Here is a 551,962-nt window from a genome sequence, read left to right on the forward strand (position 1 = left end):
TAATTAAAGGTTCATTAAAACTTATGTTTTCTTTAGCCAACATATTAGGTTGCCAAATGAAATTACAAACTATGCAATATTTAGTATATTTAATACATTTAATACACAGTTAACTTCCACCATTGTTACATAATTGTCATTGATAGAATGTCAACAAGAGCACTGTTAGTACTCAAAAGCAGATTTAAGAGTTATATTGTATAAGATATGTATTAATAGTTCTTATTTGCAGGATTGTGATGCAGAGGCAGTAAACTATGCAGCACTGAATTTCTCGACTACAAAAGTGAAAAGAGTGAAGAAAAAGAGAGAGTCTCCAGAAGAGTGTGTGTACTCTGCTGTGAGATCAGACTACCACACACAGCACCACCCCTCTCTGTAGTCCAGGGGTGGAATTAAAAAATGGCCCGGAATTTGTCCCTGGTCAGCCCACTGTCTGGAAAAAGCATTTATCAGGGGCTTTGGGTCTTTACCGTTATTCCTGCATTCTTCAGAATTTTCTACAAGTAGGGGAGAGAGGGGTAATTTGAGCCTGTGGGGAAGTTGAGCCACCCCTCGTTTCTGAGTAACCATAAACAAAATTGGCCGGGTGACCACACATTTTTGAGGAGTCAATTATTTCACTCACCCTGTGATGAAGAGAGGCCAATAGAATTAGAGATAAGCACATCCATTTATGATTTGAGTCCATAAATGGACACATTTATGGACTCTCTTGTGTCCATAAATGGACACAAATCAGCAAATGTTGGTCCAATCATCATAACTGTCACAGAATATATCCACACAGTTGTCGCAGACATACCCTGAAAGTTCTATTCAAATCAACCATAAGGGGGCGCTACAAGCCCAAGAAATGGGCGTGGCATTACACAAATTAGACTATAAATCAGATATTCTCCAATCCTCACAAATCACAGGATATGTCCTCATAATGTAATCTGATTACTTTTAGTTGATTGCGGGGTACAGCCAGATTGGGAACCATAGCCAGGCGAGCAGGCAACGAAACCTCACTCAGCAGACTCCCAGTGAACACGGCGTGAACAGGACCGAACACAGCCTCAAAGACCAACAGCAAATCCAGTATTGAGATGAAGTATGCAGAGCTCCTTGATGGATTGCTTTACTTTTTGCTAAACCGCTAACTGTAGGTCAGTCAGCCATGCTGCTAGCAGTTCTATTAGGTTACTCAGCCCAGGGATGCAATGAGCCAAATCCTGCAAGAAAACCACCTCGGTACTGTATTCCCACTGGTCAAACTGGCCTCTGTCGGTCTCGGAGGCTGTGCTCGGTCCCCATCACTGAGAACTGGAACTAGTCTGCACAGAGTCTGCATGACGGGGTAGGGGCGTGAACACACTGTCGGCGCTATATGGAGGCAAATGGCACTGTGTCTTCTGTTTCATGGAAAGTTTCTGCTTAAAGTAATCCCTATGAGCAATCCCTGATTTTACAATATGTACCTGTAATCTGATAATGTCTATTTTTTCTGTACGGTAACGGGATACAGTTACCTTTTTTTTGTATCCCAATTACGTAACGCTGTTACATGTAATATGTCACTCCCCAACCCTGAAAAGGATAATGTCAAAAATCTTACACTGTCATTTGGGAAATCCATGTTGATTATTATTATCATTTTATTGTTGTTTATCATTATTTGATATCTGTGCATTCTAATTTGACAAAACTAGATGTTGCTACAAAAATATTTCGCTCTCTTTATATTACTACCATTTGAACACTGATCTTCTACCTTTCCAACAAAGCAAATGGAATATTAATTATTGTTAGCATTATTAATTTCCCAATAAAAGCTTACAGTGCAGGAGGAGTTTGGACACATTTTGTTTTATCATGTGATAATATAGTGATACTTTAGTTATGGACTGTTGGTCACAGTGTTAGAAGTTCAAAATCTTTACTGTACAATTTATACACTGTGTACACTGCATTATCCTGCAACAGAGGAAACCCAGAACCACTGTAGCAGCGTAAGTTCTGACAATGGCTGACAATGGTGCCGTGTACTCTGTGTGAATCAGCTCTCACATGTTAAGTGTATGCCACTGGGATGTGAGCACAGATTCCATTAGAGGACAGCACTCATGTTTGGTTTGGTCAGAAACTGACTGATCACTGGAGGTCTTTTTGTAGGGCTCTGGCAGTGCTCCTCCTGTTCCTCCTTGACAAAGGATCTAGATACCTGCTGCTGGGTTGATGCTCTTCTACAGCCCTGTCCAGTGTAATGGCCATCTTCTGGTATCTTCTCTATGTTCTTGAGACTGTGCTGGGAGACACAGCTAACCTTCTTGCAACAGCGCAAATGGATGTGCCATCCTAGAGGAGCTGGACTACCTGTACAACCTGAATGGTCTGGCAAATTTGGAAAGTAACTTACTGGCCCTAAAAGGGTTAACAGATGCGACAGCGAGAATATGAAAAAGAATTCAAAATAAGATACTTAATACATAATCAATAAAGGCGAAGAAAATTTTAAATGAAACTTAAAACTTAGAAAAAGAGAATTTATTCAATTCAATTCAATTCAGTTTTATTTATATAGCACCAAATTATAACAACAGTTATCTCTGAGCGCAGGTCTTGTCCGTACTCTGTGATGATATTTACAGAAACCCAACAGTTCCCAGAGCAAGAGCAAGCACTAGGCGACAGAGGCAAGGAAAAACTTCCTTTTAAGAAGCAGAAACCTCAAGCAGAACCATGGCTCAGGGTGGGCAGTCTTCTGCCTCGACCGGTTCGGAATGAGAGAAAGAGAGAGAGAAAGAGGGAGGGGGATGGAAGGAGACAGAGAGAGGGGAGGGAGGCAGCCTACACAATATATACACAGAGGTACAGTCAGTAAAGGTAATGTTAATGCATGAATAATGGTACAGATATTTATAGTAGTGTTAATGATAATAATCGTAATGTTAGTGATTATAATAACAGTAATAACAATAGGACTAGCAACAATAATTGTAGCAGAGGGTGTCGAGCAGGAACACAGGGGCAGCAGGAGATTGGCAACCACAGATCCAGACTGTGGAGTCTCCAGAGCCAGAAACACCTGCAGGAAGTGATAGGAGGAGAGAGGAGAGGGACGAGAAAGCACAAGACTACGGGAAAGGGGAGAAATCGAGTTAGTACCATGCATTAATAGGATGAGGTTGCTTACAGAGGGAGAGAAAGAAGAGTAGAGGGGAGCTCAGTGCATCATGGGAAATCCCCCGGCAGTCTAGCCCTGTAGCAGCATAACTAAGGGATGGTTCAGGACTCACCTGAGCCAGCCCTAACTATAAGCTTTATCAAAGAGGAAAGTCTTAAGCCTACTCTTAAATGTGGAGATGGTGTCTGCCTCCTGAACCCAAACTGGAACACAAGTAACCCTGCATTCTGGGAGCGCAGTGCTCGTGTGGGGTAGTAAGGTACTATGAGCTCTTTAAGATAAGATGGTGCCTGACCATTAAGAGCTTTGTAGGTGAGAAGAAGGATTTTAAATTCTATTCTTTTACTGGAAGCCAATGCAAAGGAGCTAAAACAGGAGAAATATGTTTCCCATCAGAACACATGCTGCAGCATTCTGGATCAGCTCAGGAGTCTTAATGGACTTTTTCGAGCAGCCTGATAATAAGCCTAGTCCAGCCTAGAAGTAACAAATGCATGGACTAGCTTTTCTGCATCATTTTTAGGCAGGATGTTCCTGATTTTCGCAATATTACATAGGTGAAAAAAGGCGGTCCTTGAAATAGGCGTAATGTGAGACTTAAACGGCATGTCCTGATCAAAGATAACTCTAAGATTCCTCACAGTGGTGCTGGAGGCCAGGGCGATGCCATCAAGAGAAACTATATCTTTAGATAATGCATCATGGAGGTGCTTGGGCCCTAGAACAATAAGTTCAGTTTTATCTGAGTTTAACATTAGAAAATTACAGGTCATCCAGGTTTTAACATCCTGAAGCCACATTTGAAGTTTAGCTAACTGATAACTTTCATCTGGCTTGATCGATAGATATAACTGAGTATCATCTGCATAACAATGAAAGTTTATGGAGTCTTTCCTCATACTATTGCATAAAGGAAGCATATATAGAGTGAAGTGTTGTTGTGTTATTTATCACCCATCCGACTCCCCTCTCCCTGAAATAGTTGTTTTCCTAGATGCCGAAAAGGCTATTGATAGGGTTGAGTGGAGGTATCTGTTCCATACCCTTGCAGCCTTTGGTTTTGGAGAGAGATTCATATCTTTAATTAGGCTATTATATACATCCCCACTCTCCTCAGTACGCACTAATAATACCTCATCACAGTATTTCCGGGTAAGCCACGGTACGAGACAGGGCTGCCCTCTTTCGCCTTTACTTTTTGCTATAGCTATTGACCCTCTGTCACTTGCGCTTTTCCATAACCCAGAGATAGCAGGTATCGTTAGAGAAGGAATGGAACAAAGGGTCTCTTTATATGTTGACGATCTGCTGCTGTACATCTATGATCCTGCGAAGTCTTTACCCCATGTCTTTCGTATATTAGAGCAATTTCGTTATATGTCTGGCTACAAACTGAATCTACAAAAAAGTGAGTTATTTCCAGTTAATGAGGCAGCCCATCGGTACTCATTCTCTTCCCTCTTATTTAAAGTGACTTCCGAATTTGTATATCTTGGTATCTCCGTGACGGAAAATTTCTCCAAGCTTTTTGCAGCTAATTTTCTCCCGCTTATTGGTCAGACAGAGCTTAGCCTTAAACGTTGGATGCCTTTACCACTCTCTATTGCAGGTCGTATCAACTCAATACGAATGAATATTCTTCCTAAATTCACTTGCATTTCACTTCCAATGCATCCCTGTATTCATACCAAAATAATTTTTTCGCAGATTAGACTCGATCTTCTCTTTTATTTGGAGTGGTAAAGCCCCCTGAATATCAAACAGCATCCTACATCGCCCAAAGTGTCATGGAGGCATGGCAGCTCCCAACTTTCTGTCTTATTACTGGGCATCTAACGTTCGTGCCATTGTGCATTGGTTGTATGAAGACCCAGGCGCTGATGCTCCATCATGGTGAACTCTTGAATCCCTATCATGTTTACCCTATTCTTTGCCAGCTTTAGTGTACGCCTCACTCTCCGCTCCTTCTGCCGGTTTTACTAAAAATAAAATTGTAAAGTCAACCATCACAATCTGGACGCAGATGCGACGCAATTTTGGCTGGTTTTCCCCCTCCTTACAATCCCCTGTTCATTCTAACCACTTGTTCAAACACTCTTAATGGATAGGACGTTCGCAGACTGGCGGAGAAGAGGTATTCAATCTTTTTACCGATTTGTACTCAGATGGTGTGTTTTCCTCTTTTGTTTATATCTGCGGGAAATTTAATCTCCCTAGGACCAATTTCTTCCGATATTTACAAGTTCGAGACTTTGCACGCAAATCCTGGCCCCAGTTCCCTGCCATTTAAAGGTGCTATCTCCATGCTATACAGCAAGATTACGCAAGCCCGTCATTCGCACCTCTCTCATCTTAAATCAGACTGGGAACTTGATCTGGGTGTAGATATTACAAAGGGTTTATGGCACTCTATCCTAAAAAGAGTTCACACATCCTCAATTTGCGCCAAGTAGGGTGTTATACAGTGCAAAGTTCTACACCGCACACATTGGACTAAACAGAAATTACCAAGGTTCTTCCCTGAAAATTAGTCCGTCATGTAATCGTTGCAACCTGTCTCCCGCTACTCATGCCCAGATGTTTTGGTCTTGTGCTAAGCTTCGTGAATTCTGGTCTCTTATTTTCAGTACTATCTCGGAATGCCTCAACAAAAACATTGCTCCTTGTCCTCTTAGCCATTTTCGGCACTCCTCCAGACTCCCTCGTATTGTCTGTGTGGCCTTTGCTACTCTACTTGCCAGGTGGCCTAATTTTATTTAAATGGAAAGACACACACCCACCTAACTTTGCACACTGGATCAAAGATTTACTATTCTTCCTTAAATTAGAGAAAATTAAATTACTACAGGGCTCCATAGATACCTTCTATAGAGTATGGACTCCCTTCACTGACCACATTAAGGAGAAAGTACGATTGCGGATGCCCGCTGTTCCAGAAATAGTAGGAAAGGAAATGCATTTCAGCCATGCTCACTTATTTCGTTACACTTATCTCTGCGCTGCTCTATCTGTTCTTTTCTTTGTTTATTGTTGTTGCTGCCTTTTTTGTTTGTTTGTTTGTTTTCTATTTATTCTATTGTTTATTTATTGCACTCCTGTATACATATATCACACAATACTTTGCCATAATTGGAAAATGCAATAAAGAGATTAATATGCCTGGGAGGGGTAGATTCATTTAGGAGGTTTCAGTAAAACAAAATAACTCAATATCATAATCTGATCTGATAAGTTCATTTGTACACCTTTAGAGGAGAGAGAGCTGATGTTTAAGTGTCCACATTTAATTTTCCTATTCGTTTGCACCATTGCTCTTGTGGTTTTAATTTTTATGAGGTTTCTATGCACAGCTCCTCCTCTGTTTACCTTTGATTTAAATAATTTTGATGGTCGGGGGGCAGACACCGTCACTATTGGTAACTTCTGGAATGGAGGAGCAGAGAAGTGTGTTAGACTGCGACTCTGCGCAGGGTTTTGGGTGGGTAACTGCTGAAATAGAAGGGCAGAGAAGTGTATTAGACTGCAACTCTGCCTCCTGGTCTCAATTTTGGGTTTTCATGGATTTGGTCCACTAATAAATATATTATATATATATACTCTATACATACTAGAAATGAGAGATGCTCCTTCCCAAGTGGGATGGACGTGTAAAATATTACTTGGCAATAAAGAACTGTTTGATTCTGATTCTGATTCTGATCATAAAGGAATTTCCAACTCTTAATATCCATAAAGATTCCTTGTGTAAGTTTTAGTGACATCTAGTTGTGAGGGTTGCGAATTGCAACAAACTGCTCACTCACCGGAATTATACAAGAAGAACGTAGTGATGAAATGTGCTCTGTAAAGTAGTTTGTCAGTTTTCGGCTAATGTAGAAACATGGCGGCGCAACATGGCGACTTCTGTGACCAAGTTAAAATAGAACATATTAGTAGCCTGAGCATAAGATAATTATAATAAATTCATGGTCTGATGTTGAAATGTGTACTGATGTTAAAAAAAACAGTAATACACAAATCTGCAGAAGCTCATGAGAATGGCCTAAAACTACAAAATTGGGTAATGTAGTCAGGTAATATGTCATCTGATTTAAAAAGGCTAAAAGGTGGTTTATCTTACATTGTTTATTTTGTTCTTGATTGTGTAATCTGCGATTAAAAAAGTGTTAATTTACGATCTATGAGGTGATCTTGACCTAACTTTACTGGATGTAAAAATGTCAACACAGAGTACAGTACTTGCTCTGTATGAAGGGAAGGCTGAAGCAGTTAGAGAGAGAGGAAAGACTCGCCTGTGTCCACCAAAACGTTTTTTGCCAGCAGAAAATGCCACCTGCTCTTCTAAAAACGCTTAGCTGGGAGCGCTAGGGTGCGTTTTGGAGGCGCAGTGTTTTTTTTCGAGACGCTGTGGTTGCTATGATACATAATTTCTGCAAGTAGGGTAGCCTACTTAATTTTACTGAATGTAAAAATGTCACCACAAGGTACGTGGGCCTACTTGCTCTGGGTGCACAGACTCTCCGTACGTGGATTCATGAGATTTTGAGGGCAAGGAAACACCTCGGCGAGTATGCACATCGTTTCGTTCAAGATCGGATGTGCTCAGTGTGGTGTTTTGTCCCGCCCCTCCTGCACTGTGATTGGACGGCTGGGTAAAAAGTGATGACAGTGATGAGCGCAGCGTTTTTCCCAAATGTTGAACATTTTTCAACTCTCGGCGCCCGGAAAAAAACGCTCAGCACCCGGTGCAGAAAAGACGGTCAGCGCCTCGTCACGCTGCTGCCGTTTTTACTACCTCGTAAAAACCTGGCGCTCCCATTGAACTGAAAAAAGACGCTGGCGTCAGAAAAAAAAAAGCTTTGGTGGACACAGGCCCTAACAACCTCTAATGGCAATAATATTTTTAACTAGGATTCTAATTATTTAGTTTTTGCTGGGTGAGGTTCAGATTTGTGTCCAGCTGCATCTCTGCCTTGCGCAATAAAATAATTTGTGATATCACCATTCCTCTGTCTCTACAACTACATGTCACATTTATCCATTCACACACTGATGGCAGTGGCTGCCATTCACACACACATCTAATTTAGGGTTCAGAATCTTGCCCAATGATTCAACAACATACAGAACAGCTGAACTTTGTACCATGTAAGTGCAGAAATCAAATGTGGCGTGTGCTGTTTGACTGCTTGACTTCCTTACTTTTTCGTAATATAAATAAGAGAATGTAGGCTCCTCATGTGACCCTTACTAGGACCAAGTGGGAAAGATGGGCAGTGAATAAATTATTTATTTGGCATTTAAGCAAAAAACATATGCATGTGATCAAACTAAGATTTTTTAAGATGGTCATTTAAACTACATATATATATATATATATATATATATATATATATATATAATATATATATATATATATATATATAACTACAACAAAAAGCTCTTCCTTCTTGCACCTCTAACATCACTGCATATCCTGTTGAAGCCTATAGTAAGGTCTCTTCTGAGTAATTTCTTCAAAGCCAGAGAAATGGCCTGCCACAGCATTTGTTTATCAGGGCAGGTTCTGCATGTGGCTTTGCATGTTGTTCACACAAATGCCTTTATGAAATGCTTTGAGACAAGAAAGGCTAAATACTCATTCCCAGTCAATGAAGTAATCTGAAACATTATGTTTCAAGCAATCCAGCAATAACAACTGTGTGTACTTACAGCATAAAGAGCTTCCTGATTCTTTGCTATCTTTCACCAGCAATTGGGGAAAGTTGTGTTGTACAAATATACAACAGCTTAAAACCACTGTCTGTCTCTTGTCATTTTTGACCATTCAATACTATAAAAAAAAATACTATAAAGGTTTTACAGATCAGTAGTCAAACAAAGAATACAGAAGATGATCTCTCTAGCATGAAAGTCAGGTTCTCTCCACACGCATTGTGATTGAGTGACCAAATGAATTTATTTGATGAAAATACAGAACACTTAACAATCGTTGAGGATTAGCACAAAATGAAGCCTAAAAGTATTATTTCAATTTTCAATACACCCAACCAAAAAAATGCCCTTCCAGTTGAGAAAAGGTTATGCATGGAACTAATGGGTGCCCTTAAAATGGAGAAAACTTGTTGTAGGTCTCTCTGTGGTTTTCTTCCAGTGGAGAAAATGTGATGCCGCACCATTTACAGTAGGCTGCTTTTTCATTACGCATTTTTTGCCCCTGCCCCTCAGATAGTCAGCCACCGTTTACACACACAGTTTCCAGCAGACTTGTAAATGTGCCCTCGCACGTGTAGCACATCGGGGTGTGAGCCGGCCGCGTTGCATATTCTGGAGCTCTGCCGGTGCGGCTGTGAATTTGCTACGCGCTTCGGATGCTGCATGAAGGTGTTATACGTCACTTCCTGTGGCGCTACATACAGTATGTGACAACTTCCCCAGTCTGCCTGCCTGTATGTTTTCTCTGTTTTGCAGATTCTGGATGTGGCTTGTAGGTAGAGCTGGGAGGGTCCAATGCATTTACCTGCCCATCTGGGGCATAAAAGGGCTGCCTTTCTAGAAATCACTCTCTCTGCTGGCCTGCTGCTTCAACCTCAGCTTTTGTTCCTTTGTTTGATTTGCTGCACCCACCAACATGCATTACACTTCATCCTCACTCATCCACACACTTCTGACATGACTGATGTTCCTCATATCTACCCACGCCATCAACTTAGTTAAGTTGTTTGTTAGTTTGAGTTAAATAAACCACTTTTGTTCTTATTATCTGTGTGAGGCATTTTTGTTGACAGCCTTGAGCCAGGCGGTAACACATAGCACTTGGCGCTATGAATATAAATTAATATTGGCATATACACTGAAGTTACAACAACTTCCTGTGTCATGGTGAAGAGTCGATCTTTGACGCCACGCCACGGACACGCCCATTGACGAAAACTCACAGATAGCACAACTTTTCATCATCAATGCCTTTAGAAGGCACAGCAGAAATTTTAAGTCAATTGGACTAAATCCCTAGGAGGAGTTTGTTAAAGTACGGAGTGTATATATCGCCAAAAATGAGAATTAAATCCGAAATGGCCGACTTCCTGTTGAGTTTAGGGTATGGGTTCTTGAGGCTTTTTTGTGCGCCTTGATATGATACAAGTCCCCAGAAAATTTCGTGCATATAGGTTGAACGTGGAAGAGGGACAAATTTTTTCTAATTTTGTAGGGGGCGCTAGCGAGCCATTTTACCACACCCATGCGCGAAACCCATAAAATACGAAATTTTTCACCACTTCTAACGTGTGCAAAATTGGGTGAGTTTTCGTGTATGTTTAGACACCCAAAATTGAGCTTACTTTGTAGAAGAAGAAAAAAAGAACTCTCTTCAGTTTCAACAGGGACCTCGCAAGGTTCGTACTCGGGCCGTAATTACAGTGCTAATAAAATTAAACCAGCTTGAAAACCCTTTACAAAGATGTTGATACAGACTCTTTTGAAGACTTAATTGCTTATTAGCTTGTAAATAAACATGTTCACAATGTTGATATTTTCACAGGTTGTGGTGGTGAGGCAGAGCAGGTTGGAGAACCCAAAATGCAGGACACGTAGACTGGCAGTTACAGTTCAGTGATAATTTAATATAAACACAAGGCGAGCACACTTACAAGAGCAGCTGTGTTCAGGTAATCGAAGATAACACAGTCCAAAACGAACAGGGTAATCCAACAGAAAAATCCAGAACAGGTGAAAATCCAACAACTGACGGGGGACAAGCAAGACGAGACTGGGCGGACAACACTACAACACACGGTAACACAAGGTAATGACCCGACAAGGGCAAGACAGAAACACAAGGTATATATTACGAGCAGGGCGGGAGCTACGCAGGTGACAGACATGAGACTAACGAGGCAGGCAGAGAGATAGCAGGGAAGACAGAGAGAGGCAGGCGGGCAGGCAGAGACAGCAAAGGGGAACAAAGAGGCAGGCAGACAGAGTGATAACTTGGGGAAACAGACGGAACACTTGACAGGCAGACATGGGGCCAAGTAACCCACACAGACAGAACACAGACCAGAATAAAACACTAAGACACAAAACTAGGAGCTAAGACACAGGGCTGTGATGCAGGAGCCAAGATGCAGGGCACAATCTATAACACATGACAGACCGGTACAAAGAGAGCTGAACAGAACCAGTAAATGAACAAGGGAATACACAAAGCTCCACAGAGAACAAAAGACCAGGAGTAAACACTAAAGACATGAACTAAAGTACAGGACTAAGAACAAAGACATTGAACCAAAATCAAAACACCGAGAAGGCATGGCCAAAATAATATAACACAGACAAGGACAGGATCGTGACAGATATCTCAAATGCAAGAACAGATAACATCAGAGGTAGCTAAAGCTGGGTTTATATCACATAAAAAACGGGGAACAACACACAGGAAATGTGAAAGACAGCATGTACAGTAGCTCAGTTTGAATCATAATTACCTTGTCATAATAGTTACAACAGTAACAGTAAAAAACCCAACAATAAACAATATATGCACGTATAGGAATCGTTGAAAATGCATCATGGATAGAAATGTTAGCTGCGCACATACAGCATGTGGTGCGGTCCACACATGACTTACGTGAATGACTAATCATTCATGCAGCACACCTGGACACACCACCGCTCACTGAACAGATCTCTGCCTCACTGCCACAAACAACTGTCTCCACCTGCTGGCATGTAAAGCCGTCTGCTCCCAGCGCTGTTCCACAGACTTCTATTCCTGTCATCATCACGCTTAGACCAGTAAACCGAAATGTGCACATTCCACACAGAAATATTAGTAATCTCTTAAGGATTAGGACAACTGCACCAACTCCAGCACCCAGAACAAACTCATTTAAAATGGCTCTCTTCGATGTGAGATCACTTTCAAGTAAGACTTTTATCTTAAATGATTTTATCTTGTCTGCAAATCTAGATTTTATGTTTTTAACTGAATCCTGGTTGCAAATGAATGACTATAGCCAGCTAGCTGAACTGTGTCCGCCTCACTATGATTGCTTTAGTCAACCGAGGGTCAGTGGTCGTGGTGGTGGGCTAGTGAGCGTGTATAGGAAAAATTTTAAATGTCATCAAGTACGCTGTGATGAATTTAGCTCCTTTGAAGTTCTCACTCTTAAAGTTGGAGGGCTGCAACCTATCATATTTGTTATAATTTATCGCCCCCCAAAACCGCCTGGAGGATTTTTATCAGAACTTCCTGAATTTTTATCTACTCTGGTTTTAAATTATGACAGAATTGTTCTTTGTGGCGATTTTAATATTCATGTTGATGACCCCACCAATGTTAATGCAACTGACTTTTTAAATATGGCCACTTCTTTTAACTTCAAACAACATGTCAAAGGGCAAACACATAACCGTGGTCATACACTGGACTTGGTTTTTACCCTGGGTGTCAGCATTTCCTCTCTGGAATTAGTGGACATGACCATATCTGACCACAGATGTATTGTTTTTAGCTGCGATTCGCCTGTTACTCATGCCGCCTCACCAAGCTCCGTGTGTTGTCGCATCTTTAATGAACAAAGTGTTTCAAAGTTTTGCGCAGTCTTTCAGAGCCAAAGCCAACACCTGTCTGATTCCAACACCAACAATCTGGTCGCTCACTTCAATCATATCTGCTTGTCGTCACTAAATATTACTGCTCCTCTAAAGGTTAGGCCTACGTCTAAAGCTAGTAAGCAACCCTGGATAAATGACAGCATTCGCAGCCTAAAAAGGGAATGCAGGAAAGCAGAGCGCAGATGGAAAAAATCCAATCACCAAGTCCATTACCTCAGTCTGAAGGATTTATTAATTAACTACAATAAATGGTTAAGGATGCGAGAACACACTATTTTTCTGAACTCATTACTACACATAAACACAATCCCAGGTTTCTGTTTAAGACTGTGGATCAGCTGGTAAACCCAACCCCTCCTTGTGCCTCAGCTGGAAGTAATGATGACTGTGAATTGTTTTTATCTTATTTTACCAATAAGGTGGTGTCAATCAGATCCTCTATTACCCCCGTGGCCTCTTACTCAGAGGTTCCTCACCAGCAACAACAGAGTTTTAACCAGTTTTATCCCATCGACTTGTCTGAGCTTTTAAAAACAATATCACAAATGAGAGTGTCCTCCAGCCCACTTGATATAATACCTACAAAATTTTTACTAAAAGTAATATATTCTGTTGGGCCCCATTTGATCTCTGTTTTCAACAGCTCCCTATCTACTGGTTGTGTCCCTGATTATTTTAAAACGGCTTGCGTGAACCCACTTTTAAAGAAACCTGGTTTAGATCCCTCCCTCCCACAAAATTTTAGACCAATTTCAAAACTGCCTTTTATTGCAAAGATTCTAGAAAGAATTGTGTCCAAACAGCTGCTCACTGTGCTGGAAAATAACAAAATATTTGAAAAGTTTCAGTCTGGTTTTAGGAAGTACCACAGCACTGAGACTGCCCTGCTTAAAGTCACCAATGACCTTTTAATGTCTGCTGATGAAGGTATGTGCTCAGTCCTGTACTCCTGGACCTTAGCGCTGCTTTTGACACCATTGATCACAACATCATGTTAGACAGACTGAGGCACTGGGTGGGGATCTCTGGTACTGCCCTAGAATGGTTTTCATCCTACCTGTCAAATAGGAAGTTTTGTGTGTCTGTAAACAACTATGTCTCTTCATTCTGTCCAGTTAAATATGGTGTGCCTCAGGGGTCGGTCTTAGGACCCATTTTGTTTTCCTTGTATCTGCTTCCCCTTGGACATATTATCCATAAACATGGCATTTCTTTTCATATTTATGCTGATGACACACAAATATACTTGCCCGTCAGATCCACAGACCCTGGAATGCTGAGTTCACTTAACAACTGCCTTTGTGAAGTTAAAAAATGGATGTCAAATAATTTCCTCCAGCTGAACTCAGACAAAACAGAAATCCTGGTCATCGGGTCCCAGCAGATGGCAAATCAAATACTGCCATCTGCTGGTTCCCTAGTAAATCACATTAAGCCTGTGGCAAAGAACCTTGGTGTTTGGTTTGATAGTAATTTAAATTTCGAGCAGCACACCACAAAAATTGTTCAATCATGTTTTTATCAACTTAGAAATATAGCTAAAATTCGATCTATGTTAACTTTTAAGGACACCGAGACCATTTTACACGCCTTCATCTCATCACGCCTGGATTATTGCAACAGCCTTTTCACCTGTTTAACCCAAAAATCTATTGATCGACTCCAGACTGTCCAGAACTCAGCTGCCAGGCTTTTAACCAGAACAAAGAAATATGACCACATTACTCCTATTTTAGCTTCATTACACTGGCTCCCAGTATGTTTTAGAATTGACTTTAAAATTCTATTGATCACTTTTAAAGCTCTTCATGGCCTCTCGCCTTGTTATATTTCTGACCTTTTAGTCCCATACACACCAGCACGTACCTTGAGATCCTCGGGCAGAGGTCTGTTGTCTGTTGCAGAGTCTCGACTGAAAACTAAAGGGGACAGAGCGTTTGCTGTCAGGGCCCCGAGGCTCTGGAACAGCCTGCCCGAGGAAATCAGGTCGGCTGAGTCAGTGAACTCTTTTAAGTCCCTTCTTAAAACATACTTTTATAGGAGAGCTTTTCCCGATCTTATTTGACTTTATTTTATCCCTTTTATTTTATTGTATTTTACTAATTTTATATTAAATTTTCATGCTCTTTTTTTGTATTATTCTTTACACTTGTTAAAGCACTTTGTAACTTGTTTTTGAAAAGTGCTCTACAAATAAGGATTATTATTATATTATATGCTAATTTTAGGAGGAAGTGCATTTCTTGCATTTCAGCCAATCAGGATGATTTCCACTTTCTAGACGTAAAAGTGATCTTGTGACTAGACCTTCATTTAGGTAGGAAGGGATCAGTTGTGCTTGAGAAGGCTGTTTTACCACAATGATTGGAAGACTTTCTGCTTTGATTCTTCTTGGTACAGTGTGTAAGTCCAACTTTAAACAATGATTATTTATATTGACCTGTGTTAAAGTGTTGTTAAAAGGCAATGTAATAATCTTTCTGAAGGAAGGTACTTTAAATTTTTTTTAAATGTTTTGTCTTTGTAAATTAGTTTTTGTTTGTCTCCTTTCTTCAGACCTGATTCAAACTGCAGATGATCCTTGCCCAATCTCTTTGACTGTGGTTGAAGTTGGTGGGAATGTTACTTTGCACTGTCCAGTTTCTAATAAGGAAGGCATATTCTTTCAATGGTATAAGCAGTCTCTTGGTTATATATTCCAGTCAGTTGCAACAGGAACTTATACCCGACAAACACTTAGTGGACAATTTAACAACCCACGTTTCAAAGTCACAGAGGGGACGGCTCAGTATTTGCTCACCATTAGAAATGTCATCAAAGAGGACGAAGCAACATATTTCTGTCAAAGCGGAGCAGCGTATTCACAGAGTATTGTTAATGGCACCTTCCTAGCTGTGAATGGTAAGTTACTTTCCATATAGCCCTGACAGTCACCCCTGAGTTTTGAAGTCATACAAATAACTGAGATTGTGAATTGCTTTTGATGCCTTTTTTAACTGAATCAACTAGATCGAAGTCAGCGGAAATCTGTCACCGTGAAACAAAGTCCAGAGACAGCATCAGTCCAGCCGGGAGGCTCAGTGACTCTTCAGTGTTCACTCCTCTCCAAGAGCAAAGGAAAAACATCTCAGTGTCCATGTGAATACAGTGTGTACTGGTTCAGAGCTGGATCAGGAGAATCCCATCCAAGCATAATTTACAGTAACAAGAACAGCAGTGATGAACAAGAAGAAGGAAGTTGTGTCTACAGTCTGTCGAAAACTATACAGAAGTCATCTGATGCTGGGACATACTACTGTGCTGTGGTCACATGTGGAGAGATCCTGTTTAGTGAAGGAACCAAAGTAGAGAAAAGTATGTATTTAAATTCTTCATGTTCAATTGTGAACTTTTTAATATATCTTAACCACTAACGCAGGTGAGATTTGATTACATTTGGTCAGATTAAAACATTGTGTTTTTTGATTAAAACATGCACCCAATTGTCCTTTCATGACAGACATTTAGATATAGCATAGTGGAATAAATTAGCTTACTGGTCTGCTGTCTGCTTTAAAAAGCTCTACACTTATCAAGTTTGAACATACTTTTAACAACTATTTCAATATTTGGTTTTACATTTAATACATTAAGCCAGGCAAAAAAGTATAACAAATATCAATAATTAATTGTTACTACTCTGCATTTATTTATGGATAAATATCTTTTTCTAAAAATCTCTGTGCAGAAGTTCCCCTTCAAATTGCATCTTTAAGTCAGAGAGGATCACAGATCTCAAATGTTAATCAGAGTAGAAGTATTTTTTCATGACAGTATCTTAAACAGCCAATAACAATTTAGTATTACAACAATTTGGGTTTGAGTTATTACTTAATATTGCTTAGTCATTGAATTGGTTTTATGTGTCTTCTTTTTCTAATTCCAGGACCAACTTGGGACCCTGTTGTCATTGTGCTTGGGATACTGTTGGCCTGCTGTGTGATTGTGATTGTCGCCCTTATTTTCTGTGTAAATCAAATGAGAGATTGTGAACAATACAACGGTAGGTTCCTCAAATGTACATGGATTTTTTTTCATGCATTTTGCTGTGCTCATGTTCCAGCATTTGGAACTCCCTTCAAGACTATATGGATTATTCTAAACGTCCATTCATGTGTCTTCTTTGGGACAACATACATTTGCATAATTGCAATATAACATCTGTCAAAGTGGAAATGCCACATAATTATTTAAACACTACAGACTAATATTTACTAAAAGTAATGTTCTGTATGCAGGGGAGAGTGTCTAATCTTTTTAACCCTTTAAACAAACTGTGTTGTAATCAAAGAAATACAATAAACTGTTTTTTAATTACTTTTAAAATTATTATCTTAAGACCTCACCATACGTTTTACATATAAAACTAAGTGCTGCAAACTAACAAATAACAATAAGCTGGAATAAATGGACTGCAGTTCTAATGGAAGCCAAATGGCTGTGCAGTGAGAAACCTCAGTCCCCGATGCCTTAAGAGACGTACTGGCAACCGCCGCTATTGCCCACGGTTTTTAGCCTCCTCACTAGCACGTCCGCCTCCCGCCCTGAGATTGCCGGTTTGAGTCCGGACTATGCATTATTACAACCTCTGGGGAGAACAGGACAATATAGTAAAGTCCCATTAAAGGGAAAAACTCAAATGGGTAAAGTTAAAAATTACTACCTTAAAATTCTACTGACATTTATCAAAACATTCTGTTTTAAATTTGACAAACTTTATGATAAGAAGTAACACAAATTTGTGTTGTCCCATTGAAATCACACAAAGCCGTTACACTAATAACATTACATTAAATGATACCTTATAACATTCAAGTAGCATTAAGTTATATCATGCTCAGCCTGCATGAAATACATACAAGTGAATGTGTAACTGTAAAGTGTGAGGTCTTGTGACACTGATAAAAGTTTTAGACACACTTTCTAAAACTTTTGCTTTTATCAGCTGAAGCAAAGAGTTCCTACCGTAACCATGGACATGACAAGTCGACCATGGATCAGTCAACTGAGCTGGTATCCTATGTGCTTTTATCTTTGACACCTATATTTAATACATACCAGTTAACTTCCACCATTGCTACATAGTAGTCATTGATAGAATGTCAACAAGAGCACTGTTGGTACTCAAGAGCAGATGATCAGACGATTCTTAATATCAGAGTTATATTGTATAAAATATGTATTAATAGATATAGTTATTAGTTATAGTTATTATTTGCAGGATTGTGATGCAGAGGCAGTAAACTATGCAGCACTGAATTTCTCGGCAAGAAAAGTGAAAAGAATGAAGAAAAAGAGAGAGTCACCAGAAGAGTGTGTGTACTCTGCTGTGAGATCAGACTACCACACACAGCACCACCCCTCTCTGTAAGCCAGGGGCGGACTGCAAAAATGGCCTGAGAATTTGTCCCTGGTCAGCCTACTCACTGGACAACGCATTTGTCGTGGGCTCTGGGTCTTTAGACACCTTTATTCTTGCATTCTTGAGAATTGCATGCAAGTAGGGAAGAGTGGGTTAATTTGAGCCTGCGGGAAGTTGGGCCATCCCTTGTTTCTCAGTAACCATAGACAAAATTGGTCATGTCACCACACATTTAGTCATCCATCCATTTTACTCATCCAGTGATGGAGAGGCCCATAGAGTAACTGATATGATCTTGAGTTTAGGTTTAGTAACTGCGAATATGGAGTACGTAACTTGTAATACAGACTTTCTTTGTCCATTCAAAAAACCCAGGACAAGAATTCAGGATATCACAGAAAGCCTTGCTGATAACAAATTTGATGTTAAATCATACAGATGACAATTTACAACGTGAGATAATGACTCCTTTGGTCATTTTGACACGATTAAGTAGTGGTCACAAAGCACATTTGTCTTTTACTTTTTGAGTGTTTTTTAGTGCACAAATCAAGTGATGAGTTATGAATTGTTTATTTACACACGGATTTTCTTTCTTTGAAGATATATAGAAATGTTTCACAAGGCGTGGAAGAGTATTATGGGTAACTTGGGCACCTATAGGCTAACAGAGGAGCTGACATGCACACCTCATACATCTCAACAGTGTGTTGTGTGGATATTTATGTTGATGCATGGTTGAGTGCATCTTGAATCATTACTCAAAGTTTGAATAAAAAGGATAATGTAAAAAATCTTACACTGTCATTTGAGAAATCCATGTTGATTATTAGGGCCCGGACATGAAATATGCAAGATTCCTATTGGAACTGAAGGAATTTTTAGATCCCGAGCACTAAACGTGTGAGGGGCCTATTATTGGAACTGAAAGAATAAATTTTTTTCTGCAAGCAATCTCAATTTTGGGGGCCTGAACATGCTCGAAAACTCGTGCAATAGCTCGCTAGCGCCCCCTACAGAGGAGCCCCCGGCCAAAGTTTCACCTACGTGTAAGAAATTTCTGTAGTACGTTTATCACAAAACAGCCTCTTAGAACGATGCCCGACACCAAACAGGAAGTCAGCCATTTTGGATTTAATGAAACCGAATAAAAGTTGTACAAACAGTTATTACTAGTTGACTAGCTTACCTGTGGCGTGGCGTCGAAAACTGATGATTTGCCATGAAAGAGGAAGTTGTTATAACTTCAGTGTACATGCTCACATATGGACCAAATTTTAAATGTATAATAAGAGTGCCACCCTGAAAACATCAACATGCCAATATTCACTCAAAGTCATAGCGCCACCTTCTGGCAACCGGAAATGACCGGAAGTATTGCTCCTAGCAGGTTGGACATACTGTATCAACTTCAAAACAGTCCCAGAAAACCCTCAACACATTGACAATGTGATGTTGTAAAGTTGTGAGAAGTGAGTTTTTGGTTGACGGCGTGTCGATGGCGAGGCAGTGAAGTGTCGCCATGACACAGGAAGTTGCTGTAACTTGCCTGTACATGATAAAATCTGTACCAAATTTTACACATTTGATAAGAGCCCTGAAAACATATACATGCCAATATTTACCAATAGCTGAAGTGACCTTCAACGAAGCAGGTATGTAGCACACATATCATGTCCAGATGTACAAAAAAGCCTCTTGATGACTAAACTAAATTTTTAGCGATTTACAGGCTCCGTACTTTAACAAACTCCTCCTAGAAAAGTGGTCTGATCGACTTCCAATTTTTGCTGCCTACTCTAAAGCCAAAAATGTAACCATGTTCCGTTACAATATAGAAAATAAAGATATAATCAGATTACAGGTACATTTTGAAAAATCAGGGACTACTCAAAGGGATTACTTTAAGCAGAAAGTTTCCATAAAACAGAAAACGCAGTGTTATTCACCTCCATATGTGTTTTTTATATACAGTCTATGGTATATGTACGTGTTTCTGTAAAAACACAAAGCAAGGGAAGGACGTGTCGCAGGTATTGATTGGCGTTTACAGTCGCCAGTAGCTCCAAATGCGTGTTTACGTTCCCACCCCATCATGCAGACTCTGTGCGGACTGGTTCCAGCTCCCAGTGAGTGAACACAGCAGCTGGACCAGGACCGAGCACAGCCTCCAAGACCAATAGAGGCCAGTTTGACCACTGAGAATACGGTAAGAAGGTGGTTTCTTGCCGGGTTTGGCTCTTGGCTGAGTAAGCTAATAGGACCGCTAGCAGCACGGCTAACCGACCATAGTAATCAGACATAGATACAGGCAGATAGGCTACAGTTAGCAGTTTAGCAAAAAGTAAAGCTATCACAAAAGCTCTGTGTAAATCATCTCAGTAAGTTACTGGATTCCCTGTTGATCGTTGAGGCTGTGTTTGGTCCTGTTCATGCTGTGTTCACTGGGAGGCTGCTGAGCGAGGTTTCGTTGCCCGTTTGTCCGGCTACGGTTCCCAATCAGGTGCCGCACCCCGTGTAACTTAAACACCTTTATAACGTTACAGTCTCTGGTAAACACTAACACTGCCCTGGTGCTCCGATCTCCCAGTCAAATGGTTTTCCAAATGACAAACTTAAATATCATCAGGAATACCTACAAAACAATGTTTTGTCATTTATGGGCGAGATACTGCCATAGTGGTTACATAGTGCAAAGCATATCATATAAAAACATTTAAACACGGATTTTGGGAATAGGAGATTTTGCTATTCTGTGTTTCTCTAAAAATACACCGAGCAGAAAACACATCATTGATATTTCTCTTGTCTTCATTTGCCTATTTGGCTTTGAAGTAATCCAAAAGCTAAATTACTTTTATTTTGTGAACTTGGATTACATTACTGATTACATTTAAATAAGTAATTAGTAATTGTACCGGATTAAATTTTCAAAGTAACCCTTCCAACCCTGGTTGAGAAGATTGTGAGTTTTCGGGCCACGGCGTGTCTGTGGTGTGCCAGCAAAGTTCGATGCTTCGCCATGAAACAGTAAGTTGATGTAACTTCACCGTACATAGTCGTAGCTGTCCTAAATTTCACATGGTTGACAAGGGTCATGCCCTGAACACATCTACAGGACCAATATTCACTCAACCTCATAGCACCACCAGCTGGCAGCTGGAAGTGAACCTCCAAAGATGCAGTGAGTTTTTGTCAAAGGGCGTGTCCACGGCGTGGCCTTGAATATCAATGATTAGCCATGAAACAGGATTATTTGATATCTGTGCATTCTGATTTGACAAAATTAGATGATGCTACAAAAACATTTCTCTCTCTTTCCATTACTACCATTTTGAACACTGATCTTCAACCTTTCCACCAAGGCAAAGGGAATATTAATTATTGTTATTATTAATTTTAAAAAGCTTACAGGAAAATTTTAGTTTCAGGTGCAGGATTTTGGACACACATTTAGTTTTATCATGTGATAATATAGTGAAACTCATGGAATGACGGTCACAATACTACTCAGTTACTGGTTCCACCTATATATACTGCTCAAAATAGTCAACACTTAAATCACACATGACATCTTGATAAATGAAATAGTTCAAAGTTCAAAATCTTTACTGTACAATGTATAATTTTAAATAAAAATGATGTAACAACAGACAATGGAAACCAAAATCACCAACTGATTCAGGGCTGGATTCAAAATAACACTGAAAATCAAAGTAAAAATTTTTTATCACAGGCCGCTTGCATGACTGTCAGCTCATACTGTGACTCAGTAGTGTGTTTGGCCTCCATGTGCATGTATGCACTCCCAACAACTGGGCATGCTACTGATGAGATGGCAAATGGTGTCCGAGGACATCAGTGAGCTCCTGGAAAGTCTGTGGTGCTTCTTGGCAGCCTTGGAAGCACAGATAGATAACGTCCCAGAGGTTCTCAATTAGATTCAGGTCTGAGGAATGTGAGGGGCAGTCAGTGGTCTCAATGCCTTTGTCATCCAGGAACTGCTTACACACTCTGGCCACATGAGGCAGGGCATTGTCCTGCACCAGGAGGAACCCATGACCACTGTACCAGCGTAAGATCTGACAATGGCTCCTCCTGGTACCTAACAGCAGTCAGGGTAACTTGGGCTATCAACTGTGTGTGACCCTCCAAGGACACGTCTCCCCAGACAATCACTGATGCTTCGCCAAACTGGTCATCCTGGTGATGTTGCAGGCACCATAATGTTCAGTGCGGCATCTCCAGACTCTTGAACCTGCACTTATCTGTGAAGGGAGAACGGGGCACCAATGGGGATCTGCCAGTTCTGGTGAATGTTGCAATTCTGTTGAAAGGGAAAGTGCTCTTCCCCAGTCAATGTAACAATCTGAAACATGACACTGTGTACTTACAACATAAAGAGCTTCCTGCTTCTTCGTTATCTTTCACCTGCAATTGGGAGAAGTTGTAGTGGCGATGCTTTTTAGTAATCAAATTAATCGATGAATCGTTTCAGCCCTAATTAATTTGTAACAAATGTATCTTTCATCCATAAAGTTTTATCTGAGCTCTGTCTCTACATCACAGTAACAGCTGACCTGTAAGTCATTTTGATGCTTACATAATAAATTGTATTGCTAACCCAGTATAAAAGCCCTTAAAAATACAGGCTCTTACACTCAGACTCTTTTAGAAGTCTTATTAGGTTGTACACAAACGTGTTCACAAGGTTAAAGTCTCAAATTCAAGAAAAGACAACATCAGAGGTGGGTACAGCTGAGTCTATATCACATTAAAACTGGGGACAACACACAGAAAAAGTGAAAGACAGCATGTACAGTAGCTGAATCTGAATCACAATTAACTTGTTATAATAGTAATAGTAGTAACTGTAAAAGCAACAATAAACAATGCGTGCACATCAAAGAGTTGGTAAAAATGCATCATGGATATGCTTAATTTAGGAAGGAAGTGCATTTTCTTTGTTTCAGCCAATCAGATTGATTTCCACTTTGTAGACTTTGATGATCTTGTGACTAAACCTTCATTTAGGTAGGAAGGCATCAATTGTGCTTGAGAAGGCTGTTTTACCACAATGACCAAAAGACTGTCTGCTTTGATTCTTCTTGGTACAGTGTGTAAGTGCAACTTTAAATAATAATTATTTATACTGACATGTTTTAAAGCGTTGTTAAAAGAAAAGGCAATGCAATAACCTTTCTGATGGTAGGTACTTTCCATTTTTTATGATTTTCGTTTGTTTTTGTCTCTTTAGACCTGATTCAAAGTGCAGATGATCCTCGCCCATTCTCTTTGACTGTGGTTGAAGTTGGTGGGAATGTTACTTTGCACTGTCCAGTTTCTGATAGGGAAGGCATATTCTTTCACTGGTATAAGCAGTCTCTTGGTTTTATGGTCCAATTAGTTGCAACAGGAACTCATATCCGACAAACACTTAGTGGACAATTTAACAACCCACGGTTCAAAGTCATACAGGGGCAGACTCAGTATTCACTTACCATTAGAAATGTCATCAAAGAGGATGAAGCAACATACTTCTGTCAAAGCGGAACAGCGTATTCACGGAGTTTTGTTAATGGAACCTTCTTGGCTGTGAATGGTAAGTTACTTTCCATAAAGCCCTGACATTCACCCCCAAGTTTTGCAGCCATACAAATAACTGAGATTGTTAAGTGATTTTGATGACTTTTTTAACGGAATCACACAGATCGTAATCAGCAGAAATCTGTCAATGTGAAACAAACTCCAGAGACAGCATCAGTCCAGCCGGGAGGCTCAGTGACACTTAAGTGTTCACTTCTCTCCAAGAACAAAGGAAACACAGATCAGTGCCCAGGGGAACACTGTGTTTACTGGTTCAGAGCTGGTTCAGGAGAATCCCATCCAAGCATAATTTACAGTAACAAGAACAGCAGTGATGAACAAGAAGAAGGAAGTTGTGTCTACAGTCTGTCGAAAACTATACAGAACTCTTCTGATGCTGGGACATACTACTGTGCTGTGGTCACATGTGGAGAGATCCTGTTTAGTGAAGGAACCAAAGTAGAGAAAAGTATGTATTTTAAATTCTTTATGTTCGTTTGTGAACTGGTGAGATTTGATCTGGGGCTGAAACGATTCATCGATTAAATCAATTACTAAAATGCATCGACGCAAATTCTTTGCATCGTAAAACAAAACCACCGTACAGCACAAACTTGCAACAGCATGACAGCGAGTAATCAGAAAGCACCCGGTGATCTGCTAGTGAACCACAGACAAGGTAACAGTAACAGCAACTTTAGCAATTAACTGAAATCCTGGTTGATTGTTGAGTTGAAGGCTAGCCAAAGTAAGCCGCAGTCCTCAGCCGAAAATGTACACACGTGCGTTTGTTGTTCTCCTTTTTAGTCCGTGAATTGTAACCTTACAGTCATTCTTTAACTGGGTGTTGGGGAGCTGCACCTCTTTACTCACCTCCAGCTCTCTCTGTAGCTCAGACAATCCCTGCTACCCGTGTGTACTAATCCATCTTTTCACACATATTATTTGTCTTTATAATTGGTATCTTTATAATAACAAACAAGTTATTTTTTTGTGTAGGATCGCTCATTTCCCGTTTCACATTTCAGTGTGTTTTCTTGATTAAACGTGGTTTGGAGATCAGCGTCGGGTGCTGCTGTCAGCTCGTGTAGTGTTTTACCCCCTGTCAACGATCAGTCACAATGACTTCCAGACTCCCGTCACAAGACGGCAAGCTCTGTATGCTCTGTGTGAAAAGCACGGCCATTGGCTGACGCTGAAAGTTGTGTAGTCTGCACGAGCCTTTAGTATAACTTGTATAGCACTCGGGTGATGTTTGTGTTGGTGAAGCAGCTGTCTTGTTGTTGGTCTGATGTTTGCTGTATGACACACTATGAATTTCCAAAAGGACCTGTAAATGTGCACAGCTGATCCTGTTACTTGGCGCGCGCTGCCGCCACCGTCAAGCAGAAGTACTTCTTAAACGATGCATCGATGAATTGTTGAAATAATCTATAGAAGCTTCGAGGACTAAAATCATCATTAGCTGCAGCCCTAATTTGATGAAAAATGTTATGTTATTTGATTAAAACCCAATTGTCCTTTCATGACAGACATTTAGATATATCATAGCATAGTGTACTACACTTATAAAGTTTGAACATACTTTTAACAACTATTTCAATACTTTGTTTTAAGTTTTACATTAAGCCAGGCAAAAAAGTATAACATATATCAATAATTCATTGTTACTACTCTGCATATATTTATGGATAAATATCTTTTTCTAAAAATCTTATCTGTGCATAAGTTCCCCTTCAAATTGCATCTTTAAGTCAGAGAGGATCACAGATCTCAGATTTTAAATGTTAATCAGAGTAGAAGTATTTTTTCATGACAGTATCTTAAACAGCCAATAACAATTTAGTATTACAACAATTTGGGTATAAGTTATTGCTAAATATTGCTCCAGGTATTCATTGAAATTAACAAACATGAATGAGGTATTGTGTGTCTCTTTTGCATTTTTGTAATTCCAAGACCAGAACCGGACCCTGTTGTCATTGTGCTTGGGGTACTGTTGGTCTGCTGTGTGATTGTGATTGTTGTCCTTATTTTCTGTGTAAATCAAAGAAGAGTTTGTGAACATTGCAATGGTAGGTTCCTGAAATGTACATGGATTTTTTTGTGAAGTGTTTATACACTTTGTCTAAACACTAACCTACAAAATGTCATTTGTGTCGCCTACACTTGCAATTATGAACCACTGAATAAGTTTTGTCCTTATTAAGCTAGTATAGGTAGTAATTTATTGGTTTAAGCCTAAAGATATATGGGTTTTTCTAAACGTCCATTCATGGGTCTTCTTTGGGACAACATTTACTTGCATTACTTTACATCAACATCTGTTAAAGTGGAAATGCCACATAATTATTTAAACACCACAGGCTAATGTTTACTTAAAGTAATGTTCTGTATGCAGGGGAGAGAATCTAATCTTTATCACCCTTTAAACAAACTGCATTGTAAACAACGAAATACTGTAATTTAATTATTATTTTAATAATTATAGATTTTATGAGCTCACCCTACGTTTTTGCATGTAAATGTAAGTTCTGCAAACTAACAACTAACTACGGTTTTATGGTAAAGATGGAATAAATAGACTGCATTTGTAATGGAAGCCAGATAGCTGTGCAGTCAGCAAATCTCACTCCCCGACGCCTAAAGACACGTACTGGCGACTGCTAGTGCCCATGGGTTTTAGCCTCTTCATTAACGCATCCGAAAGTGTGAGGTCTTTTAACATTGAAAAAAGTTTTAGACACACTTTCTAAAGCTTTTGCTTTTATCAGCAGAAGTAAATCCTGCCTACCGTAACCCTGTATATGACAAGTTGACAATGGATCAATCAACTGAGCTGGTAAATATGCTTTTATCTTTGACACCTGACACCAAATTGAGAGGCAAAAACCATCCTAGTTTTCAATGTTCAATGTTACAATCATTTATGTCTTTTGACTCCCCAGGCTTATCTAATGTCTTTAATTCACTCTTTAGTCCTGTGTGCATTTTAATTCTTTGCTCATAATGTAATTGCAAAATATTTTATTTATTCTGTTTCACATAGTTGACAGATTTATTAAAAATGATAAAACGTATTAGGCTGCCAAAAAAACGTACATAGTAAAATGACACTCTGCAGTATTTAGTATTTTTAATACCTGACAGATAACTTCTACAATTGCTACACATAGTCTTTGATAAGAGTACTATTTGTAGCAGATGATCAGATAATTCTTAATTTTAGAGTTCTAATCAATAAATTATGTATTAATAGACATTTATTATTTGCAGGATTGTGATGCAGAGGCAGTGAACTATGCAGCCCTGAATTTCTCAACAAGAAAAGTGAAAAGAGTGAAGAAAAAGAATGAGTCTCTACAGGAGTGTGTGCATTCTGCTGTAAGAGCAGACTACCACACACAGCACCCCCCCCCCCCCCCCACCCTCTCTGTAGGCCAGGGGGTAAAAAGAAAAAAAGTATAAAAAAAGATGGCCCAGGAATTTGTCTCTGGTCAGCCAGCTCTCTGGACAAAGCATCTGGGGACACCTTTCCTTTTTATGCAAATACAGTGCACCATGACATGAGCCATTAAAATACATTTGCAAAACCAGAAACACGTATCCAGTTCTCCTTATGTAATCACCTCAGCTGAGCCCCGGAGTACAATAAAATTTACTGTACATTCAAGCCTAGTGGCTGTCAGGACCATGCATCTGTGATTTAAATGTAAATAGATCATTGATGCAATAAAAACATGCTCACTTAGCTTTGCTAATACAAGATGTATGGAAAATTTCAACAGTCAAGAGTACTTTCTCTCCAAGTTGTTGATGTTTCCACTGGCAGCAAGGTTGTTTAATAACCTAATAATAGATGTGACTTGTGGTTAGTCTCCAAGCTAATCAAACAAAAAGCAGTAATGCAGCATAGTGTTTCATTGATATGCATTAATGTCTCATTGATATCTGTGTAACTTTTAGCTTCCTCACTCGCAACTGAAATAACCTTAGCTAAAAAGCAAGCTAGCCAAATCTTACCCCATCACCGGTGCTTTGCCTGAGTTCTGGGGCCTGTGATGGCATTGAAGCTATTTTGCTTTTTGAGGCACTTGCACTTTTTTTCCCCCATGCTCAACTTTTCGGCACCACCACGAGTTTTGAAGCACAAATAACTGGGCTAGGGGTTAGGTCTGCAGTTCAACTGTTATATTATGTTCTAATGTGGAGCTTGTGATTGATTGATATAGCCAATCATATTACAACAGCCCGGCCCCACCCCTGTCTGGGCCAGTAACCACATACTATGTGCACAGAGAGCGCCAGTGGATTAATGCACATACAAATAGACTAGTTTTTTTCCTTTATTTCAATACTGTGTGGTTCACTGGCCCACCAGGAAAACTCCCCAGTACTCCTGATGAACGGTCTTCCTTTGCTGTAGGCAGAGCACAGCCTGCATGTGAACCGGTGAGACCTCAAGTCTCTTCATAGAGCTATGGCTTATGTTGCGTGGTTGCCACAATAGAGGTGCGAATAATGTCGACACACTGGACCTCATGCTTTTTGTGACCTAGCAATCCTGTACATTTTTATCCTTTTTTTAACAATGGAGCACAAAATTTTTTTAAACTATGTTGATGCATTATTCAGCCTATCCAATTAAAAAAAAAAAAGTTTTACACACAGTAAGAGTTTTGTATAGGTCAAGCTCATCTTGTGACAGTCCACGAAAACATGACTGGCACATCAATGCGTTAGGACAGTGGGTTTGCCATATCCGCTGAAAAGGAAGGTGTAGTCCAGCTTGGATACACCAAGCATCTTATTACTGAGTTTGCTGCACATAAAGTGACTTTCATGCAATTCATTATATTACTGTGTATTGCACTTCAAACACCATTTAATAGATGTTGTCATACAACTTGAACTTGAACCAGAGTAGCCATGTGTGTTGTGTTGTGGCTTGTGTATGTCTATGATGAGGATATTTCATGCCACATTCACACAGGCCTATGCACATACCCTTGCAAGAATCTGGTGTGGTGTGCTCACAGATGTTACTAAATGCTTTCAGCTTCTGCCAGCTGCTGACCTCCAAAGGATGATAACTGCTGCCTGTCATCCTTTGGGGGTTTAGGTGTTTGTGTGTGTCACATGTATCATCCGCATATAAAATAAATGATGGAAATGTGATTATATGGGGCACTTTCCTTAAAGAATTTTAAGGAAATACTAAGAAAAACATATTTGCTATTGTACTAGTCAAGCTGCCATTTCTTGCTAATTCTTGTAGATACATGAAAACAGAAATTACTGAATGTAAACTACTCATTATTCTTCACCAAAATAACAGTGATGCAAAATAAATAAAACAACCTAGAATTTACTTGGTCCCTGAAGTCCTTCTAGTGCCCCCTACAGGCTGTTCTTCTTAAGATTAAGATTAAGAAGATTAATCCCACAAGGGGAAACTTTAAGTGGTCAAACTACATCAACAGGAAAAAACAGGTACATACCCAAATCTTTAACACCTTTATTGTACCTACAAACAAAGAAAATATAAAAGGCTTCCTGCCTTGTGGTCTAAAGTATGGTATAAATAGCTGATGATGCAAAAGGCCCATATCTTTTTTGTTCTTTCAGTATGACAGCATTAGTATTTCCTGTCATGCATTAACCAGCACCCTAACTTGTCCTTTAGCAATGAAATAATAGAACTTTCCAGTTAAATCACAAGGCCACATTTCACTTGAAAGCAAAATTATGAAGTAATTTTATCTTCAAACAACAGTTTCAAATAATATTAAAGCTGCAAGCAGCGTTGGGCGCGCCCTCGCACTTGTAGCGCGTCCGCGCGTGACCCGGCCGAGTTGCATATTCTGGAGCTCTGCCGGTGCGGCTGTGAATTTGCTACGCGGTTCCGACGCCGCATGAAGGTGTTATACGTCACTTCCTGTGTCCCCTATGTGGAGCTACATAGCACTTGCCGCTATGAATATAAATCGGTATTGGTGTGTAGTCTGCGGGGTGGGAGAGTTATCAAGCACGTAAAGTTTGTTTCAGATGTGAGCATGTACACTGAACAATAATGTACCCAAACAATAAAATAAATTCCTTTTATATTTCCCTGCCTTGTTGTTTATGTGTACATACAGAGGAAGAATGTGAGAACAGCACACATTTCATCGTTACTGTGTGTTAGAGCATGGGAGAACAGTGGATACTTTTAATACAGCCCACACCCCTAATACTGTGTAACTATAACAAGTAGAGAACAGAAGAAAAAGATGTTCTTTCTTTACAACTGTCTGCATAGCTTATTCATATTGTGTAATGAATGAAAATAAATAGGCCTACTAGGCTCCTCTCTACTTTGACATTTAAGATTAGCTTGTTTGATCCACCTTCATACACATGTGACATTACTGTACAACTTGAGAAAGGTGAGTTGTTTTCTGCTCCAGCCTTCCTAAAAGAAAAGCGTTTTTGGGATTAAATGGACTTTATTAGCTGCTGCAGTGCAGGATGAACTCAGAATAGACCCATTTCTCACCTTATTATTCTAAATCATGCAACGAAGAAGAAGAAATGCATAATAAATCCTGGGACAAAATCTGTCCACAAATACTGTACAGCATGTAGTCTAATGAACAAGACTATTGTTATAGCTGACTTGGGCAGTGAAATGTTTAATTTTTTTAATTCATGTGGTCATAGTTGTCCACAACTCAAATCAGAATATAAGAAGAAATGTTTTATACCACCTCAAGAAGGCTTCCTATCAGAAAGTTAGGAAGGTATTTCAAATGTACAACTGCAGTACTTAATTCTAAGTAAAGTAATTTCCCTGACATTTTTGTGTTACTTTACTTTTAATAGACGCATGTAACAGGTTTTATACTTCCTGTGAGTATAATCAAATCAATCTTATTTGAGGTGAATAAGTAAAGGCACTAATTAAAATATATACATTTATGTTTCCTTGTATAATTTAATTACTACCTACATTTATTTATTTACTTTATTTTTTTGTGTATTTAATTGGATGCTTATTTATTTGTTGAGCATTTATTTATTTCTGTATTTATTTCTGACTGTGTCAGGATCGGTCCTCCATAGCGGGGTGGGAGAGTTATCAAGCACGTAAACTTTGGTTCAGATGTGAGCATGTACACTGAAGTTACAACAACTTCCTGTGTCATGGCGAAGACTTGATCTTTGACGCCACGCCACGGACACACCCATTGACGAAAACTCGCAAATAGCACAACGTTTCATCTTCAATAACTTTAGAAGGCACACCACAAATTTGAAGTCGGTCGGACTAAATCCCTAGGAGGAGTTCGTTAAAGTACGAAGTGTGTAAATCATCCAAAATTTGACGTAAAATTCAAAATGGCTGGCTTCCTTTTGGTTGTAGGGCATCGCTCCAAGAGGCTTTTTTGTGCGTCTGGACAAGATACACGTACCACAGAAAATTTGTGCACGTAGGTGAAACGTGCGGCGGGGGCTGCTTCGTTAAAAGTCACTTTCTGTTGCCAGCAGGTGGCGCTATGACTGTGGGTGAATGTCAGCATGTACATGTGTTCAGGGCGGGACTCTCATCCTACATGTACAGTTTGGTGCAGACGTGAGCATGTACACTGAAGTTACGACAACTTCCTGTGTAATGGCGAAGAGTTGATCTTTGACGCCACGCCACGGACACGCCCATTGACGAAAACTTGCAAATAGCACAACTTTTCATCTTCAATGCCTTTAGAAGGCACAGCACAAATTTGAGGTCAGTCGGACTAAATCCCTAGGAGGAGTTCGTTAAAGTACGAAGTGTGTAAATCATCCAAAATTTGACGTAAAATTCAAAATGGCCGACTTCCTGTTGGTTTTAGGGCATCGCTCCAAGAGGCTTTTTTGTGCGTCTGGACAAGATACACGTACCACAGAAAATTCGTGCACGTAGGTGAAACGTGCAGCGGGGGCTGCTTTGTTAAATATCACTTCCTGTTGCCAGCAGGTGGCGCTATGACTGTGGGTGAATGTCGGCATGTAAATGTGTTCAGGGCTGGACTGTCATCCTACATGTACACTTTGGTCCAGATGTGAGCATGTACACTGAAGTTACGACAACTTCCTGTGTCATGGCGAAGACTTGATCTTTGAGGCCACGCCACGGACACGCCCATACAACAACTTCCTGTTTCATAGCGAATCATCGACGCCACCGACACGCCCATTGACGAAAACTCGCAAATAGCACAACTTTTCATCGTCAATGCCTTTACAAGGCACAGCAGAAATTTGACGTCGATCTGACTAAATCCCTAGGAGGAGTTCGTTAAAGTACGAAGTGTGTAAATCATCCAGAAATGGCCGTAAAATTCAAAATGGCCGACTTCCTGTTGACTTTAGGCTATGGGTTCTTGAGGCTTTTTTGTGCGTCTCGATACATGTCCCCAGAAAATTTCATACATGTAGGTTGAACGTGAACGAGGGGCTAATCTTTTCCAATTTTCTAGGTGGCGCTAGCGAGTCATTTTGCCACGCCCATGTGCGAAACTTGTAGAATACGAAATTTTTCACCGGTTCTGACATGTTTGCAAATTTTGGTGAGTTTTCGAGTATGTTTAGGCCATGTCAGTTGAGCCTACTTTGCATAAAAAAAAAATAAAAATAAAAAAATAAAATAAAAAATAATAATAATCCGAGCAAATTCAATAGGGACCTCGCACGGTCGTGCTCGGGCCCTAATTAATGGTACACTGACTTGTAATAGGGTAAATGTCATCACATTGTAATCCCAGGCAGGACAACGGTGTAAGGATTTATGGGATCACCCCAACTCTTCTGCAAGCAACCCATAAAATGCAGCAAAAAGTATATAATGTAAGTGCTTTGGAAGAAGCTAACTCAGTATTCTGAGTATGGATATCATGACAAAGGCTGTGAGAGAGACCAAAGACGACGTTGGAGAAAGCGAAGAAGAGACCTGACCAGAGTAAATATCAGACTGGCTTTTAGTCATTAGGGTGAGTTAAAAGAGCTGAAAGGATCCTGGACAGATGCCATGCTGGCCTATTTTCTGTTGAACTAGTCAATAATAACTTACTAGCCAGCTTGCTATGTCTTGACCTTTACTCATAGCTGTGCTTAACACTGTTTCACAAAACGTTAAGTCAACAACATTAGTGTAACAAAATGCTTTGTTTTAATTCAATCTAAAAACATCAAACAAAGACAGATATGTACAATCTTACCTAATAGTCACATATAATAACATCTTAGCTTTACACAGAATAGCATCAACTATCACATAGGCCTCTAGTATGGTAGTAACTCATCTAAAACAGTCCAGTTAACTTGCTAATTCAACCCAAAAGCCTTGACAGCAGCGTAGATCCTCTCCCTCTCCACTGCTTTTGCATCGCTTCTTCCACCAGTGCCAGTTTGCATCGTGGTAAAGAGAGCGGCGGAATAAATCCATGTTTCTTCATCTCTCTGAGGAAATTTAAAATTATGTGAAATGAAATAGAAATAGAAAGTGAAATAGAAATCAAAATGCATTAAAACTCATTATGAGAAGTTATTCTTACCTTTAAATTCCTTTTTGCAAAATATTCTTGCAGGGAAACATCAGCTACAATATAAAGTTAAAATGAAGGGGGAGGGGATCAATAGACAAATATAAATAAGGATGCAAAATTTAATATTAGTAACTCTATGTTACACTAATGAAATTACTGTTAGCTAAATAACATTTGATATAGTGAGATAACTTATTTACCTTCATTACTGCAATAGTCACACTTATTTTTCTTGTTGACGTAAATGAGGATTGCTATAACAATCAGACTTATAGCTGAGGTGGCACACAGCAGAAGCAAAATTATGTTGTCCATCTGTAAAACAGACCTCAAGCTGGTTCCTAAACATGAAATGTAACACACAATGACATTTAGTAAAATTCAATTAAAATGTAATTCCACCAAAGTTGTTCAAATTCTACTTACACTTACTTACTATACTTATAACTTTATTTCCTTTCCTTCCTATCATTAAGATAGAAAGGTAAGTATAACAGAATGAATTTGGGAGACATGTCTATGAAATGATGTCCCGGACATCTAGAATATTTCCATTAGACAGGATTGGACGGGGTTGGAACAAGCTAATACATAATATACAGCATATTATGCTGTCAAACTGTGTGGAATAAGATGGGGCTTTTTCAGTCTTAAAACTACTTCAGGGGGCAATGAAGGGGGAACTACATAATGGTAACAGAAAAATGATAGTTACCTGACTCAATGTCCAGTTTTGTCCCATTTCCAAATATAATCTCCCCACATGCAGCCACAGCACAGTAATAAATCCCAGCATCGGAGGAGCTGACATTCTTAGAAAGGTGATAAACACAGCTCTTTGGCGGAGATTGTGCATCAGGTCTCTTGTCACATTCATGATGTCTATTTCCACCAGTGTAGATGGTGTTTGCATGATATTTATCTGATCTAACTCCAAACCAGTGTACACTGTGTTCACCTGGACAGGACTTCTTCTTAGACGTGGAGAGAACTGAACACTGGAGAGTTACGGCGTCTCCTGGATGAACAGGATCAGATACTGTTGGCCACTGAACTACATTATAGTCTGTCATCTTCTGAGTGTTTCCTACAAAATGCAAACAAAGTGTGAAAAGTTGCAGGTTGTCTGTATTTAGAAGGAGAGTTGGAACATCAAAATGACATGTATTATACAACAGAGGCATGTATTACCTTTTAAAGACAATATGTGCCTATCCATTGATCCTTACTCCAGGTAGTGACTGCACAGTGATACACTGCCTCATCATCTTCGATTGTTTCCAAAATGGTCAGAGTGCTCATGATTGTGGTATGGTTTGCAACAAATCGTGAGGAAGGAAACCCTTGCTCAAATGCAGGATTTGTAGTAGCTTTCATCAGTGTAGTAATTAATGTAAGAGTATCACCAGTAATCTGTTTGTACCACTTAATTCTTGTATTGCTATACTCTGCATCAGGGTAAGCACATGTGAAGGTCACAGGTTCACCAAGATGAACAGTGGTCACTGAGATCAGTGCATCTGGAATAAAAGACAATAGGGAGTAATTGTTATTACATAATAATCGGAATGTATAATTTTATATGATTATGAAATTAAGGTAACATTTATTCACAAAACTACAAATAACTGTTGCCATAATTGCTTTAGTACACATATATTAAAGAAAAACATCGAAGAAAATAACTTTTCTTTCCACCATAAAACCCTCAAATAATAAATTGGCCAGAGATAGCACTTACATCCTTGATGGAGAAGAAGCAGTATAATCCCTGAACGGAGCATCCTGATGTTGTCTTTTGTTAAAATCTTTGTTGGTTTTTCAGAGTAAAAGTGATGATATAAGAGTGGTGATAGGTCACACTAGCTGATGCATCCTCTTGGTTATCATAGAAGACGGGCTTTATGTAAGTACATTTCCTGTCACGCTGTTCTTCAGCAGCTTCATGACTTTTGAGGTTTTGTGGTCAGTTTGAACAGAATAGAGATGCCAAACTGCAGCATAGTATTTTTTTGAAAGCTATTTCCGACAATTTTCTAGGACATATTTTCACTTCACTTTTGTTCAAGTCCATTGCAGGTCATCAGTGACTTACATTACAAATGAACGAGACGATGAATTGACGAGTAAAACATACAGTGGACAGTTTAGGTGACTTATCATCCTGCGTCATCGGCATTACACAAATTCACAAGTAAACAAAACTAACAGTTTACAGCCATGCTAGCACCTCTGTGAGGCTGCATGCTAATATCCTTACAGTGACAATGTTGATTAGGTTTAATGGTTACCATGGTCACCATCTTAGTTTAGTGCATTAGAATGCTAACGTATGCTAAGTAACATTAAAAACAAACTACAGCTTTGGCTGAATGTCATTAGTTTGGTCCTTAACCTAAAAGTATTGTGCTAATAAAATATTTGGCCTCTTGACAAAAAGTTTGGGGATAATCAAAGGTATTTTAGGATTCCTATTTTAGGAATCATGAATGTATGAATCAAATTTTGTACCAATCTATATACGTAGATGCAGTCATAACGTAGAAAACTCCAGGTGAATGCAAGGTGATCTTGATGTCAAGTTAGTCAAGCAAAGAAAACAACACGTCCTCATACTAAAATGACATACATGACTGCCAGCGACAGGCTTACCAGACCTTTGTCATCAAGTTAACATATAATGTTTTGAAACAGTCGCAGTTTGGTTCTCCATAAAATGTACTCAAATACTTATAATAACTAATAATCTACACAGATCTCTCCCAATTATGATTCCTGGAATAATATTAACATGATTATACATGTCCAAGTTTCTTATGTACAAATCCAAAATTTCTTTAATTATACTGTACATACAATCTATTACACAAACACTTGAGGCTGAAGGTCAGGTTTATAAGACTTGAATCTTTAATTCCATTTGTCATTTATTTGTCCAAGAATGTTATCATATAGAAAGCTTGAAAATAAACTTTCCACGTAAGAGCTTAATATTCCTATTACATACAAAAGAGACAGGCAGGATTGGAAACACATTTCAAAGTGACCTTGCAATGCAGCCCCTATCATACATATCAATGCTGGCTTAAACTATACAGTAAGAAAAAAATAAAAATAAATTTCAATAAATTTAAAGATCTGGTCCAAATGTGTACAGGAACTAATTTTTATTTCATTCCATACAGCAGAAAACATCCTGCTAAATATCTGCAGCATGGTGTACCATGCACACATTAAACAAAAATCAATTAGGAACTTTGTTGTACATGTTTCTGTTCCTACCCCAAAACCCTGACATCTGTGTAGATGCTCTCTCCCTCGAATGTATTTGCACTTCTATTTACATTCCTGCCACATTTCCGTCTGTTGAAGTTTGCCACAGAATAAACCAATGTGTCTTCATCTGTCTGTAGATATATATGGCAAAACATTGTTAGATGTGAGCGGTCGATATAAATGTACAAACAAACATCTTTTTTTAAGTACTTACCTGCTGACTTTGTTGATCACCAGTGGTTGTTGCAGCATTTGTTTGCAGGGCAGCAGCAACAGCTGGATTGTAACGTGACATAACATGAAAAACAACCAGCATCAGAAGATACACAGGATTTAATTTTATTTAGAAAATGAATGATAGACTGATTTAAGAAACACAGCACTAATCTTATCACTGTTTACAATTAGCTAAATAATGTGTGATAGATTGACGTTAGTTTTATTACCATTACAACCATTGCACTTTTTGTTCTGCACAGTGTACATCAGTATGGCTATAACAATCAGACTGATAGCCAAAGCAGCACACGACAGAAACAGAATTGTATTGGACCTCAGGGAATCTGAAATATATATAAAAGAAAGAACAACAAAAGAAGTAAAAAAACAATCATTACTCTTTATTGTTGCCTTCAGGTAGAAATACATATTTCAGTTATTTATGCTGAAGATATTTTTATGTAATATTAAACATGAAGCTGATCTTTAGGAATATGACAATTACAAGCTTACCTTCAGTGTCCAGCTTTGTTCCATTTCCAAATAATATCTCCCCACATGCAGCCACAGCACAGTAATAAATCCCAGCATCAGATGAGCTGATGTTCTTAGAGAAGCTGTAGACACATTTCTGTGGAGAGCGAGCCTCAGGACTCTTCTCACATTCATCCCCACTGTTTTTATGAGCATAAATGACACTGGGATGAGATCCTTCTGATCCGGCTCTGAACCAGTACACGCTGTGTTCTCCAGGACATGTTCTACTTTCAGGGTCAGAGAGGACTGAACACTGCAGACTCACTAAGTGTCCTGGGCGAACTGGATCAGATGGAAAGTCTTGAATGACGAAAATGATATGAGGTTCTGGCTCTTGAAAAGAGAAACAAAATCACAGTATTGCATCATCCGTTTTGTACCAAAACAAATATGCCTTTCATTCATTTAATATTTTATAGAATTCTATGCAAGAGAGAAGTGTACAAACATTCAAAGCTGAAGTTGGAAATTGAATTGAAAGTTGAGTATGGCTCCATTCACCTTTGACTCTCAGAAAGGTTTTACTCAGAAACGTTGTCTGCAGTTCAACCACTTGTTCACAGTAGTAAAATGCAGTATCGCTCAGCTCTGTTTGGGTCATATGTAGAACAAATGTTCCAGGCTCTTGTTTTGCTGTAATGCGAGGAGTCTTATTAACGTATGCATTATCAAAAGTATAAGTTGCTCCTAAGATTTCAGGGAAGCTTCCAGGAGCAAGTCTGATCCAAAATAAGATTCCTGCTAATCTAGACTGGCGGCTACATATTAGAGTCACATCTTCTCCAACACCAACAGTCTTTGTCACAAAACTTTGGTCATCTATGCATCCTGAAAAACAAATCAAATGCAGACCAGTGATTACAAAATCATTCACAAATTTACAATAACAAGGTGACAATAAGAGAAACATAAGTGAAACTGAATTCTATATGAATACTTACGGCCAATTGTGAACACCAGAGCGACACAAAATATGGCCAACATTTTCCACTTGAGACAGCAGTTCATTAAGATCGTACTGCAAGATGATTAATCTTAATGTTATTCTATCAAATGGGAGAGAACAATGAAATGGGAGGGAACACTATCAAAACAATCTGATTGGTCTGTGCGTGTTAACATGGTGGGCTTCTTCAGTGTACCACCAATGTGGAAATGATCTTGAGCAAGTCTTTACAATCTGCAAATGTGACTGTATGTGCAGTTTGTTTTTGACAGCAAGTTTCATCAAAACCCACAATTCATTGCTATAATTTCCACACTTAAAGCAGATTTGTTGTTCACAGAAGTGTGGTGTGAAAAGAACCAAAGCAATGTTTTAATCCTATGGCTTTAATGTCAATTGTTTGTAACGTCTTTAAATTATAATCTTATCAATTTACAATTATCATTTATTGGTAACACACTCAACGCACGTTACGCACAGTATGTTGCGGGCAGATTCATGTATGTGTGTGCACGTGAACAGCTCCACCCCACCCCCAAAAACAGGTTTCAGGAAAGCCTCCGTGTAATTCAACCCTGCCTCATACCTCTAAATGTGACAATATTCAGACAGTTTTGAGTTACATCAGGGCTTTTACAGAATACAACAAACCTATTGTTTTGAGAGTTTCAGATTAATTTAAAAGAAAACATGGACAACGATCCTCCTTAGTAGAGTATGTTGTACACATTCTGAAACACAGTAAATTAGCTTTTTATTCATGAGTCAGGTCACATCATGGACAGTGGTCATCTTATTGTTTGTGCATTGAAGATCAGCCACAAACAAGGTCAATGTTGAAACTTAAGAGCACAGCAACAGGGTAAAAAATCCAAATCATCCGCAACATCCCAGATAGGGCTACCGCAAGTTCAGCATCTTCAAGGTAATTGTGAATCTGAAAAGGTGTTGACAATATCCAAATGGGGTTGAAATATCGTTGATTTAAATAAATGTTTGGCTTGGAGTTTACATTTATTCATTTAGCTGACGCTTTTATCAAAAGCCACTTACAATTGCTATACATGTCAGAGGTCACACGCCTCTGGAGCAACTAGACACTTAAATGTCTTGCTCAAGGACACATAGGTGGATGGGTCACAGTGGGGAATTGAACCCAGGTCTTTCACACTTAAGGCTTATTATGTCTTATCCATTGCACCACTAGTTAGTTTTAGTGCATGGGTGTTACTCTCTTCATAAAGATGCTGACTGACCAAGGCCTAGAGCAGAATCATAAGGGGAAAAGAGGGTTCATTTATTAATAAGTGAATTATTCTCTTTATTTTGGACAAAAATGTAAACTACTAAACACTCATGGTGAACCTACAAGCTGTGCAGTTCAATTGCCACAGGGCAAGCTGTGATAAAATCCAATTTTTTACTTTGTTCATATTCATGTATGGTAATTTGTTATAGTTGCAGATGTAGCATTATATTTGCATGTGCTACTTTAGATATGCCATGTTGACTTTGGTTACTACCACAAAATTTATTCTTTTTCCTTAATATAATTTTAAACAGTCCCCTCTCACAGGCTCTCTCTTTACTCTGCTGCCATCTTCTGGCTGATGGTATGTTGATTTAATGATAATGATCAAATATGTTGAATGGTATAGTTTTGGATTTTGAGGAGACCCTAAAGCCAGTGGACTGTAAACCTACCTGTAGACTTGACATCTAAGCTAATTTCATTTTATTTACAGCTCCAGGTCTTCCACAACACATGTGATGGTGAATTGTTAAATGGCAATCCATGGAAATGTCGATCATGTCATATTTACCAGGTTGCCTACCTCAGATAATTGGATATTTCTATTGTATTTAAGTAACTATTGTTCTTACATTTAGTATGATGACATAATGAGAACAGTTTTTCTTTTCAGTGACTAAACTTGGCATATTGCATACTATTTCGTTGTGGTGGCTGACCCATTCATACTTATATCTTTTTCTTCAGTTGTAGTCGTGGGTTCAGATAAACCACCACAAGTAATCATTTTTCCATAACCTTGTTGACTCTGGCAGTTAATTTCTGGCCTTTCAACTTTGATTGGCTTCCATCAATTCAAAGTGCTGACACTGGTGAAACATTTTACAAACAGAGAATGAATACAGTAGGTTGATTTAAACGGATCCAAATGTTTGTTGATCAGAGTTCATTGTCAGCTTTGGGGATGCCTTGAACCCAGTGGACTGTAAACATTACTCTAGTTGCAATATGATTGGACAACAAAATAATGAGGAACTTGGACACAGTTCAATACGGGCTACAGGAAAAGGGGAGGGTATTGTAAGTTTTATTTTAGTAGTAGTGGTAGTCTGACTTTTTGGTGAGAGCAAAAGCCTTCACAGCCTTTTCTTGCAAGATATTTTAAGAAGAGATCAAGTAGTTACATCAAAAACAAGACTTTTATATGCACCACGTCATAAAGGATCATCATGTACAGGAACAGTACACATTTATGATCCCCATCACCATCAAACAGGTAGCTAATGTCCGTTTTGAAATACATAGCACATGCAGATCTTAATAGTTATTCATAAATTAATATGTCTCTAGTAAATCATTAAGATTGTTTTCCATTAGCCTGTACAGTACAAAAAAGTTAGTTGGTCAGCGACTAGTGGTGCTGTAAACATTATTAATGATCTTGTTTCCAGTATTATGCACAACTATACTGTCAATTATTGCACATGCCTGCAATAAAAAGTGGACAGAAGTGTAAATTGTCAAATGTATTTTATTTAACAAGAGACTGTAGTACACTTCTACTATTCATTCAGTTTTCAAGGTTTATTATGTCTCTTTCAAAGTGCACAGGTAAGCCTTGTTCACATCGGATTACAATGTACCTGGTGTAAGCTTGACCACGGTACTGACAATGAGGATGCCTGATCCCTCTTTTCAAGGTACAGACAACAATGCTGAATGGTTTGGTGCTTTTGGTCATCATGCCCTCATATGCCACTCCTGCACTCCCACAGATGTTTTTGATTTTGTCTGGGTAGGCCTGGATGAAGGTATTCGTCTCCTTGCACTCATTGCTGTTGGTTATGGAGATGCCTCTACTTTTTATCACAGCATCACATTGATTGACATTCATCCGCACATTGATATGTTGATCTATAAACTTTCTGTAACGAAACGAAACATTTGCATCCTGAGAGAACACAGTGGCAGAGAGCAGCAGCAAAGAAGCAAATGGGATCCTCATGATTCCCTGGCGACAAAAATGTGGGGAAAATTTTCTGTTAGAGAATTTAAGTCAGCATAGGTAAGTACTTTGCAATATTTAAGCTATCATTATAATTTTTCATATGCAAATTGAACAAACATGAGGCAATGACTTTAGTAAGTGAAAATTGTTCATATTGTGATTAGCTTGTTGGTTACAAACTTTTTTGGAAATGAAACTTTCTGAAAGTTAAAGCTTAATCAGAAATGTCATCACCAATCTTATCAAATTATATTTTGGTTAACACAGAAGGAGCTGAAAACAGTAAAATTTTAATTTAAATAGATTAAAATTTTAAAAAAATATTCAAAAGATGATGAGAAAACTTTTATGTACACAAGATAATGCTCTGTATTTGTATAGCGCCTTTCTAGTCTTTGCGACCACTCAGAGCTCAAACAGAAAACTAACATTCACACATACACTGGTGGAACAGCCACCAGGGGCAATTCGGGGTTCGGTATCTGCCCAAGGACACTTCGACATGCAGCCTAGAGGAGACAGGGATTGATGCGCCGATCAAACGATCTAATTAACGGGCAAACCGCTCTATCTCTTGAGCTACAGCTGATAATTGTGCACACATGTTTTTGTATTTGTGTTGCAGACCTGCAGATAAATCAGTGAAACTAAATATGCACACAGCAATGAGATAAAAGCCCTGTGTAAAGCTGCTGTATAATAAACAGTAGGTAGGGGAAAAAACAAACCTTTTAGCTGAACAGTTGGCACTTTTCCCCGTTTACTTTTGGCTGGTTCTTGCAGCTGAATAAGAAATAAATTTTTTTAGTCAACAAGTTTGTCTGAAAAACGTAATCTGCTGTGTCATAAAAAGCATTATTTACCTGTTTCACACAACACAGTGACCAGTGATGATGAAGTCTCTGTAAACTGCTGAATCATTTATAGAGTGTGTTTTGACCTTTGATTTCTTGGCCCAACAACACAGTGTGGGGAATACACAATGCCAGCCAGTTAAGTTGGCTAAAGGGAAATGTGTTTTTACTGTGTGGAGAAAAAATTGCACCAAGGCATGAGCAACAACATTTTCTGCTAAGTATGACTTCAGCCAAGTCTGTAAAACCCGCACACATGACAGCAGCATAAGCAAGTGTCATGCTTGCAAAATAACATAATGAAACATGTTCCTGCATAGGGGATTTCACCAAATTAAAGACCTAATCATCTACAAAATGGACTCACTCACTTCACTTTCATTATGATTGTAATGGATTGTAGAATTTTCTGAAAACTGTCATAATGGCATTTGTTTTGCTTTTTGAAAAAAAACAATACAGGTGAAAATTGGTGCAGTCTATACACTACTTTCACCTATTCATTCCCCTGGTAATATCTGTCTCCTCTACCACCAGATGGCACCCTAATACTCAGACAACAGTTTGTATCTTAAAACAAGCAACATACTGAATACAGGCAAACCAATATATAAAATAATCATGTAAACTGGTTAAACTATTTCTTTAGCTCTTATTTTTTTCCTCTCTAACCTCCTACATATTGTCAAGATATATGGTCATGCATTTATTATGACTAATAATTAGTCTTAGCGCCACACGATTAACAACAGCCTTCCTCTGCGAAGGGGTGGCTTTGCTGGTTGTTTCCAAAGCAATTGTGCAAAGCACTTTGCATAGTGCTGTGACAAGAAAGACAGAACTGTGTTGACAGAAGCAAATGTTTCCCAAGTGTTGAATATATTTCAATATTTTATTAACATTACTAAAACAATAAATAAATGAATATATCTACAAGCTAAAACGCCCTCTATATGCCTCCATTAGCTTTTTCCATTTACAAATACATTAAACTGACAATATTAAACATAAGGGAGCCATACAACTTTAGACATGCATCACTTTTTGTAAGCATGTAGCTCACAACATGTTGAGAACTTATCTCTAACCACTTCTAACCTCCAACATCCTGTGGACTGCAAGTCAGGTCTTAGGCATTTCTTTTCAGCAGGTGACAAATGGCCAGCTATAGCCTGCTATATGTGGCTTTGCTCGTTTCCCAGGCTGTCACATATCATTTTCACGCAGTGCGGTGAGATTAGAACGATAAAAAAATTTATGATCATATTGACATTTTGTTGAATATTGACAATATTCTGATTCACAAAATGAAGGGCGTCATCATCCTTAACCCATCATCCATTTTGTCCATTTCCTTTTCAAATGGATTAAGGTATACACTGGAGTGCCATGATCAAGCCCATCTGAGTTTTTTTTTTGTTCATATTAATTTGCATTTTTTGTAGATGTGTAAATAAATAAAATAAGTAGGCATAAATTTTCTTATACATACAAACTATATATATTGTACTTACATTTGATTATTATTGATTTGATTTATTGGGAAAAACAAAATATCTGACAGTTGTTGGTAGTTGTGGTGAGCAAATATACAGATAAAAAATGAAAAATCAGACAATTGATTCTGTATATACCACTGTGTTCCATGCAACACTATGTGACCTACGGTATATTGTATAACCTGTAAGGACCCATAGTAGTTTTCAGCGTTGTTAAACATAAATGTCAACATGAATAAAATGTAATGTTTTTACTTACTGACTCCTTTCTCCACTCCTGTTGTTTTTTTTTTGTTTTTTTTTAACATTAATGTCATGGTTGACATTCCACAACCAGGAAGGCTTAGGGTGTTTTTACACTTCAAACCCAGGGAGCATGCCAGTAATATAACGACACAAGAATGGTAGTTTTATGCTTACTGTAAAATAAAACTAATAGGATCAATAAAACTTTGCAAAACTTTAGTAAAGTCATTACAAAGTATTATTAAAAGTATTATTTGGCCAATCTTGACCTTAGAAACAGCAAAACATTCTCAACTAAAGGTCCATTTATTAGCAGTTCTGAAGCTTTCAATGAAATCACAGACTATTCTATAACTATAACCACAATTAATAATAGAGATACTATTTCTAATGGTATCCATAACTACCCTGCTGATTGATTATTGCATTAGACTGTATTATAAAACAGACACAAATGTAAGCGGTCAGATGCATTTTATTAAACAAGCAACTGAAGTACACATATTTAATCAGTTCTCACAATGATAAATATCTCGATCATAGTGCACAGGAAGGCCACCTTCACATTTGATTATTATTTTTTTGTTGAGTTTTTTACCACAGTACTGACACTTGGAAGCTATGGATTTCGCTGTGTTCAGGTTACAGACAACAATGTCAAAGCGTTGGAGGCTTTGACATTGTTGTCGCACGCCTCTGGAGCAGCTAGGGGTTAAGAATCTTGCTCAAGGACACAGTGGTGGATGAATTGAACCAAAGGCATGGTCTTATCCACTGTTCCATCACCACTACAACCATTAGTACACTATGTCTCCTCTGTTTGATCCATACATTTATCTTTAGTTATTGCCACTGGCATTTTGTCCACGTCAGGTTACAGCTGAATATTTAAAAATCAAATGTAACATACAGACAACTCCGGCACTTTATCATTCATTAAGGAATTTCAAATCTGGTTACTGATAAATGATAACTATGCTGAATAAAATGTAATGTTTTTACTTACTGACTCCTTTCTCCACTCCTGTTTTTTTAAAGATTAATGTCATGGTTGGTGTTGGCATGCATTTATATTTCTAGCACCACTGGATTAAAATGGAGGCTCTGCTCTTTACTTTTCTGTTGCCATGGTGAATCATAGTATTAGTGTGCCATTGATGATGGCTTTTTTCATTTCCCCCACAAGCGCTTACATCAGGTTCTACTGAGAGTTGATTGAACTAATTATGATCAGCTGTATTGGTACCGAAAGCTCAGATGCCCATTTCAGGCTTAAATTACTTCGAGCTCAGGGTTAGGCTCAGAGTTTGTTTGATTTCTGAAGCAGGGCCCTGCAGTGAAAGCTGCACAACCCACAACCACCAGATAAAAGCCTTGTGAATACTTACTGACACTGTGAAACTGAAGAGTTAATAAACAGACTTAAAAGTATAAACGCGATGACTTTTTTCTTCCTTACTTATAAGTTCTTCCTGCAAAAATATAGAAACATTATTTGTTATTTTGCTCTTTATCAAAAATCAACAAATTTGTCTAACCCATAAAACAGGTTATAAGAAGTTTTGATTTACTTGTATCACAGACACTGCTCAGTGACGACAAAGTATCTGAAAACTGTTGAATCTTTTCTAGAGCTTGGTTCCTTGACGTGTGAATTTCCATCTCTCACGTTAGATACATAGTCCAGTCATACATGATCACAACATAGGTCTACCACAACCTCATTCTGAGACACTAATGATGGGAAATCTTGCTGCTACAACACTACCTGCTTTAATCAAATGTAATTCCCTCAGTCTCCCCTGCTGCTTTATCTATTAGACTATTATCATTTAAATCCAAGTACATTTTGAATGCTTCTTTTAATATGTCTTTAATTAAATGTTTTTCTGCCCGGTGGCAAAATGCTTTTTCTTTTGGACAAAATATTGTACTGAAGACAAAAGGGGACACTAAAGAGTGTGCAATTTAATCCCTGGGAATCTATGCTAAAATATACTGTATGTTTAACAAAATTGCTGAAGTTGATTGAAGCGTCAATGAAATTAGTGCTACATTGTGCTCACATGGGATACACAATAACCTTATCTCTCTTGACACTGCTGCCATCTTTTGGTAGTTTGATAAATGAACAAGTATGAACTGACCAGATGAAAGCCAAAGCAGTTCAGATTTCATTCGTTGTGCTAACAGCATGGCACTATAGAAATTTAACTTTGATAGAGAGATTCATGGTGCCCAGAAGGTCATTTCTAGTGACTTTGGTGATCTGACTTTTTGTCTATGCTAACATGCTACGGTGACAATGGCATTACATTACGCCTTCCTAACATAAGCATGACATCCGTTAACACTGTCACTGAGCATGTTAGCAAGGCTGCTGTGGCTCAGGTAGGGCAGGTTGTCCACTAATGATGCCGAAGACACTTAATCCCAAATTGAATATGTGAATGAGCGACAAAAAAATCTTTCTAAGCATAAATGTAAGCATTTATACAATAACAAGGACGCACTGATGTAGAGTAATACAGCCTGGTTCTCAGTCAGTGTTCCAAAAGGCATTGGTTGGCTTATAGAGGATTTCATACTGGCTGCCAGATCAGTGAGGTCATTTTGGAAAACGGGATTGAAAAAGATTGGTGGCTGGGCAGGACAAGCAGAGACGGGTGTAGTGAAGGGGATGATGCTAGCCATGATATCTCTAATCTTGTCCACAAAGAACGACAGAAATTTGTTGCAAATCGTCTTTTGAAAAAAAAGGAACGTTGGAAGGTGTACTAGCTCTTTGAAACATTATGTTTCTATGAAATGGAGTTGGTCCTGAGAGGGGGCATGGCCCACATCCAAGTGAATATGACATTGTCAAGTTTTACAAGTATTACAGGGGCATAGAGTACAAGGTGACATTACAGATTTCTTTTAGCCAAGAGGAAAGAAATACCCCTTTTCAATATTTTTTTTTTACACTTGCCCCTCAGACAGCCTGAATCCCCCACTGTGTGATCTCTACATAAACGAAGGTTGGTGTACAGATGTCAAAGTGTTGAAGAAATCATGCAGCCCTCACATTATTCATAAACTGTAAACCTTTTTATTCACCGCGGGAGTTTTCCTCGTTCGTCCTGGTTGCCGTCTACATTCCACCTCAGGCCTGTGTTAGTGAGGCGTTACTACACCTGGCTGACCAGATAACTAACGTGGAGAAAAAACATCCAGACTCCCTGCTCATTGTTCTTGGGGACTTCAACAGAGCAAACCTACCACCAGGGACACTAACACACTAGACCACTGCTACACTGCATTAAAGAACGCCTATCGCTCTGTCCCCCGTGCAGTCTTTATCATGAGTTGTAGTTTTTCCTTGTGGGTATGAGATTTTGCAATTTGTTTCTGGTGTCCTTCCGTTTACCTGTTCTTCTCGTTTCCTTGTCCTTGGTGTTTATGTCTTGTCTGGTGTTCTGGCTCATAGTCCTGCGTTGATTTGATATGGCTTTGGTTTGAAGTTTGGTTGTCTAGTTGTTATATTGTTTCTTAGTCACTGCCTTAACTCTTGTTCCTGCGTTTTAGTTCTTTGTGCTTGTTCCCAGTCCTGTACCTTAGTTCATGTTAAGTGTTCACTCTGGTCTATTTTGTGTCTGTTACCCCAGTGATCCCTCTGCATGTCTCTTTGTTTTCCCCTTCTCTCTCTCTGCCTCTCTCTCTCTGAACCAACCAATTATGGACCCAGCAGATGCAAAAAAGGAGAGGGATAGGTTCTTGGACATTTTGGCAGAACTATAGACAAACTGGCAGTTCGCGTCAAGCCGCAAATCCTCGTTAAGGCCCACCAGGAGGTAGTCGCAAGGCCATGGCTGCGACGCCGGCTGCCTAGGTGGGCCAAGAATTTCGTGAACTCCAGTCCCCAGCCTGTTTCCTGGCTCGCTAGAGCTGCTAGCCGCCAGCCTGATCCAAGGTCTGCTAGCGCTGCTAGCTGCCAGCCTGATCCCCGGCCCGCTAGCGCTGCTAGCCGCCAGCCTGATCCCCGGCCCGCTAGCGCTGCTAGCCCCCTGCCTGGCCGGCCCATCTGCCCGCGTGACCCCCCCAACAAAGACTCTGGGACTATGACTCTCCTTGCCTTCTTTGCCATGAAGGCCAGGGAGTCGGAAGACGCACGGGCCGCCAGTCTGCGACCTTCTAGCCGGGACAACCTCCTGAACTGTTTTGTCCCCCTGGCCTGCTCAGACGACCTTCCGAACTCTGTTGCCTCCTTGCTCTGCCTTCAGGCCGCCCACCTGAGGATTCCCTGTCTAGCCCCCCGGCCCAGTTCTCAGGCCGCCCGCCTGAGGTTCCCCCGTCTGGTCCCCCTGTTCTGACGACCTCCTGAACTCTGTTCTCCCCCTGATTTGCCCGGCCTCATGGGTCACCCTGCCGGTTTGGCCTCCCCCCCTGTACTCTGGTCCCCTTCTGTCTGCTCCTTGGACTGTGGGTTTTTTGTTTTTTCTGGCCCTCCTCCTGTCCTCCCTCCACCCACCCGGGGTCTGCATGGACACTTTGTTTTGGGACCGTTTAGTTCTTGCTTTGAAGGAACGTCTGGGATCTGTTCCTTGAGAGGGGGGTACTGTCATGAGTTGTAGTTTTTCCCTGTGGGTTTGAGTTTTTGCCATTTGTTTCTGGTGTCCTTCTGTTTACCTGTTCTTCTCGTTTCCTTGTCCTTGGTGTTTATGTCTTGTCTGGTGTTCTGGCTCATAGTCCTGCGTTGATTTGATATGGCTTTGGTTTGAAGTTTGGTTGTCTAGTTGTTATATTGTTTCTTAGTCACTGCCTTAACTCTTGTTCCTGTGTTTTAGTTCTTTGTGCTTGTTCCCAGTCCTGTACCTTAGTTCATGTTAAGTGTTCACTCTGGTCTATTTTGTGTCGAGGCAAAGCTGGATTTACAAGCCTGCCATCATTCAGTCTGTCCTCTGCACGTCCATCAATGTCTGATTTGGATCTGCCACCAAAAAGGACAGGAACAGACTACAGAGGAGAGTCGGTACTGCAGAAAAAAATAAATAAAATCATCGGTGCCAACCTGCCCTCCATTCAGGACATTTCCAGAGTCAGGAAACATCACTGCAGATCCATCTCACCCCAGACACAACCTGCTCCAGGTTCTACTCTCTGGTAGGCGCTACAGAGCACAGTACGCCAAAACAAACAGACTCAGGAACAGTTTCTTCCCACAAGCCATCACTCTGATGAACAGCTGACTCTGACTCACAATGTCATCTTCATCTCATCATGCCTGGATTATTGCAACAGCCTTTTCACTTGTTTAACCCAAAAATCTATTGATCGACTCCAGACCGTCCAGAACTCAGCTGCCAGGCTTTTAACCAGAACAAAGAAATATGGCCACATTACCCCTTTTTAGCTTCATTACACTGGCTCCCAGTATGTTTTAGAATCGACTTTAAAATTTTATTGATCACTTTTAAAGCTCTTCAGGGCCTCTCACCTTGTTATATTTCTGAACTTTTAGTCCTATACACACCAGCACGTACCTTGAGATCCTCAGGCAGAGGTCTGTTGTCTGTTCCACAGTCTCGACTGAAAACTAAAGGGGACAGAGCGTTTGCTGTCAGGGCCCCGAGGCTCTGGAACAGCCTGCCCGAGGAAATCAGGTCAGCTGAGTCAGTGAATTCTTTTAAGTCCCTTCTTAAAACATGCTTTTATAGGAGAGCCTTTCCCGATTTTATGACTTTATTTTATCCCTTTTATTTTTTTCTATTTTACTTATTTTATATTTATCTTAAAAAATTTGTATTTTAGTCTTTTAAATGTTTTCTTGCTTTTATGTATTGTATTGGTTTTGTATCATTGTCTTTTGGGTATTATTGTCTTTACACTTGTTAAAACACTTTGTAACTTGTTTTTGAAAAGTGTTCTACAAATAAAGATTATTATTATTATAATTAATGTCAGGAACCATTCCTGTGCAATAACCCAGTAACTGCCATCCGTTTACTGGCTACCATTTAGTATATATTCATCATTCTCTATTTCAGAGCTGTTCATACTGTTCATATTATATATACACTGTATACCAAATCCACCTACCTCATGTACATAACACCTGTACATAATATTTATTCCAGCGTTCTTTGCACTCACACTGTGTACATGTATGCTTTTATGTGTATGTGCACCTGTATATCACATCCACCTCCGACATGTACATAATAATAACAACAATAATGGTATTAATAATTTTTCTCCTGCATCCTTCACACTCTGTTCATTGCGCTATTGCACTATTTTCTAAATCTGTCTGTTTTTGTTCGTAGTGTGTATATATGTGTTCTCTATACACAGAACACAAAACAAATAGGCTTTTCTAACAGTTCAGTCTGCATTTTCTTTCATTATTTTCTGTGCTTCACTAAGCAAAGACTTCTCGTATATAAAGTAAAGAGATTTTTGTTCAATATTCATAGTGATCATCAAAAGACAAATGAAGTTGCACTTCTAACAGATTACCTTAACATGCCTGGATACTAGTGTTGTAGTACTCAAGACTGGTCTTGAGACCAGTTTTTGATGGTCTTGGCCTCGTCTCGGACTTGACCGCATTGGTACTTGGCATTGTCTCGGTCATTGAGGATTCAGGATTTTATTTTAAGACCATAACTTTCGGAATAATTTGCTTTTGCATTGTCTGATTTATTTCTTAACATCATAACTTTGATTGAATGGAAAACATGTTGCTTTGAATGCAATCAATAACCTTAATTATACATGTTGTTCCCATTGCACGCGATGGTAAGCATGGAACAGGAGTGTTGAATAAAGATGCTTACGTTGATTTCAGCTCTTAGTTTTTGTATGTGGGTGTTTTAATGGGAATGTGGATCTTTACGATCAATTTTAGAAGTACCTATGATCACGTTCCACATTTTATTGTGTGTCATGTAATGTGGGGAACTGGTCTTGGTCTTGACTCTGTCTTGCCCTTCCCCGGTCTTGGTCTCAGCCCCTAGAAGTCTTGGTCTTGTCTCGGTCAACTCTGTACTTTGTCTTGACTTGGTCTTGACTACAACACTACTGGATACCATACCTGATTAAACTCTCTTAAATTGACTGATAAAACAAAAACATATTTTTCTTGTCTACACCGTATTAAATCTAAGCCTTATAGTGTAGACACGAGATTTATGTTTTTCTTTTATCAATGTATATTTATGAATTACCTTAATGCTCGACATGCTCACTTAGACACCTCCAATGTCCAACATTTTTTACGGTACCAAGGTCGTTTTCTGTATCTGGTAGGAGAGCATTTCAACATAAGGCCCCTCAAGACTGGAATAACATTCCTTTTTTCTTTATCCATTTCCACATTTCGCTTATTCAAATAGTTACTTTTTTCTTTTCTTAATACTACATGCTCTTGTTATTAAGAATACATACCACTGGTATTACATATAATTGGTTTATGTAGAAAATATATATTAGTATGTATACGAACATGACTTTTTGTCTTCATTCTCTTTATCTTGATTTTCTTTGGACATTCCTATGTGAGATGTGACGTTATCCTGCATGTTACATTTTGTCATGAGGCATATTGATTGTATTAGTTTAATGCACTCGGCTGATTATTTGTCAGTATACTTGTTAATACTTCTGTTAATACTATGTTAATTGTGGGGGTAAGGGCAGGTGAGAGAGATTTTGTTTTGTATATATGTCTGTGTCTGTATTGTGTGGTTAATTTTGTGTCTATGAAAATGAGATGATACATCTCAAGGGGTTATCCTGAAATAAATTCAATTAAATTATTAAATTTTATTTATATAGCGCCAAATCACAACAACAGTTATCTCACAGTGCTTTTCATAAAAGAGCAGGTCTAGACCGTACTCTATGATGTTATTTACAAAAGCCCAACAATTCCCACCAAAGCAAGCACTAGGCGACAGAGGCAAGGAAAAACTTCCTTTTAAGAGGCAGAAACCTCGAGCAGAACCATGGCTCAGGGTGGGCGGCCATCTGCCTCGACCGGTTGGGGGTGGTAGTTGGCTAAAACATCTGGATCAAGTTTGGGCTTTTTCAGAAGAGGTTTAATTACGGCTACTTTAAAGTACTGTGGTACATAGCCTGTTGATAGAGATAGATTGATCATGTCTAGTATAGAAGTGCTGACTAAGGCGTAAAACTTCTTTAAGCAGCCTAGTCGGGATGGGGTCTAAGAGGCAGGTTAAAGGTTTAGATGAAGAAATTATTGAAGTTAGTTGGTAAAGATTGAGGGAAGCAAAACAGTCTAAACATATATCTGGATTTACAGCTGTTTCTAAGGTTCCTGAGTTTAGAGATAAGTCGGTGCCAGTTGAGGGCAGGTCTTGGTGAATTTTGTTTCTAATAGCTAGAATTTTATCATTAAAGAAGCTCATGAAGTCGTAACTACTGAGAGCTATGGGAATACTTGGTTCAATAGAGCTGTGACTCTGTCAGCCTGGCTACAGTGCTGAAAAGAAACCTGGGGTTGTTCCTATTTTCCTCTATTAATGACGAGTAGTACGCTGCTCTGGCATTACGGAGGACCTTTTACGGAATTTGCAAGTTTCAGTATTATACAATGGAGCTAACCGTCTTTGTTTTATTATTTTCTTTTTCAGAGGGGCAACAGAGTCGAGTGTCATTCGCAGCGAGCATGCAGCACTATCAACATGATGATCAATTTGGGAGGGACTGAAATTAGCATAGGAGTCCTCCGTTACTTTGTGACTTGATAATGAATTTAGAGCTGATGGAATCACATTCTTAAATTTAGCTACAGCACTATCAGACAGACATGTGTATAGAAATTTTTGCCCAATGGCGTGTAGTTCAGCAATACAAACTCAAAAGCTATCAAACAGTGGTCAGATAAAAAGGGATTCTGTGGGAACACTATTAAATGTTCAATTTCAATACCATATACCAGAAGGTGGAGGGTGTGGTTAAAACAGTGAGTGGGTTCATGAAGACTCTGAGAGAAGCCAATGGAATCTAACAGAGAGATAAACGCAGTACTAAAGCTGTCATTCTCAACGTCCACATGAATATTAAAATCCCCTACAATAATAACTTTGTCCGTTTTAAGGACTAAAGTTGATAAAAACTCTGCAAAAACAGATAATTCAGAGTACAGACCAAGTGGTCGGTACACTATAACAAAAATAATTGGTTGCAGTGATTTCCAACTTGGGTGTGAAAGACTGAGAACAAGGCTTTCAAATGAGTTATAATTTAGTTTAGGTTTAGAGCTGATTAGTAGGCTAGAGTCGAAGATAGCTGCAACTCCACCTCCTCGGCCTGTGCCTCGAAAAATGTGAGTATTAATATGACTGGGAGGGGTGGATTCATTTAGGCTAACATATTCTCCATCACCCAGCCAGGTTTCAGTAAGACAAAATAAATCAATATCATAATCTGATATTAGTTAATTTACTAATACACCTTTAGAAGAGAGAGATCTGATGTTTAAGAGTCCACATTTAATTTTCCTATTGTTTTGCACTTTTGCTCTTTAATTTTTATGAGGTTTTTATGCACAGCTCCTCTTCTGTTTACCTTCTGTTTACTCCTGAAATGGAGGAGCAGAGAAGTGTGTTAGACTGCGACTCTGTCTCCTGGTCTCAACTCTGGGTTGTCATGGATTTGGTTCACTAATAAACTTGGCCAGATTTCTAGAAATGAGAGCTGCTCCTTCCCAAGTGGGATGGATGCCGTCTCTCCGTATCAGACCAGGTCTTCCCCAGAAAGTCTGCCAATGATCTACAAAGCCCACATCGTTTGCTGGACACCACCTCGACAACCAGCGGCGGAATGATGACATGCGGCTATATGTACATGTCATCACTGGTCAGATTTGGCAGGGGTCCAGAGAAAACATTACACATTAATCAATCTCACTCTGCTTAATCTAAGTCAAATCAATCTAAACTACAACTTTCATCAACACTCTACAATGCAGCTGTTAATGAGACTTATCATTTATCGTTCTTTAGTGAAAAAGTCTATTAATTTTTAAACATAAACAGTTTCCTCTATGGTTTTTCACCACAATTTGTCATTGCAGTGCTTATGAGTGAGATCTTGCTTTTTGCCCAAAAAGTCGAACTAGTTAGTCAGTAGTATTTTTTGTATCACAAGCTTTCCTTAAAGCTTGTGATATAGTATCAAGGTACACTGAATTACATATTATAAACTTTCTTTCCTATGTTTAGACTCTATTTAGAGTTTTTAAAATAATGCTTGTATTTAGTTTTAGGCTTTTAATTAAATTAATAATAAACAACTCTATCTAGCCATCTATCCATCAAGAATGTATTCCTTTTAATTTGCATTACATGGACAGTAAAATAGTAGCATGTTCAGTCTCATTTTGTAAACTCTGGAAATTCAATACTCCTCTCTGTCTATACACTGCTGCCATCTTCTGTTGGGAAGCAGATTGATTGATGTTTTTTGTACTTTCTTGGTCCACTGATGCTGCATTCTCAGCGGTGGCCCCATTTTATCGAGGCAATAGACATTTCATGGCAACGCTTATGGGCTCATCTTCATAAGATGACACTCAAGGATTCATAGTCTATAAGAATTTTGAAATTATCTATAGAATGAAATGTAGCCAATGAATGCACATAAAAAGCCTTCCAGTATGTTTATAAAATATTTCCTATTTTAAAAAAGTTACATGAATCAAGTGTCACAGAAGTTCCTAAGAAACAACAAACAAAGCCAACTACCGCAGCTAAGCTAGCAGATGTAGGGGGTGGCATTTCTTCACCACCAATGAGATTAATTATTCAGAATATACTTGACCCAATAGCAAACTAACAAGGTTAGAGACGTGAAAAGAGATGCAAGAGGTCATCAACTGTTTTAGTTTGTTTTCTTTATCTCTAGTATATGTTTAGTACAAATTAACTTAATCTTTATACGGGTCCTGTTTGTTCAATCTAAAGGCCAGTATGGATAGTATTTTGAAGTCCTTAGTTTGCACACTTTTCTCTTTACCTTTTCCATCCCCTTACTGCATTTGTTTCCCTCTGCCTTCTCTTTGTGTCACTTGTGATGTAGCTTAGTACTGTAGTGCCATGTTACATTACTACTGCACAAGCTATGGAAAGAGCATGTTCTCACTGCAAGCCAGGCTTGCTGGGTGAAGTATTACTCTTTAACAAATAAGGGTTGAAGGTAGCACACTGCTCTAGCCCATTTAAACCACATGGGCCAGACTGGGTTCAGCTTTTATTTTACAGGGGACGATAGCAATAGAGTGGTTTAGAAATCAATTCAGAAAGGGCATCTAGAGAAAAAAAAAAGTTAACAAACTAAGAGTTCTGGTATGGTTCCATAATGATGTAACAAAAACAAACCAGGTAACATTCAGTTTTTACACAACTGATTTGTGTTCACATCAAAAGGAAACAATGCATATCTTATATATGACTTACAAACATCTCTTACAAAAGTATGTACAGTACTATAAAGCTTATGCTCAGATACCGGTACTGAATACTAAAAAAAAAACTGAAAAAATCTCATTCAGAGATCAAAAAGTTTGTGGTCATTTGAAAAAGCATCAATGTGTCAGATACATGACTTACACATCCTTACATATTTGCATATAAAATCTAGAACACATTCTACTTACACTACTTGAAGTGCAGTTTAAAAAAATGAGAAGGAATGATCTTAAACAAGTAGCAGCAGAACTAATGCACAGGCTTATTCCCAAATCACACAGAGACAGCAGGTCACTGAACAACACTGGAGAAAGAGCCTGCACTGCTTTGAATAATTTACAGTGTAAATTATTCAAAGCAATCCAGGTTGTGTGTTCATACAGTGAGCACACAACAACACAACAGCTTTAAAGTAGCAAACAAGATACAATTTGCCTACCTCGTGTGTAGCAGCAATAATTCCAAAGCCAGAAGCATTTCAGAGAGTAACAGACAGAGTGGGTGACTCACCTTATTTGAAGCTTCCATTTAATAACATCCCGCTAAGGCTGTGGTGGTCATTTTATTTGTTTGTTTGTTGGATGAACATCACTGCTAGCTCTTGAAGCTACAAAAACATGGAGCTGTTATCATTAGCAACACTGGAAAACAAGCTAACTCTCATAGTTTTGTCTTAAATTAGTTAAACTTTGTATTGTTTGTTGTGAGGTCAGAGTATGACTGGCTCCACAATTTACTTCAGAGTTTCTTCCCCAGATTCCTGCCTATTCACATTTTCGCAGGGGTATAGACTGCCAACTTCACCTGGGTGCCCTTCCGTTGACTTCGGTAAGGCTGCAATATCGCGTTTGACCACATGGGATGCTGTTATCGCATACTTTAAAAAATGAGGAAGACATGTCTGCCACATGTGATTAATAGCTGTCTTTTATTTTACATGAAAATTATTATTATTATGCCTATTTTAAAGGACAGTGATTTGGGGTAGTGAGGAAGTCCTGGCTCGACTTGTTAAGGCTTCCAAAAGGAGGTTCGGCTTGTTGCAACCAGAGGACTGACCTAAATTGGACAGGATTTATTCAAAGTGTACCAAAGGCTTGTTTATTAGTTTGGTTTTTAATTACTAGTTTTTAAACAAAATGTCTTCATGCATTTGTGAAACTGTTCCAAAACCTGGTTAAAATTACAATAGCTGTATTATGTAAATTTAAACATTATAGTAGTACTATAAAATACTACATATTTTCTAGCATGTTGGGCAGCTTAAATGGCACTGCCTACCATTTAGTCCACTGGAAGGGCACCATAAAGGACACTTCATCCCAGGTGGGTTATTACCCCATAGTCTGCCAGTGCTTATTACTGTAATCATATAAAAGTTAACAAAAATATTACTATAAAGGAGATTTTGTCAATGTGCTTAACATCCATGTTACTGAGAGAAGATCAAAGGGAACTTAAGACGATCAATAAAAAACTAAGCAAATACAATTTTAGAACAAAAAGAATTATAGCGGGATTTGCTTTAACCTTTAATTCATTGGCTGTGATTTGTCCACTAAAAACAACACAATAAAAATAGTGGATTGTTATTGGAAGAAGGTTTGAATCATTTTGACCAAAATTCTTTTTTAAAATTTGGTTGGAAATTACTTAAAAAGGTAGGTATCAAAAGAAAATGGGCAGAATGTTTGAATGGTACACTACATTCCTCAATCAGTAACAAGACAAACCACCATAGTAAAATAAGAAAAAATATAAAATACGCCATATATTGCTCATAATTTTACCCAAATTTTTGGGTAAGACTCACTTTACTGTTGCACAATATAATTGATTTGCAATCAAAGATTAATTTCTCAAGAACTCAGACATGGCAGATTCACATAGTTTCAATGGTAGTTTAATTTTAACATTCAACATAAGTATCAATTATCATCACTCACATATTCATGTTTTTCTTAACCTAAGACCTGGGAAATGGCAATGGATGACTTTACGGTTATCTTTATTGTCAATTACTAATAACTAAGATGTTTGATTCTGTTCACAATGAAGAACGAGGATGAGGAAAACAGGAAACGAATAGAGCAAAGATAATGGGGCAAATATAAAAGTTGAAATTGTTGTGAAAACAGGAATGGAAGCAAAGACTGAGAAAAAAGCGGAAGAGATGGTGAAAATTAATGGCTGGAGCAAAAAGAGGAGACATCTTGGACAAAGAGACAGGGACAAAGGCAGAGAGAAGCAAGGAGGGGAAGGGAAAGCTATAAATACAAGACATGAGAATAAGGATCAGGTAGAAGGAACAGAAGGTGTGTAAAACTGACATTGACAAAGATTATTCTGATATGCCTCAAACCCAGAATAATAGAGATGTAAAGTAAGTAAAAGTGTGACAATAATTTGAACCTGTTGTAAACAAAGCAACAATGTGTAAAGTAAACAATACAGTAGTAGTTACATTATAGTCTTTTGTTATACTTTTAATCATGTTAGTCATCTATGGAAAGCTTTTTTTCAGCTGTGTGTCAAATCTGATTCTTTCATGTGACAAAGTTACAGAAGCTACTTTGACACAGCAGGCAACTGAGTCATTGATGTGGAGGATGCTGTGATTAGATTGGCACATTCTGTCTTTTGGTCACTAACTGCAAGTCATTTTTTTACCTTCACCCCCACACTGTCAATGTGGAAACTTTCAAACATTCACAAATTATAGCAAAAAAGCTTCACTTTTAAAATTTGTTTGTCGGTACACACTTTAAAGCACATCATTGTCCAGCAAACAATCAGACATGCATTATATAATGTTATCATATAACAAACTGAATCCATCACACATTAACACTGTAGGAGGGGGGAAAAAAGAAATGGGTTCTTGTTGATCTGGCAATTTCACATTCAACATGAGGCTATGAAAATATACTTTCTACCACAAATAATTCATAACAAATGGACTGGCTTGATTGAGACTTATCTTGTTTTTGACTCGATTAAATTGTTTCAGTTGCTTTGGAATTTCTACATATTTCACAGGGCCTGCACACACAACCTGATTAGGAGAGAGGGATATTAATTTAATGTTCCACATTATTCCCTTTGGCAAAAACGAGCACCATAGAATTTTGATTGGATTGTCATGAAGACGGATGTCAACTGCCACGTGACATAATAATGTCTTTATCCATCCAAAATGATCAAACATTCAGTAGCAGCTGTTGACAATACTGCAGCAACATTTCTGAATTAAAAACATATAAGTACACCAAGGCACTTGAACTTGTATAAAAAAACAACAATTTCAGTCAATCATTGTTGGCATACTCATCCATTAAGGCAACTACAGTTTACTTTTGCATAATGGCTTTATTCAAAACTCAGGAAATATTCTCATGCTGAGCAACTTAAACCAGCTGAAAAGTTTGTTTTTGCTGTTCTTAATCCAGTGGTTTAACATCTTACCTTGCTGCAGTGATGTTGATGATGATGATGAAGTTTACCCCAGGTCAGTACACAGTGACATCACTGTTGGGGTAGTTACAGGTGCAACAGAGTTATCCAACGAAGGTTAAAATCAAGGGCAACTGGACTTGGTTGAAGATACTGGAAGACGTTTCGTCCCTCATCCAAAGGACTTCTTCAGTTCTGACTGACTGGCAGGGAAACTCAGCTATTTAACCTCAGTGGGGTTGTTGGCCCGGGTCATCGATACCGCTGGTTCGTTAGTGTTCCTTGTTTCTGTGACGACAGTCGTTACAGTCGTTAAGACTACCTGTGGCCAAGACTGAACGACCATCACACCACCATCACACTAACGAACCAGCGGTATCGATGACCCGGGCCAACAACCCCACTGAGGTTAAATAGCTGAGTTTCCCTGCCAGTCAGTCAGAACTGAAGAAGTCCTTTGGATGAGGGACGAAACGTCTTCCAGTATCTTCAACCAAGTCCAGTTGCCCTTGATTTTAACCTTCGTTGGATAACTATGACCTGGATGACTGAGAATCTTCATAGACAGGTGCAACAGAGCATACTTCTGACCACAACCAACTACACCCAGCAGTGACGCACTCTTACAATGTTTAAACAGTGAAACACTGCTTTTCAGCCTGGGATTAAGTTACTCTTTTTAAAAAACGACTTTTTTATGTGAATAGGTGGTTTGATTAAAATTACTTCCTGTTTCCACCTGAACCTATGCTCATGACTCATCAGGTATTGGCTTGGTACCTATTTTAAAACACATTTTAAATAATAGGTAATAGGTATACCTCAGCATAATGCTTAATTTACACATCACATTGTAATTTCGCTATTGTTGATTTTAATTGTAATTCCTTATGTATACTGTTGAATTATTAATGAATAGCAAATGTATTTCAACCTCATGTGGTGTCCAAGTCTGGTGTGCAACAGCAAACTAAAGAATAACACAATATTAGAACGTGTTAAATCATCTCTGTGGAAAGAGTCTTTTATGTTTTCTCAAAGAACTCACATGTGAGGATGATGTCCATTATATAGTGAAGCAGGTTAGCTAGGCACATACAGTTTCCTTTTTTCTCCAAGAGAGAGGGCAACAAAAGACTGCCACCTTTTCCTTGTTGTGGAATGAAGGGAGCTCTTCTCTCTCAGCCCTCCGCTCTCAGTGTCCAAAGCCTCCCACACATCAGCACTCACATTAACATCATGCAAATACACTTTGAAAATATAAAATTCATTGGGTTAGCGTATATATTTATATAGATTTATACATACATATAAATTCATATACTTTTAAGGAATGTTAATCTATTTTGCTGTGTCTTTTTTTCTCCTTACAAGGTACAAAATAACTTTTCATACTATGTAACACAATATATAATCAACATATTAAAAAACAACTTATCAGTCCTTTTATCATCTTTTAGAAAAAAAAAATCCATAATAAAAATAAGTTCTATGTTTTTTCTCACTTATATCTTACAATATATTTTCTCTCTGTCAAAAAACACGCACACATGTCCCATTTTTGTTTTCGTTTGTGGTTTCTCTTGGCAGCAAATTGGCGGCAGTCAAACTGAATGTGTAAAAAAACAAACACATAATGGTGGTGCTCGTCAACATGGAAAAATCTCAGAGCGACAGCCTCATTGACGTGTAGAATTCACAAAATGGCAGCGGTGGGTGTTGCAAAACAAATGAACAAACTGCAGTGCTGTTACAACGGGCACTTGGAGCAGCCACATTCCAGAGCAGTTTCCATCTCCTCAGAGTACGAGGTGCCGTCGGTGCAGCGGAATACCGCCTTCCTCCTCCTGCTCTTGGTAACACCGCAGCAAACACCTGGTGGGGCTGCGGCCTGGCAGGATCGGGGACAGTCCATGCGGGGAATCTTGCTGGTGGACGTGCATGTTCTCATTGGGTGGTGGCGCTTCAGCTGCTCCCTCAGCATCTCTCCTTGGCATGTAAGCGCTGGATATTAATGGAGAAAGGACATAAAACACACACATTATACATACTGTATAGATATTCATATTTTTTTGTGATTTCCATCTCCTCTTGTAATAGTCTCCATTTTACCTGTGTCACAGGTAGATCCGGTGTACCCTGGCTGACAGTGGCAGATAGGCTCTCCTCCGTCTGACACACGACACTCCCCATGACTGCAGCGATGTCCCCTGCAGGCTGGAGGCTCCTGTCTTCTATCACAGTACTGACCCTGGTAGCCTTCACTGCACTTGCAACTGTAAGACAGACCTTTCGGCACACACAGTCCATGAACACATCTGGAGTAAGAAAAAAGAAAGAGGGGCGACAGGTTAAAGGAGAAGGGTATGTATGAGGCAAATGTGTGTGTTTTACATGACTGCGATTAATACTGGCATAACCACATGATTTGAAACACATAGGCACATTCATGGCACTGAAGCAGGTTAAATACACACAGTACATGCATATGACTTTCGGAATGTCTGCAACTAAATGTTTCTGCACAGTCTACCTGCTGTTCTGACAAGGGTTCGGTGTCGTCGTCTGGTCACACAGGGCTCCGCTGCGTCCTGGTGGACAATCACATGTTACCCCCGTCTCTCCGCCCTCCCTGCACGCACCCTGGGCACACACACTGCAGGAATGACATCCTGCAAGAATGGCATCAACCTGTGTTGACGGAACAAGAAAGGGAAAAAATACGATCAGGAGAACATTTTGATGTTGTATGAAAGCGACAGCTTTTTATACATTGGAAGCCCATTGTAAAGATAGCTCTAAATGGACAGATGACATCTGTTCTTTTCTCAACTGCTACAAGCATGGGTTTGTTGAAATGTAAACTAAAAACTTTAGTCAGATTAGTTTCTACTGTTCCCCCATGTAATTACCTTGCCCTCGACCCCTTGTGGTCGCGCTCCTGCTGCAGCTCGGTAACTCAGGTCTTGAGGCTCGCCATTGATTCTGACATTGTGGATGCAGCCATTAAAAGTCTGAGGGGAACGGTCAGGGCTGGGTCGGAGACCTGTGGCTACCACCTGAGATGGTACACCTGGGAAATGGAGGAGAATAAGACAGGACATGAACGAGAAGTGAAAGTTGACAAAAGGATGACATGCATGGGAAGTAAAAAGAAAGAAAAAAGAAAGGAATTAAAAGAGGATTGCTTGATTACTCTAATACATTCATCTTGTTTGATTGTTACAATACAAATACAATGTTCCAGCAAGAATACGGCATCACACCTCTTACTATTGCACAATACTTTTTGTTAATGTGCATTATAGCATTATGTTTTATTCAAGTACTTGATAAAAAAAAGTCTGACTGTTCTCTTAGCCTTTTTTGGAGGAAATGTTAAACAAAAACAGTTCTCAATCTCTACACCACATTTCCTGCTAGAATTTTGTGTACATGTGTGTATTTGCTTGTAGTGGGTAACCCGTTTAGTACTTACCCATGCATGGCAAACATGTGATCATAGCCACAAAAAGGCAGTAAAGGGCATGCAAAAGTAGCATTTGTGTGTTCAGAACATGTGTCCTGAAATATGTATAGATGTATGTGTATAAATGCATGTGTGTACCTCCTATATAGAGTTGGGTGTTGTGGTCGACGGAGGGCTGGCGTGCAAGCTTGCCCAAGCTCTTGGGGGCACCGTTATCCACCACCAGGCTCAGTGAACGGTTCTGAATCAACAGCTCAACTGTGTGGAAAAGCCCGTCATTCACCGACTCCACGCTGCAACAACCACACACACGCAGACAGAAAAAAAGGAAGGAGAGATTTTCAGTATGGTTCCTATTATGATAAATTACTCTACACCAGACAGGAGAAATAGGGGGGGAACATGATCGAGCAAATTAGAAATGCTAGACACAAAGCAGACTCTAAACATTTTAAAGTCAAACATTTTTTTCCTTTGTTTTGTTTGCAAATAGACCAAACTAAATGAAAAAGAAATTAGGGAAATCTGTGTTGAAATGTTATTCTCAGACATAAAACAGACTGATTACATCCTCAATGCAGTGGCCTTTGGGAAGAGATTAAAATGTGCCCTTGATCTAGGTCATGGTTTCCCAACATGTAGGTAGAGGCCCAGAATGGCTCCACTAGCAGCACACAGGCTTTTTTGATGGGCTGGAGCCTTAGGACAAGACTAAATTTATACACTGAACAAAAATGCAACACTTTTGTTTTGTCCCCCATTCATCATTAGCAGAACTCAAAGATCTAAGACTTTCTCTATGTACAAAAGGCCTATGTCTCTCAAGTATTGTTCACAAATCTGTCAAAATCTGTGTTAGTGAGCACTTCTCCATCTCACAGGTGTGGCATATCGAGATGCTGATCAGAGAACATGGGTATTGCACAGCTGTGCCTCAGGCTGGCCACAATAAAAGGCCACTCGAAAATGTGCAGTTTCACTGTATTGTGGGGTTGGGGGGAATCCGGAAACCAGTCAGTATCTGGTGTGACCACCATTTGCCTCACACATCTCCTTCGCATAGGTTGCTGATTGTTGATTGTGGCCTGTGGAGAGTTGGTCCACTCCCCTTCAATGGCTGTGCGAAGTTGCACGAGCATGCAGATGAGCTTCCCTGAGACAGTTCCTGACAGTTCCTGACAGTTTGTGCAGAAATTCTTTTGTTATGCAAACTGATTGTAGCAGCTGAACAATATTTGAGAGAAATGGGCCTTTTGTGTACAAAGAGAAAGTCTTAGATCTTTGAGTTCAGCTCATGATGAATGGGGGCAAAAAGTGTTGCGTTTATAATTTTGTTCAGTGTATAATTTAATGGCCACACTCAACCAGTTTAGACCTTTGTGTTAAATAAAGAGGCTTACCTACTAGAGCACTGATATTTCTTCTGAGGAAATAAATGTTTCCACTGAAGAGGGGCCTGCAATGAACCAAGACTGTGACCTTTTGCACTATGTCTGACCCTGGGAAGAAAGTGTGTGTGTTTGTGTGAGAATGTGTGAGTCTGAGATTCCCCACAAAATGTTTTTGCTGGAGGGGAGACAGACAGCTATAGAGACAGTGGTTTGGCACAGCCGAAAGAGGGAGAGCGAGAGTGAGAGTGAGAGTGAGAGACAGAGAGGGAAAGAGAGGTAGATGGTGGGGTGGTAAAGTTAACTGTGCCTCTGTTCACCCAAGTTCTTCCTTCCCTAAACCCTGGAGAAAATGAGCAGAACATCAAAAACACAAAAGAACAAGTGAAGCCACTCTTTCCGTTGGTGGTCTGCTTTAGACTCCCAGCACTAAACACCAAGACAATGCATCCCTTTGTCTGTAGCCGGTCATTGCCTAACTAGCTAAGGAGCCCCAAGTCAGCTCAGATTGACAGCTGTTTATAGTGTGTTCAGATTACGGTGATGTTACATTAACAGCCAATGGAGCAGGGTTGTGATTTCTGGAGGTGGGCCAGTGTGACTTTCACAAAAAAACGCTGACCATACAAAAGGAGAAAAAAAGGGAACAGAACAGATGCACTAACATTAGAAGAAGAGGAAGGAGAAGGGGATAACCATGAGTAAAGAGATGGAGAAAAAGATTATTATGATTGCCAAAAAGTAGAACAATAAGAGAATGGCAATAGAGCAGAAGAAATGAAAAGACAAGAATGAGGAACAGGGAAGAAGATGCACTAAATATGAAAGAAACTATTAAAAATCATTACTAGGCATGAAGTGCAACTGTGCATAGAAACCTACTGAGGCTTTGTACTGGTGGAAACTTACATTGAGTTCTTCATGTTACATGGCTTTACATGTATAGCAATATGTAGGGTTTACAACAGACACAAGAACATCTACTTTTTGGGAGGTTCTTTATGTAATAGGAATAGCTGGAAAGATAGAGGGGATGGCATGCTGCAATTGGCCGTGGGCTAGAATTGAACCTGGGCTTCTCTTCTCTCATTTGCACTTGGTCTACATACTGCCATATTTTACTTAAAAATGAATTGGATTAAAGTTTAAAATCAAATCTTTAGATTTACTTTATGCACTGAAAAATGCAAATTTGGATTCATGCGTTGGTAGGATGCAACTTAAGGATGAGTAACAAAGCCATTTATGCAATCAACAATTGCAACAAAAACAAATCCTGTTCTTCTGGTTTCTAAGAGCTACTTCACTGCAGACCCAACACAGACACATACATGGTTTCTATTAGAAGTCATGTAATTTAATAATGGTCTTAAACAGGCCTGCTGCAACCAAGCCAAATGATGGTCTGCTTGCCTGAAAGATTAGCTCTCTATCTCACTACACGCCTCTCCTATCTTCACTTTGTATTCCCTCTCTTGTTCAGCCTTTTCTCTTCTTTCCATAAATGTCCTCTCCTCCTCTTCCTTTTACTTTTGTCTTTTGCTCTTCTGTGCCCTCCTTTTCCTCCCTAAGATCAGTCATTTCTTTTGACTCTTATAAGGCGTCTTTCTTGTAGAAGGACTTAATCCCCTTTAAAATGTGTTCAAGTGTCTGGAAAGTTAAATCAAGCAAGCAGCTCACACAGCTGAAGACATTCTAAAACTAATTTTGCACACAGGGTTGAACTCCAGACACTCATTTTGGCACATTGCACACACAGACAGACAGACACGTGCACACACACTGAGCTGCGAACCAGCTGTAACACCAAAGCTCCACCTGATGGCAGTAGATGACTATTAGTCATGGCGCTTCGTGTCCAGCATATGCCAGACCTGCAGGGTGTGTGTGTGTATGAGAGTGTGTGCCAATTTAAGGCTTCATTAGTGTTTTGATAGGTAGATCTTTTCGAGAATCTCCCTGAGACATGTTTGTGTTTGATTCTACATCTGACAAATATATAAAATACATATTTTTATTAACCCAATGTTTAAGTAGTTTAAGTCTTTTAGTGAATGGTGTGCGAGAAGCATTTCTCCTTTTTTGATCAATATCTATTTTTGTGTGAGCGCATCCTTAAGTGTGCATTTTAGGGTCTTTGAAGTTGGCTGTGTTGGCTCTGTAGATTTGGAAAAAATACCCCAGCCCATTATGGGATTCAATAAAAACAAACACACAGCCGTAGAAGATTTCAACTCCCTCTCTCTTACTCTCGCTGTGCTTGCCCAAACCCACAAGGGAGGTCAATTTCCTGTCAGTCCGGAATCAAATACATTCTCAATGAGCACACACAAACACAAATAAACTTTACTAAAAAATATCTCCCGTAAAACCAAAAACTGTCTTTTTTAAATAAAACTGAATCAAATACAAACCCAGAAGGAATTATATCTCAAACTGAAAATAAAAAATATTTGGATTAGAAACAACTGCGCAGAAAATCTAATTAGGCACTGATATCATTTACTTATAATGTTTCTATACCACATTTGCTGTGTGTGTACATTTATGACAGTGAACCTTGTGTGTTTGTGAATGTAAATGTGCTGTCTCTAAACACTTTACATGCATGTGTGTATCCATTAGTGTCTGTATGTTTGAGTCAGCCTGTGTGTGTGTGTGTGTGTGTGTGTGTGTGTGTTGGGGGGGGGGGGGTTAGCAGCCCAATCTGATTAAAATGATGTTCAGCAGACAGGCATCCCAGTTCCATATTGCTGTGGTAACCTCAATTAGTCATTGCTGAGACAGCAGCTGCTGAACGGCAAGCTCCTTTCGCTGTTTTCTTTCACCCTTTTTCCACTTTCATTAAAACAGGCCGGCCAGTTCAGATGAAATTAGTACTTTTCAGGAGTGGATTTTTAGCATTTTGATGTAGAGTTTCAGGAACGAGCGCTTGTTTCAGGCCTATAAGGTTTCAGTATTAGAATGTCTGAATTGCCTCTGAGCGTTTTAAACCTATGATGATCTTGTTTTAACCACAGCCCTGTCATTCAGGTCAGACATTCAGTCACTAAGAACATGTAAGACATGTACATGTAAAATCTGTATGATTGTGACTGTCTATTAAGTATGAATAAGTGTACATGTCATAGCTTTATTGTTTTTACGCATCTCCCATAATTATTCATTTATTTTAGATGCTAAACATCAGGAGAGATTTGTTTCATTTGCTGGTGTGTATGGAGTGTGACTATACAGTGACACATGGGATAATCTGAGTATTTAGGGTGGACACAATAAAAGGAACACCTGTAAGATACATTGCCGTACAATCCACATTATAGCCGCTTTTCGACCAAAAGTACCCGGGACTTGTAAGTCCCCAGATCTCTTTTCAAGGAACTAAAAGGTTCCTTCAGCCCACTGTTTCCACCGTGGTCTAAAGACCTGCAAAGATTAGGCAAATTAACTAGCTGACGTAGGCTGTAGGCCTGCACAGGCATCATTATTTGTAACCACTATCCATGAGCAACATTTATAAATGAACATCAGATTTGACTGGAATATAATAAAAAACTGTAGTCTTAGCTTGACCATTAAAGCAGCTTTTTTGCGTGGGAGCTATAATGAGTTTGGAAGGTTATTAAAACATTTCCAGTGATAAGAGCTGCAGATCAGCTGCAGTACTCACGTTTATGTCGCCTGAGCGTCAGAAGAACGTGATTTAAGTTTTATTACCTGCTGTAATCAGCTGTTCAGATGGTTTTGAAGAGGAGGAGACCGACTTCAGCTCTGTGTAGAAACTTCCTGACTGATGAAAACTTAAAAACAACAACTCTGGACCCAGTAGTAACTCCATCAGGTGTTCGCTGTAAACATACCCAGGCAGGCTGCTATTTACATTTAATGCCGACGATTGATCTCAGGCGGACAGCGGCAAGACATTTGTGCTATTTAGCTGCGTTTTTTTTTTGTCGTTTTGACTGCTGATTGTGATTTATTGGTTTGCAAACAATGTTGGAAAAGAGAGGCGCAGTAGCAGACAAACACCCGACATTCTCCTGTTAAAGCCAGTAGCCTCGACTCGCCCATTCACAGATTCACTGCAAGGCAAGCCCCGCCCCCCCAAAGTACCCGGTACTTTCAGAAAGTACTACCCTCCCAAGCAGGGTCTTTTTAGGGGGTAAAATGAAGACCCCAGAACTACATTTAGACCCTGGTCCCTCTGGTGGGAACGCAGTGAGTTCCTCCAAAGGTTCCTAGTTCCGGGGTATAGTTCCTTTGGTCGAAACGCAGCTTATGTTGGACATGTGTTAATTCAACATGGTAGTGTTTCTGTCATGAATTACATTGCTTTCAAAGGTTTACCTAATGTCTCCTGAGTATCTTTGGACCTGTAACTCATTTTAGTTTATCTTTTGACTAGGTTCCTTTCTGAAATGCAACCTGTTTGCACTGTAAACTTAGGAGAATGTATTTGTCTCCTTTGAGGATATTTGGGGAATCGCAACATCTCACAGATCCCAAACCCATCAGCCCAGGTAATCAACCAGGATCAGGAGCTCTCTTTTAGCACACAGCCCCTCACTGGCTTCCCACCCCAACTGCCAAATGTGCTCAATAGAAACACTGCAGCCAGGGTATGGTGGGGGAGTGCTTAGTTCCAAACATTTAAACCCATACAATTAATAGTTGTTCTGTCTTTCATGGATGTGATAAATAATTGATAAGAAAATTTGTATAAAATTGTCTGGTGAAATACTTAAATTTACTAATTTCTTCTAATTTGCCGCAACTGGACACAATTAAAAAATGCAAAACAGTTGTTTAATATAATGCACTATTATTAAGCGAAGTATTTAACTATTCATTGTTTAGTACCTGTCCCTTCTGCTTAGAATCATCTCTACTTCTCTCTATTAACCAACAGCCAGTCATCCCTTTCCTTCTCTGCATCCCTTTCTATCTTCTTCTGTCCAACAATCCATCATCACCGCTCCTCACCCTACTTCTGACTTTTTTCCTGTCCTTTCTGTCTACGCTTGCACTGCCTCTTCCTTTCTTTATCAACCTTTTCTCCTTTCATGCACCCATCCATCCCTGCATTCCTTACTCTGCTGCTCGTTGATGAACAACAGTAGATGTGGTTTCTTTGACCCGATGGGAGATTAGTGTGGCATTAGTAAAGGGCAGCACATTAATACACAACAAACACTCTCTCTCCTACACACAAATGAACAAACACATTCATTTAACACTGGGCATGTATAACAACTTTTATCTGTTGCTAATAAGGGCATGGTGAAGGACTTGTATACCTTCTCCTATCTCTTTCTGTCACTCTCTCTGCCCCTCTTTTTTTATCTCGTTTAAGTTTACCCACTAGTATGCAATACTTTTATGTTTTTTATTTTCATTATCATTCCCTCTGTATCCATCCATGCATCTTTCTGTCCACCTTGCTGAAATTCTGCCTCTTTATTTGCATCTCTTCGCCCTTTCTTTTCCTTTCTCTCTATTTTCCAATCCAAATTCTCTGTTTCATTGCAGGATGTCCAGCTGTCATCTGGCCAGGTGTGCATGTGTCTATAGATGTATGCCTATGCATCATTTCTGCATGCTTGCGCGTTTCCTCGTACAGCCCACATATGTATATACCTGGGTCTACTTCTCTGCTCCCAGCCTCTCTTTTACAATGCAAATTTACCCTAATCTCTTAGACATACAGTCCCCTCCAAAAGTATTGGAATGGTAAGTCAAATTCCTTTGTTTTTGTTGAAGACATTTGGGTTTAAGATCAAAAGAGGAGTATGAGACAAGAGTTCAGAATTTCAGCTTTCATTTCGTGGTATTCACATCTAAATGTGTTAAACAACTCAGGACATGCCACCCTTTGTTTGAACACACCCAAGTGAGCAAAAGTATTGGAACACGTGACTGACAGATGTTTCTTGTTGCCCAGGTGTTGCCTTTTAGGTTGATTGTCCAAACATTAAATAGCTCTGCATGACTAGTCTAAGTTTTCATCCTTGGTTCAAACCTATAAAGACTGCATTTCCTGTTAAAGAGGATAAACAAACATGAAGACCAGAGAGAAAAGCAAGCCATTGTCAAGCTGAGAAAAAAAGGCAAATTGACCAGAGCTACTGGACAAACATTGTGCATAGCAAGCACAACAATTTGGAATGTCCTGAAAAGAAAGAAACTACTGGTGTTTTGAGCAACAGACGCCGAACAGGTCGGCCAAGGAAAACAACAGTAGTTGATGACAGAAATATCGTTAGAGCTGTGAAGAAAACCCCCAAAACATCAGTAAGTGACATCACCAACGACCTCCACAGTGGAGGGGTGAAGGTATCACAATCCACTGTTCAAAAAAGACGCAGAGAGCAGAAATATAGAGGCCACACGACAAGATGCAAACCACTCATCAGCAGGAAGAATCAGAAGGCCAGATTGAAATTTGTAAAGAAGTACAGAGATGACCCACAAGTTCTGCAACACAATCTTATGGACTGATGAGACCAAGATTAATCTCTACCAAAGTGATCGGAAGGCCAAAGTGTTCAGAAAGAAAGGAACTGCTTATGATCCGAAGCATACAAGCTCATCAGTGAAGCACTTTGGAGGTAATATTATGGCTTAGGCATGCATGGCTACTTCTGGAACAGGCTCATTAATATTTATTGATGATGTAACTGATGATGGTAGCAGCAGAATGAATTCAGAAGTGTACAGAAACATTTTGTCTGCCAATTTACAGAGAAATGCATTGAAACTAATAGGGAGGAAGTTTATCATGCAGCAGGACAATGACCGAAAGCACACTGCCAACAATACAAAGGACTTCATCAGAAACCCAATGGAGCTGCATTTCACTTCCTTAAGAGGAGACTGAAGGGAGAAACACCCCGAAACAAACAAGAACTGAAAGAAGCTGCGGTAAAAGCCTGGAATGGCATCAGAAATGAAGAATGCAACAGTTTGGTGATGTCGATGGGTCGCAGGCTTGAGGCGGTTATTGCAAGGAAGGGTTATGCCACCAAATATTAAATGTTATTTACTTTAAGATTACTTGTTCCTTTACTTTTTCTCACCTAAGAATGCTGTGGTCTAATACAAACGGTGATATGTCCTAAGTTGTTTAACACATCTAGATGTGAATACCAGGAAATAAAAGCTGAAATACTCATCTTTTGATATTAAACCCAAATGTCTTCAGTGAACAACAAAAACAAAGGAATTTGCCTTACAGTTCCAATTCTTTTGGAGGGGACTGTATGTGTTTATCTATCGAAACCTTACACAATCAAATCTGTATGGTCAAAGTCAAATTTTAACCTATAAAAAGATGTGACTTATTAATTATTAAAATAAACCCTCATTTATACAGCCCATACTGCCTTGGTCTGGCCACACAAAAATTGTATTGAAAATAATGCCCCTTTTTACACAAGATACACGAGGATCTCTCAGAAACATCCCAGGGACTGGCACCGGTCCCTGGCCCTCAGTTGCACAACCGCAGTAACTGTATGGACGGTGCCATTTTCAGGATCTGCCAGAATTGCTGTGCTCAGATTGTGGTGGATACATAGTTACGCCATTCTGGACAGTATCAGTTGAATGGTGGCAGGACGTTCTGCTTTGCCTGCCTAGCCATGTGGTGTGAGTCAGTTTACAATGTATTTCCAAATTAGGGCAGATAAGATAGGCCATTTGCAATGCTCAGACTCATGCAATCAAAAGATGGCACATAAAAGGGAATACATAGAAGCTTGTGGTAAAATGAGCCTCAGGCTTAGAGCTGGGGCTCCTCTCCTTCCAGATTGCTAATGCTAAACATAACATAGACAGTGATTACTTAGTGCCTAGTATTGTGCTTAGACATGATTTGATTTTATAGATCTATGTTTCTTTCTCTCACTTTCAATTTTTTTCCCCCCGTCTCTTCGTCATTATTGTAGACTCTCTCATGGTCCCCCTTTTCCTCCCTTGTCTCTTTTTGTGTTTTCCAGCTTAACACTTTCTATATCCCTCATTCAATCTTTCCTTTCTACTACTACACTACTGTATACTTTCTTTGTCTCCCTGTCCTCATCTGCCTCTCTTTTACACATTCTTTATCTGATTCTCAGTTTTTCTTGCACTCTGTCTATCTGTCTGTCTCCCAGGAGTGGCCCATGTCAAGTTAACAAAACCAGACAAGGATAATTCCCTGACTCACTTTGTGGTTTACTTTTTCCCTCTGCTCTTCCCCCTCTTTTGCTCCATCTCTCTGTCATCCCTCACTCCTCCCTCATCCATCCTGCCGTTCAACCATGTCTTTTGGTCTTTTCATTTTGACTGTTTCTATCCATCTGTTTTACGCCTCCCTTTTCTCCTCTGGTGGTAGTAGTGTGTTCAACCTATTCTACCCAGTTATCTCTTTATCACGTTGTCTGCTATTTCACACGCCCTCCATCCAGCATTAGTCCATCCACCTGTCTTTCTGGCTCTGCCTCCCAACTGATCAATCTGTCTTTCTAATCATCCATACGTCCCTCCGACTGTCCTCTTCTCTCTCCTACTCAATCTTTTCAACTCCACCCCTCCCCATCTGTGAAGGTGCCTAATTAGATTCACCCTATTGTTTTCCATTTTCTTTCTTTGCATCTTCTTACTTTTCTCAATGTGTCATGTATTGTGAACACTAGGACATATTTTGGTTAAGGTCATTTTTGGGATAAGTTGATAAAACACATCTACCCACCCAGATTACAAACCAGTCTGAACCATGCAAAGAAACAGAATATCACCACAGAAATAGAAAGTGCACAGTCTGCAAAAAAATAGCATACTACACAGAATGGCAAGTTGTTGTTATGGCCAACAAAACTGTCTACCCAGATGACCTCTTGTCATTTATTCTCCTTGCTGAAGTCTCCGTTAGCAGGTCATTGCTTACCAGCCCCAGGGCTATTGCTCTACAGCTGACCCTGTGCTCTGGCCTCTCTGGAGGGTTGTATGGTAAAAGAAATTCACCTACATGCTTCAACACAGCATTATTATTATTATTATTATTATTAATTAAGCTGTTTGTTTGATTCAGTTTAGCAAAGGTCAATGAAGACAGAATACAGAGTAAACATTCACCAACACAATGCTAAGATATACTAAATAACCTCTACTTCACAACTCTGCTGAATATGTCATGACTATACGACACTGGCAAAATCGTAGTTAGTGTACAATGATTGCAACCCTGTGAATGCCCAAATAATACTTTTCGCATCCACATGCACACACTGACTGCAGGGACGATGCAGACCATCTGCTTGCAGCCCAAATTTTATGACCGAGTGGACCATACGTGTCAACCAATATGTGAACATGTTCATGTATGCAGACACCAAATCAGAAACCACATAGTTTTAACAGTTTAACACCTTGCATTAAATTGTTACATCATACAAAGACCTGACAATTTCTCCCCTGAATGTTATATGTGAAGTAAACTTGATTGACATATGTCAGTTATGATGTATGAAAATGCTGATTATATTTTTACAGGAATTCAATTGTCTAATTAACACACAGCAGAATTATGGTTTTGTTTTGTTTTTTGTTTTTTTTCACTGTGGGAACATTACTTTTTAATCCACATTTTGAAACTAGAAATGTAGAAATGTAAAATAATTGAAATACCTGATGCAGAGACTGTCTTGCCCTTGACAAAGTAAATTGTAGCTTCAAGTTTCTTCTCCCACAGCTACTTGCAGGGTTTATAATATGATGTAAAGTCCTAATCCTAAAGTCAAATTTGTAATGAACCGGCTCTGGCTGCATATTATCGTCAAAAGCAGTGCGGATACCAGTACCATCTCTTTCTTCTGTGACCTTGTCTCTATCCACAGAGACAACAGAACAGAGCAGAGCCAAAACCACAAAGCCAGAAGTCACATGCTAAGAAAATCACTGTCTGAAATACATAGAAAGAAGAATGGTGAGTAAATGAGAAAGCAATAAACTCTCCCCCTCATCTCTCCTCCTTCCTTTCTATCCTTCCACATTCTCTCACTTATTGCTCTCTAACCTCTTTCCCTTAATTTATTCAATTACACTAACATCTGTCTCTCTGTCTCTCTCTCTCTCTTTCTCCCTTGTTGGCATTATCAAACTGGCTGGTGCAATTATTCAAAAGTGGTACACAAAAAGGAGACCTTGGTCAAAATGATTCGTAGCTTCCGTCTCACACCAGTGGTATTGTTAGTGCCTTTTCAAGTTGAAGGGTTTTTGTGTACCTTTCCATGCTGGACTAAGTGTTTTTTCCATCCGCCTGTAACACCTTCCATTATATACCATTACAAGAAACTCTGGAAACTTTAGCTCTATTTGGGCTGGCAAGGCACTGCCTACTCCCTGCCTTGTGCAATAAACCAATCTCTTTTGCCGATTATCTTGCCAGTAGTGTTTTTGGTTATTGGTATTTATTCAGATGGCTTGGTAACGAAATACAGTTGCTGATGTACAATGTGCTATATGCCATCAGGTGCTTTATATGGTTTGCACTTGTTGTCTGTGCTTGTATTACAAACGCAACATCCCTTGGGACAAAACATGGTATTTAAATTTGTATCATATATCCCTCTCACATCTCTCTCCCTCTTTCTTCCTGCTGCAGACAGTGTAGACAGAGACGCAGACAGAATCAATAGGAACCAATCAGCACCAGACGAAGATGGACATGGGTCCTTTCTCTCTCTCTCACTGTCTACTTTAACGTAAAGTCGGGCAATCCTTTTTATGTTTTGTCTTCTTTCTTTCTTTGGTCTTTCCTGTCTCTTTGTCATACACCTTCACTTCTCTTTTCAACCGCTTTCAGTCTGTTTTGCATACTCCTCTAAGATGGCGTGGACAGAGAGAGTCAATAAGCATTAAAGATTTTCCGTACAGCCAGAAGCACAGTGTACATCTATACTGCATACTGTGTGGTATGCTGTGAGTATTATTTTCGAACTGAATCTAACTGGTTCTAACACTTATATTATAGCCAAATTTCACCAGACTGGACCCTTAGTATTTTTATGGCAGTTTGTGAAGTGTGTGAAAAGAAACCATGATAGAGATAATTGTATTTTATGCTATGCCAAACCTTTGACTCATACAATGCATTTAAAACATTCAAATTTACTAACCTTAACAACAGAATGTGGATGAGTAACAAATCTAATGTCATGTCAAAGACATCTATGTATTGTGTTGCAGAGATATCTACTAATGTTAGCATGCTAACCAGCTAGCCCCAGCCCGTCCTGAATTGTAATTCTACCTTGAGAGGCGATAGTGTTCAGGTCTCCCCTCTAGATTCAACTAAGAGATGTGTGTGAGTGAGAACACAAAATGTCCCTGTCATCAAACTGCCCTCTATCGGTCTTGAAAACTGTGTTAACTACTGGTTTGTGTTCACTAGAAGGCTGCTGGGCCTGGTTTTGGTTGCCATTCAAGACTCAGTCAGCTATTAGGACCTCTAAGTTACCTGAACAGCTAACTGAGCTAACCAACTAGCAACATGATATGTGATATGCTGCCTCCTATTTTTTTTTAAACTATCGTTTGGACAGGTGGAGAGTTGTCTTCATTCTTATACATTGTACCTAAATCTTTCTTAACAAACTCAGATGACTCCTGATATCATTTATGTATAGGATGAATATTATAGTTCTCTTCTTTCCTTCTTGCCATAAGAAGATAAACTTACTGTAATATATGAGGACTGATAAAAGGACGCCAGGGAAAGTTTGGTGTCTTTTGAGTCTGATTATGTGAATGAGTTAATGAATTTTGAATTTGTGCTAAACATTCCTATGAAACCGTGAATGCAGTTTATCATAATGTCGAAGGGCTTTCAATAGAGGCTTTTGTTTCAACTCTTTTAAGTTTTACCTCAAGAGTGTTTTTGAGAACAGTAATTTTTCTGAGTTCATGTTTGTTTAAAGAGTAAAGTATGCAGACATGGATCTGTTACATGTTGTGAGTGTATGTGTGTGAAAGAATATGTCAGGGTATTAGTGTGCGCATGACCAAATAAGCACTTAATGAAAAGTCCTTAAAGAACTAAAACCTTGGACCCTTTAGTTGTATCTGTATGTATACATTACTTGAATATATGCAATACCTTGAAGCTCTATAACACTAGAATCTTGTTAAATATAAAGTTATGTAATAGTTGTAGCTTCATTCATTGGATACAAATAAGTAATTTGAAATATGTCTACGTGTGAGAAAGAATGTGTATTTTGTAATATTAAACCATGTTGAACCTGAGCAATAAAGGAATTCTTCAGGGTTCTTACATAATGTGTATGTGCTTTTTGATATTGTGCTTAAACTACCTTGAACCCCTGTTTCATCTAAATCCAGTATAACTTTAATCTAATTGAAAAAGTGCAAATAAATGTGCATGTATAAGTCAGAGCAAATTAATGTGTGTAAACATAAGTGAGTGAACAAGAGTGGATGTGTAGTTTATGTATCTACAGTATTAAACCATGTTTAAATTTGACCATCATCACAATATGTATAAATGTATGAATTTTGCCAATCATAATTTAATGTGGACGGTAAGAAAGTGAGAGAGTACTTTTCTGTGTATGTGTGTGGCCTACCTATATACAGTGGTGGGGGGGTAGTTGGCGATGTCGTAGATGAGTCGTATGTGTCCCTGGTATAGCTCCAGCGCCAGTGGGTCATGGTCTTCCTTATATAACAAAATACCATTGTCTTTATCTGTAGCCACCTGGAGAGACAGAAAAGTTGGATAAGAAATAAAGACAAATATATTTTACTGTATATCATTCAGTTCAAGAAATGTTATTATCATTGTACTGCTGTACAAGGCAACAACTCTGCTATACAACTGCAATACAGTGGACAAAAATCATATCATATTGGTTGCTGGACAACACAATAAGGACTGGCAATGGACAAAGTCTGTGAAAACCTGTTATTTTAATTGCATAATTTAGTAATTTCGAGGACAATTATGGTTTCACATACAGATACATACTTTTTATGATAAAATAATAGTTTCTGCCGCTACTGCAAACACCTTCTTCTATACTTTGGTCTGCTACAAGTAAACTGGTTGACTTTGACAACTCGGGATCTTTCACAGATTATTTTTTACCCTTCTAATATTTTCAGCTTGTTTTTAAAAGATTGAAAAAGAAATGTTTCGGGAACTACTGTGTTCCACTTTTTTTGCCATTGTCTACCTCAGCATTCAAAAATCTACTTTACCCTCAGGTTTCTCAAACCTGGCAAAGCACTGAGCTAGTTTTTGGTTTCAGTTAAGATTGCAAATGTTGATGTATGTCTAAATCAAAGAGAAATAAAAAACAGACTTTTTAAGATGGTATGTCACACCATTGGACCGATAAAGAAATATATGAAAATGAGGATAAAATGTAAATTCTGCCACACTCACATCTCTAAATGAGGTCAATGGCACCTCCTTCCCACATAGACGCACTTGACGTGTCACACTAGCTTGCGTGCTCTGCTAAGCGCTAACTAACTAGCGAGTGGAAATGGGGCCAAGGGGCCAAGCACTTAACACTCTGGCTTCAATGGAGCATAGCCAAGTCAACACCTGCTAAAAAGCTGCAAGAGAAAAGAAGAGATCGAAGCAGACCAAGAAGAGCTAAAGAGAGGGAGAGAGAGTAGGGGGATGGAAGAAGAGAGTGAGATATGGAAAAGAGGATAAAGAGAGAACTGGGATGCAGACCGAAAGAAAAGAGAAAAAAGTGTTAAAGAGAAAGAGAAAAAACATCCAGTGATTTATGAAGTGCTGTGGCCCTTTCATTCTTTGTTTTTTCATTTTCTCTCTTGCCTCTCAGTAGAGCTTAAATAGCCTTGGCACTGACATTGAAAGCTCTTGGCAGGAACGTAGAGGCACACACACACACACACACACACACACACACAGGTCCAAACAGGTGGTAAATATCAATTAGACTGCCCTCTGTTTCTTTTGTCTCTTTCTCCCACTCGCACTTTCATTTGCAGAAAGGAGGTAAATATGTCTCTATTAGGATATGACTCTCAGGTGTTCAAAATACATGTTCTCTGTGAATGAGCCCGTGCGTGTGTGTGCACAAGCACGAGTGCTCAGTGCGCAATGAAAACAGAGTGTATAGCAGATGTTTGCTTTGCTTTGTTGGCACTAAGTCGTGCAACTCTAAAGGCTTGATTTGAGCAGCTCACAGGTCTATTTCAAGCAGCCCGAAAATGTTCTCTATGTAGGGCAGCAGAATATGGCTTTTGTACTTGTTGACATATTTTGCAGGATAAGGTTTTTTATTCTTAAGTAAAGTATGGCACATTACAATGCATTTTAGTTCATTTCAAAACAGGAATTTTTCAATAAATATCTGCATGAAATGCTGAAAAACAAAACTTTGTTAGCAGAAGTCAAAGGTCGACAATACCTGTAATGAAATATGCGCTGTGGGACGGAGCTTTGCGCCTGGCAGCTCCAAGTACCCATCCCGACCCAGGAAGTGAACAGTGGCCATCTTGTCACATTTGTTGCCGTAGAAACTGGGCATGCAGCGGCAGATGGGCTCCCCAGCAACCACCAGGCACTGGGCGCTGTTCTGGCAATCTGATTGGTCGCAGGGGCTGGTCTGCAGCAAGATCATTGGTGGAGGGTTCTCACAGAACAGCCCACTGAGGGAAGGGTAGATTAAACAGGAGATAACTTATTCATAGAGCTTTAATTGGGGTGATTTGTTGTCTCCATTTCCTCTAATAAAACTTGTTCAGTACTTCTTCGGTATTTTGCCTAATTGCATAGCATTTAGTGATTGCAATGCTGAAGTTGGAAAGGTAGTATTCCTGAAGGAAATGGATTATCAGGATGACACCAGAAACTTTATATTCTGTATATCTACTTGTTCTTCACTGTATCTTCTTGAAACACTGAACCTTTCTTTGAATTTCCACTTTTTGCCCACACAGTATCAGTCTTTCTGCTTCTGTCTGTCTCCTTTTCAATTTGTTTCCTTTCCCTTGTTTTTTTCTCTGTCTTTCCCTTGTGATGAATTTGTTTCTCTCATGCCAACGGTCTCTGCTATAATTAACCACATGGAGCTGCATCTGCTGCACACACACATACAAACACACAAGCACACAGTGGGTCCAGGCAGTCAAGTGCCTGATTATGAAGTGCCATCTGTATCTCCTCCCAGTCTGGCCGTGCAGTGCATGACTGTCTTAGTGTCTGTTCAAAGGATTTGCAGATGATGTGTTTCCATGACTCTCACCTGAAACCCTCTTTACAGACGCAGGTATAGCCGTTGACAGCATCCACACACTCCGCTCCGTGTTGACACTTATTCTCCAGACAGTCATTATAGTCCTGCTCACAGTGTTGGCCGACATAACCCGGTAAACACTCGCACCTAGAATTGACATGGAAATATGGATGGGATTACTGTGTGTGTGGGCAACAAGCTTTACCTCATGATTACAGATGCTTTACTGTACACAGAGGTGAGAGTTTTCAGTTCTCTTCTCCTTGTTCTTCGTCTTCAACCCATGTTTTTGAAACAAGTTTCCTGTTATAAAATTAGAGCAGGACACCAAACTTTCTACTTACTGTTACACAAAATTCCTTTTAGATTGGAGAAGGTGATAATACTAGCCATTGAACTGCATGTATTTGTGTATGAGTCACAAACCCTGAGATTAACTACACATTACTTACATAGTTTTTACTAAAAACAAAAAGGTGTCAAATAAGTGTTGTTTCATGTGTTTCTGTCTGTATTTTTGTGTGTGTGTGTTTGTTTGTGTATTTCTGGTTATATATTTATCTAATCAAGAGTTCAAATTCAGGGCAGTGATGACCGTTCTGATCTTCCTTGTTTCACAAAAAAGTCAGCTTTTAACTTTTGACCTCTGCTCCTGTCACTTTGTTGTCTCAGCGATGTGACCTCTGACCCTCTTAAGTACTGACCTCCTGCGAAGCTGTGACTCACCTGTAACTGCGGCCAACATGGACACATTTTGAGTCGTGCTGACAGGGATCGAAACCATGAAGACAAGGGTCAACCACCTCCTCACACAAGTCACCTGGTGACAAAGAGTGAAAGAAAATATTTTTTCCTTTAGTAATTAAAATAAGTTTGCATGTAAAACTAAATCAATAATGTACGTGTGTGTTTTGGCTTGTGTTTAATACAGATTATTGCATCATTCCACCAACAAATCATAGAAGAATAATTTTTTTCAATAAAAGTGCACAAATAAATTGCAGTGGGAAACAAGGGAGAATAGTAACAGAAAGACAGAACAAGAAAAGAGAATGGAGGAGAGGGCCTGTCTAACCATTTAATGTTCACAAGCGTGGAAAATAAAGAAAACAAGGGGTGGAAAGAGATCATTTATATATGTGACTATCTTGTTCAGGACCTCAGATAATGTGCAGTGGAAGTCCTCATGTCCTCACACACACACACACACACACACACACACACACAGGGAATAGCATTATCAGCTTTTTCTCAGAGTTGATGGAGAAGAGGGTTAATAGGCTGTATAAGAGTGGCTACGCTCTACAGATCTACTTACACACACACACACACACACACACACACACACACACACAAAGGCTGAGAAGGGTTAATAGCATGTGAAATAGCAGTAGCTAAAGTTGGTCATAAGAAGGAAGAAGGGATTGAGAAAGGTCAAGCACACTTCCATCGTTCTCTGCCTGCTTTAATCTAATCATGCCGCCTCACTCCCACCCTGACTGTCTCCACCACTCTTTTCTCAAGTCACTTTTAGACCCATGTTGTTCTGAACTACAGTATACTCCTGCATCCGATGGAAAATAAATCTGAAATTCTTTAAGCGACAGCAAATGTGCAAAAGCATTGAAAGTACAATCAATTTATCTACGACACTAGAGTAAAGGTAAAGGCTTACCAGGAGGCCTCAAACTTTGGACACTTAGTTAAAGAAAAATTTATTGATGTGAAATTGCTTAGTATAATTACCATACAAAATTGTAATATCATTAAGGTGGTTACTGAAGAGGATAAACATGCTGGGAGTGATTTACCCATTGGCCTTTCATTTTTCCCCTCTGTGGGATCTGTAGCTCAGTTTGTGTTGGAAGATCAGAGCTTGTGCCATAAAGCAACAGAGCAAAGCAACGGATTACCAGCAAAATATTGCCAATGTTGAATATGGTTCAAAGCCTGACAGTCTGTTTTCTTTTCTTTGACACAAAATTGTCATGAGAGTGATTACAGTATGTTAAAGTGCTGGCCAGAACACATTTGAGAGCATATTCACACACACACATACATGTATATATATATATATATACACACACACATATTTGCTGGCATCAAGCACAGGAAAACTAAATCTTATTATATTATATTTGGAATGTAAGAGCTATCCAACTGGACAATTTGGTCTACATCAAGATTTCTAAACAAATCTAGATTGTCATGAAATTCCATCCATCCATCCATCGTCAACCGGGAATTGTAATGAAATTAATATAAATATTTATGGCCCCAAGAGGATAATTCTAATTGAGATTATTGACTCCCTGATGTTTTGTGTAGTACCATATTCAAGTCAGAATATCCCCTTCACAAACATTTTTCTCCGTGACAAAGCATTTCAAACAATAATGGTTGGATTTTTAATAAAATATGCATAGTCTCCAGAGAATCAACCCTAATGGTCTTAGTGACCTTCTTCTATGGCTTTTTTTCATTTTGGAATCAACCTCTTGGGTGTAGAAACCTTATATCAGCTGTTTAAAAGGTCTTGTGACCTTAAATCTTGATTTTTTCCCCCCCTCTGGTGCAAATATGACATGACAGTCCTGGTTGCTGAGTTTGAGAAAGGTGAGCAACTAGGAAGGAGTGTCCTCTTAATGTGACACCTGATGATTATGGCCAGGTTCCCTGAGCTGAGCGGAGGTGCAGAGCCAAAGGAACCAGCTGTGTGTGTGTGTGTGTGTGTGTGTGTGTGTGTGTGTGTGTGTGTGCAACAGCTGTATGTGTTAAGGTGGTTGGCAGTGTGAGAGGCTGCTCTATGCCAACAACGATAATGACATGGTGTGTGTGTGTGTGTGTGTATATATTGACTGAGATCCAGTGTCAAAGGGGAGCAGCTGTGTGTATGTGTGTGTGTGTGTGTGTGTGTGTGTGTATGTGTCTGTTTTAGAGGACACTGTCACAGCTAGAAAAACTTAACTCCCCAGTCAGCATTTTAGCTATAACTCGCTTGACTCAGTTGATGCAATTGAGGGCTCTCTCACTGCTTCTGCCCTTTAGCAGCCCTTTCTTTACCCTTTTTCCATGCTATGTTCATTTTTCCCTTACCCCCCAGTACACAGGCGTTCTTTGCCCTCTCCTCCCATAGGAGCAGTTTCAGGTCACTGCGGAGGGTCTGTCCATTACTAACATGCCATTCAGTAAAGTGGAAAATGTGATTTTCTATGTGTGTGAGCGCGCAGTAGTGGAAGCACTTGGGACCCTCCCAGTCTCTCAGGGGGCAAAGACTGAGGGTTTCAGGAATATATAAGTGCAGAAATAGACGGTGTGTGCAAGTGTGTGTGTATATACAGTATGTGTGTGTTTGTGTGTGTACCTGTGTAGTTGGGTGGACAGATGCAGGTGTAGTTGTTGACTCCGTCAATGCAGGTGGAGTTGTTCTCACAGTCATTGTCTTCACAGTCGTCGGGGTTTATCTCACAACGTTGGCCCTCAAAACCTGGCGGACACACACAACTACCAACACAAACATACACACACACACACACACACACACACACACACACAAGTACACAAAATTTGCATTATAAGATGGTGACTGGGCAAGATCTGAGCACACACTTCTGCTGCACAACTTGAAATAAAATCAATCAGCCAGCCAGATCAATCAACTGTTTAACTTCACTCTCCATTAAATTTTCCTATATGAGCTTTAATGAAAAACAACTTAATCTGTATTCTAGCGGGTTTTCTTCCATCCTGTGCTGGGTCTTACACACCACTGGACTCACAGCATATCTATATTTAGTGGTCCAACAAGAGACACCATTTCATGCCTCATTTTATAGCAGAAATGAAATTTTAACATGATTGTTCAGAGTTTAAAGTATCACTGCAGAACACAAACCCTCCCAGACAATCTTCTTCTGCCCTAGAATTTAGAGAGAAGAAGTCACCCCTTTAAAACTCTTTCTTATTAGGGGATGTTTCATTAATGAACAACAGAAGTCAAAGTTCCTCCAGTGTCTAATGTCAGATAAGGCAGGAAAAAAGTTTATAACAAAGCCAACCCACCCAGAGCTAAGAAAAAACATGCTGAGATAATCTTTTTTCTAGTTTTATGCCACTACTCTTGGACACCGCCCACCTGGGTGAATCTAAAGGATTTATCAAAGCCACCTCCTTCATCTTCAGATACATTTCACCCTCCTCCCTTCTCACCACCCCTTGATCTCTCTCCCATTTTCCCACAATTCGTATCTCGGGTTAACTCCTTATAATACATCACATGCGCTCAAAAACACACACTAGTTTTAGGTAAAGATCACCCTCCGACACACAAAGTTTGATAAAGCTGACCACAGCTGCACTCAGCAGCTCGAACTCTCTCAAGACTCTTTATTCTCTTAGTCTCTTGCACTTTAATGAGTCAAGTTGCTTTTTTGGATGAAAACTATTTTACAGCAGGTCATCCTAACACATTAAGGAGACAGTGACTAACAATTACCGGCCCACACACACAAACACACACTTATTTGTAGGACACTGTCTTTGTCCTTCCCACTCCATCAACATATTTCGGTTTTTATTTTTGATTCCTTTTGTTTACATTCACTCTGACTTTCTAATCTAACTTTGCTGCCTCACAGACTCACACTTATCTCACTCATTCTCTCTTCCCACACCATATATGATAGTCATTGGTTACCCCCACCCTGTGTGCCTGCTAGTTTCAGGAAACTAAATTTAAAGTTGTGTTAAGACTCCAAAACAAACTAAGTCCCTAGGATACAATGAGCTTATTAAGTTGTTACGGTTAACATTTTAGCTTCCAGTTGCCTACTTACACATCCAGCAGACACAGAAGAACATGAACATTCCTGCCAAAATAAAGTCAAAAAACACTCTCCTTTTGGTATAGCATGTGTTGGCCAGTAGAAGTGAAAACAATGATTTAAAAGCTGCTAAAACTACACAGAGCTGGAATTATTTTACCTAATAAACATTTAAAACAGTGGAAAACCTTTCTATGCAGTCCAGTAAGTGAGTGTCTGTCTCACACAATAACTCACGTTCAAAGTCTCGGGCACAAACCTGCAGAAGAATTGTATGTACAATTCCTCCTATTTGAGACATCATACATTTACCCTTATTGCACAAATACAATATTGGTTTTGGGTGTGGTAAAATCTTTAATTGGCTTAGTTTGGAAAGTTGTTACATTAATAAGTGGTAATTTGTCTGCATAGAAAGAAAAAGGAAGAATAATAAAAGAAAGTGCAAGAAAGAAAGAAAAGAAAAAAGACCCAAAGTGTTTCCTGAGAAACAAAATACAAAGAAATAAGAGGAACACTGCCAGCACTTACAGGGTCAGAGAGCACAGTCTGACTAATTAAATCCCAGTCTTGACATTTAAAGTATATAGTTTGACAAATGGGTCCCTGCTAAGAACCAAGGCTAATTGGACTTATTGAATATCCCTAACTGATTATAGAACATGTTAAAATGTCAAAAGGGGTCTGGTCTTGTACTCTTTCTGTCTTTCTACTTCTCTCTGTCTCTCAGAGGGCACAAGTATCTGTACCTGTATTGGTATTAACATTAAGAAAAGATCTGTAAAGGGTAAAGAGACCCCAAATAGCATTACCATGCAGGATGTTAAAGGCCAGAAGCACATCAAATCTTTGCAAAGGGCAAAGGCCTTATGGGGCTCGAGGACGAGAAAAAATCTGGTCAAGATATTTATGACAATTGTTTCAATCAAAGTGGTGGTTTGTCATGAGGGATGACAGAGAGAAACTGATGACCCTGGCAGGCCCAAGCATGCTCATGAATATACATACACACACTTGCAGAATGCAGAATTTACATTATTTGAATTTTATTCATTTTTCATAAATATAAGCAATCTCACTTTCAAGGTTGCCTCCTTGTAAAAACATTGTGTATTTTATGTAGTTTGGTTCAATTTAATGGCAAAAAGGGCTGTTTTGTCAAAAATACACCAAATGTCTGTTTTTAATTTCTCATATTTCTAAACAACTGGTGACCATTTTGATTATTTTTGGTCTGTGGTCTACAACCAGATTTATATTTTGTCTCTAGGTACTTATTTACAAATTAACTTGGATGCGCTTGCTGTAGTTTCTTGGTCCAAAAGGGATTAGTCATGAGGTGATAGGGGAATGGGCCGAAGAACATCTTTTACAACATTTACAGTATTTCAAGCTGTCATACTGTGCAAAGAATGCAACAGAAGCCCAGAGGTGTGAAAAGCAAGTTTAAGATCATGTATCATTCTCCATTCTCTCAGCAACTGCCACTGAGAGGCACTTGACCCCTACGTCTCCAGTGGAGCTGCTCTGCAGCCGGAAGTCAAACTGTGGTTGTGTTGGGCAGCTCCCAGGTGTGAATGTGTGAAACTGTATGAATGTGAAGCAAGGGGGTTCCTGAAAATGAGCGAAGATATGCAGTATGCTTTCCTTGGATGAATACAGATGAATAAAGGGGTCAAGCCCATTATGAACTGTGAGTTTCTTATTAAAACCCATAATAGCAAAATTGTTACAGCTGTTTTTAATTGTTAACAGCAAATTCAGAGGGAATAAATTTTTCTACAGTTGATATGTAGTCGTATTTTTGGTAATTTCTGAACACATTGATTGCAGCAAATCTTTTTCAGTGGACATTTATTTTGTCGGAATGGGACAGTCTGATACTGCTGTGATGCTGGATTTGATTTGCACCAAAGACAAGACAGATCCATGCACTGGATTTTTCAAAATTTTGCTTTAGGAACTTGTGCATTGTGTGTGTAGGCAAAACTGTGGCAATACTTTAAATTAACTGTTGCATGGTATTGGAGCAAAACACAAAACACACAGATCCAACATTTACACTTATGTGCCCATACTTTAAAAATAAAAGAATAAAAAAAACATACACTCTATCTCTTAGTTTATTCCAGTATATTAAAAATGAAATTATAGCTCACATTTAGAAATGCGTCATGAACTTAAATATAATCTTTATCAAATGAAGGTTATATTATATTTTATTATTTGCAGCTTTGTATTATTTGCGTGTTATCACAAAAACATTTAAAACACATGTACAATATGGAAACAGTGTGAGAGTTAAGAAAGACTGTGGACAATGACAGAACTTTAAAACATCCCTTTAAGTGAGTAAGGAGGTCAGAGGAGCCACACGGGTTTAATGAGCAGTTCAAATGGAGTTCCTCCTCTGAAGTCCCCACCCCCACCACACAACACACACACACAGGCAGGAAAACACATCATAAGGTCAAAGTAAGTTGTTATCTCGTGTAATGCATTGTCCAGTGAGGCAAGACTGTCTACTCTAATCATGTTGTCTATATTTCTGGGGGCAGAGTAAAGTTAATTTTCCCCTAAGATGAGAAAACAGAGTTTTTAAAAAACGTCTCCACTAATAGAGAGTGGTGGCATGGTAGAAAGGGCAATAAGATTTGACCCACAGCGTAAATGGATCCCCAAAAGACTTCTCTGAAATTACTCCCATTTCATTACTTCCCATTATTCAACATAAATACAAAAAACTAAATACATTGTTGTGTTGCTTTTTTCAAGAAACTGTACTGGAAAAACTGGCAGATAGTTGGTGGCATAAACACACTAACACGCAAATAAAATCCCTTTTCAGTGATTAAAACTACAAAATGTTATTAACATATTAGTTAATACCAGATTTTTTTTTGTACCTGAAGTGGTCTTGATGGCCAGTCTGAATGTGGCAGGTTCCTCCATTAGAGCAGGGGAAACTAATACAGGCATTGATGGGTATTTCACAGTTTTGACCCTGGAAGAGAGGAGAGGACAAGACAAGGCAATGAAGTTAATGCTTGAATTATTTATTCATTTTTTCTTGTAGAAATAATTTCACTATTCAAACAAAGACAATGCATTCCATGGATGCGCTCAAACCTCTTCACTGTTATACAGTCCCTGTGAGATAATCTCTCCCTCTGGCTCACTATTACATTATGCTTCTTCCTGCTCTGCCTTTCTGGTGTTCATAGCCATTTAAACTGACACAACAAGCAGCAGAAGTAATAAGCTACATGCTAATGATGGAAAATAAAAAGCTTAACTTATGGGTGCCTGGGTGCTGCAGGGGTAAAAGCACTCGCCCGCCACCGCAGATTCATGGGTTCAGTCCCTGGCACTAGCCTAAGAACTGAATACAGTTGGCTGTGTTTTTGGGAAGATGTTGAGTGATCATGTTTTTATCATTACAATAAGAAGACTCCTGCTAGATGGTTGTGACGTCTGTGAAGAGCAGTGAATATTCTACAAAAACATAAAACAAAGGGGTCTTTTTCCGATTGCTTAAAGTTCTGATAGTTACTATTTTTTGCACTTGTGCACTAGTCATTTTCTGCTTTGGCACTATAGATTTATTTTTATATTTTAGTTGCGGTGAAAGAAAATAGCCTGCGGAGAGGTAGAGGGTTGAATACATTCCTTTCATTTAGCTGCAGCCTTTATCCAAAGCAACTTACAATTGCTATATATGTCAGAAGTCACGTGCCTTGTGGAATAAGGTCAGAGACACACTGGTGGATGTGTAGCAACAGGAATCGAATCCAGGTCTCTCACACCAAAGACATGAGTCTTATCCACTGTTCTATCACCATTCCCTTCATCTTTTTTGATCAAAATTGATTTTGAATCTAAAAATACAGCAATTTCTTAACCAACAGCTCTACTCTCAAAATGTGCTTTGATTATTGTTCTTTTCCTTCTTCCTCCCCTATTACACACACTCGCATTTATCAGCTTACACATACTGTATGTATGTAGCTTGCACTATGCACAAGTGTACAACACTATGCACACATGTATGCATGACATAGTCTACTGCCTTCATTTATTGCTCTTCTCGCCACACACCTGTTTTCTAAATAAACAGCTTTCACTAGGAAATGTATCATGTATGAGTCCTACACATACACACACGCTCTCTCTCCAGATCGAGCCCTGCAGCTGTAGTTTAAATTTCAAACCACCAAACCTTGCCAACACACCCACTTCCTCTGATCAAAGTAGAGAAGGGGACGTTTATGTTTGTTTTCCCTCTCCATCCATCTTCATTATTCCTTCCACTCTTTTCTTTTTTACTGTAGTGATTTGGTTTGTTTTGGTCACTCTCTTACTTTCTACCATTCTATCTTTCTCACTTTTGCTTTCTTTCAGATGTTCTCTCTATTTCTCTTATACCATTTACTTCTTTCCCTGTATTTCTCTTTTTCTATACATCGACCTCCTCCCATCTCCTGTGGTTTAAGTTTCCCTCACTTCTTTCTCCCTCTCCCTCTCCCTCTCTCTCCTTTGTTCTTTGCTGCTCCTTCTTTGATTCCTTTGACACATTTTAATTAACATTGTCCCAGTGGACGCTGACACAGAAAGTAAAGCATACACACAGACATGTACACACACACACACACACACACACACACGCACACACACACACACACACATCCACTGTTTCCCAGTCTGTGACCTTCACAAGTGATGTTTTAATTAAAAGCAAGATTAAAACCCTTTAACACCCTCTCAACCATTTGGAAGACCACATTTTGAGTCACTATATCTTATTGAAAAATATTTTAAACTTAACTCAACCTATTTAAGCCATCTCTACCATTTGGTTTAGGTATGCTGTGGAAAAGAAATCCACTAGATGTCACTGTTTCTTTAAGCTCATGGCCTTTTTACACCTTTTAACCTCCTTACAGGAAGTTAAAATCGACAAAATCACTGCAGACATGAAGACTCTTTTTGGTGGAATTTTCAAAGGTAAGCATTTTTTATTTATTTATTTTTTTACATATTATCGTTCCAGAGGAATTACTTAACATAACTATGTAACTTTATACAACAAAAATAAGACTAATATGGGTCAAAGATTTTCTAAAAACATGCTCTACCAAACAGTAGAGTTGGCACTTCAAGGTTGGCTAAGCTAATGTAATACAAATTTACTAGCTAATGTAATACAAATAGTCTGAACATTCATTGTTGTTAACATGATACATTTCCATTTTATAAATGATGAATTAATTTCATAAATATATCTTTATCATGGTGAAAACAAGGTATACCAAAATAATAATGCTAAGATAATAAACAGGGTTGGGAGAGTTACTTTAGAAATGTGAAAAACAATTACTAATTACTTGTTAAAAAATTAAGGCCTAATCAGTAATGTAATCCAAGTACCAGAAAATAAAAGTAATATAACTTGATTACTTTTAGTTACTTTTGGATTACTTCAATACCAATATGCAAATAAAGACAAGATGCGTTGTCACTCAGTGTATTTTTAGAGAAACATACAATAATAAGATGTCCCATTCCCATGAAATCAGAATCGATGTTTAGGCCTAAATGTTTTTATATGATGCCTTGCACTAAGTCATTTGGCAGGATCTGGCCCATCAATAACAAAAAATGTTGTTTTGTAGGTATTAGTGTTAAATAGAGTGTGTTTTAAATAGAGTGTGTCATTTCCTGGAAAATTATTTTAAAATGTTGATGAATCATCCTGCACTGGGGGGCCTGCATTTATTCATTTCATTTTATGACTGGTGAAAACATAGTATTTCTGGGACCGGGCACCACTGATTACCACGTCTGGCTGTATTTTAGCTGTGAAGGTAATAATGACGGTGTGTGTGATGTGTATGCAAAGACAGTGAAATACTTTGGCAACACTGCAAACTTCGCTAAACATCTGAGATTAAGTCTGTCACAATAATATGATGATATTATGAAGCGGCAGTTCTGAGCAGGATATTTTTATTATAATTAAAGAATATGACCATAGTTTGATGTCTTGTCATTATGCAGTTATTATTTGGAATTGGTAAGGCTACAGCCTACTCCTTATTTCTCTCATAAATACAGAAACGGGAGGGGGGAGGTCACATTAAACTAGAAATAAAATATGTAAAAAGTATTGGTATTGGCATCGGTATCGGCAATACCAGCCTGGGTATTACTTGGTATTGGATCAGATAGGAATTAAGTGGTATCACACATCACTACCGGCTGCCTGTTTATTCACTGGGAGCTGGAATCAGTCCACATGGTCCACACAGAGTCTGCATGAATGGGAGGGGACGTAACCACATTCAACTACTGGCTATAGAGAGCCTAAGTCCCTCCCCTTCCGGCGGACCACCATGGGACCTTATTTCGGAAAAATATTGTACCGTAGTCAATGGCAGGAGACAACTAATATTTTGATCCTGTTTGAATTGTGCCCTGAATTACACATATGATCTTTGTCGATTTAAAAGATACATTTTAAATTAAAGACAGTCGTAGTTTGATGTAAAACTGTTGAGATATAACATTACATTTATTCCTTTAGCTGACGCTTTTATCCAAAGCGATTTACAATTGCTATACATGTCAGAGGTCACACGCCTCTGGAGCAACTAGGGGTTAAGTGTCTTGCTCAGGGACACAATGGTGGATGGGTCACAGTGGGGGATTGAACCCCGGTCTCTCACACCAAAGGCATGGCTGTGAAAATATGTAATTACAAAGACCACAAACCCAAAAGTCGTGTATGTGACGTCGTAACTTTCTCTGTCAATGACTAAAGCTAATGTTACTGAAGCTAACATCAAGACACTTACATGAGAGGATGGTGTAATAAAAGAGCCAGGAGTCGTTGGATTAAACACATCAGCTGAGATATATTTCTGTGTGGAACATAGCTACATTATCTAGCTAGTAGCAAAAGCAATGAACGTTAGCTAGCTTTACCGCGCTAACATGTTGGTGACGTATATTGTGCGAGACGAGAGATGCAGTTCATGAAGCGGTTTCACACAAAACGACATGTAACTTTACTGTTTTACAACAAAATGCGACTTTCTTGACTTGCAAAATTATATTTTAAATTGACCAACATCATATGTGTAATTCAGGGTTCTAACGGGATAAGATAAGTTGTCTCTCGCCATTGACTACCGTACATATTTTTTCCAATATAAGGTCCCATAAGCCGGAAGCGGAAGTGAGTAACTAAAGCTGATGATACACGGGGCAACTTTTTGAACGGATAGCGGCGGTGCGGGGCGGGTGGTGGGGGAAGGGCTCAATACACAGAGCAACTTTCAGAGCAATGGTGCAGGGCAATGTTGCCGTCAATGATAATGAGTAAAACTTACTACTGTAATCCCCTTCCCCCACCACTCCGCCACCCACCACCACCGTTATCCGTTCAAAACATAGTCGGACTTGCCACTAGCAACATTGCCCAGCAATATTGCTCAAAAAGTTGCCCGTGTATCATCAGCTTTGGCAATCAATATCTGCAACAAATCCCTCACTGTGTGTTTTTACAGGAAACACGTGAATAGCAAATAGCACTCCGCGTTCCGTTTAATGGAAAATTTATGCTTAAAGTAATCCCTATGTGTAATGGATCTTCATGGTAAAACTATGCATTTTAATACCAACAAACTCTAGAAAACATCATATAAAAATTGTTGCAGAAATAAATTATTAGTCAACAGCAGAGAAGGCAACTTCAGCACTTCATCCCTTCTTGTGTATCTAGGGTTTATAGGGAAGTCCATACAAAACATTATGCACTACACAGTAACTTCATTGATTATTGAACATTTAAATATTACCAACAAGCCAAGCACTAAATCAAGTAAATACTGTATTTCTGTTCTTCACACCAGAAATAAAGTGGATCTAATGCCAAAAACATTTTTTGCTGGTTCATCTAACACGACATTGATACGTTGTCTAAGTAGTTATGGCTGAGAGTACATAGAGATGTGTTCTTCTGAAATACTCAAAGAACAGAAATATTTACTTGATTTAGTGTTTGTCATGTTAGTAATATTCAAAATGTTCAATAATCAATGAAGTTACCGTGTAGGGCTGTTTTGTATGAACTCCCCTTTAAAACTTATCTTCAAACCTGATCTTCTTATCTTCAAGTGCTGAAGTTACCTTCTCTGCTGTTGACTGTGATTTTATATGATGTTTTCTAAAGTTTTTTGGTATTAAAATGCATTTTTAAGTATTACCATGAGGAGCCATTTAAACTGTTTGGTAGAGCAGTATATCAAAAAAACTGTTGTGGTCCATTAATAATTTTTTTTGATTACTGTTGTTATTGCCCTAATAAAATAAAAAAAATGCAAAGAAAAAAAATTTCTATCGCTTTTTTTTTGGTGAGGACTTTCAAGGGTTAAGGCTTTGTCCTCCTGTAAAAGCCCAAAGGTCATGAGGTGTGTGTGTACACATGAGACCATAAGTGTATCTTATGCACACACACACACACACACACACACACACACACACACACACACACACACACAAAACCCACAAGCACAAGTGCACACGCATACAGACAACTCCTACAGAGGCTTGTACCCACTGATCTCTACACAGTGCAAACAAAATGGTAGTTAATCCAACACATACGCCTACATACATGAGTCCACACACACATGCACACGCTCACTTATATTCCACATATACTTGGAAATCACCCAAACAACTATCACTATTACATTATGCTTCTTCCTGCTCTGCCTTTCTGGTGTTCATAGCCATTTAAACTGAGGAAATCACCCCTTCACTAGTAGATTTGCATGTCTTCCAGGGGTCTTGACAATTATTACACTCTTTGTCTTTTGATCAGTCAGTACATCCAGTGCAGCCAGCTGCAGTCATCATTTCTCTATTGATGAACAGGTAGATACATTTTGCATGCAAGGCCGAAGCTAAGCCTGATAATACTGCTAATACCACCGGCTTATTCAGCATATAGGTTTACTTTCACACATGCAGTCAATGCAATGAATCGGAAGTAAAAGATTTTCCGCTGCCACAGAGGAACCACCAAAAGATGGTTATTTATGTGCCAGTGTAGGTAGCTGGTACTAAGGGGATCAGGAGAATTGTCAAGGTTCAAGGACGGATTTGTACCACTTCCACACCTGCTAAAATTTATTTTTACTCTTGATGAGCCACTTAGATGATGAACTTAACAACCAACATTTACCAAAGCAACAAATAAATAAAAGAGCTGAACCATAACAGAGAACACATTTATAGCTAAATCAAACTGGCATAATAAAGAATTCACTTACAACAGTTGGTTCATTAAAACATTTTTTTAGTCTAAAGACAATTAGACAAAAAAAAAAGGGTTTGCAAAGGCCAGCATGTTACTGCTGCTGCTATCTAGCATCTCACCTTAAATCCATATGGACAGGTGCAGTGGTAGGATCCAGTAGCATCGGAGACACAGGTACCATTGTTTTGGCAGGGTGCTGCCAGGCAAGGGGCGCACTTTGACATCAAGTTGATATCGACTGGACCTGAGAAGGATAACGGGTACAGGGAAAGATGAGAGTAGAAAGAGAAGGGGGGGGTGGGGGGGGTTGGGGGGGGAATGAAGATGAGGAAACATAGCATGAGAAAAAGACAGTGTTAAAGACAAAGACATACACATTTAGTCATAGTGTGCTAAAAGGTTCTAGCACAGTATTCATTTAATGGATAGTGTGCTAAGAAAATGTCTTGCAGGATAAGAAAAGTAAGTGCTTAGACGTGCAATCAATGTGATTTGTTTCAGAAGCCAGGGCATGTAGAAGAAAGAGGAAGATAGTATTTAATTTTGTATGATGATGTGAGTCACCTCCAGTGCTTAATTTGTGCTGGAGCTAGCCGGAGCGCCGCTCCAGGACCTCTTACTTTAAGCCTTTTGCTTTCCGGCACCTATAAAGTCACCTCCACATACAATCGAATTCCCCCATCTCTCCCCCCATGTCCCTTCCTGGCCTCCGTAAATGCGCCAAAAAGAACAAAAAATTCCTCATTGGAAAAAAGTCAGTTATTGTAGCCTACACTATCAAAGAGAGAGGAAAAACACAAAATGTCTAAGAGACAGAGAATTATTTTGAATTTCTTTGGCACAGCCACAAAACCACCAGCGCCTAAACAGAGCAGAAATGATCAACCAGATAGCCAAGTTAGAGCTGTTGCAGTTGTGGATGCTAGTGCTAGCGGCATTGAGGATGAAAGACAAGGGGAGTTTGAGCTGCGTGATGAGGACATTAGCTCGTTTGACGATGATGGAGTAGTTATCCGAAACAGCCGGGCTACCCACTGTGTGGACTGCGGAGCAATGTAAGAATTACCAAGCCTCCCAATCACGGCTAATTCAGAAAGGAGCTAACTTTGGCTAACTTTGAAGTCCTGGGGCCATGCGAAAAAAGATTGTGGAACATGCTCTAGCTAAAGAGACAGTCTCAACAAATTTGTACCACAGCTAATGTACAAGGAGGCTAAAAGACACAGGCCAGCATATGGATTTGAGCTCGAGATCGATTGTCAGCAGTTAAATGGTGTTGACATGGGGCAAATTCTGCATTCGAATTTTGTATGTTCCAATATTCAGCAACACATTTATTCTGAAATGAAGAACAAAACATTTGCGATGATAAAGCACTGTGCACCAAAAATCTGCCTGATGTTAGACAAAGCTACCGGTCTAAACAAAAAGGCTGTTTTGATTATGTTATTCTTGACTTGGTTGAATTATATGATTTGAGTGCTGCTGGGATTATGCAAAGTTTTGGACAAAAGTGGGGTCGTGAGTGGGGTCGTGAGCAGACTTAAGGATTTATTTCCCAACAGTTTGGCACTGCTGTGCACACAGGCTGGAGTTCGCCATCAGTGATGTCCTTAAAGAAATAGGAGTGATAAACCATTTCAAAGCATTGCTTGACAAACTCTACACACTCTATAGCACATCAGGAAAAAATCGTATGGAGCTGAAAGAATGTGCCGACGCTCTTGATATCCAACTGTGCAAAGTTGGCTGGATTCTAGATCCGCGGTGGGTGGCCTCCAGCTTCAGAACTATAGATGCAGTGTGGAAATCTTATCCTGTGCCATATCAACACTTCACCTTTGCAGCTGAGAATGACAAAAGAGACAGTCTATCACGCCAGAGTTATGCAGGTCTGGCCAAGCGCTTGTCCTTTCATGCTTTTGTCAGTAACCTGGGCGTGATGTGCAATGCTTTGCAGGAACTTTCAGAGTTATCCATTGAACTGCAAAAGAGAGACACAATGAACGATTTACAGGGTGGTGAGAGCGTCAGAAGTAAGTGTTAAAGGCAGAACAGCCTGGCAGATAAACACAACTGAGCCAAAGGGCTGTTGAAGAAAATAGTTTCAAGGGGGTGGCATTGCATGCAGGAAAACCAGGGGTCAAGAAGCTTTCACAGAGGATTTTTTCCTCAGCTTAGCCAGAAATGGGGAAAGTTGCATATTGTCAATGGGAGGACGTGAATCGGGCAGCTCAGCAGACACAACAAACTGATTGAAGAACTGAAGGTGCTTCACAAGGAGTATTGGCCTGACGATCGAGAGGCATTGTGTGGAGAAACTGAAGCGGAATCTCTCTGCACACGCTTTTGCATTGAGTGTGAACGCCAGACGGTCAGGGCATTCAGACACTTCGCTGACAGTATTGGGAAAGAGGTGCAAAAAGAAATGAACTTTTGATATCAAGTGCAGAGTGCAAACGTGAGTTTTCACAGATGAAATTAGTTTGCACAGCAACCCAAGCCTCCCTTAATTTCCACCACAGCATTGCTGCTCTCCATAACCTTGTTGGGCCACCACTGACTTAATTCAACCCAGTGCCCTACGTTACGGCATCCAAGTGCCATCAACACACAGAGCAAAACCAGGAGTAGTCAGGAGGACACTGTACAAGAAGACATGTCTGTGCTTTGGGCCTTTCCAGGCCAATAAAATCCAAGATTTCATCCAGCCCACTATGGGTAAGTACGCCATGCGTTTTAGATAATTAATTCATAATCAATTATTACTAATAAATTATTTTCGGCCGGTGGAATATTTCACATGCTCCGGCACCTAATTATTTACAGTAACTCGTTATTAACGCGTTAACACATTAACGCCGACAATTATTTTATTTCACGTTATTGCAGTTATTTTTTAATATTATTATTATTTTGAAAGTCCGTTGCTCACTGGCTCTGAATACACATACAGTCTAACCATGGGTCACAGGAGGGATGGGATGTTGATCAGCCAGCCAATCACCCTCCCAAACAAGCAGTGGAGGGAGGCTTCAGCAGACTATGTCGGATGCAGCGTGTGGGAGAAGTAAGACAGCGCTCTGCGAGAAAACTGGAGGCACTCTATGGATAGTAACAATGGGAACGGCTTCTGTGCGTTACATAGCTGTAACCTCTTTAACATAATTTAAAATTATAGACTACATAACTTAAACCTTATAGGTCTTCATCTAGTTTTGCAGGGATGCTCTGCCATGCGAAATTCCCTCCTGTTGATGTCCTGATAACTATTTAGTAAACAGTAATAGATTCTGGAAATTCACAAACAGTGAGGATCAGTCTCTCTTCCAATGATTTGTGCTGTGCGTCGTGTACAAAAAGTTCAAGACAATTCAACTCCGGTAGCGGGCAGGCATGTGCGTGAGGTGAGCACAACCATGACAGTTTCATGGGAACAGGAATGCACCCTCTTGTCGCTATGCCTTGTACTCAACCACTTCACCTCACTCTAACAGGAACACTTGCTACTGAACATAGACTGTTTGCTGGTTCCTGAATGAAAAATGTTACCTGATACCTGTTCAGAAAAAAACAAGAAAACATATTAACCCGTTGCTCAGAACGTCTGTTATGATGTTATGATTGTGGCTCTGGACTCTGATGGTAATTTGTTTTAACAAGCTGAATAAAAGGTAATGCCCTGGCAGTAGCAAATAGCTTTGGTTACATATTTGATTTGATTACATTAATGTTTAAGTTGAGATTTACAAGAAATATTTTATTGCTACTGTGTAAAGGGAATACTGCTGGTAAAAAGCACATTATTTGTTTAAAGTGTTCGCAAACCACGTTATTGCACTTTTGTGTATATGCAGTACATTTAAATTAAAAGTGCACAATACACTACTTTGTATTCTGCATTATTTAATTTTGTGCTTAACAATGCAATTAATTGCAGAAAAACAAGCGATTAATCGCGATTAAAATTTTTAATCTTGCCCAGCACTATAATTTACAAATTAAACACTGGTCACCTCTATACCTCAACAACTGATCACACACTTCACTTTATTCTTTATTCTTCAACATACATGCACAGAAACTATGCCCTTGTGTTCCAGTTTCTTTGTACATGCAGGACCATTGTATTCAAGATGTATTTTTTTTCCAGTGTGTAAAAAGTCCACCTCTAAATTCTTTCCCCCTCTGGTCAGATGACAGGGGAGCCCTGCGGCAGGAAATGTTAGAGGCTGGCTGCTTCTGTATTCTGTTCTGTATGAGTGAAAAACAACTGTGGGGATGGGGATTTTTTGTTGCTCATTATTGAACATAGGTTATCCTCTTTAAAAAAACACAGCACAATGTTCTCTGAGCCTGTGCCTAAAAATGTGCTTGAAGTCCATTAGTCCATTTCAATATCTCAATAAACTTAATTTGTTAAAAAAGAGACAATCTCATCAATGTTCTCTGAAGAGGAGGAAAGGCTTCACAAAACATCACATCACATCTCACACACACACAGAAAACACATTCACACTCACTTTTAGGCCAATGGCCAATTTAAAGTTAGTGATTTTCATAATCTGCATGTTTTTGGACTATGGCTGGTTAAATCCAGAAAACACCCTCCACACAAATAAAACTCTAGTCCACTGGCTCGGCAGTCCACAGAGCCTTCATGGTGTTAGGCAAAAGCACTAGCTACACTGTAATGCACATAATCATGTAAATATAAACCATTGGCAGCCCTACTCACCTAAAGCACTACAACTTGACCTGAGACTGAATAAAAGTCCAACAATTGGCCAGCAAACTGCCTAAAGACCAAACCCAGATTAATGGAAGGGTTAGTAAACTGGACAACCTAAAAGCTACTAGGTCAAAACACACTACAAAAATTTTAAAACTGATAAAATGTGACTGCAATAGACATAAATTTCTGCTGCCACTTTAATGCCTGTTTTAAACACCTTTCTGTATCCTAATCCGACTGAATCCAGGGATTAATCCAGTGCTAAAACAGGTCAACACTAATATATAGACAAATAATAGAATATACTGTAGCAGGCACCAGTGAGCAGATTAAAGAGGAGACTATTTACCTTTGCACTGAAATCTGTTGAGTGGTGTGGTGAGCAGTAGCCTGTCAGCCATGTCAGGAGGTCCAGTACAACGAGCAATACCTACAAATACACACTCAGGTGACATCAACAGTATATTTTGCACCTTTCTTTACACACAATATGAAATGTATGTAACAGAAAACATACTATTTTAGTCACAGGTATTTTAATAGCATCTAGATTGTGTTTTTTCTTCTTACCAGGCTCTTTGAAGCCAGCCTTGACCCACTGAGAGAGCCAGCGCAGGTCACAGTTACAGTACAGAGGGTTGGCACCAAGAGCCCTAGACACACACAAACAAACAATTAAATGTGTAATCCACTTGCATCCAACACACATATACACACAAACAGATATTTGGGGCTGTACTTACAGGTGGGACAGAGAGGTGAGGTGGTTGAAAGCTCCTTCTGGTATGGTTGAAAGGTCGTTACCATGGAGCGTGCTGAAGGAGACAGAGAGAGCAAAACAACAGTGCATATGAATATTAAAAACAAACCTGACCTTGTTACAAATTCAAGTGGTCAGTTTTTGACCCAATGCTAATTTTAATGTGTAGTTAATTAATTTGATTAAGTTTTCGGCGTTTCTTTATAATCATACTTTTGCAGCACGGAGAAGAATGTGAAATCTTTGACTTTAGCCCAGCATGCTACTAGTTGTTACTGCTACGTTTCATCTACTTACACTCATACTATGACTAATGCTGCCACTGTTACTTATACTATTACTGTACTTACATTGACTGGTCTATGTTTAGATCAAAATCTTAAAGGTGCTTTTAAGGTTTGCCCATAGATTTCATTGACCGAATTTCACAATGAATATCTAAACAAACCTACTGCCTCATATCCATCACATCAGAAGTAAATGAAACTGACAGCCCAGCTGCCTAATACTCGATTTTCAACAAACTAATACACCAACCCTGACTAACTGCATGCTAAATTATTTAAATTATTTGTGGTTCCTCAGCTGCAGACACACCATCATTGCCTTCCATAATGGAAAATAAATAAAATATTTATGAAAGAATAAGACATAATAAACAGAAAGCTTATTTTCATTGTTGGGCAATAAAGCTTATCATGGTCTCTGAATGGAATATAAACTGTCTCATATGGTCATCTGGCAGACTATGGTGTGTGCATGTGTTTGAAAAAAACTTTGTGTCACAGGGACAAACTGCAGGCTGTGATGTGTATCGGTGTGAGAATACATTTCTGTTTTGTCCCTTTGGGTTTTTGTGCTTGTGCTTGTGCTTATGCGTGTAGATTTGTGAGTATCAGAAAGTTTTGTCTCCAAGGGCTCAGAGACTGCAGAGTGTGTATGTGTCCTTTGTGTCTCGCCATTTGAGTGTGTTGCCTGCTGGATATAAGTTCACATTCCATTAGAGCGAAAGGCTGTAGCAAGGGACAGCTATCAAACCACCACTATTGGAAAAGTGTGTGCGTGTACGTGTGTGTGTGTGATTTTTTTGTGCACTTAATGCAATGTGTGCATGTTCAGGTCAGTGTATACCAGAGTGTGTAGCTGGGCATACAAGTGCATACGTTTGTGTGTGTGTGTGTGTGTGTGTGGTCTTAATGTCTGTGCATCCTTGCAACTTTACGTGTTTGTGTGCACCACTGTGTGTGTGTTTGTGCGTACGGTGGTCTAACAGCCCCCGCGTAAGGCTGGCCCAGAGGGGGTTGTGGGTAATGAGGAAGTGACAGTGATGGCTGCCTGGCAACCAGTTGCTATGCGGGGGCAGAGAGGGATCAGTCCCCACGGCAACATCAACTAAAATGAAAGGAAGAAAGGAGGGAAAAAAGCGATGACTAAACTTCTGTAAGAAGAAAGCCTCGTAAGAGATACAGTCAATATATAGAGAAAAGGTCAGAAACAAAGATGACTTCTTAGAGGGTGAAACACTGGCTTTCTGAACAAAACATTGTGGACAATGAAATGTCTACAGAGAATAATATGAGGTAAAAGAAGCAGACCTCTAATCATTATTTAATGTTTACAGGGTTTAAGTTGAAAGTTATTTGTATTAAATGTGAAATTCCACAAATAAATCTATATCTTCTTAATTTTGAGCCAAGAGTACTAACATACAAAGTTAAGATTATCAGCCTCAACACTACCATTCACATTGTGTAACAGAATTTGCATCAAAAAACATCTTACTATTATAACCACAGCTTTTAAACTTTCCTACCACGGTGTATAGAGTAGACGTTCTTTTAAAAATCTCTTTCAACATACTATTCACTAAATCAAAAAAGGAAAGTAGCAGCATTGGCTTTGCGATACAAAACATTACGGATTGTGGACAATGTAGTCTTACTTTTGAGAGCCTCTACCTTTAGCAACAACAAAAGCTTAAAAGGTTAAATAAATAAATAAATAAAAAATGGAACATTTTTCAATTACCTCAAGTTATTTTTTGTGACGTTATTCTATTACAAATAATCCTTGAGTGTATTATCCAGAGTAAACAACTGAAAAAATTCTGTTCACCTACATCATATTGGGGTGGAGGTGCAAATCTCAGAGGTGGATATCTCAGAGATGCTAGAAATAATCTTTAAGAGCGACTTAATATCCCATAAAAATCTTGTTTTTGCTGACCTCCAGTGATATTCTTAACATAAAGGAATATCATCTTGTTGCAATGATGCACAGGTGTAGAGCAGGACCCTGTGACACTGTTGGATGTGGTTACCCATCAGTGATTCTGGGTGTGGGCAGAGGTGAAACAAGCTTGAAACTTTTAACCAAAGAGGGCACCACAAAAACTGGTTTTCAGTCTGGTGTTAAGTTACTCTTTAACCACAGACTTACATAATATACTGATGTAAGTAAAGTAAGTAAATACATGCTGCTGTCATTGAGCAATGAAGGCGCAAGTGCGTATGTGTGTGTGTGTGTGAGAGGATGGTCAGACAGCAATATTCACATGCCGTGTGCATGTGGGGGTTTGTGAGACAGAGGGTGGACAACCAGATGGATGACTGAGAGAAACAGAGGCTGAAGGTCGATTCATCAAACACAACATTGGGCCGAGAGAGAGAGAGAGAGAAAGAAGGAGGTGAGGATGGATGAAGGAGAGAGAGGGAGAGTCAGATTGAAGGGACACACGGGGAGAGAGGGGCCAGAGAATGCAGATAGAGAGGGAGTATTAAAGAGAGGATGAGAGATTGTCACTTTTATCTTTTTTAGTACCCTGAAACAACAAATTATTGGGTGGCTGTGACTCATTTTGTGACTGGGTCTTAGCATGGCTCTCGAGCTGGCACCAGGGGAGTGATTAGTGACTTTGATTTAGCTCAGTACAATAACTAGCAAAGGAGAGTGAATATTGAATATTGAATCCACTGCGGCACTTGACGATTAAGCTTGCTACTCACAGAAGGCGAAGTGACTTGAGACCGTCGAAGGCATGAACCGGGATGCAGCGAATCTGGTTATAACTGAGGATGCTGAAAGGGAAATGACATGACAACAAGGTCACAAGACTTAGTTTCTGACTCAGGATGCTGTTTCACAATATTATTTTCTTGCGTACACACATTTTAAATTATTTTCTCTTGTCTTTCACACTACATCCCTGAATAAATATGAATGAATTTGGTTTTACAATAATACTGTAGCCACTGTAGGTTAAACACGGTGAAATAAACAAGGGGGGCACATTTTAAATGAAATACAAAAATTAGGTAGAGGTAAAAAACTGCCAGAGGCAAAGCTGGGACTTTTGGGACGTCAAACTCCCACACCACAATTAAGTTTTTCTCTTTTAAAACTGCTTATGAAACAAAAATTAAGTTTAACATGTGAAGTGAAGGAGACAAACATTTAAGGACGGGATTCTGATCATGGTCAAAAGAGATAAAGTTGGTCGTTTCAGGGTGCTATCATTATTTTAACATAATTAAACATGTAGCCCAATAATGATCCTGGTGTAAAAAGCTGACTGTTGCTGTCTGATGTGTATCTTAAAGACACTAGTAGCCTAGAACATTGGTTTTCAGCAGTTTTTAGCTCATTACGCTGTACAATGAAGTACTGCTTAATCATAATTACTGATTATCATGCAGCCTAAAGGTGTCTCAGAGGAAAGTGGGGGAGGGGGGGCAATTCTCAATCTCCAACTTGTTAAGAACTTGAGGTTGAAGTTAGAAAAAATCTGATGTAGAAAATGAAAGGTTAAACACTCTACCTCTTCAACTAGTCCACCTAGGCATTTAACTCAGAAAGTGTTCCACTGATACTATGGGGGGGCTAACAGTAGAAGCCTGTGGTTGCACTGGGCAGCTCCCAGGCGTGAATGGGCGCAACTCTATGAAATATGAAACAGGGCATTGCTGGAAATGACAAAATGTGCACAGTTAACTATCCCAGGACATATAAAATCCTTTAAGTTGATGTAAAATCCATGCACTAGATAAGATAGATAAGCTAAAGGTATAAAAAGAGACAACCTTAAGATTACTCAAACAATAAAAGGAATTTGTATCTAAGATAGAATGGCAGTAAAGAGTTTATGAAAAGATAATTTAAGAAGAGATTTTAATTTAAAGTTCACTGAGTGAGTAGCAAAGAATTGGAAGGATAATTTTGAGAACTTTTAGAAAGGAATAGGAAGATCTTTATAAGCAAAGAGAAAGAAAGAACCAGAAACAGTTTTATTGCCAAATAGTTTATATATATACAAAGGAATTTGCTTTGGCGACCAGGTGCGTCACAATAGACATAAACCTAAATAAATATAAAGATATATAAAAATATGAAATTGAGCAAAAGAATAAAGTACAAGAAAATACAAGAAAAGCTTGAAATGAGACAGAGCAGAGGGTGGGGAGAGAACAGATGAAGAGGAAGAGAAATTAAGCGATATTTAGGGTAAAAGGAGGACAGAAGTAGAAAAGCTAGAAAGGGAGAAGTAAGAAAGACAAATTGAGAAGGGGAAAGAAAGATAAAGATACAGACAAGAAATGGGAGAGAAAAGAAGAAGCAGGGAAATATGAAGAAAGAGGGAGGAGAGCAGATTAATCAAAAAATGTATCTAGTGGTTTTTGACCTTACACACACACACACACACACACACACACACACACACACACACACACACACACAAATACCCATATATAAAATTAAAATATGGGTGGGGATGTGTGTATGCATGACTAGGTGTGTGCACTGCCATGGTAACTTACAGTGTGGCTAGTTGAGTCATGTTGCTGAAGGTGTATGAGGCCACTGTGCTGATGCTGTTGTTGCTGAGATCCCTGTGTAGATGCAAGAATACAGTAAATTCACACAGACAAATGCACACAGACAGACTGACTGCACAAGGATATGTGTATTCTGTCCAAGGTTATGCGAGTGGTACATACACCAGTGACAGCTGCTTCAGGGCTGCCAGCTCCTTGGGCACAGATGTCAGCATATTACCTTCCAGGTAACTGCAAGGAAAAGTGCATGGTTAATGTAGTAACTTATTATATATGAATATATATATATATATATATATATATATATATATATATATATACACACAAATGGCAATATAGCACACTAAATCTTTGGTTTTACAACTTCTGTCACATTGAAGATTGCGGGAGAAGGAGGATGTGGGGTATGAATTTGGGAAATGTTGGTGGGACAAAGGAATTAGGTGTAGTACTTCAAATCATTTACATTTATATAGCATATGTAGATTTAGCAGAGAAGTGCAGTGTCTTTTATGCATTATTGTTTGAGAGTTAGATGAGAAGAAGGTCAATCCCACTCAGCTAGGGCTGAGCTAGAGCCAGGAGGGGTATTAGTTAGATTAGGAGAGGGAAACATCTAGTGTGGCTCCCTCCAAAGTTTACCATCCTTTCACCCATCACATCTCTAATGGTTGTCTGGTATCCTCACAGTGATCATAAGACAGTGTGAAAGGTACGTCACTGCGCCTGGCTATTGTTCATCAAAAAATAACATTAGTACATAAGTACAATTTGATTTAATTTGTAAAAAAAAAAAAAAAAAGATGTATGGCACGGAACCAAGACCAACCAAGTAAATGTTGCTTTTTGACACGGCTGTCATCCCAAGTTAGCTTGTACACTGATGCACAGATTCTAGCAATGTTGTTACATTTTCTGCACAAGACAAGATTACAAGTGTTGGGGTGTGAATCTGTCCTGTAACAGTTTCATCATGTGGCTTTAAACCCATATTCCAGCCACTGCAAAGATACAATATTTACTTACCGATCCCTTCTGTGTTTGTGAGTATGTGAGAAACAAGTTAACAAACATAATACAGTATACACTCAAGTACACACACATATACACATTTTATGATCTGTTGGTCTCTGTTCCTCGCGCTCAGGTCATAAGTAGGTCATGAGGACAGTATGATGGAGTGTCTTCTTCAGTCTGATCAATACCTAATCACTGCTATTGACCCTGGAGTGCGGGCCTATTTCACAGCAAGAGGGGTTTCTGTGTGTGTGTGCGCGAGTACATGTGCATTTGTTCACCTTCCATATGAAAGATCTTGTTCTTACTTTTTTCTAAATTTTCTAATATCGATTAACATTGTTTTACCCTTGTTTTATCCTATCAATTCTAACAATTACTACCATTACAGACATTCCCTTTATTGGTCTCTTTCTTTATTACAGGGATTCCTACTTCCTGCAGGCGTGCGGGAAGACATTTTGGCTTAGGGGTGCTACAGAGTAGAAATGCGCACATGCAGTGTTGGGAGTAACGTGTTACAAAAGTAACGCAATTACAGCATTGTATTGCTTTTTGTTGTAACACAGTTATATAACGCATTACTAAAAATAAATCGGCAATATTATACCTTTTACAATCTCAGTAACGTGTGTTACAACGCATTTTAACCTGAAATTAAGTATTTTTTTTAAATATAATTCAACAACACCAAGAAACATTTTGGCACCAGAAAAACAAATCTGTGAGTAAAAGAGTAACATTATTTGCTGTTGCAGAAATCCGATAGATGGGTTTCTTGTATACAAACACTACTAGATGCGCGTGCAGCCAGCGGGCAAAACTGCTTTAGTAGCAGGTCAGAAGACTGTAATCAATGTAGGTCACGCATAGTTTGTAAATTCTAGTTGACTTAATAATAAACTTCCATTTCAGAGATGGATCTGTTTGTTTGTGTTTCATTTCGCATATTAATAGAACATGCACAACAATGCAGGTCAGCGAAACAAGACGTAATGTTGTTCAAGTCAGCTGCTAGCCAAAAAGCTAAAGGAATAAGGAGGGAGAAAGGCGTCCTTTCACAGCTATAAGTGCTGTCATTAGGCCTAACTTTTAGCTGTCACACTCAGAGATGCAAAGAACATGGTCTTCTGTAAATGTTGTGAGACCAGCAAAAAGCTTTCAACTGCGAAAAATTTTCTACTGAAGCATCTGCTAAGAAATGTGAAACTTAGCCTGTAGAAAGAAACTCCGGCAGCTAACGTTACTGCCAGTGATGCATCCACTTGGCAGGAGAGGTTGTTGATACGTTTATCAACGTAATGTGTTTTGTAAAAGCACTGAATACTTCTCTTATAAATGCATGTGCAAAACAGTAACATTTATGCAGTCTGCACATGTAATTTGCACACTGTGTTCCTCCCTGTCAATGGGGGGTGCTGCAGCACCCTCCACACCCCCCTTCCCGCGCCCTTGCCTACTAGCTTGAAATGAATGAAAAACAAGTTACAAGATGTAGCAGCTCTAATACAAAGGGAAATGGTAAGGCAAATAAATAATTAAAAATATTTGTAACTGTTTTAGATCGTTACACATACAACAATATTTCTCTCTTGTCAGTGTCTCTTTGAGTTCAATGTATCAAAAAATGACATAATTGTACTAGGCAAAAGTTTGTAAAAACCTTCACTGCCCCAGCAAATCTTTTAAATCTAATCTTTGACATTACAACTTTGGAAACTTCAATTTTAAATGAAATTTTTAAAATATTTTTAGGAAAATAACCCAAGGACACTTTCTGTGTGCAACTGTTGTGGCAGTCTTTCTGTCTCTCTTTGTTTGGCAATATAATGTATTAGACAGTATAGTATTTGACTGTGCCTTGCAGATAGATTAAAATAGCTGTGGTGATTTATAGATTTATGACAACAACATCTAAACAAACACATAAACACAAGTACCAGCGGCACTTATAAACCCATCAAGTCTCACAGGAAGAAAGAAAGAGAGAGACAGAGAGAGAGAGAGAGAGAGAGAGAGAGAGAGAGAGAGAGAGAGCATGTGTTTGTGCATGTGTTCACTAAATGGTTTGTTAGTTCCTGAAGCAGAAGAGGGCAAACTGCTGCATCAACATTGCACTGCAGCAATGTGTGACTGTGCGTTTATGTGTGTGGTTGTGACATGTTATTGGAGAGTAAGCATTGACAAGAAATTCTGTTTGTGTGCACGTATATGTCTGCTGATATGTTATTGGCTTTCATGTGTCTCTATATTTGAACAAAAGCGAGTACATGAATAGTGTAGCAGGTACGTGTACATCCTTGTGTTGGAGTTTGTGTGTGTGTATGTGTGTGTGTTCACATGTGACTCACAGCTCTGTGGTGTCCTTGGGAATGCCCTTGGGCAGAGAGTGCAGCCCTCTGTTGCTGCATCGCACCACGCCATCTGAGCACGTGCAGACGTCAGGACAACCAGACGCAGGAAGACAACCATTATCCTCAGCACCTGGAGAGAGAGAGAGAGAGACGGGAAAGAGAGAGTGGGATATTAGGGAGAGACAAAGAAGGAGAGGGAAGAGAAGGATAAAGAGAAGGACAGGCAAATTCAAAAATGGAGATGAGAGAGGAAAAGAGCAGCAGTGAGAGGGAAAAGGGAGAAGAAACGAGACACACAGAGGGAAGGAGGTTAAGGCAGGTATGGGCAAAAGGAGGGAGAGAGAGAAAAGAGAGGGATGCATTGAGATGAAACTGAACTGTAATGTGGTACTTGGTCAATTCCACACAACTCAGCACTTTTACCGAGTACTTTATAATAAATCAAATGACCAGGGGCTGCTAAAATCAGTTACATTGATGTGTTTCAACATCTGGCTCTGGACCTGCAGGCGGGTCACAAGTGATATTAAAAACCCTCAGATGATTCTGGAGATACACTGAGCAGATGTTGACCGCCTGCAACAACTTTGAAAAGTCATGTAAACACAAACACAAAATGAAAGTTATCACAACACCTGCAGTCATCTGTAGCTATAAAACCTGCATTGTTTTGTCATACTAAGATGTGGAAAAACTACTTATTGTTTCAAGAAATTGCTTTTTAACATTGCCTGATATTTATCATATTTATCTCAAAATGTAACACTGCAACTTGTACATGTTGCATTTTGATCTTTGACAATTGAATTGAAATTGAAATTGACAACTTTAGTCTTGCTGAAAAAAAAAACAACTACAAAAAAATGGTTGAGTGAAACTGAAGGGTTGTAGTGTTAGAAAGTTCAGGCTAAGCAGCTGCGTGTTTCCAAACCCACACATGCATACACAAACATATGGTCGGAACAAAAAACATCTGAGTGATTGTAATCACTTGGAGATAAGAATGATCACAGACTAAAGCATTGTTCTTGGCTATTTCCTTGATTGACAGACAGACAGACACACACACACACACACACACACACACACACACACACACAGAGCTTTAATCTAGTGCTGCATGATGTAAAATAAGCTAAGTTAAAACCATAATGATGGATAATAAAGACTGGACACTAAGCCAATCATAACACAAATGAATGTGTGAATGTGTGTATGCCAATATGTCAGCATGTGCTGCAATCATATACATGCATGCGTGTATGTGCATGCACGTACTGAGTTTGGTGCACATTTAGTTTGTTAAATAGCAGTCTCCCCCTGTCCTATGGCAATTTTCTCATTCACTTTGTAGTTTTCTAATTGTGCTAATGTCTAGATGTGGAGTAAATGGGCTCTTATGTGCCCGTGTGTAGAGTAGTGTGTGCGTATGCGTGTGTATATGTGTGTCTTATCTGATGTGTGTAGCTTGTGAGTCCACAGGGAGGTGTAGCCGTGGGCTGACTACAGTTGGCTGATTGAACTAACATCTAAATGTGCGCTAAATATCTTCTCACAAATTCAATTAACTTTACCTTTCCCCCGGCTGCCACTGGACAACTTAACAGTCATTTTACTCAACTATAAATAGACCAGACACGGGGACCTTGGTTTTTGTGTGTGTGCCTGTGTGTGTGTGTGTGTGTGTGTGTGTGTGTGTGAGTGTGTGAGTATTTCTTTGCTTCTATTCTTTTAAGAAGCACTTTGAGATTTACATCTTCTTGGAACTTGTGGGCCTCTTACTTTTGCCAAGAGGTTATGTCACCCCTATTTGGAAGTTTGTTTGTCTGACTGTCAGCAGGATATCTTAAAACCTTTGACAGTTGGGCCTTGAGTCAAATAACAATTGATTTTATGTTGCTGGTGATCTAGATATTTGATTTCCATCATCAAGCAATAGTGTTTGACATAAAATTGTAGGTTTACAAGGTCAAAAAATATACCAACATAAATTTTGCACAAATTATTTTCTGTAGTTGTGCTCCTCAGCTCTTAGATTAATTTACAATTATGACTTTTGTCATTTCTGATGTTGTATTATCCATCCATCTATCCATTCATCCATCCATCCATCCATCCACCCATCCATCGTCAACCACTAACAGGGTTGCGGGATGTTGTATTATGTTGGTTCATATTAGAAATTAGATTATCATAGAGTTAAGGGCTTGAGTGTGGTATCCGCCATTCAAATTTATGTTTTTGCAGCTGAGTGAGTTTGAAGGTAGATGTGTGTGTGTGTGTGTGTGTGTGTGTGTGTGTGTGTGTGTGTGTGTGTGTGTGTGTGTGTGTGTACAAAATGCAATGATTAATATTAAGATCTGATAGCATCTTAGAGTTTCCTTACTTGAGCCAACCTATGTAACTACTTTCCAAACTCATTTCCAGTAAATGGTTGCAGCACAGCTACAGGAAATTAGAAAAGTGTAATGAATTCAAAGAAACTCATGAGGGAGAGAGGTTGAACAAGCTGGAAAAAGGGAGATCGAAAAGAGCTTAAGTTTAAAGCTACAACAAAAGAAAAAAAGTGAAAAAAGAAAGAAAGATGTAATAGACAGGAGAACCAGACCACACTTTGTCTATAGCGTCAAACTTGGTGACTATGAAGTCGCTATAGGCAGGCATCGTCGTGGTAACAGCAACATCACTGTAGAAACCACAAGCTGATGTCATCTACGGCTGCTGTTTGCCAATAGTTACTGATCATTCTGTCCTCACAATACCCCACTGAGGATGTGTGTGTGTGTGTGTGTGTGTGTGTGTGTGTGTGTGTGTCTGTGTGAGTGTGTGCCCACGTGTGTATCTGCTTAGGGTCACACACGTAACATAAAAATATCTTATTTTCCTTAAAAAACGTTCTTAAATGTTATGTTTGGCATTATAACCAAACATAACACAACCTTCCTTGAGGAAATGTCCGCAAAAGGTCATTGTGATGAGTAAACATGATGCAAAGACACATAATGTTAATATATCTTTAAATCACTTGACTCATGTTCTTATCTACACAGAATACATAGGTGCTGAGTGACACATGTCATTTATTTCAGGATTCAGGCTGTGATGTTTCCTGATACTCCAGTGTAATTGTAAATGCTGGCTGCTTGCTAAACCAATCGCTCCAGAGGTTTAATCTTCTTTGAGTAATCTTTTATGTGTAAGTACTGTTATTTCCAGTTATGTTCTTAAAGCCAAAAAGAACAACAAAAGCAAAACATGAGTGCAGAGTGAGAGAGAGGCTCACCGTCGCATGTGAAGTCTGGGGTGGCCACATCCTGGATGGGAATCTCCTTCAGGAAGGCTGGCTTCTGACAGCGAGGGTTTCCACTGACCACCCTGGTCTTTTTCAGCCATTGACCCAACCAGGCCAAATGACAATCACACACGTACGGGTTGGACAGGAGGTTACTAAGAAAATAAAGAATGACGGAGATACAGAGAGACAAAGAAATCATTAAAACAGGGTCAATGCAAAACAAAATTATTTCAGTAGCAGAAAAATAATAGTAAACTTGCAGTGTACACTGCAAACCATATAGATATATATATATATAACTGTTGTTTTTTGGTCAGTCATACACTTGAATACATTTAAATGGATGACAAAGAGAGGCAGTGAGGGAAAGAGAACAAAAGAGGCAAAGAGAAAAGGTTAGCAGTTATTTTTATTCATTTCGTAAAAGAGATGGAGAATGAAAAAGAAGAAGGTGAAATGAGAAAAGGTTATCTTTGCATTCATTTTTGATCACCACTCACTGCATTTTGTTGCTTTTATAACATTGCTCATGTAATATTTATTCTGAACCATATTTAAACTGAATAGGGAGGGAGGAGGGACCAGCAGCACATACTACACATGGGGTATACTTAAGATAAAACATCCAGGCAAAAGATGGCCAAAAAATATCAAGGGTGTTGGGACAATGTCTTCTGTTGCAGCCCATTTTAGATGTCAAATATATATAAAAAATATTTTATATATATATATTTTTTTATTTTTTATTTTACTATTTTATGTTTTACAAAGTAGAATGTAATAAAAATGTAATATATGAATCTATCCTGGAAATGATCTAACTCTTGTAGGTAGCTTTGTAACCTGCAACATTTTGTAACATTCGAAGCAAACTAAACAATGTTATAGGAAAACTCCCTGATTTTGTTATGGAGCAGTGACATTCTCTTCTCAGCTCACTGCCATTTTAGATTCAACACAGTTCAGTGATGACTTACGAAATATCAACAGTAAGCTGTGGGGAAAAAGAGATTTAGGAGGTGCTCTTGCATTAGGTAGTAAAATAATATGAGGAGTTTACTGACAAGAGAGTATAAGTGGAAAAAGAATAAGTGGAATTACATTTTAGCAGTATCAGCAGCAAATGATTAGTAAATTAAAAAGTCACATGTATCTCTTTAATGTTGATGGTGTGCCTCCAAATTGTGTCACTAGATGTGCAAGTGGCATATTGCCTTTTACTGTGTCTGCTAATAAACTAATACATGTGAAGGTTGCTGTTTGTGCTACAATATTAATGGTGTGCTGCTATAGATAGGGACGAGTTATTTCCTCATTTCCGTGTAATGAACTGACCTCACTGCTTGGCAACCAGACCTAAGCTAAATCCCTTCCTTCCTTTTTAATGTGTTAATCTTTTAATTAAATGGACAAACTCCATTGGGAAATAATGCACTAAAAATGGAGCCCAATATTAGAAATAGTAGGGGTGAGAGAGAAGGAGAGAAGAAGAGAAAAACAGAGGAAAGATACACAAACGAACAGAGGAAGTGTTAAGAACAGCAGCTCTAGAAATAAAAACTATCCATCTTTTTTGACGCCAAACAGCAGGCAGGTGTTGCATACATAAGGCCAATGAAAAACTAATGCTGAAAAAAGAATGAATAGTGAAAAAATGAGATGAGGGTAATACAATATCATTCCTCCTTTTCTGAAATTTCTGTACTGATAATCACACTGAGCCCCACTGAGCAAACCTGATTCTCTCCAACAATCCCCCCATCCATCCACCCCCTCCACCGTCCCCATTTTCCCTCTTTTTTGTCCCCAAAGACTCAAGTAGAAACTTGAATCAAAGATGACAGGTACATAGCAGGGCAGAGAACAGGAACAAAATGCAGAACAAGGGAAGGAAGCATGGAAAAATAGAAAGAGAGAGTAGAGAGGTGAAACGTGAGAAGACCTTTTTGGCTTGGCATGTCTGTGTGTTCACTGTAAGAAAAAAAATAATTAAAAAATCAACCTTTTTTTACTGAGTTCAGAAAATCTATTATTTACAACCTTCACATCTGGGTGCTTAGAAGACTGACACACCCACATTCACTCACTTCTCTTTTGCCTCCTTGCGTCCCACTCTCTCCTGCCTAACAATAAAGGTATGTGGCTGATTATTACTTGTCATAACTTTACTTCATTGCAGTTGTTTCTGTACAAATGAAAGCATGACCCCCACATGCACACACACACACACACACACACACACACACACACACACACACACACACACACACACGCACCAAACACACACACACATAACTTAAAAGAATATGCCATCCAAAAATGCATGTCTTGGTCAGAGCAGGTGTGTATTTCTTTGGAAAGTTAAAAACAATCTTGTGTGTTGTGTTGGGGGTGGGGGTGGGTGCGTGCTGAGATATATTTAGCTTTGATAACAAATGTCCTGGGATCCGGACCAATCTAGTCGATAATGATGTAGAGCATCTGTGAGGAAAACAGTGTCCAGAGAGCAACATGTGTGCAAATGTGTGTGTGTGTGTGTGTGTGTGTGTGTGTGGGTGGGTGTGTGTATACGTGTTGCATGGCAGATAACTCCCACAGCAGGGCTAGACTCTGAAAAATTAGAGGATAGAGAGAGAGGGAGAGAGTTAAAGAGAGAGAGACAAAGCAGGGGGAAGATTCAGACAGACAGACGAAAAGAGATTGTGGCGCATATTGAGAGATAGCAAGAATAATGGGATGGAAATGGAAAAAAGAACATAAAACAAAACAGGAAAATAAGCACTAGAAAGAGGGAGAAAAGCCATCAGATAGGACTCACATGGTGGACAGGGAGTGCAGGGTGGAGAAGGCTCCTGGGGCAATGCTGGAGATCCCATTGTCGTACAGCGACAGCAGACGCACAGAGCTCAGACCTGTAAATGTGCTGTTGTCAATGCAGCTGATCTGATTGCTCCGCAGCATTCTGGAAACACACATACCATATATATTTAGTAAATGAAATTTAACATGTGTCTCATGCTTAGATCTTAGTGCCCAAATCTTAAATCAGCTTAAACATTTAACTGATGAATCAAGAATTTATTATACTCTTTTACTTGAGAGATGTTTTTGGCAGGCAGTCTTATTGATTTTCCTGAGGAAAAATGTTGCTAACGCAACAGTTTGTCTATGAATGAAAAACACCAAATTTACATACATTTGGGCGGATAAAAAGAGACAAAGAGGATAAAAGAACATAACCTATAATGACATGAACAAAAGATAAAACAGAGAGTAGGGGTAAATTCAAACCAGTTCCCATTGGACAACCCTGACAGAGTCTATAATATGACATTAGCTTTTGACATGCAGTCATGTGGGACCTGGCTAACTAAGTTAGTTAGCATTAGCAATCTATGGGACAGGCTAACCTAGTTAGCAAGGCTATTACTGGAGCAGGGAGCCTCTTAACATAATACAGAGACAGCCGTGATGCCATTAGACAGTCATTAGCCTGCATATATATACATGATAGCATTAACTAGTCATTACTGAGCATACACAGACAACATTAGCTCATGATTTTGTACGTTATCCTATAACCCCGATTGGACACTAGCCTATTTAGGTGGGAGGGTAGGTGCCCAAATTAGAGGAACAACAACATACTGTCATTAGCTTTGATTTAAGGGCAAGTGACTTAACAATCTTCTCTTTTCAGTCTTGGGAAGAAAAAGTCAATGAACTCCATCACAAGTCACAACCAGGACAATACTTGCTGGCTATTTTGTAGGAAAAATAGCACTCATACAGTAAACAGGCCAACTAAAGGATAAAAAGTTAAAAAGGCTTTTTTACACGGCGACATGAAAAACAATTGATTGATTTTGTAGCTTCTGTTTTTTAAAATGTATCCACTCCTGCATCAGAAGCACTTGCTTTGTTCTTTATATATTGCTTTTTGTTGTATTTCAAATTCATAAGCTGGTAAGAACATTCAAACTTCGGATTACTAGCATCCTACATAATAGAACAATATTAGCGGTCACTACCCACACACGTAAATATAGTGCTAAACACATTAACACACACACACAAACTACTGTAAACAAGACTTACAGAGTTTTCAGGCCAATTAGGCCTCTGAACATCCGTCCCTGCAGTCCAGTTAGTTTGTTCCCTGTCAGCAGCAGCTCCAAAACTCCACCTGCTCCATCAAACGCACCGTCACGGATGTCCCTCAACTTGTTGTTGCTCAGGTTGCTGCAGGAAAGATAAAGAAATGATCATGATCAGATTTTGCTGCTTAAATTTTCGTGCCAGTTTTTGTTATAATTACAATACATGCAGGATAGTCCACCAGAGGGACAATATAACTAAGCATGGAACACATATAAACAAAGTGTTACACAAACACATATGTCCGCACACACACATCCACCCACCCACACACACAATTCCCAATTTAATTGTAGTAATCAATCATGTCCCTTTAACTAATAAATGTTAACTCTTTTCTCTTTCATCTTAATGTCATCATCTTGTACAATAGATATTCTTACAACGGCTTAGAGCCATCACTATAACTCACAAAGCACACACACGCACACACACACACACACACACACACATATATATAAAAGTAAATGAGACAAGTGGTCGCAGACAACTGAAAATGATTGCTATGTCTCTTCTTTGCACACACAATGAGAACAATTTTAATGAAAAGAGAGCATTTGGCCACAGAGACAATAACTGGAGATGATAGCTATCGCAACCACTGTAGCTTTCATTCATAGCTAGTTTTGTGCTTCCTCTTATCAGCTTTATGGAAGATGAGAGAGGAGAGAAGAGGAGAGGAGAGGAGAGGAGAGGAGAGGAGAGGAGAGGAGAGAGAGAGGAAAGGAAAGGAAAGGAAAGGAAACTGCAGAAAGTAGATGGACGAAGAGTTAAAAAAGAAACAAAAAAATAATGACTGCAGACAAACTTAGAGTAAAATGAAAAGTAGCAGAGCAGATGGAAGGATAAGAGAAAATGTGAGGCATGGGGAGGAGAGGAGGAGATGAAGAGAGGGAAGGAATTGAGAGAAGGAAAATGGAAATGAGTGCTAGCCAATCTATATTGTCAGTGACACTGCTAGATGGTTAGCAATTTCCTCTCCAATAAATCAACTGTTGCTCTCTGCTCTGTCTTTCTCTATCTCACTCTGATACACACACACATGTGCACACACAACACAAACACACACACGCACACACACAAACCTAGAGTAGATAAGGGCTGACTGTAAATCTGGGCCCATCTTCTATTTCCATTTAATATTCGCTTCCTCCATACCTCTAACCCACACTTCCTTACTCTCCATCTTCCTCTGTCACTTCCTCTTGCTTGTCCTCAGCCACTTCTCTTCTTCTTTGCATGTATATTTTTTTTGTTTTTGTTATATTTTCTGTTGCCCCTCCTTTCTCCCATCCTCCTTCCTTCCTTTTCTCTCTCAGCTTCAAGTTCCTCTTGCATCCTTTATCTCTGTCCAAGTTTTTCAGTCATCTTGTAATCCCCCCCCCCCCCCCATAAAAACAACAACCCTAGCCCTAACCATCGAACACTGAATAAATGAGAAGTGCTTTTAAAAAAAGTATACATACATCTTCCTCAAGTTAGGCAGCTTCTTAAATGTCCCTGTTGCCTCCAGGACGGCAATCTCATTGTCGTTTAACCTCCTACGGAGAGAAAGATAGAGGAAGAGCGTTAGACATTTATTCTTTTATGTAAAAAACTGCTTTATAGTCAACAGGCACAAATTAACACACACACACACGCTCACAAAACAAGGAGAGAGAAAGGATTGCAGCCTTTCTCTCTCCTTGTTTTGTGTGTAAGGGAGGAATGACCGCATGAAGGTTAAGAGGCCTTTAGTGACTGCTGAAGTATGATGCGGCAAAACAGGGAAAAAATAATTTAACATACTGGAGAAGAGCAGAGCAGAGAAGAGAAGAGCGGAGAAAAGAAGAGAAGAAAGAAGAGCAATTAATCTTTTCTATGCAGTCATCAATATCCACACTGCCCTAAGCCAAAAGAAAACAGTTTGAGAGATTGGAAGTTGGACATCTGCTTTATTGAGGTAATTTGTACTAAAAGGGTGTTGCTAAAAGGATGCTCTTTGTGTATCTGTGTGTGTGTGTGTGTGTGTGTGTGTGTGTGTGTGTGTGTGTGTGTGTGTGTAAAGTAGAGGTAAGGTAGAGTGAGGGAAATAGAGGAAAGAAAGTTAAAGTTCAGCTGGAGGGGACACTATCTAATGAGATACATGGGGAGTTACAAGATGTATCAACCTGGATGAAGCCAAACTGAAAGAACATATTGCAAAGTCCGAAGTAGATCGGTGACACAGGTAAAACAATGTTGGGCTGATTTGCATTTGAATGTGTATATGAAACATGTCTAATCTCTTTACTTTTGGATCTAGAGCAGAATGTATAGTACATTTTATTGAGTGCAAATAATTCTCTTAAGACTACACATTCTTTCATACTTATTGAACACTCTCAAGGCCGATGTCAAGGATTTATATGGCTAGTGGGAAGAGCCACAAAGCAAGACAGAAAGATAGACAGGAGAAAGAAAAAGAACAAAATATATAAGCCTCCAGCTCAGCCACAACCTCCCCTGATTTCCCCTGATAAGGCAGGTTACACAGGGCACAACTTGCAGCTTGTGTGTGTGTTTCTGTGTGCGTGTTTGTGGCCTTCAAAAACCCACTGGTTGGTTGTGTTCTTAACGAAAATGTAGGAGAAAGAGAGAGACAGACAGAAAGAGAGTGTCAGAAAGAGGGTGTCAGAAATCGTACAAACTTTGATCTGCCCTCTAACCAACCATAAAGGACAAAGTTTATATTTTTGACATGAGGCACCCTGGGAAAAGATAGAGAGAAAATGAGGGAAGACTGGAGGATACAGTTCACAGAGAGAAACAGGACCAAGAGAGAGAGAGAGAGAGAGAGAGAGAGAGAGAGAGAGAGAGAGAGAAATTGGAGACTAATGGTCTGTGGGATGCTGACACTATTAGTTATCTAAAGTGGCAGCCATGGTTGAATTCACCATTATACAACTAACCTCTATAAGTAATACTGTGGCAACCATCCTGCATCTGCCTTAATGCTGCAGTGGTGCCTTATTCTGCAGCTATTCTCCATTAGTACCACAGTAATAGCCATGGCAGAAGCACTCCATTCTTCACCTACATTTTAAAGCTGCCAGTGATTCAGCATTATTAGGCAAAACTTTGTCTCTGGTAGGATTCCTATTTCCTGTCTGGAAATATTAGCTTATTGAATATTTCATCAAGTGCTGAAACTAAAATGGGGCTGGCTGAATTTAGCAGCAACACACTTTTCTTGTGGTACAGTTTTGAATCGCAAATCCCAAAAATTCAATTCAAAACCAAAAAATATTTTTGGTTTCAGTTTGGGTGTATTAGCAATCATGGCAATATCATATTTACATAATCAATTAGCATAATACTTCTCCGCCCTAATATATTCTAACCTGTTTATTTTGACAGTAGCTCTAGCAGATTCTGAACACATATAGACTTGTTAACCTTTTTTCACAATCAGATTACGGTATTCCTGTGTGTCATCTGTTACTCCCTCTCCATTTTTAGCAGCAAAATGAATGAATCAAGGGACTGTTCAGCATTCTAGTGTGAGACCCTTCGCCAGACATGATGATGGCTCCTGTGGGACTTTGAGGGAGATGGAAAAGACTGTTGACAGGCATTTTGGTCTGGGAGCTAAAAATGAAAAGTGACGTTCATGATACTGCTCTGAAAGAGGCAAAGAGACAGAAAGAGAAAGGCAGACGTGCGTGTGCATTGCATATGTGCATTTGTGTGCATGACTTTGCATGTATGCGTGTGCATGTTTCCGTGTGTATGTGTTGTGTTTCGGTGTGTGCATGTGCCTGAGAAAGTGAAAAACGTCTTGACAGATCTGTGGCATGTTAAAGGATGTATGATGGTTTCAGGTTAAAGTAGTCTAACCCATGGTCTTCAATCTGATATTTCATCATGTGTTGGATACAATAAATAAGTGTATGTATATAAAAAGGAAACACCAGCTGACTTACAGGTCTGTGGTGTGTTCGGGGATGTGTGGAGGTACACGTGTCAGTTTGAGATTGGAGCAGTCGACCACTGTGCCTTCACAGCGACATTTCTCTGGACACACCAGATCCTGGAAACACTCCCCACTCAGACGACTACGATAGTCCTCCTGACCTGAAGAGGGAAGGGGGGGGGGGGACCAAAAGAGAGAGAAAATGACATAGGAGAAAAGGAGTGGAAGAAGAAAAGCCAGGTAAATTAAGTCAAAAGAGAGTAGGAAAGAGGGAAACAAGATGGAGAGGAAGAGGGGAAGGCAGAGAAAGACAAAAGGATACACCAGAGAGACAGAAAGTTCTAAATGTTAGACTCTAGACTAGAATAAAAATGCTAATCCATTTACATATGACCATCTATTTATACCTTATAATAAAGGGCAACATATTATTTCAACTGATACAAAGACAACAGTAAAAAACAACTCATTCTGTTAAATCTGTCTAAATTGTTTGGGAAATTCTACTTTTGTTCTGATCTAAGCTGTCAAATGTTATAAAATCAAATTAACAACTAGTCATTTCCAAGACATGAATAAACTGTATCTACCTCATCTATTAAAAAGCACAGGTTGGGACAGGGCAGGGAGGGGTAATTCTGCATGGCTAACACTGTAAATCAAATTAACAGATATCCATGGGGTTTTATGGAATTATATGTAGATACAGTAGATGTGGTTTTAACCCTGGATGTTTTTGTTTTTACAAGGTGAGCCAGAGACCACTTCTGTTATTTAGATATAATGCGAGCACTAGCAGATATTATTTATGGCCGCTAGTGCCTGTGGAATAAACCTGGTTTACATCATGCAACACTTGAACTGTATTTGTGCACCACAAACACTCTTCATTGTTCTCATGGTTATCATTACCTCTTTCTCTTCCTCTTTTCCTAACCAACCTTGTTTGTCTATCTGTTTTCTGTCAGTTTAACCTTTTCTTATTGTATTTTTTCACCACTCTCCTATCAGATGGGTCATATATTGGCAGAAACTACTTGTCCTTTCATTCTCTGTCTCCACTAAATCCTGGCACACACCCTTTATGGCTTATATGTTTTCTGCTTGTCAATTTTAAAGATCTAAGACCACCCATTGAGGGGTAATTTGTAATGAACAACCTTGATTTCAACTCAGTAAATGATCACTGCTCTTCAAATGGTGTCTATCTGAGGAGAATTGGCTAGATAGCTCCTTTCAGTGGCAGAATACTTTGAAATGATATCTCTGGGCTGCCACAACCCTTGTTGGTTGGCAAGCTGACAGAAAGGAAAGAGCAAGGGAGCAAGTAAGAAAGAGAGCAAAGAATTGGGGGTTGGAAGCTTTTCTATACTAAAGGAAAGAATTAAGTTTTTTGTTCAAAGTTGTTCAGTTGGAGCAGAAAATAGTGAAGCGGTCTGTACGGAGGTTGTAGGTCTAGCCGTGCTAGCCACTGAAGCACTGCCATGCCATTGGATAATTTAACAGTGGAAGCAGGTGCCCAGGTACGACCAGACCAGATTTTGCCAGGCAAAATGTACTCGCGTGGTGTGGCGTGTGGGCAGGGTTGTGAGCATAAACAGCAGGCACTAGAATAGCCTGGGTTAACAGCAGTCCACAATATTGTGAATTATACAGCTTTTAAGCAAACACTGTTTTGTCAGTAACCTCTGTCATTGCCCTGAACTCACATGCAGTGTCCCTCTCTTCCATGCTTTAAGGTCTTTTCAGAAGTGGAGTGATTAACACGCCTAGTAATTCAGTTTCAATGAGGCAAGTGGGCAGGTAGTGAGGCGCAGGTGGATTGACAAGCAGGAGACATCCCATGAAACTGTTAATGTCATGCTCGTCTCACGCACATATCCGCCAGCAGAGTTGAATTGTCTTGAACTTTTTTCTATGCGATGTGCAAATCAATGGAGAAACTGATCTTAGCCATTTGTGAGATCCTTAAAGTATAACTGTTTACTACACAGTTATCGGGTCATGAAGAGGAGGGCTTTTGCATGGCAGAGCATCGTCACAAGACTGGATATATCTACGCAGGTAGATTGTGGCTTACCGTCTGAAAAGATTTTTAATATAAACAGCAATATAAAGAAAATGTAAACATTTCCTGAATGAGAATTCAGTCACACCCCTCTCTCTAACTGGCTAAAAATTGGATGGTCTTGTGATTTTACGTGCAAGTTAAATCAGATTAAACTGGAAGAGTACTTCTTGCCCTGTGAAGGGAAAGCAAATTCTGGTGTGACTGCACTTTAACAAGCATTTCTGATTATGTGGTTTGAGACCCTACAAAGACATATGAATACTCTCCATGAGAAACAACACTGAGGAAAAAGTAGGAGAGTCTCTTGTGAACATTGAGCTTGGATTTATACTGGCAAATTATGGTGGATATGTGTGCTTCTGAACGGGTTAAATTACTGATGTTTATCACTAATTGAAATATTGATGTTACATTACTTGTAATGGCTAAGTCCATTTATGTACTTAACATTTATAACCACAGTTATAGTCCCATGTATCAGAAGCCCTAACACATAAATACAAACAAACAGAGGTAAAGTATTAAGCCCTTAAATTTTGCTCCAAGGCGTGTGATTGGCTGAGAGAGGCAGGTGGGTGTGTGCTCGGCGGTCCCTGGCGCTTGACGGAACCATGTGATGTCACAGTAGGCGGGGCCACATGGTTAGATCAAGCACAAGAGACAGCTGCACGAACCAATCAGAATGCAGGTCCACACAGGAGGAAGGTGGGGCAACAGAGAGCTGCACCAATCAGTCAGGGGGCAGGGTCCATACAGGATAGGAGAGGCAACAGACAGCTGCAGATCCACACAGGAAGGGGACGGGACCAGAGAACTGCCCACCATTAGCAAAAATGTCCACACAGGTCCAGAGAGGAAGAGGAGATGCAAGGAGAGGCATGGGAGTGCAGACAGGAAGGGCTGAAGCAGAAGAGGCCAGCCAAAACCAGCTTTAAGAGCATTTTAAATCTAATTATCTTGATTATCTCCACGGGCAGAGCGCTAACATTAGGGGGTTTGGTTACTACTGAGCCTTCCATGCTAAAAATGTACCAAATGCTCATGATACTGTAAAGCACTTTGGATAAAAGCCTTCATCATTTAATAGTATTGGTTCTGCTATTATTATTGTGTGCCCAATTTAGCCTGGGACACACCATTTTAGAGAACAGGAATGGTGAAAATCTCATGTCACCAAATAGTAGTTAGCGGACTAACCCTAACCCTATCCCTAACCCGCACTAAGATGTCTGTGATGGAAATAACTCTTAGTGCTTGACAAATCTGTATCAAAATATTTTGCTTGCTTTCTGTTTCATTATTATAGGTTTGTGGTTAATTTTTTTTTTTTGAAGTTTCAGGCTCCTAATGAAACAAAACATCTGTGATAACATGTGTAACACAAGCATACCCTTACATCACATCATAAGAATGCTGCTGCTCATTAAAGAGAATTAAAAGTAATTCAACCTCTTCTGATAATTCCATTACATGATTATCTTTTATCAGTATAAGGTTAAAGTGACTCCTGGAACTTATACAGTTGACAGCACAATTTAAATAGTTTGGAAAATGTCTGAAAGGGGATTTTAAAAATTAATTTTCCAGCGATCTATTAAAAGGCATAATATTCAAGATGGAAGAAAACAATGTAAAGAACCGCTGCAATGAGGCACTGAGGAATTGAAGTGTATACAGTCATACACACGTACACACTGATTCACACGCTCACACAAGTGGGCGATCACAGTCTATGGCCAGTCGCTGCTGAGTTAGTTATTGGGCTGCTTCAATATACTGAATTGGTCTGTTCTGTAATTAGTGAGACCCATGGCTCATATCAAAGGAAACAACCACAAAACAATATTAACACAGAAAGAGATAGAGACTATATGTGAATGCTTTCGTGTGTGTTTTAGTAAAATGCATATCATTTCAGTTTCTCATTGCACACCAGCATAAACCAACGTGTGTTTTTATGTGTGTTGTTAATGTTTAACCTGTGCATCTTGACATTTTTTACATTGTATGTGTGTGTATATCTCCTACCTGTGCACCTGAACTTCTTGCCTTTAACCTGGCTGATGCGTTTGTTAGCCAGTCTTCTGGGGTGGCTGCAGCGGGCTCCGCTGGTCTCAATAGGGTTGTCAAACAGGTAGTCTGCCAGCCACTTCAGGTGACAGTCACACATAAAGGGATTCTGGGCCAAATGACTAAGAGAGAGAGAGAGAGAGAGAGAGAGAGAGAGAGAGATGAGAGAGACAGGATGATGGGTTTCTCATGGGAACGGGAAAAGAAGAGGGCAGTTGCCACAGTTGTTTTAATAACATTTTGCAACCTTTTGCGACTCTACTCATCGCTGACTTATTCAAACAAACCCATCAAAGCTTTTACATTCAGTGCTCTAAACTGCTGCTGTCTGGTATCTTTTCTGAGGGGGAAATACTCTAACATACAGGTAGTGGGGTATTTTATGTTTCAAGCAGCAGAAACAGTAATTACAACAGAAGAACTGTACAGTTATCATTAACACCAATAGCCATCATTGATTAACCAGAGAACAGATATGTTCAATCAATCAAAGGAAAGTATTATACACTACTTGATTAACAAGTGACCAAAACATCACAGCTGTAAGTGTGTAGTCTTAACTATATTGGCCTCTCTCCTCTGTCTATGTGGATAATCATGCTTAAACACCCATTAATTGTTTAGTCTATGGAATTTTTAAAAAATAGTAAAAAATAGTTGCAGATTCATTTTCTGTCAACTGAATGACACCTGGGTTTCTGAGAAAGTCCTCAAAACCACATTATACTTACAGAGTCTTGATGGCACGCAGAGGGGTGAACAGTCCTTTGCTGATTGTTTGCAGTTTGTTGTCGTACAGTGACAACAGGTTGAGGTTCTGTAGGTCTTGGAAGGTGTTGACTCTCAAACAGTTAATTTTGTTGGCATTCAGCAGCCTGAAACACAAGGAAGAGCCATTCAGCATTTGTTATTTATCTGTATTTGTTTTACTTATTTAGCTTTATTATCTCTGTGCACTACACAAACAAAAGACAAAACGCATATGCAGATAATGAGCTAATTTATTTTTCTCAGATGCATCTCTACTGCTAACCCACTACTTTTTCTGCCCAGTCGTCTTCACTCACTATTTCTTCCCCTATCCCTCCATATAGCCTCTCCAACCCTCTCCAAACAATCATGATTATATTTTTTCTGGCCGTGACACATAAATCTAAAAATTGTGGGTTTTATATATTTTAACTTTCTCTTCCGAAGCAGGAGGGGAATATCTGCTGTTGGGTGGGAGTGTAATATCATGTTTTGATGGGAGAGACAGATGGTAAGAGGAAAAGGGAGAAGGAATAAAAAAGATCGAAGAATGGAGGAAATAATGGAGTGAGACAGTGAAGGGACAGGCGAAAATTGTACTTGGAGTGACATATATACAATTAAGTGAAAGAGGTTTGCCAAAATGGAAGAGAGAGAGAGAGAGAGAAAGCGAAATGAGAAATGTGATGGGATTAGGTAAATGACAGGACAGGTCTGCACCTCCACCCTTTCCTCAGTCTGTCTGTCATACCTGCACTTCATTAGCTAATATATCCAAGTTGTCTCATTCTCATTTGTTTCCATAATTTAACTTCTGCATCATTTGCACTCTGCTCACTGCACTATTTGTCAATCTGTCTATGTTGTTTTTGTTTTTGTTTGTAGTGTGTATATTTGTGTTCTCTATCCTGTAGCCTGTGTCTGATTTTATTATTGTGTTATTGTATTATTGTATTAGTAAGCACAGAGTCAAATTCCTCATTTGTGTTCAGATACCCGGGAAAATAAAGCCAATTCAGATTTTTTGCTGTTTAATCACACAAGCACTGTTGCTCCATTTCTTTTGTTTCGTTCTTTGTAGCACCTTTGCTTAATCATCTCAAGTCACCCTAACGAGCGCCTATACAGGTACAAACTACTTATACATAGACACACATATTTGCACAAACACACTCATAGGCAGATACATGCACACACATGCTGCTCTGCGACATATCTACACCTCATTAGGCGGCACACAGGGGGAACTAATTACTTGAAACTGCACCAGTAAAACAATGCAGCATAGACGATATAAACAGGAGACTGGTAGCTATACAAAGCAATAAACACATCTTTGTCATGGAAGGGTGAAATGATGCTTGATTCACCAGTGAAAGCTAATATTTAATTTATAATTATTACACTATATGGGAGAATAACAGCACCTTGAAATTCCTGACAAACTGACCCATTTTTTTTAGAGATGGGAGGTTCAGCTTCTGTCAGCGGAAAAAATATTAAAAGATATATTCCTTCCCTACACCTGCTGAGCGAGCACCAACACCCGCAGGCAATGTCTTTGTGGGATTGACCAATGATGTGGCAAGACATGAATATTAACTAGCCATTCAGTAGCTTATTAATTAATTGATTGAAACAGTCACAAATGCACAGAAATAGTCTTGAATCATCCTTTTCAGGGATGGCATGTGCATGTATAAACAAAGATAAAGCATTCACTGTTTCAGTGTTTACACATTTTATGACAGCAGAATCATGACAAGGTCTGAGGGAAATGTTTTTCCAATCAGGGCATACTAAATGCTGATGTCATGTTATACACACAATAACACAAATTTAATCTCTCTCTGTTCTAATATTGTCTGCATTTAAATGTCTTCTTCCTTATGACTATGTCTGCCCCCCCCATCCATTCATTTATCTATCTATCCAGCCCCCACCCCCCTCCCCCCACCCAAACCCCCACCCCCACCCAAACCCCAACCCCACCCAACCCCCAACCCCTTTCTCTGTGTCTGACTATGCACCTTGCATCCCAATGATCCACCTAAGCCTGTAAAAGGTGTTTGTGGGTTAGATTCACTCATCCTCATTCTCTTTGCTTCGCTTCACTTTACGATGGAAAAGCCCAGTGCATTAGCTGTTTCTGCAGTGGACTGCGGCATTTGTGAGGACCATATGAAACACAGACTACCAGTGTAGTCGTCATAGGATTCATTTACTGCATGCTGAACCACAGCTGCAGTTTGAACCTGTGCCCATTAAGAAATATTCAGAATCAATAGTCAATCGTTTTACTCACAGCTGACACTAAATGCTAGAAGAGCTATGGGAGCTTACAGTTTTTATTACATTGCACCAATTTGGTTCACGTTGTTCATTAAGGAGGACTTTTCTGTATACACACACAATGCAGGACAGATGGAGAGTTAATGAATGCAGAGGGATTTCTACTATAGCTGCCACTGTGCTGTAGTGATGACTACCAAGATTTGCATATTGAAGCAATAGGGGTCAATAACGTTGGCCTTTATCTGTGATCATGGTACAAAGGTAATGTACTATAGATATGACTCTCTGACGCCATGTGCCAAAACATTTGTACAATACTTAACACAAATACAGCCAAGCCTTCTTACTATTACAGTGATTGGAGCCAAAATAATGGCAAGATTAAGAGACATTACAAGTAAAGTCTGGTACTTTGAAATGGATACTGGATGAAGATATACATACAGGTACTGATATGTAATATGTATCAGTATTGTATCTTGCTGATAAATCACAAGGGCCTTTTAGCATGTAGGTTGTTCTTTATTTTACACGTCACATGTTCACTGGTAAGCACTTGGTCTAGACCTAGTTCTAAAATGTTATTTTGGACCAGACTATTGCAATTCCACATTAATACAATGTTTTCTTGGAAGTTCATCCAGTGTTTAAGTGTGATATTTTTTTTATTTCCTGAATAATGTATTGCATTGTTTTCTGGGGGGACCACACACATACACACAGGTATGCACATAACAACAGACCACACAGACATTACTTACAGTAGCTGTAGGGAAACCAGTCCATCAAACAATCCCTTGGGCAGCTCTGTGATCTTGTTGCCATACAACACCCTGCACAGACAAAACAACATAATTTAGGTTATAGTGTTTACAAGTCAGCTCTTACAAGTTAAGACTTATGTGGTCTGAAGCTGGCTGCGAAGCACAGTAAAATGCTCTGCAGCCACAAGTTGTAGCATCTCCCATTAATTTCTCCCATTTCTATTTCTATTTTTAAGTTGCTGTAATGAAGAAGAGCACACAGTGATTATGAAGTTGATACTGACACTATAGCAGTTATGATGATACCGTTCTGAGGATTTAACCATTTAATTGCCACCCTGAAACATATTTAGTGTAATTTACAGTATTATGCTTTCACATTCTTATCCTACCCATATGACTGCTGAATAGTATAGTTCAACATGGAGTGGTGGGAATGGCTTTGCAAAATACATAGCTGAGGAAAAAGGTATTTTTTCAGCTGTGACAATATATTTTTCAGATAATACAGTGGGATTTATGTGCCTTGTTTTAGGTTAAGATAGGAGAGAATTGTTTTCAACCCTTAAAGGAAAACTTCAGTTTATATAAACAAATCTAAATCAACAAATGATTGATTGGTCATCAGCACTTTAATACACACCATTAGAAATTATATTGTAAACCAGAATGTCCTTTGTTATTATTGCATTTCCTTGACCAACCCATCTTCCATGAAATTCCACTAATATTCTTTCCTAGAGGCGGGGAAGACGGGAATGAAAAAGCCATCATGTTTACTGAGCCGGAAAAACTATTTTAGGGACAAGAACTGAAGGAGTGTTACACAAAGTTGTGTGTTTCCGGTGGAGTATAATTTAAAATTTTTTTGTCAGATTATAAAATACATTTGGCACTGCAGTTTTTCTCACTAAGCACACTGTTGGACCAGTTATCTCATTCCTTTGTCAAAAACTGAAGTTATGTTTGAGATGTGCTTCCAATTGCAGTTGCAACCATTTAATTCACTTGAACAATTTTATATTTTGCTACAACACGCCTCAGGTGGCCTCTACTTTGGAAGTCGTGTCTCTAAGTGACATTCCCAGTTCAACTGACTTGGCTCTGTGTGTGTGTGTGTGTGTGTGTGCATGTGTGTGTTCACTTTTAACACCCAGCAGAGTTCACCTTGTCTGCCCCTTCATGTCTGTCTGTCTGTCTCATTTTCATGCTCCAGACTGATTCAAATTAAACTGTCCTTCATGTTCTTATCATATTCACCCTCAGTGATTACAGACACGTACAATTACACACACACGTACATACAAAGACGCACATACAGCACATATGCACATATGCACACACATTGTGGTCCAGTTGTCAACATCGACAGCGACAACATTTTTATTTGCTAAACGTCTGGAAACTCAATTATTTTCCTGTCTGGGTGTGTGTGTGTGTGTGTGTGTTTGCATGTGCTTGTGTCATACTTACAGGGAAGTGAGTGAGCGAAGGCCGCTGAAAGCATCTGCGGCAATGTCAGAAATCTGGTTCTTACTCAAGTCACTGGGGGAGAGAGAAGAGAGGAGTTAAGTGCATTACAGTAATACACAGTAATGGGGTTCATTCTGTGTGAATGTCCTAGAACTGTCTGACAAATGATCATGAGGGAATATATCAGCAGAGGTCAAGGCAAGGGGACAGTAGTAAAAAAAAAAGTAAGAAGGGCTGAATATGTAAGTAAATGAGGGAGAGCGAGGGAGAGAGAGAGAGTGATGGACAGAGTGAGGGTGAAGTGACAAGAGGGAGAGACAAAGAGTGGAAGAGAGAGAGAGAAACTGGAAGCAGTGGCATGTTAAGTGCAGTTCATGTCATTCACTTTCACTATTGTAAGGTACATTATTTAACACGTCTGTGGAGCTTAGAACTATCTGTGAGTGTGTGTGTGTGTTTGTGTGTGGATGGGTAGGTGGGTGGATAACCTTACAACCTTGCACAAGTCTGCAAGTCTGGCATTTGCATGATAGGGACATTTTTCACCATTGAGCTTTATGTCTGTGTGTGTGTGAAAGAGACAAGAACAGTTGATGTGTGAGAATGTGTGTGTGTGTGTATATGTGCTGGTTTGGACAGACGAGATTAGATATAAGAGAAAATGTGAAGATTTAAATCGATATTTTGTTAAAGTTGATGCAGAGTTCATTGTTTCATTTCCTAGATTATTTCCTTCTTTTCCTCGTTTGCTAACCGCATTTCTAAGACACTGTGGCCAGCCAATATGCCAATTAAAAGAATAGCAGCCACATCTCAAAATATTTACATTACATTGTGTCTAAGTTGTCAGTGCTGGTAAGTGGCCTGTGAACTTTTTTTGTACTAAATGTAATTTTGTCAGACTGTTTGAATCTAGAAAGCTTAAAGCATGATTACTCCTGCTATGTACATTGTGAATGATCTTACTGAAGACCAGGGCGATCCGGGTCTATACTGGGTCTGCTTTTTTATCTTTTAACATTGATGAATTAGGAGTAAACGCAAATGGTACTTGTACTCATTGTTATGCAGATGATACAGTTGTTGACCTCAACAGGACTTACAGTAAATAAATGGATAAATAAATACATAAAATAATGCATCCACATGTGTGGTGCCAGAAAAAGAAGGTTGCTGCTAAGGTCTTCATGTGAGCTAAGTCATGCTAGCCAACTTGTGTGGATCCACACGAATTTGTGTGCATTAGTGTGTGTTTGAGAGTGTTTATGCAAGTTTTATCCAGACACACTTACATCCTCTTGAGCTTCTTGTAGGCAGAAAAGGCTCCAGCAGGGACACTTTTAATCAAGTTCTGCTCCAAACGACTGAGAGAGACAGAAATAGAGAGCAAATAAGAGAGAAAGAAAGAAGGGAGGGGTGAGAAAAAGAAGTTAGATGATCTTTAACAATCCCTTTAATTAGAGGAATACTTTACCTCTAAAATATACAATGAAAAAAATGCAAAACACTTTCAACAACAGCACATCATGCATAAGAGTCTTTTAATATTTCACCAAGGACAGAGAAATTATTTCCTGTTTACCCAAACAACCTCAGCCAAGCACAAGTGCACAAAAAGTTCAAAAGGTGGCTATTCCAATCAGCAGCTAGAAAATATTTCTGCAGGTTGGTCAATGCTTTGCAGCAGGGGCTGCTCAATGTCACTTATTGTGAAATGTTGAGTTGAGCTTACATGGGAATCAGAGTATGGTTGGGAAACCAAAACCTGGACTGCTGACCGCAATTCCTGTTTGTTTAGTAAGACCCTGGCCAAAGTGTTCAGGAGGTGTAGCGATAAATGTTTCCACTGGTCAAGAATGACAAGAAGCTAACTGGCTATATCAAACTTGCTGTCTCTCAGCCCTAGTGAAATACAGATTTTAACGCACAATTTGTACATGGTCAGTTGGTTTAACTGTAACTGGCAGCAGTACATTATTGTTTGAATCTTTCATAAATTCATTTGATGGAACCACAATGCTCACCTATTTTTTTAGATGCAGTCAGACTGTATTTATGAACACTTGAGATTTTTCTACTTTTTCAGGATAAGGGCCAAAGGGAATTTATTACATCTCTACTCCCAAAGACTGCAGCCTCATTACACCATACCATAGCCATCAGAACTAGGCACAAAGCCCACATTTGGGGAAATGAACTGTAGTATAGTTTCTGCTCTCCTGATGGTCTAGGCAACACATTAATCTATGTAGCTTGTGTATTATTCATGTATCCTTGTTGGTGTGATAAAAGGGAAGGAAGGAAGGAAGTAGGAAAAGAAAGTAAGGGAGACAGAGGAGGAGGAGATGAGAATAAAAAGTCAAAGCCGTGTAGCAGAGAATTAGAGAAAAAGAAAGGAAGAAAAGGAGAAGACAAAAGGTGAGAAGAGAAATCACAGAAGGGGAGTGGTAAATGAGAGAGAGCAACAGAGAAATCAGAGGAGTGGAAAAGTATGGACAACAGGGGAGGAGAGGAAAAATCAGAGAAGAGGAGGATGCGGTGAGGTCCCAAGGCCAGCCACAGGGTCAGCTGTCAGAATGATAAATGGGAACTAATCCACCCTTCTTCTTCCTCTCCTCCTTTCCAGCCCCCACCCTGTTGTGCTCTTGACCTCCATCCCTCTCCTTTCTTTTCTCCTCTCCCATGATATGTATCTATCTATCTATCTATCTATCTATCTATCTATCTATCTATCTATCTATCTATCTCTTATTTGCCTTTAAATTGTCCTGTCATGGACTCAAAGCCAAGTTTTGATCATATTCGCCAGGATTAAATGCAATTTAGCTGAATTTATTGCTAAACTTGTGACTGCTACCCTGTAACTTAAAATGAAACACTTATGTGGTCCTGGTTTTGAAAGCAACAAAACCCTTACAGGTGACTGTTTCTTGGCCCATGTCCCTTTCTAAATTGCCACACCTCCCGCCCATCGCAAGCAACACCATCTTATCTACTACAAAAGGGTCAAAATAAATCAAGGATGAACAGATATTGACAAAGACTATCTGCACACACAACAGGTAACAAATTATATCTGGGGGGGGGGGTTAAAACAAGGTTGAGACAAAGACACTTAGAGACTCAATATTAAGGATATATTAAAGGGAAGACATTTTAAGTGGCAATATAAAAAATCTATAAGGCGAAGCGGCAATTAAACAACAACTGAAACAGGAGGTGGGTTTGGCAGGTGAGCATTCTCACAATGGGCTCTAAGCACACACATACACACACACTCTCATCAAAGCAAACACAACACATCTCTATGGATGATCTAATAAAGTTAAACACCTTAAGACATACCTGTTTTGTTCAATTGTTTTATGAATACATTTGACTTGAAGAGACAGATCAACGCACACACTTGGAAATGTGCAGTTGCATGCTGCATGCATACATGATCCTTGCCACCAGTATGCAGAAAGATGACTTTGTCCCTATTGGAGGACTGACAATACATCATCCTATTATACTCTATTGTTTCTGGCTGCAACAACAACATTTATTATAATGGATCCAATATTAATTATGTTTTTCTATGTGTGTGTGTGTCCTAGAGATTTCATCAGATATGTTTGGGTGCCTGTGGCACAGTCACAATGCATATGTATGTGTGTGTGTGTTTGACCCTCCCACAATGTGTGTGGTTGCGCAAGCAAAACTGGTGTGTCTGCATGTATGCATGTGCATTGGTGTGTATGTGAGTGTAAATCTATTACTTATGCTGGGGAGGTATAGCGGTATTGGTGTAGCGTTGCAGGGGAGAATTGCTTCCTTACTCACAGAGCAATCAACCAGCTGTCCTCTGTACAAACAAACAGGGTACAACGATCAATACGGATATCAAACACATCCCACTGTGGGGGGTGTGTGTTTGAATATGAGAGTCAGAAAGGACAAGGAAGTGAGAAAGAGAGTGCCACACTTCAAGTTAGATGTGCGTGTTGTGTGTATTAATTTTCGATCAAACCGCAGCTTATGAAGAAAAGTGGTTATTGCTTTTTGCCTCAGTAGACTCGAATCACATCTTTACTATTTTACACACACATTTGCATATAACCAGCATAACAGTAAAACCTGTTATGTTTAATGAATAAAAAGGAGAAAAGGGTAAATCACCACATGCTTTTCTTTTCCAAAAGCAACTAATGTACTGCAACAAGGCAGAGAATACGGATGATTTCAACACGGGCACATATCAGAATGCAGTTCAAATAGGCAAACATATGGGAAAAATACTGACATAGTGTGGAAAAAGACAAGTGGAAAAAGATATATACGCATTTCAGTCGATATTACACATCACACATATACTGAAAATGAGTTTCATTTAAGTAAAATAAATTCTTACATCTCCACAATGCCCTCAGGGAGGTTCGCTGGTATTTCCGTAAGGCCTTTACGACGACAGTCCACTATGTTGTTGTTACAGCTACAGCTGGCTGGACACACGGCTACCTGAGAAACACAAGTCCTCGACTCTGTCTGTGTTGGACCTGTAGACAGCAATACATAGATGCAATATATCAGATTCTGAAAGCATCAAACAGAGATTGGCTTTAATTTGACTGAATATGAGATCCCTTTCGTTGGTCTGCTGCCAAATATGAGAATAGGAGAGTCCTCCATACCTGTAGCTACATCAAATTTTAGCTTCTGTTTTATTTCTATATTCTTTATGATGTTTTGTATATTTAATCCCAGTTTCTCTCAGTGGGATTACTGTGGGAAGTTTAAGTGTCTCATGATGATCTCCGTGTTGTTTTGGAAGCATTTGCATCCTGCCAGGAAAAAAATTATTTGGGGGAAACACATTTTTTGGTATGAGAACTAAGAAATTGTGATATAATCTGAATATTAACACAGAATATCACCTGGTCAAAACATTTACACAAAAATATTGCTAGATATGAGCAAAATGGAAAAACAGAGAAAGAAGGATGGAAGGGTATAAACAGTGGGGAGATAGACAGGAACATGAAAACAAAATGGAGGAAGGAAGGGAAGCGGGGTAAACTGTGAAAAAAAGGAAAATGTGGAAAAGGGGGTGAAGAAAGTTAAAATAAGAACAAGAGCAAGACAGATCTAAAGTAAAGGATAGGAATGAAGAAAGTGCATTATAAGGAGGTCTCTTATGGAGCATGTAAGCAGAAAAGACGAGCCTAAAGGCTAATAAAGAGAGCACAGCCTGACAGTCTATTAGCACAGAGAGCTGAATCAGAGGCTTATAAACAGTGTCTGTACTATCTGCAGCTGATAACATGACTGCTCTTATACTGGCCTTTTGGCTGATTACGCTCTCTACATGGTGTAAATCTTTCAGTGCTATAAACCCAATGCAAAGCTGTTTGGAGATGATAAAAATGTTGCCTGTAATAATGGCCTTTATGTTTATTAGATTTTCTGTATTGTGTACCCTCTACGTCAAACAGTCTCTATTGTCAAATAAACACTACACAACTTCTTCTTGAATTCACTCTATATCTCATATTTATATCTGTGTTGCTGAATAGTTATCCATCAGTTCTGTGTCACTTTTCACTTAAAGTATTAAAATACATGGGTCAATTGTTTGTGGTTGCTATGGAGCCAAAACTGGTGGTTTTCTCCAAAAATATTTTATTGGGTTACGTTCCAAAGCCAATTAAAGTAAACGTTGGGGAAACTAAAAAAATTGCTTTTTTATTCACCTTCATTTAAGAAAGAGTCACATCATTGAGGTGTTTGCCACATAGGGTTGGACGATGTCTCAAAATTTCCATAGGATGATGTCTTCATTGAAACAATTGGATAGACGATGACATGGGGGGGGGGTTCGGTTGCTTGATAGGCTGTGTCATTAACAAGCCCACAAGCGGCTCACCTGCTGCCCTGATAACAGATCGCGCGGGTGGAGAAATACAGAAAAAAGAGGAGTCTTTTAGGCGACTTTATAAAATGTACTGCTGATGGAGAAGGTGGAGTAGACAGAATTCAGGAATGCGCAAAGCATATTTAAAATCTATAATGATAATGTTCGTGGTGATTAAAACCTGCTATCACATGGCGGTATAATGTGGGGGGGCGGGGTTTTGTCAGCCATCGCCAATGGACAATGGCATCATCTATCAGCTCAACCCTAATGCTACATTAAGTACTGGAAACGTACTTCAGTGTGTCCTTCAGATATTTCAATTGAATACTGTGTGTATGAGTGTTCATGTAAGCTCACCATTGCAGACAAAATCCTTCTTCTGCACATCTGGGACATTGAGGCCCCTCATGTGGGCGGGGGCCATGCATTGGGTGAAGGGAGCCAAGCCCCGCCTGGCCCTGAGCCAGTCAGAGAGCCAGGACAGGTGACAGTCACAGTGTAGATTGTTGGAGTGCAGACGCCTGAGACAGATGGTGAAAGAGATTAATTAAGAAATTGTGTGGGAATTAAATACTGTCATTAGTTAAAAATAAGACCCAAAACAAGAAATATTAACACAATGAACTCTTGGTTATCCTATCCGAAATGTTCACTTTCTAGCCGCAAAAGTCTCTCAAACAGTCTGTGAAGTTAAACTGAGCACATCAGCTCAGTAAGAGCAAATGCATTTGAGTCTGCATTCAAATAGGTTCTATTTTTCACACAGCTTACATCCTTGGCCAAGAGCATAAGGCTGTTGCTTAGGTGAAACACACAAACAAACAGGCTATCACATACAAACGCAAAGAGTAATATCCTCAGCTCTCATTTCCCCAAGGTCTGTGACAATATGACTCCCTTTAGAGGGAGGACACATACGGCTAAATCACAATCTATTCAGAAAGACAGAGAGAAGCAGAGACAGAAAAGAAAGACATAGGCAAAGGTGGGAAGAAGAAGATTATAATTTTGGAAAAGGAGACTGATAAAAGTAAAGGAAATATTCAGACATGAAGGAAGTAGACACAAAGAATGAAAGTGAGAAAATTCTTATTAAGAGAGAAATAGAACTGGGAAAATCTTTTTATGCCTTTGGAGTATTTTTGATCATTTCGGCATCATTTTGGCTTGATTTCAAATGTTGATGACATCGCCTGCTTCTGAAATCTCTCGGCCTCCAGACCACAAATATTTTATTTATTTGAGAGGGTCAGTTCACCAAAATTACAAAAAATCATATCTTCTCACATGCCTCTGGTGGTATACATTTAGTTTGGAGATTAGGTGCCCAGGTTTCAGATCTCTGAGTTTTCCTCCTCCACTCCAGTACCACAGAGGTGAATATAATTTTGTTTGTGGTGGCCAACGCATTGAAAAGACATTTATACATCGATTTGAAAAACTCAACGGCAACTTATTTTCCAGAGTTATAGTCCCTTAAAATAATTCAGAGAACACACAAAAAACAAGAATTTTCATTAGGACTATTTTTTTGGCAGAAATGTTACACTCGCATTACATTTCATTACACATTGCACATGTACCATTGCAACAGTGCGTATAAATTAAATGATAAGTGTGTCATCAGGTGATATTACTGAATGTCATTTTTACACAAGTTGCTGATTAGAATTACAAATGCCAACTTACACTTTCAGTAAGGTCACAATAATCACCTTTTAAAATTTCTATTGTAATATTAATTAAAAGGTACTGCTCAATATAGAAAGCATCAGGTGATGTTTCACAGAGCTGAGACTCTCTACAGGCTACACTGGCTGCATTTGAAACCTCAAGAGAAAGAAAGAGAGAAAGAGTGTAATAGAGGGAGATGAGGCGAAAGAGGGTGGGTGAACAGCAGAATGTCTTGTCAGCGTATTATATGCCAGCCGGGATATCTAGCCTTTCAGAAGACAGGCCTCCCTTTGTAATAAAGCAGAGGACAAATCCTGTTATGGAACAGAGATGGGCTCATTGATGCTAGCAGCGGGGGCAGTGGGTTTTAATACCACTCTCCCATTATAAATCCAGTTTATAGTCAAACCCCCGCCTGGAGATAGCCACGTCCCAGGCCACCCCCAGCTCAGCCTTAATTACTGACAAGTAGGATTAAAACACAGGGGAGAATGGGAACAGGCAGGGGGTATGGAGAAGTTTGTGTGTATGTGTGTGTGTGCGTGCACACGTGCATGCATGCGTGTGTGTGTGTGTGTGTGTGTGTGTGTGTGTGTGTGTGTGTGTGTGTGTGTGTGTGTGTGTGTGTGCGCGTTTGTGTGTGCGTTTGTGTGCGGCTGTAAGCCAGTGATCACTGGTTGCAAGTGACTAAAGGCATGGTGCATGGTGTTTCTGTGAATGTGTGTGTGTATGATTGGTATGTGTGTCTGTCTCTGTGTGTGTTTATTAGTATTTGCTCCAGAGGGTTACCAGGCACATCTTTAGTATAGTGAATAACACAAACACACACGCATAAATAGAAGCAGTGGGAGTTATAATATCTTCATTGGTTCAAGTTTCTGAATGAGAGACACCATGAGGTGATACCATTACTGCTAAAAGAATAGATAGATACTGCAGAAAAAAGAGAAAAGGAAGACAAAGACAGAGAGATAGATGAATGGATAGAGAGAACATAAGAAAGATAATGACAAAACCTTTTTTATGTAATAGCCGTATGAACATGTCACATTTTTAAATGGCCGGGAAGTTAAGCCATTTCATTTTGAAAGAACAAACACACAGTTCTCTAACTTTCCTACTAATCAAATCAGGGACGTCTCTAAACATTTGATTGAATGAGTCATTTTTATAAATGTAGCAAAATCAATACTAGGATCTGAGGGCGGCAAAGAAGAAGAATGGACACAAAATTTAATACAGAGGAGGCAGCAAAAGGGAGGAGGAGGAGGATGAAGAGGTAGAGTGGGAGAAGGGACAAAGAGGAGGAGAATGGACTGAGAAGTGAAAAGTGGACATAAAAGAGAATACAAGAGACTGAAAAGAGAAGAAAGATTAGACATAGTGACCAAGATGCAAAAAAATAAGGAAGAAAAGAGAGAAAAACAAAAAGGGGAAGTGAGATACACACAGGAGAGAAAAAAGGAAGAGGACGAATGAGGAAATCAGAGGAGACAGTCACTCAGTGTTGACAGAAAACAGAAGAAAACGAGGGTTTCTGATTAAAAGATATTGGATATTGGTAACTCTGCACTCAGTCTGCTGGCAACTATGTAGCTGCGCTGCTGCCTGGAATCCAATTTTAAAAGACTGATTTTGTGTCGTATTGTCACTATTGTTACAACAGTATGCAGGAAATATTGAAACCTTGCCACGTGATTGGCTGTTGATGAATGCTGATGTTCAAAAGTTGAACAGAGAAAAGGGTCGTAAAAGATAAATGGACTTCTGCGATTGTTATCCTGCTTGTATTTAGATGGGTTGTGTACTTAGAAATCCCCATTTCTGAATCTCAAGTAGGGCTGCTTGACCACACAAGTGCCTCTTAAAAATGATGATTTGGGGAGGAAATCCCATTCTATGCATGCTGGTTTGGCGTAATTCAACCCCAATGTGGCCAGCAGGAATGCAACCAATGGTCTGCCTCTTAGACAGTCCCACGGGATTCTGGGAAGTCTCCCTTGAGATGTCGTGCCATCGCCTTGGCAACTATAAGAGCTCATTCACACAACTAAATGCAGAAAACACACATAAAAAGACAAATACACAGAAATCAAACCTCTTCTAATGAATCAGAAAGGATGATTTGGCCTGGGGTTCATGTTGGATCACAACTGAGTGTGTGTGTGTGTGTGTGTGTCTGTCTTAGTGCCTGTTCTCACTTCAGTAACATCAATATAGGAGGTTTCTCCTAATGAATCAAAGCAGATTGAACTTTAGAGCCTAAATAAGCCTTTTTTGTGGTGTTGATGAGGTTACCATTACTCGAGAGAGAGTGTGTGTGTGTGTGTGTGTGTGTGTGTGTGTGTGTGTGTGTGTGTGTATGTGTGTGTGGTACTTATCTGTCACTGTATCCATCTCTGTGTGTGTGTGTGTATGTAATGGCCACATGATTATTCACAGTCATGAAACAATAGAAGAGTTGGTCTCTCATTATGGCATGATTAGATGATCACACACAAACCCTGCTGCCATGCTGTGTGTGTGTGTGTGTGTGGCATGTGTGTATGAAAGTGAACATTAGTTATGTGTGTGCGGTGCAGTGTCTGTACTTACTCATTTTGCATTAAAGTAGGCACTGATACATCTCTGTGCATGTGTCCATGTGTTAATGTGCAACCACAGAGTGTGTGTGTGGGTGACTATCTGTGGTATATGTTTGTAGTTTTCTGTGTGTGTGTGTGTGTGTGTGTGTGTGTGTGTGTGTGTGTGTGATACTCACAGTGTCCGCAGCTTTGGCATATGGTTGAAGCTGACAGGGGGATGAGGGTGATGTTGTTGTTGTTGAGGGTGCTGGACAGAGAAACAGAGATGGGAAAAAGAGGAGAAAAGAAAAAAACATCATTAGTAAAATAAGACCTTAGTGCCACTTTGGTCTTCATTGGTCTGGTGGTTTAAATTCTGACGCAAGTCAAATTAAAGTCTATCCAGATAGCAGGCTCAAGTCCTTGTCACCCTATACCCGCCACAGATCTCCAAGTTTGGTGACTTTTGTTTTTAGAGACACACTTTTATAAGTAAGTGTAAAAGAACTTTGTCTATGGCAGTGGTTCCTAACCCCCAAGTGTGTTGGAAAATGAGCCCTGAGATGGCTTACAGAAAAAAAGCAGAGCAAATAATCCTACACATATTCTGCTACACCAAAACATGCTTTTTCAGGCTTTTCTATAATATTTTCTTGTGAAATACGGGATCGTTTTATGCCTTCAGGTTCTGGAAAATAATTCAAACAATGCAATCTGGGAAAGGAGACTCATAGGACAATACTTACCATATTAAACCGATGACAAATAGATATTGCTTTGTTTTAAGGGGATGAAAGTCAAAAGGTTGAGAACCACTGGTCTCCTAAGGTTTTAAAATACATTTAGATTGTTTTAATGGTAGAAATCACTGCACACTTGCGACAATTGTTAAACTAAATTAAATGGATAAAAAAGAATTTTAGTTTAGTAATTTACTATAGCTTAACTTGAGAGCTTTAAGAATTGCCCAGTCAGATAATCTTATGACCACAGGAAAGTTCTTTGATTTATTAAGGACATAAATAATTGTCCTGGAAGGGACACAGATAATTTTTTCAAGTTTTTACTGATAAAGTAAAGTTATTATTTATCTGAACTGAAGGACTCAAGATAGAGTGCTTTGTTTGATGTATAGATTGTAAATCCCACTAGGACAAATTTGTGATTCTAGGTTAATATGAATAATATTGACATGATTTGAATTTAAATTTAACAAACATTGGTGGTAGTATTTCAAACATCATCAGAACTGCAACACGATGCATTTGCAAATTCTGACCTTCTGTCCAGAATACAGCCATTATGCCAAGTCATCACATAGAGGTTTTACTCATTATTCATTGATACACACACATATGAACACAAATCCTAGATCGGTGCTTCTTCCATCTCTTCTTATAAACAGGCCACTGCTGTCTCTGACTATTAGCTCGCTCATAAACTACACTCTGTATCACATGTAATATTGACCTAAAGTGGAATGAAAAACAAGGTTGATTGTCATTACAACCAAACACACACATACACACACACAAGCAATCCCACTCAGTGTGTTGAAGAAACACAACGCCTATTGATTCTCTGAGGTTTTCATGTACAGAAATGGAGACAGAAATGAGAGCAGAGGGAAGAAAATGCAGAAAAGACGACTATTCCATCAAAGCCCAAGTCCACTGGGGGATCAGATTGCATTGACAGACTCGTACACGCTGGTAAAGCTGCATATACAAAACACTCGAGGGGTGGGGGAAATATATCAGAACACAAGCAGGTCCCTCATGACTGTAGTAGTGTACACATGCATATAAAAAATACAATACAGCAAAACACAAGACTGGACAAAGACATACAACTTACATTATGTGGTCATAATGCAATGAACATCAGAAAAACAGAACAAATACTTATATATAATTATACTTAGAGGTGCTTTAGGCTACACATAATTATTCAGTTTTTTTGAGATTTTGTCTGATTTTCACCTCAAAAAGTTGTTTGGTTTGAAATAAAGTGTGGTTTAAAACAATTTTCACCCTAAAATGTATTATGTTTACAGTAAACAAGGTCCTCTTGCAACATTTACACATCAGAAATTGCTTCCAGTGTTTGCTTCCAGTGAAGCAAAAGATTAGAAGATGAACTGAAAATGAACTACTAATCATGTACCAGATGTGCCAATACTAAAATTAAAACATAATATTGATAAACTCTGAGCTGCAAGTGATATCTTATAAAATCGGTATTCAGCCAGATCTTTGTATTGCTGAAGTTATTTTATAGTAAAAATAAACAGATACATTTTCAGATTGATTTGGGCACAAATACAACAATCTACTGCAAAAATAACGAGACCTCATTAAAACTTGTGAGACTGTTCAAATGGCTTGAAGTCAAATTCTTACATGGAAAACATTAAAGATATGTGAAAATGAGAGATCCATGTTACATTAGAAATCCAGGGATTTCTAAAATTTATACTACAGTATAATTTTTCTGGTGGCTTGTGGGAGCCAATATCAACACCAGCCAGTGCAACCCTTTGCTTTGTTTTTGCCCAAGTTTCATGGATCATTAATTTGACTGGATAGAAAATAGGGCTAGTTTACTTTACATATCACCCGAAACCTTGTGTATTCAAAGAGGGATTGTTTCGGGACGAATGAAGACTGAGCGCTCATTTTTAACTGAAACCCATTCATTTTTCATGTTTGACAATGTGTTTTTAATGCTTTTCGACAAGGACAAGGTCAGCGTTCTTTCTGAAAAATGGTCCAAATTCAATATGAGAGTTGTTGTTTTTTTTCTAGCATCTGCAATATGTTTGTGCCTAAACATACAGTGTGACCACGGTGAGGGTTCTGATTTCACCGACAAAAATTAAAGATGGTTTGTTTTACACACTGTCGTCACAACTGTTCAAAATAGGGTAATTACCATGGGTTAGCTGTGTTTTTACTAACACCCACTCAGCCTTAAAATAGACTGTTTTTGTTTAACTCTGTTGATGTTACTACTTTTCTTTCTGTTTAATTCTCTCTCCTTCCGATTCTCTTTCTACATTCCCCTCCCTGCCAGTATAGCCTCAGTGGCCTTGGTAGACGGATTAAGTTTCACACTCACTCACACACACACACACACACACACACACACACACACACACACACACACACACACACACACACATCAGGAGTGCTGCTATGGTCAGCCCTGTCAGGGGTGATTCCACCCAGTATATATAATTTAATTGTGAAATAACAATAATTTCCCTCTGCAATTTCCCTGTCAGTTTTTCTCCCACTCACTCCTCTACATCTTATTGCCTTAATAAAGTAGTGACTGGGCTTATTTAAGCCAAGATAAACACTAAAAACATCATTTAGAAGTCCACAACTATGTTTTATATTGTGGCCATTTTTCCCAGCTCATTTTACGTGCCTCTAGCTAAGGCTGTACTCAGATACTCTTGGATTTGAAATGATCATTTAAAAAGTGCATTTTGGGATAGATAGAAATTTTTGCAGGAAGTTCTCTGTTCAATATTGCAGTTAGTAAAAGTGAAATCACCTTGATTTCTCAGTTTTACAGTTTAAAGTAAGTGATTGGTCCAGATCGGGACTTTCCACTGGTTTTGCCCTCCACCGTATGTCAGTCTAAACTTTATAATCCTGCAGCCTTAACAGATCCGAACACACTATACTGTACTTCCACCACAAAATCACACAGTGCAAACCGGAACATTGGCTGTGTAGTCACAGTCCCATTTCCAAATGTTTCACAACTGATGTTATATGGTTAGGAAAATACTTTGTGTGCTGTGTATTATCTGCTTCCAAAGTGATGTTATGTTCTGATTTTTCTGTCTTTTGGCTGCTTTTGGAATTGATTTTACATTTAATGGTGTTTATCTTTATTTTTACATTTACATTTATTTATTTAGCTGACACTTTTATCCAATGCGACTTACAATTGCTATTTATGTCAGAGGTTGCACACCTCTGGAGCAACTAGGGGTTAAGTGTCTTTCTCAGGGACACATTGGTGGATGGGTAACAGTGGGGGAATTGAAACCTGGTCTCTCACACCAAAGACATGTGCCTTATCCATTGCGCCATCACCACCCATTACCCAAATACACCCATTTTGTGTATTTACATTACTGTACATCAGAAAAGCATCAGTCAATATCTCGAACATGGGACCCAGTGTGCAAAGTAATTACATTTTTTCCATTAAAGACTCAACATTCTTACAATCCTTTTCTGCAGACAGCTGTTTTACTGTTGATTTGATTTGTCCTTCTTATATTCTTACTACACTTGTTATATGTATACATTTTAATACAGATGTAGCTGATAAGTTTCCTTTTCTGCTGACTAATTATTAGAGAAAAGTCCATTTGAAAACAAAATCACTTTTTTTTTGCAGTCACAGTACAAGACAGCTCAAGGACTGGTCCCATACTGTTTGCGACACACAATGTTTCTATTACAAAATGCCTATTCAGCTCTATTTTTTTTTTTTAATTTGAGATAGGCTGCAGTGACCACTGCAGTGGTATTGCAGGATAGATCCATGTTACCTGAATGCGTGTGTATGTGTGTCTGTTTGCTGGTGTATACATGCCTGTATGTGTGTGTGTGCCACTATTAAGTGTGTATTCTTGACTCAGCATGTATGGTACATGCTTGCGTGTGTTTTCGATGCAGTGGTCTCTATTGCAGTAAAAGGGCTTCTGCAGTCAGTGATGGAGGAGACTCTTTAGAGGCAACCCACCAGGGAGATGCTATCGCTTGTGTTTGTGTCTGCTTGTGTGTGTATGAGGGTGTGTCTGAGTGTGTGTGTGTGTGTGTGTGTGTGTGTGTATTCGTGTGTACACGAGAGAAAGAGCGATGTTATCATATGTGTCTTTGCTGCAGCCTACACACTGAGGTCAAAGCCTTACTCGTCAATCCTTCCTCCCTCATACACTCACAGATACACACACAAACACCCAAACATACACCTAAACAAGATTAACTGGCTATTTTCAGAGATCCAAGGATCCAGCTCCACTTTTAAGATCCTGGATTTTAAGCCAGGCATGAAAAATACCTTAAATAATAAATAAATACTCTTGAGGAAAAGCTTGAGGAAGAAAATGAGGTAGCTTTTTACATTACTGTGCGGTACAAAGAGTATGCCACATAACAAGTAGTGAGAACACACTTCTGATCTTGTAATCTTTGTCAGCATTCAGATAATGTGGTTGAAAATAAAGTAACACATATTCCACCTAAGTGATATGTTTCTGTGTGTATTCCTTGTTGTATTTAAAAACATGGCAAATACATTGTGCTCCCTGCAAAAATGGAGCATTTTATTAAAATTAACTCTTCAGTTAATATAAAGGAAGAAAAAGACAGACAAATAGTTTTTCCCTCTCTGTTACTTGTGAAATGAATATTCGAAATGCTCATCAAATCCCTGTGACCTTTATGGTCAAGGTCACAACTTCCTTTGTATGTAGATTCTAACCATACAGTCAAAGTTTTGATCAACATGTCCCCTAACATCTCTTGAGTTATGTTCAGTTGAATATTGTATCTATTTGTGTCTGGCTCCACAAAGTCTGAGCTGCCATTGTGTGTGTCTGAATGTGTGTGTGTGTGTGTGTGAGTAATAAAGTAAATTTTCTGTTAGTCTCTATTATGCTCAATCAGCCTTAACAGTAACAGATCAATACACTGACCGAATGTCTGAATTACTACAGCCACTAAAACACAACACAACAACATAACTTTATGACTGTGATTACAGCCAATATTGACTTCACATTCAATGCGATTATTCTCTCTCGTAATCACTAACATTAGTTATGGTCTGTGAAAAGGAGCAAAGTGAAAGAAGAGTCTAATGACTGAATTACCTAACACAATGTAAAATGTAGTATACAATGTACCTTTATTGTAACAGTATCGAATAGTCATTTTAGTCATTCACACTTTTATTGTACATTAATTTCTTATACTATACAGTACTCACTTACAGTATATAAGACAGACATCCACAGTTGCTGGCCTTTGCCAGATAATTCTTAAAAAAATTTTTTCTCAGTTTATATATTGTTCTCCAAGTCCAATAACTAACTGAAGATAATTTCCCAAGCATTTTTAATATATGAGGAGCCAGTTGACAGGAGTGTTATCATTTTGTGAACCAGAAGCCAAACTTCATTGCAACCAGTGCAAAAACACCATAATTTGTTTCAATTTTCTGCAATCATCTTGGAATATCAGACTTTGCTTTTTCTATCGCAGATGTCTCATTTTAGAGAGAGTTCCTGAGTAAAAACCTTCTGGTGCACTTGGACCTACTCTGAAATCTCTAATCAATACTCCATTGTGGGAATGAAACCACAAACTGAAAGCACAACAATGCAATTTTATGACCCTACTTACAACTGCATTGTTGCAACGATTGATCAAATAGCCTCTAATAATTGCAAACATTATATAGAAATCTTTGATGGGACAAAGTAAAGATTCCATAAGCACACATTGTTTTTATCAAGGTATTACTAGCTGAATACCATTAGTGTTACAATGATTACTGTCTTGAACCCAGGAGCTGGTTTGCAAGCACCTGCTGTCCTCCTGCACCAGTTCCTCTAACATCAATGTATCATGCGTCTTAATTGATTTCCATGACTCATCATCACGAATACAGGCTAACTAGCAAAGTAACCTTTAAACATCACATAGGTAGGTACGTATTTTGTAGCTTGTAGAAAAGATTAATAAAATTAAATTTTGTTTGATCTGAACCAGATCAGTCGTTCAGAACTATGAACAAAGGGCTTCACTATAGAAATTTCCTTCCATCATAGCAAAGGCAGAGATGCTCTGTAACTGTTTCCACCACAACGCTGCCTCAATCGCCTAATACAGCGCAATGCATCCACAACTTTTATGTTTTAAATGATTTGAACAACAATCACATTCTTTGCCTTCATACTGTCAACTCATGGTTATTGTAACAGCAGCATGATAAGTTCTTGTCCCTTCTCTGGAGGTTGTAAAAAGGTTGTGGGAAATTGCTGTTATGTAGGATTAGATGAGGTAAAAAAGGGAAAATGGATAGAAAAACAACCTTAAATGAAATGTGTTCTACATCATAAAAAAATGACAATGTGGATCATAATTAATGTTCACAAGAAAAATCCAAAACTCCACCTAACCTTCTGCATTCAATAATCATGTATAAAACATCCAATATCAATACCTAAAATAAAATGCAAAGTAAAGGTTGTGCTGTAATTAATGTTATCAAGTTAAATCAAGCTAACATGCCTGTTTTCTAAATTGAATCCTTTCAGGACCCAAATTGGAATTCCAGTGCTGAGATTCAAAAAATATTGATTGGAAAGATTAAATGCAAAATGTTATTTGGCAGAAAGTAAAATGGGGTGCTCAGCAAACGGGGTGGACAGGTTAAAGCAGGTATAAACTGTATCAGAGAGAAATTTTATTTGTCATTCAATGCATGTGTTGAGATAAACCGTGAAGCCATTGTAAACATTGATTTTGCAGGGGTGTCGGTGTAAACAGGTTTAAATTCCAATGACTTGGAAGATCTCTGAGTTTAAAATCTATTATTAATTTATTTTACATAAGCACTTGTGTAGCTATGGCTGAAGCGTAAAACTGCAAGAACATATAAAATGCAGCACAATGTTGTTGTTTTTTTTACTCAACCAAATAACTAAATCTACCTGTAAAATAGCAAAAGAGTGACCAGACCACAGAACCATATGAACATGCTGTCTATGATGTCCTGAATGAATCCTAGTGTGGTAGCAGACAAACATACTCCTTTCAAGTCCTAAATATTATTTTAAATTATAGTATATTATATTATGTACTTTAAACAGTTAACCCTGAGATATACATTAGAAGAAGGGAAGTTAGGCTGATTTGATCGAAACCCCCTTGGCCAGGCACAGGAACTTTCTGAAGTTTTGTTATTACAATCAGCACATAACAACCTATAAAACCAAAACGAGTGATTTTTAGACTTTTTGTACGGATTATACAAACAAGATACAGGTTAATTGGTGAGCTTTGGTGATGGTAGGGGTATTTCACTACCTTTGAACAGAGCCCGGCTAGCTTTTTACAGTCTTTGTGCCAAGCTAACCAGCTCCGTTGGTTAGCTTAGATTAGTTTAATATAAAGTTACTACAAATTTCTCAAAAGTTCCGATTATATCTTTAAGAGCAAATCCTCTCTAATAACTTTTATTTTGAGAGTTTGTGGCAGTCTCTGAAGAATTTTCCTGGTGCAAATATCTAGCGGCACATCCTCTTTGGCATTAGCACTCAACTGTAGTAGTTGCTGCTTAAGTAAAATTTCTCATTTTTTGCACAAAGATAGTTTTTACTTGCCTAAATGCCTACAGTACCTGGGATAGAGAAGAGTCAATGTGCTGCAGCTTTTAGAGTCAACAGCATATAGTCCTACAGGTGAAATCATTGTTGTTATATTGCTGTTGATATATTGGCAAAGCAGTCATAAAAATACAACCAATTATTACCTTACTCTTTATCGTTCATCTAACACCAAAATATAATTTTAAAACAACAGTTTTTTTCTAAGTAGTAATGTGGAATGTGTTCTGCTGCAGGTGTTTCTGCTTTGACATGAGTTCTAACAGGAATTCATTTCTCTGAGAGCTTTCCCACACAGACACTAAAAAGTGGCCATCTGTCAAAAGGCCTAAAAGACTCTTCAAGTTGTGTGAAGAGTCCTCAGGATCTTCCCCAAGGCCTCATTACAGCTTTAGGAGAGGAGGGAAAAGGGACACTTCACTCCTTCAATTGCACATTTGTTTAACCCCTTCACACTCACCATTCACTCAGCAGCTACAGTAGAAGAGGGCCCAAAATGTTGGCACCCTTTCAATCAAAGAGGTCAAATGACAGACAGGATATGTATGTGCGTGTGTGTGTTTGTGTGAGCGCTTATTGGAAGCTGGACAGCCATATCGTGTCTCGCTGAGTCAGACAGTGAGACTCACCAGCCCTTGAAGTAATCATTCATCAGAGAGTTAGACAATGGCGTGATGCTGTGCATCTGTATACACAGGTGTGTCTGTCCGTTTTCAAGGATATAACTTTGTGAATGAAAGCCTGAGTGTCTTCATAAGCGTAAAAATAAATCTGTGTGCATGAGGTTGATGAGGCTATGGAACACAGAAAACAGAGAAAGAATGAGATATGTGATTCATGCCCCTGTCCTTCATTCAGTGTGTGTCTCTTTTGATCAGGAGATTTCAGCTTGTAAGCTGAAGTGATTTTTGACCCTGTTGACTTTAATACAGAACTCTAAAGGTCTATGAGGTCTACAAACAGGCTTTAAGGGCCTTTAGGTATAACAGTTAAGGGCTTTTAGTGGTTGAATTGTCTCATATTTGAACTTTCCCACGGGGTTTAATGCCTGCTTTACCCTGGCAGCCTGGTGTTAAATCATGTATGCGTGAGTGTGTTTTGTTTGTGTCAATGTGTCAAGTATCTATGTGTGCATTTGTGCTTATGCTCCTTTGTGTATTTGTGTTTTTGCATACATATATGTGTGAATGTGAGTGTGTGTGGGCTAGTTTAATAAACTCTTGAGTGTTTGAACAACCAAAGTTGCGCAATTTACTCCTTTCATCTCTACGAAAATTGACATTTCCAGAGTGTTGCCGTTGGAAACCACCCTGGGAAAGCTCCACTGTTTACAGCCCAAACCAAAAAGCACTGGGGTGTTGAGATAATTAGTAGTTACGGTATATTCTGACCGAATTTTGAGCATTACCGCATTTTAAGTCTGAAATTATATTTATTATTCAGGTGATGCACAAAACAGTGAAACTAAATTTTATAAGTGAAACCTTGACATTTCAAAAACCATTCTGCACAAATGGAAGCAAGAAAAGCTTTCTGTTTTGGCACAATTAACTGAACAAAGGATGTTTGCATTATTTCTCGCTGAGACCAGTAGGTGCTGAGTTCTCCAAGATTTTCAGATGGCCTGACAGACAAAGGAAGAATTGTCCAATAATGTGCTCTTGGCGAAGAGTTTTAACAGATTAAAGCTTCACATATGAAGGTATCTTTGTGAAAAAATCATGTCTCTTTGAAGTGGGGAGAAATGATAGCCTAAAAGTTACAAAAGCAGCCCCTAAAACCGCAATCTGATGATTCTTGATGAATCTTGATTTGAATCAAATTAACTGACACTAAATAAACAAGGACACAGGATGATTATCATTGGATACTTCCATGTGGTTTGGCAGAAGGATGTGTGTGCCTATGCGAGAGAGAGAGAGATAAATGTAGAGAAACGGATGTGTGTATGTATGTGTGTGTGAATGGGTTTAGGAACACAGTGCTATGTTTTTGCTTTCCGATATACCATAATATGGCACCCTTGTATTCCGATTGAATACAACTGCTTTGTGGGTTTCCAAGATGAAAGTCTGCAAGAAAGATTTACACACTAAGAATATGGGAGGGAGAAAGACAGAGAAATATGTACATAAAAATCTACTGATGAGACCATTACACCTTAAACGGGAACAAATTAGATGGCAGATTGCCTCTCTTCCTTGACTCTCCTCCTCCTTTCTTTTGCTCTCCTCTCAATTTCCTCAATTGTCTGTTAGCTCTGCTTGATTTCCACCTTAAATCGCTTTTCTCTCTTATCGTCTTTCTCTCCCTCATCACCATTTCTCCCCCTCTCTCCTGTCCTGCCACCCAGTGGGATGTGATTAATTGTGAGTGGGTTAGACTGCTGGCATCGAGCTCTTCCAATATCTGACGCTATACCCACCTCTGCATAAGCTCAGTGCCCGCCTCCTCTGTGCGAAATGTCTGCTACTGACTTAATGTGTTACCTGCATGGCTGTTTATGTTTGCTAACACTCACCTCTCCTGTAGCATGGTCTGATGTTGTTGAGGGCACAAACTCATGTTAGAGCATTCCAGCAATACAAATATAAAGAATGAGCATATGTTTGAAGATGTTTACTTAATACAGATTAAATTAGCAATTTCTGATCTTATCAAGACAGCATACAACTGTGTGTAGCTGCATAATGATACAGTAAGACAAGATATTACCTAGAGTAAATGGCCATATAGGTCTATCATTTATGTTTATTGTTAGCCCACCACCTCTAGTGCCCAAATAATTATGAACGGAGCAAAGGAGGAAGTCAGGTGATGTAGTATAAAGAGCGGAAAAGTCCGCGTTGATGCGGTAGGTGGATGAGTCACACAAAAACAGGACTTTCACACTGGACTTACCTCTTGTGAGTTAAGTCACATGACCTACGTAACGTAACATACTTGTTTTAACCCAAACCACGTGGTAGCCTGTCACACAGTAGTTTTTAGGAAATCAAAAACTGAACAAAATATTTTGGTTTCAGAACTGTAAAATCAGCCAGTTATTTTCAACTTCTAGAAAGAATCGACAGACAATGTGCATCTCTATCCTGCTGATGTAATAATGTAAGTGGTGGATGGAAATTGCTCACAAAGCTGTGCCAGTCTTTCTAACCCCTTCCTCTGTCTGTATTTCACTGTCTTCACCCTTACTGTCCTCTTTCTCTTTACTTTCTCCTCTTTCACTTCATTTTCTCCCGTCTCCCCCTTTTCTCCCTCTGGCTGTCTCTTCCTTCTTTATCACCTCCACATCATTTCCCTTCACCTCTTTCCTCTCTCTCCCTCTCTCATTTCCATCTTTTTGCATCCTCCAACCCCTCTGACCCCTTCTCTGTGTCTCTCTCCAGTTCAACAAATTCTAAAGTGCTTTATAAATCCACTATCATCATTTCAATGGAAACAGTCAACTGTCACAGTTTATTTCATTTTCTTTCTCTTCTTCTTATCCCCCCACCCTGTTCTCCCCTGACTACATTCTATAAATCCCAAATAAATACGTTTAAACCACTGTCATTTTTTTGAAGACTTTAGTTACCTTACACACTTATCTCAGTCACTCTCCCTTGGCTATATTTTCCCCTCTCTCTTATTTTCCCTTTCTTCCTCACCCACCATCCCAGCAAATTTTATACAGATATTTTAGACTTAAAATTTCTTATGCTTACTACTGACCCCTCTCTCTTTTGTTTTGGAGATTGCTGACCCTCCATCTTGTCTTCTGTCTGTCGGGCCTTTGTTCTCTCTTTCCCACACTGCGTTATCCCGCTCTTTCTCTCCCTCTCTCAGGTCAGACCCTCTGGCACTAGTTGTTGCCAGGGTGTGATGACTTTACTGAGCCCGCTGACTCAAACAGAAGCCAAAAGGCCAGCCAAACCAAAATCACTGAACAGCAGAAAGCTGCATGCACTGCTCTGTTTTCTTCTGACCCCTCCATGCACGCGCACACATGCACAGACAGATAGACACAAGCATTTACACACACAAGAAGATGTGGTTGAATATAAATGGCACAAACATGGACAACACTGACAAATACACTAAAAAACAGACATCCACTTAAAGTGAATTTGATTTCTCAGAAACCTCTACAGTCTGCATACATGCACACATACATACACACACACACACACACCAGCCCTTGTATTACTAAGCTTTAGGTTCAAGAAAGGTTTGTTTCAGGGGCTTCAATCCAGCGCCCACTCGTCGGGGATATAAGACAGATCTGGAAGCAGGATGTGACCACAGAAATGCAATCGTTACTTGGGGTGGCTGAGGCTGGACACACACCAACTGCACTGGAGATATTCTGACATGTAGGGCAAGAACACATGCACACACACACACACACACACACACACACACACACACACACACACACAGGATTTTTCCTACCCACTAACTCTTGTTTCATGTTGACAGTTGTACCAGTGGAGTTGCACAACTACTGCATTTGGCCATACTGTTATTTCAAATTATAGGCAAAAGGAGTGCATGAACACATCCACACACACACACACATACACAGAGTTTTTCACCATACGGAAATTACTATTGAGACAAACATGTAGAAATACAAATGCAGACAACAACAGATCAGAATATATATATCATACGTTTTGGGCCACAGCATCTTGTAGTTGAGTTTGTAATCCTGCCAAATAAGAGGAAAGGGGTGTGGGAAATGGGGAAAGCAAAAAATACAAGAACAATGGGAAGAAGAAAAGAGGGGAGGAAAAAGAAGGGGAGAATAAGGGTATACATAGATACAGAAAGAGAAAAACCTGAGGGGAAAACCATAGAGAAGACAAGGTGGAAGGAATGATGAGAAAAGATGGAAAGGAGGTAGATGGAAAGAGAAAAACTGTCTGGAGGACAATAGGGAAGACGTTAGATGAAGAAGAGAAGAATAAAAAGGGTGTTTGTGTGTGTGTGTGTGTTTGAGAGAGAGAGAGAGAGAGGGCAAGAGAGAGAGAGAGAGAGAGAGAGTTACAAGTGGAGTGAAAGTCACCTTGTGGAGCTACAGTGCACTGAGCAACTCTGTCTGTCTCCACTTATAAATTATGACAGTCGCTGGTTGGCCAAAACCCCACTGCTACACACGCACACACACACACACACACACACACACACACACACACGCACATTTCACTCCTCTCTGTCTTACTCTCTTTTTCTCACTCTCTCCTTCGCTCTCAGTGGCACACCCTCATCCAGAAAGCTGTGCTTCATGGAGAAAAGCAATCATAAAATATGCAGCTGTTCCACTGCTCTTGAGAGTGCTTCTCAGACCCCTTGACTCTGTGTGTGTGTGTGTATGTGTGTGTGTGTGTGCACGTGCGGGCAGGCATGTCATGTAACAGCAGTGTGAGCCCTCTTTTTTCTTTCTTCCTTCTCTAGCCTTCTTGCCTTTCTTCTCTCCATCTGTCTGTCTTTGTCACACCCTGAGCTTCTGTCTGTCCTGGTCACAGTTTCAGTTTCTTAAAAATTGAATTCATTTCAGTTCAGCGGACATTATTTCCATGACATCTGACCTGCTTCTCATTCACTCCCGCTATCTTTCATGCCCAATCCCTCCATGTCCCCCAAGTAATTTTTCTGTGGTGTCAGCAGATAGGTAGGCTGTCCTGCAAGAAAGAATCAAATCAGTCTTGCTTTTCGCTCAGTCTTTCATTTGCAGCACATTTGCTTTTATTTGCTTGTAAGTAGTCCCATCAATGTGAATGTGCAAAAGACGTCTGTCCGTTCTGTTCCTATAACTGAGATCTCAAAGATATTTTAATCTATTTAGATTGACAAAGGTGTAAACCATTGACATAGCATACTGTATATCTACTGTAGTTCGAACAATCTTCATACAGGTTATTAAGAAATTGTCTTCTAAGATGGTATTTGAAAACAGCGAAAACAGAATTGTTCCCTGACAAAACAATTACTTAAAAATTAGGTACTTTGTGCTAATACATTTTTAGTATTCAACTAAAGCTCTTGTCTAGACTAACACCCAATAAGTGGCCAGGTAAGAAGTTTTTGGCTCAAGGACATTTCAATAAGTGCTGAATGCTGATGGACACATATTGGATTTTTCAGGGACTAAACGCGTAAAGATTATCTGATTTCTGATAATATCGAGCCTGCACATAGATAGAGGCAACAAGTGGCTTCAGAAATCCATAATGGTAATGTACAAACACTGTCATAAAGTCACATACCATATTTGAACATGTCATTCAACAAAGATGTAAGATACTGTAGCTCTGATAAAGCAGAAACATCTGTGGATATTACGTCATTGTTAATATAATTAATTGTTATGCTATTAAGTTACTGCCCTAGGAAATTTCTTGTGGCAAAACACACTGAACACACAATCAAACACTGAAACAGAGTGCAGTGACTTTGCAGTTAAATGTGGGACATTCAATACATTCCCATTACTTTCAGATCTGAGGATGAACAATTCACTGAAAACTCACCCTCTTTACATTTTCCTGTCTGAGATAGAGATCCTTTTGAAAAATGAAACTGATTAATTCTATTTATATCTGAAAATGATCAAGTACTTATCATCTATTTTCATTAATCTTTGTTGCCAGCAGAGACAAAAACTCGAGTCGAAAGATCAGTGAACGAAAACCACATCTAATTCAACTAGTTGGAAACTGGCCTATGAATAATTATTAATTAATCAGCTTCATATTAGCCTGACATCGCTGCTCTGTGCTCACTACTCATGGAACCCTTAGAAACATACACACATGTGCACACACACACACACACACCATTGTGTGTGTGTGTGTGGTTGGGCTGTGTACGTGTGCGCTTCCCTGCCAGAACCATTTGTGAATTTATGGTGTGTATGCATGCATTTATTAAAACACTTCTGAATGTTTTTCCTCTGTGTGTGTGTGTGTGTGTGTGTGTGTGTGTGTGTGTGTGTGTGTGTGTGTCAATGGGTGCCCTTTCCCAAGCTCATTGAGATGCAAGGCGAGAGCCCGTCGAGTGAGAGCTGTCCAGGCTAGCTTTGGAGTCATTAGCACGCTCGTTAGTCCAGTTATGTTAAATCGAAATTACCATTCATCATCACACAGGGACCCATCATTTATTCTGATGTGGCCTGGCAGACACGCGCAAACTGGATTAACTCATTCAAAGACACGCAGACACACTTGCTAAAACACAGTGGAATTCCAAATCAGGCGTTAGCTTTGTGGTAAGTGGTTTAAAATAGATAATATATGATTGATTGAGACATTGCACTGCATTAGTAGTGATTGGTTTGCCCTTGTGAATGCAAACCATCTTCGAGCTATGCCCTACTGCCGACAAATGCAACCAAACAGAGAATAATAAATCGAGACGATACCCTCTACTGTACGTTTTTCAGTAGGTGTTCAATTGGAGGCACAATTGGAAGCTAAAAGGTTACAGAAATTAGCTTACTGGTGGCTCAAACCCCAGACCGCAAAGGAACATTGAATGTACTACTGTACTTAATTAAGCTACAAAAAGTTGTAAAAAAGTACAGGAAACAAAATTCTAACTTTATGTTTAATATTTATATAAAGTTTGCAATTGTGCATCACTCATTGATAAAAATAAACACAACAATACAAAGAAAGACTAGATTAGAGCAGAGGAGTGCTAGCCTGTATTCAGTGCTGGCTCTCAGCATTAAATTAGCTCTCACTGAGTAAAAACACACACATGCTGGCACAAACAGTCATTAGTCGCTACAGGAGGAATGCCTACCATCTGCGCTGACGTGATTGCAAAGAGGAATTCTTGGGAATAAAACAGACAAAGTGGATCGAGCGGCTCCTCTGCCAAATACATATAAAGACTGTGTTTATCACATAATTACATTTCCACTTCTGCTGTGTTTATTAGCCTTACAAGTTTGAGCACATACAGCTCTGACCATCAAAGGCTTTCAGAAATAAGGTGGAAAGGAGTATTAGGAGGAAAGCCTACTGTCAAGTTGTTGAATTTAATGGTCATGGTACTCGTTTCAGTCATGCATTGAAGTCTCCTCTTCCAAAAGTCTCCATCCAGTATCCGTTGATGTGTGGCAGCACTGCAGCTTTGACCATCAAAACATTTAATGGAAATTTAAGTAGGAAAATCTTTGTTTTTGTTTTCCTTTTTAATCAGAACACATTCCTCAGCCATGCATCAATAGGACGTCCTCTGACAAATCCCCTTAACATGTTTATTAGAAATAAGCTGGTCTGACCTTTGTAATGGATACAGAGACCAAAGAGTCTCTGTTTTGTTGTTTCCAATAACCAGCAAATGAACTCAAGTTCTAAATGACAAAATCTGTGTCTAAACTTCAGCAGTGCCAATCTGAACCCTTAAAAGCTTGTATGAGATGAACAGGGCTGCCACGTAATCAAGATTAATCTTTTTGTTTAATGTTAACAATGAACACTGAGAGATACTTTCATGCATCAATAACATTGGCCATTAGGAAAATCACTTGTTTAGAAATATTGCGCGGCTCTAATTGATTTTGATAGGTGTTTAATGACAAATATGATAAGGCCATCCTGGCTTGCAATCTGTTGATAATTTTAAGTGAGAGTAATGAGTCAAGTGCGGGTCTATCTCTGTATTTGCGGATGACAGAGAGCGAAGATTTCAGGGTTTTTTGATCTTAAAAAGGACACTGGTTTTGGCATTCAGTGTCACTGAACCAGTGCAGACACCTTTGAAACAACAGCTGTTTTCATATAACGTAATCAATACTACTAATTCCTGGCAGGGCCTCACAGAATACAGGAAGAGGAATGAATGAATTGACTCGTTTGGTAAACAAAGAGTAACACTGGCTTTAGCTTAATTTTTTCCCTTTTTTGAAAGGGTCTGTTGGAAATTTTTTCTTTGTTTTTACCATGACCAAGATCTTTTCTTAACCTTAACCAGGCATTTTAGCTTAAACATGACCATATATCAACCAAAGCATTTTTGCCATAATTGAGATTTTTTCTTAACTATGACCAAACTGTAGCTGCCATGTGCAGATGTGGAAAAGATATTTTAAGGCAATAGGATTGAAATGATAACCTTTAGTAGTGAAGAAGCTAAAAAGAACATGCCTCCACTTTTCTTGTGCTTAATTTCAGGTCTGCAAACTCTGGTCTCTTGCGTGAAATTCAAACATCCTACACGCCCGTCATGCACTTAGATCTCACCTCTCTTGTTAAAGGGCTGTGTTGGCACTAAACATATATTGTGTACTGCAGAATCATCCTATATGAACATAATTCTAAGAGACACTGAGCTGATTGTTCATACCTTTCAGCTGGATAGCACAGCAGAGTAGAGATCCGCTAAAGATCAGCATTGATGCATCATGTTGAAGAGATTGAAATGAGTGTTTCTTCATTTCCACACCCAGTGTGTGGCTTTCAATTACACAACATGGTTTGAAATTGACACCTACAACAGTAAATGTCTACTATATTTGTCCGCCAATGAATGAATATGGTGCATCCACTGCAGTGGCTTTTGTTTCAAATCAGTAACATTTGAACTGCACGTTGATATTAAGCATTTGGTTTTTGTCCTGCTCCAAAATTTTGTCCTTGCTGCGCATGTCTTTCCCTCTGACTATTAGGCAAACACTTCAAACCAACACAATGCTTTTTTGTTAGTACGCATGCCCTCGCGAACTAGCCAAAAAATTACTTTCAGAAATTGACTGGCAATTTCCCAGCCGTAGACTTTAATCTTCAGGTAAGCTTGCCTAAAATCACAGCATGCTAATTTCCTTCTTAAATTTTTCACCATGGCAGTAGTGAAGTTTATCTTCATTACAGGCCAGTGGAAAATGGCTGGACGGATATTAAGAAGGGAGAAGAGATGACCTGCCGCAGAGGTTGGACACAGGTAGTGTCCAGGCTTATATTCTGAGAAAGATTAAGTGACTTTATGACTTTTAAGGCTACTTTGAAGGTAATTATCAAATTTAGCCTTTCTGTTAAGATTATGTATGCACTACAGTCAATTACTGTTTCAGATTCAGCTTGTTTATTCATCCACTAGAATGAAAGAATGATTTTTCCTCTACTTAAAGTGTGAAACACACAAGCAAAAGGTCTTAACACTTCAGGTAAGTATAACAATACAATTCAAAACATAATATCTGTCTAACTCTCAACTAAATAAACTCTGCGTTTGAGCACATATTTGCATTTCAACCCAGGCTGATAAAACTTATACTGATAAAAAGGATCCAGAAAATCAACACACCGGCAACCCAGTCAGGGTCTCCATCCTTACTTTGAGAAATGCTGTTTTGAGTCTATCTGACAGCCCTGGTGGTCTGGAAACAACAAAGGGCCAAATTGAGTCAGTCAGTCAGACATTTGTTTCATCAATAATTAATGCCTCCCTGCTCTCCTCCCTCTGATCCTTTCAATCTATTTTCTATCACTGGTCTTTTTTTTAACCGCTAACGTCACATCAGAGTTTCTTCCCGCTTTTCTGTGTCCTGTTTCATCTCTTTTGCTCTCTGATGTCTTCTTCACCTTTGTGTCCTAGATCTCTTTCCTTCCATCCTACTGTTTTTTTTTAATCTGCATCTTTTTGTCAATCTGGTCTTATCCTTCATCTGATCTTGTGTCTGTTTTTTGTATCTGTTTGGTGTCTCTCTCCTTCCCTTTTTCCTTTCTCCTATCTTTTCCTATACCTACATTTTATCTTTCATTTTCTCCACCTATATCTCTCAATCTTCTTCCTCCATCTGCCAATCATCTCTGGATTTCCTTCCTTCCCTTCCTATCTCCTCCTCTGTATCGCCTGGATACTCCCCCCCTCCCTCTCCTCATGTCCAACAGCAGATTAATAAATGATGTCCAGGAAACTGGCTGCTTTTACAGCACCGATACCACACTCCTTCCTTTCTTTCCCTCCCTTCAAATCCCTCTTTCCTTTTCCATTTTGTGAACACCCTTCACCCCCCCCCCCCTCTCTCTTGGCAAAAACAAGTAGAGGAAAGGATAGTAACCGCAGTGCTTTTGGGTCTAAATAAATCATAGCCTACCACTGCCTTGCTTTTACAACACCAATCCTCCACTTTCATCCTGCCAGCCATGAAAAAGGAAGAAGAGAGAGGAAGAAGTGAGAGAGCAACTATCTATCGACATATTAGTAAAGGGGGTGGAGATCAAAGGAAATGGTGAATGTAAAAGTGCCTTTAGTCATATCAATCTTTCTTCTTAAACCTGATCGGGAAGCAAAACTCTTCTGTTAAAAGGAAACATAAAGAAACAACAAAACAACAGTTCATACAAGTCTATCCTGAACTTCATGGAAACTGTTAATCTCTTTTTTTTAGTGTTAAATAAAATAATTAAGTGACAAAATAAATGATAATGCACTAATTTAACAACGGATTCCAATGTTAATAAATGGCTATCCATTTGTCCAACAAAGATAAGTGATTATGTCACTTAGTCCCACTGGCATATATACACATTTTTTTGTCAAATATTTTATAAATTCTCTTTCATATGTTTCATAATTTTAACATGTTGTCTAATTTAATGAAGAAAAAAAAACATCCCATCACACTTTGTTTTATTTCCAGAGAACAATTAAAACAAGATTAATGAAAAACTGAACAAACTAAAATCCATTTAGCATTTTCAACACCCCAATATTCAGCTTTAGAATCATCAATGCCGCTCCTGTGAAACATATTAAGCAGCTGAGATAAAGCCTAGTCTACAGCGACTAATTAAAAATGACTAGATTAATTAATGTGGAGATGTGTTAGTGGCACACACACACACACACACACACACAAACACACAGTGCAGCGCTTCTTTCAATTGGCAGACACACACACGCACAAATTGCTGAAACACACGACATGTATCCATCAGCCAACATACAGTCTCTTGCAATTTCTAACTAATGTTTACAGTCACATTGAAACATAGAAAAGTACATTCACACACATATGCAGACAGACATCTTTCGGAGTCATTAATATCTTAAAGCTCCATCGTGCATTAACTTTTGACCAGTGATGGTGATGGAAATGTGTGTCAGTTGTGACCCACTCAGTTGTTGCAACCCCAAAGATATTCCATTCACAATGAATTGAAACCTAGCGGGAACCTCTGCTTTCTAATGACCAGCACGGGGCAACTCCACTGATTGCAAAAAGAAGTTTGATTCTACAGAAGTCTATGACAAAATGACCCTACTGACTTGATTTATTACCTCAGTAAACACTTTCCTAATGAGTATATGGCCTAATTTGCAGGTTTCAAGTCTTCTTCAATACATGATGTTCATTTAGTAAATTGTGGTCCCATTTGGAATAAAACAAGCAATAAATCAAGGTATGCTTTAGGGCATGGCTACCTTGTGATGGAGAACCATGGCCACTTCTACTCTGTGGTCACTTCTTTCATACAGTCTATGTATGAAACCAATGAGTGTTCAACATTCCTGCTTGATAAGAAGCCTAACTATTGATCAACTGATAGATTAATCAAGTAATCGTTTCAAGATTAACTCTACCTAAACCTAATAATTCTAATGTCAACCCTAAAACCAAGTCTAAACCAGCAAACAGCCCTTTTAAGAAGTGACGGCTGACACAATTTTCTCAATATAAAGGTCAATATAAAAGTAGAAGACCACACTCGCTCACATGTGTGCACACACGCACACACACACACACCAGGCACAGTCACATGACCTCCAATCACTGTTATCTCTATCCCCCTATTTTGTACTACGGTCACAAAATCAACCCCAGTAACTGAACAGATGGGGCTGTGCCAGAGTTTGTGTGTGTGTGTGTGTGTGTGTGTGTGTGCGGGTATGCATATGTGAGAATATGCATACATCTATGCATAATATGTGTGTGTGTGTGTGTGTGTGTGTGTGTGTGTGTGTGTGTGTTAAGATGCTTCAAATACAGATCAGTCCAGCAGCAGAATTGCTTACTGTCATTTATGCCCTTAACACATGTGCACAAAACTTGCGTGCAAAAACACTTGCGTGTACATGTGCGCACACACACACACACACACACACACACACACACACACACACACACACACACACACGCACACACCTGCCTTTATTAAAACGTCACATTCAGTGAATATACTGTGTGCTGTCATGCTGTCTGCTGTGAATGGGAAGGGCTGCGTATTTACAGTGAATTGTAAATCCTGCCAAGTACTCAGCTGTCAGAGTCTTATGAATTGCTAATATGTTGTATCTCGCACTGACAATCCCCCTCTATCTGCCCCCTATCACTTCAATTGTGTACTGAACAAAAAGTGAGGTTGGGGAATCAAAAAGCTAACTTTACTAAAAGGAATTAAAACATAGAAAGGGAATCACAACAGGGTGAATGAAAGGTAGTTTCAGTAGAAACCGCAACATTTCAGACAAACCTAAGCAAAGATATCAACACAAAACATTAACAAAATGCTTTCTTTTCTCAACAGCGTTTAAAATAGAAATGTATACATTTTTTTATGAGATGTGAGGACATTTTATTTTGGACTCTACGTGGTCCACAGTGAAAGCTGCCATGTACTGAACCATTTTCCACTGTATCCTCTGCTCTCTTTAATCATTCATGTGAACACATCACCAGACTGCACCAAAAACAATCACACGTACAACAGCAGGATTCTCATCAAGATGTGCCTGACACTGCTGGGACACAGAGTTTTTACATTATAATTGATTATTATAATAATAAAAAATGCTTTTCACCTCCACCCCATCATATTTTTTTAAATACGAGTGATTTCAAAATTGTGCATTTTGCACAAAATTGGAGTCAGTTGTTTCAACTTAAAATTAATGAGAAGTTGATTTTGCCATTACAGAAAACTGATAAAAGAACACATGTACCCAATAGATTTTGACAAATCTTTTTTAAACTCCTGATCTGGTTTGTATCATTCATTAGCATAGATTTTATGCATTTTACATGATGGTCTCTGGTTTTAATAGTCTGTTTCCCACAATGTTACTTGGTAGAGTAGATATTTATGTTATAATAATACAGATTTCCTCTTTACGTGGCCATTTAGAGTTCTATTCTTGACTTGGGCTGCCTCAATGAAAAAGCTCACTTAATGTCACAATGTGCTCACTCCTGTTATTGTTCAAATGTCAACTTCAGCGCTTCATTATTAATATTATGAGTCTGTTTTTGTGGGTGTCTCTCTATAAGGACCTCAACCATGTCCCTTTTTAATGAACAACTGGCATTTAGCTCTGCAGTATGTAACCAGGGACAGAGAGACTAGAGGTTGGGTCAGTGCTGTCAGCCTTCTCTTCTACTTCTCTTTGTTTTTGTCCCTGCCTTACTTGCTGTACAGTTTACCCTGTAATAAACATAATCAGCCACAATACCACTAACCTTTTCCCCTCTCAGCATCACACAGCAGAATATGAACATCCACAACCCTGCAAGCAAGTGAACCATTGCTGGTGCCAACCAAAGAAAAGATCCTTATTTGTTAACTTTTCCAAGCTCAGCTTTTCATAAAATTAAGACATGACACTACAACCTTTATGTATTTCAGCACAAAAATTAGGAAAGCTGGTTCAGGGGTACAACAAACAATGAAGCACAGCATCTGTTTCTGTGTGTGAGCAAGTGCACAGCATAGACACACACACACACACACACACACACACACACACACACACACACACACATCCGTGTAAAATGATGCACACCCGCACATAAGGTGAAGAAAGTAGGAACCTTACCCAACACAATCTAGCACAGTTGACAGTCACACCTCTGAGCATGGTGACAAATGAGCAGCACTAAAAATGTGGACGGATCAGACGTACAAACTTGTGCACGCTCTCACATACACACACACACACACACATACAGACTCAATCGCATATACATATAACATGCGAGAAGATCAACATATTTCCATATGCAGAGGGAATCACCCAGATGCACTAACACACATGGTGCAGAGAAAGCGCAGGTGGCAGGTACAGTTTTCCTTGCTCTTTGTGCTTGTGTGTATTGTAAGTCAAGGACAACACATTTGCAGATGAATGAACAGGTATGGTCCACTTCATCCTTGCAAGCAATGCACACAAGCACATAAATGTGCATCTCAGCTCCCACACATACACAGGGATATTGCAAAAGATATTTCACACAGGGAAACGTGTAAAGCAAGTAGGTTTTCTCAATGAAAGCATCCTTAAGTTAAAGCTTTTCCTATACTGAAGATGCACAGCAGCAAAAGATGACATAGAAAAGTAGATGAAGGGAAAAGAACAAGGGACGATATGCAAGTAAGAGGGGAGATGAGAGGAAGATATGAATTTTTACATGAAAGGAAAAACAAGCGTGAAATGATGAAGAAACTGAAGACAGAAAACAAAGCTCATACAGAGAAGGAGACCGCAGGACAGGACCCTGCTTCCCAGACAAAACATGAGAAAGGGGAGAGAGAAGAGGGGATGAAAGGAGGAGGAGGAGGAAGAGAGAGATGGAGGAGCCAGAGTGAGAGGATCGGGGTTTTTCTCTACTTACAGAATCTCCAGATCGCGCAGCGCTCGGAAAGCTCCATCTTCGATGCAGCTGATGTGGTTGCTGTCCAGTTGCCTGCACCGAGCACACAAACACATACACGCATACACAGACAAAAACACACACACACACACACACACACAGATGAGAGAGAGATAGAAGAGAGTCAGAGGCAAGTATGCAAGGTCCGCTCAGTTGGGGGAGGGACTAACAAAAGACAGGTTCTGTGAATGAGTGTGTGTGCATGGTGGGATGTGTGTGAGGTGATACCCCAGTAAGTGTAGCGGGTAGGAGACACCAGCGTTAACTCTCTCTTCCAGACACACTCACACACACACACACTCTAGGGATACCCAGTCCAGACGATAGCACACAAGCTAAGGTTAAGTCTCTCACCTCGGTGCTGATATGGCCAGCCCTGAGGAGAGGAGGAGAGGAAAAGGAGAGCGCAAGAGAGGAGACCGGTGCGCTGAAGTGGCCTGTCTGGCGTCAGCCTATCACCTCCCTCCCCTGCTGCATGCCCAGCGCACACTGGCCACCAGGAGAGAGAGGGACGAGAGAGACAGACACAGTAAAGAAGAGAGCGAGCGAGCTGTAGCTACTAAAGCCCACCCTGCTTGTCTGTTCTGTAAATATTAATTGCATTTTCTCCTCTTCCACCCCTCCTCATCCTCCTCCTCTCCCCTCCTCCCCATGTCCTCTTTTATTCTTTTTTCCCTCTCTCTGTAGTGAAAGAGGGAGTAATTTCATTACATTAGGCCAACCAATCCATTAAGGGCCTTTTACCGGCTCTGTCACTGAAACAATTTCATTAAAAGGAAAGTCTCCGTAAATCAACCTACAGTCACGACTCTGCCTCTCTTTCCAGTTCTCCTTCCTTCCTTTCTCTCCCTCTCTCGACGCCTTGCTCACCGGACTCCCAGATGCACCCTGTACCCCACCGTCATCTATCCTTTGCTTTTACTTTAATTTGCTTGGCTCTAGGTATTCAACCCCCCTCCCCGCCACCATTTATCCCTCCATCCACGAACCCAACAACCCCGGAACCTCCACTCCTCCCTCTGTCCTTCCTTACTTCTCTCCCTCCCATCCATCCATCCCTCTGTCTCTCCTCCCCCTCTCTTCTTCTTTTGTAGAGGAGCAGATGGATGGATTTCAGATACAAAGGGCAGACATTTAGATGTATTGTCTTGATTTTTTTTAACTGGGAAGGATGAATGGCATTTAGACTGTCACACACTCAGACAGGTGGACACACAGAAATACATGGGCCAAACACAAAAGCATTCAACACACACACAAATAGAAAACACATATAATTGTAAAGGTCCACAAACAGAAACACCCTAATGAACACACACACACACACACACACACACACACTGCAAGTTACTTTCTGGTCACCAGACACTAGAAGATAAAAACATATCGCTCCACCTTAATCTTCTCCTCTTTGTCCCTTCCCCATCTCATCTCTCACCCAGTAGATCCCTCCATCCCTAATCCTTTTTTTCTTTGACTCCTAACTTTTTTCTCCCCCTCGTTTCCGAGCATCCATCTTCTCCATTTTTCATGTTTTCTCCCCCTCTCCATTCATAATCCATTTTTTTCATCTCTCTAGTGCCCTCTTGTCTCCTCTCATCTCTGATTCCCCTTCACCTTTTCTCTTCTCACACGCATCTATCCATTTCTAATCCATTTCTTATCCATGTTTTCTTTTATCAACCTTTTAAATCTTGCTTTCCTCTTCTCTACATAGCCCCGGTGTCTGCCCGGCACACTGTAGCACCTGTTATATCAGTCATGTCAGCCTTTAACCCTGAGGAAGGTGGCTTCCAAAACAGGAGCTCGGTTTCCCCTGTAGGGCAAAAGAAATTACATCTGGGCTTCGGGAGCAACATGTTCTTTGTTTGTTTTTATATGTGCATGTTCATGCACATGAGTGTGTGAAAAGAATCAGAGGAATATGTAAGTCCTCAGACTATCTGAAAAATGTATTTACTATAGTATACCACAAGTGCACCTCAATATGAAGCTGCATTTCAAAAAGCAGCAGGTCAAGGCTCTATTGCATGACCGCAGACAAGATGCAAAAAACAGAAATTAAAGGGTTTACTGTAGCGTCATGATCTTATCACAGAAAAATGTATTGTGTTCTCTTGCACTACCGTAAGAATTTGCAAACCAACTGCAAAATGATATTTACATGCAAACAAAACTGGAAAAGTTTCCACAGAACACCAAAATACTGTAATTGTCTTTGTTTGATCAGTATACTCTTATTTTGAAATTTTCTGTGTGCTGGAGGCAGCGCTGATGTGCTAAACAGAATCATAGACAGCAGTTCACGGTGCAGTAAAACAAACACATTTTTCATGTATTTCTGCATGACACTGACCAACTGCTTGTTAAAGATTGGAATGAGTTTAGTTTGGACTCAAGACAATAAAAACCAAACAACTATGTGCCCCCAGCCCAGGTTTGATTTGAAACACAATTATTTTCAGCCCTCCAAAAGCTTCCAAAGACTGATGAGATGTTTTGATCTGCTTTGATGCAAGGCAATTATATTTTAAAGGTGATTTAGAGATAAGTTGTTTATGGCCTTGGCTTATCGCATTTGATTAATTGAGCACAAATGGCAAAGATTGCTAGGATCATCGGTGTGGCGTACTAAACAAATGTTCTGTTTTATAACAGTACAAAAGAATATTCTGATAAGGTTGTGTGCTCTTGTTAAAAGCTGTGTTTTCTTTTTTCTTTTTTGGCTACTTGTTGGAAAGGACCTGTGAGTGTGAACATCTGTTAAATGATTGGACTTTAAAATATAGTGAGTCTGGGGATCATACCAACATATGGCTGTGCCATATTTTTGTTTTATGTAATTACGAGACATGTTGTTTTAGGAAGACAAACTGGCACATAGCCTGATCAGCCATATGGAGACACATGGCACAGCCAATGTTGACTGTAGTTATTAAAACAATTATGTTTTCTGTACTGTTCTTTTAACACTGAATGTGAAGTATATGGATAAAGTTGAACTCTAGAGAACAAAGATGTCTAATTTGATTCATTTGTGTTATTTTATTCATCCAAGTAGTACAGCGCATTATCTAGTAATTTACGTAAATATTGGTCAAATTTAATTCTGACGTTCAGTACCAATGCAGCAAGCAGACTTTACTTTCTGTAATTACTGTTCACAATCTTTCCCCAAACTTAATCAAGTGTTTCAATTGCCTAAACATTAGTGTACCTTAACCACAGTGTATTTGGCATAAATATGGGCTTTCCTTAACCTAAACCATAACTTAGCTGTCATGAGGAAATATTGTAGAAAGCGAGAATTTCAAAAATGTTAGCACCACATGTAAAAAAACTGTGTCATTGAACATAACCCAGAGTGTTACAGACCACGCAATATCAATGTTTTTGTCTGGTGGTAGTGTTATAGGGTAAGATGCCAGACAGTTGTGTTCAAAGAAACAACAGCAATGGTGCTTTCCTGACAAATGACTTAGGGCCTGTGTCCACCAAAGCGTTTTTTGCCAGCTGAAAACGCCACCTGCTGTTCTGAAAACGCCAAGCTGGGAGCGTAAGGGTGCGTTTTGGAGGCGCAGTGGTTTTTTTCGAGACGTTGTGGTTGCTGTGATACATAATTTCCGTGGAGGCGATGTTGCAAGTAGGGTAGCCTACTTAATTTTACTGAATGTAAAAATGTCACCACAAAGTATGTAGGCCTACTTGCTCTGGCCTTTACTCTGCATGAAGAGAAGGCTGAAACATAAGAGCACAGACTATCCGTATGTGGGTTCATGAGATTTTGCGGGCGAGGAAACACCTCGTCGAGTAGACACATCGCTTCGTTAAAGATCGGATGTGCTCGGTGCGGTATTTGTCCCGCCCCTCCTGCACTGGGTAAAAAGTGACAGTGACGAGCGCAGCGTTTTTCCCAATGTTGAACATTTTTCAACTCTCGGCGACAGGAAAAAAACGCTCAGCGCTCAGCGCCCAGCGCAGAACAGACGCTCAGCGCCTCTTCACGCTCCTGGCGTTTTTACCAGCAAGTTTACCAGCAAGTAAAAACGCGGCGCTCCCATTGGAATGAATTGAAAAAAGACGCTGGCGTCAGAAAAAAACGCTTTGGTGGACACGGGCCCTTAGAGGAAATAATGGCTTTCCTCTGGAAGTAGCAAAGATGGAATGGATGGATGTTTGCCATTGTTACAGCTTCCCAAAACCTCTTAGGATAGACTGGTTGTGAGACTAGGGTTCGCATCCTACCAACAATCAGTGTTGGTTTCTTTTAACCCTGACCATGAGCTTCCCGTAACCAAGTAGGCTTAGTTGTCTAAAACTTTACAGAACCTTAACTGTACAGGCGGCAAATCAGAAATTGTTCATGTATATCATTTTTGTAATGGTTGTAGGGGTTGTTTTGGAAGGTACTACCTATTAAAGACACAAAAACTACCTCTTTTTTGTGTGGTGAGAACTTGTTGTAAGATTTCCACGAATAAAGACACTACTGGACCGAAATTTGAAAGTTGAAGACTTCCACGTCTTTATTCCATTTGACTTCACTGTCTCTCAATGTCCATTCACGACTTCTTGATGTGAGGCTGGGGGATTTGTATCACTGCTTCGGAAACCTCACATATGTAATTTCCCTAGAATTGAGAAAAACTGCTGGATTTATATTGGCGGCCATGTACTTCATCTTCCATCATCATCCACAGTAAACAATTCCATCATCTGTGATATGATTGGATTCCTCTGACAGCTTTGTTCACCAAGCACCCTGATTAGCAGTGACATGATTGGTATCAATCTGGGATGAGGATGTACTTTGTGTGTCTGTGTGAATGTGTGCACTATTTGTACCATTGTGTTGCATTCATAGTCCTTGTTCGTGTGTGCTTTTATGTGTTCAGATTTAGGATGTTTGTTACAGGGGATAGACCGGGGTTCCAGAATTTAATTTCCTTCAACATAATTAGTTAGTGTGTTTAATCATGTCTATCACAAGACCTATTGGCAGACTGATTCAATGCTTCCCTCTGCTACCATCTGGAGCAGAGGGGTGCACACACACAAGCAGTCCTACCACAACATGATTCCATCAGTGAGCAACCACTGCTGGCTGAGCAATTAATGAAAGGACAGAGGAAGGGAAGGAGGATACACTAGCTGTGTTTCCATCCAATGAATACCAATAAATAATGCTTTATCATTTTTTTTTTTTTTGAAAAGGAAGGTAAACTGCACAATTCTGACTGGAAATAAAAAAAAACAGCTACCCATTAGCCTGACTCACAACATTTTTGATGATAAAGAAATTAGAAAATGAACAGTGATGGAAATCCATTTAATACACAGTGAGAGCCTTTTATGATAACACTACTTCAATAGATAATTTTGGATGTTTTGATCAATTGCGACCATTGTGAGGTAAATGGTAACAGAAACCACTAACCAAAACCCTGTTTCAGATTTATTGAATAATAAATTCTAACTTTAAATCTGACACGAAAATGACAACATTTGTCTATGAATTTCAAAACCATTTGTAATCACTGTTGAAAAAAAAAATACATTTTATTATGTAACAATTGTATGGCTAAGGTATAGTTAGCAACAAAATCGCCAAAAGATCTTGGTTTTGGGTTAAAATGACATCTTCTTAAAGGTTTGGGGAGATTCGTTGTCATGAGTACAATAACAAATACGTGGTTACTGTTACAGACTGATAGTGGTCATGGTTAAAAGAAATCAATGTTGACTGCTGACTGAAACAAACAGCAGTCATGTTCTGTTGAACCATCGTCCACCACAACGTCACAGCTAGAGGGCTTCACAGTGGAACGTATACACATGTCATTTCGTGGAACTTGCTCAAATGAGTGATGCTGCTGTTTTTCTTGGGAGGACAGTCTCCAAAAACATTTGGTGATCGAAACTTCTTCAAATATTTGCTGCTGCACATTTGCATGAACTTTGAGTCTGCTTACATTTCTATCCCCATCCCCCACTTTCTTATTTTGGCTATTGAGCACACATTTAGATAAATACCAAACAAAAGTTGGACATTAAAACAGAAACAAGGAAGAAAAGAATGGTGTAACAATTGGAAAATGACATAACTGCTGAAATGATTCAAAGAAGATGTACAGAGGAGTGACTGAGGAGAAGCAATAGAAGGAAGGGCTAAGGGATAAGAGCAAATGTTGGGAAAACCTGCAGTACTGTTGATGTAGGATTAATGTGGGGTGGATGGACATCTGCAGTGGCTGCCACTGCATATAGCCTTCATGCAGTAATGGACTATTTATACAATACAGAGTTGGCTTTGAATTGCAAATGATGAGTCTGCTTTTACGGATATTCATGGGTACAGGAATCCATGTCATGTTTTATGCATAATTATAAGTCTAGCTCTGTTTGTTGTGTTCCAGACTGAGATGGGTTTATGCTTACAAGGACAAGTGGCTTTCCATCCAGGTTCAAGTCTTTTGCATATCAAATTAGACCAAGTGAATATAAACATACATTGGCTTGAAGTGGATTTATACCTTTTTAAACTCTATTAGTAAGGAAAATGAACAGTAAAAGGAGATGTAAGCGTTTGTCTAATGTTAAAGTTCCTGTTAAACCAGGCGACCCTGCAAAACTTTATAACATTTATTTGACACACTATGGGAAAACATACAGAAGTGTATGTGGTATCTCTGTCTCTAGCTGAAACTACATCAAAATTGAACTCACTGTAATGAAAAATGCAGCTGTTGGGGGAAGGCTGTCTAGCTAATCATGCTATAATTTAGAAAGAGCTATTGACATTTTCTCCCTCCTGTCTCAGTTGGTCAAGGCCTTTAATGAATTAGCCACATCCTGCCATTTAAGCAAGAGCGTAGGGGGTTAGTGCAAAGAATGATGGGAATCTGAGTACACAGTTTCAGGAAACGGTCTATTGTGCCTTCTCACCCCCATTATTGCTTACATATTGGTGCAAGGCACAATATGCTTGGACGGGGAAGAAATGACATGGTGAATGTGTGTGCATTATCATTTCTTGTGTCACCTTCATTTATAGATGTTCTGCTATCAAAAGAAAGTCCATTATAAATCTTTTTCATATATTTTCAAACACACTCTTACTAGATACATGCCTGGCTCTTGTTGTCCATTGTTGTGGTAAACATAAAAACCATTGAAGAAAAAACATCTGCAATGACAGAGACACACAACAGTGCAGGTAAGAAACTGTGTGTGTGTGTGTGTGTGTGCGCGCGCACAGCCGACACAATGTTCTTACCTCTCTCTAAAGAGCTGTAGTCATAATTCAAACAAACGGCCATCCTGCACTGCATTGTGGGTAGGGAAGCGTGAAGTGTGGAGGCGTTTTACGAGGGAGAAGAGAAAGGAGAGGATGACACGAAGGAGAAAGATAAAAAAGTAAAGCCATGGGGTGGGTTCTTTTTTGTTCTTACACTGATGTATTGTTTGAAAAAATTACATTTTACATTTTCTAAACATTTCCTTCCAAACTACACAAAGGTGCTTATGTATGAGTGTGTAGATGGTGAGCATGGTTGGACCCAGTGGGAAGAATGACTTAAATTTTTATCATAATAGAGAGCGAGAAGTCAGGCAGATGGAAAACAAGGCACATTATGAGGACGTGATGGGTATAGAAGATTAAAAATGTGTCTGTGTGGGCAGTGAGGTCTAATGTGAACGTATATGAAACAGTTATACCTGATCTAAGGCATCCATGCTTCTCTGTAATCCAACTAGATCTATATGCCTCCCAGCATGAGTGAATCACATATGCTGTGATTTAAGCTTGACTACTGTACACATACAGTATCTGTGGTTGATCACATTTATGCCTGATTCTCTGTCTCTCTTCACTGTAAGCAGAACATTTCAGTAGCTAACTACTGAGTATTGTATTATAACCTGTATATTGGTCTTAAATCACGGTTATTCAACTATATTGTTCAGGAGGGCCAGAAATTTCCCTGAGTTATATATGTACACTTGACACAATGCGCCACCACATTTTCAATAAGTTATTTTGCCATATTGGAAAAGCCTAATCATAAACTAAAAATGAAATTAGGCCAAGTAATTTAATTTAATTTTCTTTGCAACACAAGTTGTGATATAGCCCTGAAAGTAAACACATTTAGTGTAGGGCACTCCATGATGACAGTTTAAGGAAGGAGAGAAATGTGTAATTTTCAACATCACTACCTGCACACCTAACTTTCTTAATGACCACTTACTACATTTTAATCTCTACTTCTATTTGATTTTTATCTTTATGTGAATATATTAAGCATTTATACAATGCATTTAAGTGTGTGAATTAATTGTTTTTCTTAATTTTATGTTTTTTCAAACCAGCTTGCCTCTAATTGTATCCCTAAAGATGAATACATTTTGAATTGAATTGAATGAGTTGTGACACCACCCATTTAAAACAAGATCTTTGCAACATGTCAATGTTGTGGGGGATTTTTGTTTTGTACTTCAATGAACTCAGGGGTAAAATGTTAGTGTTGAACATTGTTAAAAATATCTTTATATCTTTCAATCAACTAGAAAAGTGACTGATACTGTTAAGAAGCTACTTATGTATTCCTCTCTTAATGTTTTGTTAATTTGTGTGTGAGCAAAGGAAACCTGCTACCAGTGATCACACTTGACACAGATAAGTTGAGAAAAAAACTGGCCGATTCTATGGTGTCTTGTTTTCCAGAAGGGACCAGACACTTTTCCCTGCTATGCCCTGACTTTGTTATAAGCTCAGGAGTAGCAAAGAAAGCAGAGCTGTTAGATGCCAAAAAAAGCCATGTTGTGGGAAATTCACTGGTGTGGTTAACATGATGACTTTCCTGGCAAGGCCAGACAAGACAAGACAAGACACGACCAGACAAGGCATGACCAGACAAAATCAGATTATAGAAAATCTGATTAGATCAGATTAGATACGGTAAGATAAGCATCCAGAATATGACGTACAGTAGATAAAACCATAGAACACCAAGCGTATTACAAGAATTCTGGCATAGTGCTTTCTATCCATTCTAACTCTACATTTACCTTCATCATCTTTTTGACTGACAGGTTGAGTTTAGGGGAATGACAGGACCAGCAGTCAGCACAATGTATAAGGGAGAACACACGTACACACACCTATGCACAGATGTATGGCATATACCTGTCTCCCTAGGTTAGCAGAAGTCTACAGTAATCGCATTTGCCAGGTTCTTGGCAGTTTCAGCAAAGCAGTCAATCTGATAGCAGGGTAAAAAGGGTCCATGAATATGTCTGTGTGTGTGTGTGTGTGTGTGTGTGTGTGTGTGTGTGTGTGTGTGAGAGAGAGAGAGAGAGAGAGAGAGAGAAGTGCAATAAATGGCATTTGAAACAATGCTAGCCGCTAGGCAGCATGAAAGGGAACAACCAAGAGAGACCCTGCCCTCTGACAAACAAAGTGAGTGAGACAGAAAGAGAGATATACATAGATTTAGAGTGAGTGAGAGAGGCAAAGAGTCACTGAGAGAGACAGAGGAGCAAGTGAGAGCGATGGAGAAAGATACAAAGTGAGAGTGGGAGAGAGAGAGAGAGAGAGAGAGAGAGAGAGAGAGACATGAGAAAATCAATGTTGTGTCCACCAGGGACAGAATGTCACAATGTTTTTTTTTTTTACTCTGTGGTAAAATGGAGGGTTGGAGCTTTTTACTGCAGGAGTCACCTTGTCTAATAGAGGGAGGGATGAGGGGGTGAAAAGGGAAAATGAAGGAAATAGTGAGGAAAGAGAGGGAAAGAGAATTTAAGGGAGGGGGCTAGTTGGGGAAGATGAAAAGGAGGGATGGTGAAAAGGGGGGGTATATATAAGGATAGATTGGGACGGAAGGAGAGCAGAAGAAAGGGAAAGAAAGAGAGAGTGAGAGTGAGGGAAACACAGACAAAATATTGACAGACACATGGTGAGAGAAACAAGAGGAAGAACAATTAATGAAGGGAAGTAAAATCGTTGGTGGGAAGAATGGAGGATGAAGGTATGATGACAGATAGAGAGAGAGAGGTGATGGAAGAGAGGGAAAGGAGAAAAGTGATGCAATCTGAGGGGGAGGAAAGGGGGAAGGAAAATATGGAGGGAGGAAAAAGGAGAAAGTGTAAGAATGTAGTGCTGACAAGAGGAGAAACTAGAGACAGACAGACAAGGAGAAAAGGGAGGAGGAAGAGGAGGAGGAGGAGGAGGAGGCGGTGCTATAAAACGTCAAAAAGGAGGAGGAAGAAATTAATGACCTGAGTCACTCCTAATTTTGGCAGAAAAAAAAAAGATTCATTTTGTAGGTCAAAGCAATTTAGCATGAAACATTTTAACGGGGGAAGAGACAATTTTACCGTCAATTTTGATTGATATGACTTTCTAGCTTTGGCAGAAAGTGAAGAGCTGTGTTAGAAGAGAGACACAGGTGTTAAAAAGGTAAGGGCAGGGTGTAGAATTTGAGAGTGGAATATGTCCATTGTGCAACGTCTGGAAACTCATATTGAATTTCACCTACTGTACATTGTGGTTGTTCAGTGGGACAACCATAGGAGACTGTGGTTATACTGGGCAGCTCCCAGGTGTAAATGTGTGTTAATGTATGGATGTGACACAGGTAATTACTCTGCAAACCTTCCCTGGATAAATACAGATTAAATACATTATATGAACATGGAAGGTGTAATAATGCAGCTAAGATTTTTGAAATTTTTGAGTCATCATGTACACTATGTGGATTTGTGATGCTATGAACTGTTTTTTTTTAAATGTGCTATGTCTACTGTAATGTTTCTTTTAACCTCCTATCCTAAAGCACCTAGACTTTGAAAGGTGCTATAAAAATACAGTTTTACTTACTTATTAACTAAGATGTGATTTGCTCTGCAGTTGGTTGTTTTCTGGCAAATGGTTTTGAAATACTTAAGTGAGTCCAAAGTAAAACAGGTATCGTGGTGAATACTGTTTAGTTTGGATTGTGTCTGATGTGAGAGGGGAGAGTGGATTAAATGATCAGAGGCCAACCTGAACTGAAAGGTCTGGAGTCCAGCCATGAGAACTGACACTCTCTCACTGACATACACACACACCAGTAAAGAGCACAGAGAACAGGCACTTTCAGGTTCATTTAACTTAAGAGTAATAATCTCCTGTGGACTTTGGCGGCCATATTGAACTTACATCACACTTGGGAGAGGAAAATAACCCAAAGAGCACATTTGCCTGTAGCCTAACTCTGAAATACTGATCTGTAACAAGATGCATATTAATCAATTCACAGATTGCCCAATAAAAAAAGCGCTATAAACACATAGATCTTAACAATTCAAGCACACATATTAGTTCATATTTTAAGGTGATACATGTATTTGGCTGATTATACAGATGTACTGGAAATAAATTTAAGTAACTGTTGTAATTGTCTCTGTGAGTGCTTGCTAAGCTTAGCTAAGCAATGTTTTTGCTAGAGGGGTGAAATATTGTGATGACTGTGCCAAGCCAAACCTGGGCCAGGAATTCTTAAGTTCTCTGTTGGTAAGAATCTATCTGAAGTCATTCTGTTGTGTGTGAAAGCACTAGTTTGATGTACATCGGGGGTACAAAATAACATAAAACTACTGAAAATGAAAAAGGACTATTAAACTAATCTCTAAAGTAACTTAATCACTGCTACAAACACTACTACCAAAGTTGGATGTCAATTAGCAGCACTTGTCAGAATATTTGTGGTTGGGGAAACAATCTCACCACAAGGTTCATTTAGTGGCCGTTCTGTAGCTTTTGATGATAGCACAAGATCATCAGCAGATATTCCATTTTTTTTAAGCACTTTAAGGACTTCTCATCCATGGTGACTTAAAGCTGAGTTTCACAGTTCATTGTTGAAATCGTTAAGAAAACAATTTCACCACAAGTTTTACTTTGAAACTGTTCTGGGGCTTTTAATCATACTGCATTGTCTTCATTGGCATAACAGAATAAAATAAATGATCATTTATTTTCATCTAGCACTCTTCTGGTGGATATATATATGACAGATAGAGTTGTCATTAAATCAAATATAACCCATCTTTGCATCAGTGTTAGCAATGATGATTTATTTAATTAGTTAAAATCCATTTCTATGAAAGTTTTATCGTATTTGTATAATGTACTTTCAGCCTTCCAGCCACACATATGTATATGTAAAAAAATGTGTTTATTATTATTATTTTGACATTGAAATAATATCCCAACAATTTGTGTATTATATCACAATCATCCACTTAACACTCTCCTTCTCTCTTTTATATGTTTTTATTTCCTGTCAGTCAACAGCTGTAGTAGTGAAATAAGGCTTGCGAGCATCCAGAAGGATGGGTTATTATGTTTTTGCATCTTGTAGTTATTATGCTCTGCTCTGTTATTCTATCCAGTTCTTCCTTATTTCCCTCTGTCATGTCAGTCATGGTTGTTAAACACAATGGCAAACTTTAATTTACACAAAAAAAGATTGTTGAGCAAATCTGCTTTTTCCACTATTATCTAGCTTTATTGTCCTATATTGTTACAAAACTCAACTGTCCTACACATCCACAATCTGTTCCTGGTCATTGTTCTTCAAAACAATTCAATTGTTTTCTATTCTATTCTATTCTATTCTTTCTAACCCTGTATCAAACTCTCTCGCATTGAGGACATTGTTTACACCCAAGAGTCTGTCTAGTTTCCTATGCAGCAAAAGACCTGATTGATCAGACATTATTGATGAGTAGCATTGACTGGCAGCGTATTGAACACACTATTGGTGATTAGAACATCATGAATAAATGACAGGGGGGTATTGAGCACTTGATGCGAGGACAAATCCTCTCTGGACAGGAAGAGAGAGATTAGAAAAGTGGGAACATTGGGGGAGGGGAACAAAGTGGAGTCAAAGGTGTGAGGAGAAAACGGGAGGAGGAGAGAGAGAAGTAATGTAAAGCAGAATGCTAAATAGAGTGAGGAGGCACAGTGAAGATGGAAAGAACAGCAACATCATGAGGAACTGGAAAATGTGTCAAGGTGTTTCATTTATAAGAGAAAATCTAGCACTCACTGTACAACATAATCTAAACCAAATTTGTGACACATAAATAAGTTTTGATGCCATATCTAGGAATAACATTGATTTCTTCCAATTCTTTGTGATTAAAATTTAAATATGAACACCGTAGGTACAGGTTGTGTATTACTATCAAATGTATTATCCATAACATGCAGTTTCTCCTTTTTCTCCCTAACATAACTTTAATGTTGGATAAATGATCTTATTCCACTCTGTCTAACAGTAAAACACATACCTATATACTGTGTTCACAGTGAGTGAAGTATTTAAAACACAAACCATATCATACACATTTCCACAAAATTCAGCCTGCCATATTTAAAATGTCTGAAAACATTGAAATCTCTACCAGAATCTGATTTAAAGATACTGGAGAAGGGTTTAAACAGCATGTTTCTGTACTAACCGAATTACCAGTTGGTCAGTGAGGTTCAAGGGCAACATTAAAATAAACTGCAGCAGTAAATGAGATAAACTTCTGTGTGAGATAATGGTAAAAATTGGGCACAAAAACATAGAAAACAGAAAGGAAAATATAGAGGTGCAGGAAAACAAGATGTGGGAGAAAGAAAGCTGGAGGATAGAAAGGGAGTAATTGTGCTTACAGGTTCTTGACACTTGTGATTCCTCTGAAAGCTTTCCTCGGAACCGCCTGAATCTGGTTCTCGCTGAGGTCACTGGAGAGAGAGAGACAGAGGGAGAAAGAGAGACATTAGCTGTGGTATTCCAGGCACTCAAAGATATATGGAGTCAAATGATAAACAAAACCACAAACATTTGATCTATGCCACACACACACACATGAACACATACACACAACCAATTCCAGTACAAAGGCACAGAAGGAGAAAGAGATGGAGAGAGGGAGCAAGAGAGGGGAAGGATGATATGACATTTATGATCAGTGGAACAATTTGGTCCAAAGAGCTTCAAAGACAAAAGGAACAATCAGTGGCACTGCTGGCACGAGTCCATCTACTGCCTTGAAGTGTGTGTGTGTGTGTGTGTGTGTGATTAATGGAGAGGCTGTGGCGGATAAAGAATGAGAAAAGAGGAAGAGAGAATCAGAATAAAATGGAGAGTGTGTCTGTTGAAAGTGTGTGCTTCGTATGTTTTTAATGTAAAACGGGTTTTTTTCTAACTTAAAGCGCAGCGTTGCTCTGGCAGACAAATGAAGCAATCACATCCTTTCTGAGAAACCCAAGAACACACCCACATTTTAATACTACCATCAAGCAACATGTTTATTTTTTTCTCCCTCTCCATAATGACTCTTTTCCTTTTTGTCTCAAACACACACACACACAGACACACTACAAATTGGCACGCTAAAGTTTTTTTTTTCCTTTTTCTTCCTCTGTAATGAATACCGATATGAGCCAAATGATTTTTGACATGACACAACGGTCTAGCCTTAACTCTGTTAGTGTTGTTTGTTTGGGGAGAAGGCCTGGCAGGCAAACCGGGTTCAGAAAGCACAATGTAATTAGAGAGAAAGACAAAGAGAGGTATGAAATATCAGACAAGCTAATCACCCTATATTCCTGCCAGTCAGGCCTGAGTTGGATCCACACGTACACACACATGCATACTGTACACACGTGCTAACAAAGCCAATCAGCGGCAGCACACAAATACATGACCACGCGGAGCAGACATTTACCTGGACTTTTCTGTTTGCCCTTGACACACACACACACACCCGCGCGCACACACACACACACACACACAGACACACACACACACACACACACACACATCCTGGAAATCAGCCAACTTCTACGCGGAGAAAGGTAATTATGTACCAACAATATTTATAACATTTTCCTGTTACACTGTTAAGAAACGCTGCCTGTGATTGGTCAATTTTCACAGACAGGCAATCACACACACACACACACACACACACACATATTCATGAACCCCCATGCGCACACGCACATATACCTTGGAAAAAAACCTACTCACACATGAAGTCACATACATACTGTTATGCTTACGCTGTCTAATTTACATTCACGCACACATTCACGTACACAGAAGGAAAATAGGTTGTGCATTATTCCAGAGCCAATCAACTTTTATTAGGGCTGTGAATGTTAATTGGCAAGCCGTGCTCGGAAAACAGAAAACTAATTTCCTCAAACTAACAAGGTTTCATCGTTTTGGACGTTTCCCTTTCAGCCCTGTGTTTTCTGGCTCATTCCTTTTGTTTGACAAGAGATGAGCGTTCCCTGTTTTCTCTCCCCAGGCCTTGATGGAAAAAGTATGTGCCTGGCATTGTATACTCTTTAGGCAAAGAAAATATGTGCTTTTATGTGCAATTTTGCTGAGCGCTTGCGGTAACACAGGAGCACAAAAAAGGCAAACATTTGACAGACAGGAATGGTATGATATTTTAATGTGCAGCACAGCCGGAAAATATTGCTCTTGTTTACACTTTTTGTTGTGAAGGTTTTGACACGTTTTCGGTAGGGATGGGATTTTTTAGAAAAGGAGGATTTCTTACTTTTTTTTTTTTATGTCTTTGTTGCTCCCATGGTGACGTCGACACCGCAAAAAGGAAACCGATAGAAAGCAAAGCTACAATTGTTCTCCATGACGCACTCCTTTTCTCTTTCATTCTTGATAATCTATCATTCTCTCCATCTATCTACCTAGCTATCTAGCTATAGCCATAAATCTATCTGGTTTATCTCTATGATTTGCATGTCTTTTATTATTGTCCTGCCCTCTGTGGACTGCTGACAAACAGAATGGAGAATGATAACAAAAAACGAGAAAGAAAGCAGGAGAATGAGAACAAGATAAAGGGAAAAAAACATTAAAAAGTCATATTTCAGAAGAGTTCAATGGCTAATAAATCTTCTATTGTTTTGTTTACCCACTATGATATTTATTTGTTATTTCTTCTAACAGAAGGAAAGCCATCCAAGTCAAATAAAAGCCATTATGAGACTGTGTGTCTCCCTGTCAGCCTTTATGACTCCAGTTGAGTGACTGACACGAGCTCTGGGAGTCCATAGTTTAGGCCGCGATAATAAAACTCATATGTCACAAAGCATTGAATGACGTTTTCATCATACGGGTGGTTGCTGGTTGTCCATTTGTGCAATTGTTTTAAGGGCTATAAAAATAATTTTTATCCAAGCTGCATCCAGTGGACTTAACGTTAGGGTGACATTTTGGGAGGTGTAAACAAAAGATGGACACCTTGTCAACTGTAACTCCAACTGTATTGGAAACTAGAGGAATACATGTTATTTCAATGTTGTGAGTACAACACGATTCAAAGCAGATGTTTGCTATCCTTAAAATGTATTTAAATTTTTATTTAGATACTTTATTTACATAAAGTATCTATGGTTCTGATAATCGTGTTTGTTTAAATACTAAGGCAAGAATTGATTGTACAAATGCAAAAACAAAAACATCCCATTGCCAGATGCAGTAGATTTGCTGTAATTGTCCAAAACTGAAATATGTTGTGGTCAATGGCTCGACACAGGAAGTCACAAAAATGTGAAAAATAAATAAAGAGATTTAAAAAAATGACCCCAAAAGGCTGAATTTAGTAGCCATTGTTGACTGGTTTTCACCACCTCTATTTTGACAGAATGAAAAAATTTAATGGCAAAAATGTATTCATTGAAAACATGGTTTTAAATTCTTGGAACAAATATCCATTACTAAATCCTCAACAAACATTGTTAAGCTTGGGAAAAATGTCTTTAAGTATTATTTTCAAAAAGTTTAATACACAAAATCACAGCTAACTTGCTTCGTCAGATTTGATGGAAAGTGGCCTGGCAATAAAAGCCGACAATCCAACAACTGTCTTTTATACATGTGCTGCTAAAACCTGATTGATGCACTACAAAAACAACAACTACAGCCTTAAGTCCCGTGGAATAACCAAAACTGTTCAAACTTTGGCAGAAACTGTTGTGTTCATGTAGGACCCCACTGCCCATAGCAACCATAGAAAATAGGCTATCAGGGGCTTTAATATTCAAGCATCCTTGATGCCATTTGATGCAATTTTGATAGGACAATATGTATTGGCAGATATTAAAAATAACTCTTTACTCTATCATAATGTATTATTATTGTCTGAACACATTTAACATCTAGAGCTATGTTATGGCTTCATGTAAACAGTTGTCCTCCTCTCATCTCTCTGTGAGTCATACCTGCTGACCTTTGAATAGAACGGAGGCTATCACCAATTGGAGATTGGCCTGTGATCTTTGAAAAGGACACTTACTGATAGACCACACAAACTCACACACACGCAGACATGGCTCATTTTGGATAGCGCGATGGTTTGTACACCAGTGTCAAGCAATCTGCTCCCACATTTCAATTATTGGATTTAGCCTTTTTGGTCCTCCTCTTTTGCTGCAGCGTTTGAGGGAGAGGGCAATTAATCTCCTAAAAATTCTATTAAAGAGAGGGATGGCTGTTTGAATTATACATCAGTTCTATTAGGATGGCGGATTCTGTAAATTATAGTGATAGTGATCATGAAAACAACTGCATATTGTCTGAGGATTTGGGGGATCTCAAGAACTGGATGGAGACAAGACAAACAACGCAAAAGTTTACAAAAGTCTAAGTAAGCTAAGATTAGTATAGAACATGAAGAAGAGAACCAATGAGAAAAGGAGGGGGAAGACGAGGAGGAACAACAAACAGCAGCAGCAGCAGGAGAAAAACAGTCTTCCATTCCATTATCCACTCCATGTTTGCCATGGCTTTCTAAGTACTGTATAATGGATTGAATTTTGACCAAATGTCTTCCAGACCTTCCCCTTTCACCACAGAGACCCCCCGCCCTCGGTTAAAGTTTCCCCAGCCAAGACCTCTCATCTCTGGGCATGGTGACTCTCTGTGGCCCCTAGAAGTCTGGAGGGATTGAGGATGACAGCAAGATCCTCTCCAGATTGGGATGGTGGTGTTGGTGGTCGGGTTGGTGAGAGAGGGTGTGTTTATGTGTGTGTGCTCCCAGCTATCACCTCCTCCATATTAAGTTCCATTATTCATGTGAGGAGAATAATAACACTCACCAGGTCACCCCTTGCCACTACGGATATTACTGTTAACCCTTTACCACACACACACACGCACACGCACACGCACACACACACACACACACACACACACACACACACACACACACACACAAAATGCTAAACAGACCATATTGTGCCTCATTGGACACTGGTGCCTTTTACAGGCATAAACACACACACACACAGTGTACATGCAAACACACATTTGTATCCATATACTTCTCAGCAACACACATGCAGATATAAAAACAGAAAACATATGCACACACATCTCACTTTTTCTCTCTTTCAATCATACACAAACACCAAATTAACTTTCTCCCAGGCTATCACACCCTACACTTTTTCTGTGTAACAGTAGACACCAGATATTAGATGGATCCGCCCTCAGGCTCATCCAGATATGAGCCAGCACCACTGTGAACCATTAACCTGCAAGCAGGGGAGCGAAACAGGCCTGTTTGATTTTATATGACTATGTGTCAGATGGCATCACAGGAGGTCTCAGTTAGACAGAGATGACAAGGAGGCCAGCAAAGGTGTGTCTCAGCGGGTCAGGTAGAATTTGTGTGTCCCTGCGTGAGAGAAACAGCAGGCAAGTAAGAGTGGATGGGCGACAATGTCCAGTATGCATCCCTGTGAGTGTTTCTGTGTGTGTCTTTTATAAAAAGAAGAGTGACTGTAAAGGAACAAAGAAATAGAGATGACCCTTGGCTGGGTTCCAGGGGAGAGATGAAAAAGAGAGAAGAGAGGAATGGGGGAACAGTGAGGGAGAGGAAGAAAAGGGATAGAGAATGAAGACAGAGGTGGCATAATTTCTTTTTTGAAACCTGAGAGACCGTCAATGGTAAGCTCAAGTCTCTCACTTCTCTTCTTCATGTCTCACTTCTTTTTCTCTCACTTTCTTTTTCCACCCCTCCCCCTATCTCACTTTCTCTCTCTGTCTGTCTCCTTTTCTCTCCCTTGGGGGCTATAACTGCATTTAATATTGTTCCATAAAGAGAGTAATAAATATCGACTGCTGGCTAGCTCATATTCACCATGTTTTTTTAAGGCACTCTACTGTAGGGTGAGACCAAAGTCATGCAGCAGGTATTACAGTGCTTACTGCCTGCACTGTAGAAGTGATTAAATATGCTGTGGTATCTGTAACCTTTGGAACTTCTAAAGTGTCCCTTGTACTACTTTAACTTACTGTTAAGTACTGCCTTTAAGTCACAATAAATATATGGGAAGGTTTGCAATAGTTTAAATGTATTCCTGTAGCTGTAAAATCAGAATAACTCCTTCACTTCATGTTTGTGTGAATTGTGTTTGTTCATGTGAAGATTCATAGTAAAAAAAACTCCACTGATACATGAATTAATTTCCTCAGACGACTAGCCAGTAAACTTATACTGAGTGTAGGCATGTTTTCATATGATCTAATGAATATATATGTTATCAAATTACAACAGCAGGGAGGTCTGCTGTCGCAATATGGCATCTGAGTGGAAATAACTCCTTTGCCTTTGTATATGATACCCTAACCATTATTTTTATTGGGCAGGTTGAAAAGGAACATATAGGAACTAACCTTCATGTATCCTAGGAAAACTTCCTGAGCATAAATGCTGCATTTTGGCAAAGTCACAGATATACACAGCTCAATGCATTAAAAAATGTAACCTTCCCATTGCAACCACAGTCTTCCAGTCTTGGCTACAGAGCCACTTTACTTGAGTGATTCTGACTTGTGCCAACAAACTTGGGGGATATATTATCCAACATGCTGGCAGTGCATTGCTGACAGTAGGACTGTAATAATGGGGACTTTTTTGATAATTTAAAGTTTTGCAGCTCAAAGTAATTTTTCAGTGCCAAATTTTGTCATTTGTTTGGGCTCAAAATTGATGATGGTCGATGGACTTTACGTTTTTTCTCTTTTGCCAAGTTTACAAGTTCTTGTTTGATTCTTCTCAACACTGTAATTTTTAGCATGTATTTCATCTAAACTGCATGTGTTCCCTGCGAGCTTAGTCTTCACATGATATGATAAATGTTATTTTAGGCAACTGGAAAATGTTCCTACAAAAAATACTTCCCATCAGACACATATTGTCTTTAAGTTTGCCCTCTGTATCTTGGTGTACTTTAGAACAATGGCGGTCACACAGAATGGCCACCCCTTTCTCTTTTCAGTCTTTATAATTCTTCATCAGTATTTTGACTCACTGCCCTTGCTTCGTCTTGTAACCCTCGCCTCATCCCTCCTCCTCCTCCTCCCTTATTCAACCCCCCCGCTCCACTCTGTGTGATTTAATTATGTGGGAGCTTTATGAATAAAAATATTGCGCCCCTCTATTGATCATGGTGGACGGAGGATGACAGCCCGGGCTAGCTGGGATGGGACAGGACAGGACAGCCACTCTTTCTCTAACTCTCTCTATTACACTGATTTAAGTAAGTGTGTGTGTGTGTGTGTGTGTGTGTGTGTGTGTGTGTGTGTGTATGTGTGTGTAGACTGTAACTTGCTGCATGTCTGTGTGTGTTTGGGTGAACATTTGTGTGTGTTTGCAAGTGAAACAACCATCAGGGCCAACAGGGAGCTGTAGCATCTAAATCAAGCTAAGCGTTCTCAAAAGCTCTCATGGGCCCTTGCAAATCCTTCGTTAGAGACACACACACACCTACATAGACACACACGCACACATGCACACATTCCACAAACGCCTCCTTTGATACATACACTGCATCAGCATTATAAATGGACATTGTCGGCACTTTTCGTTTCTCACCACCTCCCCCTCGTCCCTGCTCTTTCCCCTCCTCTAACCATCGCTCTCCGTAAGGCTGTAAGTATCTATTATGTTTTGTCGATACTGTAATTAAATTGGACAGCTTAATGCAATTCTCTGTGATCCATAGGCCTTTATGGATATAAAAGCTTTTCTGGCCCCGCGCCCAAAAGACGTCCAACAAATTTAGATGAGTTACTATTGGGGGACAAAAATTGTTGGAGAGGTTAAGGCAGCGGGGCGCACACATGGTCATTTGTAATTGGCTAATTCACTTTAATGTCCCTGACGCCATTTTGTTTTAAAACATTTTCTTATTTGAATTGTCATCTGCAGGACTAAGCAATATTACTACTCTGCTTCTCTTTCCTTTTTTTTTCTCTTGTTAGTTCTTCCTTTTCTTCTAGCGCTTTAGCTAAGCGGTATTGCAGGCTCTTAGGGACATTTATGGAGCTAATAAAACTTCAGCAGCAAAGGATCAAGAGACGACATTAGAATGGACACAGAGAGGAGAGATAGATAGAGGGAGGGAGGGTGGATTAACAGGCAGGCGAGAAAAGATGGAGGGGTGGGTGGATAGATAGATTGGAGACAGACATTAAAGATAGTAACATACAGTGAAAAAAGTAACATACAGTATAAAAGAAAACCTTCAATTCTGATCTTGAAGAAAATAGCTGCCAAAACTAAAATATTACCTATATTAATGCAAAATAAAATAGCTTTAAAATTTAAGTGTGATTTAGTGATTTAGTGAAGATTTTGTGGCATCTAGCGGTGAGGTTGCAAATTGTCAACTGTCCAGTCTACTGCCCCCCCCCCCCCCCAAAAAGACAGTAGCATACGGTGGTTCACACAGGCCAAAGATATGAGACACTCAGTCAAGAAAAAGATTTTATAATAAGATAGATATATTAAGAAATTATACTTTACTTAATTATTCAGGAAAACCAGCTATAATATCTGACCTGCAGCCAGATTATGGTGCTTTGAGAGCAGCAAAAAATAAAAATAAATAAATACTTGGATAGCGGTGCTGAAGTTGATCTCAGTCATGACAGCAACAGTTACTCACATAAATATTATGTATTATGTTCTCACCCACCCACCAACTGGATAAAAAAATTGCTCTGATGCAAAACTTATTTACCACCACCCGCTGTACATTATTACTTCTTCTTCTTCTTCAGACATATGTATTCAATGTAGTGATGAGCGTCTACACTACCAGAATTCTACAAGAAGAAGAAGAAAAACGTAGTGATGACATGTGTTGAGTAGTTTGTCCATTTTTGGCTACTGTAGAAACATGGCGGTGCAACATGGTGACAAACACGTAAGGGGGACCCGCGGTTAAGTAGATAAAAATTCTAAGAAAACAAACACACAACAGTTCATTATGTAAGGTCTTTATACACCAATGAAAACATAGTTATCGAGCTTATATTGCATTTCTGTCATTAGATTCTCAGAAATATTACACACAGGACCTTTAATAGTATTCTATTATATTCATTACTGACATGACAACAGCTTTTGGGTGAGAGATGTTATTACAATTTAAAGTGTTGTTTTTCTTGGCTTCTCCCCTGTATTCTGAAAGCCAAAGAAGCTGAAGAATTTTCCCAACTCACAGAGGACTTTATAATCCTTAAATTAAGATTAAAACACGAAAATCACAAAAGTGAGTCTAACCAAAGGAGCAGGGATATCTCACCTTCTCTGCCGCGTCAAGAGAATGCAACGTTAGCTATCCCAGGGAGGTAGGTGATTTCTTCATCTTTTGAAAACTTGACAAGTATAATAAATGATATCGGTAACAAGAAAAGGCTGTGCTCCTGCCAGCAACAGATATTTGCACTTCATTGATACACGCAGTGAACAACTGAACTTGTTACTTATGGTGAGTATGGAGCCTATGACTTATCTTCAACTTTTTGGTAAAACGTCTAATACATATAGTAAATGCTGCTTCTTGACCTGCAATGTTAAACCTGCCAAAATGACAATCTATGCTCTTTGAGTCAAATGGAGAGGAACTAAATTGATCATGTGTCCTCTGTAAATAATTATTCTTTCTAAATCATCATTGCAGCTTTGATCCTAAAATTAAATGTTGTCAATTGCCAGAAACAGAAGAAGTATACTGAGCTTATGCATGCTTTAAAACCTAAGTTGAATAATTTCAATGCATTGCAATGCAATACATCTGCATCAAGAAGATAAACTCGTAATGGATTCTCCCATGAGAAATAAATGATCCTCTGTTAGAAATGGATTTAAAGCATTACGGGTGATGGAGGATTTAGGCTGGAGATTCTCATTCTGAGAATGACCAAAGCTCCTTGACTAAATGGATTTGTTCTTTGGGAAATTGTTCAACCAGGCATAAGGCTATTTGAGAGTCCTTTAGTCCATAGACAGTTGTCTAAACTTCTGATTTGATATGCCAATCCTAGCATGCCATATCAAGTGTGTAAATAAAAAAATGGGTTAAGAAATTTTAAAACAAAGAAGCGAATAAAGTCAAAAAGAAGTAAAGACCATCATTTTAGCAGGAATAAATCCTGTGTAGGCAAAAATGATTAAACCCTTCATTGCATGTGGTAAATGGCTTGGGAACATTTAAAGAAAATGGTGAAGCGCATTAATAAATGCTTGATGTAAGAACAGAAGATGGGTGCTGTATAGTCTTGCCATTGGAATGAGGATGAACCCAACAACCCCTGTTTGACTCTTTACTGAATGGCTAAATCGCTATCATGAAAGGCAAGATGGGCATGTTTTGAAGAAGATGGGTTGTTAGAGAGACTAAATAGAGGAAGGAGGCACAAGGAGAGAAAAAGAGGAAAGAAAAGGGTCGACAGGAGGCGAGGTGAAGTAATGAGGAGGGGTTATGAAGCTGGCAAGTAATGTGTGACAGGGGAAAGACGTAAAACATTGAAGGGAGCAGAGAAGATGGGAGGAATGCACAGAAACGAAGATGGGAAGGAAGGACATCCAATGAAGGGTGGGAAAAGGAAAAAGAATAAAGAGAAAGATATGTTTAAGCAAAGAATATTGGGATGAAAGGGGGGTAATGGAGGTAGGGAAAAAAGGAGCGAGGAGGAAGTGTGAATAAAGAAGCTGACTGTGGCATTTTGCCTTTATAAGCATCTGGGGAGCACCTCAGCACCCATAAATAATACACCACAAATTAGCAGATTGGACAGAAGAAGGGGACTGCTAGAAATGTGTGTGTATGTGTGCTGCCGAGAGGGAGTTCTTCTATGAATACGCATGCATGGCAGTGAATATGCACTACTATATGTGTGATTTGGGTGCGTGTCCATTTTAACACTATGTACTGCATGTTCAGTACCCAGCCTCGTACGCTGTGTATGCCCTGTGTATGTTTGCATGTGTCTATACGTATGTTGTGTGTGTATGTAAGGCATCTCCCTGAGTTTTGATCTGTCTCTCAGCAGGTCAGCGTTGTCAAGGTTACTGCAGGCCTTTTTGCCGGTGGGCCAATTAACTTTTAGCAGAGAAACAGAACAGAACAGCGCAGGTGTCTCAACAGTGCCCAGGGGTTGGAGACAGTGTATATGTGGTGTTTTTTGTCTGAGTGTTTAGTACTGAGAGAAACCGACAAGCAGAGAGAGGATGTGCGTGAGATAAAATGAGATTGTGTGTGTGTGTGTGTGTGTGTGTGTGTGTGTGTGTGTGTGTGTGTGTGCGTATGAAACAGAGGAAGCGAGAGAAAAGAAACACAGCGAGCCTTTTGTTGTTTCTGTGTTTGGTGAATAGCTACGAGGCCATTCATGATGCTGAGAGAAGAATACACCTGAGGGTGAGATGCGGGCAAATTTGAGTCCAAGCACAGCAAGATGTAAGGGAGTCAAGGCTCCTGTGGGCCGACAATGACATAATGTGTTCCCTTGTAAGGGTTGAAGCAGTCCCTAGTGTGCAAGTTTCTTAAGTCACTTTCGGCCAAAATCAAAAAATATGTAATGTCTGAAAGCTGATCAGAAAACTGCCTGATACGAAATATCTGAATATTGTTTACTAATAATTGTTCTCATTTTAGAGGTACAGTTAATACTACAACTAGCTCCACAATGGTTCTCTAGCATTACAAATGTCATGACAAAGGAATTTTTGGCTTTTTTCTTGGGTTTTACATTCTTAGCTGGGAATGCCATATATTGTCATTCGATGAACAGTTTAACACAGTTTTAAATTGTTTGTCTTGTTCGAATGTCTTGTTCAAATACAAATATCAATCTTGGGAGGCATATTTGCACCATTAAAAGTCATACAGATTTATGACGTTTCTACTGCAAACATGGCAGACAACCATCAACTTTTGATGCAGAAAATGTTTAAAGGAGACCTATTAAACTGCTTTTCCAGTCCTATATTGTAGTTCTGTGACTTTGCATGATTCAAAGTTTGGAAACGGGAGAGGGAGGTCACATTAAACTAGCAAAAAAATATGTAAAAGTATTGGTATTGGTATTAGTACTGAATCGGATAGGAATTAAGTGGTATCGCACATCACTAGCTGCAAATGCCTCTGTGTGTGTAAGCCCCCCCCCCCTAAAGCCCTCTGTCTTCTGATTATACCTGAAGCACGTTACAAGGCTATTGTTGTTGCTGGGCAGAACAGGCAGACTGAGCCGTTGCTGGTCCATTGCTATGCCCATATATGGAACACCAGCTCCTTCTGGCTCAGTATTACCTAGAACGGAGCTCTTGATAGAAAAAGCAGTTCAGAACAGGAGGAAATCTGAGGTTTTTGCTCACAGGGATTTCCTTTATATACTTTAACTGCATTTTTTTAAGCTTTGACCATGTTTAACATGAACATCCAACACTGTAACATTGTAGATAAGTCATAAAATGTGGAAAAGCATAATAGGTCTCTAATAGGTCTTTAAATTTGATTAGTGTGAGGCAAAATATAAAGTTCTAAGATACTAAACAGACATTTGAGTGTGTTGTGGTTTGAGTAAATTATTACTCTGGGATACAGTTTGTCATGCAAAATAGGTTTGGTACAATTGGTTTGCTAAGAATTAACTATGAAAGAACTGCATCCCTACTAAGGTGGGTCATGTTAGCTTAAATGGCAATTGGCAACATTGTTTAGCTACAACAAATGTCTGGCAGCCATGATTAAATCACAACCCACAGAGATTCAAAGTGGCTGAATCATGTCTGCCCAAAGTGCAGGTGCAACTCAGTCAAGGAAACTGCAAATGTATGTAATATGTACACGTAAAACTGCATCAAAATTAATTGACCTTCCCACCCCCAACCTCTCAGATCTTAACAGTAAAGCCACCAAACGCAAAGCACATACTATTGCACATCCTAGTCACCCTCTTAACCCCTTCTTCACAGTGCTTTCATCAGGACGCATATACAGGTCCCTGGCCTGGAAATGTGTCCGCTTCAGCAAAGGTTTTGTGCCTTCTGCAGTACCATCACTAAATTAAGCTCCCCAGTGGAGAATGTTATGTGTTTTTATGTATGCTGTTTGGATACTGTATGTGTATGTTATGTATGCCTGAGGCGCTGTACAGACTGTGAAGACAAATTTCCCATGAGGGACAATAAGACTATCTATCTTTATTTTAAAGTAAATAATTGAGGAAATGAATCACACCATAGACTAACAATTAGCAGCACTAAAATGCTGTACAGTCAGTCCAGTTTCCAATCCTGAATAGATTATATACAATGTCATGTTATCCCATGAGGCATATTTTAATAGCAGTTGAAAATTTGAAAAATGAAAACTATTGGCTTTTAAAAGACGTGGTCCTCATGTTCCCTTCTCATGTCTGAAAAGCACTTTAAATGAAACTTTCCCCAACATTCTTCTCTGGTGTTTCATAATGCAGTAGAAAATGAGGCTTTTACAATGGTTGTATCTGTCTGAGTGTACTTGGTGAAATAAAGTGATTGTGATGGCTAACAGAGCAGACTGTCATCCTCCCTTCCCATGCAGTGGTAGGCTAATTCCTCTGACAGACTGTCTTCCACAATGGCTACTGGCTGCTGTCTTCTTAGCCTGAGGGCCTGTCTGGTTGAGAGAGAGAGAGAGAGAGAGAGAGAGAGAGAGAGAGAGAGAGAGAGAGAGAGAGAGAGAGTGTGTGAGAAAGAGAGAGCGATCCAGAAAAAGAGAAGTTGGGGAGATGGAGAAAGAGAAAGGAATAAAAGAGACAACCAGGGAGAATGAAAGCACTTTTGTGTACGTTTGTGTGTACGTGCGAGCTTGTGTGTGGTTGCTATGCTGTCTCTAGGCCCTAATCTCTTTAGTAAGCCCCATGATCTAGTTAGAAACAGCGAGTGGCTAATGTCAGGGCAAACTGGAAGAGAGGGATCTATGTGGGGAGTGTGTGTGTCTGTTTAAATGTTTGTGTGTATGTCATCTGCTGTATCCATATCCTTGTTGAGACTGTCAGGGTCTACCTGTAAGACCACTGGTTGAATAAATGTTATGCCTGCAACCACATCGACTTCGATGTTTGTGTGTTTGTGTTCGTGCATGTGTGTGTTGCTGGGTGTGTCTGAAAAGCAGCAGTGCCCATTAAGCCTGAGAGATTAGATTGAGTGGATCCAGATTCTGCGCTATTGTTCCTCTGCAGCAGGCTTTTCTATGTGGACAGGTGCAGGAAATGGATTTTTAGTTAATTTGCCTGGTCAAATCAGGGTTAAAAACCAGAAGGAGAAAAAAAAGCAAATTGGGTGTAAAATCAAGTTAATATTGAGAAACCGAAATGTGTAACAGTGATTCTCTGTGATCTGCAGGTTGCAGTTCCCCAGTTTTCATCAAAACTGTAAAGGCCTGGAAAAAATAGATAAAGTTTACTTTTATTATGACACTACTGGTTTGTTTTTGAATATTTGGAATTAAATCCTGACGCAAGATCATAATCTAAATATGACATACATCTTGTGCAAGGAAAAGCTTTTAAAACTCAAAAACACTACAGTCATTTTAAATACTTAAATCCATGACATTATTTTTCTGCTCTCCATTCCAATATTTGTTCCATTTTCCAAATAGAGTTTATTTTATTCTGGGACAATATGCCTCAAATGCTAATAAGCTGTATATTATCTTGGTATGCGATGGTATTTAATATATGGTACCTTCAGCACAGCATGTAGATGAATGTTGTAAATGGTGCTTGAAGCTGTCATGGCATGATTAAAATGGACGTTGTGATCAGCAGTTTTGTCACATAGGGTAAAAGTACAGCTAACTCACTGGCTGCCATAATAAACGATAAGACTCTGACACAACGGGAATAATGAACACTCTGAACTAATGGCTTCTCACTCACACACATGCATAAATGTGTGCATAAATATAACCAAATCTTTTTGTTTTTTTCTCCATCTCTGCCTGACTGTGTTTTCACCTCTTTCACATTTGTCTCTTTTTCTCCAATCACTTACTGTACATGGTAAAAAAAAAAAGAAATAACCTGTCCTTCAAAACATTAATTGCACCATTCCTTCATTCCAGAAAAATCGGCTCAAAAACACCTTGTGTAACAGCATGCAAGTGAATGTAGTCTGCCTCAAACGTTGTAATATGAAAATCATTCATGCCCTGGGGGAATATATGGAGAGGAATAAAGGATGGATGCGGACAGACAGAAATTGAACAAATTCTCCCCTCCCATCCAATCACACTGCATCACAAATCACCAGCTCTGCTAATTCAGTGGTGTTACGGTGCGCAAGCCTTGGCATATGGCATATGGCTTGTGTGTGAGCATGTGTGCGTAGAAGTGTTTGCATATTATAGTTGGGAGGTGAGAGAGAAAGAGAGACAGAGAGAGAGAGAGAGAGAGAGAGAGACAGAGAGGGAGAAAAAAGGAAAAGATGATTTAGGAGTAATGAGAGCCGGTAAAATCATGGTGCCCAGTGGCATTATGGGACTAAATCTAATCTGCTAATGGAGAGGGGGCGTGGGCTGGGAGGGTGATGGAGGGAAGAGGAAGAGGAGGAGTAGGAGGGAAAGAAGATGAAGAACGGGAAAGGACAGCAAAGGCAGGGATGAAGGTTGAGGACAGAGGAATGGGTAGAAGGCAGGAAGGACAGAGAAGAAGAAAGCAGGAATGAGGAGGAGAAGAAGAAGAAAGAACCATAGCAGGAATGGCAAAGGTGGATGGGGACGTCTAACACAGAGTAAAGCAGAAAACAGGAAACATAGAAGGGAAAGAAAAAAATGAAGAAATACAGCTGAACCATGACTAAAACAGGACATTAAGAAATCCTGGTGAAAGAATGAGGACGATGAGAATAGTAGAAGAAAAGAAGCAGTTTACAGTGTAAACAAGAGAAGCATATAGATGAAGGTGAGGAGAAGAAGAACACATAGGAAGAGGGGAAAATGTAACACTAAAAGTGAAGAGAAAGCAAGAATGGGAAGAGAGAAAAAAAAGGTCAAGGACATAGTGAAAAGACGAGAGGTGAGTTTATAGTGTGATATTGGTGTGTGTTAGAGAAATAACCTGGGGTGGAGGCATTGGGAGGGCAAGGCCCAGGAGAGAACAATCAGCACATATTGCTATCACATGGTGTACAAAACGCTCTGTCTTTAATTCACACAAAGTTTGCACACACTCTATACATGACGTACAAGCAACAACGCAAACAGGCACACCACCCTTATTGTTGCTCTCCGCCACACACACACACAAATAGACACATGTTCTTACCCACACACTCTGCAGAAGGCAGCCATTGAGAGGTAATTGCCCCGGACTGTTAATGTTTTCCAGGATAAAACTACACCAGTCTTTACAAGCTGAGCTAATTTCACAACTTTATCTCTTTACCTCAACAAAATGGCTGACAACCGCATCATAACCACTCCAACACAAAATAAACTAAAAGTAAATTATATTTTATATATCAGATTACCTATTTAAATTTTCTGTGAAGTATTGGAGGGTGCTGCAGGTACGTGGATCATTTGTTGGCTTTTTTTCACCCGGGGCCACCCATGCTGAAGATGCCTGCAAGTTGCTGTATGCGTGATACACAGAGCCCCTTTTTAAACAATGGTGTTCAGTTTTTTGTAGTAAGAGGACAGCATTAAAGCTCCAACAATTAGTCAGTATATGTACATTTATTTGACAACTATTTTGATGATTAATTAATTATTAATTATGTGGTTTCAGGTTCTTCCGAGAACTTGTTGCTTTTCTTGTTCTTAAATGATTTGATAAATGGAATATTTGGGGGTTTTGGACTATTGGCTGGACAAAATATGACATTTGAAGAAGTTACATTGTGTGTTTTCTGATGTCTTGTGTAACAAAATTTTAACCAATTTATTGAGAAAATAATCAGCAAGTAAATCAATGATGAAAATAGTTGTTAGTTGCAGACGACATCTTGTTTTGCAGCATTGTAATACAGCAATGGTTCTTAATGGAAAGAAAGAGCATATGATGATTTCTCAGCAAAATCATTGCTGTCAAATTATTTACAATGTGAGTCATCTACTACCTTTTGGAAATACAATCTTTAAATCATATGGCATCAATCCTTTGGATCCCTTTTGTCAATGTCAAAAGCACAGCCTCTTCAAGTTATGCTGAGTAAATAAGTAAAGTAAATTCACCTCTCTTTCAGTCTGGGTGGCCAGCTCGGCAGTGAGGAAAGTGATTGTCAGACTGTCAGATTTTATTGTATTCTACTGTATCATATCATATAATTTTAAATCATTTTTATGACTCATGTGTCTGTGATCATTTCACTTTATAAATACAGTCTGTAGATGGAAATTGAACCTTGGGCCACAGTGGTAAACTCCTACACGGGTTTGAAATCCAGACACCCTGTGAAACTGCACCAAAACCTCAACAATCTGCTATGAGCAACACAAACAGAGCAGAGCCACATGGCAACTCCATTATCTTGATAGTAAACAGGACCCCAGCTCTGCAAATTATTGTATCTAAGCTACAGTATCAACACACAACAACTAGCTAAGAGGTCCAAAACATTCAACACACAGTTGACTATTGTATTGGTGCATTGCTGTATTACTGTAAGACTGACTGCATTTCTTCACAGCTCTCTACCTTAAAGAAACTTTAACTTAAACACATTAAATGTAACTCTAACTCTTAAATTACTTCTCTCACAGTCAATAGCTATGAAAAAAGCACTTTCACCCAGGTCCTCAAGAGTGTAGAAAAATAAGTCCGAACTCCCTATAAATCAAAGTTAGACAATAGACCATTATGTTGGCAATGATACTGAACAGCAGCGAGACACAATGTCAAGCTATAACGTCCTGTGTTTAGCCATTTGATTCACAGGTCAGTAAAAGAAAACACAGATGCAACATTACACTGCAGCTTAGACAATTACACCAAATTACCCTGAAACTCTGCAGTGGTTTGTGCGTTTATGAGGTAATGTACAGTTTCAATACATGCGATCGTAACCGCGTTTCCTCATTCATTCAGGTCACAGGCATGCCGCTGCAATCAAATAGCCATTACAGTGTTGAATGTTACAGCTGAGGGAAAGCAGATGAGGAAAGAGATAGGGTTAAAAGCAGGGTTATTGAATAAACTACAAAAAAAATCTGTTTCTCATTTGAAGAGGCAAACTGACAAAAAGGACACTTTCTGTAGACAAACATGCAATATCTACGTCTGTACAAAACAAACAAGTTACAAAGTAAAGACAATAATACCGAAAAGACATCAATACAAAAACAATACAAGATAAAAGCAAGAAAACATTGAAAAGACTAAAATACATGTTTAAGATAAATAGAAAATAAGTAAAATAGGATAAAATAAAGTCAAATAAAATCGGGAAAGGCTCTCCTATAAAAGTATGTTTTAAGAAGGGACTTAAAAGAGTTCACTGACTCAGCCAACCTGATTTCCTCGGGCAGGCTGTTCCAGAGCCTCGGGGCCCTGACAGCAAACGCTATGTCCCCTTTAGTTTTCAGTCGAGACTCTGGAACAGACAACAGACCTCTGCCTGAGGATCTCAAGGTACGTGCTGGTGCGTATGGGACTAAAAGGTCAGAAATATAACAAGGCAAGAGGCCATGAAGAGCTTTAAAAGTGATCAATAAAATTTTAAAGTCAATTCTAAAACATACTGGGAGCCAGTGTAATGAAGCTAAAATAGGGGTGATGTGGTGACAGTATGTACGACAGAAAGCTGCCCAATGGAGCTCAAACCCCACCCAGCAGGTAGGCCGCCTGTATCAGAGCACCTTGCCTGGTACAAGAGACCAAAAGACTTTCCAGACAGTAGATGGCGCTGTAATGCTTCTCTGTGCTTCTTCTCAGCACAATCATTGCGTTCAGATCCCTATTCACACAATCTGCCTGCTCATCAATACCTGCAGATCACTGGCACTCAGAGACAGGATTATCCCTTAAACAACATTTTATTAATCATTAAATTCTAACCTGATTAACATCCAAAACAACACACACACACATACACCTGTTAGCTGCACCCACAAGAATAAACATGACCTATTTTTAGAAGTGTTTTGAGCATGGATGACAGATTATTCTGGTTGAATTAGAGTAGAGAGAGCAGGGTAGAGTAAATGTATCATGTGTCTTTGAATTTAAAACTATTATTATTTATCATATCACTTATACATATTATATGTTTCATTAGCTTGGGTACACTGAAAACAATTCACATGTAGCACTGAATAATGTCCCTATCCCCCAACTAAATGCCCTCCAAATTTGTCATTGCCGGACATGAATCAAACTGACACGTTGTTGTTGTTGCGGACTGATGAAAGGCGATGTGGCACAGAGATGGGAAACAAAGAAACAAAAGGGATGTCTGCATTCCTCTTTTTCCACACCTGTTGTGTATCCTCTCAGTCTATCCTCTTTTCCTTACGTCTGTCAGTCTGTCTGCAGTGTCTGTCTTTCTTCTTTCTAAAAAGAAGAAAGGCAGATACTGGAAGGATCTGTAAATCATTATCCTCTGCTCACCCTGTGACACTGGGAAGCTAATAGGCTCCCAGCAAGGAAAAAGTGTGTGCGTTTGTTTGTGTGTGTGTGTGTGTGTGTGTGTGTGTGTGTTTGTGTTTTGTGTAAGGCATAAAGGTTGTGAAGGGAAAATACATCTCTGTACATATATTGTCATATTTATATTTCATATTTATATTTGTGTGTGTTAGAGATGTTTTTTGTGCGCATACTAACAAAACGTGCCTCCTAGTGAGCGTCTGTTTGTAGTGTTGTCTGTAAATCAATGTGTGTTTTGTGTACAGTTGTGTGTATTTACACAGATACTCAAGAGAGTGTTTCTGTGTGTTTAAGTGTGTGTGTGTGTTTCTCATTTCCTCCATGTAGAGATTAGGGCCCGAAGAAGAGCAGCATTATCAGACAGCTGGAAATGAGATCTCAGTAGGGGACTCGACTCCTCTGCCTTTCTTTTCATCCCTTCTTCCACACCTCCCTTTGTCCATCTTTCTGATCCCCCTGCGACTCCTCCTTCACCTTCTTTACTTATCCTCTCTTATATCTGTGCTTTTACCACTCTATACCTCCTTCCAGTCATTATATCCCTTCTCATCTTTCACTCCATGTTCACTTTTGTCTCTTCTTATACTATGCAAGCAACCCAGCTTTACCTATCTCTTCCTGCAGCTCTCTTGCCTTTCCATCTTCTCTCCATCCATTTATTCCTCCATCTACTCCACTTCTGCCTTCCTCTGCTGAAGAAACGAGGTCCGTTACAGTTTTCTTAAAATATGAAGCAGAATCAACAAGGTAACTCTTATGATCCACATTCTTTAAATTCTTAATCACTGGTCAATCAGCATGGCCATGACTTTTCACTTCTGTTGAGGTTTCTGTGGAGAGGCACTTGTTCAATCATGGCATCTGTCACTGTCAACATTGACTACCTAGTTTTACTATTTATTCCAAATGAATTGTTATTGTTGCTCTTAAAAACATGAAATGTGTTATTTTCTGTGCGCTACAAGGGCTTTCCTCAGGAAAGACTTACCACTAACACTGTTTACAACATCAACTGGGGACAGATTGAATGGCAATTGTGTTATGCCAGTTGCCATCAATTGGCATAACACAGTTGTGCCTGTGGCAAGTTGTTTATGTGTGTGTGTGTGTGTGTGTGTGTGTGTGTGTGTGTGTGTGTAGGGTTGCAATGGAATTCTTGTTACAGCACTACATAAATAAATTACAAAATTAATTGAACATATCAGTAATAATTACTGAGATAAATGTGGTTAAATTAAAATAGGGTTATAGTTAATAAGGTACATTACAGAAGGGGCTCTATGAGGATGCCTTGATGTCGTTCAGCAGTAAAAAGCATAATTATTGTAAATTTAAAAACTCGTGCAGACAAAGTATGGTAAATTGTACAAAGATTTCAAGAGAATCAGCACAGCATTATTAATAATAATTAATTCTAAATTAAAAAATATGCATTCAACTAAATTATACAGTGTCAACTCATAATATATATATATATATATATAAACTTACTTAATCTTACTTCTCTCCAACAGTATGTTTATGTGTGTGCACATGGACTGAGTAGTCGATTGGGTATTTCCAGGAAGTGGTAGTCAAACAAAGTTTATTATCTCTCTTCCTCAATCAAATCCGTAAGAGAGAAGCATGTAGAACAGGACACCATTTCCTGAGAACACACATATACACACACACACACACACACATGCTGCTATCTTGACTCAAACATCTACCAAGTGTGACTGCTGTGCCAAAGAGAGGAAATCCCTACGCAACCCACACCTCCTTGGATGTATTACACACTAGTCTTTGCATTTGTGTGTGTGTGTGTGTGTGTGTGTGTGTCAGGAGGTGTTTGCATGTATGAGCTTCTGTGTGTTTGCTTGTTTGGTCTGCTGATGCTATCTGTCCCTCTCATTGACAGGGAGGAAGGAAATGAACAGTCAGTCACACTAACAGCAACAGAGTCAATACCGGACACTAACAGGCTGTTCAGATATAACACTTCATGTCATATTTTGAGCATCAAGCTCTTCATATTCTCATTTTAAAAAATAAGCAATTCTAAAGCAAAAATCAAAACAAAAACATTTGGTTTGTAAACTACGCTTGACTTAGTGTGGGTTCTTGTGTGCAATTTTTCATTGGTGTTACAAGTTGTCCATTTGTGAGCACATGCATCCACCTGTATTTATTTGTCTGTATATGAGTATAAATGTTAGACGCTCTCACAGACAGACCAAAGGTATAAAGCCACTGAGATGACATGTGGCGCCACTGGCCAAGTAGATACTAATCAAATATACGATCCTTGTGTCAAGTCTCAATAGGCTGGTAGAGAAATAGAAAGATGGGGGGGGCAGAAAAGAGTGATGTAGAAAAATGGGCAGACCAGCCTCGTTTGACCTCTTAGAGAAAATATGGGAGGATGGAGAGAAAGAAAGAGAGATGGAAAGAGAGCTAAGGAGGGGGAGGTAAGATTATGTAAAATATACACACACACAAATTCATAAATCACCCCATCTAAATGTTAATTGGTGCTAAATGGCACATTTGAATAGGTTAAGTGGACTCTCTGAATTAGTGTACCTTACGTAGGTGGTTCAATAAAATCCCATTTCTAAACCCATAACTCTCCAAATATCATTTGTGTCAAACAGCAGAGCACTTGATCGCTTACCCTGAGACAGACTGTGCAGTTTCAGGGGACAAGTGAAGCATTGGCTCATTTAATTCAATAAAAAACTGAAGTATGCTTTTTAAAGGATCGGTTCAACAAATGTAGCATATAGCTAGTCTACACATGGGGCAGAAAGTGGCCCACCTAAAACTAAGCATCACCAAGGGAGAAGTTGTGCAGCTTGAGTGGACCAGTTGCAAGAATTTGACTATTTTACCCAGTGGACAATTAATTTCCTTGCATTGGAGATATACTTCTCCTTTTTTAACAGCATGGCCCACCAAGTATCCTCTGGGGCCGATTAAACACTCAGTGTCACTTACAGAGAGGTTGGGAGGGTTAAGTGGACTGGCTGAGCATTCGACAGACAGAGGTAAATTGCTACAATGACAAACTACTGCACTGGCTATATGAGTCCCACTGCGCTCTGTGACATGGTGTGTGCCTGCCTCCATACAGTAATCTGAATAGCTTAAAAAAAACACACACACACACACACACACACACTGTGAAAAATGCTGCTTTGAGAGTGAGGAGGCCCATGCAGCCAGACTCTGTCTGAGGTGACCTCAGTGATCATGACATCATGAGGTGGGCTTGATTTATATGCATGCTGTGCTGAGAAGCATATTCAAGCAAAAAGGCCCTGGGTGGGACAGAGAGTGGCCCCTTGGGAAGGAACAAAGCACCCAGGACAGGAGGAAAAAGAGGAAGGGATGTGGCAGTGGCATTAAGAATAAGGAGGTAGGAAAAGGAGGTGGAGATATGGATAGATGAGAGGAGAGGAGAGGTAAAGAAAGGAGACAAGAAAAAGGGAAAACAGAAAAAAAGGGGGAAAGGTAACTAGGGAGGTGAGGAGTATAAAAATTACATATACTGAAAGAAACTGATAAAGTGAGGAAAAGAGGGAAAAAGAAATGAGGGGAAAGAACAATGAAAGAAGAGTGGATGAAAAGAGAGGCGAGAGGAAGTTGGAGGGTAATAATGTATGTTCATAGAAAATGAATAAACGACCTCCACCCTGCGTGTGTCCTACAGCTGGCACACACACACACACACACATGCATACATATTGTCCCAGAGCTGAGTGTATGATTAACTGTAAGGATATATGATAAATTTACATCATAACCAGGTGCATAGTAATGGATTATCAGCTGAGGTCACCCCTCCTCCCCTATTCTCACTTCAATGACTGTGTGCGTTTGTGTGTGTGTATATTTGATGTCTAGGCATGTGAGTGGACGTAAGGGAAGACGCAGGTAACATGAAAAAGAGATAAAAAGAGACTATAGTTATATTAAGGATAAAATTATTTGAGATTTGTGGTTGATCTGTTCACTAATTGGATAACACATGTATTTAATACATTGCATAAATGCAATACCAAAGGTCAGTGCAAAGCCTCAAACCACTGAGCTTACCCTAACCCAGCAGCACACACTGCAAAGGTGACATTTTGTTTTAAAATAGATGGTTAGCATTGGCCTGTTGGTTAGAAAAATAAAGCTCTTTAAATATGTATTTCCAGTTTCTTTACAGTACAGCTTAGTCCCTCATGATTTTATGCCTTTTAATGCCCAATTTTAACCACCCATACTGCACTCTAACACACTTGACCCATTCAGCATTGTCATCCCAGCACACACTGGGCTAGAGGTGGTGTATGCAGGTCGGCAGAAAAACAAACTTGAAACATTTGTTATTTTAAATGTGTCATTCTGATTTGTTGCAGCGATCAAAATCTGCCAACTTTGTCTGATTCCAACCAAGCTGGAGGGACCGCTACCAGGGTAATTATTTTCGTAACTTAATTTGAGCCAGAGACAGCTGTAATGTTTCCTTAAAAACATCAGTCCACATAAATCTGGTCCAGGCAACCAATTCTCCACTCCTCATTTAACTCATTTAACTTCTAAGAGTTGGACTGAAATGAGCTTTTGGCTGTTTTTTAGAAGCAACACTGACTTAAATTTAAGTATTGAAATTTGGTCAGCTTTCTCTATTAGAGAACTTTTTATTGTCTTTATAATAATTACTTTCCTGCTTTGGTTGCAGTCTGATTTAAAAGTAATTGGTGAAAGATTTCCTTCCATATTGCCAGTCAACTTTGCAAATACTTAAATTTAGAGGAAACTGGAAAAATACTTATTGTGGACTGCATAAATCCTCATATATTCAGTTTTGTAAACGTTCATTATGCCTAAGTCATATTTTTACAAGTTTGGCAGGCGTCACATAACGAGCCAGTAACGTGGCAATCAAAGCATATATGCAGCTGGAGTGTTCCTGTAAATTCACAAACTCTTCTGCCCTGACATAATTTGATGTTAGAAGAGTTTGTGTGTGTGTGTGTGTGTGTGTGTGTGTGTACGCACGGATAAGCTGCTACTCATGCTGAGCCATGTGGGCTGCAGGACACACATTCACACTCACATGCAGACACAGCTACAGTAACTAACTCATTAAAACGGCTCATTTCACCCTAACCTCAGCCAACACATACACTGCTGTAAGATCCAAGGGCTACACACACACGCACACACACACACACAAACACACACACACATATGGACTGCAGGCTTAGCCACAGTTGAACACACACACTCACTCATATGGGACTAACATTGTCACTTCCGGATTTAATCCGGTTTAGTTTTTCTGTCTATCTTTATCTCTTTCTGTTGTTGAGGTGATGTAAAAAAACAGATAAAAATACAGTTATAATACAATTGAAATAAAAAATAGAATAACATTGACAAAAACCTGAAAACAAATCGTATCACAACTCTAATTTTTTCTTGGATCTTTCGTCGTGTTATTCGTCCTCATTGCAAGAGCACATTGTTTTTCATTAACTGCAATAAATAGTGTATTTTTAGAGAAGCCCTGGGTATTTTGACAATAAGATTTAAGTTTATACCCTTGATGACCACTGTATTTATTTCACAAACTTTTTGCTCTGTCCTTGTGTGAAGACGGTCCATGAAACATTTGGTTCCAAAATGTATTTATGCATTGAGAAGGAGCCAACCATTTTGATGATTTCTCTGGATTTTTGCCTTCCACTACCTAGAAACGTGCAACTCAAATCGGAGGCAGTACCAAGGCATTTTAATTTTATCCTTATGAACTATTGTTCCTGTTGACCAAATAATAAAACAATGTGAATTGTTTCTCAAATATTTTGTAAGAAAATTCTTGAACCGCATAGTCTGAACTGCAGCCGTGTTATATCAATCAACAATGGATAGTGGAAAAATGAACATTTCCCTTTATGAATGAAATGGGAACAGAGTCCTGCTGGCATTTGTGAAAGAGTTATAGTTGAAAGCAAGTCAAAAGACTGAGGAAGAACAGAAGATGGAAAAGAGGAAGACTGATGGAGCAGAAAGAGAAAGAAGATGAAAAAAAAGACAGCCGCAAAGCAGAGACACAAAGACAGAATCTCTCATCACTACTAAGGTGATTTTCAGTCTTTCTCTCCCCTACTGTTTCTTCTTGAATCACTGAGGAGCTTCCTGGTGTCAAACTGAGCCAACAGGGTTTCAGCAAAGCCTTCACACAGTACAGTCACTTCCACAAGAAAAAGCCTGAAGTTCTCCGAGCTTCAAACACTTTCTCTGAACCGTTTCAGTTATCATCCATATAATCTATTTCTTTCTTTCCTAAAATACATTTTACAGGCTTATAATATAATTCATTTGTATATCTTCTATTTATTTTTACAATCAGTGTGTGAACAATTTGAGCTTGTAATGTTGTACTAATAAAGTAGAAAATTTAAAAGAACCATTACTACAGTGTTTTGGGAGAAACTATATGTATTGTAATTCAATAAATTTAGAACCCCAAATAGTCAGAATCTTTACAATTTTATGTTTTTAATTCATTTTTTTCATTTTGGTTTTATACAGGCCTTGCTGCATTACTTGTTACATTTGACTGAAAAACAAATAAAAATGTATTTTAAACGTGTGGTGCCTTGTTAATACTTGGCTCCAAATATGTGAGTTGTGCGGGTAATATTTAAAAATTATAGAGACAGACATTTTTAGCAGTAATGAAAACCTAAAATACACTATACCCTGGCAATGTTCAAATAAAAAATCTGGAGCACTCCAATACTCTTCAATCATTATATACACTTCAATACTATTACAAATAATAATACACTAATACTGTCCTGGAGATTAAACCCCTGCATGTTTATGGTACTTGGCCAATAAAGTAATTTAACCTCTAAAAATATTTTTTTTACTGCATTAGTTCATCCAACGGAGACTGACTGAAGCTTACCCTTTGTCAGTCAACCTTAGGCCCTCAGCGAAGAAAATACAACCACCCCAATATTTTTTTTGTCACAAAAACCTCAAACCCATGAAATCTCCCCCTTTTTTATCCAATCTTTCCTTCGGGGCCCAGAAAACATCTACCACCTCCCGGCCTCCCAGAAATCTGGTTCCAGTTTGGGACAGCGCTGAGTTTGAGGGTGGGGGTGACTCCAAGGCAGCTGACGCTTATAAATAAATAAGGAGAAAGAAGGCAACATATCCACAATCTCTCCACATCTTTATGATTTTTTAATGTGGCTTCTTTCTCCCTTTTTTATTCAGTATTTTCCAACCGCCTTTTTTTTCTATTTCGCCACTCTATTCCTGCGTTTTACAAGAATATGGATAGATACGGCTGTTGTTTTCATATTTTATGATGGAGCCGGGTAGTAAGTAAGTTGGGTGTTTCGAGTCAGGGATTAATGAAGTAGGGAGTGCACGGATTGAAACCTTAAACTAACATGCCAGGTCTGCAGGCCTTCTGTTTTAACTCTGTTTTTATTTGTTTTCTTTTTTCCTCTATATATGTGCTTTCTCTGATCTCTGTGGCCTCGATGTAGCCTCTTGAGCTATTTTTGTTTGTTGCTTTTGTTGTTTTCTTTTCTCCCTCTCTCACACCTGATCTGTACGCACTGCTTGTTCCTTCTGTTGTCTTCATGCCAGGGGAATGTGTGAGTGGGTGTGTGTGCCCTTAATCGTTTCTAAAAAAACCCTTGTACTTCGACTATATTGCCACCACAAAATTGTTGCAGGGGAAAGAACATGCTATTTATAGTATTCCTAAAGGAAAAAAAGTTCAGAAAATTGCCAAAAGTCAAAACCAGCTAATCTTATGGATAAAAGGCTTTCACAAAAGTGATCTACAGAATCCACAGAAGTGGCTGAACTTAGGTTACCATGTGTTGCATTGGTCTTGACACCTTTATGGGACACATATGGCTACAGAGACATACCATAGCAGAGGCATAGCAGCGCAGAAACCACGTCCAACAGCATCAACATAACCACTAATCACATCAAGCCCTGGACACTTAACCTGCACTACCAAATACGCGTGCATGAAATAGAGTGCTACAAACTAATACAGTAAGGACACCACAATATTTTGAAGAAGAAATGCATCCACTTACGACACTGTAATATGGTAAACTATCATGTTTCTACCTCATTTATTTATTCATTTAGTAAAATTTATATTATTGCCATGCAGTAATGCAGCTGTGAGCAGGCACCAATAGGTTCACAAGTCAGCATTTAACAGCTCGCTCTTTGCCTGCCAATTCTAAAATCTCAGATGTTAGAGCCTCCAAGAACTCATCGAAGCGCCAAGTACATTTGACACAAAAGTAACAGCGACCAAATTTACACCACGATGGATTACCTTTCTAAAGCAACTTTTAGATCTCTGCAAATATATTTTCATATTTTACTGAATGCAGTGAAACCAATAGCTTCCTGGAAGGTAGAAAATGAATGTAAAAACCTATGGCATGCTTTTAAAAGTGGTCAGACATAATGAACCTCTTATCTGTCGCAATGTGGCAGGCCACTAAGAAGAATGTTAGCTCAAAGGATTGCTGTAGTGTACAGTTGACTTCATCATATTATATGATTCTGCATAAAGCATCATTATCTGCCAGCTGGGGGCAACAACACATTGAAATGAAATGATTCTGTGTAGCTTTCAGATACTGATTAAACATTTTAATGCACCCACATTTATTTCAGCTCTCTGCTACAGATTGTTTCACCCTTACGCCGCTACTCCACATATGGCTTCAACCATACCCATAGCTAGCATGAATGACACCTGTGAGACATAAGGTACATGGCGGTAGTGAAGGTCAGGTTACCATGTGTTGTAAGTTGGTCCTGACACCTTAGCAGGACCCACATGGGGCTTGTATAGAGTCATATAGATTGGAGCTGAAGTACAGTAGTTTTCACAGTCAGCCATGGCTCCCCATATGGAAGTCATATGGAGGGAGAAGCACTACACAGAACAATAGAAGCCGTTAAAATAGCGGCGGGGAACCTGTGCATGTGTGTGTACGTGTTATGTGGGAGTGCATGCGTATCAATTTGTACGTGTGAGAATGCTGGGGTGTGATTGAGTGCGTATCTAGGTGTGTGTCTGGACAACAGGATGAAGCTACAAGTCTTTCATCTTTGAGTGAAGTTGAGGGGCAACGTGGCTAACATTTCAGGCAAGGAGATGACAGGACCCCATTCCTTTCTTTTTTAACCCCGACTCCTTCCCCTATACACAAATTTTCTTCCTATCTCATCATTTTGTCCATCTATCTTATTTCCCCTTCATCTTGCCCTCTCTTCTTCCTCTTCCACCCTTTTTGTCTCAGTTTTACATTCTATCACATGCTGTGTCTTGGCATCACAACTGTTTTTCTTTGATGTGAGCTGATGATCTACAACGGACAGACAAGCAGTACTGTAGTATGTGTGTGTGTGTGTATAATTCTGGGGGGGGTACCCCTCTGTCTGTGGTCTCTAAATGGTAGTCAGCCAATAGCTCCAAGATGTAGTCTACTGATGATCTCTCATCTCACTGCCACAAATTCTCCTGACAGACACTTCTGATCTCACCAAGACCACCAAGTGTGCCTCTGTGTTTGTCTGTTTAGGAAGAAGTGTTTGTGTTTGTGTGTGTGCATGAGAGAATGACGGTGACTAAGATGAAGCCAAAGTTGTGTTGTGTTGTTTGTGGCTCTGATAATGATTGTAAATTGTGGTTTGTCCAGATGGCTCTTAATGTCTGTCACTATCAGTGTCTCTCACCCTTTTACTCACACTTCTTGACCCTTTTCCATTTATAAATCAGGTGAAGGAGGCAAATGACAAAACACTCACTGAAGCTGACATTGTCTGGCAGTCATTTCCAGACCAGATAATGAAAATCAGAAACTCATGTAGGGACAGTTGAGGAAGTCCACTGAGCTGCGGATGGCCTTTTATGTGCCTTCCCAATAGCCCTGTGACCCTGTAAATGAACTAAGTGATGTGGATGAAAAGGGATCTTTGTGACACCAAGGTTCTTTTAATCCAATCTGCTCTTGGAATTCTAAAAATAACTGTAACACCATAGCCTTGAATATAATCAGGATAACCTCACACATACTGTAGCTGGATAATTTATGGCAAACAATCCCCATCTCATCAAATGCAAGTCGTAGGTTAACTGCTTTCCTCATTTACCAGTCTATCATGGAACATATCAATGCACTCTTGCATCCTACGGCAAGATGATGTGTACAGATAAATCACACTCACATGCCAGATTCATACCAAAGATCAACCTTTTGACATGTACTGTTTTGAACAAATGGTAACATATGTTGAAGACGTAAAATGTTCTGCAAATACTGTACGAAGACTGTTTTTACTGGCTGCAGTGGAAACTAGGCTAATATGGAGGTAGGTGTTCTATGTTTTGCAACTTGCTGAGCTACAAGTCGGGTTTTGCTTCTTTGCAGCCATCTGACATTAGACGGAATGGTTTTGGTTGATGTGAAGTAGGGTTTTGAATATATTCACTTCGTGCTGTGCAATATTCAAGACAAAAACATCTGGATAAATGCAGTAGATCCAGAATGCATAAAGTGGGACTTTTACGATGGCTGCCACTGTCAGTGCAGAGCTAAAATTTCCAATAAGCCCAGTCAGCCTTCCATGTGTGAGAGGAATCATGCATCCATATTGATTGCGTCTGTAATGTCAGCAACATGTTTACTTTGATGCTTTAATGATTGTAGAGTAAGACTTAATGACATGAAAATACTACAGAGCAAAGAGTATCACGTAACACTTAAATATTGTGGGGTCTTTCATCATTTGTAAATGGAGTTTAGCAAAACTCACTAACAAAAAGTCCTTCATTCACACTTTCATCTTTGAGTCACATCTTTGAGTCATTCTTTGCCCTTTCCAGTAACTCTTAGTATTCAAATAGGCTTAACACGCAGTGCTGTAGAATCAGTAATTGGCTTTCATCTTTGGTGACAGTTGAATAGTCTCAGGTGTAGATGAGGACAAATTAATTTCCATGAGAAAAGATTTCTAAAAACATTAAGATTGAGTGATTAACATTTTGTTAATTATTGTTAATTATTCCCTCTTGATTATTTTTTTTTATTTTGAGAACTGTTTCCAGGTCTGCTTCTGAGCTTGCATAATGTGTTTCTTGTGTCTTTCCAATTCAAGCTCTTCTGTGTTTCTGCTTATTGTCTAAAGATGGATGTATTTATGACTAGATGATATAACAAATAGCCACACTAACATACAAACTTGAACATATTTTCTTATGATAAAACCAGTACCATGAAGTTTTTCCATTCCTCCACAAATTTTCCAAGAGTTTTCTTTCTGAGTTAGCACTGCATGATAAACACATCATCATAGCCACATGTTGTCAGTGTCAAACACACACCACGCATTTCCAATATCAGTATTTTAACTTTTGTAATTGATAGCTGCTGTGGCTCTAATAATATGTAAAAAATATTTGCGATAATAATGAGACAAAGGCACACCACTGAAAATGTACTGCAACTACAACAAAAATAGAATAGAAAGTAGCATTACATTGTAAGTATTACTATTCAGACCAAATGTTTAAAGTTGAAATGCGTTATGTTAAAGTGAGGGCTCTGGTGTATGCTCACATGTTCAGCCCATCTAAGGTAAAACATTAGGTGCTGAAAAAAGAAAGTATACATCCACATAAAAAAACTTCCAATAGTTGCAGCATTATCTGATCTTCAGCATTTACTTGCTCTGGCACCACAGTAATAAGGCGAGGTAGCTAATGTTTCTCAACTGCATGACTATAACAAATAAGCAACATTGTTTAAGTTGTCACATGAGAAAGATTTCTTAAAGCAAGATTCAGTGTGAGAACAATACAGAAACTGGAGAGTAGCTGATGGAGGTGATGAGTGGTATTTGGAAGCCATCTTTGCTCTCTGGAGTTGAGAGTCTGTCTCTGTTTTGCGCTGAAGTGCTGCTATGGATACATATTTGAGGAGGAAATCTATGACACACATATGGTCATCTCATTTCTTCTTGCCAAAGCCTGCAAGACTGAAATGTCTATCAGTCAGCAGGTGTCCCCCTGCATACACACACACACTGATGCAGGCTCATGCACAAGCAAACACACAAATAATACACGATCAACAGAGCCCTTCAGATCTGACCCCCACTGTCCAGTTTCTGCAACCCATCCATCTTCCTCAACTGTCAGTCTACTGTCAAAGACCTTTTGAAAACACTCACATATACAAACACACACACACACACACACACACACACACACACACACACACAGAGACCTGAATACCCTTGCATACACAATTAAACGGTATTAAAACACATACATGTTCAAATATACTCACATGTATAAAAATATGGACTGAGGAACATACAGTCACACATATGCAAAAACCCCACCTCAGCAGTCCTGCCTGTTAGTATTCGTGTGTGTGTGTGTGCGTGAGTGAGTGACTGATGTCTTGCCAACCTCTGTAGGAGAAGGCAGCTCCAAAGGCAGCTCCAAAGTTGCGTATGGATGATAAACACTGCATGGTACACAGGCATAATATGCACACAGAAAGTCACTGGGCAGCCCTTTTCTACCCCTTACTATCTCTCTCCTATGTGTCTCTCTTTGTGTCTCTCTCATTTTCCCAACCAGGTGTTGAAAAGGAGCATAAAACATTTCTGTTCCACCATGCCACTGCTTTTAAGTTGAAACTGCAAGTGCGCATGGTGTTAATGACCCAGAGCTTTCAGATGTTTTGGTCTTTCTGTGTGTTTCTCCGTGATTGTGACCACCTACAGTATGAACGCTACGTAATGCTCCCTTCACTTGCAACCTCAGCTCACGGTAAACTCAAATGCAGCCCTGCATCAATCATCTGACCAAGCCAGGGCAAATAATGAAAGTGGCAGCTCTCAGCATCTTGCTCTGGAGTTTTTGTACCACATTTCTCCGAGAACACATGCAGTCAAACAGTGTGATGTCTTTTTTTTTACTATTCTGTTAACAGGGTCTGAATTTTTAATAGGTTGCACTTTCTTTTCTATCTGTTGAGCCATTGCGATTTTTGTGTCTAATTCCAGCTGCCCAGGCTTTCTTCTATTTATTCTAAACAAACCACTTGCTTCAATTGGAAACATGTAATATAGGACCTACTCTAGAGCCCTGACTCCATAGACCAGATGGTTAAACGAAAACTTGGTCACACTATTCCCCTGACATAAATTTCTATTTTTATAAACAGACTGTGCAGTGAGAATGTGCACACAAAATCACTGATCCTTTCTAATGTTTGATGATATTGATTGAGATGTCACTACATATGATGGTTCACTGGTACATGTGATGGATTTATGATAATACGGTGGACTATAAAGAGCCACAGCCATGCAAAAGCGTAATGCTTATGTCATGCCACACAGACAATCTGTGAAACTGCATTTTACTTTACTGTAGGAGCAGACAGACCGAAATATTGATATGTAAATAGGTGATAAATGAAGGTACATTTACATACATTTATTGCCAGCTATGGCTGAGAAAATCAGGCTTGTGCAGGTGCGCCCACATGAACGTTTATTAAAAAAAATAGGCCAAAGCATAAGAATCTGTGCATATTCCTGTCTTTGTGCACATACCATTTTAGTTGTAAACACACAGAGTTTTATGGATCTAGCCCCTGGTGTTTGTTTGGATCAAGCTTGAACTGTCCTTAAGATTAGACCCTTGTTAAGTCACATCAGATGTTGACAGTGAGTGGCAAAACAGACATTTATTCTCGCTACCATGTCGCAGATTATTACTTTAATGATTTTCCAGCAACCACCAAAAACCATTCAAGCCAGGTCCCAACCTCGTAAAACTGGAATCAAACTTCAAACGTCTGCGAAACCAGTTAAAAAACACACTAGTAAGAGCTGTATCTCCTCTCATAGCATGTTGAATTTGTAGTGGTCACCTCTGCTGCACACACAGATGCACACAACACACACACCCACACACACTCTCTAATTTACTACTGTCATATCCACGCAACACCATCCTACGTACAGCACTTCTGCAACAGTCCCCAGAGTAATCCATCACTGTGTGTGCCTCTGCGTGTTTGAGTGTGTGTGTGTGTGTGTGTGACAGTGTTAAATTACTGCTATGGCACATTGAGCCCTGGCCATTACTCTAGCAGGTGACACACATTAAAAGAGGTGGTGACACTGACAGAGAGAGAGAAGAGGGAGAAAGAGAGAGGGAGAGAGAAAGACAGAAAGACTGGAAATAAGAACAAAGACAGAAAGTGTGACATACAGGACGGAAAGGAAATCAGTGCTGAGAGAGAGACAACATTGTTGGGAGAGAAACAGAGAATAAATAACAAAGAATGAATACAAACATTAAACAGTAAACAACATTGGGTAGAGGCATGCAAACATGTAAATACTTGAAAACAACAGCAGGGACATGTAAAATAAAGACTGAATAAATAAAGTAGGAGACGAGTAAGGGATTGAAGAAGTGCTGGTAGAAAGTGGAAACAAAGAAAACCACCCACTGTTCTCAAGTCTGAGCCAAGGAAGGTTCACACACATGCACACACAGGCCTTTCTCATCTCAGGGCGTCCAATAACAACGCTTTCAGAAAAAGTATAGTTATATGACGCTAAAGGTACCCTTCAGCGTCTGTGTGAGACACTCTGGGGCTTCTCGTATAGAACAGAAGTGCTAGCTAGCTACGTCCGTGTTTAAGGTGTTGACAGCCCCCCGAAGCTACCCTTACCATAACCATCAGAAATGCCTAAACCTAAGTCACTGACTTTATGCATGTCGACCGGCATACCCTACAGCTGTGTCACGGCCGATGTGCTTGCAGGTAGGGAGCAGGTAGGGTTAGCCTTCTTTGTGTTACTGCGACATAGCAAACTGTGGCATTTTATATGGACACTATGACGCACTGAGATGAGAACGCATTGACACACACATATGCACACTCACACATACTCTAAGAGCCAAGAAAGGTAAAAAGAGGATTCGGACCTGGCTGACCTCCAGGAGCTGTTATCCGCCTCTCCATCAGAAAGTAAAATACTAGGCCAACATCACAGACACACAATCTTACACAGAGACACATACGCACAACACAAAACTCTTTGTTAAGAAAAAGCAGTACATATAAACAGTAGCACACGCACACATTTAAATACACATTGAAAATACACACAAAAAATTTAGATTTCCTTTTCCTTTGTCACAGCAAAATGGAGAACAATATATATGTGTGTGTGATGAAGTAAAACCTGTGCATAATGCAATAGCTATAAAGAGAGGAGAAGTGTGCAAGGAATACTCAAGCACACAAATACACACACACATCTACTTCCACATGTACTATATAAACAAAGTGATGAATACACATACCATCACACCTTTTGGCTCTAGTGTGTGTAACATCCCTCCAAACACACACATGTGCTCGTTAGCATAAACTCCCAAAGGCTCATTAGCGTAACAGCCCACCTTAACGAGGAGAGGACATGTCTGGCTGAGCACACCTATATGCCATCCATCTATCCATCGTCAACCGCTTATCCTGCGTACAGGGTCGCGGGGCACACCTATATCCTGATCAGCAAAGAGGGTCTCCAAGGGACTGCGCCAGGGCTCCTATACACCTCCACGAGCACACATGCACACACACCAACACACACTCTTACAGGGGTGGAAGTTACATTATAAGTGAATTGTGTGACAGTGGACAGGGTGCAATGGCTTGTGGGAGCTTTTGCACTGAAGATGCTACTTTTAAAAGTGTGTGTGTTTGTGTGTTGAAGGGAATGAAGTGAGAGGGAGCAAGGAAGAGAAAGAAAGAGACAGCGAGAGAGAGATATGTGGCTTGAAACAAAAGACTAATTAAATCCAATCATCACTCAGCTTAATCCACAAAACTAATTAGTTGGCTGCATACCTGTCTTCACCCAGTATGGGCACACACACAAAGGTACACACATGTATACACACACACACCCACAGAGACACACACAGACACGTTTCCTTTCTGACATGTTTCTTGTTTCTTGCCTTTTTTTCCTATCTATCAATTTTTGTGCATTTTATGTGGGCCTTTATCATAGCACACATTTTGACTTATACTGTAGTTAGAAAAGCAGAGGTGTTACTAATAACATTAACAATGTCTCCATTCCATTGAAGTGCCCCAGTAAGCCGTGACAGTGAGCCAGCATGCATGAAACTGAAGCAGCTAAATGTAATCCATCCATCCATCCATCCATTGTCAACCGCTTATCCTGCGTACAGGGCAGAAGCCTATTCCAGCTGACATCAGGCGAAAGGCGGGGTACACCCTGGACAGGTCGCCAGTCCATCGCAGAGTGCTAAATGGAATCAGTCATTTTATTATTTACACCTGTGCATTCCCTACTGCGACAAGTCACACTTTTGTGAATATATAATAATAAATAAATAAAGCCTGAGTTGAAAAAAAGAAGTCTAAATGGGGACTGAGGTGGAAGAGTTGGCATAACACAGATGTTATGAAGGCTGATGTGAACAGACTTTTAGTCTAATACAAATGCTGCTCCCTCTAATGTCGAAAGCATCCACATCATCATTCACCAGAGAGACCAAAAACCAATAAAAAGACAGCGTGTATGTAATTTTAATGTCTCGGGTTCAAGTCCAGACGTGGGCCCTTGTTGTATGTCCCTTCCTTCTTTTATCACCAAGACAGCTGATAAAAACAAGACAAAATACACTTTAACACAAATTTCACTCGTTAATGAATCAATCCTATGCTGGATGCAGCAATGATATACCTGGATGTACCAAAGTTATTTGATCTCAAGTGATTATGAAATCCGGTCACGTTGTCTTGAATCTTCTTGAATACATTATATTCCCATATTGGTAGTTCATAGAAACAAGTGTTGATTAAAATTTTAATAAAATTTGCTCGACATATTAATATTTCTTTTATCGTGCCATCTACAGCCTTAAACACTCACCGTCCGTCTGTCTCTCTGCCCACATGTCTTTCATGCCTCATCTCTGCCTGTATTTGTGTCATGTGGTGCTATTTGCAGGAGCACTTTCATCTGGCCTGGCACGACGTTCACTCACAACGACTTTATGATGTGTGAGGTTCAAAACTCAGTCTGACATGTTTTTGAGTGACCTCAGCTGTGGCAATCAAGATCATTATGACAGTGGGAGAGAGAGGCTAAAACCGACACAGAGAAATAAACATAGAATAAATACTATGAAAGCCTGAATTTAGCACCTTTCTCACTTTAATGAAAAAAACCTTTAATCATGCTCAGACAATTAAGTTTAAATCAAAATTCTGACTACAATTGAGTTTTAATTAAAATAACCCGTTTTAATTAAACTTTCACTTTTAGACTGAATGACACTGTTCAAGTACTATTCCTGATGTTATTTTTTGCTTATTCCTACATCACTTGTCTTTCTCGCTTGCTTGCTTTTGTCAATTAAAAGGTGTTGCTACTTTTCTCCTCTCTCCCCTTGATATAAATTCCAGATAAATTAAATTGATCCCTGATGACTTCTACAAAACATATAGCATAAGGTTGTGTATCCAGTGTTTCAGAAATCCGCAAAACAAGGAAGCCTTTTGAAAGCAGACAGGAGGCACTTTAGTAACAAAATATGTAATAACCAGACAATAAAAAAGAGTGATGGAAAAAGAAGAGTGGAGCTGCACCAAGCTTACAGTGACAAAGGTTAAACTTTCTAAAGGCAAAGTTTCCTCTGACAAACTGTGTCATGATGGGATGGAAGCTGAAGAGACGTCGGAATGAAGGAAGAAACAGAGATGATCTTCAAACATTTATCTCAAAACCGTAACAAGTGTTGAGCAGTTTCCCTTGTCAAACACAATTTACTGTGATGAAAAAAGAGCAAATGAGAAGAACTGAAGAGGAGAGAAAACATATGGTGATTGAAGTGATTATCCCTACAACATGGTCATTCAATAAAATATAAATATATGCATAAGAAGGCATTTTGTGACTCTACTATTTCATTACATTATGAACAGTTTAAAGCATCACACATTTTATATTACATATTCTCATTTTATTGTGCACTTCTTTTACATAATGCATTGTAATTACATTATGTCATTTTAATAATCCATGAAAAAGACTGCTTCACTTCCACTTGATGTCACAGCTGCCGTATAAGTTTTTTTTTATGGTGGCCATTTTGCTACAGCCATTAAATGGCCATAGATTTATTCAGCTCGACAGCATTATTTAAAGTGGGTTATTTTTGCTTCTTTTTGTGTTTTTTCAGAGAGCATTTTTTTGACCACTTTGCCTGATTTGCAGGGGCTATTTTATTCTTTTCAGCAGCAATTTCATTCGACTGCATTATATGCATTATATAACAGTGCATAACAAGAAAGTGGTCGAGCTCTGTCCATTCTCTGAACCTACGCTTGTGTTTTTTTAATAGCCTGGAGCTAAACATTTTGTTGTTTTTGATAGAATATTGTGTATCGTTCTGTGAATCTGAATAGCATCAAGGGGAGGACAAGCCAGAGAGACGAAAAAGACAAAATTATGAAACACAAGCCCAGTGACATTCAGATCCAAATAAGAAGGAAAGATTATACAGATAAAACTGATCAGTACGACGTCTTGACCTTCTGCCAATAGCTGAGCACACGTCACCTTGATCCAATCATTTTTATTTAACTTCAAATCCCTCACTACAGAAATCCACACCGAGTTCACTGGAAATCCCCAGCTCTTCTCCTTGCCCCTCTCCCCTTTGTCTTTTTATTTCTGCTTTTATCTTTTATGTCATCTCTCGTTTTCTGTGTCTCATTTCCTTTTGCTATAATTCCAAAGTGGGGAAGCTATCACTCTCTGTCGCTCTGCCTGCCTACCAATTTGTCCATCTGTTCATCTTCCTCTCCCCACTCAGAGTTGGTGTTTTGTCTTTCAGGAACTGTTTAAGCAATAGATCAGAGGTTTGCTGTTCCCATAAAAATACCATCTAATGTCTGTGGTGAAAACACCCAGAATGCACAAATCCTTGTTTTTACAAAGATGTCCTTCCATGTTGTGGCATTTAAAAGTTTGGTTTTTCTTTTGTGTCTTGGAAAAAGTGGATGATGAACTTGCCCAGTACATGATACAGTTCTGGGAATTTTATTGAATGTCATCAATATATTGTTTTTATTGTTAACAAAGAAAGGGAGGGGGGTATGAAAGGACGGAAAAGAACAAAGAAGGAGAAAAAAAGAAGTGAAAGAGACACAGATGGAGGTTCGGGAAGCAAAGGTCATGCTGTGTTCAGAACTCATAATATGCTCCAAAGATGTGTTCAAACGAGAAGATGGACAGTACAACAGCATATACTCTCCAGCAAAGACATGTATTTTCACTGAGTTAACTCAATCGATGGCTTACACTCAGAGAGCTTTAGGAGAGAAATGCAGGCTTTGGAGCCCTGGTCTGTAAGATATTAAACAACTGAAACTTTGACAAATATTTCCATGAGATCACGCAGATACACACACTAAAATATCTACACATGTTCAGAGAAAAAGGAAGGTAAGAAGAGAAAGACAAATCCAAGAAATCCACACATCCAAACAAAGAAAAACTGAAAAGTGAAGCACCAACGGAATATGTTCTGTTTCAATTAATGCCGGCTTCTTTAAGGCTCACTGGAATTAGGCATTAGTATAATTGTGTTTCATATTTACATGTGGATTACATGACGAGGCATTAACCAGGCTTACAGTGTCTTAGCTTGGCAAAGAGAGAAAAAAAGAGACAGACAAGCAACACAGAGCAGAAGAGAAACAATAAAAACTACTGAGAAACAGCATGACTGAGAGGGTTTTCCACACAGGCTTACCGAGCAGGCCGACACTAAAGCTCCTGCATGTGCTCACTGTCTAGGTCTCTTCAGATTTTCAGCCACGATCAACATCCCGGAGTCTCTTTAAAGTGAATGTGATTGACTGCACTGAATCTGCAGAGGCAATCTCAATTGCTTTCTATCTGCTGGGCTATGAGGTAAAGCAAACCTAACACACCCTTACTGCCGTATCATCCCTGCTTCACCTGTACCCCCCACATCAAAGAGGCTGGAAACACTACAGCACAGCGCCACCTGGTGGAGATGCGCATGAAGCACTTCTTGTCCGGATTTATATAGACATAAAGACGCACATACACACACACACACACACACACACACACAAAACACAAATGCATATTCACATTTTGAGCCAGGATGTTGCCTGGTAGGACCATAGGTTGGCCTGTCAGCTGTAGTTTGTGTTAAACAAGTGAAATACTGAGGGGCATTTTTAAAAATATAACTTGCTGTCAAAGGATTTAATGCCAGAAGATGAAGTGTTTGACAACCATGACATGGACTTGGTTAAGCCATCAGTTTAAGGTTTGTGGTTTCTCAAATGGATAATGATGCAGTTTTCAATATATGATTTGACCCACCTGAACGGCCTTGTTGGGAAATTTAAAGACTCCTACAATACCTATTCCAATAGATACCACAAAGTAATTATTCTTTTTTTCTACATTTGAAATTTTGAAACTGACAACAAGAGCAAAGTGGGGTTTTTCAGGGACTGTGGGTCAAGCTTAAGAGTGGTGACACTTCTCCAGATGTGCCCTCAATGACTCACACAGATACATTTACAAATAGACACATACACAGCTACCAAGCAAAGGCTGCATGTGAACACACGCATACACACATGTGTGTACACACTGTGACCTTCACAACTAGGTGTGTTTGCTGAGCTTGAGTCTGTTTCCTATCTTGCCTCACTGTCCCTGTGGACACTTTCTCTCATCATGACCCAGACTGACACACACGCTCCCTCAAGACACCTCCAGTGGGTGAGTATGTGTAGATCATGTCATCACCACACAAACCCCTGAGCTCACCTCTTACTAAATTCAAGGTGAAACCCTCCAATGATTTTTCTTCTTTAAACTAGGAAATGTTATCAGAATGTCCTGTTTATCTGTTACAACTGACATGAAACTAAAAACATCAAAAGAAATTGAATGACAACTGCAACTCTGTTATTTCATAATAGCAGATTCATCTATCTAGTTTTAACAGTATTAAAAAAAGACAATCTCTCAGCAGTACATGTCTGTGGACTGATGTGAGGGCAAATGAAAAAGGTTGTATCAATATGCCTCTATTGGTCAGGACAAAGCATGAACCAAGCTGTGTGATAAGCAAGTAGCCATTTTAAGGAACTCCACAGAAATCTTTTTTTGTGCTGCAAATGTGTATAAAATCACTGTGTTGGCATTTGTTGCTAAAAATTAAGCTTGTGTCTTTTTCTCAACAGAGCATGTGTTTGTCTGGATTTAAAGGTTTAGATCAGCAGAATTCTCTCCCCTCTCCCTAACCATGAAGACACAGGCAAGAATCCAAAGTCTATTATGTATGTTGACCCACACCTTAGACAAACAGTAACATTAACCGCGATTCACAGCATGGCTACAGCCACAGACACACATACACCGGAGAGCCTCTCAGAGCCGCTAGCAGAGCTGCAAAAGAGGTACTAACACAGTGACTCTTTCAAAGGGCCATAAATGTGCTGTCAAAGCTCCACCAGAGTCTGACAGTAGCTTCTCATGGCTGATTAGCTATGTTGCTGTCAATGCTACACTGAGCAGTGGTCAGTCTCTCCCATGTCCCTCAGTGTCACACACTACCAAGCCAGAAGGCCATGCCTACTACAGTCGTTGCACCCTCACTCCTCTTTGCAATTTTTAGAATATGTTGGAATGGAGAGCTCTAGCAAATTTGATGGTATAGTTATCAGAATCAGAATCAGCTTTATTTGCCAGTAATGTGTACACATATGAGGAATGTGCTTACTCATACAATAATACAATAATAAAATCAAACACAGGCTAAAGTTTAGAGAATACATATATACACACTATAAACAAAAACAATGTAGACAGATTGAGACAATAGTGCAATAAGCAGAGTACAAAGGATGGAGAAGTAAATTATTATTAACATTATCATTATTATTATTATTATTATTATTATTATTATATATTATGTACATGTTGGAAGTGGATGTGATATACAGGTACACATACACATACATGCATACATGTACACATTGCGATGGACCATAGTGCAAAGGATGCTGGAATAAATAATTATTATGTGCAGGTGTTATGTACTTGAGGTAGGTGGATTTGGTATACAGTATATACAATATGAAAATATCAACAGCATGAACAGCTCTGAAATATAGAATGATGAATAAATAATAAGTGGTAACCAGTAAAAAGATGGTTGATTGGAGACAAGGTGGCTGATTAAAGACAACAATGCTTTTAAATTATTGCATATGCATATCAAAGACATCATTTCAATTGTGTTTGTAATTAAAATAAGGCAAATACCCTCGCAGGGCTTAAATGACACAAACACAACTAATGTGTAATGTGTAACAGTAATTAAAGTAAGTGATTGTGCTAATATGTGTGTCCTGTTCTTTGTCAGGGTGAAATCAACTGATTGGACCGCCATGGTAGAGGTGAGAGGGAGGCAATGTGACCGACAGTTAACTATTCCAACAGCCATCAAAATGTCCATATACAGACTCATCATATACACACATCCTTGCGCACACCCATAGAGAAACACACAAGGAAACAAATGGGGTTCTGCTTTTCATCAAGATAAACCTCCCTTTCTCTGAGACTATCCTTCAGCACCATGTTGTTTCTTTTTCTCTATCTCTGAGTTTTTCTGTTTTTCTCTCTTCCTCTCTGTCTGTCTCTGTCTCGTTCAAGCCTTCCCTTCATAATGTATTAAAATAGCTCCCTCATAACTCTGAGAGGGTCGTTTTTTGATTGAATAAGACATTGTGATGGCAGCAAAAAATGTGTCCTGATTGGCTAAAACACCAGGAAGTAATCAAATCAAAGTCCCCATCATGCTCCACTGATTACACCATCTGACAATGTGGTCTAGAATCATTTTGTTTCTATTGTTCCCATTGGAAACCTTTATATAGCATGTCAGTGGGATAACAACACAGAGAGCCGAGGGGAAGCAGTGGCGATGACACTGTAAATGTTCAAAATTAATACGCAGTTCCATATGGTGACTTTTCAAGGCAGGCGCTGTGTGAGCTTTCAATGCCCCTTATTTCCATCGTGGCGCATACTGAACTTTAATTACACTCAGAATGGATACTGTACCTGAAAGATTTACAGTAAAACTATTTAAAGAATCAGTTGAGGAAGACCCTAAATGGTTGTTTTTCATTCATAACTCGAAATCTTCAATTATGTGTAAGAATTTAACTCAAATTTATATTGTTTAATTCATATGGTAAGAGTATGTAGTTTTGTATGCTGGGTTGTCAGTGGACAATGTTAATATATTACAGACAACTGTATTACTGACCAGTATTGCATTTAGCATATTTTCAATTATTATTTTAACACTCTCACAATATTTGAGATAGTTTTACATTTTTATATTCAATTAAATTTAGTATATTACGAGTTTTACCCAGGGAGACTAGCTACTGTATTAGTGAGAGCTAATGGCAATCCAAATAAACGGGAATAAATATAAATGCTACATTGTGCGTGTGAGAGAGAGATGAAAAGAAAAACAAGGCTTTGTGTTTACATAACCATAAGCAGGTTGTGTGTGTCCACATCAAAATACAAGGACACTTAGTATGAGCAGGTAACTGTCTTTGCATGTATGTGTATGTGTTTGTGTGCGAGTGATAGTGTGTGTTCATCTCCATGTGTCACGGTTGACAGCTGTGGTACCATCTGTTTGCCATTATAATGTTGACAGAACTGTTGCCCAGGTTAATTACCATGGTAACAGGTTAATTACACCAATTAAACATTACTGGGCAGAGTGGGGACACTGGCTTCTCTCAACACACACACACACACCTGCGTGTAGTAACAGGTATATGATGAAAGACACCAAAGGATAGAAAAAAAGCATTATATCAGGAAGCTCCTATTAGAATGAATAGTAATGGTGATGAATGAATGGGACGTCTATGTGCTGAAGAAGGCCTCTGTGTTGCATCTGACAGAAACAGGAAGTGGACAGGAAGCTTTTGACAGCCTGAGGCGGGCTTTAGGGCTGACAGGCGGTTTAGTGGACGACCCACAGCGGACTGGCAGGGTTGTCGAGTGTCTGTGTGTGTGTGTGTGTGTGACTTGTGGGGATAATCCTGAGTAGGACCTCTTACGGCGTGGCTCGTGGAAGGACAGGGCCATGGGCCAAGTCACACACACACACACACACACACACACACAAACAGAAGACAGTCCAACTGGTATTCCAGATTTTTCCTTCCTCCCCACTGGACCTTCACATACATGATTAACTACGTATGTATGTGTGTGTGTGTGTGTGTGTGTGTGTGTGTGTGTGTGTGTGTGTGTGTGTGTGTGTCTACCTCCCAGTGCAGGACTATCAATCTGCATCAGTTGAATGTGGAAAGGCTAAACCTGATGGATTTATCTTTCATTTCAGCATGCAGTGGCCAGACAGGGGGTCCAATTCTGCTGATGCCATTCAGTGAGAATTTAGATTGAATACACTCCATTGCACAACACAACACATCCAGTAAGGGAAAGAAACACTTACCAAAATTACTTTTGTCAATATTTTAAAACCACAGATGGTTTATCATCTAACATTTTACAGGATATTTTCTTAAGATGAAACATAACTCCAAAGGAGAACCATAATAATCTTTATTTTTTAATGGTGGGAAGCCACTTTTAGAATGAAACCCAGTTAATATTTTCTTTCTTGAAAAGGACAAAACTTCAACTCAAAGACGGCCCTGTTCCAAAATGTGAGAGCAGCTTTCACACTCAATTTGAGAATGTAATTCTGCATAGAAAAACTTGCTGCTTCTAATTTATCATATAAAATTCCTCAAATATGAATGACTTTAAAATGTTAGCATTTAATAGGTAAAGGTCTTTAAACACAGCAGCCTCTAACGTGTACTTTTCTAAATTGATTTACGATGTCAGATCATTTTATTTTTATAGGAGTTGGCTAGACATCACTTCCTTTTGTAAGTGGTGGAAATCTCATTTTAAGGTTACATTTACTCTACGAAACTAATACTGCAGGTTTCCAAATTGGCAAACATGCAACCACATACACACTAAAATGTCATTATTCTTATTTTCAGTGCTTTCATCTAAGTTACAATGAGTTGCCATGGATTCAAGCTTATTAAAAAGAAATTTTAATATTTCAAATGTCTCATTGAACTATTATTTATTCCTTTTCTCTCTAAATCTGTTTTTCTCTTACTTACACAGTCCTTTCCTTTTCTTTCTCATCTATTTATCCCTAAGCTCTATGCGAAATGTAGTTGGTAAGTTATGACATAAAGATACCTAAATCATTCATGTGGCCCAGGAAGATTAATTACTGTGCTGAGTGATAAAAAGCATTTAACATTAAATGAAACAGAGAGAGAAAATGAGAAGCTCCCAAGCTGCAAATCACATAGTGTGTAACTATCCAAACCTATTCCCTTGTTCACATATCTGGTGGACAATGATAAAACGTAAACAGTTAAATGTCTGTAAACATAAGATAAAAATGTGGTTGTTTACACCAAACTTTAATGTATGAACATAAAATAGATCCTTGAAGTCTGTCAATATTTTGTATACTGTTCACACGCATCAGTGATCTACTACGGGCACAACTTATGTGCGTGCAATGAATCATTTCAGCATTGAGGTATCCAAGAATGTGATAATCAGGTCGATCAGTTGACTAATCTCCCAAACAACCTGGTTTATTACTTCAAATTCACAAAACAATAAAGGAATTAAAGGCAGTTCCCCACTCCTCTCTATCCAGCCTTTCCTCTTATCCCCCATTCTCCTACACCAAGTGGCAGCATGTTTATCACTTCCTTTACTTTTATTTTTTCCTCAAACTTCAAAGCTTTCTTCCTCTCTACCACCTTGCCAATCCCACATAGTCGAATGCCAACCACCCATAAAGCCAGGCTCACACCAAACAAACCCCCTGCCTCATTACACACGCTAATTGTAAAGTTTCCACTCTTTTATTATGCAACTTTCTCCCCCTTTCTTTCTTTTTGACAAACAACACACCTAATTTAATCTGTCTATTACACTTCCATGGCATTTCAGCAGCACCTTAATTGGAGTGCTGAGAGTGTAAAGTGTGAAATATAGAGAGAGAAAACGGGCATGACACATGACAAAGTTTGCTTGGCAAATTTGAAAAATGTATGTTGGTGTTACGTGATGTGGTTGTTAAGACAGCTACACCGCCAGGAAGCCTGAGAAGTTTTACTTCTAAATTTTAGGCCACATTCTGTCTTTGTTTTTTATTATTGCATTTTCTCTAGTTTCTTGTCTCTCTCCACCCCCTTTCCCTTGTTTAGCTGCCCTTCCTCTCGTCATTCTTACTCATCTCTTTCTCTTTCTGCCGATGATTAATGTAACAATATGTATAACTGTATTAAATGTGTGAATTTATTAAAGATAGATACATTGCTGTATTGAACAATGATGGATGAATAACATTAACATATTGGAGCTATTTATTTCAAATGTAAATAATGTTGTACCATGGCTCATTGGCATTAGGCAGCTATGGTTAATGATGTTAGAGCATATATATGCCTGCAAATAGATACACATTCGCTTGTCTTTGTCAATGGTGAGGACATTGTGTTCACTTTCATTTGGTCCTTCAGGCTTATGCCAACCCAACCTAATGATCTTAACAAATGAAAAGTTTTAACCCTAAAATTAATAGTTAACGTTGTGGGGACCAGCCTTTTGTCCTTACATGGAAGATGCATCCCCACAATGCAACTTTGTAAACAGGCTTTGTCCCCACAATGTGATTAATAAAGGCACATACAATATGTATACAAACTAGTGGTGTCAAGATGTCTATACAAAAATCTATCCAACATACCATTCCTTGCTCTTTCTCTCTCACACACAAGCACACATACTGTAAGTCGGTACTTTAAGTGAAGCTGTTCCACTGCATTCATTCTCATTAACAAACAGCATTCTTTGAATCATTACTGAGGTCTGTGTATGTATGTGTGTAAGAAAAACTTACTTCTTCATTACTAAATTGAAAAGAGAAGTTGTGGCAAAAAAACATCACTGAACTGCGGGAAAGCGAACTGGTCTGAAAGATTAGAGCGAAATGAGATGCAGAGAATGAGGAGGAGGAAGAAAAGAGATGGAAACAGAGAAAAATAAATTATCACTTCAAACTGTGCTGTTTTGAAACCTGTGGAGAGCTATAGATAAACAGAGGCAGCAGGAAACAACAGTCAGAAAAAAGAGGCTGAGAAATAAAACAGACAAAAAGAAAATAGTGTGATGTCTATAGGGAGTAATTAGTACTGACAGTAGTACTAATGGTCTGTCTGTAGCTCTGCAGACTGGAACTCACTGAGAGGACTCCAGGGGTTTGCTCCCGTTCTCTTTATGTTGTTCTGTCTCTCTCTATCAATATGTTTCCATCCAAGTGTTAAGACAACCTCTCAAATGCTGCACAGCATCACACGCAAATTAGTTGGAACATAATTAATTTGTTTTCTTAATCTCAGAGAAAAAATATCCGACAATACTGAGGTACTATCTTAATTAATATTGAATAAGTTGTTGGTTCACACAGCAGCCAGCTTAGTTCGCTCTATTCTGACTCACTGTGAGCAGTGTGAAAAGAATCTTATATTTAGTGACCTTGTGCAGCTTAAAACCTTATTTTGTGTTAAGTATAGTCCTTGTTACCCAGACAACTGGATGCCCTGATCGAAGAGTCACTTTGAACACATTTATGCCTACAGTCCTTCACATAAACGATAGAATTTCAAATGGATTTAATCAGTTTTTTGGCCATTTTGCGGTTGCCTTACAGACATATATTCCTCAAATAGACAAAATTGCAGAAGAAAAAGATACTCAAACTACCCTTACACTGTCACTTTATGAGGTTTGCGCTGTGTTGTCAGAGTCTCATTAAAACAAAAACATGCTTTAAGCAATATTCTGTTCACCAATTAATTGCCAAAAAACAGAGGCACAATATAAATGGGATTGACAGAATGTGAGACATTTATGGAACAGACAGACAGAAATATTTATAGATTTTATTAGATCCAAAGCCACATTTCAACTGCTGACTTGAAATGAGACTGAACCAAGCCTACATTATTATTCATTCATACAATGGCAGTTGATGTCTGATGTGTAAATGCGCTGTTGAACAAAGTAACAGCCTCGTAAAATACTGCACAGCAATCATCAGTTATATACTATTCAGTGCATTCTTCTCACTAGACTACTTCTTTGTATTAAATCATGTAATATGTGAGCACATTATGGGCCATTTTGTTCGCTTTTTCTGTCAATTTTGTTCACTTTTTCTGTCAAAAGATTAAAAGAATAATCATCTGACCACCACCCATTTCAGAGACTGAGTTTGACGTTAAAATATGTCTGCGCAGTCCAAGGATGCTATTTTAGGTGCCTTAACAGGCCAGATATATCTATAAAAAAATGCAATGAAGGGCCTGTATCTCCTCCTGAGGATGAATAAGTGCAGTTTCCATGAGGAGTGTTTTCATCACTAGATGTTTAATGTCTGATCTCACCTCTGGGCTGAAAGGAGGCAGCCATGTCTAACAAAAAATTCACCATGTGTGTTTAAGTGTGTGTGAGTCTGTCTATATGTGTTTATGCCATATGCATGTGTGCATTACGTGCATGTGTATGCATTGTATGTTATCTTCGAGGGCAAGACCGTGTTGTTCCAGCAACCCATAAGTCCCAGCCCCATAAATCACACCTATCATTTGAGTGCATGTACTGTATGTGACTGTGTGTGTATGTATCTGTGTGCATCTGAGTGTGTCGTTGAATTCAGAGCCAACACCTGCTACTAATCACCATCAATGAAGAGCAGTGATGGGAGTGTGGTGACGTGTTAATATTTTTACACGTTCATACACACGCGCGCTCTTATGAACACGCACGGGCACACACACAAAGGTCAGGTTGAAAGGACAAGAACAAAGCAGTGATGACTGATATGTCAATGGACATTAGGCTGACACTCCAAAGACGAAGACTGAGAATGAGAGAAGTGAAAGGAGGAGGTGAGAGAATGGCAACAAAAGATGTAGAAAGAGAAAGAAAGTCTGATGATGTTGGTCTTCTTGTATCTTTGTTTTCATTCCAGTAGAGCATAACTGAATTGAATTCAAAATAGAAAGAAAGTAGAGACTCAGATGTAAAGAAAGACATATATGTGGTGAGTAAAGAATGCAGAACATAATGAGGACCTGCCCTTCCATTAGGCTACATAACTTACATTATACAACAATAAAAATCTTTCCACAGCAAGATCATGTGAACGAGCAACATCATCTTGAAACATCTCATCCTATGCTTGCACTTCTCTCTCTCATACCTCTTTCTTGATTTTCCAGTTCTGTCTGTCTGGTATAAACCTTCCCTTTCACCTTCCCCTTCTTTTTGCCTTTCCTCTCCCATTCCGTCCCCTTTCTCTATCTCTTTCCCATCTCGGTCAACATGTGCTAGTCATCGTCCACTTATATTATCTTTGCTAAAAGCCAAGAGAAGTCAGACCTCACCATTTAATCCCAGCTATTTTAATGGAAAACAGCTCAATATTAAAAAAGGACATGAAGAAGGGAAAGGAGGAAGTGTGGGAATAATAATAGATGGATAAGAGGAGGCAAAGCATTGATCTGTGATACATTATTGGCATATGGATTATGGAAAGCAGGATGATAGAAGAATGATAGTGAAGATTAAAGGGGTGGAGAAAGAAGGTTTTCGTCAAAAGGTGTTTCATCATATTTCCCTTAGAAGCTACTATTCTTTTTAAAATCAAATATGTGTTCTGATTTTGTACTATAAATCATTTTGTAAGAACAAGCGACTTTTTTGCTGGACCTCACTTGGTGTACATATGTTATTTTCTTGCCACGTCCCTCCTTGTGCAAATTGATTGATGGTGAATCAACATTTTTCACATAATTAATGACAAACTTCCAGCTTTGATATACCATATTTACAAAGAAGAAACACTTGACATTGATGATTAAATCTTTCCTTAATCTTCTAGGCTAATTCAACGTTTAGGAGATAAAGTTTCTGAATGATTCTGACTGAATGACTACTGGCAACAGTGAACAGAAATGTGGATGTAGGAAGATAAAACATAGGTCTGAATGGGTAGACAAATGTGTCTCAGTAGGGAAACGTGAATCGATGTGTATGATATGACAAATGAAGTGGCCAAGTGCAGCTGTGTGGTGTGTTTCATATATGGGAGCGTGATAAAAGACTGAATGATTGAGAGGTATTGCACATCAACTCAGCCGCAGAATTTGACTGGATGAAGCAGGAAAACAGCTGGAAGGATGAAGGGAGAGATGGATATGGAGGAATAAAGAGAAGCAAAGTCCAGCATAGGCACTTATAGCTGTTTTATCAATAACTTGATAAAGGGCCAGAAATACAGATAAAAGGATGATGTATAGACAGAAAAATTGTTCTCAAGATGAAGAGATGGATGGATGGATGGATGGATGATTTTGATGTTTAAAATACAGTCCCAGCTGTTGTCTATGGTACATGATATTAGAACCCGATGGCCAATCATAATGTAACACTAACTTCCACTCAGCCTTTACCTCCGAGTGCACAAATATTTGGATTATTATTGTCACTATTTTACCCTTTCCTTTGTAACACCCGCCTGTTTTCTTTTGGGCCATGAATTACCTCAACACACAATCTGTCTCATCTCTCTGTATATCCCACTTTTTCTCAGCCTCTGTTATTAACTCCTCGTCTTTGAGTCCTTCTCCCTCTCTTTTCTCTCTGTCTACATCACAGCTCTTGTTCTGCTCTGCATTAGTTCTGCTGGTTTTGAAGCGATCAGCGTGCATGATCACTACCAGATCCGACCTGAGGAGAAAGTTGGGGGAAATAGAAAGACAGATGAAAAAATCAAGATAAAGAAAGCAGATGGAAACAAAAGCCAACGTTTCACTTCTTTTGTAAATTATATATTAAAGGAGGAAGGAAGAAATGACAGAATTTGATTTTTCTCTCAAGATGTTCTTTGTCAAAAAAGACATCTGTCAATTAACAGCGATGGAAACAGATTTGTCAAACAAATATGAATGTAGGCTTGGAATGGCTGCTTGATGAGTGGTTCAGTGTCAGTGCACAATCAAAACAGTCTTTGGACATTCCAAAATATTGTCTGTAAAACAACATCTTTTACTACCCTGAAATATTATAGCTGCTGTCACTGCCACAGATAAGTCACTCATTAGACTATTAGCTAGTGAATTAGATTACTGCCAAGTGCATTTCTCTGTAATTAATATTAAAGCGCGAAATTTGCCCAGTACTAATCAAATCTTGAAAAGCAATTTTTTTTAAATGTAACAACCGGGACACTTACTCATTTGCATACCGCTTTACACACACCACATCCTACTTTATGTTTGAAACATTTGCCAAAAAAAAAGCTTGACCAAAAGAGGGAACATTGCAAGTTTGAGCAGGAAACAGAAAAGACACAGGAGGGAATAAGAGACAGATATGTGTTATATGTAGACAGACATGTGTGAACATTTTTATTATATTTAGTACGTTTATGTTCCAAATGTGTGCCTGCTCAAATTGGTTTGCATGTACCTGTCTTTTCATGGCTGTATCCATGAGTATTGATTTAGGTATGCGTCATTCCTAGGCAATGACGCAGTTTTTCATAGTCTTTCAATAACTCTGACACAGCATGATGAAAGAAAGTCTAATCCAGCCTGAATTGGTATTTAACTGCCCCCGCAAAGCATCTATACTGGGCCATCTCATACTAGTCAATGTGCTCAGTATGACAGTCAGACGTAGCGTGAAGCAGCTTAATTTAGACCGTATTGGTTTTTAACTGCCTACACAAAACAGATGGGTGTTGAGTTACATACGGCTCAATCAGTCAGATATAGACAGAAAATTGGGTTGAAAGACAGATGGAGAAGTGGAGAGACAGACGGGTCCAGCAGGCGGTCTCGTGGGCAAGTGGACGAGGGGATTGACCTGTAAAAGAGCGATGTGTCCTGTCTTTTCCTTGTGCAAAACACAAAACTCCATCCTTACTGACTTATTCACTGTGAGAAGAGTGACCTGTGTGAATTAACATCACAATTTTACGCATGAATGTTTCTGACATTGTTTAATCTTTCAGTTTCCTCTATAAAGTACTTAAAAACTTAAACATAAAATTCCCCGAGCACAGCAACACAATGAGGTGCTGGTAGGTAGGATAAATCTATGAAAAATCAAAATCTATGAAAAAGCAATGGGCGAAACGCGTTGCTCACAAATAAAGTAGTAAGTCAGATCAGTGTGCGGTAGTTTGTTTTTGATTTTACTTAAATAATAATATATACAAATGGTAATTTAAAAAGGTATCCAGTAGAGTTTCTGACGGCACTATGGAGCAGTCTTTTGATGTGGGTCTTAATTTTGTTTGTATCTCATGCTCTAATAGCACATGCACAAGGATGTAAATACATGTACGCCATAGACATTCCTGCTGACGGTTTCATGCTATTCCAGTGATCAGCAGTTGGTGGCCCTAATGGGCTTAGAAATGTTGCATAGGTCAGAAAGAAGAAAATTCCATAGCCGATATAAACATGATAATAAATAATTCAGGTGTAAAGAAAATTCCCAAGAATTGTATTTTAAAATGTTTTATGACAAAAAAAAATGTATTCAAACGGTTGTTAGTAAACGGCAATTCAGTGACAAAAACCTAATGTAAACATAACCATGTTATTACAAGAAAAATCCACTGGGCACCTTTAATGATTGTTTTTTGCGGGTGGTAACATCATAGTTGAAATACTGCTGCATTTATCACTGCAAAACACATCCCATTCCCAATTGCAGTTTTAGACATAAAAACCCTTTTTTGACGTTTTTTTTGACTGGAGAGGAATTATAACTATTTACAAATCAGCTTTCCAGACTGTGTGGCATTCCATCTGAGGTTCTCCCTCCTTTTTGCTGTGTTTTTTACTTAGCAGCCTGCGGTCATCACTCCGATTGATTAGTAGCTGAGCTGAGAGGTCAACAAGTCCACTGGTCTGCGGTGGTGGATGAGACAGGTCCTGATGTCCACCATTCAAAAAGACAACAAATGGGATTCAGACGTGACTCTGCAGAGTACATCTGGAGCACAGCTGTCTACACTCTGTGTGTGTCATCAAAGGTTCTCCACCCTGCCGGACACCTCCGCTCACAGACAGACCGCGTGCACACATACACTGGCAAACACATGTACCATATATGGTGAGCACATTCAGGGACACGCATGAGCATGCAGCATACACCATCCCTCTTTGAAGGGATATATAACTGTATGTTAAGGTACTTTTTTCCCCCCTAAACATAAAACAAAATGAAATCACCCTATGGCAACATTAACATCAGCTAAGTTGTTGCAGTCTCATATTAAACTAATGGATACCAACAACTAGTGGCCAAAGTTACTTGCCCAAATATCCACCTTAGCCACAGACACACACACACACAGAACTACAGAGAGCACACTCCGGGGCAGTTTGCTGTCATTCATAGAGATATATGTTTTTGGCATAATTCCCAAAACACATGTTTCTGATGGTCTAAGACAGAGCTAATAATAATAATGATGGTCAGCTTGCTTAAAGCCACTGCTATGATTCATAAAGAAACTCCCATAATATAATATGTAATTACTTGTAGACAGACAACCCCACACACACACACACACACACACACATATATATATATATACTATATACTATATATATATATATAGTATTTAGTATATATACACACACACACACACACACTCATGTTTCTCCCTCTCTGTCTGTCTGTCTCTAAATCATAACATAATCTGTAAAAGCTGAACCATTAGCGAGTGGGGAGCAACATTCAGTGAGAGCTCGATAGCATCTGGTAATAGGACTCATGAGAGGCAGACAAGGAGAGATAAAAAAAAAAAAGTCTGTGTGACATGACAGAGAACAAGAGCGAAGTATTAGAGAGTGAGCGAGAGGGCAAGAGTGACTGACAGAAGAGAGAGAGAGGAGTTTAGGCTTTCAAAACGATGAACACTGCCCCGCTGTGTTTTAATAGTATGCTCCTTTGGGTATTTTTAGTTAAACATTAGTGAAATGACACTAATGACAGAGTATAGAGAGAGTTTGACTGCAAAAACCTAATCAGACTTGCATCGCTGCGAGGCAGGGCTGCTGAAAGACGTCCACACAAGACTATATTAACATGAGTCTGGGTTTTTGAGTTCCAGACAGGATACAAGTTTAAGTACAGTGTGATGTAAAGGACTGTCATATATTTTGTCTTAACCTTTTGCATCAAATTAAATTTATATACAGAAGGTTTTATGGCCAGAGAGTAGCGCATTAGGAAATATTATGAAGCTGCAGTACTGAAGGCTGCAGTTTTAGTTCTTTTGCGACAGCGTCATCTAGTGGAGTGGTGGTGGTAATGCACAGCAACACGACGGAGGTTAACCCTGTCTGCTAGCACGTCAGCCGGTAGCTGTAGGGTTAACCGGTCGACATGCATATAGTCAGTAACTTAAGTTTAGGCACACACTGTGATGGTTGTGGTAAGGATAACTGGCTTCGGGGGGGCTGGCAAGTGTAACATAGCTAGCTAGGTAGCTAGCCAGCCAGCTAGTTGGCAGTATCAAAGTAAACAAGGAGAAATGCAGTTCCGGTCCTAGGATTGCGTCCTGAAGGTTCCTGAAACTGCAGCCTCCGGTATCTACATACTGCTCGCATTAGGTGGAACCAGAGTTTGCAGTTTGCATTGTTTAGTCACAACAAACATCAAATGAAAAAGGACTGAAAGGTTAAACCACAATAGTTTTTTTAACTTTGGGGAAATTCAACTTCATTTGACATGAAAAGTAAATCTGTGCTATTTCGGTTTCTCTATAAATCAAACTCCTAATAAAGACAGAGCAGAGGGCAGACTGATGCGGCTCCGGTCACAGCTGCAGCAAGTTAGGGGATCCCTCCATCAATAATGAGCACAGCCAAGCTACCACAGCGCAGTGCAGACACACGCTCATCTTAGTCCAGACGGCTCTATCATTTTGCCAGGTCAAGTCATCAGCCGTAAAGTCACACATCTCCGCTTCCGTTTGATGTCTGCTGCTTAGTTAGGTGGAGGGGGTGAGGAGCTCCACTTTTATAACGAGGATTTAATAGGCCTCTTCCGGTAAACAACAGCCATGTGGAGCTCGTAGAGGACCGGGGTCTGTAAACATGACACACCTACTGAATCAGATCCGGGCAAAGGAATAAAAACAGCTTTGATAAGGGCAGGCAGTAAACTGTGTGGGCGTGTGTTTGTGTATGTGTCAAGCAAGGGGAGAGCACTTGGTGTATTTAACAAGAACAAACACATTGCTCTGATTACTTCTTGTTAGGGCAGAAAGATGTAAAATCACTTCCTTTGACAGTAATTTCAAAAACACAATGTAATAACTTCAAAAACATTTCCTTGAGAAAATACAGACCCTTTTTCTTCAGCAGTGAAAAATGCACTTTTTATTCCTGTTGACAGCAGAATGTTGCTGCTGAGAGCTTTGGCGAGAACAAGCATTAATGCAGGGTTGAAACTAGTTGATGCTATCAAACCAATGACCAATTGCTTTTCCTCTGATAAGAAGAAAATGTTATTGCAGGTTCATTTCATTAAGATATCAAAGGCAGTGAAGGCAAGTTCTTTCTAAAACACTTTTTGTCATAATTGTACACCAATAATATTAAAAAGTTAGGTCCTCTGAAAAAGAGAGTATACAAATCGGGTGTCTGTAGTCCTCTCAGGGCTGCAGTAAACACAGACACTTGTTCCATTCACACCGGATGCAATGATTGGCTGGGTGACTGTCACTCTCCCTCGCTACCAGCCCTGCTGCTACAGGAGCTGCCCACATGCGTGCATCCAGTCAGCTCTCTCAGACGTGATGACGATGGGGACAACTGTGGTACCCCAAGGGGCTGAAAAGTTACACCGTGGTCGCTTTATTTCTGCTGGACAGGTAATCTGTCTTTTTTCATTTTAGCTACGGGTGTAGGCTTGTGTAGCAAGCCAGAGTAGAGATGATGAATTATCTATAGCTGCAGCTGAGTTGGAAAACAGCAGCGCACCTGTGTTTGCCAATTCTAACATTAGGTGAGACGATGTAGGTGTAGACTGTAGTTATTCACCACCTAGGTTTACTGTTATACTATGTTTACGCCTATCTCTACCTTGTATCTAATCTGTTTGTGTGTTTAATATTACCTTGTGTCTGCAAGCGTTGTTTGACTGAATGTTACTCTGTTATATCTTTGAACAAGAAATTTTACAAATGTGTAGATGTAGCTGTGTGTTTTTGTAGTTATGAGAAAGACATTTCAACGTTAGTGTACATACACAACCCTGGCTAAAGATCCCCTAGTGTATGCGTTTCTGGTATATAAGCTACTTATTATATAGTTTGACAATGTATATAGCCATACCTACTGTGTGAAAACATTTTACTGTAATTGGTGCTGTTATGCCATTATTAATTTTACCAGAAGTAAAAACTACTGTATACTAAATGCTGTATGTTTTATTTCTCCTGTGCCCTAACTGCAGATTTGGAGTCTTATATATATCGCTGTACTTCTCACCAGTATACGCTGATTGGACCATGCTGACTGGCCTGGATTACAATCACTGTGTCCACAGTCCAGCCAGGACAAAAGTTAATGACATAATTTTGTATGTTGCATTTTTATTACCCCTATGCATTTTACTCAATATTTATAAGTGATGAGTCAAAAAATATTAAACAGTATGAGGATTACAGGTAGATGGTGCCGATCTATTGTTTTGATTGCATTTTATGTGGAAATGCTAACTGTCAGGTATTGCAAACTTTTCACTAAGCTGATACTCCTTTCTATATAATCAGGTAGAGCAAGGTGTACAATAAAACGTCTAAGAAGTGGGGCTTGTACTCATTGAGGGTGGAGAAGGACTACAGTTACATTGCAGACCTCCAGAGTGCCATCCTCCTCCTCCTCCTCCTCCTCCGATGGTTGTCTACAACTGAGGAGATGCCTAGAAGCAGAAACAGGAGACCCAATGATCCACATCAACATGGGATTCACTCAGGTGTCCCTGCCCCAATTGTATTGCTAGATACAGCAAAACGTACAACAAAAAGTAATATGGTTGGTTTTGAAATGGCAATTATGTCATAGAGGTGATGTGATATATTAAATCCTCTCCACAGCAGTGATACAATGGTACATACAGTCAAGATACCTCTGGACACACCTTGTCTTTCTTCCTGTACTTATTTAAAATGTATCTATTTGTGGTACAGGTTGTAGTATTTGTAGTATATAATAACAATAAACAAGTGTTTATTATTTGGATTTCATTATTTCAGACATAAGACATAAGATTATTTATACTGCAAGTGTAAAGAAAAGGCATTTATCATATTCAATGTTTTATTTAAAAAAGAATGAAAATATTATCCAGAACAGGGAAAAATATACTTTGTATTTTCTCTACCCTCCTGGGAATAAAACAAAAACTATGTACAGGTATTCATCGACACAGTGGATGGAATTATTTGTGTAGCACTGTGTCAGTTAGTGACATTACATCTTACACCCTGCTAGGATTAAACCTAACTTTAGTTTGTTACTGAATCAAAGTCAGTCTTTTTAAACCTCTCCAATATTAACATGCTAGCTTGATAGTGAGTACTAACAGCTGGGTTAGTTGTTTATTTTCATAATGATAAAGTTAGATGTTTTCTTACCGCTAATGTGAGCCGCTGCACTGAGCTCCTCTCCACTCATTAGACTCTGCTCGTCCTCCAGCGGTGTCAGCAACGCACACTCACATGTATTAGGGCGTGGTTTGGGAAAGAGGCCCAGAAGGGAGGGGGTGGGATATTCTCTGCTGGATACTTTCAAAATCCAGCAGTTTCTTGCTAGTTTCTCAAACGTACCTACCCTGCCTATAAGCAGGGCTTTCAAAGTTTCCTCCAACCTGTTTTTAGTTGCATTTTTTGAGTTCTACATAAAAAACCCTGAGTGGAAACAAACTGGGTGGGGGGGGGGGCTTAATTTTCAGGTGGAAAAAATAGGAGATGCAACAAAGGATGCTCAGATCTTTCAAAAAGATTTTGATGTAGCAGTACCTGCCTCTGCTCCTTTTATTGTAGATCAAGCATTCAGATCACGGTGCCACTCGTAGTCAGATGCAACCAAGCAGAAGAAAGTTGAACAAATAAAAGGTGTCAGGGTTGTATGCAACTTTAACATCCCTGGGTCAAGTCCAGATGGGGGCCTTTGTTGTATGTACTTCTCTCTATTACCACACCACAGGGTACATGAACTAGAGGAGACAACTTCAGCTTCATTCATTTAAAAAAAATCACAAAGACAATCTCGGGCAAGAAGCAGCAAAAGATAGCAATACTGTTTCAGAGCTACTGCTGCATAATCAAAGGGGAACTCCACCAAAAATACACATGAAGTTAAGGTTACTGATAATGAGGAGCCCCACTCAGCCTGTAAAAACAATTGTGTAATAGCTTTATGGCTCTGGAGAGAGCTTAACAAAGTTTAAAGAGTAACCCTGATGATCTGGCGGTGTTTCATTCTATTGAAATTGGTGTGTTGTAGTATTGCACTTTTGTGTCAGAGCATTTAATTTATTGATTGCTGTCGGGCTATAAAAAGAATTTCAACAAACATAACATAAAATGCATCTGAATTAATTGCCTACCCCAGTTTTATATTGTGTATCATACAATATTTATGTAATGCTACAATGAATATATCTTGCCTATAGCGAATATCAACAGTCTACAAGAGGAGACCACTGGCTCATGCCTCATTTCATTACTTTTAACTGTCTTAACGGGCCAATGATAGTTTGTGACAGATGAGCAGAGGTAGGTAGAGGTAGGACCTTGACACTCCGATCTCCCCCGCCCACTCTTTCTCTCTCTCTCTCATAGATCAAAGTGAATCCAGCTGGTAGTGATCCTAACCTCCATGCGGTGGGATGTGACCCGCCGACCCTCCAACACACACACAGTGGCCCGACAGCTAGACCTTCCTGCAAAATGCTGGAGGGTGTGTGGGTGTAAAAAGAGAAAGAGAGTTTGTGTATGTGTGTTTGTGTGAGTGTGTGTTTGTCTTGCTGAACCCTCCGGTCCCTTTTCACCTTGAGGTCAGAGGTCAACAGAGCAATCAAAGCCAGCTTCCATCTGTTCCCCGCCTAGACACGTTCTGTGTGGGTCTGGCTGTTTGTATGTGTGCATGTTTTTCCCCCTACAGCTATCCATTTTTAAGAGTGTCCGTGACTCTGTGTGTGTGCTGGCATGTATGACTGTTTAGATTTGTGTGCCTGCATGTTTGTGTATGTGTGTGTGTGTGTGTGTGTGTGTGTGTTCCCCCCTCCAGCGATAGTTGCCCTGTAGTCCACAGGAATCCCTCATCAAAGAGCAGAGAATGTTCAAGGTGTCTGGATCGTCAAAACATGCCAGCAACTTCTAAAGCAACCAATGGTGTTTGTAAAGTAACCCTAAGACTTATTGCTCCTCAAGTTCTGAAACATAGCCAAAAATGTAAACAGAGCACAGTTAATAAAATTTTTGCTTTCCTTTTTCCAACTGCGTTGTCAGATGTCAACTAGTTGGTGGAGACTTAAACAATGAATGAAATTTGGATATTTTTATTATTTTTTCAAATAAAGGACATCACTTTTATTGAGTTACAGGTACAAGATTTCCCTTGAAAGAATACTGAAGTGCCAGTTGTTGTCTGCCAAAGGATACTTTAATAGGACATTATAGGGACAAAGCATATGAGACTCGGTGCAAGTGATTAAAAGATTTCCCTTCAAAATGTAATAGTATCTCCTATTTGTTTGTTAATTTGTTCATCTCACTGATAAAGGTCTTTGTATTTGTTACAGATAGGCTTAGAGGGACCACATCCTTCATGGACAGAGGTCGCAACCTTTACTATCTTAACAACCACTTTTGGACAGAAAAAAATGCCGCAAAAATTTTTTTTTAGCCCTTTACATGCAGTTACCAAAGCCTAGTAGTCTAAATTAGCTTATTAAATTACTAATAGATCTAAAAGTCCACTCATTCAGATCCTATAGGCTATTATGATTGTTTGGCTACTTTATGTGACTTTGCATTTCCAGTGCAAAATTTTGGTGCTTTTATGAAATTATACAGGTACCGCAGATCAAACATTCTGGTGAACCAGTAGTGGTGGTGAAATCATACATATCTGTCCACACACTATAAAATTTTCTGTTTTCCTCTGAGAATTTTCTTTTATCTCAGCTATCTCAGGAGGCTACCCACTCAAGACACCGCTATTGAGTTTAGTGCCAGGATGTAACATGATGACGCACATTTTAGTTAGTGTTAATACATTTTTTTTTTTTTTGATGTGAATGCTACATGGTGTTACAGTTGATTATTTCTAGAATGACTTTAGGCCTACAACAATGATAGAAAAGTGTAAATATAAAGAGCCGCAGGTTACAGACCCCTCCTCATAGGGGATGACATGAAACGTAGAAGTGTTATTTTCTAAACCATAGGGTGGACTGTGCTGTGATGTGCTGCACAGATCTACAATTGCCACAAGGTCAGAAGTCACCATGAAAGCTGACTATAACAACCATATACTAGACTATATACTAGAAGAAACCTCAAATCAGATATTTCTTTTGTGTGTAGTCAGGGATATCTGGCCATCCTGGGCTCTAGTCTTGAGAATAAATCTGATTTATTTCTGTATACATGCCTACTGTAATTAGGAACCTCATAATTCACAATTTTCTTAGCTTAACTATTACTCAGCTACTCTGCCATTTGTTGTATCGCCACTCTCTGTCTAGTCTGTTATCATGTGTCTTTATCTGTCTTTTAATTATTTTTTAAATCTGGTCTCTTTGTGTCGTTGTGCCTGGTTGTTGTGGGGACCGTGTTGTTGTCTTGTATCCTCTGTCTATTGTTTGTTATTTTATTTAATCCCGAGTACCTTTTCCCACAGGAGGCCTCTGTCTCCTGCCAGGCTGTTAATAAATAAGAAACTGTTCATAAATAACTTACCTGGTAAAATAAAGGTATAATAAAAAATAAAAAAAATGTTTTTTATAAGACTGTTGTGTTTTGGTTCTTAGGCCTTTTAAAAACTTTTTCAGTAGGCTTTGTTGGGTTTGTCTAGTGTTCCTGTAACTAAATAAGTAAAGTTTATTTAATATAGCACCTTTCACAAAGCAAGGCCATAAAGTGCTTCACAAAAGAAGATACAGTTACTATGTCATCAGTAGTATTACAGTACAATCAGGCTTGTGAATGTTCTAAAAATAAAAGAGAGAGAGAAAAAAATAGAGAAATGTCTGGGGAGAAAAGGTCACACACATATTCTCACACTCTCTCAGTGGAGAAGAGGGATTGTGGCTGTTCACTGCCTTGCACACAGGCACTGAAGGAATGGAAGAGCATTCACAGCAAGGTTTCAGTCAAAACTGATCAAGTCAATTAAAGCAGCCACAGTATCACCTTACATGGTAGAATTATGCATGAAAGAAACCAAACAACTTTGGGTGGTCTTTGAAAACATAAGGTCATATAAACAGGTTGGATTGCAAACACACATGCATGTATACTGCACACACTCACTACAGTTGCCAAAAAGCTAATAATGAGGTCCTTACAAGTAAAATAAAACCAGGTACATACACACATGTGCACATACACACCTACACCTTAGTTAAGTTCCTTAATAGTCTGCTTAGGTGTTAAGGTGATATTCATGTTAAATCTCTGCACATATATTAGCACCTCTACTCCTATTATTCCACACATTATAGGTCTATAAAGCATGCCGTCACTGTGTGTGAGAGTGTGTGTGTGTAAATGTCCATCAGTTTTTATTGCTGTAATATGTACATAGTCAAATCTTTGTTGTTTTAAAAGGTGCATATGCATCAAAATGTGGGTAGATGTTATATACTATCTACATATATATATATTTTTTATGTGTGTGTGCGTGCGCCAGAGTATGTGATTGGGTACTTGTGTGGGTGTAAGTCTGCAAGTGTGTGTTACACCCTAAAGCCAACATTTGCGTTCTGAGGGGAGGCGGCAAGTTTCTCTCCAGGGCCCATATGTTTCTCATTTTTCTATACACATTCATGAGGCATTTCTGCATTTTTAGAGAAAAAAACTGAGAGAAAAAAGAAAGGAGACAAAGAGAAGAGAGATAAAAAGAAAGGGTGCATTCCCCATAGAGATGTCAGATCAGAGAGCTGGCTTGTTTCACAACCAGCCGGGTTAGTGGGACTAATATCGAAGACCTCACAGAGGTTACCTCTCTCTGTCTCTCGTTTTCTCGCTCGCATTCCCTCGCTATGGAAAATATATTCCTTTCGCACACACAGCAAGAAAATGTCTCACACTTGCGTAAACACACACACACACACACACACACACACAAAAAGTTTGGGCAGCTAGCATGCCCCAAGGACATAGGACAGAGGAGATGAAAACTAAAACCATACGCACGGAGGGAGAGAGAAAGAGAGAGAGAGGGATCAGCGCAGAGGAAAGAGAGATCGAAAGAGAGAGAGGGGAAATGAGAGCAGCCATTATCCAGGAATATGTCCCTCCCAGCAGCCTTTTTACCAAAACCAAAGTAAAGGAAATATGTGATTGGCTTTGAATTGTTGACAGTGTGTGACCATATTGTTCTATAAGCGTATAAGCTTGTCCAATACGCTGTGTGAGTGTGTATAAGGGTAAACAACACATAGGTGTGGGCCTCAGTGAGTACAAGCTTGTGTCAGTGTGCATGTCTGTGTGTGTGTGTGTGTGTGTGTGTGTGTGTGTGTGTGTGTGTGTGTGTGTGTGTACAACAAAGAGAGCTGTATCTGTTTTACACCCTAACAGGCAACAAATCAGCCAGCAGCCACATCTATACGCTCTGTAGAACCTACCCTGTACTACATCAATATGGGTATGTGCATGCATGTGTGCGTGTATGTGTGTGTGTGTGTGTGTGAGGGCCACAGCGGATCAGAGTGTGAACAAGCAGCAGCTGGCGAAAAGTGTGGGAATGACAAGGTGTTTAGAGAGAGATAAAGACAGACAGACATACAGGAAGGAGGAAGGAGAGATAGATGAGACCTTAGAGATTAATATGACGGCAAGATAGATCATATTTAGGTTTAGATTAGAGAGAGAGACAGACAGACAGACAGACAGACAGAGATTATCAGATCCACAGGTGGAAATGGAGAATATCTGAATGTAACAGAGAGCAAGAAAAATATTTAAATAATGGAACCTGCATTCCACATGCACACACACACATTCACGCAAGAAAATGACTGAAATAGTATACTGTGCCTCGTGCCACCCAAGCACAAAAGCACACAAAGGGAATTTCCTCATTTAGAATATGCTGAGTGGAAAGCACACACACACACACACACACACATTCCTTTCCTAACCAATATGAACTTTCATGGACAAGTGGAATGTGTGTGTGTGGATTTGTGACAGAGTGAGCTTGTATCACATTCACATTCTTTTATTTGGAAACATGAACATTACAAGAATCCAAATTATGTCTGCGTCTGCTGCTGCATGTATGCAGATCTGTTTTTTAGTGTGTGTGCATTTGTGGACATATTTGTGTGTATTCACTATTCACATGGCTGGTTATTAAACTGTTGAGAAGACAGAGGGCACAGTGTAAAACTATGTGTTTACAGTCATGATTATAAACAGAGCAGATTGAGCAACAACTTTGTCTGTTTGTTCTAATATGCTGCACATTTACTCTACTGTGTGTGTGTGTGTGTGTGTGTGTGTGTGTGTGTGTGAGCAGATCCTTCTGTGATTTAATTTTTCGTGTGCCTATGTGTGCAGTGATAGCTTTTAAGATAACGCTCTTCAGTAAATGAGCCTGCCGCCCCAAGTTAAACTCTTTTAATTAAAGATACAATGAAACACAATGTTGGTAAGTGAGCAGCTCTTTTATTACTCTCTCCATCTCTGTCCGTGTTTCTTTATTGATTAAGACACTGGGTGAGTGTTGTTATCAAGTGGAAATTGTCCTGGGCATGAATGAAAGTGCTAATATATTAAATCCTCATCTCCCTCTCCCTCCCTCTAGACTGAGTGTGTGATGACAACCGGCCAGAGTAATTACAGCAACAGCGTTAATCTGATACAGTATTCGTGTCACAGTGAAAGTGGATCTGTCTTCTTTGCCCAGAGGAGCCCAGGAGTTATTAGAGCAAATAAAACAGAGGTGGATATTATTTTTCCTGCTGAAGATGTGGGTCTTGGAGGGTTAAAAGCTGGAAATGAGAGTATTAATAGTATGTCCAGTGTACTATTACAGATAAATAAAAGTAAGTGGTTAGCACTGCTGTGTTTTTATTTTTTTATAGCTCAAAGTTAGGATCTGTCTCATACCAGAATATAATTCCCTCCCAACATTATGGGATAATTCTGATTTTCATACAGTAGTTTTAACCATAATTACTATCAGTAAAAACATTGTAATCCACCAAGTCTGAGCAAGCAATATCACCAGTCAGATGACGGTAAAGTTATAACCCAAACCCAAAACACAGAGGACCAAGAGGGTTCCTAAATGGCTCTGGGTCATTAAAATGGAGTTACAAAAAAAGAGAGCAAGGCAGAAACAAATAGGTGTATACAGAATAACACAGGAAGAAAAATCAACTGCTAGAGGAAGCAAACTTCTCAGAGCAAACTGATTAAGCTCATTAAAATGTAATTACAAAGAATTACAACCAAGACCTTCGGATGTCCGGTTCACTGTGCGTGTGTGTGTGTGTGTGTGTGTGTGTGTGTGTGTGTGTGTGTGTGTGTATGAGACGGCTGTGTGTCTACGATACAACAAGCCCACCAGGTGCAAACCCTCTCCTAGACATCTTGAGAAAAAGAGGAAGAAAGAAAACACCCAGAATAAGAATGAAATAGAAAATGAAGCAACAAGATAAAGAACAAAGAAAAGGACGCAAGGCCAGAAAGCAACATGACAGGGGTGAAAGTTTTTCAGTTGGGCCAGATGTCCCAGAGCGATGTCTGTTCTGGTCATTATGGAATTCTACCTGTCATTCTTTGTAGATGTGTTTGTGTGTGTGCGTGTGTGTGTGTGTGTGTGTCTGTGTGTGTCTGTGTGTTGTTTCAACGCTGAGGAATGTCAAGAATCCCTCTCCCTGAAAGTGTCACTACCACGTCAGGCACTTTTATCAACTGGCTACATCTCCCCTTCAATTCCTCCCTCCCTTCCTCCATCCCTCCTTCCTTCTCTCTCTTCTCTCCCTTAACCTGTGGGATCATAACAAAGGGGTCAGAGGTCAAACTATTTGTCATTGTATAAAGAGAGAAGCAGAGACTTGACAGCAAAAGAGGAGGAAAATGAGAGAATAATAAGGCCAGTGGAAACTAATGGGCTTCATTTGCCTTTTACATGTTCTACACATTGTTTATTTAACTGATACCCTTTTCAGAAGCAACTACTAATGATGGAATTGTGCAGAAGGAGCTTCACTTCAGATAAAACTGATACTACAAGCAAGCAGTAGTAAGACAGGTGAGGGTCAGGACCATATGAAATCACATACTATATATATCTAAAATAAATTACACAATTTAGCTGCATTACTGGATAAACCAATATTTTTGGTGCTTCACCCATATTAGAGCCTCTGCTGCTTTAATTTTCTTTTTTAAATAAGTCCCTCAACCTTATGGAAGTCTAATGCTAAGTCACTAGATTACCCCTTCAAGCATAAGCAGTAGGTACGGCTGTCAAACATATAGCAACACCATATTGACAAGTAATTTCTGGGAAGTGAAGTTCAGCAATGACCATTTAGCCCCAAAAATACTGCTACAAGAAACCTTGTTTTTGCTGTTTTTTAAACACCAGAACCACAAGACAATACCTTTTCCTGGTTTTCATGAGGAAATATTTCACTACAGAGTTCTGGCATTTTTTTATTTTACTAATTGGCCCACAGGGGCCCTCCAATTAAAGGTCAAAAGAGTGTTTAAAGTTGCCCTTTTTACATTCACGTCTGCATTGTGATTGGTGATATAATGGGGATGATGATGACATTTGTCGTCAAACATTTTGCCAACATCAGTGTTTGCTTGAACCTTGCTCTTCAAAAAGAGCGACAGACTGATACTATTAAGCTCGCTTGCCTATGAAAAGTGAGGAGTGGCGTAATGCTTCATGCTGCGCTATGCAAGACCCAGTAATTTGTCATCCTCTGACAAGCCATGCAATAGAAATGAGCCGGGGCCAACGTCAACAGCGTCGCGCTGAGGGAAAGGAGGAAAAGGGAGATATTACAAAGAGAAAGGCAGGAAAGAAGTGACAGAACAGAGAGGGAGAGGAAGGAAGGCATGATGGGGGAAAATATTTGGGAATGGAAGCTTAGAAATGCAGATAAGAAAAAGAGAACAACCGAGAGAGAGGAAATGTTAGAGGAAGAGAGGAAGGAAAAAGGGAAAAGTGATAGAAAGAGAGCACAGGAGAGACACAAAAATGTGGCAGAGTGATAAAGACATGTAATTAAGGGGGACAAGAAAGAGGGGAGAATTTTATCTTGGTGAGAGAGTCCTTAAATCCTCCTGTTGACTGACATTTCCTCTTCCTTCAAATACCTTCATCTGAATTGCTTTTGTCTGCCTATCATGGGTTCATGTGTGTGTGCTTGTGTGTCTTTCAGTAATCTAAGTAGGCTTTGTGCTACCAAAGCTAGGTTAAGTCTTTCAGACCTGTATTAAATCCACTTGTTGAACACAATGACGTTACAAGTGGCTCCTTTGAATATAACAGTCACAGTTCTCACAAAACAGAGGGAAGAGGAAGTCTGAAATTGTTCATCAATCATTCTGAACCACTGTTCTTTCCTTCCTTCCACCCTTGTTTTCCGACTCGTGTCTTTTTTCCTTTCACACAATCCTCCACCAGTTTCTTGAGGCTGACAGGGCATTGAGCATATAAGCGTTATAATGAAAAATATAAATCGGTCATGTCAGCAACAGAGCAACAGCCAAAACAAGAAAACTTTAAAAACAACTTTATGTGACTTGACAATTGTTAGATTGGTTGCTTGTGTCTGTATCATGACGTAGTTTAACTGAAAATTGCAGGTTTTCAAAACAAAGTAAACCTGACAGGAGATTTCCGAAGCCGTCATAAGGTTTGGGAAGACCAAAGGTAGTAGAAAGCCTTCGTGAAGATTGTATTTTGTTTATGCCCCAACAAACTGTTTAAGGACTACTTCCCCACTGAAAGCACTGGCCACTCAGCAGAACAAATACTGTATGATTGATAGACCTTTTTGTCCCTCACCACCTTTGTTATTCCTTTACTGATAATAATCAGAAAACAATGCATTTATGGAGTACACCTGAGAAGGAGGTGTCTTCCTGGCAGTATATCTACAATAAAATTAAACTTTGAGAAAGTCTAATCAAATCAGTTAATGGTGAAATTACAGGGACTATACCGTGAAGGTTGTTCAGCTCAAAAACTGCTGATTTGAAAACTTTTCTGGCAACAGTTCCTTTTAAAGAGGTACCTAATGGATACCAGTTATTTAAAATAGTAGATTAAAATGATGATGAACAGCTTCCTACAGTATGAAGAGTACCTCTCAAAGTCAAAATAATGCCTTAAAATAAAATAAAAGACCTCCGGTGTCCTTCCTGGCTAAATGTGTCTTCCAGGAAGAGATAAAAGCAGTTTAAAAAGACAGATAGCTTAGTTGACCCAATGAGTCAGCCCTGTTGGAGCGCCAATGGCCCAATCAACCAATCATAAATTAGATGCAGTAAGCTGTTATTAAAGAGTTCAAACATCCGACCGGCAAAGGAACCTCACTCTGAGCCGTGATTGGTGGGGCTGCCTGGGGCGCTGTGGTAACGACAGGTCATTGCAGTGACACGGAGCTATGCTGGTGTCGACATCAGCTCAGTTGAGAGGTCAGCGGTGAGGTAGAGACCACTCACACTCCACCTTGGCAAAGCCAAAGTGTGTGTGGTTTGTGCCTGTGTTTGTGTGTCAACTGTCACATTCAGCCATTCTCATTAACTGAGAAGCTGATTTATTATTGGTGTAATTACAAAGCTCTGGATGCCAATCAATTAAGCCTCTAACGTACAACCTCCAACAGCAGTCTTGGACAGGCTGTGTGTGTGTGTGTGTCTTCCTTAAATCAGGAAGTGCATTAGACTAAAGCTGATATTGTTTCCTATAACGGAAGAACTCAGGGCTGCTGTGCTTTTCCTAATGGACTCTTTATTAAGTGACATTGCACTACACAGACAGTAATGGCATCGTAAATGAAGCAACAAACCACTGCATGTACTGGGATCACAGTAATCTGATTACCGTAGAATTTTGGCTTTTATAAATCTATTTATTACTGGGACCATTACATGGACAAACAGTAAGCAGAGATACATGTGTTCACTTTAGAGTTAGTATACACATTACATAGTTTAGATTGTGATTAAGACAGTAAACTGATAGAGTCTGACAAAATGCATGGAAATTATCACATATATTCAAAAAAGTGTGTGCTTTTCTAAACAGATTACAAGGACTGAATTAATATGCTTGGAGATTTGGAGCATGTTGATGGGACAGTAAGAAGGTTTGAGAATTTTCTCAGCTTTTCACCTTGATTAATAGGGTTTTCTACTTTCTTAAAAACCATATTGACAGAATATGTTTGTTGAACCTGCTGCTGTGCATTCAAGATTATTTCACTCAGAACTGAGGTTGTAATATTGACTTTTATAGTGTTGTTTACAAAATGTTTTCAAAACATGAATCGTTTGCCATTTCTGTCCTGTTACTGAAAACCCACAGTTCATTCAGGAATCTGCATTCACTTCCTTCTAGTGGACTTTCTCGTCAATGAAAATATGTTTTAAGGATCTTTTGCAACTTTCATAGTCTCTATCCTTGCACAATGTCCTCTGCTTCAGCTTGAGTCACTTTGGAAATGTTTGTTTCATCCTGTCCCAACTAATTCCCTCAGCAAAGATTTGCACAATAGTTTAGTTGAAATGTGTGTTTCTGTATTGGCTTTCAAACACCGCTTACCATCCAGTGGTGACAGTCCTGGATTTGAGAGCAACAAATCATAACTAATCTAATGGGAACAAGGCTGTCATCAGTAGTTATAAGTTGTTGTCAGTAGGTGAGGGTGTGTGTGTGTGTGAGTGTTCTGGATGTGTGAATAGTGTCCGTCTGCCAATTTCATCACCTTCATCTTTGAATACATATTATCATGTAATGCATACCATAATGCCACTTCGTGAGCTGAATATTTATTTTTTTCTGGCTGCCAAACCAGTTGGAGGTAGCCTTAAGGTTGAAAAACTGTGTTCATAAGTGGAAAGTCACTGGTTCAGATTCATAGACTTGTTTAGCATTCTTCTCTCAACGCCGACTGTGAACAAGCCCCACTGGAAGACATATAACACCCCCATCTCATCCAATAACCAACAGTCCGAGGTGTAAATCTGCAGGGCAGTTCAGGTTAAATTAAGTCCCAGTGCTATTGATTTAGTAATGCGTTTATCTGATTCATATACATCACCTTTGTGTGGGGGCTGCTTGTTAACACATAATGAGCTTTCTATATGCACAGAATATTTTAAAAAGCCTGCACCTTAGTTACCACTTAAAGACAAATATAGCAATAAAATGAGATAAGGATTTCAAAAGAGAAATGAGTGTGAAAATTGGAGAGAAAGAAGGAAGCAGAAAGTAAAGACTAATAAAGTCTAATAAAAAAACCCATCTGAGATGTGTGAGGAAAAAATTATTTGAAAGAGCAGGACAGAGAGATGGAGAAATAATTCAGCTCCTGGCATTAATATGGTCAAGTGTAATTGCAATTTGAATGCATTAGGACTGTGAATTAGTCGTGAATTAGCTTTTAGAAAGCTTGCATGCTGCCAAAATTACAAATCAAACATGGCATATATATGTTGCCGTATCATACCAGGATGTAAACCTGCACAAAACCTGAAAGGAAAAGTCAAATAAACTATGCTAGCCAAGTGGCAAATAGCATGCTGCCGTATTTAAATCCCCTGTTTAGAGTGCATTATCCACAAGGAAATGTGAGTGGATGAAACCAGTAGGTCCTGTCAAAAACAAGAAAAGGATGTTTTCTAGTTAATTTATTTGTCTCATAAGGTGATTTACAAACAGTGCAAATGTAATTTAAATCCACCAGTATGGGCCTTTCGCCTCGATTAACATGACTAACTGAAACACAGCGGTGACTCATAGACTCGTGCAAAGATATCGACTGACCTCTACCACACAATTTACCAGAACTCCAGAAATCCCATTTATTCATTATACACACATACACATACATATATATAGACACACATATATGTCATATAGTGTATGTAACATATTTCACAGCTTCCCAAAACATCATGTAACCCCAGGCCTGTTTTTCTCCAACAGATTTATATCAAAGTGCCTTTGGGGGCAACAAAGCACAGGAATGTTAAACATACAAGCATGCACACAACAGCACCTTCATATTCTCGCACACACACATGCACACACACAAATTGACACAAGCCATGGATGGCAGTAGGGCAGGATGGAATGTGTGAAACTATGCTGATGCACTAACACCTACGCAATAGACAGATAGCTACTGTGTGTGTGTGTGTGTGTGTGTGCATTCAAACTCCCACTTGCAATGGGAGTTCCTTTTACTTCCTTTTTACCACACACGAGTGCAAAACACGATACAGGCTCTTTTGTGAGCGGTCACGTGCGCCGATGATTCACAGTGTGATTTGTCTGAGTCAAAAATTCCCTTTCAGAGGGTTCAGATTTCATTCCTCATAACCATACCAGGATCAAATAATTGATGAAATAATTGGCCGCATGAATGTTGCTTGATAGGGGCTAAAGCAAACATTCAAATCAGATATGTTGTCAGTCACAGAAGAATATATAAAGTTAGTTTTAAGATATAGTTCTGGTCTATTCATTACATTATCAGTGTGATAAAGAAACCATCTTTCCAGGCCCTGAAGATTTGTTACATTTCTTCGCATTTGAGTGAAACTGTACTTTGTGTCACTAACCCGTCTGTTTTTCGCACTTTTTTTAAACTGGAACAAATCTTTTGATGCCCTTCCAAAGTGGCCACAAAACACCTAACTGACTTAAGCAGCCCACAAGGAACAATAGCCACATTTGCAGATGTGCACTGTCATCAAACATAATATAAGCAAGGTAAAATGCAAAACAGTGACCTTTCTGAAATCAGCTTAGCCTCAAACTGTACTTTATTTCTAAAGTTAAGGACAATTTTTATTGCAGACTTGCTATTTCTTATGCAAATTTTGTTTAAGACAGGTGCAATTTAAGGTCACAGTGATGTCTTTAAATGATGATCTTTAAACAAGCAGGTAGGGTATTAGCATCTTGCTTAAGTAATTGGGCACATTATATTGTACATTGAAATATTTAAAGTTGATGAGTCTCTCGTGTTATTTTGTGGGCAAGTCTGCCGTTTTATGTGCCTTAAAGACTTTTTTTGTCTTTCTTTCCTTCTTTTTTTCCCCTCACATTACTATCTTAACTTCCTATATAAATAACTTAAACAGACACATTATAATGTTTCTTTGACAAAAAAGTGTCTCTCTAAGTAAAGTGTTGATTCAAAAAGGTTGCTGACATTAATAACCTTGGCTGATCCTTCATGGAGTATCTGTATTGAATTATATTTGCAGTATCACATTCATCAAACAAGCCACTAGACAAACATCACACAGAATAATATGTGTGAATTAGATTCAGAATATGCAGCACGGGCTGTCAAACAATGGTCAACAAACACTTTTTTTTAAGAGAATACCATCAGGAAGTCACGCTTTAATGTGCTCAGGTTCCTATGCAGCAGAAGTTTTAATTGCCTACATCCTGCCCCACCTGAGCAGTTGAAGAAGTTGTTTCAATGCGTTCCTGAAAGGCATCTTTAACAGTAGTTGTTAAATGACAGGTTAGAGTGTTTGCTCACTTGTGTCTAATGAGATTTGAGCCGGCTGCTATCACTTTAAACTTCACATTCGAGTCTTTGGTTTTTAAATACTGTACAAACAATAATGGTATGTCTAAAGTTGGTACAACATACATTTCTCATCTGCTCTCTTTGTCACTTCTCCAGCTTGTTTCATTTCTGTCCCAGAAATGGAAAGACAACAGACAATTATAAAATTGTCTTCAGTATTGTGTTTTTTCCCCCAGATGCAAATTTGTTTTCGTCTTTTCTATTCAGCAGAGAAACTGAAATCAATTTCATTAAATTAATAATGACAGAGGACTGTATAAAACATAGCTTCATTGATATTATATGGTGTTTTATTATACTGTTTTTTTTTTATCCACAGAAACACTAAACACTAACAACACTAAAAAACTAAAACAATACGCCTACAACCCTAATCACTTCTCTTTTTAGTGGATTTCTAATTCAAGTCTAATCTGTCCAGCATTCAGAGAGAGACAGTTGAAGAGGTTGTAAAGAGAAAAGTGATTGGCATTGCTGGGATTCCTTTTGTTGTGTGTGTGTGTGTGTGTGTGTGTGTGTGTGTGTGTGTACATTCTAAATTCAGTACTCTTCTGTTGCTCCCTTTGTCTCCCCATCTTTCGCTCGCTCATCTCCTCATATGCCTTTCTCTCTCTTCATTCACGTATGCACATACTGACGTTTGGGCACATGTGTGTAGTTCATAGCACAGACACACGTCACGCACAAAAGCTGTAGTCAGCATACACAAACACACATAATAACACACGTGCACATAAATGCACACAACAGTGCAGTTATTGAAAGTTGACACCTGTTAATTCTCAATGAACAGACAAGCTGGGGAAGCAACGAAAATGATCAACACCCCCTTCATGTGATTCATTTAGTTGCTATCCTATTCACCTCCCTTTGATTGCTATTTGATTTGCTGTTTTTTTCTGCCTGTGTTCCCTACTTATTCTTATTTCATTCTTTTTCAATCTATCTCTTAACTAATGTTTTGTAACTTTCTGAGACATATCAAATGCTGCAACAACACAGAAATTGGGTAATGGGAATCAATCAAGTTTAAGAACTAGACAATGTGCATTAGTTTCAGGTAACACTGGTCTGATGTCATGATGAAAATGAAAATAAAGGGCATATTATGTTATTCTTCTATTATGCTACAAAGCACTGGCTCATGGTGGTTGTAAAACAAATGGAGAAATGAAGGGAAAACTGTGGAACATATGAAATATCCTGTTGGACAGAATTGTTGGATACCACCCAGGACTCTTTTGAAATGTGGTGCAAAGAGACTGAACCAGCTGTGCAAAGTTTGTAGTGTCATTTCTTCAATAAATATAAATCACTGTCATAAAACAACACAATAACTATTTATTTCATAATTACAATATAGCATTGAGGAAATTCTTTTGGCTTTTTAATACATCACAATGTCTGTCTTTATTTGATTCTCTTTAGCTTTTGCTCTGTCTTTTACAGACCATGTCTTTGTCCAATATTCTCCCTCCCCCAGCTAAACCAGTAAGGAATGCAGTTGATGAGGATTTCCCAGTCTGTGTGTTTCTGCCCCCCCACTGTTTTGCAGAGGCGCACACCTGCAGGGCACCTGAGGTCACAGGGTCACACACACACACACACACACGCTGTGGGACATGCATGACTGGGCACCAACTACCTGTTCCTTTCTCTCTTTTCCTATACCCCTGAACTGTGCATAGCTGAAAAAATACCAGTCCTCTCCTGTTCTAACTCTTTTTAAATGTAGCAGTAAGGAAGTAAAAAGTGACCAGAATGCATGTAAAGTCCACCTTCAAGCAGGTACCTTCAAGTTGTCTTTATTGCATTCTTTTTTTCTTTCTTTCCTTATTGATTTCTATGCTTCATTTCTTTCTTAGAAGCCACCCAGAGCGCAACCAGTGAGAAAGTCATTAGCGATAGTAGTTTGTACTAGGATTAAGATACTAAGCTGGTAAATACAGCAAGGCTTTCAGCTGGCAGCCAGAAAACGGAAGGGAGAAGAAGAGACAATGAAATTGGTAGGTACAGGGGAAGAGGTAGGGAATGAGAGAGAGAGAGAGAGAGAGAGAGAAATGGAGAGAGAGTTAAAGGAAGGAGAGACTGAAGGGGGGCGAAAGAAGGTGAAAGCAAGGAAGACAGACAGACAGAAAGAAAGTAAGATGCGATCAGGGGCCAGTCAGTAAAAAAGAAAGCAGCTTCCCTCATTGCTCATTAAAAGTTGAGGGAAATCAAACAGAGCTGGTGGCAGCTTGCAGTCCTTCTGCTGAAAACCAAACAGAGCAACGGAGCGAATGGGAGGCGAAGAGAAAAGAAGAATGACAGAGAATGGAGGTACTTAGTTTTCCCAGTCGTTTAGCAGTCGTGTTGTTGTCTGTCTTTAGAGAAGCTTAGAGAGGGCCACCATTCACTCTGGGGCGGCGGACACAGCTGCTACCAATGCACACAAATGACACACATACAGATGCAAGCGCACACACATTCTTCCACACATGGCAAGCCAGTACAAGACAAACTAAGAAACACATATCTATAGTTTGCTTCCCACCTTATGTATTTTTCTTACAACACTACAGCATATTCAATTAGAAAAAGTGTCTCATAAGACTTTTTTTGCTCAAAAGCGCAGATGGAGGATAAAAAATGTAATAAATAAAATAAAATAAAAAAGTCAACCAAACTTTCGTACCTGGTGAGTGGCCACATACATTTGTTAGTTTTCATGTAGTAAATTTATTTCAATTCTTATTATCAATTTTCCAACATGAATGCATGAATGCATATTTAGAAATAAATAAATAACAAAAACAAGGCATTAAGATGTAAGGCATCTATAAAACAAATATTGACTGAAAAGGTGTAGGCTGAAGCTAAAAAAATAAATAAAAATACCCACATAAGCCCGGTGGAACAATAACAACTTGCAAAATCAATCACGTCAAAGTAGTTACATCTTGCGTATTGTGACATATAAAAGTATAAAATTCTCCAAAATTCATTCACAAGTTGGACACAAACACAAGGAGGTCACTCTTATAAACACTACCAACTACTTGTTAAATGTTTCTTGCTGTATTATACACACAGACCCACACACATTCAGACACTGTTTGAATCACCCAATTGTGAGTGTGGGACCAAAGCTCTTACTGACGAGTGAGGAGGAATCGCCTGGTAACAAAGGGCCATCTATGGACGGAGGGATGTGGGTTTGGAGGGTGTGAAAGACAGAAAAAACAAAAAAGGAACAGTCAAATGAAAATGAGTGTGTGTACAGAGACATACAGAGGCCCTCCAGGCTAAATAAAATGGACTGTATGAAGGGCTGAAAGCTTTTAAACAAACTGAAGAACAGGACATTTCTAAGCAGGGTTGGACTTAATATCTAGAAAGAGAAGAGAGACAGACAGATAAACAGACAGACAAGAGGAAAAGCAGAGGAGCTGTCGGGCTTTCTTTTCCCAGGAGTCGAGTGGCCAAGATTACCATTCAAACAAGGACATTTCAAAGTGAATCGTTTAGCCTGAAAAATAGCTGCAAAATGGGCACGATGACATGAAAATAAGGTAGATGTCAGGGACTGACCTGACAGCGCACAGTCAGGGCACACGGTCCCAGCCATTATGATTAGTAAGTCAAAGATCTCTATGTGTAATTACATTCAAGTACATAACCATTAGTAAAAAGGTTTAATGGTCAATCTGAAGAGGAAAGGCTTTGTTTGGCCACTTGGATGAAACTGAAAACAAAGTTAATTGACTTAGTTTTTAAGCTCACTGCTTAAGGACTGGAGTCCTCCATCTCTCCAAATGCCTCATGTCTAGATGGTTTTAAGACAAGCTGTGTTTCAGGAAGAAAACAGTTTTAATTTGTACAGCTTCAAAGAGAAGACAAAATGCTTTGTTCACAATGTGAAGCAGGTCCGAACTACATAATAAAATATAGTCATTAAGTGCTGCTAAAATAACTATTATTTGGAAGAGAGTCATCTAAATAACTAGTAAATTGACTCTGTTTTTGTCATCTACACATCATTTAATTTCAAATCAACAAACCACTGCTTACTGGGTGATGGTTTCTACTTTTGGGTGAATGTCTTGATGCTTCAGTCGGTACTGCTCAGGACCCAGTTGCTTCCATGTTTCACTGTGTACACCCCCTACCACTGAATTCGTTCAGCAGTATTTTTCATCTTTTAGTTTGAACATGTGGCTTTTGTGCAGCATTTTAGGCATATTTTTGCATCATTAATGTCCTTCACCAAAAGGAAGGCGCTGCTGCCGGATATTCCTCAAAATGTATTTTCTGTAAAGACTTACATCTGGTACATGGAAATGTAGTATCTATACGACTATGAAAAGTTACATGCATAATTAACTCTTCTCTTCACAAACAAAGTCCAAACAAAGTTGCTGGTGGTGTGTGTGCGTTTGTGTAGGATTTCAGTTTAGCGGACAGTAAAAAGAGGAAGCTGTGGGCGATCGGCTCCTCTCTGTACTCTCTATGTGGTTTGGGTCTGTGTGAGTGTGCGTCTTGCTCTGATCATGGGTGAGTAGAAGGGTAAGCATATGATGAGCCTGACTCTGTGGGTATGTGTGTATTGAGTGTATGCATGCACATTTCCTTTGCCTTCAGATCATATGAGCATGGGAGGTTTAAAAATTCTACATCAAGCCAGGAGCATAGGCCAAAATGTGTGTGTGTGCGCGTGTGTGTGTTTGTGTGTGCGCATATAGATTTCCCAACCCGCCTATTTACAGCTGAAGGAAAACTGTGATTAGAGAGAAAGGAGAGAGAGCGAGAAAGAAAGAGGCAGAGGGAGAGAGGGGGCAGACAGAAAACTCTCTCCATCTGGCCTAGTGGTGAATGTGCCAGAACACACACACACAGGCACACACACACTGATGCAAACAGTGTTATTTTCTTGTTTTGTTCTATTCTCATTCCATAGTCATAAACAATACCTCACGAACCAACATCCTGACAACATCCGCACACACGCACATGGATGTGCATTTAGGCATACACACACGCAAACAAAACACATGAGAAAGTGTGAGACAGATATACTGACTAACAGACAGCTCAGTAGACAAACAGACCAACAAGCAGACAGACAGATAGGCAGTGTCTCCCATTAAAACAACCACAGTGGCTTTTGAATTTGAGGCCTCCAACTAAGAAACCCCCCCCACAAAACCACAATGTTGGTGGGTTTAGGGATTCGGTAACACACACACTCTTTCATGGTCCTATTACAAACTTAATACCGACTTAATCACTGCAGAGGTTTCTAAACCCTTTTTCCTGGCCACAAAGAGTCTTTTCCTTTCCGCTAATAAAGTCAACCTCTCTTCTGCACCAGTCAAGACAGACACTGGTGCTGCAAAAGATCAATTTATCAGTCTGCATCCTTAATTGAATTAAACGTAACATTTACTTGAATGAAGAAAATGCCCCTAGATGGTAACTGTAACTTAGACAGAAGATGATGAAGGTGGAAACTCTTTAATGAACTTGTAAAAACAGTTTATTTTTTTAATTGCACCCTGGGCTTGGAATAACCTAAAGGTATCATATTTAAACATGTTTTATGAGCAATTTTTATGTTTAGAATAGATAATGCTTTCCATGCATTACTTTAATGTTTTATCTTCGGTTGAACCATTTAATGAAGCCAGTTTCACTAGGTCTCTATTGTAACACAGTCACTGTATCTTGACAGACTGGTTATATTATCGATTTTAAAAAGAGCCAACAGTAACTTTGCACAGTGGCCACTCTGACTAATGATTAAATGTGATGGTATAACATGCAGACATGAAGTTCAGAGTGCCATTTATTATTCAAATATTATGTCCATGATTCAATTTTGCTTAAAGCAAGGCAAGGCAAGTTTATTTGTATATCAAATTTCAACAACAAGGTAATTCAAAGTGCTTTACATAAAACATAAAAGCAGGGAAATATAAAAAAGTTTAAAAGTTAAATAGAAAATAAAAACAGGCATGTCTCCCACTTTGGCTTATTTTACTCCTTTGATTCCCCATCTCCCACTCTATCCCCCTTTAGTTACAACCCTATGGGGACTCTAACCCTTTAACACTTAGGGACTCTAACCCTAAGGGGACCCTTCTTTAGATACAGTCGTCACTGTAAATCCAGATTGTCCCAGCTACAAACTCTGGTAAACACGGTTGACAGCGGGACCCTGTCAACAAGTTACTTAGGGACTCTAGCCTTAAGGGGACTCTAAGAGAAAGGATACCTTTGTATGTCACCGTACATAAATTCATTAGTTCTGTTTTCTTTCCTATTTTATATATTTCTATGTAGGGTAAAACACACCTCACCACTACATCTCAGCAGAGTCAAATTTCAGTTTACAATGACTGTCCAAAGGAGTTTTTCCATATGTCACGTGATATCTGAAATGCTGCTGACAGGATTTTGATGAAGCTATGGAAAATATGGATCAAAATGATTAAACCATTGTTTTCCAGCATTCTGAAAACTTCACTGATTATTCCACAGAGGCAACACAGTTACAACTGAAAAAGGCTTTTGGCCCAGATGAGGTCTGCCTGGTTGATGGGTTGTTTACTGTGGCCATGTTTCTTTTACAAGTACGCAAAATTTGCTGATAGTTGATAAGCCGTGTTGCATCTGAAAACACACATACTGTACTGTATAATCTGTATAATCTGCCTTTTGATTTTCAAAGAAGAGTGAACCGCCTGCTCTCCTAGGATAAAGAAGCCCAGAGCAATATTTCAATTGAACTTTTTATATGTTTAAACGCTTTAAAACAAAATCCACTCTAGAACAGGATTTCAACATTAGTCCCCATGTCTGGTTTATTACTCAATCAACTGCATGCATATGCTAATACTGGTCACTGTAAATAGGCTTTCCAGATGTGTTGTGTTAGAGGGGGCTAAGAGGCTCCTGCTGTGCAGTTAATGTACTGGTCAGCCACAGGGAAAAGTGCTCATTTCTCTCTAACGGTTTTAAATGACTTAAAGAAATGACAAATTAATCTCTGATGACAGGATCAAACCAGTGAGAAAACTAATAGAAGGAGTTTGTATCGCATCAACTACATGTAGACAGCACATGTACAGATGCACCCGACACAAAAAAGTGTCCACAAATACTCAAAAAGGTCTTGAATGCAAGCTTAAGTACACACTGTACACAGACAGACACGTACGCAGACGCATACACACACGTACACAGTGACCACAAATGCTGCTCTGTCAGGCACTGCAGAAATGAGAGACGTCATCTGATGAAAGACTGAAGGATAATTGATATTTCTGTGCTGGAGCCTCTTCTACCATAAAACAGATCTCACATCTGTTATGTCGATGAGCTTTGACAGTTGACTTGAGATTTGGGAGCAGGAACTAGTCTCTCCGAAAGGTGGTGGCGAGATAAGCCACAACTCCCTTGATAATGTCACCGCGGTACAAGCTGGAGATGCTTCATGAACAACCAATGGGTGAAAGAGTTGCTGGATGGTATAAAAAATAACCAAGATTATAAAGTCCCATTTTCTAGTTTATACCTGTTGGCAAATATGTGATAATGGGCTCATTTGGATGAAAAACAGTCCATAAATGAAGAAGAAAGTATCATCTGCGCTTCTATTCTTTCAAGATTCAGTGTGTAAGTTTTAGTGGCATCTAGTGGTAAAGGTTGTGAATTGCAACCATCAACTCAGTCACTGCTTACCCCTACCTTTTCAAGTGTATAGGAGAAGCTTTGGTGGCCGTGCTATGGAGCTCTGTCAGCTCTTGTGTTTAATAATACTTGTGGACCAACCACAATACCATTAGTCCAAATTTCATTTCTCTTCTTACTTCTAACAAACAAGACGACTACTAAAACTACTACTACTTTTTCCTCTTCTTCGTATATCTGTAGAGCAGTTTGTCCGTTTGGGTTATTGTAGAAACATGACGGAGCAACATGGCAACGTCCATGTAAGGCGTTCCGCGGTGTATGTAGATAGACATGGCTCATTCTAAAGTAAAAAAAACATAATGGTGCATTATGTAAGGTCTTTATACACCACTGAAAACATAGTTATGTATATTATATTGCATTTCTGTCAGTAGATCCTCCTAAATATTACACACAGAACCTTTAAACATCTCACATTTCATTTCAAGTACATTTGTGTTATAATATCCTGTTTTTCCATATATAATACCTCCTTGGCTGCATTGCTGCAAAGACAGCAATTTCTGCACGTGTCCACTAATCCACTTGCAAAGAAAGAACAAAGAAGAAAAGAACAGAGCCAGACTAAAAGAAAGGGGGAAATAGAAAGATAAAAGTAAAGAAAGACACCAAAGCTTTGCCCTTTACAGTTAATACTGAGGGCTCAGAGAGAAAGTCAGGAAGAAAAACAGAAACAAAGAGAAATTCTTCTGGGATGGAAGTTCAGCTTCAATGATATATACATATTTTTTCAAATTTTAAGAATGAAAACATCTAAAGGCAATAACAGCCCTTCAGTATAACCAAGACAGTTAAAAATCCATTTCAGGCAAATATTTCTGATGTTGTTAAAGGAATTCTAAATGTATATGTAAATGTTCTTTATGCTCACGGAACAACAACTGAAACTGTTTTTTTAAAGGCTGAAATATGCCCAGCATAAGTTGAAACAAAGTCTGATGGAATCATATTACTTATCTCTATTTTAGCTTTTTCTGTGGCATTTAAAACTTTGCACCAAAGTAGCTTGACTTTAAGAGAGTGATTGAAAGACAGGTAGACAGAGACACGGCCAGCAAAAAAGAAAGACAAGAGAAGAGTCAGAGAGAGGACAGAAAACAGACACTATATTCTCATGTGGTTTACTCAGGAACATAGGTTAATTCTATTATTGCAGGTCTGCAGAGTGGAAAAAGTGTAGATGACGCTTTAGATTGAAAACAAATGTCAGGAGAGATGAGTTTCTGGCTGTCTGTGTGGAGTGGATGAATGTAGAGAAATGACAGGGAGTCTGGGGTAGAGGATGGAGAGAGAAAAAGCTTTACTGTATACAAAATATGCAAAAACTTTTTGAAAAAGTTTGCTTTGTCCTGTCAGACACTTACCAAAGTGGTATTAGATCAGGCTGTCTCTGAACTTTACCTGAGATCACTTCCTAATAAAACTACATAGTTTGTTTCCTCTGGTCTCACTTTGCTTCATTCCAAAGACTGCAGTTGTTGCTGCTGTTGGAACTGTAAAGGTCTCCACAGACTGCTCAGTGGTTGTCTATTCTGTTCCAGATGCTGTGTAAATAGCATTTGCTTTATCTTTGCGATAAAGCAAATATTTTCCAGTATACTCTTTGAGATTGTTGACTGGAAATGCAAGGTATTTAAAACACCACCAAGCAATCAATATCAATCAATCTATGAATCATTTTTAAGAAAGTAAAAAGAAACCACCTGAGTAAAGAAAAAGAATGATGGAAAGAAAAGACATGGAAAGGGTCTGAATGTAGGAGAGCACGGCTTCCTTCAGGGTTCACAACTTATGTAACGACCCCCGTCTCGACACACAATGCTGTCAGTGCAGTTAAGTCTATTAGGGACTCAGGTGTACATGCATGTGCACATGCATGTTAAAGGTAAACAAACTGATAGGTCTGGAAGAGCACTTAGACAAAATGGTGGAACAGCAACAACTTACCGCAGCCTTGACCCATCACACACACACATATGTCTCTGTTTCTTACCCGTCAGGTAGACAGGAAGACACCACATAATGGCTGTTTAGGTGAGCACTGAAAGTAAGGCATCATGGGAGTCATATGTCACCTTCATGGCGTCTGCCCTGCTCTTGACCTTTAACCCCACAGACCATGAAACAATTTTCAAGAACACCAAATCTGTGGGGGCTCTGTCAGGTCGAGTCGAGGCAAATGCTTCTCCATACGATGCAGCAGGATCAGCGGAAAGTTCTTGCCAAGTTATCTTACACAGACGGACTCAGTGAGAAGGTCATTGTTCTGACCTTTCACTGAGTGAACTAAGAAAGAATTACATCTGATAGAATCATCTCACAGAAATCAACTAAGACACGGGATCCAAGACTACTTGCTGAAAAGGTCAAACCCAGGTACTGGAAAATAAGAGAAGTCTAGACAGAACTTTAAACTGAGGGAAAATGACAGTAAACCTGAAGTGACCCATTTATGGTTGACCTAACCCTTTAAAAGCAAGCTAAAAAGATGACATGCAACCCCAAATATCAGTGTACCTGTTTAGGAAACTCTGGGAGAGTATTTTAAGTAAATCATGGTTTAGTAAAGAAAACAGGGGGAAATGATTGAATGAGTGCAATTATAATACAATTATAAAACAATAATAATACAATTAGTGGTGGAATCTGATTGTTTAATAATACGGAACCAGCTATGGAAAAAAAACATAAAACAGGTGTTAAGACAAAAAGCAAGTTTTCTCACTTTTCATCAAACAAATTTAAAAAAGCAGTTACTGTACCAAAGATTGACTGTGTTGTCATGGCAACTGTGTCCACAGCGGTTAGGCTGAAGGCTAATTATGGGATGTATTTAAAGCGTGTGTTAATGAGCGGCTGCACTAACTAACTAACGCAAAAGTGCCACACAGAGAAAGAGATAGAGAGAGAGAAAGAGAGAGACCGAGCGAGAGTGCAGAGTGAACAGGAAGCCTGTACTTGTCTTTGCATGGCTGCTGTTCATTGACCCATTGAAGACAGCAGGGAATTACTTCAGCACTGCATTCAGGTGTGTGTCTGTGTGTGTGTGTGTGTGTGTGTCTGCACGTAAGGATCTATATTCCAATGAAAACCTGTGTGTATGTTCTGTGTCTACATCTGCATGCCTCGAACCCTCTTGCTTCCGCGCATGTGTGTGTGTGTGTGTGTGTTTCCAAGTATACAGCCCTTCCTCCCAGTTCAGTTTTCACTCAGCAGATTTCATTAATGTGGCTCCTCCAGGAGTCTTTCATCTCACAGCCTTTTCCGGAAAGGTAGAATGGTCTATTTACCAGCAGAGCGCCGGCAAAAAGCTGAAACTGCTGTTATTACTCCATCTACCTCCACAATTAGCCTGCTGATTAATAGAGGGTGTGTGTGTGTGTGTGTGTGTGTGTGTGAGTGTGTGTGTAATGTATCTACAGTGTGTGTGTGTGTGTGTGTGTGTGACTTAAAGTAGTACAAAGAGAAGGAAACACTTTAGAGAAAAAGAGGGATTATCAAAGAGAAAGAGAGACGTTCCTTTTATTGCCCATTAAGTATTTTAAACCTCAAAGTGTACCATTTAGTGCTAAGTCTCTCTTTGTATAAATCCAGAGATACTTTTTGAGCATTTGTTACTGCAGTTATCTCAGCACTTCAAACGGAAAGAATGATTTACAGTACAGCTCAAGGCAGGGGCCACTAATGGTCGAATTTAGAATCTAAACAAACAGAAGAATGATAATATTCCCAAAGCTAAATCATGGTTGAATGTGAAATATATATCCTATTTTCTGTATTTCAGATTTAAATATATTGTGTAATATCTGTTTTAGACAATAGATATAGAGTTTTTAGTATTTGCTCTGAGGATACATCAGCTAGTTTTTGTGTTATGTGGTATTTTCCATCAACAGGCACCTCTTCTGGAAGTCAAAAAGCCCCTAACTGTGTTAATAAACTCACTAATAGTCTCTCTATACAAGTGAATGCTACTTAGCAGTGAGAGACAAACTGTTTGCTGCAGGAAAAGTGGGGGCCATCTTTTTGGTATCTGATACACAAATGTGCATGTTTTCTTTACCTCGACTTACAAGTTGTATCACGCACAGGGAAACAGGAAGCAGATTATGGACAAGACTTAAGTACTCATTAAGATCATCGACAGAGCTGCACTGCCATCGGACACAGAGCTTCAACCTCTTGAACTGGACTGACAAAGGACTGGAAGGAACTCCAATTATCCCAATAATCCCAGCACAGACAACAGGGAGGTTGTATCAACCATTCTCTTGTTGTATAAATACATTGAAGAGTAAAATTAGATACACTGGCAAAACAAGACATACATGCAATTTTTCTCAATTCCAGAGATGTCTTTTTGTCACGCCCAAATGACATATATTGTCTGTTTTAATGTTCAAACCACATGTTTTTGTGAGTGTGAGAGTATTTACAACATGATCTATATCTTGTGAAATGTCAGGACAAACATGGCGTAGGAGGTGACCTGTGCCTCTCCAGGATGTCAGCCCTTGGCAACAAATGTTTTTGGAGACAAAAAGCAGAGGAGAGAACACAAGAGGGAAAAATGGGAGAAGAAGAAGAAGAAAAAAAAGGGAAGGTTGTGATTTATGTTGGTGTTGATTGTTGACTTACTCTTGCTGTCTTTCACTCTCATTTCTCTCTTCCCTCCCCACTTTCTGCCATTTTCTTTCAGTTCTCTCTCTTCTCTTGCCTCTGATTGTCTGGTGCTCTCATTCTGGCTTTCTTCTACACACAAGCTCACAAACACCCCCCTGTGAATTAAGTTTGTCAGCATGCACAGACAAACTGCCATGCAGCCCTTAGGTGGAAAAGAAAAGGTTGCAGACAGTTTAAGAGGACACAAATTAAATCACCATTCTTTTTTCTTTCAAATCTTTCAATTTAACTTTCCAAGGCCCCAACTTAATATTGTGCACACAAAACTAAATTGGATCATGCAAACACACTTCTCAACAGACCCAAAGTTATGTACGCAATATGTCCATTCGCTTAATATCTGCTGTTCTGGTGTTGATTTTGACCTCTGACCTGTCTACATAGGATGAGGCCAAAGGATTCATATTACATAACACATAATTGTTATTGTGTGTAACAACAAATGTTTTATGTTTTATATCAGTGTCCAGATTTGAGACACAGCATTCCATTGCAAATCTGATAGCCAAAATCAGATCAAAATTTGGTCAATAAATTTCAAAAGACAGACAACTGAGTAAGTAGCATAAGCAGCTAGGATTATTTAGTTCAGGAGAAAATAAAAACAACAACAAAAAAGTAACCAAATGTTGGTGATCACGATTGTGAAGAAAATCACAGATGATGACGATGATGTGGATTGTTGTGCTGAAACACACTGTTGCGTTTTCTAAATTGGGTACTTAGACACTCCAATTGACTCCAGAAGATGTTTCTGGCCAACCGGAGGCCTGTAATTATACACACTGATATGTTTTAAATGATGAGAGTGGAACTCTCACACACACAAAACATATTGCACAGTCAGACACGCACACTTTCACACACACGCACACACATAATGTCTGCCACTCTAGACTTGGCAAGATTTTCAAAGAAAGCGGGCATCAGGGCCCCAAAGTGTGCATCTGTTTGTGTGTGTGTGTGTGTGTGTGTGTTTGTGTGCATGCGTGTGTGTGTGTGTGTGTGTGTGTGTGTTCTCAAAGCCTTTTTCCCGTCAGTTAAAATATAATCCATATATGTGTGTGGTAGGTCCACGGTGTTCCAGGAAGGACTGTGTGTGAGTGTGTGTGTTAACGAGACAGTGCTAATTAAAATCAGAAGTGCCTCAGAGCACAGCTATGTTCGCTATCCATGACATTATTGCATGTCATCACACATACACACACACACACACACACACACATATGAGACAAATGTATACACACATACAGGAACACACAAATCTCTGGCATCTCTGCGGTCTCTTGAAGCCAACAATGTTAAATTCTTCTTGCCTCTATGCTTCCCACAATCCTTTGTGTTTGAGAGGTTGTGACGTCAGTGACGCCTCTTGATTTTTTGTCCTCTGATAGTCTGATTGTTGGCGCCTATCAAACAACAATGACATTCTGTGCTGAGCAGTCTCCTGATTTCAGGCTTTTATCATTTGATTGTCTGATTTGGTCAAGGTGAGGTCAATGTTGGGGAAGCAGTGATATAAGTTTATGCAACAATAAGTCTGAAGCTGCATTATGTCAAGTCTCACAGTTCATTCTTGACCTTGACAATCGCACCTCAAGGTCCATTAAGTAGCCAATTCAGAGCTCTTGATCGTATTAAATGACATTTATCAGCAGATAGATTCAAAACTGCCTGAAGCTAACATGTGAACGAGATTATGGGTATGTTATGTAAGTCTTTCATGTGCATAAGAAAATAAATCAAAATTTGAACATCTACAATTCTAAGACAACTGGCAGACACAGACTGCATTTACGTCACTTTGAAGAGAGAGAAGAAAGAGGTAACATTGTTTTGCTACAACTTGGAAATGTCTAGGCATCAGGTGCATAATTACCTGTTTTTACTCTAATGTGTTGCTTACATATTGGGGAGAACATCTCTCCTCACACAGACATAACACACACACACGCATACACATAAAGTTTATAATCTACAACAGTGCCTGTGTGACGGAAGCCAGCGAGGCTTCCGGTGCGGTGAGTAGACCTCACTCTCCGACACCTTAAGAGACGCACTGGCAACCGACGCCAGGGCCCATGGGTTTTAGCCTCCTCGTCAACACCTGGACATCTTTCATAAAACAATATAACCACATGCACCACAGATTCCTGAGGATGTACATCTGTATGTTCCCCAACAAAGGTTTGTTTATTTGTGCATGTGTGTGTGCATTTGTTCATCAACACTACAAAGACGGTCTAATGAAAACCACATGTCTGTGTTAACTCAGACTTGGTTCACCCACAGCAAATATGGAAGAAATGCCAAGTATGCCAGAGAGAGGGCAAGAATGAGAGACAGAGAGTGAGGGTAGGGGTGAAAAAGGACGAGAGAGGGACACTAAACCAAAAAATACAATATTTAATCAAACTGCACAAAACCCTAATTGTTGATAGTAGATCTTAAGTGCATAATTAGCTTGATAAATCAAACTAAAACACAAGACTGTTCCAACTCTCATTTTAGGTTTTAAACATTGGACATTTTTTATTTAAGAGAATTATTTAATAGTTTTGGCATAAGTGTACATTTTAAGTATGTGACCCAACTGTGGGGTGATTTCATTGGCTATGAATGCATGTGTAATCTACAAGACAAAGTGACATGTGTCTGATATGTATCTGGCTGGCACAAGGCATTGTGGCAAAAGAAACACACTCCAACACACACACACACACACACACATGCATGCGTGACAGCAGAATCAGTGAGCACCTTGTCAGTGAGGTGGCATAAATGTGTTTATGTGCATGTGTATATATGTGTGTGTGTGTGTGTGTGTGTGTGTGTGTGTGTGTGTGTGTATAGACATGTACATGCTCTTGTCAGCTAGCAGCTCCTCAGCAGTGTGTCCAACACCTTGTAAAGAACAGACGCTGTGTCTGCTCAGAGAGAGGCGGACAGATTTTTTCAGAAAATTGTCCTCGCTTCCCAAACAGTGTCGCAAAGCTGTGACATGACTGACAGTTTGATCAGTCCTCTACCCCAGACTCCCTGTCATTGATAGTTATGGTAGAGGGTTTGATTGATTTCATTTCCCTCTAGGCTAACGCTGAACTATCACAGTTACATCATGTATCTTGATGAAGCCATGTAACCAATATGTCCATTTTCAGAAAAAAGAGACGACTTGAAACTGAAAAAACATATAGGAGGAAACTGCAAGCCTCAGTGGTCACACGTGTTTATAGTAAATAAAATATTGCACTAATGACTTACTGATGCTAAAATGCTACACATAGCCCCTTTAAGAGCTATTATATCCCTTTGGTTCGGCAAATCTGGTGTGAATCAGCCCGTTAATCCTCACAGAACTGGAGCAGCTGAAACAGTTGCAGCAGGGCAGTGGAAATGCAGCCAAGGAGCGGCCAGTGACATCATATCTTAAGTGACCACATGAAAGTGGCCACCAGGCAGTGGGTGGCGTGGACTTCAGTAGCGCTCGGCACCACTTGACGCCTGTGGCCGTTTATTTAGCTTGGTCTCTTGCTGATGCTAACTGGTGCCGGCATTTATTTGCTCTCCCTGTCTTTGGCTCTTGATCTTCCTCTCTCTCTCGTTTTCTGTGTCTCACAAGCTCGCGCTGTCATTTCCTCCATACCCCACTACAGCATGCGTCCCTCCTAGACATTCTTCATCTCACTATGAACAACATGATTATTTGTTCTGGTCAGTGTGTTTCTCGCTATTACACGTACTCGTTCTCTGTGTCTCTTTCTGTTAGCCAGTCTCTCTCTCTCTCTCAGACACATTTGACCAATAACTGGAGTGAGTTTGTAGCGATGCATGTTAGTTCGCTTGATTTTTCTCTGTGTGAAAAGAAACCAAACCAAGGGTAAAATGCTTACAAACTCATCAATTGATTCGGACCAGAGCAAACAACCTATACGTGGGAAAATGCCCTAAGTTACTGTAGTCTTTCTGAAGTTTAAAGAGATCTGATTTCTACAATGTCACGTAAACACAAAATCAGATTTTCATAATCGATGTAGGGGATTATATAAACTGGATTTCCCTCTCTAGATCATATCTCCTGGTGAAAGCAAATTCCTTGGCCGTGTACATGTGTAACCAGGTTTCTAATCAGCACAGAGATGACAACAGAGATTAAAGGAAAGATAATTATAGAATTATATATACATTTGTGCAGTAAGGAAGAACTGTACACTTTCAGTACTGTGCTCATGCTGTCGCTGCGTTGTGAGCTCAAATGCTCCGACCCCAGGAATAAAAAAGCATTATCTTATATCGGGAAGCAGCCTCCTGTAGCATTCCAAAAATAAGGTTTGGGAAATCTGATAACTGACCTGATGCTTTTAAACATGGATTTACAGTAACCCGGCTACTACAACTACTTTTCTGATCTGATTTCTGCCTGTAAACTGGTTTCTTGCATGTCAATGTACTATATGTCTCTATATTTCTATCTAATTTATTGCTGGAACCTCCCTCTTTCGTCTTGCCTCTCTTGTCTTTCCCCTCTCCATTTCTTCCTCTCTTCTCCTCCCTTTCTTTTCCCGTCCCTGTCTTTGTTTCTACTGTGATCATTTATCCTCCTTCTGCCTCTATCGGTATGTGTCTCTATCTCCACAGTTTATTTCTCTTTTGTCAGTGTTGGTAACTGCAGCCTGCTGTTTATTGATATTCAGTGGTGGAGACAAACTTTTCCACACATCAAACATCCCTCTGCCATACTCATCATCTCCTGCTGGTACTTGGAATTTGTTTTTCTTTCGATCTCAGTGATTCAGTCGCCTTTTGTTTTTGGGGCCAAATACCTACAGAAATGGCTATTTACTGTAACCAGAATGAATATCATGAATAGAGTATTCCAGCTACATACAATACTCCTAATCTTGATTGACCAGAGGGTGGGTGTTAACTATTTATTTATTTGTGTGTGTGTGTGTTACTTTCGTATCAGGGCTTTAGCATGGAGGCCTCATTCTAAATTGCTATGCACAACCATACAAGCACAGATCACTAGTTATTTTGGCTGTAACAAGGCTACAGCTTCTACCACTTATTGGAGCAGTAAATTAGTGTTTATTTCAAGATGACAAAGTTAGTGCCAACACAAGGTTTCTATTTAATCCAAAATATAATGAACAATCTGGTATGTGGTCGTGGTATAAACAGAATAATCAACTTCAAGCTGAAAATAAAACCCGCTGCGGAGTCAAAACACTCTCCCAGATGGCATTTTATTTCTGTCACATTTTTGTTCATTGTTTTATTCATCCATCTCTCCACAATCTACAGTATCTTAAATACCAACGACTGTATTTTGGTAAAAGTTGGACAAACTATGCATCCCACAGCAGTGTGCAATTTCTAAAATTATACAAATTACCCAGAGGGAGAAGTTTTTATTATAGCTAAAAACAAGCTGACAGATTTATTTATGGCAAAAGAATAATTTCTGTGGTAAATATTGTCCCTACATTTGCTGTAAGAGCTGCCGAATTTCCAAAAGACTATGTGTAGCTATCTACAGATCATCTATGATGTGTAGCAGTTCTATTGTTTTATACTGGAGAGGCTGTGGTGACTTGGTGGCCTTATAAAGTGAAGCTACGAATTAGCGGGCAGGCCACTGGAGCCTATTGTCTTTGATTGAAACAGAAACCTATCACAGGCACGCTGAGACACACACAAGGCAATGGGGTTATACCACGAGCGTGACGCTGCGCTTGTAAAAGTGACCAAAATTCAGGATGACAAGTTTTCAGAGAACAATGTGTGCGGCTGAGCACACACACACACACACTCTCTTTCTTTGAATCTGAACACAGTGTGTTTCTCTTATTCCTAAACATACTTTTCACCTCTTATTTCTGTCAACTACACACTATATATTTGCTGTTACAGATTATGTGGAAGATTGTGAGATTTCTAGTCGTGTTTAGCTTCTTTACAGAGATAGACACACACTTAAAAGGGGTATTTAAATGCAGCAAGGGAGCATCTAACAACTGTGTAAGACACACTGTTACTTGGCTCATGATGATGGTTAAAGCCACACATTGACACATACTCACTCAAGATATGCCCATACACAAACTCTTACACACAGGCAGTCAGCTCAAAATGCAAAAGCAGATGCTCCTACTAACAAACACCATAAATAAATGCATACACTCTCGCACATCCATAAAGCAATTAACATGCACACACAATACACACAGCTCTGAAGGGTTATTGGATGTCTGCATAACATTAGCCTTCCCCTACTGACAGATTAGTTGACCTGTCAAGGTTCTGTGACAGACTGAAAAGAGAAGAGAAAAAAGGAGAAATACGACGACAGAGAGGAGAAGGGGTATAGGGTTTTTTCATGGTTTCATATTTCTTTGTTTAAACACAAAAATGCACATTCCTGCTTCGCTTGTTTGGTTCACACTAACACAAACACAACAGCTAATACTATGTCTCTCTTGCTCTTTCTCTGTCACGCACAAGCACACATACACAGTGACGTCTACTCCAGCATTCAGCCGTGAGAAGAATTCTCAACCCAAACAAGATAAACCCTCATGTTTGTAACTTGATTTGAACAACATATACAAACTGTCATGGATTTTTAGGATCTTTAATTATCTTTCTCAACCTAAAAATAACTGTCTCCCTCTTGCTCCCACTCAGTTATTTTCATTCATTTTCCTAACAAATTGTGCCTTTTTACCATTGCAGTATGCCTTTATTAGGGTACGTACAGATTCGGCTATAAAAATTTCTTTATATTATTATATATTCTTTAATTTCTTTATATGCAAAATAATTGATATGACTTCAATTCCAATTCTGACATTAGAAGTTTGGTACCTGATTTACCTCAGTAAAACATTTTGTTTTTCATGTAGATGTCAAACAAATGAAAAGATATATTTCTAAGTTCAAAGCTTTATGTTTGAATTCAACAGGTGGAGCCCCAACTGTTACATCAGAGAAGTCTAAAGTCATGTTTTAAAGTGACCGGGGGTTCATTGGGGTTTTCTGTATTTTCTTCTGTGTGTGTTTGTGTGTTTCTGTTTTAGAGACGAGAGAGGCAGAAACAAACAGGGGACTGCACATACTGTTGGTGTGTTTTCAAGTCTGTGTGTGTGTGTGTGTGTGTGTGTGTGTGTGTTTCTGTGTATTTGTGTGTGATGTATAAATATATCTCTACAGGTTTTAAAGTGGCTTTGCGGTGCTCTGTATTTAGCAGGAGGTCTGGTTAAAGCTTCTCTCACCCCATTCATGTGGCTGACTCTCTCTCCCTCGCTCTCTCTCTCTCTGTACTTCTGCTGAGTCTTTCATTTCCTCTATCTTCATTCTCCTCTCCCCTGTCCCACCATCAGACTGTTCCTAACTGTCTCTCTCTCTGTCTCCCTGTCTCTCTATCACAAACTCTATGTGGTGTAAAATCCTCTTTTTCACAAGGTTGCACCCCATATCTATATACAGTGCTTCAAGAGAATGAAAATTAATGTGAAGTGGGTTTAGATGGTCTTCTGACAATGTAAGTATTTTGATGTAGTCCCTTTTGTTGTTGTCTTTACTTATTTGGTGTTTTGATGAGCTACACACATTGTTGCGCTGTTACACTTGTCAATCACATCGAATGCATCATACAAAAATAGGTTTTCAAGGTTCACAGGAGTGAATGGGATATAACAGAGTTGTGGACATATCCACGAATGTCATCTTGCACTTACCTGTGTCAAGACACTGCCAGGCCTACATATAAAACAATGGGGGTGGGTGTTTAGACATGTGTGACACATTACCTAAATGTGTTGCACTTCACATGCTGTTCTGAAATCTCAACTGGGTTGTACTGTGGTGACTGCAAACACCATAGCATAAGATTCAAATCTTTTTTAAGATTCAGTGACCTCTCGTGCCCTTTATGCATAGATGCATGTACACTAGAATAAGCATATTAGATAAAATTAGGGCTGTCCCCTAATAATCAATGTTTTCATTGGTCAGGTAATCGCTTAAAAAAAATCAACTAGCTCAAACTCCATTCAAGAGTTGCACCTTGTTTTTAGTGCTGAGATGAACGTATCAGATGATTGTTGTAACACTGACCTTTTCTCTTGTAACATGGAAGTCAGTTAAATGAACAAAATGTTTGGTCTCCTTGCTGGTTGTTCCTAATCATTCAGAACCATTCAGAATCATTACCGCTTGTTGTTAACAGGCGGCTCTCTTCTTGCTCCTTGTAAAATGTATATTTTAAAGGCTCATTATTACGATTTTGTATTTCTCTGTAATGTAACACAATGCTGAAAAAATTCTTTCCTAGCCTTAGCACTCAAACTATTTTCTGACGCCCCATAAATATATATTTAAATAATTTAATTTAGGACGACTAGGCGACTAATGGCTCGAACTAACGACTACTAGTCGACTAGGAAAATCTCTAGTTGGGGGCAGCCCTAGATATATTAATGCTACAGTATTCTGCATTACTTTATCAGTATAAAGTCTACCCTGAATATCAATAAAATGTACATATAATAATTGTCAAATTTACTAGCTTTGAATAATTGCCATGAAAATCAAGATGACTGGTAGCCTCTGCTGTGTATCTGTGGTACTGTTAAGTAAAAGCCACATTTCCCATTAACCCCACTGCTTAGACTCACAAAGGGGATCTTTAACTGTTCAGTCAAAGGTTTTCTCTTAAAAGGATAATAGTGCTGGAAGTGATTTATCAATGTCCTTAACTCCATCTGTTATCTTCCGCTTTCATCTTAAACTTTAAACTGAGTTCCATTTGCGCTGAGGAACAGCAGCACCCTACTCTAGTTTTCGAGTTAAGCATTCCAGCAGATTTCCAGCCAAATCAACAAGGTGGCACACAATGTTAAATTCAGTCTAGAGGCTGGGTTGAAGCTGCCAATCTTCTTGGTGGTGGGCTTTTTTTGTTTGCAGTGTTTATTCTAATGTTTCAGCCTCAATATGGACATGATTTAGTGACGTTAAAATGTTGCATGTAGCAGCTTATGTTTGTTATTTTTGCTGTTGACTCATTGGCAGTGGTACATGGATGATGTAAAAGCTTCCAGCTTTTAGGCCTAGTTAGGTCTTTATAGCCAGCATCTTACACCATAGTAACGTAATGACAAACAGACAAACTTTGAATCAATCTCTCTGTGCAGTTCAATCCATGACACAAAAGTTTAGGAATAATTTATTTCCAAAATGTTTTAGGTAAGATATGAGCATGATTTTATCGTCAGTAAAATCTGTTAAAAGATGTTCAAATTATTGATTTTACACTCAGCTATATGGTAAACACTGATGTCCCTTCTATCTACTCATTCATTAAATGTACAGAGTCGTAATACTGTTTCAGCAGGATTTACATCGCAGGATTTACATCCCACAAAAAACATATCTGGACAGGATGAAAGGAAACATTACAGCTACTAGTTTCTTAACTCTTAATCAGAAAAACAGTTACAACATAATTGAGAGACTGGCCTTTGCGTGAATGTGTTTGTGTGACAGCAAGATAGATGAGGAGAGAAAGAAAGAGCGACAGAACTGGTTCGCGTTTGTTTGTCTGTCTTTGCAGTGCGTCAGTCGATGTGTATATCTGTAGTGTTTCTGTTATTGTGTACGTGCATATGTGTGTGTGTGTGTGGGTGTGTATGGCGGTTAGATACAGAGAGTGTTTGTGGGTCATTCCGTGTGAATGACTCTGATTACACCAGAGCAATAATAACAGTTTGAGTTCATTTGTAACAATCAGACTTTACTTAAACAGTATAAATCACAAGTCTAACTTCTGACACACACACATGCACGCACACATTCACTTGTCGGGCCAAACACAGAAAGTATGACTCTCTACACCTACATGTGTCTGCCCATGTGTGTGCATGTGTGTGAAACTAGCCAGTTCCAGCCATGTATTATGTAGCCATAATAATGGTCAACAATGAAAGCAGTAGCTATGCAGACCTCCCACAAAGTGAAAATATTATGCACAAATACACACATACTCACACATGCACACACAAATTAAAACAATTCCATTGACTTTCATTCACTAAACCCATAAAGAAAGTTCCTCACATAACACATATTGCATTGAATACACAGTTTCTAGGACTATGTCCTAGGTCATTTCTGACAACTAAGAGACTAATACATACATACATACATAGAGACTAATACATTTTCTTTTGTTTTATTTAAAAGAGTAGTTTGGTTAGTTAAGGCTAACGGTGACACCAGGTGATAAGGTTTGAAGTCTGACTTAAATTGACAACTTATTTCAATAACACAAAATAAATTCTGGTGGTGATTTCTTAAAATTAAACACCTACTTTCAACTCAACCTCTGTATAGCTGAAATCTAAAGCTTTTGCAGTTTGGGTGATTAGTGCAAAATCAATTGATTGCAAGATTTAATTTTCAGCTTTGTAAACTGTTTTGCCCAAACCCTATCACCAGATAAGATTGTCAGTAGTGGATTCTGCAAAAACCCTAAATTATGCTCACTGACAAAGTTTGTTTTTCTATCAAATGCCAAAATTACTAAAGGTCTTTCTATCTGCGGGATCTATGCTTGGCATTGTGTTTAATAAGAAGACATCTTATCACCTACATGAAAGTTATGTGCTACATGCCCATCCATCACATTGTTACTTTTCATTTGCTATATAAAATGCACATTACCTTCTGCATTGGCACTAAACATTGACATCAAACCTAAATTGTGAGGTGCAGAATATTCCAATTTGAACGTAATTCCTGGAGACACTGAGCTGTTTCGAGACATGTTGGCCATTTTTGTAGTTTCCCACTGCTTTCTCGCAAGTGTAGAACTGCATTAAATAATACTAGGCCACATGGGAGTCTTGCACAATATGTATATTGTTGCGGACACACACATACAGACACAGAGGGGTTTTCAGCACTTTTTTGACCCTACACTGAGTTGGAGCTTTAATTTATATTGACTCTAGGGCCACATGTCATCTTACAGTGAATAACCTGGGCACATTTCCCAAGAATTCAGGGGAAGACTGAAGACAGTCACACCCTTAGATGACATCACTCTACACAAGCAGTTAGACAGTACGTCAGGTTACAACTGCTACAACACATGTTCTCACATACAAATAGCATTAAATTATATCAAACATTGATATCTTTAAAACACATCACAACACATGTTGTATGACAAAAATATAACATGAAACAAATTAAATTCATGGGATAATAGTACCACTGATTGTAGGGAAAATTCAAGGAACATTTTAGATTGACTATTGCTGCATTATTTCTTTTCACTGTGTGTGTGTGTGTGTGTGTGTGTGTTTGTGTGTGATCACCGGATTTCAGTTTGACCTTTGCATTACAAGTCTTTCATTCTACCCACTAATTCACTGCGCTACCCAGGAAACTATGAAAAAAAAGTAGTTTGAAACAAGCCGTCTGGAGTTTCACTATAAAAAAGTGCAACAGTGACATAAAACTGAAATCTTTGTTGAAGAAAGAATCTGTCTTTTCTATCATCTTATACACATGAATGCAATTATGGGGGACATTACATTTGTTTAGTGGTTTCACTTTTGTCAGTGATGGAGTGTAGTGTGTATTCGACACCATTGTGTTTTTAGTACTGAAACCCACCCTGTCAACGTATACGCACACAAATACACACACAAGCAGGCCAGATGCCAGTTGCCAGGCTTTTAAAGCATTTTTTGGGGAAAATAAAGCATCTCAAATCAGGGCATACGCATTAGTCTAGTTTGTAAAAATAAAAAAAACCTTCAGCAATCAACAAAAGCTTCTATTCTCACAGACAGTATCTACTACCTTATTTTCTCCTCATACCTCACATCCCATTTCTCATTTTATTCTGCCTTTTCCTCTCCCTCCTCCTCCAGTCCTCACCTGTCATTTTTCAGGCTTGTTTTCTCTCCTCTCTCTTTGCTCACATCCTCCTATTCCCTTCATGCCTCCCCATTCATCTCCTCCTCTTCTCCAGCTTTACAGGGAGCCAAGTCTGTTTTTGATTAGCGTTCTCATGTAAACCTAAATTGTGATTAAACAAACACTGTGTGAGTGCATCTGGCCCCATATCAACTTTGCTTCTCTCTTAAATATATGTGCGCACAGACACACACGCCAGCAAAGTTCAAGACATGTAAATAAGTAGACATGCGCAAACAAATGCAAGACTTATACAAACATATCAGCAAATATGCAGACGCAAGGAGAGACACAAATAACTAAACTACGTGTACGCATTTAGCATGCATAAAAGACCATGCATAAGAATACAAACACTACTTACTGTATTAATACACACATCATAAGTGCACACATTAAGACATGCAGCCTCAATCATAATCATGTACCTAAGCACACATAGACACAGAAATGGATTTACAGTATTTGCACACATCCTTATTGCCCATCAGGTCGAAATGAAAGTTTTTGATATTAAACTATATGTAATAGCAGCTCTGTGGCTACTTCCCACATCCAACTCACCTTTATTTTCTAGGTTAAATTACTACCACATGCAGTCGCTGTACTATATCAGTGCAGGCATATAAAAATTCTTTGCCGTAACAAAAAAAAGAAATTCTACTGGACCCCAGCCTCCCATGAACATTTCATAGTTCTGGCCCTGCGGCGAGCTAGCTAGCTAGGCAAAAGTAGGCAGCTGAAAAGGAAAGGTGTTACTGCCACGAACTTAAAGACTGCCAGGTTGGTGAATTCACCCTAAAAAACACTTTGTGTGTGTGTTTTATTCACACATCCACATGTATTACATATATTGGCCTACCCCCCCACACACACAAGCCACAGACATCATAACTTTTGGCCTCTTGACTGCTTCACAGCAAGAGAACCAAACATAACTCAGACATTCATAAACTTTAACAAAGAGTGTTAAAGAGTTTGTGTATGAATATGAATATACACACAAATGAATATACACACAAACATAAGATGAATCACGGTATATAAATGTGCACACACACAAAACTAAACTTGGACAGTCATTTGACCAGTGTTGACACTGGTTATGCTCCTAAAGTTAATTTGTTAAATTGTGCTGAAACAGTACTCAGGCAGGTTGTGACTTTTTGTGCAGCGGCTGATTCAGTCCCAACAATGTGAAGAATGTATTCAATAAAAAGAGTTTGAAAATTGTACATCTGAGTAAGTGATTAATCAACATAACAAGACATAATGCTATGAACTGTGGATGCTGTGAACTCACAAGGACGTGACAACCATAATTTTCATATAAAATTGCCTTAAAGGAGCATTATGTAGTTTTCAGCGGAAGTAGTCAGCCTGTAGTCAGAGAGAGGCTCGGGGGCGCGCACAGAGCTGAATCCGACCCGGAGACCTCACATTAAAAGCAGAATAGTGTCTGATGCAAGCAATGGAGAAAACAGGCGTGTGCTTCATTTCTAAGTGAGTTTTGAGCCCATTGACAATAAGACAATGAAAATTTGATTTATTAAAATCAAAAACTTTTTAACATTGAACCTTTAACATTGATTTCCTGCAACAAAACTTTTAACTTAAGGCACTTAAAAGTTTCACATGTTCAGGATAACACTATACCATAAGCAGGTTTGACTGGCATGTAACACACTCATGTACTAGCAGAGAAGACTGTGGCCTCCGTGGCCAACAGATAGAAGTCCCTGTTTTGGATCAAGAAATTCAGGAAGGACTCTCCTCACCCTTTTCCCTTCTGCTGTGATGCAGTCGGCTCTGAAATAAATCTATGTGTCTGGCTGGTTGTCATGCTGAATTGCCTCCTTGACTCTGTTCTCGTCCATCGTCTCCTTAGTGGCCTCACAGTAGTTATGGAGAACAAAACAGGCATGGATGACAAAGGGAAGGTCGTTTAGATTACTGTCCATCGCCCTTCTCAATGCTCCAAACCATGTTTTCAGTCTGCCAAAGGCACATTCAATAACCATTCTGGCTCCAAAATACTGTTCCTGAACAGTGCTTCCTCCATTTGCATACTCTTTCATCAGGTAGGAAAGCAAAGGATATGCTGAGTCCACAAGATGAAAAACTGGAATGGACTCCTCATGTTCTAGAATTAGTTTTTTTGAGCAGTGAGCTAAATGTGTGTTCAGGGTGTCATGGACACTACCTGGCCATTTGACTACGACATCAATAAATGTAAATGCTCCGTACTTGTATAGCGCCTTTCTAGTCTTTTCGACCACTCAAAGCGCTTTTACACTACATCTGCATTCACCAGTCACACACATTCATACCTAAGTGCTCAAACGGAAACTAACATTCACACTCACTCATACACTGGTGGAACAGCCGCCAGGGGCAATTCGGGATTCAGTATCTTGCCCAAGGACACTTCGACACGCAACCAGGGGGAGCCAGGGATTGAACCGCTGACCTTCCGATTAACGGCCAACCCTCTCTAGCTCCTGAGCCACAGCCACCCTAATTCAAGACAATAAATGAATATTTGTAGTCACTTGGGCTTGTATGTTAAGAGAAAACCTCCCCTTTTGTTCAAGTAATCTATAGCATTTGTAGATGGCTGCTTTATTTACACATGGGTCCCATCCACGGCACCAATGCACTGAGGAATGCCATGGTAAAACTGAGGAATGGCTCGGTAAAACCCCGCTACAAGTTCCTCTACTTTGGACTCAGTTACAGGTAACTGTATATACACAGGGCCCAAGTGGACAGTAATTGCTTCACATACATGCCTTACTATTTTCGACACCACCTGTCTTGACAATCCAAAGGCGTTAGCCGTCTTGCATAATCTCCCCTCGTCTGCTGAATAGTACAGTGTGCAGGCAACTTCTTTGACAACACTGACAGGCGATCTCATTACAGTTGTCTGCCCTTCAATGTGTGGGCGAAGCAGCTCACTCAAAGTCAACAGCGATGTCCTCGACAAACGAAAATTCTCTCTCCATTCTTCAGCAACAACCACTTCGTTCTCAAAGCTGTCCCACCAACTAGAGGTCCGACCAGGTTTCGTCCAAAACGGTGGCAGTGGGGTCTGTGTCGTGGGAGAGTTGTTATTAGCAGTGCCCTGCGTAGTATTGCATTCTGACGCCTCTGTTCCCCGATATAGTGGGAGAACTGAGCATGTATCTATATACATGTTATAAGCCCTGTTAGCATAGTTATTAGCAGAAATATTTTGGCTACGTCCGCCATTGCACAGAATCGTCAACAAAGCAGTCAGCGGCGCACACTCTGACGTCAAACACAGCGGATAAAGGCGCACACTCTGACGTTGCAAGGCAAAACCCACGGTGTTATTGTCTACACAACAACACTGCAAACAGGCGTTACTGAAAATCCTCACCCTGGCAGGGGTTTTCAAAAATGTTCGGTTACAGTGACCTTCCGTGTGGACGAACGGCTAAACCACGTAAAAACATTCCCGGTTATGACAATACCCGTGTTCGTGTAGACACGGCCTAAAGCGACTGAAAACAAACATCTATTGGTCATTCAGGTACACTTGGCATGTGCATGCCAGTGTAAACATGAAGCAGATGGTCTATTCTGTAGTTACAGAAGATTTGGTGAAAGACTAAAGAAATGCAGACGAAGAATCAGACCAGATTTTTTTTTTTTTTTGCGTGCACCAATAACGAGCTGGGACTGTTACTGAATGTAATACAGTACTGTGGCGGCGGAACACAGACTGGGAGTTGTTGCAAAGTAGACGGCAACATGCACAGTAGCCTATAAGTGTAGGCAGATTGGTCTAAGTGTTATTTGCACGGTACACGGTTTAATAGAAATACCAACTCAAAAACTGTCAGTAGCATCATTGTCTGCTTTGCATGACTTATAAAACCCAATCAGAGTGCCTAGTGTGAGCGTCTGCGTCATTGTTTTTGCCCGTCTTCACTAAAACGCCCTCTGGAGTTTCAAAACGCAAAACGGGGTCGGCAGCGTTTCTAAAGTTTTAGGTCTTTGTTTTTGCCATTTTAGTCTGGATGGGAGGTGCAAAAAGGTCTCCGTTTTAATTCGAAAATGCAGTAGTGTGGATGGGGCCTTATTCTGCTGGACTGCTGTCGGATGTCTGGTCGAAGTCCTGCACATGCATACCTGTAAAAAGCCACCAATTACATGTATACAGGGCCAAGACATCAACTTTCGACAGGAGAAATTGGGTTTATTTAACCCCCTACCCTGATTATGGAAACAGGAAATGATGTTGTAGAAATCAGGCTACTGCAGAAATGTGCAGTTACTTTAATGTTAGAAAGTATTTTTCGGAGAGCATGAAGGAATGTATGAAACTTTTGGAATGAAACTTCTTGTTTTTCTAAATCTGTCAAATTATCCCGATATCATTTGCTCTCTTCCTCTTTCTCTCTCACTCTTGGTTTTCGGTATCTCTGCAGTGTGTATTTATCTAAATATGTCTTGAGACAAAATCGCACTGCCGTCTGGGCTGTGGGAAATGCACACACACACAAAAACACACAAGCTGCTAAGAGCAACCTTATTTTAGAGGAGCTCTGGTGAGGTTCCCCCTGTAAAAGTCTTTCCTTTGCCTGGCCCTGTGGTACAGCTCCATCCGGGAGCCTATGGGCTTCCTGGTGCAGCTTCATGCCAGAGCACCCACTGCCACTGTAACCTACTGGCATGTTTTCCCTTGTTTTAGGAAGCAATAACGCCAAGTAAGATTTTAAGACTGAATGTAAGTAAGATTGATAAACTTGTTAGAAGCTTGTTAGAAACACACAGTGTGCTGCTGTGCATGGCCTGTGGTATAGCTGCGTGTCAGTCCTACAAGCCTTGTGGTGCAGCTGCATACCATGGTTTGTACCTCTGAGTCATGTTTAATTATTAGGAAGTTCTATCGTGGGTGTGTGGTTTAGTAAAAAGTCTGCGTTGCACCAACACACACAGACCCACACACACAGACCCTCAATTTTGCATAAAGCGGCTGTGGTGTTAAATCAGCGGGAGAGGTCGCGTGAGAGTGATGTGCTTCTGTGTGTGTGTGTGTGTGTGTGTGTGTGTGTGTGTGTTTGAGACTGATTTGCTTCTCGCCAGCGCCCAGTGATGTGAAAACCAAACAAAGGGCCGTGAGCCCAGTGACAAGAAAACAATCTTACAATTCCTGACAGGAAACAAACATCATAGCTGTTTGTTCTGTTTTTGTGTGGGTGGGGTTGGGCAATAATACAGTATGCCATAGAAGATTTTGATCATATTGCCCACCCATATGTAGGGGTGTGTGTGACAGAAAAGAGAGTGCATATGAATAAAAGAGAAAGGGGCAAAGAAAGTAAATAAATGAACCATTCCATGATGAAAAAGACGAGAAACACATGAGACAGTTTATGTTCACCCCTCACCCTTCCAGACCATTCCCACCAATCGCAACTGAGGCCCCATTTGTCAAAGCCAATCCCTGGATGCACACTTCCTGTAACACTAACCATAGCATTCCAGCAGGTAAACTATGGCAGTCGCCTCTAAATGGACAATTAGCCAAGATTAAAGGCAACCTCCTCGTCTTTCTCCATTAACTTAATTCGGAGGAAAAGACATCTCAAATGACTCCCAGCTCCCTTTAGACTTCCTTCCCTCTCTCATGCTTCACTCTCCGTCCACCATCTTTTCCCCTGACTTAACCAGCAATGTTGTATTTGTATACAGTAACTGGGGAGGTTTACATCCACAGTTTGGAAGCGAGACTGAAGCATTTGGAGGTTAAGTGGTTTGCTCAAGTGTAAACTAATGGTGCCGAATAGCATGTCTCATTACCGTTCAGTCATACATTTGTTGACCATTATAGTCTTGCCAGTCATTTTCCTTCCTCATATCCATTCTTCCCTCTCTTACTCTTGTTTCATCCAGTTTCACATCCCCACAGACAGCTCTTTTTTTCCCAGCCTTTAGCTACACTTGTACACTTGAACATGAAGGGATTAAGCATCATTCTCAAGGACACTTTGATTGGATAAAATCCTCCACCAACACCCCCTGGACAGAAACTCACTTCTCTTTCCATTAAGCTTCCAAAAACCCTTTCAGGCTGAATGTTTCACTGCTGGTATCCCTGCTGTGATGCATTTTATATGATGCAGTGAGGACATTGGGGGATCACAGCAGTGTTAAGGAATAGGAAGAAGCTGCAAACTAAAAAAAAACACAGGAGATTACAAGCTTGACTACACTACAGCATGTTATCAAACTAAAATCTAAGGGCTAGATTCTTGGGTAACAGGTTGTTTTGTCAGTTTTTTATCGTTAATATTAGCTTTTTTTATTGCCATCACATTTGCTAATTTATAATAAAAATGAGTTTTCAACAAAAATTTGACAGTAGAATATCTTAATGTTTATGCTAAAACATTGTGTAAAAGTAACACAAGTGGAAAAGAGACAGCCAAATAAGTCAGCCAACTGACTAAGTAATGTCCAGCTTGCTAACATCAGCCACCCTAAGCTACTGGTAATACCAACCCAAATAAGGCTTTAGCAGCAAAGGTCCTGATAGTATCTAGCAAGGGTATGTTTTATTATTTATGAATTAAACTTTTCATTTCTAAGAGGAAGATAGTAGTATTTGGCCTTTTAAAAGTTATACAGTCTTGCTTTAAACAGTATAGAGTTTAGCAAGTTTTTGTATTGCATAGTCATATATGTGAATTATTGTGACAGCCCCATCTGCAAAATATATGACAGCAAGACTGAGCTTTAATTTCCATAAATGTTGAAACATGGTCAAAAATCACCTCCTACATTATGTAATACTCAGCATTTGAACCACACTGGGGCTGCAGTGGTGAAGGAAAGGGGGAAATATCTCTCGAGTCTGACTCTCATTTTTCTTCTTCATCGCACCCCTCTCCTCTCATGCAAACCAATCAACTGTAACCTGAGCTGCTTTAATGAGGGAGAATGATGCTGCTTCATGAGTATCACTGGCAGTAAACCAGCGCTGGTTCAAATGCAGGGGCCCTGTACACTCACACACTTTCACAGGCATGCACGCATAAAACATGTACACACATGCACAAACTACCAGAGCAGAAAGTGAAGATAACAGGATGAGGCTCAGTCGGGTCAGTGTTATTAGACAGGAGACCAACAGCCATCAAGTCACTTAGCAAAGTCAACCTCCCTGATACACTGTAATGTGCACTGATGCACAAAAGCCTTCTAACCAATGCCCTGCATTTTTCCATCTGAGCCATCATGATTGTTGCTTTTCAAACCAGAAATTCACTGCTTTTCTAGCAAATGTATTCTACTCAGAGCTTGATCTTAGAGTGTGAGTCTGGGTCCATGTGCTGTGAGACCACAGTCTCTGCAAACTGTGGGGGGAAACGACCACAGACTGCACACACTGAAACCCACAGACTCCAGTCCATGATCCATCTATCTCACCATCCCTATCTTTATTTTCTCTCCCCCCTACCGAGCACCTAGTGGGGTCACAGACTCCAGTCCCTCCAGCCATCTATCCGCTCCCTTTGTCCTCCACCAGCATGCTTTCATCCATCCATCTCCCTCCTTCACATGACCTCCCCAATACCTATCGACCATCTGTCTTTGTCAGGTGCTCACCAGCCACAGTTACTGCTCTATAAGACACAAAGTCAACCTCTTTGATTCATAGGCCTCGTTCATCTTGGCAGGATCCAAGACTCTGGTAAAAACTATTATCCAGCCTGATACCTATTGCCCTTACCTCCCACCCTCCTCAAGAGCAAAACCTCTTACCCATGCCTATTTTCCCTTAACACTAGTCCAGCTCCTTCCCTCTCCCCGTCTCCAAACCTCAGACCACAGGGCTTTAATAGGAGGGTTAAGAGGTAATTCCTATCACACTGCCATCATTTAATATCTAACCGAGGCTGACAGAGAGGAAGGTTACGAACCCAAACCAGAAAGCCACCAGCAAACCTCCCCGTCTCTCCGTTCTTAGTCTCCTGCTGTTGTTCTCTCTTACAGTATCCCTCCCTTTAACTTACCTCCATTTCTTTATCTCCATTTCTTCCTCTTCTGTCTGTCTCTCTTATGCACTGTCTCATCTACATACCTTGCTATTTGCATTACTGCCACTTCCTTAATCCGCAGAAAAACACAGCTTGGAAGGGATAAAAAGCACCAAAAATGGAAGAGAAAAATGAGAAAAGTGGAAAAAATAAAAAAATAAAGAGCAGGAGGAAACTCCAGACACTGTAATTTAGATTGTGCTGATGGCAACATAGGGATATAAAGAACATGAGATTTATAATGTTAAGTTTGGAACACATTCACCCTTTCCACTCTCTTACTGAGTTGTCTGAGAGCTCTGTAGGGATCCATATTCAACCAGTGATAAATAAGTGCTATCGTGACCAATCAGGGGTTTTATAGAACAGTAAGCCAGGCGGTGGAAAAAATAAGATGTCACTCATGAAGTACAAGAAAAAAGAAGTAAACACTGAGCATATGTGTGTGACGGAGTATGTATGTTTGTATGTGTTTGCATCTGTCACTGTGTGTGTCCTTGATATTCACATGAGGGGTTTTGACTGTGTGTGATCCTGAAAGCCACATTTGACGTAAATGACAATTTGCTTTCAGCTATAACAGTCTACTTTGCTGTCTTCAGCAATACATCACACATTACCACAAATATAGGAAACACACGATTAGTCTGTCCAGAGATTTAAATAGAGGTTTCACAGTGTGCACCCCCGCTGAGAGGATTTCATCTTTCTGTGGCTTTTCTGGCAACACAAGCAATCATATTGAGAAAGAGCTATAGAAAACACAATCAATTTATTGTCATCATCATAAACCACCAATATTATTACTGTATTTGTTGTTTTTGTTGGGGTTTTTCCCCATTCCTTTGCTAAGCTTCAAAATAAAAGAGTGATGTTTTTAAATGTTTGTCGCTTACTGTCACTGTCTAATGAGAACCATGTATTTCAACATTTCATGGTACTAGAAAAATAGTGCACTTTCAAATACATGTTTGGCGGGGGACGATTAAGCTAGCTGCACCTAAATTTGGAGTGCACATGTATTCAAGCCTTTATGGTAAATCCATTTAAATGGACCTGACAGGCAGGTTAGCGACTTTCATTTGCCATTTTCTCTCTTTACAAAGGCAAGTGTTGCAATATGAGAGTCCTACCTGAAGAGAGGCTATGAAGTCTTCATGTTACGCAATATGAGAACCACATACGACATTATTTATCAAAGTGGGTCGTACTTGATTAATTTAGTGCGAGGATACACATGTGACAACGTCCGATTTTCAAAATAAGGTGTCTATACAGGATGAAAATAAGATTAATTGGACTGTATAAAACATATTACGTATCCATTAAAAGTAAATGGACACATGTAATTTACTTTACCGGACCCTCTCGGGCCTCGGACCCACCCACCATAGTCTCTCCAAATCCTGTGGGAAACACTGACTAAAAAGCACATTTTGACTATTGAATTTATGCATTGGTAAAAAAATAAAAATATTATATATTCGGATGCGGCTTCAGCCAAGAATTTTCATTTCGGTGCATCCCTATAGATAAGACCTGTGTTAACGTTGGAAGAAGCATACCATGGACAGAAGAGGTGAATTCATGGTTAATTTCAAAATAAGTTCTCCAACTGTAACATAAAATGAGGCAGCATTTCTCTGAATGTCCTCAAAAATCTGTCACTTTTAGGGCTACATTTTGACCAATGGATTTTAAATACATTTTTTTGTCACTTCCTGTAGGCTTTAAGTTGCTCCTTTACAAAGTATGGCATATACTGTGAGCTTGGACTCAAAGCAGTTAGGGTTGAATGGATTTCAATGGTATCAAAGGGCAAAACAACGTGTCAAAACATGTCCCTAATACAGTTGAAGTCCACCATCGGTCAAGTCAGTGGTTCTCAACCTTTTTTAGGCCAGCGTCCCCCTATCCATTATCCAGATCCCTTACCGCCCCCCATCAAAAAAGATGTTTGCTATTTGCCCTGATTATTGTTGATTTTTTTTTATAGTTACTATTGTTATTAAAAACATGGAAAAGGTAACAAAAAAGCCATGTGAAAAGTAATTATATTTAACTAATAAGTGAATGTTCCTCCCAGAAACTGTGTGTGAAGCCAGATACTGTTTTCTTGGATGGGGCAATAAGTGGGGGGATATGGGGGTCCTCCCTCAGAAGATTTTGAGCATTAAACACTTAATTTCCTGCATTCTGGTGAAAATTTCTCCTCCAATTTCTGCCTTTTCTGCACCAATTTATGGTGGAAATGTCTAAAAATTCAGGTGGCAGGTGACAATTCAAAATATATAATTATAATAGAATATAATGTAGTGAGGCTCTCAGGCAATCTTATTGCTTTTAAATATTTTTCTCCTGTAGATCAACTTATTTAATATCATCCCTGCTGAGTCAATACACATGATTAAGTCTTACCACCTCTTTTGTGGGGAAGTAACCTATTTAAATGTGTTTGTGTCTTTTCATCTCAGTAATAAATGAATCCGTTTTAATTCAGTTATTGACTGGACTTTATTAGCTCATCTGTTAATAACTTCCATAACTTAACAATCCCACAGAATGACAGTGTAACTGTGGCGCAGATAAAGCATGCTAGCCTCGAAAACCCAGCTGTATGGCTCCTTACATGCTTGCTAATAACTTTTAATAGCTGGGTCTCCGACATTGACAGCGTTGTGTTGGACAGATTTGTGCAACTGTGTTAATGAGGGAGAGAGAGCGAGAGAGCGAGGGACAGATGAGAGAGATGAGCGAGAGGATGTGCTGTGCGAATACACGCTGCCTGCAGCTCAAATACGATTTTAAATAGGCCTACTAAAAAAAGTCGAAAATCAATATGTGGCGGTCAGCATTGATATTGTGGCAGGCCGCCACAAATAAATGAACATATGGGAAACACTGTAACTTATCTGCTCATGTTCAAAACTTTCTACACATTCAGAATCTCTCCCACATATCTGAGTTCTCTGACATGTAAAGAAAAAAAGTCGTAGTGGGAGACTAACGTCATTAGCCTATTTAAAGAGAATTCATAATATTTTACTACATGCCCTATACTGCATTATGTTAATGACTCACTGAAAGTATCCCCTCGCCGTCTAACAGACAAAACTGAATGAGATGAGGAGGTGTTCATTCCGGGGGAAAACGAAACTAACCAACAACACCTGTGATCAGACAGAAAGCTCACAAATAATCCCACACACGTTAACTTCAGCACCTCTGATAAAGTGCCGCTTACAATCCCCAACAGAGCAAGACAGGGCTTCAGTTTTTAATGTTACATTTTTATAGCCTACTGAAATTACAGTATATGTCCGCTTTGGCACAAACTGTCTGCGACTCACAGCGCGAGGTGGGTCCATTGTCACTCGCTGGTGTCTCGGCGGAGTTGCTTTCAAGGTGAGTCCGACAGCGGAATATCCCTCTTGTGTATGTGTAACCACTGTGATAGCAAGACCTTCACTCTGTATTCCTCCTCAGAGAAATTAACACTTTTCCACAAAGAAAGAGAGCGTCAATTTTCCAGAGTTTACACAGTAAACGCCATGTGGGTAAAATTTTAGAGATTATACTCTGACTTCCCGTTCCTGTGAAGGCAGCACGAAGCTGCACCACAAGTAGCTGACGGAGAAAAAACACACAGTGTCGTCCAGTCACAGTGGACTAAACTGGCAGGTTTTAATGTGGCAGACCACAGTTTTTTGCTAGTAGTTTAAAGTTTAAACTCGTATTGTTGTGAATCTTAAGTAATTTCCAACCAACAAATGCCCCCCAAAAGCAGCTAACCCGTCCTCGGAACGCCCCCCATTGAGAAACGCTAGTCGAAGTGATCAGTTTGTCCACAAAAATCTCAATCCACCAATAAACCACTATATCTGCTACTTCCAGGAAAGCTTTGAAAGAATGAAGAGGTGATAATGCAGGACTTGAATAGTGTATTTAGTTATGGTGTGAACAAAACTATGACTGCTGGGAACATATTAAACATACTTGTCACAGCAACAGGCATTGAATTTTTTGATACTCTTTTTCTCGCTTGCTTTTCAGTGAAGTATTCCTTTAATTTTAGGTCTAATTCACTTTATGATCTCCTAAAACACCTGGAACTGTTTTATCAAATGTTAAAAACAGACAAAAACAATACACAGAACTTTATCAACAAAGAAAAGTTACAGTAGCTTTCAAGGTGTTCTGCCTCATGGAAATTATAAAAGAGAGTGAGAGAAGTGAGAAGTTTAATGTACCAGTGCTGGTATTCCTTGCACCTTGCAACACACACACACACACACACACAATTATGCAGATACAGTATATTAATATGGGGCGTGCATGTGCACACATATGATACTCAAAAATGCACACTATAATGACTTCACACAAGTATAAAGCAAACATGCACAAAGGGCACACACACACACAAACACACAGTCAGCTCAGAGGCTAGCTCTAGCTTTACTTGAAGGCAGCCCAATATAAATAGCTATAAAGTTTAGAAGGTGTTTCAACCTTCAACTTAAGCTGACAGAGACTCTCTAAGGATAAGACAAATAGAAAACCTGAGTGGAAAGAAAGAGTGCAGACAGAGAGAGCAGAGGGGAAGGAAAGGAGACAGGGTGGGTGCACCGATGGGACTGAAACATACAAAGAGAGAGAGAGAGAGAGAGAGAGAGTATGTCTGGGAATGTAAGATGAAAGAGAGAGAGAGAAGGAGGGCAAGTGGGAGGCTTCTCTTCATCAGTATGACCTGCTCTTACACTTTGAATACTCTGGGAAAACTCCATTTTCCCGAATAAAAATTCCTCACAGATCCAAGCAAAACATTCACTCCGAGCACACTTTCACCTCTTAAAATCGTGCGCACACACACATCTGACACACACTCTTTTTCACCTCTCCAGGAGCACAGAGCGGCACTGTGTCACCTGGCGCAGGACTTGAACCCTCAACCCGGATAAAAGTTCTGACATGGCAGTGGCCTTGTTTTTAAATGGATCACGTAACACATCAGAGACAGAAGAGGCCAGAGAAAGAGTGACGGAGGGAAAGTCAAGCAGAGATGGGAGAGTTGACGAAAGTGGGATTGCTAGAGGCAGAGATGGAAAAACAAGAAAGGTGTACTCACAGTCGTCCTAGTTTGGGGTTGGACTGGAAGAGAAGTTCTGGGAGAAACTGAAGTTTGTTTCTGTTCAGACGACTGTGGAGAGAAATAGGGGGAGAAAAAGATATATTGAAGCAAAATGGTTTTACCACTTTAAGAGAAACCTCAGCGTGAACTGAAAAGAGAAAAAACACACACTCATTAATCACTCAGATTCATGCTTTTGTGTTGACTGAACTATCACCAACCAGGTGACTGCATCACCTTGTAGGTCAGCGGGTTCAAGGTTCAAAGGTCAAACTCATGGGAAAGTCTGTGTGGTTTCCTGTGATAATGACCTACAGGTTATCATAGTGTTTTGTGTGTGTGTGTGTGTGTCTTAGTTACAGGTTATTGCGCTGTAAGCTTTCTAAAGCCAGTTGTCACTATAATCCCCCATGTGCTTTGACCTAGGTGGAAAGGAGGAACAAGTTTGGGTTCCTGCCGTCTTCCCGGCATCTCCACTGAAAGTCGTTTTCATAAAACGCTTTTCCCATGATAACTGACACTCCTCTTTGTGTATTTTAAATACATTTTGATACCTAAAATGTTATGAAAAGAAAAGAACATCAATTATACCATCAATAAGGGGATTAACAGATTGTCAAGTGCACTTCCAAATGGTAAAACTAAACCTAATCTCAGTGGCCTCATTTTATCCGATAAGACAAAAATGCACAATGCATGAGATTCGCCCAGAAATTATATCTAATGTACCTTTATTTTTTACAAAAAAAATATAAGAGGCTCTTCAGATGCAAAAATAATTGATTCATAAGATGTGCAAAAGGTGATAAAATGTGAAAAAAAAGTGAATGTTTCGGTCATAGGACCATCGTCAGCAAAGATTTAAGACCACGTAATTCTTAAACAGGCAATCAGACAAACAGCAATGGCCAAAAGCTGTGCATAAACTCATCAGTTGGTTGGGTGTGACCTACAAGCATACCAGAACGAATACACAGACTATACATGTTTGTGTATATATAAACCTGTTTATCATCAGCATAGCAATGAAAGTTAATGAAATATCATGGGTCCTGTTAATATATATATATATAGTTCAAAGATCAAAACATGAGTATGAGACAAGAGTTCTTATTTCGTGGTATTCACATCTAGATGTGTTAAACAACTCAGGACATACCACCCTTTGTTTGAACCCACCCATTTTTCAAGTGAGCAAAACTATTGGAACATGTGACTGACAGATGTTTCTTGTTGCCCAGGTGTTGCCTTTTAGATTGATTGTCCAAACATTAAATAGTTCTGCAGAAGGAAAGATCGACCAGAGCCATTGGACAAACATTGGCATGTCCTGAAGAAGAAAGAAACTACTGGTGTACTCAGCAACAGACGTCGAATAGGTCAGAAATATCGTTAGAGCTGAAATATAGAGGCCACACCACAAGATGCAAACCACTCATCAGCAGGAAGAATCGGAAGGCCAGATTGAAATTTGCAAAGTACAGATGAGCCACAAGTTCTGCAACACAATCTTATGGACTGATGAGACTAAGATTAATCTCTACCACAGTGATGGAAAGGCCAAAGTGTGGAGAAAGAAAGGAACTGCTTATGATCCGAAGCATACAAGCGCATCTGTGAAGCACGGTGGAGGTAATGTCATGGCTTGGGCGTGCATGGCTGCTTCTGGAACAAGCTCATTAATATTGATTGATGATGTAACTGATGATGGTAGCAGCAGAATAAATTCAGAAGTGTACAGGAACATTTTGTCTGCCAATTTACCAATGTACACTGTCAATGAAGAATGCAATAGTTTGGTGATACCAGGAAATAAAAGCTGAAATTCCGAACTCTTGTCTCACACTCATCTTTTGATCTTAAACCCAAATGTCTTCAGTGAACAACAAAAACAAAGGAATTTGCCTTACCGTTTCAATACTTTTGGAGAGGACTGTATATACAGTGTGTGTGTGTGTGTGTGTGTATATATATATATATATATATATATATATCAAATAAATTGGACTTAAACCAACTCTGTAGTAGTATATGGTGGTTGATGGTATCGAAAGCAGCACTCAGAGCTAACAAGACATGTACAGAGATAAGTCCTCTGTCTGATGCAACTAGTATGTCATTTGTAACTTTCACCAGGGCTGTCTCAGTACTATTATGTCTTCTAAACCCTGAATGAAAAGCCTTGAATAAGCTGGTGCTATGAAGATAGTCACAAAGCTGACTGGCAACTCCTTTCTCCAGGATTTTAGATAGAAAAGAAAGATTAGATATAGATCTATAATTATTTAAAACCTCTGGGTCCAGAGGAGGCAGATTGAAGCTTTATGGCGCTTTCAGACCAAAAGTGAAGCGAGCATTCGGGGCGGTGAGTTTACATACAAAGTCAATGCAAAGATGCGTAGAGCTGCGATTTCCTGTCAGGCAACGTGAAAGGGGCGGTGCCGGCGACGTGAAGGCAACGTGAAGGAATTTCTCGCTTGAGTTGAAAATATTCAACTCACACGAGAAATTCACATGACGCTGAGTCGGGATAACCTATCAATGTTGAGATTGTCCCTACGTCATCGACAGCTTCAGAGCGTTGTGTGGAGAGGGCCAGGCAGAGCAGGCGATTGAAAATCTGCAGGCTTGCTGAAAGCTGCTAAACTTGGGCTAAAGAAGCAGGGAGCAGCGCTCCAGCTTTTGGACAAATAACAAATAACACCCGTGGTCGGACTGGATTATTCTCTGACTACACCGTTTGCTCGAGGGAGGAGCTTGGAGTAAACTGCTTTTATTATGAAAAGAAAAAACACCAAGCTACTTCTCATGCCCAATTCAGTCTTATATTATGCAACTAAGTTGAACTGAGCATGAAATGTACATATGACAATTATTTACAAAGGAATGAGAGGCAGAGGAAGATGGAGAATGAAAGAAGGGTGTTGACCAACAGGTAGACATATGTGTGCGATGATAGCGAGAGATGTACTGTGTGTAAGGGTGAAAGATGTGTCAGTGTGTGTGCAGAAGGAGGGTGGGGTTGGCTGCAACAGAGATAGATGAGGACAGTGTGACGGGATGGAGTGAAAGTGTTATCAAGCTACCAAAGCATTTGGCTGAGAAACAAGGCGTGGAAGGGAAAAAGAAAATAAAAGTAGGGTGGAGGGTCATAGGGGTCACAAAGTAGAATATGCGCTAGAGAAGACACAGACAGCAACCTTTTAACCCCTGTGATAATGATAATAAGACCCTGATTTTCACTCCTGTGTGTATCAATGAAAAGAGAGCTGCAGTCCAAAAAGAGATATCCACCATTTGAAATAATTGACCCCTGCTTCTAGAAAATAACTGCTGGGACGAAAGTAAAGCGCATGATCAGCTACTATTACAGTTATGAGTCATTTTAAGACGTTAGCTCAAAACGTTATGGTTTTTAAGAGAAGAATCCTTTGTGTATTAATAATGACGAGTTTATTCTACTTGGAACCTTTGAAATATTACCAGACCACAAGTCCATGGGTACTATATTTTTCAAATTTGGAAAATTATCCGTGTTAGCCAGAATCACAATAATGTCCAGCAAAAATGGTTTGGAGACTGAGGGGAACTAATCTCACTTGGCGAGTACCTTAAAATCCAGAAGTCTGATATATTTTTGTAAGGAAGACGAAATAAAATTTCTTAAAAAATCCCCTATTCTGTTTGCAAAATATCCATCAATCAGAACCTTATACAGGATTGAAAATGAGCTAATCATTACATTTAGCCTTTTCAACCCAACTGTCCTTTTAAATTACCAAATGAGGTGAAATGACTATATCCATGACTTCATGATTCTTGTGTTGACATACATGAATGTACTCAACCAAGGAGATGACTACACAAGCTCCATGTTTTTCACATTTTGACGCCACAAATCACACAGACTCAGCACCATGACCCCTCGCCCCTAACCTTTCAGCCTGACAGGCACAACATCAGAGAACCTGTCAACTAAGCATTTTAAAAAGCATTTCACTATCACTTAAGCAAAGAATCCCGGACACTATATCATAGTCTTTCTCCTTAACATTTTCAACCAAAAACCAGATAATATGTACTTTTGTTTTTCCTTAAATTGACCCTAGATAAAGTACAAATGCCATCTGTACACTATGTGATGTGTATAATAGATGCATTGCCATGCAACTTTAGTTATACATACAATAGAAATCTGCACAAAAGCATATTTTTAAATGACTTGGATAAAAGAAATGCAATCTGATGTGTGAGTTTTAACACACAACTATGCAGCCTCCTGTTGCCTTCCCCACCAAACCCCTAACCCCTGACCCTTCCTGACACACCCCATTACAGCCTTTTAAGCCTGTTTGCTGTCCTCTGAACTGAAAACGTGCTGTTGTTGCTCTGTGTGTCTCTGTCAAATTTCTTTGACAACATCTCCAACTTATTCTTGCTCTTTGTGAAATATAAACTTTCCTCTTCACAGAAGACAAAATCTTTAAATCAGTCTTTTTGCCAGTGATGCTGGATACAAATAGCTTTTTGCAGTCGCATGGCAGCATCACAGTTCTTCAAGTTACAGACAATATGAGACTGTGGAAGTACATTGTTTAAAGACAGTGGCAAATTAAATAGCCCACTGTGACATTATCTGAGAAACAGATTAAAACAGACATACCGGTGAAGAAATTCCCAGCTCCTGTCCAAGCCAAGCATTGTAAATTCAACACTGTTAGGACAGCCAGTTACTAAGCTTAGAAATGCTCATCAGGTGAAGACCTTACATCACCTGAAAGCCACCTTTAAAAACAGCTTTAAAACATTTCTGACAATAAACAGTGTGTTGCTTTCTGTATTCATTTCCTGTTACAGCATCAAAAACTTCCTGCAAAGCTGTCTGCCCATCAACCTACCAGAGTCATAAACATGCAGGTGTGTGTGTGGAAGTGTTGTGCTGTGCACTGACACCTTAATTCTGTTGACTAGAGCCTTGGTGTTAGCTGACTGACACACACACACACACACACACACACACACACACACACACAATGAACAAAGCAATATCTATGAGAGATTCCAAGGCTGTGTGTGAAGTGGATGGACTTGGGTATCATCCAGGTACACTCTTTATGTGTATGTGCGAGTGTGCCTTACAGAATGGACAACAGCACGTAAGTGGTGTGTGTATGTTTGACTAAATGGAAAATCAGCGGTAGTAAGTCAAATATTTGTGTATGTGTGTGTAAATTAGTGCATGTATGCTAATTTGGGGATGTTTAGGTGTGTGTATTTCTTACATCCCTAAAACAACTATGCGTTTGCTTCAACTGTTTTGTTTGCAATGCTTCTTTTTCTCACACATAACAGGTAGTACTTACAGTCTCTCCAGCAGTCTTAGGTCTTGAAAGGCTCCCCTCTCAATAACACTGATTTGGTTGTCCTCCAGATGACTATAGTAATGGACATAAAGACACAGAGAAAAGAACAGCAGTTATAGTTACTATCATATCTAAAAAAATTCTAAAATTTAAGAATGCAGAAATACGATGGAGGAAATAAGAATTATCAGTAACATAGTTGAAGTACGCATTTCTTAAAATGTCTTGATTTAAATATCAAACAGACACGTAGGGAATACATATCAAAGCCAGTTTTCCAGGCTGACCTGGAGGTTCAACCCAAAGGGAGAAACACCAGATAAATGTCATTTGCTGGACAGCACAAACAAGAGAAATCAGATGCTTGCCAGAGAGAAATAGAGAGATTTCAAACAGTGAGAGAGACACTTAAAAATGTGTTGTATAAACAAGCAATCACCGCACTGAACAAATGAATCTGGCATGAAGCAAGACATGCAGCGTTTCAAAAATGTCACAATCTAGTGAGCCAAAACAAACGATTAACAACCCATCCCTCTTCCACCCTTCAATGGATAACTTCTCCATTTCTCATCTGTCTTTCCAGTGGTGCTCCCAATGCAATGCATATTCCTCTTTTTCTCTTCTCTTCTCTGAGTATGTTGTCATGTTTTGGGGGGCGATCTAAGGTTTTCCAGATGGGACAGAGCAGAACACATCCACAGATATGTGTGTATACATTTTCTGTCTGAGGATGTTAAGAGTGACATCTCCTGAGAGAGGAGAGGAGGGGAGGGGAAAGGGAGATTGAATGAAAAATGTTGCTGCTGTGAGAGGCAGAGAAGGAGAGGAAGGAGGAAGTTAAGGGAAGAAAGAGAAAGGAGGAGGAAGAGAGAGAGGATACAGGGATTCAGAAACCCAGAATGAAAAGATGAAGTGAGTGAGAGAGATATTTAAAAAAAAGAGAGAGAGAGATAGCCTAGGAGGACTAAAGAAGCTAAAGAAGTATCAAAAGAGACAATGTCTGGCTTGCCATGGGGACTCTTTTAAATATTCTTTCAAAGAAAATGTTCAGACACGCAGCTGAATTACAGCCACTAATCCGTGGACTGCCATAACAGCTCTTTACACAACACACATGCATACACAGACAGACAATCTGCTGGACTGAAACATGCACTCAGTTGAAAGATAACAGACTCAGACACTCAAATATGCATTCATGGACATGCACAAAAAAGATCATTTGTATATGCACATATGCATAGATGCATGCAGACATATTCACTCACTCCTAATTTCCTGATATGGGTCTTTTAGCACCTAAAAACTTTTAAAAATAGCATTTACCAGTGTTTATTTTGAAAAATCTGATCTGAAATATCAATATTGCAAAAAAATTGATTTTAAAATTACCATATGCAAAACCATATACCATATTATTTATGTTGTTATTTTATTCCTAATTACTTCAAGGGACTCTGGTACACAATGAATAGTTAATTTGCATATATTACCATTTTCTCTTCAGTTTTTAGTTTGAGAAGATTTCTAGGTTTTCTTTCTGCTTCTCGCAGCAGGAAAATGGACAACTTTTGGGTGCATAATTCCAGGACAAAATGATTTTAAACCAATCTTTTTTTAAACAGCAAAAATATTTAGTTAAAATTTAAAATGCAAACATATGCTACAGAAAAGTCATAACAGTTGAAGACAACAAAGACAAGCACACACCGACAGGTTCAAATACATACAGTGCAGGAGATGGGTAGACACACACTCTTGACACAGTCTGCATTACCAACATGCATCCTGGCCAAACAGTTAATCTGACCTCCAAAAGTCACTCAAACCACCAAAACACTTCATATAAGCCTCAAAATAAACTCGTTCAGCCAAAACACTGGCAACAATAACCACTCAGAAAGCATCCATTGTCACTCATAACACACTGACCTACAAAACACTAACAACAGGAAGCATTACATACATTTGTTTAACTTTTATCCCTGAAATATGACTGATATTTCCATATAAATCAGTATTTCATTATAGAATCCAGTTGTTTTCAGTCACTTTGATACATTTCTCAGATCAGAATTGAAATTCTACTTGTTCAGCCTCCACATCATCTAGTCGCTTGTGCACATTATGTGTAAAAGCAATTTCTCAGTCTTTTGCAAAATTTCAAATTGCACATGCTTTGACACATTTATGCAAATTATTATGTACATCTGTCTGCTGTTTCCTACATTATCAATTGCTTACTCTATGACATGTTGATCACAATCAATTACAGTATACTGGTGCTTTGTTGAGAAGTCTTACCCCCCAAAACATCTAGACATAAGTTCATTGCGTAAGTCACTACATGCAAAATGGTTGAACACGTCATAATCTGCATTTTCCTACATATGTCTATTAGACTTGTTTTGTAAATGTGTCCTACAGTAAAGTTCTGATCTGTTGTGCTGTGAATAAGAATTTCTTAGTTTGTAATTGCTTCCGTTGTGCTATGCAGTGATGTAAAATAGTCTTGTTTTTTTTATTTTCTGCATCACAATGACATGCTCTGTCAACAAATTACAGTGCATGCAGTAAAGGTGTAACTGTGAATCCTGTCCAATCTCTTGCAATGTTTACTGTAACTCTGTACTGGTGAAATTGATCTATGCCATACAGAAAAAGTACAGCCTGTAAATGTACCAAAGAGACTGAGAAAAAATGGAAGAAACCTGTAACATATTTTCACTTTATTGACTGTACTATAGTATATGTTAGAAGAATGAATCAGAAATGCATTCAGTAATGTACTTGTGAAAAAAAGAAGTTCCTGACATTTCAGTGCTGCAATACACTTTTTTTCAGTTGTTTACATAGTTAACACTGGTACCTGAGACCCAATGACCACAGTCTGTAATTGATGTACCATACCCTTGAACTAGTTCTGCTAAAATATAAGCAAATTTCTTGCTTTACAATCACACAGTTTTACAGTAGAACCACATTCAAAACATTATACATATTTCTCTAAAACATCAAATGGATGTAAATGTTCTGCAAAGATTTTCTATATATATCTGTCCAGCTACAGCAAAAATTCAGGAAATTTGCAAACATTTTGTTTTGAACGTGTTTTGAACAGTTTTGGACACAGTGTGTTAGCATTTGAAAAATGTCCTGCAGATATATAGTGTTTTGCAGGTGGTGAAGTAGTAATGGGAAAGGAGTTCATGGATTTTGGATAAAGTGGTCATTGAATGCATTTTGTGTGAAAGCAATGAAAAATTATTCACAGTTTGGTCCACATGCACTTCTGTTTCGCTGACTGTGTGAAGAGTTTTGACAATGTGACTTCAGTTTTGACCAATGCAGGTTAGCAATTGAAAAAAACTGTAATTGAGCATGTTTAGTCAAGCTGCATTTTCTCAGCACCAATAGAAGTACCAATGCGTATCTCGCAAACTCCGGAGTAAGTTACATCAAGACATAACTTTGAGTAACTATCAGAGTTTATTTGTCCAAATGAGAGATCAACCGCATGCTGATTTACTGAATAAAGTTTAGAAAGGACGGGATCTTAAGCCAAACACATGGTGTGGGGAGTTGATGCTGGCATATTGTTCAGATGAGGTATTGTTTTTATATTGGTCTGTATCAGGCATTAGTCATCCACAGAGAGATGGAGAAAAGAGAGAAAACACGTATTGATTTCATGTGTGTGGGGTCTGGTGTGTCTAATAACTCTTTCGTTCAACCATATTAGAAAGTCTTAACATCTATTATAAAAAGCACAATGATGTCACGCTACCTTATGGCAAACTCAGAGCACTTGGCCTCTAAAGGAAATAAGGAAATACTTCAGGGCATATTAACTTCACTTGTTGTTTACATACAATGGGTGAAACCACATTAACTTTCCGCAGCCAAATGTTCAATATCAAGCACAAGTTTTCACCTACAACTAAATTTGTTTGGAATTACTCAATTTCGCCACAATCTGGAAGAAATCTTGCAATGTAAGGCTGCCAAAGATATTACGCTAAGTGTTGCGCATGCAGTATGCATGCAGAGACAAGCTGTGTCTGTGTAAAACGGTGTGACCACTCAGATTAAAGAACATTCAGACTGCTGTTTCATTGTTTCATTTTGTACAAAATTATGTTAAATGTTTAATCGGATTACAGCAGACAGTCTGAATAAGGTGCTTTAATAAGGTCCTATAACACACTTTATCCAAAACTGTTCAAATCACAACAGACTGAAATATATAGAAAATCTTAGCAGTACATTTACATACATTTTATGTTTACGCCTATATGCGTAGAGAAATGTGTGTAGTGTTTTGAATGTGGTTTTACTGTAAAACTGCAAGCTGAGGGTAAAGCAGGAAATGTGCTTATATTTTAGCAGAATTGGTTCAAGGAGTTGATGCATCAATTACAGGTTGTGGTCATTGTGTCTCAGGTACCAGTTTTAATGCGTAAACAACTCAGAAGTGTATTGCAGCACTGAAATTTCAGGAACTTTTTTTCATAAGTAAATTACTGAATGCAGTTACATAGAAAATAATAAACGATAATGAAGGAAATTTCTGCATTTCCGATTCATTCTTGTTACATATACTATTGTACAGTCAATAAAGTGAAAATATGTTATTCTAACAGTTTTTCTCAGTCACGGTACATTTCTAGAATCATCCTTAACATTGGCAAAACTATTTGTATTGGTAAACTATGGCAAAAGTTTGGATGACAATGACTGAAAACGCAAAAGGCTGCACTTTTTCTGTATGGCATGTATCAATTCAATCAACAGTACTGAGTTATACACGGCAAATGATTGGACAGGATTCACAGTTACATGCATAAAAAAACAAGACTATTTTATACTCCAGTATAATACATTGTGATCAACATGACATAAGCAATTTCTCAAAAGACTGAGAAATTGCTTTTACATATGATGTGCACAAGTGACTAGATGATGTGGAGGTTGAACAAGTAGAATTTCAATTTTGATCTGAGAAATGTACCAAAGTTACTGAGAACATATGATTTATATAAAAAAATTTCATTTTTGAAAATAAAAGATCATCAAATTTACGTAATTCTTCTTGTTGTTAGTGTTTTTAGGTCAGTGTGTTATGAGTGACAATGGATGCTGTCTGAGTGAGAATTGTTGCCAGTGTTTTGGTTGAACAAGTTTATTTTGAGACTTGTCTGAAGTGTTTTGGTGGTTTGAGTAACTTTTGGAGGTAAGATTAACTGTTTGGCCAGGATGCATGTTGGTAATGCAGACTGTGTGAAGAGTTTTGAAAAAGTGGTTTCAGTTTTGACCATTGCATCTTAGCAATAACTGCATGTAGTGTACAGATGAAAAAACATCTGATTTGACAGAGTTATGTAGCATATTTACTGTACGTTAGTTTGGTTGAGTTGTTTAACACAAGTCAGATTATATGTAATACGAGTCAAGTATTTGTGTGTGTATGTGTGTGGGAGTGCATGTGTTCTTTCTCAGACTATCTTCTCTTTCCCAAGCCATCTCCTCCCCATTTCTTTAAAAGATTTAGAGTGGGGAAATGTCACAGCAGTTTATCACCAACCACATAAAACAAGCTGCTGGCGCACCACACGCAAACACACACACATACTCAGCCTCTTTTACTTGGTCCTTCTCACCCTGTCTCAAGTGCACAGGATGCAAACACATAAAGGTCTCTCTCTTTCTCTTCCTCTGTTTTGCTTATTAAATACACACACACATATTTAAACACCTGAAACATTAACTGTTCCAAAACGATCCCTAATCCATCATTGTCCTCACAAGTATTCTTATAGTTACAAAAATGCACTTACAAATGCATAAACATATTTCCACTCCTCAGCGTCGTTGGTGCTGGGAGTGTATTTTTATATGCCGGTCTGGTTAAAACAGAGTGAGGAGGGAAGCTGCATGCAGCCAACGGTGATTATAGTTATTATAGGCCTAACACAGACACACACACACACACACACACACACACACACACACACACACACATTTGAGCCACTTGAGGCAGAAGAGTGACAGAGCTCTTAAAGACAATTAGGACAGATGAGAGGAGACAAAGAGTCACACTCTACTAAGAGCAGCTGTTTAGATATTACGAGTTAGACAAGCAAAAGTAACATCAGAAATTGAATTGACATTAGACTATAGAGGCTCATACTTTGGAAACAATTCCCATTTTAGATGTTCACTGACGGCTACATGTTTAGTCTATAGTCAGTGTATAACCTTTGAAATTTTTACTTGAACCGGACCAGTGGCCAGTTGAGCTCAACTCTTTTAGCCCCCTTTTGAGCCCCAAAAGACAAAACTTTATGAACAGATAGTATATCAGATCGGCTAGAATCACCAGTTATGACCTTATGACACATCAGGTTATTTCAGGCTGGACACGCGTCATGCTTCAAGAGAGGTTCTCTTTGTGGCAAGTATGTACAGGAGAATCAATTACAGTGAACAAAAACCTTTCAATGTCCATATGGCCATGTGAATACTGTTTTAAGATGTACGAAGATATCCTTTAAGCTGTTTGTCATATGACTCTTTTTTAGCTCTTGTTTAAAGAGGTGGTATTATGCTCATTTTCAGGTTCAAAATCTTAATTAGGGGTTGTACCAGAACAGGTTTACATGGTTTAATTTTCAAAAAACACCATATTTTTCTCATACTGCACATTGCTACAGCTCCTCTTTTCACCCTATGTGTTGTACGCTCCGCTCTTGAGCTACAGAGTGATGCATCTTACTTGTACAAAATCTTTGTTGGGAGTTGCACATGCGTAGTATGGTAAGTAGGTAAGGACTACTAGCCAATCAGAAGCAGAGAAGGGCGGGTCATAAGAAACAAGGTAGTGTGATCCAAATCAAAGCCGCTTCAGACTGCGACTGTAACCTAGCAGATGGTATAAGTTACTCACAAGTCCACAACCACACAACATCGTTGTTCCACATCTTACCATAAACCACTACAAAAATCAGCATATTTCAAATCAATTTTACATAAAAATTGGCCAAACAATTTGAACGTTTGCTCAGTAGCTTTCACACCGGGTGTAACATTAGCATTATAGTTATAACTTTAGCTGTGTTAGCCAACGTTTACAACAACTCCGCACTTCAACAGTCTGTGAAGTTACATTGCCGTGTTTATTTTAAATATAATTCACAACCAATAAAGCATACTTACAGGTTGTGAATGTGAATTTCCAACCCGGTCTCACTCCCAAGTCGTCACATATGGACGCTTGGTCAGGAGCCATAATCGTCAGTTTGTGACGCACTAGGGATCCCTTTGACGTCATAGTTCGACGTGTTGAGGGAAGCCCTGTTGTGTCAGTTTTTGATGTTAAAGGCAAGTATGATATTTAAGAGAAAAGACGAAGTAAGGAGGTGATTGGGGTGGATAGAGGGCCAGAACCCGGACCTTGAAGCAGGAGAACAGGGTTTGTGTCCAGTGCGAAACAAAACATTAAATGTTTTTATTTAGGCGAGTGAGGTAAATCGACATTAACATTAGTTAACTTAAGTCTTAACTGACATACATAGCTATTTTAACCCAAACCATGATCTTTTCCTAACCTTAACCAAGTAGTTTTGTTGCCTAAACCCAACCAAGTACTTTCTGTGCGTAAACCTAACGAAACTGCAACGTTTCACGACTTTAATTATGCGCGTTTCAACATGGCAATGTATCGAAACGTTACGTTTTATCTTGAAAGTGTAACCGGATATTGCATATTTATTGTTGCTAAGCGTTGCTAACTTGACTGTGGATCCCTAAACGTCAATAATTGATGCAAAAGGGCTACCCAAGTCTTTAAAAAGCGACGACAAAGGGCCTTGACCATGCGTCAGACATTTGATGAGTAGGGAGTGAGACTGTGTTGGAATTTCCAGGCCCAAATATTGCATCGTCTTTAGGACTAAACGTTGAACTGTTGCCGGTGTTCTGACAATCTATGCTGCCTTGCCGAAAAATGCTACCATAGCGCAAATTGATAGACTCGACTCTACTCGGCTCTGCTCCGTTTTCCATTGCAGGTAGTACCCAGAGATAGTACGTAGCTTGTCGTCATAGCGAGGCCACACACAACTGCCATGACGTAATGTTCAATGCGACACACACACCAGCAATCCACGCAGCTTTCTCTTTTTTAAGTTAAAACGTTTCAACATTCCTCAGAATGTAAAGACAGATAAGCGGTATGAAAACCTTCCAGCTGTGTTTTCCTCTGCCGTTGTTGCTGCAGCGGTCTGTGTGACGGCGGGAGCAGAGGGCTCTGTGAGCGGGCAGCTGGCCGGCCTCACACGTTCCTCACGTGGGTTGACACAGGCATCCCTCGAAGCCACTTGCAGAGCTCCTCAACTCCGAAAATATTCAAGCACGTTTTTGTTCCGCCAAACTGTCAATATTCGAAATCTACACAGCTGATTTCTCACCTCAAAACTTCTCAGAAGTGGATTTAGTGATGAAATTACATGCGAAAACTGTAAAATATAAAACCTTCTGTTGCTGGCCTCTGTCTGGCGCATGCAATGATAATGCAGTGAATAGTGACGATTCTCTCTGACCAATCAGCAGGCTGTCGTGTTTTCACGTTACATTTTAGTATCCCTCAGCTCGCTTGGAACCTCGACGGAGGTGAGGTGATACAAAAAAAAGTACCTGGAATCAGATACAGGTACAACATTTCTAAAATGGAAAACCAAACAAAGGCGAGTCAAGCCAAAGGGCCTCCGCTCAAACTAGCTTGGTTTGAGGGCGTGCCTGACCCCGCTAGCCGCTTGGCAAGCTTCATGACGTGTTTTCATTGTGACGTCACAAATAAAGCAAGTGAAGGGCTGAAATACAAACGAGCTGTTTTCAAGCTGTTCAGAGCAGAGCTTTCTGTGGGAGATGGGAACTCCCTTTGGGCTGGACTTTGGGCTTTTTCACTTTGCAAACTTGTTACATGCACAAAAAAGAGATATAACTCAATAAAGGAGAGGGAAAAAGCCAAAAAGCTATGATCATATCTGCACCAGCTCAATGTCTTGTAGTCGTGTTGCTTGTTTCACAAATGGGAGTCTTGCTGCTTGTTACTGGCATTTCAGCTCACAATTACTCTATTACTTTACTCATAAATATTCAGTAATTACAAAACTCCACTCCCTGAATAGGACACCTTCATTCTCTCCTGCCCTGAAATCCCTCATTAGGATGAGAAATTTTATTTTATAGAGACTTGTTTCCCCTATAGCCATATACAGGCCTATTAGCTAAATATAGCATTTGCCTAATTGCTCCAGCATGACATTTTTTTTGTTAATGAGATTCCTTGTAAAGAAACAAATAGAGGTCACAACAAGGAAAAAGAAACTGGTCGTAATAGACTGGCTGGTAGACTGGGTAGACTCCAACATCAAGTCCTCATACCTAAATGACTAAATAGGTCACTAGACAGCGCCTTATAAATAACAAACTCATATGAGTGTTTTCGGATCTGCCAATTGTGTGGTTGAGGTATTGTGTTTACACAAGCTCTTAGGCTCAGATAAAGGAAATATCAACTTCATGGTTAAAAAACCATACTTGCTATATGACAATGTCACCATAGGACAATAAGACCCATATGATAAAAGAGTCTATATTAATTTAGATTATCTGCTATCCTCACTTCAGAGCTAAGTTCAAAGTGTAAGTTTTAGTGGCATCTAGTGCTGACGGTTGCGAATTGCAACCAACTGGTCACTCACCGCTCATCCCTCCCTTTCCAAGCACGTAGGAGAAGCTATGTTAGCTCTTGTGCTACATAATACGTGTGGTCCTCCATTTGTCCAAATTTCACTTCTCTTCGTCTTCTTCTTCTTCCTCTTCTTCTTCTTCTTCTGTATTCAACGTAGTGACGAAACGCGCTCTGTAGAGTAGTTTTTCAATTTGGGCTACTGTAGAAACATGGCAACTTCCATGTAAGGGAATCGGCAGTGGATGTAGATTGAAATGGCTCATTCTAAGTTAATAAAACTATAACGGTTCATTATGTAAGGTCTTTATACACTACTAAAAACATGGTTATGTATATTATATTGCATTTCTGTCAATATATCCTAAATATCCTTTGAGTGTGTTTATAGCTATTTGAAGCTATCCAAAATTTTACAAGGGCATGTTTTTTCAATGATGAATAAATGATTGAGCACTTAGGCTCAGTATATGAATGTGTGTGACTGGTGAATGCAGATGTAGTGTAAAAGCGCTTTGAGTGGTCGAAAAGACTAGAAAGGCGCTATACAAGTACGGAGCATTTGCATTTAGACTTTTCTCTGACTTAGAGAACTCATGAAAGCAAACCTCAGAAAAAAGTAAGAGAGGTGTATGATAAGAGTATAACAATGCTTAACAACCCCTTACTCATTTCAATAGCACTCAATCGCCACAAAATGAAAACAAAGAAAAAAAGAAACTTACAGAATCCTGAGGTTCTTGATGCCGGAGAAGTCCACTTTAGTGATTCTGGTGATGTTGTTTCTGTTCAAGTCCCTACAGAGAGAAACACGGGTTACAAAACTGATTTATCAAATCTGATCATTAATACAAGAGAGTTAAATTAACAGTATGAACTTACAGTGCATCTCGAAAGCAAACAACTTCATTATAATATGCTAAAAAGCAAATGAACATCAGAAAGGATTCACCAAGTGCATTTGTGTCTCTGTGTGTTTTCTCACTCAGTCGATTTAATGAACATGGCAGAGCGTGAGAATGCCCCACAGAAGAGCCACACACATACAAATATACAAACAAACAGAAACCAAAACTCACAAACACTCCTACCGTACAGGCACCAGGGGAATTATGCACACACACTCACACGTCCGCACACACTTACAGCTCCTGCTGCTACGAATTATTGAGAAGCAAATTTTTCAGAAAAAAAAAAAAAAAGCGGTATGAAATTATTTTCTCTTTCCATCATCAGAGTTTAAAAGCTTATTGTGTTTCCTGGCTGTCATTCAATCTGTTTTAACTATGGGTGGTACACTGCAATATCAACTGACTTCCTAAGTGTGTGTGTATAGACTGGTTCCCTTTATACGAGTATGCTGTTTATTGAAACGCTGTCGCACTGAAGGAATTAGGGCAAGGAAAAAAAACACACACACACACACACGAGAGCACAAACAAACATCACACACACAATTTTCTCTTATTTCACACACACGACTCTCTTCCCCAAGCTCTGTTAGCTTTCAATCGCCCTCTCTCGCTCTGAGATGCACACACTCACACATGCACATAAACAGAGTCTGGTTTTACCAAGATGGCTGTCTTGTGTTTTTCATAATGCACCTAAACATTTATAAATCTGATTTAAGACCATATTAGGTTTCAAAAGGCTTCCCCAAACTGCCATGTCAAGGACCACTAATAAGAGCCATACCCCGGACTGAGACAGGGAGGGCTTGTGTGGGCAAAGGGTGCACTTCCCAAAGCCCAAAATGGGGTCCAAGGTCCAGCAGAGGTTCTTAAAAGGGCTCTAGCGTAATGAATAGTTTCAATATCTGATACAATGGGAGGTCACATAAAAAGACTCCCACCCACTACAGTGCAGACAGTGCTCTAAATCATAAGAGTTGGTGGGGACCAAAACAGAGCTAAAAGGAGTTTTAAAATTAGACTTACTACTGCCAGAGAGCCAAAGGAAATCTAACGTTACCCTGTGTATGCTGATTGTATAAATTGGAACGTGTTTGTTAACACATTCGCCATAACAACTTTATATGGTGATGAATGTCATCGTTGTGTTTCCACTTTTTGCGTTGCCCCCAGGTGATCAAATAATTATTTAGAAAATGATTTAGTATGGGTTTAAGAAGAAGCCGTTTTATTTGCCCTAATATATACTCATACAGCTAACCCCCTTCTTTTTTACTGTTTTCACAAAGTCAAACAATTTGTTAGGGTGCATTTGAGACTTGAGGATTAAGGTGCTGACTGTGTAACCCCAGAGTCCCTGGTTCAGGTCCAGTCGGGAAGCTTTATTGCATGTCACCCCCACCCCCTCTTTCCTGTCGACTACCTAGTAAAGCATAAAATGCCAAAATATTTTTTTTTAGGTTTTGCAAACTGTCAACAAACTGACTGATTCTGAATTGGCTGAAACACAAACAATAAAGAAATTATCTGGTTGTGATGTTGCATTAATTGTAATCACTGATAAACCCACATCATGTGATCCAACTGGAAGCAGCAATAACATGAATAAATATAAAAACCAGAAAGGAAATTCATAATGATTTTGAGTTTCATCCATCTTCCCAATGCATTCAAGAGACCATCATCATCACCATCATCCAGACTGGCTGCCGCTGGTTCTTGTCACAGGCTTTCAGTATGTGTGCAATTGTCAGTTCCTTGGAAAGTGAGGCAGCTTGATAAGCCTTCTTGGACAAAACGTGCATTGATTTATCATTTTCAGTTTGAGGAAAGAGCTGCTTTCATGCTTGTTGATTTGTAATTTCAAGTCTCCACTCACTTTTGAGTGACTCTGAAGCAGCATCCAATCTGAAAACTTCTGTTCCCCATCACTCCACCTCTTTTCACCTTCTCCTCCTTGTCTTGCCCCTCTGCTATCTGTCTCTACTTATCTTTTCACATTTGGCTACAGTCTTTCAGTTTTTCCTTTTTCCCCCTTCTTCCCTTCATCTGTCTTAAATCTGTCCTTTCCCCATTCACTGCTCTTTAATGTCAATCCGTCAGTTCACAGCCAGCTTTACTCCTGTGCTCCCAGCCTTCCTCTCTGCTTTTTCTTTGTCTCTCACTTTCTAATCTTCCCCTTTTACAGTGTCTCCCCCTCTCTCAATCGCTCTTGTCTTATCTTTCACTGTTTCACAGTTGACTAAACACTTTTTCTTCGCCTTCCTCTGTTTTTCTCTTTCAAACTAATCTCTCCTCTTTCATCTCAGCCTTTCACTCTTTTACAGTTGGCTACATTTTTCCTAACCTTCTCTTTTTTCTCTGCCTCCTCCCCTACTCTCTCCATCCTTATCTCTATCTTTCTCTTGTTCACAGTGGAAACTTCTGCTCTCACCAGGGAAACTGCTCTGGAGACAAACAAACAGTAAGCATACAGGTTCCAGGTGGAGAGCGATGGCATCACCTTATCTAACATCACCGCCTAAAAACTGAGAAAGTCAAGGCCACTGCATAACGAGATGTTGTGTGAAATTAAATGATAAAAGTGTCAAATGAATAGCACATCAATTTATACTGATGTATTCAGAAATGAAAAGGTGTGTTAGTATGGCTTCATACCATCGTTCATAAGGTAAACAACCAGTAACATCAGTCATATTACCAATGAATTCATGATTTGCTCCCCCAGATACCATACATGTGTTTATTACTACTAATACTATGGTACATTGTGCATACTAAGATGTTTATTATGGATGGTATTAGGAATTAGGAAGTAGGCTGCCGGATGGTATTAGGAATTAGGAAGTAGGCTGCTGCTGGCTGACTATATAAATCAGAATTTTCCTCTCCTTCCGCTATCTTACGACACTATTTTGCATCCTGGGATTAAAGCCACCCAAGATGACTAGATAAATGAGATTAGTTCAAAGAAAAACAAACAAGCCGAATGTTTTTTCTTCCTATACCAGAATGATAAGGGGCTAGACCAGACCTTTCTGTAGGCTGGCACAGCGCTAAACTAAGTGTGTATGCGACACTACTAATCAGCTGGTAACCAATGTGTCAGTGACTTTGAAGAATGAATAAAGCAGCATCGCCAATCAGCAAGAATGAAAGTGCAACTTTATTGCTTAAGGAGAAATTCAAGTAGCTACAGTTGTTTGAAAAAGACCGGAGAAACAGTGGGCTGCCATTATACTGGACTCAACCTAAACTGATTAAAAACTCTCAGTGAATAGAAAGGGCGGCAGAGGATCTGAATGACTTAAAGCTAGCAGGGCGGCTATTTTTATGCACCTGGTCTGCTGAAGTGTGGGTGTCCACCCCACCCAGCAGTAAAGCTTAACTTAGCTTTAAATTTAACTGACCAGCTGGCAGTCAGACAACTAACGAGAGGCTTTAGTACAAAAGCTTTAACCACCGTTTGTTTCCATTACAGGCAGGGGTAAGGCGCGCATGTGTGTGTGTTTGCAATTGGGGGATAAGACAAGAATGCAAACAACAGGTGTTCAGGGAATTAATACACCATACAACACACACACAGCTCAGACACATGCATGCACACACACACACAGACACACACAAAGGCACAGACAGCTCCCGACCACATATCTCACCCCACACCACTGAAATCAGTGAACCTTATAGTCTGGCTACCTTGGGCTGGCATACTGGTCGACTTTACACACACACACAGACACACACACACACACACACACACACACGTATGGTGTGTGGGGGGCTGAATCACTTCCAGCACAGCTTTATTGGTTGGCTACACCACAGAGACTGAGAAAACACAGAGAAATAACTATTAGAAGGGAATGTTAAACAAATGACACATCAGGTGACGAAGACTCCCAAGAGCTCAAAGGAATGAAAAGTTGGACTGACCACCACTGTGGTAATCCATGAAATATTAATAGAATACATGAGTTAAAAGGTTAGACATGTCGGGTTGTGGGCGGTCAGTTATGTTTCTCTTTCTCTCCTTGTCCCCCATCTCAATTTGTCCTGTTTTTGTTTCCTTGACCTTTGCCCTCTTTTTTTCTATCTGGGACAGAGGAATAACGACTAACTACCGAAAACAGTTTCCTCTCTCTGTTCTGTCTTTGTCTATCTATCTCTGACACTGTGACATTTCCTTGTTGTACTTTTTCTCTCACTCCATCAGGCACCACATCCTTATCTTTTCATCCCTCCATCCTTTGCCTTCCATCCTTTGTTGTTCTCCGTCCAATGCTTCGTTTCCAAATGTGTTTGCTTCCTGTCCTAATCTCCTGTTATTTTCCACAAACCTCTTGTACCATTTCACTTTTTCATTCCTTCTTTCTTGCTCTCTATCCCTCTCTCTCTCTAAGATAGATATACTCAATTTCACTCTCTAAATGTCCCAGTTACGCAAAAAATCCTAATTGCCTTCTTCCTTTTCCTGTGAACTCCACACTCTACAGTGTGTCTGTCATTACAAGCAGACGGCAGGCAGCAAGCCACTTCAGAATTTGCCTTTGTTACTGCTGCAATCCATCCAGTAGAAATCTTTGGATATGACACTTAGTAACACCTGTCAGACTTTTTTGATATAAAAACTAATTACAACCTGATTTGATTGCTTAAAAGGCAGGAGCAGCATATAGTTGCATTAAAACTTTTAGTCCAATCAGGACTGAATCATAAGGCAGCTAAGCAGCAAAACCAGTCAGGAACATAAAAACATCACATTTTGCAGCTAAATAACTGATAATGTTTCAAATTAAATTGAATTAAACATATTCCTCTGCTCTCGCTTTGCATGTAGGCATGTATCTATGTAGCATGCTAAACATACTACCACCAAGCTAAACACACTACCAAAAAAGATTGAAGACTAGGGCTGTGTTCAAACGGAAGGCAGTTGCCTCGCTGCCTCGCTACCGTAATAGACAGTTGCCTCAGAATGCATCACTTTCGAGTGAAGGCATTTTTGTTAACATTGGTTTCGAACAGCCTTCAAGGGCAGCAACGTGTTATGTTTGCACGCCATCTTGCGTTTCTTCTTTCTGTCAGACGCCAGCCTTAACATCAGCTAATTGTTTTTGTATTGAAAAGGCAAATGGCTAACAGACACCTCAGAAATCATAGTGAACAAACTTGGTTGGTTACAGTCACAGGCTGATAGTTCAGTGTTTAGTTCTCGCTAACTTTTCAAAAATCAAAGCAAAAAAACTACTAAAAAATTTGGCTTGTCTTTTCATAAGCTGCCGCAGCCACAGCTACTCTGGTTTATAGGTAATAGGCAGCATCAAGTCAGCAGGGATGCTGCCTTCAAAACAGGCCGTTACGGGGGAAGTTTGAAGGCATCTTACAAGAAAGGAAGAGATCGTTCGAGTCGTTTGGAACAGCACTCGATGCCTCGCTGTCCTGTTAGACACCTTCTGAGAAAGCATTTTTAAGCGTTTCGAACACAGCCAATGTCAGTTAAAGTGCTATGGAACTGTGTCAGTAATAGACAGAATTTCCAGCTGTAACCAACTGCTAGTGACAAAATATCTTAAATACCTAAATTGAATGTAAACATTGAATTTGCAGTTTACATAATAGGTAACAAACTTATGTTGAAGAAGGTTTACAAGACGACACCTTGACTGAGTCAAGTAGAACACTCAATTGCATGTTCTTAGTAACTCTATAAAGGACTATGTCACATGTATAACATCAGTTCTAAAATCCAAAGATGTAATCATGGAAAGCATTCAAAAGTATGACATGTTCAGTTCCTGTCGCCGTTTGCTGACCATGTATTGTCTACAAGAGTTTACAAGAGTCTACAAGTTTTGGAAAATTTGGGGGTTTTGGGGAACATTTGGTCTCCCGTGCAACAGTTTACTGCTGTTTTGAATCTCTGTCTTAGTGATGCTAATAGGTAGTGAACTATCTCCTATTACAGAACTGCTCTCTCGGATACACAGCAATCATCACTAGGAGGTTCTTGGCATCCGCATCATACACACACTCACACACAACGAAAGACATGTGAACACAAGCGACTACAGACACAAGAGGTGCAGGGCCGAAGCTACCTTTTAGGACACCATGTCCTTTTTAAAATGACACATGAAATGTATTAAACAGCTCACACCAGTATAATGTAGACTCAGTATCCTTAATTTAGTTTTGTTTTGAGGCCAAACATAAATAAATAAAATAATTTGATGCAGTGAGGCAAAAGCTTTGAAAAATAGTGCGAATTATCACGTATGACTTCAGTTTCTGCAATTTCTAAATCTGAAAAAAGAAATAGCAAGTGAGCAAAAACACGATACATATAAACATCCTTGCAAACATGTGTGTGGAATTTTCTTGTACGGCCCTTATCAAATGACTGGTGGTCTTGATAGCTCTCTCTATCTGTATATTGCCTCCACTTCTTAATTTTCCCCAGCCAAGCGCTTCTTATGTCTTCTGCCTTCTACATTAGACATTCATGTGCACCTTTCACTCCCTTCATTTGTCCCAGTGATGGATAAAATTGCAAGGGCCATCGCAGCAACAAAATCAAACATGATCCCTCTGAAACTCATATGTGTGCCTGTGGCACCTGAGGTCTTTACATCAACCGTCTGTTGTATCGTTGTACACAAATGAGGATATAAATAATTTAATTAAACTCAACATTACCAGTAATCAAATTAATTTGAATTAAAAGCAACCACATTATTCAAGCCTGGCTACCTACCGCCTGTATAAAAAAGCATGACGTATGTGCACAAACAGCCATCAAATTCAGTCACAGCAGAATTTACACAGCAAAAGCAAATATTTGCTAACACTACTGAGGGAAGTCTGACTAGAAGACAAAGGTTTGCCTGGTGTAATGGGTTTACAGCCACTACAGCAAGACACTGATCCCACTGTTGGAGATTGTTTCTCGTGTAGGCTATGCATGCTTCTCAGAAACATTCTGACACTTGACATTTAACATTTTATCTGGCCAGTGTTCCTCACCACACATTTATCACAATGGATAAAACTCTCTCTGTTCTGTACAAATAAACTACTGGGTCATTCAACATGTTTGCAATGTCTAGAATGCTAACAATGCTAATAGAAACTAAACAAAAAGGTAGGGGAAATTGTTTCCCTAAAAAAAGAGAGGAAAGGTAAGAGGAGAGGAGCGAGGAAGAGAAGCAGAGGAGCCATTAGTCAATAAAATATTTTCCCAACTCACTTTCACTCCATAAAGGGGAATCCTGTCTGAATGACACGCAATACAGCTTCCTCTGCCTCGTATGCCTTCAGTTCAGTTTTATTCTTATGTTAGTATTTTTAGTCATTCTGTCTGACTTTCTATCTCACTTTTTTCTTTTTCACCCATGGTAGCTTCGTTTTTCTTAACCTATCCCTCTTTTACCTTTAAATCCACTGTCACTATCACTCCTCTCTTCTTCTCCTGCCTATGTCTCATCTTCTAAATCTTTCGTATTCAATATCCCAGACTGATCGGATTTTGTTGAAATCTGGGGGAGTAATATGTCTCCTCTCTGTGTTTCATCATCTATTGCTTTGTTTTCTGTCTGTCGCAATTTAGTTTGCTCTCCCTCACAGTCTCTATTCAATGTTAATGCCACTCAACCTCAGGAAATTCATAGTTTAGTGTTGCCTTTAACTACGCAGGCTTGACCACATTAGGGAGTCGCCTGAAAGCATCCCTTTCTTTTAGAGCCACGAGCCAAAGGGGCTATAAACCAGCGCTGTATTTGGTTAGCTCTTTTCTTTGCTGGACTTTATAGGGCTGCATTGCTTTTGTCTAGATTTACTGCTGCTGTACAGTAAGTGAATGGGGTGGGGTGAGGGTCCATGGGGTAATTTGGCCGCTGAGAGGCCACTTGACAAGAACAAGAACTGCTGCTTCCTCAACAGAGGCCAAGTCGGGAAAAAAAGTGTAACTGAACGAGAGGATGAGAGAACAAGAGAGGTTAAGATGAATGAGAGACTGAGAGAGAAAGTGAATGATGGAGACAAAGCTTGAGCGAGACAGAGAGATGGAGAAACACACACATGCACAGTGAGGTGACCAGCTTCTCCGTAAGCTTCCAGCCTAACATAAACAGTCTGTCACTTTGAGCTTAGCTGAACACTGGACCTAAAAGGGAAAATTATGGTCCACGTCACACTCTCTGTACTGTACACACATATTGCATGCACTTCCACATGCACACAAATAAACACAATTATGTATACGTACACACATACAGTGGAGTGACACACAGAAACACGTGCTGAGAAAAGAAAGTCCCTGCAGATGGGATATTATGTGTTGCTTTGGTGACAGTGGCCTAGCAAAACAGTGGCATAGCTTTTTAACATCAAACAACTCCAGGCATACTGCACTCACACACACAAACCCAGACTGGCGTTATAGTATGACACACACTCTTAAGTCCTTTGGGCTGAGGACTTCTGTTTCAGCAGAAAGTCACAGAAGGTCATTCGTGACAGTCTCTCTCTCTCTCTCTCTCTCTCTCTCTCTCTCTCGTTATATCTCAAAGTTTCCAACTACAATTGCATGTTTAATCCGGTGAAAGCATGAGAGTCTACTGTGTGCGTTTATGTGTGCGTGTATTGGTGTCTGCATTTGCCTAATGATGAGTGTGCACTGTATGTGTGTGGGCGCATGCGTAAATTCTAAATTCTGCTATGTCCTTCCATGCATGTGTACCCTATGTATTTTCTTTTGGAATGTAAATATACCTTTTCCATGTGTTTGTGTGTTCTTGTACTATATTTGTGAGAACCCATTTTTAGACCTTGAGATATTTTTGGAGAGTGAGGACATTTTGGTCGGTCCTCAGTACTTCAAAGGGTTGTTTGAGGTCTAAAAGAAAATTTTAGTTTCATACAACATGAGCTAAAAAAAAGAAGAAGCAAAGACCACATGCCATCAGACAATCATACAGGTTTTAAACCAACCCACAGGTTAACAAAACTTACTTTGAAGACAAAATGAAGGCAAACTGTGAAATAATCACCCAAATTGTTCACTGCAAACATCCATCACAGTTAAGAGACCTTCTTTGTGGTCCAACTTTGACCTGCCATACACTCAGCACACACAAAGTCAGTTTTTCTGTGTAAAGAGGGGGTTTCAGGTGTGCTCACTTATAGCTAAATGATGGCCCGGTCTACAAAAATAAGATTCAAGTTGTAATAAACTGTAATTTTCTTTTAAGGTTAAGTTTAGAATAACGTTGAGTTGGAGTTTGGCATAGTTGATGATGGTTTAGGTTGGGGATAGCGCCTAGGAATGCATTGTCAGTGATGGTCCTCACAAGGGCAGTACAATTATGTGTACATTCCTGTATAGTTTACAGTGTTAACATGGGCCTGATTTTCCATATGAATGCCAGGGAGTATGTAAACGTCTTTGTCTGTTTGTGTTTAAATTGTTTGTGTGTACAGTACATGTGAATACAGTATATGTGTGTTTGTTTTAATGCTGCCAGCTTGCTCTGTTTCCCAGAAGGGCAGTGCCCGCTGGCAGTGCCAGCTGGCTGCCTCCTTGGCAGACTGAAAGTCATTATATAGAAAGGTCAACTGCCCGCACACTGGAATAACGTGGGTAAAATAATATCACCCACTGACCTAGAACTGGAGCCTAAATATTGGTTACCCTCACTTGTGCCATTTGGCATACTATAACTGAATCAAACATAGTTGGAAGGACACAAAATGGTTACCACGAGATGGCCGCAGATGATAGGCGTGACATTAAGAGGCTGTTTGAGAACAGCAAGCTCATTGTGGTTTTTACATCTTAGTTTAGACTTGTCTGCTATAGCAATAAGACTCGGCTGCTCCTCAAATGTATTACATCACCATCATACCCACGATAACAGTAAAGAAAACTCTTCATTGAATGATGGCTTTTATTCAACAGTTACCAAAACATGTGCTGACTTAAGCTTCCCTCAAAGTAGCATACATTTACAGAAATACTGCACAAACAAAATACATCACTAATTAGCTCCCTCCACAAATGTTGGGAAAGCACCAACACAGCAGAGATTCATGAGAATTATCCAAATAATTGGAATGCATCTATGACTTCTTGGCTGTACCTTGCAGTTGTATACAGCACAAATATTATTTGCACTGACTTCAGGCGATTGCTCAGGCCACAGCTGAAAGGAGCTGAACCAAAACAGAAGTGAAGACCACAGTAATTCAGTGATTACAGATTGTCCTTGATCCAATCAAATTATTCTAAATTTAGGGGATGGTAACTGTGTCAGCACACATTAACTTGTCTGCTACATGCTAGTGTTGTAGTACTCTGCTGTAGACCACTTTTTGATGGTCTTGGTCTTGTCTCGGACTCAACCACCTTTGTACTCGGTCTTTTCTCTGTCGTAGACATTGAGGACTCGGGATTTTATTTCAAGACCAGTCAAGACCATAATTTTGGGAATATCAATAAATTGCTTTTGCATTGTCTGATTTGTTAACATCCTAACTTTGATTGGAAGTAAAACATATTGCTTCAAATGCAACCAATAACTCTAATTAATGACCACCTCTTGTCACCTCTCCCTGCGATGCTTACGTTGATTTCAACTATTAGTGTTTGTATGTGGGTGTTTTAATGGGAATGTGAATCTTTCAGATCACTTTGAGAAGTACCTGTGATCTCGTTCCACATTTTATTGCATGCCATGCAATGCAGGGAACTGGTCTTGATCTTGACTCAGTCTCGCCCTCCCTCGATCTTGGTCTCAACTGCTCTCAGCCCCTAAAAGTCTTGGTCTTGTCTCTGTCTCGATAAACTCTGGTCTTGGTCTTGACTTGGTCTCGGTTTGGGCGGTCTTGACTACCACACTACTACATGCACAGGTTAGCACCAAAGTATCCAAAGATCACACACACAAAGATTTCAGTACCACCATGGAATGCTAGCTGAGGGTGTGGTGGTTACAGAGTCCACTGACCAATCAACACTAAGCTTTGATAAGAGCCAGAAGCAGAGGCTGGAACGTGTGTGTGTGTGTGTGTGTATGTGTGTGTGTGTCTCCATTCTACACACAAAAACACACACACTCTAATGCGAGACTGATGCTTGCTTGCTTGCACACACACACACACAGCAGCAAGATCCTATTGTTGTGCACTCGGTGGTAGGTTGGCACGCTAAGGGGAAATGGGAGCTGTGAAAACTCTACTGGAGAGATACTGCTGGCAAACTGAAAGTGTGTGTTGGAGGAGCGAGAAAGACTGCTGAAGAGAGGTAGGGAGGAGGCGAAGGAGAGGGAGATGGGAGATGGGAAAAAGAAGGTGAGTGAGGCATGGGTAAAAAAAACAGAGGAAAGTAACATTAAGAAGAAAAAAACAAGGTAGAGGGAGGGAAGAAAGACAGAAAGATGTAGGAAATAGAAATAACGTTAGAGTAAAGATGAAAAGGTGGGTAGGGAAATAAAAAGAAAGTCAGCGAGTAAGTGCCAGACAAGGCTAGAGAAAGTAGAGAAGGTGTTGCTCGTAAAAAAAAAAAACTTGCCAAAGCTTCCTCAAAGTGCCGTTAGCGAGGGACCAGAAAAATAGGCAGTTAAAATCAGAATTATATTGTGTAAAGTTGGCACAGGCAACTTGCCGCTTCAAGCAGTGAACTCATTCAACTGCAAACATGTACATCAACACACATACTCAGTTTGACACACATTACACATACATGACTGTGTTCATACACACTACACACGTATATGGCATTTAAAAAAACAAACACAGTATAATCACACGCATATTGTACACACACACACACACACTGGCACACAAAAATTTCCTGATTGCAGCTTGATTGAAGACCCCTCCAGAGTTTACAGCATTCAATTTCCCCACATTTCACAGCAGTTGGGGCAACAGTTTGGATTTTGCAGCACTACAAAATCAACGCTCCTGGGCGTGTGCGTTTGTGCCTATGCAGTCCCTTTAGGGCAGGTGTGAATTGGACACAGGAGAGAAAAGCAGTGCCTGTTTTCCAATTCATTTACCCAGCCTCGTTAAGCCTGTTAAGCCTCCCCCAAAACCCTCCACTCAAATTAGATGCAAATGAGGTCTCAAGTGGCTTCCCAAGGAGGACATTATGGAATTGACTGGCCTGAGGTAATCTGCTAGGCTGCCTGTGAGTGTGTGCATTTGTGTTTGTGTGTGTTGATTGAACAGATGAGGCCACCACAGTTTTTCTGTCATTAACCTTTCCAAATGCTCTGTTTACAATAGTGAAGAAAACTGAGCTTTTAAAAGGATTCATTTTGCAGTTATGACAGGTGGACTCTGGCTCTGAATGTAACTCTCAACCTTTACTGTGGTGGTGGACGTGAATTGGATTCAAAGTTATACAGTATACTGTGTGTAATAAAGACAGTAAGTGGGGAGTAACTCTAAAGTTTAGGACCACAGTGGATTTTTATTTATTTCCTCCTTTCCTGGCAGCAATGGTCTTTCATAGAAAGAGACTGCCATTGCAGTTTGTTAGTGTTATCTGTCAGTAGAATATCCCAAAGTTATTTCATCATGAAACCCTGTACTTTTTTGTTGTGCCCAATTTCAACTCAATCTGTCTCATGTGCATCTTCTTCGCATAACAGTGATTTTCTAAGTTTGTTTTCAGTAACCTCCACAGAATATGTCTGATTTTTTTTGATTCAGTGCATGTGGCTCAAGAGCGTGATAAAGGAAGCAGTAGAGTAGTAGCTGAAAAAGATTTTCCACTCAAGATAAGCCGAGTCATGTCCCTTACTCAAATGCCACATGCCGGGGGTTTTGTTGAATCGTATTCTGGTGCTGTGAAAAAAAAATGTATTTCCTCTTCTTTATAGATTTCTTCGTATGTAATTGTTACATTTCTGCAGTTTGTGGCACAACCAATACTTCTGCATTAGACACCACCAAACACTAGAAAAGCAATCTAGATCACCATTAGAATTTTTAACAGAGTTAAATGTAAGGTGAAAGTTTACTTCCAAGAACTACAAACACTTCCTGGCCAAAACATTTGTCCTTTAGTGTTTTCCATTCATGATCAACATAAGAAAACACAGCTGCCTAAAACAAAGGTAAATATGAATGATTGCAACATAATGATCATGTAGACTAACAGCAGAGTAGTTATTACGGTACAATAGTGTTTTGAAGCTTTTCAAGTTTCCATGGACATTTTGATTGAAATGATTTCACCATCACTTCTGGTCGTCAGTGAAATCATAACCCTAACTGTTTTGCTGAACAAATTAATGCATGCTAGTGGCCAGCCTGTTACCTCAACATTGCAATGTTGAGGTAAACATCTAAAAAACATCTAAAATAACAGATTTTACCAGTTTTTGTGGCCATACAAATGATTCCTTTATACCCTCATTTTTACATTATCATGACAAAGGTTACATAAATCAGTAGCATAACATTTATAACTTATTAGTTGTAACAAAATGATGAGTTCATGAATGTTTTGAAATAAGATTTAGCCATCCATTGCATTTCTTTCCATATTTCTTTCCACTCTTAGGCGACTACATATAGTTAACAAAATATGTGCAGGATCTTACACAATCATTGATGATGTGCATGTCATAAGATGATTTTTAAAGGTCATAAAGAAACACACCGAACTTTCAGTACTTCTAAACTACTGAATGGTAAAGTTAAGGAACTACCACAAATCAGTTAGAAAATGAGCATTTTTTACTCATAACTTAACAAACTTGGCACTTTTGTTACTAGAATCTGTTGCCCACATGGACTTCATCCCAGTTGTCAAACCCAAATCCCTGCTCAAGGCAATAATGCTCATCTCTCTTTCCTGAAAAGTTTCCCATCTGCCGTAACCTTTAGAACTGGAATCTCATCCATTTTAATGTTTCCCATTTCAGACTCCTTAAAATATATCTGCAGAGAGAGAGAAAGATGAAGGCAGGCAGAGAGGGAGAGAAAGAGGGAGGAAAAGAGCAACTCTGGGCCAAAGTCACAGCTGAAACACTGACCTGGATAAATCAGGGAAACATAAACACATTCTGGAGTGAAAGGGGAGGGAGGGGGCGCTGCTACCCCAAATATTCCACCCCGGGGACCCCAGCAAGAGGCCGGGGACCCCCTTATCCTACCTCCCCATCACAGCTCGCTCTAATTATTTATTTTCCTAGGGTGTAAATGTCTTCGGGGGATTGCTGTGTAAAAGCCAACAGGTCCTGGGAGGTCACAATAGCCCTGTGGGATGGAAGAGGTATGGGGTTCGTTGTTCACACTCATACATATGGACGTGAGCAAAACAATCACACTAGGCCACAGCAAACATTCAGACACAAGTATATACACATATACATGTAAACACAAACATGCAAAAGTAAAAAATGCCAATCATATGTTCATACATCCACAAACACTGCCTCCCATTTCCCTCTGTAGCCTACTGATTGTGTTTGTTGTCTCAGTGTTGAGTCTGTTGTTGATCCCCTGTGGAGCATTTGGCGGCTCCATTATCATGGATAATCGCTTCCATACCTTAACAGCATAGGTGTGTGTTTGTGAGTGCATGTGTGTGGCTGGAGGGGTGTATACGTGTCAAGATCAGGCTAGAGGTGGCAGCGGTGTCTGTCAGGGGTCTGTCTGTGCCTTAGGAATGAATATCATTTGAAACTGTAACAGGGTTTGAAAAAAATTGCACTGAAAGTAAGTCTTTAAGAGTAAAATCACTGTTCAGGATTTTACACAAATCACTGAGGATCTAGCCCAACTTTAGGAACCTGTGAAAACTTTGGAAAGTCTTACTGCAAAGGGAGTGCGGAAGAATATAAAAAGATTTACGGAGCTCGCTGCTTCTTCTCACCTTTCCTTTTGACCTGTTTAAAAACTTAAATACTCACTCTAAAAGTTGCTTCAGGACTATTTTCTTTACTGCCTCCGTTCACTGGGGTCACTGGTGAATTTTAGAGCAGTTTCATGTGCACCATCTATTAAGTATATAACCAAAGTGCCTGCTTTTTTTACATGCTTTTAGTCAGGAGGTGTACTTGTAACTTTTCCCAGGAAACTACCCCTTGTTTTGCACAAGTATACAGGTAATTATAGTAATAGAGGGTTATTCTACATTTATCAGCCTTATTTCCGTCTAAACATTTGAAAAGCCAGCACCCACTTAAATTCACCAACTTTTGTAGAAATTTTTAGCCCAAATAGCAATAAAATGACAAAAAAAAATTTAAAACAAGTTACTCAGCTGTTAATGTTGTTTAAATACTAAGTTTCATGAATGCTGTTCTAAAAATAAAATTGATGGAAAGATGGTTGCAATGGATTTCAGTGTAGTTACTCAGTAGGTTATGAACACTGATGAAATGATAGTATCTACTTATTCACAAGATAAATGACACAAGTAGGCAATGATTCATTAATGAACGGGTCTGCTTTAAAACCCCTTAAGTTTTCATTGAGGCGTTTAGAAAGTAATCTAAGCCTATAGTTTGAAACGTCTAATCAATAGTGTTTTCAGGTTTAAACTATCTCTGTCACCTGTGATTACCCAATCCTACAGAAATATACCTATACGGCATGTTAAGTTTTACATGTAGCCTACAATATGCTGCACAAAATTCACTGGTAGCCCTACAGGAACATTACGATGATGGTTATAAAAGGAAAGCCAAAGAAGAAAAGCGCACCATGGGGCCACATAGTACACTATCATGATATTTAACATGATGATGACAACATTTTGCTTAAACTGTCATGACATTTCACTTACAGGCGCTCGGCATTCCTCGGTATTCCTTTAGGCACGGTCTTCAAACCAAGACCCTGGCAGTCCACATGCGACCCGGAGCAGCTGCACTTGTGTGGGCATCCAGTCACCGAAGAAGCGCACACCAACAGCGCAAAAGCCAGAGCCCAGACCCGGCAAAGCGCAGCCAGCTTCTCCGGTCCGATCGGAGGCATGATATCCTCTCAAATTACTTCCAAAGCGAACTTAATTGAAAATCCGCGGGGGGGAAGTACACGTTGTGGAAGTAAGGATCCCGAAAAGGTCAAGAGAGGCCGTTCGACTATGTGGTAGAATTAAAATAAAGAAGTGATGGGAGCCGAAATCAAATCAAGTTCGCTGTTGCAGAAGTTCACCAAAGTTTCTCTCAAGAGACTCGATCAGTCAGAATCTCCTTAAAACGCTCCCTTGCCATTGAAGAAAATTGAGCAAAAATAGGGTTTGGATGTGACACTTGCAAAAAAAAGTTCTCTTTTATAACAGTCCACCATGTGTCACTCAGCTCGATGCGTAAAAGTCTCCCCAAATGTTCCCCATTCACAAACTCTCCGAGAAGTTATCAGCCTGACTCTTAAACTTTCCAAGGTGAAAATGTTAAGCTCGGGTGTAGCCTCCTTCCAGAGAACATCCCTCCGCTGGCAGGGAATAAAAAAGTGAGAGTTGCAGAGGAGTAATCAGAAAAAAAGTTTAGGGAACAGAGACGCAACACAGACTGGTACGCCTGGAGGTTGTGAGAGTGAGGGAGGCAAACAGATTTGTACTTAGGTTTCCCCCAAAATCCTCTCTCTCTTTCTTCCTCTCTCTGTCTCCCTCTCTCTCTCTATGTTGATGTCACCAGAAAAAGAGAGTGAGAGAGCGCTACAAACTTTCACTCGTTCCTTATCTTTGCCGCAGAAACACTGCTGTATAAACTTTGATACTTTCCCACACAGAGGAATACAACTCCAAACTCTCCATGGCAGCAGTGACATATTACAGTACATATTTTAGCTAATTTCCCAGCAACTCGTCCTCTTTTGTCATGGCCAATATATCATCTTAATGATTTAGCCTACTTTGTGATCATATACGGGTTTTGAGCCATGTCTTTTGTGAGCCATCTCTTCAAATAGTCCAGTGCATCATCCTTGGGGAGTCTTTGTGTCAGCTTCAATGATTAATGCTTTAACAGCAGCTCACACAAAAATGATGTCTGATAGATCAATCAGAGTTAGTCTAAAGTGTAATTAAACTCGTCTGTGTTGGCAAATGCAATGAAGTCAACACCCAACAATGACATTAACCAACATCGAAACTTGGATGTAGACTTGTTTGATTAAGTTTTAAATGATAAAAGCAATGATTTAAAGTAAGATTACATGACCACTCTAATATTTGACATTAACTTGGACTTCAGTAAAGGCTTCCAGACTATTTGGCGATTAAACATTGTTAAAGCTCATTCACCTATTCTTAGTCACTACACTGATGTCCACAGGTTTCTTCCCATTGTGACACACTGTAAAAATGAAGTGAAAATACTTTTTCAGTGTAGATCCATTCTCAAGAGTGGGTGCCCTTCTGCCAGTTGCAGTAGTGCTGCTGCCCTCTATTGGTAGAAGGGAAAACTTCTACCAAACAAAGAGTGAAGTCTGGTCAATTTGCAGTTACAGAAATAAAATAGTTTCACATCTAATTGTCCTGAATTGATTCAGTTCATCTAGGAAATTTCTTGCAAATGTCAAAAAGTTTAAAAGTTTTTTCCTAAGCAGAATAATGAACAGTGGAAAGTTCATGAATACTGTAGTCTGGAACTCAAACTGAGTAATTCAGATAATATTTCATTCTGCGGCTCATGCTAATTAAAACATGTTTTTCCAGTCAGTTGGACCCACGAGGGACATACTTTTGGCAAGTTTAATATTTTATTAATTCAGAAGAAGAAGTCAATAATGCATACCTGAGAATTGCCAGTCATCTGGTGTTAGCGTCTGTAAGGCCAGATCAGTTTATTTGTTCAATGCCTTGCTCAAAAACATTGATGGAAGATGCTGGGAAGTAGAAAAACATCAGTAATCACCGCATCAGGTTTGCTGGCTAATTCTTTTTCAGTTAAACTAGGAATAATTTCAGTTCAATTGTTGAGAGAGACCATCAGTTGTTCATTGTAGGTGTTTGTTTGTTACACACTAACACATACACTGGGTGAGCAGTGTCTAATTTGCGGCAAATTTAGTGTCTAAATTTGTGCACATGTGTGAATGTCTGCGTGTGTGTCATATGTATAAAGACAGCTTAATAGACATGTGTGAGGTTAATCTTAATTCCCTGTCTACTCTTCAGATATGCTCTTCATCTTCAAATTTTCGTTATGGAAATTCATCAGAAATTGGCTTACTGAAAATCTCTCTTACACAGTTAGCTATACTATTGAAGGGACAAAAGAAAATGAAGCTGCTTTGAAACAGTTTTCAGTTTTGGGTCAGATCGATGGCTGGCAGGGCAAGCACAGCTCTTTTCCACAGCAACTAACTCCATCTCCTCCTGGGGGATCCCCAGGTGGCCACTGGTATACAGGGGAAATTAAATCTCTCCAGAGTTCCCTGGGTCTGCCCCGAGGTTTCCTCCCTGCTGGTCATGCCAGGGGAGGCACAGGAGCGAGCAGCCTGTCAAGGAGTGTAAGCCTGGCTCTCTGCGGATAAAACCCATTTCAGCCGCCTGCACTTGGATCTTGTTGTTATCACCACCAAGAGCTTACATGTAGGGGTGTAGCAGTGAAACATTACCCAGACAAACACATCCCAAATTTGAAAGCATTAGCATTTGGGAAGCCAGATAGTGCAACAGAAAGTGGCTACCACAAAATATGTCAAGGAAATATCAGTGCCAAAAGTACCATTTTATCAATAAATATCTATGCTAACAATCTGCAAGGGTAATAACACTCATATTCTGAAGCATGGATTAAATCCATATCAGATGTCTTTCCCTGCTACCTCCATCTTTTGAAAATGAGCTTCACGTCAAGAGCAAATGTAGTAGGGCAAAACTACGGTGTGTACTATTATAGTTGTAATGTAGGATGAGTAACTTTCCTTTTAGATTCTGTTGCTTATGTTCATGCTATTGTTAGCTAACAGTATTTCAAACAGCTGTGTTTGCCACAAACAATTCTCATGAAAACATTCTTTTTCATTTGGAGTGAGACTGGCTATTACCAGACATCTGGTATTAGCTTGAAGTTAGCTACTCTTGTTGTTGTTGCATACTGTTTTTTTTACTTATATTTATGTTTACAGACAAATCAATGCCTTATTTATTTTATTACAATCTAAAAAATGTCTTACCTGCCCCTCATACAATTAAATATATGGTAACATGCTTGTTAATAAATTTCACATGTGCTCAACTGATTTCGAGTTTGGGTTGTCCGTGGCTTATTGTACACCCCTGTATAGGCTAATACTAATCTGTGGTTCTTTTATAAAAAAGAGAGTTGCTAACAATGACACCATGGGGATCATGTCAGATACAGAAAAGCAACATTAGATTTAGAGGTAATGACCCAGTGAGTCAACCATATAGCACTCAACTCCAGATTTAAACGAAGTAATGAGCTTGAGCAGACAATAACCAACAGGAGAGCACATCTAAATCCATACAAAAATAGACAAAACAATGGTTTTGTGGAAACATCTGGTGTTGCTTTGTCTCCATGTGTTGCTTATCCACTAAATGAATAAAGTATGCACAGTATACATACTGCATACAAGACGTAAAGATAGAGAGAGAAGGAAACAATAAAACAAATCATACTGATCTGATTTTCAGCGCTAACAATAATGTGGTGACAGTTTAATTCTCTTGCCCTTTGCTGTACCCCATCTTGTTGGCAGTGGTTCAGTGTTTCCACAAAAAATGTTGCATACTTTTTGAGATTGGTCAACTGTTGTTCAACTTGCATGGTGATCGGTGATCATATACACCAAAGTCAGACTGTTAGCAGATAGTTATAACAAACAGAGAGAATAATTTTGTTTCCATGACTTAACTGATCAATAGGCCACTTTCCCAAAAATATTGTGTATTTCTTTACAAATGAAAGAGGGGTAAAGGAAGGGTCTCTGAAAGAAAAAGAATGGGGCAGAGAGTGAATGGAGCTACTTCGAGACTGAGTTCTGAGACAATGCCACCTGCTGATGCTGCAGTGCAGTTAGCATAAGCGCACAGTAAAAGATCTTCTGGTACACATGGATAATTTATCTAAATTTTTCATCACTCAACAGCTAATTGAATCAGATACTAAATGTCCCAGAAACACTGTGTGTATCAAGAACTCTGTCTGACACATAGACCATGGATGTGTTAATAAAAACTGTCACTGATACAGTTTTGGATACAGCTAAAAAGATGGCACTCCATTTATTGCCATGAAAGTTGCTCACTGGGCGCTTATGCCAAAAAAGCCTCCGCAGGCTTTCTCGTGCTTCCACATATGTGGATCTATCTGTTGTCTGGCCGAACCAGCTGGGGTGTATTTGGCGCTCAAGAAAAATTTTCCTGTTTTACATGCCACTCTTCTTCTAATGATTGTTTTCATTTAGTACTGCAATACTGAGTGTCGGCACTACACCAACATTGACATAGACCAGCATCTTTCTTTTTAGATTTTAATCCTAATTGTCACATCTTCACTGGGGGAGTCGAGTCTGTTCTATTAGCCAATTGTCCAAGCTACCATTTAAGCACATATTGTCAGTAATTTTGGCAAAAACAACTACATGTCAGTAGTGTGTAGACCGTGATATCTCTGCAGCACTACAATATTTAATTTAAAATTGTATTTTGACACATATGTAACTTTTAACAAATAGTCTGCCTTCTGCTATTTGAAAATTGCAGTAGCCCATATAGCAATATCTTGTTGTTCAGCCCTAGTCAGTTGTGTTCAGTGTTCAGGTAGAATCCCAGTTCCACACAGTGGTATAATTTACCTGATAGGCAAGTTTAGTCTGAACATCTTGACAAAGCAATAATGTATCTAATACATCTAATGTAACTATTATTGGGCTATTTCAAATGTACATGTACATGATTTGAAAAATGGCCAAAATGGATAAAATTAAATGGTGACTAACAATTCGTTCCTTGAGGTTAGTAGACATGTTTGAAAAAAATAAGTGGTCAATTGGAAAAGTCCCATCTCTGAAAGCAATGAGAGTTTGGGCAAACAATTATGAAAAAAAATTGCACCGCCACAAAAACAACACATTGAAACACTCAAAATGAAGGAGTGATCATCCTTTTTCCTTACACAAACCACCGCTTATGAGTGTATGAAACCGCTCTCTGACGGCTTTGTTTGGGCTCATTGGGATAAGATGCATGTCATTAACTTTTGAGGTTGAGGGTTTAAAATTTTGCTCAGGACCTCTGATTCATGATCCCATCTTGAGCATTTTCTCTCGGAGTCTCCACTGTATTTTAGTGAGTTAAGCGGAAAAACCAAAAACATGCAGCATGCTTTACAAAATGAGACATTAAGCATTTGTGAAGTGAACAGAGTTGGCTAATGCTGAACTTCTCACACCACATAACTACTGCCACTCTTTCCCTAATTGTTTCTTTCTTTCCTCACTCTTTTTCTTGCCATCCCTTGGGTGCCCTTTTCAACTCTCTCATTCTCTCTGCTTTTAATGTCTCAAACTTCCTCTCTTTCTTTTCCTGTCATTCTGCCTGCCATCAACACATTCTCCTTTTATTTCTCTCTTCCTTCCCATTATCTCATCTTCTGTCTTTCTGCGCAGTTGTCTCTTTATTTTTCTTGACCCAGTCTCTGTATTTTTATGAGCTGAGAGACAGTGTGATAATAATTAGCATCTTTCTGTGGTACAGGACTGGGCTAGTGACTGGAGTAACAGCTTTACGCTTCACTGCTCACACACAGACACAGGCACGCATTAATATCATGCTGTCACATGGAATTTCCTCTCTGTTGACCAAGTGTCTCTCACACATGCATAAGATGAAGAAATATTCCAGCCCAGTCTCCCGAGGAATTCATAGGACAATAATGGAGGACACGTTTTACATCTACTGCCAACATTCGGTGCCAGTGCAGAATGTTATGTGCTCGTTTTATAGAATAGCTATAGCTAGAATAGAATAGCTTTTCCTAACTATAAACCTACGCACAGCACAATATTAACATAACGTCAGCTTATTAAGGCAACTGTTCTTCTCCTCAATAATGCAAAACAGAGAAAACTGGCAAGCCTAATCATGAGACCAAAAAATCTGAGAAATGGGTTCAAACCATGGACAGAATAATGGTGGATAAAAAGGTAAAGCTGCTTGTCGACCTTGTTAAATGCAACAGCCTTTCAGGGACGTTAGCTTACTACTAGCAAGAGACAGCTAGATTTTGAAATCAACTGACAAAAAAGTCCCACACCCCCGTTCAGGCCTCCCTCCAAAGCCACTCCTGCAAACTAAATAACAAAACAATGGAGATTAAGGCTCACATGTACTGAACTCTTTTTATTCAACGCTTCCAAGTTAAATACAGTTTTCCATTCTACGGCACCTTTAATGATTGCAGTTGGGATAATTTCAGTTTATATAATAAAAAATTCTTCTGCAATAAATTGTCCATCCCAGCTTTAGCAGAGCAATGTTAATTCCACAACATATTTTATGATTAGGCAAAATGAGTTCCAATTAGCTAAATTACACTAGTTCTAATTTGTTTTTTCAGGAGAGTGACAGCCCAATAGCTTCCTCCATATTTTGACTCAGGTTCTATCCATTCACTCCAGTATGGACTTACATGTCAATTCACCATTAAATTAATTAAATTTGGTGTCAAATTTCAATGTAATAATGTGTTAATGTGTTAATAGTGTTAAAGATGGACTTTGTCTTTGTCTTCCTCCTTAGAACCCTCATAGTTCTTGCTTCTCATCCCCCTCTTCTTCTCACATATTTTTCTCTGTTCTTCACTCTGTCCCTTCTCCTCCACTTCTCCTCCCTCCCTCCTTCCCAGCAATGGACATATTAGAGAATAATTGGTGGAAAGTTTGGACTTCTCCTTCACACTGGGCCTCATCCATTTGAATGGTCTGATATCTGATGGCACATTAATGGTTCACGCTACACAGCTGTTTGCGTATGCTGGCAACTGGGGTTTATGTGTGTTCTTGAGGCTTTGTACTGGTATTAGTATAGGTGTCTGTTCGCCTAATTTTGTATTTTTTGTATGTCAGTGATGAAGTATGTCCTCATACAGTATGTGTGTGTGCGTGTGGTTTAATGGATCTTTTAGCCGGACAGATCTTTGGCTAAGCTCTACTGTGGCCCCTGCAAAGCTATTATCTCCCCATACACTGTGTACACACTTCCTCTGTGTGTGTGTGCGCGCGTGTGTGTGTGTGTGTGTGTCTCTTCGTGTGACAGAGAGAGACAGAGACAGAGTGAGAGAAGAGAAAGCCAACTTTTAAAGGGGGCTATCATAACATCCCCACATCGCTTTGAACACACATAATTATGCTTATGTGCAATAACAATGGACCACATTTGAAGCATTTTATTTTGGGAGGAGGCAATGCATCCCTTTCTTTATCTTCCTTCTCATCTATCAACTCAAACTTAGTCCTTACTTAAGCTTTTATTCAAATAGTTAAACATTACTTATATATAATGGTGGATAAAAAGGTAAAGCTAAGGCAATCCTGAATTTTACTAGCATGATAGTCCAACAGGTGTAACTCCCTGAGTTTAATTCTAGACTAAGTAGTCAAAGTAGGTGCTCACACTGAGACAAATTGCCAATGATGACTTCCAACTTATCCTAGGGAAACTGTGTCAGCCTGATCTGCTTTATACACATGATAAACATTTCAAGATGTTCTGCTCATCTAAAAAATAAAATGTTTAAAAATCATTGCAAGACACATGAAAACAACCAGTGACTGCCCATTAAGTCTGGACCTACCTTTAACCTTGATTTTATTGCAGCTAGTCCTTGCCCTTTATTTTAGACCTGCTAGTTTAACTTTAGTCATAATTTTAACCTTAATCCCACCAGACCAACTTTAGTCATAATTTAAAATCTCTGGTCCAACTAGCCCACATTATGATGACAGGTCAACAATGTCCTCAGGTCTCTAATAAAACCTTATTCCCTCAAAGTTCACAACTCAGAGTTAAATAATGCACAGCGCTTTTCTCGAGCACAGCAATACGAGTACACACAAACACACACACACTTGTGTTTCTGAATGGGTAGTTAAATAATGCCATATGTTGCTCCAGTGCCTTTGTTTCATTGCGAGGATATTTTTTTCTCTTGCTGCTTCCCATGTTGTGTTTGATTGATGGTCTAATTTACTAGAATATCACACTGATGCACGCACACACAAAGAAACACACACCACCAAGCCGAAAGCCTGGTGGTGTATAAGAAGGCTTATTCTGCACAGGCAGATCTAAATGTCTGTGGACAGGCGCAGTTAGTGATACTCTTAAAGTGTGTTTCACTCTTGCACAAATACAGAAAGAAAATCTGCTAAAATCATGTGTTACAGTCTGATATGAGTTACAAAGCTATACATGGAAAGATTTTTCTTTTTTCTTCCTTTCTTTCTTCCTTTCTTTCTCAATTACTCAGGATAATCTTTAAATCTTTCTGCAGACAATTTTCCCAATTCTTTTACTCTGTATGTAATTTTGAGTGTAACAAATTGAAATGAAAAGTCCAATCACCCACATTGGACTGGTGTGGCGGCTACTGTTAACTGAAAACTAACTATATGATAAATAAAAAACTAAAAATACCTTTATATGCCACCTGTGATTTAGGTGAACTGACCCTTGTCCACCTAATGAAACACACATCTTTAAAGACCTGGAAACAGTTAGATTACGACACAACACAGTTCTGTAAAGCTATTTGTTACGTGCTGCAGAACACATATACAGTACACAGTGTGTATAATGGGCAGCCATGTGTTTGTGTGATCTAGGGTTCAGTAATAATAACTCATTAAACTCTAACCTCTGTGATTAAACTACTGATTGAACAGCAGCACATCTGCACAGCTGACCCTTTGTGTGTGTGTGTGTGTGTGTGTGAGTGAGTGAGTGAGTGGGAGAGAGAGTATTTTAAGGATTGTGTTGTACCACAGCTCTAAGCTATTTACTGACAGACAAGTGCATTTATCTGCAGACAGTGAGACAGGAAACAGGTCTCTTTGAGCATTGATTTCCTTACATCATTGTTGGCATGAAAAGTGAAACGATTGGATCGCAAGGATTGAAATGAAAGTTATTTCTTGTACTTATTTGGAAGTTTTGTTAATGTTTTGACAGTTGAATCAATAAAAGAAAAGATTTAAATGTAGTTTCTGCAGTGGCAGATACCCAAATAAAATATTTCTTTTCACACAGTAGTAGCCCCAATCACTATAAAAAACTTAAACACACACACACACACGTAAGGTTCCTGATAACTGCATTTATAATCCTTTGTCAGACAGATCTGAGTAAACAAAAGAGTGTGTGGCCGAAACGATGAGAAAGATGAAGAATATGCTGATGTTAAACTCTATTTAAAACATAGTGTGTGGATGTGCATGTCACTGACCTTACCCTGACAGAGTACACTTCCTTTAAATATGCTTAAATTATTCCTAAAGATTTAATAATAGTTATACAAGACTTATTTTTAAGTGTTCTGATATCTAGAATTGAACTAGCAATGCCTTAATGGAATCAGTCCCAACTTCTGTTAGACAATGATCATTTATGTAAGAAACATATATATAATGTATTTGATATCATTGTCCACTGCCCTCAATTAACACAACATAGTTCAATTAGAAGAGAGTCCATTTGTATGAATCAGTGTTGTCTTCTGTTAATTTGAAGTGAAAGCTAATTATGTTGATCTAGATATGTAGACCTACACTCTAAGAGACTGAAATTATGTGTGTGTGTGTGTGTGTGTGTGTGTGTGTGTGTGTGTGTGTGTGTGTGTGTGTGTATTCAGTGCAGAGGTTAACCTCTTCCTTTTCCTCCCTAACAAGGAACGGTCAAAGGTCGTGATACAAATGGGGGGAGAGAAGGGATGAAAGGATAAATTGTAAAAGGAGGCAGGGAAGGAGACTTGAGACTGATTGGAAGCCAGAAGTCTAATAAGGTCTATAAATAATCAGGTAACGGCTGACAGAGAACTATTGAGCTGTCTGGGCCAAAACAATGTCTAAATAAAAGAACTTTTGTCTTTTTCTCTTTACTTATAATGTTTATTTTCAATTTATTAAACAGATCTCACACATGGAGCTTCATACAGAAACTTCAAGTACATTTGACATCTGTCTCTGTGTTAAAGACAGCTAGAATTGATCTTTCAGCATAGATGACTTTGTAATTTCCCCCCTCATGATAATGAAAATCTGATTTAATGAGCCATTTGCCCTTATTTCTACTAAAAGAAGAAATCATTGTTTGGTTATTAGTATTTTATGTTTAACTTTAACTTTTAAAACTTGTATTTCACTGTCTTTTTTATGTTTTGCTATGTTGTTTTAATGTTTTATGTAAAGCACTTTGAATTGCCTTGTTGAAATGTGCTATACAAATAAACTTGCCTTGCCTTGCCTTGATGACTGTGTGTATGAAGTGTTGTAGATTGGACCAAACATTTTTGATTTAACTCAAAACATGTCATAGCAAATAGATGACATACAAAATAGAAAGAGAAAATATTTGTTCGCAAAAATATCTGAAAGTCACCATTTTGATTGTGCACACACAGAAAACTTACACATACAAAAGACTTTACTTTAAAATGACTTTACTGAAAAAGTTAGCACAGTTTATGAGTTCAAAGTGTGATATCTGAATAAGCGTATCTGCCTTTTTATCCCTTTGGCCTGTCCCGTCCTTTTACATCCTGTCTCTCTCACCCTCCACTTTCTCCCTGTCTGTGTTCCCTCCATCCATCTACTCACTTTCCGTTCTGTCTGTCTTTCTACATTCTTCTCTATCAGATAGCTGAAGTCTTATCGGTGTGGAGGTGCTGAGTACTGAGCAGCTCCACAGCTCCACAACAACACATTCCTCCCTGCTATGTGTCTGTGTGTCATTGTATGTGTGTGTGTGTTTAAGTTTAAGATATGAAAGTAAAGTTAACGGATGTGTTTTATTCTGTGTGAATGTTTCAGAGGGAATGACAAAGACAGGGTCTGTTTTTGCGAGGTGCGGGTGTGTGTTTTTAGAGATATGAAAGTGATGCGAATAGTGTGTGTGTGTGTGTGTGTGTGGACACATTCCTCTTCGCCACCTCCAAACCTGACTGATTCTGCTCTGTAGGCCAATCAAAACAGACGTAAATCGTGGCCGGATATAAAAGCCATGCCAAAGAAAAGGACTGTATGTGTGCACACATATGTGGGTGTGTTCCAAAGGAAACTATGCTTCTGTCATAACTTAATTTAGCAGCAAAAGCTAAAATTAGGCCTTTATTTATGAAAACATTGCAAAAACATTGCAATGCAGTTATGTTTTAACATCAATCTCATAGTTCCTAAAATATCAGATTCTTATCATAGGATCTTAATAATTTACAATAACAACAATAATTGTGTAAGACTCAGATTCCATCATGGCAAAAAGATGCTTGTGGGAAAAACAGATTGCACACTGTAAAAGTTTCCAATCAGTGTCAAAATTGTATCATAATAGAGGAAAATGTTTTGCTCCAGAGAAACCTTTCATAAAACTGTGCACTTGTAAAATGTTTTGACACAAATTTGAGCTGACTTTTCTGGTTAACTGCCAGCATGGATCACTGGCTAATTTACAGCATGTTACTTGATCCACCAAGGGAATACCATCCCAGGTGTGTGTGTGTGTGTGTGTGTGTGTGTGCCACAGGATCTGTGGTAATACTATTACCCTATCAGCATCTCATTTCCACCCCCAGTTCTTTGCCTGTGATCCTATCTGCTCCATTTATAAAGATATGATTTCAAACATGCAGCTTTTCAGCCTGGTATGGGACGTGCATACCTGAACGTATGTGTGGGTTTTTTCTGGCAAGTTTTTGTTATTTCCATGTTAATACTTAACAACAATGTTAATGCCATAACAGAACTGAACATATTATTAGGGGAGAGGTAACCTTATTTAAATATGTACAGGCAAACAAAGCTAACAAGGCTAGGACAACCCTTTTCATACTAAGAGTATGAAATACACAAAGGACTGGATGGACAGATAAGAGAGAAAAACACAAAGGTTTTACAGAAGGACCGTAGGTGAAGTATGAATGAAAGAGTGGAGGGAAAAAGCAAAAACCCCAGAGCTGCCTTCTGGACAGAGTACAGAGTATAAAAACAGAATGTTATCATTTTGAATCCCCTTACTGGCTGTCAAACCCTAAGCAGAAGCAGGGTGAGGAACAGAGATCCAGGAAAAGGAAATGAAGAAGACACGCTGTCTTTTTCTTCATATTAGCAAGCATGGCCCTTCTCTGCTCCTTTAACAAAAACTCATTGCTCTAAAGCAAAACACTCAACCCCCAGCTGCTCCAGACGAGCTGCATGGTCAACATTACAAGATTACACTTGAACTGGGCAGCTCCCAGGCATGGGTGATTGTGTGCATGTGTTTGATGTGTGACCCTTGTTCCTCTGTGGCTAACCCCACAGCAATTTCTGTAGAAGAGAATGAGGCAGTGCCAGGGTAAGTTCCTGCTACACCAGATATTTATCAGGCAGTTTTACACCACTTTTGTTAATCCTAGTCTAAAAATCAGAGTACCTGTGACATGTGGTGATCATCAGTGGTGGAAATGGCCACGTTTTAGTGGGGGAACCATACTTGGGTCGGGGGGACTCTTTATTGATTTTACTCATTATCATGAGAGCTTCATAAAAATATCTAAAGTTACTTAAAATTACACAGATTGCCAAGATTTACTGATTATTTTCTTCATGACACACTTGATGACACTGCTTATTCAGCTTCCAAAAACATGTTTGACTGAAGAAGTCATTATGAGTTGTATTTTCAGTTGAATTTGTGGAAAACACTTGAAACATTTGCTATGTTGAGCTTTTCGAAATGATTTTGTTTGATTTGTTCATTGCAAACAGCTGAAAATCTGTAAATGTTGACAATAAACCTAATTTGCAGTGGGGGTTGAATAATTTTGATTGCAACTGTAGGTATGTGATATTTAACAGAAAAGCCAGAGTAAGGAGATGTTTGGGTGGATAGAAGAAACCAGACTTTCAACCAGGAGGCTGGTGTTTGTTTCCCATGTGAAACAAAAAGTCAACATTAAATAATTTTATTTAGGTTACGTAAATTGCGTAAGTTGCTCAAGTAACATCATTTAACTTACCTGTTACCTGATGTACGTAGTTATTATAACCCAAGCCATGATCTTTTCCTAACCCTAATTAAGTACTTTTGTAGCCTAAACCTAACTAAAATGCAATGTTTCACAACTTTTAACAACGTGCCATTAACATTTTATTTTGAAAGTAGATGTTGCATATTTATCATTGCTAACTTGATTGCAGAGCCCTAAATGTTGAAAAACGATGCTAAAGGGTTACCCAGGGCAGCGATGCCAAGGTGTCTTGACCAAGCGTCAATACGTGGCGTACCTTGTATCATAGTTTTATTTTAAAACCAGCACTTACCAATAACAATAATATAATTTCTTTATATTAATAATATTGTCCAAATATTTGCTGTTCTTGACATTAAAAACCATTGGAACTGGTCATAAAATTAATGTAACTAATTTCTTCTTGATAAATCTATTTCACATGCAACTTCTGCTGCAAAGCGTAAAACACAGTAGACTTGAGACCTGTTAAATGGACTACATTTATATAGCGCTTTTGTACCAAAGCACTTCAAGATGTGCCTCTCATTCACTCATGCACAAACACTGGCCTGGCTATCAAGAGCAACTGAGCGCATTGAGTGATAATTTCACATGTGGACAGGAGAAGCTAGAGATCGAACCACCAATCTTGTGATCAGTGAATGCTGCTCTGCCTCCTGCCTTGCATGGCCACAGAGCATGAATATTTAATTATTGGACCAATACATTGAAAGGACTGTGTCAAAAACACTATTGACACTGTTTTGAAAGAAAATGTTCAAATGCAATGTCATTTTAGAGGTCAGCTACATGAGAAACTTGACCTTAAGGATCGGAGACATGCTATTACAAGACTTGTCAGCCTTAAAAACAGTCCCGCTCTAAAGTAGAGGCTCCACAATTGGTGCAGCTTTCACTGAAAGCATTAATCAAACCACACAGGGTTTACATTTTTTATGGGTTATCAGGACTCCTAAAACTCAGCAACTCTTTGAAAATATGAGACTGACTAAGCACTAATGAAATAAATCTACTGTAGCTGTACTGTAATTTCCACTGTTTTTTCTCCAGTGAGCCCGAGACACTGAAGTCATAACATCAAAGCCACCAGCCTGCTGGTAACAGGCAACACCAACTCACCAGGAGTCAAGCTCCCATAGCAGGACACACACACAAGTGAACATGCATGGCTCCACGCTGTTAGCTTATCTCTGATCCACCATCTCCCTTCCTGCGGTTTGGAGCTGATGAAGTCCTGTACTTCAAAGTTTGTGTATGTGCACGTACTGTATGTGCATGAGTGTGTAGATGTAATGGAAAGCACCTGCACTCATTGAGGCAGGGAAATATTTAGTGTGAAACACTGAGAAGACATGGATGGATGAATCAAGAGATGGATGGAGAGGTTGAAGAATGGACGGATGGATGAAATATAAATATATTTTTTTCATCAGTAAAACAATTTTTCCACAAAGCAGATTTGATTCTTTAAAGATACATATATATTAGACATGACTTGATTGAGAGATGCATGGACAGATAAACAAAGAGACAAACGTCGAGACTGCCTGAGGATAAAACAAGGAGATGAATTGGATTGAAAGTGAGAGGTAGAAAAGCTAAGGTAGGATTGGAAACGTGGATGCAGGGATGGAAAGAGTGAGGGGGCAGGGATAAAGGGGATTGAAAGAGGGATAGCAGTGATCAGATAAAGTAAAAATAAAGATAAAATATATGGAACATAGCAGGAAAGAATAAGAAAGAGAGGACTTTAAGCATCTGAGGGGATTGTACAGTGGATAGATGGTAGGATTGACTGAGGGATGGGAGGATGAGGAGAATAAAGCACACTTGAGAAAGTAAATGAGAGACAACTGAAGCAGAGTGTAGGGCTGGAGTAATTTCCCATGAATGGAGTTTTAAGGGATTTTGGAGCAATTTGAAAGTGTTTGCAGCATATGGATACAGCAGCACTCTTTCATAGTCATTTGTTATTCTTTATTGAGAGATTTTGCTTTATTTTGCAGTGGATACAGACAGGAAATATGGTGAAAAGAGAGAGTTAGTCTTGTGCCAAAGGTCAAGCCCACAGTCATGCAAATATATGGGATGTGCCAAAACACAGCAAGCCTCAATAGACACTCAATTCTGCAATGTTGTTAGTATGCTTACCATAAACAGAGACCATTGTTGGAAGATTTACAGCATCTAGAGGCTTTGTGTTTTCATGGTTTTGTGGAACTGTGCTAGAGAAACTTTACAGGTCAAATGAGGATGGCATGGTCTTTAATGCACAAGCTTTGACAGTTTCTTAAAACAGCAAGTAAAGAGTGATGATACATGAGTGAAGCTTTTCTTTTTAGGAAAGCAAAAAGAAGAAGGTGCTAAAGAAATGATCATGTAAAGACCAAAATAGACAAAGTCTCTGGGGAAATCACGAGTTCACCTCATTTTATGGTAATCTCACCATTTGATTTTGAGATGTTACAGTCAGTACAGTTTTTGGCTTGAGAGTGATAGATGAAGGATCAAAGGACCATTTCATTGTTGCTATTATATCTGTGGTACAACATTGTGACCAAAGAGTGGCACAACTGGAAAGGTGATTGAGTATCCAAAGTAAAAAAGATTAATCCTCTGAAGAACAGAATTCAAAAACATTCATGTACACACATACATATTTTGGTTGAAAGCCAAGGCAGCTGTATTTGAACTTCTCAACAGCCAATAAATATCAAACATATAAAATGTAGATAGGATAGATAGGATAATAAGTTTAACATTGCAGAAATATTCACATGAATTTTTCCCTTCAGAAATATTGCACAACCATCTAAAATAATACCAGCGTCTCTCTCTTATCCATTTTTCCATTTTCCTATACTGTCAGAGCTCCACTCATTCACAAATTCAACCATGTTCACGACTCAATCAGTCGTCTATGTCGTTGGTGTTGGTCTTTAAATAATCTAGTTAATTTTGTTCTTTCTTCAGACTTACTATTGCACAATTCAGCCTTTCCCATCAAAACCTATCTTTCACATTGTTTCGATATGGATTCAAATGAAAGGTTAAACTTTTTCCCTACTGTTTTATTCCAACACCACTAGGGTCTAGATTCAGGGGGTACCTGTCCTATCTTCTATATTCATAGATACATGTTTTATGGAGGTTTGCTACACTCACACACTACATGGAGGTTAATTGCCAAAATCTCTCTCTGTTCCTATACTAAAAGATACATTTAAAAGCAGTCTATCCTTATTGATTTAAAAACAGAAGAGGACACAGGTAGGAAGGAAGGAAGGAAGGGCTTGTTTTCTTGTTGATGGTCTGATCTTTGAATCTCACATTCCTGAAGATGATGAGTTTAATCCCAGAATGATTCACACACTACTGGAAAACACTGACATTTATGTAAAAGTCAAAGTCAAAATCTATTGGGTGTTCTTTGAGTTTATATCTACATTAATAATGAATATCTCAAGACAGTAATAGTTTAGAAGATATCAACATGTGTACACACTCGTTTGTGTTCCCGGAATGAAAATGTTGTTTCCCAATGTGCAAGTTATTAAGAAACTAGAGCTGCGTAATAACAGAGTCTCTTCTTCTCGTGCCAAAACTAGATGACTGATACCATTAAACATCAATAGAAGTCTGTGAGTCACAGACTCAATTAATGGAAGTGATGAAATGCATGCACATCCAAACAGTGTTTTCCTGAGGGTTACTGGGATGTTTGTTTTAGAGAAAGAGAGTGAAAGACAGATGGAGCAGAATGAGTGTGAAAGAAGCAGAAAGTAGACACGTTATCCAAAAGTGAGTGGGAAAAGCTAAATAACATTAGCATTCATTTGAAGGAGCAGGAGAAACCCCCTTTTGAAAGTGGCTTATTAGATTTCACTGTACTTTGCTTTTAAAAGCCAGGAGTTTGGGACAAAATTATATGTTTCAGCGCACTGTTAGCAAAAAAATCTGCCTCGAGTAGCAAAAGCAAAGACATTTGTCTCAACTGTGGAGCGGTCGGCTATTCATTTTGAGCAGAAACCCATGTAATTTACTGCTTTCCCAAGCACAATGTAAACTAAATTACAGGTTGTAATACAATGCATGGCTTACATTGATAACAAGGCCATTCGGCTACAAGGGAAAGAGTCAGATGGTTGGTCCATGCGCGAGCACACAAGTCATTATCACATATACACACACCCTCACACACACAAATCATTGTGAAGTTTAAGACAACACTGTAAACTTTGCTACGAAAGTCTATTAAGGCCAGATCTTTACAGTTTCAATTAAACATTTTAGAATTATTTAAGGTTAGACGGGAGAAGGAAAAAGTTTACATTGCTTTGCCCAGGCCCACAATTTCCTTTCCCAGGATATTAATGGGGAAATGACACACACTTGTAAAGAAAGAAGGAAAGAAAGGGAAGGAGGAAAGAAAGAGGGAGTGAGGGATGTAGGTTTCAGGGGGATGAGGGCTCGTGATTAATCCCGCTTAGAGTCCACTCCGCTGGGAATTCCATCAAAAGGACGGAGAAAAGGGGATTTTAATTGCTGTTCCCTCCATGTTTCCCAAAACGCTTACCTACCTCTACCCTCCCCACCACTGCCGCCACCACCCACCCTCCATTCCTTCCCCTTTCCTCCGCCATCCTGGAGAGGGGGGTCACCCTGGAATCCGGCAGGCCTCCCACCGCACACACACACACACACAGACCCAGAATTACTTTCAGATGTGGAGTGAAAGCAAAGGTAGATGTGTATGTGTGTGCTTAAAATGCCACCTCATCCTCTGTGTGTAGCTCCTTTAATTTTTATATTTAAACGTGTGTTTATCTTGCTGTCACATGCGTCTGTGTGCTGAAATCCCACCTGTATTCAGTTACAGTATAATCCAGGACCCTGGTAGGACAAAACCATCAGTCCTAGTCAGTGTGTTGATAACCTAACACAAAGCACTGACCCTTTTATGGCTGTTAGATTCGTCTGTATGGATAAAACTGCCAGTAGGGTGTGTCCCTTCCACATCTGGTGGATGTGTTTCATCCTTCTACTGTAGTGACCGTCAGAGTGGAGACTGGGGAATCGCAGGTCCTTGAAGGAAACCCTGCAGTTCCCCAATAAAAATGAATAACAGTTTCATTTAACTATTATTTCACATACCAGTTAGCTAAATCAGAGAATGTACTTACTGTGCCATGCAGCTATGTATTGTAGACCTAACCTGTTTGGGGAATGAGACCAAAGTGCCTCCATTTAAAATTTACAGACCTCAAACTCCCCTGGATACTCTATAACAGTTAGATATCCTTAATTTATGATATTCCAAGCATTCCAGGAGTTATTTTAAAAGGGCACTTCACCGATTTAACTTATGAATTTCAGTTTGCTCGACAAGGGGAGTACGACTGAACCTGTGAAACAGGTCTATAATGTCTTCTGTGTCGCTGGAGAAGCTTTCTAATGTCTGAAACACACTCCTGATGATGTCAGCGGGGTTATCGCACCCTAGGCTTGGAAACTACAAATGTATTTAAAACATCCTAGGATGTGGACTTTGAAAGACAGCTGTATTTACCAGCAGTGTTGGCCAAGTTACTTACAAAATGTAATACATTATAGATTACTAGTTACTGTCATTTGAGAATAATTAGTTATATTACAATATTACTGTCTCTGAATTGTAATGCTTAACATTACTTTCGCTCTACTTTTGAGTTACTTTCACTGCTTTTTAATAATTTAATTATTTATTTCATTATCAGATAGTTTGCACCCTGCCTACATTCTCAAACATCTAATTCCAGCAACAAGAAATAACGTTTCTCTTTTTTTAACAGCAGGACAGGACTTTAACAGCAATCACGAAGTTGCACAAAGTGCTGTAGAAAGATTTAAAAAAGCAAACATCAATTTACAGGTTATCACATACATATAATGCATACAGTTAAAACACTAACAAAATGAGTTCCGCCAAGTGTCATCCTCAAAGGTCAAAAGCCAGATGGAAGAGATGGGTTTTAAGACAAGTTTTAAAATCAGACAGCGAGGAAGCCTGTCTGGTTCCTCTATGGTAAGAGGAAGGGCATTCCACAATTTTGGAGCTGCAACCGCAAAAGCATGGTCCCCTTTAAGTTTGCGAAGGTTTTTTTTTCTCAGGAGAAGTTTGTCAACTGACCTGAGCAAACAGGTGGGTGTATAAGGATGAAGCAGCTAAGATAAGTAAGGGGGGGCAAGGCCATTCAAGGATTTAGCGTAGAACCAGGGAGATGTGTTCATATTTACGTGTTCCCATTAGAAGACGAGCTGCAGCGTTCCGCACCATCTGGATACGGGCGAGAGATGATCCATTCATCCCAACAAAAAGTGCATTGCAGTAATCTAGTCTAGTAGTCACAAAGGCGTGTATAACGATCTCAAGATTCTGCTTAGAAAGAATCAGTTTCAACTTAGCCAGCTGTCTTAATTGAAAGAAACTAGATTTAACCACCAACCCAACGTGTTTATCCAGTTTCATATCGGCATCAAGTCTGACTCCTAGGTCAGTGATGGTTGGCGTGACATACTGAGCTAGGGGGCCTAGATCGAGGTGAGGATGAGGAGCGCGTCACAGGGGTGCCGTTAAAAACCATCACCTGCGTCTTGTTTTCATTAAAACTTAAGAAGTTCAGGGCCATCCAAGCCTTTATGTCCTCTAGAAATGCAAACAATGGTCTGAGAGTGTCATCCTTACTCAAAGGTACATAGATCTGGCTGTCATCTGCATAACAATGGAAAGAGATGCCATGTTTCCTAAGTATTGAGCCAAGTGGGAGGAGATAAAGGGAAAAGAGCCTAGAATTGAGCCTTGCGGGATGCCACAGGAGAGATGAGCCGTGGTAGACACAGAGTCACTACAGTTGACACTGAATGTCCTACCTTTCAAGTAGGATCGAAACCATTTTAGGGCTATGCCTGTAATGCCTACCTCGGGCCGATGTCCGCGGGGAGTTAAAATAGCAGCACTCATGTGGCAAGAGTTCTCATGAGCAAGACACTTGACTCACCGGCAGTCAACCAAGTCTCGGTCACAGCGAGGAAATCCAGTGCCCGGGACGTGAAGAAGTCCTTTAGGATGAAAGTTTTGTTGGCGAGCGATCTAGCGTTGGCCAAACCGAACCGCGCCGATGACCGGCACCAGCCCGGCGTTGGCAGGCCTCGGAAAGTCCCGAATCGTAGGGCCGAGGGGGACCGCACGATACCCCGACACGGAGCAGCGTGCTGAGTTGAATTATTAAAAAAACAGAACACCACTAAGATCCGTCCCCCTGTGGCATCATATGGCCTTGGTTAGAGAAAAGGGCCATTTCAAATATATTGTTGAGTTGTCTATAAATAGATCTTAAATGGCTGCTATTGAGGGAAAATAACTCATAATTTGAAGGTTGTAAATGATATAGCCTATATATGCTAGTGATTCAGAGAAAACTGGCACATCACAATTGAAATTTTCACATCTTTCTTAGTTGATTATACACCACCAACACATGCACACACTAGGGTTGGGCAATGTCTACAAAATTTCCATCGGACAATGTCTACAATGAAACATCGGGATGGACGATGTCATTGGGTGCGTGGGCGCGCGCGCAGTGGGTACGTGCATGCGTGTTCTCAGACTCCACTCTGTGAAAAAAATTGGTAGTCTATTAAGTTACGTTACAAGTCGCTGTGGATATTTTACGCATGGACCAGGTAAAGCAACAGTGAACACACAGGGTGCAGATGTTGGTTCACCTGCTGCCGTGATAACGGATCGCGGGTGGAAATATACATGAAGAAAGTCTAGTTCTCATTCTTTTAGGCGACTTTATAAAACATATTGCTGATGGAGAAAATGGAGCAGACGGGGGAGTGAGACAGAGAGAGGCGGAGCAAGCCGGGGTGTTTACCTGAGGTGTAGGTGTGTGAGTGTGTGGAGAAGAGAATTCCGAGGCAGGTGCGAAGCATACTTAAAAACAATAAGAAGAATCGTCTATCGGCCCAACCCTAGCACATACTCACACACACTTGGCATCACATGGTCCTTGTTAAAGAGCATTTCCATATCTAAACATATATCTGAAAAAGCACAGGCAGTGTTTATGTGTGTAAAAGACAACTTATATATTACTCAGAATGATTCTTCTTATTATTATTATTATTATGATAATGTGTGGATGGGTAACCATAGAAGAGTATCCTGTTTTCATCAGTAGTATGCTAATACCTGAACAGTGCTTATATAGTAAGTAAGAAGTAATTACACATCTGAGCTGGAATAAATTACTTGTGGAGTTCGTCAAGGCTCCATTCTGGGGTCTCTTCTGTTTAACATCTACCTCCCACAGGCTCAGATTATGATCAACAACAAAATATGTTATAACAAATATGCAAATGACAGGAAGAATAATTAAAAGTCAGAGCTCAGCTTCAATAAGCAATGTTAAAAACCATGAACCAAGCCAGAAATCTTGGTGTAGTCATGGACTTAGACCTGACTTTCAACAGCCATATTAAGATGATTACAAGGTCAGCCTACTATCACATGAAGAATAAATCAAGGATTAAAGGACTTATATTTCAGCAGGATCTGGAATGGAACCTGTCCATGCATTTATCGTCGACTCAACTACTGTAACGGTTTATGTGTAGGTCTCATCAGACAGCAAAATTAAATGGTACAAAGGTAGGCAGCAAGCTGCCAAAGTTAAAAACAATGTTGATGTCGCCAAAACTGAGACATTTTCAGATATAAAATTAACAATTAAATTACATAGTTTTATTCATTATTTCCCTGTAGAATCATCTGATGACCAACTAGCCTGTCTTCCTTCATTAATTATCTTTTTAGTTGCAATATTAATAGTATTTTACAAACAAAGTTTATGAGGGTGTGTTAACACAGACTGTTCCAAGGTGTTTACAAATTGGGTCACCTGTAGAAATTTGCTTTTGCATCAACATTCAAGGCTTAATTTACTTCCATCGCTGCAGAATCAGCAAAACAGAAATAATGTAAATTTCAGAGATATACTATTTTCAAGGAACGGGTTATGGGGGCACAACTTCAAGTTATCCTGCAGCATTCTTTTAAAATCAAGGCTGAAGAATTTTCATTGCATTGCTACTTAATTTTTTACTTGTTTAATGACTTGATTAATTAATACCTTGCACTGCACTATAACTTTTACTGTCCTATTTTAACTTTTTATTTCCTATTTAAATCTTCTTTAATTATATTTAAATTGTATCTTTTTATATTGCCCTATGCTGATTTTATGTATTTTGTAAAGCACTTTGTTAAAGGGCCTTGTTAAAATGTGCTAAACAAATAAACTTGCCTTGCCTTGCATTATTATTCTGATACTTAATTCTGAAAAACTGTGTATTGTGTCTTTATTTACATCTTCATGTTCCAATTAAACTATCAAACGTGTTTCCATCTACCTATTTTCATCTTCTGGAAATTCAGCTAAGTTTGCATTACATTTGGATGGAAAATTGACTATATAGAAAAACATCATAGGGAATAGTTATAATAGTAATAGTAATAGAACATTTCACTTTTGCGACTGCTTGCTGAAACGCACATGCAAATGTAGCCAGGTGGTAAATATATCCAAATGTAATTTTCCACTTAAGTTTGATATAGTTCTAAATGTTGTGGTAATGTAAATACATGTGTTCTTTGTTTTTTTCTTTTGAGAGTGGTCTTTCTTCCTGTTTACATGTGGGCAACCTGGGGCCTTTCTCATTTCCCAAATTTCCACCTCCTCAACTCCTCGATCCTCGACTTTTCGAGGCGCACTGTAGTCCCACCCACCCGAGATGTGAGCTCAAGGAGTCGAGGAAACGGGCATTTAACGAAATGAGATGTCCTTTCCTCGGAGCGGTCATTTTAAAGCAATGTCAATTAAATATGATCTGTTGCACAGCTGCATTATCTGTCCACTGTTAGAGCTTTGATCTCTGTCAGAGCAGCAGACCAACATTTGGCACTAAAGGCTACAGATCATTTCTTCACAATCCAGAAACATGTATGTTAACATTATAACATGTAGAAACATCTCGAGGTTCCAAAAAAACATTAGCATCTGCTGAAAACAGTCAGATTACAGCAGCCTAATCATTCACTAGGCTACAGAGTAGACTAGGCCTACCACTTTTTTGCGGTGCGCCTTTTGTCTGTAGACAGGAGATCATTACAGCCGTAAGCTTGATGAGATGAGCGTTTCATCATCAGTCCCTTTACAAAATGACACAGTAGCCTAACATTTATCTCATATAGTCCCAATTACAGCTGTCATCACAGGACTCTACTGTTGGAATAATGTGCAGACTACATGGGCACTATTAGTTCTATTAAAACATGAAACAGATCAGTGCTGAATGCTCTCGTTGATATTTCAGCCTAATAATTTGACTTCAGCAGCTGTTTGTCACGATTATAGCAGCTGAATTGGTGTGATGCGCGGATCGTCTCGGACATTAACGGAACTTATATAGGCCTATACGCATAAATCATCCACCTGCCCCCTACCAACTAATTATTTTATCAGATTTAGAGACCAGCATCTGCATGCACATTTTACCCCCACCTCCACCAGTCCCTGTAGCTTTCCAGGCAATTTCTTTCTTGTGTGTTATATTGATGTATGAGTGTTTTCTTTAACAATTTACTTTGGTGATTAGAGAGGCTGCTGTCAGTCATTTAAACGTTTCCATCCGTGCAGTAATGTCACAGCAAATATCACGAGACAAAACAGAAAAAAACTCGAGGATCGAGGAGTTGAGGAGACAGAAATTTGGGAAATGAGAAAGGCCCCTGGAGATTTGGCACTTGAATGATGCTGTGACTCCATTGTGTAAGTAGTAATCAAGTAGTAGGCACTACTTGTGTGCTGGGATCTTGAGTACCAGTTGTCGACCACTGTACTTAATTTGCCTGTAATGCTAGCATGCAAAAAGCCACATTGTGACATTGTACATTGTTATTCGAGAAATGGTACAGGTTTTACATTAATTGTATCTCTCTTAGAAGGTAAATAAGTGCGTTGAGTTGTGCAATCTCCAGGAAGTTCGACGTGGATTTGGTGAAGTGCATTTATAATTGCATATTTTATATACTGAGGTTGGTGTAAGTGGGTTGATATTTGTTAAGTATGTACTTAACAGTTTTAATTTTATGTTTTCTGTTGATAGTCATAGCCCACTGCTGTATTTTATCTTATTTTACTTTGCGTGTGATTGATTTTCTTCCAAACTTTTTTTTGCTGTTAAAGAGTCAGCGTATGAGCTGGTTACGTAAAGGACTCTGTATCATACCACTCTGTCAAATGACCTGTGCATGTGGTCAAAAATAAATCTGGAGCTACAAGAACCCCTGAAGTAATTGTGTCCTGTGTGGCACCTAATTCCACGGGCTACACAAATATTAATACCACCTGTGTCTGTCCCGTATAGGGCTGCAACTAACAAATATCTTGATAGTCAATTAATCTATCAATTATTGAAACGAATAATGGAGTATTCAGATTCTGAAAATTACACAATGCCTCTTATTTAGCTAACCACTTTTAATTTAAACTTGAGGTTGTTTTAGGTATGTGCTAATTAACAGTTACGACAATAAAATAAATACTGCTTTCAAAAATGGATCTTTTAATGAACATTTCTGCTACAGTAAAAGAAGGTTCCACTGAAATCAAGTCCTGAGGTTGTGAAGGTGTTACTGCAGCGCTGATGTTGTGTTGTTTTAGTAACTTCACTGTTCACATTACTCTAGTCCGTTAAGCTGACAATGTCGTTACAGTCCGATGACGTCACGAATGTCGGCAACAGTTGTTGCACCCCAACCGGTTAGCTTAGCTTAGCATAAAGACCTTGTCGCAGACTGTACCACCAGTGGAAACTCCAGCAAGTCACGGCTGGCTTCCCCCTTTTTCCAGCCTATATGCTAGGGTAAGCTAACCAGCTGCTGGATTATATTTACCATACAGACATGAGAGTGGTAATTAGTCTTTGCATCTAACACTTGGCAAGAAAGCAAATTAACAGCTTTCCCAAAATGTCGAATTATTCCTTTATGGTAATGCTGGTGTCTTTCCTTTAAGGCCATGCTTATGTCTTTTCAGCTCAGATTTAAAGGCCATTAACACTACACCATCTACTGAAATATGGTTTATCTGTCAGTGATGATTTCTCACATTTCTCACTCTAAAATCTAGTAGATTGCTAAACATGAGTCAGATAGGTATTTGTGGTCCACATTTTGAAAAGCAACACATTTTTTATTTTAATGACAATGTCTCCATCGTGTGGGTGAATACATTTAAATAAAGCAAAGATTAAAGATAAGGACAAATCCTTTTACATAGCCTTTAAATAGTGTGAATAAAGATGAACAAAAAGTTTCTAAACAAAAACTGGTTATGTGCTTGTTTCATGTGTGGCAAAAACCACTGGGTCATGAGACCAAGTGGGATGTTGTAACATGTCTTTATAATCAAATCTCCAAAGTCACAATGACGGTGGGATAGTAGGATATGATACTAATGATGATGATACAACCAAACATAGTGGCTAAAAACACAAGAGTACTTGTAATGGACTGAGTTACTGTATAGAAAGGCTTTTAGTGTTTCTAGATAATGCTTCTTCTCGATTTGTGTGACTTTCTTCGCCTTATGATGTGTAAGAACAACAAGTGTTAGATTTGAAGTCTAGATGCATTCTTGTTGGTCATTGTTTACCAAGCTACTGCTGTGTAAACCCTGTGTGGTCCTAAAGTCCACAATCTTTATGATTAAAAATCATTGAAAAGACAAGTGTAACTCAGTTCCTAAATGCATCACATCAAGAGATTATTGTTTAACTCACTCCTCTGACAGGTATGCTTCTAGTTAGCAGCCGACAAGAGTGTCAGATCATAATCAACACAACACCTGCTGGGACTACCCAGCAGCCCCTGCTCATATGGGCTGCATTACCGGTCTCTCTAATTGGCTGGCTCCCCTGTGAGAGCTAAAACTTCTGCACAGTGATTGGGGGAGCTACAGTATTTTAGCCTGCTGGGTTCTTGAGTGTGAAACTGCAAACCTGCAAAAACTCTCCAGTGTCTATGTACTTATGTGCCTGCATGTGTGTGTGGAAATTTAGTATAGATATGTATTGGCTCAGAGTACTGCTCAGACATCTTTCTGTGCTGTTATTTTGGAGAGAGACATTTTTCATTCATGGAAAATGGGAATAGATGGCATCATGCTGGAAAAACATTTTTCATATTCTAATAAATGAACTCAAGGCCACTTCCTTAAGGCCGCAGCCATAAGCTTGAGGGTTCATAAAATGCAAAATGTTGCTACATCATTTATTTTCAGAATAGTTTTACACCCCAGTATGAGGTCTGTGTAGTGTTCTCTGTAATTTAGCCACTCTGCCAGCCTCCTTAGTCAATCCCATGATCCACAGGGAAACATTCTCTTTAGCCCTCAAACAATACCAAGCACTTCTGGTACATATTTTACAACCAAATGGTGTCATGTTCATGCAACAATGTTTGCAAACACATTGTAAATAAATAAATAAATAAATAAAAAATAATTTATATATCTGTGTGTGTGTATATGTGTCCACACACACAAACACACACACACACTCGCACACAAAGACAAACACACAATTAAAGTGTTTTAGGATGCTCAGGAGAGCAGCATTTTAAGATGTTCTTCCTGCTTTCACTCCTGGATACCCAACACTTAGGATTTCAATTACTATCATTCTGCCATGTGTTGGTGTGTGTGTGTGTGTGTGTGTGTGTGTGTGTGTGTGTGTGTGTGTGTGTGCGTGCATAGGACCTCCATCTGTCCATGTGTGTCTAGAGCACAATTAACAACCTCTGTTCTCTAGTAGCCAGCAGCCAAGGTGGAATGGTTTGAGTTAGGAGGACAAATGGTGTGAAAAGAAAGCTAAAAAAGAAACACTAAATGCACTCTGGCTCCATGTTAGTCTCCTGTGACAGTGGAGGCTGACGCTCTTGTAAGCCTCATTTCCACCCAGCTTTCTCACTGAGTTTAATGCAACACTTGAATAAGTGATCCGTCCCCTCACCTACTTGAACGTTTCTTAACTTAAGTATTCTGACACCAGAAGAATAACCCTAGATGGCTCTTATTATGAGTACAACACATCATTTATAGACTCTACTTTATGTACATAATGGTGACAACATGGTTTACAGTGGGGTAATAGAAAAGCAGAAATATCAGACTTATTAAAGAAAGGTTTTGAGGAAGTAAAGTAAAAAAAGGTTGGGGACTGTGTGATTATCATGTCAGCCAAGGACCAAAGCAACCTATGGTCCAGAAAAAAGAAATTTGTTGGATTAATTGACTATCAATCAGTTTCTAACTTGTGAAATGAGCAATTCCAAATAAATCTTGCTTTCAGTTGCTGCTCATTCTCTTGACCCACATCCAGATTCTTCCCAACGCTGCCGGCAAATCGTGACCTTGAGTTGAGTTTACTGCAGTGGAAGCACAGTCAGACTCCAACCACAGTCAGCGTACTACTGCACACCGAGTTAATCACACTTTCTATTAACTTTTATTGGTTACACACATGTAATGGCTTTTATTTGAGTAGAATATACTTATTTGTTGTAAGGCATTTTTTAAGCTTTGGATAGTGTCCATTATGGGCTGGTACCAATATCAGGACAGTGTGGTGAAAAGAAAAACATGAATGGAGCTACATACACACAGTTTTACTCAGTAACTAGCGCAAAAGAATTATTTGACACAAAGGGGGTTTACTCATTTGTTATTACTTTATTTATTACTCCCTGGGAGCTTACTGAGAGAGAATGATAACAAAAATGGATTAATTATTACAGTTTTGAGATCATTTTATTAGATCTTTCCGATTGGAAATCACATATTTTGTGTTGTGAACAAACAGTGCTGAAGCCACCACAGACAGCTGAAGCCACCAAAGGAGGAGGTGAAAGGTTTGCTTTCCCTAAGTGCTGTTTCTGGGCAGTTTGATCATAAAACTTGCCACCTCTGGTGCAGTAGCCAGATAAGGCTCAGTGCCTGACTGTTAAAATGACAAAGAAACACTAACCAGAAGTTAGCTTTCTCCTGAACAGCCTATCAGAACTCTTTTTGAGAGAGGGCAGGAAACCCTAAACTGCCCCCCCCCCCCCCACACACACACACACGTAACCATGGCAACTGGCCTCCCTCTTTGTTTAATTACCTCACATCCTCTTCACGCCCAGATGTGAGAAACTCCAGAACACCAGAAAGACACTGCCCTGAATTCCTTTTGTAAACAAAGAGTACTGTCTCCTCAAAACTCAAAGTATTACCTTGTTTAATTAATCTTTAAGTTACTTAACTAGGTCTCTCCACTCCAGTTTGAGTAGTTATGTTACCATGTTGTTGTTGTTATTTGTTGTCCCCTGACATTTCTTCATTTTATGTTGTAACCAATGCTTTGTTCCCAGCACCTTCTGACACTTCCTAGAAATGATGATAAAGAAATGTCATTGTATACTACTCGATAAATTTTCCAGCTCGAATTTAATGTTAAATCATTAAATTCCCCAGCTCCTGAGCAAAGGGTTGTTTTAAAGAATAATCAAAGTTGAATATCTACTCCCCATGTAACCAGAGCTCCCCCAAGTGGACGAAATAAGTATTCCATGCCATTGTTCAGAAATACCGTTTAATGTATCAATGTCATTCTGTATTTACCTGTTAATAATGCCATTCGTGTATCTTGCTTATAGTCTCTAAGTAAGAATGTGTAACAACCAATATTATCCAGAAAGCTAGTTAAGTTCCTCTCATCTGATGTTATTCCTAGGAAATGCTAACCTTAAGTTTTAACTACTGACAATTGTTTTCCTTTTATATGCTTAAAACTAAGAACGATATACCCGTTTGACAATTAAGGTTTGATTGTGGGAAGATATTTGATTACAATACACTCAAATAGATTTTTGAATAGACATATTAAAAGTTAAAGAAAAGACGGTCTCTCAGGAAACCGGAAACAAGTCTTCAGGGGAACAAAGGACTGCCCCTCTGGGAACCACGCCCCAACAAACAAAAGCAGCGGCACACGCTCGCTCTCTTGTTCTCTTGTCCTCTTGACCTGCACTTTGGCACGTGCCCAGCGTGCTCCGTCTCCCGGCAACGAAGAAGTTCGACCCGGAGCAGCGAAGGCTCTTTGTTCGTTTCAAGCCACACACGCGAAGCGCCGGGACCTCGATTTTTCCCTAGTTCCCAGCAACTTACTTGCTTTTTATTTTATTTCCTTTTGTTTGTTAAAAGTTATCAGTCCATTAAGTTATACAATTTTAATTCAAGAACGACCATCTTTTAAGCTTTATTCGTCGAGCTAACTAACATTGCTCCCACTGACGCCCGGACCCAGCCACGTGGGCCCACCAGCAGTAACCCAAAGGACATCCAAAAAGAACAGCCTAATTGCCAGACTGGTCAACACTGCAGTGTTTTTCTTCATTCAGACACAGAGAACCCCCGGAAAATTCCCTAGCAGAAAGCCAGGAATCGGGCAGCTAGCGTGCGGACCCGCTAGGCCAACGACCAGCAACTCGGCTGGGAGAAACGACAAGCAGTAAGACCAAACCAAGGCATTCTGTGATGTCCAATAGTTGTTAATAGTTATCTTTAACTTTTAAAACTCATAGCTTGCATTCATTAGCTGCCCGTGTGAATCAAATTCTCCCCACAATAGAACTCCACATTCTCATTGTTTAGCCATTGCTTATTTCTTTGATGTGTATTTAACCGCATTTATGTCACCTTAGATAGTTAATAAACTTCACCGTAATCACAGGAATTGTGTGTATGTATTGCCTACCTCCAAGTCCCTGTCATGAGAATTTACCCCTTCGATATGAGACTGACTGATTGATTTAAGATAATTAAGCGACTATTAACTAACTGATCACTAGTGAATAATTGTATAATTATTAAAATGCTACCCAGAGGTCCGGAGACTCTGGGTGAATTAAATCTCCGATGAGATTTATGAATTAATATTCTCTGAATATTAAAATTCATAATTTTGTATTAATTCCCATAAAACATAAGTAGACATGCTACATTTGCCACTAAAGCCTAGTTCACAATACACGATTTTTAGCCTGATTTGCCACTTGGCAAGCTCAGCGACTGTCAAGTTGTGATCAGGGATAAATCAGCGGTCGCCAGTCGTTATGTGTGAACTACTCAATGACACATCAAAACGGCTCCCCGACATTGTCTGCCAGATATCTAGCATGGCAAACATCTGGAAGAGTCAGCCGACTCAACATCCACATCCAGCCAATGAGAGCAGGCTGCTGGCAGAGCAGGCAGCTACTTTTTCACCGCAAAACACTTTTTACTCCCCTCAACTCAACAATCTCTGTAGCACACCATCCTACCTGTCAAATAGGAAGTTTTGCGTGTCTGTAAACAACTATGTCTCTTCGTTCTGTCCAGTTAAATATGGTGTGCCTCAGGGGTTGGTCTTAGGACCCATTTTGTTTTCCTTGTATCTGCTTCCCCTTGGACATATTATCCATAAACATGGTATTTCTTTTCATATTTATGCTGATGACACACAAATATACTTGCCCGTCAGATCCACAGATCCTGGAATGCTGAGTTCACTTAACAACTGCCTTTGTGAAGTTAAAAAATGGATGTCAAATAATTTCCTCCAGCTGAACTCAGACAAAACAGAAATCCTGGTCATCGGGTCCAAGCTGATGGCAAAACAAATACTGCCATCTGCTGGTTCCCTAGTAAATCACATTAAGCCTGTTGCAAAGAACCTTGGTGTTTGGTTTGATAGTAATTTAAATTTCGAGCAGCACACCGCAAAACTTGTTCAATCATGTTTTTATCAACTTAGAAATATAGCAAAAATTCGATCTATGTTAACTTTTAAGGACACCGAGACCATTTTACACGCCTTCATCTCATCACGCCTGGATTATTGCAACAGCCTTTTCACCTGTTTAACCCAAAAATCTATTGATCGACTCCAGACCGTCCAGAACTCAGCTGCCAGGCTTTTAACCAGAACAAAGAAATATGACCACATTACCCCTATTTTAGCTTCATTACACTGGCTCCCAGTGTGTGAGAATTGACTTAAAAATTTTATTGATCACTTTTAAAGCTCTTCATGGCCTCTCGCCTTGTTATATTTCTGAACTTTTAGTCCCATACACACCAGCACGTACCTTGAGATCCTTGGGCAGAGGTCTGTTGTCTGTTCCAGAGTCTCGACTGAAAACTAAAGGGGACAGAGCGTTTGCTGTCAGGGCCCCGAGGCTCTGGAACAGCCTGCCCGAGGAAATCAGGTCAGCTGAGTCAGTGAACTCTTTTAAGTCCCTTCTTAAAACATAGGAGAGTCTTTCCCGATCTTATTTGACTTTATTTTATCCCTTTTATTTTATTCTATTTTACTAATTTTATATTTATCTTAAACGTGTATTTTAGTCTTTTCCATGTTTTCTTGCTTTTATCTTGTAGTGTTTTTGTATTATTGTCTTTTGGGTATTATTGTCTTTACACTTTGTAACTTGTTTTTGAAAAGTGCTCTACAAATAAAGATTATTATTATTATTATTATTATAAGATATGTGGACGAAAGGTGATCATTTGCTGTAGTTTCACTGTAGTAAGAATTTTGACCCCCACGACACCTGATAAATCCAGTAAAAGACAAAGATTAACCTGTAAGCTCAAGAGCCTGATACTTTATCTTGGATTGTTACACTCCTTCCTAGTGGTCAGGCAGGTCCAGAAAGGAGCAAATTCTGAGCCTTTATACTCCAGGACATCAACAGGAAGTCAAAAAAAAAGTATGAGAAAATTAGAGAGGAAGAGACAAAGAACAAAGAGGGAGAACGACAAAAGTAAGTGTTTTAAAGTTAATTAATTAATAATTAATTAATAATTAATGAGGCGACGAGAACAAAATAGAAACAGGGAGAGGAAGTATAATGTGAGTACAATGTGGAGGGAGACTATTTCTGTGAGTCTGTAATTGTGAAATTATTCTCAATCATAACACTCGTACATTGACATTAGCCAGGACACACACATTTAGTCTCTGCAGTTGCAAGGAATCTGCAACAGTAGATTACCAGTTGGACAGAGGAAACACATTCAATCTTAAACCCACATTTTCATATTACAAAGCCCAGTTCAGATATTTTGTGAATAAAAAAAAATAAAGACTGTTATATCGTGTCATTTAAGACTTGTGTTTTCAACTCGATTCTCAAGATATGACCAGAAAGGTCAGACTTATTGAGTAACATCACTGCGTATCCACACCTGTTCACTGTTTCCTTAGGCTGTATGTATTTAAAGAGGTCATTTTATGCTAATTTTCAGGTTCAAAATCTTATTTAGGGGTAACACATTTATCTTCAACAGCTTTATGTTCACTGACTGCCTGGAGGGTCTCAAATGTTTTTTTTTAATTTCATATTTAGGTGTACTTGTGAAAACTGCTCAACAATGCCCACCGAAGTTGAAAACGAAGTTGTCCTGCACAAGAATTATTATAGAACAATATTTTCATTAATGTTGCCTGTGTTAGAAAATGTGAAAAAGTTAACCTTAAAGAAATAACCAATTACCTGAGTTTCTTACATAACACGTTTTGTAATAACTATTACTTTCAAATGTGTTGTCTGTCATGTTTAATTTTACACGTGTGCAGAGTAGCAGAATTTAGTATCACCACGTGGATGTAATAATATATATTATAGGTGCTAATCATTTGTATGACCTTTCTGATAACGCTTTATACATACACATTTAACAATTAAACTTCTGTTGCTTACTGTGATAATACTTAAATGTGTGAGTCTAAATGACTTATTGTTGTCAGGTTGTTAGACGAATGGAACAGGTTCCTGACTTTCCTACCTGCATGGTTCACCATTTAGGCCTAGAGCCGAACTGTTTGAACTAATACACCCAGCAGAACATCCACAACATATATCGAGCAGACTATGGGCCTTTGACGCGTCGAACAGAAGAAAAGTACGTTTTTATAACTGTCCTCAAAATAACTTTATAACACAGCAACCAAGGAACCAAAGAAATCACAATGTCATAAACTCAGCTTTTATTAGCAAATGTAAAAAAAAAAAAGAAAGAACAATAAAACAATCTGTAAATTTACATAAATATGAAAATAGAGTGAATACTGTTTATCAATTTTGTCCAATCCTGTCCATATAGGCACTACAGGTACCCTGCCTATCGTAGCTTTGTCAGCTGGTGCTCGGGCTACTTGTGAAGGAGTGTGAGAGTGGTCATAACGTCGTGTGTTGTACTCCGGATACGCTAGCAGTTTTCTGATGCGGAGAGGCCACTTCCTCCTTTGACTTAGACGCTTGGATGCCAGGTCCTCGAGGATGTGGATCGTCTTGAGCACCTCAACAAATGGCGTCGGTTCTTCAAACACCTCCTCGAACACAAGCTTCAACAGGTCTTAAGCATATTCTGTAAAATAATACAGACAATCACCGCAGTATTTAAGACAGTGGTCTCAGAATCCACTGCATTTTTACATATTTATAAGGTGGCCATAAATATTTAAATTTTGTTAATATGTTTACCTTACTTGTATATACTAAAATTGTTACTATTTATTATTCAATACTTGTAACAATAAAAGTATTTTACAACTTAGTGTATGTAGGTTCTGTTTTTAATGGCCTCGCGGTCCCCTCACCCTTCTTGGACTTGGGCAACACAACCTTAAAGACCAGTGGTCCTACGGTTGTTGTGGCTTGCTCATGCCCCAAATTTTCATTGTAGTGCATGGCTGCGAGGTAACCTACAATCTACAAAAATGGAATTGCAAAATTAAGTGACCCATAACATCATTTTGTTTTAGACTTTTTAGCCTCTAGTAACTGTGTTGTAAGATGTTACTGAATGTATTAACTTTATTTACCTGCACAGCATATGATAAGAAGGCATATCAACTTTGAAATCACATGAAAATGTTCAGTATCTGCAACGCTAATGTTCTTATCCCATGTGAAATCAGCAGACAACAGGTGTAGCATGTAAGCAAATTTACACACATGCACATAATCTAACGTTAATTTTTCTATACAACTACGGCCCTAATGTGTACCTAGGGAGAAAATTCAGTGTTAATTATCAACAACAGCCTTGACGTAAAAAAGCAACTTAAAAGTACATTGTAGACAGAGGGGAACTGTCAGGGCCCTCCAAGCGCTCAGAGAGGGCCTAAACTATTCTAAAAATAATTTTAAAAAGTCACCTGCTCAAATTTTATTTAATATTTAATATATAATTTTATTATATAAAATAAATAAATCCTGCTCATTCAGTTTGTGCCGGAATGTGAAGGGCTACCCTCTAACTGTCACCCTATCAGAATACAGCTGATTCTGCTGTTGCTGGGTAGAAAATGCTATGCGGCTTCCTGATTGGTGGTCCAGCTAAGAATTTAGGGCAGTATAATAGTAATTCAATGAGAGACAAATTTAAATTGACAGTAAAATTGACCAATCATATCTTCCCTCTAAATGGGTGGGCTTTGTTTTCGCTAACTTTTTTTTCCCGACTACCTTGTTTCTTACGACCCGCCCTTCTGTGCTTCTGATTGGCTAGTAGTCCTTACCTGGGAACTGAGCATGTGCAACTCCCAACAAAGATTTTGTACAAGTAAGATGCATCACTCTGTAGCTCAAGAGCGGAGCGTACAACACACAGGGTGAAAAGAGGAGCTGCAACAATGAAAAAAATATCCATAGCTAGTCCAAGCAAAAGTGAATCAAACCATTCCACAGGCCCTCTTCGTTCACTGTTGTGCCCACGGATTGGCTTCCTTCTTCTCCCGCTAAGCAAAGCTCACCAAGCTGTTGGATGATATTTGCCAGCGTAGGCTTCCACGAGTAGCTCCTACTCGCTGGTGCTTCAATTCATGTTTGGTGTGCACAGTGCCAGAAAAGACCAGGGAATTCAGAGAGGTAGGACAGCCAAATAATAATAATAAGAACAACAAAAAATGTGAATAACTAATTATAGATATTAGCCTAAAGAAAAAACATAAATAATATCAGTCTTTATTTGATAGCATGTATAAAGCCATGTAACTATCTCTCCTAGGTGTTCGAGTACATCGTAGACTACCACAGAGTTTGATGATAACACTGTCCATTGCGCTGGTGGATACATCACCCTCCTTACCAGCTTCAATTTCTGTTTTTGGTTGAAAACCTTCTACACCATCTTCTCGTACTCGGATGTGGTCTTTGGAATTCTCCAAAACAAAGGTTTCGATATTCAGTTCTGCCTGGCCTGAGTGGATGAGCTACACAGGAGAAGTGATAATGAGAAAGGGAAGTTCAACAGGGTCTACGAAGAAACCCAGGCTTTGGTTGGCCCTCCGCGCTGCTGTGGGGCTCATGGAGACATTTGCGCACGGTACAGGGAGCTCTACTGCAGCGTAATTGACAGCCTCCTAACCCAGGTTGCCAACCGCTTTAGTTACCAAAAAAAGCTGATGTTCCTGGCACTTCTGGATCCGTAGCAGTTCGGGCATTACAGTGACCATTTCCCCAAGGCTGCCTTATCAAGGTTTATGGATGCACCATAGTTATGGTGCATATTTCAACCAGCCCCGACTCTGCACCGAACCCACGGTCATGTACGGCACGTCTGACTTGCAGGTAAGAGCCCAGCTGACATTCATCCGTTCTTAATAAAAAAATAACTGAAAGAAAGCATGGCACAAGTGTACAGTCTCACATGCCTCATCCTGACAAACCTGGTGTCCACTGTCTCTGTAGAGAGGTTATTCTCTTCACTGAAGTGCATAAAAACCTACTGGAGGAACACGACTGGGCAGGCCCAACAGCGTTTTTATGCACATTTACCATAAATGTACTTAATCCAACAAAATCTCATGTAGGCCTGTGTTTGCGCTGTATCATCCTTTTTATCCCCGACGAGTGAAGGGGGGTCAGAGGGCCAAGATTTAAAAGTCATGGTTCACTACAGACTTTATCCCTATTTTGCATGGATCCAGCAAAACTATTTGTGGCAGTACTATGAAAGAAAAACAGCTCAGAGCTGGTAGTAAACATCGTTGGCAACTTAGCCAGCAAGTCAAACGAACGTGGACTGGTGATAACAGCTAACAGGTAACATAACAGCTTGTAATCTCCACACTTGTAACACGTGTATACATCTTACAATCAAAAAACCATCAGTGTATTTCCACAGAAATTCGGGTTAAAGGTGAGCCTAGATTAGTGATTAGCAAAAGTACTTAGCTGAGGCCTACAGTGGTTTGGTGCACTTACACTGCAACCTGAAACATAGCGTCAACTTTCTAAACATACATCCACATGCACACTTGGACACAGTATAACATGTTGTAATGCAAAGAACAATCGTTTTGTTAAATACAGTCGGATGTAAAAACATAAGTTCCTTGTGGGGAAAAAAGCTTTTGAGCAAAACCATTCGAACACAATAGCGACAAAGTTAGCAAAGGCCTACATTTGACTGCGACTGTAACCTAGCAGATAACCGAGCATAAGTTACTCAAAAATCCACAACCACACAACATCATTGTTCCACATCTTACAATACACAAACCATCGCCATATTTCAACTAAATTTTACATAAAAACTGGCAAAACAATTTGAATGCTCGTGCAGTAGCTTTTGTTGTGTACCAACAGTGTGGATCGGTTTTATATTAAATAATTTGGAGACTCAAATTCCTCTTTTCTCTCCCAGAGAGAAGGAGGGGATAGTTTGATTATCAACCCTCTACAGACAGCCGAAGCGACCCCAAAGGAGGGGGGTTGAAAGGTTTCTCTCCCTAAGTTCTGTCCTGGGAACTCTGATCGTAAAACTTGCCACCTCTGATACCGCAGCCAGATAACGCGGTGCTTGACTGTTAAACTGACAAAGGAACACGGACCAGCAATTAGCGTTTTCCTGAACAGCCTATCAAAACTCTTCTTAAGAGAGGGCAGGAAACCCTAAACTGCCCCCCCACACACGTAACCAACACGTAAGCAACTGACCTTGCTCTGTTTAATTATCTCACATCAAAGGAGATACCCCTTTTCACAGCCGATGTAAATTTGGAAAGAACACCAGAGACACAGCCCTGAACTTCTTTGTGCAAACAAAGACTGAGACTGAGCCAGGAATGCGAAAGGGGGACTTAAGAATTCTTACCTTCTTGAGCTAAAACAATGTTTCATTATAAACTGTTGTTCTCTTTAAATAATAATCCTTGCTAAGTTAGTAGTGGCGCTGCCTTTTAGGTTAGTAGTTATGTTACCATGTTGCTGCTATCTGTTGTTGATATTGTTGCTGAAAAGAATCTAAATATGTTAATTTTGCAGTGTTTTAATTTTCAGCAAGGTTAATGACATTCCTTCATTTTATGTGTAACCAATGCTTGTCCACAATACTTTCTGACAATTCCTTTAGAAAGGATATGATAAAGAAATGTCATCCTATACTCGATTAATGTGCCAGCTTGAATTTAATGTTAACTAACCAAATTCCACAGCTCCTGAGCAAAGATTGTCTTAGGGTTAATCCAAGCTATCGTCATGTAACCTGAGCTCCCCCAAGTGGACAAAATAAGTATCACATGCCATCGTCTGAAATGCCATTAATGTATAAATGTCACTCCGTATTTATCTTGTCAATAATCTAATGCCTAATCTAATGTATCTTGCTTATATTCTCTAAGTACGTGTAACAGCCAATAGCCTATATTTAGAAAGCAAGTTAAGTTCCTCTCATCTGTGATTCCTATGAAGTGCTAACCTTGTAAGGTCTAACTACTGACAATTGTTCTTCCTGTTATCAAATGCTTAAACTTAGAATGGTACAACCATTTGACAATTGAGGTTTGATTGTGGGAATATATTTGATTACATTACGCGCCAATAGATTTGTTTTTGATTAACTTTAATATGTCTAAAGAAAAACAGTCCCTCGGGAAACCGGAAATTAAGTCCCCTCAGGGAAACAAAGGACTGCCCTCTGGGAACCACGCCCCAACAGACAAAACAGCGACACACGCGCTGGTTCACTTCGCTCTTCCCTCTTGTCTGCTGGCTTGTTCCTGACTCTCCAACTGCGCCTCGGTACGCACCCAGTGTGCCCCCTCTCCCAGCAACGCCCTAAGAGTTTGGCCCGGCGCAACAAAAGCCCCTTTGTTCGTTCGAAGCCACACACGCAAAGCGCCGCGACCTCAGCTCTCCCTCGTTCCAGCAACTTTACTCGCTTATTTTCTTTTCTTTTCCTTTGTATGTTAAAAGTTAATGGACCGTTAAGTTACACTAGTTTTAATTCAAGAACGACCAAGTTCTTTTTAAGCCTTATCCGTCGAGCTAACTTCCACTGATCCCTCCTCGGGCCCAGGCACGTGGCCCGCCAGCAGTAACAAGGGACGACCAAGGCCCCACTGCAAGTTTCTTCAATAAGTCTACAAAAGACGGACCTCCGGAGCAATTCCCTGGCAGAGAAAGCGACTGGCCGACGGCTTTAAGCTGTCCTAACCGAGAACGCACGGCTCTCCGCCAGTGTGAGGCCATTTTACCAGCAACCCGGTGGTGAGAAACACAAGCAGTAAGACCAAAACCCTGCATTCTATGATCAGTGATGTCCAGTAGTTGGTTAGTCCAGTATATATACAAATTGAACCGAGTTATCATCTAATTGCGTTCATTAGTTGCCCATATGAGTCAAATACTCCCACAATCGAAACCCACATTCTCATTGTTTAGCCATTTTTTATTTCTTTGAATTGTGTGTGTGTTGCCTGTCTCCAAGTCCCTGCCAAGAGAATTTACCCTTCGATATGAGATTGACTGACTGATTTATCTAAGATAATTGAGCGATTATTAACTAACTGATCACTAGTGAATAATTGTATAATTATTAAAAGCTACCCAGAGGTCTGGAGACTCTGGGTTAATTACAACTCCGGTGGTGCCCCGAAACAAGAGATTTATGGATTAATATTTTCTGAATATTAAAATTCATAATTGGGTATTAATTCTCATAAATTTATTAAAACAATGTAGACATACTACACTTTCACACCACGTGTAACATTACAGCTAAAACGTTGTGTTAGTTAACGTAAGAACAACTTCGCACTTGAACACTGTGAAGTTACATTGCCGGGTTTATTTTAAATATAATCCACAACTAATAAAGAATACTTACAGGTTTTGATTGTGAATTTCCAGGCCCAAACTGAGTCGGAGATGCATTGTCTTTTAAGACTAAATGTTGCGCAAATCCTGAGTTGAACTGTTGCCATATTGATTAGAGCACAAGAACAGGTTGGGGCTATAGTTCTGAGGAATCATGTTAAAAATAAATTTTAACCACTGATTCTTCACAGAGTCATCCTTGGCAGGCAATGCATAGATGATTGCCCCTCACAATGAAGAATACTGTGTCTCCTCGACATGGCGATTCCACTAAGTAAAGTCAAAAGGGCCTCCACTCTGACTAGCTTGGTTTGAGGTTTTGCCTGACCTGCTAGCCGCTTGGCAAGCATTATGACGCGTTTTCCTTGTAACGTCACAAGGATTAAAGGGAAAAGGCTAGACTACAAACGGGCTGTTTTCAGGCAGTTCAGAGCAGTGTTTTCTTTGGGAGATGGGAACAAAGGTTATGATATGGTAACCCTAGTTCTATAAGCACAGACGTAGCCCTCTACTGGACTTGATACCACGTCCTCCAACCACATGCACGTACTCACCCACTGAAAATTTACATTGTGCACGTAGCCAGCCAATAGGATGTCTCTACCGATACATGCGTACTGTATAAGTAGCAGTGTCCCAACTGCATCAACATCCGACCACCTCTTCACTAGAAGGTGTCGGAGCGCAGGGCTCATCAGTAGAGGGCTCCGCCTGTGCTTTTAGAACTAGGGTTACCATAACGTAACCTTCGTTCTATCTCACACAGGTTCCGCCCTCTACTGGACTCCATGGGTACAGTGGGCGGAGCCCGATGACTGTCCGACTTAGCCGCGACAAGCCAAAGTCTACCACACCAACCCGGTCGGCTATAGGCCAGCCACAGCTCCAACCACCACATTGCCTTAGTGACAGGCCGGTGGGGGTCTTGCCTGGCCTTCAACACCCGAGTTGTCTTGATTTCCCCTTGAAACGACAGACACAGACGGTGTCGTAATGTTCTTGGGAACAAAGGAGGGGTTTGCTCGTAATACAGCCGCACTGTGGTCACCACCAACCAAGAAGGCACACAGCTCACTCACCCTCTTAGCAAGGGTGAGAGCTAGCAGCAAGGCTGTCTTGAGAGATAGCATTTTCAGAGAGGACTGCCCAAGGAGCTCATATGGTGCGCACCTTAGTGCCTCCAACACAACACCGAGACATGTGACATCGGTCACTTTCTCCTCACACCCTTCAGAAAACGCTTTACGAGGGGATGGGCGAAGACTGATCTTTCACCAAATCCCTCGTGATAGGAAGAGTTGGCTGCCGCATACACCCTTCTCCATCAGACCTTGCAGGAAGGAAAGAACGACCAAACAGGTGGACGGATCTGTCTCCCTCTCAATGCACCAGCGCTGAAAACCCATCCACTTAGCACTGTAGCAGGAAGTGGTGGAGCTGGCTCTCGCTGCTGATCGACCAGCCTGTCTCAGTCTCTCCCTTTCAGGAGCCAAACCCATCATTGCTCTCACCTTAGTGCAGTGAGATGTCACACCGCAGGAAGTGATCCCACCGCTGCTCCCGGCTAATCAGAGGCACTCAACGCACGGCAGCGGCTGGAGCAGGACATCCCTGGCATGATCCCTCCCAAGGCATCTGAAGCAGGAGATGTGAGGGTCAGCACTGGAGATCAAGCTGTGACACGACGAGCAATAACAAACCTCTAGGAGCGGCAACTCCATCTGTTGGAGAAGAAACCAACCGTTTTTTTCCTAACCTTTGGTACAGTGAGAAGTGCTGTCCCATGGGAGCGCAGCAACCGTGTAGGCACATAGGAATTTAAAAGATCAGACAGATATAATGGTGCAAGGCCATTCACTATTTTGTACATTAACAACGAAACCTTAAAATCTGCTCTAATATGAACAGGGAGCCAGTGCAGTGAGGCCAGCACAGGCGTTATATGCATGTATTTAGATGATCCAGTCAGAATATGTGCTGCAGCATTCTGGACCATCTGCAGACCTCGCAAACTTTTCATAGGCATCCCAGAGAACAGTACATTACAATAGTCCAGCCTAGGCATGAATAAGTGTCTAAGCATCTTTAAGTGTCAATATTGATCTAATCTTAGCGATTCTTCGGAGATGAAAGAAGTCTACTTTTGTCACCTCTTTAATATGTAAATCAAATGAAAGTGATCGATCAGAAATGACCCCAAGATTCTTTACTCTCTCCTTGCAATGAATGACCGAATCATCAATGGATAGAGTAAAATTGTCATACAAATGACCTAATCTAGCTGGTCCAATAGCTATCATCTCAGTTTTTGCTGAGTTGAGAAGCGAGAAATTTGCTGATAACCAGCTCCTCACAGTAGCTAAGCAAGTCAGATGCATTTCCTGCAATAACTGGCATATATATTTATAAATCATCAGCATAGCAAGGCAAAGCAATCCCAAAAGAACGAATGCTCAATGGCGCTAAGTATAATGAAAACAGCAGCGGACCAAGGACTGAACCCTGTGGAACCCCATGCTGAAGTTGTCAAGGGTCGGAAAATGTGTTATTATAAAACACACATTGAGATCTTTCTGAAAGGTAAGATCTCAACCACTTAAGCACCTAGCCAGAGATGCCAAAGTATTTCTCGATTCTGTCCAAAAGAATACAGTGATCCACAGTATCAAAAGCGCTAAAGGTTTAAAACAGCTAAAACATACAATCCTAGTGTTGCCCATAGTTCTTTAACAACCCAGGCAGGCAAGAGAGCCAGAGAGCAAGTAGTTCCTCTTGCAGTCACAACAATTTTAGTTAACTCAGCCAAAGAAATTCTCAAACTCAGAGTGGCCCTGTCCTGTAGAAAATGGTCCTGTGATAGTGCAGTCTAATCCCCCAACATCTGACTGGGGTATCCTACTTCGGATATCCTCAACTTTCTCATAAAAATACATCATAAAATCATGTGCTGACAAATTCGTATCAACAGTGTCAAATAAAAGTCTAGTGTTATGCTTATTATTAATAATCACATTAGAATAAAAAGCTGCCTTTGCAGTAGCCATCCTAAACTGATAGGTGGTCAGACTGTCATGCCATGCCCTATAATAAGCTTAGTATGTAGCTGTAATAAGCTTAGTATGGCGCCACTGATGTTCAACTTTCCTGCAGCTCTTTCTGAGAGTCAGTAACTCCTCATTTAGCCAAGGTGCATGAGTTTTTGGAGGACACTTCCATGTCTTAGCTGGAGCCACCCACTCCAACAAATCCCGGAGTGCACCATTAAAGTTGTCTGTGAGACAGCCCACCGAAAAGGCTTGGCTAAAAACTGGATCCATCACATCTGGTAGTTTCAAATTAAGGTCATTTAAAGCACTAGTGCTAATATATGGAGATAACGTTGTCTTACGCACCATTTTCACCGTACTAAATGAATTAGGGATAGACATGTCAAATAATATCAGCGAGTGATCTGAAATTGGTAAAACACTGATATCATTAATTGACACAGACAAACCATAGCTTAAAACTAAATCTAATGTATGTCCATGCTGATATGTAGGTTCAGATACAAAATGTGTGAAACTAAAAGACAATTAAAATTCTCTCATACTGCAAAATAAATCTAGCTAAAAAGTCAGCAAACTCAAATAAAGTTATCATTGTACTTAGGTGGACGATAGATTGTAGCAATCAAAACCACAGAAGGTTTATTTATAGTAAAAAGCTGCGATTCAAAACTAGAAAAAGGATCACAGTTTAAAATCTGTTTTTAAAAATGTCCTTAAAAAGTGAGACAATCCCCCCTCCTCTTCCAGAAAGTCTCGGAGTGCTGAAAAAGCTGATGTCAGGGGGACAAAGTTACATTAGTGGCGATACATCACCCTCACGCATCCGTGTCTCAGTTATGAACATAAAATCTAGAGCATGGGAATTAAAAAATTTGCGAAGAACAAATGTCTTGTTAGACAATGACCGGACATTCAAAAGAGCCATCTGGACCTTTATTCCTTCATCGATCGGTGACGTAATGCAATCCAATACATGCAGGTTATCCACACACACACACACACACCGCCTCCTCTGCACCGCCTCTTCTCAATCCAATAGGATTGCAACAGCTGATCAGGACTCCGGACGCGCCGGTTATACAGGTCTAATTCACCGCTGCCTATGCACCAAATCCAGATGATTATAGAAAGTAGGCCTGCCAACAATCGGGTCCATTTAAGTCCTTCTCAGCCATGCATTTAACTTCACTCGCGAGCACGCGGACATCTCCTGCGAGATCTCACCCAGGGCAGGAAAGTTGACTCCCGGCGGTGAAGTTCCTCTGGTACCGTAACCAGGAAGAGTGGAGGATTTGAATGTGTGAATAGCAAATTGTCTGAATCTTTGCTAGAAATTCATTGTGCATCCTGACAACTGCTGATGTTACACTCAAGGAGGCTACAACACTGAAGATTTCAGAGGCAATTCAGCTGTCAAAAATTCAAACCTTTTTTTTAGAAGAAATAACAAAAGCAATATGATCTTTTTCTCATTGCCAGACTTTTCTTATTGTTTGTCTACTGCAGTGGTTCTCAAAGTAGGGTCTGGAGACCCCCAGGTGTCCTTCAGGGGGTTCCAGGGGGTCAAATAAAATGCATATCAACATGTTGACAACAATTATTGAGGAGAAGAAGATTAATTCTAAATTCAGTATTGTTGGCTGGTGTCCAGATGGAACATTAAAATTATGCTGAAACTGATCGGAAGAGAGGAGTAATGTGCTCCGATCAGAAATGGTGTTGTGTGTACAGCCGCCACCTGGGTTCTGCTACATCATTCACAACTTTTCTTTTTCTCTCTATCTATCTGTCTCTCTTCACTTCTCTTTTTCTTTTCTCTCTTTTGCCTCTGTCTTTTGCTGCTGGACAAAAAAAATCTGAGCTGAGTTTTATGGATCTGCATCTCTTCTGTCTGTTATTCTCACTCCAGTAATCCTACGATCTCATTGGTCATTACTCTGTTTTTCTGTGTATAAGCTTGTCTCCATGTCTTTCCCTGGACCCCATTTAGTTGACGATTTCTAGAAAATCAGCCATTGTTTAAAGCAGCAGAAGATTGGTTGTCTTACCAATCTTCAGCCTGGGGGTTTGAATGAAACCTCTGACCACATAATGACACTGAGAAACACAATCTTGAACTCTTTACCATAAATTCACTTAAAGAGTACCTGACATGTATTTAGCGTTTGCGGACCCTATCTCTTTCTGCCTGTCAGTGTCTTTCTCTGCCCTTCTCTCTTTCACTCTTTTCGCTCGCTGTCTCTTGCCAAAAAGACCATTGTTGAAAACACTGTTTTGCAAAAAGTTATTTGTTTGTCTTTCTCTGCACCATCTCTCTCTTTAGATGATTTATTTGACTGCATTGCGGCGCTCAGCTCCAGTTTCAGGCAGTCCGGCCAACGTAAACCTTGTCACAACTCTGAATTCCTGACTAGGCTACGGCTTCCAGGCAGAGCTACAGTGGATCAGCGCTGGATAAATACACGAGATAAGCTGTGCCAGAGCAGTGCATAGCACACGAGTTAGGCAAAGATCTCCAAACCACAGATGATAATGCACGGCGGGATGTTTCATCTAACAGAGGACTGGGATGGGTAACTTGAAGTGGAGCCACAGACAGTATTTCATTCTGTATCCCATGCTGTCATTTACACAGCAATCTCTCCTTAAAGGTTGCTAACATTAGCTACAGTTATCAACCATAAGGCTGCTGGTCATAGCAGACCAAGTAAGGCTGCAACTAAGTATGCTGAATTGAGATAGGGTGTGTTTTATTATGTATGAATTCAACTTTTATTGTGGAAGTGGAAGAGTGTTATTTTTTCTTTGAAAAGTTCTACAGTCTTGATTTTAAAGCAAAACAGCACAGAAAACACATATTTTTACTTTTGCCTGCCAAACTGGCCAGTCAGCCAGGGATATCTGAGCTGAAATAGTTGTGGCTGCACATAAGAACACCACCGTCAAACCTGATGGATCACAACGTTTTAAATCATATTTCATTTTTCACACTTAAGCCATTCCCTTGTATGAGCCACAGCAATGGATATTTTGCAGAGAAGCAAAATTACTTGTTAGTTATTGCAGGCATATTCATGGAGTGAAAGAGTTTATGCTGCAATGAATTAAGACAGTCACAGTTTGTTGCTCAGATTGTTGGCAGAGACTGAAGAACAGGGATCACCGTGTCCCTCATCATCAAAGTTTCAATGCTCACTTTCTGCTGAACATCCAACATGATGTAGTGGTGAGAGAGAGAGATGTCAGCTGGACCGGGAAGGCAGCTGACTAACAAGTAAATCCCTTCAATTTGCTAAACTATGAACTTGACAAATATATGAAATATAAATACTATGTCATGTTGGCTTATTATTTATCGTACAGGCCACACATGTTGTGGAAGTGCATTTACTTTTCAACATACTGCATAAGGCAATATTTTCTTTGTAGCAATAAGAATCAGTCAGTTAGCTTCTATTTTTCTTTGTTTTAACAACTTCAGCAGTAGGTGTCCTTGTCATTTCCTGTTCAGCCCATACACAAGTTACGTAGTTAGCTTATTGTGCCAACAAAGTATTTATTTTCCTGTACCACAAAACAGGATTTGAGCTTATTGAGGTAACTTCGGGGTTAACCCTGGGTTTTCAGTACTACGACAGTGGTTCACTTCTTACCGGGGTAGATCGCCATGGTAACTTATGCTGAATGGCTAACCTGCTCTGAGCAGATTATGTTCCAGATAAGAGATAAAATCTATGAAAATGCTGCCTACTGACCAATCAGCTCTCTTGGAAAATTACATCACCATGTATAAGAGATCCCACAGACTATTTTATAGTCTGCTTTTATGTTTGCTGCGGTGATGTGGAGAAACTTTTGTACACTATAGCGATATCATCCTACAGAGACTGATTGAAAGCCTTGTGGGCCTAAGCTACTATTGTACAGGTTTTTTACAGTAAGCCTAGGCTACTTACTGCTGTGAAATGCGTTTAATATTTTTTATTAGCTCCCCAGTCCGTTTCACACAGCCTGTTGCAGCCGTTAAAATAAATGGGTTTAATTTTTCTTATGTGAGGCCGAATATGATGAACAGTTTGGTAGGGATATTGAAAAAAAAATAGCATCAACGTAGGCGTAACGTAGTAATTTATTTTTGGTCATTAGCTATCTTATAGGCTATTCACAGAGACTGGTCATGTTCTGCCGCACCTGTTGCAATGTGGGCGCAGGGGTGAGTTGAGGTGAGTTTTCAGTAGCCTAAATGTTGAGATTGACCGACTGTGACACCATGGTGACCAGTCAATCAGGCTAGAGTGACTCATATCCGCTGCACTGTGTAAATTTAAACCAGCGCTGTTGAAAAAGCTTATTAGGAGTAGACTGTTCATTTTCCCGGTAAGTACGCGTTGTTTTAAGCCTGTTTTTAGCTAGCCAAAATTAGCTTCCCAGTTAAAAACACAGCTAACATGAATTACAGATGCTCCTAGCTAACCAAGCTTGCTAGCAGGGAGAAAATTGGAGTGATCATGGAAACAAGTTAAGGGTTCGGGTAAGGCCTGCATCCTTCCCTGTTGCTGTCAATCAAAGAATTCAGATCATGTTATTGCCTCTTAATAGCTGGTAAAGCTGAAAGGCTTTATTGTAATTAAACCCCATAGACCTAAAAGAAAACATTTTAGCAGCACTACCTGTGCCATGAAATCAAAGGCCTCTCATAAATGTGATCATACAGTTTCTGCTAAGACTGTTCAGTAATTGCTGATACAGCTGACGCACACATACAGTATATTACTCCCGAAAAGCTAAATACATTTAATAGGAATAACCCAGAGCCAACGGAACATTTTTCCATTGTATTTGCAGATGTAATAAGATGGAAGAGAGTTTATCAAAACAATTGCATATGGACCCCACACTTCTTATTTGGTTCTTATTTTTATTGGGTTGTAGAACATAATGGATGATAGTACTATCATGGAAAAATGTTAATAGACCAAGTATTGGTAAATGGCTGAAAGAACTGCCTGCATGAATATCTTTTAAAAAATTACCCTTTCTATTAAGGGAAAACAAGAGCTATTTAAAAAAAAATGTATGGGGTCCTTTTATTAATTATCTTGTGTATGAGTGGATCAGCGGAGCAGATTTGGAGATGACTGATATGCTGTCCTGCTAGGAACAAGATGGAAGCCTTGCATGCCTCGCTTTATGTTGACTTCATTGTGGGATGAAGTTGGACATTGGTGATTAACAGCTGTCTGAGCTGACTTTTTCTATTAATTTTATTTTAATGTATTTTTTCATGTCTCTTGTGTATGTTTCTATAGCAATATAGCTATGTATCGTTTATATTGACTGAAAGAATCTTTAGTAAAATGTATTTGCTCATGGTGAGACATTTTTCCTTTATTATTATGCGATAACATTCTATTAATTATTTCAATCATTTAATCACATTCACTAGATAAAACAAGAGAACTAAATGCAGTCCTGGCCCATATCCATAATAATGAACAAAAAACTCAAAAAGTATAAAAATGATGCCTGTGGTGGATCCATAGAATTTTAATTTTCATAATCTTTTCAGTCAAAAACTTGTGGTCTGGAATTTGCAGCTTTAAATTTAATAATAATTAGTAATTTAGCTGGTGCCTTTATCCAAAGCAACACGCCTCTGGAGCAACTAGGGATTAAGTATCTTTCTCAAGGACACAAGGTGGATGATACATTGGAAATCATACCTGGGTCTCCAACACAAAGGCACGTGTCTTATCCACTGCGCTATTGCCACCCATTTGTCCTATGAGACAGATTTGCCTAACCCTAATGTGAACTAGAGCTCTAGGCTGATCTAAAGCTCCCCAAACATCCCAAAGCACCTCCATCAGGGGTCAGGCAAACCTGTGAAGCCATTTCTACACCAGTGAAACAAGGACTAGAGGGGAAACAGCATCCAGGGCAGCTGGAGTATGTGAGCATCCATGCATGTGAGTGTGCATGCCTGTTGTGTTTTGAATTGAAAGCATGCATGCAAATCTGATGCATACCTGATATGGGGATGTGTATGCATTTGTGATTGTGTGTGTGCCCATTAACTGTGCTGGGTCTGAGCCTAGCTGTAAGGCCTGAAAGCCCCCACTCTGTGTTTTCCTACCAGTGTTTGATTAAGCTGACAGGAGACCATTGTTTAGGGCTGGCTGGCTAAATCTTTGTGACCGAGTGCTGCTTGGCAGAAAAATTGCATTTCTGAGAGTTAAATACACAAATGATGGCTTAGATCAGATCTTTCAACGTTTTTCATTCCACGACTAGAGCAGGTCACTGACCCAGTTAGCCAGGATAACAATAATAACACTGCTTTTATTATTCAGGGACCTACATCAAAGCAGTTCTAGTGACGCCTATGACATATTTGAGGTCTTAAGAAATATTGTAAGAAACAAGGAAAGCTCTACAATAAAAAAAAAATGAAATACTCAGCTATTTATAGGTAGTAACTTTTTTTGTTAATGTGGTCATTAATGAATAAGATGATTATTTTTCTGCTGGACAAAAATCTATTTTTATACTGGTTTGAACTTGGATCTTATTCATACTGTACAGTATATCTTCAATATCATAGAATAAAATCATGCTTGAAAATAATAGGAAACCTTGCTGCAGGGGATGACATACAGTTTTAGCACAGAATATTTGGGAGGGGAGATGATCACAAAACATGAGTTTAATTTTGAATCTTTCTACAATCCCTGTCTGAACAAACTAGCACTGACATTTAACCTGGAACAGTGACCACTGTAGCCTCTATTTTTTGCCAAGTAAGCTTGGTTCTTACAGCGGAATCCTGCATCATGTTCGCGCAGTTTCAAACATATTTATGCAGCTCAGTGCATGGCCTTGTGTTGGCCACTGAACAGTCACGCTGCATCCGCTTGGAACTATAATGTCACACCAGTGCAGTTGTCAAAGGACGACAGCATAAGTTTCTTTTCCCACATTTCACCATCCAGAAGAACCACTGAATTCTGTGTGAGCAAAGTATTTGCCAAAGAATTGCAATGAAGCATCCATGATGTTCCTCACAATTGTTCTGAAAGTTATAGTGCCACCCAGTGTGGTGAAACACTGACTGTCACATGCTGAAAAGCCACATAATATATGTAGAGCTACAGAAATTCTCATGGGAGCCCTCTTAGGGTTGCTCATTTTCTTCTAAGGGACATCGCCCAGCTTGCCTTGGTTTAGCAAGAGTGCGGTTCAGAGTCGGAGCTCTCCCAGGAAAGTCCAGACTTTTGGGATTTAGCCAATATGTATGTATGAAGCACTACAAAGGCCAGAAGCGGGTTTAAAGAGTTCAAAAATGTTGTTGGCCCAGACTGATTGTCAGTATGAAAAGGGTTGTTTCTGATACAATAAAACAGAGACAAACTGTATCACTTAAAAACAAATAAGAGATTAACATGCACGCACACACAATTGTAGTATCCTGACAGTGTAATTATCTGTCTGTCTCTGGTGTTTCAAGCCAACATGGCCCACACTGCAGAAACCACTTCCCCTCTGCCACAATGGACAGAAGCACATTGGAGATAAAGACAGACTGGAAAGACCTCCGGGGTCTCTGGTTCTTTCCCATTTTTCAATCTGTTAAACATCTGTCAGTAGTGGATCAAAACCTGAAAAGCAGCCTAAATATAGACCATAGACTTCCAAAGATGTACTGATTTTTGATATTGTGGCCTGCCCAGAAAATGAAAACCATGTGGAGAGCTCAGGAGCAGAAGATGAGGGATGTAGCAGACAAAAATGCTGAAATGTCATCCGTATGCCCTCGTCTCATGCCACCAGAGATCAGACGAGCTGACAAGGATGACCAACCCCAGCAGAGATGAGTCAGTGCTGGGGTGGAAACATTGAGATGTTGACTTTCTTTTAACCTTTATTTATTCAAGGAAAGCTTGCTGAACATCTTTTCCAGCTATGTATCATACAACCACAACACTAGTCCTCTTCTTCGTTTTCTAGTGACGATTCAGCTCCTCTGCAGCTGCTGGGAGTTACCTGCCTCGCTCATCTCAATATCATATTGTTGTAGGAAGTAAGAGCATTACTCATTTGTTCCTGAACCAGATTTCCACAGCCAGTATACTGTAGGGATTCAAGCAGGCGTTCGTCCAGTTACAAACCACATGGGTAGGCTTTACTGTGTAAGAACAATGGTGTTAAGTTGGTTCTCATAAAGTATATTAAAAGGTGCTACTTGTAACATTTTTTTCCCTTAAAATTAAAACCACGTTTCCCATAAAACCTGTTGCTTCCTGTGGCATGTAAAGTTTGAAAAGTAAGAAGGACAAGAGCCAGTAACAATCCTTGACAACAGCAGAAACCTGCTCCAAGAGGTTTTAACTGTCATTTTGAATAATGGTCGTGGTGGGATTTGTGCACAGAAAAACAGTTCTTATTTTATGCCTTACAGCTAATTCCTTTCGGGTGTGAGGAAATACAGCAGTTTTACAGCAAATTCAACTTAAAGGCAAACCATGCAAAACAGCTGATACAGGGTGTTTGTTAATGGAAATACTATACCAGATCTAACAATGAATATGCAGTAAAAAAAGTTAATGATGACAAATTACTTCAACACACATTGCAAATACCCCTTTTTACACCAAAAAGTGCTTTTATTTGACTTTTTTAAACAGGGGTAAAGCCACTAAAAATAGATGATTGAGTCCTTTCACATTACCAGTAGATGAGTTTGCTTTGCTGGGTTTTTTTTCTGATGTATCGCATTCAATGTCACGACCATGCCGGAGAACAGGGTTAGTAACCCCTAGAAAGCACCATGGAGGCCAGTGACACTGTTACTGTGGTTGCTGTGTGTAGTCCATATACTGTAAAAATAAGGTGTAGCCACTGTGTGGTTACGGTGTTTGTGTGCTCTGAAAGACGTCACAGTGACAGACTGTTAGCCTAGCAGGCTAATACTACATAAACATATGGATGAGATGTTAATATACATCCGCAGATATAATTAGGTTGCCACTTACTCATTCTGGTAACACCAAACATTATACTGCCTATCAGTGCTCCAACACTATCTACTGCAGGCAATTTAACGCCATCCAGCTTGACAGCATCCTCTAGCATTAGCAGCAGGTGTGTTTTCAAAGGGTTTTAAGGGTTGACAATTAGGGCAGGGCCGATTCATCAACATAATAAATGTCATCAATTACAGAAATGCGTCAATTTGGACGTCACATCACAATGAATTTCTGGACCCGGTCTAAGAAGGGATTCCCCAGTACAAAAAGCTTGCCTTAAAGAATTCAACTACCTCCACCCACCACGGCCTCCTCCATTAAAAGTTGACTTGAATGTCCTAAATAAATCATTTGTAACATAAAATTTTTACTCACTTAGAGATCTGTGAAAGTGACAACATCGCTAAAAATAGGAGTTCCAAGGAGCAGTTAGATGATTGTACAGGTTAGATGATTGTGCGTGTGTGTGTGTGTGCGTTTTATGAGTCAATATGTGTACATGTATTCTCACATTTCTCAATTCATTACCTGAGATGATTTCCGTACCCTGATGAAAGTATAGCTAATTTCCTTACATCGGCAGTTGCCATGGTAGTTAATTAGCACAAATTACCCAGACTGTGGCGGTCATTTCCCCGTTAAGTGCTTAGGGAGGTCGTAGAGGCTAATGTTACACAAATCACATGAAGTGTTTGCAATCAAGTCCTCAGATTACCGGGAGTGCTGCCGCAGCCTGTGAAGGATCACAAAGACGTTAAAAAACTTTCTCTTTTTCTTTTTTTTGTCTTCAAAGTTTGGGTCTCTCTGAATAATACATATTTTCTACATTTTCTCTCATCCTTTCTCTACATATACAGCATGTAATGCGTGTGATTTTGGATGGATCTCCTCACTCTATCCCAGAGGAAATCATCGTCACTTTTGTCTTCTCTAAAAATGCTAATTTCTTCCTCTTTCTGTGTGTCTCCAATTCCAACTTCATCTTCATTCCCCCTGCATATCCTCTGCTTCCTATCCGTTTCAACTCTTCATTTATCTCTCTGTAAGTTTCTTTCTGCATCTTTCCCCTTTGTCCCCCCACCCTCCTTCTCTGTTTTTGTCTCCTTGATTTGAGCTGCCTCAGGCCTGCAGTAAAGAACAAATGATTGCAGTTTTATGATTTTACAAGAAGATTGTTGGGTGAAGTAGACAAGTAAAAAAAAAAGAGGAGGGAAGATGGAAGAACAGTTTGGGGAGGAGGCAAGTGAGGAAAAGTGAGCAGAGACATAAAGCTAGATCCCAAAGAGAAAGCAAGAAAAGAGTGATAAGGATGAGAGGTAGAAGAAGGAAGAGAAGAGGTGAGAAAATCAGGAAAGAAGTGATGAAAGAGAAGCAACATGAATGAGAAAGTTATCAGGGAGGTAGGGGTGAAGAGGGGGAATGGGGAGAGAAAGGTGAGAAAGAGAAAGAATAGTTAGGTCAACAGGCAGGATGGAGGTAAGCACTACAGCGGGAACGGTGAAAGCAGTTGGAACTGTTGGCAATGTGTCAAAAACTCAGACCAACAGATTATGTTTCCCAAGACAGAATATTTAAGACTTTTTGTGGTTTCAAAAATATGTGAAAAATGACATGATTGTCATAACATTTGTACAGGGAAATGTTTTTAAGAATGATGGCTCCTCTGCCCGCCTCTCCCAGAGTAAGATTTAATGCGCACTGATGTCTGGATGACTAATGATGTTTTCATCGTAGCTGAAATTATAAAAAAAATAAATAAATAAAAAAACAGATTTTTCCCCCTTTATTTGTTTGGCTCAGTATTCAAAGCTTTATCAACACGCTGTATCTCTCTGAATGTAGTGAAGCAAGGCTTTCATCCTCAGACGGACACACATACGCACATACAACTGCAGACCTCCACAATGCAGGCATACACCATCACACACATCTAATATAAACAAATGCAAATGAAAACACAGATGCAGAAACATACTTTAGCCAACACACCTCGTCATCACGCACACACACATTCACACACATGGTCTCACTGTGTAGAGATGAAGTTGTGTCTAATTCTCTGCATTGAGTGATACAGACCACATAGGAAGGGAATGTTTCTGCTTTACATCCATTTTCAATTATGAAAAGTCAAACCAAAAGCCCACACACCACCTGCTAACACATACACACTGTATTTTTTACACTCATTCATATATAAGTACACACACAAACACATTTTTCAACCACACTCTTAGGACAAATCTGATTTGTTTCCTGATTTGATCAGGTTTTCTTTGGTTCCCTGCTCAGTTCTGTTGTATATTTTGTCATTTACGTACTGTACAAAAGTGTAATGATATCAGTATAATCAATCAGATTAATCTTTTTATAATTATTGTTCCAGGTGTAGGTACTGTAGCTATGTTCCCATCTGTATGAGACACGCTGTTCTGGCTGTGACAGCGTAATTTTGGACACTTACAAGAGTCCCCAAAGTCAAGAACTTTCAATAAATTTAGTTTGACATGACTAGTTTTAATCAAGTAAACTGCAAACTCTCAGTGGTCAGATGTGGTTAAACATATTGGGGTTTCCATCACAGCAACATTTAATGTCATTTAAGTCACCGTGATAGCAAAAAGTGTGTAACAACCTAGAAGAATGATAATGAGGAGGACTACAGATATGTTTTTTGTCATGTTTGTCATGACAATTTTCACAAAGTCAATCCAAACTGCAAACGTTAAAGAAGTCTTTGTTTGTTCTGGTCAGAGTAGTTCAAATATGAAACAGCATTTGAAGAATAAGTTTTTATTGCCGACGGGTGCAGAATAGCTCAGTGTCTACTGGGTGCAGGATGTGAGACCAACTTGAAGGCTACAGGGGTATGGAAGATTTTATTGGACTTCAATATTTGTAACCGACAGAAAACAATCCACATATGTGTGCTATGATGCGCAAATATTTCACTATCTACAAATATGTATTTTTACATTTGTGATGTGTAAAATCATATCCACACAAATAGTGTGTGTAAGAGTGACTTCTACACAAAAAACAGTTTTTGCACATTTGCAGATTGTTTTCTGTCAATTTGTGGGTCATGTAACATTTGTAACTTCATTTTTATGCATTTGTGGAATTTTGTCCAATGTGTTCTGCAGAGATCTGTAAAAAAAAATATATACACAAATATCTCACTACCCAAAACATGTATTTTTACATTTGTGTTGTGTAAAATCATATCCACAAAAATACAGTGCAATTCGCAAATATGTACAAGCTAATCTGTACACACATATTTTAATTTTACATTCAAAGTATTTATGATTCAATTTTTTAAATTAAATTCTTTGAATTTAATGACCAAATATTAAATACCAGAAGAGGGTGTGTACACATCCAGGTAAAAAGCCAAATCAATCACTGCAAGGTAAAAAAAGTCTGCACACTTTTAGGCTGCAAATATTTCTAGGTTAATTCTCTGTATTTTAAGGCAGTATTTAAATCTACAAGATTTAAATGTGCAGACTTTTCTCAAATTATAAAGTATGCTTTTATTGGTCATCACTGTTGAGATTTGTTGTAGTTTAGGTAGCAGGCTAGCCCTGTGGTTTGGGTGACCCATACAGTCTATGAGGTGACCACACATCCCAGAGGAGCAACAGGGAAAACCCTGACTAGTGTCTGCAGTGGTCACTTTATTAGGTACACCTATAAAATCTAATGTAATAAATACACCAGTTCAGCCAAGAATTTTGCTTTTATGATGCCTGTACTGTTACATACATACATACATACATACATACTATGTAGTGTTAAGTGTTAATTCACTTACAGGTTTTATCACTGAGGTCATAATTGGTGATGTTGGTGTTGCACTGAGCTGCATTATATATAGAGGAGTTTCTGATATTTTGGCCCTGTAATGTACATTATGTAAATAGGGAGGACAAAAATATCCTCATATCCAACACAATGTAGTTCAGTAAAACACTGCTTAATTTTAACCACAGTATTAAACATTTAATTAAATTTACACATTTATGCTCATATGTGTAAATTTAATTAAACAATGGCACAACTGTTGTATTGAACTGCATTACATTGTAAAGGTGCACCTATTAAGGCCACTAAGAGCATTCAACACAGTAAGACCAGCAGCTGAAAGGATGTGTAAATGCCTCCGTAGCTCAAATTATTTGTATGTCTCATGTCACTATATTCATATTTGCATCAATGTGGAAGAAAGTTTGTCCTGGTTATTGTTGGATAGATATGGTATGGATGGATATGGTATTTGCACTCTACTAGCTTATTCTTAAATATACAAGTTTGGCACGTTTCTATGAGGCCTGTAAGCAGATACAGCTGCCAGTTTATTAGGTACACTGAGATAAAACTAATGCAGTCCTGCAATAATCCTACCTTCATGAAGGTTAAAATATTCAGTTTTGCTGTTCAGAGGCACTGATTCAGCACGAAGATGTTAGGATTTGGTTTTGTGCTGTTGTTTTTCCTGTGTTTATTTGATATTGTCATGGTTTGGAGTTTTGTAGTCTGGTTATTATTTTGTTCATTCGCTTTAATTTTTCTTAGTAACTGTCTTGTCTCTCATCTTAGTTCTTCGTCCTGTGCTTTAGTTCATGTTTAGTGTTTTCCTTATCGGTGTACTTTTCTCATTATGGTCTGTCTTAGTCCTTAGTCTTTTATCTCCATGTTTTAGTGTAGTCTTGTCTTCTGTTTGATCCCGTCTCTGTCCGTGTCCTGATTTTGCTGTCTTTCCATGTTTTGTGTTTTACTTTGGTAGAGCTGTCCTTGTGTGTTCCTGTGACCTTTACTTCCTGTTTTATTTTGGTAATTTTCTGTTCCGGGTGTCCTTGTCTAGCTTTGTTTGATTACCTGATGTATCTCAGCTGTGCTTCCCTCCCTGCTCGTTTACCAGTGTATATATTGTCCTCAGTTGTCTTTAGACTTTGTCACGTCCTTGTATTGTCTGCATCGTCTGTGTCGTCTATGTTGAGTGTTTTTGGATGGTTCTTTGTTCCTTGTTTTTGGGTTATGTTTCTGTTGGAGTTACCTTTCTTTGGACTCTTGCCGCGAGCTCCCGTGGAAGCCTGTTTGAGTTAAGTTTCGAGTTAATAAATAATTTTGAACTGCATCCTCCTCTCGCCTCGCCTGAATCTGCATTTGGGTCAACACTTCAGCCCTCAGCCTTCACTCAGCCGACCACTCCTGACAGAAGAGCTGTTTCTGACAGGGACATATCTTGTTGATATTTGGATCCTTTGTGGATAACTGGCTTGCTCACTCATGGTTTCATATGTCAGCCTCTTCAACAGAAAAACATATGATTACGTTATCTGCTGCAGTTATAACGTTACTTGCTTTTTGTGCACTGTCCAACAAACAATGTGTGTAACGTTAGTGACTGAATTAACGTTAACCAAGGAACAACCTTGCTAGATACAAGCTTGCCATGTTATCTATTTCACATACCTAACGTTACTAGGGCTGCAGCTAACGATGATTTTAGTATTCGAAGCTTCGGTGGATTATTTAAACGATTCATCGCTGCTTTGTTTAAGAAGTACTTTTGCCTGACGCCGGCGGCGCTGGCAATCCCGGTAACGGGATCAGCTGTGCACATTTATAGGTGATAGATTTTTATTAATCCTTTCGGAAATTCATAGTGTGTCATACAGCAAACATCAGACCAACAACCAGACAGCTGCTTTACAAACACAAACATGAAAACCATGCAGACGGATATTAACTTGCAATTGTAATCTATTGCAACACATCTACTCTGCGCATGCGTTGGCGTCTGTAGCTACCTGTCGGAAGTTTCGTCTTAAACCTGACTCTTATCCAGTTTTAATCCACACTTTTACGTTACATTTTTTATCTCGGGTCTCGGGTCAGGTTTAAGTCGTCCTTTGTGGTTGCTGGCGAGCCACGTGGCGTCGTCCGACCTCCCTGGGCTTAGCTCGACGTTTAGAGCTTAAAAAGAACTGGGTCGTTCTTGAATTAGAGCAGTTTAACTTAACGGACTGATAACTTTAACAAAACAAAAGAAAGAAAGAAAATAAAACAAGTCAAGTTGCTGGAACTGAGGTAAAAATCGATGTCGCTGCACTTCGCATATATACAGTAGGTACGGAAAGTATTCAGACCCCTTTAAATTTTTCACTCTTTGTTTCATTGCAGCCATTTTCCAAAAATCAAAAAAGTTCATTTTATTTCTCAGTAATGTACACTCAGCACCCCATCTTGACAGAAAAAAACAGAAATGTAGAAATTTTTGCAAATTTATTAAAAAAGAAAAACTGAAATATCACATGGTCATAAGTATTCAGACCCTTTGCTCAGTATTTAGTAGAAGCACCCTTTTGATCTAATACAGCCATGAGTCGTTTTGGGAAAGATGCAACAAGTTTTTCACATCTGGATTTGGGTATCCTCTGCCATTCCTCCTTGCAGATCCTCTCCAGTTCTGTCAGGTTGGATGGTAAACGTTGGTGGACAGCCATTTTCAGGTCTCTCCAGAGATGCTCACTTGGGTTTAAGTCAGGGCTCTGGCTGGGCCATTCAAGAACAGCCACGGAGTTGTTGTGAAGCCACTCCTTCATTATTTTAGCGGTGTGCTTAGGGTCATTGTCTTGTTGGAAGGTAAACCATCGGCCCAGTCTGAGGTCCAGAGCACTCTGGAAAAGGTTTTCGTCCAGGATATCCCTGTACTTGGCCGCATTCATCTTTCCCTCGATTGCAACCAGTCGTCCTGTCCCTGCTGCTGAAAAACACCCCCACAGCATGATGCTGCCACCACCATGCTTCACTGTTGAGACTGTATTGGACAGGTGATGAGCAGTGCCTGGTTTTCTCCACACATACCGCTTAGAATTAAGGCCAAAAAGTTCTATCTTGGTCTCATCAGACCAGAGGATCTTATTTATCACCATCTTGGAGTCCTTCGGGTGTTTTTTAGCAAACTCCATGCGGGCTTTCATGTGTCTTGCACTGAGGAGAGGCTTCCGTCGGGCCACTCTGCCATAAAGCCCAGACTGGTGGATTGCTGCAGTGATGGTTGACTTACTACAACTTTCTCCCATCTCCCGACTGCATCTCTGGAGCTCAGCCACAGTGACCTTTGGGTTCTTCTTTACCTCTCTCACCAAGGCTCTTCTCCCCCGATAGCTCAGTTTGGCCGGACGGCCAGCTCTAGGAAGGGTTCTGGTCGTCCCAAACGTCTTCCATTTGAGGATTATGGAGGCCACTGTGCTCTTAGGAACCTTAAGTGCAGCAGAAATTTTTTTGTAACCTTGGCCAGATCTGTGCCTTGCCACAATTCTGTCTCTGAGCTCTTCAGGCAGTTCCTTTGACCTCATGATTCTCATTTGCTCTGACATGCACTGTGAGCTGTAAGGTCTTATATAGACAGGTGTGTGGCTTTCCTAATCAAGTCCAATCAGTATAATCAAACACAGCTGGACTCAAATGAAGGTGTAGAACCATCTCAAGGATGATCAGAAGAAATAGACAGCACCTGAGTTAAATAAGAGTGTCACAGCAAAGGGTCTGAATACTTATGACCATGTGATATTTCGGTTTTTCTTTTTTAATAAATTTGCAAAAATTTCTACATTTCTGTTTTTTTCTGTCAAGATGGGGTGCTGAGTGTACATTACTAAGAAATAAAATGACCTTTTTTTGATTTTTGGAAAATGGCTGCAATGAATAGTGAAAAATTTAAAGGGGTCTGAATACTTTCCGTACCCACTGTATATAATATAAAATGCACAAATCCACACTGTTGTTCACTACACATCCAACATGGATTTTAAGCTAGATGACCGTAAAAACGCTATCAAAGCTACTGACCACAACAAAGCTCCGGTGACTAGCGTTATGCTAGCCGAGATAACTCTGCCCCATGAGGACTGCATACTCCTTAAGAAAGCGAGCAAAAAGATTGCCTTGATTCAGAGGAACTCAAAGAGAAAGATTCCCTGCTGACTGGCTTTATGGATGTGGCTTCAGTACAAGCCAAACAGATTGTTTCTCTTAGCACAACCGCTAACATCCAGGTCACCATGCTATGGGACCCCTCTACCCTTCCAAGGCTTTCCTCCTGCTCGACTCCGAAGCATCAGTCAAGTGGTGGTCCATGGCTGCAAGAGAGGCTCGGACGGGGCTGCCTCTCCTCCGCACGTCGGCCTCTCCAACCGCTATGCAGCCCTGTCTAACGACACCATCCAGCGGATGCACTTGCGGCTTCGAGTCTCCCTGATACGGATCCCTTTCAGCGGACAGCGCCTGCCGACACTGTTGCATCTCCTCCACCGGCTACATCTCCTGCACTGGCGGTAAACGGTGATCGGCTGGGCTGCCAGGCTGCCACTGGGCCTGATAGGCGGCCGTCATCCCGGTCAAAAACATCCATTTCACGACGTAGGATCCTGAAGGAGGCTGTGCTCAGACTCTCCGGAGGCCGTCTCTACCCTGCACCGTCGGGTAGCCCTTCTCTCAGGTCTGTTACTGCTACTCCAACACAACACTCGGCAGCTCACACACTCCATCCTCAGGCCGCACGCAGTGTGGAAGTAGATTCAGTCCTGCTCTGGAACCCCACAACTGGCATCTCCTCATCACCTTTTCTCACCAACCACACTAATAATTGGTGACTCTATTACCAGAAACATCCGTTTCTTTAACGCTACCACTCACTGCTTCCCTGGTGCCACCACAGCTGACATTTTTTTTAAAAACTCCAGGACCTAATGCCATCGCTCCCGTCCTCCATCACAAGAGTGATAGTCCATGTGGGAACAAATGACACAGCTCTTCAGCAGTGTGAGCTGACAAAATCAGATTTTAACCGTCTTTCCAGAATTCATAGTAATCTTATAAGGATTAGGACAACTGCACCAACTCCAGCACCCAAAACAAACTCATTTAAAATGGCTCTGTTCAGTGTGAGATCACTGTCAATTAAGACTTTTATCTTAAATGATTTTATCTCGTCTGAAATCTAGATTTTATGTTTTTAACTGAATCATGGTTGCAAATGAATGACTATAGCCAGCTAGCTGAACTGTGTCCGCCTCAATATGATTGTTATAGTCAACTGAGGGTCAGTGGTTGTGGGCTAGTGAGCGTGTATAGGAAAAGTTTTATGTGTTTTATATGTCATCAAGTATGCTGTGATGAATTTAACTCCTTTGAAGTTCTCACTCTTAAACTTGGTGGGCTGCAACCAATCATATTTGTTATAATTTATCGCCCACCAAAAGTGCCTGGAGGATTTTTATCAGAACTTCCTGAATTTTCATCTACACTGGTTTTAAATTATGACAGAATTGTTCTTTGTGGCGATCTTAATATTCATTGATGATGACCCCACCAATGTTAATGCAACTGACTTTTTAAATATGGCCACTTCTTTTAACTTCAAACAACATGTCAAAGGGCAAACACATAACCGTGGTCATGCACTGGACTTGGTTTTTACCCTGGGTGTCAGCATTTCCTATGTGGAACTAGTGGACCATATCTGACCACAGATGTATTGTTTTTAGCTGCGATTCGCCTGTTACTCATGCCGCCTCACCAAGCTCCGTGTGTTCTCGCATCTTTAATGAACAAAGTGTTTCAAAGTTTTGCACATTCTTTCAGAGCCAAAGCCAACACCTGTCTGATTCCAACACCAACAATCTTTACTTCACTTTAATCATATCTGCTTTTTGTCACTAAACATTACTGCTCCTCTAAAGGTTAGGCCTACGTCTAAAGCTAGTAAGCAACCCTGGATAAATGACAGCATTCGCAGCCTAAAAAGGGAATGCAGGAAAGCAGAGTGCAGATGGAAAAAATCCAGTCTCCAAGTCCATTACCTCAGTCTGAAGGATTTATTAATTAACTACAATAACATGGTTAAGGATGCAAGAACACATTATTTTTCTGAACTCATTACTACACATAAACACAATCCCAGGTTTCTGTTTAAGACTGTGGATCAGCTGGTAAACCCAACCCCTCCTTGTGCCTCAGATGGAAGTAATGATGACTGTGCATTGTTTTTATCTTATTTTATCAATAAGGTGGTGTCAATCAGAGCCTCTATTACCCCCACAGCCTCTTACTCCCCTCACCAGCAACAAGTTTTAACCAGTTTTATCCCATCATCTTGTCTGAGCTTTTAAAAACAGTATCACAAATGAGAGTGTCCTCCAGCCCACTTGATGTAATACCTACAAAGTTTTTACTGAAAGTAATGGATTCTGTTGGGCCCCATTTGATCTCTGTTTTTAACAGCTCCCTATCTACTGGTTGTGTCCCTGATTATTTTAAAATGCTTGCGTGAACCCACTTTTAAAGAAACCTGGTTTAGATCCCTCCCTCCATCAAAATTTTAGACCAATTTCAAAACTGCGTTTTATTGTAAAGAATTTAGAAAGAATTGTGTCCAAAGAATTGCTCGCTGTACTGGAAAATAACAAATTATTTGAAAAGTTTCAATCTGGTTTCAGGAAGTACCACAGCACTGAGACTGCCCTGCTTAAAGTCACCAATGACCTTTTAATGTCTGCTGATGAAGGTATGTGCTCAGTCCTGGTACTCCTGGACCTTAGCGCTGCTTTTGACACCATTGATCACAACATCATGTTAGACAGACTGAGGCACTGGGTGGGGATCTCTGGTACTGCCTTAGAATGCTTTTCATCCTACCTGTCAAATAGGAAGTATTCCGTGTCCGTAAACAACTATGTCTCTTTGTTCTGTCCAGTTAAATATGGTGTGCCTCAGGGGTCGGTCTTAGGACCCATTTTGTTTTCCTTGTATCTGCTTCCCCTTGGACATATTATCCATAAACATGGTATTTCTTTTCATATTTATGCTGATGACACACAAATGTACTTGCCCGTCAGATACATAGACCCTGGAATGCTGAGTTCACTTAACAACTGCCTTTATGTGGTTAAAAAAAGGATGTCAAATAATTTCCTCCAGCTGAATTCAGACAAAACAGAAATCCTGGTCATCGGGTCCCAGCAGATGGCAAAACAAATACTGCCATCTGCTGGTTCCCTAGTAAATCACATTAAGCCTGTTGCAAAGAACCTTGGTGTTTGGTTTGATAGTAATTTAAATTTCGAGCAGCACACCACAAAACTTGTTTAATCGTGTTTTTATCAACTTAGAAATATAGCAAAAATCCGATCTATGTTAACTTTTAAGGACACCGAGACCATTTTACACGCCTTCATCTCATCACGCCTGGATTATTGCAACAGCCTTTTCACTTGTTTAACCCAAAAATCTACTGATCGACTCCAGACTGTCCAGAACTCAGCTGCCAGGCTTTTAACCAGAACAAAGAAATATGACCACATTACCCCTGTTTTAGCTTCATTACACTGGCTCCCAGTATGTTTTAGAATTGACTTTAAAATTTTATTGATCACTTTTAAAGCTCTTCATGGCCTCTCGCCTTGTTATATTTCTGACCTTTTAGTCCCATACACAACAGCACTTACCTTGAGATCCTCGGGCAGAGGTCTGTTGTCTGTTCCAGAGTCTCGACTGAAAACTAAAGGGGACAGAGCATTTGCTGTTAGGGCCCCGACGCTCTGGAACAGCCTGCCCGGGGAAATCAGGTCTGCTGAGTCAGTGAACGTCTCGGGTTACGTATGTAACCCTTGTTCCCCGAGAAGGGGAACAAGACACTGCGTCGGTGACAACACTATGGAAACGCCTCTGGGCGTGGCAGTGCTGAATTATGAATGAAACTACTCCAATCCCATTGGTGTTGCTAGAACGGTAGTGTGTGACGGCGTAACCGGAGGCGTATATAAGCACGCCGGCACACACGACACATTAGCCCTTTTCTATGAAGCAAGGCACTCCAGGCAGGGTGAGGTGTTGCGGACCGACGCAGTGTCTCGTTCCCCTTCTCGGGGAACAAGGATTACATGCATAACCCGAGACGTTCCCCTTCAAGGGAACTCGAACTGTGTCGGTGGCGACACTATGGGAACGAGATACCCACTTAGGCCGCGCCGAAACCCCGCCTGCCCCCAGCCTGCCCCCAGCATGCAAAAACCTGAGGCACGACTAAGAGGAGAGCGCACGGGTGCCAGGTGCAGAAGGAAGGTCCAGACGCCAGACGCGTCGCACAAATCCTGGAGCGACACCCCTGGCAGTGCCATGCCTCGAGTAGAGTGCGCCCTTACGGCCATAGGTGAAGGCAAACCGCGCACCTGACATAGCCTGGACAAGGGTGCAGGATGGCCCTGACCCTCCCCGGGGCAAACTCCAGGCATCGGGGAGAAACCGAAAGTGCCTGGAGATCCCCCACCCTCCTCAGAGAGGTGATAGCGAGGAGAAAGGCCATCTTAAGGGTCAGGTGCTTGGCCTCAGCCGACTCCAGGGGTTCGAAGGGGGCCTCAGCCAGCGCTTCGATAACCATTGCCAGGTCCCAGGTGGGAACCCTGGAACGAGTCACGGGTCTCATCCTCTGGGCTCCACGGAGGAAGCGCATGACCAGTGGAAGCCTCCCCAAGGGCCCATCACTCAGAGGGGCGTGGAATGCTGCAATGGCAGCCACATATACTTTGAGCGTGGACGGGGAGAGGCCCGCAGCGAAACGGTGCTGGAGAAACTCCAGTATCATAATTACCGAGCAGGTAACTGCGTCCACCGGCCGTTCTCTACACCAGGTGGCAAACACATTCCACTTCAGGCCGTACATCCTTCTCGTGGATGGGGCTCTAGTAGCTGAGTAGTGTCTTGACCGCTCCTGCCGTTAGGCCCACCTCCAGGAACTGCGCCCCCTCAGGGGCCAGACCCACAGCTGCCACAGGGCGGGGTGCAGGTGAAAGATCCGGCCCTCCGTGTGGAACAGCAGGTCTCTCCTCAGAGAGCTCCAGAACCGGGAGCAGAACGACTGGGGGAAAGGCATACAGACACGGCCTCGGCCACGTCTGCACCATGGCATCCAGCCCTAGCGGGGCTGGGGGCGAGAGGGAGAACCACAGGGGACAGTGCGTAGTCTCTCGAGACGCAAACAAGTCCACGTCTATGGGGCCGAACCTTTCGCATAATAACTCCACCACCGCGGGTGCAGACCCCCCTTGTGATTCAAATAGGCCACCACTGCCGTATTGTCGGTTCTGACAAGGACGTGGCGACCACGGAGACCGGACAGAAAACTCCTCAGAGCTCTGAATACCGCCAACATTTCCAGGCAATTTATGTGCCAGGAGAAATGATGCTCCTGCCAGGAGCCTCTCGCAAAGTGGCCATCCATGACCGCGCCCCATCCCGTGAGTGAGGCGTCTGTTGAAATAATTGTTCGGTGACAGATCGGTAGTGGGTCCCCCTACTCGAAGCCTCAGGACCTCTTCCCCCGGACCCGGCGAGACTGAAGGACAGTCCTCAGATCCGCCTTCCCAGGGGGCTGTGGGCGAGAGCGCCACCTCGCGTCCCAGGTTGGTTGAGGGGGATCTCGTGAAGCAACGCTCTACCTCTGGCTGCGGTGGTAGGCGCTGGATGAGGGCTGCACCTCAAATGCCTCTCCCTGTGCTTTGGCGTGCTGAAACCTGCTGACAACAGCATCCACTGCTTCGCCAAACAGGCCAGTAGGATAGAGGGGTGCATCCAGGAGAAAAGCATTCTCCTTCCCCTGGATGCCCGAGAGGTTGAGCCATAGATGGCGCTCCGTAGCCACCAATGCTGCCATGAAGCGGCCGATGGAACGGGCCGTCTCTTTGGTAACACGGAGAGCTCTACAGAGCTCGGTCAGGTCCTCCTCAGAGGGACCCCCCCCCCAGGTCATAGTCTCGAAGAAGATCAGCCTGGTACGCCTGCAAGACGGCCATCGTGTGCAGATGCTAAGCACGTCTAGCTCCTCAGAGTCCGACCATGCAAGCCTCTCCGGACTCATGCCTCGAGTGGGAGATGCCAAGAAACGGGCTCCTGACCGGGGAAGAGGGGAGGAGGATTCCACAGATGAGGACCGGGAAAAGGCCTCAGCCATCCCGACGCCCTCGGAGATTAATCGATTTTATGGATAAATCGTTTCAGCCCTAAACGTTACCGTTCATAATAATGTTACGTTACCACTACGGCAGCCACTGAGTGCTGCTAACTTCTACAATAATTCTAATAACCGAAGATAAACTTTGAATGCCAATGAATCAACGAACACTTAACACATAACTTGACATTTAAAGTAAATGTTGGCCAACTGACAGGGAGTAATGTTAACTTTATGGTAACTTAGCCAGTGAAGTGTTGCTCAGATTAGCAAGCTGCAATTAGAATCTGATGAAATTATTTAATATCTTCCGATAAACAAGAACTAAAGACAGCTACGTAAAATACCACTGTTGACTAAATTCACAAGAGGTGAGTTAATGGGTTAAAATGTCTAAAAAGGCAGTCATTTCATCAACTTACCAGCAAGCATAAGTTGGTCGGACACAACAAAAATGAATGGCATACAGCACTGGAACTTCTTCTTTTGTGTTTATTGGCGGTGGGCAAACCAGTTTAATGGTGCATTACCGCCACCAACTGGACTGGAGTGTGGAACGAGAGATTAAGCAGTAAAATAAATAAAAAAGAAATTTAATTGATTAATCAATTCATTTTTGCGCGTGTGGTGTAACATAATTTTCTTGTGAGCATATTTTACATGTTCACAACTTATGACCAAAAATAAACACCATAAATATGCAGATGAGACAGTCAAAATCCCTATCGCCTATAGACAAAGCCAATGTAACTACTTGCCAGATTTGGCAACCCGTTGGTCCGGTGGACAGCTAGGCAGATGGTCAGTGAGAGGGTAAAAGGACCACTACACTGCTAACAGAGTTTATATCACTCAAAACTGAATTGATGATGCAAGAATGGACACACCAGATTGGCTTGTTTTCTTCTCTTACACATAATCTTTATCTAATCTAATCTAAGCCACCGCGTAAAACTATGAATGGGACTTGGACAAACTCACCCACACAAGCAGGTTTTCTAGTTCACCTTTATATCAACAATAACTAAAGTGGCCAGGAACATGTTTTGAGCAAAACAAGGCATGATCCAAGAGTTGTGAAGCCGTTCAATAAATGAGGCTCAAAACATTTTATCAGAAACTTACCAAAACTGTATGAATCATTACAGGAATCATTCTGCTACCAGCAATGTAACTGGCAGGCATACAACAAAGTGAGACAATAAGCCAGCAACATAAAAAAAACAGAGTGGGAAAACTTGTGAAGATTGCTAGTTGAGAAATAGTATTCTTAGAGACTCGTACTTGTTGAATAGGTGGTTATGTGTCTCTGAATATCTACATGTCTTCATTTTGTTCTGTTAAGTTTGGAGTGGACCATTTTTTTTCTATATACATGTTTCCCCTTGGACACGTTATTTATAGAAATGATGTCTCTTTTGATTATTGTGAATTATACGCAGATGTACCTGCCTATCAGATCCACAGACCCTGGAAAAACAATCTGAGCTGAACTCAGACAAAACAGAGATACTTGTTATTGGGCCACATGGCAAAACATATTCTGCCATCTGCTGGTTCCCTAGTTGAACACATTAAGCCTATTGCAAGGAATCTTGGCATCTGGGTTCACAGTAATTTTACTTTTGAGCTAAATACCAAAAAGCTTGTGCAAATGTTTTCATCGTCTTAGAAATATATAAAAAATCTTATCTATCTTAACTTTTAAAGACTCAGAGACCATTTTACACGCATTCATCTCATCATTGCCTAGATTACTGTAACAGCATTTTTACTTGCTTGAACCAAAAATCAGTTGATCGACTCCAGACTGTATAGAACTCAGCTGCCAGGCTTTTAATCAGAACCAAGAAACACAATCACATCACTTCTGTTTTAGCTTCTTCACACGCTCCCAGTATGTTTTACAATAGATTTTTAAATGTTCCTGATTAATGTTAAGGTTCTTCATGGTCTCTCTCCCTACAATATCTCCAACCTCTTTTTACTTTGAGATCCTCGGGCAGAGGTCTGTTCAAGACAGCCAGCTGAAAACTAAATCGGACATAGCTTTTGCAGTCAGGGCCCAGAGGCTCTGGAACATCCTGACTGAGGAAATCAGTTTGCTGAGTCAGTTTCTTAAAACATATTTTTGTCGGAGAGACTTTGTACTGACTTCACTTGAGTTAAAATTTTCTTTTAACTGTCTTTAACTTCCTTAAAAAAACTGTCTTGTTTTATTATCTGTTTTCTTTTAAAATAGACAAAATACATGCACAACCTTTTTTGCTGCCTTTGTGAAGCTCTTTGTAACATGTATTTTATAAAGTGCTCTATAAACAAATATTATTATTATTATTATATTATAATTATTCATAGATCCAGAACGACTTATACTGAGAACAGAGAATGACATACACATAGAAGAAAAGGGTACGAAAGAGATTTAATCATGTACTGAAATTTCAAGGAGGTAATGAGATGAAATAACCAGACATGAACTAGGATTTCTGCCTCATTTATCAAATATCTGATATCTCCTTCAGGGAGTTCCCTGACCACCCAGCCAATGGGTTTATATCACACAGAGATAGTAGAGAGGTTAGTTTACACCAGTATCTCAGAAACATTCTGGAATCAAAGGATCATAGTCTGGACATAACAACCAACATATTTAGAGAAGGTACAGCTGCCTGGCACCATTCTCCCTCTCTGGATCAGGTGGTGGAGAACATGTTGACTTTCAAACTTACAGTAATTTCACTTATCACTTGGAATCAGCTCATAATTGCTCAATTTGTTTGTGGTAAGTCTGGTTGAGAGGTTAACAGAGGCCAAATACAGTCTGGGATGGATGAGGACTTTTAATACTCAATACAGATTCTCTGTCTGAATCTACAATTCCATAAATGACAAGGGAAATACAAAAGAGACCACCAGATACTTAAAAATGCACCCAGCTTGTCAGCCTGAAAATCCAGTATGACAGTAGAAGATATTTCCATTTTTTGTCAAGATGTTTTATTATATCTCATCTCCCTTAGTTAGAAACCATTCATACTATCCAGGTTGGTAAATTGAGTATACAGTTTACTGACATCAGTGATGTTATTTCTGTATGCTAAAGTCATCATACAGATGTCTTGCTTCTATTTAGGGAGGCGTCACTTTAAAGTTGGCTTACAGCAAGTTTTAGATAACTGTATAGTTTTTAGAGATACCAAAAATAAGCAAATTAGATTTTGTAGATCATCTTTCATTTCATATCTGATAGTCTAGCTATGTAAGTTGAAATAATCAAAAAGAAAGTTGCAATAATTAAAAACCTCAGATAAAACTCCCAAAATATACTCAAATGCAGCCACTCAATGTGGCATGACGCAGTGCCAAACGTGCCCCAATTAAGTCTAGTCAAACTATTATTAAAAAAAGAAAGAAGAAAACAGAGAGAAACAGTGCAGATGTGACAGAAGAAACAAAGAAAGGATGAACAAAATGATTGAACACAGAGAGAAGATGTCAGAGATTTGTGTTTATGTTCGTGTTTGGGTGTGTGTGTTTGTGTGTGTGTAACATGTAAATGCATGACTAGGCCTACATGTGCATATATTAAACAAAAAAACAGGTGAAACATTAAATGATGTATGAGCAGCTGCAGGTGCATAAAAAAAGAAAGAAATGTTTCCTCCTCCCATGATAGATATTCAAATTATATATGTAATCAGGAGTTCACGTTGCATGTTTTGACCTCTTTTCCTGTTTAATTCTTTGTGTTTTCATTATGTGTGCCTGATCACTGCCAAATAAGAAATAATGTACATTCTAGATATTGTGCGTCTACCTATGTGGCAGGACAGGAATTCATGTAACACGCAAGCTCATATACTTATTTTTTCTTTTCTGATTCTCTCTATCTATCTGCCTGGGTATATATGGTTGTTATATACTTTGCCATATCTCTATATGGCAAAAACATAACCCATTAGACATAGAAGTCAGAATAACTGACCTAAAAGCAACGCTCAAAATGTACATCTGAGCTGTTTTTGTATGTCAGAAACATTCTTTTGAAATCCCCTCTTTCACTTTTCCTCTGTTATACCTTTTTGAAATGTTGCTCTCATTATTTTTTCTCCTTCTAATGTATGTCTTGCACTGGTCTCTCTCTCTCTTACTCTCGGTCTCCTTCTCTGATTTCATCATTCCACTGATTATCGGCATCAAAGAAAAAATAACAGATTACACCCAGATGTAAGCACTCAGTTCAAGAGGCAGTGTGGCAGGGTGGATACACGTTAAAAGATTTTGACCAGATTTACTCCCAATTAGGGAAACACAAATAACATAAATCCAAGTGTATGTCATAGTTTTTCCTTAGAGGCTCTACTAATCCAAAAATGTATCGCTGAGGGTAACATTTAGTCTAATTAGTTCAGGAAATATGCAGGCCAAGTTCATGCTTTGTCAGAGTTGAGGTAATATAAACAAATGGCTCATGAAGTATCTGTCCATTAAAAATCACATTATGAACTAGTTTAATTGCACAGCTGCCAGCACTGCCCGAACACAGTTACTCTGAAGTCTAATGAAGCAGCAGGAGTAAACAAGTTGGTGAAAGAGAATAAATTAATTTATTAAAAGAACATAAAAATCACAATAAATCATCGAAACATGATCAAAGCAGCCCAACTAGTGACGTGACTGGGTGGAATATGAAGAATGTGAAGACAAAAAATAGATGATGTAATGGGAGTACATGTGTCACATAGTAAGGGAATGAATAAGGTGACCACATACACAATGGGCTCAACAGAGTAGCAACAATGTCAACAGCAAAAACAACAATGCAATGAGGTAAACTATGTGACAAGACAGAAAAGATCAGTGGCACTGTAGTAGCGCAAAGATAAATATAATGAAAGAAAGTTAAATAGAGGGAAAAAGAAAAATCGTGAGAAAATAATGAAGATTATAGAATGAGCTGATGATTGATGAACAGTAATCAATAAAATGATAAAACATAATGCAATAAAATAAATAAATAAATAAAATAGAAAACCTGAGTGAATCAAAACAGAGCCATAAAAGCTTCATGCTGCTGCCTGTAAGCATAAATATTTAGTTTAAAACATTCAAAATAAATCAGCCTGTTTCATGACTAATGTTTATTAAGATTACATTTCAGAGTCTCTGAAACAGTTATTGTAAGATTCTTCATATTTTTATTCAAAAGGTGAGTGTGTTGAAAACCCAGCCGAAGAAGTCTGAGGCAGAAAGCACTGACTTTGGTTGTGTATATACTGAATATGGGTTCCTATCTTTCTGTAATAGAGTGCATCCAGATAAAATCTGAATGTGTGATGAAGTGATTTGTGGAGCATTTACCAAGTACAAAAGTACCTAAAGTAGTTAAGTTATGAAAAAAAATGTACTCTTTTACATTTTTAAAAGGGAGTGGTTTATGATAGAAGTACTAAATTAAAGAACACATTTAGGCTACAAAATAAAGTGCATAAACATGTCAGGTTAGAAATATACCTCCACATTCCTTAGTGTAGCCTTACTAGAATTTATACTTTATTTATATAGCACCTTTCAAAACTAGTTACATGGTTACTCTACAAAAAAGGTACAATTAGCCAGAAAAGATTCAGACAATTAAAGCCCCCCTCCAGTGTATTTTGACATTTCTATGATATTTCATATTTTTCGGAGTCATTTCCTTACAATGTTGATTACCCACATAGTTCGGTAAATATTTTTGACAAATAGCTTAATTTTGTGCTCAAAGTTGCACAAATTGTTTAGTTGTTAAAACGGGGTGGTGACGTATGACTAGAAATTCCATAAGTCATACGTCATTCTCCAAGCTTGTGCAGGCGCAATGTCATGCCTCGTTAAAAAACTGTCATGCCGTCAGAGCATCAAACCAATAAACATCGTTGTGAGCTAGCCAACTAATTTATCATGTAATTTACTTAGAACTTACGTAGGTATTTCTCTCTGTGTCTGATTGTTGGTTTGTCTTTCTAGTTTAGTAAGCTAAGTTAACTAAGTTGTAGTTAGCCAGGTGTAGTTAGCTTGCATAGTTATTGCAGAAAGTTAGCTAACACAGAGGGTCTTCATTTTATCTTTTAGTTTCCTCCTCTTGGTTTAGTGTGCTGTTCATTTTCATTATGGCATCTGTGCGTGCGGTGTTGGAGGACAGATGACTAGTCGCACTTTCACCTGCCACCGTCCTATATACAGTCTGCAGCATGCATTTTACTGAAGGCCGTTTCACTGATGCATCAGCGGAGGCAATGGTATCAGAAGTCTGGAGCTGAGGAGCAATGCCATCAGTGGTGCTGAAACAGTTAGTTGTGCACTCAAAGGATTTATTCACACTAGCGAACTAACATTAGTTGACGAAGTAAAAACGTTGATTAATTAACATGATGTCTGTGTGTGTGTGAATTAATTTCAATTCGTGAGGCAGGTTTGAATCCAGCTATGGGCTTCTCTGTGTGTAGTTTGCATGTTCTTCCTGTGTTCATGTGTGTTTCGGTGTATAATGTTATATTTGTAAATGTGTACTGAGTTTTGTAGATGTGTAAGATGCAAAGGCAAGAGGCAAAGAAGTGACAAGAGCAGCTGCACAATCATAGGTCATAGCTACTCCGATAATGAAAACATATATACTGTATCAAACGTTTGGTAAATTTTCAATGAGCATTGGCACCACAACTGTGTGGCTTCTCTGCTTGTTTTTGTCAACTACCAGCTCACTAATATGGGTGTCCTGAGCGCTCTTAAGAAGTAACATTATACATACATATTATTTAACACATCTCAGACTGAACATCAGCAGAGACAGAATGTTATAAGCTTTGTAAAAGTCGATCTTATGGCAGGGCCGGTGGTTTTCCCATTTAGTTTGGCCTTTGTTATAATTACATTTTCATATTTACAGAAAGGAAGGACCTGAATCTGTGGAGTCAAGCCATTATTAAAAATCTGTACTCAACTGCAGTTTCTTCCACTCTAACTGAGAAGTGATGGTGAACCACGTTCAGAACATCCATGAACACAGCACGCTGGAACCTTAGGACAATACCTTATATATATATATATATATACCTTGATTAGTGGTCCAGTCTTCAGTGGTGCTGGTTGGTGCCTGGTTTAATTGGATTTCAGTGCGTCTAGAAATAAAATATTGTGGGGGTAAATTTCCCAGATTGTGCAACAAATTAGAATAAATGGAAATGCATCACACCAACATTGTACTTTACTGACGTAAATCACAGCTAATTCTGTAGAGTAAAGATTCTGTTTTGATATAGCCATTTTGGAGATTAAGAGTAAAAGCACATGAACAAATTATAAAACACAGGACTAGCTTCATGAAGATATAATTTATTGCAGGGCTGTTTTACTGGACTGCAACAGTTTTAGCTTGGTGTACCTTATTAACAGAAACTAGTATTAAATGCACATGGATATTTTTGTGCAAACAAAAGCCAGTTTTTAGTTGCAAGGTGGCAGCTTTGGCTCACAATACAAGAAGAATTGTCCTTTCTTCTGGGTTTTTTCACATGTACAACTTGGGAACTGCATGATCTGCCTTTTCCACAGGTTTCTCTCAGTAGTTCTGCATTTCAACCACGATGGAAGCTGAAAGGTTGCTGTGATGGTGTGTTATATTTTATAAACATGTTTTTCCTTTCCCCAGCATATGCATCAGCCCTCATGGAGTCAAGTGCACCTGCCTCGCTTAGCAGATCTGCCAAAAGATCCTCATGGATGGATGAGGCAATCGGCCTTTGTCGGTTAATAGTTTAACACAGGACATAAATGTGAAACCAGCACAGAAGTCTTGGTTCACGGTTTTCAGGTTAAGATCTTTATTAATGAAGGCAAAGCTAGATCAGTCCAGATGTCTATGAAGATTCTCAGTCATCCAGGTCATAGTTATCCATCGAAGGTTAAAATCAAGGGCAACTGGACTTGGTTGAAGATACTGGAAGACGTTTCGTTCTGTCAGAACTGAAGAAGTCTTCCAGTATCTTCAACCAAGTCCAGTTGCCCTTGATTTTAACCTTCGTTGGATAGATCAGTCCACAAATTAATATTATCCTCGGCCAAAGACATACTCAGTCACATTTGTCTATTTGTAAGATATCTATCTGTGTGTATTTTCATGTGGAGCCAGTAAATGTTATGTAAAATATGTTTTATAAATAAAATCTTGAGAATTTTACAGCTTTGGTTTGTTCTTGAGTCTTATTATTGAGTTTTATTTTGACCATACCCATTTGGTACATCAACACATTTTAAAAAGTTCCAATCTTGTGTTTGTGTTATTGTTAATTGCAATTAACAATTAGATATTAGAATACATTAATAGTTTTATATAAAACATGTTTAACCATTAATGCACTATGCATCTGTTCAAAATGTGATTCATTTTATTGTCAACCTAATGAGGCTGTATAAAATGTGTAAATACCCCGTTCTTCAGGACATAACACATAAAGGTAAGGACTTCATAATGTGCCTTCCTTCGGCCCAGCAACCTGCCTGTAAACGGTATGGTATGCATGGTAATATAAGGACGCAATATCTACAGCTACATAAACAGAAATAACCCAGATTCCATTTTAATCTCTCCAGTTTACTATTTATCCTCTTAGTAAAGTTTATAACAACTCAACTTTACATGCAGAAAATCAAGTAGACGTTTGTATTGTAACTGTAGATAAAATAGCACAGTTCAACAGAGTAATAGGCAGGGGGCAATAGAGGGGGGCAACAAAAACAAAAAATTCCCAGAGCACAGCAACACAATGAGGTGCTGGTAGATAGCAGGATAAATCTATGAAATCTATGAAATCTATGAATCTATGAACGTGTGTGCGTTGCTCACAAAGTTTGTTTTTGATTTTTAATAGAGGGGGGCTTTAAACAAAAACTGGTGCAACAAGCAATAGCCTATTTGGCTAAATTAAGCTTGCCACTGTAACAGCAGAATAAATCAACACCAAGGCACACAACGCAGACATGACAATATAAACTCCACAGAGAACACACACATTACAGCAAAAGGAGAGATACAAAGTTTTGCGCAACATATAGTGTGCACAACACACAATAAGCTGTGTTGCCTAGCAATGTTGAATTTGTCTGGAAAGAGAGTTACCGATACATCAGTCAATGAGTTTGGTGTCATGTTACTCACCTGTCTCAGCAGCACTCTGTGAGACTTCAGCACTGCGAAGCCCCCGTCGATCTGCTCTAGGGTCATCTTCTCTGCTCGTTCATACTAAAAGCAATATATAACAAGGCTCAACATCTCTGGCCCACTATAACCGGTCCAGTCAGCCTTTCTGTCCCACTGTGCTCCTCAAAGTTTTTCTCATCACTTACAACTGAATGAGTCTCTGCAGTCAAAGCCAAAACAGTGGAAAGTCCTCATACACCTCAGTGAAGGTGGAAGTTACCTAGAGCATCCACCATGAGCGTTTTAGCATTGAGTGTTTTAGCTAGATCCAGCAAGCACCTGCTGGTCACGCAACATCATGGGTGTGTTTGATTTGTTTCACTTAGCACGCATGCTGGGTGGGTTCTGTAATACTGAAAATGTTACCTTTCCATTTGAGGAGGAACGAAGGTTGTATCATATGCCATAACAACAGTTACTTGTGCAAACTGACCCAAAACCTTTGGACAGCACATCTTATCATTGATTTAGGCTAGTGTAAATGTATTTATTGCACAATTTAAATACAATTTTCATATTATTTCACACGCATATCATATCACGCATATTTTCAATTTCCTATTCATCATTATGAGTTTTGATGCAGTTGTAGCTACATCATATTCATGTTTACATCAAAGGTTTGTGCAATATATTAGCTATGACAATTGTCTGAACTTATGATGAAAACTAGCTTGACATTTTCCTCACTAACGCTTTGTAGGGTCAACTTTCTGTTTGACACCCGCTCCATACACCAATGTAATGTCACACCAATAAGGTCATGCAATTTTGATTATGTGGTTTCACAGCTAACGCTCAGCAATAAACCTTACTTTAGTAATAGTACAATAGTATTTTAACAATATGTCATCATCTATTAGTTGATTTATATTTTGTATTAATCAATCTGAATGTGCAAACTAACTAGTAACTAAAGCTGTCAAATAAACGTAGTCTAGTAAATCTACAGTGTTTTGCCTCTGAGATGTAGTGGATTAGAAGTAGAGTCTAGTACCTTTTTCCGGCAACAACTGAGTTCCCATGGGACTTCAGCGCAAGACTAGACAGCTAACCGTCTAAAACACTATTTAGGTGAATTTAAACAATGGCTAAGTTGCTAAACGCATCTTGTTGTCATGTAAGGTGTAATGTAGTGTATACTTACATATTGTTCATGTTGGACAGACATTTTAATTGCATTTTGTGTCTGTTAAGAGGCACAAAGACACTCTTTATGTATATGCCCTGAATTTGTTACTTCCACACTTGGGCTTTGGTTGTTGTGACTATTTGTCACCAATTTTCCAGGGACTCTCCCTGGAGTCTAACTAAAGGCAAGCATTTCCCAAACACTACATATTACCTACTAACTGTGAGGCAAAAAGCAAGTATAGTGCTTGCTCAAATTATTTTCTTTATGTGAAATCTAAAGCCAAACAGTTGGTAGATGGTGGTTTCAGAAGATATCTAACACTGGTGTAATTCCCACCATGAACTTATACTTAGAGTAATATCTTGCCTCCTTTGACTCCTCGCACTAGAAGAGTGTCAACAAAAACATCAAGCATCTTTGGTCAACATCCAAGACATCCTAGACAAGGTCTGAAGTATAGGACTAAAATTACAGTAAACAGGGATTCTCTCACAGTGGGGGGTCGAAGAAGCAACATAACGGTCATGCCAAAGTACGGACTCTGAAAACTGGTGATTCTAGTTGTCTAGTGGGTACTTGGTCTTACCTACAGCACACATACAGGTTATTACATGTTCCCTGACTGTATGTGTTACATCCTGCAGTCTCAAATAATCAGAAATGTGACCCTCATTGTTTCCTGTGGATTTATATACTTGGCAGGCTAAGAAAGCCTTTGAAACAGCATCTACACCAACCTAAAACAAAGAAATAAGAATCATTTGTGGTATTATTTAAGGTTTTAGGTTTGACACTGTGATTTTTCCTCAGAAGTTTAGGTTGTTCTACACTGAACAGAATAAGGGTAATGCATTTAACATCGAGAGGGACTTGATTTAGAGTTTTAAACTAAGAGGGAGGAGGACGAAGGTGAGGTGTGTTTTAATTCATGCGATCAGGCTGCCAGTGATGCCATTGCCTGTGTACTCAAAGATGTTGCTCTACATCTGGCACAGAGTTCTCATGAAAACAAATCAGGACAGCAGCACATGGTTAAAAAAAAGAAAATGCGTCAATGTCTCTGTAACACTAATCTGATAATTTTCAGTCCCAGGTGTAAACAAAGATGCTACAGCATTCGAGATCAACAAGCTGTGGCCATGGAAACGGCAACCAACATGTTTTGTGGATGTTTTCAAGCTTTCATGTGTGAGTTCTCAGTACTTGTGCAGGTTTCTTTGTCTCTGTCTGTTTGTTGCATACATCTGTCTGGGTTATCTGTGTGTGTGTGTGTGTGTGTGTGTGTGTGTGTGTGTGTGTGATTTCTTTCAGAAATGTATGATAGACCCTTTTTACAAATGTTCAGTGTTTGGTTTGTTCGGTTTGGGGTTTTTCTTCAAGGGGTGATGTAATAGTGTCACAAATTGGGAGGAGATCCTGGTTCCACAGGTATAGTGTATTTATGTTATGGCTATTGTATTCAGAATTTCAGAAATCATGTAACTATGTCTTCTTTGTAATGGTTAAAAGGCTATAAATACTCAGATATCCACAAGCCAAAGCTGTCGTTGCTGTGGAAAAGAAACCAGTATGAAGGAGAGCTGTAGCAGACTGAGAATGGTTTGTTGTTACAATTGGGGGCAAAGCACAGGTCCATAGTGGCCCAACCTTGAATCCAAGAAATTAAATGATTTAAACTGTTGAATGTTTTCTTAGGTTTCTACAGTGTGCTCTTCAGCTTCAGATTACCAAAGGTTTGAATAGGAGTTATATATTTTTCTTTTTTTTTCCTTGCACCAATCTTTTCATCAAATAATTAGATATTCTCTATTACGGTTGCTCATCTTTTCTATTGATGAACATTGTCTGTTATTTCAGGCATCCTAAAAGAGAAAATCTTGACACAGTTTCTTCTTGTCCAAGTTTTCCATCCTCTCCCTGTGAACATGACAAACAGCCATGCTGTTGAGTTGTTTTTGTGACATCTTAAAATAGTATGCAGCATCAAAATAACTCTGACCTCATACCATAATGTTTCCTAAAAGTTTTTATCTTCTGAGCCCTCATGTCCCCACCACTTTTCAACACTAAAGCCCTTGATGAAATAACTATTTTCTCTTCACAGCTCTACTGAACTGTTGTTCAGCTGCATTTTATTCTTCTCAGTCATATTGCTTTTCCAAGTATTCTGTGATTAGCTTGTTTACTTGCGTACTTATACTGTCATGATAAATCTGTTCTGTTGTAGTAAGGTTAAACACCACCAGCTGGTTGGTGGCGTAGTTCTAACCTTTCCCTCAATGTGATTTTAACTGCATCCGTGTTTTGGAGTATTTGTCTGTAGCTGCTCTTTTGTTAATGCATCCACAATACATATTTGTATTTGTGCACATGCATGCTATTGTATCACGGGGTCACTGCACTTTGGCACCAGAGAAAGGATGTTTTCACTCCCATTGCCTGGAAACTATCACTGTAGAGATGGCCTATCGCGGGCACAGACAGGAGTTCTATTGTGAGAGGTGTGCCGTTAAGGAAGCTGATCTCTGGGGAAATAAGATCCCCAGACAAGAGATGTTCATCATACCACAGAACAGCGTCTTTGCGTGAGTGTTTACATGTAAGAAAGAGGGGAGAAAGTGAGTCTTCGTTGACTGTGTCTTTCATTGTGAGCATGAAAAGCAGATGTATTGTGTTTATGTTTGTGTGTGTATGTGATTGTGTGCAGAGATGAGCAGCAGAGGTGAAAAGGGAGATAAGGGCCATGCAGAGTGATATCATTCATGCATTTCGTATTGCTGTCTGAGTTACTGGTACAAAGGAGGCTTTCATATAAATAATTAGTAAACAAACAAACACAGAAACTACATTTATCTCGACGATGCTGAGGTCAGATCTGCCAGTATGTAAGTATACACTACATTACACCCATATGTGATTGTCAAACATCTCATTCCAAAACCATATGCTGCTACATTAACATATGCTGCTATAATAGTGGGAGGGCTTTACGCAAGATTTGAAACCTGGATGCAAGGATTTACTCTCATTCAGAAACAAGAACAATACTAAGGTTGGACTGATGTTGGATCATAAGGCCTGGCTACGGTATTGAACAGGTTAAGGTCAGGGCTCTGCAGCTGTGCAAGTTCTTCCACAACAAACTCAGAAAACTATTTCCTCATAGATGTCACTGTGTGCACATTAAAACAGGAAAAGGTCTTCTCAGACTGTTGTTCCAAAGTTGGAAGAGCACAGCAGTGTCTCTTTTGGCATATATGTTGTATGTAATTCCATGTCAACTGTACAGATCTCCTGTTTTAGTGTAGTTTTCACATATCATTCATAGTATTTTATTTTTCGAAAACAACAATTTGAATTTATCATTATTTATTTGACATATAAAAAAAACATTTATTTGAAGAAACAAGTTAAAAATAAACTACACATTCTTATCTCAGGGCTTCAAATGACGCACAAGGTACCCTTCAGTGTCTGAAACACCTTTTTAAGATGTGGATAACATTGTGAAATGGCCGCAGTTTGGTTTGGTTTAGGCACCAAAACTACTGGTGAGGTTTAAGAAATGATCATGGTTTGGGATTAAATAAGTACATTATGTGACATAACTCACATATGTAACGCTATGTAACTTAAAAACTTTAAATAAATCAGCTTTGACTATACTACGTCACCTGATGAGGATGGGATACATTGGAGTTAGTTGAAAGCCTAGGGATCTTATGCAGACGCTGAAGGGTACCTTGTGGGATGCTGGAATGAGAACAGGCTGAAATAAAATATTATTTTTCGCTGATCCTGTTAACTGTGAATGGTGAAGGGTTAAAAAAAGCTGTCTGTTTTTGTATGTTTTATTTTGTTTATTTTATTTTCTAACACACACACAAACACATATATACGCTTTAATTACTTTACGCTTTAATTACTTGTTTAATGAAATGTATGGGGTTGATCGTTCTTATGTAGACTGTATGATGCTTTGGCAATATTGTTGTTTTGTGAATATTGTCATTAAAACCTAAGATGGTAGGCCTTAGCTTCAACCTCTGGCTTTATTAATCCAAAGTCAAGACACTGCCTGTTATTAACGTTTGATAGCTCATAGTTCCAGTGTTACATTTGCACATTTTACTATATCACAGACATTTCATCATTGTTGGGTGTGAGCTCCTACAAAACACACACACCCTCACAGTTGATTATGAAAGAAGGTTTTAATAAAATGAAGGAAGTTGTTGAGCTTAATAAAACACTTTTGATGAGGGTGAGAAAGTGAGGATTCAGCCAATACATCAAGCTGTAGGGTAGCACCTCTAACATGTAATAAAGCAGTAGAAAGCAATGAGGTTGTGTGTCTGTTTTGGGGGCGTTTTGTTTTTACAGTACTGGCTTCATTTAGAGGACACATATTTGCACATTTACAGCAGTCTAAAAATTACTTGTTTTTACCACACATTACCAAAGTTTTTTTATTGCAAGGAGCCCACACACATACACTGCTCAAAAAAATAAAGGGAACACTTAAACAACACAATGTAACTCCAAGTCAATCACACTCCTGTGAAATCAAACTGTGCACTTAGGAAGCATCACTGATTGACAATCAAATGCTGTTGTGCAAATGGAATAGACAACAGGTGGAAATAATAGGCAATTAGCAAGACACCCCCAATAAAGGAGTGGTTCTGCAGTTTGTGACCACAGACCACTTCTCAGTTCCTATGCTTCCTGGCTGATGTTTTGGTCACTTTTGAATGCTGGCGGTGCTTTCACTCTAGTGGTAGCATGAGACGGAGTCTACAACCCTCACAAGTGGCTCAGGTAGTGCAGCTCATCCAGGATGGCACATCAATGCGAGCTGTGGCAAGAAGGTTTGCTGTGTCTGTCAGCGTAGGGTCCAGAGCATGGAGGCGCTAACAGGAGACAGGCCAGTACATCAGGAGATGTGGAGGAGGCCATAAGAGGGCAACAACCCAGCAGCAGGACCGATACCTCCGTCTTTGTGCAAGGAGGAGCAGGAGGAGCACTCCCAGAGCCCTGCAAAATGACCTCCAGCAGGCCACAAATGTGCATGTGTCTGCTCAAACAGTCAGAAACAGACTCAATGAGGGTGGTATGAGGGCCTGACGTCCACAGGTGGGGGTTGTGCTTATAGCCCAACACCGTGCAGGATGTTTGGCATTTGCCAGAGAACACAAAGATTGGCAAACACAAAGATTTGCCACTGGCGCCCTGTGCTCTTCACAGATGAAAGCAGGTTCACACTGAGCACATGTGACAGATGTGACAGAGTCTGGAAATGCAGTGGAGAACGTTCTGCTGCCTGCAACATCCTCCAGCATGACCGGTTTGGTGGTGGGTCAGTGATGGTGTGGCATTTCTTTGGGGGTCGGCACAGACCTCCATGTGCTCGGCAGAGGTAGCCTGACTGCCATTAGGTACCGAGATGAGATCCTCAGAACCCTTGTGAGACCATATGCTGGTGCGGTTGGCCCTGGGTTCCTCCTTATGCAAGACAATGCTAGACCTCATGTGGCTGGAGTGTGTCAGCAGTTCCTGGAAGGCATTGATGCTATGGACTGGCCCGCCCGTTCCCCAGACCTGAATCCAATTGAGCACATCTGGGACATCATGTCTCGCTCCATCCACCAACGCCACGTTGCAACACAGACTGTCCAGGAGTTGGCAGATGCTTTAGTCCAGGTCTGGGAGGAGATCCCTCAGGATATCATCCGCCACCTCATCAGGAGCATGCCCAGGCGTTGTAGGGAGGTCATACAGGCACGTGGAGGCCACACACACTACTGATCCTCATTTTGACTTGTTTTAAGGACATTACATCAAAGTTGGATCGGCCTGTAGTGTGGTTTTCCACTTTGATTTTGAGTGTGACTCCAAATCCAGACCTCCATGGGTTGATAAATTTGATCCATTGATAATTTTTGTATGATTTTGTTGTCAGCACATTCAACTATATAAAGAAAGGAGTACTTAATGAGATTATTCAATTCATTCAGATCTACGATGTGTTATTTTAGTGTTCCCTTTATTTTTTTGAGCAGTGTGTAAGTGACATTTACATAGTAAAGATCTTGCAAGTCTACATTTCTCTCTGTAAGCTGTTATAAAGGAGTTTAACCGCACTTGAAGAGCAAAACTTAAACTAATTTTAACCTTCCACAATATGGTCAGTTTGCAGGTCAACATTATGTTCATTTTGGTATTCTGTTTGTGTTCTGTGTTGTCCTGCACTCACTCTGCAGTAACATGATGAACAACTCACTGGAGGTGCATTTGGGAGAAGCTGGACAGAGCAGGAAAATGAACATGGGAAATAAGAAAGGGCATTTGTCTTTTGCTCAAATGTATTGTACGTACAGTATGTATGTGTACCTGACGAGGACATGTACTGGCCATGGGAATTATGCCTTTTGTCTGTCAGGAATAAAGACAGAAGCTGCGTGGTGTTGAGCCACAAACCATAATAAGGAGGTCAAGTTTATGGATGAGTTTTTGTCTTAACCTAACCATAAGTAGCCCCTAGACTGTATTTTTTTTATCTTGTGCACACAGAATATGGCTTTTTTCTGTTGTTTAGTTTGAAGGACTTGTTGAACGTAGGCATGGGTTATCAAGAGCCAATGAGAAATTGCTGCATTATTGTTTCCAAATCTTTGGCGAGTTCAATCTCAAAACGTTTTGTGCTGGTTTGCCATGGTTTCCAGATTGAACAACATGTTTCCTCGAAGCGGTGTGCAAGGGTTCACAACAGGCTTCAAGGTATGTTTTCTCCCATTTGGTGGGTGTGTCAGAGGTGTTACCCAATCAGCAGCGACAAGTATATAAACACTGCCGTATTAAACAGGCAGGAAAGTGCAGCGCACTTGCGTACACAAGAGGGTGTTCAAGGTACCACCATTTATGTTGAAACAAACATTTTGCTACATTTTGTCGGGGCTGAACTCTGCCCTGGTAAGTTTAATGCTGCATTCAAATGCTCCTCAGCTGGTCCCTTTTGGACATCGAGAAGTTATTCTTCCGACTTCGGTGTGTTCATGAACTTCAAGTTGTAATGTGGAAACAACATGTACGTTTTTGTGTGGCGTCTCGGTGATGTTATGTATGTGATTTTGCTCTCCAAGTATGCTGAAACTGTTATAGGGTTATAGGGCTAGGCCAATAGACGATGCCATTGTCCATCGCCGATGGCTGACTGACATCACAATGTTGGAGCCGCCATTGTGATTTAACCCCGCCCTCCTGCTTTGCACCTGCCTTAGTAAATCAGGGAGCGAGTCTTTATTTTCGCAGATTGTATTTGTATCTGCTCTAACTGAGGCTAATTAACTGCAGACCTTTTCTGATTTGGTGATCATGAAAGACCTCTTCCTCTTCTCTCACTTGTGTGGGACAGGCTGTTGGACTTGCGAGTTTTGCTGCTAACTGTTCTCTTTTTGTGTCAGCGCTCGGGTGGCTTCACGTGATCTGCAGTAACACAATCATTGATTTAAAAGACAACACACAGGGCCTATCTAATAACGGTAATTTTGTAGATCAGTCCATAAATCAAACAACTCACACTTATCAGCCAAATTTCTCATAGTGTGAACACACATTAAAGTACTTGGTTTGCATTTAATTTGGAATTCCTTCACACCTACCTTCCTTTATAAAATGATTTATCAATTGAGTTAATACACCATTTATCCATCTATCTATCCATTCAACTTTTACTTATACTTTTATTATGTATTACTCCAGTGTTAAAGTATTACAGTTATTCTGAATAAAGACTGTCAAGTGGTTCGTCTGTCATCAGAATGGAAAGAAAAAGTTTTATTAAAATATGTTTTATGAACCAGCAGTACAACGCATGTTAATAGGGGCAGCTCAATGGTTCTAAATTGGCCTATAAAAATAAAGTAAAACGTAACAGAAACCTGAAGCTAATATAAAAGGAGAATGCTGAAATACATACAGGCTGAAGGACCCTGTAAATCAACTGATTAGGCCTTTGCAGGAATGGTAAACAGTATAAAAATTAATGGCTCGCTGCATGGGCTCGTGTGTGACTTCACCTATGTTCATATACTTTCATGTGTGAACTTGCGATTGTGCGTGTGTAGAGAGTAATAGGCAGTAAGTCATACTTGTAGTAATTCTGTGGAATTCCTGTGGACCTGTAGCAGAACTCACAGCCAATAAATACAGCCTGTTAAGCCGGGCTGATAACTTAGGCCCAGGACTCTGATTTACAGGTTGACAAACACAAGGTAACTCTGGGTCTCGGTGGGTGTGCTACTTTTGTGTTAGAGTGGAAAAAAGACAGAACGAGATAAAGAGCAATTTACTGGTTAACAAACAGTATACTATAGAGGATATGTGCATGACGTCACAGAACACAGTTATGCTCACTGAGTGGCAGAAAGATGAGCATCAGTGTTAGCTTGAATCCGCTAAAACACAAACAACACTATCAACACTAACAACCATCTAAAATGGGAAAGAGCTGAACCACTGGTTCTTTGGTAGGCAGTAAGGATCACTGTCGAGTCCGACTGCCTTTAATTTGACCAACAAATTATGTTTTACTTACTGTTTGTTAACCGCAGCCAGGATAACAGATGTTTTGCCTCTCAGTCCAGCGTGTTCCGGAAGGGGAAGTGACATCAACGCATACCCTCTATTTCTGACAGGTTTTGTCAGAGGATGGAGGTGGGTGAGGCAATTACAGTCACACAGTCCATATAGTGCATTGCTGAATGAATTTGAATAATTGTGTGGGCCTGTGGGTGTTTTTATTTACAATACAATACAAGAAATCACTATAAATGCTCAGCTTGTCACCAATGATATAGTGTACAAGGATGGAAATGATTCTTGAATTAAGTGTGGCCTTAACTGGGAACATTTTTAAAATAAAGTCTATATACATTTGGTACTTTTTGCCGAAGCCACACTATTTAAAACCAAATCTTGGGGAATATAAACATGTTTTTCTGCAGAATCTCTTTTTATTTGGACAAAATATTGCAAATAACTCAATGTGTAACTTTTTAATCTTAAAACAAGTAAGATATTTGCCAGATTACAATTATAAATTTAACAAAATTTGATGATCTGACCAAGAATTCAATGCCAACTTGCGATACATACATACATACTTACATACATACATCTTGAAGATTGATAAGTTTTTAAAAAATGTTTTCCTATTTTTTATCAGATGGTTAAATACTCAGGATGAGTCAGCTGGTGGTCCGTCTTTAATTTATTTATTTTAATTGATTACTGAGTGGTGGCTGGATGTCTAGTAATGAATATGTGGGTTTAATGTTATGCTGTCACTGATGTACCTTGTTTTATTATGTACACGGTGACCTTGGGTATGGGGTTTTGGTATATGTTATACATAGTTTTGTAATGTAATTTTTATGTTTACTTATAATATGTTAAATAAAAGTTAATGTTGAAAGTTGATGTCAAAATCTAAACAACGAATACGTTTATTAAGTTTGTCAGGTTTGGTTTGGTGGAAAATAATGACGAGTTCTGATGTTAAAGCATGAACAGAAAATAACACGAAGTGCTTTTGGCTTATGTGGCCACTCTAACTTTTGGAATTAGTACAGAATGATGAGGTATTCCAACCACATAGCATAAAACAAGTTTTTAATTAATAAAAGGAAGGAAGCTTGTTATTAAACGTAATAAAATGTGTGACAAAGGGGAGTGTTTTGAACCTTTGGACCACACATTATACTTTAAGAAAGAAAGATATAAAATGACAGAAATTGATGAGAAGCATATAAAAGCAACAATTAACCTATGAATGTACCTAAAACATATCTTACATCTGACACAACTCAGATAAAATCCATTAGGCTACAGGACATCATTTTTGCCATTCAAGAATCAATAAAACAAACAATCAGTGATATTTGGACTTACAGTATATCATAGCCAGGAAACTATACAACCCAAAGTTCAACACCTTTAAGAGTCCAGAGGGAGCGAGAGAAAGTGAGATATATGTGGACTGAGTGTAAAAGGTAGGGGGGCTCAGAACATGAGCTCATGCAGTATTAATGTAACATTAGCGTTAAGTACTCATAAAATTCCTATTTGCTCTGCATTACCTCAGAAAATGGGGGAGCAAGAAAAGAAGTTAATAATATGGCTGTTATGAAAACTTCATAACATAACTTTTAATGAAACATCTTAGAACAGAGCGGAGAGAGGAAAATGTACAAAAACAACACCTCAGAAAGCCACCAGCTCCCACACACTCACATGTACAGACACACAGACTATTTACAGCAGCACTAAAGACACTAAATACTGTTAGCTGCAGTGCCAGTGGCCCACACAGGCACAACTGGCATGTAAATACTTAACTGTACATGCAGTGACAGTTACTCCTCCTTCTCTACATATTGTATTTTGCAGCCCCCAAATAATCATAAATGTGACAAAATCACTTCTGTGAGTTAGCTTAAGATAACTTTAATGCTAAATGCTCACCAGGAAGTTTTCGTCAGTGCTGGTTTCTCTTTCTCATCACTTATGATGAACAGGATTTGCTGGTACTTGTTCCTAACAATGCTGAGACAGAGAAGTGTTGCACTGGCACGCATCCTTCAAACAGTTTTAAAATGCATAGTGGTTCAGTTGTTGGTACCGTTACTTCTCCATTGGGTTTGAACTCCAAGCCGCACAGCTGGGGCCTTCCTGTTCTGTGATTTTCCCCATTATTGTGTGTGTTTTTTCCCGGTCCAATTTCCTGAACGTACCTGTCCAGGGTGTACCATGCTTCTTGTCCAATGTGTGCTGGGGTAGGCTGCATCCCCATACCCTGAAGATAAGCAGGTAAGCAGGTAAGCAGGTATGCCTTGCTGACCCTGTTGTGAGTTGGTATAGTGGAAGAGTTAGTATCACATATCTATAGGTTGCTGTGCATATGTTTGTATGTTTCTATGTTGTACTGGCTGTGAAAGCAACTCTCTCTGGGACAATAAATCTGTCTGAATCTATCTAAATAATGGATGGACTCACAAATAACCAACACTTTTTGTTTCAAAAAAAGATTTAGTTGGACTGAAATAATGTGATATGTGGGTCCATCATTATGTTGTGTGGCCAAGCATGATCAAAACCCTTTTAGATAATTTTATTCAAAAATGGGTCTTAAGAGGTCACATTTTAAGGAGATTAAATATTCTAAATTTACATTTTACGTAATAGAGCAGATATACAATTAGTTAGAAACCAAGCTGATCTTAATATATTGTATAACAAGTAAAACAACAGATTATATTTAAAATGCATTAAATAACATAAGAAACTTAATTTTGAAACAACTGAAAGACCCAAGTTAAGCTGCCTTTGACAACAAGAACTCATTGTGCCATTAGGGAGTCTTCACACACTCCTATTACACCTGCTTTTATCCTAAATCTGATGTGATCACTGGGCAAACTGAGGCCAGTACTGACCCTGAATCAGTCCAGTCTCAGGTTTGGTTAACACTAGGTTAGGCAATGTCTTGTTTAATTGTGTTCTGTACCATTTTGTGCTTTTACAGCTGGCTCCATTACACTAAAGTTTTTATTTTCCCAGTCTGGGGGCTAAATATCTCCCGTTAGCTTAACAGGCCCCCATGGTCGCTTGGACCGATGTGTGTTTGTATATGTGTGTGTGGTAATGTGCGTGTATTTAGGTGCAGCAGGGGTTCAGACTACCTGGCATCCAGATGTGGAGCCTGAAGTTCTGCTTGAAACACAACTATTGCTTCCTACAAACTATACAGATTTTGTGAAGCCAGCTGATACAGCTGTAGTAGTACCGTTTTATTGTATTGTAGTAGAAGGCAGGTGATAATAGTAGCAGTAGCAGCTGTGACACCAGGATACCACAGGTAGCAGTGATGTCAGTTAAATTAGCAGTTGGATTATAAACAGCAGCACTACTAGTAGTATATCAGTAAAACCAGACGTGATAGTAGTAGTGGATATTTTCTATTATTATTATTGTTGTTGTTATTATTTCATTTATTTTAGTTTACTTTTTTCATGAAATATTGTACTTAAATATGGAAAAGTTAGAAAAGTTTGAGACAAACGTAATTCCTTTTGTTCAAGATTTCCAATAATTCTGTAACTTGAGATCACTCTGATACTCTGAACTCAACTTTTCTGAATGAAGTCTTGAAATCGATTACTGTTGTACTTTTGTTTGAGGGTTTTTGGTTCTATCTCACACAGGCTCCGCCCTCTACTGGACTCTATGGGTACTACCTCTCCTCCTATCACACGCACGTACTCGCCCACTGAAATTTTGAATACTGTAAGTAGCCAACCAATTGGACGTCGCTACTGTACGTGCGTACCGTATAAATAGCGGTGTCCTCACTGCTCAGCATCCATCCTTTTTTCTTCAGACAGACGGCGAACCGCCCACTGACTTTCACCTCCACGGATGGAGTCGCCGCTCCTTGAAGCTCGCCTTTGCCCGTTGTGCCCCGGTCTGATCGCCGGGGTAGACACTCATCGATCCTGCTTTGAATGCCTCGGCAGGGACCACGCCAGAGATGGCATCCGCCAACCGCCGCCGTGTGTTGACTGCCGAGCCATTCCTCTCATCCGGCGTCAGCAGCGCTGGGAGCATTTCCGGCAGTGTGAGCTCTCCCTCATTTGCGAGGAGAGTGAGGAAGACGCCGGCCCGGATCCCCTCCCTGCCAAGGAGGATGCTCCGGCCCCCGATCTACCGCCTCAGTCGGCTTCACGCTCACTGCCGTCCCTGCCACTGCCGCTGATCGACGATGATGCTGACAGCCTGTCATCTGCGTCAGCCACCTCTACCGCGGCCATCTCGGCTGTGTCTAAAGAGCAAACTAAGTCCTCTTCAGTCCGTCATGACTTCCCCCGTTATGGCTATAGCGGCGGGGTGCGGCGGGCTAGCACTCTGTCCATCGGTCAGATGAACAACCTGGTCCAGGGTGTGGCCACCGCTGTTGGGCGTGTCATGTCTCTGGCCACAGTAGGTTCTCGCCACGTGTGGTTGGGACTTACCGCTCTCCATGGGAAGGACTGGGAGGAGCTGTTGGGTGCCCCCATCTCATCTGATGGCCTCTTTGGCTCCATATCCTCCGCTACTCAGCGCTTCAGAAGGTTGGAGGAGGAGAAGGCGCAGCTCAGTCACCACCTGCCACTGGCTCACGGCAAGGGCAGCGAACCTCGCCGTCGTAATGCCACCCTCAGACGTCGTGCTCGCCGCCAAGCCAGATCGCTGCTGTCTTCATCACCGGCTACTCAGGGCGGATCCACGGATGCACCGTGCCCTCCCCGAGACACCGGGCCAGCCAGGGATCCCACACAGGCGAGGGGATCTAAATCGCGGCCAGAGGAGCAGCCTAGACCCCCCCACCAGCCTACCTGCGGCTGGGGGAAGAAGCGGCCGCTGAAATGACTGGCTGGGGAGGGAGAGCAGCCGGCCGATGTGGCCGAGCCCCTCTCATGTCCAAGCCACTATGTTTTTAAGTTGTGTGCTGCTTGTGACAAGGGTGTAAATGTACCAAATGTTTTGATTAAAACAACCTACATTCCTCAAAGAGCTAATTCCTCCCCACCAACCCCTTCCCAGCAAAGTGTTGTGCTGAACACGCCACTTCAACACGGCACGTTCACCGACGCTAAGCTAACGGCTTGCCCCGTGGCCCACACCGCTCTCCCGGCTAAGGCTGAACGAGACGGTGGTGCGGCCCAGGCATCCACAGTGCTTGCTATGCCGTCTGAGCTGCGACACACTCCGCTTCCGCGGCATGACCTGCTCAGTGGGATCCATCCTTTCCTTCTTGCAGGGCCTAATGGAGAAGGGACTGTCACACTCAACCATTAAGGTGTATTCGGCAGCTATCTCATCTTGTCATGAGGGGTTTGGCGACAGACCTGTCTTCACCCACCCCCTCGTGAAGCGTTTTCTGCAGGGTGTGAGGAGACAACGACCGGTGCTACGTGTCTCTGCACCCCAGTGGGACCTGCCACTGGTACTAGAGGCTCTGAGGTCAAACCCCTACGAGCCCCTGGAACAGTCCTCCTTGAAGATGCTATCTCTCAAGACAGCCTTGTTACTGGCTCTCACCTCTGCCAAGAGGGTGAGTGAGCTGTGCGCCCTGTCGGTTCATCCCAGCTGCATGCTGCTTCGTGGTGACCACAGTGCAGCAGTGTTAAGACCGAACCCCTCCTTTGTTCCTAAGAACATAAGAAGCTCGTTCAGGTCGAGGACCATACATTTGGATGCCTTCCACCCTCCGCCCCACCCTGGGCCTAGGGAGGCGAGGCTGCATCTGTTGTGTCCTGTGTGCGCCCTAACACATTATATGAAGCGCACGGCCCCCATTCGACGCACTGATCAACTGCTTGTTTGCTTTGGTGACGGTGCGATCGGTAAAGCTCTATCCAAGAAGCGCCTAGCCGGATGGCTTTGTGACTGTATCTCACAGGCCTACGTGCAGGCGGGGAAAGACCCACCCTCGGTGGTCCGGGCTCACTCCACACGAGGTGTGGCTGTGACCCCTCTTCAACGGGGTGAGCATCGAGGAGATTTGCACAACGGCATCGTGGTCTTCACCATGTCCATTTGTGCGTTTTTACCTCTTGGATGTGTCGGGCTCCTTCTCAGGATCTGTGCTCACAGGTGCGACTCAGGATCTGTGAGGAGGAAGACTGGTGTCTACCATAGACTACCGGTTGTCAGGGAAAACATTCTTACAATGACTGTGATGTCCCCTGTAGGGGTCAGGACAGTTCAGGTGCTGGATCTGGCTGGATCAGATCCATCTGGTCATGCCAAACCCCTAGCGGTCTAGTGACCTTTCTGAGGGGTGGCCCACTGCCCCATCGCTTAGGATGGGGGCAGCTTAGGGCGTGTGGCTGGTGACCTGGGGCCGATCATGTCAGTGAGGTGAGCTGTGGCTTGTCGCAGCTGGGCGGACAGTCATCGGGCTCCACCTACTGTACCCATAGAGTCCAGTAGAGGGCAGAGCCTGTGTGAGATAGAACGAATGTTACGATATGGTAACCCTAGTTCTATTAGCACAGGCGGAGCCCTCTACGATGGAGCCCTGCCGCTCCACCGCCGTCTGCTGAAGGGTTGGTTGGATGCTGAGAAGTGAGGACACCGCTATTTATACGGTACGCACGTACAGTAGCGACGTCCAATTGGTCGGCTACTTACAGTATTCAAAATTTCAGTGGGTGTGTGTGCGTGTGATAGGAGGAGAGGTAGTATCCATAGAGTCCAGTAGAGGGCTCCACCTGTGCTAATAGAACTAGGGTTACCATATCGTAACCTTCGTTTTCATCACAGGTAATCTAGGTGTCTTTGGTGATATTCTAATACTTTTCCCCTTTTAAAAAGTCATCTTAACACAAGTACTTGCATGTTAGAAGTGTATGTTCCACCTATACAACTCAACATTGGCAAGACCAAGGCGTTGGTGGTGGACTTCAGATTGAGAATTAAGTCCACAACCCCCTTAAAATCTAGGGGGAAGCTGGTGAAGAAGGCCATTTTTTTGTTGATCTGGACCTGGGTCTTCTTTGTATGTTTGTACAATTTCTTGTTGCTTTTTTATTTTTTTTGTTGTTTGCATTTCTATTGTGTTTATTTGTTTATTTAACTGCTCTACTCTTCGATCCTGTAACTTGCTGCTGTAACACCTGAATTTCCCCCACTGGAGATAAATAAAGTTTAATCGTATCTCATCATATAAGGCCTTTTAGATAATTTCCATTTCCATTAGTTGAAAATTTAAGCACAATTCATATATTATTTTGACTATTACAACTACCAAGGACAAATAATGAGATGGCTGCTGTGCTTTATTCTGTGTAATGACGGTACATATAGGCTATTGTAGCCATGTCTAGATTATTATAATTTTTAATTTGTTATAGAAGAAAACAAAACATCTAACTCTAATGTTAGGTAGCAGCAAGATAGAGTGCTAAGCTAACCAGCCTTTTAGCCAACAACTCGCTACTAGCATGATTACTCAAGACTTAACCACCACCAAAATAACACGGCAATAATTGTTGTTGACTCACTTACATGTCCTGTGATCACATATTTTTATATTTTGTCTCAGGGGCCAAATCATCACCCATCCTGCAACAACGTATTAATAGGCATCCATACTGTCGAAAGCATTCAGGCTATCTCCGGTGTATGGTGATGGATTTTGTACAAGATAAATGTAAATGTCGGGATAAGTGATTTGAGGCAGACACTTTTAGGTAAAAATAGTCTTTGAGGTAATAACCAATAACCATAAAGAAAAACTTGGTTGTAAACGTCTTTCTGTCTCATTTAGATGACCTGTGTTCGTTGCAATGATTTTCTAAAACAATGGCTGTATCTAAAAACTGTATCTGTAGCCTAACTGTATCACTATGTCGGACACAAATATGGTGGCAAGCATTTCAGTCATCGGTTCCCCCTTTTTTTCAATTCTTTAGTGTGTATTTTAAGCTTATAGGCTTATAAATGTATTATCCATTAGTTCTATTATTATCTATCCCATTTTTGACACATCATATAAGCAAATGTAAATAAATTGGATTTGAGTTGTAAATTCAGTGTGATAATCATTCATTTTATGAATATTTAGTGTGAAGGATTTAATAAAAAACTCATGGCAAGCACATACAAGAAAATGCATTTTAGAAGCAGGTTTGAAAATTGGTCACTTCTGACGGGACCACAACAGAGGGTTTACATTATGGAGCTGCCAAGGTGAAAAGAAATTCACACTTGAATCCTGTTATAGTTCCAAGTGCAACAAGAACTTAGAATTAATAAGGCAGACAAGTTTTCAGATTGTACGCTGAGTCATTCCTGGTTCTGCTTTTGGGGTCAAGACTCCATGTTCATGGCACTTGGTAAGATTGATGGGTTCCAAATACTTATTGACTTTAATGTATCCCGTGCCCTCTTTATATCCCTTTTTACAATTTTTCCTGTTGTTGTCCAGAGTTTGTTGTCTATCAAGTATAGAAATAATAATGCAAAAAGTCCCAAAGAGCGAACGGCAAAAACATATTTTGAGAAATGGGAAGTGAATCCATATGCTGCCAAAAGTCTCTTTCGCTCTCTCTCTTTTTCTCTCTGCAGCCGTTTTCCATTATCAGTGCCCAAACCAGCTTGTTAAAAAGAGTGAAACTCAAACCACAGTTTTGAAAATTACAGAATTCCTTCATAAATGCCCAACCCTCCCCGCGGCTACACTGGGTTCAGGCTTGAGGTGAGACCGCCATACTACAACATGCACACACACACGCACACACATTCACACATGCATTCTATGTAAATATTCAAAAACAGCTAAAGGTATATGCACATAACAAATTACTGCACAGTATATACATACAAATCTACATACGCTTTAAGCACATGTACAATTTACCCTAAAAAAGGCACAGGCTCACACAATAGATGCATACACATGTCCAATACACAAGTACATGCTTACACAGAAATACATACACATACACACAAGTGCATATAGTAATAGCCTTGTGGCTGCATCGCCCTCTTTTCTTCCCTTCTTTCAAACTTTAACCAGAGCCATTTCCTACAACAGCTGAGGACTGCTGTGTAGCAACTGGTCAGACCGCCCTAGTAACAATAACATTATCACTCATTTGACCTCTTTATGCCAGCAAAGTAAAAATTAAACATTTGTTATTTTACACATTTAGGGATTGGTGTGAGAGTTTTTAAACTATTTGTTCTATTATTTATTTGTATTTGTTCTGCAGCACTGTCATGACATGTTGTTGGTTTTTTACTGGAAAGTTACCCATAAAAGTTACCTGTTGTGCTGCTACCTATTGTTCTGCTTTATAAGGGATGTACAAGAGTAACTTTAAACAATTTTTCTAATAATTTTTCCCCCCCAATCTGTGTGCTAAAATATCTAATCTAAAAAGTGTGTTTGTACACCTGGCTACTCAGTAGATTGCTTTTCCAAATCTTTGAACTGGCAGGCATATTTGGGCAGGTATGGTGATGCTGAATAAATTAAACTACTCTGTCTCTCTGCAGCTGCTTTTTAATTTCCCTTGTGTGTGTGTGTGTGTGTGTGTGTGTGTGTGTGTGTGTGTGTGTGTGTGTGTGTGCCCTCCTATCACCAAACCATCTCCAACCTGGCTAATAAATTGTAATTATTCTCAGCTGCTCTTACATGTAAAAGCGTGAAAATGCTTCAATCTAACAACATTCATGCTCAGTCAACTTAGATGAAATAACAAATTTGGAGGAGTCAGTCACTGTTTCCACGCTGCTTTTATTTTGCTGCTGATACAGAAACAAAGCATTTGATACTGGACTAAGAAGTAAGAATAACCCCAAACCACAAATGCTTCACACATACATGCCAGTATGCCAGTATACATGTTCAGTTTCACTGTAAAGTAATTCTATGTTTTGCTTCAAGGGAAATTGGTGCACTTTTGCCATAATTGTTTCAAAACTGCAAGCTAATTATGACCTTTTGAAAACAAAGTACACAGATTGAATGTGACATTTTGCTACGCCTGCAGAATATAAACGCCCTCTTGCACTGGCTGAAGCCCAGTAAAACCTAATAACAAAAACAACCGTGTCCTGACTAGTGCCTTGACTGAACTAAAAGACTATATTCACGGGTTTCTGCCCACTGACCTCCAGTACAAAATACTACTAGCAGTACTACAGTCAGACTGTGAGCTGCACATTTATTTAGGATAGTCCCTGATGTTAACACGGTGAAGTAATAAAAAAGTTTTCTCATAAACCTGAACATAGTTAGTTTTGAGCCACACAGCAGACAGCCGTCCTACATACTTTGGATGCATATACTGTTCTGCTACAACCAAAGATACATAATAATCATCAGGAGAGGTTTTTAAGTCTCGTGTAGTAAATCATACTCATAATGTTGATATACTCTAATGTTTATCAAACTGAACTTTTAAGTCAACATGGACATTAACGGTTCAGAATAATAAAAAGATTAACCATCTATTGTTCCACAACTGAGCAAAGTCAAACTGCTGATGAAGGATGTGTGATACAGTAGAAAGCTTATGAGGAAGCAAGTTAAGTGGATCTTGAATCATAATTGTTTTGTTGTGCAAACTACAAAGTGCTTTAATTTACATATATCATTCCTGTCTCACAGTGACACTGGAAAGTGAAACAAAAGTGTTTTTTTTATTCTGCAACAGCAACATCGATTCTAACATGTTAAAATACAAAATGTATAATTAAAACTCATAATTATAAATCTTTCAGTATGCAACATCAAATCCCTCTTTGCTTGACCTTGCCCATATGAAGACTACCCATCTAACACATCCGTACAATGTGCATATAGTTACTGAAATATAGTGTGGAGAATTAATAAGTGTACAGTCCTTTTAAATATGAACCCATCACCCATTCAGAAAAACATCCATAATAGCCAATCAGTATGGTTTGTCTGAAAGATTCCCAGGTGTAGTGTGACAAAGGTTGCAGTGACAGTCAGGACATGTAGGAAAGTTAGTAGGTACTCTGCTGCTGACAGGGGATGTTCTGCACAAGTTGAGTAATAACATAATGTTGTGCTCTCAAACCAAACGGCGGTGATTGTCAACGCCTGTTGACCACTTCTCTTAGTCTCTTTGCTTATAGAATACAAATGGGCATCCTTCTAGTGACCAGTTCAGTTTCTTATGTGCAGAGAAGAGCAGAAAGTATAGCAGAGGCAATAACAAACGTAGTATTCATCAGACAATGATATGTGCGGCAACAGTTTCAGAGGTGAAAACGATTAAACTCAACAAAAATGAATGTGTGTGTTAGGACAGTTTGTAGACGTTGGGCAGAGCTATGGAGTACATTACTACGCACTTGATGTCTCTTCAGATTTAGAAAATACATTACTTCAGAGTGCACAGGAATAGACATATGGTGAGTATGTGTGTGTGTGTGTGTGTGTGTGTGTGTGTGAGAGAGAGAGACACACACACACACACACACAGCCCAGTCTTTACCAGAAACAGTTCCAGCATACTGCCTGTCACAGTGCATGGATTTCAATAGAGCGTACACCATATTCCCACCATCTGTCATGATGATTTGAAAAGAAAAGCAAATTCTTAAAACTATAGCTGTGCTTAAAACATAAAATGTATGTTACATGTATTTGTGTAGTTTTTTCCCCCTTCATATAGTCCTCTGCTACCATCTACTGAAGAAAACATGGAATTAAATTGTAATAAAACCCACTGATAATAATGCACTGAATTCTAATAAAATTTAAACCATTATATTTTATTCATGATTTATTTTATTTGACAAGATTTCAGATTTGAGGCTGTAAACAGTTTGGTCTATATGCTGCATATATGGTACATAATTAGCAGAATATCTATGATCACGTCTACATTCTTATCAGTGGGGAGATCAGTCACATTAAATGACATGAGCTGTTTCTTAGATAAAAGTTAAAAAGTTAAAAAGAGTGAGAGTCTGTGGACTTTCAATAATAATAACACAAACAAAGCAATAATGACCTCATAGCTCATGTTCATTTCACTTCAAGGATACTTGTTGACATAAGTGCTCAAAGTATCTTATTTGTTACCCAAGATTTCTTCATAACTTTACTATCTATCGTCAACCAAAAATATATTGCATGATTAAGGATGTAGAAAAGACCTACCGCACAAGAAAGGAAACATGTTTTAATTATTATTAAGGTTTTACAGAATGGAATCATTAACAGTTTACTTAAAGCACATAATCTTACTCTGTACCTGAGAGCCACATCCGCCTCTACTGGCCTCTAATAAATGTTTTTTTTTAATTGGTCTCACATTTATTTCCAGGCTAACAGTACTTCAAATATTTCAGATTTGTACTTTAGAAATCTGCAGATAGCACCTCAGACACTCTGTGAGACTCCCAGGAGTTTGTTCTGCCTTCCCCTGACACTGAAATAAAACACAGTGGTTAAAAGCATGGAACTGGAGTGAAGCCATAGACAATCCTTCACTGTGTTTCACAGTTAAATCAAATCATTGCTGTAAAGATGGTTGTATTAAATCGCTGTTAAACTGATATAATGTACTGGGGGTCCTAAAATGTCCTGCAGCCAATTTCAGACAAACCTGAGGTTATTTTGAGCCCAAACACAAGCTGGAGCTGAAATCATTTACAATTGCTCCTAAAGCATTTATGTATTTAGGACTGCAGAAGTTATACTTGGTTCATGTTTAAACCTTGACGATCATCCAAAACGCTTGTTTGGACATGTGTTTACAAAGTTAGGAACATTGCACAGATAAAACTTTGGCACCATCCTTTGGTCCATTCTCTTGCCTTTTAGTTTTCTGAAAGGACTTCTTCGCTGTCCAGTGGATTTGATAACTTGAAGGTCAATGAAAAATGTTTAGATTACATCATCCTTTTCTATAATCCTGTACCTCCACTGGCTATCAAACATTCACCATATTTTTATTGACAGCAAATTAACTACAGTAAGTATTACAAGCTGTTCTCATATCTGCAGTTAGCCTGGCATAGTAAACTCCTATCTTTCAGATATCTTTGCATAGAATCAGTCAGCATTATCAACCCGCAGATACAAGACATATTGATTAAGTATGTAGCCCACAATCAGTTTTCCCTTTGTGTAATGGTTAGTTTGCAAGTAAATTGCATTTACTCAGGACTTTTCCCCCTGATTGGGTCAATGGTCACATGTGACTATTACATTACTACATTACAATACATTTATTCATTTAGCTGACGCTTTTATCCAAAGCGACTAACACCTTCGATCACTGGGTTTTTCAGCAGTTATTGGGACGTTAAATTTAAGGTTAAGGTTAACGGTTGCTCACGGGAAACTGTCAGGAACTGCCGGGATTTGATGTGGATTTTGTTTTGCTCCCATGAGCCCCCTTCCCCTTGGTCTAGGGGAGGCTTTCACATGTAAATGAAAATGCTGCAAGCTATGTAAATACAAATCAGATAAGCCCCTGCACCTTCAGAAATCAAGTAACTACACAGAATGAAGGAAAGGTGGAAATGTAATTTCAGGAAGAGAGGAAAGAGCGTTTGTTTTTACAGAGAGAAGGTAGTTGAGAAATGAGATGTGCAGGATGGAACAGGAGAGACCAAACAATCCTATCAAGACTTAGATTTGGACACACTGGACTAAACAGCACATAATTCAAAATAGGCAAACATGACTTCTGCGGGGAAGAAACAGTAGAGCATGTCATGTTACACTGTCAGAAGCATTAGTAAGACAGAAGGCCACTGGTAAACCTCAGTATGATAAAGGTTCACTTTGATTTAATAAGAATTAATTAATTAATAACTAATAATAATAAAAGACTAAACAAAGTGATTAAGAGGATATGAGTTTAATTTGTTTAATTATTTATTTATGTATTAATAGCCTAATATAATGACTAATCATAGTTATGAGTTCTTCTCAGATAGAAGGCTGCTAAGTCTGCTGGAAAAGAGTGTTAGAAACGCTGTCGTACAGCGTTAACAGCATGTTACTCTGCTCTTATATCAGGTAGCCCTCTCAGCAGACGTAACACACACACACAGCTCATGTCTGCCTGTGTTTCTGTGAAAACTACAGCTATGGAGATGTTTCTTTGTGTGTAAATATTGTGAAAATGTTCTTTTGTTATGCTGTTGGAAGAGCTGCTATATTTAGCTGTGGTTGCTAAATGGAATTATAGATGCTTTTTCAAATGATTTTAGTGCATCTAAATACAAGGACTAAACTGTGAATTTCTATTTTTGAATAAAAAAGCAATGAAATATTGGGCCCTGTTTGTTTCATGTTGACTTTTGAAGGTTTGAACTGACCATTTAAAATACAATTTAGTGAACTTTCTGTTTAATTTAGAGGGGAGATATAAGTTATTTGTTTAATTCCAGGTGCGTGTGTCTTGGCACACAGGCTGAGCACTGGAATGAGAGTAAGTTGATGACTCTTGTTTTACATAATGCTGGTTATGAGCTCCCGTAAAATTGTTTGCAGAAGCCAATGTGAGTCAGCATTTCTCTACATTAAACGAGTTTAGCCAGGGAGGAGATGATGGCTGTTCTTAAATCAAACAACTGCTCCAGTGTGGAAGAACAAGAACAAAAGACGGGTGAACAATAAAAACATTGTGGTAAGACTTGGTCACTAATAAGCTAAAACCAGCCAAAATCAGTGTAAGTTTGTTAACAAAAGTGACTTTTTGTCTTGCCTTATATTTCATAGGAAGTGGCTTGCAACTCTATTAACCTATTTTTTTCTTGATCATTAAGCACAGTTTTACCACAACAATGGATTATTTCCTTAAATAGATTACTTTCATATTCTCTTTTTTTCTTGTTGAGATCTTTGCAAAAGTTTATAGCAAAATCCCAGATCTTTAATTTAATAAATTCCCATTTATTAACATTACTTTGTATTAAATCATCATTTTCGATATCTCTTATCAAGCCTCTGATCTTGATGCAATATTCTTCATTTTGTAATAGACTTGCGTTAATTTTCCAATATCCTTTATTTGTGGTTTTCCTCATAGAGGGTTCTAAACTCAGGTCTATAAAGCAATGATTAGATAACGGTGCTATGTAGTCAATTTGAGGCCACAGCTTTCTTCTTTCCTCCCAATCCTCCAGTGGTAACACTTCAGCAAAACAAATGCCTTTATCCTTGCAGACTGGAGAGTCCTTGGTTCGTCTCCAAATTTCTTCCTTCATTTGTCTTTTGGCAAACAGAATGATGACATATCCATCTTTTTCCCAACTCTGTGCACAATGTCAACTGCTTCATCCATTTTTGACTCCATATCTGGGACAATCTTACCAAGGATTTGAGTGACCTGCGCTCTGATGTCTTCGTCCTTCTTTTCTTCCAAACCTTTGAGACGGAGACACCATCTCATTCTGTATCTTTCTTGTTCTCTAACTCTCTCTCTCTGAGTTCGCTGTTCTCTTTGCACAAATTGTCATTTTGTTTCTCCAGGAGTTTGACTTTTGTCTTGCATTCTTTCACCTCTTCGGCATTAAACTGAACTGCCTTTGATAGGCTAGTGAACATGACACTGCTTTGTTTTGTCTGCTCACGTAACTCCGTTAGCTGCTCATCCACTCTCTTCTCAAGGCTTAAAATATTCCAATATTGTCTTATTAAAGACACCATCACTCTCACCATTCCTTGTCGATTTGTACTTCTTTTCCACAGGCTTCTTATTTAACGGTGTCGAATCGTCTCCGTGGTCCCTCTTATTCAGCAGCATAACATCCATTGCGTAGTCATGTTCCACTTCTCGACCCCTTTCTTTTCTTTCAACGTTTGGCAAAGTTTTCTGTCCTTTGGGGTCCAAGTTTAATTTGGTTTGATAAACTTTTGTGTAGTCATTTTCGCACTGAAGAGTGGATAATCATAAATTTGAACTAAACATGGAGACAAGTTCTGACGAGCTCCAAAAAACGTGACTGCTCAACTCGCCATGTTGCTCCGCCCTCCCCCTCTGTCGAGATTCCAAGCAAGCTGAGGCGATACTAAAATGTGTGGTCAGAGAGAATCGTCACTATTCACTGCATCATCATTGTGTGCCTGACAGAGGCCAGCAAGAGAAAGTTCTATATGTAAAAATTTTCACACGTTATTTCATCACTAAATCCACTTCTGAGAAGTTTTGATGTGAGAAATCAACTGTGTAGATTTAGAATATTGACAGTTATACGAAAAGTGATGGCGGAAAAATATGTGCTTGAAAGTTTTCGGAGTTGAGGATCTCCGCAAGTGAAGCCTGCGCCAACCCGAGGGAGAAGGTCGCGAGGCCGGCCAGCCATCACAGAGCCCTCTGGTCCCACCGTCACACAGACCGCTGCAGCAACAACGGCAGAGTAAAACACAGCTGTAAGATTTTCATACCTTTCAAACCTGTAACACCCCGGCGCTGAATGTGGGAATCTGTTTGTCGTAGTTCAAAATGAGTGAGAGAAGTAGTTGTAGTAAAAGCAAACAAAACAGAGAAGATGAGAGGGAGGCGTCTTTATTGAGACATGTGCCATCTATTCAAAAGGAGCCAGAAAGAGAATCAGTGTGAAGAAGTTGTGGAAGATGACCGAAGTTGACGAGCAAGCTAACCAGGGACCGGAGATGGCTATAGCCTACACCGTTGGGCCTTGTTCGGGGTCCTGGAGGATTTAGTGATGAAATAAATAATGATTAAAAAAAAATCCAATTTCTACTTGGACTAATATCAAGAAGTTGAATTATTTGAATATGCTGAGCTAAATTAGTTAAAAGAGCAGTGATCGCGATCGTGTCACTTGGAGCAGGACTGTGAACCTAAACTAGTGCAACAGCTGGGAGAGAAGCGGGAGGAGCTCAAGCGGGTCTGCTAGCGTGTCGGTCGTGTTGCTGTGCATTACCACCACCACTCCACTAGATGGCGCTGTCGCAAAAGCACTACGGTCGCAGGATTGCGGGGGTCCTGAAACTGCAGCCTCCGGTACTGCATACATAATGAGCTACATTGAGGGGTACTATCTGCAATGGAAAACGGAGGACAGCCAAGTCGGGGCGAGGCGAGGCGAGTTGAGCTGGTACTGGTAATGGTAAAATGGCATTATATAGGCTACACTGAACAAAATTATGAACATTTTCATATTTCTCTCAAATATTGTTCACAAATCTGTGTTATTAAGCACTTCTGCTTTGCTGAGATAATCCATCCACCTCACAGGTGTGGCATATCAAGATGCTGATCAGACAGCAAGGGTATTGCACAGGTGTGCCTTAGGCTGGCCACAATAAAAGGAAATGTTCAGTGATATATATTTTTTTATGTACCAAGCAAGAATTATCCTTCAAGTAGTTATAGGATTAAAAAAATCCAATTTCTAATATCAAGAAGTTGAATTATTTGAATATGCTGAGCTAAATTAGTTAAAAGAGCAGGTAATAAGAAAATAACAGCACAAGCTCAATCAGCATGTTTTTCTGGGATGAATCTGATACATTCCCAAATATTTTTGCAGGCAAATATGTTATTACAGGACTGGATCCAAGTCATGTCCATCTTTCTATCAGCCTGCTGCGCTGTCCAGAATGTCCTCTCTACACTGAGATTGAGCCAATACCACAGGATTACAAAGCGATGTGCTGTTCTGTTTATCACCAGCAGATGACACTAGTGCTTTACAGAATAGACTCATTAAGGTCAACGTCACGTTTAATAATATTATTAAACGTTTATAAGATTAGTCTCTTAACAAGACAAGATTTTAACATGAGTATTATTATTGGACAAGTTAAAATTAGTGAATGAGTACTGCACTATGCAAAAATGCCCGACCAAATGCATCACATAATATTAGTGCCTTTATCAAGCTGTCTGTACATTGAGATACAGTATTTCAGTAAAAACACAAAGACAATTTAAGATTTCGGAGCATGAGTTGAAAATACGTTTCAGTCTGCAGGATGAATCATTGCTTTGCACAATACCTGCATTATTCCTACAGGACCCCTTCACAACTGAAACATATTCCCGAAAGACTTTTTTGTATCCAGTAACAGATCCGAGATTAATCATCGACAATCCTCTGATAATCCCCATGATGTCTTCAGTTGAAAGACTTGAAATTTAATATACTGGTCTTTTATGTTTCATAGGCCCTTTAGTGTCGCAGGACTACAGGAGGAACCTAATTCATAGGTGTGTCTCATACACTGAAGCGATCATAGCATTTTGCTGTAATTACGTCTAAATGCCATGAGGAGGCAGTGTTGGTCCATAATGTTGCATCACACAAGCTTTTACCGACCACAGTGCAAAGCAATGAAGTGTTACAGGCTATATGCACTATGCTCCATAAATAGAATAAAATCGAACAGAATAGAAAAATAGAAAATTGGAATTACTATTTTAATTCTACAAAGTTCCAAATAAAACTTATAAATAACTTATAAATAATAATACTGCTACTACTTCTACTGCTACGACCACTACAACTAATAATAATAATAATAATAATAATAATAATAATAATAATAACAATAATAATAATAATAATAATAATAATAATAATAATAATAATAATAACTAAACGAATAAAGGTAGAAAATTAGGAATGGAAACTCACATTTACTCCTATAGCCCTCCTCAAGATCCCCTGGAAGAAAGTGCACCCATTTTGTGCATAATTTCTCTTACTAATAAGTTATATAAGTTAATTTCAGTTAATGCCCCCCTCCTGTCCCTACACTGCTCCAAATGTGTCCAGCACGGTTCTACTCACTGATTGGTTCGCTCTCTGATTGGCCTACCCTCTGATTGGCTCAAAGTTCCGTACAGAGCTAGACTGTCGACGCAGTTTGTTTTCTCGCCTGCGGCTGAAATTTGCACGGTGAACCGCTGCTGGAGGCAATGTGGATATAGTGTTGAGGTTTTCATTTTAATATATACATGTGCATAGTCACGCAAACAGGCGGAAAACGTAGAGAAAGTGTTTCCTTTTCTCTTTTTCTTCCTTTTCCCGGCTGTTAGTGGTCTCCCGCGAGCGTTTTACATGCGGACTGTCATTCAGAAATACTACAGCCTGCATTTGGAGCGCTCACGTGTTTGACCTTAGTCTGTATATATTAGATTTTTCCTACATTTATACTCATATTTTTCCGTTCTCTTAGTTATATGTTACTTTTGTATACTTTGTCAAAGTCGACTTCATTTATTACAACAAGTTGACGTTGCGGTGACAGTACGTGTCTTCACGTTTGTTAATGACTCTTAGTTTGAATCGCGGATTAAGTTATCGAAGCCATAAAATCACTGGAGAGGAGGTGAGGAACTTTTTCCGGCATCGTATACGTGCAGGTCATCAGAGGGTAACAGACTGTGGATATCTCATCACTGCTGGGAGTTTTACAGTAAGTCTTTATTGATAAGCCAAAGCCACGGTTATATTTAGATCATGGATATCAATGTTTGTCTGTCGCACTTTACAATAAGTTTACAGTGGCTGTAAGTTAATGATTTACATTGGCGTGTTATAGATTGATTTTAACTAGTGATAAATATAAATTTATTAGACCTCCAGTCTGGGATCATGTAATCCAAACAATCACAGGTTGCAGGTTTCAACTCCTTTGTAAGATGTTTATTGTAAATTAAGGGAAGGGAGATTGTTCTCCCTGTAAGATAAGTAGCCTATTGTAGGCAAATAGAAACGTGACTAAACCTTTGGTAGGTTGAAAATCTACTCTTGATTGCAACAAATCAATTATCCTGACTGTGAACTGAGAAGCTGAGGCTGACAGATACTGATCATAGATACAGCGTGTGAAGTATTGAAATAAGATCTCATAAGGTTCAGGGAAGAATTTATGTGGCGGGAAGATTAAAACCACTGTAAGGAGAGACATATGGACAGGTGGACAGAATAAATCTGTAAGGAAATTAGTTCGACTTCCAGAAAATCTCTGCTCCTGTGCAATGAACACCTTACTGTTTTCAGTTGTGGAATTTTTTGATCCAAATAATGTTTAGAAGAAAGAATACCCTGAATAATATCGAAGTGAGTGCATGTATTCTTTAACCTGCATGGTAGATTTTGAAAACATCCACACAGGAATTGATGGTGTTCTCTGTCTCACTTTTATTCACAAAAGCAAGATACTTTTTTTTTTTTTTGCTTTCCTTTATTAAGGAATAAATGTATTATTTTCTACCACATTATTTCTGCTTTCATCTTATCAAAAATTCAAAGGAAGTTTTCACATAGATGCTCTTAAGATCAACCAGTTGGTAGTAAATTTGGTTTGAATTCCATTGCACTAGGAGTTATTTTGGCAGCAGTTAATTAAAAAAACACATCAGATGGTGAAATAATGATTGTTGCTAGTGAATTTTTGTAATAAATCACATACTGACAGTGGAGTACATGTTTGTTGATAAATTGATGGTTAATATATGGAAAAAATATGAATTGTAAATTAAAGTCTAAATAAAGAAATATTTCTCACATTTCATTTCCTTTCAGATCAAAGAGGCTCAGCATTCTTCTTCCTGAAAATTAAGCCAAAATGGAGCTTCTCTGGTTCTTTCTGTTGCTGGAGATGGTCCTGATGTCTGCTGCTGCCAGGGGTGAGTAACTTTGATTTCAACAGAGACCATCATCAGAACCCGCAGTAAGATACATCAGTGTCACCTGGCATGGAGTAGATTTACTGTACTGAAATGTCCTATTTTTGCGTTCTTGCTACACTGCTGTTCCAGCCCCTAGAGGATTTGTTTGAAACATGGTGGTACGATTGCTTTGACTGTGGTTTCAGACACTACTGTCTCATTAAAGATGAAAGTGTGATGGGAGGACAGTGGTAGTTGCAGGAACTAACCCTCTCCTCTATCTTTTCCTTCTTTTCTATCACTTTTATCTTATCACTTCAACTTAAGAACCTAAATGATCTTAAGTAAATAAAAACTGAGGCAGATAAAATCATATTTTAGCCACAGAAGTGGCAGTTACTCACTGCAGCTATATTTCTTTCTCTTCTATCGCCTATTCTTTGGAACTATTGTACTTTTTGTCTACTTTGAAAAGCATTGTGCTTTGTAACATTTTTTTTTTATTATGTATTGTTAATTTGCTCAGATTTTGGAATATTTGCAGACACTGCTGGGGTAAACTTTACTTAATGAATGCTTTTGCTCTTTAGATAGTCCGTGAACCTTTGACTTTGTGTGGTTATTCAGTTACTGTCAGGTATTCTTGCACTCACCTGGAAGTAGTGTGGTTTTCTATCTTCTGGATATTTTGCAAGGATGCTACCTTGTTGGCTGTACCTTGTTTCTTTCAGTAGAAGATAAACATAATGAAAACAAATACAACAGAATCTGTACATAGATAAGATCGAGCTATGACCCAGCCTGCAGGCATTATGGGCACACTGTCGTGGAGTTGGCGCCTGTCCTCGAGATCACACCAATGATGAGTTTTCAGTTGGAACAAAACTGCTTTCAGTGAGGCGAGGCCGGGCCAGCATGCAGACACGGGGCCGAAAGTAAACACAGGGCCATAGACCACAAAGAGATGAGATGAGATTAGCCTATTAGGGGTGTTTGCTGTGCAGTGCCGCAGAATTTTCTCCCCCTCACTGCCTGCAGTCTGTCAATGAAACCAGGATAGGCAGTAGTGAGAGACAGAAGGCGGGGGTAAGAATGGAGGCAAGAGAAGAGGAGAGAGATGGAAGGAAAGAAAAGAAATCAGGTGAAGGAGAAAAGACGGGGCCTCGGGACATAGGAAAACTGAAGTAATAATGGATGATAAAAGAGAAAGAACAGAAGAATGGAAAAGAGAAAATGAACTAGGGAAGGAAAGAGATTATAGGAGGGGGTGTGAGGGAGAGGGCAGGAGAAGACAGAGGGGACCAAATACCATTATGAACCTATTAGAAACTGAAATTCTCCCTTTCCTTGTGACAGGCTAGACTCAAGTTGCCCGACAGATCCTCTCTCTTGGTTAAAGTACAGTATTAACACTGGAGACATGTAATTGAAGCTGCGGTGAAATGAGGTTATAGGAAAAAATCTGACGTTTTTTTCTACATATGCCTCATGCAAGTGATATAGAGCAGAAAGTGGAAGGTTTCATTTTTAGCAGAGTTCAGATAGACAGCGTTTGTTTATATGCAAACCAATTTTAAAGGAGAAGTTATTATTGCTGTTTTTGGTAATTTATTTTGTTATTGTGTAACACTCACTGAAGCTATGTCAGCTGAAAGACATCACGCCAGTAGGATGCTGGGGTTTAGTGGCTCTGTGGTCTGAGGTTCATACCATGTAATTGTGAATTTGTGGTTTTGAACTTGGGTAATGCCGCATGTCATCTATTCTCTCATCTTTGAAGTTCCCTGTTTACAACATATAGTATAATGTTTAACAAAACTCAAGAACTATCTGAAACATGGATAAAAAGAATGCAGGAAATTACAGATTTTCAACAGATGTTTTTAAAACCAGGAATTTGCTATCTTGCCAATATTTAAAGCACACTCTTTCTGCTAAATGTACCTGCAGCTTTACCCAATCCCTGGATTATTTTTGCACCAACAAGAGCCAAGGTCAAATTAAATTATTTTTCGACTTCTGCGGTTCAGCATGCTTGCAGTTATGTTGTTGCCAGTGCACCTTGATTTCCCCTGACACTGTCTTCTCCGACAGAGCTTCCACCCAGGATGTATGTTGCCCACTGCAACTTCCACCAGTTACTTGTGGCCTTGCACTTTTTAAATGTTGCCACTGTTGCACACAAAATGAAAGAAATTGCATTGCAAGTAATTTTGAAAAGCTGCTGCTAGTACAGTCACTTTTGGCCACAATAGTGACATGAAGATGCGTGAGATCCTAATGAGACTGATTGACCATAAGCTGTTGTGAGAGTTGCCAAGTACAACCACAACAATCTACTCTTAGGAGTTAAGGGCTTTGCTCAGTGGCACCTGGAGAATAGGAGTTGAGGACCAAAACAGAAACGTTCAACATCAAGTCTGCAGTAGTACTGCACTATAGCTGGAAAAAATCATATAAATATCAGAATGATTTAAAAGAGCATATCTTAAACTCTTAACACTGAAGAGCCATAACAATGTTAAGAGCCAAGGTCAAATTAAATTAATTTTCGACTTCTGCGGTTCAGGATGCTTGCAGTTATGTTGTTGCCAGTGCACCTTGATTTCCCCTGACATTGTCTTCTCCGACAGAGCTTCCACCCAGGCTGTATGGGAAGGTGAACAAGCTTCACAACTGTCCCAGTCAATCAGAAGGGTTTGGGCCAAGTAGGTCTGTGTTGAAAGAAGATACTTAAGCTACTTAAATAAATCAAAACCTTCCAAAGGGTCACACTGCTGTTTCAACCCCAAGAGGAGTTCTTTGAAACATGGTGATACAATTGCTTTGATTGTGGTTTCAGAAACACCTGTCTCATTAAAGCTGAAACTATTATGAGAGAGGACAGTAGGAGCTGCAGGAGGAGTGAACCCTCTCCACAATTTTTTTTTAATCACATTTATCTTTTCTATCGCTTAAGTTTAAGAAGACAAATAGAGAAAATTTAAGGCAGATAATATCATATTTTACTGTATCACTTTAGACCATTTGCAAAAAAGTTGCTAAATAAACAATTGATTCAGAATTGTTTGGCATATGAAATGGGTGATGAAAAGACAAACTCATAATTTCAACTTCTAGTTGTTAAGTAAAAAAAATTCTATGAAATGGTTGACAGATTTTTTAGAGATGTGGAAATGTTTCCTTTGACAGTCCGCCCTTGTTGCATTCTCCTCTGTTAGAAATGATGCAGAGAAAAATTTTCTATTAGTGACTTGGTGACTACTGAGCTGTCCCAGAGAAATATGCATAGCAGAGGTGGGTTACTCAGGGCAACTGTATAAACAATGAACAATAAAAAGCAAAATATCATAGGACACACCATGCCATTTAAAATTGTAAATGTGAACTCTTTTGTTGCCTCATGTGTCTGGGCAGTCCCCTTTGCACACAAGGTTCAGTTGCAGTAAATGTAAAGGCGCTGTTGTATAAATCCATGGAGTTATGTCTAACAGCACATTTATAACTGCAAAGCACAGAATGGCCTATTGTAGTAAAGATATAGTTGAATGAAGCCCTTGTATTGGAAAAAAAATAGTACAAAACAATTCCTGGTATGTAATGGTAATGGTAACTGTTCCCTCAGTGTCCCCGGAGAAGCTGTTTTCCACTCTGAGTACTGATTGGCAAATGGAGGCAGTAACATTCATATAACTAAGGGCTTTGCTGGAATTCTACAAAAGACAGAGATGAAGACAATGGTTTGGAGATGGAGGGATGTAACAGAGTAGAAAGAGTGGAAGAGGGAGCGAGATATAGATGGGAGAGGAAATTATAGGGAAAGGTAGCCAACGAGAAAGAACAGGAGGCAGACTGAGAAAGAACGACAGACAGAGATGGAAAGAGATCAAGATGCAGCATTTACATCCTTACTGCAGCAGATGTAGTCACATAAACTTCACTCCAGAGGCTTACACAACCATGCTGTTTTAACCAGTGTCTGGACGTCTGAGTTGTGTGTGTGTGTGTGTGTGTGTGTGTAACTGAGCATGAGACTGAGCAGCTGAGAGATCAGCCTTCTGTTAGCTGAGCAACATTGAGCTTGAATACAGGGGTCAATGACTAGTAGTAAGCCAATGCATTCTCGGCTGCCTGCAGCTCTACACACAGTTAGGTTCAAGCATGCACGACAGGAAGGACAGGTCCATCTTAAAATGCTTTTTATACTGTTAAAAGTTAGTTTGACATTTTGGGGAGGGCTTTTCCTATCAAGAGTTACAGATCTAAAATGAAGCTTGCATTAAAGAAAGCAAAGTAGCATATTTCCCAAAATGTCTTAATTATTCATTTAAAAGCAGCAGGACATTTAATTCCTGAGTCCATTATGTTGTGTAGTACTATTTGTCCTACTGGCCAAATGTAGATGAAGTAATGCTACATTAATATTTCCTCTGCAGCTAGCAAGTAACAGCATCCCCCAAGAACATTCTTCTCTAGCATTTAACAATCTTACAGAGAATACCAATTTAGAAGAGCAGATGTTGTATTAGTCTTCAGTGGAAAAACTTGTAAACTGTTAGCTCTGTTGCTCTCTTGAGGGCTGATGATGAGGCAGGTGGCAGGTGAGTATACCAAAAAACGTTAGACACTTGGAATGCACTGACATAGAGTTTGTTTATTGGTTCATGCCTGTGTTTCTGCATGCTCCGCACACACACATACATTAATTGGGCATGTGATGTGAAATGCCACGTGTGTGTCAGATGGTTATCAGCATTTCAGATGGTATTTATGTAAGCCAGCTGTTAAACACTTCACGGTCAAAAAACCGAAGCAGAGCTGAGGATATTAATAATGTGATTATTGAAGTTACTCCCGCAGAGATTAAAATGTTTGGTGTGCTTTTACCTGTGATGTTGTGTGTGAAAATGACCTACAGTGTATATCATCACATCCCACTCTTGTCTTGTCCCACTCTTCTACCCCAATCCTTTAAAGAAAATTTAGAAAAGACAGGATATACCAAGACATGAGATGATTAATGTGGGTTTGTGTACATTGTTTCTTGATGTACAGTTATGTCTAAACAATTTAATGTTTTCCATGTGATTGTGCCACAGCGACCACCCAATATCTGGAGCTAGGTAGAGGGAAAAAGAGACAGAGATGAGAGGATTTGTTGTTATACTAAGTGTAAAGATCCAAAAACACATTAAAAATGCATCTTCATTGTATTGAAGTTGCCAAAAATTAGACACACATGGAGCAACAGAGAAAAAGAAAAGTCCCTTGTCACTGTAGACAAAAACAGGCAGACAGCGCAGATTGTAAACAACCGCATATACACAGATGCTGAAAATTTATACAACCAGAGGACGCTACCTATAAATATGACTTAACACATGTAAGCATACACAGGCGCACACACACACACAGCCCACAATCACTTAACAACCTCCTGTCCCACACACTCATTACTGAGGAATGTAATTAGCATGCTAACACTAACATTGGTAGGTAGGAATGAATTATGGTTAGAAAGAATGGACTTGAGACAGTGACCAGAGAAGCAAGCAATGGATAACTGCCAGAGCTTGAAACTTTTGTAGAAAAGTACGAGACAACTAGATATCAAGACCAACAGACAGAGCTGTCAGGAAAAACTTAAAAATAGTACTTAGCATTGTGTAGCATCTTAGCCTAGCTATCTTTGCTGTCTACTAGCAATAGCTAACCTAGAAATTATGCATGCTTGAAACTTGTTCCATTGACATCGTTACTCTATCAACAGCTATATATTGTTTTTTCACATTCTTCTGAAAAATGTAGCTACTTATTGTACGTCACTTTGGACAAAAAGCATGCTAAATGCCCTGAATGTAAATGTAAATGTTACTACTACTGGATGCAGTTTCTCCCTAGGATTGTAGTGGAAGCCTGATATTTTTTTTTTGTTTTTCCTACAAATCGCATAAAGAAATGGAAGGTGGATGGAAGCGCTGGATGAGCATGACAGAGGGGAACGAAAGTGCCTTTAAAGGCCACATTCAGATGAAAGAATTAGTACTATTATTCCTCCATGCTCAAAAGGAGACTCATCTAACTTTTTGTTTTCATAAACCCTTTGGACCATATTTGTGCTTCTTTGGATGTAGTAAATGAGATTAGGTATTTTGCATTTTGGCAGATAGCGTATGATTTAGGGCTGCAACAACTATTTTCATTTTTATAGTGAAAAATATCCATCCCGGCGTTTCCAGTCCAACTTGACATCTTTGGATGTCTTGTTCTCTCTGACCAACACACCCCCTCAAAAAGATTTTCAGTTTGCAATTATATTTCAACCAAAGTAAAGCAGCAAATCCTCATATGTGAGAAGCTGGAACCAGAGAATATTTGTAGTATTTGCTTGAGAATGGCCTAAACAATTAATCAATTATTAAAGTAGTTTCTGTCTATTCTCGTTTCAACTCTGTTATTAGTAACCTGCTGGGTCAACTTCAAGCTAAATGGTCTTGGCATAAGCAGTTTCCAATTTGCAGGGCTAAGAAAGAAGGGACATGCAGTGACTAAATAGCTCAATTAGTAGTAATAACAGGTATTATGAAGGCCCCCTTTCACTGAAAATTGAGATTTGGTGATAAATGTATGCTCACTAGGTATTTCAGTATTGAAAACCCTGGCCATGGTTACAAAAGCCACTGTCTAAAAAGGAGTTATAGGTGACCAGTGGATAAAAAAGGGTTCATTTTTGATGAATTATGCTAACCAAACCCATATCGTTGTGTATTGTCCCACACACCATTTTAAATGAAAGCTAAGTAAAGTAAGCACTTATTAACCGTTTCATTACATGGTGTAATAAAGCACATTGTGTTAGTTGTGGTAGGCATCAGCCTGTCTCCTCATGTGAAGAATGGAGGAGGAGGAGGAGGAGGAGGAGGAGGAGGGCATTTTGATTCCTCATAGAGTAAATAACTGCATACCACAGACAGATGCTTCGAACACACAACTTTACCTCGTTGTAAACAGACACACTCACATCAGTAAATCCCCTCCACCCCGCTCCTGTTTTTTAAGCATGCAACACGTCCTAAGTCACAGCTAACTATCATAAATACCATTTGACATGCCGATAACCATTATATGGCCTGATGGTGTTGGTTCACATCTGCCTGCCAGCCTCAGTGTTTGCACTGAGTGCAGTGGGATCCATATTATCATAGATGGGGGAAACGTTCATCAGCATCCGCAGATGAAGGTTTTAGAAAATTGCATTCTTTCTAGCATGGGACCAAAATTTTATATTTTTCCGTTGGGGAAGAACATTTTCATTCATTCATTGTCAAATTGTTGGTGCTTAAGGTGGAAGTTAAAAAAGGCGTATGAACTGATCTGGGTCTTTTTTAGGGGACTCCATCATGCAGTTTAATTTATTAATTTAAGTTGCTAGCTGGATCTTGTTGTTCTTTAAATAAGATAAACTGAAACATTCAATGCATATGTGTGTTTGTGTTTGTTGATTACACAGTGATTAACAGACAAAGGGAAGCTTCAAAGGGCACAAATAACTCTTTCAGTTCCTCTTGTAAAATCCTAACGTTTGGGGCCATATGTTGTCTGGTTGGCTGTTTGGACAAAGAGCTGTGAGAAATGAATAATAGAAAAAAAGGTTGTCAGAAAGAAAATGCATTCATCATTTTATTCTTCTGTTTTTATTGTAAATTCTGTTTGTTTTCACAGGTTTGGAAGAAATATTTGTAGACTTGAGATAACCTTTAGATAACCAGCAGCCTCTCTCTCCCAACCACTGTTGTCCTTCTCAGAGTTTTACAGGGCCTGTTAATGTTAAAGGCTATTAGCCCACATTTAGATAAAGTCAATGTTTGCTTTGACTTTGCTAATGGTGGCGTAGTAATGGGGCTGTCTGGACATTCTCTGTGGGGTTTGATGGTGTGTCGCAGTGATGCGAAGATGTGATGTGTGTTTGTGAAGGGGGTGCAGCAGAGAGAAGAGCGACAAGATAAGATACCAGTAGATAGCTTTTAGAGAGAAATGGAGGCAAAGAAAGAAATGTTAAAGAACAATGACTCCTTAACAAACAGTTTCCCCTTTGCCCCCCCTTAAGTACCTTTAAGAAAATATTGAAATCCAAGACACTATGTTTGAATGGCTGTGTTCAAATGATTTTGAGCATCATCCCTAAACTTCACCCTGATTTATTTAGTATCTTTAGAAACTTTTGAACCTTTTATTAGAATGAATAAAGTTCTTTATGTTTAAACAGTGTTTGATTGCACAGCATGAGCTTGTATTAACAATGTACAGGGTTAAGACATTCAGAAAGTTAAAGGAAATCTAAAAGAAAAGGAAGTTTCTCTCTGTTCTTTCTACTCTCTTTCTTCCCCAGAGTCTCTTTCTCTCCTACATAGTGCAGTATTGTGTGGGTTGTGGCGCCACAGTGCTGTATTGTGGTCTCAGTGGGGTTGGGGTATGTTTGGTCAATGCTACAGCACTGCAGGTCAAAGGTCCGCCAGTGCATCAGGGAGGGGTCAGGGAGAGTGTGTGCTTGGGTTTTATGTGTGTGTGTGTGTAAGATAGGGTCAGAGACAACACATGCCAGCACAAGAGGAGACTGTAATAACACACCAGGAACCCCACAGGACAACACACACTCTGCTTTCACTCATTTATCTCCTGTCTGTCTCTGTTCAATAACCTCATTGACATGTTTGTCAGAAACAGAATGACCAAACCTTAATCACAACATTCAATCCAACTATTATGAAGATAATGACTTGCATTGTCAGTCAACAAATAAGTTGCTGAGGAAAAGCTGAGCAATCATTTACTCACATTTATAACACTAGTGGATTATCTAGTGGAGTAGTAAGTGTGGACAACTATGATATGTCAGTGGTGTCTTGTGTATCCCTGCCTGACAGATGCAGACCCTTACACAACACCATGATAATTTCCTAACTTGTCCACAAGGATCTGCTGTGAAGGTGCGACAGTACTCATGTATAAACTTCATTAATGTAAAGAACAAAACATCTTTTTACCATGTTTAGGACATTTGCCAGAATCTCTGGCAGATTTTTTTTTAATGGTTCACAACATGCATTTTATGGGACGTGGGAGGTTTAGTCGTTAACATTAAAACACTATTTAAATTGACACTGACACACCTACTTAACCCTAATGAGACTTTCAGCGCAGTTGATAACTTTAATAATTTCTTTTATCTTGAAGAAGTGATTGAAGTTATCATTTGATGGTTTTTGCGACCACATAATGACTTTTACATACCAGATACCGTTTTGATACCGATATATATATTCTCTTTCACCCCTGGTGGTATCTAACCATGCAGCGAGATTGGTTCTCTTTACCCAGCGTTGAAAATGTAACAGTGAAACGATGTCCGAGGTTACTTTAGATAATCAATAGACTTTGCAGTGAAACAAAAGAGGAAAAACTGTCCACAGGGAGGTCTGCATGAGTGTCACTCACCTAATTGTCTGTATTTTACTGCCTTTACATCATCTCTCTCTTCCTCTGATCTGTCTGTTCTCTCTGTCACATTGTATCTCCCTTTCTTTTGGGGCAGCACAGTGGCCTAGTGGATAGCACTGTGGCCTCACAGCAAAAAGGTGTGAGTCTGCATGTTCTCTCCGTGTCCATCCAAAGCATGTCAGCTATGTTCTCCAGTCAGTGCTGTTTGACCTGGCACTGCATTTCACTCTGGTCCCCGGGTGCTGTAAAGTGGCTGCCCACTGCTCAGGGATGGGTGAAATGCAGAGGATGAATCTGTGACAAATAAAGTAGCTTTACCTTTCTGACATTTTAATAACTCTACCGCTTTCTTTGTCTCAGCTGGTTTCTCTCTCCCTTGTCTACCATTCAGTAAGACCCTTTCCTACCCCTTTAACACCCTCCTACCATACACACACTGTATCCAGCTGTTATTCCTGATACAAATGAGATGCTGAAAGGTGATCGCTGGGACAGGAGACACAAACCCTTGTTTTCTTTGGGCTTCAGCCTGTCAGATTGGGTCTGGTGCAGGGCAAGTGTGTGTGTGTGTGTGTGTGTGTGTGTGTGTGTGTGTGTGTGTGTGTGTGCTATTAACTGTGATAGAACGACAGAAACACAAGACTATTCTAAACCAAAAATACCAACATCATGACCTCAGTCTCCTATGTCATTGACATGTTATGGTCAGCCACACTCTCTCTTCTTGGTTGTTTATTTGACATACAGATGACCTTTGGTCCCTTGAAGTGGAGACTGATCAGGCGTAGGATGTTAAAGCAGACAGCTTTAGGAAATAGTTTTTGTAAGCTATTGCTGTAGCTTCTAGCTATGACATATCATGCTTGTTCTGTTGAGCTGTTTTTCAAGTCAGTTTGAACGTACACAGTCTTTGGTAATGCAAAACCAAGTCATATGTACTCTCTATCTATCTATCTATCTTATCTATCTATCTACATTTTGCATTTACCAAGTTTCATTCTTTAATCTAAATGGATTCTCAAGGCATATGCAAGGTCAATATCATGCCTGTTTCATGTTTGGCTCTGCTGTGTCCCCTCTTCAAAAGCGGGGAAAACTATAGTATTCTTTATTGAAATTATCACAAATTGTGTGATATTCCTTGTTGTGGCACGTCTTGGGCAAAGGCCAAAAAACTAAACCGTGGCACAAAGTTGAAAACCACCACACATGAGGGGATGCAAACGCACTTGTCTTTTTCTGCAGTGCCAGCTGTCGATGTGGAATCCATACTGCAGGGGGAATGTGAGAGGAGTGTGAGAGATGTGGGGGTGGGTTCAGCAAGACGGGGACCCTGGAGGGGGCAAATACACTGGTGACTGTGACGATGTGGCCTAACAAATACATTTTCATTGTCTTTCTATTATTGTGTGATAGAATAACTTAATTTTTATGTCATGTTTAGAAAAAGCTGTTGTGATTGTCCACACTCAAAGGTGGTGTAAAGGGCTGGCCGTCATAGAGGGGAGAGATGACGATCGTTGTTGAAAAATGGGGATGAAGGCACCCAAAAAGCATTTCCAACTGTCTCACCTGGAAGACACAAATAAGAAGTGACAGAAATAATTGAGTAAAGACTGAAAGCAGAGAGCTAACAGAAGTTCTTACCATGCTTACCTGCTCACCTTCACTGCACTGGCCAGTCACTGTGTGAGATGAGTGTGAATGTCGGATTCTGAGTTTCAGAAAGTGGCTTTAAAACTGTGAATTAGGCTTTGTTGTTGTTCTGTTGTCCTCTTGCTCTTCCCGAGGTTTTTTTCCTTTTCCCCCTTTAAAGCTACAGCAGGGAACTCTTAAAAATAGCTTTTTTTCATATTTGCTAAAATTGTCACCATATCCTGACATTAGTACATGAGACAGATAATCTGTATAGTGCTAGTGTCTAGTGTGCTTAATGCCGTTTCCAAGAATCTATCCCTCCTGGGTCAAAACAACCAATCAGAGCCAGGAGGAGTCTCTAATTCAGTGTCAGTCACTGCTCGTGCACACTCTGCGCAGCCCCCCTTCTCGCGCATGCTCTTACTCAGTCAAGCTCAATATCTTCAGTGCAGCTTCAGAAGTTTTGAAAACACAATTGCTGAGAAACAACCAAGAACTGCCCATCCCTCCTTTGCCAACCACAGCGTATAGTGTAAAACACATGTATTAACACGTCCCGGCTCCATATGCAGATTTGGGCTCATGATGTTCGATACCATGAAGCTTGTATCAACGAGTGGAAAAGAGGCATGATGGCACACAATGGGGAATAACTTTTGAGGCGGGACAGTGGTGTACTAGCCTCTTATCCCGCTGTTAGATGTTATTGCAGCTGCCTCTGAAACCTAGGCCGCAAGCAAGAGGGACCGGGGTCTTGGTGAGTCTCTTGCCGTGGAGAGCAAGCCCTATGTGAGATAAAGTTATGCAGGACGACCGGCTCCTTCTTGTGGGTTTGGTGGGTGGGGCTTAGCAGAGTGAGAGATGCGGAAAGTTTTGCATTGTACTGTATGTTCAAATGTTACCGCAGTAAAATGTAAACAGTTAATTTTGGGAGTTCTTACTCTTTTGATCTTAGGGTCTAAGGACTGAGTGTTTTGTATGCTAAACAGACAAGCAATGTTTTAGCATTATACATAACACTGACTTGACTTGAATTAATTTAATGCAACAAAAATCTCTACGTTGAGCTAGAACTCCTGCTCATAGACAAAAGCCAAAAGTTAATAACTAAGAAGAGACTCTGACAGTGTGTTCTGACACAGTGTGGTACAAGAATTTTAGGGTTCACATACAGCCAAAGTAGCCACTGCATCCTGTGTTGATTATTGTTAATAATTTGAAAAGCACTGGAGAGCGGCATGACTGGAATTTCTTGCATTTCTTGCATTTTTCCCAAAGTAACAGGCAAAACAATGACCAGATCTGTAAAAATTTAAAAATATCTCTATTGGTTACAGCCACAGTGAAGTAATCCAGAACATTAAGCCCCTGCCAGTAACCACACAGTGCTGATGTCTGGCTGAAAGGCCTGCAGACCAGTTAGCTGTGTTAATTATTTCCCACTATATCACCCTTCATCACACTGGTCAGCTCAGCATACGTATTATCCGGAGGTAATCCCTCTGTTGTGCTGGTACCATTATCACACAGGGACACAACAGGCCTATTCTTCCACACGTAATTAACAAAGGTACTTATGGGCTGCTTTCTGGGATTTAACTGTTTTGTTGGCAGAGCTTTAGGGAAGGCAGTGGGATGATGAAGGTGGGGAAAGCAAAGCTCTCAGATCAGTGGTGTAGTTGAGGGAGTTAGCTGTAACCATTCTGAAGTACTTGTAGTGTATGTGAGTGTTTTCATTTTGCTATCCTGCAAAACCCCACACCTCCAACATATAAACTTTTCATGAGCTAATAATAAAAATGTATTAATAAAAATGTAATACTTATACACTACTACATTTTACTTTTTACTCCACTCTACATGTATTTGATGGCCATACTTACTAGTTAGTGTGCAGCTTTTGATTTTACATACAAATCATACAGTATTATCTTTATTGTTGTATATTCAACAGTATATGAAGTAGTTCTGCTATTGATGCTGCTTACATTTTAAATGATATAATGACTAATGATTACTAATGAGATGGGTCTGTTTTGCATAAGTACTACTTTCAGCCCCTACACATTCATACGGGAGCTGACATCTTGCGCTGGTGATGTAATTTGGAACTAGAGTCTGCAAAGCACTGGTAGGGTCTAAAGCTGTGGTATCGAGGTCCCACTCATACATAACGTGAAACTCGCTTTTTGGTATCAATTAACCAATTGAAACCAAACTTATGAGAAAAGTTAACACCTTAAAACACATCTGTGTAATAAGAACTATTTCTAAAAATAACTATTGCAATGCCCTTCTAGTAGGTCTTCCAGCTTACACAGTGAAACCCTTACAAATGAGAACGCAGCTGATCTGGTTTTTGAAGGATCATGTCACTCCATTACTCAGTGACCTCCACTGGCTACCCGTGGCCTCCCAAATCAAATTCAAGTCATTAATGCGTGCATACATGGTGACTACTGGGTGTGAACCCATCTACCTAAACTCATCTGTGACCCCACGATGGTGGAACGAGCTACCACATGCCATCAGAGCAGGGATGTGCCTCTCTAACTTCAAGAAGCTCTTAAAAACTCATCTCTTCCGAGAGCAGAGCAGTTTCTCCTAACCCTTAACCTCTTACATGCACTTCCTGTGTTCTTCTTCTTCTGTCCCCTTACAATTCTCTTGTATTGATTGCACTTTTTTGTTAACTTTTATTCGTATTTACCCCATTGATGCCAAACGTGCTATTAGCTCTTACTAGTATTTATTGCTGCCCTTACTGGTATGTATTGTCATCGTCTGCCAAATGAGTAAATGTAAATGTAAGAACTACCTAAAATGACAAAAAACATATGTGGGAAAAATGCAGTTTGTACAAACAAGTGAATTCTTTTGAGGAGAGAATGTCCAAAAGCATGCGCGATTATTCCCATCTGAACAATTATCACATCTCGCACCACTCTTTGACAACAAGGTTTTCGCTCCATCTTTAAGTGTGGCCTTTAAGAACAGCTATAAACACTTGCCTGCAGACATATAAATGGCTTGGAAACCAAACATATTGACCTCTTTAGTTGAAGTGAACTGAAAACTGACCATCCCAAAGTAAGATTTTCTTTATTTTTAAATTTTTGTTACAGTTTTTCTCAGTTGCTTTGGCACAGTTGGCAAAACAAAAATGGTTCCTTTGATACAGAAGTCAAATGATGATTCAATTCAATTGCACTGTATTTTGAACTGTATAATACCCAGAAATGTTTATCAACATACTTTGACATACAAAAATTTTAAAGCCAACTGTCATAACCTTTCAATCATACATGTTTCATACATATTAGTTCTCTAGTAGTGCCACAAACAGATTAATCTTCTTAAAATTTAAATTTAAGCTAGAAAATCCACAAATTTCATCACATGGGGCAAAACTGAGTTTTACTGTAAATATAATTCTCAGTTGCGCCTCCATAAAGGCATAGGCTCACGCTCACCTGCTCTCACTTGCCATCAGGTGTCATCAATAGAAAGACTAGAATCTCCCTCTTTTACTAGTGCGCATATGATCTAAGTGTGCAAGTTCAGTCCCATGCTGAGAAAATATCAGTGTGGTGAGATGAGATGTACAGTATATGAAGCAGAGCACTAAGAGCTGAGTCAAACTCAACTGTTAAAGGTTAAAGGTAGCAACTTTAAGGTTTGTGTAAAACATCATCATTTTGCAGTTTTCTTTTCTTTGAAGACTTCAGGAGACATTTAGATGCCAATTGACATGGGGAGATTAGAAAAATAGATATGTAGGTTAAATACATGCAATAACTCATACACACACCTAATCCCCTCTCTCTCTCACACACACACACACACAGTAGACTAAGATGAGACAGTGACCTGAGCTGAACAAATGGATTTAGTCACGGCTGAGGATTGGTGTGGAATGTGGGAGGGGGGCACGAATGTGTGTGTGTGTGTGTGTGTGTCTGAGTTTGTTATGTGTTACGTGCATGCTTGGAATGTCTGACTCCCCACCCAGTGAACCAGAAAACACACAGGTGGAGAATGAGGAAGAAATACAGGAGGAAGAAGGTTCTGTTTCTTCATTTGAAATTAAGTCCTCAACTTTTCTGCCTTGTGTTCTAATTATTGATTCAAATTATATATATAAAGTTTCACTTACTTTACTTACAGAATATAGATAAGTAAAAATGAACCCGACACTGTTAACAATGATGTAATATGCGAGAAAGGTGAGCAAATTAAACCTCTGTTATTATGTCATAACCGTACAAAAACAAAGTCAGAAGTCGCAGAAACAAAAGCTAAGGAGAGATAGAAGACTTGTTTATACAGATGATGGCCCAGTAAGTGTTGATTAGGTGAGTTGCACATCAAAAGATGTCTAGATGTGAAAAGTGAAAGTTTTTAGACATCTAAGTCACATCAAACTGTCTCTTTGAATGGCTATTTACTATTTATTTGCTATTTAAATGGCTACATTTAAATTTGTGGCAGGTCTTAACAACACACTGAAATATGGCAATTGAAATGCAGTTGCGAGAACCGCTTTCGCGTTTTGTTTTTATTTGCTTGGTGACTAACTTCAGCACTGAAATAAATGACCCTAAATTAAGAGTTCATTTGTAATTTAGTAATTACTAGTTAAAGTGTCTGATGTTTTGACCTTTCACGGTCACCTACTTGAATACAACCCTTTTATATCTTATCTACAATTATTTAACTGCTAGGAAGCCAAATCCACGCGTTGAAATGTTTATGAAACCAGTCTCTCTTGCCATCTTACACTGTGTCCTTCTTTATATGTGTTATGTCAATATGAAAGGCTCCCTTACAGGAAATATTCACATCTTTATCACTAAAATGGACCACAGCAGCTGAGTGTGTGTGTGTGTGTGTGTGTGTGTGTGTTATCACTGCTGTTAATGAGTAACAGTGTCTGCCTCCAAAATGCTGATAAAAGTCAGGTTGAGGACACCTGTTTGCTACGCACAGACACTCACACACACTCACAACCACCAAGAGTGTTATCTTGCACCAACTATGTCTTGCCTTATCTGCAGGACACGAGGCATTCTCCAGACACACACACAAAAGACACGCACCTAGAGCATACTTACTACACTGCTATACAAACGGATGTACTTACGACAGCCATTCTGATTGTTTGTTTGTCTATATAGTTGTGGCCACTGCTAGTGCCTGTAACCTGACAGTGACTGAATAAGTAAATTGACCTGACCTCGGATATCTTACATACAACCCTACACCTGCCACACCTGCATTTTCAGGGACAGACTTTGCAACCTAACAAGTGTTTGTCAGAAGTCAGTGGTGAAGGTCTGCTAGAGTGAAATGGTAAAAGCTGTTTACATGTCTGAATTTTGCTGTGTAAATCTTGGGCTTTTTTATTCATGTGTCTAAGTCTTAAAATAAAGCATCTAACTCTAAAACCTTAAATGCAAAATTTGTATGTGTTCCACCTAGGGTTGGGTATCGTGCAGCACAAAAGCGCTGAATTGATATGATGGAACGCAGTGATTAATCAGTGACAACTGATGTGAATTGCAAATAAAAATGTACAGAGTAGTGTTAAGGATATCAGAAGATGAAATAAACGGAAAGCCAAGCTTGTGTGATAAACTTGCAACAGTGATGAACATGTCTGGAACCGCAGCTAATGCTGAGGGGCTGTTAAAATCACACATGGACTCGGCACCTACAGGCACGTAAGGAAAAAAATGGCGTTCTTTTAGTGTGTTGCTTGCGTGTTTAGCTGCAAGCAAAACCATACAAATAATTTTTCCTCTGTCTGGTTGCAAAAAGGATCAAATGCAGTACTTGTTTGATACTACTCCATACTGGGCTATTTCAGTCGATACCTTCAAGGTATCGAGTAGCAATACCCATAGTTCCATCAAACAGAATCAGTTTCCTGGTATCTGAAGATGATATTTTATGTTATGTGCCTGCTGGATTGGTTTTAATAATGTACAACATTTTTACATATTCCTGAGAAACATTTATTGCTTAAATGCTGTCACACTTCCTGGTAATTGGAAGAGGACCACAGTGTCTGCTCTCTCTGTCTCAGGTCTTTTTTTGCCCTCAAATAAACTCCTCAGCCTCCAAACACTGACCAGGCAGGAATAATGCACACACACAAATACGCACACTAAACTGGAATAGTACATGTGGCCATATGGCCTATGCCTGCTTACAGTGTTTATTCATTCTTTTCCCTGCTCACTTTTTCTTTCTCAATTCACTTTCTGTCCCTGTTTGTAAAGCAATAATGATGGTCAAAACTTTCCTGGATGCGCTGAGCTTACCAAACATGATTTATTATCTGACTAAAGTGGCACTAAAGCTTGCAAAAACTATTTCCTCTTCAGTTAAAATAAATAGGTAATCAGACAGTACTCTCTTTATGTCTATACATAGCATACAACATATGCTTCAGAGATATAAAAAGTTAATCTGTAGTGTAACAACTAGCCAGAACCTAGTCAGGTCACATAGATGTTATGGAGACACTCTGTCATCACAGGAGATGGGTGTGGCATTTTAATATGCTCACTGTCAAGCTGTGTAAAGTCCAATTTACCTTTCAGCCCTGTCTATGAAAGACAGAAGTCACAGAGAAAACATCCTTCAGTGTCTTTCTTTCGTGAGCGACTACCAGATCAGTTTTCAACAAGTCGTGACTGTGAGTTGTTAATTGACTGTTGAGAATCTCTGTTGCTCTGTCAATCTTTTTTTTTTTTATATATCTTTTTGTCTCACTAGATGTAAATGTAATACCAGGTGAAGGCAAAGTACATTCTGTTAAGGTTTTTATCCAAGGTAGTCATTAAAATTTCAGTTTCTCATCCAATCTGCAGTTTACCTGCAAATCCTCAAATGTTAGCAGATAGTTGTTTGTGTAGTCCTCTCTCTCCTCCCTCCATCTCGTGCTATGTGTCTTTTCTATCTTTTACTCATTATTTTACTTCTTTTTTCTTCCCTTACTGTACTTTCTTCACTTTCTTTAATCTGCATTTATATACTGGGCCCAAGTTTTTTTTAACACACACACTCACACAAGTGCATACTGTGCATGATGTGGTTTCCTTAAAGTCCTTCATAAGCTTTCAAAGAATATTGTAGGTTCAAACTGCCCTGTCGTTCTTGGTGGTTTGCAGAACTTTATGTTCTCTGTCTCTGTTTCTTCAAGGCCTCCTTCCCGCTTTTCCCACGTTCAAGTATTCTCCGTCTTCCCTTCAAGAGATTAAACTACCGCAGTATTTATTTAGGGAACTTAGAGTGTATGTTTCACAAGTTGCTTTGACATTTTTTATGAATTTGATTCTAAGCTGAATATTTTTTATTTAAGCAAGCATTATTACTATAAAGCTTTTTTCAGTTTTTTCAAGATAAACATAGGCCATAAAGATGAATGTGCCAGAGTGGAGCCTGGCTACTATAGTGGTTGGTCAAAGTGTTCTCTGTAAAATCACTGAATTTTCACTGCAGCGAACATAAAAACAGCATTTTTGTCTGGTTACAATTTTCCCAGATACTGAGGATTTAGTCATGAGGCTATTCTAATTGTGTCAAACCAGACCATTCGATAACAAATGAAAACCATCTTCTATAATGACAGAAAAACAAATTGTAATTCCAGAGTGACATATTAACTGTTTTTATTAAAATAAATGGGGGCAATAGCCACAATCTAGCTTTAGCTTGTACATACCTGCTGCAATAAATAATGCAAAGAGTAGCAAGAAGTCTTGGTTGACGTTTTAATAGCAAATGTAGACATTTGCACAAACACAAGATGAGATTTCAAAGTAGCAAATTGTTTTCCATAATTGCCTTTTCCTTTTCCCCTAGTTAGTTAAATGAATCGTCTTCATAAATCTTTTCTCCTTTGGTCATTTGGTCATTAAAAATGATTCAAACCTTTCTGGGTTTAAACGGAGCAAATGTTTTGCCCCTGCCAAGAATAGACCCAACAGGAAAGGTTCAGTGGTAGTCTTTGCACCTTGCCCCGCTGGTTTCAGAAAAGTAACTTGAAATTGAAACGCTTGACTATATGACATTTTTTGTATTTTTTATACTTTCGTGTTAGGCACTGTCTCTGTGTGTGAAGTGTTTTTTCTAATTGAGGTTTAGGGAAATCATTGAGTCAAAATCTTCTGCTCCAAGTTTTCTAACACAGCAACTTGTTTGGTAGGTTTCTTCTAAATAACAGCATTGAGTCTTATTCTAAATCCCAATTGTGGCAAGTTTTACCTCCAGTGAAAAGCAGACAGGTGCAACAGCCAGAAGGTGGAACAATATAACCAGCTATTAGAAAAACCAAAGTGAAAGGCGCAAAGAGAGAACGAGATGGGAAGTGAGGTAAAGACTGAGTAAAAGGAAAAAGAAAGTAAGAACCAATCACATTTCTAGGAGAGGACTGAGATTATCATCAGGCCATAAAACATCTGATTAAAACAAAGAAAAAAGGATTACAGAAGGTGTGGTACACTGCGTGTGTGTGTTTCTGTGCATTTGTGTGTGTGCGCCGATGGTGTGAGTCGCTCAATGGATCAGGTTGCTGTACCAACCACTCAGCAGATTCCTCAAAGTTTTTCTGGCCGCTGTGTGTTTTTCTTTTGTGTGTAAGTGAGAGACAAGTGTAAGCCTTAGGTTTTATGTGTATAAGTGTGTGTGCGTGTGTCTTGTATGTCTTCAATTATGTCAGTATATCCTCCCCAGCCTCAGGCCTAGTAACTGTTAACTGTCAGGACAGAGTAATAACCAGCAGTTAACCTATTGTTGGGGTGGAAGTGACTGGGTCAGAACGAGAATGTGTCAATCTATTTGTGTGTGTTTCTGTGTCACCTGAAGAAGACAACTTAATAGGAACCCATCAGTCTGCCTTTTGCCTCCGGCCAAAGAAAGTGTTAAAGTGTGTGTGTGTAAGTGAACTACAGCAAAGCAAAGAAAGACAATCAGCGAGATCTCACACAGTTTTTGTTGGGTTAAATCTGTCAGGGTAAGCAGCCGGACGAAAACAGTACAACTTGGTTGAGCTAATGTAGCATTACTCAACAAGCAATCCTACTGGTCACAATCAATTTAGAGCGTATTGAAGTGATAACAGGATTCGGGCTGTAAAGAGAATTCAGATACAAAAACATAACAGCAGGGGTTACAAGGTTTCACTGAAAGCATTGTGTAAATAGCAGACTTTGGGGATTGGGGTAAATTCTCATTGAAACGCACTGAATAAACCTTGTGCCTATTTTATAAACTGAGCTTAGTTAAAAGTACAAGAGAGAAAGAAAGAGGTAAATGTTACTTTTATAACTGATCTGATAATAATGACCTCTTGAGGGCCCAGTTGTCTTTCAGTGCTCCTGTCTTTTGAGAAACACACAGCATAACTCGGCTTGCATACACACGTAAATACACATACACACCTCTACCTTGCACAGTACATCAACGCTGTGTCCCGCTGTTAAGTGCTCTCCATCAAAAGCATTCCTCGGCTCTCCCCTCTCGCTCCAGTCTCACTTCCCTGCCAACAACAACGTTGTGTTGGACTCTGCAGACCCATCTGACTCTAAGACCAGTGGAACGTTAAGGGCATTAAAAACCGAACTCTTGATCCAAAACCAAAACACAAAGGGCAGCCTTGGCTATCACACACTGCCAAAATAAACCCAAAAGATGACTAAATTAGCAGGTATTTTTTTCAGCTGACAAAGTATTTGGATGCTAAAACTATTTCTGCTTTCAAGAAACCTCAATTATGTTGGAGGGTGATGAGGCATTTATAGTTCTCTTTCTAATGTAAAATATGGTACAATTCCTAATTTGTAAGTCTGCTATGGCCTTGATTACTTTTTCCACGTAAGAAATTTTCACTCATGGAAATGTCTGTAAAAGGCATTAGTGTGTCTGATTTGAACAAACATCAGACATCAGCTAGCAATGATCTTTGAGTTTCAAAGATGTATGTAGAACACCAAACCAACAAAAATATACTAAAACTGAATTTATGCTAAACTCAGTGTGGAGTGTAGGCCAGAGATTGTACAGAATAAACAAATTACATTAGTGAGCTTTTAGAAATGCCGGTAGGCAGATATTGTCACTTTTAAAGCCAAACTTGCTGTTGCTCCTTGGTTCCAGTCTTTTTGCAAAGCTAAGCTAACCGTCTTCTGACTCCAGCTTCACGTAGTGGTATCAATCATCACATGTAAGCGTGTTTCAGAAAATGGCAAACTTTTCCATTTACGGAACTTAAGCAGTGTATTTACAGTTGTTTTGGGAGTAACCAGTAAACGAACAGGCTGTGTGAACTGATTGCGGCTCTGCTTTATTTGGCCTTGAGACTTCTTCCTTCAGCCCCCATCCATGCAGAGGATGTGCAGCTCTGAGGTGGAACGTTCCCTCTGTGGGAGTACTATGTGTCTCACGTGGGCTGTGTTTTCCTGTCATTAGGCAGAATACCAATTGTGCACATCTTACCTACCTACACAGGGGAAAGAGAGGGAGGGTGTGTGTGTGTTTGTGTGTGTCTGGGGGCAGACAAACAACCTTCAAGGTGTTTTAGATTGTTGTGGGGAACCAGCTGCAGGCAAGGGAGCATCGTAAGCCCCAAATGGGCTAAACAGACCAAAGTTTTAAAGGCCTGCAATTTTCTTTTCTCCCCAGCCACACGACAGGACTTCCTAAATGGTTTATAAACAGATAAGGATCTACAAGCATGAAGAGACACAGAATGTAATTAGCATTATTTGACTATATACAATATGCATGGCCCTTTTTTCAGAAACTAACTTTCAGCTGCCCATAAGTGTTAAAAATGATCCACGTGTGCAAAGACACACACATACACAGTGACCCTGTTTCTCGTGAAAAAGAAGAATAGATTTTTTACTCGCTTAGGTTTCACCCCCAGAGACAAATTTAAAAAGACTTTACTTCGGTCATGAGCCGTGGAAGAGGAGGAGGAGGACCACGAAGGAGGGGAAGGAAGGGAGTAAAGGAGGCCGCTTTGTGTGTTCCCTTCATCTGGGAGACATGTTGGAGAGGTTAACTGTCGAAAGTTGAGAGGTTCAGTTAGAGGTCCTGCTCCTGCGATCCTCTGGGGAAGAAACTGGGGATGCTGTATGTGTGTGTGTGCAGATCTGAAAAAGGCAGGAGACCAGTAAATCACTCAGGCGAGAAAGAAGAGTGAATGAATTAGTGTGAATGAACGTGATGAAAGAGAAAAGAGAGAGCAGAGAGTGTGGGAGCAGAAAAAGAGAAAGGCAGAGAGAGGGGGAAAAAAGTGATGACAGAGAAAAAGAGAGGACAAGAGGAGGTAGTAAGAGGAAGCGAGGGGTTAAAAGCAAAAAAGAGGTAGTAGGGGAGTGGAAAGACTTCAGGGGAATGAGATTTCAATCTGCTGGAGAAAGAAAGGAAGAAATAGATATTGACAAAGAAAGTATAAGAACATTAAGGGGACACCTTTTATATATAGAGAAAAGAAGGAATATGTAGAAAAGAGAGTGAAAGTGGGACAAGAGAAACAAAGAAACAGGAGTTAAATTAAGAAAAGGAGAAAGGGGGAGATTATAGCGGGAGATATACAGTATGATAAAAGGAAGAGAAAGAGAAAGATTAGAAAAGTGAGAGAAATAGAGGTAGAGCGTAAGAAAAGGAGAAAGAGTGAGCTGTTGGGCCCCTGATGAGAAAGCCATACAGCTGAACGAACACATTTCCCAACCAGGACGAGAGGCTCCTGTGAATACCTCTGTGTGACTAATGTCTTTTTCACACATTTCACCTTCATCCATCCATCATTGTGTCCACCTCCTGCTCTCCTGTTAAAACAATAGCCCATCATGACAGCAAATACTAGAAAACTACTGTAACTGTTCTCCTTTTATATATAATCAGCTTAATGTATACGTCACCTTATTCACCTCCTACATCTACAGCTGCATGTTGGAGGAATAAATATAGATCCTTGTTTTGTTTTGGTGACAGTTGGCCACTGCTGGCCAGTGATGTTGTGTTTAATTTTCTGAAGTTTGAGACCCTGCAGGAAGGCGGCAAAGCCAAGGCAGTTACTGTTGCTCATCCTAACTTCCTAGTCCTTCCTAAAGAAATACAAAAAATATATACTATATATAAATGCAACTAACTATCTGTGCAGCAGATGATTTTTTATGAAAAAGAAGTCTTTCACTTTTACTTAAAACAGCAAATGTTACTCTAATGTTACTTAACAATATTAACTCTTACAACTTGAGATCTTGGAATGTGGCGACATGGCTAAAAAGAAGTCCTAACAGGGCAAGAAACACGATCAGACTTTTAAATAAGCAACACTTATGTGGAAGAGAAAACAAAGACTAAATTCAAATTAAATCCATAAATTACTTGATAACCGAAATTATGATCCAAATTGTCTATTGTAAACATCCAATACATATACATACCAACTTCATGGTTCAACTTTGTTTTTGTTTTTTTATAATTCTCTTTTTATTGGTATTCAGCAGTGGTCTCGTGTTTCTGTACAATGTATTCCAAAAACTGTACACACATCCCCTGTTCATGTTGTTGTAACAAATGATCAAATTCTGCTTCTCAGAAGAACGTATGTGTAATACCAAATAAACATAGAGGAAACAAACAGAAAAACAACAAAACAAAAAAGCAACTATGTACTGATAGGGAGAGCTCTTTTTAATACAACACAGTTACTGGATTGTGAAAATAAAGTCTGGTCTATGGAGTGTTACATTTTTCCCATTGTGAGGCAAAATTTTCATGGTTCAACTTTGTGCGGATACACAGTTTTTCTGTACAATGGGGGTTAATTTCTGATATTTCGGGTTCACTCAATTTTGGTTTTATCTCCAAATTAAGTGTTTTAAATAATCTGTTGTGACTTGTTTATAACCTGTCTTGTCATCTGCCCACTTGTATCTTGCCTAGTCACATGTCTTTGTACTGATGTAGCCATGTTTCCAGATGTTATAACCTAGAAAGATCACAAATACTGTTGTATGAAAAAGGTCCCAAGTTGTAACAAGCTGAAATTATCCTTCAAGCTTTAACAAAGTTGTTTAGTAGAGTACATAAACAAAACAGGTTTTTATTTATGGAAACATGCTGCATATTGTTTTTTTATAGGCACCATGGCAACTACAATTTCAAACACCAGTCTGGATTACACAACACACAAAACAACATTTTACACACATCAACACAAAACTATCAACAGTCATAACTCACAAAAACAAGCAATATCAAAATAAGCAAAAGAAATACTCTACGTTAAAAAGGCCACAGTTAAAGTAAAAACAATAAAACAATTGAATGAAATTACAGTTAATTATTTAAAAACCCAATGGCAGCTGGAACGAATGAATTCCTAAATCTGTTATCTACTGTACATATACTGTTGTTGCCTTCCATGTATTTCTTATTTGCACTACAATCTGCTTCACTGGGCTTCATCCTCTGCTAGGACCACCTATTCCTACTCTGTGATAACATCCTGACTTATCTTATTCTATCTTTCTTTCTACAACCCACCAAAAACTCACTAAAAAAACAAAATAGTCCAAGTCTATAACCCTTTTTTCACAAGGGCAAATTAATGGCCTCATACTCAGTCTCTGGCATCAGGCTGAGAACAGTAATTCCGCGTGATAAGAAAGTATCAGACAAAAGGGGCAATAAATTAAACACACCTTAAATCGGTATATTGCAGTTGTGTTTACATATGTTTCTAATCATTATAAGACCATATGTATTCTTCCAGATAAGCCTCTATCAGGCACATTGTTCAAATTCAACCACCCTTTGTCCTTCCTTTAAATATTACTATTACTACAGGACATGACCTGAAGTGGGTTGTTTTCTGATGGTTTTCCATACAGTTGTCCTTGTACAGCCTTTTGTAGTCAGTTAGGACACTTTGTTCGCTACATGGTGGCCTGTTATGTGTTTTTAGTACTATATTAGGGGGGTATTGTTTTAATCCAGAAGGAGTAATGAGAAGCCGAACAGGGATGCACTGGACCCTGTTAACTCCTACATACCTCCTGCTTCCAAGTCTCTATCTTCCTGTTTGTCTTTCTTTGTACTACTCTCCTTTTCTGCCATATTTCTTTCTCTTCTCAGACTTACTCCCTTAAATTCCACCCTCCCTCATTCCCTTCTTCTCTTCTTACCTACCTTCCTTCCTTCCTGTCTTTCTCCTCTCCTGTTTGTTCTCTCCACCACCCCCGACTTCTCTCCATCACTCTCTAAATTCCTCGCGTCTTTCCCAGTCAATTCTGGGCCTGCTCCCTCACCCCCTCTGTTTTTTCTAAAGTGCAGTTTCACATTAAACCGGCTACTGAGCGGTCAAGGTCACGCCTGATTTCATGTCTCGACACGACATCTCAGTTGATATTAGTTTGGCTTTGTGTTTGCTCTCTGGGGATTCTATTGTTGTCTGTGTTAAATTGTAAATGTTTTAGCTAAGCCATTATAAACTTTTTAAAGGTTAAAGGATAATTCATGTCTGTTAAATGCCATATTTGGAGGCTTCTTTGGTTCTGAGAATAGTGTGGTTGCAAACGTGGGGATAGGGGCATGTCAGGAGAATAGGCATTACGAGAGGCCAAGATATTGTATCTCTGCCAAAGTGGGTCAGAATGACCTATTAAGGGAAGAATCTGAACAGTGTGGACACTAATTAGACTACAGTAACTACTACTCCTTAATTGCCAGTTCTACCCAGTTCAACTAGCTGGAAACAAAACTTTTTTTTTAAGCAAATGAGCTAGATAAAGTTTCATTAGCAGACATACTAGTTGTTTAATCCAAATCTGATTTATTACACTTTGCATTAACAGTCGGAAGAGGAAGTAGAGTGGTAGTGAAAAAAGATATTTATCTGAAAATATCACAGTGTTTATTAAAGTATTTCCTAATCTCAATAACTCTCCTTTTCCTCTCCAACCCTTAAGGTCCACCCAGGGTGTCAGAGCGGGTGGCCCATCGGCAGAGTGTCCGTCTGGGTCGCACCATGAAGCTGCCCTGCCCCGTAGAGGGTGACCCCCCGCCGCTCATCATGTGGACCAAAGATGGCCGCAACATCCACAGTGGCTGGACACGGTTCAGGGTGTTACAGCATGCTCTGCGTATTAAAGAGGTGGAGACTGACGACGCCGGGACTTACATCTGTAAGGCTACCAACGGGTTTGGCAGTGTAAACATCAACTACACACTCATTGTTATAGGTAAGTGATTTGTAAAAACAGTGTTAATGCGACATGAGACACCAACACAAACCTTTTGGTTAAATCTACAAAATATGAATAAATTGCACCAGTACTAAAAAACACTTTTGCAGACTTGACAATTATTCAAAAAAGTTGTTGATTAACAGCTCTTTAACAACTTTTTTGAAGACTTGTTTTCTTCAGTTATGTGTTGCATAACATTTTTCAAAAAAGCTTGGCATAAATCTATTAATGTCATTGGTTACACATAAAACTTATTTTGAAGGAGTATTTGTGATTCTACAGGAAAATTACATGAGTCTTTTGTTGAGGTGCGTAATTTCTTATTAGAGTATGTGTGTTTGTGTGATAACAGACTAATGAAAACCAGCCATCCATGAACAAAGCACAAGATTTCACTCTTTTACTTCTCCCCATTAATTTAAGTTTGCATTTGCTCTACTGTACCCACATCTTCTTTATCACACAGTATTTTTCTTTATTTTTTAAATTTGCTTTACTTGCTTGCTTCCACTTACTGCTGTGTGAGTTTCTAGGATATAACTAGCCAGGTTAGGTTGGTGGGACCATTATGCAGTTCCTTAGACAATGAAGCACTGCTTTTGTCTGAGTTTTTATGCTTGTGTGTGTTTGTGGCCACAGTTGTTGTGCTTGTGTGTTCCTGTATGACTATGAATGAGACTTTGTTAAAGAAGAAGCTTTTGTTTTCCTCCCTGATTGCATTTGTGTATAGGACATTGCGTCAGTGTAGTATGGAATGTCACATCTGTGTGTGTGTCTCAGTTTTGATGTCTTTTTAAAAGACACATTGTTCTTTTTTTCTACATAATGATTTTCCAATTTTGCATCCAGAACACTGAGTCGGTGGTCAGTGTGTCTGGGTGTGTATATCTTCATCTGTTTACCTCAGTTGTACAAACTATGAGCTGTCATGTGGTGGCTGCAGTCTGTGACCCCCGTGGACTCTGACAACCTTGCTGTTTAAATACAGGTGTGTTTCTTTCTATACTGGAACTCAAAGCTTCCCTCAACTCTTGTCCATGTAAACAAAATACCTGGCGATGTCAGCGTGTCACTGCACATTTGCACATGCAGGCCAGTGTGTGTGTGTGTGTGTGTTTGTGCAGCATTCCAAGTGTTTATCTACATGCCTTTCTGTACGTAAGTGGGTATGTGTGAGCTTTGAGCTTCTTTCACTATATCTGTGGAGCTAACTGTACTTGTCGGGCCCGACTTGCTTTTAGGATTAGGGTAAGGGTTAAGATTAGGCGTGTAGTTGTGATGGTTAGGGTTATGGTAAGGGGCTAGGGATTGCATTATGTCAATGAGATGTCCCCACAGGGATAGTGGAACAAACGTGTGTGTGTGTGTGTGTGTGTGTGTGTGTGTGTGTGTGTCAGGTTCCAGCGTTCCAGACAATTTTACTTAAGCAGCTCTCTCTGCCCAATGTCAGCACCTCAAAGACAGGCTCAAGTTCAATGCTTCAACACAGATATTTGCAGCCCATATTGTCTGTAGTTTAATGATTGGAGATGATGTTTACGGTGTGTTAATAAATCTTGGAATATAAACGTTTAACTCAAACTAACAGTCTAACAAGATTTTTGTGGGAAACTTAAAAAAAACGCTTACTCTCCAGTAATCATTATGGGTATGTGATCCAAAACTGTATCGGTCTTGACCTGAACTTCAAAGGCAAGCTGGCATACAGAGGGCAGCAGGACAGGGTGGGGGCAGCAGCTGCAGCTGAGGTCATCCAGACAGACAGCTGCTCTCTCTCTCTCTTTCTCTCTCTCTCTCTCTCTCTCTCTCTCTCTCCCTCTCCCTCTCTCCCTCCCTCATTACCTGGCTCTGATCCACTGTCCCTTTCATTCACTTTCATATATGCATGCACACACACATGCTTCAGAAACAATGGATTGGGCGAACCCATATAAGAGAAGAAGTTTGCCATTTAAGTTTGTCTCATTGGTTACTCAGAATCAGTACATGAGGAAATTAAAACACCAAGAATGTCATAACAGTACCTTACTATGTTAAATAAGCAGTTTTTTATTTCCCAAAGATTCATTCTTTGACAAAAGACCACCTACAGTATCATCATCCAAACCTACACATGAACAGTTTTTATGAGCCTCCAACAATATAGGTGTAGTTGACTAGTTGTGGAGAATTTAATCTTATCACACTTTTTTTTTCTTAGCAAACAGTTGCCTACTGTCAGAATGTCAGATTTTGGATGTTTATATTTACATTTTCTGAGTCCTTTTAGGAGTTCTTGTCCATAAACGCAACATTTTTTTTTTACAGTCTACAGTTCATTGACACCTAGGCAAACCCCATCTGCTGAGGAAGATTTTCCAGTTTAATCAAAAGCACCAAAACAGCTACTTAATAGACTTTGATGTGAGATTGTGGTGTCAACTGCTGTTTCCAAGATCAAATATTCCTTTAAAGCAGTACTTTATTTAAAATCCTTGAGCTTTTATGTTGGCATGGATTGACAAATATTCCAGTTAATTTCTCTTAGAAAACTCACAAAGTGAATTTATTAAAAAATGTATTAAGACAACACATTTTGCAGACAAGATAACAAAACTTTTACATAGCACCGCTTCATATCCCAGACAAACTGGGATCAAGAAAATTCATCATCAAAAACAAAGTTCACATGCTGTATAAGCATAAGGGGCTACATCACTGCATATGCAGATTACACAACTGATACCCAGAGATACTTTGTGACTAACCTTCAAAGATGACCCCTCCCTGTAATTCAAGCCAGGAATCATGCCACAGCATCTCCTTACAGAGGCGATTAGCGTGGAAAGCGTTATTTTCATAGCTGGAACAATCTGCATAGGCAAAGATGTTCAAAGCATGGGGGTGGAATACACGGATGCATGGGTGCAGTTGCCTCCGTCTAAGAGCTGATGGCCTCATGGGCTCATCAGCTTATAACTCAATGAAAATGATTTCACTGTAGTTTTGCTTTCTGCTGCTCTGTTTCGTGTATTCCTCTCTCCTGTTATGCTTTGCCTCCTCGCCTTCTCCCATCTCTCTTCCTTCTGTCTGCTTTCACCTCCTCTCCTCTTCTGTGTGGTCCTGCTGTAATTATTCTACAACCACTCTGTTTCACAGTAATGAGCCCACACCTGTGTCTTATTGTCTTTGCCTCTCAATTTCGAACCTGAAGAATCTTTAACACCTTTTTCCTATTAGCACTCAATCATGGCCCTCATTCCTCCTTCCTCAGTCGGCCGGCTCATTTTACTCCACGTCTTAATTTGTATCAATATTTTCACAGTTTCCCATTTTTCACGGACGTAATAGCATTTGATTGCCGTAAAACATCCACTGTATTGCTGCCCGGTGGCTGGAAGTGATGGAGAGGCGTTTTGTGAAGGCAAGCTTTTGTTGGCGGAGGGAAATTAGAAGATCCCTTGAAGTGTTTGTTCTTTTATTGTGTGTAGGTTGGCAAATGGTTGCGTGAGTAAATAGTCTGTGTGCATGTATGTGTGTGTGCGCATGCTTGTTTATCTGAATGGTTGTGTGTTTATGTATGCGTTGGTGTGCGCAGATTTATGGGACCACCAGTAATGTGAAACTGAGAAAGATATTTTTTCTGCTCAACAAACCTCAGTGTCCTTCAAAAAGTGGATGCCGGGAGAGCTCTCATTATTCCTCCCACTCTTTTTCTTTTTCTCTGCTGTCTCTCCTATTTGCTTTTATGAAATTCTGATATTGTTTCCCTCCTCCTAGAGGAGTGAATGATAGAAAATTTATAGTTCAAACCAGATGTGATGACAATGGGAGCGTGTCTGGAGCAGGGTTGGGAAACTGTGCGTAAGAAGGAAGGAAGGAAGCGGTTTGGAGTCGTGTGTGTATATGTGGGTGTGGTAGTGTGTGTTTTTAGTGCACGTGATTGTGAAAATACAGCATTTTAATGAAAATGTTCATCAACACACTTTTGTCTGAGTGTGTGCATGCAGGTCCATTCATGACTGGTGTGATGATTTGCAGTGATTTAAGAGCTCTGCCATTGCAGCTGACATCTGCTCATAAAAGTCAGTGAAAGAAATCAAACGGCATGTTTAAACATGTATAATATAAGAGCTTGTACATGATTTATGTTCATCAAGCAGCAGATACATAATGAATTTTGAAATAAGAAAAGTGCGAAAGAGGAGATGTGACATATGGAAAATATAGCCGAAACAAGACACAAAAGCTCTGAATTAAGCTCTGCGGTTTTATGCCAGGATTAGTCCACTAACACTGCCAAACTCAACTAAAAACTATTATCACTTAATACAGACTGACATCCTGACGTCACACAGCTTAGTCCTGGGTGTCATGACAATTCCATGTGATGTTGCATGCAGACTAAATGGTTTCAAATTGTTGCTTCAGTCTACTTTTATTTGACAATGAGCATACACTTCTTTGAAAGCAAATCACGTTCCCTCATTCACATTTATTCTATCTCCATGTAACACTCTTGCGTGTGTGAGACTCAGCTGTCTTCTAGCCAAAAACGAACACATCAGATCAGGTTGCAGACCAACACCATCTTTCTATCCCTCAGTTCCTCCATCCTGATACCTTTCTCTGTTTTTGTGTTCTCAAATTTCGGAGTTTTTAATTGAGATATCTGGTGCCTCGTCTGGAGAGGATGTAGAGGTGGCCAAGGTTTGCAGACTAATTGGTATGAGTCATACATACACACACACGTATCAGTGTGTGTGATTGCACAGTGCCTAAAATCTCAAATAACCCAATCTCTTTCACACACATGCGCACGCACACACACCCACCTACTTACAAACACACCAGGGCAGCTGTGCCTATCTTGCTGTGTTTTTCTGTGTGTGTGTGTGTGTGTGTGTGTGTGTGTGTGTGTGTGTATTGTGGATTTAGTGTTTTTATCGCCAGATTCCTCTGCTCAGGTTACACTACTTTCTCACTAATGGCAGAAAAATGCATGGAGTGAACCTGGAGTTGCAGCTCGCTGGTTTACAGGAACCACTCAGCTGGTGTTCAGCTGAGGGTTTCAGGCCTCATGGGGGAGTTTTTGGGGGGACTTTATCATTATTTACAGAACATGAAAAGGGTGGTTTTTCCAGAAATCATCAAGTGGTTTATCCCCCCCCCGTCTTAAACTATACAGTTGGCCTTACAAGCCTAGAATTATTTCTTGTTGCCTGGATAAAAAAATACTAAGGGTGTCCTTAAGGCACTTTACTGGTAAATACAGACAGGAGACATGGAGAGAAACAGGAGAGAGAGAGAGGGGAAAGCAGCAAAGATCGAACCAGATACATTGTGATTACATGATATGCATCTCAGACCACTAGTACACTTGAAAATGTAACTTTTGTAACTGCTGCACCACTAGTCAGAGTTTGACGAAACCTGGACAATGATTTGTTAACCCTGTTGAGCTGCAGAAAGTTAAAACAGAGCTAAGTGCTGCTGTGCATCAGATCTGTTCGTTTCATGTTGGTCCTCCTTTTGAAACAACATGCCGCCCTTACAACGAGGTAGACAAAGCCGTTCCTCCGGAAATAAGGGTGGCACTGTGGAGAACAGAGATGTAAACATGCTGGTGTGTATGTGTGTGCTCATGCTCATATGAAAAAGCATGGGTGTGATTGTGGAGTTACAGACGGGGAGAAAGAATGGAGTCAAGTTTCAAAAGCTGTTTTCCGACTCGTTCAGACTCACATGCTCAGATGCACAAAGATATATGCACTGTATCTCTATGCATAAACATGTCAACAAGACAGGACAGGAAAACATTCAGTTGTTTTTCTATGCCTACACACACACACACACACATACACACACACACACCCATCACAGACAGATGTGAACAAACACACACATCCACATGATCGCACACTCCTCGGGGGCCCTGGCCTCCATTTCACGGCTGTCTGTCCCACATCCTCTCGTTCTGCCTCGTTTCATTTGCAGCAAAGAGACGGAAAGAAGATGGACAGAAGGGAGACACAGATTAAGAAAGAATAATGCTTCTGTGTCTGAAGACGTCAAGAAGTCTGAAGAATATAAAAGAATAATAATGGATGTCTTGGAAAGCCATGTTATAACAGGTTGAGAGAGTCACCCTTAAATCCAAAACATTTGAGGAATCAAAAGAGGTGTATCTATTGAAACTCAAAGAAAGGAAACACTAACAGCTTGTCCACACTGATTAATTCATAGGTCTGTGGAAAGGGCAGTGTTAAAAACATCTCAACACTGAGCATTTAGCATCCAAAATATGAAGAAACAATGACATATTGAGGATATCAATGAAAGTTGTTTGTTTTGTTTTTTACAGTAAGTGATTTGTGCTGTAAAAAACAAGTACATACACCTTAAAGGTTTATGCATTTGTTTATCTCCTGTCACCTCATCACCAAATTTCCTTATCATTTCTTACACCTTGTCACCTTCTCTCGGATGTGTCTCTCTTTGTCCTCTCTCTTACCTACCTCAAGTCTCTTTCTTCAACTCTCTCACTCACAACCCTCCTGTGGTCATGTTCCTTCTGCTCCACCAGCCAATAGAAGATGTCTTTTCTCTTGAACGTCTTTCAGCTCCTCTCATTTTCCCCCCTTCTGTTTTCCTTCATGCTCCATTTAGACTTTTGTATTTGCACTTATGTGTGTGTGGGTGTGTGTGTGTGAGAGGGAGAGTGAGTGAGTATGTGTATGGCTTGCATCTACTGATTGTATGCCAAGTCAAGCTCTCGTAGACCCCTAATGGGTCTTAAATACCCTCTGCTAGCTTTAACTTCAATTCTCCATACGAAATGCCATCTGTCAGTCAGCATGCCTTTTTCTTGAGGCCCAGGCAGTGAGTCATTCTGAAGGAGGTGAAGGACTCCACCCTAAAGGATAAGTAATGCACACATTTTCTATGATTTTGGAGATTTTAAATGCTATTAGCCATCTAATTGTCAAGATAAAAAAAGAAATTGCAAAATACGTGTGTTTCCATCAGCTGGTTTGGCAAGCGTTTCCGGCAAGCTTATTATGTCAGTAGTTGACGTTATACATAATAATAATAATAATAATAATCCTTATTTGTAGAGCACTTTTCAAAAACAAGTTACAAAGTGCTTTAACAAGTGTAAAGAATAATACAAAAAAAAAGATAAGAGCATGAAAATTTAATATAAAATTAGTAAAATACAATAAAATAAAAGGGATAAAATAAAGTCAAATAAGATCGGGAAAAGCTCTCCTATAAAAGTATGTTTTAAGAAGGGACTTAAAAGAGTTCACTGACTCAGCCGACCTGATTTCCTCGGGCAGGCTGTTCCAGAGCCTCGGGGCCCTGACAGCAAACGCTCTGTCCCCTTTAGTTTTCAGTCGAGACTCTGGAACAGACAACAGACCTCTGCCCGAGGATCTCAAGGTACGTGCTGGTGCGTATGGGACTAAAAGGTCAGAAATATAACAAGGCGAGAGGCCATGAAGAGCTTTAAAAGTGATCAATAGAATTTTAAAGTCAATTCTAAAACATACTGGGAGCCAGTGTAATGAAGCTAAAATAGGAGTAATGTGGTCATATTTCTTTGTTCTGGTTAAAAGCCTGGCAGCTGAGTTCTGGACAGTCTGGAGTCGATCAATAGATTTTTGGGTTAAACAGGTGAAAAGGCTGTTGCAATAATCCAGGCGTGATGAGATGAAGGCGTGTAAAATGGTCTCGGTGTCCTTAAAAGTTAACATAGATCGAATTTTAGCTATATTTCTAAGTTGATAAAAACATGATTGAACAAGCTTTGTGGTGTGCTGCTCGAAATTTAAATTACTATCAAACCAAACAGCAAGGTTCTTTGCCACAGGCTTAATGTGATTTACTAGGGAACCAGCAGATGGCAGTATTTGATTTGCCATCTGCTGGGACCCGATGACCAGGATTTCTGTTTTGTCTGAGTTCAGCTGGAGGAAATTATTTGACATCCATTTTTTAACTTCACAAAGGCAGTTGTTAAGTGAACTCAGCATTCCAGGGTCTGTGGATCTGACGGGCAAGTATATTTGTGTGTCATCAGCATAAATATGAAAAGAAATGCCATGTTTATGGATAATATGTCCAAGGGGAAGCAGATACAAGGAAAACAAAATGGGTCCTAAGACCGACCCCTGAGGCACACCATATTTAACTGGACAGAATGAAGAGACATAGTTGTTTACATGGCTGTAACAAACAAGAACTATGGATTGCAAACCAGAAACGTAACCAGTCGCATGGACCTGAGGACCACTGCTCTGAGAAAGGTCCTCAGGAATGTGTTTCAAGCAGGCAAGTTGCTACCAGCCATGTCTCCACGCGTTATGGAAATATCCAGCAAGACGCCGACAGCGGAAACAGCTGATCAGTAGTGAGTCACATGTTTGCTACATCAGAACTTATTTCGGTGTTTCCATCTCTCATTTAGCGCATTAACTCGCAAATCGCAAAATTGAAGTTTTTGACAAATTTTTCCATCAACCTTTTCTAATGCGATACTTCATAATGCGCGTAAAAAACGATGGAAACACGGCTACTGTCTCTTACTGAAGCTTGGAATCTCTTCAATTCAGCTTCCTGAATTACACTACATGTCCTCAAACCTAAACTAAACAATAGGTTGATTGTCAAGTGTCCCAAAACAACATATATGGACATTGGAAAGTTCAATATGACCTTTCCCTAAAATGACGCATATGAGCGTTTCCCGTTTCCTAGTTCAGTGACAGGCTTACCAGACCTTCAGTACGTTACGTAAGACCGAAGTCATGTGACGTTTAACACGTGGTAGATGTTCTAAGAAGGTCGTAATTTGGTTAGATTTAGGCAACAAAACCACTCGGTTTAGTTTAGGAAAAGATTGTGATTTGTGTTAAAATAAGAACATTACGCAAGTCACGTACTATTAAAAATGTTTAAACATCTTTGACTTCCTTTCACACCGTTTACTTCACTCATCCATACACCCCACCTCCCTCCTTACACAGACTTTGTCGCTCTTTTATACGTCATCAGATCTATATATATAATATATAATAATATATATAATAACTTATACCGATATAATTTCAAAAGACATATAAATTAGACAATACCGTTTATACAGATATAGTTTAATGTTGAGTTAATTAATATGTTTTCTGCCAGCTCCTCTCTCTCCCTCACCGCGCAACCCCGCCCCTCCCTCTGTATCTGCATGCAGCCATCTACTCACAAACTCTCTAACAACATGGAAGGAGAGACAGTGCTGGTTGACACCGCTGAAGACCTGGCTTGTGAAAAACAAAAAACAATGGTTCAGTCAGTGTTTCCCACACATATACAATTTCCTTCAGCAGGCCGTACAGGTTAGGTGACACATAGCATTTTTCTGAGAAACACAGAGTGATTATGTTACAAGTCGCGACACATGGATATCTAACAAGCACGAACCAGGTAAAGCGACAGTGAACACACCAGTCAGGTGTCGTTTGTTAGGTACCCCGTTGGTTTTGTTTTGAAAGGCTACGTCGTCAACACGCCTCGTCAACATGCGGCGTAGCTGCTGCTATGAACGGAATCGCGGGTGGAAAAGTCCAGAAGACAAGTTTTGGGAGTTTTTTTTCTGTGACTTTATACAACGTAGCCTACTACTGATGGCGTAAGTCAACGGAGCAGATATACAGGGAGGGAGAGACGGAAAGAAGCGGGGCACCCTCACATGATTACAACAGAGGTAACTTACTTACTTATTAGGTCTGAGTGTGAAGAGAACTGAAGGAGACAGATTCAACAAGTGAGCGACACTTAAATAAGGTGGAGAATGAAGTATAATTAAAATGGTGAACAAGCTATATATAAGCAGCAGTTACATGCATCGATGCTTGGTTGTAACAGCAGGATGTCAACCAATTTTTGCTTTTCTTTATTGTCCTGCTACCTACCCCTCACACTGTCTCTTCCTTCACCTATATTCTTTGTAAATTCTGTTTTGGTGTTGAATTTGCTTTTAATTGAATCTGCCAGCTGTTCTAAAAGTCCAAAGCAAGCGTGTTTTCACTCTGAGTTTCCACAGCAACTTGCTTATATGAGAAGTAACTCTTCTCTGTGTGTGCTTTGGCTAAGTATATTAAGTACAAATGTATCAGAATTTAACACATTTGGTGCACTGTTACTTATATCATGAGGAACACTCCCCAGATAAGAGTAAAACTATGTGAAACTGAATATTTGAGGATGTGGGCTGCTTTAAAGTGTCTCAGTTCCTCGGTTTGTTTAATGTAATTAAGTCCAAACTCCTCAGTGTGAGTCCAACAGTGACAAAAGATAGGAGAAGGGAGGAGGGAAAAAGAGGGGGAGGCAGAAGCAGAAGGGGGTGAGGAGAAAACAGCAGAGAGAATTATTGCTGATAATGAGACAAACGTGGAGAAAACAGAGCTGCAGAAACGGAATAGGTGAGTTAAGGAGAGGAGAAGTTGCTCTGCCTCCTAGAAATATTGTAATAATTGATGTCCAGAATATTTCAATTATTTCAAAAGTGAACTGTTAAAATGTAGTACATCTGCAGATTAGATACATGATGACAAATGCTGGATATCCAAACTCAATTATTTTTTGGTAGAGACCAAAATGTGTCTAAAACCAAGTATCAAAAACTGTGCTGGAAGCTGGCATCTAATTTCTGGTTATATAGTTCCTGAACTCCTGAAGTGAGTAAACGCGAGGTAGTGAGAGTTCAGATATGTGAAGGGCATCAACAAATCCTCTTGAGGAGATACTCAATGCTCCTAGTGGGTTATAGTGGTGTATAAGTGGTGCGTATAGGAGATGTGTCCTGCACCCCCCACCCACTTAACAACCACCCACCACCAACCAAAAACCCCACCTGACCTACAACCGAAAGGAAACGAGGTGCTTCAGCATCCTTTGCTGCATAACTCTCGGTCCCTCACACGCAATGACGACAACTCCACATTGTCATGGCAGAGGGGTTAACCTCTCCAAAACACACAGATTCTGCAGAAATAATTGGAAGGAGGAAGAGGTGGAGAGGGGAGCAAGAGGAGAAGAGGGATAAAGACAGAGGAGGTGGAGGCAGGGAGTATGACAGATGGGAGAACACATTTCTGATAACTGCACATCGGTCATTAGTAGTTCTTTAACATTAACAAACAAACTTAAATTACATTTTTAAATTTGGATATTACTTTACAGAATTGTGACCAAGATAGATACTAAGCATGATATTTAATAGTTGAAAAATACTGACATATTCAAACATACATCAAACATTTACCTTTTGGTAAACACTGGCACAATTACAGCGATGTTGTGATCAATTTGCCTGGCCCCTGAGAATAAATAAAAGGCATAAAGATACATAGATGAAGAAGAAGAAGATATACTAAGAGAAGGATGAGAAGAAAACGAAGGAAGGAAGGAAAGGAGTTTGAATGGGTGAATGCGGGTATTCGTGTCTGATCAGAGCACTTAGCAGGGAAGCTGTGTACTTCTGAATAGACAGCTTAGTGGCCATTATGCTGTCTGCATGATTTGTCCTGTTCACCATTGTTACCCTCAGGAGGTAGCACACACGCACACACACGCACACACACACACACATGCAGACACACAATGCAGAAAAACACACACCTTTTCTTCCTATTTCTTTCTTTGATATTCTTCTACTTTACGCACTAGTTTTACTTTATTACTTTATGTCTCTGTCACATATAAAGACAGATGCACCCATGACTAAAAAAAAAAAACCACACACACGCTATGCCCCCAGCCCGCCCCCACCCTGTAACTCCATAATAGGCCAGTCTATTGACAGACCTGCTTGTTCGCTGAAGGAGTCTTTTCTCATTAGGGCTGGGGTTTTGTCGCTGGCCCTGCAGGCTCCATTGTCCAACTCAGAGCTGGTTATTAGGCCTCCCCGCTGTAACAACCCCCCTGTTGAATAGACCTGAGAGGAGTGGAGAGGCTACGAAGAGAGGTACAGGGTCTGGCAATTAGCAAAGACATGTTTGAAGAGAGGAGGGAGAGGAAAGAACGGAAGAAATCAAGAGAAAGAGAGAGCGGACCTGCGCTACAAAAAGGCTTCTTTTGAAGTTTTAGAAACTTTTGTTTCGCTCATCAAAGCCAAAGACTGGTTCTTCAACACGTACCATCCCTCCTCCTCTTCCCTCTCTCTACTTTCTATTCTCTCATGTTCTTCTTGGTTACTCCTCTCCCCGAGAATGCATTTGTGTCAGTGCCGAAAAGCCCTATATCTTCTGCAGCCGCTTTGATGTCTTAATGACAACGTGAAGAGCGAATTATGCTCAGAGATTCCCCCCTCAGTCTCCTTTTGTCCCTCTTCAGATTCCAGCCGTTACATCTGGCTTTTCCAACCTCACCTCACTGACAACAAGCAGGCAGGATGCAGCGGAAAAAACACTCGCATTCAGAGCGACGGAAAAAAGCAGCAGGCATGGAAAAACTTGTTTCACTTATCAAAAGGTTTATCACAGTTTTAGCTATGTATCCCAAAGGCAGTGTTTTATCTGGATTTGATAAAGCCTTGTTGCTTATTCAATGTTTTCTTGTCATGTGGTTGTGGAAGGCGGGTAGACTAAACTTGTTTTAAAGCCACCTTGCCATATCTCAGCTCCAGGAAATTTGATAAGATGTTTTATCTCTTGTATTTTTAAACATTTAATATAGCTGAGGTGAAAAGGGCAGACCTATAACAGAAAATGGCTAAAATATCTTGTGAAATGATATGTAATTTGAAACAGACAATGTCACTGTAAAATATGAAATGAGGTCTACCAGACAGGTTTTGTTCAGAGCCATCAGGTGTGTGTGTCTGCATGTACTTACTTGCATAATGTCGCTGCATTCCGCTGCATTATATTTCACATAAATGCAAATGTCTGCACAATACGTTTTCGCTGTGTGTGTGTGTGTGTGTGTGTGCGTGCGTGCATGCGTGTGTATGCAGCTTTCCCCCATGGTTCTTAGACAAACACAGTGATGGTTCTGCGGCGCCTCCGCTATCAGCCTGAAGTTTGATCAGTGTGACAGCATGCTGAAAACTGATACACTGAAACACACACACAAACACACATACTCTGGCCAGAACTGTAATCTCTTCTCTGCATTCCTCTTTTCTGACTCTATTTTTCATTTGTTTATACACATGTATACTACAATTTTTGATTTGAAGATCTGTCTCTAAATGTCAAAATTTCCAAATATTGATTCAAATCTGCACACATCCCTTTGTTTCACCTTCTGTATCGAGTACACTAAATTCGTCCTTTCACCCCCAGAAGTTTTGAGCTATTACGAGATTGTCCACGCTTTCATTCAAGGCTAACACCCTTAGACGGTTTCTCTGTATGCCATTGTTGCTTTGATGGGACTTCAGAGTGCTTCATACCAACATTTGTCGGATCTAAGCTGCCGTGACAAGACGAGTGTGTCCTTTTCGTTTCTCTGCTGGAACTGTACTTGGCCCACAGACCAAAGCTCTCACAAGAAGTGGAAACAGAAGTAAGAAGACAGGAAGGGAGAGCGGAGGATGTGTAGATGCTGTCAGACATGTCGTTAAACGATGAGAACAAGCCATGGAGTTAAAGCCTGTCAGCCCACGCAGATTCTTCTCCTGCTACTGTACAACTACTGGTTTTATGCATCTATCCATCTGAGACTCTGAGCATGTGGTATCTTCACTCCCGCTAACACAAACTAAGAAATAAGGCATAATTTTTTGGGTAAAATGTGGGTTTCTTAATGTAATGTATCCCTTAGGAGTTTGAAATTATTTTCCTAGCCTAAAGGGTATAACATCCCCTTGACCCGTAGATGACCTTGGGGTGAAGAGATTTATTGCTTTTATACACGGTAAACAACTGCCTGATGCATTTTGTTACTTAGTTTTACCTCGTTTCAGAGTATAAAATCAGAGCAGGCATTACACACATGCTCCTTGACTACAAAACCAAAGATATGCAAATATCTACCCTGCTAAAATGTCCTCTAGTAAAACACTGACTATTGGAGGTAAGTAAACAACAAGAGAGCATCCCACTGGGTGGAAGTTGCATTATTATGACTCCACAAACAGCTCAAAGCAAATGAGTGTTGAACAAAGCAGGCATCGGGGTGAGTCATGTTGAAATGTCGCCCAGCGGCGCATCATGATGAGCGGGTAAGTTTTACATTGTTGTAAAAAGTTGTTCATCAAAGAGCCTGTCAGCATGTAGCCTCACACAGCAGTGTGCCAGTAGCTTTGAAGTTAAACAAGACAACCGCATATTCTCAACACATACACACACACACACACACACATAAAACTAAATACGTACACAAGGGCCTGTAAACACACGTTGGCACACTTGTAAGCATGCGTGCAGATCTATGCTGAAACAATCCCAAATGCAAGTGTGTGCAAAGCAAACAAGCTCATGCACACGCTCGTGCACATGCATATGAAATACCTACACTTAAGAGGTCCAGTAGTTGCTTTGAAGTGTGACTTGTTTTAAGGCCTCCCCGACATTTCAGCAGGGATCACAGTGGCGTTTAGCACTCAGCAATGAGCAGAGCAGTGGTAGGCGGACCTGAAAATACTGTGTGGCTGGAGTTTACTGCATCAGGATAAAGCAGTCATATCTAGATAAATATGTAATCTGATTCCTCTAATGCTTAAAAGTCAACATAGCAGCATATATTGGCCCTGAAACTTAAAATGGATTCATGTAATTACCAGTACTTACAAAAAACGACTCTTTAAACAGCCAGTAATATGTAAATAAAAATGTAATTTTAGCATGTGTTTTTTGTTTATTTTGTTTTGTATTTACTTTCCAACTACAAATCTTTCCTCACTGGGTGGACTTTGTCTACTTTTCCAGTGACAGATGACACTCTACAGAACTTAAAATGAAATAGTTTGTTTGTTGAAATAGTTTTTTAGCTGTTGAAGGCTTTTTATCTAGTACATTTTCGTTGTTCTACAGTTAATGAATTGTGGTGATTTAACCGATGATACATCGGGTAAGATAGGAAAGGGAGTAAATTTGAATCTGACTGTACAAGCCATTAAATGAAAGAACAAAAGGAATCATGGATTAATAGTCAGTAGCAAAGAGTAGAGTCCAATGGGAATAGTAAAGTAGGTGAGATTTAAGAGGTACAGTTTGTGCAGTTTGTAGGAAACCAAAAGTAGAAATGTTCTTTTCTCTTGGAGGGCCCCACAACGATCATACCTCCAGCCTGAGTTGTGAAAATGAATTCAGAAATGTAAGATGAGAAAGAGGTCAAATGGGGAGAAAACTACTAAAGTACTAATGAGTAGATATTTAACTGGAGTATAATTTGATACATGGAAGAGCAGGGTGGGCGAGGTAGAGAATGATCGAGAGTTCAAAGTCCTGAACCGAAGCTGGCGGTGTGTGTTTCAAAGGCGGAGCGTGGCGATGGATGTGAGAGATTTGTTAATTCAGCAAAGCAGAGCGCCGCCTTGATGTTTACTAGAGTTACACAGGCAGCAGCTGGACGAGCACACACACACACACACTCACTTATACATGCATACACAGTACACACACACATACAGGCACCTTTACAGTACACGTACAAGTGCACTTGGGTGAGAAAGATGGCACACGTCTTTGCTTGCAGGCAGATACACACGTAAATGCAGGCAGATGCACTAATACATACTTAAGCGCTCAATAAAAAAAGACACATTGCATACACATGTTCACATGCATGGAGATACATGCTCATTCACAGACACACTTAATGGCGTTCACACATTCAATAACAGAAATCAACAAAGACAGAAATACAGGTGTAGACATGCACATATATAGATAAACATAAACATAGATAAACCCACATAGATGATTTACATGTACACATACTTTTTGCACAAATACATACACATATACACTTTACATTCAGGGAACAAAGACATATATTTAGTGCTTTCTTCATAAAGTTACCCAATTACAATGGGTTTTTATATATAACAATTATTGTCTTGCAGTTTAACAATTATATACGGGGGCTATGAGCATACTGGTAAGATGTTTTATCAACCATCACCCTTAAAGAGGTGGTATTATGCTCATTTTCAGGTTCAAAATCTTAATTAGGGGTTGTACCAGAACAGGTTTACATGGTTTAATTTTCAAAAAACACCATATTTTTCTCATACTGCACATTGCTGCAGCTCCTCTTTTCACCCTGTGTGTTGTACGCTCCGCTCTTGAGCTACAGAGTGATGCATCTTACTTGTACAAAATGTTTGTTGGGAGTTGCACATGCGCAGTTCCCAGGTAAGGACTACTAGCCAATCAGAAGCAGAGAAGGGCGGGTCATAAGAAACGAGGTACTGTGATCCAATTCAAAACCGCTTCAGACTGCGACTGTAACCTAGCAGATGGTATAAGTTACTCACAAGTCCACAACCACACAACATCGTTGTTTCACATCTTACCATAAACCACTACAAAAATCTGCATATTTCATATAAATTTTACATAAAAATTGGCCAAACAATTTGAACGTTAGCTCAGTAGTTCTCACATCAGGCGTAACATTAGCATTATGTGTGTTTATTTTAAATATAATTCACAACCAATAAAGCATACTTAAAGGTTGTGATTGTGAATTTCCAGGCCCAAACAGAGTCAGAGTTGCATCGACTAAACGTTGAACTGTTGCCGGTGTTCTGACGATCTATGCTGCCTTGCCGAGAAATGCTACCATAGCGCAAATCGATAGACTCGACTCTACTCGGCTCTGCTCCGTTTTCCATTGCAGGTAGTACCCAGAGATAGTACGTAGCTTGTTGTCATAGCGACGCCACACACAACCGCTGCGACGTAATGTTCAATGCGAAACACACACCAGCAATCAACACAGCTTTCTCTTTTTTAAGTTAAAACGTTTCAACATTCCTCAGAATGTAAAGACAGATAAGCAGTATGAAAACCGTCCAGCTGTGTTTTCCTCTTCCCTTGTTGCTGCAGCGGTCTGTGTGACGGCGGGAGCAGAGGGCTCTGTGAGCAGGCGGCTGGCCAGCCTCACATGCTCCTCCCGCGGGTCGGCACAGGCATCCCCTGCAGCCACTTGCGGAGCTCTTCAACTCCGAAAATATTCAGGCACATTTTTTTCCGCCATCACTTCTCGTAAAACTGTCAATATTCGAATTCTACACAGCTGATTTATCATCTCAAAACTTCTCAGAAGTGGATTTAGTGATGAAATTACATACATACAAACTGTAAAATATAAAAGCTTCTGTTGCTGGCCTCTGTCTGCCGTGCAATGATGCAGTGAATAGTGAATATTCTCTCTGACCAGTCAGCAGTCTGTCGTGTTTTCACGTTACATTTTAGTATCCCTCAGCTCGCTTGGAACCTTGATGGAGGTGAGGTGATACGAAAAAAAGTACCTGGAAGCAGGTACAGGTACAACATTTCTACAATGGAAAACCAAACAAAGGCCAGTCGAGTCAAAGGGCCTCCGCTCAGACTAGCTTGGTTTGAGGGCGTGCCTGACCCCGCTAGCCGCTTGGCAAGCTTTATGACGCGTTTTAATTGTGACGTCACAAGTAAAGGAAGTGAAGTACTGGACTACAAACGAGCTGTTTTCAAGCTGTTCAGAGCAGTGCTTTCTGTGGGAGATGGGAACTCCCTTTGGGCTGGACTTTGGGCTTTTTCACTTTGCAAACCTGTTACATGCACAAAAAAGAGATATAACTCAATAAAGGAGAGGGAAAAAGCCAAAAAGCATAATACCACCTCTTTAAGGAATTACTGAAAGGTTTCTGCCTCCTGTTGTGCAGTGGTCCTTCACACATGAAAGAAGCTACACTACACGTTGATGGGAACATCGTCTATTTTAGGGATATGACAGTAGTTTTTATAAGCCAGGATGGTTTGAGGTTGGAGCAAATTACTAAATATATCTGACTTGGTGCATCTTAAACAGACAGTGCACCTTCTGCATCTCTTCAGAACACAACACAAACTGGCTGTTTTAAGTCATGGTTTACTTTCTAGAGGAGCAGGTCCCGAACCTTTTGGCTTGTGATCCCTTAAAAAAAAGCGAGGAGTACCTGTGACCCTTTTATATTATATTTTTTTTATGACTACGATTAATTTTGGAGGCCTTTAAAAAAGTAAATATATACAGTGTTTTTAAAGAAAAAAGTAAATAATTAATCTTAAAAAATAAGTAATCTTGCACATTTTTTTCATAATTCTTAAGCATTTTTGTCATCCTGTAGCCTCACAGTTTGTTTGTGTGGTTTAATCCTCTTGTAGGCAACCACTGCTTTGGAGTTTTCTCACATTTCTCAGAATGCCTTTTAAAAACTATCTGAATCAACAGGCTTGGATTTGCAACAAGCATTTATGTCTTGTTCATGAAACTGACGTAAGTGGACAAAAAACTGGTGTTGTTTAGGGTGTAAGCTGAGGTTTTTAATGTGAATGAGTCAGTAAAGACAGTGGCTACATGATTAAACCCATACTTCGGTGATAGTGTCTTAAACATTATTTTAGGGAACATTGTGTAATGCACCTGGTAGACAGGTGCATAGGAGAAATAAAGTCATGCAAAAGAAGGCAGTGAACTCCCGCACGTTGTTTTTGCCATCTGTGGCTGGAGTATAAAAATCTAATGTGTGAAAAATGTTTATGACAGAAACATTCAAGGCTATAATTGATATTTTTGTAATAACAGTATATCAAATGACAGTGTGAAAGGGGTGCTCGTAGTGATTGACCTACAGATAATTATCCCTTCCCCTCGGCTTTATATTGAGTTTCAATAATCTTTATCTGTTTGGGTTCACTGTCACTACTCTCATAGTTTCATTTACATCCATATCAGGCAGCTGTTTTCAATGTAAAAGCTGTAAAATCCCACTGCACACTAACTACTCAGCACCAAACAGCAGGAAGACACAGTTAACGACTAACTCTACAACATAGTGGAGCATTTCCTTCAAGAGTCAGTAGAGACCAAACACAAAGCTAAAAGAGAGTAAATAGTGGACTTAACATGAACTTAAAAGGTGACCATATGTCAGTGTTATGTTCACAACTTGTCTGCTGCCACCAAGTAGCTGAAAAAACATTAATTATTATTGGAAATTTAAACATTGTTTCAGAGTGAAATCTCTCTTTAAAACCGTATCTGTGTAGTTCATTTAGAGCTATCTGCATCTCTTTTGTGTCAAATAAGATCATCTGCAGCTCCTGCCTTTATGCCTTTGACTTTATTCCGTAACCTACACTAAAATACTGTGTAAGTTGACACACAGTATTTCCATTTCTGTGAGCTCAAACCCCCCTGTGAGCAGCGGACATGAAGTAATTCAGTAATTCCTTTGAATCATTTCTGTCCTTGACTGGATCACCTCTATCAATTTAATCCCTTGGGTTGTGGGTCAAGGCTTTAGGGTGCAGCCGTATGTTTGCCAGATTTGTGGAGTCCATCATCTCCATTTTAGGTGAATTTCTGTGTGTTCCACGCCTGACCCTGCTCCTCCGTCAGTGAAGTGTGAACAGTGATGTAAAACAGCTACGTGAATAAGCACACACACTGCACATGCAAGGATTAATGCCCTGTCAAAAACACACACATACATGAGGAGTAGTAAGATAAGGAGGCTACTTTAATTTTACACTGGCACTTAAAATAATAAAATTAACTTAACCAGATTCTTTTGTTTTACAAACACACAGGTATATATTGACACACACATAGAAAACAGAAAACTTGATCCCTAACTGTATGTTTTCAGAACTCATAAACCCCATTGCTGTGTGACGTTTATGAGCGAGTGTGTGGAACCACTTGTGCCTCGCGCCTGTATGTTATTTCATCGCTCTGTTGATATTTTACGCTCTGACACAGTTCATGTTCAGCATTGGAGGAGGCTGGGGTGCTTCGTGTATTCTCTCACTGTTGGTTTTCTCAACATTTTTCATGTCATAACCAAACCCAGGCCTTGTTGCTAACCTAAACCTGACCGCCAAGGATAAATGGCTCGTGCCTGGCCGCAACGTCTGAAAATGTACCACAGTTGAATCGTGGAGTAATTCTGCTGGAAAATGAATCTGGACTTATTAACGCCCCATAAAAATGTGGCGTGTTAATCACATATTGTGTATTTGGATAATATCAGATGGAGATTGAATAGAGCAGGATTTGTGCTTTGTCAGCTGGAACAGCACAGTTGAACTCTCTCTTCCTTCTCCTCACAGTTACAGTGAGGCAGCGGTTGCGTAAAGAATCACTGAAAGACTCAGTATATAATGTGTCACTATTGATACCTAGTTGATGTTGAAAATGTCCTTCTTTTGCCTCCTTGCAGGGAGGCGGGTTCAGCAGTAGAAAAGCACATAGGGATTTAGTTTGTTACTCAAGTATACCTGAAGAATAATCTGCCTTAAAACACTTTCAGTGTTTTACTTTCAGAGTTAATAAAGAAAAGCCATCAATGATGGCCATTACATTTTTGGTACATTTTGTTCTATGGTGCTAAAATGCTTTCTCATGTGGATAACTGGCCAGATGTAGACATTTGATGTCTCCAGCAGCAACAGCAGAGTTTGATTGCTACAGTAAGAATCTGTTAGCAATCTAAAGGTATAAAGGGCAGTCTTCCTAACATATAGACTGAGTATCTTCTGCCCGCACTGTGCTGCAGTTAAAACTGCCATACAGCAAGCTAAACACACTTTCAATAAAGGTTAAAGACGGGAGTTGGCCTATGTAGTTTTGAAACTATGAAAATAGTATTTAATATAAAACACCATAAACAAGAGTTATACCAAAGGCATTGCATAAAATGACTTAGTGCTGAGGAAAACTGGATTCACAACTAACTAATTATAGACTTACATTACCTACATTGTCCTTCATGCTAACTATCATCAGTGCAGGGGTGTATTTCTACTGGCGAGGGGTGGGTTCAGCTGAAGTCAAAACCTTAACAGTTCCTGTTAACATTACAAGCAACCAAGTGGTGATAGCAATGTCTTTCTGTGATTACATTACACAATCACAGCTGTGCCCTCATCTAATCCAAGTAAGCGTGCATTTCACTGTCACTATAAATGTTAAGTGAAGTTGTCTCTTTCCCAATGGAGAAAGAAACAAAGCCACTCAGAGGTTTGTGGGCAGGATTTGCAGGCTGTTGTTTGTCCACTTACAGAAATAACAATGCTTAAATCAACATGTTTCTTCGATCGATATGACAGACGTAAATTTCATTTCTCCTAGCAACCACAAAAGTATGAGCTACTTCAGCTGTTCAGCCTGAGTGAGTGTGGACAAGAGCACTAACTACATTTAGGCACTGCAAAATATATAGGAATTAACATAGAGAAGCACATGGTTAGGGTGAGAAGGGAGAGAGTAGTACAATATAATACAGCTGTACAGTGGATCTATAAAAGTCGCAGAGCAAAGAGGTCTGGAACTATGTTCAGCCTGTAGGGGTGGTAGATTTTACTTTCTGGAACAGAATTTTATTGCTAACAGTTTGGCCAAAACTTGGCTCGCTAGCTTAAATTACTTACCTGGAAGCGTTAGCTTATTGAGGATTTTGTCAAGAGGAACTGGAAACTTTGGGGCCTTTGCTGTTCTCAATGACATTTTTTTTTGTTGTTGTTATTCAACACTCAAACTACTGCCTGATCTTCATCCTAAGCCAATTGTACTCTCAAGAAAAACTTAACAGTTACATTGCTGAGGAGTGAAACACAAGAGCACCAGATGTTTTGCGCTGTGATCATAATAATACTTCTTCAGCTACACTAAATGGTAGGCACACATGAAAACATACAAGAAAAATCAAAAGACACAAAGGCCCACTGTTGAAGAACATTTCTTGGAACACAATAGGGAGACAACCTCTAGCTATTTAATGATATCTGGCAGATCGTTCATGGGGGGAAGTATGGAGAAACAGATAGAAAGATACTATGTGATGGTGGTGAATACATTTTTGGATGGGTGCAAAAAAACATTAAAAATAAGATGGTTAGATTGCCCTGATTATTGATGACATACTCTCCCAAACTAGTGTCAGACTTTAAATAATTTGATATTATTACACTAGTTGCTTTTCTGGAATTTGTTACACACACAGGAAAGTTGAAAACGTGCGTCATCAGGCCTTGTTGCACACGTGGAAAAAATAGCTTCAAAGGAAGCTGCTGCAGGAATTGTAGGAAATATGTGGTGAGCCCAATATGAGTGGTTTGATGGATCAATCAAGCAATTGGCCCAATTTGTCTCTCCCTCTGTCTCTCTCTCGCTTTAAAATAGGAACTGTGCCCAATAAATGTTTTGTTTTCCATCTTCTGCTATGTCCCTAGTTTTACTGAGTGACTGACAGCTGGACAGATAGACTCAAGACATGCTGCTGCCTGGTTGTGACACATGGCCAAGGCAGAGGTGAATGTAACAGGCCTGACACAGACCAAATGCACACACACAAACACACACTGAAGGTTAACCAAAGACTGGAAAACAGCACCCCTGCCTCTTTAAAGTATGACACTACATTATTTTTTCCTCAGAGAGTGTATGTGTGTGTGTGTGTGTGGACAGAGTGGAAACAACAGGTCGCTTTTTTCATGGCCATACAGTCACCCTCCTCCTTTATACCTTACACACACACACACACACACACACACACACACAGGTGGCTGTAATTAGTATGTTGAGCCCATTCATGGCACAAGATCAAACTGCACTCTGCTCAGCTTCAGGAAATACAGAGCTCTGCTCAGAGTTAGACACACATACACACACACACACACACACAGAGATGCATGCACCTTCACTCTTTATTTCCCTTGTTCTTTCTCTAACATGATGCTGGCGTACAAAAGGTTTCCCCCTAAAACTGTTTTTGTTTAGTCTGCAAGTGAAACAGAGCTCTGTTTGACTTCACTGTAGAAACTTACACACTCAGTGTTTACTTCTGCAGGGAGAGGACACAGACAGGGAAGGTGGAGAGCAGGGGATTATGGGTTAGATAAGCCTGAACTGTTCAAGCTCTCCAATCTGATTTAAGAATATACACAGTTGGTTTTTGCTGCAGCGGTAAGCAGAACTTACACAGCCGGAACAGCTGGGCACAAGGTTATAAAAGCAGTAGGAAAAGCTCATTGCTCTGAGTGGTCAGCTCCTCACATAGATGACCAGGCATGTACCCTGGTGAAGACCTTGACGGTTGAAACTAAACACATGGGAGCTTGTAACATTCATTTTGAACACTACCTCCTTCTTTTTCTATTTCTATGTATGCTGTTTTTATCCTCCACCTGTTGGATGTTCGCACCATCCACCCTTTGTGCATTGGTGGTTTTACTACAGTATGTGACCAGTAGATATAAACATTTTTTTAAACCAGTCTTACCGTGTCATTTCAGCAACACCGGAAGAGTAACTACATTTTTAACTACATTACAACAACATTACAGAGTAACTACATTACAAGCATCATTAAAAAAATCCTGGGGAGAAGGAATTTGTCCGATTTCAAAAGTGTTGTGTGTTTATGATTTACTTATTAGTTGTGATTGATCAGTGGTCTTTGTCAAAGAGGTTTTTGCTTAGGGTCTGTTAGATAGCACAGTCTTTCAGAAACCTGCAGAACCAGTGTCAGTGAAATTTGGTGGAACGGTTGGCCATGGTTTGAGGAAGAACAAATTTTGAATCTAGGGACATCAATTCATTTTTGTCAGAAATCCAAAGCATTTCTGCATAACAACTAAGCTGCAGGGAATTGTAATCTGATTTCAAGCCTTTAGTGCTTCTTATGCAATCCTGCTTTGGCTGTTTGGGCTTGGAACAAACTCAGGTTCTGTCTGATCAGCAGAAAGCATCACAGTTACTCTCAACTGCAACGTAATTCAATTGTGACTTAAACATTGCACATTTCATTCCACTAAAAAAAGTTTAAGGACTGATACGATGAATCGATGAGAAAAGTTTGGAAAATCTGAAACTAGGAATTTCCAAGACTTAATGTCAAGTGCATTACTGGTCAAAGATGTTACCCATAGTTACAGATCCCTCTTCAGAAACCTTCCAAAAGGCACATTTTAGTCATTGAGGTGATTTTGGGCAAACCTGTTTAATAACACACACACACACACACACACACACACACACACATCCTCGCCACCCTTAAACCTGCCTTCACTCTGAAAAAAGTCTGCAAAAAACCTTGGTTAATCAACCACATACCAAGATCACTATAAGAAATAGTTTCTGTGCAAATGTGCATGTGTCTATGTTTGTATGTATGTGTTTGTGATTGGCTCACACACATAGGTTTGCACCAAATAGGTCAGAAAGCTGGAAGCAATTTCCGGCTGAACGTGTAGTCATCGTATTTCAGAGGGCCTGAGCCCAGAATGGCAGAATGTGTAATCTCATATGTAAATTGCATCATAAAGTTGCACTCATAAAGACTGTTGTTGTCTTTGCCCGGTCCAAGGGGGCTAAGGGGGCCAAGGGAGGGTATAATTGGAGCGGAACACCCTGTCAGGTGTTGGTGTGTATGTGTTTGTCTGCATGTGTATGATGGTGAGGGCTAATGAGATCAAATGTTCCAGAAACACTTCAGATCAAAAGCCTCCTTCTGTGTGTGTATTTTTGTGTGCTTCAGTCATATAATGAACGTAGGGAAATGTCATCAACTCAAACACACATCACCAACGTGATCACTGCTCACTAAATACTCCGGGTTACACACACACAAGCTGTTAATCTGTCATGTAAGCCAGTGTTGTCGCTCATAGGGAATAGCAGTTAACTGTTAGTGTATGATTGTCTGTTCCTTGGTTACAGTTAATAAATCTCTCTCTGCACTGTCGCCTTTTTCCTCCCCAACTCTCTCTTTTCATCTCTCCCCATGACACTTCTTGACCTCCTCTAAAAGTCAGTAAGTTCCCGTCCTGTTCCCTTTCTTTCTCCGTCGCAGCCCGTTTCAATGTCTCTCTCTCATGCTGTTAATGGAGGGCTGTGTAGCAGCACAAGTTATAATGATTTCCATAAGGCTACACGGACTCTCGACAGGCAAGAGTGTAAATCACAGTGACGTGTGTGCGTGTGCATGTGTGTGTGTGTGTGTGTGGACAACGGGTCTGTGGAGTAGAGTACACGTGTGTGCACTAACACACATCTCACTGCTTTTTTTTGAAAATATAGCAAGAGACTGACTTTTTCCTTTGGGCCATGTGTCAGAACAATGGATTGGCGTCTTGATTTTGTGAAATAGCTTTTAAGAAGATAATCCTATGGCGTAGTAATTAGGGATTTTAACAATGAAGTGACAGGAAAAACTATTTTTCTGATGAAGTTAAAACAATAATATACAATACAACAATATTAGAGTAGCAGCTAATGATTATTTTAATAATGATCTGTTAGATTAACCTAATCTTTTGTCAGAGAAATAGACTATTTCACTGTTTTTCATTATTGTTGTAAGTGTAAGAAAAAAAACAAAAACATAATCTTTTGGCAATTCTGGCAATGGCCCATGAACACCAAAAACATCTGGCATTTTGAGATAATCAGCATTGGCTGATGCCAGCACTCATAAGGCCTATAAACAAAAAACCTCTGCAGATACATCTGCAGCCAGCCTTGTCAGTGTGGCTGCTGTGGAACGATGTGATCGCTCCGCTTTGTGAGTTTTGGGAAGGTGGTGAAAAAGTTAGTTTCGAGGCCTAGATTTCCTCAGTCACCATGGTAATTTCTAAATTTTAACACGTTTCTTCCATCCTATATGATAGTAAATCTAATCTAAAACTTTAATTTAATTCATTACTGGCTAGCTTTAAATATATATTGTCATACTGTAGAGAATAAAGCAGTTGAATGATGTCACTTCTGACCACCTGTACCCCACTATCCCTTATACACCAGTCACGTTCTGAAATTTACAGCATAACCCAATGTATGTGTTTTTCTGTTTCATTAATTAATAAAAAATTCCATCTAAAACAAAACAAAATTCCATCTAAAACAAAATGTTACTGGCTGAGATAACCATGTATATTATCTTTTACTCTGCATGGAATAATGGAATTATACTTTTTTGTTTTGTTTTGATTTTAGCATTATATTCACCTTCGGCCAGCGTGCTCTCTAAATATCGGCCATCGGCCATCGCCCCTAGCCCTTAGCCCTAAGTATATTATCGTAAATCACTAAATTCTTGAGCCTGGAAATAGTAGTTTGAAAAAACAATCCTAACTAACAACTAAAGGTCCACTCGCTGTTTTTTGCCTGAGCTTTGAGCTGTATCACATGTGATCAGGTAGGAATTTGCGTACCCTTTGTGCTATTATTTACAGAGACCCAACAATTCCCACTTTACTACACTCCTACTTTAAGGACTTCTCATATTCAGATCTAACACATCCACCTCTGTGACAACTGAGCACATTACATCTATTGAAAAAGATTGTTTGATACGGTTGCAAGTTCCAGAAAAAGGTAGTTAATTTGACCTTGAGCTTGGCTTGTTTTTCTTATTGATAAATGTTCTGTATTACAACCCTGAACTCCTGGCTGATTCAGTGAAATATCATTAGTGTCTTGCAAATGCATTGTCACTGTAAGACCAAACCCTGTTCATTTATTGATTACATTTTTTGGGTGAAACAAATCGAAATGTTCATATTGCTATACACGTCTGTTTTACACTGTACAGTATGGCGGTTTGGCTTGTCCCAAAGTACATTAAACACCTACTGCCCATGGAGGATTATATGAGCCGCTAATTACCGTTACATATGAAACACGACCGACACTGCAGACAAAATGTTTCCACAGAAGATCTACAGTATTACATTTTGGATCTGGAGCTACTGCATGTAGATCTAACCATATACTGTATTACCAATTTACTGTGTGTAATGTTGCAACTTGTGGCCACTAACTTCACATAAAATGACTGTGGCTGGAGAGAAAAGTATGTTTGGAACGTGGTGTCAAAATGCAGAACAATTGTGGTGTAATACTTTGTGAGCAAGAGGGTCAGACAATCAGAGAGAGAGAGATTTTAGATGGTTCTTTTTTCAGCCACAAACAAAACCCCTCCAGTGTAGATGTCTTCTTCCAGCAGCAGCAATAAGGGGCTTATAACATACGAAAGAACCACACAAAATGTGGTTTCATTGTTTCCAGAGTATCATTGAACTAATGGAGTTATAATGAGTGTGTGTTTTAGTAGGGGGTCGGTGCACTGACAGGCCAACAAACTGCTGAAGGACGAGTGCTGTTTATTCTGCTGGTTGTTAAAGTAGATTGTGGGAAGAGAGATCCTTGCAAAACTGTTTTGAAGGATGGGGTTCTAAAGTTCATCTGTCTGGCACCCAAATACAGCATTTATCATCTTATCCTGCTACCCAGGCTCTTCTAAAATAGTAATCCAAGATTCAATGTTGCAACCATGGTGCAGATGTTTTGGTGGTTTGATAGGCTGCATCATTAACAAGCCCACAAGCGGCTCACCTGCATAGGAAAAAAGACGTATTTTGTGTCTTTTAGGCGATTTTATAAAACGTACTGCTGATGGAGCGGGGGGGGGGGGGGGGGGGTGACAGACAGAGGCGGGGCAAGCCGGTGTGTTTACCTGAGGTGCCTCTTATGTATCTGTGTGTCTGAGTGTGGGGAGAAGAGAATTCCGAGGAATGTGCTAAGCATATCTAAAATGTATAATAATAATGTTCATGGTGATTAAAAGCTGGGGTGGGGTTTTACAATCACGATTCCTGCTCAATGTTGTGATATCTGTCAGCAATCACAGATGGACGATGACATCGTCTATCGGCCCAACCCTATGCCAGAGTTCACTTGTCTTCAAACATCTTCATTTTGAATTATGAGCTAAATATATTTTATATATATATATTTTTTGAGGTTGGATTTACTCTTCTTTGTCTTTTAAGTGCTGTTAAGTGCATCTCTTCCTGCGGACCAAACTACTAGATCTTCCACAGGAACGAGTTACGCAGCAGCAGATTCTTTGTAAAACCTTTCATTGTCAGGCTGAATAACCATCATTTTAATGAAGATTAGAACAGAGACAGGCATGGCTTTTTTCCAAAAACTTAAAAAGCTATTACTTTTATCATGCAACTCTCTTGATTATTTTGATTAAAACTCTCTTCTGACATGGTGATAGTATCTATTTACTTTTTTTAAACTGCAAATTGATCAATTATACAGAAGTATAGATTGGTGAACAAGTGAAATAATACAACCTTTAAAACCCTGCCTTAAAAGTGAAATAAATCCAGTTTTATAAGCCAACATGAAAAAGTATTAACATCTGCAGTTCTGTGACAACTGTACAAACTCTTTTTGCTGATGAAGATCATGTCATATGATCAGAAAAGATATGATTGGAGGCGTCATCTACTAATTGGACTTTTTTGAGATTATTTCCTAACTGCTGTTTCCAAGGTCAAGAATGAACTTTGAATCTCAGTCAAAGAATAAAGTTGTTGTAAAATAACTTCCTTGAAACATGCCTCGTATATTAAGTTAAAATAAGAGTCAAATTGCAATTCATGTGAAGTTTCATTATTATTTGGTATTTCTGGTCATTTACACTTCATGCACTTGGGTAAAACTTCCAACTTTGGTCACAACTGCACTCTCCTGCAATACTAAAAGCAAGCCATTGTTGCTGAAGTAAAAATAAAACCTCTTAGGATCCAGGTTTAACTCAACATTGCACCGTCTTCCAGTGTTATGTAAAACTTGTTCACTTGATCATATCTGGATCAAGTTGGAGGTGATCTGTGTGGCAGTGGTTTGTCAGATATACAAACTCGCATCAGGCTGGTTTTGGCCCTGATGCTGCAACAACCAGCGGTCTGCAGGGGCTGACACAGAAACATCTTTCTCTCCTCAGAAGCCTATGTCTCTCTCTCAGCCTTAACACATGCACACACACAGAGGTTCTGTACACATATCCAGTGTCTCTATATTAAAACCTGGAAGGACATGACCTTTTAGGAAAACACTGGTCCCACAGACACACTCATACATACACACTTTTACACACTAGACTGTTGGGACTCATATTTCTGAGCGTGCTCATGTCCAATTGCTGCTATTTCTCTACAGACCTAAAAGTAAATACAAGATGTTATATATATATGTATATATGTATAAATACACACACACACACACACACACACACACACACACTCATACAGGGGTACCCAGCCAGTGAATGTGCGAAATGTAGCACACTGTTGAACCACGTCCCCCCCTGTAGAGAGGAATGAAAAGAAATTGACATGATGCGATCCGCTACAGAGAAGACTGGGACTACAGTAAACAGTGGTGTTGCTGAATGGAGCTTCTTCCCTCACAAACAGTCTGGCTGAGTACAGACACTGGCCTTTAGAGAGCACTTAAACCCTAAAACAGACAAATTCAATTTAGGTCTGTTATCAAGTTACTTATGGAATTAACGTTAATTACCGACAGCTGGTATAAACTGCCACCGAGAAGCTTCTACCTGGATGTTTTGTACACTGCTCTTTGCTAATGATTATTACCCTTGGAGTTTACCAAATCTGTGTATATTGCCAACCTCAGTGTCCAAACTTAGTGTCGCTCACCAGTGCATCCAAATAATTTTTACCCACATCTGCACCGAAATGCTGCACAGTAGAGCCTGTGGTAAAGGAGAGCAGCACGGCAACACTAGCAGGCTGAGGTGGACAAAACAGAGTAGAGTACAGCACAGAAAGTATCATATTTTGATTGGCTTTATTTTAGCTTCATTAAGATATGTCTGGATTGGCCCCCATACCAATTCTTAGGATTGGCAGTGAGGACTCTTTTGGGTATATAGCTGCCTTTAGCCTATTTGACTTAATGACAATGTGTATATGGTCGCTTATACAACTTGCCTTCACGTATGCATGACTATGTGTGTGTATGTGGCCGTGTTTGCGTGGATTAGTTGTTGTAATCACCAGCCAAAGTATCTGGCTGAACATTAGATGTTTGGAACCGGATCAGAAGAAAACATTTTGTTTATTGAACACAGCTGAAGCAAGGAGGGAATATGTTTTCTACTCTGTGTGTGTTCAAGTTGAAACAAACAGTAAAACATTTATTCTACCCCAAACCTTACACTCGTATAACAGAGCTGAAGAAAAGCATAAAACTGACTCCGTTGGCAGAAACTGTTTCTGGAGCCTTGATGTCAAACATGCTGATAGATGTGTGATTTGCAGGTTTGACGCTGAAAGATATATAGAGAGAGTATATACTGTATGTTCATATGTATATTGTGTATATATACAGTGTATGTAAAGGGTATAAGGGAATGGCTTTTTATGTAGCCAAGAGTATGGTGTTAATGACACCATAGTTAGTAAAACCACACACATTCAGTTTGCTCTCTCTGCTCTTTGAACATATTTGGATGAAAGGGTCCTCTTTAAATCATGAGTGAAGTGATAATAGAGGAGTCAACTGGCCGTGTGTGCAACATCATGTGTTTATAGTCGAACATGAACAATCTTTTGGGCTAAGTTTTATAAGTGTAGATATCATTATTTCCCCTTTTGGACGGTAAAGAATCAGAGGATCTTTATATTATTTTATATAAAGTAGCTTTATTCACATTGAGCGATGTATTTTATGTTTTGGAATCTTTTTAATATAGACACCTTATTTTACCCAAGATAAATCACCACAGGACAATCACTAAACCTGTTCTTTGTCTTTACTTCAAGGTATCTTTATGCACATAGTCCCAAGATAGAGAATATGTAACTTTTCATCCTTTATATAGCTCTTTATGTTACCTCCACCTCAAATCTATTAGTGTATGTATAGTTTATGTTGTTAATCAAAACACGTGTCTTAGTAGATTTTCTGTAGTCTTTGCCATCAGTATCACAGTACACAGCTGCTTTACATGCTGCACTGTATAGACAGTGGAATCGGTCCAGCCCCCCTCTGTGAGCGGGCCTGTAGGAGGTCTGCCCAGTAAGGTTTACAGGCTCTCACCAGGCATGGGGGAGGGCGTTTTAAACCATATTCCCCCTTCACATCAGACCCCCATGCTGATGCTGCTCGGCTTCAAACGCGCTGCCCTTTCTCAGAACACGCTGTGCATGTGGCAGGAGGGAGGGATGAAGGGGGAGTCAGATGGAGGGAGGGAGGGAGGAGTGAGGTGCAGGAATACCGGCACCTCAAGTTACCACTTAGTTAAATAACACCAGAATGCACGCACCCACACATGCACTGACACACCCATATAGGAATTCACATCACACACACAAAGATACACACAAATAACCACATACAGGGTCCACAGCCTGCCAGTATGCTATTAATACCAACCCCCAGGATGCAGGTCATGCCTAGATTTGCATTTCAAATGCATCTTTCATTGCATCATCCAAATAGTGATGCTTTAAAGACATTTGGCTCTGTATTAAACACTCTGAGCTTTCAGGTGGTCTTCTAAAATCCATGCACAGATCCATATATGTACCAATGTGCACGATAAACATATCCATTTACAATTACGCATGCACTCTCACATTTTTCCTGCAGGTGGTCCAAGGCTTTCTTTCTTTTTTTCCATAACTACCATCAGGTTTTGGTTGAAGTTTCAGGTTCAAGCCAAGTTAACCACCCCCCCACCCCCCACCGCATGTATTTTGACAGACCTGATATTGCACTGTATCAGCCCTCCCCACCTCCCTGTAAAGGGCCTCTCGGAAACATTGGTTCCATCTTGAAGCGGTTCCTAGCATGAAGGTCCAGACAGATGTTTGTATCTTTTTGGTAATCAATGTGGGAAGACATGCTGAGAGAGGGAATCTGATACACCAGCGTGAGAGTAAAAGCAATATGATACTGTAGACTATGATATAGGCACATACAGTATAAAGGTATTCAAAAAGAATTTGCCATTTTTACCATGTCTTTTTTTTCCATAAAAGGAAATTCAGTTTTCCCCTCTTTTAAGATATTTAAGGCACAAATTTATGATCATACTTTCTCACTAGCATGAGTCAGGAAGGGTTAAGGGTAGAGGCATGTTAGTGGACTCATTTTATGGCTTTCATCACCAGTGAGTCGCAGTAGCAACAAGTCTCTGGCGCAGTCACGCTAATGGACATAAATATCATATTATTTGTCATTTGTCGTATTTGGTTTTCTGGTTTGACAATAAATGGGAAATCTATGGTGGGGTGTCGAGGGCAGAGTACAGGATGGAAAATGTGTTTTTGAAAGCCAGAAGTTCTGTGGAGGAATCGATCCTCCAGTGTGCCTGTCATCAGCCTGTTTTTCTAACCACTGAACCATTTAAGTTTTCCTACTTTTTCTGTTTTAGTTTTCACCTTAAAGCCCTGTGTACTTAAGGTCTAAATATTTTAAAATGTTAAGTGATGCTTTTGCTTTCCACCTCCCCAACTTGTAACAATCCACATCCAATTTGTGAGATTGGACCAATGTATCACTTATATCTTGAATTTATGAACAATCATGCAAAATGACCCCATGCTGAAACAGCTGCATCGTATAAAACAACTGTCAGATGCTGAAATCCTGACTTAATCAGCACTGACGACTGAAAGTAGAGGTGAATATTTCTTTGTCTGATGGTTGGGGTTTGTTGCATTAAATAGTATATTACTCACAATCAAGTATTTAGAAGTTGTCAAATCACTAATGATGTTTCTTGTGTTTCTTTCTCCCTCACTAGATGACTCCAGTTCAAGAGGTGGAGCAGGGATGAACGACGGTGACTCTGAACATGCCCCAGAGCTGGCTGGGAAACTGGGTAACCACTCATAACTTCTCTGCTCTTATCACTACATGCATATAAACATTTGGAAATGAGAAGGGAGCCTAGAGGTGAGACTTCAGATAGCTCAGCGTGTGTAACATTTTAAAAAGTACAGTAGCTGAATGTCCAATAAACACCTTGTACACTGTCCGAGGGGAGAAGGTGAGGGCATATGCACACACACAGACAAGCAGATACACACAGGCTGGGTGGTTGTTTGCTCAGATAATTGGCTCTGACAGAGTGGAGAGCAGTCTATTTGTGTGAGGTGTGATTTGGTGGGACACATTCCTTCCTTCTCCCCCCTCTCTCAAGTCTCCCTGGTCCCGCTGTCATGTAACTTAACCCTTCTTTCTTTGCTTGTGGTTATCCTTTTATCCGAGCCTCTCTTCTTCCCCTTCTCGTACTCTGACTTTCTGTCATAAATGTCCATGCACACTCACACTTAAATATCAACGAACATTTACTCTCATAGCAATGTGTGTGTGTGTTGGTTTTTTTTCACACCGTCTCTTTATCTATTTGCCTCTCTGGGTTAGGGCCAGTCTGGTGAGGCAGCAGGGATGCCTACGCAGGGGGCTATTGCAAAAAAATGCAGTCGCGCAGCAAAAAATTGGATTGTGATTATAAACAATAAAATAGATAATGTAACATGAAAAGTGTATTTTTGCTGTTTTCCCATATAGACGAAATTATTGCCTCTGTGATAGTGCTCTAGTTGTAAAATTCTGTAATTCTTTAAATGCATTAATCTTAGGGATGCACCAAAATGAAAATTCTTGGCCGAAGCCAAAACCGAATATAATGGAAAAAAAATTGCCGAATACCAAACACTGAACAAGTACATTCACATTTTTGCCATTTTTTACCATTGCATAAATTAAATAGTCAAATGTGTTGTATGTGGTTCTCGTATAGCGTAACATGAAGACTTCAAAGCCTCTCTTCAGGTAGGGCTCTCATACTGCAACACTTGCCTTTGTAAAGAGAGAAACTGACAGGATAAAGTCGCTAACCTGCCTGTCAGGTCCATTTCAGTGGATTTACCATAAAGGCTTGAATAAGTGTGCACTCCAAATTTAGGTGCGGCTAGCTTAATCGCCTTCTCAGAAACGAGTGACAGAAACACTCAAAGTGGGTCAGACCGTTTGTCGCCTTTTCTAGGAAGTCAGCCAAAGATGGAGTGGATGTGCAAGGAGACAATTCAGCAGAACAGTGTCTGCAAACGGCAATTTTTGCGTTTTTCTCTGACACTTTAAAATGCTTCCACACTGCCGACATGTCAACGTAATTGTTCGGTAAAATTTAATCGGCCTTTTGATTTATTAGGCCGAACACCAAAAGTGCTTTTTTTAACTATATTCAGCCGATTGATTTTGATGGCCGAACATTCGGTGCATCCTTAATTAATCTGTTCCTCCAACTGGACTTTGTGGAGTGTATTTTTTTGATACAGTGAATGTATTGGTAAATACAACTACATGTGTAAAAGAACAGTTTGCTATTTTTGTTTCTTTTCTTGCCGAGAGCTAAATGATAAAATCAGTACCACTTTTTTTTTCACCTGTAATTTAAGTACAGGTTAAGGCTGGCTAAGGCCAGGAGGCAGTTAACTTAGCCTAGCCTAACAAAAGATGGGGGAAATTGGTGGCTCTGTCCAAAGTTTAAAAATCCGCCTCACAGCACCTCTAAAGCTCGCTCAATTAACAAGTTATATCTCATTTGTTTAATCCATACACAAACAGAAATGTACAGTTTGTGGTTTGATGGGAAGTTATGTGCTATAACTATTTTAGGACGCACAATACTTCAGTGCAGCATCTCAGCTGGTTTGCTGACGTCACTACTCCCAGATGTTATTTTTAATCAAGAAACACTTTCAACTTCTTATAAAACTACAAATACAAATTATATTTTTTGTTTGTGTATGGATTAAACAACAATAAATGTGTCTATAACTGCTCTATATGAAAAATGCAATGAGATAACTTAAGAGGTGTTGTCAGGTGTGTTTTTGAATGTTGGAGAGAGTCAGGCTAGCTGTTTCTTCCTTAAATATTCACCTTAAACCTAAGCATAGACGGTTATGCCATTGAGCAAAGGTGGGCAATTGACCGGGGCCTCGGCCACCAGGGGGCCTCGCAATTTTACCCTCCTTTTCAAAGTCTTTAGTGTGTGTTGCTGCTGGTAAGCTAAGACTGGGCCTCTTCCGGACTGGTGAGTTTGGTTTAGAACACCGCCACAGATATTCCCTGAGCTGACTGGACTGTGTGTGTGTGCTCCGATCGCCACAATACGCTAACTTTGTGTATCTTTCGGTTGTGCATATTCCTTGACCACCAAAGTGGCGGATAGCTCAACCATTTCACTCTCCACTGCCAGAATTAACCGCATTTGGCGGGTGGTGGGTGTTAATTTCATTCCCTGCACCCAACGGAATACAATAAATTCAGTCAGGTACTCAGGCAAATGCTGTACAACAAAGCACCGGCCGGTGGTAACTCCGGTTTTGTCGGAGAATTGCTTGTCTATTAGACGCGAGAGGGGTTTTATTTTCGTTGGCGAACTTTTGCCTTGACACTCAGTATATTTTGTTTCCTTGCTGGGATATGGATATGGACTCTATAGTGATTTAAACTCATTCATTGGTGGTTGAACTGTGGCTTTGAATTGAGTGACTGACTGACTGAATAACATACTGTGGTGAACTCCGATATAATATGACTGAATTGCCATGTCTTGACTCTCAAATTATCTTTCTATTAAATTATTATAATGTGAAACTTCTTCACTACTCATCAAGCAACCCATTTTATTCTGTCCCTTTGTAATATGCTTTCTTTCTGTCATGGCTGACATACAGTATACAGTAATAATTTACTTTGATCGTGTATCTTCAATTGAAAATACCTGGTTCTTAAGTAAGGTGTGGAGAACATGTACTAAAAGACATGAGTCCTTTGTGCATGCATGCAAACATAAATGTATGAACACTGAATGACATTATTAACATTAAATGATGCCTAAATGAATGCTGAATGTTATTCCTTAATTTCACGCATACATTTTAAAAGTGGCAGATGAAATGTTCAGTGTTCAGCATTTTACACCTGCTTTGTGAAATGCTTGCCATGCATACATTACAAATTTCCGATTTGAAATATTTCCACACTGCAGACATTTTAGCATGGTCCTGTCATAAATGGAGAGCAGTTTGTTACATGACGTGGGTAAAATTTCTGAAGTGTGGAAATATTTTTAATAGGAAAATTCACCCAGGATCCAGTGGCTCTCCTTACTCAGTTTCACCCAGTGTTGGCAGTATAATGCTGGTTAACTCACCTCTGAAGGCTTGCTCTTAACTACTGCAGGTTTGCTTAGGGAACATCAATAAATTAATGTTGTTATAATAGTGTTATGGAAAAATCACAATTTTCTTAAGGCTTCCATGTCATGTGACCTAGGGACTCCAACCCAATGCTTAATTGTACTACTAGCAATACACCCCTTCATATTAAATTTGAGTGGATTTATTTATTTATTTTTCATTTTTATTCATATTTTTATGGAAAAACAGCTTTTTTTCAGGAGTCCCTGAATCACATGAAACAGAAGCTATTGAAAAAAGCTGTTTTTTCATAAAAATATTAATAAGGGGAAGGCCTCCAAGTTCTTCTTTGCCCAGGGCCTCCAAATCACTAAAACAGCCACTGAGTTTAATGTAATTGTAATTCCTATAATAACCCTAAACTCAAGCCCTCACCTTAACTACTCAAATCAAGATTATCCAAAATGACCTCAACCTCAGTATTACAGTTGGAAATAACAGGGCTCTCTCTCACACTCTCTCTCTCTCTCTCTCTCTCTCTCTCTCTCCCTGTCTTTGGCACACTGTCTGATCAAAGGCGGTCAGTCAGAGGGTAAGCTATATTTTTACACTTGTGAAGTGTGGCGTTGAAGTGGCCCCAGAGACCCAGAACAAGTCTGCCCTTTCGCCCATTCTGGCTCTCACCTTGTCTCATCTTTCCCCTCTCTTTGTTCACCCTCGCTTCTCCACACGTTTTTCTTTCTGTCTACCTCTTCGTGAGCCCTCTCTCTTACCTTTGCTTTTTTATTGTTTTAACTCCATCTCTCATTCTTTTAATCTCAATTTCTCTGCCGTCACTCCAGCTTTATTTGTCTGTTTTTAGCAATCTGTCAGTCATCTGTGTGCTAACCTTAATTTGAACTTCAGTTCACTCTTTCTTTTTCCATCTGTTTTCTCCTTAACTTCTGTTTGATTTGGTTCAGCTTAGACAATATAAATCAGCACATTTCAATAGCACTTTGCTGTATTTTGTTCATTCTCTAGTGTTATCTGTATACAGTCCAATTCAACTGCACTTTGCCTTGCCTCTTCCCTCCTCTTTTCAGTTAATTTCAGTCTAAGCCAGCACAGTTGAATTTATGCAATCAGCAAAGTAGGACATTGCCAAAACATTCAACTATTAATCATTTTCTTGTACTTCTCCACTCTACTTTCCCAACTCTGTTAGATCTATTGACTCAGTCTGTTCACAGTTCAGATGCAGTCCAGTAGCTTTTCTTAGACACGGGGGGGTGGACAAAGGCGAGACTTAGAAGCTATTCGAGTGTGTTTGTTTTGTCACCCTGCCCAGCTTCCTGTCGGTCAGCAGAGAACTATATTCCGCTGAGTAATGCAGCCATAGTGAAATCTCCGCATTTGAGCGCGCAAACCCATCACATAACTCTGCCCCCTATTTGTTTACCTACAGCTGGAATAATAACTGTGTCCAAAGAAAGAGACGCAACTGCAGTAGTTTCAGGGTGATTTATCGCCCCGGTTGATGGCTATCTGCTGTGGTAAGAACATGAGGGCTGTAAAATCAAGCGCTCCTGTGAATGATTTCCTCTCCTCCCTCCCTGCTGTACGTTTTTTTTCTCTTTGATCTGCTTCCCGTGCTTGCTGATTGTTGTGTTTCTTTAAAGAGGGATATGTCTGGATGAATGGATGCATGAGCATGTATAGGTTTTATGTAAGGAATATGTATCTTTGAATGGCTGCGTAAAGGGATGTGGATGTTTGAATAGATGTATGGGGTTAACTGGCCATTTTATGTTTTGTAATGAAGGATTTGCATTAATGAGTGGATGTTTGGTGTGATGCTAAGTCACTGTCTGTCTTTTTATGAGTTGTGCACACTACACAGATATGCATTCGTGAGTGGTTATTTACAGAGATGTTACATAATTGTCAAGGGGGCGTCTGGGTTTTACGAGGGGATCTCAGGGATGATTTTGTAAAAAAAAAGATTTAAAAAAAGGCTTTTTTAAGAGCAGCTTACAAACCAAGGGCAATAGTTGCTGGACTAGTAGAAAATCAGGATTCTGGTGTGTAGGTCTGTTTGTGTATATGCATGTTTTTGTGTGTAGGTTCCCGGTCATGTGAGTAAGTATTATGTGTCAGGGAGAAGAGGAAGTGATTAAAACATTTTTATCAAACAAAACAATTAGGATTATTACAGCAAATTAGGTTGTGTATACCACGAGGCACACTGCCATATGTTAACGTAGCCAACATTGAAGTCTTGGCACTGCCTCCGGCGATGACTTCAGCCTGTCTGATTCTCCTTACACTGCAGAAAATGTATACCTTAACAAGTTACCAAGTCTCGTTCTCAGTCCTAAAAATTCACTCAGTGTAAAAAATCTGCAGACTGAGAGGATTAAATGTGTTCCTAATTCAATTTATCAGTATGTTGTAACAACGTAAACAGAAGCCTTTTCACACCAGGCATGAATGTACTTGTGTGTAGATGCAGATTATTATTAACTCCACAGAAATTGATTTCATACTGTGGAGTGGAAGGTTATGTGCCAGTGCAGAATGTCCATGGGGCAGAAAATTTTATTGTAATCACATTAGTTTGCTGCATATGTCTTCATGCATAAACAAGGATTCAACCAATAAAATGTAAAATTGTTAATGAAAACATAAAACAACAGTGTTCATAAAGCCAATCAGCAAGCTACAATATCTGTGTGAGAGTTTCTAACATTTCCAGGGAAACCTATGGATAATGCACAGTCTCCATACTGACATCTTGAATTTTCTGAAATGATGAAAATGTGCTTGTTGCCTAATCGACTAGTGCATTCCAAAGAGGTAGAACAATGGAGTTGGACAAAAGTGTTTTTAGAGCAAAATAAATTTAAATAAATGAAATAAAAAACAAAGTAAAATACAGTAATATCTTTTAAAATCAATGAAAGCAAAAAGAGTTACTTTTTTGGAGGTAAAGACTTAATAAAAACTGTAACTCATGAGGCATAAAACCTTTCTGAATACTCTGGCTTTGATCGCTCTGTACATCTCATATAAGACTCCACATTCTTTCCCAATCCGTTCTCTTTCCACTGGTCTGAAGAACAGAACACTGCTTGTAAATATAAAACTGCTCTGTAAACCATTTCTCTGCCAATAACTTCTTCTGTTCTTTCCTTTATTTTCCTACCCTTCTTTTTCCCCACCTGTCGCTGACTGAGAGGGTGAAAGAGTGTTTCTGTGTTATTTATCTCTTTACATTTACACACATTCTTTTGGTTTACATTTGTATCCAGACTAACGCTACATTAAGCATCCATATTTTAGAGGCAATCAATACCAATACAACTTGTTTCAAAATACTATATTTCTTTGTTATTAGGTTTAAATTTTCCCTTTCACCCTCTCTCCACTTACAGTACGTCCACGTTTCACCCAGCCATCAAAGATGAGGAAGCGTGTCATCGCTCGCCCAGTGGGTAGCTCAGTGCGTCTGAAGTGTACAGCAAGCGGAAACCCTCGCCCCGACATTGTCTGGCTGAAGGACAGTCGGCCGCTGATGGACGAGGACGGTGGAGCAGGAGGGGAAGGGAAGAAGAAGAAATGGACCCTGAGTCTGAAGAACCTGATGCCAGAGCACAGCGGGAAGTACACCTGCCACGTCTCAAACAGAGCAGGAGAGATCAATGCCACCTACAAAGTGGAAGTCATACGTGAGTTAACATGTACTCTAGAAAGCGAAACTGAGTGGCCAACCTCAAAGATATAGATCAGTTATCAAAACAGAAAAAGGTCACCTTATCAACTTTGATAAGTTGTTTTTTCCTTTTGAAGACTGGGTGAAGCTTAATGCAAGGAAGAATCTGCCCAGTTGAAGTGTCCAGTCCTAGTAGAGCAGGAGAGGTCAATGCCACCGCCACAGTCTGTCCGAGACATTAAAAATCTACCAGTATCCTCCAAAACATTGCAGGAATTTCCACTTAATTTTTCCTTATCCTTTGATCTGTTAAAAAAAATTCAATTAGTATATAAAATATCAGAATGCAGTAAAAAAAAATGTTTTTAGGGTCCAATGTGACATTGTTAAATAACTAAAACAAATACATCTACACTTACTGTATATAAAACAGAAAAGCAGCAAATCCTCAAATTAAAGCTGATGGGAAAGAAGCCATTTTTGCCAGATAATGACAAACGACAATGAAAGTTGTTTATTTATTATCGACTAATCGATTAATCAACTAATTGTTTCAGCACTACCTTTAAGAGATCAGATGTAACAACCTAAGAATGTGCCTGTAAAATGTCTGTGTTAAAATATGGCTGCATGTGGTCATTTCATGTTGCAAAACATCTGAAAGTACACTGAACAAAATTATAAATGCAACACTTTTGTTTTGCCCCCATTCATAATGTGATGAATGAATGAATAATGATCTAAGACTTTCTCTATGTACACATTTAATATAGTATGTTGAACGTGTTCACCTAGTCATAAAAGTAAGTTGTAGATTGCAGCATTAAATAAGACAACAGCAGAAGTGCCTGAAGTGTGTTTCATTCAGGTTATACTAACAAATTTGAACCACAGGGATGGTATCACCCAACATTTTCATGTTTCAGTCTTGTATTAATTAATTAATTTAAGTTTTTAAGTATTGCAAAGTAGAGCTAGAATGCCCACGTGTGCCAATGTGCAGGTTAATGAGTTAAAAGTTAACCTGAATAAAAGTTTTAAATAGCATCTGTGGCATTTATTGATTACCACTAGGTTTGTCAGTAAACATCAGTCAAGCGAGTGAGGAATGTTCAGCAGGGTTTTCAGTTTGGAAGGTTTGCCAGCTGCAGATTTAGTCTAAAGAAGTCTAGTGTTGCTTTTGACAGCAGAATGTGTGTTGTGAGTGTTTCAGGTTGTGTTGGAAGGCTGCAAAAGATGTTTTGGTGCTTGATTTAATGTTAAGCTGTTTGGTGGAGTGGAATGTGTGTGTGTGTGTGTGTGTGTGTGTGTGTGTGTGTGTGTGTGTGTGTGTGTGTGTGTGTGTGCGCGCGTGCACTGAACTGTATGTTACTGAATGTGATAGCTCTGTTGAGAGCCTCAGACTAGATTTTCTCACTTCACTCACCACATCTGTTGCATATTAAAGTACAGCTGTAGTCTTTCCTGAGAGACACTCATGTGTGTGTGTGCATACACTCACACGTGTGTGTGTGTGTGCACACACTCACACAGAGGAAGTAAATCAAGCCACTGCTCGCTTATGTCAAATGTGACATTTTCTCGATCAGTAGAGATTCACTCAGCTGTCAGTCATTCACAGCTGTTAGAAAGAAAACTAGAAAAAAGGAGTCCTGGACATATATAATCCATAATTAGTTATATTTGAGTATAGTACACCAGGAACTAAATTCCTTTATGTGATAATTTATCTGATTTATATGGTTTTGCATCTACTTGATTAAAAGCTAGGATAAAATTCATGTTACCCCTGCACTGTTGTCCAGCTTGACATCAACTTGTCTTCAGCATTACCTGACCACCTAAAAGCTGAATGAGTGGCAGTGTTGTTTGCATGTGTGGTTCCTTTGCATTACATTCCCTCCTTAAAAGTCAGTCAAAGTTTGGAAACTGTTGAATTACAGTAATCCTGCAACAAAACTGAGAATGCCTTTTAAATTCTGCAGAAGAAAGGCTTCAACAGCTGATCAAACAGGATAAAAAAAAATCTATCAAATTTTCTTGGGTTATGTTCTCGTGAGGTTGCATTACAGATAATAAAAAAGAGACTATTGAATTTCTCTACCAGGTGTGTTTATTCTTCTGTATAAACTGAGAAAGAAAAGGTAGGAGCTGAAGATAAGGGATCTTCCCAGAGAAGGGAGGATGTGGTGCTGAAGACAGCAGATACTGTGCAAATAATGCTTGCAAACCATATTCTATACTCTCAGGGCTGGTGCGTTCTTTTTTAAGCTTCACACACTTCACAGTTAAAAAAAATTGAATGAAAAGAGTACAGTATAGTTTCCTCACTGTGTCTTTACCCAGATTTTAGTTGTGGTTACAGATGAATTTGACAGGTTTAAAATAAAACAATTTCTTTTATTCACACTTTGTCAGCTGAAATAAAATTGAATATACTTTCTCTTTTTGTGTGTTTGTCTCTTTTGCGTCTCTTTCTTCAGAGCGTACCAACTCTAAACCCATTCTGACCGGTACTCACCCTGTCAACACCACCGTGGACTACGGAGGAACCACATCTTTCCAGTGTAAAGTCCGCAGTGACGTCAAGCCGGTTATTCAGTGGCTTAAAAGAGTTGAACCTGGTGACGAGAACAAATTTAACTCCACCATAGAGGTACAAAACCATGCACTGCCAAAACCACTTGTACATGAGAACACAATTCTCTGAGAAAGATTATGGTAAACTAGTAATATTTGACTGAACTGATCAATAAACATTTACATTGTTGATTTTACTCAAAGGTTGGAGACCATCGCTTTGTGGTCCTGCCTACAGGGGAGGTTTGGTCGCGTCCTGACGGATCCTACCTCAACAAGCTGCTGATAACCAGAGCCAAGGAGGAGGATGCCGGCATGTACATCTGCCTGGGAGCCAATACCATGGGCTACAGCTTCAGGAGTGCCTACCTGACGGTGCTACCAGGTCAGAGAAAGAAAGCGAGAAGAACTAACATGCACACGGAGAATTGTATACATCAGGTGCAGCTATGTAACATTTAATCGTGAGGTTTACAATACAAACAGGAAGATACTTGACCAGCAAGTTTTGATCAACAACAGTAAACCTAAAAAGTGATTTTGCTACTGTAGCTAGTGCTAGTACCAGTTACATGAAAACACGTCTAATGCTAGCCTTTATTAGATACATGTCTCCACACTTGAGGTTATCATCTATATGTATTTACTTGCTAACCGGCTAACAAAATGTTAAGCTAACTAGCATGTTGCAAACCATCCAATCTTCCTCAGCTACCTCTACACTAGCTAGCAACAAAGCATACATCTCTCTATAATATCACCAGCTAGCAACATGCTAGCTAACGGCATTTTAAGCTAATTAGCTAACTGCTCAACCCAACAAACGTTTTTTTAAACATTTAGACAGATGATTCTGTCTAGATGTCTTGTTTTTCCTTTCGTTAATTTCCTCATTTGTCCCTCCGTTGCAGATCTGAAGCCCCAAAGCAACTCTGTCCCTACGGCAACATCCCCTAGCCTCCCCTGGCCCGTCATTATTGGAATACCAGCAGGTGTTGCCTTCATTTTAGGCACCGCCCTCCTCTGGTTCTGTCAATCAAAGCGCACCTGCTCCTCCTCTTCTTCATCCTCCTCTGCTCTTCCTGTTGCCCAGCGTCTGCCTGTGGCCAATCGTGACCGAGCCTGCCCAGCAGTGCCTTCTCAAACAGCCAACGGGGATAAAGATTGTCTTTCATATGAGGACTACATTGCCCATCAGCAGCTGCTTCTGGCTCAGGGAGGCGCAGGATTGGCTCCCAAGATCTACCCGAAGATCTACACGGATATACACACACACACGCATTCACATGTGGATGGGAAAGTGCACCAACACCAGCACATTCATTACCAGTGTTAGCAGCAAGGCTAACAGCAAGCTTTGGTGTTACACATTCAACTCTTACATGAACATGTTCCTGTGCATGCAGACTCATTCACAACAGTCCATACTAACTGCTGACGTACAGAGCAAAGAACAAGGACAGCCACATGCAAGAGAGCACGCAGTTCATGTACAGAAACATTGGATCACACAACTCTTCCTCATTCTGCTGCAGCCATGTTGTTGTGTAAACACGGACTTATTCAAGACACAAATAATGAAGAATGTAAAGAAAGAAGACAAAGATCCTTATTTTTTGCCAATCTGGATGCCTATCCAAAACCCCAAAATATGTTTTATTCAAGCTTTTTTTTATACGAACTCTTTTCTGAAGATGTTTAAATCTCTCTCAAAGGCCTTATTTGAAACCATAGTGAACTCTGCAGCTTCGAGGTAACTTTATAACCCAACAATTTATCTGTCTCTGTTCTTTTAGTATTTTGGACAGAACCACAGCCTCCTCAGTAAGAGTAGAAATACAGATTGCCTTCATTACAAGGTTCCAACTATAGTTACTCATGTATATAGTGGAATAAGATTATATGGCATTTAGCATGCTACTTCATCCTGGGTAATCTATAAAGAACAATATAGCATGTGTGTGATAATTTAGTGATATATCTCAGGCCTCAACCCAACTGAGCCTAAGAAACACAAATAAGACAAACTCCCACTGTAGGATGTAAGGATGCGAGCTGCTGGTTTTTGCTTCTGCTGAGCCGACAGCCCTTCTGATAAATGTCCGGCTGCTATCTGGGTAATGTGTGAAAAGATCTGATGTCAAACTGGGTTGCTGACTCCAGAGAGCATGTATCTGTCTTATTAGAATGATTTTAAATGCAGCTACAGGGAGATTTCTTCTACAACCTAGGAGCTCCTCAAGACGACAGTTGCAGAAGCTCTCCCAGCTCTGATTAAGTACATTTTCTGACCCTTTACTTCCTGGGGGTGGCATTTCTTGTTTGTCATCGTCTACTTTGCAGCTTTGTTTGATGCTTGCTGACTTTAGAAGAGAGAGATGAAGGATATCAGTTCTCCATATTTCATACATTCAACCTCTTTAGTCGAGGTGCAGTGCCTCTGTAAAATGGTGCCTTCTAACAACTGTTTCCAGATTTCGTGGATCAATGTTGGATCACTGGATATGTCACAGATTCTTGTTAATCTGTTATGAGATTGAAAGGGCTTAAAAGAGAGGAACATCCTCAGACTATGTACAAATACATAAACTGCTCTTAGTGCTTTACAATGGAAAGGAATTATAATAACATCCTGATACATTTATAGATATGTCTGGATTATTTGATTTGATCTGAAGATTTACCATTCGTTTTACTGACCACCTTAAGAGATGTTTAAAATAAAGAGATCTACAAATTTCTTTTATATGCATTTACATGTGGATTTTAGCCATTTTCTCTGTATTTGACTATAATTTGGTCTCATGTTAATGCCATTTGAAAGCCCTCACATACCCGTGGTACACCCCCACAAATGTTTTCACTCATTTTTGCTTATTAGACCTCCTCCAAGTGTGGGACAACTGAAACTTTTACCATTCTTATTCATATAATGAGTTTGGTAAATTTAGGTAATTATCAATGTTGCTCTACATGGCTTCATTTGTAAATGAGGTCCCCAACAGTTGTTATGAGTAAAGCAATTAGTACACTATATAAATGATCCTAAAATAAGCAGTTTTCAAAGCCAATTTAAGCTTAAGTTAGAGAGAGTAGATATAAAGTTAAGGTCACATTTGCCAGGTGATGATATTGTGTTTGGGATTGTAAAATCAAAGGGATCCACAAAATCCCAAAGGTCATTATGAAAAAAAGTCCAGAAGTCCATAGAATATCTTTCTTTTCTTTTGTTTTCTTAAATTTATTTTCACTAGCACTAAGATCTGTACTGCTTACTTACTTAACTGACACTACTAAAGCATGAACATAATTTGCAAAACTAGAATTAGTAAAGTACTGGTTATTCAAGGTCAAATAACAGGATTTCATTAGAAACATGCAGATTCCAATCTTTTCTACTGGGTATTCTCATGTATTAGAATGACTGTTAGTTATTCCTTTAGTCTTATTGTTTCATTGCATTTTGCATTGGCTACTCCTGATAGGTGTTGGGAAGTTCCCTCACACCACACCATGATAAAATCATTTAGATTGACCCAAAACTCATCAGAAACCAGCCCTAACAAACCTCCTTCCTTTCGCTCTTTCTCAGGTGTCCATCTTGTTTTTCCTGTGTGCACCCATGAATCTGACCACTATATAAACTCTGCATAAAATGTTATGCTAAGATTAAATCTAGATTTCAGCTGTTTTACATTAGAGCACCCTAAAAGACATACTCAGCCATGTGTGAGTGTAACAGTGGGGTGACTCTGGCCAGAGATGTTTAAACATAAAAATGAATGTCTGCTAAAGAAAGGAAAGAATTGTAGGCTTACCATGAAGTTGATTGCATTTGCATTAAGTCTGTGTTTCCTGCTGCAGACCTTCTTCAAGACAAAATACAACAGTGAGAACTTAAGGTGTAAATGTGTTACAATCATGTGACAGGAAGTGATATATTGACATCACCTGGTAACTTTAGTTACACATGTGGTCGATCTTTAGCATGAATTTTCCACATAAATATCAAGAAAGAAAAATGTACAACTATATTCATATGTATAATTCATATATGCCCATTTTTATAATACTCATTGGCATGTTATCTTTATCCTGAAAAGAACAGGGGGCCTGCAGACCAGAGCTTTAGAGTCAACGAGTAGCCAGTCTCTTTCTTTGTATATTTTCAATCCCTTTTATAGATTTTGTTTCAAACCTGTGAAGTCCTTTGTATTATTATAAATGTAAGGTGTAGCTTGTAAAACATGCAATCTTCAGATATGATTAGCCACACCTTTCTACCTGCACAAAGACCTATTTACGTAAATTAAGTATATGTGTTTCATATCCCCAACAGACAGCCTGCGACCAGTGTATTTCATGTTAGTGCCCTCTCTCCGTTCCGATATAACAAATAAAATGCATATGAAAGTACAAAGTACTAAAATTAAGTTAATTAGAACAGCAAAGAATAAGATTATATAAAAATGATTATTATTATATTACAGTTCCAAATGGAGACATTTATCATTTATTTTCCTCTCTAGAAACAGCGTAAACTGCATTAGTAGCTCTCCCTTTGATATGTTCTTCTTGTCCTCCCATCATTTCTGCTTTGAAACATCTGCTGAACAGCTGGAGTGTGTTTTTTTGTTTTAAAGTATTTCTTCCAATGTTGGAGGGATGGAAAAGTAAGTAACAGTAACATTTTCCTCAATGTTTTTCTGTGAAAATCATTGTCAACTCAGTTTTTCACTTATTTCACACATTAAACTCAGTTTAAAAGTTTTTTTGTGTCAAAGCTAATGGACTGCCAATAGAAAAACTGTGTATATGTGCACTTACCACTAGCATGTTCATGGAATGACATTACTGTTGAAATTATAGGAATTTTTGGATCGTTTAGTGAGAATGCTTTGGACCATACACTAGCTCTAGCAACACATTGACCCACAAAAATTGTCTCGAGATTCAAAAAGAAAGTGTGTTTCTAATTTATTTTGTTTTTTTCATATAATTGGGCATTATACTGCATGAGTGGATTTTGTGTTATACTAGTAACGTAAGCTATGTAGCAAATACCATGTTCACGTCATTGTAAGATACTGTATTTATACGTGCTGACGGAATATACAAAATTTTATCATTAATCTTTGTATCGACAATCTTGTACAGTCTGTTGTCATATAGGTTAAAAGTATGTTTTCTCCCATTTTAATCATTTTAATGGTGCCATTAAAAAAGTTAAATATATGTATTATTGTCTTTGTTCTTAAAGATTGAATCTAATCCACACATCTTGCTCCCAAGAAGACAGTAGGAACAAGAGATTTATGTCGATTAGTATCAGATACTCTTTATAGTTCTTCTCCCATGTCTGTTCTGTCTCTCACTCCTTTTCCACCTCTCTTTGTCACATCACAGGAAGACATTCCAGCACAGTGCCTGACTGTACCATGGGACTGTCTTTAAGCGGATGTCCTTCTCTAAATAGTTGTAGCCCTTCAATAGAATGAGCTGCAGCCGGCGATTCATCTGTCAACATGTCTGTCTGGAGAGATGACAGATGGACAAGTGGTGCGTGCAGATGGAGGGTGTGAAGGCCCAACATCTCTGACTCATTTAGGAGACGATGATGAAAGAAAACACTGGATGGGGTACTGCAAAAGGGTGGAAGTGGCAACAGGGCAGGACATGGGAACAGAATAGGATAATAAACAACTCACAATAGTATGTTGCATGTTCTTCATGTTTTTAGCAATTTCTCGTTTTTGCATTAAACTTCCTACTGCTAGCCCATGAAACGTCCTTAGACTTTGCACTGATGAAGTTGAGTATCTGTAAGTGGTGCTCTTCAATTGGTTGGTTTGGCATTTCTGGCTGTCACAGTGTAGGTGTCCATCATCCAGGACATCCTTACTTTTAACATCGCTGTTTGCTTTCTCAAAAACACGTTAAAGCTGTTTTAGCCACTTGGAGGCAGCAGTACAAGCTGTAAACATAACATCAACATATTATAATGTAAAAGTCGATATTTGTTACAAAACAGCCTATTTACACATCCAGCGGACATAGACCAACAGTAGCATTGGGAGTTGTGTTTCCGTTCAATCTCCTTTAAGCTCATTTTCCACCAACTCCAGAGGAAAATGTCTGAATCTTTAGCTGATGCATGTATGACTGTATTTCCCAGCTACTCAGTCACTAACCTTGTCTTTCTGCCATTTGATGCTGAGCAGGTAGCATACAGTGGGTTTATCAGAGGTTTTTGTTGTTGTAAACAGCTAAAAATGGTTAACGAGAGCAATGTGCGTGAACAGTGATAGACAGTTGCAGGAAGTAAAACAGTGAGCTGAAAGATCCCTAAGTCTAAGGGGACTTGCTGAGTCAGTGGATCATTATCTGTGGGTTCATCACTACAAGCAACCCCTTCCACTTTACATGTAGTCATTTAATCAATTGTTAACATAAAAATATTGATTAGTGCAGCTTTAACAAACAGTCAGTTCAAACAGAGGCTCTGGGTGAGGGACACCTGACCTCTTTGCTCTCTCGGCCTCTTTCCACTGAGCTTGTAATCTCAATCTCAAGCAGCAATGAGTAATCCATTGCTGCTTGAGCTGCCCTCACTAATCTTCCTCTGTTTAATCCAAGTTGATGTGGCTAGAAACATAAAGCACATCACTTCCTGTGTGGCAGTGGATTTTATGGAAATTGTTGATAACAATGTAGGTCCAATGAACTGACTTTAAGTCCAGTCGTTTCAGTTTTTGCAGTTGATCAGCAAATACTGTATCAGGGCATTTATTTATATGACAGTGCCATTATTACTTTGTTAGATTCTATAGTTTAATTTGAACATCTGTTTTCAAAACTATGAAACTACAGATAAAGCAATAAATAAAAGCCAGTTAGATTAAAAGACATTCCCAAATTTCATTTAAATTGGATCAGACATGTTTTGTATGTTTTATACAAAATATGATCATTAATATATACTTTTTATAAACATATACACTTTTTGGATTGTAAATTTGTAGATTAAGCAAGGGGTGGATGCTCTAGGGAAAGAAAACAAAATGAGAAAAGAAAGACTCAAAATATACAAAGAAGCAAAAGGAATCTGCGGTTTTGAAATGTTTGCAAAGTCAACAGTTACTCAAGACTATATGACCTAAACTAGGGATTTACAAATCCTGGTTCCCTTGGAGTTCAATTCATCTGGTAAGCTTCACTGGTAATAAATAAATAGCATGGGGATATGTAAGATTTAAAGCTATGAAAGACATGTTACATTCTACATTTTTGTAAGTGTGAGATGAGAGCAGAAAAAAAACAGGCCTGATAAAAGATACTGTACCAGGCAAATATGAGACTTTCCCAGGTTGTTTTGATCCTTGACATTCAACTCTCATTTTTTTTTTCTTGTCTAAGAGATTAGCCTTTTCCTGCTTTTTCGTGGTCCTGGTTATCTCCTGTAAATTTGATTGACTTGAAGAGTCAGTGGGGAGGACAGACAGAGGAGGAAAAGATGAAGAGACGCAGGGAGTAGGAGGAGGAGGAGGAGGAGGAGGATGACACAGAGCTGAGCTGCTGACAGATGTGTTGAGCTCACTGCTCCTCTGCAATGATGAGAGGAGATGAGAAAATGGAGAGATCAGTGAAGAGTGTGGAAGTGTCGAATGAAGGAAAAGAAATGTGCTGAACAGTAAGGGAGGAAAAATGTCCCATTCTCTACTTAGTCCTATAATGTTTCTTTCTTGTTTGCTTTCTATGCATTAATAACAATTTTTAAAAAGAGCGAACAGTGTAATAACTTTCAAACTCTTAGTGAAAAACAAAATACCATTTGGTGTTATGATTCTGGTGCAGCACCGAGACGTATCAACTGTGTATTTTTATTTAACCTTTGTTTAACCAGGTGAAAGTCTCGCTGAGATTATAAGCTTTCCCAGGAGAGGTCAGCACAAGACGTCAGCATACAGAAAAAGTTTCACAACAATAAACGTGTGAAGGCACAGGCCATCCTGTTACACAGAAGAGCTGAGATTTTCCTAAAACATGCATGCAGGTATTTGAAGTCTCAAGTGACCATCCAAATAAATTAGAAACAATAACAAAAGCATTGTTGACCCATTCAGAACATAACTAATGTGAACATAGTGAGCTGCATTATTTCAAAGTCTACTGTGTGTAATTTCACAAGGTGTGTAGTTGAATTATAAACAGTTTTCTTGGTCTGTGAAGCAAGCATTTTCTACCACAAAACAAATTGTTAAAAAAAACATTTTTATGTAGGCTCACTCAATCGTAGATAATGAAATCCTTTTTCTGTGATTTGCCTTTTTGCCCATTGAGATTTTTTGAATGGATGGTTAAATCTGTTTTGTGAAGTCTGTTGAAATTCTGGGCTTCTACTATGTGAATCATGAAAAAAAAACTGTAATTACTAAGATAATTTCAAAAAGGAAAACCTGTAAGGAAAATAACTAATTAGCTGATAACACAAGACATTGTTTATACTAAACAGTATGTCTCTGTGAAGTATAAGAGACAAATACAAATAGCAATTAACAAAAAATCTAGTATGTAGCTGACAGATATTCTCCAACTGAAAGTGAATCTTGAGCTACTGAGATGTATTTAAATCCTGTTTTGTGAAAAGTCATTATCACAGTATTTTAAAATACTTCTTTGTGGATATTTTGGTTGACAGACAGACATTGTTGCTTTCTTTTGCATGTACATGGCAATTCAGATCTTCATGTCTGGATGAAACATGTAGCCATAATATTTAGAAATCTGACAAGCCTTTTTCTAACTGGGAGTTCTAGCAGGCTGCTGTTGGTTCAGTAGACAAGTGAAAATCTACTGAAATTCTTACCTCTATCCCCCCACTGTCAGTATAGATATATTTGATACATTTATATTTGAACACCCCTCACAGAGAAGAAATTTTGTTGTTTTGCAGAGACGCCTTAACTCAGAGGGGGATACTTAAAAAGGTTCCTACAAAGACTTCTTATAAAGGGAAAATGACAATAGAAAAAAGAGTAGAGGTAGTGTTGTACATTTTCTTTGAAACCTTTTGTGAATGAAACGTCAAGCCTTTTAGAGTTTGTGGTTTTGCAGGCATTTGTGCTTCAGTGTGTATCACTGTGTCTGGTTTAGCAAAAGGGTGTGAATTCACTAAAGACATTCCTGAGCTGGTGAGATGTAGGATGACTCCTTTGTTGGGTCACTGTTTTTTTTTTGTTTTGTTTTTTACAGTTGTTTAGTGGTTGTTTGAAGCAGATAGATGCAAATATTTAAATAGTGTAGAATATTTCAGAAATAATCAGATGTTTTATGTAGTTGCATCATATCAATGGATACAAAGAGATAAGAGGCAAAAATTCTGCAAGTCCAGTTTTCTCTGGCTGTTGGAGTGCTTGCTTGCTACTCCAACCTGTGAGCACACTTTTCCCTGAATTTAGGCATTAAGTCATCACAATTATGTGATGCCCCCATTAAGATGGCTGCATTTTGACTAAATCTTGTTCATTGCCTGGGCAAATGTTTAGTCCTGTAGACCTTGAGGTCTTGCAGGACCTTTTGCTCACTCATAGAGGGTTCTGGTGTGTGGTTGGCTGGTTAAAAAGGGTGTGAACCCATGGAGAAGATTCCTGGGTGCTTGAGTCAATAGCAGCTGTGGTTGGTGATGAAGAGAAGCTGTCCAAAGAGCTTTTTACCAGCAATTGCCTTTTCACTGTGAAAGGACGGCTCAGGTGAATGGAGTCAGTGACCATGAAGGACTCACACACAGGCAAGCACCTGGGAAAAATACATTTACACACATCTACTCATAGAAACCCAAACTCTACGGATACACACACTCACCTGGAAAAGAGACTGACACAGTTTAGTAAAGTGCACATGCGTGTGTGCACACAGCTACACATGATTGCACACCGATGCACGCACACAAAAGTGCAGACACATGCATCACACACATACACATGGATGGGAACAACACAGACACCTGGCTGGCATTGAAGCGCTGTTTGCAAACCTCTCCCTCTCTCCACTCATCCTCTACACAGCCACAAATCCGCCATTAAAGCTAGGAAAACAAAAACACAAAAAAGAGGCTAAAAGGGGGCAACAGGCGGCTTCCATCCTTCCTCCCTTTCTCCGTCTCTCTGTACCAAATGTTTACCTTCCCCCAGTGAAAAGAGAGGGATGTGGTCAGACAGGGTGAGAAAAGAAAGAAATCTGGCAGAGGGGAAAGGAGCCAAGGCCTTTAAAGTCTTCCACAGAGCCGTGACAAAAGCCTCCTAATCTCGGTGTTGTCTTTCGGCCCCTTTTTCTCCCCGCACATCCTGCCAAATGTGTGTCTGCGTGTGCGTAAGAGAGAAAAAGAGAGGAAGAAAGTTGGAGTCAGTGTGTGTTTTGCAAGCAACAGTCGGTGTGTGTGTGTGTGTGTGCATGTATTTGTTTGAGAAAGTAGTAAAAAGGCGAGGCAAGTTGGTGTGTGTTTGTGTGAAAAGAGATTGTGTGCGATAAGGATGCTGTGTGTGTGTGTGTATGACAGGAAAGGAATCTTTCCACAGCCGTGCTGACATCACTCAAGCATGCATGGGACAGTTGGAAGAGGCCAGGCCCCTTCAAAGGCAACAGCCTGCCTGCCTTCACATGTGGGATGCCTGTTTATGGATGTCTGTGTGTATCTGTGTGTGTATTGTAGAGAATATGAGTTGTCCAGGTCACTCACCCTCACCTGTTCCTCTTTGACTCATAAACTGCCCCTATTCAGCTCTCCTCTGCTAAAATGCAACAAAACTGCCTGTGGATATGTGTCCAACAATTCCTCGATCGCATCCTTTTTACCCTCTTCAAAAGCAGCAGATGTGAATAGATGTGTGTGTGTGACCTCCTGAGAGTTTCTTCTTCATCCTGTCGATTCCTATCAGAGGCAGCTGTGGTCCAAAGGCCTTCACACACAGCAGAGGAATGCATATTACAGCTATCTTGATTTATAAAAAGTCTGAATTAGACTTTAGTGCCATCTACAGGCTGATCAATTCAATGTAAAGTCAGCGCAATTTACAGAAACTCCAATCACCTTCCACATATTCTATAAATTATTTCACTTTGCCATGGCAGAAGGAGTGGTTTACTTTCATGAAAGTAAATATCACCTAGGGCTGGGTATCATGACTGAAATTAATATTAACATATAAATAAGTTATTATATTATTAAGGATTATATATATGTACATATATATATATATACTGTTTTTGTTTAACAATATACATATATATATATATACTGTTTTGTTTAACAATATACATATATATACATATATATATATATATATATATATATACACATACACATGTATAATCCTTAATAAATCATTTTAGGTATATTTTAAACAAAAGCAATTAGTCCTCTTTAAATGTTAAACAGTAAAGATTACACACTGTAGGCCTACACAGGAAAGCACCCCAGAAGGACAAATAGCTCTAGTGTGAAATCATTTAGTTCATGTCGTGTCTTGCCCTGAGGGAATTACACTTAGACTGAAATACTGAGTGACAAAGTGTAAAATCTGGATCAGATTAAGAGAGAAGCTTCTCTCTCTCTCTCTCTCTCTCTCTCTCACACACACACACACACACACACACACACACACACACACACAGAAGGATGGAGATGGAGAGGCAGAGAGAAAGAGAGAGAGAGAGAGGGAAGGGGGGGTTGACAAGCTGTGGGAACACGCTGCTGAATAATTACCACTGACATCAGAATAGTTTTCTTTAGCACTCTGAAGTGGCAGGGCTCATTTGTACAGCCTGGAGCCATGCAGAGGTGTGTGTGCAGAGGAGAAAGTAAGAGAGGAAGAGAGATAAAGTCAGAAGGAGGTGTCTTAGTCAGTGAGGTAAGAGTTGTGTTATTTTATTTAAAAGAATAGTGCTATATTACCGTAATTGAGAGAGGTACAGCACAAGAGATGACCTTGTGTTTGTGTGTGTGTGTGTGTGCATAAGGGAGAGATTATTCTGATTTAGTCTTCTCCCTGTCAGTATGTGACACCATGGCAGCTTAGTCTGCCCCAGGGAGTCATTTCACTCTAAGTGGACCTTAAAAAAACAGGAAACGACTTCAAATCCCACTGGAGCGCAGAGGAGGATCAGGCCTACTGACTACGTACAATACCCTTTAACTTCACACACACACACACACACACACACACACTAGTAAGTGCCTGAATATAGCTTGCACAAACCCAGAACACACACACACACAGTCACACCTGAGCCCTCTTCAATAGACACCATTCACCACCCTGACAACCAGGGACAATAGAGGCAAAAAAGCAGGTCGACAAAGAGAGAACGAACTTGTCTGAACACATCTGGCTGTCCTTGCCACCCGCTTCACTGCATCAGCTTTTCCTTGCTGGGATGACTTCAGGTGATATCATGTTTCTATTTGGCTACACTTTGCTTTGTCTTCACTTGCAGCTGTTTTCTAACAAGATTTGAGGGTGAAATCATGAGATGTGTTACTGAAGTTACAAGCAGCAGGCCAGGAGTGCGGAAGCTATTGTTGAGGGTAGTAGTTGCCTGAAGGCATCCTTAATGTTACTGCAGCCTTGAAGTCTATTCTTGTAGAATCCAGTAAATGGCGGTATTATTTTAACATAATCCCAGTTTATCTTTGTAAATTGAACAGGTGCAGGTGCAGCGTCACGTCAAATTGTGCCTTTGGCTAGAGGCTTGTAAGACTCTGTGGGTTGAGGCCTGTAGATCTCTCTGCTGGATTAGTGAAAGTAATTCACTTTCAAAACAACATGGTTAAACAACTCTTAACTCTACTTGATAACCTGAACTGTGACCACCAAAACAGCAATGAGGTCAAACGTTTAGTAGATTTCATCTGAATAAATGTAGTATGATGCAGGATGGGAAAGACAATGCTGAAAGATACTGTATACCATATTTCAAAAAACAACAAGGCTCATGCCATTATTTCATTAGTTTAATTAATTATGAGGAAAAAAAAACTTGAAATTCAACAACACAAGCTTGGCTTCAAGACAAATATGTGCGATTTCACCTGTGAATCCAGGGTCATTAAAAAACAACACACAGACTGGCTGATGGCTCATTTTAGGTTGTGAGAGACACAGATATCTCTATGTACATATGTCAGTGTATCTCCTCTGAAGGCTTCATGATGTGTGTGTGTTTGTTAAGGGCGAGGGCAGACCAGGGAGGACATGGAGTGTCTGAAGGAGGAGAGAGGCTTGAACATGGGAGACTTCCATCCAGAACTCTGGCCGTATGAAATATCTGAGGTTACGGGTGATCCTTGATAACGACTGGGAGAGGAGAGGAGCGGAATAAAGGATAAAGAAACATTTCACCTAGTGCAACAGTGTGGCTCACTGAAGTGTTTTTTGGAAAACAACAGAGCTCTATGAGGAATAACATACAGAATATCATATCGAATTAAGCTATTATAAGCAAAACTGATACAGCAAAGTGTATGCATTCGCTGCCTCTTCTTATGCTAACCCTCAGTCAAATCAGGAATGGCTTGTGAAAGTTGGGGTATTGTAAAATAATTAATCTGCATTATTCTGATTTTAATATGATGTCATTACTGAGTGAAACTAGTCACCTGACTGTGGCTGAGCGAGCTGAATGGTTGGCCAGCGGGATCTGATTGGATGATCTGTGAAGGATGGTACCTAAACATAACACCAGAGAGGCCCAACGTTAATCCTTAACACAGGTCATGCAGACATAATGGCTCATAATGATAAAATTCACAATATATTTCTGGGTCATTATAGGCTTATGTGTTCCATCACAGGTGCTTGGTGCAAGTTTCATTTAGAAAATCCTCCAGGAAGACGAGATAAATGTGTGAGTTATCTTCCAAAATAATTAATATCTTACATTTTTCACTTTCACAAATTTAGATGTTGCTACACAACAGGGTAAAATACCTACAGCATGTACACAACCCTCTGCTACAGAGAGCTCTATAACAAATGGGCCATGTCATTCTTTCCTAGTAATAACAATAAATTGAACTGTCTGTTAAGCATTTCAAATAGCCCAATTAATCTGCCGCTGGTTAAAGATTTCCTTCAATACAATATTTACTTAACCTATCACACACAGATATAGTGATGATCTACACAATCCTAATAACATTTGAAGGCTGTCAACTGATTTATCTGCCACAATAGAGGTCAAATCCTTTAAGGGACTCAATTACATAATCAAAAAGAAGGAGCTCAGTAGGTGTAATCCTAAGCATAACAACTGCCAACATCTGTTTTGGTTTAATCACTGTGGGTGGTCAACTGCGGAGTCCATAACCCCCAAACAAGATGGTGTTGTCACATGATTATAGTGCAATTATGTCTGTGACACTTTGTTTATAAATACGCAGCATTAGATGCATACCTTTGGCAGAGAGAGACACTGAGACTTAATTGTATTATATCCTGTGTTAATTGTGTTATATCCTAGGTAGTATAACGTGTGATTTTTAGTGATTTAGTAATACTTTATGCATTGATGTAATTAAAACAATACAATGGCCAAAGCAGATACAAGGATATGAGCAAAATTTGACACAGACAACAGATCTTCCTGTAGCGAGTACCAAAAACAAAAGCTTTATGACATGCAGAGCAAAGCACATACCCATTCGTCCATCTTGTGGAGGACTGATTAATGACAGTCTGGGGACAGTGTTAGGCTGAGAAACACAGAGAGAAACATCACAAATCATGACTTTTTATATGCTATTTTTCAACACTCTTATTCTTTATGTACTAACATCTTAAAGTAAATGTCAACATGCTGTATAATGTTGACAGAGCTCATAAAATACATATTTATTTCATAGATGAAATGGAGGGTGAAATAATGAAACTTACTTTCCTGAAAAGACTTCTTTCATCCACTTCCATGTTTTCAGCGCTGCAAGACAAGAGAGCACACTTCATTCGTCTTGTTAGCCAAGTCTCTTGATATTATGCTTTGGTTCTCTAAATGAAACCTTGCGAGAGAGAAGAAAGCACTTTATAATTAAAATGTATTATTCCTATTAAAATTATAACTTTTCATGAGCAAACAAAGCATAAATTTACTTTTTAAATCAAAAGTGAATTGACCCTACAGGCTCCACAGTAATACTGCAAATATCCGCAATACATCATGTATACTGCTTTCACTCAGTAGAAGAGTCTCACCGGATAAAACAATAATTGTATTATTAAACTCAAGCAGTCAATCAAACCTGTGTCAACGGTGCCTTGGAAACCCAATAGAGAATCCTGACTAAACCCAAGTGAAGCTTAGCTTATTCAGTGGTGTGTGTGTTTAGATAGCCGCAGGGCAGGGCAATTGGGACATTGGGACTGAACCTGGGATATAGCTTGTTTGCACTGTGAAATACCTTCTACATTCTCTCCCCCCTGCTCTTATGGTGAAAAGTAATGAAGGGCAGCATAAAATGAAACAGGGATTGAGATGGGTGAAGAGATTGCAAATCAAAGATGAACATAGAAAAAGGTTAAAGATGTTCAGAGATACAGTTAGTGAGGGACAATACTCACACATTAGTTGATGAGGAGTGTCTTGAGAGGGACATGGAAGAGTTAAATGGGATATGTAGGACTAAGCCCAAACAAGAAACAGAAACACAACATTAACAACCACTGTATATTATTGATGATGAGATATTAGTGGTTGTGCTGTGGTTTAGTGATATGGCCACAAAGATGTGACTTGAGGCAGTTTTATGGTCAGTCAGCGGCCTAATTGCAAACAGTGTCACTCCAGTTTCTGGTCTTGCTACATAAACCTGCTAACTTTGGCTTTTTCAGCCACTAGCCCATCCTGCATTTTCTTACTAGTTTTACAAAAAGGGTTTTGTGGGACAAACATAAAGCAACAAGTAGTAGTCTTGACGGGCCAGCCTAAAACAGAACAATTCTTAATGTTATCTAAAACTTGTCTCTTTCTTGTCTCTTTCTTGGTCTACAGTGTCGCCTATTACAATCTTTGGTTGGAGTTATAACAATTATATCACAATTTTAGTAAAGCTTTGACAAATTTACATTTCCTCCTTTTCCTAGTATGTTTCAAAAGGACTGTACTGAGTGATCGAAGTTATGTCACATTTAACTCTTACTATGAACAACAACAGTATGAAGAATACTGAATGGGAGCTGTTTTGTGTTTTTGGTTTCTTGACTTGGACACGAAGCCCATTTGGACTCAGTCTTGACTTGACCTGGTCAGACTTGTCTTGTACTTAAGGTTTCTGGTCTACTGCCATGTTTTAAGTGGAGTACAATATAATCCTGTCCATTAATAATAATGTTAATTTTCTTCATCGCCATTATCAGTTTGGATCAAGGCAATGATGTACAGTGAACAAAATGTTAGCAGGATATATTAAACAGGTATTCAGGTATAACACGTTGACTAATACATCTATGTATAATGAGTGCAGAGTATAAAAATAAAATTACAGCATTTATAGACATGTGAATGGCAGTTAAGGGTGTTTCAGACTGAACAGGTGCCATACTCTACATCTGTCACAGAGGCCAACCAATACAAAATTGACATTTAAATGAGATTGTTGTTTACCTGATTTACGTCCATGTGGAGTGTGAGGACTGTGACCCATCTGTGACTGTGAAACCTTAGCACTGGGGTGAGAACAGTAATAAACAAGGTTAATCACTACCAACAAAACAGACATAGCTGCTTTTAACATAGTTGTCGGTGTGAATCCTACAATGAGATGATGACTCTTTGTACTTTAGAGAACATTTTAAAATGACTTAGATGCAGTACTCAAATTATAAGTGAATGATATAGAGTTCTATGAGCCAACATATTTTCTAAAACTGCAGGCTATAATATTGATTATATTATTGTTATTAACATTTTTGAAAGGCAGCTTTTCTGCCCTTTGTAAAAAAAAAAAAAAAGAACAACTTTGAACTAATTCGGGGTTGTGGTTGCAGCAGGCCAGGAGTAGATGTGCCAGGAGTGACACCTAGAGAGAGGTGAGGCATAACAGTCGGGTAGTTGAAAATAACTTTATATGCTAAGGTGCTGCCAAACTCAAAGAGGTACACACCACCACCGTTTAATTCCAAATCATTAAAGGTTTCTCTACATCCAGAAATCCCAATTTAATGTTATTTTAGAGTTTTATTTTATGAGCATGATCACTGATGCATGACCACGCAGTACCACATATGATGTTTAAATCCTGTGTGAATGAAGGATGCTACAAAGATCATCTACAGAATGGGAAATTAAAATGAAACATGACCCAAATGCTTGTTGGCTAACACTTTGGAAAATAAAATATAGTTTTCAGGATAGTCTAGTTTGTGGAACAACTAAATACTGGATAATTACACAACATAATGGCTGTTAAAGTAGGCAAAGATTCCAGCTACAGATCAAATATACAAGCATTAACAAACTAATTGCCCTATAAATATTTTAAATAGAGGTCTCAAATCTTGGAGAATGATACAATTGTAACACATGAGCAATACTTATAATGGGTTACTCATATTTTAATATCCCATTACCAGAACATCAGCATCTGAATCTAATATGATAGTATTTAAGTATCTACTCTAGGCTGTACCTCTGATGCTGAAGAGAGTTTTCCAGCTTAGTAATGTAAGCGCTCTGTTCATTCAGCTTCCTTTAAAGAGAAAGAAATCATTATTTTTCATAAACTGCAGTTTAGATGTATGTATGAAAATGCATTATAAACGTATGCTTTAACTAACTTTGCCATCTGCTGCATTTCTTGCTTCATCTTGACTAACACCTCTTCTAGTTTCTCATTCTGTAATAGATAAAATGGTTAGTGATGCACTTGTACAACAGGTTTGACAATATTATACTTTCAGTAGTGTTTATATCTATTTTAGTAGGCAACAAATAGAAGTGGAAACTAATTAAATCATACTTTCAACATGGTTGGTGGGTTAAAAGAATGTATGTCACACTGGTTTACTCCAAAGCAAAATTAATAATAGAATAACACTGAACCTCAAAAATATTGCCCATTACCTGTCAAATTAAGAAAAGCAAACTCTCAAAGACACAAACATACACACCAACAAACGTCCACAGCAGCAACATAGATATCTCTCACCCTTTGCTGGTAGTAAGTCAATAGTCTCTTTTGATGTCTTGCCTGGAACATTATAACCTGAAAAAAGGGAAGAGGCCGTGTTGAGTGGAGTCTGCAATAATAAATAATATACAAATACATATATAACTCTGCAAAACAGCCATTTAAGGAAATCATTTTAAAACTGACTTGGATTTAAATGCTGAACTGATATAAGAACAGTTACTAAGACTGTGAAGCTAGAAAATGACCAAACTTTGCTGATTTCCGTCAGATGTTTGTTTGCCACAACGTTGATGTCGGAAAACAGAGCCTTCACCTCTGAGCTGCTCTGAAACAAACACATTTCACATGACTACAACAACAGTAGGATTGTAAAATGATGTCTGTCTGTCTGTTTCTAAAGTTGTAAAGTGTGATGTTATCCCACCAGAGGATGTCATTTAATGATAAGAAAGGTGCTTACTTTGTCAGTGACAGGTGATACTTGGCATTTGGCGTTGCATATTAAACACTTGTCTTGTTTGCCTGGAAGAAAAGTTGCACTTATATATGGACAAAATCACAAAACAATGAATTAAATGGATAATCATTCTAGGTTCACTGACATGTAGGATGTAGACTCTAAATCCAATAAAGAAATTGAACAAAAAGGGGTTCTCAAAGTGCTTCTGCCTGAGTCCCAGAATTAATTAAGCGTAACCCCTGGGTCTAACCCTGGAAGCCAGAGCAAATTATAATATCAAGACTAGACCCATCAGGAACAGACTAATTCCTTTTGAAATATGATCAGTGGCTCCCAAAGTGGGACCAAGGCACCTCCAGGAGTACTTCAAGATGTCCCATATCTAATGTTGAATGGTGTAATTTCACTCTTATTTAATTTGAGGATATAAAGAGAAGCACCCACTGACAGCATGACTGGATCCGAGATTTCACTCTCTCTGCTGTTACAAAACAATAGCCAAGAACAATATCAAACCTTTTGCCACAATAAAAATGTAGCTCTCCCGGGGGAAAATGTATTCAATGGGTCACTCATTTGTGTCTTTTGAGAGGGCTTAGGCACGAAAATGTTTGTTAAGAAGCACCGGGCATGAGTACATCTGGTTTAAAACATCAGTAAGACATCAGTTCTGCAATTTCACTTTAAGTCCAACAGATGTCCCTGTCTAATCACGCTTTCACACAGCCTGGACAAACAGGCATGGTACAACTGAAGTTGAAATTTGGAGCTGTTCACCTAAATACATCCAAATGTTCCTAACAGTGAATGTATTGACTGTTGTTAGCATCATAAACATTTTTCTACCTTTCTGATAACAGACACCACAGATGACATGGCCGCAGGTTGTAACAGCAACCTTTCTGGCAGCACTGGGGGAAAGGAAGCAGGAGTTGCAGCACATCCAGTAAGCCATTTGAAGACCTGCAAGAAGATAAGGTTAGTTAACTTTGCTAACTCGTTGTTGCTAGGAGTTACGCTTGTTGACTGAGTTTACAAATTTAGCCAGGTATTACAGTTGTCACATTTATTGAGTGTTGTGAAACACCTTGTGTATTTGTTTTACGTTTAGGACAACTTTATAACATGGCTAACCCATTCTTACAGTTAGGTAGATGTGGGTTTGTTACGTTACCTAGGATATCCCGCTGCAAGTGAAGCTAAATGCTAACTTATAGCTAGTGTTAAGTTAGCTAACCAACAGATCTGGGGCGTGGGAGCCAACTGCTTTACGTAACCACAGACGTGGGTGTCCCTTTGTTAGTTAATTATCTTAACTAACAAAGCTATTATATAACATTTTATATGTATATATTATGCATTAATGACTACTATAACTGTTTAACTGCTCTGCTTTATAGGCTATTTCCTATAACGCCAACAAAGACGTCCTTTTTTCATTCATTTTAAGGAACCTTAGTTAAAATAATCTTGAAAATAACGTTATCATAATATAACTAACGTTAGTTAGCTTGTAACGTCATATAACGTTATCTATACAACTGTTAGATGAATTATTGAAAGTTACATATTTGAAAATAAGTTATTCATAAAATCAGTTGTTTAATTAATATTGCTTATTGTTTCAAAAGGGAAATAATCAGAATACAATTCTTCAAATCATTTTTATTATTTTTTTATTCAGTGTTGTTGTGTGGGCAATCCTGATAAACATTGTTCATATTATGCTTATTATGCTTTGTAATGGGGCCAAACAGCAAACAACATTTTCTAAAAAATCTCAAGACCTTACACTTATTTTCGCCATACATACTTTTTAATCCTATATCCCATGTCTCTGTCACCACCCGCTTGGCAATAAGAGGAGAGTGCTTTTACTTTTGAAGCGATACAGACATAAAGTATACTTGTTGCAGACTACAGTATAGACACTGGGACAAGTATGGCCAGGACATGCTATAAGGTCACTGTGTAGATCTGACAGGTCAGGGGTCATCATCAGACCAGCTTCTTGGCGATGAAGAAGTCTTTGAGTCGTTTCATCTGCCAGAAACCGACCGAAAGCAGAATAGAGGTCTGCACCACGGCCCACCATAGAACTTTACTGTTGGTGTCCTCACTGATCTGACGAAACACCTCCTCTTTCTCCTGAATGAGTAGGGAATATAAAACATAAGAGAGACATGAAATCTGACATCCTTTTTTAAGGCCAGAAGAGATGGCATGTGATATGATTCATTTCAAGCCACAGCATAGCCTACCTTTTCCTCTGAGCTCTCTGTTGTGCGATGTACTCACATGTACTGTCACATCATGCGATTGTTATGTCTGCAGACAGTAAAATGCTTATTTACCCTCTGGTACTCCTGATGCCTGGTGATGTACATCATCTGATCTATGAGGTGACTGAGGCTGTTCTCCAGAGTTTCCATGTTGTCTTTGGTCTTTTTAGTGTTGGGGTCAATCGAGTGCTCTCCCATCTGAACGTCCAAATGTACCTTCTGTACAGCACAATGGACGAAAACTATTGATTATTTTCAAAAGTCTGTGACTAGTCTGCTCTCAATTGACAGACTTGACTTAGTGTGTGATATAATATTGTAATTCTGCAAGACTGTATGTGTTGCTGCATTTTCCCCTCTGTTTTAAATGCATTTTGTGTTTGTGTCCATAGGTCTCACCAGCCTCTCTTTAGCATAGACAGCAAAGCTTGTGGAGTTGGTTTGGAAGCAAAGGTAGTGCTGACCAGAGGCGTGAGCTGTGAAGGTGAATTTACCAAATTTACCATAGCGTTTGTTCATCAGAACCTAGAGAGCAGGAAAGTCACTGTTAGACTAACATTTCTTCAGCTTTGGGTCAATAAAATGAAGATGCCGTTTTCATTCTATTAGTTATTTTTTGGTTGGTCAAGTGCCAAAGAAGAGGAACTGATGCATTAGTATATGAAAAGGATAGCTGATAGATTTTCTCATTAATGGCTGTTTGGCATTGCAAAACAAGTTTGCGATGAAACTCTGAAGGATTTCTTTCATATTGGGACCACATCATTAGGCAAAAAGCTGAACTGAAGGTGTAATACAATACTGTTATAAAACAATAACAGAGAAAAAGGCTTATGCTGTAAGTATTTCTCATCAATCAAACCATACAGTGCTAACCTTCAGTAACACTGTGTTAAATGTATTTTGTCCTTGTTTGGGTTTGGTTTGAACAGAGAAACCAGCCAGCACCTGTTTTTAATGTACCACCACCACACACAAGTCTGTGTGACCCTGGCTTGGTGATAAACCTCTTCTGTGAGTGCAGTACCTCATGGTTTGGGTCTCTGACTGTCACAGTGATGCCGAGATGAGGGGAGTTGGTTAATGTCTTCAAATCCCAAGGCTCCAAAAAGAAATAACCTGAAGGTAAGACACACATTTACATTTACATTTACATTTACTCATTTGACAGACGCTTTTATCCAAAGCGACTTACATTTGAGGAACAACATACAAGCATCAACAGAGCATCAACTACAGATCTACAACTGACAATACATACTAGTAAGAGCAGCAATAAATACTAGTATTCACAAACACAGTCACTCACAGTAATAGTAAAAGTTATTATCAAGCTTGTGCTGTAACAACATCACAGGATTAGACTGAACATGAAGAGGGAATATAAATTATGTTATATTAGGATTTACATTACAATTCATAATAATCAATGTTTATACATAGTATAGTAGTTCATATATACGTTCCTTGACATGTTACTGTTAAAACAAATGTCACCCAAGTACACAAACTATTTTTTCTCTCCATCCCTCATTGTATGACTAATTGTAGGATATATTTAGTACTTGTGAGTACAATTAGTGGAGTGCACAGTGAATAAATGCTCTTTACATTTTCATGGCTAAGCACAGAACAAATCAGTTTTCACAAAGACTCGACTTAATAGACAGTTTGGAAACTATAAATGGCTTTTGCACTTGCTGAAATAAGAGACATACTATCATGGAAGTACATATAACTTTACTGAATGATTCAACTATCACATAGCAATTCACAATACACTTTTCAAAATCTAATTCCACATTCATGACTTCTGTTGAGTTGTAAACGACACTCAGGAGGAATATTCCCTCCCAAGGACTCACCGGTGACCAGCAGGTCTTCAGGAATCTCCTCAATGATGCATTTTTCCTCCTGTGCTCCGAGATCAAAATACATGGCTGCTGCCAACATCAGGTAACACTGGAGGACAAAGGCAATGCCTCGCAAACCCATTTTCAGTTAACAATGAGCTATTAAATTACAATACACTTGAGAGTGACGGAATATTTGGCCTGTAGTTCCAACTGACTTATTTTGTAGATCTTCAAATTCTAACTCAAGATTGAAGTACTTTTCATCGACTATAAATTTTCATTGACTATAGACAAACACCGATGTCCTATAGCAAATATGTAAAGTGGAAGGCTGTAAGGGACCCAGTTTGAGTGTGTGAAACTCACAGGTGCTGTTTGTGTGACGAGACATTCTGGTCATTTTGTGACTGGTTACCTGGGAGCCAATAGCAAATCTGCAAAGAATAGGGACTGATTGGGACCGACCATTTGCAACAGATACATCCAACTGTGTGCTTATAATACACCAACATGAAGTGTAGGAGTAGCATCATGACCTATCTGTTCCACAAATCCATGGAACAGATTTTCTATTGCTATATTATATTATAGAGCAAATATACACCAATTACTGTTATAATGTAAGAACTTTGGTACATGCTATTAAACATGTTAACGTTGCAGTAGACTTATTTAATGCTGTGGTTTATTTCCACCACAGGGCCAACTGCCTACTCTGCATTTACCACACTAAATTGAAAGTGATAGATGCTGAGCTGTGCCCTAAGGGATAAATTGCTAGCTATCAACAAGATACAAGAAGAACAAGTAACATATCCAAGAATGTGTTTATTGTGCCTTTAGGGTACTCTAGGGTGAGAATATGTATGAGCAAGCAGTACTGTAGTATTGTGGTTAATCCTGAAAAATGAAAAAAGTTTAACTTTTTCAACCTTTTAAGATGTAAGGATTACCAATTCCACAGTGTGTGTTACTACAGTATGAAATCTTCCTGCAAATTGTTAAACCATTACATACAATAGTTGCCACGTGCTTACCTTAGATGAGGTCACTTATAAAGAAAACCCCCCACTCACAGTATAAACCCATCTCATATTAACCATCTGCAAAAGTTGTTATTCCTCTAAGTAAGCAAAGAATCAGAGTTCCTTCTCCTCCCACACTTCAGTAGTTTTACAGAAACTGAATACTAAATCGCTACATTAAATAGACGTGCCATTAAAATAATAGATTCAGTTTTAAAGATTGATATTGTGCCTGCAAAATTCTGTCTTTGTACTTTGTAATATATTCCAAGACATATCTTATAAATACAATCATTAATAATGTGCAATTTACTGTGAACCACATAGTGCTACCTATCACTCAGTTAGTTCATGCAGCACTTCCTTCTGCCTTTTTAACACATTTTTCCTGTGGCAAAAGTTTTGATCTGGTTGTTTGTTGCATATTATAATCATTAATGCATGTGGTCATGTATATCCTGAGCATACCAAAAGAAATTCCTAGAGACCTGGTTGGTATGGCGGTAAAATCCTGTGTTGTGTACACATGCCATAATGTTTTCTTCAGCATATAGTCCTGTATGTAGGGTGTACTGTACTTCTTTAGTCTTACCTCTCTAAGTATTAGTTGATGAAACTGCTGGTAAGGAAAGAAACTGGATCTGCTCCACTCCACTCCTGTTTCTCCTGATTCTCTGCCTCTGTCATTTTCTTCTCCCACTACCTTCAAAACAGAAGGAGCGCCCTCATGCACCAGATGTTTAGTTCTTATTGCTGTTCAATCTGTCATCTGCAGTATGGTTTCTGTGTTGGTTGGTAGGAAAGGGGAGGGGGTGGTCGTAAGTGATTTCATATGTTTTACAAAAGCCACTGTCGTTCATAAAAGAAGCAAACTCTCAGTCGGTTTCAAATTGTGTCGCCTTCAACCAGGCCAGAAACCTTTTCTGAATAAAGGTCACTTTATGTATAACTGGTGTCTGTTCTGCCTATAAAATGGGACTCCTGCTTCAAACTGGGATGTGTTGCACTGGACGTTGGAGCCCAAAGTAAGCTCTGAGAGATTTCAGGCCTCGTGATCTAAATCAACATTTGGTGAACTGTTTTAAATAGTTGGTGAGCACGTCACCCGTTTTATGACCAACACCTCATCAGGGCGAAATCCAGCCAACACCGGGGCTTGAACCCAGGTCATCCCGTTAAAAGCATTTCTCTCTACACTCAATTTGATCCTGCAGCCCCAGTGTTAGTAATAATACCTTGGGAGCCCAAATGTAAGTAAACCCAAATGTGTGATTGAGATTTAAAGGTCACTGGAGGTCAACATTGCACTAAGCAGAGGTAGTAAAGACAGGTTTCAATCCATATCCTTGAAAACAATTTTACTCAAAAGTTATTGTGATTATGTGAAGGAAATAAGACTACAAATATACGCAATGTAGTAACCTTCAAAATAGACCACCCCTTCCATGAATAAACAGTAATCAATGAGGACACAATATCTAGATATTTTTACACTTTATTGTCCAAACGAAAAACATACATTTTTTTGAACATTTTTTGTGTTTTTTTTTTTTTTTTACAAAAAACATATATTCTGTATTGAACTAATATAATAACATAAAGGAATACAAGTTATTACTTTCAGATTTTATATACTGTACACTACAGGTTAAAATCCTGTAAATAAATATATTCTTTGCCTTCAGGAAAACAACCACAGTGTCTCCGTAAACACTATGCTTTGAATGGGGCATAGTTTAATTAACTGTACATTAATTTCTATGTCTGACTCAATTCCCTTGAATGAGGATTTTAGATCTTAAGTATCATTTATATAGATTTCTTTCCAAATCCGCTAAATGAAAGCTGCTTGGAGTTTTGATCCACTGTGGGCAAGCAAATGTCTGTCTTCAGAAATGTCAAACCAAACCCAATTAGAATGTGAAAATGTGTTTTCAGTTAATAGTTATGTTTAAAACATAGCCATTGTTCTCTCCTCAGACAATTGTGATAATCTGCTAAAACTGAATTGGTGTCTAATAGCTACCTTGCCAAACTACACCATTCTAGGGCTATCAGATCTATCAATGTGACTTGAGGATGAGAATTTTCTCCCAATTTAACAGTCAGACAATCTAACACAGTACATTAGTCGTTGCAATAGAAAGAGGATGTGACCAGGAAGGAAAAAGGGGACTCCGGCTCGTCATAGTTATGCCTCATGTGAATACACTGCAGACCTTTTTCTGTTGTTTCTCTGTCTTCTTCCTTTCCTCCCTTTCCTGGTTTTTCTTTCTTTTTTCTCTATCCTCTCTTTCCTTTCTTTCTTCTCCCTCCTTCCCTGGCCTAGTCATAAACAGTTGTCAGGGAAGCACTTCCTGTCTTCCTCCAGCAGGGGGCAGGCAGCTCCATTGTTGGCTGGGTGCATTAGGATGTAGCGTGTGCGGTGCTGCACGCCTGAGTCACCACACTTGCCTTTGCACAAGCCCCAAGGAGACCACAGTGACACCTCACAGTCCAGAGGGGTATCTGCAGCGAGAGGATAGGCATTATAATCACATTAATATTTTTAATGCTGGCTAGCTCTTGCATGGGATTCTTACCTCCTCAATATACTGTATTTATTATGTGGAAGTGGCAAATGGTTGACATTTGTGAGTGGAAATTTGAGTTGACTTTTTTGTACTTTTTTTTTAATGGAAAGGAGAGGGGTTAGTCATAATAGGGAAAGTCACTGCTATTCAACCCTAATTTGTCTTTTAAAAAAGTGAATAAAATAATTAAAGGAAATTACAAGAAATGGCGGCATGCTGTCCGGGTAGCTCTTTATGAACCCATAGTTTCTCGTTGTAGATTCTTGGCAGTGGTTGTGATGCTGGAGTTTAATTGTGACTGGATTTTTTAACCTTCATTTATTGAGTGAGTTTTTGCTGACTGTGCTTGCTCTTTGTCAGCAAAGCCCCGACTCACAGTGAAACAGTGTTACCATTGGCACCAAAGGGAGCTGCCTTTTTCATTCATTTTTCAGCTCCCTATCTCCATCACTGGGAACTTACCGGCCAGCCAACCTTGTTGTAAGCTTGCATACAGCTGATATGTATCACAGACTTAGTTGTCAGTTAAAGAGTAGAAAAGCAGAAGGATGGGAGGCGGTACGGAAGCTACATGGATGGACGCTCTGATGGAGGGACGGAACAAGCAAGTCAAATGTCATCTTGTGTATCCATTATGGACAGAGGGAAGGATAACATTAAGTGCTGTAAGAAGCAAAGCTGATTGATCTAATTAACATCGGTGTTGTATTCCACAGATGTAATCTAGAGCAGGTGATTGCTAAGCTTTAATGAAAGCTGTTCAAACCTTGGGCAGAAGGAATAAAAGAGATGGAGGGATTAATGGAAGGAGGGAAAGATAAACAGATGGAAGGGCAGGATGGGGATCGAGATTCTTGGCACTGCTCTGTTGTTTGTTGATAGGTAGTCAGGGGAACGGACTTGTAGTCTGTGATGCTGAGTCAAACCTTTACAGTCACCCTGAAAACTGAATCTGGTTACAGCACTGTCTACTGCCAGGTTGACACACTAACCACCCCCCACCCATAAATATTTAGTTTTTCTGTGGTGAATTGTGTTTCTATAAAAGGTTATTTTTCCCCTCCTTGTCATACTGGAAAACATCAGTCTCACAGACCTTGTTTGACTTCTGCTTCGTTGGCTTTATTTGTAGTTTGACACTCTCTTCATCTTTATTTTTCCAAGCCGTCTTCCTATTAATTCTTGCAGTGGTTTGGTTTTGTTTTACTGTTACCACTGATCTGTACAACAGACAGTCTTAAAGTTTAACAGTCTGGGAACCAAAATTAAATAAATCCAGCTTTACCATATATGTCTAGATCTTGTTCAAATTTGCATGTCTACATCCTATTTTGGGTCACCACCCCAACGTTGCTGTACATAATTTCTACGTAGTTTTCTTAAAATGCTCTTTCACTTTGTCAGTCTCTCATCTTTAGACTGCCAGATGGTCCCCTGGCGTATTCTGATGTCCTACTCTCATTAGGCTTCTCTTGTTTCTGGTTGGAAGTAATTGAGTTTGTGGGTGGCCTGTAATGGTTCCCAAATGCTTTTGTTTGAGTCAGCAAAAGACTTAGACCCAAGCGCCTAGCATTGAGTGAAATAAGTGTATATTATTCGGTCAGTGCAAGTGGAATGGAGAGAGGCAGCTTAGGGTAGGAATGGTGGATTCAAACCTGCAGTATTGCAAGAACATAATTTACACATTATGATCTTACTAATCTCTATTTCAGCATATTATACAGCATCGCCCGTTTACAAGCACATGTGCATACTTGTAAACATTGCTCCATAGCACTACAAGTGGTCAAATACTCAAATACAAAAATAACTTCAATCGTCAAGAAAAAGGTGTTCCTCAGACATACTTATGAGCTTGTCCTCAATCTCGTTTCCTGTTGGCAGTTGGTTGGACTGGGTGGGCTCCACAGGCAGGCTGATGATCTGATTGGTCTTCTTTATCTTGGTCAGCATTACCTTGGCAATGGGTGGCAGGTGCTTCAAGCGGGGGTAGAAAAATGAGTTTGCAGGGTGGCTAGGGAAGGAAGAAGTGATCTGTAGAGGGGAACATAATGGTTCATGTATATTGTGAGTCATTGAAGGTGAAAGAAGGCTCAACCTTTATAGTGACATACTTTTAATTATGTCAAAGGAATACATGATTTTTGGCAATGTAAAAAACATTGCATATCTAGGATGAAAACACAGTAAATACAAAAGGTCAACAAAGCCTTAAAGCATTTGTTTTATCTTCTGTTGTCAAACTGAGTTTGTTGTGCTGCTTTTTCAATACAACAAAAAGTGGCATCAAATACTGGCTTTATCAAGCAACTTTAAGCACATGCCCTTTTTAACACTGTAAGTGATTTTTGGTTTTGGATTATTGGATGTTTCTCTTGGCTCAGGCTGACCCACCTGTGTAATGTGGTCCTGTGGGATGGTCTCAAAGTTGGGAGAAGAGAAGGTGAACCCACTGTCAGTTCCTGCATCGTATGGGAAAAGTTCCAGCGACACATTCTCTTTCCAGTGGGCGCCATCACACAGGTCAACACTGTCCACACCCACAAACCAGTCGGGGCTTGGAACGATACGCACGATAAACGACAGCTGCAGATACAGAGGAGGAAGTAGATTGTCGGGAGGGAGATGGAGCATAGAGAGAGAAAAAAGAGAAAGAGAGGGACATGAGGAGGGGGGTCAGAATGAAAGAGAATGGAAAAGGGTTGTTATTTATGTCACCATATATGATTTGGTTTTAGTGTTTGTGAGTGGATAACTGTTTTACCTTATGTCGTGTGGTTACAGCCACTAGGAAGACTTAGAAGTGGGTTATTGCGCTCTGTACTGAAATCATTTTCCAATTATATTCAGTAAATTACAAGTTGAAATTAAAGCTATAATGCACTTAGTTTATTGCACAATGCAACAGCTGACAGTGCAGATTTGTGTGTGTTATGCTAGTTGTGGCTAATGTAGCGATGACCTGCCAGCCTAAGCAGTTATGAGGAGCAGGCTACAGGTGTTTATTAATCTCATTTCTTTCTGTTGTTAAAATCATAGTGCTGGGACAACAACCTCAATGGAAATGTATTATTAATATAATAATATATAATTTATAATTTAGTATTTACCAGCTAGTGCACCCAAAATGCACCCATCATAATGGTACACTATTAAAGTACAGTAAGTATGGTAGGCCAAAATTGTACCAGTTAGGGCTTTTTTTTTATTTTTAATTAATCAGTTTATAATATGGTCAAAATGGAAATTTGCATGATCTATGCATTCGATTGTGCATGTTATTATATTTGAAAGGTAGGATGGCATAAACTACAAGTGAAGTATAGAAAAAACAATACTTGATCTTAATAAGAGCTGTGATTGGCAACATTCTTTAGAAATTCTTTAGCCCTTTGACCTAGGAGAAGGAAAGCATCACACCACCATGTTATATATACATTATATTGACCTGTCAGAAAAAGTATAATATACTCAATGCCCGACCCAGACTGAAGGAAACCAGGTGCTGATTGACTTACATAGGAGTGCCTGGCGAAGACCTCAAACTCAGTGTTCATCTGGCCTGTGCCTCCCACAACAGCGGGAGCGGAGAGGATCCCATATACGCTCTGGATGCGTTCGCCGGCCGACTCGACTTCCTTCATGAGTGTCCAGGCCTCGCCTTTCTCCGCAAACTCCCTCACTCCGTTGCTGGCAAACTCATTACGCTGCCAGATGTGGTAGTCAGAGCTGTGAGTCACCCCTAAGAGCAGAGAGAGAGGGAAAGGAACTTACCGGTATTAGTTTGCAGTCATCAGAGATGTACATAAACTGTATTAGTCTGTTTATATATATGTCTGAAAAAGTATAGAAAGAGAAACATTTTTTAGAAGATTGCATCTGTGTTGAAACAAAAATCAGTGGCATTCAATGGGAATAAACATTTAATAGTATGCTAGTATACATTTTTGCTGTTTAGTTCCTTTAAACTGACCAATCCAGCATTTTTCTGATTTCTCTGTAGTTTCCGTCATTAGCTTCCTGTTACTCATCCTATCAGTAGACTGTTCCACATCTGCTATTGTGGCCAATGAGAGTACAGTCTGACACCAGCTTGCTGTGTACTTACCAATAAGGTTGGACCACTGTGCAGGGGGACGGTAGACAGGATACTGTTTAGGAAAAGCTGCTTGGGTCCACTTGCCGGTAAACATTAGCCTGTACTGGGCAGTTTCTGTAGCTGTGCACATGGGGACATCAGTAGGGACAGGCATTGAATGAACGCCTTCGCTCAGTGTCAGCATCATGACAATCAGGTGGTAGAGTGCCTCCGAGATGGAGAAGATGCTCCTTGTGGTGTCCATGATAATGAGGGCTGATATGGGGGAGGATGAAGGACCTAAAGTAAATACATAAAATGAATGACAAAGGGAGGAGAAAGGTCACTTGTAATGTTTCTACCAAGACTGACAAGGAGAATTGGTAAAAGGGCAAAGCGTCTGGCTGCAGCAGCCGTGTCGAGTTTAAAAAGTGGGGCATGTGAGTCAGAGGGAAAATGTTTCACTTAAACGTTCTCCACTGTTTTTCCACTGTTTGACTCGTAAACTCAGTTAAGCTGTGTATGATTGGCAGAAGGAATCAATTTAGACGTAGATACTGAAAGTTTGGTCTTTGCTGTGGTTGCAACCTGGTAAGCTCTACATTCCTGCCACAAAGATATTTTATAGAATAAAGCTATGCCAGCCACATTGCATTCATCCTGCAACCTCCCTGAGATCTTTCAATGACTCTTGGGTGGTGTGGGTCTTCTCTCTCAAGTCTTTCTTTTAACAGTATTATTAAAAACTGATAAGTGAAGAGTCCAGGTGCTAAATGTTCCCCTGTTCAATATGCATACATTTTGTATGAAGCACAACCTTTCTTCTAAGAAGTATAGATATATACAGCATGCACATATAGTGATATGCAGTTTGATGTTGTTTAATCAATTAGACCACTTAATATATCAAATTCTGCTTAATGCAGAATTACTAAATGTGTAGATTGTGCTGTTCTTACAAAAATGTATTCTCATTTTAAATTTTGATTAAATTACAGTGAGTGCTATTGCAATTTACATATTTTAATGCTGCTCTACTTTTTCACAAGTAGAACATCATGTGTTTAATATTTGTCTACAGATTTTTGCATTTCACTGCAACACTAATTCTTTCTAAATATAATACATTGCATTCATATAAAATCTGTTACATCCACACTTCCTTGTCACATGTTTACTTGCTCTGATCTGAATTTGTTTTTGCTTTAATATGATTTCATGCTATTTCCACTTGGTAGCCTTCTAAATATAATTCTGCTGTCCTTTCCATTTATTTGTGCAAACTGATGAATGCAGTCTTCCTAATATAATGATCTCTGTTGTGTCATGTGGCGACAGGATGAAGATGCTGTGTAGAAACTACTCACTGATTTTGCTCAAGGTTCCAGATCAATGAAGGGTTGCAGCAGATGAGTGGAGAGGAAGGCTGGAGGTGAGGAGAAGGGGAGAGGAGAGCGTTGGATGTGGCCGTCGAGAATAGTGACTGCGAGGCTTCAAGTCCTCTTTCGCTTATTTATGTCTTCCAGGAGGTTCACCCCTCTCTCTCCTCTCCCTCTTTCTCTCCTTTCTCCCTTTTCTTCCCCCTCCTCTTCCCTCTTGCTCCAATCCCCGGTTCAGCTTGCTTCATTTTCTTTCAATACTTTCTATCTGCTTGTCAATGACTTCCCTGCCCCCTTGATGCCCTTTGACTTTGACTTTCCCTCCTCCCTGTCCTCCTCCTCTCTCTCCTACTTTTTAAGTAGCCCATAACTGACTAATGTGTTCAGCAGTTCTGGATGCACAGCCAGGGGTCCTGTGCAGCTCCGTGGACAGATTGTCATTTCACATTATGATACTGTGGATTTCTATACCAACAGATATGACTAATGAGGCTAAGAATGTCTTTGTATAGTTCACTAAATGTCTCTCGGTTTTTGAATTGCAGCTGAGCTGCTAGAGCCAGCCCCAGTACTGCTTTTTAACTCAAGTAGGATGTTATATTGCCTGTTTCACAGTCAATTTGCGTAAGTCCTTTTGATGTGTTTTTCAGGGCCTCATAAAGTCGGGTGAGTTAAGGCTTCATCCAACAAAATGATGAGTAATTATGGGCTTTAAGATATAAAGAGACGATATATTTAATGGCAATATATGTGTGTGCATATACAGTGGCAACCTGTGAAGCTCTGGTGAACTCCATGCCCAAGAGGTTTAAGGCAGTGCTGGAAAATAATGGTGGCCACACAAAATGTTGACACTTTCGACATTTTCACTTAGGTATAGACATTAATGGCTGAGTGATGTGTTATTTTGAGGGGACAGCAAATGTACACTGTTTTACAAGCTGTACACTCACTACTTTTCATTGTAGCAAAGTGTCATATATATATCCCTTAATAATTGATTTGCTATTACATATATTTATTATATTATTTTTTTGATTAACCAATTCACATTTTGTCTGAAAAATGTCAAAAGATGCCTATGACAGTATGCTGAAGTCAGCTCTTAAAATAGTTTGTTTTGTCTGAAAAACAGTCCAAAGCCTACATATTTTCAATTTACATACACTTACCGATATATTTTGTTAATTGACTAATCAACTAATTGTCTAACATCTCAGAACAAATTATTTGGTGTGATGCAATGGACACTCAGCATTTCAGATTTGACAGCTGGTTCCCAAAAAGAGTTACTTACAAAGTTACTTACCATGGAAATCAAAAGTTGCATATTGCAATGTTGGATATTGTGAAAACACATATGTTGCATTACATAGGCTACGTTTCAGCTGCTGACTAAAGCGCTGCTTAAGTATGACACTGAAGCTTGTGGTGAGTTCTGATTTTCTGGATGGAGCGGTTAAACGCTGCTGATTAAGAGACATTTTCGCATTAGTCTGTTTTGATTTGTCACATCTGCGCACAGATATTTCCTGCCAATGGCAAAAATGAATTTGTTGTAATAGTATCATGATGTCTCTTTTGCAACCCCACTTTGTGATTAAGGATGTTCTGGCATTTGAGGCATTAAGGAGAAAAACGCTTTACTTTGGACAGCTGTAACCACAACACTAGGTCAGAACCTCACTTTATAGCCACAGTGCTACCACAGTGATGCACAAGTAATGCATTCACTTATCATCACATCATCAACAGATAATCATCTTTTGAGTTGTAATGTCTAGCAGTCTACAACCATTTTCTACAATTAAACACACAAGAAATACTGTAAACTAACTCACAAAAAAAAACATAGCTAAAAACATGAAGTGTTACTGGTCATATTTAAGGAAGAAAATTAGTTAGTTTAGACTGAACAGACAATGCAGTGTCTTTGCAGAGTGTTTTACAGTGTGTGTGTGTGTGTCTGTGTGTGTGTGTGTGTGTGTGGAGGTCGGGGGTGTGGCTTGACTTACTGAACCTGGAGGTGGCAGACAACACTCCACATGCTCACTTGCAAACACACAAATGTGCTAGCATGCTGAATCAGCCCACATCTAATGATTTCCATATGCTCACGTTTCTTACACACAAACTAACACACCTACACAAACACACACGCACACACACACCAGTTGCCCTCACTCAACCTCTCACAGTTTCCAGGATTTATTGTTTGGACTTTAGAGTCCAGTCTACTTTCAGTCAGTGGCTTTCAAAAAGGGAAAGTTAAGTCATCACCACCATCATAACTCTTGTACACTGAACAGTGCTGCACTGTATTAAATTTTAGCAAAATGAGTGAAGGAGGAATTGTGAGCAAAGTGGCTGAAGTTGGTGGGTTTCAGTTTTGGTCTCTGGGATTGGTGCTGACTAATTCATGACTTGGATTCACAGATACCACATGTACATGGTATGCACCTTAGTATGTTGCGCCATCACTTCATTCCATCATGCATATGTCCAGTATATTATCACTCCTCAACAGCCAGCAAGATGCCATATACCCTAGAAAGACCATCCTTTGAATTCCTGTGTCTGTAGACATCCACGCAGTAATCCAGGATCAAGCTCCTGAATCCCAACCAGCTCCAGGTCTGTTGTTCTCTTGCAGACCAGCTCCAGGTCTGTTGTTCTCTTGCAGAATTTTCTAAAAATAAGTCCTCGGCGGCACAGTGGTACAGTGGTTAGCACTGTGGCCTCACAGCAGGAAGATTGTGGGTTCAAACCCCGGTTGCCCTGGCCTTTCTGTGTGGAGTTTGCATGTTCTCCCTGTGTGTACAACAGGAGAGACAGTTGTGTATAAGACAAGGGGACTTCCGCAAACCCACGTAGTGGGTACTCTCTCCATAGCAGGTATCTTAATGACATGTAGGTAGACAAAACAGTCTCCACTCAAGGTCCAGTTACACACTTCTTCTTGAACTTTCAACTATATTAAGTTTGCTCAGTTGTCATGTAAATGTTTGAACTTTCCATTATTCTGAGCACATTTAGGACCTTTCTGCCATTTTGGCTTCATTTGAGTTCATTTTTGACCTTGAAAAAAATAAATGACAAAACAATCTCCACTTACCCATGCTTTTGACTGTATCACATAGGGGTGAGAATCACAGGGTGCCCACGATACACAATACATGGCTCACGATAATATCACGATACAGCAATTTTGCAATTATCGATATATTGCTAGACAATCCTAAAATGATACATCACGGTATCTGTCTAACTATGAATACAGAACGGCCTTGAAAAAGTTTTCTCTGTTTACTTGCTGCTAGGGATGAAACGGTATGAAGATTTCATATCACGATTATAGTGACCAAAATTATCACGGTATTGTAAAAATGTTGTGAAACTACAAATACAATTGCCATTTTGTTTGCATAAAAAATAAAATAACAGCAAATACCTTTTGTAAACATATGAAAATCAAAGTGTGCCTTATCAAGATTTTATATTTTATAGGTAATACAATGACCCCCCGGACAATTACATGAAAACAAATCTTTAGAAGTCTTTAGAAGACAGTGATAGTAACTGCAATGAGCCCAAAAACTGACATAAATACAGAGGAGTCTGTAGTGTTTCTAGATGATGCTGGTTGGTTGACTAAACTGCGTAACGTGTTATCGTGCAGTGGACGAATAGACTTTGCAAACACACGACGCACACAGCAACAGAGACACTGGACAGTGTTTACCGTGAGGTTATCATGGTAATTAAAATGTGTACGGTAATAATTACCATGGGGAATTTTACCATGGTTTACCGTCAAACCGGTAATCATTTCATCCCTACTTGCTGCAAATCCAAACCATCTGTAAATTCAAACTACAGAGCAACTATGAAAAATGATTATAAAAACATTTCTTTGTAAAAGGCACATAAAAATGCAAATTCACTGAATTTATGTATTTCTTTGCTGAAAATAGAAATTGCTGTGAATCACCTAAGTCTAATATGTACATCACATTATATTGATAACTGTTCAGTAGGGATGGGGATCGTTAATTTTTATTGATACTGATACCATTATTGAGACTGCTTAAGGATCCAATTCTTTATTGATTCCACTATCAATACTTTACTATTATTTGGTGGCGGTTAGTTGGTAAGACCATACCCAACGGGCATGAGTTAGGCCTGCACGGTATGAGGAAAAATATTCAATAAGTGATAACATTGTTATATATTGAGATGACATATGACTTGCGATAAATAAACATACAGTATATTGAAGTGTGCATATTAGCTGCCCGGTTGTTTTTAAATTATTTATAGGATAAGAATTTAATATTTTAAATACAGCTAAATCCTGCGATGGACTGGCAACTTGTCCAGTGTTTTCGCCCGCTGGTTTTTCTGCAGAGAATGCGGAATAAGAACAGACGATTAATGAGTTGGAGTTTGCGGTTGCAGACCTTCAATGTGGAAGTCAGACACATCCGTGGCAGGGATAATGTTCTGGCTGATGCATTGTCGCGCCTGTAAGCAAAGGGGTTCTGAACGGTGTATTCTGAAGGATTATTTTTGGGTTTGTTTTGGTGGTTTTTTCTTTCATTGTGCCCCGCTCAGTAACTTCGGGTGGGGGTGTTACATCCTCCCCCCCTACTGGTCATGATGTACAATTCACTATGACGGTGACTCATGTGTCTTAAAATTAAAATTCAACCAATTTAATAATAATCTGGATCAAGCCACCAAGTTGTTAAAGAACTCCAGCACAGAGAGAGGAACAGAGAAATAAACACATATAAATGCAGCAGTTTGGCAGGTCTGGACGCAGAATGGGCCGGATCAGGTCCGGATTCTGCAGACAGAGAAACACACATGAGCACATCGCTCTCAAACACTGCAGGTTGTTCACCAGTCACGAGCTGTGAAACAACAGCACGGCTCTGTTGGTAAAAAAAAAGGAAAAGTTACGTTGCGTTCTCTGGCGGACCTGGATCAGCGTTAGCTGTTTACAGGGCTAACGCTAATATTGCTACGTGGCTGTGTTTTAATGTTTTAATGACCGGGTCTGTTTGATTTGGAGAGGAGACGACCTTTGAGGTAATTCGGCTCCATGTAGAACCCTGACAGGGCTCTGAAGTGGACCCAGAACAACTCTCATCGGCTTTTAGCTGTAAACACTAGCAGGACTAAAGTTACGGTACAGCTGTGTTAAAACAATAACTTAGCACAACATCACTGCGCTGTAATAAGGTTATGCTTTATAAAATGTCACATAATTAATAAAATAGATATATAACATCACTCCAGTGACTGTAACCTGACAGCCGACCTGCCTCTCACTCTCCGGCGCTGCCAGTCACTCAGCCTGCCGAGTGAACGAAAGATTGAGGAGGACCCATGTGAGCGGTGAACGAGTAGTTCATTCCTGCTGCACAGTAGCTGTCACGTGACAAATGAACGACTCAAACAGACCCACAGTTGAGAATCGTGAACTAATCAGTTCTGTTTCCTGTGCTACCTGCTTACCACAGCCCTGTAGCTGAGCTGTCACGTGACAAATGAACGACTCAAACAGACCCACAGTTGAGAGTCGTCAACTAATCAGTTCTGTTTCCTGTGCTGACGGAGCCCATGCTGCTGCTGTGTGACGAGTGAACGTAAGAGTCAAAGATCCTTCACGCATGCGTGAAAATGAACAAATTACTCACTGAGACAACCCGTTCCTCCTGAGTCATACACACGATTAGGTCTTATGAACGAAACGTTCTTTGAACGACACAACACTAGTGGAGTGCAGAGAAGCAGCAGAGTTAATGCAGCGTTCCAGGTAACATCGGAACTGGGAAATTTATTACCTCCAACTAGAAAAAGTACTATGGAACGCCACTTGAAGTCGGATTTCCTACTTGTGAACCTGGAGAAAAAATATGCATGTAAATTGATGTAGTATATCTTGTCAGGTATCTGGTTACAGTAAACAATCTTAAAGTCATCTTTTCTACCCAAAAGGTATTCAAGAAAATGTCACTCAGGATGTTAAGCATGTGAAGCAAAATGTGTAGTTCATGTTAAGATTATATTTCCGCTATCGCAATGCTAATGTCCATTAGCATGTTAATGGGGATTCCCATTATATGTTAGCATTGAGCTAACGGTCAAAGCTCTATTTATTTATTTATTTATTTTCATTTTGTGTATCAAATAAATGGGCTGGAATATCGATACAGTATCATGGTATCACACACTTGTTTCAACAAGTTTGTTCCCATTCACCTGTTTTTGATACACATTTTCAATTTGAGCATAAAAACAGATGGATGGAAACACATAAAATATTAAAAGAAGACATGTTTTTTATGCTTGGGTGAGGTGGAACACTTGGTGTATCAATCAAGTAATAATGCAGCAAAAATGCAATGAAAGCAGACTTGGTGATGAAATCATGAGAGGCATGAAGTGTGTGACTTAACTGCCCACGGGAGAGACTAAAAATAACATAAGATGAAAACATCAGATGAGTGAGGAGCGATGAGGAAAACTTTCACAAATTAATTCATGACACGCATAAATGCCATATTTCCAGCGTAAGTTGTTTGACTTTGACTCTTTTAATCACATTATCTTGTTGCACCCTCTTTTCTGCAGTGGTTCAGTGCCACCAACTGTTTGTCTCGCTGTGCTCAATTTCTAATATTCACACAACAGTTGTGAATAAAAACGTGCATGAATTGCTGCCTGAATGTGAGTGAATGTTGAATTTATTGTTGCCTAGTTGCCTGTTATTGTTTGTGAATTCTTGTTGATCCAAAGACTGATGTGGCACACATACACTTTCCATGGCCACAGCTTACAGTATGTTATTGCGTTGTTGCCTCTTCTGTTACTGTTCCGATGGTTAACCTAAAAAGTGAACGATGGCCTACTTTTCCTTTATATTTTCAGTCGTGATTTGAAAACACACTGGACTGAGAGGTAGTTATGTAGGAAAATGACCAGTCGCATGTTGTTTGCATGTTGTTAAGAGAATATGGACCAGGAAACACCACAAGAGCCTGAGGCCAAAGAGGCGAGTCTGGCACGTGTCTACTGTAACCGTGGTGGGAGTTGAGGTTGTGGCTTCAGATGGTGGTGGGAAGGTGGGAGTACTGTCAGAATCCTATATATTTCAGTAGTAATAATGATTATATGTGAGTAGAATAAATCTCTAAAGGACATACACATCTCTACATCTGGCAATCAAACAGGCTTCCTAGTTATCCATAAAGGCTTTATCTCTTTGAAGCATTAAGAAAGGAGACACAATCATGGAACTTACCAAGAGACAAAACTGACATGATGAGCAAAACTAAAACCAATTTCTGATGTCAGTTTACATTTAATTTAAAAGAAACACATAAAATTGTCAAAATATCTGATTATACAGTATACGTTTTTAATCAATGATGCCATCATGTCATAGTTCCAAGATGTTATAGCTTATAGATGTTTTAGCAAATAAATTACAGGTATATTTCCACTAGTATTTGTCTCAAGGGTACTGATGCAACTACAAAACAAGATTTTGTCATTTTCTGCAGTTTTTGTCAGTGGAACATTTTGAGTTTTTGGAAAGGCAAAAAAGAATCATAAGAATCACAGTGAGTTGCAGATAACAGGCTCTTACTGCAGTTTGTGGAAACCAGCACACCTGCAGTTCATCATCAGGGTAAACAACACCTTTGTCATGCTGTTATATACAAACAACAGTGGTTCTCAAACTTTTTCACATCAGGGACTCCTAAACTGTCACAAAGTAGACCACGGACCCCCATTCTGATAGAATTTTTGCTTTTAGATTTTTTATTACAGAGAGTGTATGAAACCTGTGACCCAAGTAGTCATACATTCTGTTATTGTGTTACTTGGGATTGGATGGAATTATAACGAAAATAAATTATTCCACTTTTTGCTGGGGACCCCATGGAAATCCCTCTATTACTGACTTTAACAACATTACATGTCACACATGTTGTCGACACACGTGTCATTTCCAATGAACTCTTTGACCCGTGTTATTAAAACACACTCTCCATTACCACCAGTAACCACTGCTGTTGTTCTGTCTAGATTGAATCAGTTAATTAGAAGATCTGTGCGCTGCCTTCCATTTGCAAGATTTCAGAAGGAAGGAACAACATCTGCACCAGAGTTAACATAACAAATCTAATACGATCTGGTTCTGACAAACACACAACACAAGACAGGAACAAACTGACATACATTTAAGATGCAAATGCACTAATGCTGATGTTGTAGTTTGCTTATGCTTATGGTGTTTCGTATATGCACAAAACTGGAATCAGCCAATTGCAATACCTGCCCTTGGCTGCACCCACTAGCCTCGCTAGTGTTTCATATGAGCAAAGGTTATGAAACAGATTAAATCCTTTTTATATGCAGGCACATACTTTGATTGCTAAGAAATATTTTCCACAGCTGGTTTACAAGCTAGAATGGGCTTTGTAGCCAAGTAACATCATTGAACTTTCTAGCAGAAAGTAGGAAGTAAGGCTGAACACATTGATTTCAGTGACCTGGTGAATGTCAGCCCAATGAACCGGATAGCCAGTAAACAAAACAACAGAGTTTGTTGATGTTAGGGTAATGGCCAGCGTTGCTATGGTGACAGAATGTGAGGTCATTTGTTTTGACTTTCTGGCTTTAAGAGATGTTTTTCTAATACTGAGCACAGTGAATCTGGAAATACCGATAAACAGACATGGACACAACAAGAGGTTTAGTCATGTTTATTAAGAAACACACACACACATGCATGCAGTGACTCAGACACAAATAAATAAAACAAAAGACACATCAGTTATACGTCATTCATCACTCTCTCCCTGTCTCTCTTCCTTTCCCTCATACACAAACAGACACACACATCAACACACAGGCTTTCTTACTTCTCGCCGACACCTGGTCTTAACATTCAACCTTTTTCACACTGTTCTCTCCCCTCCACTCAGCGTATCCCTGGGGTCTTGTTAGGGCAATAATCACCCCTGATTTCCGGGAATAATTTCCTCCACTGTGTGGGAGAAATCTATGTGCATGTACATTCATTTGTCCATTTCTGGATAGATTGTGTATTTGTGTGTGTGGATGTGTGTGTGTCCCCTCTAATGGAAGCTGCAGGCCGATGGTGATATCGTATACCCATGCAGCACATGGCTTGCTCTGGTTTGGCAGGAGCTTTGCTTCTGTTTATTGTTGAGTGAATATTTTGTACTTCCACTGTAGAGATACTGCTGGTTTCACCCATATAGGCTGTAATACTGGCTTCATTTAATTTTAACTGTACAGGAATTAAATGCCATATGCTGTCTGACCTGCCTCAACCCAGTGATGATACATTGTCCTACTGTTTGACTCCACAGAAACAGACTGCTGGTATTGTAACTGACTTTGTTGAATGTTTGTGTCATCAATCATCAAAACCCACCACAGTCAGACAAGCCAATATTAGATGTCGAGACCAAAGCGATTTATATCTGAGAATTATGGATGAACATCTCTGGTCCAGGGTATTAGTTGACCGCAGAGTATTAAAACAACGCATATAAATTCAACTTTACGAAATCACAGCTGCTGAGTCTGCTGTTCTCGCGCCCTCTCAGTCGTTCTTGTGTCTTTCATGGCAGTTTGCTGGGCAGTTGGCACCTGGATTGCAGTGTTCAGTTTTAGTGGAAGGGCTTTTAAAAGCTGCACAAAGCAGATTTGCACATGGGCAAGTCCAAATGGCAGCGAGGGGTCATGTGGAGGGGAGAGGCAAAAGATCTAATGGTGGTGAGTGAGCCATCATTGTCATTTAGCTTTGAGTGGCCGTAACCTTTGCCAGATTTCACTTTGGGAAAATAGGCTACTGGAACAGAAAGGCTAATAGTTAGCCCATTTTTCCGTATGTTCTAAGACTTTGGTAGATTTTTCTTTGTGTCCTTGGAGAGCTTGATTTGGGTCAGGAAGTGTTGCTAATGGTGGTCTGTAAAGCCTCTTAAGACATTATGCTGTATGTGATTTTGGACGATACAAATTAATTCAATTTAATATACAGCAAGGATTTTGAAAGTATTGTCACCATGGCTCCCATCTCAGATAATTTTGGGACATGAATTAGGGACCGACCTGTTTTCTATAATTTCTAAGCTGATTTAGGGAAGTTTATTTGTGAACCCTTTTCCAACACTCCTTCATAATGTGAACATCTCTGACCTCTGATTTTTATGTAAAACTCTGTCTGCTGCAGCTTTCAAAGGCCCCCAATTAGATCACAGTACTTTTTCTGATGGGCCCCTTTAAGAAGGAACATTCAGTTGGTTTTAATGAGGCTTGGTCCCAGGTTAAGAGGCAACATTTACTTCTGGGTACTCAAGGTACATGATCCCTAGTACAGGAGGTCAGCTTAGTTAAAAGGCCGTTTTCCTGTGGGTGAGACATGTAGCACCTGCACAGCAATTTTATCCACCTTTTAACCTCTTCTCATTAGTAAAAATCAAATCCTGAAACAATACATCTGGGTTATACATTGATTGATGCGTATGAAGGGTGCAAAAACTGTTTAGTAGTTTAAAGGACTGTCATGCGCTGTAACTAACAGGTATTTTCTCTGAAGAGACTAAACTAGAGACTCATAGAAGGCTAAGAAAAACAGCAAGTATTGACATTTGAGAGGTTAGAATCAGTTAATTTTAAATGATCACTACAGTATTTATTCACCATTTTCACATGTTTTTGTGTATACATGGCTTATTGGGACAACCCTTTTTTTTTTTTTTTTTTTTTTTACAATTAGTCCAGTATTGAGCAAACCTTTAATTCTGTTTTATGCCTAATATGCAATTGGGTCTTAACCTTTCTGGTTACATAAAAATGTTTTGAAATACGGAATGTGATTTTTATGGATGTTATTGCGGTTTTATGTCTTCATATTCTTCTGTCTTTATTTCTGTTTCTCTATCTGACTATATTTCAATATTTTACCCCCTTCTGTCTCTCCCTCATCCATCGTAGACAGCCCCTCCTACGTCCTTCACAGACCCGTGCTCTTTTTTTTTCTTCCTCTCTGTCTCTCTCTTACCCAATAAAGCGAGATCCGATCATGTTTTTCCCATCATGCTCTCCTCCCACCCTGCGGTGAGGCAGTGAACCCCCGGCCGGAGGTATAAAGGACATGATTTACAGGGCCCCTTCGCAAACAGAAAAAGAAAGAAAAAAAACATTAAATGAAGGATCAGTTTTCCAGCACAGTAGTCTTGTGCTACAGTGCAGGTTTCACTCTTCAAAGTTTTGACTTGATATATGGTGCTCTGACCACGACACAGTGTGGTCCAATTGTCAGGTTGCAAAAGTGCCAAAAAAAATTTACAGAAGAAGAAAAGTGTGATAAAGCCGGTTTCGTTTTTCTCCATGTGTGTTCTGTTGACATGTCTGGATGGAGTGAGAGGAAAATCCAAATGTGGGAGGAAGTGGGAGTAACAGTTAAGCATTAAGCCCCAAGGCTGCGGTATTGACACATTGTAATTCTCTGTTTTAAAAGAAAGACTGGAATGTAAAGTCCCACTTAAATGAAGTCTGGCTTTTCATCTTGTTAGCCAGTTGTTCATATAATTTACAGCTGAAACGTGTACCCTTCTGCATGTTGCTGCAGTGAGAGGTGATTGTTGTTTGATCTACAGAAAGATGTTGTTGTAGAAAGCTGTCTCCTAAAATGCTGTTGTTTTTAGATTAGACTTTACAAAGTTAGCAGGGTGTGATGCCGCTGGGCTGTTGTTGTTGAATCTGCAAGAAGATCAAAACTTTTGGATTGCATCACTACCAGGGTGCTTATTCTTTTTTAAACAGACATTATTGTCAATGACTGTCAGCTTGAACAACACATCAACATTTTTTAAAAGCAAGAGGAACTGGACTGGGTTTTTGCTAGTCTGCCACACAGATGGACATTTTGACTGAAAAACATTGCGCAATGGCTACTTTATTTCTTCTTACTCTAAAATAGTTTTCCTGAATAAGGCTGGAAGCATGTCTGCATCTTTTTCAGAAACAAATTGCTTCATACTTCCATAAATTTACACCAGGGAGCTCTACTGCCAATCGAGTCAAGTTGATCATAGAAAAGCCATTTTCTAAATTGCTAATATGAAACCACAAATGTTTTTTAAGTTACACTAAAGAATCAGTTTGGGGAATTTGTCAGTCACTGATTCTATGGTTTCTATTCTATGAAACCAGTCCCGACTGGTCTGGTGGAGCAGGTCCATACTCAATAGGTGAAGACTGTGTTGACACTGGAAAGCTCACACTTGTAATGTTTTTAATTATAAAGCAGGTTGTTTCAGAAAATGTAGACCATCCCCGTATTTTTCTCTGATATAACTGACTAATTGTAAAATTGAAAAAAATATGTTGTATTAGGACTGGAGTGAGATTGTAACCTCTGAATTGTGAATTTATTAAGTTCTGATATTTCCCCTGCTGCCATAGAACAGTGGCTGCACTTCACTGAGGCTTCTTACAAATAATCCATATCAAATTTACACCATCAAAACTGAACTGCTGTCCTGCTGGGGCAGCAGCTGCAGTGGTGTGTGTTCAACTGAACACACTCCTCACATTAGGTAACTGCTTCTGTATTTGCAACAGATACTCATGCTCATGAAATTCTTACACACATCTTTTTCATCGTCATTATGATGCAAATCTGAAATGCTGCAAATTGCAGCTGTTGTATTTTTATAGAAAACAACTCAATTGTGCTTCTCATTTTTTTTCCTCTTTAGGAGGCATAGTTATTGTATGTGACTTCAAATATACCTTGAGGCTAACATTAGATGCATTTCGAAGTAAACAAAGTAGCAAGACTGCATTTTTTTAGTGTCAACATTTCAAGCTGTCGGTTTAAAGCACTGAACTCACATTCATCTTGAGCACCTACCATTGCATATGTGCGTGTTGGTGTTATAAATGCAGACTCAGGTGTAAGGACATGCAGCCCGTTGGGTATGAGTTGGTCTATCTGTCGGGCAGGTCACCATGTGGCCAACAAAATCAGAAAAACATTGAATCCTGGTCAACATCTCACCTCCTCTGTCAGTTGAAAACAACCGTGACCAGAAAGACAGACACTCCTCCTGAACCAACACACTGTCAGACAGCGACAGGCTAGGCCCATAAATTTCACCGCTGGATACACACCAGTACATCTGTGCTTCAGTGTCAAAACAAACCCCAAACACCCATAAATAATGGTTATTACACTTGCGTAACCACAACTAGAAGCAAAGCTACTGTAGGGCCAAAATGTGTTTTAAGAATTACAACTTCAAAATGCAAATAAAAGAAATGAAGTGGAAAATTAAAAAAACTATCATACTAAAGACATCTAATGAGACAATGCGCTCCTCTCAAGATATGGAGCACTGTCAAAATGCTCCAGTTCCTTTAAGAGTTTGTGTTAGTTTGTGTTTCTTTCAATGTATATGGTCAGGTTTCATCCAGGATTTTGATGTATAATTCATAAATTCAGTTAATCTGTCCGACTGTTGACATGGACATTTTGATTTAAATGCTATGCAAAAACATTCACATTTAGTCACAACAAAAATAAATTACAGGCAGGTTTTTTTCTGTTTGCTTACCTTAATTTAGAGTTTAAACGTAACTTGTTTTTAAAGGGGCATTATGTAGTTTTCAGCAGCCACTAGCAGTGCGGTTTTAAGATTGCAACCAGGCGTGTGCTCGTATGCATGCTCGCTTGAACTCATAATCTAACATAATCCGAAACACAACCACCTTCATACAGAAATACCACAATAAACGCAAGATCACCAGCATGCAGGTTGTGGCTTTTATCCAGACATGTTCAGGCTCTGTTACTTCAACGTTCCCGTCTCAGAGGCAGATCAACACCGGCCCCGTACTTTTCATTCAGCGCAGTGAGCTGTATTTCGGCACAATACTCCCGAAAAAAGGCAGAGTGACAGCAGCTATAGACAGGCAGGGAGAACAGACAGAGCTGGAAACTCAGGTAAACCCCCACTGCAACGTTACAGTAATAGTTTTATCAGCTGCAGGTTGAACTAATCCATGCTCGTTACATGATCACGGTACATTTACTGCATTTAGCTGACGTGCTACATCGTTAGCTCGCCTGCTGCTTTTCAGTAACCATCTTTACTATCTGTGAATCTGTCTCCGGAGGCTCAGCAATGTCAGCACAGGTAAAAGTATTGGATGATAATGAAACGGTTAGTGAGCTGGACTGAATATTATAATGCGATTGTGTCAGACTTTATAACAGTTAGACCGCAGTAAGTAACTTTACTGTAACTAGTGATAGTGGATGGCTCTTCCTCTGGGCTGTTGAGGCCGTTTTGTTGCAGTGTTTTATGTTATGTGGGTCATGTTAGTTACAGCGACTGAGGTGGAGAAGATGTGTACCTGAGTGTTGGTAAAACCCATAGAGTGTATATAAAAAACACAATAAACATAAAATGAATGTTACGAAGCAAAAAGCGGCAGGGCCGAGCTAATGTAGCGTTAGCTGGCTGCTCCTGGCTGCATCACGATAACGTTAGTAAACAATTCGCTCCATATTTGCTTTTTGCCGTTACATCCTTTCTTGCAAGCTAAATCAACAGTGGTACACAGAATAGTAACATGGGTCGCGTTAGTTGGTGAAGTAATATGGAAAGCTAACGTTATATAACTTTGTACCGGATAACATTAGCAACTGCTCGGCGTTAGCCTGCGAGCTAACGTGACTTTCTCTGTGTTTCTCCAGCTTTACTAATGCTCACGTTGTTCTTACTCGACATGATCTGAACCTGTTTGGTCTGATGGGCTTCAGCACATAAACCTTTATTGTTGTTTTGTATCCTTATGTGGAACCTGTGTTTTGCTGTGAGCCGGTTGTTTTGTGGTGTTAGTGGGCTGCCATGTCGTTAGCTGCCGTGTTGTCGCTGTAGTTTATAGAGAGACTCTGGAGCACGCACAGGGCTGAATCCAACCCGGAGACCTCACATTAAAAGCAGAATAGTGGCTGATGCAAGCAATGGAGAAAACAGGCGTGTGCTTCATTTATAAGTGAGTTTTGAGCCCATTGAATATAAGTATTAATTTGATTAATTTCATTGTAAAACTTACATATAGTCCCTTTAAGTGTTTACCAAAGTTATAACAATTCTTCCTGAGAGGAACATAAATGTGTGTCATAACAATCCATTTTACAGTTGTTTAGTGACATTTCCCTAAAAATCATGAATGTCAACCTCATGGGGGCGTGAGAGGAAAAGTCAGGGCATCACCGAAGTTGGTAGGTCAAAACAAATCCAAAACAAGTTACAAGCATGCCATTTTAATAGTTTTACAACATATTCTGGGTAATTTCTGTGCTTTTTTCTCATCAATTGTGATTATGTAATCGAAGGATTACAGTTGGAGTTACTTCTGAACATGATGTGGTAAAGCGATCAGGGTTTGTATGTACTGTACAGAGAGGCCTTGACTGGAGTTTGCCTCTACATGATTAAATGCTGGTTTGAGGATTGAGGCATAATTATTAATATCAAGGTCTGAACAGAACTATCAAGCAGAAGTTTGTGGCACGAAACATGGAAGCTAAGGCGTTAAACACCCAAACTACACAGAGATTTCCATTAAATATATTTAGATTAACAGATAAAGATTTTCAGTAAGCGTCTCAGTTAAATCATCATGTAATGATGATATAACTAAAGTTTGGGTTTTTGCATTGTGTCCAGTGTTACTATTACAGATGTTTGTCACTGCTGCAAACATATTAATAAACACACAAACACATTTGTGAGGTGGGCACAAACTCAGATTCACACATGATGTGGACTCAAATGATGAGGGTAATGTTTCTTCACCATGCAAGAATTACAATGTGTGACAATAACATGAATGAGAAACACAATTTTCACAACAAAAATGTTAAAATCACTAAAATCACTTAAAACATAAAATAAAACATACAGTACCATCCTTCCTTCAGTTTTCTTGCATTTAAATGATTTTCTAGATAAACTGCCTGTATCAGTCATTCACAATGTAATTAAAGCAGGCTGAACCAGGAAGTCCCTTCACCATTGGATTGAGGGGAGCAGGTATGATTAATATGCTTTAATTTATTTGTTGTCCCTCAGTGGAATTATTGCAAATGATCAACTATATCACATATCACTTTTGCAGGATGTTGGAAAGAGCTCGCTGACCTGTAAGGACACACACAGACACACACACACACACACACACACACACACACATACACACACACACAGTTATGATAGATCCTAAAATGTTTCCACCCATTGTATAGATGGATGGGAAGTTGTCACACTGTAATGTTCACATGTACCTGTATTGTCAAATCATCAGGGGTTACAAGTAGTGGCATTTTATGTACCCTGCTGACATATAAAATATTTGCTTTGACAACAGCAAAACAGTATTAAACTGTTAATATTTGAAGAACAAGACATTTAAAGAATAATCAGAGATGTGCTATGAATAATTGTCCCTTAATATAATTAGAAAATAAAAGAAAATACTTGATACTTAGATACCCACAACTGAAAAACCAGGCCAGTGTGAGGTCCTCTGTACTTTGACTTGTGATTGTTGGAAGAGAAATCACTTGGACAGAAGTCTGTCCAGCTGTCAGGCTCCGATACAGATGAGTTACTAATAGTTTGGAAATGAAGAGACTGGGGAGAATATTAAATTATCACTGCAGTCAAAAGAAAACCTCGAATCTCTAAAGACATATACTTTTCACCCCGCAAAAACATCCATCTTAAACTCCGGTCTTCCTGCTGAAAATGTATGAGATAATTCCACTGATTGCCAATGCAGTTTTGAGAATTTTCTTTTAAAAGATCGCTTCATGGTTATCAAGATAACATCACTTGAAAATTGCTAAAACAAGCCGATTTGCTTTAGTAAAAATGACCTCACCCCTCTGGCATATTTTGCCTCCCTTACTTTTGGAGAAATAAGATTTTGAGACTCAACAATACACTGAATGACTTGTCAAGACAGATCATCTTTGCAGCACAGGAGAAAGTGAAAACAGATTCTCATTTTCCAGGTGACGCCAACAGATTATTTTCTTTTATTATACAATTTTGAATGGCTTTGAATGGTTTCCACATACATAAAGGTCATATCACTCCCTTAGCATGTTGGAGGATGATGTCAGCTTTCAAGTCAAGGTGAAAATGAAGCTAAAGCCAAAAGTGGAAATGCAAGATTTCCACACTACTGAGACATTAGATAATGACACTTGGACAGTAATGCTTTGTCCTAAATCCCCCCGGTGGCATATGAAACTTTGGCAAGTTAGTTCTGCAAATCAAAACCTGATTGACGGGCTGTTGAATAACACACACACACACACACACTCAGATGACATTGGGCATAGTACCATGCATGCAAAACAGTGGACATCACGCACTTTTCATGCACTCACAGTGTATAAAAATGCAAGGACACATACAGAAACCTTTGGTGAAGATGTGGTTTGACATTAGCCCAAATGGCTTCACAAAGAAGAATTTATAGACTTTCTGTTTTTGGTATTATGTGAAGGGAGAATTGCACTGCAGGAAAAGTTCAGACACATTCACACACACTAGTGAAGTAAGTTTCATAAAAATACAGACATTTCTTCATGGCAGTATTGCAGGACAAGACACGAGAGACCTTAATACACACAACACATACATGCGCACACCGGAACTATACTGACACACTAGAAGCTGTCACACACACTCACATACCATGTATGCTTTCAGTAAGTCAGCCAAGAAGATCATCTTGTGTTTCTGGTGACCCTCTCTGTTCAGGGATTTACTGTCCCTCTCCGAGGAACTGTTCATGCTGCTCTGCTGCCCAGAAATCCTGCGTTTCGTAGGAACATAGCCATACACCAAATGCAGAAAAAACTATCAAGAGCACCTGTTGTTTCCATGAAACTGGCTGACCAGGTGAATCAAGGTGAAACCTCTGATTCCTCAGCTCACCCAATAAATCGCCTTTTGTCATAGAGGATTTGGACAGATTGAAGGAGGATTTTTGAGCCTTGAGCCAGTTCATACACATGAATGGATTGTGTCAAAGCAGGTGCTTTTCAATATCACAGTCTCCCGATCTACCAGGTGCAAAGAATATGAAGAGATTTGTGTTCTTTCTTGAGACATTCACTAGTACCTGAGGAGGTAAAACGGGGCAGTGCAAGGCATTTGAAAGGCAGTAGACCATACTTGTCACTGTAATTTGGTGTGTTACAAAATCTAAATTTGGGTAATAGGGTGGCGCCTGGGCGGAGCAAAGAAATGGCAAGATAGTGACAGCATAGACATCTTTGAGCCTTAAGATTGACTCAATCTATACCCAGAATATGCCCTTGATTGATCTCAAAATACACATCAAAACATTTTAGTGTTTGCATTGTTTTTAAGTTGTCACTTTTGGAGAACCCCGACCTTTCATTTATCGCCATCGTCGGGTCATAATTGTAATTTGTTCAATACTTTGTTTATTGCTAAATACCTGCTAAAATAATGTATTTCCCCTTTGCCTCAGATGTGCTTTAGTGCTAATTAGCTAGTTAGTTTGCCAGCACGCAACATGCAGTGTTTCCCACACACAGACTTTACTTTACCAAATATATCAACATCTATTACAAGACACGGACACAGTGAATATTTTACAAGCATGGACCAGGTAAAGCAACATTGAACACACCAGTGCAGATGTCATTCGGTACCACGTTGGTTTTGTTTTGATACGCTATGTCGTTAACAAGCCTCTACATGTGGCACACCTGCTGCTGTAAAAACAAATTGCGGGTGGAAAATCCAAAAGAGGAGCTCTGTGTCTTTTCGGCGACTTTATAAAACACACGGCTGATGGAGAAAGTCATCAGGGAGGACACATAAAGGGAGAGAGAGACAGAAGGTGTGTGCATGTGGGGAAAAGAGAACTATAGGGAAAGGAAGCAGATTCAAGTGACCGCTAGCAGAGACTTTTTATACAAGACACACGCCACTCAATCACATCCTCAATATAACTCTATGGGGAAAGCCCGTAACAGCAAAGATGGCGGTTATCCCGCCCCTTCTGCTAGAAAGCCAATCATCTGCTTTTAACAGCCAAAGCGGGAAACATATTTCAGCCAATCGTGTGGTTCCACTAACTTAAAGGTCTTTTTTACTTCTACTGCGCATGCATGGAAGTAGTGACACATGTTTAGTAGAAGTATAACCAGTCGGGAAAAACGCTTTTTAAACCTTATTTCGTCAAACTTTTTCAGCTATTTTTATTAGATTTTACTGCTGATTCTATTCATGTAGTTTTTATGTTCCGGTGACCAGGAAAAGTGCAGTTCTGGCTCTCTCCCCATTCATTCAGATAGGAGCCTGGGGGCATATTACAGAAACTTCCTAACAGGCAGATCCTATCCTAACTGCTTGGTAACAAGGGTTAGGAACTGGTTTAGGAATAAGGCCATTACAGATCAACAGTTCCTAAGTCAGTGTTCTTTTTAACTTTAGATAAGAAAAGTGTATTACAGAAGCTTCCTAACTTTGTAAATCTTAAATAAACTCTCCTAACTTTAGAATAACTGTTAAGCTGTCCTAACTTTTAATTTTCCACCATCCTGTTTGCAAACTCATTTAATCTACATGGGTCTTTTACTGCTTTTACAAGAACTTACTAATTGATCTACCGATGTGTTTGATGACTAAACCTCGTTAGGAGAAAGGCTGTAGGCGATGTAACACTAGATAATTTCTCATTATATAACATAATGTAAAGGCTTGATGTAACAAAAGTAGTCTTTGATAGAAGAAGATCGTTAAATTCAAGAACTACATGAAAAACATTATGACATTAGCCCGCAGCCTTTGTTATTGTTATAAAATATTTCATAACTTTAACATTAATAACTTTCCCAAGAAAAGTAGCCTATGGGTTTCTGCCGGGGTCAGTGAGGGAGCACAGGAGGAGCCACCAGCCACCGCTGCTCTCTCTTGAACAGTTGGCTTTCTCTTCATATCACTTGTAAATGGACTTATTTTCTTTTTGACAGCATCAACCCTCCGCTGGATGCCGGATATGCGGCGGAGACTGTGTCCGCTATTTTAACCCACTCTCTCTCCTTAATCTCCCCAGATAAGCGTTACGTGATTTTGGATTTCTCGATGAGGTTACCAACACCTCTAAGTCATCTGATTTGAAATTCAATGATAGTTTTGTTGTTTTAGCTCCATATTCAGGTTTATGTTTCATAAAAAAAGCCCAAAAAACAGCAATTAAAAGCCGCCTGGCTCGTGAGATGAGAAAAGTGACATCGTTTGCTAGGCAACTTAATAAATTAAATTGATAACCGATATTGGATTGAGTATTTAGGATTTCCTAACCTGAGATAAGATAGGTTTCCTAAAGTTAGTTAGGATTTGCTTCTGTAATACCAAATTGGGGGAAATCCTATCTTAGACTCTTCCTATCTTAACTTAAGACTTAAGATAGGAACTTTCTGTAATACAGCCCCTGGTGTTGTTACTCCGAAATAGCTGCCCGGAGACGTTGCCAAGATGGCGGCCGAGTGGCATGACTTGCCTATAAGGACTTTGGCGCCAGTGATTAAACACTAAAATAAGGTGGAGAATGAAGTAGAACTAAAATGGTGAAATAAGAAATAACCTAGGCTACTAGAAATAGAAATATACCCAGCTAACACGCATCACCGATTAGAGCACATGACCATATCATTACAAAATGCCCCCCCCTGACAATTGAGGTAAATTTACTAATTTTAGTGGCTGCAGCATTTCCAAAGTTGGTTCTGGCCAATTTCCTTTGTAACCTTTTTGTGTATTACTGAGATGTTGTTTGTGCCACAAAAGCATTAGCCTGAATTCATGCTGACATTTGGGGAAAGTTCAATAGAAAATGGACTCTCAGCTTATGGTATATTTTAGAGCAAATTTGATCATCAATAAACAAAATAAAATAATACCACAATGGTATTCCTATATATATCCTTAAGGTTTTTGTTTTTTAACTCTTGCAGGTCCAGGCCTTATATATTATGAAGTTTTAAGACAATAATTATAGTACACAGTGTGAGATTATATTGTATTTATGAGAGTGTACAAGAGACAATTAAGTTTTAAGTTACTGCCACCTTTATATACCTGGAATCTGTTATTTTCCTTTTGAATCTCTGAAAGATTACCATGAGATAAGAGTTATTTTTTAATAAGATTGCTGTAATACCATAATCCGTTTCTTCTGACCCATGGTTTCCTGTGACGTCTTGACACGGTAATAAGGTCCACACTGTTTTCATAGGTGTGAGCAGTTACTGTACAATATTCTGTGTTAATGGACTTCCCAGACAGTTTTTCTCAAGTTTCTTTTTTAATGAAATAATGATGACGGATGTGAGAACTGCTAACCAGAAAAATGACAACTGAGAGGAGCAGCTGAGAGGAAGACTCCTCTGTTTCTGTACCTGTCTGCCTCTTTCTTTGCCTTGCACATGACAGTGCTCTTTAAACGGCAGCTGTTTGCTCACATTTGGTGTATACCTATAACTGTGTGTTTGCTAAGATACAAATTTTACTGAAGGATGCAGTTTGGATCTGCACATATCTGACTGTCAATATCTTGACAGTCAGATATGTGCTGACATCCTCCAAAGACATCCTTGGTGTTAGTGTTTATTATCTGTATAATATCAGGCAAAATTATCCTTATATGTGACAATAGATATCCAGTTCCTACTGTAAAAATAACCTCTAACTCTAAAAGAAAAACATCAGTCCTACAGCATCTGCATCTGTGGGTATTACTGTAGATCTCTGTTGGAGAAAATCTGAATATTTTGCCATCATCATTTATATTCGTCATTAAAACCAGAAGACTAACCCACATAGAAACTTGGAGAAAGATGCATTTTAATAATGCTTGCATCACTGTTGTAGAAGAAGATGTGAACATCAGGCATGCAGAGCAACCTAGTAATAAGTCATTGTAATCCAATACACCTTTTTGTTAAATTCAGCGCTTTGCAAGATCTCCGTTTTGTGACCAAGCAAGGGCAAGGGCGTTTCAACAGTCCCTCTCCCGAATTACTTATTCTCCCTTTAAGGCACCTACTTAGATAATCTGGCTGTAGAGGTCCCGTTGCAGTAAAGCTGCAGGATAAATGCATGATCCTGGATCTCTGTGATTACTGACATACTACCATTTATCCTGGCTGCATGCCTGTCTGTCTGTTTTGTGTATTCTGTGTGTATAGTATGTATGATCATCTCTGTTGGCCTTAACACTGTAAGTGAAGTGAAGGAGTCGTCTCTCAAAAAGCTTCCTGGATCAATGTTCGGAAAAGAGTTATTAATCTATGACGGAATGAAGCACTGCCATGTGATCTGAATTTATTCTCCACCTATTCCTAGAAAAATACTACTCATGATTTGTTCAAAGACAATACTGGATGCTTCTGCAGATGGTTAAATGTTTTTTTGGAAATATCCCGGTTGGGATTAAGTTGGCGTGATTTTTTACTTTGGCAACACAAAGTCTATGAAAACAGGCTCTTTTTTTTGAGGCTTGTGTTAAGTTGTAAGTACGTAAAATGAGCATCCAAAATTAATTTAAACACATTTTTAACACTGGTCAGTGGCATTGCTGTTACCATTGGATAAACTAAAGGTCCAACTCCAGTTAACATATCTTACATAATCCTACATAGATGCATTGCTTTTTCATAATAGCAGAAGAAAGAGGGCCACGGAACAGAAAGAAACCTTACAAAACCCTTACAAAAAATGTTTTTTTCCCCCTGTCTCTTGGTAAATCTTATACCAGTGTCTCAATTTGTGTAAGATAAACCCCTATGTACACTTTTATCATTTCCAGCATGTTGACCCTGTATTAGTTACTAGAACAACACAGCAAAGGTACTGTGTTCAACTGCATGTAGAATTTATATACAATTTTAACATCTTTCAAATTATTCTAATGGCATCAGTTTTTGTTAGCTGAGAAATTAGACAATCTTGGTGAAAATTGCCGCAATCTGTAGGGTTCATCAGTTTTCAAACAGAGTGCTTGTTGGATTATCGAGCAGCATCTGAAACCTGCACCCCCACACCTGTCCAATGTAGGTTTTGAGGGGCCTTTTTAGTCAGTTTTGGTAAAAACGAATAATCCTACGTGCAAGTCCAATTCATGCAGCGTCAGGTTTGCTGAAGTGAGAAAGCGATTTGAACCCTCTGTTGAGCTCTCATTTGTCATTCTTCACATAATTACCTACACATACCATCTATTTTTCATATCTACAAATGAGTGCCATGAAAATGGCAGGAATGTGTTTGAGGAAACACTGACTGAAAGTGTGAACCAGTTCTAACCAGCTATAAACACTTGCCTTCAGGGGAGACTGGATGAGATGTACAAACTAATTAATTTACTTCAGCTCCTTCATTTCAGTGTTGAGATCTCATTTGCTGCAATACAAATTAATGTATACAGCTTCTCATATAAATTGAAGTGGTAGCTGTGACTAAGAATCACTTTGACTGTTGAAGCCGGTGCAGAGTGTCTTAAGATATGGTTCTACTGTTGGCAGCTACATTGTCATGATTTGGCATGGCCCGTATAGTAGAATGACAAGTCATATGAAATGAGATTGACCCTGTTTCCTTTTCATCTTTTCTTAGCATGCACACTTTCTTTGTTTTAGCACAAATCCCTATTCTATTGAAATAATTATACAGCATTAAATATATTAAATAGGAAATGTGGCATGTGATGTATTAGTGTATCTGTCTTTCTGTATAGGCAAAATATCAGAATTAACACAAGAAAAAGGACTTTACAGTACCTAGAAAAATGTGTACATGCATTTAGTCCTCAATCTCCGTGTGGGTGTTTATGTGAACCACATGGCATCTCTCAAGTGTCAGCTCCTCCCACTTCACGTGTTCAGAAAGAAACCCCACACAGAAAACCCCAGAAACCTGGCTGCAGAAACTGGGTCACCGCCTTCGTAGACTTGTTTAGGAGACACATGTAAACACACACACATGCACATAACACATTGAGGGAAAATCTGAACATGTGACCAGGAAGGTCAGGAATAAAAATGTAAACAGAATGATTGAAAAAAGCATATTTTTACGAATTTAAAATCTGCAATAATAAAACAGAAAAAACTTTATTTCGGTAGACATCTCTATCATTCTCCATATTTTCTTTTCATCTATCGTCTCTCCCTCCTTTCTGTTTATATCTTTAGCTGTCTTTCTCATAATCTTTGTCCTCTCATTGGATTTCTTGCGGTTTCTCCTGCAGCGCGGTTTCTATCCAGCAGTCTATTTATTTTTCATATAAACTATTGCACACTGTCTACCACCATTGTATGGGTCTAACAAAGCCCATTAGGCCAGAGATAACAATATAAGCAGCTTTAACAGACCTGGTTCAGGAGTTAAAGCCAGTCTTTATGACTTGTTAAACCCCCAAATATTGGACGAGGCATTCAGAGGCATAAAATCAACAAGTTTAAGTCTCTCTTTAAAATGTAGCAGAGAATTTGGAAGTAGTTTTGCTTGCCACCAACAAAATATTGGTGACCTGCCAAAGCAGCTAATTGAGTTGGCATCTTTCATGCAGCAGCCAGCATTTACGAGCACGTGTCTGGTGTTTATTACCACCAGACATTTTTCTTGGCAGGGTGGAAGGGCCCTATGAAAAAGTATGGGGACCCACTGGGCACTGAAACTTGCCATTGAAACAAATGGTAATGGTGGAGAAGTCATCTCAGCAGGGTGCCTCACCTTCTCAGTGTTGGGGCGGCCACTGTATTCCACCACATTCAGGGATAATACTCCTCTGTTAGGCTTTATTTGGACTCTGCCCAGTCAAGGGGAGAGGAGAACAGAATACAAAGCAGAAGGGAGAAAATGTCAGGAGAACCAACCACAGAGAGGTGAGAGGAGATGTAAGAGGAAAGGCGAGAAGAGCAGAGGGAGAGGAATGGGAGATGCAAAGAGGAAGTGGGAAAATCCACCCTCCTTTCCTCCTTGTCCATCATCATCGTCACCAATTCATCTGTTAAAGCCTGGACCCACTTAATACAAACACACACTTATGTCTTTGTCACTTTCAGTTCAGAGAGTGTACAGATCTGACACAACTGGGAATTAACATGTCATAAGTGTGTGGTCTAAAGAATAAAGCAGCTTTTTCATTCTATGAAACTCACTGAACTGCAATTTCAACAGGGGTTAACAGGTTTGTCATTTTCCACAGGAACAGTCATTTTCCTTTATTGTTCCTCTTAAAAAGACCATGGCATCTGCATCATTGTGACACAAACAAACCAAAGAATTGGTCTATGAATATTATGGAAATATGTAATTGTCACTACCCAATATACTAAACAATGCAAAAAATAAAAAACGTTTAGACTGCTGAATAATCTGAAAGAAATCAACTGCAAAATATCAGGCACAATAGATTAACTATTATGAAAAATGCTACTACAAAACAACAGTTACAGTACGTATCCTAAATGACATGGGATTTATTATTGAGGACCAGGGATCAATCTATAAAAAAATTTTAATTCAGTAATGTCACGGTAACGGAAGGTCCATAGTGCCCAGAAAGTGCCACAGGATAAATTTCATCGTTTGCTGCTGTATTATACAGATTTTATCACAAAGGCATTTTGAGATGTAAAAAACATTCTTGGTGTAAATATTTATACTGTGAAACAGTTCATTAAGATTTTTTGTAGCTGATTTAGGATGACAGTAAATCAGTCCTTGAAGAAAAAGGCTGGCAATATTCTGTATTTTTCTTATGGTCAGAAAATCCAATGAAAACAGAAACCACCAACAGTTTCTATGGCACAGACAGGAGTTTCAAGGGATTTGTTGACAATAAGAAAATTATAGAATGACGCCAGCCTTTTCTTTTAAAAGAGGTGTTTAAAGGGTACTGTTGCTAGTGGGGTCAGCAGCAGTGTCTGTCTGGGGTTGGGAGCAACATTAGCTCATAGCAACTAGCTTCTATTGTTAGTTCCTCGCCTGTAAATCATAAGGGAAGGGTCTATAAAAATTGTTGCGCATGTGTTCTTCTGTCTCCTCTCCAAAATAACCTTTAATCCCAGGCTGCTAGTAAAAGAGAGTTGTAGGGGTCATTGTACTGCTCATAACTGTGCACAACTTGCCTGTGTAATTGACGCTTACTAATAATACGTCTATGGTTAGAAATCACACTGGCTTCTTTATCATGTGTCCAGTTGCTGCCTCTGTTTGAAAGTACCAGTGAAATGACATGACAGAGTTACTTAACAAATAATATACAGCAAGTGTATGACGGACGCATTTTTACACTTGGGTACAATCATATATTCTAAACCTGAATGAGGACTGTTTAATGAAAATAGAGACTTTTTTGACATAGTTATTTACAAGCTCAAACGATACAAAGTCGTTTTTGAATATTTGTGTCTACCAAACCTCAGCTACAAATTTTCATGCTTGCAAGCATATTGTAAGTGACATGCTGCAGAAAAGGTTTTACCATCAGCCGCTTATTCCACCATCCATGAACTTTCCACAAGTTTACTGTTTGGAAAGTGCCTCTCTTGTACTCTGTCCATTTGTAAGAGCTGATTAATCTAAACTTACAGGGTTGTGTTGCCTTCATGGTTTTGACTATCCTGTCCAACAGCCAATGCTTTAACAAGGAAAAAGGCCTCACTCTCCCACTTGAACCCTGTAAAACCGGATAATGCTGTAACATGGATTAATGTTAAGTGCCTTGCCCAAGGGCAGCTCAGTGGTATTTCCTGAAGGAATGAGGAGGGTTAGTCATTCTCTTCTCCTTTCCCAGAATTTTCCACGAAAGCCAGAATCTTTTAAATCTTCAAGCTTACTCGATATTCACTAAGCAAGATGAATGCTTTGAGCATATCTAGGGTTGTGTCTCCAACCTTTGAATTTAATTCCGATGGTGGTTGGTACTAACATTGGTTTTGAAGTTTAAGCAGACACTTATTTCCTCCCTAAACGTCCCAGCAGCCTCATATAAATGTATCCTACCCTTTGCACAGTGCCCTTTGGAGGTCCCCATGCTAGCTGAATAAAACATGCCCTCTGCCTGTTATCTGTTGTTTTTTTTTACTGCATCTGGTTCCCATCCTGCTTCCCGAGGTTTAGATTAAACAATCTTGTGTTTCCAGCTGCCTGTTGCAGTGGATGTAACCTTAAATTGGATGAACCAAAGAGGGAGAGAGGAAAGAGGAAGGGACAAAGAGCAAAAGAGAGCCTGATGGAGAGATTTGAGGGTATGTAGGGAGCAAAAAAAAGATAGATAAAGAGAAAAACAAAGACAAAGAGATGTAGTATAGAGTCTTTCAGAGTACAGAGTCTGTCAGAAGTTAGCAATGGTCAGTTCAAGATGAGGTCTCAGCAGAATAATTGACTTGGCTCCTGCCTCTCAAAATTTTAACTGTTGAATAGCTTATTGAATATTTATACTGTATCTTATTCCTACAGAAGAATTTAGTAATCGATAAAACTGTATAATCTAATCTATATTTACTTTCTCTCCATTCTGTGTTGAATGGAAATACTTTTTATTATAAATGCAGGAACCAATATTTTCCTTCCGCTGGTTGTACAAGACATTAGCTTTTCTAACTAGAATCAGACCATATCCTCAGTGCAAATATCCGATAATTGATTAGATCCAGAAATTGGAAGAAAACCTGAGTTCTCGTTTGGTGAGTCCAGCAATTTCAGTCTTTTGGATTCACATCTTAAGGCAGTACGGTGCTGGTAATGCTGTTGATTCCAAGCTCTCTTCTGGATAATCCACAGTCCAAACAGAACCGTATTATTCCATATTATTATGTTGTAGTTATTGTCTCTGATATGACAACACTAAGCTTTATGTTTGAACAGTCAGTAACTTAGAGAAGTGTTGACAACCACTGCAATAATGAGACACGTGTGCACTAAATATGTCATAAGGAGCACACAAAGATGAATATGGATTTATTGCATAAATAAATTAAACTGGAAAACAGATGCAAGCAGCAGAGTGATTGCATATTCAGTTGTTACACAGCTGGTTTGCATGTGTTTTCTCCACAGTATAACTGTTGCAGCTGTACTAGTGACATCTATTGGAATCAACTTGTAACTTTACATTTAGAGATGATGGATGCAAACTTCAAACTTCAAACTTTTGAGCTCTTGTTTGTGTAAAAGTGGAACTTTGTCCATGTCTGGGTTTTTTTTAAAGTTTATCTAACAAGCCACATTTGAGCTATGTAATTCAAAAGTTTAGGCACTTGTCATGTCAAGGATAGGAATGAGAAACAACCTCTTTCTACACTAAAAATAATTCTGTGTTTTCAGTTTAAAGGTGTTGATGAATACGGTTATCTCGCTATTCAGTCTACAGGAGATGAGCATTTTCTAAGGTTGCAACTAACGATATTTTTTTGCTTGAAAAATGACTTGAAGATCAATCAATTATCTAAACAGTTGCTCATTAATTTTATGTCAATTGTGTATAAGGAAGATTTATTTATCATTTTACAATGATTTTACAACATATTCAGAATCATTACCCCTTGTCGTTAACAGGCAGCTTGCTTTGTGTCCCTTGTGAAATGTATCTTTTGA

At 39.5% G+C, this 551,962-nt stretch overlaps 10 protein-coding genes and 1 long non-coding RNA gene across 13 annotated transcripts; 4 read left to right on the forward strand and 7 right to left on the reverse strand.

Annotated features, from left to right (window-relative positions):
* The first annotated feature begins 15,150 nt into the window (after positions 1-15,150).
* LOC119888439 lies at positions 15,151-22,270 on the forward strand. The gene is made up of 6 exons (XM_038698994.1): positions 15,151-15,184; positions 15,347-15,691; positions 15,800-16,144; positions 16,716-16,832; positions 17,775-17,842; positions 22,190-22,270. Exons 1-6 carry the CDS (start codon positions 15,151-15,153, stop codon positions 22,268-22,270), a joined length of 990 nt encoding a protein of 329 aa, XP_038554922.1.
* Positions 22,271-23,444: 1,174 nt separating this feature from the next.
* On the forward strand, positions 23,445-28,867 carry LOC119888440 (immunoglobulin kappa light chain-like; the record flags this gene model as incomplete). Its single annotated transcript, XM_038698995.1, has 5 exons — positions 23,445-23,793; positions 23,902-24,250; positions 25,737-25,852; positions 28,159-28,229; positions 28,817-28,867. Coding segments are annotated over 5 exons (936 nt in total), but the record flags the coding sequence as incomplete, so codon positions are not given.
* Positions 28,868-32,944: 4,077 nt separating this feature from the next.
* On the reverse strand, positions 32,945-35,520 carry LOC119889414. Its single transcript, XM_038700342.1, has 6 exons — positions 35,085-35,520; positions 34,535-34,863; positions 34,059-34,430; positions 33,544-33,684; positions 33,353-33,396; positions 32,945-33,257 (listed from the first exon to the last, which is right to left on the reverse strand). The coding sequence occupies exons 2-6, from the start codon at positions 34,560-34,562 to the stop codon at positions 33,123-33,125; spliced, it is 720 nt and encodes a 239-aa protein (XP_038556270.1). The 5' UTR covers positions 34,563-34,863; positions 35,085-35,520; the 3' UTR covers positions 32,945-33,122.
* A 704-nt stretch (positions 35,521-36,224) lies between these two features.
* Positions 36,225-38,850, reverse strand: LOC119888987. Of its 2 annotated transcripts, XM_038699812.1 has the most exons (6): positions 38,317-38,850; positions 37,877-38,203; positions 37,352-37,708; positions 37,066-37,182; positions 36,834-36,895; positions 36,225-36,750 (listed from the first exon to the last, which is right to left on the reverse strand). In XM_038699812.1, exons 1-6 carry the CDS (start codon positions 38,381-38,383, stop codon positions 36,622-36,624), a joined length of 1,059 nt encoding a protein of 352 aa, XP_038555740.1. In that variant the 5' UTR covers positions 38,384-38,850; the 3' UTR covers positions 36,225-36,621. The 2 variants fall into 2 exon arrangements, with proteins under 2 accessions (XP_038555740.1, XP_038555739.1); XM_038699811.1 differs by having other exon boundaries at positions 37,877-38,850.
* Positions 38,851-41,086: 2,236 nt separating this feature from the next.
* rnasel2 (ribonuclease like 2) lies at positions 41,087-42,546 on the reverse strand. Its single transcript, XM_038699919.1, has 3 exons — positions 42,445-42,546; positions 42,310-42,364; positions 41,087-41,584 (listed from the first exon to the last, which is right to left on the reverse strand). Exon 3 carries the CDS (start codon positions 41,576-41,578, stop codon positions 41,144-41,146), a length of 435 nt encoding a protein of 144 aa, XP_038555847.1. The 5' UTR covers positions 41,579-41,584; positions 42,310-42,364; positions 42,445-42,546; the 3' UTR covers positions 41,087-41,143.
* A 17,418-nt stretch (positions 42,547-59,964) lies between these two features.
* On the reverse strand, positions 59,965-317,854 carry slit3 (slit homolog 3 (Drosophila)). The gene is given in 39 exon segments (XM_038699696.1): positions 59,965-61,111; positions 61,220-61,425; positions 61,641-61,798; positions 62,020-62,180; positions 62,715-62,869; positions 76,591-76,721; positions 78,415-78,655; positions 79,252-79,389; positions 79,969-80,062; positions 82,607-82,746; positions 86,972-87,069; positions 93,510-93,634; positions 98,475-98,555; positions 98,696-98,778; positions 98,869-98,940; positions 101,891-101,962; positions 103,700-103,771; positions 103,880-103,948; positions 107,086-107,218; positions 110,372-110,535; positions 113,202-113,345; positions 114,482-114,625; positions 116,008-116,082; positions 118,486-118,636; positions 122,575-122,738; positions 123,348-123,491; positions 126,423-126,494; positions 127,899-127,970; positions 129,191-129,262; positions 132,292-132,436; positions 134,152-134,315; positions 138,230-138,269; positions 138,272-138,300; positions 162,062-162,133; positions 175,815-175,886; positions 285,211-285,282; positions 290,577-290,648; positions 301,056-301,127; positions 317,050-317,854. Coding segments are annotated over 39 exon segments (4,614 nt in total). The 5' UTR covers positions 317,241-317,854; the 3' UTR covers positions 59,965-60,857.
* Positions 317,855-420,691: 102,837 nt separating this feature from the next.
* Positions 420,692-496,579, forward strand: LOC119888496 (fibroblast growth factor receptor-like 1). Its single transcript, XM_038699072.1, has 8 exons — positions 420,692-421,240; positions 422,353-422,456; positions 448,568-448,840; positions 481,659-481,736; positions 488,487-488,780; positions 491,248-491,420; positions 491,549-491,729; positions 492,256-496,579. The coding sequence occupies exons 2-8, from the start codon at positions 422,396-422,398 to the stop codon at positions 492,678-492,680; spliced, it is 1,485 nt and encodes a 494-aa protein (XP_038555000.1). The 5' UTR covers positions 420,692-421,240; positions 422,353-422,395; the 3' UTR covers positions 492,681-496,579.
* Positions 496,580-504,335: 7,756 nt separating this feature from the next.
* LOC119888269 (probable E3 SUMO-protein ligase RNF212) lies at positions 504,336-511,282 on the reverse strand. 2 transcript variants are annotated; one of them, XM_038698761.1, is made up of 13 exons: positions 511,160-511,282; positions 510,832-510,948; positions 509,986-510,047; positions 509,776-509,850; positions 509,541-509,597; positions 509,170-509,228; positions 509,022-509,081; positions 507,998-508,059; positions 506,956-507,016; positions 506,275-506,317; positions 506,039-506,093; positions 504,999-505,068; positions 504,336-504,696 (listed from the first exon to the last, which is right to left on the reverse strand). In XM_038698761.1, exons 2-13 carry the CDS (start codon positions 510,938-510,940, stop codon positions 504,567-504,569), a joined length of 843 nt encoding a protein of 280 aa, XP_038554689.1. In that variant the 5' UTR covers positions 510,941-510,948; positions 511,160-511,282; the 3' UTR covers positions 504,336-504,566. The 2 variants fall into 2 exon arrangements, with proteins under 2 accessions (XP_038554689.1, XP_038554690.1); XM_038698762.1 differs by lacking the exon at positions 511,160-511,282 and having other exon boundaries at positions 510,832-510,959.
* LOC119888272 lies at positions 510,877-514,199 on the forward strand. Its single transcript, XR_005441876.1, has 4 exons — positions 510,877-510,963; positions 512,660-512,751; positions 513,200-513,392; positions 514,126-514,199. It is a non-coding gene; the product is annotated as an uncharacterized LOC119888272 (long non-coding RNA).
* On the reverse strand, positions 511,673-514,787 carry LOC119888271 (transmembrane emp24 domain-containing protein 11-like). The gene is made up of 5 exons (XM_038698763.1): positions 514,133-514,787; positions 513,295-513,386; positions 512,667-512,792; positions 512,340-512,486; positions 511,673-512,133 (listed from the first exon to the last, which is right to left on the reverse strand). The coding sequence occupies exons 1-5, from the start codon at positions 514,260-514,262 to the stop codon at positions 511,984-511,986; spliced, it is 645 nt and encodes a 214-aa protein (XP_038554691.1). The 5' UTR covers positions 514,263-514,787; the 3' UTR covers positions 511,673-511,983.
* A 1,919-nt stretch (positions 514,788-516,706) lies between these two features.
* Positions 516,707-523,377, reverse strand: LOC119888273 (spondin-2-like). The gene is made up of 6 exons (XM_038698765.1): positions 523,167-523,377; positions 521,830-522,099; positions 521,240-521,463; positions 520,116-520,307; positions 519,569-519,755; positions 516,707-517,656 (listed from the first exon to the last, which is right to left on the reverse strand). The coding sequence occupies exons 2-6, from the start codon at positions 522,062-522,064 to the stop codon at positions 517,478-517,480; spliced, it is 1,017 nt and encodes a 338-aa protein (XP_038554693.1). The 5' UTR covers positions 522,065-522,099; positions 523,167-523,377; the 3' UTR covers positions 516,707-517,477.
* Between the last annotated feature and the right edge of the window lie 28,585 nt (positions 523,378-551,962).

Source organism: Micropterus salmoides, unplaced genomic scaffold (assembly GCF_014851395.1).
Source record: "Micropterus salmoides isolate LMB-PRFRI ecotype aquatic unplaced genomic scaffold, ASM1485139v1 Ms_hic_scaffold_5, whole genome shotgun sequence".
In the NCBI taxonomy this organism is placed as follows: domain Eukaryota; kingdom Metazoa; phylum Chordata; class Actinopteri; order Centrarchiformes; family Centrarchidae; genus Micropterus; species Micropterus salmoides.

Coding starts and splice junctions, on each gene's coding strand:
- LOC119888439 (XM_038698994.1), top strand. CDS start 15,151: ATGATTGGAAGACTTTCTGCTTTGATTCTTCTTG. Junction 16,145..16,715: donor AGGAACCAAAGTAGAGAAAA/GTATGTATTTAA, acceptor TTCTAATTCCAG/GACCAACTTGGGACCCTGTT. Junction 17,843..22,189: donor TGGATCAGTCAACTGAGCTG/GTATCCTATGTG, acceptor TTTGTCATCCAG/GAACTGCTTACACACTCTGG.
- LOC119889414 (XM_038700342.1), bottom strand. CDS start 34,562: ATGGATAGGCACATATTGTCTTTAAAAG. Junction 33,685..34,058: donor AAAACTGGACATTGAGTCAG/GTAACTATCATT, acceptor TTTCATGTTTAG/GAACCAGCTTGAGGTCTGTT. Junction 33,258..33,352: donor TTGCAAAAAGGAATTTAAAG/GTAAGAATAACT, acceptor AAATTTCCTCAG/AGAGATGAAGAAACATGGAT.
- LOC119888987 (XM_038699811.1), bottom strand. CDS start 38,285: ATGTTTCTCTTATTGTCACCTTGTTATTGTAAATTTGTGAATGATTTT. Junction 37,709..37,876: donor AACCTTTCTGAGAGTCAAAG/GTGAATGGAGCC, acceptor TCTCTTTTCAAG/AGCCAGAACCTCATATCATT. Junction 37,183..37,351: donor AACAAAGCTGGACACTGAAG/GTAAGCTTGTAA, acceptor TATATATTTCAG/ATTCCCTGAGGTCCAATACA.
- rnasel2 (XM_038699919.1), bottom strand. CDS start 41,578: ATGAGGATCCCATTTGCTTCTTTGCTGCTGCTCTCTGCCACTGTGTTC.
- LOC119888496 (XM_038699072.1), top strand. CDS start 422,396: ATGGAGCTTCTCTGGTTCTTTCTGTTGCTGGAGATGGTCCTGATGTCT. Junction 481,737..488,486: donor AGAGCTGGCTGGGAAACTGG/GTAACCACTCAT, acceptor CTCCACTTACAG/TACGTCCACGTTTCACCCAG. Junction 491,421..491,548: donor AATTTAACTCCACCATAGAG/GTACAAAACCAT, acceptor TTTTACTCAAAG/GTTGGAGACCATCGCTTTGT.
- LOC119888269 (XM_038698761.1), bottom strand. CDS start 510,940: ATGGCTTACTGGATGTGCTGCAACTCCTGCTTCCTTTCCCCCAGTGCT. Junction 509,851..509,985: donor TATCACCTGTCACTGACAAA/GTAAGCACCTTT, acceptor TGTTTGTTTCAG/AGCAGCTCAGAGGTGAAGGC. Junction 506,094..506,274: donor AAAGAAGTCTTTTCAGGAAA/GTAAGTTTCATT, acceptor TGTGTTTCTCAG/CCTAACACTGTCCCCAGACT.
- LOC119888271 (XM_038698763.1), bottom strand. CDS start 514,262: ATGGGTTTGCGAGGCATTGCCTTTGTCCTCCAGTGTTACCTGATGTTG. Junction 513,387..514,132: donor TGAAGACCTGCTGGTCACCG/GTGAGTCCTTGG, acceptor TCTTACCTTCAG/GTTATTTCTTTTTGGAGCCT. Junction 512,793..513,294: donor TCAGAGACCCAAACCATGAG/GTACTGCACTCA, acceptor CCTGCTCTCTAG/GTTCTGATGAACAAACGCTA.
- LOC119888273 (XM_038698765.1), bottom strand. CDS start 522,064: ATGGACACCACAAGGAGCATCTTCTCCATCTCGGAGGCACTCTACCAC. Junction 521,464..521,829: donor ACAGTGGTCCAACCTTATTG/GTAAGTACACAG, acceptor CTCTGCTCTTAG/GGGTGACTCACAGCTCTGAC. Junction 517,657..519,568: donor GATTGAGGACAAGCTCATAA/GTATGTCTGAGG, acceptor CTCTCGCTGCAG/ATACCCCTCTGGACTGTGAG.